The 532,848-nt window shown below is 46.1% G+C and overlaps 20 protein-coding genes across 58 annotated transcripts; 4 read left to right on the plus strand and 16 right to left on the minus strand.

The window, feature by feature from the left end:
* Positions 1–251: 251 nt before the first annotated feature.
* mrpl10 (mitochondrial ribosomal protein L10) lies at positions 252–5,733 on the minus strand. Of its 2 annotated transcripts, none has more exons than XM_088905928.1 (6): positions 5,508–5,733; positions 4,904–5,073; positions 3,988–4,152; positions 3,304–3,448; positions 2,789–3,065; positions 252–1,579 (listed from the first exon to the last, which is right to left on the minus strand). In XM_088905928.1, exons 1-5 carry the CDS (start codon positions 5,545–5,547, stop codon positions 2,818–2,820), a joined length of 768 nt encoding a protein of 255 aa, XP_088762054.1. In that variant the 5' UTR covers positions 5,548–5,733; the 3' UTR covers positions 252–1,579; positions 2,789–2,817. The 2 variants fall into 2 exon arrangements, with proteins under 2 accessions (XP_088762054.1, XP_088762055.1); XM_088905929.1 differs by having other exon boundaries at positions 252–1,574; positions 5,508–5,571.
* Positions 5,734–7,345: 1,612 nt separating this feature from the next.
* Positions 7,346–14,348, plus strand: pnpo (pyridoxamine 5'-phosphate oxidase). Its single transcript, XM_088905937.1, has 7 exons — positions 7,346–7,535; positions 8,772–8,896; positions 9,132–9,231; positions 10,079–10,132; positions 10,665–10,793; positions 10,969–11,039; positions 11,857–14,348. Exons 1-7 carry the CDS (start codon positions 7,368–7,370, stop codon positions 12,020–12,022), a joined length of 813 nt encoding a protein of 270 aa, XP_088762063.1. The 5' UTR covers positions 7,346–7,367; the 3' UTR covers positions 12,023–14,348.
* A 67-nt stretch (positions 14,349–14,415) lies between these two features.
* On the plus strand, positions 14,416–50,190 carry cdk5rap3 (CDK5 regulatory subunit associated protein 3). 7 transcript variants are annotated; one of them, XM_088905936.1, is made up of 17 exons: positions 14,416–14,470; positions 21,042–21,137; positions 35,481–35,557; positions 35,939–36,114; positions 40,507–40,552; positions 41,352–41,483; positions 42,140–42,240; positions 42,960–43,008; positions 44,183–44,361; positions 44,923–45,059; positions 45,148–45,292; positions 45,387–45,482; positions 45,948–46,029; positions 47,046–47,134; positions 47,810–48,015; positions 48,881–49,052; positions 49,379–49,519. In XM_088905936.1, exons 6-17 carry the CDS (start codon positions 41,441–41,443, stop codon positions 49,442–49,444), a joined length of 1,365 nt encoding a protein of 454 aa, XP_088762062.1. In that variant the 5' UTR covers positions 14,416–14,470; positions 21,042–21,137; positions 35,481–35,557; positions 35,939–36,114; positions 40,507–40,552; positions 41,352–41,440; the 3' UTR covers positions 49,445–49,519. The 7 variants fall into 7 exon arrangements, 6 of the variants coding, with proteins under 6 accessions (XP_088762062.1, XP_088762061.1, XP_088762056.1 ...); XM_088905935.1 differs by lacking the exons at positions 14,416–14,470; positions 21,042–21,137 and adding an exon at positions 49,960–50,189 and having other exon boundaries at positions 35,108–36,114; positions 48,881–49,092; positions 49,379–49,487; XM_088905930.1 differs by lacking the exons at positions 14,416–14,470; positions 21,042–21,137; positions 35,481–35,557; positions 35,939–36,114 and adding exons at positions 39,895–40,027; positions 49,960–50,190 and having other exon boundaries at positions 48,881–49,092; positions 49,379–49,487.
* Positions 16,906–27,880, minus strand: prr15lb (proline rich 15 like b). Of its 2 annotated transcripts, none has more exons than XM_088905939.1 (2): positions 27,374–27,880; positions 16,906–21,098 (listed from the first exon to the last, which is right to left on the minus strand). In XM_088905939.1, the coding sequence occupies exon 2, from the start codon at positions 21,078–21,080 to the stop codon at positions 20,718–20,720; it is 363 nt and encodes a 120-aa protein (XP_088762065.1). In that variant the 5' UTR covers positions 21,081–21,098; positions 27,374–27,880; the 3' UTR covers positions 16,906–20,717. The 2 variants fall into 2 exon arrangements, with proteins under 2 accessions (XP_088762065.1, XP_088762064.1); XM_088905938.1 differs by having other exon boundaries at positions 16,906–21,103; positions 27,374–27,879.
* Positions 50,191–79,519: 29,329 nt separating the features above from the next.
* LOC148814801 (uncharacterized) lies at positions 79,520–87,104 on the minus strand. 2 transcript variants are annotated; one of them, XM_088906162.1, is made up of 7 exons: positions 86,481–87,104; positions 86,085–86,180; positions 84,302–84,361; positions 84,106–84,211; positions 83,042–83,292; positions 81,522–81,708; positions 79,520–80,463 (listed from the first exon to the last, which is right to left on the minus strand). In XM_088906162.1, exons 1-7 carry the CDS (start codon positions 86,577–86,579, stop codon positions 80,300–80,302), a joined length of 963 nt encoding a protein of 320 aa, XP_088762288.1. In that variant the 5' UTR covers positions 86,580–87,104; the 3' UTR covers positions 79,520–80,299. The 2 variants fall into 2 exon arrangements, with proteins under 2 accessions (XP_088762288.1, XP_088762287.1); XM_088906161.1 differs by having other exon boundaries at positions 86,451–87,033.
* A 24,806-nt stretch (positions 87,105–111,910) lies between these two features.
* On the minus strand, positions 111,911–126,275 carry copz2 (coat protein complex I subunit zeta 2). Of its 4 annotated transcripts, none has more exons than XR_016086101.1 (10): positions 126,196–126,275; positions 122,707–122,775; positions 122,308–122,392; positions 121,600–121,691; positions 120,445–120,500; positions 119,427–119,504; positions 118,610–118,661; positions 116,698–116,828; positions 115,590–115,628; positions 111,911–112,936 (listed from the first exon to the last, which is right to left on the minus strand). XR_016086101.1 is itself a non-coding variant. In XM_088906039.1 (10 exons), the coding sequence occupies exons 1-10, from the start codon at positions 126,211–126,213 to the stop codon at positions 112,889–112,891; spliced, it is 570 nt and encodes a 189-aa protein (XP_088762165.1). In that variant the 5' UTR covers positions 126,214–126,275; the 3' UTR covers positions 111,911–112,888. The 4 variants fall into 4 exon arrangements, 2 of the variants coding, with proteins under 2 accessions (XP_088762165.1, XP_088762166.1); XM_088906039.1 differs by lacking the exon at positions 116,698–116,828 and adding an exon at positions 114,241–114,273; XR_016086102.1 differs by lacking the exon at positions 111,911–112,936 and adding an exon at positions 114,239–114,273.
* Positions 126,276–130,350: 4,075 nt separating this feature from the next.
* Positions 130,351–153,799, plus strand: nfe2l1b (nfe2 like bZIP transcription factor 1b). 3 transcript variants are annotated; one of them, XM_088906044.1, is made up of 6 exons: positions 130,351–130,725; positions 133,740–134,762; positions 145,909–146,127; positions 147,627–147,716; positions 148,375–148,521; positions 149,000–153,799. In XM_088906044.1, exons 2-6 carry the CDS (start codon positions 134,196–134,198, stop codon positions 150,368–150,370), a joined length of 2,394 nt encoding a protein of 797 aa, XP_088762170.1. In that variant the 5' UTR covers positions 130,351–130,725; positions 133,740–134,195; the 3' UTR covers positions 150,371–153,799. The 3 variants fall into 3 exon arrangements, with proteins under 3 accessions (XP_088762170.1, XP_088762168.1, XP_088762167.1); XM_088906042.1 differs by lacking the exon at positions 130,351–130,725 and adding an exon at positions 131,183–131,315; XM_088906041.1 differs by lacking the exon at positions 130,351–130,725 and adding an exon at positions 131,323–131,721.
* A 7,133-nt stretch (positions 153,800–160,932) lies between these two features.
* On the minus strand, positions 160,933–168,533 carry LOC148814804 (chromobox protein homolog 1-like). 6 transcript variants are annotated; one of them, XM_088906045.1, is made up of 7 exons: positions 168,299–168,533; positions 167,114–167,145; positions 165,790–165,894; positions 163,008–163,179; positions 162,248–162,428; positions 161,287–161,381; positions 160,933–161,085 (listed from the first exon to the last, which is right to left on the minus strand). In XM_088906045.1, the coding sequence occupies exons 3-7, from the start codon at positions 165,836–165,838 to the stop codon at positions 160,941–160,943; spliced, it is 642 nt and encodes a 213-aa protein (XP_088762171.1). In that variant the 5' UTR covers positions 165,839–165,894; positions 167,114–167,145; positions 168,299–168,533; the 3' UTR covers positions 160,933–160,940. The 6 variants fall into 6 exon arrangements, with proteins under 6 accessions (XP_088762171.1, XP_088762175.1, XP_088762176.1 ...); XM_088906049.1 differs by having other exon boundaries at positions 163,008–163,171; positions 168,299–168,519; XM_088906050.1 differs by having other exon boundaries at positions 163,008–163,171; positions 166,961–167,145; positions 168,299–168,519.
* Positions 168,534–169,413: 880 nt separating this feature from the next.
* On the plus strand, positions 169,414–182,267 carry LOC148814805 (sorting nexin-11-like). Of its 9 annotated transcripts, none has more exons than XM_088906370.1 (8): positions 169,414–169,615; positions 170,496–170,654; positions 171,340–171,432; positions 171,765–171,851; positions 174,146–174,246; positions 174,668–174,776; positions 176,295–176,519; positions 177,934–182,267. In XM_088906370.1, the coding sequence occupies exons 3-8, from the start codon at positions 171,409–171,411 to the stop codon at positions 178,123–178,125; spliced, it is 738 nt and encodes a 245-aa protein (XP_088762496.1). In that variant the 5' UTR covers positions 169,414–169,615; positions 170,496–170,654; positions 171,340–171,408; the 3' UTR covers positions 178,126–182,267. The 9 variants fall into 9 exon arrangements, 8 of the variants coding, with proteins under 8 accessions (XP_088762496.1, XP_088762501.1, XP_088762503.1 ...); XM_088906375.1 differs by having other exon boundaries at positions 178,315–182,267; XM_088906377.1 differs by having other exon boundaries at positions 174,668–174,766.
* A 4,127-nt stretch (positions 182,268–186,394) lies between these two features.
* Positions 186,395–349,177, minus strand: skap1 (src kinase associated phosphoprotein 1). 2 transcript variants are annotated; one of them, XM_088906258.1, is made up of 13 exons: positions 349,005–349,177; positions 344,844–344,949; positions 338,582–338,607; positions 319,846–319,962; positions 240,155–240,235; positions 236,439–236,522; positions 236,025–236,149; positions 234,420–234,483; positions 231,928–232,128; positions 220,283–220,336; positions 212,774–212,880; positions 189,067–189,164; positions 186,395–186,512 (listed from the first exon to the last, which is right to left on the minus strand). In XM_088906258.1, the coding sequence occupies exons 1-12, from the start codon at positions 349,042–349,044 to the stop codon at positions 189,072–189,074; spliced, it is 1,098 nt and encodes a 365-aa protein (XP_088762384.1). In that variant the 5' UTR covers positions 349,045–349,177; the 3' UTR covers positions 186,395–186,512; positions 189,067–189,071. The 2 variants fall into 2 exon arrangements, with proteins under 2 accessions (XP_088762384.1, XP_088762383.1); XM_088906257.1 differs by having other exon boundaries at positions 212,774–212,883.
* A 50,686-nt stretch (positions 349,178–399,863) lies between these two features.
* hoxb1a (homeobox B1a) lies at positions 399,864–401,822 on the minus strand. The gene is made up of 2 exons (XM_088906335.1): positions 401,213–401,822; positions 399,864–400,189 (listed from the first exon to the last, which is right to left on the minus strand). Exons 1-2 carry the CDS (start codon positions 401,820–401,822, stop codon positions 399,864–399,866), a joined length of 936 nt encoding a protein of 311 aa, XP_088762461.1.
* A 13,811-nt stretch (positions 401,823–415,633) lies between these two features.
* hoxb2a (homeobox B2a) lies at positions 415,634–418,362 on the minus strand. Of its 4 annotated transcripts, XM_088906245.1 has the most exons (3): positions 417,941–418,362; positions 417,734–417,765; positions 415,634–416,903 (listed from the first exon to the last, which is right to left on the minus strand). In XM_088906245.1, exons 1-3 carry the CDS (start codon positions 418,354–418,356, stop codon positions 416,173–416,175), a joined length of 1,179 nt encoding a protein of 392 aa, XP_088762371.1. In that variant the 5' UTR covers positions 418,357–418,362; the 3' UTR covers positions 415,634–416,172. The 4 variants fall into 4 exon arrangements, with proteins under 4 accessions (XP_088762371.1, XP_088762370.1, XP_088762369.1 ...); XM_088906244.1 differs by lacking the exon at positions 417,734–417,765 and having other exon boundaries at positions 415,634–416,895; positions 417,937–418,356; XM_088906243.1 differs by lacking the exon at positions 417,734–417,765 and having other exon boundaries at positions 417,933–418,356.
* Positions 418,363–421,149: 2,787 nt separating this feature from the next.
* Positions 421,150–465,157, minus strand: hoxb3a (homeobox B3a). Of its 5 annotated transcripts, XM_088906146.1 has the most exons (5): positions 465,020–465,157; positions 446,131–446,361; positions 430,974–431,040; positions 424,434–424,995; positions 421,150–423,333 (listed from the first exon to the last, which is right to left on the minus strand). In XM_088906146.1, exons 4-5 carry the CDS (start codon positions 424,885–424,887, stop codon positions 422,579–422,581), a joined length of 1,209 nt encoding a protein of 402 aa, XP_088762272.1. In that variant the 5' UTR covers positions 424,888–424,995; positions 430,974–431,040; positions 446,131–446,361; positions 465,020–465,157; the 3' UTR covers positions 421,150–422,578. The 5 variants fall into 5 exon arrangements, with proteins under 5 accessions (XP_088762272.1, XP_088762274.1, XP_088762275.1 ...); XM_088906148.1 differs by lacking the exons at positions 446,131–446,361; positions 465,020–465,157 and adding an exon at positions 433,141–433,282; XM_088906149.1 differs by lacking the exons at positions 446,131–446,361; positions 465,020–465,157 and adding an exon at positions 432,291–432,344.
* On the minus strand, positions 449,043–451,912 carry hoxb4a (homeobox B4a). Its single transcript, XM_088906152.1, has 2 exons — positions 450,418–451,912; positions 449,043–449,507 (listed from the first exon to the last, which is right to left on the minus strand). Exons 1-2 carry the CDS (start codon positions 450,839–450,841, stop codon positions 449,191–449,193), a joined length of 741 nt encoding a protein of 246 aa, XP_088762278.1. The 5' UTR covers positions 450,842–451,912; the 3' UTR covers positions 449,043–449,190.
* Positions 465,158–466,245: 1,088 nt separating the features above from the next.
* On the minus strand, positions 466,246–468,755 carry hoxb5a (homeobox B5a). Its single transcript, XM_088906248.1, has 2 exons — positions 468,097–468,755; positions 466,246–467,353 (listed from the first exon to the last, which is right to left on the minus strand). The coding sequence occupies exons 1-2, from the start codon at positions 468,695–468,697 to the stop codon at positions 467,106–467,108; spliced, it is 849 nt and encodes a 282-aa protein (XP_088762374.1). The 5' UTR covers positions 468,698–468,755; the 3' UTR covers positions 466,246–467,105.
* Positions 468,756–470,937: 2,182 nt separating this feature from the next.
* Positions 470,938–480,268, minus strand: hoxb6a (homeobox B6a). 2 transcript variants are annotated; one of them, XM_088906153.1, is made up of 3 exons: positions 479,811–480,268; positions 473,162–473,408; positions 470,938–471,786 (listed from the first exon to the last, which is right to left on the minus strand). In XM_088906153.1, the coding sequence occupies exons 1-3, from the start codon at positions 480,099–480,101 to the stop codon at positions 471,527–471,529; spliced, it is 798 nt and encodes a 265-aa protein (XP_088762279.1). In that variant the 5' UTR covers positions 480,102–480,268; the 3' UTR covers positions 470,938–471,526. The 2 variants fall into 2 exon arrangements, with proteins under 2 accessions (XP_088762279.1, XP_088762280.1); XM_088906154.1 differs by lacking the exon at positions 479,811–480,268 and having other exon boundaries at positions 473,162–473,874.
* Positions 480,269–482,503: 2,235 nt separating this feature from the next.
* On the minus strand, positions 482,504–488,290 carry hoxb7a (homeobox B7a). 2 transcript variants are annotated; one of them, XM_088906303.1, is made up of 3 exons: positions 487,186–487,656; positions 486,805–486,936; positions 482,504–483,484 (listed from the first exon to the last, which is right to left on the minus strand). In XM_088906303.1, the coding sequence occupies exons 1-3, from the start codon at positions 487,592–487,594 to the stop codon at positions 483,225–483,227; spliced, it is 801 nt and encodes a 266-aa protein (XP_088762429.1). In that variant the 5' UTR covers positions 487,595–487,656; the 3' UTR covers positions 482,504–483,224. The 2 variants fall into 2 exon arrangements, with proteins under 2 accessions (XP_088762429.1, XP_088762430.1); XM_088906304.1 differs by lacking the exon at positions 486,805–486,936 and having other exon boundaries at positions 487,186–488,290.
* Positions 488,291–489,013: 723 nt separating this feature from the next.
* Positions 489,014–491,584, minus strand: hoxb8a (homeobox B8a). 2 transcript variants are annotated; one of them, XM_088906200.1, is made up of 2 exons: positions 490,728–491,584; positions 489,014–490,111 (listed from the first exon to the last, which is right to left on the minus strand). In XM_088906200.1, the coding sequence occupies exons 1-2, from the start codon at positions 491,149–491,151 to the stop codon at positions 489,795–489,797; spliced, it is 741 nt and encodes a 246-aa protein (XP_088762326.1). In that variant the 5' UTR covers positions 491,152–491,584; the 3' UTR covers positions 489,014–489,794. The 2 variants fall into 2 exon arrangements, with proteins under 2 accessions (XP_088762326.1, XP_088762327.1); XM_088906201.1 differs by having other exon boundaries at positions 489,014–490,108; positions 490,728–491,580.
* A 5,263-nt stretch (positions 491,585–496,847) lies between these two features.
* Positions 496,848–502,838, minus strand: hoxb9a (homeobox B9a). The gene is made up of 2 exons (XM_088906155.1): positions 502,221–502,838; positions 496,848–498,967 (listed from the first exon to the last, which is right to left on the minus strand). The coding sequence occupies exons 1-2, from the start codon at positions 502,732–502,734 to the stop codon at positions 498,732–498,734; spliced, it is 750 nt and encodes a 249-aa protein (XP_088762281.1). The 5' UTR covers positions 502,735–502,838; the 3' UTR covers positions 496,848–498,731.
* Positions 502,839–511,038: 8,200 nt separating this feature from the next.
* Positions 511,039–514,206, minus strand: hoxb10a (homeobox B10a). The gene is made up of 2 exons (XM_088906390.1): positions 513,423–514,206; positions 511,039–511,313 (listed from the first exon to the last, which is right to left on the minus strand). Exons 1-2 carry the CDS (start codon positions 514,204–514,206, stop codon positions 511,039–511,041), a joined length of 1,059 nt encoding a protein of 352 aa, XP_088762516.1.
* Between the last annotated feature and the right edge of the window lie 18,642 nt (positions 514,207–532,848).

Below are 532,848 nucleotides of genomic sequence, written 5' to 3' on the forward strand. Positions count from 1 at the left end.
CCATGCTGAAAAGAGAAGAAGAAAAAACGTTTCAGCTTCAATCTTCAAAGGCTCCACAGCCGAAATGTTACGTTTTCTTTCTTCCCTTTTCAGCATGGAATAAACCTGTTACTTGTTCCTCCTGAACTATGCATGCTTGGTTAGCGCTGTTATGGCCAACAGGTGAACCATGCTGCTGTGTTCTAATGCAGTTTTTTTCAGTAACTCCCTTTGATAAGCGAGACAAAAAATGTCAATACGGTATGCTGGATGAGAAGGTTTGAGTTATTTTTATTCCTTCACTTCACCAGCTCAGACAGTCCAGCGATCAAGAATGACTCTCACATACCAGCAAATGCCTGGAGACCAGTTTATGCAGAAGGTCTCTTAACAGAGCAGTTCTGAGCCAAGTAGCTTGCTCGAGGGTACAACAGCCGTCTCACACCCGGGATTTGAACCCGGGACCCCCCAATCCTGAGTCCAGAGCCCCAGCCACTGCTCCCTTTTAACACTATGATTTAATTTCTACATCTCGTAATTCTTTGCCTCCTGCACCTGTTGTGTTTTTAGACTCTTTGCCTATTTTAGGTTCTATTTCTGTATTCTAAGAGAGGTTTGTTCGACCAGTCAGCAGGCCTAAAGCACTTCCCATCTTTTCACATCACAACCAGAGATTAATAACAAAACAATAATAGTTGCTAATGCCTGGAGGCCATGCCTTTCTGGGCAGATCCTACTGAAGCAGCCCCAGTCAAAGTCAATGGCGTTAAGGCAGATTCCTTTTTGACAAGCACCATTCCAAAGAAATGCTAATCACGACAGGTATGCTGTCCGTTTGGTGGCACAGAGATCATGCAGACAATAACCATACTGTGTAAGGCCACAAGTCCTCTGCAATCTCACTGACTCTTCCTGTTTCTCCAGTTGCTTGAAGGAAGAGTAAGCACTTTCAAGATATTTACATTTTTTTTTTAAAAAAAGCTCCCTCTTCAAAAGATACATTGAAACTGTGTACAAACAAGGCTGTAAGATTTAGGCTTTTGATTCTATGAAGCCAAAAAACTATTGTCATCACAGGACCGTAAATTACAAGAATTCCAAGAATATCCTTTGGCTACTCTTATACAGTATCCGAAGTCCATGACCCTCCGGATGGCAGATTCCACAGCTGATCTGCTGGCGGCCGGAACGCTCCCAGGGTGATTCAGCGACTGCGTCCCTGCCGGCACGTCCTGTTCCGAAGTGAGGGGGAGAAAGTGAGCGAAGGAATGCGCAAAACCCGCACGGCACGAAGGAACAAAAACCACTCAAGAAATCCGGAGAATCCGAACCGGTTCCCCACACGGGACAGGGCGCCGCCGCCACCGAACAGCTCGGCGTCTTTTCAAGTGTTAAATCTGCCGACGCTGGCGCTGGATTGACAGGAATGAGGCCACAGTTCCCGTTTCACAAGCCACAGGCTTCTGTACAAACATGATGATGCAGAAGAGTCAAGGAGTCCGGTTTTCATTCACAAGCCCGCAACGGGCTGGCGTCCCATCCAGGGTGTATATTCCACCTTGCGCCTGTTGGTTGCCGGGATAGGCTCCAGCATCCTGATCTGGGTGAAGCGGACAGAAAAACAGATGCAGGGACGAATAATTTAAAAGCTTAACCCGACGTTGGTGAGGATCATGTATTCCAAATTCAGGAGACATGTGCATGCAATGATCAATGAACAGCGGCATGATCGACACTTTCGCTTCGAATTACGGACACCCAAAATCGCCTTTAAGATCCCTTTAAGCACTGACAGGCATCGCTTTAAACAAAAACAATCGCATTAAAATGTGCCAACTGCAAGATCAGAAGTGCTTCTCTGTCAACTAGTTTTAATTCAAACACCTTTTTTTCCCCCCAAACATAACAGTCAACAACAATCCAAATACACCACTCTGATTGGATTGCATAGGAAGTGATAATTATTTGATTTCATGGTGTATGGGTGGTGCCACAGATTACAGTAAACAAGATCAGCATTTATGGAATTAATTTATATCTGTGCAGTTTTATTAAATAGTAGTGTTCCTTTAAAAGCCTACACCCTCTATTGTTAATAAAAAGCTACGCAGTCCTAACTAGACAGCAGACCAATGTAATAAAGGTACATGTAGCACACGTTGTGTTAAAACTTTAACCTACCAAAGATCATTTATTACACAATGAGCAGAGCAAAGGTGTAAAATAGGCTGAGATGCAACTTCACGCTGAAAGGAAAAGAAAACAGACACTTTGGCTTCTGTGCCTTCTTCAGGTGTGGCATTTTAAGAACGCTCTACAGCTGAAACGTTGTGCCGGTTTTCTTTTCCTTTTACCATGGTATAAACCCTTACCTGTTCCAGCTACCTACTTGTGATTCACATTGTTCACACTGCTGTTGGTGGCAGTTTCGAACTGTCATTTAAAACCCAGTTCTATCAAAACAGTACTCCTTCTCATTTGGGGATGAATGCATTTTAATAGGTGTATCAATTTTAATTGATACCCATTTATATAAATAAAAAAGGAGAAATCTTAAAATACAAAGCTATGGAGATGATACTTTGCTCCCTACTTTCTATACTCGTGTCTGCAGCTTTTAAGGACTGAAAAGTATCAAACAGCTGTGGAACTGGAGTCTATCTCCAAGTTTAAGTCCAGTATTGCTCGACAGCTTATTTGCAAATAATTATATAAATAGAAACGCCGATTTCCTACAGAGAACTAACACAGGAATCCCTGATACAGAGGACAAGAGGAAAGGGGTGACAACAGAACAGTCCCATCGTACCGCCCACACGGTGGATCTCCTGCTGGACCCTACACCTCCTGTAGGTCTGTGCGCTCTGGTTTCGAGCTCTCCTCAGTGCTGCCCCCTCCTGCCTGCTGCTGGTACTGCTGCAGAAGCGCGGAGAGGTGCGCGGGGTGGTGCTGCAAGAGGGCAGCGGTCCGGGAGGTCATCAGCGCCATGCCACCCACTAGCTGCCCCCGAACGGCCACCAGGGAGGGCAGCCTGGAGTAGGCCAGCACCCCCTGCCTGCTCAGCAGGGTCTCCTCAACGCAGGCTCCTGCAGGGACAAGAACAACGGCGTGTTCATGCTACGCAGTGCACAAAGGTACAAGTTAACCAAGTCCTCCGAACCTGCGGGTTCTCTAACTGTAACACTGACGTGATTTTTACATGCAGGTAAATGCTTCATGGATCAGAAGCCCAGGTGGTTAATGCAGTAAAGCTGCAACACAGAACCAGCTCTGCGGTAGTGCGGTTGTAAGAGCGTGGTCGAGTGTCTCCGCCTGTCCACCCACCGAGAAGCACCATCTGGGGGGCGCCCTTCAGACACTGCAGCATCTCCTTCACTCTGGGCTCCTTGCTGACCAGCAACACGTTCTGGCCAATGAACAGGGGGCTCAGATTTCTGTATCTGGATTCCGACAGGAAGGACCTCATCACCTGCAGCCCGTACGAAAAAGAAATCACAGCCGCTCTTCATAACGAGTCTCCCCTCTGGCCCGGTTACAATGTTCCGAACCGGAGTGCCTGCTGTATCTGTGTTACTGCACTCTACCACCCTCTGGTGGTGAGTGTCTGTATTGTAGGCACACAGGCCAAAAAACAACTGAACAGAAAAGTTTCAAATCTTAAATTTAAATGTGAGGCTCTCTCTGGGGTGGAGCGGTGGCACTGTGGCTAAGGATGTGCGCCTGTGGCTGGAAGGAATCCTACTCCGTTGGGCCCCTGAGCAAGACCCTTAACCCCAACTGCTCCAGGGGCGCCATATAAATGGCTAACCCTGCTCTCTGACCCCAAGCTTCTCTCTCCCTGTCTGTGTGTCTCGTGGAGAGCAAGCTGGGGTCTGTGAAAAGACAAATTCCTAATGCAAGAAATTGGCTAATAAAGTGATCTTATTTTACTCTGCCCAGGAGTCAATCTGCTACCAGTAAGACCCGAAATGGATGCAAGTGCTACGCAACAGGAGCCCCGGGCTGCACCTGGTTGGGGTAGAAGCGGACGGCGATGCCGTGCTTGTGGAGTCGGCTCTTGAACAGCAGCATGTCCTCGGCGGAGGTGGCGTTATTCTGCACCACGGCGATCATCTTGCCGTCCCGAAACATGGCCTCCACCTCGCGCTCGAGAACCCGCGCCAGGCTGCTCTCCTGGGATAATAAACACAAGGAACCGCTTCACAGTTTCGCTTTACCGATGAGAAATCACCCTGCAGCTCACAGCTCCCAGCTGGCTGCCCCACTGGAGCTCAGCAGGTGGGAGCCTGGCCAGTTCCTGGAGGGGAGACTCCTGGGAAAGCTGAGGTTGCTGCTGGAAGAGGTGTGAGTGGGGCCAGCAGGGGGCGCTCACCCTGCAATCTGTGTGGGTCCTAATGCCCCAGTATAGTGACGGGGACACTATACTGTAAACAGGCGCCGTCCTTCGGATGAGACGTAAAACCAAGGTCCTGACTCTCTGTGGTCATTAAACATCCCAGGGCGTTTCTCGAAAAGAGTAGGGGTGTAACCCTGGTGTCCTGGCCACATTTCCCCCCTGGTCTTGGTCCCTCGTGGAGACCAATCATAATCTCCTAATAATACTGTACAAGTGTAAGGAATTATTCTCTCTCCTACCCTGAAAGCATGCACTCCCACACTCCTCAGTTGCCAGTATAACAATATGATCTGATAAAACGTCTGCTGCTTTTTTTTCAGAAATGTAAACTGTATCAAAACAGCTGTTTTACACAGACTATGTTTTTTTACACAGTAGACCCAGACATATTCCATTTCCCACCCCTCCTTCAGCAATCACACTGTGCAGTAAGCCCATAGAACTGCCCATCAGCCCTTCACTGACTGCTCCTGGGCGGACTGAGCTTCCGGCAAGCGCTGAGCGCAGGGAGGGACAGAGCGAGCGCACCTCCTGGGTCTGCCGGGCCGGCGGGTCGATGCATCTCTCCGGCACGGCGGGCCTGGGCGGCCGGTACTCCGTCACGGCCAGCAGCTTCTGCTTCAGGAAGTGCACGGGCTTGCGGTGGCGCGTGACGGCCTTGGAGCCGTGGCGCACGCTCTGCCTCGCGGGGAGCCAGGCTGGCCGGCACCGGGGGGCGAGACGAGAGACACACGGGCGTGTGAGACAGGAAAGGGCGGCCGGGGTCCGAGAAAAAAGACACGCTAGCCGACCTCAGCTCAGCCGTCCGTCGCTGAGACGGAACCCCCGAGAATAAGCTGCTTGGCTGTACAGTATGGATAACAGTAATGGCATTTTCCAGAGATGCGTGGCCACTTCTCTGGGAAAGATCTAAATAATATCAGCAATGGAATTGATTTCTTGCAGGTAAATCAAAGGTTGCTTTGATGGAAGTCTGTTTGGCGTAGCTATCCATCAGCCCCTGCTGATGAAATTTGAACGTTCAGAGTTTTTAAAAGCGTGTTTTAGTACATTCACAATTGCATAGCTATGTTATAACACTGTCTGGTCAGAATCTACCTGCAAAACAGCGTTTTAGTTTGATATCACTTACCCAGCCTCGGAAGCAACCTGCCACACAAGGTCGCCGCCATCTTGAAGGTCGATTCGGTTGTTTTCGGAATGTCTCGGGTCTTTCCGTTGCTTTCCGGACGACACAAGTTCTTCCGTCTTTACTCGCGCGGGGGCATTGTGGGATATGACGAGTTCCGATTACACTGTCCCTGTGCGCTAGCACACATTTGTTTTTTATTAAATGTATAACGAATTTACAAATACAACTGGAGGAGCAGATACAGATAAAAGAGAAAAAACACATGAACAGAAAAAAACAATTAACTGCCAGAGGTAATGAGGTAAATTATTTATGTGACCAAATTATATTTTTACATAGATCAAATGTTTTCCTTGCTTTAGCATTTTTCAAAATTTTTATAGAATTTAAATAATGTTTCAACTCCACCTCAAAATACTAAAAATGGAGTATTATTGGACCATTTTGAATAAATGTTCTTTTTCCAAATTTCCTCTAACACAGTACAACAAAATATCAACATCCTTAAATCTAAAAAACACCTTTAAATACCTACAAACAAAACTGCAATTCCGTCTAAAACAACTTCACAAACACACCTAACACACAAATGCACCAAAGATTCCCATTCAGCCCGACAAAAAACACACAGATCATCCTGCTCATGCTTAAATTTAGAGAGCACTAATTTAACTGGATAAAACGTATGAACAATTTTAAACGGGATCTCTTTAACTTTATTTGTAATACAATATCTATCAGGAGTCGTCCAAACTAATTTCCAATTTGTATTTTCAAACATTGCATTCCAAAAAGATAAACAAGGCGGGATAAGGTTTACAAAGGTTCCTTATATACGTATTATTACATTTCTTATCCTTTATTTCCACGCCATCCAAGAATAACTGTAATAATTATCATAACATTTAATAATTGTAAGACCAGAAAGGAAGTCAATCCTAATATAGTTTTTTTAAAATATTTTTTTTATTTAAACACCATAAATACAAAAAAGGGGACAGAGTAATGAAATATATACAGAAATAGACACTTCAAAGCCAGAGGAATTCACAATGGTAAAAACTAAAAATTATACTTATTAGATATTTCCATTGTATGTCTTGCCTTTTAATTCTTTACATTTCTAATAGAATTTAAATAAAAAAGGAATTCAACTTTAAAAGCATGAACAGAGGGAGCAGTATTAGACCATTTACATTTGTGGATAAAGTATTTTGCCAAAATAATTAACAGATTAATAATAAAAACATATCCTTTATCCAAATCAGATCTAACAAAATATCAAATAATATCAAAATCTTTCAATTTAACATTTACCTTTACATGTTGAGCAATAACATTTTGCAGATCTATCCAAAACAACAACAAGTTTACTACAACTTCCGGAATAGCGTCAAAAACAATTGCATATTCCTTAGGGGTAACGGGAAACTGATTTTTTCCCAGGAATTCAGGATAAGTAACTAGCACACAAATACATTTTTTTCGATCGATTACGAGTGATGCTGACAGTATAAGCCACGATGGCTTTATTGAAAAAAACTTTTATTGCTAAAATTCCTATTCAATCTACCAGCAGCTCGTGCATATTCATTAACCCTGATTCATTAATAAAGCAACAGGATGAAAGAGTGCATCATAACCTGTTTTACTTAATCACTTCATCGTTCCCTGAAATATGGAGGGCACTTAAAATGTTGTATTTAAATATTGCCAGGTATGTTTTCTATTGAATCGGGTCATTTTGCTATTATGACGCTGTTCATTAAGTATATGAATGAATGAGGGGGCGGTGCACATGCTAACGTCATGTTAAAGCGCGATGACGTCACGCCCGCGTCAGCCCACTCTCGGCCGAAAATGCTAAGGTGTGCGAGATCCGCCTGCGCTGTAAAGACCTGCTACAGTAAGGCTCTTCTCCGGGCGCTCCGAGTCTCTTTCCCTCGGCCCTCGCTTCTCTGCACGGACCCGACGGTCACAAGCATGGATCTGAGCAACATGAGAAAGAGTTACAAAGGGGACGCGGAGGTACGATTCGTGTCGTTAGCTGGTGCTGTGACACTCACTGTAACCACACTCGCACGTAGCTGTGCTTCGTGTTAGTCCATTTGAATTGTATACATTGACAGCGAGTCGGAATGCACGTCTGTTTATTTACACTGCTTGATATTGCAAAAAAATGAAAGCGTGCAGAGCTGTCAGGCGCAAGCCATTGGACTACAGTACTCAAGACACAAATGCAGAAATGCCCTTGAGTTCCTCACTGACTTGACTCGATATTTCAGCGTTACGGTAACCGTGTGGGGTCGTGCAGCAGTCGCGTTGAAAGACGATGTTTCGTCGCTTGTTGTCGCACTGCATTACAGAAGGACTGGGGGGTTAAAAATAACGCTACAGCCTGTAATAACTTGTCCGCTAACTTCTTCTGGAGGCATCGCTCACGCGGATAGCCCACGTAGATGTTATGAAATTGAAACTGTAGTGTTGCGTAATCTGCACTATGATCTTCGATTCTGGACGTTTAGAGATTTAAGCAACGCAAAAAACTGTTTATTGATTTGGGTATCCCCCCAACGCGGCCACGCACGTATATAATAATCTGTAATTATTAACCGCTATAATTAAATACTTAATACGGTTTCCGTATAGCTCAAATTGAAAGCAGCCTCATCTGGAACATAACTCCTATTTTATTTATACTCCCACTAATCTGTTGAAAAGAAAGTTCTATCCTTCCTGTGGCTTCGCAGACTTGGGGTTCGAGTCCAAATGCAGACCAGTCGTGTGCGGAAAGAGAGCAATTCTTTTCTTGTGCTCCTGGCGCCCCCCTGCGGTCGATCGCAGTCAACGCAGGGGAGGTTGCTCTAAACCTTGATGACCTAAGATCAGATCAGATCACTTTATTGGCCATATATAATTTCTTGTATTAGGAATATGTCTTTTCGCATACCCCGAATTGCTCTCCTTGAGACACACAGATGGGGAGAGAAGCTTGGGGTCAGAGCGCAGGGTCAGCCATTTATACGCCGCTGCTGGGGTTAAGGGCTTTGCTCAGGATTCCTCTGCCGGCTGCGGGATTTGAACCGGCAACCTTCCAGCCACAGGTGCAGATCCTGAGCCACAGAGTCCCCGCACCGCCCTCACATGACCTGATTGTAAGGGAATTGAATCGCAAGGGTGTGTGGGAAAGCCACAGGGGAAGACTGAGCAAACTCTGCGGAGGTTTACTGTGCTGCCCTGCCTCTCTCTCTCCCCGTTTCTCAGGCCTTCGAAGAGAACCAGCTGGTGTCCCTCGACCCCATCCTGCAGTTCGGGGACTGGTTCGAGCAGGCAACCAAGTGCCCTGCTATTGGAGAAGCCAACGCCATGTGCCTGGCAACGTGTTCGAAGTGAGTACCCTGGCAGTGGCCTGCGAATGATCTCAGGTGCGTCGTAAAACCTCATTTTCGGGTGTGTCTGGTGTCGTAGATGGAGACTGAGCTAGTTACGGCGCTGCTGTAGCAGGGCTGTGCCAGAAACCAGGGGATCAGGGGGGCTGCAGCCAGGTGGCGGTGCGTCGCTCAGCCATCGTGTCTGTGTCAGCCTGTCATGGCCGCCCGTCTCCCTCTCCCTCTCTGTGTGCAGGGATGGCCGCCCGTCTGCCCGCATGGTGCTGCTGAAGGGCTACAGCCAGGAGGGCTTCCGCTTCTTCACCAACTACGAGAGCCGCAAGGGAGCCGAGCTGGTGAGGGCTGGGCGGGGGTCACTGGGCAGGTGGGTGGGCGGGAGGGTGGAGTCACAGGGCTGGGGAGTGGGGGGGCCGGAGTCATATGGCAGGTGGATCTGTGGGTGGGTGGAGTCACAGGACAGGGGCGGAGTCACAATACAGGTGGATGGGTGTGTGGGTGGAGTCACGGGGCAGGGGGTGGAGTCACAGGGCAGGTGGATCAGTGGGTGGGTGGAGTCACTGGGCTAGATGGTGGGGGACTGGGGTCACAGGGCAAGTGGATTGGTGGGTGGGTGAAGTCATAGGGCAGGTGGGCTGGAGGGTGGGGGGGTCACTGTGTTGATGGATGGGCAGGGTCACTGGGTAGGCGGGGCACAGAGTCATCAAGATGCCTGGACAAGCACATGCAGCAGGACATACCAACAGGGTAGAGCCATTGAGGTCATCACTGCTGTGAGTCCATGGGCTTCTCGAACGTATTGTTCGTCCACCTTTAAGAGTTTATGGAATCCCTTTTGGGAAGGTGATGTACAGTATTTGTTTTTTGACAAGAACTACCCGCACTCACCTTCCAACTCCGTTTGGGCCCTGGCCAGTGGTTGATAAAACCTGAAATGGCTATGCAGCAGGAGTCTTACTTGTTCCTTGCTATCATGCTCAGTTGTCAAGGGCTCAGTAAGTAAATGTGTCATCAAAAAAGAGCCTCAAATAAACATCAATTAGCCTGTAATTTGTGACATGAGTTATAAAGGTTCAGTTCACTGGGAGATTGAATTGTCATTTTCCATTGGATATACTTCAACATTTAGGTATTCTGTGTGTATTAGCATTCATAAGTTTTTCTTAATGTGCTTCCTCTCTCCAGGATAGCAATCCATTTGCAGCTCTTGTGTTTTACTGGGAGCCCTTAAACAGACAGGTGAGATTTGTTTTTTTACAAGTAATTGAACTGATTAGTGGTTTCTTTTTGTTACAAGTGGGCAAAAATAGTAAAAACAAACAAATAGGACGTGGTTACTGATGATTCACTTAACAGCTTTGAGATGCCTGATTTTCCTGGTTTGAAATGGCCTGGTTAAGGCAAAAATGCTTTATTTTGCTTTTATGCTGTTCTAAAAATAAATGAGCTGATCAGAGCACTTTCTTTACTGTAAGAAACACCTGTGAAGTGATGATCTGTTTCTTGTCAGCTTTGAGTGATCACTGCCAAAGTGCAACTCTACCAAATTGTAATTGTTAATGCGGTATTGAAGCCACAGTTGAGGACACTTGTGCAGCATAGTGAATCACAGTTGGGGTTCCAGTGGGCCCCAGCTGAGCTGGAAATGCTCCCCTAGGTGACGAGCAGCAGGCATGAGTCAGTCACTCTGGAGTCGTTGCCTGCTGTCCTCTGGACTGGAGAGAGGAGGCGCTGGCCGCGCTCCTGACCCGTTCCTCTCCTCCCTCGGCAGGTGCGGATCGAGGGCCCAGTGGACCGGATTCCCAGGGAGAGCTCCGAGGAATACTTCCACTCCCGGCCCAAGAGCAGCCAGATCGGAGCCGTGGTGAGCCGGCAGAGCTCCGTCATCCCGAGCCGAGAGGTGAGCCCCCACCCCCCCAACCCCCCCCCATTCCGGGGCTTCCCAGCCAAACAAAGTGACTTTTCCAGTGGTGTGTCTTCAGAAGCATGCAGAACCCTGAAGCCCCCTCAGTGCTTGCTGTTTGGGTCTGTTAAGCAGGCTGCTGGTTAAGTGGACGTCTCTCCCTGTTTTGCAGTACTTGAGGCAGAAAAACGCAGAGCTGGAGGAGAAATATCAGGACGAAGAGGTACCAATGCCAGACTACTGGTGAGTGTGGCCCGCGTGGGACGTTTTCAGTTTCCAGCGTGATGGGTATTCAGACAGCTGAGTCACGCACAAACACAAGCGTTTAATGATTATGAGCGCTGAAGTGTCTGGTTGTCACTAGTTCTTGGTGGCAGAGAGGATTCTCTTTAATTTGTCCTCCGACTTGCACAGACCTGATAAATGACCAGTCATAATCTTTATATCCCTTCAGCGTGGTGCAGTGTGCTTTGGCATTTTTGCATCATATCCTGCTTCACTGTGGTACCTAATGACCATACTCATGTACTGGAAACACCATTGCCCTGCGACCTTCCAGCCAGGTCATTCCCACTGTGTGCTGATGGAGGCGTCTGCTGTTAGTGCAGTTCCTCCAGTGTCTGCAGTGGACACTGATGAGAATGTGTGAGGTGGTGTTATTCCACCTGTCTGTTCATCATCAGCTGTCAGACTTGTAGCAGCTGCTTAGTCAGAAATAGCAGCCAGTGAGTTCAGGAGAGGTTGTGTAATGTTCTGTGTGCTGAAGCTGTTGGAAACAGTGCTCTTGACGTTGATGGACTGATGAAATATGTTAAAAGTCTCAACACCTAATTAAGATCAATTAAGTGATCGGTTAGCACTGGAGCCGTAGGACTCAGCTGGGGTGAAACCTAGCAGACACAGTGTTCCTCTAGGAGCAGAGCTGGGAGCCTCTTTATAGTCCTGATCAACAGGCAGTGCAGTATTGATTGTAAGGCTTGTGTAAGTCCATTTGTTCACTCATTTCTTCATGGTAATTTCTTCTCCTGAAGAACTGGGTTTTCTGTCCCCCTCTTTGCAGGGGTGGCTATATCCTCAGGCCTAAGGTCATGGAGTTCTGGCAGGGTCAGACCAACCGCCTGCACGACCGCATCGTCTTCCTGCAGCCAGCGGAGGGAGACGCCGTCGATGGCGTGATGCGCCACAGAGGGGAAGGCGGATGGATATACCAGAGGCTGTCCCCTTGAGGGAGAGATGGGGGAGGTCGGGACTTCTTGCAGGATGCTAGGAATTAAAAAAAAAAAGAGTGAGAGATGCAAGAGAGACTCCTGTCAGCGGTTCAGATGAGCCGAATGTGTTCTGTGTAGTTTGTTTTCATCTGTGACTTCGGACGTCCTCCTGTGTGTTTGACGAGAAACGTGGCCCTGGTGTGTGAAAAAAGAAAAATGAATATTCCTTCGGGATGTTTTATCAACTAGCTGAACGAGGGGCTGGGTTCAGACAAGGAAGTGTTGGATAATGAACATCTGAGAGCACAAAGAGCCTGACCAGGAAGTACCAGAGAAGTACCAGCCCAGTCCCTCCATCAGCAGAGACAGGACTTTTGGTTGGCACTCAGTTCCTGAAATGCCATGCATGAATTTGTTAATAAGTATTATTAACGCTATAAATTTATCCACGATACCTCTCTTAAGTACGGTGGATGTTCGCTCACCCTGGAAGTGGCACTAATGATGTCTAGGTGTGTTAAAGGCAGGTGAATGGAGCTGTAATGTAAGCCCTGCAGTGAATTGTGAGAAGTGGGTATGCCTCTGTGCTTAGCTGTGTGCTAGGAAAGACCATACTGCACTTCCTTCCTGTCCAGCTGAAGGTACTAATTTCTGTGAGTCATGTTGGAGGTGATATGACCCCTTTAGGGTGTAGAGATGCCCCTAGCATCTTCTGGCTTCTGCCCCAGCAGCTCTGCAGGCTCTCTCACACCGTCCTCTCCTGGTGCTCGTGAACTGCCGAGCAGATTCCTGTCCAGTTCGTGACCGTTCAGTACCTCAAGGCCACCAGCACCTGAACTGTCACATCAGTCCTGCCCATCTCTTGTTCAAGCCTGAAAGAGCTTGCTGGAAGAGGAGTGTCCAGTGCTTTGTCATCAAGCCTCAGAAGAAGGCTTGCCTCATGATTGTCTAGCCCAAGGTCATTCAGGGTCTGTTCCTAGAGGGCTGGTCAGTGTGTCTCCAGGGGTGTCCGGTCCTGCTCCTGGAGGGCTGGTCAGTGTGTCTCCAGGGGTGTCCGGTCCTGCTCCTGGAGGGCTGCTCAGTGTGTCTCCAGGGGTGTCCAGTCCTGCTCCTGGAGGGCTGGTCAATGTGTCTCCAGGGGTGTCGGGTCCTGGTCCTGGAGGGCTGGTCAGTGTGTCTGCGGTTTCTCTTGTTCTCTTGAAAGCAGCAGCATCTGCAGAGCTGGGAGAAGTTGTTACTGGCTTCACTGGAGCATTTTAACCAGCTGGTTTACCTCACTTAGTGCTGAGCTGGCTTGAAAACCTGCAGACACTAGCCCTCCAGAAACAGGAGTGGACAGTCCTGTAGATACACTGGCCCCCAGGATCAGGACTGACCACCAGGACCAGAACTGGACATCCCGTTGCTCATGTTGCTCATGATGGTCTTTTAAACCCTCTGCTTTTCTGTTTTTTTTTGTCTTGCTGTGATGGGGTCCCTATGACATTACCTACAAGTGGAATGTGTGCTTTCTGCAGAACCTCAAGTGTGCCATATTGTATTCCATTTGTACTAACTTCTGTGAGTCATGTTGGAGGTGATATGACCCCTTTGAGGTGTAGAGATGCCCCTAGCATCTTCTGGCTTCTGCCCCAGCAGCTCTGCAGGCTCTCTCACACCGTCCTCTCCTGGTGCTCGTGAACGGCCGAGCAGATTCCTGTCCAGTTCGTGACTGTTCAGTACCTCAAGGCTACCAGCACCTGAACTTTCACATCAGTCCTGCCCATCTCTTGTTCAAGCCTGAAAGAGCTTGCTGGAAGAGGAGTGTCCAGTGCGCTGTCATCAAGCCTCAGAAGAAGGCTTGCCTCATGATTGTCTAGCCCAAGGTCATTCAGGGTCTGGTCCTAGAGGGCTGGTCAGTGTGTCTGTTGGTGTTCTATCCTCTTTAAAGCAGCAGCACCTGAAGAGCTCAGGGAGGCTGATAAACAGGTCCAATTAAGCCAATAATGAACTGATTGAGGTTGTTCATTCTAGCCTAGTGTGAATATTCTTCTGAATAACTCCCTAACAGGAGGTTTGAGCTAAATAAACTATCATGAAGGTGAAAATACAAATTAACTCCAGGGCTGGGGGGAGTGAATTAATACGTGGTGCTGTTTTTTCCCCTCTCTATCTTGAAATCATTTGCCAGCTCTGTAATGTTTATTTTTGAGCAGAAAATGTGTTTTCTTGGTCAGTCAGTCCAAAAAAAAAAGTTTGGCCAACTTTCAAACAAACAAACCCAACTGCCAAGGTCATTCAGTGTAATAACAAAACTCTCTAACAGTAAAGGAGTTACTTTAATAAAAGTCAAACCTTTCCAGTGTAACGTTGCATTGGGATACAGAATTATTTTTCTTCTGTTTATATGGACGAACGTAAACTTAATAAGAGACGAAAGGAGACTAATTCACTGCAGTGGTTTTAACACCATACTCATCGTTATCAGTGAGTGACATCATATTTCATCTTTAATAATTGTGTTCCGCTGTCCCATTGTCGTGTTCCTTAGCATTGGCATGCAGGGCCAGAAAAATAGCTAATTAGGGTCCTGTGGAGAGCAGGTCTATGTGCACTTACCTGTGAACATCTGTACTGTGGGGTCAGCTTGCTGTGAAAAGGTGTTATCGAAAACACAGCATGTTTTCTGCACGATTTGTGTCTTCTTGTCAGGTGGGATGACTTGGGATGTTTTAGTATTTTGTTTTGTTGATGCTGGCGTAAGACTTCTTTGTCTTTGAAATGGATCTTTGCAGTAACGTGTTTGTGACAATCTCAACCATTAACCAAGAAGGCTTCAGGGATCTAAACTCAGAAAATCCACAAAGACGGGACTGTATGGTACAGAATCTTACTAGTTCTTTCACTCCAAGACTCCATAGAAGCACCGAAAAGCAATCTGCCCTGACTGCTTCCTAAACACACCCGTCCAAGGCAATCACTAACACCTATGTGAAAATGTAAGACCTACCAGCTAACTGATATTATTGTAATTGATTAATTGACCAGCAGTGAGACTACAGGTGTCAGAGATCTTTGTCTCTTGTAGCACGTGGGCTTACATTGTAATCTGCCATGATTTTATTGATGTATTTTTAATGTTTGTGAGTCTGAAGAAATAACGTTTGAAATAGTCTATTTTAATTGCTTGCCACTTCCTCTCATAGCCACTAGAGGGCAGTGGGACGACACCACCCGTCGCTGTTACACTTCAACTGTCTAAACAACACCTACAGTATGACAAATTAGATTTTATTCATGTGTATTTAGTATAAACACTTCATTGCAGTGTACTTAGAGTAGAATACCCATTTATGCTGTTGAAAGCAGGTGCATTGGATCCTCAAAGGAAATTCTGCAATACGTGTGCTATTGAGCAAACAAGCAAAGGTGAACTCAACAGTCTCTTCACATCCGCAGTCGGTTTATGTTCTTGTGTCTGTGCCTGTTGACACAGCTGTTGAAATCAGACTATTGTCCATGTAGGTATAATGTTAAGAGCATAATACTGTGTACCCACTTCAAAGAACTGATCAGATAGTTATGAATATTGACCGCACCCCTTGATCCCAGGTCCCCACTCACACACTGCGCCCCAGACTCTTTCTAAATGGTGTGCTGATGAGGTGTTCCTGCGACATGCAGTATTGGCAGGATCGCCTTAGCTGAGCCCCGTCCTTTCCAGGGGGGTCGCTCAGTTGCTGCCTGTCATTGGGAGTAGACGGAGAATCTAGCTAGACTGTAGTACTGGAATTATCAGCCTTTAGGTGGAATTCAGAAGAAACGCCCCATTCCATTGCACACAGTGTCACATATGAGAATGTTGGCTGCTGCAGCCAAAGACTTAGTCATGTGACGGCAAATGCACAGTCCTTTTCGGAGTGGCCGCTATCTGAAGTTCAAGCTTATTGTCATACTGTATGTACTGTACTTGAGTACAATGAAAGGCTTGCTTGCGTGTTTTCCTCACATGACAAATGATCTAGCAGATGACATTAAAGATAGCACAACAAGTGACATTGCAGTTCTTGGAGATGGGAACAGGATATAACTGGTTTAGGTTTAACCAGCATTTAGATAGCACTGTGTGCAAAATTCGGCAGTGGCAGTATTTTCAGTTCAGTGCAAAAGAGAGGGGTGTCAGTGGGGGTAGAAGGATTTAAGAGGTGGAGTTTAGGAGTCTTGTGGCTGTGGGGTAGAATGCTTTCTTTGAACCTAGAGGTCTGGGTTTTTATACTCCTAAATCTTCTGCCGGACGGGAGAAAAGGGCATTCCCAGGGTGGGTTAGATCTTGACTATATTATTCGCCATTTTGAGGCAGCGTGTGTTGAAACTTGCGGGGATGGAAGGCAGTTCTGTACCAGTGATGGCCTCAGCTTTCCCCACCACCTTCTGTATCTACCCCCTGCATCTGCTCCCTCTGGCTAGATAGGGATTACATAACTGGTTAATTCGACACCAAGCGCTCCCATGTACAGTAATTGCCTTATCTGAGAGAAGCAGTGGAGAGTATCTGGTGCACGGGATGGGGCTCTATTATGTCTACTAGAACAATATGTGCGTGCCATTCATTTCTCTTCCCGAGTCAGGCTTAATGACTCGGAGATTATGTAAACAAGCAGGTGCCTTATTATGCATGACCTCTGGACGAGGTTATTTGCAACCTGATCTCAACTGAGCTCGCTTAATTCTACACGCTAGCCAGGCAGGTAATAATCTCTGTTGAGAACATATCCTGCAGAGGTTCATGACAGGTGTGAATCCTGAACACTCTGCGGGGTTTCAGGCTAGGGATTTTGAAGGTCACCCCTGGCACTCTCAGAGCCAGGGTGACCACCCCTGCTGTAGGGTTCGCTCCCAATCAATTCAGGCCTCACGAAAAATGGGGTTTCAGTATAATCATTATTTATTTATAAAATACATAAAATATTTATTTTTACAAAATCGGTTATCACATGCAATTCTCAGACAAAAAGAAAGTACTTCATGGTGCACAGTGTATAAAACTGTCCATCAGACAAAACACTCAGACAGAATTTTTTAACGAATGTTTCAGTCACTGCAGTAAGAATAACTGGGTGAAAACTGTGTTCAATTGGGCTCCGTCTTTGAAACAAGCTATTTAGACAAAGGCATCAAACTCTGTTCCTGGAGAGCCTAGTGTCTTCTGGTTTGTGTTCCAAGCTGAGCAGACAATTAAACAAATACCTTAATAGTTTAAGGATATTTCTTAACTGTACCTTAGAAGTACTGTAGAAGACCTTATTTATAAAACACACCAGAGCCTGAGCTTATGCAGCTAATTAAATAATTACACCAACTATGTAACTGAGAGCTCAGGTGGAACAGAAACCAGACGACACCAGACCTTCCAGGAACTGAACTTGAGAACCCTAACGTACACAGTAAATCGAGCTATAAATATGATAACCTAAAAAAAATCACATTGCAGAGCTAGCTTCCTGTTGTTTGGAAATAATTCAAGTTTCGATGATTGGAGACAGAAATTTAAGTCAGAATATGGAGAAGTACTAGAGCAAGGGTGGTAAACCTTAGCTCCTGGAGTCCATGCCCTTTCAATACTTGAAACGTTCCAATACATTAAGTGATAAATTGATCCTTAATTGCCTAATTAATGCAGGTGCTGCAGATGATCATTTTGATAAGGATTGGTTGGAGCAAAGAATTGCGATAGCCTGGAATCCCAGTGCCAGGACTGCCTGCCCCTGTAATAGTTTTCTGATTAGAAGATCCAACCGCTTGGTTTAGTTGTGCCAGTCTCATTCCACCGTACAGTACTGGTGCCATCACAAGAGCAAAACGCCAGCATGCAGAATCTTTAGGATGGATGTCAAGTCATTCGCTGAAAACATCTCAAGAAAGACCGTGGCAGTCAGCCATTTATCTCAAAAGAAGCCAGGGTATCGGCTTCGACAACATGGCTGAATAGCTAGCTCCACACTCCCCCCAAACCTTTGGGTTGAAACAAGCTACCCAGCCATGTGATAAAGGACTTAACATCTGCACTGTTCAGGAGCAACTCCCTCTCCTCCAGTCCAGGGAGAAGCTGAAAGGGTGATTTAATTCTGATCTGTTGTCCACAACTTAGCCATGTGTCAATTATACAAGACCTCTTTTGGGGGAAGTCCCGTTATGCTTGGAGAGAAAAAAAAACCCACAAATTAATATACAAAGCTTGCAAAGCTTGTCCAAACTTGTTTTTGAGATTGTTAATGTAAAGAAATCCATTGTTTTTTTTAATCTCCTTTGGGGCACCACGTCTCCGAGCTGGGCGATGTAAACCCAGCTCTGAGTTAATCTGGTTAAGGTTTGCCACACAGGCTCCTGGTGCTTCACCTCTGCTCCACTCCGACAGAGGGATTTGCAGTCGAGCTCTCCAAGCTATTTCTGTTCCACTGCCAAAATCCTTCAGCTTTTTATTAACCTCAAAAAAGCTCCAGATCAGTAAGCTTAACTATTGTATTTTTAAGAGATGAGAAGAACTGTTTTTTTCCTAGTTTTTTGCCTCTAAAATCCATTCTACTCCTTAGCATAAGCCACAGGGAACATATACTAGGAAGAATTAAAAGTATTGGCTCAAATACTCATTTGTTGTGTTTCTAATGACGCGCAGTATATTTTGCTCAGAAATGAAAAGCTTATACAATTCCCTTTTAATCATCGTGGTCCTAATTCTTAAAACTAAATTTCTTGGGGCTCGATAAAAATGTCTTTTTCTTTTAGGGTGTTACTCCAGATACTCCACCACAGAAATGCTGAAGCAAGGCCAGTCAAAGGTTATTGGTGGTTGACCAACTGCACTGCTTGGAACCTCCATGTATTCTGAAGTTTATTAAAATTAAATCTCATCTGTATGTACCAATTTAAATATTTAACATGGGAACTGAGGGATTAGGGTTAGGTGTTTTAGTTTTGTATTCCCTGCATTATGGTGTTGGAACCCACCTAGGGTGCTGGCTTTGGTAGGGTGCTTGTCTTTGTTCAGGGGGTGCCAGTGTGTGAGAGCTCTGCCTCCTGTCTCCTCACTCTCTCCCTGTGAAATTGTGATTTAAATCCACTGTCATGAGTTCTGTGAACAGGAATTACACACAGGTTGAACGTTTGGTGACTTGTCAGAGCCAAACAACAGCGATCTCTCTCTCCAGACACAGGCCTCAGGTGAGAGTGTATTTATTTCTGTGTTCACATTCCCACAGCTGGGAATGAGAGCAGGGAATCAGACCTACAGGTATTTAGTGGGCAGGTGCCCCAAGTGTGCAGGGAGCCGATCAAATCCAGAGGGTGGAATCAGGAGCACAGGGTTACCTCTTGTAAACCTTATTTTTGCTTGGCAGCACCATGAACTGTACGGTACAATATTAGCAAATTCAGCAAGTGTCCTAAATTGACTGGCACCTTTTATGTTGATTTAATTTTTAATATGATTGAATATGATTTTTGGGAGGTTTCTTTCTTCTCCCTCTCCTTTTCAAAGATTCGCCTGAAGGTTCATTTTTCAGCTCGGTGCACACCTAACCTGAGGTTTCACTCCTCGTTCCTCTTTCCTTCTCTGCTCCTGTGATTAAGGAGACCAACAGTGTTAAGGGGGAGCTGCAGTCCCAGGTTCCTAACTTTGTGAAATTACTGTACAGTCTCCGTGTTGTCACAAACCCCTGGTCTCGTCAAGGGCGAGATCAAAGTTCACAAGAATTTGCGATGTGATGGGGCCCTTCCTGCTCGCTAGTCACTGGAATGACTAATGTACTGTGATGTACAAGAGAAGAAGTACAGGTTGTGCAGTGGACGTTTCACTGTATAAATGTTCCAATGTGATCTGCATGCAGAGTTAACAACTAAGTAGTGTTTGTCTGCAAAACAATCTCAAAGGCGAGAGCAATATTTCTGTTGGATTAAAAGAGATGTATTAACAAGCCTGCTTGTTTACAGTGTAATAGGGTTGAATCATGTCACCAGAAATTTTGTTGCCTTGTTCTGAATCGCAGAATATCGCACTGCGCATAGCTGGAAATGTAGTCTATTTTGTGATGTAAATTGGAGGTTTTGAAAGTTTCTGTGTGCTTTTTACTTTCATTGTGGTTTGAAACGCACTCGTCAATGCTGATTCTTTCTAACCCCGAAATATGAAAATAGCGTTGCAGTTCCCCTTCCATTATGAAGCTGTCTACTCCAGCTGAGCTCTGTAGTTTCATTCAGTAAGATCAACAGTGAGGGTCTTGGCCTTCCAGCATCTCGACTGAAGTGGACATCAGACTGAGCAGCAGGATGAGGCCATCTGCAAGGCCAGGGGAGTCCCGGGACTCAAGCGATTGCAGTTGAACTAGGATGGGATTGAGGGGTACATTTCTGTACCTGTAGTGTGCCTTCCAGCTGGGGCTCAGCAATGAGCTCCAGTAAGCCTTTCCTGCCCCATGCAGCAGTAGAACAGTGTTGGAGCAAATCACCCAGAAGCAGGGAACAGGAAATGCTGTTTGGGAGGGGTCAGGGGACAGGCCAGCCAGGAGCAGGCGTAGTCTGTGTCCTTCCCCACGAGTCCACTCATCAATAACCAACGCCGAACGTGTCATATACTGTACAGTACGGGAGCGATTAAGGGCTGCGGCCTGTGTCCTGTGGAGGCGCACTGTGTGTCCAGACCCTGGACCATGCCAGTCCAGGATCTCGTCACCTGCACCCCCTATTTTTCGGCCTTGTGGTTCTCGTCGCTGTGCGTGTGCTCCGGGAACAGGTTGGGGTTCTCCGCCAGCGTGGCGCGGATCTTCTTCTTCTCCTTGAAGCGGCCGGAGTGCGAGACCTTCACGTGGCGCCCCCTGGTGGCGTTCTTGTCCACGATCTTCTCCAGGCGGGCGTTGAGCTGGCTGTCCTCGGTCACGCCCCCAGGCCCGCCCAAGGCCCCGCCGCCACCAGGAGGGGCGTGTCCAGCGTCCTTGTTGCCGTGGTTGTTGCCGAACTCGGCAGGAATCTCGTACAGGACCTTGGACTCTGATTTCTTCTTGCGCAGGAAGGTCAGCTTCCACCAGCTGTGTTGGGGGTCTGCCATGACCAGAGATGGACAGACCTGGGCTGGATACAAAATGCGGATAAAACACTGAAAGAGGTAACAATGCAATGACCACAGGTGGCAAAATAGTATTTTAAACATTATTATTATTACTAATCCGGCAGCTTTGTTCAGTAATGGATAGGTGCTTTAGACTCTTGATAAGAGGGTTGCAGGTTCACATCCTGGGTGGGTCACAGCTGTTGCAGTACTGACCCAGGTGCACCAGCAAGTACAATGCATGTATAATGCCTTGCTGTAGACTGTGGTTTTCAGTTCCTTATTTTAAATGACCTGAGAACTGATTTGCCTGATTAAATAAAGGATTAAAAATAGTCATTTTTTCAGAAACAAATCGGGCATCCTAATTAGGAAGAGGTAAAGTTTCCACAGCTGAAACAGTGTTTTTTTGCTTTACCTTTCAGCATGGAACAAACCTCCACCTGTTCCTTTGCGTGCTGACGCAGATCCCTACTTGGACATCCTAGCTATTTAGTTGATGTTATTATTTGTTGCTAATTAATGATAATAATAATTCCTGCTCTTTTCTGGACACTCCACTCAAAGCGATTCACAGGTAATGGTAGCTCCACCTGGATGATGCGCCAGTCTGCTCCCCACACAGCAGCTCTCAGAGCAGAGTGATGAAGCCAGTTCAGAGATGGGGTTAATTAGGAGGCCATGATGGGTAAAGGCCAGGGGGAAATTAGGCCAAGATGCCACGGCAACACCCCTACTCTTTTCAAGAGACACCCTGGAATTTTTTAATGACCACAGAGAGTCAGAATCTCAGTTTTACCTCTCATCCAAAGGATGGTGCCTTTTTTACAGTATATTGTCGCCCGTCGCTATACCAGGGCATTAGGACCCACACAAACAGCAGGGTGAGCGCCCCCTACTGGCCCTACTAACACCTCTTCCAGCTGCAGCATCCTTAGTTTTTCCCAGGAGGTCTCCCCTCCAGGTACTGACCAGGCTCACACCTGCTGAGCTCCAGTGGGCTGCCAGCTGTGAGCTGCAGGGTGATAGAGCTGCTGGCTGCATTAGCACTTCACTAAGACACCTCTGCAATGGAACAGATTGAAAAGGCCTGCTGGAGTCTAAATTGTTCACGTTTGCCATCCCGCTGCGGGTGAAAGTGGCCCATTACGTTTTGGTTATCGGCCTCTGCGGTTGCTGGTCTGGAGCAAATTTGAATGCGAGTGAAAGCGCCACTGCTTATCAGTTTTCCGCAGTCTAATTGGCCAGGCTGCAGCAGCGGATGCCTATTCCTGCTGGCGTGGGCAGAGGTCTTCAACTGGAAGGACCGACAAGCCCTCACTGTTCCCTCTCCAAAGAAAAGCCCGCACAGCTCAGCTGACTTCCTCGTCCCAGTGATTTTTTTTCCTGCCCGGTCTTTTGCATGCCATTTGAATGTTACAGAGGCTGATATCGCAGTGCTCTGGACCCCACGCGATCGGTGGCATTTCGTGTCACTCAACAACCTTGATGACCACTTTGTGCCCGGCCAGGAACAGGCCGGGTCCTCAGAGTCATGTTGGCAATGCGGTGAAGCAGCATGGGGGTGGAACAGGGATTCAGCTTCAGAATCAGAATTGATTTTTTTTTTATCCCCTCTACTTTTAGAATTTAGATCTTAGCGTACTGCTTTCCTTGGACGAGGGTAAAAAACACAGTCATGACTTGGTCTTCAGCACCACACAACAAAACACAGAACCAGACCAGGACCAGGACCAGGACCACTTGACTGAGCTGCATTTGCAGACAGTGCTTTTCATCCCTCCTCTTAAGGGCGCTCCGACCCTTTTGTATTTCAGTTTATTATGTGCACCTGCCCCCGTTATTATTTAAGCCTGGCACTCCCACTATTCCTGGCTCAGCATTGGAAGATGGACGCCCGGAAAGACTCTAGGAGAGATCTGACGGCATAGGCTTCAGGACGGCGTCCTGACCGTCTGAGTCCGGGGCTCAGAGCGCCTGGCCTCGTTTCCCTGTGTTAACTACTTGTTCCTGTTCTGGATCCCGTTCGGGACTTTAACTCTGTCTGTCTTGGATGGTTCTCCCGGCACCTGGACCCTGGACTGCGCCCTGGATTTCCCCCTTGGACTCTTTGGACTTGTTTGCCTGCCTCACGCCCCCCGAGCACCAGATCACCGCCGTCACGCCCCCCCCCATCTGTCAACCCGTCCTGATTCCTCTACGTCTCCTCCCTGTCGTCCTTCTTCACTTACTTCCAGATTATACCGTCTGCATAGGGTCCTGAACTACGCTTCACAGGAGCCCAGACCGGCTCCCATTACAGCATGTTTCTCAGCTCCCAGACCACAGCCCAGCGCTGATCGCTGCTGGAACCTTCCGTCACAGTACCGATTGAATCGTGTTCGTGCTGTGGGCCGCTTTGCAGTCTAAGCGCCCTTCGAAAGGTTGAGAAACAAAGTGTTGCATCTTTTATATCACGACTGCTTTGTGAGGCCACATTTTTCGTAAAGCTTCACAAATCTTTTCTCTTGGAGGCGCTGCCACGTCATGACTGTGGAGAGCGTCCTGTTTGCCGGGCTGGCACTCATCCTCTCACTACAGCGCACTGCCGGCTCCACTCAGGAAACCCCCAGGGACACCAGGGTTGAACAGAGAAACGCAAACCGGAGCACACAGGTGGAAGCTACGTGGAAGTGCGTTTAAAAAGGAGAACAGGAGGCACTATTTTCTCCAGAGTGCTGTGGGAGAAATGGGTGGATAAGATCCTGGACTTAATTAACTACTGATTACCCAATGGGCTAGGCTGACTGAATGGCCTTCTCTTGTTCATAACTGTTCTTATTTTCTTAACAACCTGTGCAAATTCAGGAGCCTCCTTAATCATGCTAGTTATTCATTCTTCCTGTGTTGTGGTTAGAGTAAAAACACTGAAATGTTAAAAAATATGCTACCTAGTCATTTTCCCCTGGTTTGATAATGGCCTGCCACAACAGGAGTCTTGCCTACAGACGCGTCTGTTTTTCCAAGGGCAAAGTTCAAGGGTCAGGTTGTTGCCACAAGGTGGCGCCTTTTCTCCTTGACCTGAAGCACAGGTCCTGTTCTTCCCTGTTAGCCGTGAGGAGAAGGAAGGGCAGAGGCTGTGTTTGCTCTGGTAGATGGATGGCGGAACATTATACCGTAACAATTTATGGCAAAGGAATTCCAGATTGTGAGAATTTAATGCAGACCTGAAATTTGCCAAAACAATTTTTGCGTACTTGTCTGGGAATTCTAGATATTGCAAAATGTAGTGAAGGCTCATGTTAGCAGTATCTTCCACTGTCTTGTTGGCCTTTTATGCAAACTGTAGAGTGAATCTGTAATAGTTTGGGGATAACGATATATCATGTGTTCCTTGACTTGTGCCCATCGGTCTGTCCTTCCCCTGATAAAGAGAATCTACTGGAATTCCTCCTCTCTGAGGAGACAAGAATCCTCCTCCTGGATTGCAAAAGGCCTCCTAGTTCTGAATGTTACCTTGCCTTCCCTGTAACTTGCAGTCTTTCACAGGTCCCAGCTGGAGACCCAGACTAACAACAAATTGTGATCACCAATGAAAATATGAAATCTCTCGCAGACATGGTGCTCGAAAACGTGAACTTTGGAAAAGAACGTGGATTTTGTCCAACATAGTAAGGATCAGCAGGGTTTTTTTTAGCCAAAGTGTTTGGGCCTTGTTTTGTGTACCTAGCCTTACAGTTTGAGTCTTTGGTTAGATTGGGAAAAAAAAGGTGCCGTCCTTTGGATGAGACTCTCAGTGGTTATTAAAAATCCCAGGGCGTTTTTCAAAAAGAGTAGGGGTGTTAACTCTGATGTGCTGGACAAGTTTCCCCCTGGCCTTTACCAATCATGGCCTCCTAATAATCCCCATCTCTGAACTGGCCTCATTACTCTGTTCTCCTCCCCACTGAGAGCTGGTGTGTGGTGAGTGTACTGGTGCACTATGGCTACTGTTGCATCATCCAGGTGGGGCTGCACACTGGTGCTGGTGGAGGGGATCCCCATGACCTGTAAAGCGCTTTGAGTGGAGTGTCCAGAAAAGCGCTATGTAAGTGTAAGGATATTATTATTATGACTGTTAACAAATCCTTTTATTATATTCTTATTATTTTATTGTAGTCTTAATTGTCTCAATTTTTGCTATTCATCTTTAAATCAATTCCAATACATGCTAGATTCAGATATCTGTCACTAAACAGAGACAGAGCGGGTCACCAGTCTCGTCGTGTTTCGGGAGCTCGGGCTGAGCAGTGCACGCAAGCAGAGGTCTCAGTACCTGTACGGCCAGCGAATTTGATGCCAAGCTGTCACCTGCCTCGGCAGGGAGTCTGAGTCATTGCTGAGAAGCTCTGTTTCCTGGTAAGAGACTGTGGGAGCCTTCCTCTGTAAGTTGTCAATGACCAACCACCAAGCTGCAAGTAATTAAAGCCTGCAGCTGACCCACTGCTTTATCGCTAATCCTCATTCTTACTACACAATTCTCCTTCAGCTGTCCTGTGTTCCAAACCTTACTGCTCAGCTCGGTACCTGACCTCTGCTAATTTCTTCCAAGGAGGAAGCGTGCGTTTTTTGCTTTGATTTACAGGAGCTGCTGACGTTTCAACGCCTGTGAGCTCTCAGCCCTGCAGCTCTTGTCTGGTTTTATTTTCCATGTTGGAAAGGACGCTTGCACATTAACGGTTACATCAAGTCCAAAGTGGCACAAAGCTAGATGATTTCAGTTATTCATCCACAGGGCAGGCTCACCCACAGCCCTGGTTACATATTAAAGCTGTTATATTGGTCACCTGCCTCTTCAAGAAGAGAGTTCCTGAGATGTGTGCCCGATGGATGCACCCCTCCTCCCTCCAGGTAATCACGAAGACGTTGCGTTCTGGTGGTTTTGATTATAAATCAAATATACATGTAAATGGTGAACGTGTCACCACCCGACCCCCTCTTCACTCACAGATGGCAGGGCCTGCAGGATGGGAGGTCACAGGGTCACGACCTCTCACCCGGTTCTCTCAAGGATTTGCCCCTTAAAGGCTCACCCATCTCGCCATGGAAAGACTCTTCACCTCTTCCCTGGTGTGAACTCTGGGTGGTATAATGACATGAAGTAACTGCTGGCTGCATTGAAGCTTTTTAATTACCCTTGTGAGAATCCCTGATCGAGATCGAGGGATTTTTACCACAAACTCAAAAAAAGACATTGGAAAATGTCTAAGTAAATTAGATGAAGCAATTTGGAGCCCAGCTAGAATAAAAACTGAAGGACACGGGTGTCCTGAAGTCTTACTCCCTGAGCCGTTTGGCACAGCTCTGCACGGCAGTCCTGTAGTTCGGAGGATTGCTGTGGTTTTCCTTTTACCATGCATTCCCTTTGCCTTGCTATCATTTCCCAATTGGATCACATATTCCATGTCTTCCTCTGCCTTGCTACACTTTCACCAGCCTCAGTGAACAGAGCCCTGTCCACCTGCTGTCCTGTGCAAGAGGTAACCGAAGAGGGTGCCCACTGTATCGGGATATGCATGAGCCATGATACTTCATTAACATTGCAAAGGCTGAGTCCGTGACCAACCACAGCCTACACCAGCAGAACAGTTGGCTTAAGAAACGGAACACAATCTGCTGCCATTTGCAGCAGCTCTGAGTGTGTGTCGCTCTCCGATCACTCAGAAGTAGTACTAAAGTGCTGAAGTACGGCTCAGGTGCCAGCATTTGCATGATGTAAATAAATGCCTCTAAGCCTGATTCCACTTTAGTCATAAACACACTGGAATAAAATGAAAGGCTTTACAAAATCTGACCCTGGAACCTTTCCCTCTTGGAATTTTTCTGGGAAGCAGGGAATTCCGATGCGCCTGAAGGCGAGGCCTTGGGGCATCCCCTCCATAGGGTCAAACGAAAGACAAAACAATTTTATTCTTCCCCGGACATAAGCAGCCGAGTGCAGGATTGAGCATTAAATTAAAAGTAGTGCTGTCAGTTTCTATAACTTCCATATATCTGGGTATTACAAAAACAGGCACACAAAGGCTCTGTCTCAGCAAGTCACTGAGAAGCCTGGATTGCAAGCATTGATATGGAAAAGCCAGCACTGGGTAAACATGCTATTAGTCGATTCAAAACTTATGCTCCCACTTTAAAACAGCCTTTAAAAGGCACCAGGACAGACAGGACCAATATCACCACCTGTGTGACTAGAGCAGCTTCAACAGGGGCGACAGAGGGAGAACTTGAGCCCAGAGCACTGATGCCCAGATAGGTGACACAAACGAGGCCCTCACCTGGCTGTGAAGATAGTTAAGGTGCTACTGTCCTCCGGGAGCCTGGGACGTCTTCTGTCAGGCGGAGAGCTGGGGGAGAGCTACAGCACGGGGGCAGGGCGGCTGTCAGCAGGCTGCTGCCCAATCATGGCTCTGTTCACCTTTCCCAGTCCCCCCAGGATAAAGCCAGGATCGAATCTTTCTGTTTTAATTCTCCGATCTGCACTTTCCTCTTTCTTGTACTTTTCTCCCTCTCCGGGCTGGTGTCCTTGTTTCTCTTTCAGCGTGTGTCGATTCCCCGGGAGAATCAGGTGTGTAGCAGCAGGTGCGTGACTCTCCCTCTCTCTCTGTCAGTCACACGCGCCCGGCTAACACACACACACACAAGCTCTTTCTCTCTGCCTAACTCACTATCTCTCTCGGCCAAGTTGAACATTAAGTCCAGCCCCTTGTGACTTGAGTAAATATTAGTGCAGTGCAATCTGGGAGGGGAAGATCGCACAGTATTATGCTGCCAGGAGCCAGAGCCACTGTTCTCTCATAATTAAGTTCTCTAATCCTGGTTTTCCAGTAAATGGAGCCAGAGGCCACCCGAGTCACTTTCACTCGAGTTAAGAATTATGCAATCCATGAAAAAAAAAAGAAGAATAAGACTGCCTGTATTTATAAGTAGCATTTGCTTCACGGGGTTGCAGAGATTAAATGAAGGTGAAATAAAAATGAAAGCAAAGTCGAAATGCAGGTGCTTTCCAGTGCGTCAGCCAGCTTTTGAGTTTGAAAAGCCTTCATTCATGTGGTGGAAGGCTCAGATGATCCTGAGTATTCTTCAATATGGATGTAACAGCCCTTCTTATTATTCAGCACACCACACCTAACGTAGGGCTGTTCTCATGTTTAGTGTAATAAATGTAATTTGCTAAACTTGAGTTATTTGTCAAAGATAATTCTTCAAAGCACATGGCCCAGCAGGGTGCCAACTGCTTGTGGTTATCACATCCTCCAGTGCCTTCCCGAGCCAGCTGTGTGCTGAGTGGACAGCGAGGGTAGGGTTTTGTTTTCTTGGGCTCTGCCCTGTATCCAAGCGAACGGCTGTTAAATATTAACCTGGGTAACGGGAGCCAGCAGTTTCAGGTGATGCCAGCTTTGCTTGCTATCGTTACCGTCGCCACCTGGAAAGCCAGCGAAGGGGCAGGCGACTGTCGAGGATGCCATTAAGCAAACGAAAAAAGAATATTAGCCGGAGTGAGAAAAAGGGAAAAAAAGAGTTATTAATAATTCATTGGGCTGACTCTTTTAACCAAAGCGCTCCACGGTTGTGGCCGTGTACTAGCACTGAGAAATACGGCTTTTTTTAGTGACTTGCTTTGGAATGTTAGTGTGACACTTCCTCAAGATTCAAGATTTCTTTATGTGCCACATACAACAAGTGTATTGGAACGCTTACTCGTTCAGCTGTCCCCAGCCTACAAAATAGGCACAAATGACAAACAGACATGGACAATAAATTTTAGACTAATTACGTTAGCATACAGCCGAGACAGGACATAGTGCAAACAGTGCAGTACCCTAAAGTGCAGGTGCTAGTATGTGCATGTGCTAATTTGAGCTGTTTATGATGCGGGCTGCTTGGGGGAAGAAACTGTTTTTGAATCTATTGGTCAGTGTTCTGATACTGTGATACCTCCTGCCAGAACCCAGGGGTGAAAGCAGATCGTGGCCAAGGTGAATTGGGTCCCGAAGTATAGCTTGAGCCCGGTTGTGGCAGCGGTCGAGATATATCAGGTGGATGGAGGGTAGCTTGGTCCCAGTGATTTTCTGCGCGGACCTCACAGCCCTCTGTATGGCTTTTCTGTCCTGTACTGTGGCTCCACTGTACCACACTGTAATACCAGCGGTCAGGACACTCTCAATCGTACTACAGTAAAGATGGGTGAGTGTTGTCTTGCTCATCCCCCACTTCCTTAACTGTCTCAGGAAGTGAAGGCGCTGGTGGGCTTCAGTGAGGATGCCGGCAGTGTTCTCTGACCAGCTCAGCCTCTCAGTGATCTGGAGGCTGAGGAACCTGAAGGTGCTGACAGTTTCCACTGGAGGCCTTCTGACTCATGTGACAAGCTACCCAGGCATGTTGCAAAAGCCATCACCTTGGCTACTAGCTACTTAGACCCCTAATCAGCTAAGCTGTAGGGCCCTCCTCTCGCTTGTAAACTTTCTCTGTTCTGATATCTATGCCTGACTTTGCTGTGGCACTTGAGACTTGAGAAAGAGTGAGACTTGTCTCAAGGATCACAGCGTAATTCTTCTGAAACGAACTGCAAAACGTTGCCGCTCTAGGGTGTACTGTAATTGCTCTGAGCTGCGAGAAAGACATTAGTCATTTGCTCAGAGAAAATGACAAAGGCAAAGGAGAGCCACAGAGTCTGGGAGCTCTGCAAATGTACAACAAAACCTGGAACTGGGTGGGGTGGATAAGGTGGGAGGGGCACAGCTTACGCCAGTTACGCCTGTCATAACACCTTGTGGAGGGGGGAAAAAAAATTCAAGTGAGTTAGAGAACCATGGAAATCTTATTGCCTTTTGTTGTATGGTGGTGACCAAAGGCATGTCCAGTTTTGGTGGCCGCCTGAAAGAAATGAACACCGAAACAGGGCAGATGTTCTATTGCATGGTCGAAGGACAGGAACAAGGCACTCTCTGCTATGACAATTTTCATGTGTAGGATCAGTCTGCACACTTCAGTGAGGCTGCTTTCAAGTCTGTTACTACATTTAGGCTCTCTTGTCCTACATGTCCTTGCACCGAGGAAAAAAAGGAAAATCATGGATCCTACCTACAGATATTCAATTTTCATCTAGAACATGTATATTACTGTACACTTGGATGATGTAGAATAGGGGAAAGTAGTAGGGCTTAATAAATTTGAAAGGTAACTGCCAGGGTGTCCAATGCCCATACCCACAGTGACTACAGGACACCTGTATCAGCTCGTTATTCTCTGTGCCTGATCGCAGTGGTTCAGATTGTGTAAACAGCTGAGCCAGTGCTCCACCCAACACACCTCACTGGAAAAGAGCCACTGCACACTGTTGGGGGGGAGTTGAACAGGGAACACACCTTGAATTCTGAGAACCTAACTGCTCCTCCTCTGTCCTCTGTCCTGGACGGATCACCGGGAAACTGAATGGCAGATTGCACTTTCTTTTCAAAACGTTGCCTTTGCAACATGACAACAGGAGAGTTTTTTTTTCAGTCTCCAGTCTTCCGAGTGAGTCACGGACGACAGGAGCCGTATTCTGCAGAAAGAGATCTTTGTCTTTCCTGGAACTGGCTGCCCGTGCCTGTTGGCTGTGATTTTGTACCACAAACGAGCTGAGGACAAGATAACTGCCCAGAAGCCCTGCCTGCAGAAGTGGAAAAGGGAGGAAGAGACCCACCATCCAGTGTGTGTGCCTGCATATTCCTGCGCGTGTTTGCCTTTGTGCAATCATTGCTGTAGTCTGTCATTGCAAACCCTTGTTGTTCACAACAACATTCTTCAAATCAGATCACAATCCAACAGATTTGACAGATCCCTACTGACTAGGGAAACCAGTTAATACTGGGGTTTTTCTAATCCTGGTGCTGGGAATCCCCATACATGTGATTTCTGTTTCCCATAAGCAGTCAGTTACATAATTGCAGACCTAATAACAGGTTTAATCTGAAGTCTGTTCACTGTTTCCAGCTCCAAAACGTGTAGGAAGAGGCTTTTTGGCTGTTGCCCTGCACTACCTTCAAATCTCCCACCTCTGAAACACGCACACATTCAAACCAAGTGGGAGAAGAGCTCAGCCACAATGAAAAAAGTGTGTCAGTCCCGGCGATCGAAACCAGGGAACGCCTGAATGAATACACTTTAGATAAGAATCTAACTCTCAGGTGAGACAGGATCTCAGAATGCGAATTCATTCTTTTCCAGATGGTATCACTTTGAGCCTGGGCTGTGTCAATCGCCAGGTGTGACCTCGATTCCCCCCCAACACTGATTCACAATTGATAAGGAGCTGTGAGGGTGTGAGCGGGCCAGGATATCCTCAGAATTCTATAATTGATTAATTGGTTTCACTGAGCAATTAAGAGCCCTGGTGGAATTAAAAACCAGCACACTGTCTGGCTCACACGGGGCTGCAGAGATAGAATATTTGTACAGTGCTTTCATGCGTATGCATTTATTAATGATTAATATTAGCATTATTAATAATAATTGCCGGGATAGGCTGTGGCTCCCCTGCGACCCTGAAATTAATTGAAGAAAATGGATGGATATTAATAATAACAACATCCTTTTGCACTACAGCACTTTCCATCCCGAAGGATCATGTGCAGGAGGGGACCAACTTCATCCAGCAAGCAAAGTGCAGACCCAGCTCAGTGACACCCCAGCACCCCCACAGCACACAGGGGGAGGAGTGAGAGACTGCTTCGCCCCTTGCTTTGTATTAATAACCGAGAAGTAGTGTTTAATACTGGTCTGGATATTGACAGGTGTGATGAAAGAAAAAAATGTTTAAGAGGGAATTTTATCTTTACTACATACTGTAACTAAATATTTTTTCTACAGTTAAGACACAGAGGCTGTTTGCACATCTCTGTCTTCATACCTGTGCCCTAATCATCCTTTTGCAAACAGCACTCAGCTGCTCCTAGTCATCAGTAAATGTAATAAGAAGATAACAGCTGAATATCTGTAGGTTAGTGACTTATAAGAGAGGCCAACACAGCTTCCAGTTCTGGAAGAGGAAATTGTAGTTTAAGATTTTTCTGCAAGGCACGGTGGTTAGCATTTGCTGCCTGGCAGCACTGGGGCACTGGGTTCAGCTCCTGGGGTGCTGTCTGTGGGGAGTTTGCATGTTCTCCTCATGTTCACATGGGTTTCCTCTAGGATAATGGGCATCTGGGAAAACTGGCCCTGGTGTGAGTGTGTGCACGTCTGTGTTTGTCTGTGTTTCTGCCCTGCAGTGGGCTGCCATCCCATCCAGGGTGAATCCTGCCTTGTGCCTGTTGCTTGCCCGGACAGGCTCCAGCTTCCAAGACCCTGAATTGGAAGAAGCGGTTGTTTAAAAAAACAAATGGATGGGGTGTTCTATATTGAAGTCCTTCCAAAAGACAAACCAGCGACTGACTGTCGGTGGGCAGGGCCACGAGACTCCAGCCAATCACGGGTACAGAAGGATGGTGACGGATGGGCTAAAAAGAAAGGAAGTCCCGCCCTGAGCACTAAGTGAGAAATCAGAGACGGCGCAAAAAAGAGAGAGAGAAAGACAGGGCTTGGAGGCAGGGAGCGGCGAGGAGGAGGGCGTGTCCGGATTCGGCCCCGAGCGCAGAGTGACAATGGCCAGGGCACGGCCAGGAATGTGGTGAGAGAGGCCCACGGGGGAATATGAGGACACTGCCTGTCCAACCAGCTGCCACTCCAGACACCGTGATGGGGCTCAGCAGGTCTGGGTGGCTGTCAGCAGAGCCTTTAGTTGCGCGTTGAACTGGCATCTGTTCAAGGGTCCTGTGCACAACAGAGCCTGTTCCATTTCCTATGGGCATCCCCTGGCTGTGAAGACCCTGCTGGTAGCGGCTGGTCCCTGATCCAGTGCAGCCGTCCAGGGCTCCACCAGGATGAAAACGCCCAGAGAGCCCGGGCTGCAGGAATGGAGGCGGATCTGAATGTTCTGGAGGATCTGTGAGCTCGTCGCCCCGCACGCGTGCTGTGAAAGGGTGAGACCCGTCAGAGAGACACCCTGCGCCAGCCTCTCCTGTCATTGTTCTCCTGTCCCCATTGTTCTCTCATGAGCTCTCTCCCCCCCCCCCCCAGTGCTGGCTGGCTGCTGTGCAGCTTCGCGCCACTCTGCCAACAGAGCAGGCTTCCTTTCCCACAAAGGAGAGCCTTGCATCAGAGCCACTGTTTACTAAGCAATTAAGCCCGAGGCGTCAGGGTGCTAAAAATAATAATAATACTTGCTTACACTTATAAAGCGCTTTTCTGGACACTCCACTCAAAGCACTTTATAGGTAATGGGGATCCCCTCCACCACCACCACCAATGTGCAGCCCCACCTGGCCATACTGCACCAGAACACTCACCATACATCAGCTCTCAGTGGGGAGGAGAGCAGAGTAATGAAGCCAGTTCAGAGATGGGGATTATTAGGAGGCCATGATTGGTAAAGGCCAGGGGGAAATTTGGCCAGGACACAGGGGTTACACCCCTACTCTTTTAGAGAACCACCCTGGGATTTTTTTTAATCCCACAGAGAGTCAGGACCTCAGTTTTACATCTCATCCGAAGGACGGTGCCTGTTTACAGTATAGTGTCCCCGTCACTATACTGGGGGCATTAGGACCCACATGGACCGCAGGGTGAGCACCCCCTGCTGGCCCCACTAACACCTCTTCCAGCAGCAACCTTTTTTCCCAGGAGGTCTCCCATCCAGGTACTGACCAGGCTCACACCGGCTGAGCTTCAGTGGGCTGCCAGTTGTGAGTTGCAGGGTGATATGGCTGCTGGCCATGTCATAGGACAAGATAGGACAAGATGGGACAAGCTGGGACATCTGAGTTCCCTGAGCAGCAGGGAACAACAGCAGTCTGGGCCTCCACTCGGCGCCGCAAACTGGAACTCGCCTCCATGGAATCCGGTCTTCCTTTCGGAAATTCAGTTCAGCCATTTTGTTTTGCAGGCGGTGTCAAGTGAGCGAAGAGGGTATCCTATTTTTCAAACATCGTAAAAGGAAGAAAGGCAGGAGTCACCGGGCTTTAGGTTTATTGTCAAGGGTGTTGCCGCTGGGGAAGACCGTGCCATAGAACAGAGCAACAGTGATCGTTTAGCCAGTCCCCGCAGGGCTGTTTTTATTGAGAGCGACGTGCAGAGACTCGGAGGTGCGCTGTGGCAGGGACAGACGATGCTCCAGAGCTGCTTCTCATTCAGCCTCTCACCCAGCGGACAAGACTGAACACAGAAACATGCCGATGGGTACAATCTCTTTACAAGCTCACAGGTTCTTCTCTGTATGCTGCAGGCTGTTCTGTTTTCCCAAGGACTGGGGACTCTCGTTCCAAACATAACTTGAAAAAAATACTTTTTTTTTCTGATAACCACAATAAAAGCTCCAATGGAAAGTTGCATTACATCCATGTCATTTCTTATCGCTACATTATAATACTGTTTGAATGTACAGACTATTATATTATTGTGCGCGCTGTCTTTCCATTCATCTGTCGCTGAGAGGGAAAACGTTTTGTAGAAGCAGATAGCTGATGCAGATATGAGACATTTCTCTGTTTTCAACAATCTCAGCTCCGGCACCACCACAGTCTCAGACCATGAGCCAGCAGCTGCATTTGCTCCTGAACCCGAAATGCATCAGACAACTTTTCCAGCGCACAGACGTTTACCACGATGGAATCCGACACAAATGGTGCCTGGAATGTTAATGCCCAGACTGAAGGCAACCCTCTGTCTCCAAGGCACCTATTCAATTTGTAACTGACTCACGGCCTCCAGAAAGTTAAAGGTCTATCTAATGACTTTCGCTAAAGTTCTCGGTTTCACAGCGGACAAATCGTTTCCCTCTGCTAATGACGGGCTGCAGGCGTTGGGGTTTTTCACAAAAGGGAAATTTCCATAATTTGAATCTAATTGATAGGGCCTGGGAGGCAGGGAGAGATTTGCCATATAAGGTGCTTGTGACCTGCTCTGCACATGCAAATCCGTGCAGATGCATCTGACCTTTTCATGGGAGCTGGGTTACAAGTCGGCTGATCCAGGGGTGTTGTGCTCCAGGGTCCTTGGGCCAGAGGCCCTTTGGGATTTTAATCTGGCTGAGCTATTAATTCAGAACAAGGGAACAGTAAGAAAGGTCACGAATGAGAGGAGGCCGCTGAGCCTGCTGCCTGGATTATCACCACAGCCCAGAATCTCCTCTCATCCTGAGGGATCTTGCACACACACGGAATCCTGACACCAGCCCTGCATCTTTGCCAACCTTGGACGTGGGCTCCGGACGGCATCCCATAATTTCCACAGAGGCTCTCTGATGCCTCACCTGATTGTCTTGGCTGGAGGGAGTCACTTACATTGACTTTTGTGGACATCTTGCAGGATAGTCAGCAGCTGGATCGAGACAACGTGCAATTTCCTCTGCCTGAAGACCAAAGATGTCTCCCGCCTCTTAATCGGTATTCATACTTCATCTCTTTGAACTAATTATTGTACTTAATTTAACCCTTTTCTCTTGCACTCTGAGTCCTGCTAATCCACGGCTTTCTCCAGACCCTCTTGGTTAATCTCTGGGACAGCGCTGAGTATATTGCCAATATCTCACATATCCCAGGATCCCTCTGCTCTTCACACTCATTACGGAGGTGTGGCTGTGGGTGTCTGGTGGAAATGCCCCCTGCTCTGCTCTTGAGCCAGTGGGACAGGCAGAGAACAGGTCGCCTGTCAACGATCTTTAGCACTGAGAGTTTTTAGAAAGAAAAATGACACATTCTGTGCTGTGGAATTAACGCCTTGGCAACTTCAGCCTTTTTGTTCTGCTGTTTTTCCAACGAATGCAGGAGGCCTCCAAAGAAAGTAACTAGAAAACGGGTTTCCCTGCTCCCTGGCAGTCCAGAGCTGAGACTGCTGGACCAGAGCTGGACTGCTGCGTGATTCAGGCAGTGCTGGTCCACACAGACGTGGGGTGGGGTACTCGTGTTTTGCCTGAAACCCGTGGGGAGCTGAGAGACCAGGAGTAAGTAAATAATCCCGTTTGTCCCCCTCTTCACTAACACACACTGCTGTAGTGATCTGCCCCCTTATGAACATCCTGCACCCTGCAGCTGCCTTGCCTGTAACTGCAAGCATTTTGAGCAAAGAAAGACTCTGGATGACCCAGAAAGGAAATGTGCTGGGGCTTCTGCTTTGCCTTATTGTAATTTTACTGTGATCTGGGCTTTTTCACTATGGTGGTGCAGCTTTTGAAGGGAGAGGGGTGCACCACTTGGGGAATGATCATTTCATGGAGAAAAGGGGGCGCAGAGCACTGTTCTGATTTTCCTATCCTCAGCGGATGCTCTCCCTGATGAGCAGCACATTGGGACCAGTCCGCTCAGTAATGCACACGTGGAATTGGAGCAGGTTCAGGGCACAGCAGTGTGCGGGCACACTTAAAGGTTCTGGGCTTGTAACTAGAGGATTGCAGGTTCACATCCCTGCTGGCACACTGCTGCTGTACTCTAAGGCAGTGGTCACCAACGTTAAGACTTCAAAGCCATTAAGGTGGGCCTGTTGAAAGAAAGGTGAATGGACAACAGGCCCTAAACAGGATAGAGATGATGAGATAATGGAAATATTGCCTTGGTTTCGGGAGTCCTAGTGCTGGGGGAGACGATGTCCAGCAGTGTTCTAGCACATTAAGCCTGGAAGAGTGGTTAATGACACAAGCCTGGTGACTGGGCTGCTTCTTTGTGTGCAGGGGTTACTGTTATCATGATCATATTGTGCAGCAGCAGAAATCTTATATATTAGTACCCCTGGTGACCCCTTTGTAATATCACTTCAAATGAACAAAAAAATCGATGTCACAGTAAAGATTAGATGTCATAACTTTACTTCGGCACAGAATGGAACCGCAGGTCACAACTGATTTCCCAGACTAGCACTCATCTTTAAAAATGACATTTCCTCTGTGAAAAACTGCTATGGGCATTTTTGTGTGTGTGTGTGTATGTGTGGGGGGGGGGGGGGGGGGTCGATTTCCATTTTATTTCCCCATGTTTTGAGCTGGACCCTTGCGTTTCCGAGCCCCAAAGGCCTCCAGGCTGGGCCCAGCCCAGTTTACACAGTGATACCGTTCTGGATTCTGTTGTCGGGGGGGGGGGCGGGTATGCAGAGGCTTGCAAAGCAAACGGCGCCAGAGGAGCACCACTTATAAAGAGCTGTACCTGCCCGCCATGCAGTCTAATCAAAGTCCTTACAGGGAGAGCGGACACGGGAGATAAGGCGTACTGTAAATACTGCACATAAAAAAACCTGTAAAACCAATATTTCCTTTTGTGCAACAGAGACCGGGGCTAAAAAAAAAAAAACAAGTGAAAGGCAACACGCCTGTTTGCAAGGAGTGGGAACGAAACTCCAAGTTGACCAAAGGCAATATCCGATATCGGCAGGATCACAACACAGCGTGTTGTTTTGCGAGGATGCGAGCAGTACAGGCCATTGCTTTGGACTAATAGAACCCTTCTGCAACAGGTTTGAAGCTCGTGGCAATCTACTGAGACCCAGAGAACTAGCCTGATCGTGACCCTGGAGGACCGGTGTTTCGGACCCCTGCTACAGTGATACGCACGGATAAAGCAAACGGACACCTGTGTTAAAGCACCTGCTTTTTCTGGGCTCACTCGAAACCCTGGGTGGGGCTCAGTTCTATGTGCTGTCTGATACAGGGCTGCGGTGTGTTTACACATGACACAGGGAGGATCTGCCTTTTGTTTTGTCCGATCACGTCCCCTTTCAGGCACAAAATCTGATTCACATTGTGTCCCGTGCTACTGCATTGCTCACCTTTTATCGCCCTTCCTAGTATTCCTTATCCTGTTCCCTCTGGATCCGGAACATAAAAACAATAGGAAAGATCACAGACAACAGAGGGCAGTTCTGTCCTTCTAGCACGATTGGTTCCTTGTAGCTCACTTGATCCCAGGATTTCTCCTGGGAAGCCAGGGTGTTGGATTCAACAGTATGGAACCGGTAGCTTGTTCCACACTCCCACGACCCTTTGTGTAAAGCACATCTTGGTTTTAAATGCACTTCCATATAGCTTTCCTTTCCTCCCACGTGCTGTGGAGCTCTAGCTCTGTTTTCTTCAGCGCTTCACCTCGGTTCTCCCCTGCCTTGCCACGTCCTTCAGCCCTCAGTGTTTTGCTGCACGTTGTCTGTGCCCACCGCTGCTATCAGCATGAGCTGTGGGTCGATAGAGCCTGGGAAAAGCTCACAGGACACCGTGCAGGCTGTATGCGGAAGAAGTTCGGCTCAGAGTTCCAGCCCCACGGTTACCCAACATAACACCGAAGACGAGGCCATTCAGTGTGTCAAATGTGTTTAACACATGTATTTGTTGTCACTTTTAATGTGACAATCGTTCTCAAGAAAGAGGATTCACCCCACCCCCAACTGTGAACTTTGCTAGGGTCTTGGAAAGATACCACACAGATTTACCCCACTAAAAGTTCACAACGCTTCAAGTGAACACTGAGGAGCTGTCTGACAGTTCGTTTTTAACGAGGGGTTTATTTTACATTAAACAATTGAATAACATAATAATAGTGAAATATAGCGCTCTCAGGTTCACGTGGGTATGCGCCCTCGCCACTGCAGCCTCAGGTCGGCCCCCCAACTCGAACCCAGGGCCTCTGGCATCACTCAACAGGGACCCAGCCGGTTGAGCCAAAGGGGAATAAATCTCCCATCAGCCCGACAGCTGTGGTCCGTGCTATTCACAGGGAAGGGCAGTGACGTCACCGCGCTGGGAAGCCGGCTCGCACAACCTGTAATGGGTTTGCAGGCAGTTAAAGGTGTTTTTTAGATTTAAGAATATTGATATTTTATTGTACTGCTGTATTGTACAAATATTGTAAAATTTGGAAAAAGAGCATTTATTTATAGTAAATTTATTAGCCATTCTGGGTAAATTTCACATTCATAAATCAAAATGGTCTAATAATACTCCCCTTTTTTGTACTTTTGAGGTGGAGTTGAAACTATTTAAATTCTATTAAAAAAATGAGAAATAATAAAGCAAGGAAAAAATATGATATATGTAAAAAAATACAATTTGATCACATAATCTACTTCATTACCTCTGGCGGTTAAATATTGTTTTCTGTTTGTGTTTTTTTCTCTTGTACCTGTTTCTGATCCTCTGGTTGTAGTTGTATTTGTACATTCTTTATACGTTTAATAAAAAATCATTTAAACAAAGCAACCTGCAACGGCGGCCGTATGCGTTACAGAAATAATCAAATTAAAATTAAATTTCAAATAAAAGTGATAACATAAGGTAAAAATAAGGAAAAGCAGCCTAGTCTCAGCAGCTGGTGTCTTCTTTTTACGAGATATTGCTATTTCATTCATATCCTTTTGACCACGACGGTGATGGTTCCCTCTAGTGGTACAAAACCTGGACAATATACTGAATTTACAACAGAGTTTAATGGAATGCACTGCCACCTATTGGATAAATATCGAAATTACTCCTGTAGCTATAAGCCATCACCAGCACTGATCCTACACTGTGTGTACAGTAAGGCGGCTTCTTTCGCAGCCCCGGGGAGGTGTTAATATGTTTACGTAAGAGATAATTGGCGAATCACAAATCAGAATTTGTTCATTCTACAAAATCATTGGTTGGTTTCCATGTCCGTTTTAGACCATGGGCTATTTGATTGGCTACTCCTCGACGGAAGTTCAGGGGCGGAATCTTCTCTCATTGGTTAGGAAGGGTCGCTCCAGCGCTCTGATTGGTCTATAGTTCCACATGGGGTGACGTGTCAATGTCGGTGTAAATACATGGCTGTTCTGGGAGTCTGCCTGTCAGCTTGAAAAGAAATAACCAGTTCAAATGCTGATTTTAATTTAAAAAAGAAGCTACATAAAGGACAATGGAGGTATGCTAAGAGTTTTGGATCTGTAATTGTTAATTCGTCAGAAACGAAATAATATAGATACGCGAGGCATATTTATACATTAATTAAGAATTTAAGCAATACAGTTATCTGTTATGAAATTGTCTTTAAAGCTGATGTTTTTTTAACTGAAAGCGATAAAAATGTAACGAGGAGCTGAGAACAACACTTTTTTAATAACCTGCTGGGTCAGGGATTATAGTTGTTAACTCAAATCCGCACGGGCCTTTTACAATAATGAAACTTCATGTGGTCAAGTTGTAATCATTACACTGTTGTTGAGCTTGATTTCAACATATCTGCTGTCGTTTATTAACACAGAAGAGTCGTAAACCTTTGTCTGTTACTGGACGTTATGGTCCTTGTGTGAATATAACTGACACGCAAGGATACTGATGTCCAGACTGTGTTTTAAGGCCTTTTTTTAACTTCGGAAAGTAAGTTTTTAATGTTTTTTACAGGACTATCAGAAGCTTCCTATTGACATCCAGACCAGCAAGCTCCTAGGTAATTATTTCTGCAGCTCCCGAACAGTCCAGGCTCTTGTTAGTGATGTGTTGGCTGTGAGAGTTCTCTTGGATTCTGACTGGGCAAGTTCATATCTTTCAGAAACAGAAGATAAACTGTAGAACTAGGGTGTACATCAGCAGTGTTTGGGAGACACATTACCCACTTGCCAGTGCTTTTATCAGTACAACCTTCAGGCTCCTGTACAGATTGTAATAAGGAAACAGACATATTGTTTTATAAATGTCTCTGTTTGCCCGTTTTATTTGAAATAAGGTCATAGGGATAAAACATTTAACAACTGGTATTTATGAGCCTGAAATGGTTTTGGGAGCTATACAAAGGGAGTTTTATTTCTGTCTCTCTAATTATAACGTGTAATATGAAAGAACTATACAGGTTTACCATCCTGATGGGATGGTGATGTTTGGGGAGGGCAGACGGAGTCCGAGGAGGGTACACGAGGGTCAAGGAGGGTGGACGAGGCTTGAGGAGGGCGGGCGAGGTTGGAGGAGGGTGGGCGACGGTTGAGGAGGGCGAGAGAGGTTGGAGGAGGGCGGGTGTGGTTGGAGGAGGGTGAGAGAGGTTGGAGGAGGGAGGGCGGGCGAGGGTCGAGGAGGGAGGGAGAGGTTGGAGGAGGGCGGGCGAGGGTTGAGGAGGGCGGGAGAGGTTGGAGGAGGGCGGGCGAGGGTCGAGGAGGGAGGGAAAGGTTGGAGGAGGGCGGGCGAGGGTCGAGGAGGGTGGGCAAGGCCTAAGCTCAAGGCCTGTCTTCAGCCACTGTGTGTGTGTGTCCCGGCAGACTGGCTGGTGGACCGGCGGCACTGCAGTCTGAAGTGGCAGGCCGCAGTGCAGAGCATCCGGGAGAAGATAACCACCGCTGTGCAGGACATGCCGGAGAGCGAGGAGCTGCGGCAGCTGCTGTCCGGGTCCTGTGAGTGACGGCCTGTGTGCCCTCCCAGACTTCGAGCACCATGAACAAGGGAAATTGACACATATATCCGCCAGCAGCTATTGCTTATGTGCACAGTACCTACATATTTAAATCTGTCACTTCGTATTGTCCTGTTGGAGAACAGAATAATACTGTACAGAAAAGGAAAATACTATTCTGATTTAATGTATAGCTTGTGTGGGTTATTATTAATTAATTATTAGGTTTACTGTATCTTTCCCTATGCTATGTTCCATAGACTTTTTTGTATTTATTTTGGCTTTGCTGAAATTTGTTTTCCAAATTCATAACATCTCTTATTATTATTATTATTTTTCTTGTGCGGCCACCCAGTTTGTGTGGCTCTGCTCTCTGTAACTCACCTGGCAGCCGCTCATGTGGGGATTGAGGCAGTGTGGGCACGCTCCTCTGACCCCCCCTCCCCTTCCTTTGTCATGGGTGACAGCCTGTGGCAGTGCAGGGGGCGTCCCTGGGACGTCTCGGGGCTCACAGTGCTGTCAGAACCTCCCTGCGATGGAGAGACTTTGTGTCTCTAGTTTCCACAGCTGGCCCGTGCCCAAACCACTATGTCAGGTCGCAGAACCGTTACTTGGCCAGAGAGTCACCCATGATGTCTTTTCTCCTTCTGGTTCCAGACATCCACTATTTCCACTGCCAGAGAATAGTGGAGATCCTGAAGGGCACAGAGGCATCTTCAAAGAACATATTTGGGAGATACTCGTCTCAGAGGATGAAGGTGAGGAAGAGAGCTTGTCCTGGTGGAATGGGCTTTTGTAACACGGCACAGGATTTCCCTGCTTTCTGTTGGCTAACAGGAGCCACATGCTCTGGGTGCATGCCGGGCAAATTCTTTTCTGCAACTCACAACTGGCAACCCACTGGAGCTCAGCAGGTGTGAGCCTGGCCAGTACCTGCATGGGAGACCTCCTGGGAAAAAAACTAAGGCTGCTGCTGGAAGAGGTGTTATTGGGGCCAGCAGGGGGCGCTCACCCCGTGGTCCAGGTGGGTCCTAATGCCCCAGTATAGTGACGGGGACACTATACTGTAAATAAGCGCCATCCTCCGGATGAGACGTAAAACTGAGGTCCTGACTCTCTGTGGTCATTAAAAATCCCAGAGCGTTTCTCGAAAAGAGTAGGGGTGTAACCCCAGTGTCCTGGCCAAATTTTCCATTGGCCCTTACCAATCATGGCCTCCTAATAATCCCCATCTATGAATTGGCTTTATTACTCTGCTCTTCTCCCCACTGAGAGCTGGTGTGTGGGGAGCGTTCTGGCGCAGTATGGCTGCTGTCGCATCATCCGAGGGGGGCTGCACACTGGGGGTGGTGGAGGGGATCCCCATTATCTGTAAAGCGCTTTGAGTGGAGTGTCCAGAAAAGCGCTATATAAGTGTAAGCAATTATTATTATTATTATTATTATAATAATAATTATTTTCTCTTTGTCTGCTGTAGGACTGGCAGGAGATCCTGTCTCTTTATGAAAAGGATAATGCCTATTTAGGTAAGGCCGATGCGATTGTGTGGAGTGTACTGGTGTGAGGTTTCCAGAGCAGCCTGGCAAGGGGCAGTTTACCTTACAAATACATTTATTTGTTTGGCAGAAGCCTTTATTAGAAGAGACTTAGAATCACCTCTGGGCGGTATGCAAGGGGTGCAGAACACGGTAGCAGTTACTGCTTATCTGTTCAGTCACTCTGCAAAGCACTGAGCTCTTTACTTCATCAGCTGGGAATCATCACAGCAGCCATGAGCTGATATTTATAGAGTTTCTGAATGAATGCCTTTTTTGAAAATGCTGTTTCTGGGCCGCATGAAAATCAGACCAAATACATAGAGAAACAGCAGCCTGCCACTTTCCAAGACCTCGGCTGTTTGTAGTCTGTCCGTTCACTCTGAAATTTCTTGCTGCTACAAGTTGCTACTGTATGTACTGTGCAGGTCTGCAACATTGACTGTGTGCACAAGTCCCAGTTGAACTCCTTCAGTGCCAACCTGCTGTGGCTTGGACTGATTGTAATATTGAACCCAGTTTTCATCTTATTTCGGTCCTTATTGTTAACTAGCACTGCGGGTAATATTTTTTACCATGATCAAAGATTCCATGCAAACCGCTGGTCATATCATCACTGTAGTCCTATACAGTAAACCCGTAGCTTAACGGACTACTAGGGCGCGTCTTAAATCATGACTGATGTTTTTTTTCACCCCCAAAACACCCGATTACATAAGAACAATATGTATAAAGTACTATGCGTAAGCTTTCTGGATCTTTTGACTTATTTTTGGAACAATAAACATTTTCCTGTGCTTTTTTATCATAAATATACAAACTGTTTATTTTGTGTCATAAATATAGTGTATAAAATTCTCTAAATCAAAGGAAACACAGACAACACCCATCGTAAGCTATCGACTGATAGGGTATCGTTGATATTCCTTAATTTAAAACCTATGTAGTATTTGTTCTTACCTTGCTGTATTATGTGTGCATTTCCCCTTTACGGTGAGGAAAGTCCGCTATTTCTGATTTTGCCCAGTAAATGCAAAGGCTGTTAAAGCAGGGTTTACTGTACTGCCCCCTGCCTGCCTGGAGCTGGGTCTGGGTTCCGGCGCCGAGGGCAGGAGCCATGCCGTGCCGCACTGACCACCGTCCTCTCTCTCCCCGCCGGTGCCAGCGGAGCTGGCCAGCCTCCTGGTGCGCAACGTGACCTACGAGGGGCCGGCGCTCAGGAGGCAGCTGGCCAAAGCCAAGCAGCTGCAGCAGGAGCTCAGCCGCAAGGAGCTGGAGTGTCAGAGCGGGGCAGCCGACCTCAGGGAGCGCTACTACTGCGCTTGCAGACAGTACGGCATCACGGTGAGGCCGCGGCCGCACCTCGAGCACGGTTTCTGTAGCAGCAGGTCAGCAGGCATCGTGCGTGTGAAGGGATGCTGTGTAACGTGGATGTATATCAGGGTGCACGAGAATCAAAGTGTGCACTTACACTTAGTAATCAGTGAGAGGTACAGTTAGTTGAGAGAGAAGATCACTTCATTGGCCATATACAATTTTCTTGCATTAGGAATTCGTCTTGTCGCAGACCCCAGCTTGCTCTCCATGAGACACACAGACAGGGAGAGAAGCTTGGGGTCAAAGCGCAGGGTCAGCCATTGTACAGCACCCATGGAGCAGTTGGGGTTAAGGGCCTTTTTTCAGGGGTCCAACGGAGTAGGATTCCTCTGCCAGCCACGGGATTCGAACCGGCAACCTTGCAGCCACAGGCAGATCCTTAGCCACAGAGCCACCGCACCACCCAAAATTGTTAAATCGTTAAAGTGCGGACCGCTTGCGGCCGGTGTGGACTGACTGTGTACTGACAGCATGCAGACAGCGTGTTGACAGTGTGGACTGACTGCGTGCTGCCTGCACTGTCCTCAGGGACACGATGTGAAGAGGGAGCTGCAGGCGCTGGTGAAGGATCTGCCCTCGGTCCTGGGGCGGCTGGGCCAGGAGGCGGCCTGCCTGGAGGAGCCCATCCAGCTGTATGGCGCCTTCACACGCTTCGTCTGTGACTGGTGAGCCTGGCTGGAGCCGCACGGCGACCCCCTCCCTGCCCCGCCTGTCCTTCCCCCGTTCACCGCCCCCTCCCTCTGCCCCCGGCAGGTCAGGCCCCCTCCTCCCCATGCTCACATTCGCCCAGAAGCGGGGGAACGTCACGGCGTACGAGTGGAGGACAGGGGTCACCCCCACAGTCGTGGAGAGAGCCCCAGTAGAAGATGCCCCCTCCGACACCGTCAGCGAGGAAACGGTAAGAACGTAGGGGGGGGCGCCAGTCTTTCAGACTCCGTTTGAGGGCGCGGCACCCAGAAGCATCTGCAGCAGTGCTGTTGTGTGTGTTCCAGATCGACTGGGGTGACCTGGGTGGCGCAGGAGCTGACTTGGGGATCACAGTGGAGGACGGAGTGGACTGGGGCATCAGCCTGGAGCCCAGCGCAGATGTGAGTTGTGTCCTCCTGGCCTGGGCCAGCCGTGCCGGACGGGTGGGAGACGCCTGGGGTGATTTCTGTGAAAAACAGGACTAGCGGACACAGGGGAGGGAGTGACAGCTTCTCCCCCCCTCGCCCTTGTTCTGTCTCACTCCGTCACCCTCTGTCTTGCACTCGCACTGCTGGGCCTGAAGCAGCGTAACATTCGGGGGCTTTACACAGAGGGTTGTGGGAGTCTGGAACAAGCTACCCCAGCCCTTTGTCAAAGCCGATACCCTGGCTTCTTTCAAAGAAAGGCAGGGTGAGATTTTCAGATCGGTTAGCTACGAGCAGTCAGACCACCTAGATGGGCTGAATGTCTTCTCTTCTCGGGAAGAAACTGTGTTCTTATGTTCCTGCGTTGCCTTTTCTCTTTCTTTCACATTAGTAACCCTCTGTTTTCACACTGCCTTACTGCTTCTTCCTCTCTGTCTGTAGGAGGCTGACTCTGGTGGAATAGACTGGGGAGAGGAGACGGCCAGTCCAGTAGAGATTGAAGTCTTGGAAATGGGCACTGACTGTAAGACCCCTGCTTTGAAGGAGACATTTTGATCTTTATCTGCCTGGTAGCAGGGGTTTTGAATCATATTTCAAAATTTTCAAATGGCATATTTGTATAGGACATTTTCAGATTTCTGCTGAGAAACTCGAAACCTGTTTTAAAATGGGTTATATTTATTTGTCCCAGAAGGGGGCAGCATCTCTCATTTTGTTTTGGAGCTGGAGTACTGACATCCTCCACCAGGTGGCAGTGCATTGCTTATTCTGCCCAGCAGTCAGTTGCCCTTGTGCTTGGGAGCTGAAGTGGGATGTGTGCCAGCCTGGCGCTGTGCCCTCCAAGTTTGTATTCAGGAGCCCTGCTGGTATCTGCAGTGCTGCCAACTGGAACTTTTCAGCAATTAGGCCAACCTGGTTTTTGGCCTGGCTGTTAAAAGTCTCATGTAGAGATTTTAGACAGACACTTCTGGTTGGCTTACAGACTGGTGCATTGCAAGATTTGGCCTGAGTTTCAGCAGAGAGCTGCGAGATGCCATTGCAAAAAGGAAAGCTGAATCCCTGTGGATGCAGAGACCCTTATGCTGTCTCCTCTAAATTGTACAGCTCAGTGAAGAATGCATGAGCACACAGAGCACTCAGTTAATCAGCAAGAGGATATTGTATCTCCCCCCTGTCTGCACTGCCCCCAGCACAGTAGACATCTTGCAAAACTCCCTTCGCTCCTGGTGCAGAGCAGGCCTGGGTCTCCCAGCAGCGGGCTGTTAGAATTGAAATGAATTTGTCATTACGGCTAAGTGAAATTAATTAATCAGTATCAAACAGCCTGGCCTCTGGTTTGTCCCAGCGCCATAGGAAATGGCTGCTCCGTGTGTCTGCAGGTTTGTGCCTCTGCCCAGGGTGTGTGTGCGCGCGTGTGTGTGCGCGCGTGTGTGTGCGCGCGTGTGCGTGTTTGGGGTTTTTCGCAGGTCTGGATCCTCTGTCACACCAATGGCATTCATCCTCGGTGTGTGTGTATTTTTCGGGGTGGGGTGTTCCCAGGTCCTGATGGAGTTGCCAGGGGGGAGGACGCTCTCACTCTCTTGGAGAACCCCCAAACCCGGAGCCAGTTCATCAACGAGCTCATGGAGGTACAGTGACTCCCCTTCTCAGTGTGGACCCCAAAACACAGCAATACGAATAATACTGTATTAATACTTACTCCAGTTAAGTCATTATGCAACATATTTCCCTGTATTTAGTATAAATCTAAGACCCGTATTAGACAGTTATTTGTAAAATACATGAACAGTCATCTGAGATTCAAATCATTGTTTCATTTGCATTTTGCATTGTGTCCTGATTTTTAGAGAAGCGCTGAATGAGATGGCCCTATTCGCACTATGCCAGTGGCATAGAAGCCAGCAAAACACATGAAATCATTCATTTTAAAAACCCCAGTCATCGTTCCTGGAAATCATCCATTTGCTTGAACTGAGGACTGAGAGTGGGTTTCATACGGGAAATTCAAAAGGAGGATTGTGTGTTTTTGCTAAATGGCCTCACGAATCCTGTGTTTTTGAGCGTTAAGAAACAGTGTTAGCTGGAATTAAGAAGTGAGACTGTTTACAACATCTGTGCGTCACATCTGGTAGAAATATGCTTAATGGAATAATTACCAACAGCTTGGGCTCGCAAATACAAACGTGCATGCTGTAAGTGCAGAGCACGGAGGCTCCAGCAGGCTTGTGCTTGTGCAGAAGCAGGAGGGAGGCCGTGTGCTTCGTGGTCACCGCGTTGCTAAAGGAGCCCTTCTCCCCATGCAGCTGGAGCTCTTCCTGGTGCAGAGGCTGACCGAGATGAGTGAGGAAGGGGACGTCCTGGCCATGAGCCAGTTCCAGCAGGCACCCCCTGTCATCCAGGCCCAGACCCGGGACAAAGTCCAGGCCATGCTGAGCCAGGTGCGCTCCATGCTGGAGCAGCTGACCAACCTGCGCATGCAGCACCTCTTCACCATCCAGGCGTCGCCAAGGTGAGGGGCCCTGGAGGGCAGCCAGGGTGTGGTGGGGTCATAGGTCAGACAGCACTTTTACCCAACACCACTCCTTTATGCAAAAGGACAGCTTTTGCTACAGCAGGGGGTAGAAAAGGCGTAGTTTCTGAATTCGATCAGCCTGACTGACTGATAAACAGACCTTCAGACATATTGTAAGTATTAGTAACCCTGTGTGTGAATTTCAATCTCAAATCCCTTGAGCAAATGACCATCTAGTGTACTTGGTAAACAATGGTGCAGATTTGACATGGTAAAAATGCAACATGTGATCTTAGTGATCAAGAGTTAAATTAGAGAATGATCTGGTCTCACTGTTGCTTGAAACGAAGCCGGTATAGAGAAAACATGTTGGTTTTTTTCCTTAGCGGTGTCTGTCTGGTGATAGTGTTAAAAGCTCTGGCCCAGTGCCTCAGTAGCCGGCCTGTGAAAGACCTTCGCTTTCAGGAATCAGCACGGCTGTGGTACCTGTGGCACGAGAAGGACAGACCGAAGGGGTACGGGGCCTGGCGGAGCTCGGGACAGCAGGGGGAGCTGGTGGCGGAGCGCGTGCGGGGCGGAGCGGTGGCTCTGTGGCTCAGGATCTGCTCCTGTGGCTGGGAGGTTGCCGGTTCAAATCCCGCGGCCGGCAGAGGAATCCTACTCCATTGGGCCTCTGAGCAAGGCCCTTAACCCCATCTGCTCCAGGGGTGCTGTATAAATGGCTGACCCTGCGCTCTGACCCCCAGCTTCTTTCCCTTTCTGTGTGTCTCATGGAGAGCAAGCTGGGGTCTGCGACAAGACGAATTCCTAATGCAAGGAGATCTTATCTTATCTCATGTCTCTGTGTGTGCGTGCGCGGCAGATACGTGGAGCGCGTGACCGAGCTCCTGCGGCAGAAGCTGAAGCAGGCGGAGATCCTGGCAGCGAAGCAGCGGCTGCAGGAAGAGCAGCGGGAGGAGGCCCTGGCGGAGCAGGCCAGGCTGGAGCCCAAGATCGACCTCCTGGCCCAGAGGACCCGCGAGCTGCAGAGGCTGGTACCGTGGCTCCCACCCCTCCTTCCTTGCCCTGCTCGTGGTATTTACAGGACTCTCCGGGCTTCTGAGTTAGCTTTACCCGACACAGGAGAGGCACAGCGTAGGGCGTGAACCCGCAAACCCAGGGCCTCGCCTCCAGCTGAGCCATCTGCTTCTTTAACAACGGTTTCAGTTACTTCTTAATATAAGAAAAGCCACCTGAGTTTTTATTTACCCGAACAGGTATGTTTAATGTTGAAAAGGCATGTTTTGGCTTCCTTGGTGTGTGTGTGTGTGTGTGGGCAGTTAGTAATAAAGAATCCCAGCAGCTCCTTTTCTTTTTCCAGATCGAAGCCGACATCTCCAAGCGATACAACGACAGGCCTGTAAACATGATGGGAGTCACCGTGTGAGAGTCCGTCCCGTGCAGAAGACCACCAGCCCCCTCTCTTGACAGTAAATAAAGTATATTGTGTTTTGATGAAAAGGTTCTGTGCGATATTGTTGTTAATCAGCATTCCCCCCCCCCCCCCCCCCCCAACTAAAACACACACTGCAAAGAGCCTGTGCTGTAGCCAGCGGTAAAATGAAAATTAATGCATTGTTTTTACTGGTGTCTCCAGGCACTGCTGCTGCAAATTAAACCCGCTCTCTTGAATAATTTAGTCAAGTCGTGTCTTTGCATGGAGCTCAGGTGGCTAAAAATTGGTTAAATGAAGTTAAAAAACAATTGAAAAAACACAAAAGCTGGTAGCGCACAGGGACCAGGAGTAATTACACCATGAATCTGCCCTTCTGACCACGAGCCGGGTCCCTCCAGTGTCTCTCCTCCACCCTGCCAGGCCTGTGGCATTCTCCTTTCCCTCCTAAACCCATCAGGCTCCGGGTCAGTGAAGGCGCCGCTGTCAGAGCTGTTGTGTGTTTGCAGGGCCTGGCGCTTGTGTCCTTGAGGTGCAGCTCGGGCCTCTCCGTGGGCTGCCGAGCCCTCCCCCGCCATCGGCGAGAAGCGTCAAGGGCGCGCGGGTCCGAACGGGACGGGAGTCCGTCTTTCCCCGACTCCAGGAATCCGTTTCGGCTGGGTTCAAGTCTCCGGCCTGGCGTGGTGCCTCCGGGCTGCTGGCACGCAGAGGGGGGAAAAAAAAAACACACACACACACTCGCAGTGCCATCCAGCTGCCAGCTGGCCCGCAGAGCTGCTCCGATTAATACAGCGGGCGCCATTTCATTAGGAGCGCCGGCGCGAATCCCATCTCCACACAGCCGGAGCTTGGCCATTTGCATAAATCCAATCTCTTAATGTTTAGCTCCCAGCTCCTTGACAGTCATTCCAGAGCTCTGGCGGCTAGATCAGCAGAGCCTCTTTTAAACCGAAACCCCCGTTCAGCCTCGCGCCTTGATTTTATTGGCCTGCAGTTCTGCTCCCTTCTGCTTACACGCCGCCCAGGGACTGAGAGACATCTTTTTCTATTAGTGCCTCCGCAGTCGTAAAGTGCGGTAAATACTGTTAAAGTATTATTATCCGTTGGTCTTGCCTCTGCTGCGTTTATTGACATCTCTGTCACCCTTGCACATTGCAGTGATGGTGTTCTGACACACAGACACACAGACACACAGACACACACAGATGTGCTGAAACAAGGCCCAGTGGACACACTCTGACACCCTGCTGATGAAAATACTGATGATTTGGGACAATGGGAACCCAGACCCCAAATCCTTCTGTTTCTCAAAAAAGCAATAGAGCAACATTTGGTCACTGGCCATGTATGCTTAAGACTCAGGTGGATTTTCTGTGAGGGTCAGTAAAAAGACTTTCTTAGCACCAGACTTGAAACCACGCTTCTGGAGAACCTGTATTTGTATTTGTAAGGGAGGTGATAAAAGGGAGTGTTTCTAATTGCAAATTGAAGTGTCCTAGAGCTTCACCTATTTCTGTAGCAGGGTGGGGTTTGTAGACCCGGCTTTCCAATGCGGTGTCGAAGTTTAGTGAACGGTGATGCTGTGCTGCAGGAGGTACTGTCCTTCAGATGAGAGTCAATACCGCAGTCTTGGCTAGTTGGTCATTTAAGGTCTGGTGGTGCTTTCAGAGGAGTAGATGGCCTCACTGCACATGAAGGGACCCTTCCTAGATGTGAAGTACTATGGGATCCTTTGGGATGTAAAAGAGCTACATTGATGCAATTAGTTACTGTTGACTGGAATAACCTGAGTGAAGTACCTTGCTCTAGGGTACATTATTATTACATACAACAGCAACATAGGGTACAACAGCAGTGTCCCGCCTGGTTTTTGACCCAGTGGTCCAGGCAAAAGAGTGCCACCTGCTGGTCACCTTATTTAACTGCAGCCCACCCTGTATGACTAGGCAGGATGGAGCTGTTGAATATCCTTCTGTGTAGATGCGTGTTTGGCACAGCAGGGGGCAGAAGAGAGCAGTTGTGGAAAAGGCAGCCAGCCACAGATCTTGTATATTTAATCTCGGCAAACACCCGCTGTTCAGTATTTTTTTTTCCGATGAAGTGCGCCGATAGTTAAGTCTGCAACTTAATCTGTTCTGTCAGAATGTAGAGTCTGTTCACATAAAGGTAAATATTTCTCATTTGCAATAATAATAAGATGGTAAGAGTACGTGTACTTGCAGCACATTAAACTCCTCAGTAACAGTTAAATTTCTCACCCCAGGAAGAGTCCTTGTCACTTTTATCTCCCCTCGCTGAAAAGGGGGCAACTATCACACCGAACACAGGAACTTAGAGAAGCCATTCAACCCATCTAATAATAATAATAATAATTGCTTACACTTATATAGTGCTTTTTCTGGACACTCCACTCAAAGTGCTTTACAGGTAACAGGGACTCCCCTCCAACACCACCAGTGTGCAGCCCCACCTGGATGATGCGACGGCAGCCATAGTGCGCCAGAACGCTCCCCACACACCAGCTATCAGTGGGGAGGAGAGCAGAGTGATGAAGCCAATTCATAGATGGGGATTATTAGGAGGCCATGATTGGTAAGGGCCAATGGGAAATTTGGCCAGGACACTGGCGCCTGTTTACAGTATAGTGTCCCTGTTACTTTACTGGGGCATTAGGACCCACATGGACCGCAGGGTGAGTGCCCCATGCTGGCCCCACTCACACCTCTTACAGCAGCAACCTTAGTTTTTCCCAGGAGTCTCCCATCCAGGTACTGACCAGGCTCACACCTGCTGAGCTCCAGTGGGCTGCCAGCTGTGAGTTGCAGAGTGATATGGCTGCTGGCCATATCTAGCCTGTCTGGCAGAGACTAATTGATGGCAGGGTCTCATGCAGTTCATTCCTGCAAGGAACCAGGATGTCTTCTTCATCAGCTTGGCTGGGCCACTTGTTCCATACTCCCACAACCCTTCATGTAAAGAACCCTTAGAATGAGCTTGTTCCAGGCTCAGCCCCCTTGTCCATCCATAGAGTGCCCACACTACAATTTCTAGGCGTGTGTAGGCCACTTGCAAAGGAGGACCAGGACACCGCAGCTGTGATCCTGCCCTGGAGTCAGCGTTGTCAGGAGTCAGAGAGCCAACAAAGGCCACAAATGACAGGAGGCCGTTCGCCCATCTAGCGAGAGCAGGTGAGACGTGACCTATAGATTCAACAAGCCTGGGAACAGGAAAGCCAGGAAAACAAGGAGCTTGGAGTCTGGAATTTACCTATTGAGGACATGGGCTGCTGAAGGAGGGAGCTCTCCTAGCACTAAAGGCAGGGCTGTCTCTTTAAGTGGCGCAGGTAAGCAGGCGGTCCGCCTGATTTTATTTTAATTTCATAGCAGAGCAGCTTGATTCATGGCTGCGTGGCCTCAGCTTTGACTCCAGTAACGACTTTCCATCAAAGTGAAAAGTGGAATGACAGCCCTCATTATTCCTACTGCTTGTTATCACAGTCCAGAGGAGGGCCGGGCTCTGTGCTGCCTTTCAGCGAGCAGGGACAGTGAGTGATGGCCACTATTAATCACCCTTCCCGCCGAGAGAACACCACTTTCACTAGGAAATAGATAAGGTGTTATGAACTGTTTACAACGTTTGCTATCAATTAACGTCAAAGATTTCACCCCAGCCTTCTGCCGGAATGTAGACAGAATCTCAATTCTCCCCTCCCTGCTACTGTTCCTCAGTATCTCCCTTCCTTCCTCCCCTGCCAGTCGAGCACAGGCTGTTCGCCGGTGTGTAATCACCCCCCCACCCTCCACACCCCCCGCAGTCTGAGCGCAGCGGCCTTGGGTGGAGGTCAGAAGGATGGGGAGTCAGTCTGGGGGGGGCTCAGCTCTCTGTGAGCAAGTCAGAAGGACTGATCTGGGTCCTGTGCAGAATTTTCTTTGTGACTCCAAGGGCCAAAAAAGTGAATTTCACAGAGCGCGCAGTGGTGAGAGGGCAGCAGCTCCAGGAGACAGACTCCCCAGACTGACCCCCCATCTTCACAACTTGCTCACAGAGAGCAGAGCCTCCCCAGGCTGAGCTGAGCCTCCGGGGGTCCGTTCATGCTGTCCCTTGGTGGGAGGAAATTCACCTTCTAAAGGCTCCTCCCTGCCCCTCACCCCACCAGCTCCTGTAGCTCCAGGGCCCAGGGCCTCCCTGTTGGTGGGGAGCAGTGCTGTAGCCTCTCCTAGACCATCAGATCAAAGCTGGGACGCCTGTCTTGTGCTTTACCTGGGTGGGTGGAGCTCGAGGTCATGGCAGTCACACCTGCTGCACAGCTACGTGGGGTTGCCAGCTTTGGAACTGGGTGCAGAAGTGACTTCGCTGTTGGTCATCACACTTCTCCGTCCACTTCTCCCTAACAGCAGGAGTGACAGCAGTGTGCAAGGTTGCAGCATGCATGACTTCCCAATGGGGAAAATCTAGGGGATTTTGACTTGAGCTGTTGGTGCTTTAAGTCATGGGTCACAGCAGGGGAAGGTGGCAGCAGTGTGGACTGAACCCAGGCATCTAGCTCTTCGATCTGCTCTTCATCCCAACAGAGAGAAGCAGAAAGACTTTGAAAGAAATAAATGGGGTCAACCTGCCCGTGGCAAGAGATATCGTATCAGGACATTCAGCTGTATGGAATGCAGCCACTCCTTTGTCTTGCCTTACGTTGCGTTTAAAGTTACTGACTGATGCTGGACGATGGACAACTTGGGTGAAATTGCAGGTTTCCCACTGTGTGCCTCAGGTCAGAGCTCGGCCACAGAGACCAGAGCACAAGGCACAGACCTGCTTTATAAGTTCCGGAAAGGCTAAGCCACAGGTTGGAGAACTTGCCTGGGTGCTGATCCAGCGATGAGAGAATTGCTCATTTAATCTTATTTTATTACCATGATTCCCCACCACCCTGTGCCAATACAGCTCCTCCAGGGGTACATAGCCAAACTACTACAAGAGGAATCTCTTCCAGAAGAGCAGTAGGGATCCATCCTCCAGACAGATGCACATTTTGAAGCTCCAGGCTGCAGACCCTGGGCCCTCCCTGACACGAGCTCGGAATTCAGCTCTCCAGGTGTCTGTCAGAGTCTCGTTTGTGGACATGAGACCCAATCTGAATGAGACTCTCACTGCATCCCCTGACACCCCTCCTTGGGTCTCACTGGGCCACCCGTATCCCAACTCCAAATCCATGCTAAACATGTTTAAGGTTTGCTTTTTCTGTGCTATATCTTTTCTTCCTTAAAAACCACGAAACAGGAAACAAACCAGAGGAAGAGGAACAAATGGGGTAGCTGATCCAGCTGTTGCCTGAAAGAAGCTAGGGCATTGGCTTCAACAACAGGCCAGGTAGCTTATTCCAGCCCCCCACCACCCTTTGTGTAAAGTAGGGGCCTCTTGTTCTCGGTCTTAAAGGCACTCCTCTGTCCTCTCCTTTGTGTTTCCCTTTCTTCTTTCCCTGTTCGTGGTGAAAAGTCCCTGCATCTATCACCATCAGAAATGCACTGTCCCGTGTCACAACAAGGGCTGGTTAGTGCAAGGTTTCTTACAACACGCAAAATCCCACATCCATCGGCAATCACTGCTGATGCCAAGCTGCCTGCCTTCCTTGCCCCAAGTGACACTGCCTCATGCCCCCCTGACGCACATGCAAGACCACGGCACGCCAGACTGCTTGAAGAGGGAAGTCTGCACGAGTTTTATCTGCAGCTTGTACCTCTGAGACAGATTCCCTCCTGCTTATCCGGGCTCTGGGATGGGTTAATGGAGGGAGGCACACACACTGTTCTTTTAAATATAGCCGATCTCATTCAGTTCCCATAACAAGCACCCCCCCACACACACACTCCTGCTACTCCCCTCCCCCCCCCCCCCCCCACCTCCTCATCCCTCCTCTGCTTCATATTTCTCCATTACTGAAATATTTAAATACCTCTTGTACTTCTATTAAAAAAGTTCTGCACTATTTACCACGTCGGCTATCAATTACTGTCACTGCAGTGCCCTGTCTCTACCCTAAAAACAGCGCCACGGAAATTCATTTGTCAAACGTGCCTGGAGGCTACGCTTGACTGTGTCCAAAAAGGACAAACTGTCTCAGAGGCAGATGAAAATGAATAAAGGTACTATGCAAATTGGTACTTAATCTGCAGCAAAACACCAAAGCTTGCTGGAAGAGAGCTCCATTACTCCTTTTTAGCCTTGATTAACTGATGAATACAGATTGGTGTTAACTCTTTGCTAGCCGGGCCACTCACTCCCAGAATTCCGAGGCCAATGCGCTTCAAACAAAGCGACGTTCTTCTCCCCTTGCCTGTTTCAAACGCCTCAGAGCCTCTCCGAAGAAGACAGAGGAGGAAACGTTTGGGAATGAAGAGTCTTATTTCTGTGATGAGCAGAACCAGCCCCTCTCCTTTTCCCTTGCTGTTGTTTTTTTTTTTTGGCTAGGAGCTTGCACGGATCCGGGCATAAATCCCTCCGCCTTATCACGATACCTTGATAAGTCGGCTCTTGAGCGATCTAAACACCAGTGCCAGGAGATAGTGTCAGCCCTCGTATGAGTTGCAGAATAATCGCCGTCTACACTTCTCTCAGAGTAGTGTAAGAGTGGGTTTATATGATCAATAAAATCTTTCACTCCAGCACGCCTTCTTCTCAGCCCTGTCTTTGCAGATTGTGACATTTCTGACGGCTGCCGCTACAGTTTCTGAATCCTAAACAGCGGGTTACAGTATCGCCTTAAACAGAGCCCTGAAATGAACTTGCTCACAGCTGAAAAGAAGCCGCGAGTTTGAAATACAGTCCTGATGGGAGAAAAGTCCCTTCCCACCCCTCAGACTTCCTGTGAAGTAAGACTCACTGAGCACTATCTCAGAAGATGTGGCTCAGTGTCCATGTCCCAGGAAAGTGAGCAGGAGGGGTCAGGCTACTGGACTTTTTCCCAGGAGGTTTGCGGGTTCGACTCCTGAATCGGGCACTGTTGTACCCTCAATCAAAGTATTGCACTCCAGACAGCCCTAGTGATGTGCCCACCTATACAACATAAGTTGTGTGTTTTGGGTACAAAACAGCCGAATAAATGAAGAATAACAAACACCTACACAGATACTCAGAGGGGGCACACAGGTTCCTTTTTTGCACAGTAGCTGGATTCCATCATGGGGTCTCTCAGCAGCTTGGTGAAACTTGATGAAGGTGGAGAGTGAACTCCAGCTCCTCCTTCTTGACAGTTTTTGTTAATTTTACGCACAACGGGGATGGAACATCCTGCACCTTGCATTGGGTTCTACACAAGAGACAGTAACTGGTAAAAAAAAAAACTGGCACACCTTGCTTTCTGCTGTGAAATTGGAGTCAGATTGTTGAACTCAAAAGCCACTATTGGGAGAGCATCGACTATAATTTCAAGCAGGATACTGCGCCCCCTGCTGTTCATTCTTCAACATTGCCCACGCATTAATGGACAGGGAGTCCTAGATCCATGTTGTCACAGCCTGCAGCCCGGGGGGGGGTTATTAGATCTCCACAAACCAGCTGGAAACCTTTGGAAAATCTTTAAATTGAGCCAATTAACTCTTGATTGGACTCGTTTCAATGCTCAATCCATAAATCTTAGGCTATTGATGATTGAATGGAAAAAACTCCTGCTGAGCTGTGGCCTTCAACGAGCTGGGCTGGGGGCCCTGTGCCAGTGCGTTCACCCACATTCCCAGCCGCCGTGTATCCCGGAGCCCCTCAGCCTTGGAGGAGACATCTCATCTCCCAGACACACCTCAGTTTCATATCCGCAAATATCATCATTTATATCTGGGCACTGCCGGTCATTAATCAAAGACTCTCGATTGCTAGGGAGAAAAACTCCCACTGAGATCAATCCTTGACCCCTCTAACTATCCCTGGCTGCCAGCTCTGAGTTTAGAAAAGCCGAGTGGAATCAGAAGTTGGTTTAGACGGCTCTGCCCTGTTACATTGTGAAACGGTGCGATCTAGCGAATATTCGTAACGCCATAATTCCCAGCTGCTTCTTGCTCTTAAAATAACACCCCTACCATGTCTCAAATGCACTCGTGAATTGACGTCATTTCCGTCACTTTGCTTATCGTGAACGTTTTGCACACGTGTGAACATTTCGCCGAAAAATGGGTTGTTTTAGTCTCGTTCAGAAGATCCTCCGTAATTTTGTTCAGGACTTTTGATTGTGTAGAGCGAGTGGCGTGCAATCTGACACGCTATCTGGTTTTGTTCCCCGTTTGTCTCGTTACATAAGTTTCCGAATGGGCGCAGATGCACTCTGCGCCTCCACGCGCGAACGCGCAGGTGTGTCAGGAGGACAGCGTAGCCCTTGTGTGACGTCACGAACGGCGATGGCGTCAGCCACCCGAATTGCCGGTAAGAGCTTCTGCGCCTTATTACAAGAAATAAGCCCCTCAAAATCCATTTAAACTGCAGTTCTAAACGTTTTGCAGAGAGAGCAAAAGACAAAACGATGCCGGTCCGCTTCTCTTTGGTCATGTGAACTGAAAGTTGAGTAAAATCACTGTATAATTCCTAGTCTATGCCTAGCTCTTTTTTTTTAAGGCAGACAGAGCGATGACGTTTGGTTTTGCAAGAACATTCCGAGCAAATATGTTTATGACCGAAGCCTGCTGTGTTCTGGTTTCACATCCTGACGTTTGGCCTATGCTGTCGGCTTGTTTAGGTTGACTAATTGGGATTTAAAAAAATAAATGGGCAGAAATAGGCGTTGTGTCCGTAAAACTCCATGATATTAAGTTATCATAATATAATAAAACATTTATAAACGAGATGTAATGCATTCATTTTCATACAGACCAAGCTGCACAATTTGCACCTGACGGAAATTACACCTGACGTTGTGCGGCGTCCGCCGTAATCGGGGGACTTGAGCACTTTCTCCAAAATTCGTCTCGCACGGTTGGACCCCAGGGGGCTCAAGCAGTCCGCTCTCGGGCCCGCGAGGGGGGGGGTCAAAATAAGCGGGCGAAATGAAAAGGGCAGCGAGATCCGATACATGTTTCTGTCACTTCGCCTCGCGGTCGAGAGCGGGCGAAGAGAAAAAAAAAACAACCTCGCGCGCGCGAGTGACAGGGTTAGAGTCTCGCGATCTATATTATCAGAGGTAAGTAAAAGGGATCTGTTGGAACTACACCAACACGTGCATCAGTCATTGATATTAAAAGCCTATGTCAAGGCATCTTCAAACCATAATAAAACACCACCCTGAGACTGAGGGCCATGTTGCATTACGCGCAGTACAAGAAAACCTGTGATATATGTGCCGCGCTGGCTGTCTGTGCTGTGTGTCGCGGGCTCAGCTGTATTTTTTTTCTCGGCGATTGTATCTATCTGCCTCCGTTATTGATAAATAAAAGGACAGGCAAGCACGCAATTCGGAATAAAGCCAAAAGGTTCATGAAAGGGGAGTGAAATACGCTTTCGGTTTATTTTTAGAAGCCAGTCTCAGGAAATAATTGATTCCCTCCCCCTTAGTTCTCGGACAAAAGCTGTGAGGCTTTGGTAGGGTATCTTACAATTCATCATAATTCTGTTCGGATTTCTCATGTTAATAAACGCTAAGTAAGAAGGTCAGTGAGATTTAAAATGTATACGGTTGCTGATGGTTCCTCAAAGCCTTCTCTATACAGTACGGCAAAAGTCATTTAAATAACAGCCAATGCATCTAATGATTAGGAGCTATTGCTAAAAAAAATTGAAGGAGACGCTTGATGGTGACGGATGACAGACATCTCTCACATACAAATGAAATGCAATTTTTTTTTACAAGAAAAACCGCCCAATCTTTCATGATTAGCTTCGGCTCTGGGTCTTGTTGTTTCTCTTTCCTCCTGGGAAGGAGTGTTTGGCTTCGTAGTATGTCCTAGTAACAGGACGGGTAGTTTCCTAGTAGCAGGAACTGAGGAGTGTGCTGCTCCTCTGCAGGCAGTTTTTAAGTGTCTTTCAACTCGGTGGAGCCTATACATCTCTCACCTCTCAGATTCTGATTTATACGGTCAGTTTTTAGTTCTGTTTATGTTAGGTTCTTAATTTGTGTCTCCCCATCTTTCATTTTAGAGTGTTTTGAGATGATACGTCATGAGTAGGTGTCAATAAAATAAACTTAATACAGATATTAAACTGCGGAGCTTGTAAAACTGTGGGCTGATTTGCTGCAGGTAGTCGTTGGGAATGGTTTAAAACGCAGCGGATCAGTTCTCCCGTGCACCACAGCGGGCTGCTCTGCTGGATTAATGCCGCAGATCGACTGTTCTCTGATTCTTCAGCTCTCCCTCGCTGACGGTTTCCTCAGCACAACTGTTGCTGCCTCGCGCGGGCATGGGTTTGTGCAGAGCTGTGTCTGTCTTGCGTGGGGAAAGCGCTCTTCTCTGCTCCGCGCCGAAATGCGCGGCGTCTGCCAGCGCCGAGGTGATTGATCGTGTTTCGCCACTTCGCCCTTGTGTCGGCCCGGACTGCCTGCGGCTCCTTCTCTCTGCGGCTCGAGTGCACGGGGAGGGTGGAAGACGGGGACAGCACAGGCGGAGAGGACCAGTCCTGTTTGCACACAAGCGGGAGATGGACCAGGAGGATGATGGGAAGGAGAGAAGCTGAGATGCTCTTTAGTGCCGATTTTAGACTTTCTGAATGACCAGGTTTCTTTTAATACAAATTCTAGACGAGGCAATTAGCTGGGCATTAGTAACTGCTGCATCGGAGCTGCTTGAAACAGGACCTCAGTTTTACATCCCCTCCTCGATTTCCCCTTACAGTCTCGCACACGTCTGAACGTCAGGACCTGAGGCTGTCCCGCTGGCTTTCAGCCTAGTTCTAGTTATTCCTTATTCTCCCACAGTAAAACTCAGCGTGGGGTGTTCTGGGCACCTTTACATTGTGACTGTGAGGAACTGATCGGCGCAATGCCTCTCTCTGCTGATGTTTTTCCCAGACTGGGTCCTAACACATCTGCTGCAGTAAACCCCCAGTTTAACAGACTGATGTGGGCGAAGGGTTGGCTGTTATTGCCGAACGTCTGTTAAATCATTCAGCCCCAAAACTCACTTTTACGTTAGTAAAATACACATATAAACTATGAAGGAACAAGTAATAGGTTTATTCCATGCTGAAAAGAGAAGAAAGGAAACAACGTTTTGACCGAAACATTGTTTCCTTTCTCCTCTTTCCAGCAGGGAATAAACTTATTACTTGTTCCTTTGCAGCCTACGCACGCTGACGCATCTCCCCACCTGAGCTACTTCATATATACTGTGTACAACTGTATGCTTGATGGATCTTTTGACTTATTTTTTTAACAATTGCAATTAACACAGTCAGTAAGAATTGTTCTTATACCTTTTCGCACAAATATACCGTACTGTCTCATGCTAAAAATCCCCGTCTCGCTCTCCCTCCCTCCGCCCTCGTCTTCAAACACAGCCCGCGGCGCACACGTCAGTGTGGGGCTCCGCACAGCTGGCCCTCTGACCCCGGCGAAAGTTTCGTGGTTTCAGTTCCACCCTGCGGGGGGCCAGATGTCCCTCCTTCTTGGGACAGGGGTCACGGTGTGGACCTCAGGAAGCGGGGGGGGGTTAAAGGTCAGAGGTCAGGTTCCCAGCCTGATGTTGTCATGGTGACAAGCTCTTGAAGGGGGCCGGTTGTTTTTTTAAGCTAAATTGAAATAGGAATTCCTTTTTTTAGGGCTTTTATCATATCGCTCTTGTATATAGACTATAAAGACCTTTCAGCTCAAAGACTTCCTTTAGGAAAGTGGAAATCAGAGCCAGTAGTTATGTATCACTTGGGCCTTTTTCCAGTTGAAGCAGACAGCCCACTGCCCTCTGGGCGTGAAGATGGCAGTATCTGAATCTAATGGGCATTGCCAGCAATGTGCTGCAGGAAGAGGGCCAGTCACAGTGCCTAAAAGACAGCTAACCTCCCACTGAGGATTCTGTGGAAGGCTACAGCTTTCTCGTTTTTTGTCAGTTTTGGGAAGCTCCCCTACAATTAATGCCAAAATCTCATGGAGTGGATGTTTACCCTTCACATAGCCTGTTTTGAACTTCTTAACTATCTTGCCCATAGTATATAAGATCACAAACCGCCACTGCTCCTGGACCAGTGTGCCATTTGGCCATTAATGCCATGCAGCACCAGTCGTTTGACCCTTGACTTAGGATCCACCAGTCCCTAATGTGCTTCACTCAGGATGGGTGTCTGTAGCCTACCTGTTGCGTAGTGCAATACGCAGAGGTCCCCGAAGGTGCTTCTGCGTGAAGATTGCACACTCCTGCTGGAGCCATTGTTCAGGTAGTGTGAACCATGTGGCAGATGTGGATGTATGGGCATTCATTTACTCTTACTCAGGCCTGGATCTGGATTCCCATGGATCCTTTAATTTTTGCAGTCCCCCAAAACTTGGCTTGTCAGAACCCGAGTGGATATTCTTAAGAATGTCAATGCTATGCACCCTGCAACTGGGCCTTGGCACCACAGCCCCTGGTGTTCATTTCTGCTGTCAACAGGACTGCTGGAATGGTAACTTCACACACTGTAGTGACCAGCAACAACAGGATGTGTTTGACTTGTGGAGGTGGGTCAAGATATTAGTGAGTTTTATGAGATTCGTAATGAAGGCTCATTTCTGCAGACAGAAATGTTCAGTGAACACAATTCTGAGAATTACTTTTTAGCAAGAGAAGATAGTCCTCATATTTCTTTAAGAAATAAGAATGTTTTTTTTGATATGTCATAGTATCACATTGGCTCGTACGGTACGGTGTAGAGACAAAAATACATACTGCTTGATCGAGTGATGTAGTTCCTCATTTGGCGTGCACAGCTAGAAACATAGGGTTCATCCTCTGTCCAGCAGCAATCTCCCACTGTGATGAAATTCCCCTATGCCAAAGGGCTGGACTCCCCGTGCAGTGTATTTCCATAGACCAAAAGGCTGTTTTTCGATTGTGTTGTAATCCGCTTTGCCAAGCGGCTGGTCTCTGACTGTGGTGTTTTCCCCTATGCCAAAGGGCTGGCCCCCCACTGCGGTGAATTCCCCTATGCCAAAGGGCTCGCCCCCCAATGTGGTGAATTCCCAGTATGCCAAACCACTTGCCACCAATTATGGCACGATTCCCTATGAGGTGATGTCATCCCATGAAGCAGTCCCATGTTTCTATGGGAAGTGTTACATCCGCTTTCTGAACTAAAAGCCGAACTCTCTGCACTCGCGTCTTGTAAATCAAAAGCAATTGGCAGCTGTTAAGAATCGTTGTGTGGGGATTTCAGCAGAGGCAGGATTATGGAGTTGGGAAAAGAGACAGAAAAAGTGAACAGCAGTACAGCGAGGCTGGTGGTGCTTCGTTGAAATTGAGTGCTACTAGAGACTCTGAAGGCACTTCTGTACTGCTCTTGCCTTCCCCTGAGTGGGTCGACCTCAGGTTGATGTGCCCTTGAGCTCACTCCTGCTTCCGTTCGCACTTGCCCTTACAAGGTTTGTCTCAGTGTCTGACATGTTCCTTTCATGCTATTTTCATCTTGGGTCAAACACAAAACTGGAAGTAGCGGAAGTAACTGATCAGTGGTAATCTCTGTAAGACTCTGTCTGACATTGGTTGATCTATCCCTGCATGTTTCTCTGTGTTTGATTTTTTTTTTTTAGTGAGAGGTGGTGCATTTATTATAAGCATGGAGCTGTCAATATGTGCTTCATGCGTGGTGCAATTGTTTGAAGTTACTTCAGCAGTCGCATCGGTGTGAACCGGTGACATTCGGCATTGTTGACTGCAATTAGGAACCGAGCAGAATGCAAAGAAAGGTGCATGTTTTTTGGCTACCAGTTCATGCCAAGCCCTGGTTCATGCCAAGTTCATGCTGGCTGCCACTTCTATCATGGTTTCGAAAGTTTTCCACCTTGCTCGCCACATGCAAGGGGCAGTTTGACCTAGGTCGTGAGTTTGACCTCAGGCTGAAAATGGGCAGAAGCAGATCGCAAAGACAAATGGGGAAGGCCTTGCGATACGGTGCTCTGGAGGTACGGTAGAGGGGTGTGTGGTGCCCTCCTTTGCAGTGCAGGGTGCTGCTCTGCTGTGTAATGTAATAGGGGTCGCAGCTGCTGTGGCCTGGCCTGGTGTCTGTGATTGGCATGCGAGATAGCTCAGGGGCGTGTCTGTCTGTGTGACCTGCTGTAATTGCTGTAACCCAGCCCTTCAACAAACACAGCCCTGCGCCGGCTCATCTTAAAGCACTTAGCCTCCTGCTCCCCTGAACCTCAGCTCCTTCATGCCTTGATCTCCGAGTAAAAGCTGTCACTCGTCAGCTGGACCCCCCCTACCCCTAAAATATACACACCTTCTGGTTTTCTTTGACGGCAAACATCCTGAAGCCTGTAATGAAGTAATTACTTCATCCACGTAACACACAGCAGGGTTCTTTTTTACCTTTAGCTATAGTGTGGATATAGCTATCGTTTAGGAGGATTTTGCTGGTCTACAGAGATCTGCATGGAGTACTGACATACAGAAGACATGATGGATGGATTAATACCTTTATTCATTTTTTCCTTTTTTTTAATTGTATGATGTTAGCATGCCCAAAGGGGTTGGGCAGCCAGTTGACCTTGGACCCCTAGAGGTTTTTTTTTCTCCTTACTGAGGAGTTTTTGGTTCCTCTCCTCCATTGTCTTCTGGTCTTTTCTGCTCTGTATTCACAACATGCACGGTCACTTGCTTTGGTAAGCGCCTTGCGGCAACCTTGTTGCGAAAGGCGCTATATAAAAATAAATTGAATTGAATTGAACCTGTTCTTTACTCTTTAAAAAAAAAGCACACACATGTATCTGCAGTGTCTTCATTAGAGAAAGGACTATTGGATCACCCACCATACAATTTTGCTATAATTGAAAACTAAGGTGAAATTTACTTAAAACAGTGACCAATATCACTACTTACTACAGATTGTAATTTTAAAAAAAGGAAGTTTCTGAAACAATAACATTTTAATTCTGTGGAGGGTTCATTCCTATATCAAAACAGCTTTGTTCAGGCTACAAGAAAACTGCCCTAGTGTGGTAAAATAATCATTATTCATTTTTCTTTTTATGCTAAGAGCTGCAGACCATTTTAAGAACTTAATTTCTCCATATTCTGAGCTCTTTAAAACTTTATTTTCCCGGTTTGAGAACTGTGCAGTGTGAGCAGGGTGTGTTGTGTCCCTCGGCCTGAGGCAGGGCAGTGTGGGGGATGACCTTTCGCCATCGCTGCGGAAACGGAGCATGGGCAGGGTTGGCGGCAAGCGGCTTCTTTGTGATAATTATCACCATAACAACGGTTGGCTGTGAACCAATCAGGAGGCAGGGGAAGCAGAGAGGGAGAGCGAGAGAGCAAGCGAACCAGCGAGGCTGGGAAGGGACTGTTGGGAATCACCCCTAGGAAGGGGAAGGAGCACAGCCTCAATCAGTGTGGAGGGCTGCACTGGGAAATTGGCACTTTTTTTCCCTAGAAAAATTCTGCACTCGAATGATTGCTGACACTATGAAACAAAAACAGCGACAGAAGGACCGTTATCACAACTGACTGTCCAGCTCTTTGTTGAAACTAAATATTTTTTTTTAGGAAAAACTGACAACCGTGAATGGAAAAGTAAAAAGAGATTGTTCCAGGGTGCTGCCCAGTTAAGAGGACTTTTACCACAGAGAAAGTTTTACTTAGGACGTATTTGACTTTGTTCACAGCGCCTCCCGGTGACTGAATATTGTAACTACGGCAGTTTTGTTATACAGTTTCCTGTTGAAACAATGATTGAATATTTGGCCCTCATGTGACGATATAGACACCGATCAGAGAAAACTGGTCATTTAGAGCTGCAGAGCTGCAGGTCTTTATTGAGGCTTTAGCTGTGGGAAGTGTCAGTGACAGGTTTACTACCTCAACTAAGCTCTCCAGCAAGTGAGGCAGATTCCTGAGGACCAGCCCAGACGTTGTTCGAGCCGTGCCTGGAGAATAAGAAAGTGTCAATGACAGCAAGCGGAAGGGATCACTCGCAGTTAAGGCACACTTTCCTGCAGGTCTCCGTGAAACGCTAGTGTTGCCGAAAAGCCCGAGTACGTTTCTGCATTTTTTTGTCTCATCCTTGTTGTCTTTTTCATTCAGTTTCATCCTGTTTTCATTTCTCAACCTCTCTGGGGAGGGCTGTGCTTGACAGTATGTGGTGGAGATTCCCGAACTCCAGCTCAATCTGGCCAGACTCCTGCGCTGCCACTCGGACAATGAGGCCAGGAGACCTGCCCTGCTTTTTGCCTCAGAGAGCTGAGGCTGGCTCATGTGGCGTAATATCTCTCGGTTAAACACGCTTTAAAAGAAGCCTTGTTTTTAAATGCCCCCACTTTTCCTTTCCTTGATGATTGAGACCAGGGGGATGTCTCTGCTAAAGAGACCCGTTGTAAATAAGGGATTCTGATGAATTGATAATGGTTTGGTTATATCTATTTTATTCCTATACTGCCTCCTCACCCTGCATGAGACGATGTGTCCCATGTGACTCATTTTATATCCTGTACAACACAGACATCCCCCCCCCACACACACACACACAGCCCCAGCCCCTCCCTGCTTGTTCTCCTCCAGAGCCCCTTTAAATCTGCCAGCAGCACCTGACACTCCATCATGGTGTCATCTCGCGCTCACCCCAGGGCTGCCGGCGTAATCACACGTCAAAAACACATTATGCTCGCAAGATTGAGGAGCTAATGGGCATTATCTTTGTACTACAGCGCATCCCAACACTCCTCCAGGAGAGAGAGGGAGAGCGTGCGGCACACACTCCATCACATGTCTGCCTTTTATTGCCTTTGCTCTCCATTTCTTTTGGTACCATTACCCTGTTGTTGTAGGTATTTCTTCAACCCCGTCTTCAAGAAAGTAACGTAGACAAAACCCAGCTCCCGCTATTAGCTCTGCAGGTCCCGTATCGTTCTTGTGCTGTTGTGTTTTTTTTCTACTTTTGTGTCTCCCTGGAATTGTCCCCCCGAATTATTGCAGCTGCTGATGTTCTAAGAGGTGCGTGATTAATTTTTTTGTTTAATCCCATCTTAAATAATTAAGCGGCCCGAAAAATCAATTTTCCGCCCTTATTAGGATGGCAGATCATTTTTTTAATTGCGAAAGTGAATGAAATTGTGTCCCTGACTGGAAAGCCAAAGCAGGTTGCTTGTGAAAGACTCCTGCCCTCTCCTGGGCTGTGCTGGTGAGGTCAGCCTTTTTCCTACAGCCCTGTCTTATTGAGACGGAGTTGCGTAATCTGTATGTTGCCTCCTCACATGCACATCGTGTGGTGTATGGGTTTAAAACCCTCTCTGTTCCTAGATTATTGTTGAAACTCTCCTGGCATATCGCCTCCTAGAGTTTGCTCATGGTGGTTTGATCTCTTTACAGTCTGTGCTATCTCCCTCTTTTCCTGCTTACTGGGGTCAGTGCTTGCCTGCTGCCTCTGGTCTCACATCGCACTGTAGCAAACTGGAATCCCAGTGCCTCCCTTTCTCGGCCCCCCAAAAATCCACTCGCTCATCCCCTCTGACTTAGCATCCCGTGTGATTGGAGCACAGCGCCAGCAGAGGACTGGAGAGTCGTTTCTCCGCTGGCATGTCGCCAGTGTCTGTTACCCCCTTCTTGTGAGCCAGTGCACAGGGGCTCCAGTTTGTGTGAACTGCAGGACTGGGATCCCCTTGTGGTGTATTGTGTATTGTAAATCTCGCCCTGGATCTGTCTGTGCAACACCATAAACACCATTTGTTTGTCCAAAGGCCTCCTGATTGGCGGTGCAGCAGATGACACGGGGGATCACGTGACTTGCTGGGGGTGGTCACATGACCCATTGGGTGGCAGCTGCACAGACATATTGGAGACGTGGCCCATATGTACGAAGTTCAAATAAAAGATTTTTCACATATATAGTTACAAGGTCAACATTTATCACGTACATTAGTGTGCAAATGTGCACGTCATTCACTGGGCTCTTTTGCATATGGAAAACAAATATTTAAGGGTAGTTTAATATTTAAAATGAGTTTTCAGAAAAGCTAAAATCATATAAAAGCAGAAACACATTTGATCCATCTATTCACCTTGCGAAAAGAGCCAATGGAAAACCAAGCATTACCTTAGCTTCTTCTTGTGCTGCCTCTCTTCTCCAACTATTCTAAAAGACTCCCTTCTGTACAGTTTGTGGAGCACTGAAATAATCAAAAGATTGGATCAGGAAAAATTGAAATTCCATTTTTTACCCGGTCATTCGCAGTCACGTTTTTTTTTTCCCATTTAAATGCACAAGGAATCCAGACGACAGGGAAAATGAGGAGGTGGAGTATTTAAGCACCTCTTCAACATGCATACGTAGGGACAAGGTTATTTTAAAAACTGAGCAAGTGTGCTCAAAATATTCTTTAACTGTGCTTGCGCTGTGTAAATGTGCAGTGCTGCTCTTCCACGATTATTGAACTTTCATTCATCCTTGGAGATGGGAGTTAAGATGTTTGAGTTAATGAGCTCATTTAAGACCCAGGATGGTGGAACTGTATCGATTCTAGGGCTGCTGTCTCTCCTCCTGCTCTTTGCCTCACCAGCAGCGGGAGGGGACGTGTGCGGTAATAGAGACTCTCTGTCCCCTGAATGAGGCTGTCTGTGGGCAGGCCTGTATCAGGGCCAGCTCTGGGCGCTGCCACCGAAGACAAATGTGTTTCTGTGGAAAATGAAATGAAACAACGTCTTAATTAAATCTGCCACTGGAAATAGACTTCTGGTGCCTGGACAGAGGGGAGAGCTTCTTTCACGGACAAAAGGGAAACCATTTTCCGTCTCTCTCCTCTTATTCTATTCTCTCCCCTGTTATCTATATCCACATTGGGAGGCATTTCCTGTTTTTAATTTTTTTTTATTTGCTCTTATAAGAGCAAGGCGTACACCGTTCTGCTTACAGAATCCACCTCACCTGGGTTAATCCAAGTGGGGGGAAAATGCGGGATTCAGTGCATAGACCTGGACAGATGCACTGAGGGAAGAATGTGCACTGTTGCCACCTCTTGCTGGTGGGGAGGGTCACAGAGGGGTGAGTCCAGACTGATGCTCCTGGCGGACACGCGTGACTCCGGGAGGCATGGGCAGGACGCTCAAGATGGATAAGGCCGGGGCCAGGGACAGGATAGTGCGGAGTGTGGAGTGAAAGTACACTTCATTACCCACACATTATCCTTCAGTGTGTGTGTGTTGGGGGGCGATGGCACAAACACCATTCGTTTTAATTCTGCTGCCTTGTCGCTCGACAGTCGCCCTCCCCCCTCCCTCTCTCTTCATCTTTTCACCGGGGTGGGGGGGACGGAGCTGGGCTGCTGCCTGCCTGGTGCTTCCCCCACCCCAGAACAAACCAAGGGATGAAAGAGAGCAGAACTCCTAGACAGGGGACCAGCCTGTGAACTCCAGGCCCAGAGCAGGAGAGGAGGCTGTGCAGAGCCCGCGAGACGCACTGTTTGGCAGGAAGGTTCACGCTGTCCCTCTGCTCTCCCTCCTCGCAGTGAAGTCCCTGTCCCTGCCTCTGCGCTGTCCTGGCCTCTCCTGTCCACCCCCCCCCCCCCAGCCAGCCCCTGAGCTCCAAACCCGCCCTTGGCATGGCACCCAGGAATGAAGGAAGCCAGCTGACTCTGTATGCTTCCCCACTTCAACACACGCCTGCAGTCCTGCCAATCCTGCCAGCTTTTAGCGGCCAACTCCCCGCTGCCTGGTGCCGTGTTCCGGCTTTAGCGCGTCTCTCCTTCCGCCTGACATGTCCAAGTTCAAAGCTGCCAGTGGAAACTGCTTCATTGAGCCTGGCTCAGGTGACGAAGGCCGAAACTCGAAGTGACACATTTTAAAGTTCAGCGGTTCAGGAAACCTGCAGCCTCTGAGCTTCACATTCCATTCTGTTGCTGATTACTCACTCACTTGGCTGAGGGTTTTGTCCTTTATGCGGCCGGGTATTGGACTAGAGCCGTCCGAGGGAAGCATCTTGCTCGGGGGTACGACAGCTGTGACACATCCTGGATTTGAACCCACAGCCCTCCAGTTTCAAGCCCAGAGCCCTGAACCATTCCTCTACACTGCTGCCTTTAAACTTTGACATCTTTTGGAAGAGGACGATAACGAACCAGGGGGAGATCGGAGACTTATTCAACCTCACTGATGACAAATGCAAGCTGTTAGCAGGAGCAACTGTCCATCCTCAACTACTGTCCTGGTTGTTACAAGGAAGCAGAGCTTCTGTTACTGGGGTGCTGGGGGTTCAATCAGATGTCTTTCACTAATAATACAAAGGCCAGGAGAAAGCGTTTTTTGTGCTTGGAGCAGCTACAGAAGCAGGGGATTTGCAATGCACAGACCGGAGAGACAGGAAAAGAGACAAAATTGAATCGTTTTAGCTTTTAGTGTGGAATCCTGTCCAAGGTGGTCAGCTCAATGTAGGTCCGCATGCTTTTATTAGATAAAGGAGGAGGGTAACAAAGGCGCAGAAAGGGCCCAGTGTGCAGAGGGCTGTCTGGGAGGCCGCGCGGCTGCAGCTGGACGTCTCGGCGCGGAGCGGGAAAGTGCCGGTGCCCCCGGGGCGCCACAGGGGTCGCGACCCCCATCAATCTCACTCAGGGCTAACTTAACAGCACCAGAGGGTCCCGGGCCCAGAGGTGAGGGGAGGCCTCCCCGCCTGCAAGAGGGCTGAAACCCCCCATTGTGCGAGAGGGGAGGGGGGGGGGGGCAGTGTAGGCAGCCTGGCTGGCGGATCACCCCCTCTGATTTGACACGCTAGCCTGTTGGGGAAGGGTGGGGGGGGCAGGGGGTCTTCTGCTGTGTGATCGGGGGTAGACGTGTGCACACAGGCAGCGGGAGGGTGCAGGAGTGAAGCAGACGTAGATTTGTGTGACGCTGTAACAGACTGACAGGGGCAACGGGGGTGTTTCTTTCTCCAGGGGTGAAGGTTTAGCATCTTGATTGAGAGAAGTGAACCCCACAGTTCGTTGCCCTGTTATCGGGCTGCTGCCCTGCGGCGAGTCTGGCGGTATCGCCGGTAAACGTCGGTCAGTGGGTGAAAGCCGTCCAGGCCTGGCTCCGGCCTGGAGAGTTTCCCAGCATTGCGCTGCGCTGTGCACGCAACCTTTACACTTTTGTGTGTGGAGCTACATGCCCTGGTCAGGACCGCCCAAGCATCTCTTTCTCGTTTCCAGATAAAGCACGGGAGCCATACTGCTGCACGAGCTTGCACCCAGGGAGTCAGCAGTAACAGAACCCCCAAGCAGGATCTGGGAGAAAGAACCGGACCTGCGGTTGAGCTACTGCAATCTTGTGTAGGTCCAGTTTCTTAGGTCAGTTTGCACAGTTAATGCTACAAATCTTTGTATTTCCAAATGCTATAATCCTAATCCTTATCGAGGCGCCAGAGTGAGGGACTTTAATTTGACTGAGGGACATCTCTGGGACTTGCTCGCTTGCTCGTGCTGTATTTCTACTCCGGGAGCAAAAGGGTTAAGGAGCAGACGGGGAGCTCAGCTCTCCTCTGTCTTCCATCGCCAGCTGTGCTCCTGGCAGAAGCTGTGCTCCAGTTTCCATTCTTCTGTCCCCCCCCCACCCCACCCCACCCCCCCCAGTTAATAAAACATCCTGCCTCCGTGACCGAGCCACTGCTGGCTTTCACACAGGCTGCAGTATTTGTCCTGTCCGTCAGTCACCATTATGACTGTCAGAGGGGGTAAAAGCAGGAGAGGAGGGAGAGGGAGGGTGGCCTATAAGGAGGAGGGGAGAAAAAATCAATTTCTCAATTAAAATAAATAACAGCAGAAAAGCTCTCAGTCTAATATTAGTGGTCTCTCCCCTTGTAAATTCAATTTGCAAAGCAGAACCAATTCAATTTGCTGATCCACTTACTGAGCAGTGCAGGGGTCTTGTACGGGCGTTTGCATTTGTTGAATTAGAGGGTTCAGGCTCTGTTTTTTTTTTTGCAGAGACCTGGGATGAGACACCATGAGCTTTTAACCATGTTGAATTTCCTTTTAAATGAAGGATTCCCTCCTCGTGTCCTCGTGAACCGTGGTATTCCTGCAGTTTCCCCAAGATAAGCCTGTTCTCTGACAGCATTTCTGCTTTGCCACAGTTTTTCTGCGGTTTAGGTCTGGCTGAACTGTGGCTCCAATTGCCCAATGCAGAGTACCACAATAACCTCTTATCACAGTCCAGCTCAAGAGAGTCCTGTCTCTGGACTGTACCGTTTTGCTAACAGCTTGTTTACGTTAATTGGGCCATAAAATTCAAAGTGCACACAGTGCAACATATTCAACGAAACGGTTATTCCTGTTTAATAATTTCTCAGGAGGTGACTATGGTGCATTCCTTTTTAATTCACATGGAGCAGAAGCAGTCATATAAATCTGAGTCGCATGAGTTGTTGTTAAAGTGTGTGTATAGATCAAATTAAGGGATTTTAAAAAATAAATGGGGCACTCTTTATTGTCCTGAAGATTTTCTTTTAGTAACCAGTTATTTCGGAGGCTCTAAAGGTTTAGTTGGGGGAATTTGGATGAGTAATATGTGTGTATATTATCACCCAAAAATGGTTAAAAAGGAACACTAATCAGACTAGTTTTGAATATTGTGTGTTTTCCTGGATAGCCCCTAGGTCTTTGAACACGAATAAACAAGTTAATGTGTTTATTTAAGGTTCACGTTAAGCAAGCTGTTTCTTATTAATTGATTCAAGCTCACTTCCCCATCACCATCAATGGGTGGATTTATGAGTGTCATCAAAGGAAGCCAGGCTCTGCATGGCATTAGAGTGGTACGTTTTTGCCATCGGGCATTGATCCTAAACACTAGGAAATGAAGACTCACACATGCCACTGTACTGTAGATGTGCAGAGTCCAACGGTCAAGTTTAGATTTTCAGTCAGGGTCCACTGGTTTCTGGAGGGAGGAAATGATCTCCTTTTAAACCCTCATCATCCCCCGTTCTGCAGGATCTTCTCTTTGCTCGGGGAGATCCTTCTTTGTCTCTGGATCTCTCAGCAGGAGTCTTTGTGTTTGCCCTGTAGGGGGCGCAGTGGCACAGACCATCTGCGTGGGCCGTGTCCCCTCTCGGTGTCTCCCTGTACTTCACACATGGTGACTAGCAGGACCCCTGAGGGGCCTTCGCCACCGAGATCGGTTCAGGGTCTTTCTAACTTGCTGGAATGCCTTCTGTTCGTTTCTGCACTGTGAGCCTTTTGGCTCCACGAAGGAATTTGTTCCACCTCTGAGTAAACTTTTACACGAATTTCTGTGCGTTCACCATTAGAAAGCTGCTTATTCCCGATTAAGAGCCCTGGAAAACCGAAGCCTGTCCCGTAAGAACAGGGTGTCAGGAGGGACTGTCCCTGGCTGGGACGCCAATCTGTTCTAATGCTGTTGAGATAAAATTCGAAACCAGAGCCGTACACAAACAATATCTCCTTTTCGAACACAGGAGGAGGCCTCTCTTGCTCATTTCCTTGCTTGTAGCTCACTTTCTAATTACTGGTATGAAATGGCCAGAAGAGCTCACCTGAGAGCACAAACCTGCATCTATTGCCTGGCCTGTGTGTAATCAGCTGCCTGCCTGGAGGCAGGTATACAAGGACAGACTCCCTGTGGGGGTCGGTATGGAAATAATTGCCACGGAGACACCTCTGTGACCATGCTACCCCTGCCCTGCATCGCCACAGCAACCCTGGATGGATGTTGCCATGCTCTGCTCTGTCTGCCATTAGCACCGCAGTGCTCAGTCTGTCACACATGTTTTTTTTTTGTAAAAAATAAAACATGGACTGCCCCTTCATCCAAAACAATATTTAAACCTGGGGCCCATCCCCCCTTGGTCCTGGAGGGATAGTGTGTCTGCAGGTATTGGGTCCAGCTGGACTCCTAACACCCTGAATCAGCTCATTATCGACTTGCTTTAAACCAGTTTAAGAGCTTCTCCCAGCTCTGCCAGTGCTGCTGCTTTAAGGAGACCTGGAAAACTAAACCTGGGCATCCCTGATGCAAACTCTCCAGAGGGAGACTTAAATTAGCAAACATCAGGAACATTTTCAGTGCATTCCTTTCTCGTTAGAGTAATTCTAAAGCAATTCTAATGAACATGATGCCAGAATTGAGAAATCTGTGTTCTTAGAATTAAACAGAAAAGAAGGCGCCACCTAGTGCACACCCCTGGGATAGGCACTGCGGCAGCTCAGAGGACTTCCCACACAGGCACACAGACTAAACCCTCCTTGCTCGGGTCCGCTGGTCCACATTGAGCACTGAGCCTCTCTGTCTGAGGAGATGCTGTGAATACGCTCCCTCTCCCATCGGACAGGGGGTGAAAAGTGACCAGAGACTGCTCAAGGTGCGACTGAGGTCATCTGACTGGTCTCCGCCAGGACAGGATGCCAGCCTGCTGCACTGAGTGTGTCTCAGGCTTGAGGAAACTTGGGGCACCTATAGGAAACCATGGTGGCTCCAACCAGACAGTGACTCAGGCTGCAAATGGACTCCAAAGCAGCAGAGTCAGAGTGTTACATGAAATAAAAACTTTTTCAGGTTTCATTTTTTTTTAATTAAATCGAAACCTTTATTTCGAAGCAGAAAGAAAGACATTCCCTTTTTGCATTTTGCAATCTGTGTTCAGTATTGATTGCAGTGGTTAATGGAGCTATTACAGCTTAATTTTACTGTAAATACGAAAGGAATGCACTGAAATACATCTAATGTTGTTGATGCCATCTAATAATTGCTGATCTCGTGTTGCACAGTTTGAGAAACTCAAACTTGATCTCACAAAGTGCAAAACATTCATGAAAGTTAAAATGTAGCAGCTCTAAAATTTATTGAGAATCTACCTAAGTTTGGGGATGAACAGTGGGAATGCTGTATGAACTGCAGGTACCAATGGATATTGTAAACGCGCACACACACAAGCACACTCAAAATTCATCTTCCTGGCCTCCCTCTGCCTCTCTGTCTTTGTAATTGGAGGATTCAATTCCTCAGTCTCTCTCGCTCTAACTCAGCCATTTACAGCCCCTGCCTCTCTCTCCTCCTCAGATGATGCCTGTGATAAACAGATAGCTGGGGTCTGTCCAATCATTGTCTGAGCTATCAATCAGTACTGACAGGCTGAGGCAACATAAAAAGGGAAGAGAGCTGCTCCCATTAAAAACAGCCCCCCCTGTGCTTTGTTTTCCTTTCAGTAGACAAAAACAGACTGACAAGATGGAGGCCTGGACATTAATCAAACCGCTCTGTGGAACAACCTCTTCCTCGTGATAATAAATAAATTCCACTCCTCTCATTGGGCAACTGGCCTAATTTGTCTCTCTCTCTCCCTCTCTCTCTCTGCTCGGTTTTTAAGGGTCCTCATCTGCTCTCCCTCTCAATTCCCCACAGCCCATTGGGAGGCAGATGTTAGGCTGCAGAATCTCTGCTAGGCCCAGGCTGAGGGGGCCCAGTAGGCCGGGGTTGCCAAGGCAACAGGCCTAGGCCTCCTGCTGTCAATGCGCTGCCTGTCTTCCTCACTCATTGATTACCTCCATCTCCCCTGCACTTGCCATACGGCACACATTGTCCCCACACCTCCAGCACAGTCCCACGAGGGGGCTGCCCTCCTCGCCCTCTCTCTCTCGTGCACACACACACACGCACACACACACACACACACACGTATGTGCACGCACAATGGCAGAGATGGAGAAGACCTTCCCAGTTCCTAACCTCCCCAAAACAAAACCTACACAAAGAGGCAAAAAAGGAAAATGATAGTAGTTCAGAACATGGTGTTCACGGGAGCCAGACCGATGGAGCAGGAAAACTGATAACTCTTGCCGCAAAGCTCTAAAAACAGAGTTTCCTCCGTCTCATCTTTTCACAGCCCTGTAGGGGAATGTAAGGTAAATCACCACCAGAAATTCACTCGGGCCACAACAGGACTGGCGGAGAGGCTCCTAAATGTTGAACAGCCAAACATTCCTGCAGCGCTTTTACAGTCTGACTTCCGTTTCAAACCGCTTTTCACAGATGACTGTGTTTCGTTGGTTTCTAATTGTGTGAATGTCGCCTTTATCAAGAGAGGTTTTAAGACTCTCTTAGGCTTGGACCGTCTGTCTCTTTTTTTCCTTTAAAAAATTTCACCTCGTATCCTCTTAAACCAATTCCGCAGGACGGACCTAAAAGTCTGGGGGGGGGGGGGGGGTACACTTTTTTATTTCTTCTAGCACCAAAAATAAAAAAAAATCAATTTCAGCCCTCATGCGTGTGTTCATTTGTTTGAAGTTGCTCTTTCGATTCATTTGATGCAAAACCGAACACGTGCTTTTGGGTTTCGCGGCTTTCTGACAGTCTGAACAGTCTTAAAGTGGAATTTTGAACTTCAAAGTCTTCTCCCGGTTTTGGATTAGGCTTTGTTTTGGAAGGGGCTGACACGAAACGAAAGATAAATGAAAGATAAATGTTGCATATAATCGCGCCATACCCCGCCGCCCGGCACCGCGTGTTCGCCGTGCTCCGATTTAGCACGCGTTCAGTGTTTTTCGACTCTTACCATGAGGGCATCATTATAAATAAGATATTAAGTCTCAATGGGGATATTTAATCTCAATTTACTTCCCGGCCGGTTTTAAATAAGCCCACGGCTGTCCTGCTGGGCTGCTGCGGAACAGCTCAGTGTGAGCGCAGCGCAGTCAGACAGCGTCTCAGGGCGCGTTCGGCTGCCTGAGCCCCGGTCTTCGCCACACAACGTCTGTGCGCGCTTTCCACAGTCTATTTCCTCCACTAATTTTGTTTTTAGTACCTTTAAGTATCCTTTAATTTTTAACACTTATACACAATCGTGGCGCGTCGGTTTTTGCCAGTGCATTTATCGTGTCATGTCGTGTGAATTTGTAGTATCTGGAGAATTAAATCCTGCCGGAGGTAACAGTAAGAGCCTTTGAGGTCAATTTCTGTACACACCCTGCGTTTCCTATCGGCTGGAGGGAGAATTCAGGAAAGCGGTGTTACTGGGGGTTGGGAAAATAAAATGGATCATGTCGACACACATGTAGCGAGATGTTAATGAAACCGGAGCTACTTTTCCATTCCTTCTCCCAGACTTCCACATCTCAAGGCCCGGCTGGATGTCAAAATCCTCTGGGTCTCCTAGGCCGTTAAAAAAAGTACAGTAAAGCAGAGAGGCTCTCTGACGTTGGTGTGCCAGGAGATTTATGAGACCAGACGGACACCAGACTGAACGAGCCGTGTCTGTCTGGGCCCGGAGTCCTGACTTGGTGTCTCAAGCAAACGCTTGCTCCCTGTTTCTAGGAAGAAATAGGAGGATTACAGCTCCCCTTGCAAGGACGGTTACTTTTATCCCAAAAACGTACCGAGAGGCATTCATTAACACTGCGAGGGAGTGTTGGAACTTGCAGGATTTGTTGCATTTTTAATGCCTCTCAGCATTGAAAGATAATGCAGGAATGGTATTGCTCAAGGCCCAGCTTTTCACAAGGGATCTCTCAATCTTAAGGCCTGCTTCTTTTCTAACAGTACAGGTTGCTGGGCAGAAGGAGCCGCCTGTAAGGTATGGCACGATGTATGTTTTCCAGATTTAATCCAGAGCTTCAGAGCATCCCCAGTAGTCCAGGTAGCACTGTATTAGGGGATGGGCTGTTTTGTTTTCTGGTCATTATTTTCCCTTAATTTCATGCAGCCTCAGGCTTTCCTGACGGAATCCAGCCCTCATCCGGACAGCAGTTTGTTTTTCTGTGCGAGCTGTTAATTTTTCTGACATTTTTGGTGATCTTTGTGAGCCATTGTAAAGCAGTTGTGCGTTGCTTTCAGTCCTAATTAAACAGCGATGCTGTTGAACAAACACTGTCAAGCCTCCTGAGCTCCCTTTGCTCTGTCAACACCGCCACATTCACAGACCAGGCCGGGCTGGCTGTCTGAAGTTAACTGCGATCAGATTGCTGGTGTGTCACACATGTGGAAGTGGCGTTCGGCCTGAGCTAACCAGAGACTGCACCCCTCCCCCCCGTCAGAAAGCACTATTTCGTGTGTGCGGACTGAGTGAACACAAATAAACAGTGAGTAACCAGGCGGAGCGGAGCACAGGGTTTTGAGACAGCGCTAGCAAAGGGGAAGGGCAGAGATTTCACGCCTGGGCACTGCGTGTACAAAGAAATCAAACTTAGCCTTCAGAACCTCTTGCACAGAGTGCTTTCAGACCCCAGAGCCTACACAATGTTGTCACTGGGTGCTTCTCCTCTGTTAGAGCCGAGTCCCACAACTTTGTTCTGGTCTTCTCCAGTCAGACAGGGTCTCCAGTGACCAATCCCAGCATGCATGATGTTAAACTACACTTAAGTGGTGTCTTCTTTAAGCTTACATAAGAGGCAGTAGCACTGTGGCTCAGGATCTGCGCCTGTGGCTGGAAGGTTGCCGGTTCGTATCCCGCGGCCAGCAGTGGAATCCTACTCTGTTGGGCCCCTGAGCAAGGCCCTTCACCCCAACTGCTCCAGGGGCGCTGTATAAATGGCTGACCCTGCGCTCTGACCCCCAGCTTCTCTCTCCCCGTCTGTGTGCCTGTGTGTCACATGGAGAGCAAGTTGGGGTTTGTGAAAATACAAATTCCTCATGTATAGTAAAATTGGCTTTATTATACAGCCAATAAAGTGATCTTATCTTAGAGCAACAGTGAGCTGTTGGGAAAAAAAATGCTTACTAAGCCAGAGGGTAATTTAGGTCAGCTTTACACTGCAGGCGAGATTCGAATAGCACATTGCAAACAGCTCACCTGCTGCAGGGTGTGCTATCCAGATGAGGAAACACACTGTGGAGCAGACAAGCATTATGCAGTGCAAGTGAAACTGTAACAGTTCAGGACTTCAGATTTCTGCTCTGGTTATGTGTAACTTATTCACAATGGCCACCTGACGAACAGCAGAAGAAATCAACACAAATACAATTAGAGACCAGAGTCCCTTTGGTTTTAAACCCTTGATTTGAAAATACATGAGCTGCTAAAGAATGTGCACATATAACCCACCATCGCTAACCTATTTGTTCCTCTGGAAATTCCTGTTTTGGAGAGCTCTCATTGGGCTTTCAGATCAGTCAGCCAAGGTAAATTGTTGTGCTCACTCATCTGCATAAGTTACTGGAGGTCATTTGACCCTATACAGTAGGACAAGCAACTTTCAGATTGAAAAAGAAAAAAAACTTGTGTAAAAAATGTGTGCTAGAATTACAAACTGTATACTGCACAAAAACAAGAGTGTGGATACAGAGCAGTGGAGGACACAGATGATTCAATTTAGTTTACAAGCAATCCTTAGATATTTCTTGTTTTTCCCAGTGCTTTACTGCTATTTAAAATTATTTTTATATATGCCATTTAAGACGTTAATGTTTTACCTGGGTGATCTTTTTTAATCTTAGGTTGCAAAAACACAGCATGTAACAACTTACACTGTTAACTTTACTAAACAAAGCTTAATCATAATTACCAGCCATTCAAAGACAGCAACTGCAGAATTACAGCATATGGGAGAGATTGCAGGGTTATTCATAAGCCCAAGTGCTGTCCTCTTAAGTGTCTTAGGTCACTAGGTACAATAGTACACCCATGCTTAATTTAAATACTGGCAGGCATTAATTCTGCATAGCTGATCGGCAGATCTTGGTATAAAATAAAAAATCCTGTAACCTGCTGCTTTCATAGTGGCTGAACAAGATGGGCAATTTCATGAACTGCAACATTTGTACCTTGAACAGATCCACATGTAATAAAGGTGGCTGTAGCTGACAGTATTCCGTAATTGTATTCGTTTCTTATTGTGCGCTTTGTTAGAATTGTCAGTTGTATGATCCTGTTCACAGACGGCAGTTTTGCCTTTATATAAAACAAAGCTGGGGATTTAAAGTGTAGCACACATCCTCACCCAGGAATGTTTTATCAGCAAATACAGCAAAAACCTGTATCGATACATTCACCAGAAAAGACTGAGAAATAGTTGAAAACCAAACATTATTTAATTAGTAATAATCGAGACTTGATTAAAAAAAAGTAAAAATTAAAAAAATAACTAATTCTAAGCTGAGTTAATAGGAGACCAGAAAAGATACATCAAATCAGAGATACACTGAAAACACAGTTTAAGGAGAATCACATACTTAAACTTTTATTACACGATCAGGCCTCTGAAGCGGATCCTTCTGCTTTATATACGGTACAAAATAAAAAAAAGGAAACGGGTCTGATACAGAAGAGCAATTTGATCAAAGCTACTCCTGTCTGCCCCCCTTAATATCCAGCGCTGGGGGGGAAGGGGGTTAGTCTGCAACTCTAACCTGCCTTCAATCACAGCAGGAACTGGCTGATCAACGCAAGCACGGTCTCGTCATTTTCCCAAAACAAACAGGAAGGGGGAAAGAAAAGTTCTTTCAGTTGTCGGCATGAGACAGTCCATAAAAAAAAAGGGGGGGGAAAAATCTTCCACGGGGTCCACAAACACACATTTGTTTCTCTCTCTCTCCTCCCCCCCCCACCCCCGCCTATCAAACTTTCAAACTCCCGCTTGGCTTTCAGCCTGTCGGCGTGCCTCCTCGTTGCTGGGGTTTGTCTTTCAAGTGCTCCACTCATCCGTGTTTGAAGTTCTCTGCCTGCGTCCCACCATACAGGAGGCTCCCTCTCTGCGGACCGGGGTGGGGTGGGGAGGTGGGGGGTGTGGGGGGCGGTGGCAGCTGTCTGCGGCGCAGCGTCCAGGAGCCCGTCGGGCCAGGCCCGGGGGTCCTACGTGTACGCTGGGTCATCGGGCGAGGACTCCCCCCGCACCTCCGTCTTGGCCGAAAGGTGAGGCTTCCTCCTCAGCCTCTTTGCTTCGTTCTGCAGCTTCTGACGGATGTAGCCCTTGATTTCGGCATCGGTCTTGCCTGGGAAGAAATACTGCACCGTTCCTGGAGGAGCATTTTGTGTTTCAAAAGAGAAAAATAAAAAAAAAGACAGTCAGTTCACATCGCTGCTCTGATAATGTGTTAGAAAAGTTTAGTTTAATCTGCATGGGCGTTTTGCACTTTATCACGACTTGTGGTCTTAGATGTCCTCTCTCCTCTCAAAGTCTCTTTCCTCTCTGGTTCTTTGCCTTTAGCAATTCTGCACCAGCGGCCCTCACTAACACATCACATCTCCCTCCCCTTTCACCATAAGCGCTTGTCCAGGGCCAGGCTCCTCGAGAAACAAGGAGCTCAAAGCAGTCCGAAATTCTGGTCCATTATCAAAGGTGGCTTAAGCCTCTCGACTGCTTAAGGAGGAAAGATTTATTTTATGTCTAATGGGTCTCCCTGCGAGTCTTCCAGAAGGGATTTCCCTGATGTAGACAAAAACCCCAAAATATGTGAGAAGTCCCCTCAAGGAGGAAACGTCCAGAGGGATAATCTAGATCACTGTGCAGCTGGAACGCTTATCAGAAAATAAGAGATTTTAAACATCCCCTTCTAATCCTTAGACAGCAAAGAGCCTGTTTATCTGAGAACTATAAAATATATCAATTCCATTTAAAATTCACTAATAATCCCAGTATACCATAACACACAGGCAGTTATCTCTTGACAGAACTGATACTAGACTGCTAAGACGTAGGTAGGAACCCTTACAATTTTCCTATTTTTAGCGATTGCATATGTGACTACATTCCTCACAGCTGCAACCTGCCTTTCTGCTGAAGACAGTCATAGCTCTAACAGATAACATTGTAGCTTTAACCGCCTGCCCTGTCAGACTCCCAGACGGGCCTGCGATGTGCAGGACTACACGCATTAGACTTACTGAGAATTTTCTAGCACAGAAAAGAACAATCCTACACATTTTAAAGGTCCCGTTATGGACTGTTCCAGTGGCATGCTGGGCCTTGGCACCGTGGCGAGATCTGGCCACGTGGCGCCAATGCCCGCGTGTAACACGGAGAGCAGCGGCTCTAGGCGTGTGTGGGGATACGGGCACGGGGCGGTGCGCGTACTCAGTATGGCCTGGACCTCGTCGGCGGGCAGCGCAGGCTTGGGCTGGCCCCTCTTGTTGTAGACGATGCCGGAGATGGAGTGCGAGGCCAGGCACTCGCGCTCGTACAGCCCGCGCAGCAGGTCGTTGGTCAGCTTCTGCGCCGTGGCGGTCGTGTTGCAGCGGTCCAGCAGCTCCAGACTGATGAACTACTCCCACCGCGGGCAGGGGGAACAGGACAAGCAGCATCCGAGAAGGGCACGCAAAACGAGACCGTTACAAGCTGCAACAGTGATAACTTGAGGTCACGTTAGTGCCTGTCTTATCGTAAGGCAGAACGCCAAGTTCCAGCCTTAGACGTTATTAAACCGGCTGCTGTGTTAACTAATAATAATAATAATAATAATAATAATAATAATAATAATAATAATAATTGCTGACACTTATATAGCGCTTTTCTGGACACTCCACTCAAAGCGCTTTACAGGTAATGGGGATCCCCTCCACCACCACCAGTGTGCAGCCCCACCTGGATGATGCGCCAGTACTCTCCCCACACACCAGCTCTCAGTGGGGAGGAGAGCAGAGTGATGAAGCCAATTCAGAGATGGGGATTATCAGGAGGCCATGAATGAAATGTTGTACTTCTTTTGGCTTATTTTACTGCTATAGCTGCCTGGATGACCACCAGCATTACAGCAATCCCATTTTTGCAACAGGTTCGCATTTTCTCTCTTTGTTGTGAATTCTGTGTGGCTGAAAGTTAGCGCTACGAAAATCTCGAAGCGTGAACAGAAACAGGTCTTTGAAAGCAGCCGAACACAGGCTGGAATAATTTGCTCGAAATGCGCTGTCATTTGTTTTTCTCAGTAAGTGCTGCCAGTCTGAACCCTGTGAAAGAGCCGGCTTTTATTTAGACAAATGGTGCGGGCACCCTGGTGCTCATGAGAAGAGAGGCCCTTTTAATAAGGGAGTAGGAATTTGAAAACAAATTAATTAAGACACGAGCGGACTCAAACCCTAAGTGCCAAACTTTCCCTTTTCTTCTGGAAGCCCTAGAATCGTTTTGGTGTGAAGCTAATTGCATCTGCTATTTTTTTTATTTTAGCTATTAACAACCTGATATAGTAATTACAAGTTTGTAGTCCCAAAACTCAACTAAAAAATACCAAAAAACACCAACTTGTCTTTTTTTACTAAAAGCAAAATATTTAATTTTGCACAAAAAAATGGTTAAAAATACCAAGAGAAATAGCCATGCCTTTTCTTTTCAACTGCCCCTGCCCTCTTTAACCACACCCCCCGTTTTAAATAATTAAAACTGTTCTACCTCACTTGTGCAGCTGCTTCAGACAAGTTTGTGGGAGTGTGGAACAAGCCACTCAGCCATGTTGTTGAAGCCAATATCGTGTTTCGTTTCAAGAAACCAAGACCCTTGGTTCAGTTAATTACTAAATACCAAATGAACTTGACCAGGCTGAATGACCAGGCCTCTTCTCTCATGTAACCATTCTGATGAGACTTCCAGTGTACCGTATTTACCTCTGGAAAAAGAGGCAGCCCATTCCTCTGCGAGTCCTGGTGTGGCTCTGGCTGCCCGTCCTGCGCCTGGGAGTCCTGCTTCACCCACTGCCCATTGAGGACAGCAGGGGGCGCCAGCACGGCCGGCATCATGGCCTCACCTTCCACCTGCACCTGAGGCATGCTGGGAGACGGATCCTTATCAGCTGCACTGGACCACACCTGAGTTCTCTCTATCAGAGCCTCCAAGTTCCTCGCCAGTTTCCCACAGGCTGCAATTAACACACATGACAGTACCCCAATTACTGGTCAAGGAATAAGCACTGCAACATGTCTAACTGGCATGTCTCCTGTGTTCATTTGATTTCAGCAATCTGATGTCAAAAGAAGAACCCCTCTTCTTCCAAAGAAGAACATTCCCCTCACTCTATCGAGCTCAACAGCCTGCAGCAGATAAAGGAGAACCTGTCCGGTATCTGCCATACTTCAGAAATAGCTCTTCCCTCCCTCTGGTGCACATGAAGCCGTCTCTGAAGGAGGTTTACTACTGTTAATAAAATAGCAAATAACCAACTGTAAACTAAACCGATTTCTCAGAGGCACCCCTTCCGAGTTCCCTGAGAAACTATTTCTCCCGGCAGGCCACGGGTGAAGGTGTTCTTAACCATAAACAGGGCAGGAGGAGTACGTCCGCAAAGGTAAGAAGAGAAGACGCCCCTGTTTTAGGGAAACTAATGCACTGTGTTAGCACTGTTGTGCTAGCTGCCTTGCAGTGCTGTGGCCTCAGGTTCGATTCCAGACCCAGGGGCGCTACAGCGCGTGGAGTTTATACGTTCTCCCCGTGTTCGGATGGGTTTCCTCCAGGTGCTCCGGAGGCAAGGGGAAAACTGGCTTCTGGAAAAACTGTCCCTGCTGGGCCCGTGTGTGTGCCCTTCGAGGGACTGGCATCCCGTCCAGGGTGCACCCCATCAGCGCAAGCTCCGGCTCCCCCACACCGCTAAGCTGCATGAACAGATTGGAAAATGGAGTCTGACAGTGGAGCCCCCTTATGTAGTCTAGCCCCCCTGCGATTTTATTGGTTTTACCTGTAAGGCACCGTATTTGTTCCTTCAAGTTTTCCATTTCTCTCTGCATACACAACACCATTGCGATCAGCTCCGATTTCGACCGCGACTGCAGATAATCAGAGTCCTGCAATGACACATGTGGTCACTCCCCAGTCTTCTAGCTGTGTGCGCGATGGACAGCTTGAGTGTGCCCTGCCTGACGTCATCTGCTTACCTCTGGGGTGGAGTCGCTGTCCGTGAAGTTCTCCATGGTGGGATTTTCAAAATCAAATGCCTACGTAACATAAAAAAAAACAATTTACCTGATTAGTTAGTTAAAAAAACCTTAATATAAACATAAATCCCCTTACAACCATTTCTCTAACCCTTTTTATAACATAAACCTTAACAAAAAAGCTCTGCTGGAGGTTTGGTATCAGAAACTGACAAGATATGTTTGCATTGATCATGAACAGCTTTTTTAGGCAAGCAACCTGAGACCCCTCTCCCAGCAATCCCAAGGTGCTTTGGGCTTTAAACGGCTAAACCCCTTGTAGCTTCTTCTGCAGTTGCATGCCAGTAGCTAGTAAACAAAGATCCAACAATGTGAAGTGTGGAAAAACTAAACTTTTCCAAATGGCAATGGTTCCCTGCTTATAAACACTTGCTTACAGCCGTGTTGGTAGTCAGGCATGTTTAAACGTCTGGGCCCAACACACAGAAATCGGGCAAGCAGCTTTGTTGACTCTCAAGCATCTTGCGCTGAACTAGGCCCGAGTCTGAGGGCTCAGAATTGTGTTCTGCCCTACTTATGCTAACGCAACATGAATTCAACATAGAAAGCTTTATCAGCTGACAACCTTAATATACACAGATAATATAGTCCAAGTCATACTATATGTATATGTAATCTGTCACAATGTGACACTCATGTCATGATAAGATATGTCACGTATTGTGATGCAGTCAGTCACAATGCTGCTTATTATAAAATGACAGGCCTGGGGTAGGGACAAGGCCGTGCCGAATACAATCTTGGAAGACCATACTTTCTTCCCCCAACATGGTCTGCCTCCTAGCTTTGTTTTTATCTTGTTTTACTGAAACAAATATATCAAAACACTGCACTATACTGGTTCTTCTGCATGATGTTCCGAGCCATCACAAACCTTGTTTTTGCAAATACCAAGATAAGGGGGGAGACAAAAGCACAGGTCCTGTTCAGCTCTCAATTACGCTGACATTTTGAAGTAAGAAAGGGTGTGAGCCTGCTTGTGAGGATTGAAAACTGACAGTGTACCTGCTGCACATTAATCTTCTCCCTTATGCACACTGTGTTTTGTATTAGGGGGGGTCTTAAGAGCTGAGCGCAGAACATGTTGAATCTGTAACAGAATTGTAAGTGCATACACCAAAATGTATAAGGGTGCCTAATTTTTAGGCGATTTTGAAAGTTTTTCTGTAACTGGTAAAGGGTGTACTTGACCCGACTCATGGCCGAGTTATGAACTTTATTGGTCAGTTGGTGAAATATCCCATCTCACCGAGCTGGTACATATAAAAATAAAACACACGACGACGACAGTGATAAGCACAAAAAAGAAACACGCAGGCGTATTTTAAAATCCCCCCACATGAGTATTTGTCGTGCCCTTAAATCTTTTTGACATTTGTTGCTTCCAGTGTGGTTGCACGTTTTAAATACGAGGCCTGCACCCCGGCCTGGTGCTGTAGGGTTGTTTTGGGGAGCCTCTGTCATAGTTACCCTTCCTTAACATGCTGACGCCAAATCTTTAATGTATTTTACACGCCTCTTGCGTCAATTTCCTACCCTATCTGTAGTAACAGCAACAAGAAACGTATCCGAGGCAGAAAGAGGTGTCTTGCCCTTATGTGTGTCTTTTGAAGCACGGCAGAGCCCCCAACATAGTATTTTCTCTCCCCATGTACCCACACCTTACAAACTTCGCCCTGCAGGACAAAACATGAACACAACGAAAACGTTAAGCAGTGCCAACCCTCATTTTCAACTTCTGGAGGCCGGCGTCGGGTGAATTTTCGTCTGCTTTTTCTTTGGCGGAGTACATCTGTTTCCTTCTCTTCTGCAATCCGTGCTGTAAACAAAGGGGAAACAGGGAAAAACAAACATGTTTTAAATGTAAAAAAAATAAGAAAAGGAGAAGAAGTCAGTGTAGACGTTCACCGCGGCTCATCCACAGGCGACAACAACGACAACAACAACAACAACAACAACAACACAAAAACACTTCACACACGCAGCGCTGCGTTTTCCTCGACCACTTTTAAAGAGGGGAAACAAAGCAAACGGGACCCCCCCCGGCCACAGACCCACGCAAGAGAAGAAAATGTTTTTCACTACATACACATAAAACCTTGCTGTGCACCGTTCTTACGTCGATTTCGTCCCGCTGGTCCTCGTCATCCTCGTCCTGTTCCTCTTCCTCTTCATGTTCGTGGTCGAGGACGCGCTTGGCTTTAGTTTTTCTTCTCATCTCTCTGCCATTATCGTGTTTGCGCCCAGGGAAACCGTCTCCGCTCCTCCGGCATATTTTCTGTCTTTCTTTTGTTGTTGCTGTTGCTGTTCGGCCTCTGCTGCCCGGACAGAGGGGGGGGTAAAAAACAGCCGGTGACCCCCTTGTTCCTTTCTTTCTCTTTCTTTCTGTTTCTCTCTCTCTCTCTGCCCCCCTCTCTCTCTCTCCTCCGGCTTCTTCTCTCCTGCGGTCTGGCGGCGGGACGTGCGACGGTTCACACTGGAGGACAAAACTATAGCGGTCTCGGTAGCCCTACTTCAGGGGCTGTGTTTTATTTTTAATTAAAAAAAACAAAATAAAGACGAGCGATTCTCCCAGAAATTACAGGGGAAACTGTTTTGTGTGTGTGTTTTCCAGCCTGCCCCCCCCACCACCTCTCTTCCTCCTCCTCTCCTTCCCGGTGTCGGCGTAACGTGGCACCGAGGCTCGGATAGCCAAGCACTTTCAGAAACAAACTAAATAAAGGACTACAAATGGGTTCGTGTACTAAAAAAAAAACAAGATTTTTTTAAATTAAAAATATTTACTTTTGGGGGGTGGGGGGCGTTCGTTACGTGTTGTTTATCCGTTGGGTTGTGTTTTATTTTGGGGTTTTTTTCTCTCGGACTGTCTGCGTATTGGGGAAGTTAGATTCGTCATCCGCTCAGAAACCACACACACGGAGGGGGGGGGGAGAGATGGGTTTATACTGATGGAAGCCGGCTGGTTCCCTGATTGCTCTTTTGTGGTTGTGGGGGGCGGTGAATGCGTGTTTTTGTATCATTGTGTGGGGGTGTGTGTGTGTAACACTGGCCTTCCTCTCCCGCGACGAAGGAGGCAAAAATGCTGGTCATGGGTAAAAAGAAACAGTCGTCATAAATTAATTTAAAAAAAATAATGAACGCTTACAAAAAGCGTTGTAAGTTATTTCAAACTCATTCTGGCTGGTTCATACTTTCTTTAGATGCTTTGAAGTCAATATCCTAAACTCCAAAACTGCATTTGAGCTTTGGGCACTGGAATCATTTTGATAGTGGTGTGTTTAGTTGCTGAGCTGTGAAGCTAACTGCGTAGTAAATTATTAGAAATGTCTTTTCATTCGTGAGCTGGGGATGGCTAGGGGCTCCAGAGACACCGTACAGTGGGGGTAAGGCAGAGAGCAACATCTGTCGTTGCCAAGCTGGAGCAGGTACAGACGCTGGTTAGGAGACCTGAGTCATTTTTGAACACAAACAACTGGGGGTGGGGGGGCTCCTTGACTGGGGCTGTTTAATACCACGCTGGAGGTCAAACACGGTTGACCCCAATCAGGCCCCCAGACTGAGCCTGAAGCCCACAGGGCCACAGGAAGTCTTCAAGAAAGTGGAAACAGCTTTAGGACAAGTAAAAAAAAATGTCTAAGGCCCTTTTGTACGGGGCCAGCCGGTGTGTGTATGGAACATGTTTCACTGACGCACCGTCGCAGGTAGCTCATTAGAGATCCTCTGCAAGACAAGGCCAGCATAAAGTTCTGGGATCAATTTGTTCCCAGGAAGCGGATGGCCGCTGGCCAGTCAAATTGGCTCGCCGGTTCCTGTATTTGTCCTCCGGTCATGTGGCTTTTCCTGAATCCTGAAAGATTACTGGGATTACTAGAACTGGCCTCCCGGCTGTGACCCGTGGGGTTCTGGCACAGGAGCCCGAGACGGTGTCGTTCAGTCCAAACAGGGCAAACCTTAAGAGGACTAAGAGAGCACTTACTTAATTTACACCTAAAAGCATTTAGTTGTTGAACAGTGAAATGATTGTTTGGAGGTGGTTATATTATTGTTGTAGACGCTTTACCAGATAATTGTCAGTTTTTAATCTTCTGATCCTGGATTGAGATCTGACTGAGCAATGATGTTAAATGTTGTTTTGTATCATGGTACTGTACTGTTGCTGTTTTTTTATTATTCTCATATATGTTATGAGCTCTTGATGGGCAAGACAAATTCCCTTAGGGGCAATAAAGGTTAATTCAATTCAAAACCTGTTTGTTAGTCACTTTCTTTCTAAGTCACTTCTATGGAATTGTGGTTTTGGAAGAAGCTCTGTGTACAGTTATGCTATACTGTAGGCATAGATAAGTGAGTCTTATTCTAGCCTGGAAAGGTTGTGAGGTTACTTCACGTTCTAGGAAAGCAAATATTGTTGATTTGATAATTGTAGTTACAGTTCATTGACATGAAATGAGCATTTGGTAAGAAACAAATATCTTCTTAACAATTGAATCCAATATTATTAAATTTTTGATGTTCCACAATATACTTACCATACCTTACTAGCAACGCTTCCAGGTATAAAACTTCATTTTGCCTTCATGTTTGACAAGAAAGCACGACATGCAAGAAGTCAGAAGGCAGTAACTCACAATTTGGTTTCATATAATTTTGAAACTACTAAAAATTTATTGTGAACCTTGGTCACAAAAGTACTGTTGCTGTATATATACTGTATATGATTAGATACTGATTTCCAAAAAGTATTTTCACATTTTGCACATTCTAGCGTTAGCGATTTTTCAGGTCATTTTTTTTTTAAAGAAGTTGATTGATAGTTCGTGTTTAACTAATTAAGGCTGGTATTAAATCATAAACTTGGCCCGCTGCCCAGCTGCAGGCTACAAACCCGGGCGCAGTAGTGACTTTCCACCAGAGAGGAGAAAGAAGACTGTGCCAAAACACCCTCCCATCAACCTCTGGGTTCGTATTTTGTGAAGGGCTGGTGTCTTGGTTCTGACCCCTGGGCCTGCATCAGAACTTAAGGAGTGTTCATATGGGATTCTCCAGTGCCCTGACCCAGAAAAGTTTGCATTCAGAGTGCAAATTGAGCCCTATAGCCCAGACACTGGTTTGAGAACTGGGCTCAAGCAAAAACTGGATACTCTACTGTCCAGGTTTAGGTAAAGGTTCTATAAAATAAGCACAGTATGTGTAGAGGTGTCCAAGTATTGAGAGTAGGAGAATTAGGCACAGATAAGGCAGAATACTGTAAATGTACTTAATTAAAAATGGTGGTTCTGGAGACTTACACAACAAGATAATATTTCTAGAGGCAGATGATGCATGCTCTAACTATAGAAGAAACCCTATTTCAAAGGCATATAATATCACAAAAGCCACACACACTTGGAGGACTTGGGGTAAAAAAAAGGCTTGCACAATTAATAAATTCATAGGACTCTGGTTAATTTTTGTCTCCCTTTTTTTTTGGAAGTGTAACCGATTGATAGATAGATGGGCACAAAGGAAAGGGGCTGGACTCTGGAGCTGAATGGGTTTTAATTGACCAGAAGGGATGGCAGAGTTGAACCTTGACCCCTCTCGGTCTCCAGGGAGCGCTGTAAATTATTTCTGTCTTGATTAACAGGCCTGGCTCTCAGGCCTGGCGCAGAGCAGGCACCCCAGGGGAGAGAAACAGCCCTGCAGAGCCCAGACTGCCCATTGCTGAGTCCCCACCCCCCACTCGACACCCCGACACCCCTGTACAAAAACCTCCTGCCCCGTCTGGTCTCAGACTTCCCTGGTTCTGCCTGCTAAACCTGAGAATAAACAGCTGCCTGAACAGGCCTACATTCCTGCACATTTACAACCCAGACCCTCGGAAAAAAAAAAACAACAACTCGTGATTGGATTTATCCCCATAATAAACATATACAGTTTGCGCTTCCAGTTCATTCTGGTTTGCATTCATGTGTTACTTCGTAAGCAACATAGCAGTCTTGCAGTGAATGTGGATGTATGTGTGCGTGTGGTTCAAAAAAAACATTTTCCATGTATGTTTCATTTTTTCGTTTGTCAAACAGCCAAGTCGTGAATGGATTTCTTGCTTTTCGGTCCTGCTGCTCGCCGGCTCCGTGGCCCGGCGTGTGTGAGACAGCGCGCCCAGATGCGGCTTCGCTCTGACAGAAAGACAGCTCTGACGTGCCCCCGGACTGGACAGTCACCCACCTCATATTTATTTTAGGAAGATGCAATACTTTGAAAGGCGCACTACAATCTTCACACACAGAATTTGACGAGAAGGATGCAGCTGCTCATGCTCTTTTCGAATGCCGCTGTCTGTGCTGTTTGAGAGAGTATCATCGCTTTCAAGGAGAGAGTGGGACATCACAGACTGTTCACCCCACGAATAAACCCACGGCTGTAGTTCCCCTTAAATGTTCGGCATTGCAGAAACACCGCTGGCTTAATGGAGACGTTTTCCTCCTACGCATCATTATGAACCTCTTCCCCGTGGCAGGACGACCCCCAAACACAATATATCGCAATAATAAAAATTCAAACGATGAAGCAATTTTCCACAGTGATTGTCGTACCTACTCAGGTGGGGGCGACGCCTCAGTTGTGGATGAAGGGGGTCTGTTCCTACTGTATATGCGAAGCGCTTTATGGCTTGTTATACCTCTGTCCCCACTCGCCTTATATCTGTTTTGTACTTCTGCATGTGAGTTCTCATCTTGGTTACGGCGTTGTCTGATAATATTGAATGTTGACTATTTTTTTAAATCCTGTATTTTGCGACTTATATCATTATTGCTAAAAAAAAAGTAGCCTTGGATAAAGACGTCAGTTTAAATTAATAAAACTCATTAATGGAGACGAGCCCGTAAGAAGTGTTATTTTAGCGGGTCTGTTTCGGTCGACGAAAGCTGGTGTAGTTCTCCGGGATGTGGGGCGGCGAGGCGCAGAATTGCAGAGCTGCAGAAACAGGGCAGCGCGCAATTGTGTGGGTTCCAGGACAAACGCTACTGCAGCTGTATCTATTGTTAATGGTCTTTAAAAAGTTTTCCAAAGGAATGAGCCGATTCGGCATCTGTCAGCTTGAGTAATTGTGTCACAGTCACATCATCAGTCCATCGTGCAGCAGCCCACGTTAAATATAATTCTCTTATTCTTAGAGCAGTTACATTGAGTTTCTTAGCCCTTGTTAAGACGTTTTTAAAACATGATGGGTAAATATAACCTTGCGAATTAAGTTTTTCTTTTCTTACAGTCTCGGTTTCAAAAGTTCCTGATCATTAGTGTAGCTTCACATAGGTTCTCTGTGGGAAATTCAGCCTGTGCCATGTGTTTGATATTAACTACAATCATATGACGTGTTCGCCGAAGACACGGAGCCCTTGAAATTGATGAATAGTTGAGTGATGTTATTCTTTTCATTAAGACCCGACAGAAAATCAAGCTTCTCAAACTCAGATTAAATTATTATTTATTTACATAAGTTGTCAGGGGAAAAGATTGATCACAGTCGTGTCATTACGACTCAATTAGTAGAATCACAGTGTTTGCTTGTTCAAAACTACAGAAAAAGTGAGATAAATGTTTACATTAAGTCAAAACTGCGCTGGAGGATTTTTGATGAAATATCGCGCCGGTTAGACATCTGCTGGAAGATTTTTGTGTTTATGAGACTTATGTTGAAAGCAAATTGTTACAGTATAACGAACAGAGGTGTCTTCGTGACAGATGCCCTAGAACCGGGTTGCTCGTTAATTTAGCCTTTTCTGTCTGAAAAATACGACTGTGCTGTTTTTGCGTATATATATATTATATATACACACCACGTCCTCTCAGCGGTATAAATCGTCTTTTTTTCCCCCGTTTCTCCCTTGTCATTTTCAGAGCTCAGAGCGAACCTGTACTCTCACAAAAATAGATGAATATTCATGCAGTGACCACCGCTCGTAATTAATAAACACTAATTCAGTTCAGATTGTGGTGGTCTTTAAACAACCTTGGTCACACCTGCTACCACCTGGACATTAAGTAAACATCAGAAACTGGCACATTTCGTTATTCGCTCTAAATCAATACATTATTTAAAATAAAAGGCTGGTGTGCAATTTCTCGTCTTCTCACTCTGGTTTGCCTTGCCGTGCTTTTTTTTAATACTCTTCAGAAGCACGGCAAACGTCCTATGTTTCTAATAAGATAGCAATACACATAGGTGTTAAAATTAGGTCGTGACTACTTGGCCATTTAAAATCCCATGTCACTGTTAGTAAGAGTAGAGGTTTAACCCCGGTGTTCTCGCTGAATTCGGTTTCTGGAGCTCCGCGAAGTTGGCCGCTCTTTTCTGGACGTCTGCACAGTCTGTCGTACCTAAATTCTTTCCAAATTTGTTTGGTGAAGCAGTTTTCCGCTTCTCTGCGGCACCTGCTGGGCGTCAACCAGGTGAGGCTGCTTTTCAGCTGCGAATGAGGTTATTCAATTCCCGTAAAAGAAGCACCTTACAATACTTTTTGGGGGAGATGAAGGCACTATATAAACGGACTTAATTCTCAAATAGCTTTGCTAGTATCTGATCGTGCATCGTGATTAAACGGAGACCTGTAGCCTCAACACCATGCCGTCTGTGAAGTCCCCTGGCAGTGAAAAGGGTCACCATGGTGCACCGTGGTCGAAACGCAGTACAATGTAACAGGGGGCAGTGAAACCGATGTAGACTCTTTGTGGTCAGATCAATCAAGGCACAAGTGTACAGGACACCTTAGTGAAGTGCTGTGAGTAGATGGGAAATGCGATTAATTTCATTTTCATAAACGATGTATCTTGCACAGTTCTTTCAATAAGTACAATTCGAAGGTAACATCTCGACATGCTTAAAAACGTCTCCAAAAACGGTTGTCCGTGCTCAATTTTGCAAGAGGTTGTGCGGGCTGGATTTGCGCAATGGAAAAGTCCATTTTACCGGATTTTACCACACGCTGTACTCCGTGTGTCTAGATCCTGTCCTGAACTTCTCCGCAGTAGGGCAGAGGGACAGGGCCCACAGAAAAGATGGGAAAACTGGGTATAATATGTGCACACTAAATGTATCCGCTTTCTCAGGGATGCAGCAAAGGTGGGGCGTGTCTGTTAAAATGAGTCACCCAGACTAGGAGTGTGTTTCAGACGTGACAGCCGCGGTCATTCTACAGCCAGTCACAACCGACAGGCCCCTGTCGGGCTACACTGATGTCTCTGTTGGCAAAAAATATATTGTTTTCTCTCCTCTCTGCTCTCTTCCTAAAGATTTACTCAGGGGGGTGTAGGTCTAAGTCTAAGGACAGTGTGATTCCTGATTTCTCCCCTCCGTTGGGGTGATGAGCACAGCTAAGGTGTTGGTGCTTCAATGGTGAGTTTAATGTCCCCAGACCCTTCAGACTAAACTGGAGACACTCTGCCCTCTCGGTGGCGTGCTGGGAGTTCTGGGGGCAACCAAACTACAAAGTTACCTTTTTTGTACCCTTTAGTTTAAGTGTTTCTAGTCTTTGTTTACTTCAGCACAGAATCGGATTGACTATATGCTTTCAATCAAAACTCACTCGTCTTGTTTGATTACAGAAGACCTGGCACACATGAAAACGCGAGAGTACAAACTGTAACGCGATTAAAAGATTACAATCTAAAAGGAGACGGAGTCTGCAGTCGGAGCGAGATGCACTGCATCTCATTTACCGGATTATTAAAAAACACTGAAATAAAGGATAGCATTTTACAATATTTAACCACGTTTCTCACAGGGGAGGCCGTGAGCTTTGGGCGGTTTCTGTGCACACACCGTAACCAGGCTGCAGTATTTATTTCTACGCCGGGCACAGAAAGCCGGCCTGGGGCAGGCCAGTGCGGCGGCCGGAAGCCCCCGGAGCAGGTGGTCTAGCTGAGGGGCTGGGCCAGCCGCCAGGGCGACACGGGCCGCGTACCGCACCAGTCCCCTCCGCCGGCCGCTGGCACACGCGATTCAGGAAGGACTTGGGCTTAAAGCTCTGGTGAGGGGGAAGGAGAAACACATTAAAGCCACACCATGAACATGAGACTCATTCATCTCATTTTAACAGCAACAGGAGGGACAAACCTTTACCCAAAATGTTGTGGGAGTTTGGAACCCCCGTTATACTGGCCTTTTTTTTTTTTGCCGATTCAATCCTTTATCGTATTTGCTCTTGCCCTGTAACTATTGGACATTACTGGTACCCTATGCTGTTGCTCAAAGAGCCCGGATATGTGGATGGAGGTGTATAATTGGGGCGGGACGGTGCGGTGGCTCTGTGGCTGGATGGTTGCCGGTTTGTATCCCGCGGCCGGCAGAGGAATCCTACTCCGTTGGGCCCCTGAGCAAGGCCCTGAACCCCAGCTACTCCAGGGGTGCCGTCTAAATGGCTGACCCTGCGCTCTGACCCCAAGCTTCTCTCTATCTGTGTGTCTCATGGAGAGTAAGTTGGGGTTTGCGAAAAGACAAATTCCTAAAACAAGAAATTGTATATGGCCAATAAAGTGATCTTATCTAAGATTCTTATCTAGACTTGCACCAGACGACACGTCTGTCGGTAATACAATTAGGGTCGGTTCTTCCCCCGGCGCTATGAATATCGGGCGTGTCCGGCACACTTTGTCCAGCACTTTCCAGCGCGCCTTCCGTAATGACTCGTCACCCTTGATCAAGAAAAACCGATGTAAACACAATCTTGTCAAATCCTAAATTGGGGAGGGGGATTTTGCACGTTGTGGGGATGTAGGCGTGAGCCTGCCCACCTCCTCGCCAGCCGTTCTCGGAGGCTCCCACAAGATCTGAATGGATAACATTCAATTTAATAAACTCTGTTCTTCAGCTTATTAAATGTGCTGAGTTTTAAAACGCTTTAGTCATTGAGCCCGAGACACGCACTAAACAAACACGACTTTTAACTTCGTAAGCGCGCCAGCAGAAGGGCACGATTGCAGTTTCCGTGTAGCAGGAAACGGGGTGCTGTTAAAAGCGGGGTTTGTCATTCCTGCAGGAATGTCATGTGAAGGAAAAACAGGCTTTTCCTACAGTACGAACTAATCCAGCAGCTCAAGAGAGGCAGTTTCTCGGCGTCGCTGTGGTCGCTCCGAGCGGCTGGTGAAGACTGAGACACTCCGTGATAAATACCAACACCAACGGGACACTTCTACAGGCCCGGTGGGCGGGGAGTGTCTGTTAGTACCGTCTGCTCTGTAACTCAGAGCTTGGGGGCCACGTGGTTGTGTTTTTTTTAAAAACTTTTTCGCGTTATCAGAAAAGTGCCGTTTTCAATGTATGTTTGAATAATGCATTTATTCCACCTATTCACACACTAGAATACAGCAAAACAATGCACGAATAACTGCCTGTGGTAACATGCAAGGGAAGACCATTAAACCAAGCACAAACCACCGTACAACTCAACAGAGAGGGAGAAACTGGACATATAGCATCGCTGTACCCAGTAAGTACCCACCCACCCATTGGGTGGCACCAGCGTTCCAACAGATATGTGTGTCTCTCCCCCCCTCTGAAAATCCTGCGTCCCCGCGCCCTGTCTTTTCCATAGAAATGTTTTATTTTTGCAGCGCGCCACGTGACTTGCATGTCTGGATGCTCAGTTGAGTCGCTGAGCGACTGTAGCCGGTGCGCGTCCTGGCGCAGCGCGGCGCGCTTGGCACGGCGTGTAAGAGCGCGTTCTGCGGGGCGGCTGAGCGCGGCACCCCCGCGGCATCACGTGGCTGTCTCGCTGGCCCGGCTTCCTTCAGACTCGCGCACAATAGAGGAAGGGCATCTGTGTTCCGTATGCAAATGCCGACAACCTCCGGGCCCTGGTGCCCAGACGGTACAATAGCAGAGCTGTTGCTCTTTTTACACGGTGTCAAGCGAGGAACTCTGGTCGCTCCGGGTTTCTGCTAGGAACTCCGTTCGCTCTTTCATCACGGAGCCTCCTGCACTCCTCTCAAACTCTATTGAGCTGTCGCCATGGCAGCGCTGTCTTGACCCGATCCTTTCCATCTCCCCGGCTGCTTCACGCGGAGTCTCTCTCCCGACATCGAAGCCTCCTCACACACACACACACACACACGGCCGTGGCAAACCTCTCTCGCCGTCACCTCTCTGCCTCCTCTCGGCCCGTCTGGAAGGGCCACAGAGCCAGTGCCGGATTTCCCGTTAGCCTACGAAATGTGACTAACGAACAACTCGCTGAAACAACAGGCTTGCGCTCGACCCTAGGTGCTCCAAATCAATAATCATACGCTCTCTAGCGGCTGGTTCTAGAAACTAGAAGTATCAATTCAATTCACTTTATTTTTATATAGCGCCTTTCGCAACAAGGTTGCCCCCAAGGCGCTTACCAAAGCATGTGACCGTGCATGTTGTGAATACAGAGCAGAAAAGACCAGAAGACAACGGAGGAACCAAAAACTCCTCAGCAAGGAGAAAAGAAACCTCTAGGGGTCCAAGGTCAACTGGCTGCCCAACCCCTTTGGGCATGCTAACAATATACAATTAAAAAAAGGAAGAAATGAATAAGGGTATTAATCCATCCATCATGTCTTCTGTATGTCAGTACTCCATGCAGATCTCTGTAGACCAGCAAAATCCTCCTAAACGATAGCTATATCCACAATGTCCCTCTTGGATCCATGGCAGTGATGCAGCATCCAACTCAGATGGTGCCCAGCCTGGGCGCCATCCGGACATGTGGGAAGGAGAATAGTATAGTCTGGTCAGAACAGATGTATCTACCTGGTGGGCCAACACAGAGACACACAATGGCAGGGACAGCAGTACCAGCAGCCAGGGCTGCAGCGGGCTATGATGTAAGGTGTGAGTAGGCTAGGCTGAAGTAATAGGTCTTCAGTCCGAATTTGTATCGACTCGCTCCATCAGTCACGTGGTTTAAGCACTAGAATAGTTAAAAGTGCATCATGTCAATCGACGTCATTCAATTGGCGTTGACCCCTCTTTTTGCACATTTCGGAGTAAAAGTGCCTTGGGCCGACGAACACCGCACCGTTTCCCAAGAACCAATTTCTGGCCCGAGACTCAGTGCCCCCTCTGGTGCCAGTGGCAGAATGCCTGTGCCAGCCAGCCCCCTGCACCCCTGGGTGTCCGAACGCTCGGGGGGGACCCGCACTCTCCCAGCATGCACCTGGGGCTACGTCACCCTGTCCAGCAGGGCCGGTCTGGGTTGGCTGGAAAGGTCTTCAGAGCACCAGCTGAAAGCCAGCTCGAGGGTGCAGTGCACACTCCCCCCGATCTGAGCCCAGCTCGGGCTGGGGCTGCCCGGCACGACCCCCCAGCTCGTTAGCTCCAGTCAATCACGAGCAGCACGGCGCCCGATACCTGCTTGCCCATTGAACCAACAAGGCAGTAATGCCCCCAAAGAGACAGAAGTAAACAATATCAGCTCTCTGTTCTGGGACATCTTGTTTCGTAGGTTTGCAGAGATCCTTAAGGGTATATCAAAGTTGTCTGCATTTAAAAATAACCGAAACTTACATCGAAAGTGAATAAGGATAAATATTTCTGTCTCCTAGATTTAACCCCACACCGTGCTGCGTTTTTGTGTGCCTTCCTTGACCAGGTGTCTCTCTGTAATTCTCTGCGAACTCCTGCCCCTCTACTTGAGAAACGGGCACTGCACTCCGCAGGTGGAACAGGCACGTCTGGGGCTGAGCTCCAGCCTGCAACACCTGCTCTTCACAAGCTGTTGTCTGATCCGCCCGCTGACCAGCCTCCGCTCGGATTGGGATCAGGCCCCCCTGGGTCTCTGGGCTTCATTGCGGTCGCCCCTGGCCTACACAGGCAGTGAAATGAGTTGTTAACTCTTGCGCACAGGGCAGGGAGAGGGATGAGCTGAGTCCCTTCCCACAACGCTTGACCACCAGTCTGTGAGTGACTGCTTCCCAGGAGACAGGCTTGCTCACCTGCTGCTGGCAGGGCTGGCTGCAGAACAGAGGTGCCCATCAGTCACAGGCTGCAGTTTCTTCCTTCTTCGCTGAGGGACACCCTTAGCTCTTAACTTGCGCCCATCTTGTGGTTGTTGCTGGGGGCACGCCGTTGGGCGCCTGAGCAAGGCCCTTAACCCCAACTGCTCCAGGGGTGCCGTATAAATGGCTGACCCTGCGCTCTGACCCCCAGCTTCTCTCCCTGTCTGTGTGTCTCATGGAGAGCAAGCTGGGGTCTGTGAAAAGACAAATTCTTCATGCAAGAAATTGTATATGGCCAATAAAGTGATCTCTTCATCTTAAAATGAAGTGGAAGGGAGAAATGTCTACCCGACCGATAAACTGATTTTGTATAAATGTCAGCGCGTTGTAATGATGTGTTCCGTGATCTAGAATCGTAAAAGTTGTAGGGAGAAGTGCAGTTGGCATGCGCACTGTTAGCAGTTGTTTTATTTTGGCCTACTTTTTTACATTTTGTCAGTTTGAAATTCGCAGCCACATGCCCAGACACGGACACGTTGGAATCCTCAGTGCTCAGTCACCTGGGAAGAGCTGGTCAGTGCCCCCCTGGTAAATATAGAGGCCTTTCAATTACATACGGGAGGACATGACTGATTTAGAGCAATTAAGCCCCTAATTGGACAATTAAGTAATTTAAAGGTGAGCTTGAATGAAACCCTTAAAATTGCTGTAAACTCCTTGACTAGATCCCAGTGGAGCTCCAGCCCAGCAGAGGTAATATATAAATCAGTTTTACAATAAAAGAGAGGTGTCCTAAATGTGTACACTTATATAGGCAAGTGTATACAATATCATGTGTCAATACTCGTAATACAAGCAAATCAATCAATTATATGATTTGATTGTATTTATGCAATTTTGCTAACCCAACCGTTCTCTGTTTACCCCAATTTCGTCTTATATTTTTAAGTGACTCCTGGTTAAATTAACCACTGAAGGTTCACTGATGTTTTATCGTGTTGTTAGCCATTGAATTGTATTCTGCGAGTAGACGCATTAACATTCACACGTCCTTTTTTTTAAATATGCTGAACGTTCAAACTTCTCAGGTCTTAAGCAAACTATTCAATAATTTCAAGGGGGAAAAAAAAAAGACAATAATATGAATGCGCCTAAAATTGGCTAGTCGCGTTCTTGACGCTGAAACTAGAGGAAGAGTGAGGAGTGAATTGTTTTAACAACAGCAGACACACGAGGGAAGGTTCAGCGGCGAATTTCCAAAGCTGTGGAACGTTCTAGATGCACTTCCGCCACGTTCAGTGGCTTAAAGTTGAGCTCTCGCTCCATCTGGTGGCTACAGAGCAGTGGTTTCGCGGAACTTAGTTTTTTTTTATATAGATTTGGTTCAATCCATTATTTTGAAAAACATTTTTAAAGTTGTTTGTTTGTTTTTTTTAGATTTTAGCGTATTCGATCGTAACGCGCCTAACCGAAAAGCGCTTTCCCAAAATCCGAGAGCGGGAGTACAGAGAGTTGCAGGACTCTGGAACAAATGAGCCTGCTTGTTGTAGCTGATCCAGCTGATCCGGCTTCTTTCGGTAACACGATCGGCGGGTGACATCCACATTCGCACAACAACAACAACATCAGCTGCGTTGTGCAGACGGAGAACCAGAAACAACAAAAACAGCCAAACAAAAACGATGAAAAGATCCTTCAGAACGTATAGCACTCAACCCATCCGCGACTGTACAGAGTGTAATTGTAAACACCTAATTTGTTGAAAAGCATCCTAATTGCAGAGACATTGGTGGGTAGATACAGCTTTTTTTCCGAATTACTCTGACTGCTCTCAGTATGAAAATGCCACACTGTGAAACATGGAGATTCGTGACATTGCAGTTGGCTCTTGCCGGGAGGGGGGGGGGCACAATATTTTTCCTTTAGTGGGCATCTCGTGGGGAAATTCACGGGACAGGGCCTCCAGTCTGGGCTTTGGCCAGATCAGAGTGAAATCCACATTCCAGTCCCCTGCGCCCCGGCAGTATTTTAAACCGATAGGCGGGGGACACTTCTGAATAACTTAAAACCGGGCTCAGCGGCAGTACATTCTGGCGAGGTGAAGGTCAGGGGCCCCCCGTCCCTTCCGCACGCTGTCCCCGGCGGTCTCCCCGCCTGAGTCCCGGTTGTCCTCCGTGTTCCTCCCCCGTGCCCGACTCGCGCGATCCCAGCTTCGGAACAGACAACACCGGACAAGCGCTGGAGAGACTTCAGCCGCAGTCAGTGTTTATGAGTCATTAAATTCCTTCGCAGATTCGTTTAATGTATTTAAAAGCGGGAAACGATGGATTGTTAAAAGTTTTTTTTTTCTCGAGCTTTTTTCAAAGTTGGCCCATTGCTAATTCTGCTTACGTTTCTGCCCTGCGAAGCCGAAGGAGAAACAGCCTCTTGTTGAGACTGTTCGTTTAGGGCGTTTGTACAACACGGCCACCTTTATGCAGAAATTCCTGAAGAGGGAACTTGAATCGAGGGGAACTGAATCATTTACTTATTAGTTTAGTTTCAGTTGTAGATTGAAATCATTTGAAATTGAAATTTGTCGATGTTATCATCATGTAACACATGGATGTCTTAGTTCCATAGTTTGTCCAATGCGGTACAATTGTTGTAGCACGTTTTGTGCATAGAAACTAAAAATAAACTCTGTACAAGTTCACTTTAAAAGCAAAATAAAAATGCTTATATACTCATCATTGTTTATGTTCAGTAGGAGAACCTCCTAATTGAATAAATTCATTTTTATCCAGTATGTTTTGCAACCATATTCTATTTTTTTCCTATGAAAATAAACTACTTCACAAAACATATTTCGTAATAGGTACACATTCTAACAAATTATTAAACTATCGTCAAATAAAAAAAATAAATGTCAAATTCGATGATTGTCCATTATCAGTCACTGCAAGTGGATGATGTATATTATTTATATTATATTATGTATATTATTTATATACCTAAATAATATTTAATACATAATAATACCTAAATTATATATATATGCCTAAATGTTTTCGTACTGGTGAGTAAGTTTTATACGTTACTATAACCCATAAATATTGTATATTGTATATAAAAATAGGGATATATTTTTTTTAATTTTAACTTAACTTTTCGTTAAAAAAGTCACCCCAGGCGATGCGCGGCGCGATCCAGCGCGCGTGCCCGCGTTTATAGAAATCCGAGCCCGCAGCTCGTGGAGGGGCCGGCCGGTGTCTCGCGGCGCCCCGGCGGCCCTGCTCCGTCCCCAGCGCCGGGACGTCTAATAAATCTCACCGTCGCTGCTCTATTTATTTATTTTTGTACTCGTCCAAATCAGCTCGCTTGATTGGCTTCCTTTTCCCAATCCCGAGCGGGATTATATCAACCCCCCCACCCACACACACCCACACACACACACACACACACACCCCAGTCTGCTGGTAACTTTGCCAGCCTGTTTTCAAGTGACAGGTGACCTGCCGCCATGTTTGCCCGCAAGGCAAATAAAACTGTAATTTCCCTCCTTGTTCTGAAGAAGGGCGTGTGTGCGTGAGGGCTGTGTGGGGTTTATTTATTGAAGGAAGGGCATCATTTATAACCCGGCGGTGTGTTTGGGCAGGTGGCGGCGGGAAGTGGGCCGCACGGACGGCGTGTTTATGTGAAGTGACCGAGGCCAGCGCCCGCAGGCCGTGTGCGCTGGCTGGGAAAAGCAGGAGGCAACAGCAGCTCGGTTCGGCTCCCGACGCGATCGGGGGGCTTTTTCAGCTGCGTGTCACCAGGGCAGAGACGCACAGCTCCGGGTCGGCTCCGAGCGCGCTGCGTGTCCCCCCCGGTGCTGAATTACCGAGCCCCTGCGGCACCAGAACCTACCGGACACCGAGTCCCAGCGCAGGCCAGGACACTGTGCTCCACCTCGGCTGCAAGGCCGTACCGTCACGCTTCCACTGCGGGTCGGTTCCCTGTGCTTCAGACCGGTCGTTAATGTTCGGTTGAATTCAAATCCTTAATTTGTTTCCACTAATAAAATAGATATAATGAATGCAGCTTTTATGTTACATCTAAAACGAGATTATTTACCGGTTATTTGGAGGGCCGGGGGCACTTGTGAAATTTAGTAGACGAAAATTAAACGGCGAAATATAACGTTACTAATTATCGTACTGTACGTAAAATATTTCACACCGATGCAGGACTGAAATATTTGTGAAGCGCTACAAAATGGTAATTTGGCTCCTGAAGTCATCGAGCCCGTCTTCTTGGCTTTTGTCCTTCTGTTCACACAAACACCAGAGCGCCGGGGAAATATTTTCTGTTCTGGACAGAAATGCGCTTCATCCCAAAGCGCCCGTCCGGTTTCCCCAGCCCGCCGAGAGCGAAAGGTGGACGTTGGTGTAAAGATTTAAACCGAGTTTTAAACATATAAACTCCGGAAAATTCTAAAGCTTATTGGTTCAGAATACTATTTAGTCTATGGCGATAGGAGGGAGAAACCCGCCGGCGGTGAAGCCACAGCACGTGTGTTTTGTTGACCAGAATGCTCGCTCGCAGATGACGGGAGGCCGACGGGGGAGTTTCACCGAATCCCGGTCTCAAGGTGTGCAGGGCAGTCTCAGGCCCAGGGAGGGACAAAAGCCGCTTGTGTGGGACTGAATGGAGAAACCCGGGTAAACAACAAAACCGTGTTTTTAAAAGCGTGTTTTTTTTTTAATAACACACAACTGATTTCGTGAAATAACACTTTCACTTTCGTGCTTAAAAGCGCTTTAAGAAATAAAAGCCTTAAAAGTCGACAGCCTAATAATTTAAAGTGAGGTAACAGGCAACTTTAAAGTGCCTTTTGGACGGAGGAGTTAAACAATCCGGCTCTAACTTATCCCTGAACTGGTTACTGTGGTGAGCGCACAGCTTTCCGACCAATTACAATTCGCTGATTGACAGCTCCCCCCCTTCCACCCCCCTCCCTTCCAGCGATGCCATTTATCATTCCCTCCCCGCCGACAATGACGTCATCCGGCGACTGTCCAATCAGACGCGGCGCCATCAATCAATGTCTGGCTGCGGGCCAATCAGGAAGAGCCTGGGGAGAAGGCCTGTGGCCAATCGCAGCTGCCTGGCGTTCCCAGCCGACTGATAAAAGGAGCGGGGAGGCGGAGGCGGACTGCTGGGCTCGGCGAGTCAGCCGGCGCGGCAGGACAGAACGGGAGTTCTCGCCGGTGGTAACCGAGGACGGAGACAAGGGGTTGAGGCGAAAAATTAAAATCGTGTGGATAAAGCTTGGCCATAGGCCGCGCCTCTTAACCTAGACAACCAGGCCAATTTATTAGTTTTCCATGTATCTACAGTATATCCACTGTGTGTATGAGTGTATCCGTGCGATTTTCTGAAAACCTTTGAAAAGGTCTGTCTGTGTACCGAAGTACCCAACCCGGTACGAATGCTAACTCGCCTCTCCCAGACTCCTCTTGTCGTTACGCGTCTCCTCCACTAAAGCACCGTCACCTAATTATTTAGGGCACTGATCTAGTCCGACTGCGGCGCAGTGCGCAGAGCGGAGCCTGGCCTGCGCGCAAGGGGAGGGTAGCACTGGTTCGTTCCGTTCATCCCTTTGGTTACCAGTAGCTTACTGGTGTCGCCCGGGTAATCAAGATAACGCTATTCTGATCCAGGGCTACGCCGTGATTATGTGATGATGACACAGGCCTTTCCGTTCCAAGACATCAGAGCGCTATGCACACGCCTGTCACTGAAGAGCAGTCCCCGCCCAGATCAGGAGGCGTGAATACATTACATTAAAGAGTGAAAGTTCAACTGGACAGACCCAGAGCGGAATTCAGTCCCAGTGCCTGGGGTAACACCCTTACTAATGTTGCGGTAAACTCTGCACTTTATAAAAAGGGTGTTTTTCATAAATGCGGTGCAGTACCATTTACTAATATAGACTATATTACACATATAATTTTTAAAAAAAGTGTACTAGAGGTAGGTTTGTATTCCAAATATGTTTATTTAATTCAAGTATAATTCCGCAAACGTAAGTCAAAACCAATTGAACAGAAGCATTCATCGCGTTGTTGAGACAGATTCCGAGGGGAAAAAAACCATCACATTCGTTCAAGTAGATATTTCGAACGCTCTCCGACAGAGGTAAGGCCCTCTGGGCTACTGTGTCGAGAGATTGCTGTGTAGTTTGCCTTTGGAACAGAGCAGCAGTATAAAATGCCGCCTGTATTAGTATTAGTGTTAAGAGCTCATTTCACAGGGGTGAATTTGCTGTGTTCAAGTAACGGCGGATCCTGGGATCAGCAATTAACTAGAGTACTAGCAAGCAAACGAACGAGATGGGTTTAAGGACCCCCTCTCGTTTGTAAGCTAATAGTCTTCTATCAAAAAGTGAGTTTTGTCTTTAACACAGGGGTGAAAATCGTCCGGACACTGAAAGACCTTCCGAACGACGTCATCCAGAGACAGATTTCCGATCCCTAAAAACGTCGCTGTACTACTGTCCACTGTGGGCGCTGTCCTGTGACTAAGCCGCTGCGAAACAACAGGTTTTTCAGCCTTTTTAGTGATATAAAGGACTTGGGGGACCAAGCAGAAGAACGATTCTTCCTTCTCCGCCTCCACAGTGTGTTTTTTTTTTCTTTCCTTTGGACAGAGAGGTGACTTTTAAGCTCCCACCCTGCGCCAGAAAAAAAAAATCGATCAGTGAGTGAATCAATCAATCTGATCAGGACCCACAGCGCGGTCAGCGCGTGGCGACTCCCTGGGTGTGAAGCGAGTTAGACATACAAAATCTTCATAAGTCTATATTCCAACACGGCAATGAAACACACGACACGGGTTCCGCAAAATGTAGTAAAATCCACTTTCAGAGAGTATCAGAGACTCAGAGACGTGTACCTATCTGTGCTGTTCCGGGTAGGAGTTCAGTAAGCCCCTGTGAAGCGTTCTTGTATTAAACCCACCTGCAGGTCTGCGGTCTTATCTATTAAACTTATTTATTTCACAACTTCAAGGATCATTTTTATATCTAGAACAACAACAGCAACAACAACAACAACAACAACAATAATAATGGTAATAATAATGGTAATAATGTATGAGGAAATATTTAAGGCATGGTGTGGGATAGTAGCATGTCTTCTCAATTTTCTGCGGTTGACAATAATTGGTCTCACTTATTGAGGCCAACGGGTAAAAAGCCTTTAATACCATTCACTCCCTCTGTGCCTGAGGGACAGCAATAAGCGAGGCGTCAAAGCCTCAGAAGCATGAAATCGTATTAAAATCCACGATAGCTCTGGTTAATAGACATGTCTGGGGAGACAGTGCTCTTATTTAAAAGTCTCTGTAAATATCAGCTCCAGTGCGCACATGAGTTTCAGGCGTCGGAATACTGTACATGTATTTATAGAGCGCCTGCATAAACACGCTCCTTGTTGAACGCTGCTGCCATAAAGACGATATTCACCCAGACAATTAAAATGCCGGCGGAACCGCAATACATCATCTGGCGTGGGAGAAGCCCTACACGCAAAATAAATGTCACCAGTGCCCTTTGGTTTACAATTGCCTGAAACCGTGGAAAATGCCCGCGACAGACACTTGGGCCGTTCATTTAATTTTTGGAAAAAAGGGGACATATAGAATTTAGATCCACACACGTGTCTTTCCCCGCGGGAATTCGTGGTTGCTGCTGTCGGCTGCTCGCGCTTATCCTCGGCTGAAGTTGTCCAGCGTCACGCACGTCAGGAACTGCGAACAACGGACACCAGCAGATTTATTTAATGAAACGCCAGTTGGCGTGAGAGCATCTCGAGTGACAAATGGAGATGCCCCCCTTTTCTAAGAGGAAACCAATTAGCACTCTTGTCTGCTGAAAGGGTCTCTAGGAATCGGCACTTCGCCGGAGAGAGGCCACCTACAAGCCCGACAAACCGCACGGCAGTGTTTGGCGTGTGTGCCAGCTGTATTCAGACTGAAGTGATGTAGATGATCGAGAGGTGCAGATATTGAGAGGAAGAGATTCACAAGAGGGCATGTGTGACACCTGTAGCTCACTGCTATAACACAAGCTTATACCTGCGCTAGGGAACAAGTAATAGGTTTATTCCATGCTGGAAAAAAAGCAGAAAGAAAACACAACGTTTCGGCCGTGGAGCCTTCTTCAGGTGTGAGCTGAATGGGTAGGCTCCACGGCCGAAACGTTGTGTTTTCTTTCTGCTTTTTTTTTCAGCATGGAATAAACCTATTGTTCCTTTGCAGCCCACGCATGCTGACGCAGCTCCCCACCTGAACTACTTATACCTGTGCTCGTTCACCCTCCACTGCCCACCGTTACAGTGTAACCTGAAGGAGACCCCGCTTGTCAATTCGATTTCTTTCGATGTCACTGTTCGGGGTCTTTTTCGTTCTTAAAATCTGTCAGTTTGTTTTAGAATAAAAAGAGTTCTGCAATGCATTCACTGGAAAAAAAAAGCCCAACACCGTTTATTTAAATCTGTATTTTTTTCTCACCTTGAAAAAGAAAAGGCTTAATAATTAATGATTAGGGAAAAGGGGGAGTCCACGATTATTACGTCTTAAATCTTCCCGCATGCTTTCCGCGTGTTTTTTTTTTCCCAAGTGTCTCGGAATGTTCCTGGAGGTTTCCTGAAAAATGTTCCAAATCTCTTTCTGGGAATCTGACCTCATACCCTGTTCGTGCTCGGTCCAGGCTCCAGGGAGAGTCCAGCCGAGGTCACGTCTCCCGGACTCGTAATACTCCACCGCCGGCTCGTCGCTTCGCGTCTCGCTTGCACTGCGTGTCTTTAGAGTCCGTCAGCTCTCTGTGAGAACTTGTAGCTTTCGTTTTGAACGTTTGAAAGCTTGGCGCGCCTTTGTTTAAAAACGCGTACAATTTCAGAGGAGGATGAACGGCAGAAAACAATTCAGAAGAAATGTTTTTTTGTTTCTTGCACGTATGGTTAAGGTTTTAAACTACTAAGAATGTTTTAAATCGCTAAAAATGACGTCACCGATAAATGTTCAGATATGTAGTTATATCTCAATGTTTATTTGAGAGGGCGTAGGCAGGTTAGACAAGCGGAAGTATTTTTATTCTTAAAGTACGCATGGCAAACGTTCGAGGTCAAACTTCTTCCACGAGAGGGGTACCTTTAAGGTACTTTAATGACAGAGATAACCATTTTTTTTCCAGTTCGAAACCTCGTTCAGAAGTACTCACAAAGACATTGACTCGAAATAAAATAGTGAAACAGAAGACGTTCCTATGAACCGTTAAGGTGCAAACTTTTAACCCGCAGCGCCGCACTGCCTCTTCGGGAGTCTGAACCGCTCTGCTGAATGCTTCCCTGTTCGGTTAGAGAAACCTTTTCTTTCTCATAGAGACCGTTTTTAAAATATGTGTTTCCAATGATCCCAAGCTTACGTCATCGGATTTATCTCTCTCATTTATTTTATCTGCGGTCATATCCTAGTAACCGCTCGAGCTGTCAAAACAGGCGAATTTCCCCGCGGTGATATTTCAGCAGCTGGACACGTCCCGCGATTTCCATGGCTGCCGGCACGGGCTGTGTTATTATCTTGTGTATTTGTGAGAGTTTCATGGTTTGTGAGGATTTCGTGGCACGCGGCGAAGTGTATATTTTCTTTCTATTACTACAAGGAGTTTTCCTAAGCTTTAGAGCCCTGGAAAATGAAGTACATGACCGCCTCAGTAAACCTCAGATTTTTCCGGGAGGAGCACGTTTTTGTAAACATTTAGCCCTCAAACGGTGCAAGGATTTTACCGTCTGTCCGGGGCAATTTAGAACCTGAATCATGAATTAACTTAAACAGGCTTTTCTGTCTTTATGGCTGCCGTAGTTAAATTTGTTCTTATTATAATTAATAACAGGAACACCATCTAGCCCGTTGAAGTTGTTAATTGACCGAGCATCTCCTCCAGTCGTTTCTTGAAATAAACTATCGCATTGGCTTCGAAAGCATAGCTCGGTAGCGTGTTCCCTTCTCCCCACAACCCTTTGCGTAAAATAATGTTATCTTTACAAGTAGCACTAGTTTCTGTCTATTATGGCTTGCGAAATTTTAAATACTTGATGTAGTAGTCGCATTAACCGTACTAATTCAGGTGGGGAGCTGCGTCAGCATGCGTAGGCTGCAAAGGAACAAGTAATAAGTTTATTCCATGCTCACAGAAGAAGGCTCCACACAAAAACGTTGTGTTTTCTTTCTTCTCTTTTCAGCATGGAATAAACCTATTACTTGTTCCTTAACAGTAGTAATACTAAATGAAAAGCAGACGCGAGGGGGTCTGTACTGTGGTATGAATATGCTCCCCAGAGTCAACAGGCAAGATAATGACATCCGGGTATTGCCCTCTGGCTAGCACCCAGCATCTCATTGGCTACGGCATATTTAATTCGCGAAGCTGATTGGCTCTGAGTTCCTAACTAACACACGCGCAGACCCTGCCCACTACACCTGCAAAACGTTGAATTAACCTTTTGCCGGCTTGTGGCTTCAAGTCGTGTTTCAGCGATCAAATAAAACGCACAGCTTACTGAACCTTTTGAAGACTTACCAAGTCGTCAAAACTTTCTGTCTTGCTGTTGTCTTGTAGGTACGGGTCACGGCATTTTCGCAGTTATGTTTAATAATGAGAAGCTAAATTTCTGCGTCCCTCAGAAGTGCAGCTGCACCGCATGAATGTTTGTTACAGACTTTTATTATTATATTCTAAGAAATACGTTCTGAGACTTCGGGCAACTGAATCTTTGTTGCTTATTGGCCGTACAGCTCTAACTTGCTTTTATAATTGTATAGATATTTTTTGGAGCAGTTATCTTTAAGAGAGAACCTGATTCTAAATTTCAAAGATATTTGATATAGTGTAAGTTGTCCACGACTGCAGCATTGTCTCTGTCCACCAGGTAGCGCTCCACACCACTTCTCTCTGCGTGTCGGAGAAAGTACAGTATATAGACCCGTTAACACAGCGGATCAGTAAAAGTGCTAACGATAACAAGCCGATTAATTAAAAAGAGATAAGAAAAAACAGTTTGTTCTCCGAACTAAAATTTAATGGAATGAAAACTTAATTATTGGAAATTGTGATATAAATATAATTATATTGCATTTATATAAATACCCGGTTTTAGAAGAGCATAGTTCTTCATACAAGTTATTGTATACTTAAGCATTTATTTCTTCCGTCTCTTCAGTATTGTTTGCCGAGCTCACGATGGTTGTGCTAAATGCTAAATGCCTTCGGTTGATCTGATGCAGCACAGGGAAAACACAGGCAATGTAAGACTCATTCTACACATATGAGGGTCATAACCACAGTCGGCCACTAGATGGAGACGCAGACCAGGGAAACCGATCTACCCGATGAGCCGCTCGAACGCTTGGCCGGTGAGTACGAACCGTCAGTTTCCTGGCAGAAGAGGCCGATCTAAATATATTCTAGACGAAGAATGACTCATTTTCTCTACTTTTTTTTAAAGTTCTGGTTTTGCTTTTCTTTGTCTGGTAACGCCAATGGTTATTCATTTTCATTATTATTTTTCCAAAGCTGTAATAATTTATGTATCTGAGCAACCCGCAGTTTGGGACTCGAACCCGAAACGTTCCAGTTATGGCCTATATCTGAATGCCCTGCTGCCCTGCTCTGTATGTCCGTGTTTATTTCTTACGTTTTACTATTATGCTTTTTTATCTTTTAATTACAGAATCAATGGGTTTGGAAAAGCGCTTTATAAATCAAAGTAATTATTATTATTTTTATTATTATTATTGCTGTTACAAACACAGTAAATGAAGACAATTTTAATCTGTATATTTAGTCTGTGTAACCTGGATATTTATTATTGAACACTTCAACGTATTTTGCTCTTTTTGTCATTGAAAATGCCCTTGTCGAGCTACTAAAAGTGTGAATTTGTTTGTTTTTTGCTGCAGACGGAAGTCAGCTAATTGAGTTCCCACACCTGCCAGAATCACAACGGGTTCCAATCCTACTGGGAGAGGGAGGAGGGAACTCAGTTGAACTGGCAGCCCAGTATGTGATCTCCTGTCCCAGCCTGAGGAACAGTGAGCCTGTCTCCCAATAATCCTCAATATGTTTACAGTATAGGTAAATATTTTATGACATGTCTTTGTTGTATATGTCTGTAATATGTCTGTAGATTTTATTTTACTTTTATTTTATGTTTTGTTCCACGTTAATTCTATTATTTTTATTTGCTTTGGCAACACTGATTGTACCCATCGGTCATGCTAATAAAGCACCTTGAATTGAATTAATTGAATGTTATCTAATTCAGCATCGGTGACTGTAGGTTGCAGAGCACGTAGCGAGAGCATCGTTGTATCTACAGACCGTCGTCATCCGTTCAGAAAGAAATGCTTTAGCTATGTTGCTTGACGACTCCTGGCCACTCAATTCAATTCAAGATGCTTTATTTACATGACCGATGAGTACAATCAGTGTTGCCAAAGCAAAAAATAAATAAAAATAAACCACTCTCCGACTATCCATCGAAAGGTGTCCTGATCTGTAACCAGATTTGGAAAAAAGCTATAGGATTTGTTTAAAACAGCAGTTCGTGTCCAAAAAATAGAACAATGTCAGGGGAATGATTTTAAATTTCTCTTTGGAAACACAACCCGCTTGCGTGGTGATGACGGAGTTGTGCCCTTAAGGCATCTGGATCTAAAAAAATCGTCAAATGTAGAAAACGAATATTTAAGGAAACAATTATTTATTTTATCGAGATTTCGTAATTGTAATTAGTGGTTTTCATTTTCGGAGTCACGGTTTTATCGTTCTTGTATCAGAAACCAAACTGTTACATATTTCGAAAGAAATAAAATACAGATTCGGGAAAGATGAAAAAAAACAGACAACATAATCTTTACCACACGTATAAAAATAAGTTCCGCAAATTAAATGTATTTTGTAAAGTTTAGTTTTTGTAATTACGGTCGGTCGCATATTGTATAACCTATCCATTTATTTCTCTGTAGTTTATCTTGAAGGAAATGTGCTAAATTTAATTTCAATGAGGGTCATGATATAAAATGTAATATTCATGAATTATATTAAAAGACTGCTTAATTCGTAATGAAGGGTATCCTTTATGTTTCTATAATAAAAAGATAGCCGAAAATCAGCAAAGGCTCTTCAATGACGTTACGGTAGCGAAACCACGCCTACTCTCAATCCTACCAATGATCATAAATGTTCACGCACCGTCGCGTCCTATTGGATGTTCACAAGTAGGCGGAGAGTTATCAGCAATCGGCCAATAAAAGACGACTGCCTCCCTCCCACATGGCCCCGCCCCCACAGGCTAGTATTTCACCCAAAGGATTTGAATATATTCATGAAGGTAATCCGAGTTGCTTGGTTTGCAATGTATCTATAGATACATATACAGTGTACGTATTTCTCAAGTAACACAATCTCTCCGTGTGATGTCCTGTAAGTGAACGGCGATGATGATTTTTACATTTTTAATAGTAACGTATAAAACACCTTTTTCTTGTAAAACTGTAGCAATCTACAAAACACGGTAATGAAAAATATTTTTTTATTACTGTAATTAGTAATCAAATCAACATCCTTTATTTTTATATCACAAACAGAAAAAATAGCATATTGTATTGCAAAGTAAATTTTCGCAAGGGAAAATGTACTGTAGATTTTCTTTGTAGTGGCACTTTTTAAATATAAAACAACTTGAATTAAATCTTAATGTTACATGAAACAAATACAAAAAAATGCAGGTAGTACATTTTAAGGAAACATTTAACTTAGCTAATGAATTTTGTCAGACATACAAACTACAGGTCTCTCACATTTTTTAAGCATAGAAGTAAGGTAAAGATCAGCAACGGCTTCATAGTAAAATATTTTCAACCTTCTGGTATATTCCCGGTCAAGAGCAAACTATTGTGTTTTTTAATCTTTGGTAACAGCGCCTGTATGTAGTTTTTATGTTAGAGTATAAGAATGTCCAAGTGTACCATTTTAACAACACTTTACAGCTGGGGCAGTTTTTAATATGAAACATTCGATGCTTGTAAAAATACATTATACAGAAATAGAATGGAACACTTAATAACCTTTAAGTGATTTGTCGGTGTAGGCTTAGGTACAAAATTTCAATCTCGTTTACTATGTCATGAAAATATCGTGTTTAAGTTAATAGTAAAATAGTTACATTAACTTATAAACCCCCCAGACTAACAAAGTAGTCGGATTTGTTTGCTTTTTCGTTGGTTAGATTTCGTTTCCAAACTGGCGATATATTACAATACCCAATTCCTCTCCGTGATTATAAGAATCACGGAAATAATAAATACAAATATAAAACACTGTTATCGCTTAGCGTTTCTCTGCAACAGTCTTGTCCAGACCACAGTAAACACGCCCATGCCCTTTTCTATAAATACACGCATATATTATATATAAAATAGTTCTACAGCACATGTACTGCATTTCTTTGCTTGGGTTCAAATGCTTTTTTTTTTTTTAAAAAAAACAACGATTTCTTCTCATTTCAATATAGACCACTTGATCTGCTCCTTCGCGGACTGCAGAACCTGGAAGAAAAAAAAATGAAAAAACACAGAACGCCGGTAAGAATAATAACAACGACATGATTTCACTAAAATAATGTAGTACCTGTCCTGTGCTGTTTTTCTGCAGTTGCAGCAGACTGGCGACTGTGCGTTCTGCGTGAACTGGTGCCGGACGCTTACGAGTCGCGACAGAGCGCGGCATGAATCCGGCAATTCACAACTTACATTGAACATAAAGGTTTAAGTGTTCCGTTTTAAACCACAGCAGCTCCACGCTATGATATATATATATTCTATTATGGAAGATATTTCCAGAATTTTAGCATTGTTTTTCACAGGTAATACAGTGGCTTAGATCCAAGGGCACTTTCTAGATCTAGATTTTTACTTGTTTGACTTTCTTAATAATTCTTGTACGCTTGCACATGTACGTTTTGTAATTCGAGAATAATGTGCTAAGCCCTGATTAGTACTAACCCTTTACTAAGTACTTAGTACTGTAGGTACTAACCCATTCACTTCATTATAAACGCTGGTTCACCCATTGTTCTAGAGTTTTAAATTGATTGTATTGTTCAGTGCTTAGGAGCTTATAAAGGCCTTCTGTATATTACATTTGGAAAATGTAACTCTCTGCTAAATGAGGAATGGACAAAGAGGGTGAACGGCGCTGCTGTACAGCCCTCAGCAGTGTCAGATTTCCTTAGTGGGAAAGACGCGTTTGGTTTAAATGAGCTACAAGCTGGTGGAGCACGAAAAACCGGCTCTCATCTTTTCACTTAAGCAACCGGTAGATGTCGCCGCACATCACAGAATTCTTATCAGCAGTCTGGGACGCGCCTCTGCAAACACACACGAATTTAAAGCAGATGAGAGAGCAACAGCTGGAGCCCACAGTTCGAAGGAATTAACTTGTCCCAAGCGGGACCAGATGAACAGAGGACAGAGGAGAGCAGAGTTTTGTAAGGCAGTGCTCGCCTGTTTCAGGATAATTCAGAATCACTTTTCCACCAGTTCCTGGTGGAAGTTTCCACCAATTCCACTGAATTAAAAATGCTGTTTTTTTTACCGGTACCCGAGCCCTCAATTTTGCAGTAAGCAGGCGGGACCTGTCTCTCCTCTTTTAAACTCCAGGTGGCCTCATACCTTCGGCGTTGTTATCGCTCTCAGAAGAGAGCCTGTGAGCCGCGCCGACATGACTTATCGTATAATTTCTATAACAGATGTTTTCATTGTCAATGCCAGGCGATAAAGCAAGAAAAGCGCAGATCAGGCGGTGTTTTGCGGCAGGCCGGGCCCCAGTTTCGTACGGAGAGGTGACTTACGCCGGAGGTCATCGCCAGTTTCTGCGAAATGTGCTGTGTGGGGTTAGAGCAGAGTGTTAGTTCTCAGGTCGGACAGGCAGGCTGGGAAGAGCTAGCAAGAGGGTTAGAGTGCAGCCTCGTCTCTTCCTTTTCAAATCTGAGCAGGAGAACTACATTTTGTTAAAACTAGAGGGGAGGGAGGTAGTTGCTTAGCGAAAAATAAAGTCATTAATAATAGATCCGCATTTGCTTTTTTTCATACGCGTCTGTCCAGCCAAGACAGGAATCTGAGAGATTGAAAGGCTCTTGACCAGCAAAGATCAGGTGGTTCCTTGTTAATAAACGTGCAGTAACCAGTGAGTGTAGCACCCTGCCCTGGTTTCTCCTGGCTGTGCTGTACTGACTCTTCTCAGAGGTTTCCAAGAGAAACAGACCAGTTTTTCCACTATTACTCCAGACTGGGGACTGTCCAGCCCTGGTGCCAGAGGGCTGATCGGTGTGTCTGCAGGTTTTCCAGGTCTCTCTATAAATCAGCTCTATCGCCCTGCAGCTCCCAGCTCCCAGCTGGCAGCCCACTGGAGCTCAGCAGGTGTGAGCCTGGTCAGTACCTGGGTGGGAGACTCCTGGGAAAGCTGAGGGTGCTGCTGGAAGAGGTGTTAATGGGCCAGCAGGGGGCGCTCACCCTGTGGTCCATGTGGGTCCTAATGCCCCAGTATAGTGACGGGGACACTATACTGTAAAAAGGTGCCGTCCTTTGGATGAGATGTAAAAAGTGAGGTCCTAACTCTCTGTGCTCATTACAAATCCCAGGGCATCTCTCGAAAAGAGTAGGGGTGTTACCCTGGTGTCCTGGACACATTTCCCATTGGCCCTTACCAATCATGGCCTCCTCATAATCCCCATCTCTGAACGGGCTTCATCACTCTGTTCTCCTCCCCACTGAGAGCTGGTGTGTGGGGAGAGTACTGGAGCATCATCCAGGTGGGGCTGCACACTGGGGGTGGTGGAGGGGAACCCCATTACCTGTACAGCACTTTGAGTGGAGTGTCCAGGAAAGCGCTATATAAGTGTAAGCAATTATTATTCAAGCAGCACTTGTTAAACTGACCCAGAGAGGCCAGTAACCAGCTGGTCTATCTCAGTATGAGCTGAGCATGCATTAAAACCTGCAGAAGCCCTGGCCCTCCAGGAGCAGGACTGGACGCCCTGCAGACACAGCGGCCAGCCGGGAGCAGGACTGGACAGTCCTGGGCTAGCCGATAGGCATGCTAATAATTCATGCAGCAGGCATCAGAGCCCAGGCTTGTCTGATGGTTCCCTCTAGCGGCTGGGGGCTATGGTCTGAGCGCTGCTGAAGACTGTGCCCTTACCTGCGCCACGCTCTGCTCCGACAGGGGGTTCTCGTCCACCTGTACAGCATGGGGGGGGGGGGAAGAAGAAGACCACATGAGTATGGGCACCGTCAGTTCTGACAATGTCTGCCAGGCACACTTTCCCGAAGCTCTAAAATGACACTGATGAATATAAAGGCCGCGTTCCATTGTAATCCCTGCTGGCTGCCCTGTTTCATTTTACAGGAAGCAGGACCGTGTGAGAAAACCGGTTTGAGAACATGAGAAATCCTGGAAATGAGGTCATTCAGCCCATCTAGATTGTCTGTTGTCCGCTAGTTAAAAAGATCAAGGCTCTTGTGCAGCTGTTTCTTGAAAGCACCTGCATTGTCGGCTTCCAGACCAGGGCTGTACAGCTTGTTCCACACCCCCAACACCCTCTGTGTAAGGAAGTGCCCCCTGCTCTCAGATTTAAATGTCTACTTAAATGTCGACTGTTCTTCTAACAGAACCTATGTGCTGCCTTACTGTCTGCAAGGTCTATACCACTGTTGTGGGTGTGTGCTAAGAGACATGACTGGGTGGTTAAAAAAAACACCCTAACAGGTGTTAGTGGTTCTGTTTTCATGCCACCGTTTCAAACCAATCCAGCTGAAAGTCTCATGAATCTCATTGCATCTCATTAAGAGGCTGTAAGATTTTCATCAATTCAAGTTAAAAAAATCCACACACACACACACATAAACAAATTCCAGCTAAACACACACGTAAGGATGTGAAGGAGTATCTGAGAAATGGCACCAGGGAAGGAGAAACAGCACTTGACACCTAAATGCGTTCGATCAGTGAAACTGAAACTAGGGGAGGAGCTCTGCGCTTGCACCCCCTCTCTTTCCTCGTGAGAACGTGTCGGGTTTGAGCTTTGGGAGAAGTGGGAGAAGGTGATAATGCAACCCCCCCCCCCATACACACACACCAAAAACAAAAGGCACGGTCGTGCACTTCGGAAAAAGCAATGCATTCACACACTGGCCAAACCGGGGGCATCGCATGGGGGGGCTTTGCCAGTGTGGGAGGGCGTGCAAGTCCGTTTCCTCATCACAGCGCCAAGCGTCGCGCAGCTCCTCGCAAGCTGTCGTGCAGTTACCTGGTCCGAGCCCCTCCCTCCCTCCCCCTCTGCCTGCCGCGCTATGTGCTCGAGCTGCTGTCCCGCGCGGCCTCTGTGTTACCGGTGATGTAGTCGAACAGGACGAAGCCGTAGGCCGGCTCGGACAGGGTCTGGGGCGGAAGAGAAGAGGGGAGAGAGCAGGAGGAGAGGAGGGAGAGGGGTAAGGAAAGGAGGAAGAAGAGGCCAAGGCCAGCCCACTGGAGCTCAGCAGGTGGGAGCCTGACCAGAACCTGGATGAGAGACCTCCTGGGAAAAACTAAGGCTGCTTCTAGAGGAGGTGTTAGTGAGACCAGTAGGGGGCACTCACCCTGCGGTCTGTATGGGTCCTAATGCCCCAGTATAGTGACAGGGACTCTTTACTGTAAATAAAAGACACCATCCTTTGGATCAAACATAAAACCAAGGTCCTGACTCCCTTTGCTCATTAAAAATCCCAGTGCATTTCTGGAACATAGTAGGAGTGTTACCCCGGTGTCCTGGCCAAATTTCCCATTAGCCTTTACCAATCATGGCCTCCTAATAATTCCCATATGAACTGGCCTCATCACTCTGTTCTCCTCCCCACTGTAAGCTGGTGTGTGCTGAGTGTACTGGCGCACTCTAGACGCTGTCTAGCTGCTGCATCACCCAGGTGGGGCTACACATTGGTGGTGGTAGTGGGATTCCCCAGTTTTTAATCACTTGGCATCAAAACAGCCCAGATTTCGGCTGTGCTATCCTCTTAGGCTTGGCAGAGCACAGCAGCATAAATCAGAGAACAAAGGATGAGAAGCCCTGGAAATCAGAGCGAGGAAATGCTCTGAGAGGTGGAGGGAGAGATGGAGGAGGGATGGAGGAAGAGATGGAGGGAGAGGTAGAGGGAGGGATGGAGGAGGCTCCAGCAGTGGTGTGACTGGACACTGAGAGTTCAGCCAGCACACAGCTACACAGAGTAGGGGTGTAACCCCGGCGTCCAGGTCAAATTTCCCCCTGGCCTTTACCAATCATGGCCTCCTAATAACCCCCATCTCTGAACGGGCTTCATCACTCTGCTCTCCTCCCCACTGAGAGCTGGTGTGTGGGGGGAGTACAGGTGCATCATCCAGTTGGGGCTCCACACTGGTGGTGGTGGAGGGGATCCCCATTACCTCTAAAGCGCTTTGAGTGGAGTGTCCAGAAAAGCGCTATAGAAGTGTAAGCAACTATTAATTATTATTATTATTATTATTGTTTGTATAGGTTTTCTCCAGGTTGTTTGGTCTCTTCTCTCTTCCTTAAGCCACGCTCATCAGGTTTGACTTTCCCTTCCTCTTTGGTCCTGCAATCATTCAGTGCCTCATCCAGGATGAAAACAGACATGCTGTCAGTCTGGTCTGCACCCTGCGGTTCTGGGATGTGCTCCAGCCTGCCATTACCCTCCCCAGGATAAGTGGCTTTTTCATAATGCACAGACTGGATTCTTCACTTCCTTCTTCTTCTCAGACCCAAGATAAATAGTTCCGTCCTTACCAAGCCTGAACTGGAACATTATATCCCAGTGGCTCTGTGTGGGATTCTTTATGTGCACTGTTGGCATTTCTGTAAATTACAGCTGTTAAATGCCAACTAAAATTAATCTGAGGATAAAACATTCTGTATGCGTGCTAAGTATACGTAAAGAATGATAAGTTATCTATTTCAAGCTGTCAGAAGGACATTTATTTTTGTGATTGCTGAGTAGTACCAGGAAAGGGTAGAACCCCCTAAATTCCGTCTTGAAAATCAATAGGCTTCCGGCATGCTCCTTTCTGTTTCAGAAAGGCCAAACCCTGTGAACATCAACTATGTCAAAGGAAAACTCTCCAGAAATACAAACACTCCCCACTCCTTCCCCACACACTCACAGGCAAGCCACTGTCCCCAGATCTCTTACCCTGAAGTTGACCTTCTGAATGACCTGCTGGGGGTCACTCTCCAGAATCACCCTGGCAACAGGAATCAAGACTTCAGTCAGTCGCTGGAGTTCACAGGCCCAGCAGAAGCAACGTTTACAGAGCTGCTCTCCAGGAATCTACACTGCACACGTATTTTCTTATGACAAAAAGTTCGAGTGGTTCAAGGAACAAGTCTAAGCGACCTGGATAACCGTTTTGCTGTAATGTTTATTCAAGTTAACGATTGCTTTGAATTACCAACTCAAACCCATGGTAACATCTTCATGACAACTCAAAGTTGCTGCAACAGCACGCATGCAGGAAGCAGAAAAAGCACTTCCCCATGAATAACAACAGATACATTCAACTACAGAGCATCAGCTGATGGCTTGTAATGGACATGTTCCATGTTCCTAGACAAGCTTGATGGTGAAGCTCAGAGTCCAAGGAACAGCCACAGCAATCCGCATGCACCCGGAATAACAGCTGAATCCGCAAGGGACAGCTCAGCTCAGGAAACTAAATTAGCAGGTCGATATTTCCTGGGCATCAAAACATTCCATACAGTATATACAGAGATCTTGGGATGGCAACACCCACGTTTCAGTGCAGTTTGCCGACTTTTAAACTTGCTTTACTCTTTTAGAAGGTGTTGCAGTCACCATGCACATACGATTAGTGGCTTTCTCATCTGTGATTCACTGCTGTGGATCCATCAACAAAATGCCCCACTTTCTCTTCCTTTAACCAGTAGGAAACTTGTCTGTCAAAGAGCTCTCTTCCTCACTCTCCTCCTGCCCTCACGCTGTATCTCACCCCCCATCGATGATCTCGTCCACCACCAGGAACACCCCATCCAAGTTGTCCAGCAGACACCTCTTCTCCACATTCTTCCTGCGGAGGCAGGCCAGAGCCAGAACAACAACAAAAAAATCCCATATTACAAAATCCACATAGAACACACACAATTCCAATACCGCTTCCCGAAAAAACCTCCTGCAAACACATCGGCGGCAGTGACAAACAGCTGCATCACAAACAATCCTGTCACTGTGTGGGGAGGGACAGGATCTTATTCCGCACTGTTATCACTGACATTCTAAGCGCAAGATGCTCACAGCCGACCTTGTCTCACATTTAAATCATTTGTCCTGAGCTCAAAACAAAAGGCACGAAATAAGATAACGTGTCGGGTGGACTGAAAACAAAAATGGAAAACAATGAAAACAAAACAGCAACCCTGCTCTTTTTTTTTTTCCCTGGAAGGGTGCTTTTCCAGCCTCGTTTTCTTGGCCTTCCTCCTTGTTAGGAGGATGGTGATAATTATTAAAGGCAGTGTCACACCACAGCCCGAGCTGGCCTGGGCCGAGGACCAAGCTGTGGAGGGGAAAGACCCTGAGAAGCATCACTCTGCTGCAGGAGAGAGGAGCTCCACAATGCTGCTGCATTGGTTACCATGGAAACAACATCAGCACCACAAGCCTCTGCCTTCTAGAGTGCATTAGGTACAAAGAAATAGATCTAGTGAATTATTGGAATTTCACTTTGGTCTGCTTTTTAAATAAACTTTTATGTGCCAAGTCTTACACAAAGCTGCATCACAACCCAGAACACGACTGAAGAGATTTCAAAATCCTAGGTCTGCAGTTTTAAATATTAATCTAGCCCTTACACACTTGCGGTGTCTCGTACCACATTGGCACCTCAGAATCACACTTTCAGACTGGTAAACCAGGAGTGCACTACCAGTCCAGTCTGCCCTGCGCGGGTGTATGCTCGTGATCATTGTAGCTGAAGGTTACACGGACTCTGGGAAATACAGCTACACACTTACCGCAACATCAGGCTGAGAGTGTCGAACAGACAGTTTAGAACGGCCATCAGCATGAGCTAATTTGGGAATTTAAAAACAAAACACAAAGAAAGGAAAATGATGTTTAGAAAGGAGAACACACATCTTCAGGACACAGTGGCATGCAGACTTTGCCTCAAGGTGTCCCTCTAATCCCAGTGACCATGCCAATGCTTAATCAACTACTGTATATCAGATCTCAGTGCACAACTCTGGAGTGTTGGAGTCCTGCCTCTTCTTTCTCCTTTTTCTCAGGCTCTTGCAAAGCAGGCTCCCGGATCAATCCTCCATCTAAGGAAAACTCCGGTCCCTACATTGTTAGGGAATGCGGGTATTTTTTAAATGACAGGTTAAACCCCATCTTCTCTTTGCTTCTACTGCGTCCTCGAGGAAAAACACTGAAGAGTGAGCCCTGAAGGATCACGTGAAAACAGATGAGCTCTACGTGTCCGCTCTGGCTTTCTCTAAAGTGGATGGAATCGCCTTTACATTAGGGAGAAGGAGGGGAGTGCTTCTTTACTCAAAGAGTTGTGGGAGTATGGTCCAGTGGTCAAGCCATGTTGTTGAAGCTAAAATCCTGGCTTTTCTCATGGAAGGGAAGGGAATCAATCAGCCACTAACCAAACAGGCTGGACAGACCAAACGGTCTATAACCTTCCTTACATTTGTATTCATTATTATTTGCATTCTTTTTAAAAAGTATTGCACTTGGAAGTAGCACTGTTTTAAAGTTTTTTAAATATCTTTAAATTTTCAAATACTTGTCATTTTTATTCACTGCCCCAACATTCTAATTTGGAATTGTTGATCACCCCAGCTCAGCTTCTCCTGGGACCCTTGAGGCCTTAGGACACAGAGGAGGACATCTTCACTTTTGTCGGAAATGCTCAATGTCCAGTCCCACAGTGCCCACAGCAGAGTGAGGACCAGCTGGAGGCAGGGCGCAGCTCTCCTCGACAGCACTGCCAGCTCAGGGGTTCCTACTGCATGGCTAGCTGAGTAGCTGCAGCCTGGCTCAGGCCTGCTCTGCCCGGGCAGTTCTCTGCCAATCGCAGGGAAGCCTGGTCAGCGCCAGGAGACCTGCCCACACCAGAACCCTGAGCCTCAGACGCACACCTCCTGCTGCTGTAGAAGTACCTCATTTTCCTGTGCACTGCCAACCACGTAGAAGAAGAGGTCGATGCTGCTTTTGTAGACGATAGTCATCCCTTCCAAAAAGGCGATCTCGCCTGACGAGAGACGGACAAGGGGGGGGGGACAGGGAGGATGATGAGAGAGACAGAGCGTCAGTCCCAGTGTTTTCGGACTTGTGCACAGCTGGAACTGCAGGCAGGACGATGCTGAGTGTGGAAAGAGTACTGACTGAAACCCTAGTTAATTTCCTTATTTTAATGATACTCCTTCCACCTGATTACAAAGCCCAGTGAAACCAGCAGGTAGCAAAACCAGTTTCATATCCTTTGTCTCTAGTAACACAATCTCTAAATTAGGGAAAGACAAGAGAAGGCAGGCTGGGATATCTAGTACGTCCGGAACTCACACAGTACAGCACCACAAAGGCGACAATGTGCATATTGTACCACCTGAACACCAGGATTACTGTGTGCACTTGCTCAGTACTATTGATTAATTTAATGTTTATTTGATATTTCTTTAATATATTAAAACACTGGATATATAAGGTTGTAGTAGTGACCCACATCAGTGTAAGCATTTAATTTCTTTTTAATTCTTGACAACGGTCCCTTTCTTTTCTTTCGTAGTGGAAGGACAGCAGATGTTAGCCTTTGAACCGGAATTAGAATGAATTACTGATGTGTTACAAAGGAGGAAGGGGGAGCTTACTGTCCGTTTTATGAGTTTTATTGAAGACATTCCTTTCAAAATTCTTCTGTTCCTTCATGGAGGGATAGAGATCTGGATCATAATACTGCAATGACAAAAAGACAAATCTTTGCTTTCCTGATGCTACTGATTTCGGTTCCTCAAATGCCAAAAAGATACTCAGCAAGGGATATTTTTGAGGTGTTTTCTCAAGGCACAACGGTTTTCAGAAAGTTAAGAACCACAGCAAATTGCCGAGGTGTTACATCAAACTGCAAAACAAACATTTTAATTAAATCCACTGCGACTGGGTGTGTGTGTTTGCATGTGCGTGCTGAAGTGGAAGAGACCGTGTTTAACTTGAAAACCGAATTCCCAGCGTTTTCAAACTGAGCTAATTCAGGAATGACTGCTTGGTACCTTTGCCAGGAGTCTGTTACCATCATTGTCCAGAATGAAAACAGCCTTCACTGTGTAGAGAGACGGTTCCTGAAAGACAACACAGGAATGTAGAAATGTCACACTATACGAATGTCTGTTCAAAAAATTAAGCCTACGTAAAGTTCAGCTTTTTACAACGTCCCCCCGATATTTGTACTTCTTCAAGCTGGGTTCAGCTGGACTGATTATTGAACTGTAGCAAAAGCATGCCAGGTTGGAAACTGCCAGCAGCCATATCACCCTGCAACTCACAACTGGCAGCCCACTGAAGCTCAGCAGGTGTGAGCCTGGCCAGTGCCTGGATGGGAGACTCCTGGGAAAAACTAAGGTTGCTGCTGGAAGAGGTGTTAGTGGGGCCAGCAGGGGGCGCTCACCCTGCGGTCTATGTGGGTCCTAATGCCCCAGTATAGTGACGGGACACTATACTGGAAATAGGCGCTGTCCTTCGGATGAGACATAAAACCAAGGTCCTGACTCCTTGTGGTCATTAAAAATCCCACGGTGTTTCTCGAAAAGAGTAGGGGTGTAACCCCGGTGTCCTGGCCAAATGTCCCATTGGCCCTTATCAATCATGGCCTCCTAATAATCCCCATCTATGAATTGGCTTCATTACTCTGCTCTTCTCCCCACTGAGAGCTGATGTGGAGTGAGTGTTCTGGCACAGTATGGCTGCTGTTGCATCATCCAGGTGGGGCTGCACATTGGTGGTGGTGGTGGAGGGGATCCCCATTACCTGTAAAGTGCTTTGAGTGGAGTGTCCAGAAGAGCGCTATATAACTGTAAGCAATTTTTATTATTATTATAAACTACCAATTCTTAAATATTATTATTCATTATGAATGTGCTTCATTTTTTTGCTTTTAAGTCAGAAAACCGGCTCAAAACCTGTCTGCCCAGGAAGCAACTCCCAGTCTAACCTCTGCTGTCGTTCTGCAATTTCCCTGACGAGGGCTCCCACCCAGAAACCCAACGGGAAACGCTCAATATTTCCAGCTTTGGTCATTGTGGAACAGGTCCAGAAACAGCCTGGATGCCATCAGGGGAGTGTCTGGTAGTCTCAGGGCACAGGGGATGAGCCCACACAGTGATGGTGATAGTGGTGTTGGTTTTAGCCAGGGATGGGCAACCCCAACCCTTAAGGGCTGTGGAGTCCCCTGGTTAATGAAGTTGTGTTACCCATTAGTAATTACTAATTGACTAACTAACCATGACTAATAACTAAGACATTACTAATTGAAAGGCTAGTGCAAAACCCCCAGGAGTCTCGCCCCTGAAGCCTGGAGATGCCTGATCCGTGTCCAGGCTGTCAGCTCCAGCTGTCCCTTGTCCTTGTGGTGCTCCAGATGTGGGGTCACCCCGAGCCAAAGTTCTGTTATGCACTGACTTCCCCACACTCAGAGTCTAAGTGTATCACAGAACTTCAGCTCAGGACACGGCTGTGTGGCATGTCCCTGGGCCCGGGTCCGAACCGTCCTGCCAGGTTCGAGGGGAGCAGGCTGCCCCACCAGAGCCGTACCCGCCACCCCTCCCACGCACTCAAGTTTGTTCAGTGGGAGGAGGAGAGTCCCGTCCTCTGGGCAGTTGCAGATCAGGCTGCCGGCGGTTCTGTCTGAGACAGTGCCACTAATTCGAGGTCCGGTCTGGCCCAGCCCAGCCTGACCCAGCTACGAGCATCACGGCGTTGCAGAAAAAAAACCCTCCGCGTACGGTCAGTCAGAACCTGGCAGTGTACAATTTACAATAATCTGGGAATGACTGTCGAAGGCCAGGAAGCAAAACACTTAGAATTGTGTGTGGAAACAAATATTGCAAGCATTGGTTCAGATGACAGGCAGAGATTGGGTTTTGTAACACAATATCTACCAGTGGCTGAGGCAGACAGCTACCAAGAGATATTGTGTTACAAAAACCCAATCTCCCTTTCCATCTGAATGGCTCTGCAGACTCTCCCACGGCTTGTTTTCTCCAATTCTACATCATTGGATGAACTCTGCATCCGCGTACATTTTTCCTAAGACCGTAACAGAGTTTCCAAGCCCTGGCTACACCATACGAACGGCAATTTCCTCTTGGTCCGGATTTCAGAACACAAACCCTGTCGAAGTGGAATGTACTAACCGGTCAGGGTAGGAACATGAAAGGACACACACTGGAAGTCTTCTGCCCTGTGTCATTAAGAGCCTCTGGCTAACAGTGCCAATAATGCTCAATGTGAATATTAATAATACAGCAGTAATAACCAGGACTCGAGAGATTAAAGAATATTGAGGAACTGCGTTTTGCGACGATGACCATACTAACATGCTCCTATGAGTCTCGCGTGTAGCCTGGAATAGACAGGCCAGATATTAACTTTAATAATGAAGTAAAACCGGGTTTCATTTTTACTCTAAAGCTAGCCGGCTCCTCCGCCAGACAGCGGCGGCACCGGTGTTTGGGGACAAATGAACTTGGAGTGGAGTGGAGACATCTGGTCCCCCTGTCGCCCTCCCTCGGACACTGAGAAGTCGTTGCTACAGTACGCGAGCTGTCGACCCCGCAGGCTCTCCCGGACCCTTTGTAAATGAGCACCGCCGTGTGAACGCAAGAACCGGGTCCAAAGCGGGCACCCGCTCAGTTGTACGTTTTCTACGTCCTCCTCGTAGGACTGTACTGGTACTTTTTTTTGTTTTCCTCGTTAAAATGCCTCGAGCCCTGAAGTCAGGAATGTTTTACCTCCATTTCGAAAGCTTTCTCAAACAAACATTCCTCTGTGACAGTCCCCGAACTGAATTAATAATGAACAACCCCCCCCCCCGTGATATTCGTAAAAGCTACAACACGACCGGATGCGCTCCCTGCTTCACTTCGTGGCGCTCCGTCTTGCAGGAGACGTGGCACTGTCTGTCTCCACAGAGGACCCCGACAGCCCCACGACATATGTCAGCGGAGTTTGCAAAGTTGAGCGTTGGACGCGCAATATCAACTGTCACGTCCAGACATCCCGGGCAAGAGCTTCACACCCAGAAGCGTCTTCGGTTTCGTTTCTCAGCACCGACTGGACGAACCGGCGACGAGTCGGACTCTCTGCGAATTCTGACCGCAGGCACAGCACGCACGGCAGCCGCCGGGTAACGTGTCAAATTACACATTTCGTTTTTTAAAAAAAAATGTGTATTTGCTGCCCTCCATCTTTATTCTGTTTTTTTCCTTCTGGATGTTGCTGCCCGCCTTAGAAATGGAAAAAAGTAAGTGAATGCAGTAGTTATCTTCAGGCGCTGCCCGTTGGACAAAGTGTATCCAACTACCCCCCCCCCCAGCCTGCTACTGTAAAGCGCTGCATTATTGATACACGTAATGTTACAACACCGTCCCAATGCAGATGTCGTTAACATTTTGCAGGGCAGATGAGGCCGAACAATAAAGTTCGTGACGGACCCCAGTGAAGGTTGTTATAGACAGAGAGAGATATCTATAAAGGTTGCCTACCAGAGCCACAGATTCCATGGTGTAGGTATACTTCGGTGTTGACGTGGACAGGGTTGATCTGTCATTTTAATACACCTCGCAGATTCCCTCTGAGTCATAGGTGGGAGGGACTTAGCAAAAACTAGAAGAGGGGACCGAGAAGCTGCATAGCTGCGTTCGCCATTTTGGCTCCACTCGCGCACTAGATTCGAATGCGAGACTCGCGGGGAAAGAGCCAGAATGGGGTCAGTTTCACGGCAGGCTACCCCGTAGTGTACTACTGTGCATTTTAACCCACGTCCCCCCTTTCTGACTCCAGCGGTTGGTAATTTTATTCAAGGCACTACGGCACCCTGGGATAGCTCGTCAAGACCTCGTCAGCCTCCTGCGAGACGCTGGAGAGCAGTTTTCTTATTCGAACACCCAAGCCATTGCGCAGAAGCCTGTTGGCGGTAATAAGTAATGTGCGATCAATTACAAATGTATGGGCGCAGCTGGAAAGTTGGTGTTAGGGGGAGAAAATGTGTCGGAGGAAAAGAGCTGAACGGTTAGAAATAGCTGCTGAAATAATGCAGCTGTAACATTCAGTTTCACCTTCCCTTCATTAGCGACAGATTTTGAATTCAGCCTCCTGGAGGAACACAGGCAGGAGAAATCTAACGATTCTTGTTGTTACTCATCTTCTGAGGTCCAGGTGCTGTGATGTATAAGTCCACTGTTCTCCCCTCCAGCGACCTACCCCGACTGACGGCGGCCTTGCCTTGGGCCACCGACAGAGGGCAGTGTGCGCAGAAATGACGAGATACTGTACTTGTTATTCATGCGCAGTTTTCTGCATATCCCAGACTTGCACTATCTTCCTTACACACACAGCTCATTTAATTTGACAGACATAACCCTTGGAAATCTCCTGAGACAAAAATCAGTACATAATTAGTTGGGAACGGCTTCTGTTCAAGATCACATCTTTACCCTAGCGTTGACCAAGGGTTGTGGGGGTTTGGAGACGGCAGGGTGAGGTCTTTGGATTGATTGTCCACTAGCAGGCAAGTGAACTAGATGGGCCAAACATCTCTGCTTACGGACTTTCTTTTTCCTTCAGTTGCCGAGTTTGTTCTGGGCCTTGAAAAGCATCCAGGGACTGTTTCAATCCTGACAGAGTAACTAACAGAAGTGCACTTGGTGAAAGTCATCCCATGCCTTCCCTTGAACCTAATATATTCCGTGAAAGTGATAGATTTGCAGATCAGACACACCATTATTCTTGTCTTTATTTTCAGAGCACTCAATGTTATTGACTCAGTGGGGTGGTATCCCACTAAGCCCTTTCTGGTCTTCTGATTTGCTGCTGGACTCGCACATAACTCCTACATAATTTCACCCACCTTAGGCAGTTTTGGCCTGGTTCTGGGTGGCTGTTTATTTGAAGCCCCAGTGCAGAAAAACATGGCTCATTACAGTGTTTCTAACAGGGTTCCCACTCATTTTTACTGACAAAATTCCAAAACTTTTCCAGAACTTCTTTCCCTGCATAATTTCATCTTTTTGGAGCCATAGCTTGTATTTTTCATCCGCTAACCAGAGGTCGCTGAAAACACATTTACCCGGCATTTTGACATGGGTGCTAGGCTAGCTTACGGCTCACTATAAAATTCCCGGGAGAGGGTCTAACAGGACACAGTAATGTGTCCTGTTAGCAACGGCAACACCAGAGCCTCTTTTTAAAAGTTTGCTAACTTGTGAACAAAATTCCGTGATACAGCCATGATAATTTGGGGTCAATTAAAAAAAAAATTCCATGACTTTTCCGAAACTTTGTGGATATTTGATCATTTTCCGTAACTTTTCCAGGATTTCCATGCCCGTGGGAACCCTGTATTAATCTTAAGCCCTGTGTTGAAAGGAACTTCTGCTGCCCTGTATAGGGTTTCAACAGGCAAAAACAATAACAGCCGAAAGCTTTTTGTGCTTTTATTTTCTGGTTGTGACACGTTCACGTTCCTTAATATTGGCCTGGGAAGTTTCAACATTCCTCAGTGAAACGCCTAACGAGAGAAGGATATTTTTAAGTCTTTAAAAAACAAAGCGGTTTACATTAAAGCCTTCATCTACATGCATCCTTCATAACCTGATCCTACACTTAACAATAAGACACTTTAAAATTCTGAGTGCTGCCTCAGATAACGCCTGCTTTCACTCAGCTCAGGAAGCAAAACTTAATAAAGATGCAGATGAGAAATGTGGTAGAATCTGAAGCATAATATGAGATATGTTGTACATGTCCCAGGTATTAAAATAAAACCTTGAATTATAAAGAAATGTATATATAATGTTATCCTATCTTACAAAATCAAAATCAAAACAAAGTTCTGTAACATTTATTTTATTTTTAAGATCCCTGTAGTGAAAACACACTTAACAATGCATACAGATCAATTTATACATTTTATCTGCAGTTGATCCAGCGTGGCAGACACTGTAGAGATGCCTCCTGTCATGTGATCAGCTCTGCAGGGTGGTTATTGGCTAGCCCTCTGGATGAATTCTTGCAGTGTAAAAACATTTGAAAAATCCAAATCATCTTTGACAAGCTATTCCTGAGGCTCACACTGAAACGATCCAGATCTTTTTCTCCTATAGAATTAAAAGTGCACAAGTCACTGATGTCACATGGTAGAGAATGTAGTTCCTCTTAGGACCATAAAAACAAGTGGGGAGCAAGCGAGTGGAGGCATTTCTGACTTCCCACCCGTGTTTGGAACCTGACAGTGTCATGAGGTACCCCAGGGGGACGTCTTTAACCACATGTCTGGGTGCCTTGTTCTACCTACAACCTTCTGTGTGGAGAAGTACAGCAACCTGCTGTTCTGAGTCCTGAATGCATGTCCTCTGATTTCCCTCGTCTGATCCCGGAGCCTTGGTCTTACTGTGTTTACCTTCTCAGTTTTGGTCTGGTTCACAATATTATCCATCCCTCTTCAAACTATCCCGGCAAGCAACGGGCGCAAAATATGGGCAGAACGCCAACCCATCTCAGGGCAGACAGAGACACAAACACAGGCACGCTCACACCAGTTTTCCCAGCTGCTAATTAACCTTCCAGCATGGCTTTGGACTGTGAGAGGAAACCGGAGCACCCAGAGGTGCACACGAACACAGGGAGAGCATGCAAACTCCACTCAGACAGCTGCCCGGGCCTGGAACTGACACCAGGGGCTCAGCGCTGTGAGGCAGCAATGCTGACCCTTTCACAATATGATCACACTAAATATGTTTGAAGTGATACTGTTGAAAAAGAAGATAGGTCTCACATTGAGAGTGTACCTCCCCTTGCCTGCCAACCTATATGAAACAGCACTCAGGTTCAGCATGTTTACCTGAAGGAAAATTAAAATGTTTTAGATAAGATAAGATCACTTTATAAGCCCTGTACAATTCTTGCATTAGGAATTCATCTTTTCACATACCCCAACTTGCTCTCCATGAGACACAGACAGGGAGAGAAGCTTTGGGTCAGAGGTCGGCAGGGTCAGCCATTTATACAGCACCCCTGGAGCAGTTGGGGTTAAGCCTCCTTTGTGCAAACGTTAGGATACGTTTCCCATCTCCAAAGAGGACTCAGGCCAAATGACAAAAGGTGACATAGTAACTCATATTTTCCATGAGTATATGTTATCTTTTTTAAATTTTCTTCTTCTAAATTTATTTGATTATTCCAAGCAACGCAAGAGCATATTTACCCAGGAGAATAACAATGAAGTCACTGTTAGCTACAATTAACTAATAAACAAAATGACTGTTAGAGGCTTTACATCTTTTTTATCCGCATTAAACAACGGATCTCTCCCTGTGAGGGCTGGCGTGAGTGCCTGCGGGTTTGCATTGTAACTCCGCTCTCAAGGAACTAAACCATCTGGCATAACTGGATCAGCTTCTCCCAGCTCTTCACTATTACTTCGAAGAGACCTGGCAAACCTGCGCAGCACCCATCCTCCAGAAACACGACCTGGACGACCCTGTCAAATTACAATTTACACAGCTGCTCCAAGAGGCGGGACGAACACATTGGACTTCCGGTATTGCGTCATTCCCTGACGCACAATATTAATATATTTTTTTAAATTGTTATTAAACATATAGAATTTACAGATACAAATACAACAAGAGGATCAGAATCATGTAAAAGAGGGAAAAAACGCAGCAGAAAAAAGCATTTAACTACCAGAGGTAATTAAGTAATTATGTGATCAAATTGTATATTTTACACGTATCATATTTCGCACAATATGAATATTCAGCACGAGGCGGGGGCGGCAAACGTCATCTGCAGCGCGCCTGGAATATTCTACGCATGCGCCTTGGGAAAAACGTGCAGCTGTAGTAGCACAACATTTTTTGCAAGTCACGATGGGCCTGAGTAGTAGACGGCGAGACAAATATCAACATTAGCCGACATTAAATAGGAAAGGAAATACGTCTACGAGCGGATAGCGAATTCAAGGACTCGGTTTTGTATCTTGCCAGAGCACGGCCTGTCAAAGTCGACACACTGTAAGTATCGGAGGTTTTTGACGCAAAAGATTTACAATTCAGTTACCACTCCTGAATGGTGAAGGAAAAGCCTGTGTCAGTTACCGTGTTGGTGTTCAGGAAATTGTCAAGTGTTGGGTTCGCTTTTCTCATCTAAAGAAGGATTTTAGAAAAAAAAATGCTTGAAGCCAAATTTATTGCTTTGTATTTGTAACAGACAGCTAAAGAAAATAACTCACTCCTATTGCCTCCCTCTACTTCCCTCTCCCATAACCACAGCGGCCCGCCCCCATCCGATCTCCATTGGCCGGTCTGCGGGAGAGCCAGGCGCGTGGGGTTCTTTCTTGGATTTCAATTGGCTGTCTGGGGTGTCGGTCACAATGGCACCACTTGTTGCTAAGCGAGGTTGCCGAGGTAGCGATAGCGGAAGTCTGCCGGCTGGGTACTTCCTGGTTTGTGTTGGTGTTTGCGAGGAGGGCGGCCACGCTCGTATTTTTGTCAGTTTCGAGTACGGGACGGCTGGTGGGGAGGGTTATTTAGGAGGAGGAGGGGGGCACATGGAAGAAGGAAAGTAACGGAGCTGGTAACGTCACTTTGGGAGGGGAAGACATGTAAGAGAAACCTTATAAATTTTCGTTCTCGCATATTTCACCTTCATTACAACCTCGGTAACTTTATGACACAAGCCAGACGGGACGGGACAGTTGCGGAATCAGCCGGCTGGAAACGGGGTTTCGTTTTTTCGAAAGGCCAGAGAGACCTTTCGAAATAATATTAAATTATTTCCCATTTTGAAAGGTTGATTGACTAACATCTAGCTTTTCTGAAACTGTTATTGAACAGACATTTGAAATTTGAAATTGGGATCTACCTCCATCCCTCGGATCTCGTGACCGATATTGCTGGTTTCTTCATTTTTCTGTTTTGGTGCAAGAAGAGCTTTGTATGGCCACTGCCTTTCCTGGGAGAGCAAAGAAGGATTTATTTCCAGTTGCAAAACTTAAAGACCTTAACAAGGTATTCATGAATGTGTGCGGATGAAGGGTGGTCAGCTGTCTTTGCTGTGGAGGAAGTCCAGTTACTGCTTTTTAATAATTTCCTTGCAGTTATTGTTAATAACATCGACGGATTTGGTTCGATTCTTGAAAATTTCATCCCTCATAAGCAAGCGGGAGTCGATAAATGTTTTTTGTTACCTTGTCAAAATATAAAAGCTAGATGACGCACTGGCAGTATTTATAGTCTTGCCCATTCGGTGCAGTGGCTTAACGGTGAATAAATTTAGTAAAAGCTCATACCGATCTTAGCTGAAAATGTTAAATTGTTTAGTATGAACCCCAGAAATGTTTGAATGTATGACTTAAATTCGTAGGCATATCTAGTGAATGATTGAAATCTAGTGAATGATTGAAATTGATGGACATGGACATGAATTCTTAATATTACAAAATACATCTTTGTACAGTAGATGAGCACGTGTCTGTTATATACTAATTCGATTACGAAAGTTAACGAAACGGAAAGTAATTTACATTTCTAGCTCAAGCATTGGAAACGAGCTTGGTGAAGTGAAACTCTGGGCTTTTAACAAGTTCTAGAAGTTTATCTGCGACCTGAGGCGACGCGAATCGTGCAAAGCGTCGGCTTGGTTCTCTCCGAGCGTGGGGCCGTCACGGGTGGGGTGCGGGGAAGTCAGGTGCTCCCAGAATAAGAGACCGATTTGAGATGTGACAGTGTGACAAACGTTTCATGTATCTTGCTTGGCTTGCGAGAGTAAGTAGGGCAACCCTGGCGTTGACAATCGGTTTATCACGGTGTTTGCTCTTTAAATACTCGCGTGGTGTACAGTCAGCTGATCGCTAGTAAATATGCACCCCCCACCCAGGCCGTTGTGTACCCCGCGGTCCCGACAGGTTGTGTAGGCTGAGAAGTGCAGTTAGAGGGGGGCTGCGCTGTGTGCCGGCGGGAGAAGGCCGGCTATTTCCCGGGAAACGGGCGGATTGCATCACCCCGCCAGTTCAGCCGCCGCCGCGTCTCCCGCACTTTGACAAAGTAGGTCAGCGCACCGCTGCTCTGTGTGCTGCTCTGAGCCGTCGTGGGAATCGGACTCGAGAGGAAACTGTTGCCCTTTCGTTTAAAAGGAATAGTCCTTTGCTCATGGAGGGAACTTCACAAACACGTGCCTTTGCATAGGTTTGCGAGTGAAAAGAGAGGGACATGAAAAGCTTTTCAGTCTTTTTTTTTTTTAAATTGCAACCCCTCAGTGGTAGTTGGGGCTGGGAGGGGGGTGTGTGTGTGGGGGGGGGGTTAGTTTCTAAGCGCAGTTGCGAAATGAAGACCTGACCCTGCGGACACTCGTGTTTTTGGCAGTGTAACCCGACGCCTCGCGGCCCGGTGTCCAGTGCCACGCGCCTGCCCGGGGGCTGTTTTGTTGTCTAGTCCGCCGTTGCCCGTGGCAACAGCAGCCTCCTGTGGCCGAGCTGCTGTTGCACCTAAAATGAACGTTTAATTCCATCGATTCAAAAAAAACAAAAAGGAAAGAGCGCCTTGCGGGTTTGCTGGGTCTTGTTAAGGGGTTAATCTGCCTCACTGGGGAGCTCTTGACCTGCCTGCTGGGAGAAGACTCCAGATGACCCACAGCTGGGGTTCCCAAGCCTGGTCCCTGTGACCCGCACGCCTGTTGGGTTTTGTTCCAGCCAAGTCCTCGATTACACAATCCAGCCTCTCTGACGTTATAATAATAAGATTCATTTGAACAGCCCCCCTCCCCCCCCAGCGCTTAAACATGCTGGAGCTTTAACCGTTGTGTTTTGTAAGTGAAATACAATCCCAGACTTGTGACTAGCAATGGAATATTCCATTGAAACGTCTCGGATCGGTTAAGGGGCCGGTGATCTAAGGTGGGGCGGAGTGTGGGAGCCCCTGCTTCAGATCGAGGCCACAGAGAAACCGCTCGCTGGTGTGATCCCCCTGCGCTATCGTAATAAACAACAACCGTAACAGCTCTGGTGTCTTTGTGGCCCTTTTGTACCCAGGTGTGAGAAGAGCCCACGGACGGACCGGCCCCGCGCTCCAGCACAGCCCTGCTGGTGACCGACCCGCTGCCTCGCCCTCGCTCACTCCCGGACTGCGGACCAGGCGCTCCCCGGGATCGTCCCTCGGAGACTGACCACTCGCCGGCCAGCGGGGGGGAAAGAGGAAACGCCCAGCGCCTCTCTGTGGTTCTCGCGCTTTCCTGTTCCCTCCGACAGCGAGGCGGTGTGGGCGGGAGGGGGGGGGAGAAGAAGTCGGAACTCCTGCCTCCTCTCCACCAGGCTTTCCCCCCGTATCCCCACCTGGGCTTCTTCCGGAAGAAGAGGAGAGGGGAGCGCCCAGCCACGGGGTCGTAGCGGCAAGCGGATTCGGCCTCCTTTTTTTTTTCTCTTCCCCCTCCCCTCCCTCCCTTTTTTTTTTTTCTTCCCCCCTCCTCCATCTTGTCCGTTTGCAAAGAAATGCTTTACCTGAAAAAATACTTCACGGAGGGCCTGATCCAGTTCACCATCTTGCTGAGCCTCATCGGGGTGCGCGTGGATGTGGACAGCTACCTGAGCTCCCAGCTGCCCCCGCTGCGGGAGATCATCCTGGGCCCCAGCTCGGCCTACACGCAGACCCAGTTCCACAACCTCAGGAACACTCTGGACGGCTATGGCATCCACCCCAAGAGCGTCGACCTCGATGACTACTTCACCGCGCGGCGCCTGCTGAGCGAGGTCCGCGCGCTGGACCGCTTCCGGGTGCCCAGCACCGAGCTCAGCACCTGGCTGGTCCACCGCGACCCCGAGGGCGTGGGCGGTGCCGGCCAGTCCAGCCCGGGCATCGCCCTGGACAATGGCGGCGGGCTGGAGGACGTGGGGAACCCCGAGGGCTCGGCCATGAGGGGCGAGGGCCCGCCGCCGGGGTCCAGCTACGGCCTGGCGGGGGCCGAGGAGAGCCTGGGCGCCGTGGCCCCCCAGGAAGGCGAGGAGGGCGAGGGGGGCGTGCGCGGCGAGGGGGACGGCGGGGACGACCTGACCAAAGAGGTACGCCGCCGCCGGGGGCGCCCTGTCCGTAACGCAGAGCCCATTGGCCATTTTAAAATGAGCACAGCTCGCACGACAACCAAGCGTGAAGCTTCTCTGGTGGTCTTTCTGCCGGCAGAGAGTCCAGCCCCATGGAGGAGTGTGTCTGGGGTTCTGTATCTGAAGAGCGATGCCCCTTAAGGGGGATTCCTGACTGGGAGGTGTGCACTCCCACTCCCACACACAGCAGCCTCACACCCCTGATGTCTGGCTCCTCCAAGCCAAGCACACACACTGCGGCTCCTCTCTGTCGTTGTATCTGAAATGTCAGGTTTTCGGGTTTGTGCAGTCCCTGTATTCACGTGCACATAAAACATGCTCTGCCAGGCTCCCTCTCTACAAGAGCAACTCACCGATCCGCAGCTTTTTAAACCCAACGGCGGCGTGTAGCATAATGTATTATTCGTCGGTCCCAAGATGCTCACGGCCATTCAGAAGAGGATCTCGGTTTGCCGTGTTTGACCAGATAAGTCAATCGGGACCAAATTCTCATTTTGTTCTCAAAAACTCAATCCCAGGGCGTTTCTCGAAAAGAGTAGGGGTGTAACCCCGGTGTCCCGGCCAAATTTCCCCCTGGTCTTTACCCATCATGGCCTCCTAATAACCCCCGTCTCTGAACTGGCTTCATCACTCTGCTCTCCTCCCCACTGAGAGCTGGGGTGTGGGGAGCGGACTGGAGCATCATCCAGGTGGGGCTGCACACTGGGGGTGGTGGAGGGGATTCCCATGACCTGTAAAGTGCTCTGAGTGGAGTGTTCAGAAAAGCGCAATATAAGTGTAAGCAATTATTATTATTATTTTAGTCTTTTCTGTCTGATAGGGGAGAAAGATGTCAAAGATCTTGCTCAGTCAGTGGCCAAGATGGAACATCATCTAATAAGCCTTTACCTTGTCCCTATTGATTCTGCCCTTTGCTTTCTTGTCCATACTTCCATCATGGTGTGCTATACAGAGCTATGCTGTTTTTCTGAGCATTCCTACCCCTACATACTTATTTTTATAGCATATACTTTTAAAGATCTGGAAGAAGGGCTCCTGCCTTGTGAAAAATCTGGCTAGACTGGACCGAGGCAGAGTTTCGCAAGCTTGCAGTTCCAGCCAGAGTGTTTGTCACACCCGGCACCCATTCTGATCCCAAAGCAGAGGGGCTGGAACAAGGGGAGCACTGCTGAACCAGTGCGTTCCAGGATGTTCCTCTTCATTGTCCAAAAAATGGTGTGTTTTTGTTTTTGACCGAGGGGAGCGATAGCATTCAGCTGGGTTTGCACACGGTTCTTTTGAGCGGGTTGCTCCCATCTTTGCTGCTCTTGGGTGAAGTCCCTCTTCTCCCAGCCGCTCCAGGGTGCACGCTAGAGCTTTGATATGGGAGATTCCCCTTGTTTCGCCAGTAAGGAGTGGGATGGTGTAGTACTCAAGGGGAAGATGGGAATTTGTGATCAAAACGCCCTTCTTTTTTTTACCCAGTTTTATTCAGATTGTTTTGCTTTCCCCCCCCGCTTGCTCTGTTGATCATGAACGACTTGACTTGTGCACTTAGATCTTGGGGGTGAAGGCAAGTAGGAAATGAGTTGCTCTTTCTGCAGTACGTAGTGGGAAGTTGGCGCTTGTCTGAGGCTTTGTTCCTCTGTCCGGAAACAGGGCTATCTTGGGGATTGTCTAGAGCCAGCGCAAGCAGCTCATTCCCCACTGTGCCATTCTCGCTGTCTTCTTATAGCAGGCCCGGTGTCTGGAATCTCTGCTGTGCTTGTGTGTCATGTGTCCCTAAGGCATGTGTTTTTGTGACCCGGAGAAACGCGTGCAGAAATAGCTCTCCACACACACACACACGGACGGCCCCATGTGGCCGCCTGGTCCTGCCTCCCCCAGCTGTGCCAGCATGCCCACACCGTGCTGATGAAAGTGTCCGGCTGGCACACGCAGCGGGGGATCTCTCCGCCTTTGGTCTGGGCTGGCAGGAGGATTAACACCAGCCTGTTTGTGTCCTCCAGGTGTCATTGAGTGGAGACATGCTTCTCAGTCTTCCCTCTCTTGTTGTTTGTGACTGCATTCCCAGACGTCTCTGTTACAGCTAAGGCTGTTTCAGTTTTCAGCTTGCTGACAGAAAACCCCACATATGATGTTCTGTAACTGAGAATGTTTGTTTCCCTGTATTTATTTTTAAGTGGACATCTGGGCAGAGAGGAATCAGTCTCTAGTTTGTTGTTCTTAACCGAAACCCCTCTCAGCTTTTTTTTTTTGCAAATCTAATGTAATTGTGGTCATAGGGATTCTCAGTTTGGTATATTCTCAGTTTGGTCTTCGTTATTTGTTGTTTTGAAAACTCAAGCATTTCACATTTCTAGTTTCAAGGCAATTGCGCTTAAATGAGTACAGGCCTGGAACTGTCCCATGCATAGACGAGCAGTCCTGAACTAGAAGATGACCTCCCCACCTTGTGCTGGGTCTTTATTAGCTCTTTGGGGCTGCTGTGGTTTTTTTTAACAGGAGGCTGTTGCTACCCGGGCAGCAGACACTGGCACTGCACTTGGTGTCCTGTCTTCAGCGTGGGCGGTAGTGAGGCAGGGAGGGTGTTAGAAACAGAGAGTCTAATTACAGACTGTCTCCATGACAAACACAGTAGATGCCTGTCTGGGCTGTGAGTGCTGCTGGCAAGTTGGCGCTGTAGTGTCTTTCCCCCATGCCCAGCCCCGAGCTTCGCTTCCTGTCTGTCCCCTGCAGACAGCAGCTGAGCACAGACCCCGTCCTTCACACTGGAGGAGAGCCTGTGGGTGGAAAAAGGTCAGAGGGCATTCTTGAGCTCATCCGGGCAGCAGGTGGGGTTACTGTAGTCGCCAACCCTGGCTGTGGTTTTTAGTTTGCTCTTGCACATCTAGGTTTTGTTACAGACTGTAATAAATAAATGCACGTGCTCTTATCTGTCCTCTTGAGTCATGCTTACACCCCTGTCTTATTATGAGAAGAGGGGTGTGGTTCGTAAAAACCTTTTGAAATGAAGTAGCGTCATTTTTACTGGAGGCTTCTATCCGTCATTTTTATGGTGGGTCTTTTATTTTATGAGTGTTTATTTAATCAGTGGAGTGACTTTGTAGCTCAAATAGTACAGTGTATAGCTGTATATATATACAGTATATATATAATATAGCTGGAGGCTTCTTTACATTGACCAGGGTCCCCCCGTCTCTGACTGCTCATTGATAAATCTGTCTAAGCACAAACTTAGAGAAACGAACGGTAGTAAATTCAGCCTGCACAGGCTTCTCATAGCAGAGATCAGTGTGCTCAAGGAGAAATGCAGCTGGTGCCAAGGATAAAGAGCCCTGTGCTGCCAGCCAGCCAGGGACTTGCCAGTCTCATCTGTGGAGTTTGGATTGAGAGCTGGAGCTCTGGCACAGCCAGGCAGCACTGTAGTTTTCCGTAGGTGAGAATGATCTCTGCTGCAAGACATGACTAAAGGCATTCTGTGGTCCGACATGTATTACTTGGTTTCTTGTTTGTTCAGTGAATCTTCCGGGTGAGCACAGTTTGCCAGTGTGTGGAGTTCCTAGTGTCCCTTCTCCACTGGTGCACCTGAGCCGGGAGGCCCCTGTATGGTCCTGATCTGGGAGCTTTTCCGCTGGCGGTTACTGTTGCGTCAGTTGGGGGGAACCCCAGCATTTGCAGTCTGTCCAGCACTGGCACAGCAGTGCCCAGTGTCAGGGCGGGGCTGGGGACCTTTGTCTCCACACTGCTTCAGCCAGAACGAGAGAGGGTGGGGCAGCAGCAGCAGCAGCAGCAGCTCCTCTGGCTGAGTCCTGGCAATGTGCTGTGCCCCTCCTGGTCCAGAGCACCGTAAAACAAGCATGAGAGGGAAAAGCCCAGCCCTTGTGTACAGAAGTGGCGGTTCCTTCTGCAGTCTGGGCAGATTCCAGCATTCAAGAAGAGCTGGAACCCTCAGTGCTAGATGAAAAAGGTATTCTCCTCGAGTTTGTTTTAAATTGAGAGTAATGGGGCTAAAAAAGGCATTACAACTGCAACTCGGTCCCGCAAGAAACAGTTTCTCTCCCTATTAGTAGCTGTTCAGTCCCGTGACTCTCAGCGTCTGCTGTGTGGGATGATGACCGGTCCACAGTTGGGGCAGAGTGGCCGGAGGCTGCAGGCCAAGCTGGGTTTCGTTTCGGGGCTGGCTCAGGGTCTCGGCGGTCAGCAGGAGTGGGGCGCAGGGCAGTGCCGTGCAGTGCAGTGCTGTAGAGCTGGGAGTCTACCATGCTGTACCGTACGTGTTTAGACAGGTAGTAGGGAGCAGCCAGAATTCAGTGTTGCCTCCATTCGATCGACTGATGTGACAGTTTTATGCTCGTTTCCACAATGTCACCAGCAGCAGGTGAATATGTTCGTCTCCATACTAGAAACTGTCCTCTCGGCTCTTCTTTTTTCCCCTCCCATAACATCCCCTGTTGTCTAACTTTTATTAAGAAGACAGAATTCGGCTTTAGCTGCTGAGAAAAGCACGTTGACTTCTAGGAGTGTTCTCCAACAAGCCTGATTACTGCAGTGGTTTCCTAGATTAGAGATCCTCCCAGACCCTGGTGCTTCTGGCCAGCCTGTGCCCGTTCGTGTGCCAGCCAGTACGCTATGAGCTACTGGCCTGTGAAGCTGGTTGCTTGGACGGGGGAGGGCAGCGGTGTGTATGTGTAAGCATCAGATACAGGAGAGTGACTCACGGCGGCGGGGCTTGTGAATCACTGTGCTCCACTGCAGCGTTTATCCGCAAGACTCGCGGCACAGGTGTTCAGGAAAAAAAAATAAGGCCACCGCTTTCTGTTTCCAGGCCTGAGATGAGTCTGCCCTGGCAAAAAATAAAAATAAAAAGTCCCCTGGCTACATCCTCCAGTTTCATTGCAGGGGTGCAGATGGTTTGCAAGCCCCAGCACGAGTCACAGCTGCTGTTCGCTCTGACCTCTCAGGTCTGTAGAGCCCGTGTGTAAATCAAGATGGATTTTGCATCATGCAGCCTGCGATGCTGAAACTCTCTTATTCTCAGAATGACTTCGAAGGCTGAAAGAGGAGCTACTGCCGTTCGCTCCCTTTTTTTTTTTTTACAGGAAGCTTTTTAGGAAGCTTTCTACCCCACCTACCACCTCTTGCCTCTCCAGCTCCTAATGGAGCCTGGGCAGTGTACCTCTTACAGTCGGCGGGGTTATTTGCACTGACAGGGATCAATAAACTCAATCATGAGCTGCATCTGGCCAGATCTCCTGCCTCAGTGGCACCAGGCGCACAGCCCATCTGCTGTCTGCACCTGATGCAGCACTGCTGCTCCGTCTTAATGATGCCAAACTGCCACAGCTCCGCTGGCCTGTGTCTTGTCACTCGCGCCTGACTGAGTTCACCGTCTTACTTTGTTAGTCTAATTCTGCAGCCGCTTCCGAAAATGACCTTCAGTAATTGAAAACAATTGCAGTGTGATTTTTTTTTTTTAGGGCACTAAAGCTATTTTCCTTGTCATCCTAAAGGCGTTTTGCTTGTACTTTAAACCTGTTGAGACGCATTGATGCACTCTTCCAGGCTGGGCAGTTGTACAGTGTTGTTGAGAGGTTTTCATTCTGCCCGTCCAGCCAGGTCTTATCCGTGACTCAGTGCTCAGCGGCCTGGCTGATAATTCCTTGGCTTTCTAGCCTTTGCATTCCTGCAGTTCCTCTGCCCGCTGAATCCTGGCGATGTGCTCTGGACCGGGAAGGGTTGGGCGGTTCCCTGCCAGCCGCCGTGGGTGGCTCTCCTTGCGGTGTCGCCCTGACGCAGGCCGTGGCTTGGCAGATCAGCGCCCCCCGGCGGAGACCAGAGTCCTTCCTCTGTGAGCTGGCCGCTGTTCCTCTGTGAGCTGGCTGCTGTTCCTGGCAGCTCCCATCGCCACCGCTACCAACGCGTACTGCCTGGCCCGTCTGTGACTGGTTGTTGATGTGCACGTTTTGTCAAATATATGTATAAATGAAAGAATCGGGCACGCGTGTGGCATTTTCTCAGCCTTGTGACCGCTCCCTTAACTTAACTAGGAATTAGCTTAAACTTTTTTTTAGCTATTAAACGTTTTGCTGCAAGACTGACGCAGTTCATCTGTTGTGTGATTGCTATTGATGGCCAAAGCTGCGTTTTGTTTGAACAAAGACTTCCCTGCCTCCCATTTCATTCTGAATCAATAAGTCCGGAAGCAGTCAAGAATATGGTATAGTTTCTAAATGCTTTGAAACTTTTATGGGCTGAATTTATGTAAAACTATGTAAGGAGTGGCGGTGCTGATATTTTGTAGGCCTCTATTCACATCTGGCTCTCTAGGAGATGACCTCTCCTAGACCCCAGTGTCCACCTTGATTCTGCAGTGCATCATGCAGGGAAAACCTTTCGCTCCTCCTCTTGAAAGCCCAGGTTCAGAGTTCATAGTCTTTTTCTGCCGGTGAAGCTTTCAAGTCCATGTAGGTCATGAATTGGTAACAAAATCTCATGTTGCTGTGGCTTGTGCTGCTGATGCTTTCACAGCTTGGACTGCTTCATGCCAGATTTTTTTTTTTCGAAAATGACATAGTGGAAAAATTAAGCACTCTTTCACCTTTACCATTTTGTGAGTAACCTCTCTCCTGTAGATTGAAAAACAGATCCAATGAAGCACATTAGTATAGATTACAAGATCATCAGATTTTTGAGAACGTGGCTGCTCGAAGATGCTGGGTAAGGAGAAAACGTCCTGCAGAGCGACAGGCTCATTGAACAGGGTGAGCCAAGGCCTGAAAATGGAGTTTTAACTTTCTCTGAGCATGTTCAAGCAGTAACCTTCTTAATATTACATCTTTGGCATTGTGCTTCCCTCCCCCCCACCCCCTTCCACGTTCTGGCAGAGAATGGAGCTCTCTGGTGAAGCCCTATTATAAAGTTAGAAGGAACATCTGCAAAAACCACCTGTCAGTCACTCTGGGAAGGAATAGAGTGTCCTTGGGTTTGCTGGCTTGTAATACAAGATGGGGTGACTGCACTCCAGGGTGCACACACGCGCTGTTTTGCAACCCCTGGCTTGTTTACTCCCTGCCAGCACACGTCCTGGGCTTTGTAAACAGCCCCTCCCCTGTCCGCCTTTCAGCTGACTGTTCCCAGCTGCGCGGCTCTGCCCCTCGCTCTGCGTTGTGCCCTCGGCCCCAAGACGAGACGCGGGGCGGCGGGGCGTGCAGGATGGGCACCTGTCCAGCAGGGTTGTTGGGTCATTCGATATGAAATCAGAGCAACGGCAAGTTTTGGATTTGATTTTGTTTTGCAAAAGACTGCAGAGGGAAGAACGCTGGTGACAGTGTAAATGCAGGCATGGGTGGCCTCCTGTTCGCGAGCTTCAGCCCGACAGCATTGGACCCCTTCTTGCCCCTGATTTGTTCTTTATGTGGCTGTAAATTCCTTCATCATCGGCACAGAAATGTTTGCATTTATTAATTTGGCAGGAACTTCTTTCCAAATATCTTCCAGCTGCATCCTGTCATAGAAAAGAAGGGTATTTTTATGTTATTAGCGTTTCTTTGGTAAAAAAGCCATTTCTACTTGTGCATTTTAGATCACGGGGTATTTAACTGGAGCCACCTGAGTGAAGTACCCTGTGGTACAACGGGAGTCCTCCCACCTCAGACTAGTGTCCACAGCCTGGGGCTGGTCGGTATTTTTAATTTCAGCCCTTCTGTTTGGTTTTACTGCTTTTGCCGATTGTAGACTGTAGTAACTGCGGTTAGTGATATAAACAAGATATTTTTGCACCCCGTTTTGTGAGGTGGGGGTTTGAGATTTGACACCCCACTGTTGTGGCTGTTGTGTCGCTCTGAATGTCAAGTGTTTCTGAATGTTTCCATGGTCTGTAAGAGCCTGGAGGAAAGAGGATGGGTTTTGCTTCCTGCAGGATTAGTGCTGTGTAGACCTCAAGTTTCTTTATCATGAAAACCCAGGTGAAACTACCAGACCTCTCAATTGTATTGGACCTTGAGGAATACTTCACCCTATGGTGTGGCAGTCGCTGGGGTCTCTGTGGTATGTCCTGCTCAGGAGAAACAGCAGGCTGATATAACGTTCCTGCTCCCCAAGGGGCAAGACTGGCTGTTTTGTGTCCCATGTCATCCAGCTCCTCATTGCAGCCAGACGGATGCGCTGACATCAGTGGATCTGATAACTGGGACAGGAAGAACTTAGAACCCGGACAACTAAGAAGAGAAGACAAGATGGTCCAAGCTGTGAAAGAGTGCCTGAAAGAACTAAGGGATTCAGTGGATTTGAGTGGTGCATTTCCAGTACTTCAAACAGCAGAAGTTTAAAGGGCATTTGATGATGAGCTTGCAACTTTTTTTTTTGCTGTAGATGTTACATACATCCTGGTGGAATTGCAGTACTGCCCCATTCAAGAGGTTCAGAGTGACACCTGAACTCTTTCTTGGTGTAGCTGATGAAGGAAATTATGGCCAACACGGTGTTAGGTGTGTGGGTTCGAAGCATACGTCAAACTGATGACCTGTAAAGCCAGCATCACACGACACGTCTTTTCCTAGGATTTTCAGTCGTCGCCTTCATTTACTTAATCGTAAGAAAATCACAGCGAGTTGTAGAGAGTCGCGGCGCGCGCCCATTACCGTGAGTGTGTAGTGTGATACCCCCAGGGACTCAGTCATAGTGCTCTTAACAGCCCCTACGACTCTGCGACTCGCTATGACAAAATCAAACGGGTTGAAAAGTCGTGAGGGAATCGTGTAATTAGTCACCCCCTGCGATTCCTAGTCGTATAATTTGACACCCTCTAGGACAGAAAGGGCAGCGAGATTCAGCAAGTGCAGTCGTTAAATTTGACATGCTCTCTGACTAGAAGTCGTGTCGAGTCCTGTAGTGTGACAAAGGCTTAACTGATATAGAGTAGGTATATTTTAACCAATTCTCCTAATTGCACACTTTTCTAATTAAAATCATATAAGGTCAAATATTGTATGGATTAATTTCGTGTGGAATAAACCTTTTATTTTAAAAATACTTAATCCATCTTCTGCACAAGCAATGCAGGTGCACGATAGAGCTCTAGAATCCCAGGGCAGGTCCTGGGATCGAGGCAAATACAGGAACAGATTTCACTCTCAAGAGCCACTTGGGGCAGTTGTGGCTTTGATCCTCTATAGCAGAGTATCCCAGTCCTGGTCCTTGTGTGTCCACACACACAGAAATCTGATATTTTTCATTCCATCTGACCTTAATCACCTTATTGAAACCTCAAATTGCTTTATTGGGATTTTTGTACATTTTTCATTTCTTCTCAAAAGTTTGGGATTTCATTTGACTTATGACATGCACGTTTTTTAAGGTGACCTCCTACATGTTTAGGAGCAGTCAAACAATTTGGATTAATCTGATTCTTACGTCCATTAAGGCCTCTGAGACTTGTGTAACTGAGAGTTCGGGCCCATCAGCCTGTGAGAGTGTGGCCCTCTAGGACTGGGACTGGGAACCCCAGTCCTACAGGACAGAACGTGTCCAGACTTTGAGCTGGTGCGAAATTGAGATGTAGAATCGCTCTAATAATAATTGCTTACACTTATATAGTGCTTTTCTGGACACTCTACTCAAAGTGCTTTACAGGCAATGGGGACTCACCTCCCCCACCATCCAGGTACTGACCAGGCTCACGCTGCTGAGCTTCAGTGGGCTGCCAGTTGTGAGTTGCAGGGTGAGATGGCTGCTGGTGCACTCTTTCCGAACGATGTGGCTGCAAAGCCCCGTGCTCTCAGACAGAGGGGTTCAGTGTGCAGTTTCATGAGACTTGCCTGTAAAAATCGATTGTGGACTGTGTTTCCAGCAGTGTTCCCTGAGCGCTCTCTCTGAGCACATGTATGGACATGCCTCTGGTTTGCCACGGTATCAGCTGCGTTAGCTCCTACATGGCCTGCCGTTTTGCTTCTGTGGTTTCTGCCCTCACGCGGCCCTCCTGACGCCGAGGGAAGATGAGGTTGTTTTTCAGTTGAGGCCACATGGCGGTGGAGCACGCGGCAGCGCGTTAGATGGATTTCTCACGGGTGTTGGAGGGCAGGAATGCGGAGCGGGCCATGACGCCCCCGGGCTGGGTGCCGAGGGCAGTGTTGGCGTTGGGCTCGGCAGCCGCACCCTGAAGCACGCAGCCGCAGACGCCAAGGGAAACGTCGCAGAGGAGAACAACGTGGGCTTGTCCGGATCCCTTTCGTTTTTCTGTTCCCCCCCCCCCCCCCCCATCTGCAGTGAGCTGTAGTGTGAACTGAAATCGCCCTCGCCGCCGGCTCTCGGACCTTCTCGCCCCACCCGAGACGATCAGAACCCCTTTACCTGCTCATGAAACTCCATCAGTTCAGCTTCCCCTTCGTGTGCCAGTGAAGTGTTTCTTCACTTTAAGGGTTGTTTGTGCTAAACAGCTCAACACTCCAAGTCAGAACCCTGGTTAATATTTAACTCTGAAGAAATTCAATACTTATTGCGTGCTACCGGCCCCAGCATGTGTACGTTTTGTGTAAGACATCAGGGCTTAACAATATTATGGAAACCATGCTCTTTTGGCTCCTTTGTTTCTGTTAATATTTTAGCTTCTTTACCACAAAAATGTTTTATACCACAGTGAATGAGGTTCAGGGCTCAAGCTGCTTGTAGCAGATGTAAAAATCTCTGCATTATGTTGCTCATCACAGACTGCCTGTTTCAAAAGCTGGTGTGGGCCTGTATTCGGAATCCATGCTTTCTCTAAGTGCTTCATCCAATCCAGGTTCGCAGGGGAGCCTGTCCTCGCATACGTTGGGCGCAAGGCAGGATACACCCTGGACGGGACACCAGTCCATCTCAGGACACACACAGATGCTCGCTCACTCACTCACAGCTTGGGCCAGTTTTCCCAAAAGCCAATTAACCTGTGTGCCTTTGGGCTGTGAGAGGAAACCCACGCGGACACAGGGAGCACATACTGGTCTGGAATTGAACCCAGGCCCCCCAGTGCCGATGCTGACCGCTGCACCACTGTGCCGCCTGCATTCAGAATCGCAAATCCAAATGGCCTTGGGACAGCCGCGCATCAGCCGAAGAGATAACGGGCCTGGCTCGGCCTCTCTCGTTCCAGGACATCGACCTGATTGACATCCTGTGGCGGCAGGACGTCGACCTGGGGGCGGGCCGCGAGGTCTTTGACTACAGCAGCCGCCAGAAGGACGGCGAGGTGGCGAAGCAGCCGCCCGAGGGGAGCGAGGAGGGCGAGGGCTGGAGGAACGGGCGCAACCTGCAGGAGGCGCTCCCGCACGCCCAGGTGGACGGCGAGACCGGGGAGAGCATCCCCAGCCAGGTGTGCCTTCCTGACATCTGTCAATCGCTCTCTCTTCTTTAGGCCTTGTGTGGGGGGGGTGAACTCCGGGTTCAAGCCCTCGATCAGTCAAACACCCAGCTCTGGAAAGAGGGTGCAAATATAAGTGGCCTTATATTAAAGCACATCCCACATAAAATAGTACTTTCCTTACCCCCTTCTTTCTCTCTCCATCACTCTGTACTTCTCTCTCGTTTGTCCAGTTATGCCTCCACCTCACTCTTTCTCTCTTTCTTTGCTGATGTGAATAATTCCAAAAGCCCACATAATGGAGTGCACTTGCGCTCCCTCAGGGCAGAGACGCCATGCTCGCCCTTCGTCCGTCAGCCCGGCGATGCCATGCTCATTATCCTGTCCGAGTGATGATCTCAAGGGACTGGATGGCAGAGTGCTGGAGGCTGTGGGTGTCTCAGTTTTATTTTTCCATACTGCTGATCAAATCGTAGAAACCCCACACAACAAAGTAAGAGCCTAACATCTTTCACTTTCATCCCCTCATAATTGATCCTGTCTGCATTTATTGTATCTTTTTTTTTAATTTTTTACCTGCAGCAAATGTGCAGAAGGCAAAGAGCTGCCTGTACCTTTCAGGATTCACTGTGGGACTGTACTCCGAGCTCACGGGTTGATTCTGTTAGATGGTTCCTGTGACTTTGTTAGTACTTTTGGATACATTCAGAAGTATAAAATAATTTCTTCTGTTTGATAGTGAAACAAGATACACAGATCCTAAATTGTAAACATTTCAGTGATGCTATTGGCATGCGGTGGGCGTCATCTATTCCTGAGATGTGTGCTGTTTTGTTATGTAGGCCAAGCTCACAGCTCGGGTACATTCCTGCACGTTCATGTGGCCATGGTTTCAGTTTTACTGCTATTTCAGTTTTCACAGTGCTTTGTGGGAAATATTGGGGTACAGGAACAGAGCCTCGTTCAGAAGCAGTCTGCCAAGCCTCAAAACGGACCACTGTGTTGGCTCTGTCGCTCTGCACAACTGCGTACCCCTCCTTCCTGATGAGCACGTAACCCTGCTGAAGTCTGAAGTCTGCAGTGCTGCTGTTCTGCATTGTGGCACAGACCTGCTGCTCTCAGCAAAGCTACCAAAATCTGTCACTCTGGCAGTCTCCTGCCTTCTCCACAGAGACTGTGAAGGTGTCAGCAGGCCCTCCTCAAACCATGGACTGCCTGCTTGCAGAGAAACAGGTTACAAACAGCTCAAAACAAACAAATCCAGATTCCGAAAAGGTTTCAGGAAGCAGCATCTTTTCTTTTTTTCAGCTGTGCCTTAGTTGTGTTACGTGGCGCCTATAAAATACAAGCGTGAAGTCAGAGTCACAGGAATTTATTAGAACTTGAGAGTCTTTCCATTTTAAGCGAGGTGCTGTCCTTTGAAGTGGGATGCTGTTCTGTGTTGGATGCAGTGCCACCCCTCTCCCCTGGCAGCTCAACGCCCATGTCTCCGTTCTGTGTCCTGTCCTCAGTTGCCGGGCCTTGGTGACCAGACCACACTGTCCCTGCAGGAGTGCCTCCGGCTGCTGGAGGCCACCTTCCCATTTGGAGACGAGGCTGAGGTAACGGGACGCTATGAACAGAACTCACGCATGCCTGAAGCTCATGGTGTAAACTACCTGCACTTTTATATGCTGTTCCCTCCAAGTCCATTCATAATCCCCGATGAAATAGGAACAGTAAGCATAAAAAAGAGAAAGATTTACAGGTGTGACATATTTCTTCCTTTAAAATATCTAAACCATGTTTTTCAGTAATCTTAATAGCATTGCATACAACAAAGTCACATTTGTAGTGCATAAGGCTTGAGGGTCACATTTATTCACACTCCTGCAGTTAGTATTTTGTAAATCCTCCTCTGGTGGGGATCACACAGACTAGGTGCCTGCTTTAGTGTGCTATGAGGCAGTACAGATGGGGAATGTGTGCTTGTTTGTTCGTGTGTAATCTCTCCTAAGTCCTGCACACTGTCTGGTTTCCTTTAGTGAATTGCCATCTTCAGGCAGTTAATGATTCTATTAAGTCATTAAAGACTCAAGAAACAGCCAAGGAACTGGGTAATATTTATCTCTGCAGCACTGTTCTGCCTCTGCAAAGCAGATATTTCAAAATATTGTAGTCTTGATCATATAAGCTCAAATACGTTGTAGGTCGGGGGTTCGGTGCTCTTACTGTGGGGTAACAGAGAATGAGGGCTGACCTGCGTGTCCATCTGTTCAGTTCCCAGGCTCGGTGACCCCTGAGGCGCATGAAGTGGGCCCGTCCACCTCACAGGGCCCACTGCTGTCCCCCCTCCTGCCCGAGACTGACGCCCCGCTGGACCTGGAGCAGCAGTGGCAGGACATCATGGCCATCATGGAGCTGCAGGTCTGTGTCTCAGTCGCCTTTATCCTGCAGACAAATCGGATTGATGGGCAGTGCAAATGAGTGTAAATGTGTCATATGGCCCCTCCTCGTCCTGAACTGTGATCTTGCTTTGTTTTTTGCAGTTTAGAAAGGGTTTTTGGGGCATGTTTGGGACAAGGCAGTGAGCCATTGTTAAGGCTGGCTCCTGTCGCAGTCGGTTTGGAAAGATTATGTGCGTGCTTCAGTGACAGTCCCTCTGTAAATTCCTGCAGATTAAACTCAGAATAAGGGCTCATGAGTGACTGGCTCATTGTAAACATCACATGTCCAACTGGCATGAGTATGTGTTTCATGGTTGCGGTAATAAATTGCCTTTATAAACATACATGTGAGCGTCCTTATTAGTCTTACATTAGTAAATGCTAATTGAAGCGGCTCTGTAGTGGAAATTCTGGTGCTACCTCTGATGGTTATTCCTCTGTTTTCACACTGGCTACAGGACATGGAGGTGAACAGCGTGACTGATTCTTCTTATCTCCACGGAAACACCAGCTCCAGTGGCAACAGCAGTGGGATGGACACCGGATCTGTGGAGAGTTTTGGCCTCTCCAGCCCCACCCCCATTCACCAGGACGTGAGTCTCCACCAGGCCTCCCTGCCAAGCTGCAGCCAGGACTTCCCGGCCTTCTTCAGCCCTGATCTGGACAGCGGCTGCTCCCTGGAGGCCCCCGGCCAGCCATCCGCCCTCCTGAGCCTCTCTTCCAGCAACTCCACTGACGTCAACTCCACCTTCGGCGCCACCAACCTCACAGGCATCTTCCTCCCGCCAGTGCTCAATGGCACGGGCAACAGCACCTTGGAGCCGGCCATGCCCGACCCACTGGGTGGTCTCCTGGAGGAGGCCATGCTGGATGAGATAAGCCTTCTGGACCTGGCAATGGAGGAGGGCTTCAGCCAAGCACAGGCCTCCCAGCTAGAGGAGGAACTGGACTCCGACTCCGGTCTGTCTCTGGACTCCAGCCACAGCCCAGTCTCCCCTAGCAGCTCCGAGACCTCCTCCTCTTCGTCCTCATCCTCTGCCTCCGTCTCCTTCTCGGAGGAAGGGGCTGTGGGCTACAGCACTGACTCCGAGGCCGTTGCGGACCTGGAGGAGGGCGCAGTGGGAGGCTACCAGCCCGAATACAGCAAGTTCTGCCGCATGAGCTACCAAGACCCGGCCCTGTTCCACCAGCTGCCCCACCTGGAACACGTCAGCCACAACCACACCTACAACTTGCCCCTGTCCTCCCATGCCGAGAAGCCCCAGGCAGCCGGCGCAGGGAAGAAGCCGTCCCGGGAGAAGCCCCAGCACCAGCCGCCGCAGGACCTCCTGGACAAGCAGTCGAGCCGCGACGAGAGGCGGGCCCGCGCCATGAAGATCCCCTTCTCCAATGACAAGATCATCAACCTGCCCGTGGAGGAGTTCAACGAGCTGCTGGCCAAGCACCACCTGAGCGAGGCCCAGCTGGCCCTGGTCCGGGACATCCGGCGCCGGGGCAAGAACAAGATGGCAGCTCAGAACTGCCGCAAGCGCAAGCTGGACACCATCCTGAACCTGGAGCACGGCGTGGAGGAGCTGCGCCGCGACAAGACCCGGCTGCTGAAGGAGAAGATGGAGTTCGTGCGCTCCATCCGCCAGATGAAGCAGAAGGTGCACAGCCTGTACCAGGAGGTCTTCTCGAGCCTGCGGGACGAGAACGGCCGCCCCTACCCCGCCAGCGACTACGCGCTCCAGTACGGCAGCGACGGGAGCGTCCTGCTCATCCCGCGCAGCCTGGCCGCCGAGCAGGCGCGCAAACAGGACCGCAAGCACAAGGACAGGAAGAAGTGAGGATGGCCGCTTGGGCTTTCTTTACCCCTTTTGTTTGCGAGAATCGTTTTGTAGCGGCAGAAAGGAGGGGAAGTGATTTTTTTTTTTCTTTTGCAAGGAGAAAAAAAAAAGCAGAGGGGGGGAGGAGAGAAATGCTCTTCTTCCCGTTTAGTTTTTCTTTTTTGTTTTGTTCCGGAGTTTTTTTCGTGTTTTTATTTTTCCAGAAAAACAACTCAACGAAGCACAAGTGCGTTGCTTTAATACCGACTCGTACTGAAAAGGAATGAAACGAAGGAGGAACTCTGCAACAGCTTGAAGAAAAAAAATAAATCTGTACCTGGTCCTGAGGCTGCAGGCCGGCAAGGAGACGAGGAGGGAAGAGGTCATTTCTGACGACGGAGAAAACTGGCAGCGATACAGCCAGATTCCCAGTGGGGAAAGAAATCTCTCTCCTAATATGGGACAGCATTATGTGTTGAGAGACATGCTCCCAGGGGAATGTTGATGTGCTCCTCGTGTTGTGTGGGGCACAGGGATTCAGGTTGCCTAGGAGACCTGGAATACCCAGCATCCTCTTGTGTGGTGTGGCCTGCAGGCATCTCCCCCTCGAGCAGGCTGGAGTGGAAGAGCATGAGCCCCTGCCCGAGGCTCCCAGTCAGTTTGAGTGGCCCTGTTGTTCTGCGTTGGTTTTCAGAAGGAGCAAAAAAAAATGACTGGTATGCAGCCCTCGATACCATTGCTTACCAAAGGTCGTCAAATGTCCGCAGTTTACCTTTCTTGTAATAGGTCTTGGCGTCTTTCCACCTCCCCGCCGCCTTAGCGTGGTTAGGTTAGAAGCTATGCTGCACTTGTCTGAAGCTTGTACAGGAGGGAGAGACAAAAAGGAAAGTGAGTGTGTGAGGCTGGGGGTGGGGGGGGCGTCGGCCGAGGTGGCTGTGGCTGAGCTGTGTTCCCTGTGCGTCTGTTGGCCGAGATCTCCACTGGAGAAGGCAAAACAGGGGAACCGTGCACCGCCAGGCCTGCCACTGTATACCTGTACATAGTTCTGTAGTCTTCTGTGGAGGGCTTGTCTGTATGAACTGCTGTCTATAGATTAATCTATGGGTTAGTCATCAGCTCTGATCTTAGCACCTTGCATGACCTGTGCAAGGGTGAGGGGCGAGCTGTGGCCCCCCCCACTCTCTTTACCACTCCCCCCGGCCCTTACCTGACCCCCCCCAGCCACTGAAATCAGCTGCTGATGTGATCTACTTGGACTGCGCTTGAGGCAGATATGAAAACAGTTTACTGTGGCATTTTCTCTTCTTAATATTTCAGAGTGGAGTGAATCAAAGCCCTCTCACAGGCTGCAGGAGTCAGTAGTCTTTGGTTCTGCTTCCCAAAAGATGTTCTTAGACTTAGTGTCTTGGTTTTGCAGACACAATCCCAAATCGCTAGAGTTATCCGAGTGTGTTGGCGTCCCCATGGCCAGGCAGTGTCGGGCGTTTGCGGTGCGTGTAGCCAGTGCCTTCTGTCATCACAAGCATAAGCCTCTACTGACACATCTTGAGTTGTATGTTTGCTGTTGTGCTGCTTGAACCCACTGTGCGTCAGTACCAACAGTTCTGTTGTAAAACCACTGCTCTGCAGGTGAGTAGGCCCTGAGAAGTATTTACATCTAGCTAGAAGAATGCCGCTTCTGTGTATTAAGGATATGAAAAAAATGGAAAAAATAATAATGGACTGTATTATTTTTTATTACACCATTGGCATATCAGCAAAATGTACGTCTGAAAAGGTGCCACTCCTAAAATGATTATAGATTAAGGAAAACCTAGTGTATAAGAAACCAGAAGCATTGTAAGGCATCACCTGATGTTTGATTTCTACGTCTAGATAATTAACACATTTTATGTTCTAAAGAGCCAATTATTCCCATTCTTGCACTGCTTCAATCTGCAGACAGTATTCAACAACAGGGTTTTAGAAAACGGCAGACATTTTTATTGCTGTGTAGATCCCGTGGCAAAGTTTTTAACAGTCCCAGATGTTTAAGACTGTAGGAGGGCTCCCGGTGGTGAACTGTCTGCTCAAGCTGAACAAATAGTTGTCATGTTTCTGCTGCAAGTTCCTTTAGCATGGGCTGCCTGTGAAGCCAGCAGGTCTGTCCCAGCTGAGAATGGGGCATCAGGAGTCCTGGGCCCAGCTGTTTCAGCGGTTTCTGAAACAGAAGCAGATTTCCAGCATCTTTGTTTTCAGATCAGCACCAGTCTTGTTTTTCTGGAGAGCTAATTAACTGTCTTTTCTGATCATCTGTTGTAGCAGAGAAGAATAAAAGGTTGCATGAATGGAAGGCTGAGATTCCACACGTGTTAGTTTGTTAGCCAGACGGGTGAAAGCTATCCAAGGTCAGGAGTGTGCTGCCAGTATCGGAGATGCTCGAGACTTTTTTTTTTTAGCATCTCTGAGATGTATAGTAGAATATCACTCTGCAGATAGCATCTGCCTTCTAGCATCTCAGAGACTCATAGGGAATCGCAACAATTTGAACCCCCAGGTCAGCCATCTCTGCTGCTTGACGAGCATCCCTGCAGGTTGCAAGTCATGGGCTCGAGCACTTCTGCAAAAAAAAAATGATCTGACCATTATTTGTAATGTGTTTTGCCTTACTCCACGGCATGGTGTCATTTTTGAGAAACATGCACGCATACACTGGAGACACAATCAGGGCCCGGTGAGAGAGAGCTTTTGATCAGCTACACCTCCTTTAAAGAGCTTTCTGTTGTGGCACGGAGGAAGTTTTCATCTGGCACACGCTCCTAAAAATATTCCCCCCCCTCAGCATCAATAGCAGCATTTACTCACACTCATGACTCGTTCAGTTATTGTGGGTCCTTTGTGTTTGTGGCCACGGAGGAGTCACTTTAAACATCCTTTGATGCACTAGTATATATAATATGTATTAAAACACAATATGAAGTTCAGAAGCTGTCATAGCCTTTGTTTGTCTGTCTTCAAAAGCTTACCTGACAAATTTGAGCTCAAACTATTAAAACACTGGAGCGGAGCTTGTAACAGGGTTTGGTGTTTTTACCGAAACAAAAAAATGAATTAGCAGAAAGTCTGAATTGTTCACCTAGTTTTTTTTTTCTCGGCTTGAAAACAATACACTGGGATTAACTATATATATATATTCCAAAGCACTTTTTTGAGGGTAAAAACTCATTCTGCCGTCTGGGCTTGCTTTCCTTTCCTTACGTGTTCGTTCTGTAAATATTTTCATGTTGGAAACCTGTCCGTGCCGTTTAATTTCTTCTGTGTCGTGTCTTAGATGTGTGTGCCGTCTTACAAAGTCCTTTGCTCTCATTTTTAATTCTTTCGGTTGTATATTTTTTTTTGGTTTAATTTCGAGTGTTTGCTGGCAATCTGGGATTGTTCTTTTACAGAATAATAAAGTGTTTTTATTTTCAACTGCGACTCTTGGTTTTTAGTTTTTTAAACGCACGCTACAGAGGGAGCTCGCCCTCGCTACCACGTGAGGCCTTTTGAAGAATCATTTTTAAGACGTGTTTTTGAAAGGTGCTACAATAGGACTTGGAAAGAAATTAAGGCGTCTACTTTCACAGGTTCAGAAGAGTGTGTTCAGGGAAGTGCCCCGAGATCTGTAGATTGATCCAGAAACATGCTGCCATGAAGACATTCTTTCAACACTAGGAGATGTTTTCCTTGCAAGTGTATCTATTCCAGGGAAAAGCACAGCATGATCTCTATATCGATGCTGTTGGCTGGCCCAGATGCACTCGGGTCATACAGCTGCATTCTGTCATTCCTTCTTTTTAAGAAATCCCCCTGGGATACGTCCACACTGTTCCAGGGCGATGCCACGGAAATCCCAGTCTTGTTGCCAGAGCCATGTCACAGTTGTAATTTTGCTGCCTTTTCTTGCAAACTTTTTATATCCTCAGATTCTCCCAGCAAGGCAGCCTGGCAGGAGATGAGAGGGGCTTTATCAGTTGTAATGCATTACAAGCAGCAGCTGCTGGCTGAGAAGGGGATCTTGCTAACAGCTTACATGCCAGCTCAGCTCTGGGGACGATGGCCTTGAGATAGAGACTCTCTGACTAAACAACAGCAGGTTTGATCCTTCATATCCTCCAGTGTGTGTGTTGGGAGTGGAGCACAATATATATTGCACTGTGACCCGTTCAGCTCTTATGTATTTTACAGTACTTTTCAAATCGATTTTTATTACCCCATTGAGAAAGAACCTAGTTCAAGATTTGTATTTTTCCTTAGGTCCATAGGTCCTGAAATATCCAATTTTAAATAAAGAGGCACAAAAAGTAAATATCTTATATGGGTGTTGTGTTTTGCATTGTTGCATTTTGTTAATTCATAATGTATTGCACTTATTTATACCAGGAAAAGATGTATACATTCAACTATTAAGCGCTGAAGCTTTTTCAGTGCGGAGAATTACTGTGATAGACTGTAATAATATATTGCTAGATTACTCAGGAGGGTGTCAGTGCTTCTGTTTGGCGACCGCAGACTCATCAGCGTGACAAATCCAGGAAGAAGTTAAACATAAAATCAGATCATAAACATGGAAAGCTAATGGATGCTGTTAGATAAAAAACTAACAGGTGTCTTTAATTTATTGGTAGCAGTATATTTATACTGTAAGTAATTTATTGGGAAAGACCTGCTTGAAATTTTGCTTTAGCTATCGTTCTACACTTTTCTGTTAGCAATATTTAAATGTTTTTCTGGTGCAACTTTTCATCAATAAAGCGAGGATATGCACACCGTTTGCTGGTGTTTAAGTCTGGTTCTGTTAACTGGAATAAACACTCGCATTGTGAACCGAGTAAATCTAGCGTGTGTGAAAATTTTAGCGCCAGCTTTGATCCTTCAAGCCTTTCTTATGACCTCTGCATTATACAAGTATCTGATTTCCCCCAGACCTTAAGTCTTATTAATGCGTATGGTCCGATGCACTAAAAAACTTAATTGAATCTTTAGGTTAGCCTTTCATTAACAATTGTTCATAAATGTCCCAGCACCAAGCTTCAGATGTATTTCTTTGTGCAATTCTTTTTCCTTTTTTGACGAGACAACAAGAATCTAAATGCCTAATGCATGTTTCTGAGCGTGTTTACTAAAATGTGGCCACATAAATAGCCCCAGTAACAACTCGCCAACCCGATAATGGGCTGCTGACAGAACGACTCCCGAAATTTCTGGAAGGTAGTTTCCTGTCACACTGCCATCTCGAGGATTGTATTTGTAGTGCACGGTTTATCTGACGCGTGTTTATGTAGCGTTGTAACCCTTTCAAAAAGCACTCGCTATTCAAAAAACGTTTTTTTTAACAAAACGGCGATGGCTTGGAACGTATTGTAACGCTTACGGTCGACACCAGATGCGGCAAGGGCGCCCGCCTGAGCCCCCGTTGCGTTACAGTATGTTTCAAGCAAAAGGTTTAATCATTTCAATCATTTCGTTGAGGAAGACGAAAAGGTCTTTTTTTTTATGGGGGGGGGGGGGGGTACTTTATGAATACCGACGATATTGTTTCAATTGTAACAACGAGTATTGTTTTATATATATATAGTTATTCGTTGCTTAAAAAGAAGGGGAGTCGTTGTTGTGTCGCAACATTTTTTCAATCAATAGCCATTCGTGTCTGGCAAAAAAGAAAACAATGCTAGATTAACAACGGGGTTTGCGTGACTATACAGCGCCACCAGTAGGGGGAGCTACGTGTACAATACGCCGGACACATCAGAGAGAAGGTGGAACATTACGGCTGAAAACTCTTCTGATGGTATGTTGGCTATTCTGGTCAATGAGCTTTAGGCAGTGATATCATATAGATGCAGCAATGTTTTATAAGTAATCTTCATCTTTAATGAATCAACAGGTTTTAGTAAAAATGTTATACAGCACTTGCTTGTGCTTCTACAGGTTTTCATTCCAACCATTACACTTATATAGCACTTTTCTGGACATTCCACTCAAAGAACTGCACGGGTCATGGGGGGACTCTCCTCCTCCACTGGTCCCAGTGACACCTCTTCCAGCAGCAGCCTCGGCTTTCCCAGGAGTCTCCCACCCAGGTACCGGCCAGGCTCGCACCTGCTGAGCTCCGGTGGGCTGCCAGCTGGGATATTGCTGCTGGTTAATGTCAGCTTGAAATAGACCAGGACAGCCTTCAGTCACTGGACACCCCCCCCTCCCCCCGGACTCAAAATGAGAATTCTGGATGGTTCATGTACCAGCTGAAAGGAGACTGACAGCTTGAATGATGAAGTATTCTGGTCCAGAAGCTGAAGTCTCTGCCAAAAGTACAATACCTCCTTCAGCACAGAGGGAAGTGCTCCATTTACTGGTCCACCAACAACAGCAGCGACCTGATTTTTCTTAAGGCTGATCAGGCCCAGTCCTGCTGGGCTTCTGAGATCTAGCTGTGGCTGTAGTGTCGTATGTACTGAAGCTGATACCCCGTCTTCTTTCAAAAAATGGCTGGATGAGGATCATTCAACCAAACCACATTCCGAACTCATACATCAGAAAGACCACCGAAACTAAAATTATTCTGCAGCTACGATCACACATTCTCCCTTCCCTTAACGACAGACTACTGTTCTTTTAAATTTTCACCATTCATTGGAAGTTTCATTTCACACCTCTCTGCACCCATTCTGACTTCACACCTCTTGATTGGCCTCTCTTTCTGTCCCCTACTCCCGCCTCCCACTCCTCCTCCCTCCCAACCTTTGTTCTCCCGCTACTTTACCTTTGCCTACTGCCCTGTCTCCCTCACACCTGAAGAAGGCTCCACGGCCGAAACGTTGTGTTCTCTTTCTTCTTTTTTTCAGCATGGAATAAACCTATTACTTGTTCCTTTGCAGCCTACGCATGCTGACGCAGCTCCCCACCTGAACTACACATGGACTTAACGACTTGTTTGTAACCTTTCTTATATGATACAGTACTGAGCCAGATAAAATGATGCAATGTCATCTGAAAATATTTTTCTATTCATTTGCCCAGCCTGTAATTTTAAAAATGTTCACCCAGTGTGCCATTTAGTTGAGCAGTTTGAACTGAGCCTAGTGTTAATGAGACAAACAAAACAACTTCCCTTCCACTGCATTCATTCAGAAAACACTCAGCAACAAATAAACAAAACTTTATTTTCAAAAAATACATAAATCAGACATATCACCACTTACTAAAACATTTAAATGAAGTCACAACGAAAACACATGCAGAAGAACAGATATAATTTCTAACAAGCTTCAGTTGCTACGGTAACAGAAGGGGAAATTATAGATTTGTGAGGTGTCGATAGTTACTGCCACCAGTCCAGCACAGGAGTATGTAAATCCAGTTTTCTCAGCCCTGCCCCTAATATCCCGTATATTGCATATAAAAACCTATTTTGTACATAGATATATCTCAAATGTAAAACGCACATCTTGTATGTAGTACAAAGCAAAAGTATAAAAACACATGACTGAATGCAAGTGGAATTTACAGGCCGGTGAGTAAGTGGGGCCCAGGACAGGACTGAAAAGGACAAATGTATCTGTGCTGCACGTGGGACTGCTGATGATAAAGTTGCTCCTTGCTCTGCTCATTCAGAATAAACCCCCCCCCACCAGCCGCATCCCTGTACACCTGGCGCAGTCTTCAGTCCGGAGGAACTGTGGAAAGTCCAGGTTCTGACAGCCCTAGAACAGCCCCCTGCCCCTTAGTTCTAACCTGAGAGAGATCCATAGGGAGGGATGGGTTCCCTCAGGCTTCCTGAGCACCTGCAGGCACGCGAAGCCATCTCTCCTCTGATTGGTCCTGAACCCGACGAGTGGGGCGTGGCCAGCACTGGGCCTAACTGTACAGCCCTGTGCCAGACCAGCAGCCCAGAGGTCACAGGGCTGCCACCAGCTGTCACAACGTGGGATCGTGCTCTGGCGCGGACATCTCCCAGCTTCTCAGCTGGAGTTTGCCCCCTTTTCTCCACTGTTGCTCGTTAACATTTAAAAATAGGTGAAAAAAAGCTATTCCAGCAGAGGAACTGAAAGTTGGGGAAAACCGTTTGAAGTAAACAGCAGGGATTTAGAGAATTTTCTGGTTGTATCCGATACAGGTAAGGTCTTAAATGTGGTGGTGAAATTCTTCGACATTAACACGTTTGTTGCAGCGCCACATCTAGTAAGGTGGTTAGCACTCACATCTTGGGTTTGAGTCTGGACTGGGCTGCCTTCTGTGTGGAGCCTGCGTGTTCCCATGTCAATGGTGGTTCTTGTCAGATCAGGAGTCCACAAAGACATCGGAAAAATCCACCTCTGGATTCTTCTGATTCAATCACGAAATGCAAAGGAGTCAACAGAAGTGGGAACTAGAGAGAAGTACACCTACAACTGCCAGCAGGAGGCTCTCCTTTACACAAAGGGTTGCAGGAGTCTGGAACACAGTACTCAGCCATGTGGTTCAACCAAGACCCAGACCCAGACCAGTTAGCTCCTCAGCTCCTTATAACCACACGGGCCAAATGGTTTCCTCTTGGGCTGTAGAGGCTTAGATGTTCCGGTTTCCAAAGGAAATGCTGGGAAGGTCTCCAAATTGCCCCCATGTGCACTGTGTTCACCTAGCACTAGACTTGCATCCTATCCAGTTTGTCATCTCAAATTGTACTTAATTAATGATGATGGATGAAGAGTTACTGCAAATGACCAATGTCCTGTCAATACCAGCGCTTGTGCATCCTGGGTTGCCTGTCCCATTACAAGGGTCAGGACTGCAGGAGAGTCGGGGGACCTGGAGGCCACAGCTCTCTGGCGCTGGTTTAAAAACCAGAGATCTGACCCCCCACAGAACAAGATTAACAAGGGAATAACGCCTTAACCTTTGAAGATAAACAGGGAGCAACTTTATGATCAAGGGTATCCATTCGACCCACCGAGAGAACTACATAAATCACAATCAACAGTTTTTTAAAAAAGTTTTGCTTTATACAAAAAAACAGCTTTACGTTTCGCAAGGTAAAAGGTTAGAATCCTTAAATGCTCCCTTCCTGCCCCTCCCCCTTTCCCTTAAAAAGAACGTAGCAGTGTACAAAAAACAAATTTTTTGTACAAACTCTCCCCCCCCCCCCAAAAAAAAAAAACCCAAAACAAATGCAAAACATGATGGAAGGTGATAACTATTTCAACAAGAATGTTTAAAAAAAAATGGAGTATGCTCTCTTCTGCGTGCCAGAGGAGAGCACGCAGAGCACGGCGGGCTGCGGGTGGGGCTGTGCTGTCCAGCTACACCCGCCTGATGGACACACCGGGCTCCGACGGACACAGCCCCCCTCCAGTAGAGCTAGAAAATGTTCCTGCTCTGAAAAATTAACCCCAGGTATCCAAACCACCTTCTGTGCTGGTTTTAAAACCAACCTGCCTTTTCACTGGGATACAGGATACGGCTGTACAACTAGAATGCGGCCATTTTCAACGAAAGTGCTCTGCTCTTATAGGGACCGTCAGCACATGTATCTAGAGTTATTTTTCAGGGAGGTCTGAAAAGTCCCCCCCCCCGCCCTCAGCTGCAGCGCTGCCCCCCAGTCTTTCGCCTTCTTTAAAAACAGACGGGATGTGACTCAAAATCCTGTCTGGGTTCTCCGATTGGACGAGAGCTTCCACAAACAATCAATATGAAGTTGAGCTCCTCTGCAATGTTTCTTTTCCTTCAGTCTAGAACGGCCCTTAATTAGCTCTAGAAAAACGATATATACACAGTATATAAAAATGCCGTGGTGAAAAGTCAAGGCCAGCATTTATGGGCGAAGAATTCAGCGGCACGGGCTGCACTCAGGTGCGACCGGAGGAACTTGGGAAGCCGAGGAGACCCCCCCCCCACCCCACCCCCACCGTGCTGCCTCTCCTGCTGGCCCTGCACTGACAGCCCCACCCAGCCGGCCGCCATCTCATCCCACCCCCTTCCTGCTCTCCACTGCTGCTTCTCCTACCACTGCTTCGGAAATCCGCGCTCTTGGTGAACGCAAGATCGCTGGTGCCCACACCTGACTGCCCCCCGTCCTGGTGACCCCCACACCTGCTGGCGTTCACCTCACCCGACCCGACCAGCTGCTTAGCAGGAACGTGTGCAGGTTTTCCTCTCCTCAAAGGCTGCAGATCTGAAGCTGCTTGAGAAACGCTAGAATAGTTCAAGTAGGCGACTTCCTACACGCAGTAGGAAAACAACCGAAGCTGAAAACTACTAGCCGAGTTCAAATTAAACCCTCGATGAGGTCTTTTAAGAGTTCAGTCACTGACCCAAGTGCTCAGGTGGAACACGAAGGCAGCAGGTGTGAGGATCCCCAGCCTTACAGAACTACCTTCTAAAAGAAGCACCTGGACTGATGAGCCAGGAACTGGACATGTGCTCCAGTCCTCCTCTCCCTGCTGGCTGCCCAGAGAGAGGTCTGGCATCCAAGGCTGGTGTCGCAGAAAGCAAAAACATGAAGCGACAGAGAATCGGGCTTTTCGCCCCCCCCCCCCAGCCCCCTCTTCAAAAACCCACCCCCCCCTTCCCACCCCCACTCCCCCACCCCTCTCGGCTAGTTCTTATCGTCCTTCTTCTCTTCCTCCTCGGAGGGGTAGGAGTGCCACGTCAGCCGCTCCTCGTAGAAAGAGATGACCACCTGCGGGCACTTGACGTTGGCTTCCTTCGCCGGCACCAGGTCCGCCTCGTCCGAGTTCTTCCTGCAGGGGGGGCAGAGCGAGACACCTTCGGGTCAAGGTCCCACTTCACACGTCACACTCCGACAACCACTAATTACGCCACCCTCGCCCTCGCCGCCGCAGCGAGTCAGAAAACCCACAAGGGCCTTTCTCTCAGAACTTCACATCCCTGGGGTTAACCTCCAACCTCTGACCCCCTGACCCCACGCCGGCTGTACGCACCACTTCATGAGGAACATCAGCTCCCCGCTGGAGTCCGTCGCTCCGATGATCCTCTCGGGCTCCAGGCCCCGGGCGAAGCCCCTGGGCTTCTCCGGCTGAAAGAGAGGGGGCAACAGGGTGAAGAGACGGGGCAGGACAGTGAGGCCACTCCCCCCCCCCACCCCCGAAGAGCTGCCCTGCCTGGACTGCACACCGGCGAGCGCAGCACAGTCCAGCACGAGCAGACTCCTGTCCAGTACCGAAATCACAGTGGGCTGTTTAAAAGCTCAGCTTGTCCTCGCCGTGGAGTCGAGAGACATCGCAACTGACGCAGGGCCACAGACCAGGTCCTGCAGGGCCACAGACCAGCTGGTCTGGGAAAAGCTGTTAAAGGGGATCTGCAGTGCCAGTTTCTCAGACCAGTTCTTAAACCTGGGTAACAAATTCATAGATGGTGTAAAAAAAAAAACTCATTTTGAATCAAGCATAAAATGCGTGGACTTATAGTGGGTTGGAACTGTGATGTGATGGGGCCCTTCCTGCTCACTAGTCCCTGTAATGACTAATGTAATGTGATGGAAGAGCGAATAAGTTCAGGTAGTGCAGCAGATATTTCATAGCAGAAATGTTCCCATGTGACCCGCATGCAGAGTTAACAAGTAGTATTTGTTGGCAAAACCATCTTTGGGATTCAAAGAGATGTATTCACAAGCTTGTGCGCAGTGAAATAGGGCCGCATCACGTCACATGAAGTTTAGTTGCCTCATTCTGAATCACAGAGCATGGCGCTGCTGCACGCACTTCGAAATTATGTCTATTTGGGGATGTAAATTGGAGGTTTTACAAATTACTGTGTACATTTTACTTTTACCGGGGTTTGAACTGCTCAAAACATAATGTAGTGCTACAGTTCACCTTCGAACTGGTCCAGTTAATCCACAACTGACCGGCCAACTGAAACCCCTGCGGGCGAACCTCTCACCTCCTCTTTCCTCTTCTTGGGCCGGCTCTCCTCCCCGGCCACCTCGGTGTCGGACTCCCCCTTCCTCTTGCCCCCCGTCTCGGCCTTCTCCGCCTCGTGGGCGGTCTTCTGGGACTGCAGGAACTCGGCGATGAGGTCGGGGCAGTCCAGGTTCTCCTCGGGCTCCCAGGTGTTGTCCTCGCTGGAAGGAGACGGACACGGAGGTCACGCGGGGGCTCCGCGCGGACAGGCAGCCCTGGCTCGGCGCGCCCTTGAGCTCGGGCTCTTCGGCTCTCGAACTGGCAGCTCGGCACTCGGGAGGCGACGTATCCACGCCTCCGCACGGCGTAGGCCGTCCTGGCCTGTGAGTGTGCCAGCGTCCAACAGCCTTCTACCCACTCAACTGACCAATTAGCCACTTAATCAACACCTAGAAAACACAGCTGAGTGGACTTACGCCTACGTGGCCTAAGTGCAGAACTAAGGTCTTGGATGGAATTGCTTCAGGACCACGACTCCCTGCTCCTTAGCGTACACGCGTGGCCTGCGTCTCCTCTCCAGCCAGGACGGGCAGCTCCAGACCTCAGGCAACAGAATCCCACGTTTTACTGGCACCTGACAATTAGTAACCATTGAGGCCTAAAAGACAGGACTTCCTGTCCAGATAACAACTTCAGCTTAGGAACACCGCGGGGTCTGGTGCTGCCCACCTCCGCGCTGGGGCGTCCGTGCGCGGACATGCATGTGGCGCAGGGCGGCGGGGGCGTCGGGGTGCACTCACTCGGAGAAGCCCTTCCACTTGAGCAGGTACTCCACCCGGCCCTTCACCACCCGCCGGTCCAGGACCTTCTCCACCACATACTCCTCCTCCTCCTCCTCCAGCACCTCCTCCACCTTCTTCTTGTTCTGCTTCTTTCCTGTAGTGGACGCCAGCTTGGTATCGGTCTGAGGGGCTGTGGGGCGGAGCAGGAGAGCCAGAGCACAGCACAGCATGAAACAGGACCGCCCCGGGTAGGGCAGGGAGAGCTCGCCCCCTTTCACCGACCCCTGGTCCCAGGCGAGCTTCAGATTTCCACTGTAGTGGGTCAGCCATTGCTCGTTCTTCAGCCCATTTTAACTCCTGCAGTTGCTGGGAGTCACTGGGAGGTGGAGCAGATTGCTGCCGTGCAAATGGCAGCTGACTTGAACCTTCTTCCTTAGAATCCCCCCCTCCCTGCCACACATCTCTGATACTGGGGTCTGTGAGCAGGACAAGCCACGCAGAGGACCCCCCCCACCCCCTGCGCAAGATGGCCAACCCACGCAGGAGGCTGACCGGTTCCCGAGAGGAACGCGTGAGCATGCTGCCAGTCTGGAAGAACACCTTCATTCCGGGGAGCGCAGTCTCAAACCCGAGCTGGATGAACGTGTACTTTCACACCGGCAGCAGCTTCCACTGCTACTCCCAGCCCCCAGAGCCCCTGGCTGTCCGGCACTGCTCAGCAGCTCGGGAGCTCAGCAAGGCAGAGGGGCATGTTCATGTCTCCTGCGAAGGGCCCCTTGACAAAGCCCTTGACACGATGCTCCCGGCACAACTGGCTACCGTGCTACAGGCAAAATGCCAGCAAGTAGAAAAAGCACAAGGCGATTCCTTTTCTAAAACTTAAAAACTGACGCTCAAGACAGTCACTTCAAAAACAACTACAGAATCACACCCATTAGAATTCGCTCATTTTGTTTTGAGAACAAGGTGTAAAGTGACAAGACTGACATGAAGCATCTTGTTCTGAGTGCAGACGTACAGAAGAGGGTGGAGGGTGAGGGGGTGATGGGACGTTCCAGTACAGGGATAAGCCCAGAGACCTGGACCTCCACCTCCACGGCCTGTCTTGCTGTTTTGGAAGCAGCAGTTTTGTCAATAGCAAGGGGGCAGATGTGGCCAATGTTAGGACCTGCGGGGAACATGAGCACCAGGATTATCCTGTAGATGACGTACTGTCAGCCCCACACCAGGGGACACCAGGAATGAGGTTTAAGCCTATTTTCCCTCTGGTATGGCTTTCTATTAGTATTGCAGCTTTTCTTTTGCTGTAAGAAATGCAAATTCTGCTCGACAGAACCGCAATGTTTGAGCCAGGGGAGCGCTGTCTGTTGCACAGCAGTGTGGGAAACTCCCCTGGTATTCGCTGCTGCACAGACATCGCAGGCGGGGGGGAGGGGGGGGGGAGGGTCAGGAGGCCAGCTGGCATGACACCCATTTCATGCCCCCTGTCCCCAGATGGCACTCTGCGTCTCTCTGCCCAGAGTGCCGGACCCTGCCCTGTGCCACACCGCAGGTGGGAGGGGCGCGCGACTACAGCGCAGTCAAGCCCGTGTGCAGACGTGCCAGCACACAGCGCCTGGCACAGCGCTGGTCGAAAAAAAACAAACGACAGCAGAGATGCTGAACGAGGCTTTGAAGTGCAGGAGGGGAATTCTGCAGGGGCGGTCGGGTCCAGGCGCCATGCTTCTACCGAACTGATCTGCACTGTCTTGTCTGGCTATTACGGCGCCTGGCAGCTAAAAAGTAAGAGACAACCTAACATGCACACACCTTAACCAGGGAGGCCACCGGAGGCCCAGGGCTGCCTGCATAGTGGAGTCTGGAGGGGGAGGGATGTGTAATTATCACCAGCAGTGCAACTGGTCTGGTGAACATGCACCACTAAGCAGGACTCTCCCACATCCACCATGTGGTTTCCAGCTGCTGGCTTTAGCACAACGAGGAGCACAGGGCTCTCATTCGAGAGAGTCAGCTCTAGGGAGCTGGAAGGAGACGCTGACTGCTACCAGGCCCTGCGCACTGGAAGTCAGTGAATCTCATAGCTTGCTACTCGGAAAGGAACAAAAAGCCATCGGAGTTTAAGTTCTCAAGCGGTACGAACACAAAAAAGTCAATACAGTCACACATTTATAACAATGCCTCGCACCTTCCCATACAGAACACAGCACAAAAACAACAAGGAGAGAAATATAAATGGCTCTTTCACGAGTTTTGGGCTCGTGCCACTGTAGCTGTTCTCTTCAAAGGAGTAGTTCTGCACGCAGTTTCAGTTGAAAACATCTCCCCCCACCCCCCGTGCCCGAGCGGGCCGCGCGCAGACTGCGGCCAGGCGACGCAGGGTCAGCTACACCCCCCCCGACAGCAGGGACATCCCAGAGACGCCACCCTCACTCCCTCTGGACTCCCCAGGGCTCCGCGGCTCTGAGCGCGTGGACCGGATCATGCTGGAGGTCACTCTAGGGCGGATCGCTGCCTCAGCTCTCCCTCTGGGGAGGGCCAACCCCCGAGACCCCCAGCAGTAGTGCCCAGCAGGCCATGCAGTGCTCCTCGACCAGGATAGATCCCCTAAAGCCTTCTTTCCCCCCCGACTTCTCATGCAAAGCTTTTTGCAAAAAAAGGTCCAGAAATGCTTTGAACTGAACAGCAGTACTCCTTTCAAAAAAACTCCAGCTACTCCTCCCCACGCCCCCCGGCCACCCCCCCCCAACATTCAGAAGACAAGACACTGGTAGACTTGGCATAGAAGAAAGGTGTCTGTGACCTGCTTTATTAGTAGAAGCATCATTACAGGGAGCTGAAGGCTGACTCATACTCCTGGAGGAAGAGTCTGTCTAACGACCTGGATCCTTCTCAACGTCAACAGAAGCTAAACAGGGTGAAAGAGTAAGGGGGGGGGGGGGGCAGGGGGGATCATGAAGCACGAGGCAGGGAAAAGAAATCACAGCGGTTTAAAAAAAACACATGGCACCACAGGGAGGCGGGCGAGACCGCAGGGCAGGGCAGGGCAGGGCGGGGCCCGCGCAGCCCCCCAGACCCGGGCGCACAGAACCCGCGCTGGTGGGGCTCCGCCGGACCGAGTCGGCACCCTGCGCCCCGCCCTGGGGGTCTCCCTCGCTTCCGTGCGGCAATGTAACAGTTCTCACAGCAGCGCCTGGCTGGACCACATGCACACGTGCTCAGCTCTTCATCATCATCATCATCATCACAGTCACCCAGGGCCCTCACTCTTTGAGACTCCCAGATGGAAGATCCTCTTGCGAACTCGAAGGGTTTGTTTCAAATGTCACCTTTTTCCAGGTGACAGCGCAAGCAGGGAGGCGTGGGTGTTTCTCAGCGTCACGCAGGGAACCCCAGTCGGCTAGCCGAGCCTGATCTGCGCCCCCCCCCCCCCACAGCCGGGGGTCCGGAAGAAGAGGGGGTGAGTGTGCCCGGTGCAATCCTCCCTGCCAGCGCGAGGGCAGGCCATGAACTGGCACTGCACCACAGACGCCATCCAAAACGTGGCAAAATCGATAGGGAAACTAACTTTGGCACCCGGGTTCGAGCAGATGACCAGTTAAAAGTCACCCAGGCCCCCTGGGGACACCCATGGCTGCCCAGGGTTTCTACTGGAGCACCGAGCCCTCTTTTCCAGTTTGAGAGGCCCAGACCACCGCTGGGCTCTCAGTTCTGATGAAAAAGGCTGCTGCTACTTTTCTGTCCCTTTAATGTTTACTGGTGGCTCCAGGAAATAAACGCTCCTGGTACAGACCTCCGAGTGGGGAGCTAAGGAACAGGTGAAGATTTATTCAGGACTGAAAGGAAAAGAATAAAGACACAACGTTTCTCCACCAAAAGCTCCCGTCTCCTTTCAGCCCAGAATAAAGCTCCCTCTCGTCTTCTGGCAAAGACATTAGGACACACATCTCAGACCCAGCTCCCGGTATATCTACCTGTATCGCCAATTAAACAACTGCAGGATTGTGCTAGAGGCGGTTTTCAGACAGGTCTTTCACAGCTTGAGGGCATCAGAATGCAACATGAACAGACCGGTGTTGTGGCTCAAAGGCCAGCCGGCAGCTTCAGGAGGTGTCAGATTAACTTACCGCGGTGCCACAAAACTACCTCTGCCGCAGCACTGAAGAGACAGAAATACAACACATCGGAACTAAGAAATGCAGAAAATCAGGCTCTGAGAGTGACTCTGGCGTGTACATTTTCATCCGACAGTCAGACATGCTTTTAGTTACAGTGCGTGAGAATCCCTGCAGCACAATAACACTGTTTCACTCCACGGCGAGCATCACAAAAAACCTTTCTGCCCAGCGATACCATCGAGCGCTGAAATAATAACGACTATGGTTCTTAAGCGCATTGGAAATCCGATCACTGTCGCCTGCAAAAATATCCTTGCAATTCTGTAGCGCTTTGCATTCCAAATAACCTTACAGCGCTTTGAATAGTAACTTGGTACACGAAACTAAGAATTAAGAAAGCCCACCTACGCTGCAATTTACCGATCTAGCGAAAAGAAGTTTGCTTTAAAAAAAAGCTTTGCTCGGCACTTAATAGGACGGGTCTGAGGCATGAGGGTGAATATTTGTCGCGCAAGCGCTGCGGTTACGAAGCACCGTTAAATGCTCAGCAGAGCGCAGCCCGATTTGAATTAGCAGTCAGTGCAAAATAAAGCCACCGACTTGCATAATCAGATCTTCGCAACAACAACAACAACAAGAAAAAGAAGAAGAAATAAAGGACCCACAAGGACTCACTAATTCAAACTCTGGCTTGGCTGCAGGCTGGCAGAACCGAGATCGGAGGAAGAGGGGGCGGGGAGTCGAGCAAATTCTAGCAATCCCTCCCCGTTTCGAAACCCTCAGACGCCCCGGGAGCAAACCCCGATGTCGTCCGCGCACGGAGGCCACTTATACTCTCGAAGTGCGCGCTTCCCCTCCGCCCGCGGAGGCGGCCTGCCGAGCGGCTGGGAGCTGAAGCGCTCAGGTCGCTACAGCCCGTCCGCCGTGCAGCGCGCTCCCCGCCTCCTTCCTCCATGTTGCTCCCCGATCGCGACAGAAACCCCAGCGCTGGCAGGAGGGGGGGGGCGGCGTGCAGGGCTCCCCGGCCGCACAAAGCCGTGGGCAAGCGACCCACGGGATGAAACTGCGTCACGCACTCGCACACACAATTGCACGGGTCCTGCAGAAGGCATGAGCCCCGTGCGTTTGCAATTCCCGTGTGTCACTAGTGCACGCACCAGCGCCAGCCTCCAGGAGCAGAAAAACGCAACCTACCTTTCAAAAGACGAAAAGCGATGCTCGAGCGAAAAGAGAATTAAAAAAAAAAAGTTACTGCGATTTTGAACCACTCGGTCCTTGTCGTTATCTCCGGCCCAACGTGTCTGCAGAACCTCCGATTATTATTTTTTAAATAACAAAGTCAAAATGCACGTCTCCCTGTTTTCCTCTCCCTCTATTCTCGACACAAAAGGCACCCACAGCCTCATCGACCCGCCACCTCGCGCCACGCACTGCGCAGGCGCCCCGGCGGGCCTGGGAGGTGAAGGGTGCCGGGAAGTGTAGTTTATTTTTCTAACAAGGCATTCCCCCTTCTTCAAATTCAAAGAGCTTTATTGGCATGACCGGCGAAATACAATGCTACCGAAAGCAATAACCGTTGGTAAATATTGACAAGCATTCAGGACAATGACATAATATTACTCGAGAAGCCCACTCTGTTCCTCAGGCAGTGACCGAAGATCAGATACTGGACTGTAGCTCTATTGAGTTTCCTCTCCCCTGAAGTAGGATTGGAAGTTGGTCTGATTCTGGCAGGTGCGGGAATTTGGGGGTTTGATTTCTTTTTCTGTGGCAGAATTGAGTAATTTCTTCCAGTGTATCAGAAAGTGTACCTCTGTCTCCGGTTTTCCACGCTGTCTGCGTCACTCAGTTTCTATGGGCAGGCTGTGGTCACTGAGGCTCGCCTCCGTCAGGGTCTGTTTCACCGTGTGGTCACTCACCTGCCCAGCGTGCACTGTCCTTTTAGGATCAAGTCAAGTTTGTGTTGTGCTGTTTGTGTGTGTGTGTCCCAGGGGATGAGGTCTTTGCACTGCGATTGGGCTGACTCTGATCTCGGGTGTTTTAGCTGTGCTGCCCCGAGGTTGGATAGTGTCGCTGTGATTCAGGACTGGCAGGCTGAGAGCGCTCATTTCTTTTGTTTGCAAGCCGGTGGTGAAGTCAATGAGGTCGATAAATTCGCACCCAGAACATCGGCAGCGAGACGTCTGTAGCTGAGCTTTTTTTATATCGACAGCACGTCTTAAAAAAAACAGACAAACGAGAGCTGTGTACACGTAAACGTGACGGCGACTGTGGCTAACGTTCCCAAAGTCCCAATGAGAATGGAAGTTGCATCCTGTCTAGGAAACTAAAGCGCTAACATTAAATAGGCATACAAAGTAGAGAAAACTACAACTCCCAGGGAGCCACCGCGCGTCACTGACGGAGAAAAACAAATCTCATCGCCCATGAAAAGACAGACCAGAAGAGTTCCGTGTCTCCAACTTTGACGACAGGCCACGGCAGTGAGTAACAAGGGAGCTTCAACAGAAGGTATGGGATTTTTCTAATCACAATTAAAGCATTGTGATATTACGTACTTTAGCGTACGTTCAGAAAAAAATAGACGAGGAATTTGTGTTCTGTAGCTTATTCCTGTAAGCAGTGGCAATAACCTCTTGCTGTTGACTGTAACTGCCCCTCACGATGTACACTCGAGGTCATTTAAGCGCTGTTGTTGTGGAGTATCTTTGCTTTGCTTGCACGTTAGTTTTGTCGAAGGGCATTGATATTGTGGTTCAATAATCATCCCCGTTTTTAAGGTGCAAATAAGTTCAATAACAGGTGCTAGTATTCTCAGTGCTGAGTCAGGTGTGTTCTTTCGTACTTGTTCAACGTCTCGTCATTGATGATGATGATGATGATGATAATAATTGAAGGGTTAAAAAGTCTTTCTCTGGACAGCATGTTCAGCAAAGCACCAGCTGCGACATTAAATGTATGTGCTGTTGATAAGACCAGGGGCCTGCAGACAAAAAGAATGTTTTAAAAATCCCAAGGAATTATTTTTGTGAAGAAGGCCAACTGTAACTACGTGCTTTTAGAAAACTGATATAGCTCAATTACGTGGACATCTTCTGATTAAAGTAGAAGTTTGCTTAACCAATAGAAATTAATTAAGATTGAAGTTTTTTTTCTTGTTGAGACTTAAGCTCTTTTTATTCTTTATCGAGTAAGTGTATAAAAGGTCAGCTGTAACTTTTTGTGTTAGAACCATCTTCCTAATTCTTCCTCTCTTTGGCCAAATATACAATAAACTCCTCTTCTGCTCGACAAAAAGGTCTGCGGTGGATTTTTACTCTACAAATAATAATAATAATAATACTGTAGTTCTCTGTAAATCTCTCTCCTTCCTGTCGTGCCTGTGTTTTAGCAGAAGACACTAGGCGCAGGTGACACTGCGCAGCACAGTGACCAGCTGGGAACAGGAGCAGAAATGTGAATCCACAGGGACTGTCTGTCAGCTCTCACACAGAGTCAAAGAGTGTAGGGAGTAATGCTGCTGTTGGAGACCGAGTTAAAGAAACGTACTGTGAGTATAACAAGAGTCGACAGTCTTCATTATGAAATATTTGAAACCCTGTGGGACCAACCTGTTAAAAATGCAGTGTGTTTCGTATTTGGGCCTGACCTTTCTGACAGAGACCGAGCAGTGTGATAAAGAAGGGGAAAAAGTCATTTGGACTTACTCTGGCAGAGTTGTTTTTTGTGGTTTTTCTCCTTGTCAAATCGTTCTGGGCCTGTGTTGGTGAGGGCAGGCTGCCTTGAAGGTCCTGCATTGTGGGGGGGGGGTCGGTGGAGGACAGGTCCTCTTTGAAACAGAGGCCAGATGCAGGACAGAGTGGCACCACAGCGACTGACGGTGTCTGCCTCGCACCTTCCTCTGTCTGGGTCTGTGTCCGGCGGGAATCTCTCCCATCAGGGGAACCAGTCCTGCTGGAGAAGTCATGCAGAAGAAAAAAAAATGTTTCTTTTTTTAAAAAAAGAATAAACCCAAAAGAAACCTCACAATTAGAAAAAATACACTTATATTTTGTTATGAATTATGAATATCTAAATTCCTCTTACGCAAGTTGGAAATAGAGGTGTCAGCAAACATTGATATCTTGTGCAAGTTAGGTGTTTCAGAAAGCAATAACAGGAAACATTAAGGTCAAGACAGGCTGTCTTGTTGTGATATCTCAGGATTCAGCCCAGGGTGTTTCTTTTCTTCCCAGAATTCTGTGACCCCCATGTTGCTGCCTGTTTTTGCCCAATGATATTGAAGGAGGAGCCCGAGGATTAGAATGATCAGAAATCAGGAGGAAGACGTAAGAAAATGTCTTTATTTCTGGTAACTGAAACTGTACAGCTAGACCAGGTCAGGGGCCCAAGCTCCACCGATCTTCTCCTTCCTTTGGCGCTGCTTTGTGTTTGCTGGCTGTTTCACACACCTCACCTTCCTGGTCCTTGTTACGTGGTACATGAGTGTCCTGTGTCTGCTGCAGTATTGATCATACCTAGATCAGCACTTCCAACTTGTCTGACTTTACAGAAAAACAAAACAATTTCTCTTGACCGTATTCAAGGGGAAAGTTCACTTTGTCAGAAGATGCCTGACCCAAGCCCCCTCGCTCTCCGCTCTGCTGTGTCTCCCGTGCAGGAGTTCATCGCTGTGAGGGTCCAGGATCCAAAAATACAGAACGAGGGATCCTGGAACTCCTATGTGGACTTCAAAATATTCCTCCACGTAGGTACCGCATCTACAGTTCCAGACGTGTCTGAATTCCGCTGTTAAAAGTGCCTCGACTGGGACCTCCTGCGAGAACTTTAATTCCATGGAGAAGTGAGTCTGCGGACAAACGCCGCTGTAGTTTGGCCAGAGTCCTGTCAATGGATGCACTGGAAGGGGTCAGCGTGTCTTGAGGCCAGTTCCAGGCTGAGTGTGGGGATCACTGTCTCCTGACCGGGCCTTCATGAGGAAGGATTAGCTGTTAATAGGGGGAATGGTCCTAAGACCGTTTTCTCCTTTAATTCGCAGTATCAAGTTATCTGAACTTTGCTTTAAACCTCTTAACTTGGGCAGTAAAGTAGCCCAGTGGGAGAGGCTGTTTTAAAAGGGATGGGAGAACTGCAGACTCACCCCTTGGGGCAGTATTGGTCCGTGTCACTGTGGAGGCAGATGGGTGAGGGTAACCCCTCTTCAGAAGACCGGGGAAAGAATCAGAGTCCAGGCTGCAGAGCAGAAGCGATGATCAGGCCTTCATTTCAGCTGCAGTTCAGGCGCCATCCAGCAGCATGCGAGGAACAAAAGGCTTTTGTCTCCTTTTTCTTTCTCTCCCCGTTTCCCCTGGCAGAGCTCTCTTTACAGCCAGATTAGAGAAGTTACAATCCTCACTCCCACACAGCCCCCGTTTCCAGCAGCTGGGTGACAGCCCTCTCTTGCCTTCCTGTGATCAAAACCTGAATTTGTAGCTGCCCGCAGTCCACGCATTATGTCAGAATCACAAGAATATATTGTTAACAAAAGAACCATTTTAAACGAAGATGCTTTTTACAGATGCAAGGTCACTGGGGCTTCAATTATAGGCAGAAGTGTTATGATTGCAATAATTTTGAGGTTATCGCGGTGTTATATAAAAGATATATTAAAAAAATTCTTCAACTGCGAACACGAGTGTCTACTCCAGCTCAGCTCTGAGAGGCCCAGAGCCATTTGCACCAGTTTCTCTGCCTTTTCCCTGTTCTGAAAGGGTCAGTGATACAAAGAGACTGTGAAAACCAACTGCTTTGTGCCCTGGGTGGGCACAATGACCTAGAGTCTAGCTGACCTAAACTGCAGCCCATATCAAACAGCAGCAAGGAAGCTGGCCCAGTCTCGTTTTCACACTTCACAGGGTGCTGACCAGCGTCAGCCCACTCAGAAAGTAAACAGTGATGGTTCCTCTTTAGGGCCGAAATCAAGCAAATTTCACCTCGTGAGCAACAGAGAGGCTGTGCTGCGATATCAGAATATATGTAGCTTGACAGACACTCTTCCCTTTAAAACGGGCACTGTTCCATGTGAAGTACCTTACAGTCCTAAGGAACTCTGGGACTTTCCAGAAAGCTCAGATTCCACATCTCGCTTCCTGCTGCTTCCAAACAGCAGCTCGTCTGCTCTCCCTAGATAATAATTGATGGCTTCTTCAGCAAGAGGAACTTGCTCAGTGAGGAGACTCTTTTGCCTGGGTGGAGGCTGGCGGGCTGGTTCTGTCTGTATAGAGGCACATTTGTGCTTGAGCACGCGACTGGAGCGAGGGAGGATATGCAAAGCCTGTTTTGTGTCGCTGGTGAGAGACGGTGCTTTGACTGCGAGACTCACTGGTGGGTCATCTGTAAACCCCGTTCAAACACTGACATTTCACTTCCTGAAGAGTGCAACCTGCAGATCTCAGGCTCTCCTATTTATTGTTTGGTTTCCTACTTGTACTGCATCACCTGAGTTAAAAACGTTTAATATTTTAAAGCTTTTGTGTGGCTCAGTTGAGCTGCTTTTAAACTCTTGTAAGGAGTTTAAAAGGGAGGGAGCCTTGTTTAGTTTCTGTGTTGCTCTATGATTATTATTTCTATAAAATTATTAGTGCAGCTGCCTCACAGCTCTTGGGTCCTGGGTTCGATTCGGAGAGCGTGCTTGTTCTCCCTGTGTTTGTGTGGGTTTTCTCTGGGGGCTCCAGTTTTCTCCCGTGGTCCAAAGCCATTCTGTCCTGTTTAAATGGGGTCTCCCGGCTATTCCTGAGGGACGGACAGCCAATCCAAGTTGCAGCCCGAGGAATTAAAGGCGTGCAAACCAAGCAGGCAGCTGAAGAGTGTTCAGATGCCCAGATGCACCACACGCGTGTCTGCCGAGGGCTGGAGAGCACTGATCTCCCTTCTGTGCCTCCCCCCTTGCCAAAACGGACCCGCCCCAGAGGCCACTGAAGAGATCTCAGCCCCCGGAGAGAGAGAGAGAGATTTCATTCGGCACTAAATCAGCGTCCCCTCACTGTGGCTTAATCTCCGCAGACCAACAGCAAGGCCTTCACCGCCAAGACCTCCTGTGTGCGCCGGCGATACAGCGAGTTTGTGTGGCTGAAGAAGAAACTCCAGAAGAATGCCGGATTAGTGTGAGTATTCAGGGCTGTGTGCCAGACTGCGCCACTGTCGTAGTGGTGGCGGTGGCAACACTATATAGTGCTATTATTTATAGCTGCTGGAGGAGTAGAGTAGAGGTTGTGTAGTGGTTAGAATTAGAATTACTTGTGTATAACTCGAGCAGAGGAGTCTCTCGCTTACCGTTTTTTGTCTCACAGCACATCATGTATGATGTCTAAGCCAAAACTCTGTGCCATTGTGGGGGGGAAAAAAATAGTTTAATAGTCCAGTTGAAATCAAAGCTGAAAAGAACTTGAGGTTGTAACTGGTTTCACTGGTGGCCGGTGACCCAGAGCTCTGACTGGACTCGGGACGGGCCACGACCTGGGTCCGAGGGGGCAGATGGCACCTGCATGGCACAGCTGTCCCTAACCCCCCGCACCCTGCCCACAGGCCGGTGCCCGAGCTGCCTGTGAAAACACCCTTCTTCACGCTCGGCGACGAGGACTTCATCGAGAAGAGGAGGCAGGGCCTGCAGCACTTCCTGGACAGGTCAGTGTCGGTCAGTACCGGTCAGCAGAGCTCCTCCTGCTGGGACGCCCTGAGGGATGGACTGGGCCTAATCCCCCAGCAGGGGTTGACTTTATCCTGTAATAATAATCCACAAAAAAACAGGCCGTTAGGTCGCCAAGGGGAGAACATTATTAATTGGGCGAGCCCGATCAAAGGAGAGACTACGACTGTGATTCATTTACAGCACACTATGTTAAAGGATGGGCGATTAACACACGCAGTCTTCAGGAGAGCTTGAGCCCCCTTCACGTGTAAAAAAGTCCTGTTTGCACTGGAATACCTAGTTGATTTAACCAGGTTTGATGGAACGCTTAGGTGAAATTATTATTTACCCCAAATAAGCTTAACGCAACACCAGGACTGGCTTTGCTAAGTGTGTCCCTCAGCCCGGAAATTGTACCTTTTCGTCTAATCAGATTTTACTGGCGAGCGTTCTAGACCGCAGACGTCCGTGAATCAGAGCTGTGCTCTGGCTCGGCGGGTCAGCAGCAGCGGAGTTCTGGGCAGCTTCGTTAGCGGGCAGGTGCAGGGGGCAGTGCAGCCGGTGCTGATGGAGATGGATGGAGAGAGACGACAGCCGCCACCGCCGCCCCCATCGCGCTCGTGTTCAACAGACATGCAGCTTGTAAATTAATGTAGTAAATCTCTCCTCGCGGCCCCGTGAAATATGGCCGTGTTTAGCCCCATTTAGTTTTTTTCCCCACTCTGTAATAAAACCTATTCTGGATTTTTTTTTCCTGGTTCTTTGGATGGGGTGCCATATAAATGGCTGACCCTGCGCTCTGACCCCAAGCTTCTCTCCCTGTCTGTGTGTCTAATGGAGAGCAAGCTGGGGTCTGTGAAAAGACCAATTCTTAATACAAGAAATTGTATGTGGCCAATAAAGTGATCTTCTCTCATCTCTTATCTTATCTACTGACAAGGGTTTTAGGAAGGTAGAGCAGGCAGTTCAGTTCTTACTGTCAGCTCCTTCTCGGTTCAGAGGGGCAGGCCACTAGGAGGGGGGAGTTCTTGGATCCGTGCGGCGCTGCAGAGATGGACCGGTCCGGTCCCGGCTCTCATCTCATCTCTCATCAACAGAGAGTTAAACCGGAGTATTTGGAATGAGCCAGACAGCAAGAACAACTGTTCTTCCGCATCAAAACATTAGTCAAAGAACCAAGGGCAGGAGAGCTGGAAAATTACTGATTATGTGTGTTTTCCTCTTATCTAACCTGCGAAATATAACATTACATGTATATAAGCTGCTGTACGTCTTGCAGTATCTGTCTCCTGCAGTGTCTCCTACTGCACGTGTTGCAAAGTGTTTCGGTTTGAAGACCGTTCCACTGGGTCCTAATCTCTCCGTTTGAAGGCTGTCCTTGACGCAGTCGCAGTAAATAAATCCAGATCTGTTCTGTGTTCCTGTTGTCCCGAGCGACATCCTCTTAGCCCTACGGCTGGGTCTTGTCGCTGCAAGGCGCTCAGCGTGTTTTCAGGGGGCCGTGGGTGTGTCTGCCCACTCCAGGGTCCTGCACATGACGGTGTTCCTGTCGGACAGCCAGCTGCACCTGTTCCTGCAGACGCAGCTGGCCCCAGCGGACATCGAGGCCTGCGTGCAGGGCCACACCCACTACACGGTGACGGACGCCATCCTCGGCTACGCCTCCTCCAATCAGGGCTGGGCTCAGGAGGAGGAGGGCAGGACCCAGGAGCCCGGCCTTCTTTCTGTGCCATACGAATGGGCAGGAAGGTGAGACATGTTGCTTTCACATTAACATGCAGTTTTACTGCTGTCTTCCTGTAGCCAGCTCGTACGTCTCTGTACACCAGTCTGTATGTCTGTCAGCTTGTGAATCCATCCCTCTGTGAACCTTTGAGTTCATCCATCCAGCCATTTTCACTTCCTCCTGGTGAGGGTCGCGGTGAAGCCGGAGTCAGGCAAGCAACGAGTGCAAGGCAGGGTACACCAGGCAAGTGCAAGCCAGTCAGACATGGGGACAATCTGGAGGCCACAGTAAGGGCCGAGGGGGGAAATTTGGCCCGGACACCGGGATAACTCCCTACTCTTCTCGAGAAATGCCCGGAAATCTTTAATGACTCACCTGAAAGACGGCGCCCACTACAGTATAGTGTCCCTGCCACTATACCAGGGCATTAGGACCCACACAGACCACAGGGTGGGTGCCCCCCGCTGGTCCCACTAACACGACTTCCAGCAGCAACCATAGCTTCCCAAGAGGTCTCCCATCCAGGTACTGACCAGGCTCAACCCTGCTTGGCTTCAGTGGGGCTGCCAGTTGAGAGCTGCAGGATGATATAGCTGCTGGCTCCCCTTTGGGTTCAGTAACAGATAAAGGTCTCAGCGCCCTGTGTCTGAAAAGGCTTATTCAACTTATTCATAATGAATATTCGATATTCAATTTTATTAAATGCAACAATTTTGTATTTAAAGTGCTCTTCTCAGGCTGCTGAACATTCATTAATTCTAGCCAGTTCTTTTAATTCTTTTAAAAAGACTTTTCTTATTCTGAATTTAAGGCTAAATTACTATGCACCAAGATAATGCCTTTGTAACTGTTCCTTAATCCCATGTTAATGCAACCCTGGTAAATGCAGGTAATTATTGTGCGATCATCTGTTTTTCTTATATGCAACAATGGACATACACATTCATTAAGACTGTGGCTGCATACAGAAATCAGGAACTAATGAAGATGTACACCACATTTTAAAATTAAGAGTCCTGAGTTGCCTATCATTGAGGCCTATGTGTGCTAAAAGCGAGGGAAAGAACATTATTTTCAGGTATTGTCCTCTTAATTTGTCAGGAACAGGGCACAATTAACACTCAGCAGAGCAAATGTGAAAAAGAGGACAGATTCTCCCAACTTCTCCAGTGAGAGAAAGGGCATTAGTCGTTATTAAACTCTAGTTGAATGTACACAGAATTGAAGAGACGGTGTTGCAGTCTAAGCAAAGTCAATCTCAAGACCCTGAAGTAACTGTTATTCAGCTGGGGATCAGGGGGTCACACTGCGTGTTTTAAGACTGGTGTTTTGTCACAAGGGCACAGAACAATCACCAGAAAGGTACAGGTACCTGCGTGTTACAGTATTTGTTAAGATGCTAGATTGATAATATAACCTTTATTTTATATACTGTAGCACCTTCATGGCGCGTCATCTCAAAGTGCAAGATTGATTCCCAACAGACAAGACGTCTCTCCACAGAGGAGGAAACAGGAAGGGGTGCAGCCTCAGTACTGGATAAATGACACTCTCTCTGTTTTTACCTGGGCAGGGGAGTCTGTCCCGATAACTAGTCTCCGAAGTTTCAACATCAGTTTCTTTTCCTGACGCAAAACTGCTCTTTTAGCATTAAATCAACTTCTCGCAAATCTCTCCCTTAAAATATTCAGCTACCATAAGGAGGGAACAGAGGTGTTTCCCGAACCGGAAATAACGAATGACATGCTGATGTTAACGAACGTTGGCTTCAGTGATGTTGAAATGAAAAGACTGGATTTTTCCTCTTTCTTTCCGAAGCCCCACCCCGGTCGTCCCTGCCGCCCAATGCGAGAGCAGCTCTGAGGGGGGCACCCCTGCGGACGACGCCCCCAGCCGAGCGGAGGGCAGGGACTGACCGCGCGGCACCAAGAGCAGCACTGGGGAAGAAAAACGGGACGCAGACCGGGTCGATTGATCGGCAGCTCCAAAGGGGGATTTCCCTACCCTTGCGGGGGACAGATGAGAGCCGGGACCGGACCGGACCGGTCTGTCTCTGCAGCGCCGCACGGATCCAGAACCCCCCCCTCCTAGTGGCCTGCCCCTCTGAACCGAGAAGGAGCTGACAGTAAGAACTGAAAAGCAAACCCTTTACAGGGGACAGTCTGGTCTTTAGGTGTCTAGGGTTTGGATTAATGGGAGTTTTAAGGGAATCAAAGCTGTATGTTGCCCAACAAGTAGGAAGAACACCTCAAGGGACCTATTTCCAGGGCCCTGCATCTCTGGAGACTTACAAAACCGCCTAGACCTTCTACTGTAAAGCTTTAGAAAAACACTTGGTTTTTGTTTTTTGAAGGCAGGAATGATACAAATTACTCCCCCCCACCACCACAACCTGATTCATTTTGCTTTGATTTGGGAGACCTTGTGTGAAACGTCTTAGGCACTGATGCCTTAGTAGGTGGCAGGTAACAGTTGACTTTCAACTCTGTTATGGGGTGGGATGCTTGTTTTGGATATTCAGATATGCAGAGCAAATGTTGAGTTACAAGGAGCCAAAGACTCCTGTGAAGTTTTTCAGACCCAAAGGCACGTGGATCCAGCTTAGGGTACAGCCAGCTTCACGATAGGATGTGCTGTATTTTCCACACATCAATGCAGGCCGGGGGCGTGAGGGATGAGGGAATTGGGATCAGACCCACAGTTCCCAGTTCGGCCTCTTGCTCTCTGTGCACGACAGTGCGCCGCAGTGGTCATGCTGTCGGATGAGATGTGAAAATGATCTGTTGTCAGTGACTGTGCATCAGCAGTTTGTGATTCACAGTTCCAGCCCCTAGTTTGTGGAAGTCATTGGGGATGAGTAACCGATGGTTTTCCACACATCATACTGCATACATACAGCAGCAGGTTCTCTCCAGACTGGCAGAAACAGTCCTAGTTTATCTGAAATGTTATTTTTACGTTTTCCTAAATTTGGAGTCTGTTTTTCATTGGTAAGGTAGAGACCAGCTTTAGACCTTCTGGTAGATTTCACAGGGAATAGAAAAAAATCTGAGAATTCCTCTGCTAATAGAACAGGGGAAGAACTTTAAACATTAAATACAAGTTTGCACATTCGAGACAGACGTTGTCTTCTCCTCGATAGCAGCTCAATTCAAATTCCCTTTACCAACATCAAATGAAGCAGAATGTGTTCCTGTTTCTGGAGTCTTTCATTCTCAGTCCAGTTGGAGTAAGGACCCGTGGGACAGAGCAGTGTCCATTATTCCAACATCTGAGGGCTTTAAGAACCAGCCATGACACTAAAACACAGCCTGACATACTTCATGTTGTAAACAGGAAAGGCAGCTTAACTGTAGCTGGATGATGGTAGTTTTGCAAAACGCGATTGAACTGTTTCAGAGGAATGGCACGACACAGACTTCAAGTCTCTATTCAATTTCAGACCACGTGGCAGCACACAGGAGCGTGGCTTCAGAGCTGTTTCTCTTTCAGCCCTTTCGTAAAAGGGACTTACTGTACACTTACCTGGGGGGGGGAGCTTTGAGACCACCGCTGTCCGGCATCGTGAGCACTGTTGTCACAGGTGAGGTGTCGTTTGGAAAAATGTTTCCAAGTGGTGGCGTCAGTTTCCCAGATGATGGCTGTGATTTCTGACCGAGGCTGAATTTCAGGTGCTCCACAGACTACCCGCAAGTTGCGGAGTTTGGTTTCTGGAGTCTTTCAGGGCGATTCTAATGCGACCCTGCTGGTGGCGAAGGTTAACGTGCGCACCCTGTTGAGCACTTGACTTCTTTATCATGTCACAGCTAAAGAGAGAGGTTTTCAGTCACAAGATGAACGGCTCGTTAGTGCATTCTGGCCCGGGGTGGGGGGGGACGTGCACGTCGGCAGGGGGGTCGTTTTTCTTCCGTGGGCAGGGACGGGCGAGAGGAAGGAACAGCACGTCAGGCTTCATTAGCGGCCCAGGGCCTATTTCGGTTCTCTCATTTTTCACAACGGTGGGAGCTGGTCTAACGTCGCAGCGCAAACAGAGGTGCCTTTGCAAAGGGAAAGGGGAGCGTTGCCGCGCGAGGAAGGAAAACGCTCTCTTTGTGCACTTTGCTGTACCGTGGCGTGAACGTGTATATCCAGCATGTGCCGCTGTGTGCAAAAGTTTGGGCACCCCTGGTCACAAAGTGAAAAGAAGTTAACACAACCTCTGCAGGGTCCAAACTTGACATTCTTCTGCACCTTTGAATGCACAATTACCCTTTATCTGTGGAATTTAACAGATTGGATACAGCTGTACAGTACACCTAGCTTTGACAGTACAGGGTGCTGTCTCCTGTACCTCACACAAGTTTATTTACTTACCCCAAGAAGCAGTTTGGCAGTGTGCTCTTGGCAGGGGATCCTTGTTCTAGCGTTACGAAAACGCCCTTCTTGTGAAGGAGCTCTGGAGCAGCAGGGTCTGACTCCAGTCCTGGGAGCTGCAGACCGGGTAGGTTCACAGGTAGCTTTGAAACATCAGTGTGCAGGGTTCCAGACAGGCTGCTGACTCCTCCTAATTAAGCAGCTAATCGTCAGGATGGCTGCCGGAGCGAAAAGAACAAGACCGGGGCTGGACACTCCCACCAAAGTGAATAGAGGCAGAGGGTGACCAGGACTGAGGTTTGCGACAGTGTGAGCCCTAGAACTGGGGCTAGGATTAGTACTTCCTCTGAGATGCACCTCCCACCTGTCAGCAAGTATGAGTTTTCAAATTCTAAAGCAACCTTTCATTACAGCTTACAGCTGGGTGCTTTGTCAGATAAAGGTGCCATGGTGATTCTAGCGACTTGTGTCGTGTGCAAAGAGTTGTGTATTGCCTTTACACTGGATTCATTTTTAGGACAGAAAGTTGTATTTCTAGATGTAGACATGCACAGATCTTTGTTTTAACTGAATTCTGCCGACTGCGCACAGTGTGTGTGAATCTCCCATGGGCACAGCTACTGATGGGAGCGCGGGGTGACTCTTGGCACTGCCTGTGCCACTTTGTTCCCCACTGAGCGCACAGAGGGGGAGCTGCAAGTGCACAGGAGTATCGGCTGCCGCTGTGAAAACAGAAGTGCAGGAAATGATGATTTTCACAGGCGCCACCCTAGTTAAGTCCTCAGACCAAGAGTAAGAAACACTAAAAAGTGTTAGAAACAAGAGCACGCCATTCTGAACACCTATCTGAGAACTCATACAGTGGCAACCTCGGTGTCCAGTTTATCGAAGACCTTTTTTGCACTGAAGTGTTTCTTAACCTCACTGACGCTCAGTAGCTGTCTTATGTAGCTTTGCAGAGCTGTTGTTCAGAACTGTACAGACCCACTGCTCGTAACTCAACAGTGCCAGATTGGTGGTTTCTAGAGAATCAAATAATGAAATAACTTTTCTTCAACTGACTTCGAGAGCATCGAGGCCCGAGTTGAAGCCCTGCTTGTCTCCTTGGGCATTGTTGAATAGTAATTTGAATTTTGTGAGAAGCGGCCCTCTCGGCCGCAGAGAGTCCGAAGCTGTGCTCTTGGAGAAGCAGGCGCGAGCTGCAGGATGTGCTGATGTTTGAGAATGCGTGCCGAGAGCAATGTGTACAGGCGCCTGACTGGGATTACTGAGTGACACTGAGTAATGAGCAGAGAAACAGGAACTGGAACTGCACACACGCCAGTCCCATCCCTGAAAAGCAATGTAAACAATTAAATTATAACACAGACACTTTAGGTTATTGTGAAATGTGAATAAAGTGAATATTTGCATTGACAGTTTCCTTGTGCAAGTTGTTTTTTTTTCCGGACAAACTCTTCACGATATGAAACGGATGGATCTTCAAGTGTGTCAGACTCCACTCTTGGGTTTTCTTAAATTTCACATCTGAGCAGGTTCCTGTGGTTGTTCGTGAGATGATTAATTATGTGCCTTGTAATTAAAAGTGATAAAGTAACCCAGAATTCTGTGGCTTCTTGGCATCTCAACGCAAAGTAACTCCCCAAGCCTGCCTCTCTCCGCGGGCACCCTGCCCAGTGTACAGGGGAGGCTCTGCCCAGTTTGCCTGCTGGGCAACTGGATCTGTCAAGGGTTTCTGTAAAGTTTCTTGTAGTTTGCTACTGTGAAACTAAAGCGGCACAACTTAAAATAGGAATAATTAAATGATCATGTTTTTCGTTTTTATAAATGGATTTTAGCAGCGGAATTCCAGCACATCACTCCAAGATGTGGAATATGTGGATGGTATTGGGATGAGTGTATTGTTTAATTCGAGTTATTTTCCCTGCTGGCATTGGCTGAGATTCCCTTTGTTGTGATGTGCAGTCCATGCTTTCTGAGTTCCCAGCTCACTTGTCCCAGTATGGAAACAACAACAACAGTCACCATCACTTTTCTCAACACTCCACCCAAAGTGCTTTACGGGTAATGGGGATCCCCTCCGCCACCACCAGTGTGCAGCCCCACCTGGATGATGCACCAGCAGCCATAGTGCACCAGTAGGCTCTCCACGTCAGCTAACATCTGATGACACCTCTGCTCTTTTCTGAGTACCTCTGCTAAGAAGGGTCCTGGGGATGAGATGATGAATTGGACAAGACATTAACAGGTGAGCAGAAGTCACAGCCTGCCATAAATTCTAAGCATTTAAAATCCAAAATAGCATTAACGGGAAGGAGTAAGGGCCTACAATGACCTAGATCAGTGTGATCTAACTCTGGCTCTGGAGGGCAGCTTATCAGCAGAGTTTCTGGGTCTCTGTCAAGTCTCAAGTCCCCTTCCTTGTGCTGTTTGGAGACCTGATGAAGCAGCAGGTGTCAGAGGTAAACAGATGATTGTGAAGAAACCACAGCAGAGAAACCACAGCCGAGAAAAGCTTCTGTATGGGAGTGAGGAGGGGAGGAAGGGAGGAAGGGAGGAGGGGGGGGGGGGGGGAGAAGGAAGAGAAAGACAGGATCTCCTGAGGCAAATCATGGAAAAATACTTTCTAGTGGAAATTCTCAGAGAGCAATCAGTGGGAGATAATAAAATCTATCTTCTGTCTCTCCCACCTGATTGAGCTAATTACCCCATTACTCACTCAGACCGCTGGGGCTGCTTCTCCGGACTCCTAATTAGCTCCCCGATCTGGGCTGATGGAGGCTGCGAGTGAGGACGAGTGGTGAAGCGAGAGAGAGCGGGGTGGGGGGGGCAAAGGGCTGGTAGAGAAGGCAAGAAGGTGGAGGTAGAGGCTCTGTGGCCCCTGTAACAATTTGCCATGTTAAAACTCAATCAGGGTACCTGGGGTTAAAGGTTACAGCACCTTAACAAGTAAAGAATGTTACCTACCACTGAAAACCTGCTTAGGGATGTCAGTACTGGGCCATGAACAACAAATAATACTAAAAACAGTGCCGTTTATATTACACACTAAAGCCAGAATGATTAGCTAGTGTGTTTCTGGACCTTGATAATGATTATGTCAGGTGCAATGAAATCATGGCACTATCTTCTGGTCCCCAATAGTGAAGACAAATGACTTCACTATACCTAAACTGGACTGTTCGCTGTAAATGAGCACAATATTTTACCTGCATTCTCTCAAATCGGGGCTCAGGCTTGCAAAACCACTGACCTTAGGCGTTTTAATTTCTCAGTAACCACACTTACAAAATATACTATTCGTGTTGTCATTGTTGCATATACTGTATACATCACCAAAAAGTGTTTCTCTGTTCAGGAAGTTAATCTACTGTGAAGAACAATAATATTCATTTCACATGAACCAAAACGGCATTGTTTTTGCAATAGCCATGCTATATCCAATCAGTAAATGCCAATGAGCCGATCAGACCTGAGCAGCCTCTCTCTGGGAGGTGGTGGAGAACTGGTGTGCTTGAATAAAACCCAGACAGACAGAAAGGGGGATGACATGCACACTTCACACAGAGGCACACAAATTACTCAAGACTGTTTGAGTCTTAGAGATGGAGATAGGCAAGGTGGAAATTTTCAAAAACTCCATGCCTTGGTCACATACAACATGCTGATGGTATGAAAAACTCCTTGAACTCAACTAATGCTTAACGGAAAAAACTACGGAGAATATTTTTAACTTTTCGTGTCTAAGCACATGGCTGCACCCTGCAACTGTCAAGACCTTTGCCTGTAACCCTGGTGCCACCTTTAGAGACACACCCCAACCCCTCGTTTCAGTCTAACAGGCAAGTAGGAAGGGGCAGGGCATACCTTGTTCGGGTCCTCGTCCACAGCCTTCTGCTCTCCTGCAGACCAGGGAGAGACTGCAGCAGTCTCTAAGCCTGATTCTCTTGTGGGGAAGCACAGTTTGCAGGTTTCAAATTTACACACTGTAATTTGTTTATCTTGCAATTAGTAATCTCGGGAACCTCATGTGTCAACTCTATGGTTACTACATGCTTAAGTGTTTATACTATACTGTATGTTTCCAGTTTACCTCTGGATAAATTGATAGTGTGGATCTATTTATGATGGACAATGAAAGTCTCCAAGATACCGGCTAGTAAACCGCAGTTTTCCCAGCTGAATCCAAAATGAAGTAATTAATGTACAGTTAAGAGTTTCATGAGCCCAGTGTCTCATGATGCACACATTTCCTCCCTTCCCATTCCTAGACCTTCTTAGTTCAAACATGCAAACTACATATGATACACAGAAATGGAATATATTTTAGGAGCTAATGTACAAGTGCACCTAAATCCATCTGAAGCAAGCCAGCTAAAGATTGCAGAGTATGGAACAACCCTGCCACCTTGTGGCTAGAGATATTTTATATTTCACTAAATAATTGAAATCGGTACTGACAATGAAAATATAAATTGCTACATAATGCAATTAAATACTGCGCATGATAACGAAGTGGTGCATATATTCTTCGTATAAGGTTTTTGTAAAGATAGAAAAATCGCCCATTTAATTACACAGAATATCTTTCAGCGCAGTTAGGGCAACACAACGTCAGACAAAGGAAAACTATCTTTGGCTTGCCGATATCCTAAAAGTCTTTTGCAGAATATTAAATATACATAGTACACAGGAGAAAATACCCCTAAAATATCAGCAATGGATAAAACCATTACCACAGGTTGCCGGCAGGTGGCAGCACAGAAGACGGTGGGTTTGTTTTCTGAGCAGAGTGTCGGCTTAGCAAAGTGACGAACTCTGTCGCGTACTACTGTCGAACCAAAAAATTAAAACATAATTAGAGCACATCTTAAAATAAAACACCCTATATGTGCCATAAAAAGGGTGGATCCAAAAGATGAATATTTAAAATCATTCAGTAAGCTGAATAAAATCTAAAAAAATTACTTAAACTCTTTCTATAGTCTGTTATTCCTATTTACCTATTAACATCCCTTACGTTTATATCAAAGTATAAGTTGCTGAATGTTTACATTTGTATTACTTTTGACATCTTTCTGAAATCTGGTATAGCACTTTCACAGTAATCTAATTACTGGATAATGAGGACACCGACAGCTTTGTAAAAAAGACTATCATTGGAACTTTTCTTCATTTCCACCTCAAGGCCACGGCACTGATCGGTTACTGTGCTGTCTTTGTGCAACAGAGACAGCAGTGTTTCAGTTAAGGTCCCCCGATTCCCAGATGATGGGACTCCTATTGGTAAGTTTGTTTAGCATTTGACAAGCCCCTGTGTGTGTCCCGCAAAATCAGCGCAAGACAGACCACGAGACAGCTCCAGGTGAACTGTCATGTGATGTCCCCTGGACTGGTGTGGACGAGAACAGCAAACAGGAGACACTGACGGTCTGAGACAGAAGAGGGACAGGGCCTCTTCACAGATACCCTCAACACAAAATCTCAAACTCAGGAGTGGGGAAAAACGATGCACGCTTCAAAACGACTCCCAGCATACCAGAGATCTGTACAAATGAAGTGCTTTTATTGATGTTTTACATCCTTAGAACTATCTCAGGTTGTCTTTCAGTGCAGAATAAAGTGAGTCGAGCTCTGTGGTTTCAGCGCAGTGCCGTTCAGACCTGAAACAAGGGAGGAAGAAATGAGTAAAGAAATTCTCTGGGGAGCAAAAATGTTGCTCTTCAGTCTTGTTAAGTTTTAATCTCTTTTATTTCAACGTGAAGCACACGTTTTGCGCTTTGCTCTTCAGAAACATGATACCTGCATGTTCATCCCTTGTGCTGCCAAGGAAAGCCAGAATTTTTAGACATAAGATTTTATAAACCATGTACAGTATTTTGATCACAGTAATAGAATTCTCAGTAAATGTTTACATACAGTATTTGTTGGATCATTTTTTTGCAAAATATCTTAAACTACTTTACCAAACTTAACAGAAACACAAAATATACGTATCAATTTCCTAGAAAGTAAAGTTTTGCCCCCTTTCTGAGAAGCAGCATTTAACAAAGACACGAACACAATTGGTGACGTTGTGCATGTAATTGATATTCAGCTACATTATAAAAAAAGCAGCTGTTTTCTAGTTTCAATGTGTTAAAAATCAATATACCATTACAGCAGTTCAAAAGGTAATGTTTTCACATGCGTGGTGAATCTGGCACCCAGCTGTAATAGTCATCTGGATGACGGTAAAAAGGAATGAAGAGCACGGAGCGCAATTATTAGTTGAACTAATTAAACGTTGCACAGGACTCGCACTAAATCAACCGCAGTTCCGCTTTTCACCAGCAGGTGGAGTTCACACCGCTGAGTCGGGCTGTGCCGCCGGTTCCGTCATATAGAAACCGCCCTGCTTCAGTAAGACGCGTTTTACGCCTCGGTTACAAATTAACAGAGATGTTTTTTAGCATCCTTTGAGGTTAAACAGGTTGTAGACACTTTTGCCCAAAGGTTTCATAAGTCTTCATTCAATTCGTTTTTTTAAAAATAACAAAACAAAACATTTCAAAAAGTGTTATTATTAAAGGGGTGAATTGCTTGCAGCATGTGCAGCATGAACTTGGAGGTCTCCCTGGAGTGTGTGAGCGAAGAGCTCAGCTGAATAGACATCTATAGGAAATAAAACTCACTCCCTCCTTTCGCTTGCAAAATCCCCACATGGCATCAAGATTTTTTTTGTTGTGTTCACTTGGAATGTGATTTGCTTCAGAACCAACAGCCAGCGCACTAGAAGACTAACAGCTTGGTTGAAAGACTTTGTCACTTGAGCTAACGCAGAGAACTGTATTCAGAGTGACTGACAACTTGAAAGATGACAAAGTTAATGCTGGTCTATATTGCGCAATGCTGTTGCAACACTGGGTTATGCTTCATTCAAATAATGTTTGATTCGTATGCAATTAACTGGATGTACGCTGACATACAGTACTCTCCAGGAGATTTACGCTGAAGTGGCTAGCATTGCTTATTTTCAGTTCTGTGCAACAAGAGAAATTCTTTTATGAGAAGGGGATATGTGGTGTCCACTTTGTGTGTGATTTGTTCAGAACCAACTAGGGGACGCTGCTGGGAATACAGATGGGATTTAGAGAGAACAGGAAGGAAGCAGAAAAAGAGGAATGTTCTTCATTACTTGTGCTTCTTCATTTTTATCCTGATAACTACACAACGTTTGTCTCTCCAAATTCAGAGCTGCATAGCTTGTTTTTAAGACTCTTCTCGTGTAGTTACGCAACACTGAAGTGTTTTTCATCTCGGATATCTAAATTTCCTGTGTCATTGCTTAAATTTCAATTTTTTTTTAAAAGAAAAACAACTGTCTCTAAAAAGTACAGCAGGGGATGCCGTGAATTACAGCACAGTGTTAGGAGAGGTGGTAATAAATTTAAGTCCCTGAAGAGACTGAACTGTAAAAAGGAAATTAAAGTTTATGCACTCAGCACTGTGCCAGGAGTTTTGCTTTATTCTATTTGATTAAACACTGTACCATCAACAAGGACGATGATTTAACCAGTGAAATGAGAAAACGGAACAAAACCGAGCTGAATCACAGCTCTCCCCTCCACAGCAGTGGCTGGAAGCCCTGTCACTGATGCTGACACCTGACACTGCACGAGGCTCAGATCCGGGGTGGGGTGGGGTGTGTGTGGGGGGCTACCCACTCCTCCCAGAGAAGATGCCTGCCTGTGCCCAGTATGGCAGAATGTAGTACAGAGTGGAGCACGACCCGAGTGCCGAGTTCAGTACCGCCCCTAAGCAGGACAGCGCTGAAGCCCACCTCACCGCAGGGCCAGACGATTGCACAGCGCTGTCATTAGGGAAGCAGGCCTGGGAACACCATGGAATGAAAAAAGAGCTTGCAACTGTGTTTCAAACACAAATTGAGTCGGGTAGCACGTGACACGGCTTCTTCTGTGGGGAGTCTGCACGTTCTCCACACGTGTGTGCGTGTTCTTTCTGGGGGCTCAGGCATTCTCACTTTTGTGTACTGTACTTCAGCGTGTTTAAACAAAACTGTGTATCTGAACGCCAATCACAAATACTTGAGTTTTTAGAACAGCTGAACTAAAATAAAAAAAACTTCAAAATGTTTAAATATCGATTTAATGAATCGATTCCATTTAAATGATCGAGAATGCATAATAAGAATGCACAGTGCACTCGGAAACTCACAGAGTTCACAGAATGTAAGCGGGCTGGAGGAAATCCTTCGGGACGATCCCAATGAAGCCGTTCAGCTCTCCCACCCACCATCCGTGGATGTTGTACTCCTGGAACAAAAACACAGAGGCTCCAGTCATTCCTGGGCTGCACAGGGACTTGAGCAGCATTCCTCAGATTCCTATACTGCAAACGCACAGCTCAATGCTCCATGATAAAATTGCATCAAACTGCTAGCAAGGTGAACTGAATACACAACAGGATTTGGACCCACAATAATCTCCCAATGAGCACAAAGATGGCATAGAATCCCACTAAACAGTTTCAAAGAGCAACGTGCGCTAAGGGACCCCAGACACTTTCCGACAGGAGTCAGAAAGGTTTGCAGCAGAGTGACCATCTGACGGAGCGCACCTGCTTGGTTAAGAGTCTCTGAACCTCCAGACGCCTGTCTAATTAGCACCATATTTTACACGTCATCTGAGCCCCTTCTTCCTTTTTATTAGCAGACTATTTTATCAAATAAATCAGTGGAGGTGGTGGGACGTTAAAATTTATGGCACACAGGAGAAACAAGACGACACGCATCTGGGGAGAGATCTCAGGCTGCGGTGCTTCCACTCTTACTGTGGGAGTCGGGCAGGACGGGTGTGCTGGAGGGCTCAGGGGCCCAGCCCTCAGCGCCGACCTCTGACCCCTCAGAGGACACAGGAGATTTCAAATTACCCCATAAATTCATTCATATATTGAGGCCTGATTTTAATTTAAAAAAAAATTTAAAGGGGAACTCGAACACTACTTCCATATTTCGGGGTTAGAAAGAATCAGCACCGAAGAGCTCATTTCAAACTAAGTTTGAAAAAAGTAAATTCTACCCAGTAACGTGTGAAACCTCCAATTTGCCTCACAAAATAGATGAAATTTCCAGGTAGGAGCAGCGCCATATTCTGTGATTCAGAACGAGGCAAAAACACCTCCAGTGAGGTGATGCAGCCCCATTACACTGTAAACAAGCAGGCTGGGGAATACAGCTCTCAACTTTGAGACGTTTTTTCCAACAAAAACAAGTTACAGTTAACTCTGCATGCAGATCAGACTGGAACATTTATGCTATAAAATGTCAGCTTTACTACCTGTAATTATTCACTTGTACATCACAGTACATTAGTCATTACAGTGACTAGTGAGCAGGAATGGCTGCATCATGTTGCAATTCTCGCTAACTCTCAACGACATGGCGACCATACCGTACTTTCACAAAGCTTATGATTCTGTGCTTAATTTAGAATTTGTAAAATTTTGAGATACCATCAATGAATCTATTTAATAACTGGTCTGAGAAAATGGGACTGTGGTTCCCCTTTAAGAACAGAAAATATAAAACCAAAAACATCTGATGATGATGAAAATAATACAATTTCTTACGCTTATATAGCGCTTTCTATATGCTGCTCTCAAAGTGCTGTACAGGTCATGGGGATCCCCTTTACCACCCCCAGTGCCTAGTGTGCAGCCCCACCTGGATGATGCTCCAGTCCGCTCCCCACACACCAGCTCTCAGTGCGGAGGAGAGCAGAGTGATGAAGCCAGTTCAGAGATGGGGATTATTAGGAAGCCATGATTTGTAAGGGCCAATGGGAAATGTGGCCAGGACACCGGGGTTACACCCCTACTCTTTTCGAGAAATGCCCTGGGATTTTTAATGACCACAGAGAGTCAGTACCTTGGTCTTATGTCTCACCCAAAGGACGGCGCTTGTTTACAGTATAGTGTCCCCGTCACTATACTGGGGCATTAGGACCCACACAGACTGCAGGGTGAGCGCCCCCTACTGGTCCCACTAATACCTTCCAGCAGCAACCTTGGTTTTTCCCAGGAGTCTCCATCCAGGTACTGACCAGGCTCACACCTGCTGAGCTCCAGTGGGCTGCCAGTTGTGAGCTGCAGGATGATATGGGTGCCGGCAAATGATTATATTTATGTAAAACAATTAGTTCCATTAGAGGGTCAATTAAGTAACTGAGAGCTCAGCAGCGGTGAAAAGTAGGGGTGTGAGTATACAATAGCTGGACCCCCAGATTCACACATAATACAAATCAGCCATACAGAAAAGCTCAAACACTGCTATAGCGCACAAGTCTGCGACTTTAAAAAGATCACCCGTGATGCAATGAAGTTGGGGTTCTGGTAACACTTGTGACCACATATTCTTAACCAACACACAAATGCAATTCTGCAGCTCAGCTCTGGTGGGACAGGGGCTTTAATCTTCAACACGCCACGGAGGCTGCGATTAGTTTTACTCTATTTTGACTCCCGTGGCTCCACCCTGCAACTCTTGGCAACACTTATGCAACACTCCCCGGAACCGGGAGACAATTTCAGCTCGTTCGTGTGCCTTTGTGTTTAGTCCATTCAAGTCAACAGGAGGACACACTCAGCTAGAAACCAATTTGTTATCCAGCGAGGTTAGTTGAAATCTCAGTTACTTGTGTGTGTAGAAAATACAAGATTTAAAAATGCAAAAACAATCCCTGACACTGTTTCACACTGGCCAGGAGTCTCTGGCTCTGCCTGAACAGTCCCACCTGTGCATAGCAATGCCACAGCACAGGCCTGCCCCGAACCTGACAGCCAAAACCAAAACCAGCAAGCTAATGAATATCCAAGTCTTGTAGAAAAAAAATGATTAGCATTGTAAAAGAATTACGAGCGGCCCTTCACTGCCTATAAAACTGAGGCTGGAGACGCCGAATCCAGGCCCTGCTGAAGGCCATCGCAGATGAACCTTCCGAGTTCAGACTGCAGTGCCAGAATGAATTAAATCAACATTAAACTTGCAGTAATAATATTTAAATCCTCATTTCAGGGTGCCAAATTGCACCCACTCCGAATCGTACAGATGTTAGTTAATTATGGTAATTTTTATTAAACTATTAAAAATAAGGAAGGGAGCTAATTCAGCCAGGCACCCGGCCAACTCGTTCATTCGTTATTTATCAGGCGGCTGCCGCGCGCCTCGGTTTCTCGATCTGGAGCGAGTAAACACCTTCCCCTGGCAGCTGGGGGTCTCCCCGGGCTGCGCGGGGAGGCAATCTGTTTTATGGGTGCTCGGGAGTCTGGGAGCGGCGGGCGGGCACGCTTGCAGGAGTTCAGCTGTTGCAACTTTTACTACTTAAAGGGCCTCGCAACTTTTATTCCGCTGAGCCCGGCCGCACGCGAGAGCTGTTTGGGATGGGTGGGGCGGGGTCCCGCAATTCTCCTTTCCTTCCAAAATTTAGAGAGTCGCCACTTAGTTTGGCTGCACCCCCTCCACGGGCTGAAGCCGACGCCACGAGAGCCCCGACCGTTCCCATCCTGCCCCTGGGCCGAGCTCGGCCGGCCGCGACCGGGACTCCCCCCGCGGCGTGGCCCAGGCTCGAACCCGGCGCGACACCTGGGCCCAGGAGGCTCCTCCAACAGAGCTTTCCGCTCTGGAAATTGCCGCCCCCCGCCGGGACGCTGCCGTGTGTAATGAGAGGCAATGAGAGCCGTCTCGTTTCAGATGGAAGAGATTTGCCTGATTGACATTCCTAGTGCTCCGAGGCCCCTCAGGGCCAGCGGTTGTGTTCTTCAGTGGAGCTCCCAGGGCTTTGAGGTGGGTACGAGGCTGAATCTCCTGTCTGCCGGGTCAAGAGTCATGTCCCTGGCACACGGTGGGGTACTCCCTGGACGCCAGTCCATCGCAAAGGCACAAACAAGCCTATTAAACTTCCAACAAGTTTTAGGACTGTGGGATGAAACTGGAGCACCCGGAGGAACCTTAGCGAACACAGAGAGAGCATACAAACTCCACACAGACAGCACCCCAGGCCTGGAACTGAACCTAGAGCCCCGGTGCGGAGAGGCAGCTATGCCTACCATTGTGACACCGTGCTGCCCTTGTCTGCAAAAGACTGACGGATGACCGATTACTACCAATGTTCTGTAAATACAAAGGACCTGGCCTGTATCTCCGCTGATATCACAGCGTAAAGCAGAACAGCTAACTGGTCCCCCCTCACAGTACTCACACTGCAGGCCACCTCTAATGAAGCTCGTTCATTTTAAGAGCACAATTAATCAGCTCCCGACCACGCCAGATCAATGGACATTTGACGCACGACCAGGAGAGGCCGATCAATCACAGAGTTATTTGTTTATGATCGCTTATTGCGGTTATTAGTGCTTTCCAAACATTCATCACTGTTTATAAAAGACAGAATACGTCTCCAGTACCATGATGCATGTCAGAATGCAGCAGGCTGAGCTAAGGAATGCCATTTAAGACGTGGGCTGAGTACGTAATGCCAGAAGAAAGAAATAAAAATTGTTACGCTATACAACGTATAAATGTAAATCAGTAAGTACTCGTTAAAATATTTGCTGTGAAGAGAATCAGAAACATATTATAACAGGCATGTTGGCATGTCCCCACATTTCGAGCAGTGTTTTTGGAGTTGCAGAGACATTCACACAGAATTAGGTATTTAAATAGCTTTATTCTGGGGAAATTGCCTGAACGGGTTTATTAATGCTGGAAATGGACAGGGCTCATTCACAGAGACTGCAGGAAGTGCTGAGGTTTGGCTTTTAAGGAACAGCAATGCGGTGCAAGCAGGTAATAGTGTATTCTGGGCCAGTTTCCTACAGTGTTCTGTAGGAAGAATTCACTGCAGTCTCAAAGCAATTTCCTGTTTGGGAAATATTGAATATTGATTGATATGAATTGTACCAAAAATTTAGAAGAATGCATTGCAAAAGGCAAATGAAAGTTCTTGTTGAATATTTGTGAGCTGACTGATCATAGAGCTCAGTTGGGCGTTGGCCAGTTTGTTTCTCAGTGGAGGGATGAGCGAGGCTCCCTGGGAAAGTGCATTTCAACAGCGACCTTTAAGAGCGACCGCATCAGTCCAGTGCCATGCACCTTGGTCACCGAGAGCAAGAATGGTTATATATGAGAGGAAGCCATTCAGCAATTGAACTGTTTTGTATGTTTTTCTATGATTTTTGTCCTAGGAATGGGGTCATGTCTGTCTGCCAAAGACAGACCTGTACAGAAAACAGCGACAACTTTTCTATCAAAAAGTGATCAGAAAATAAAAAATCCTCACCGTGCTTACTAATTTTAATAAAACTGATAAAAAAACGGAACTGTTCAGCTCACATCTATAACACTGTGTTTCACTGCACTTTAAACTCCCCCTCCTACACTCTGTATCACAATACCAGATGTTAAAGCAATACAACGGTGAAGATTCCCAGCACATCTCCACACTGATTTGTCTAATGGTAACCAGCGGCGACTTTTGCTTTACCAGTAATGGCAAGCAGATTTGCTGGATGCTGGTCAATCCATCCTTATCTATTTTAAATCCCGTTTTTGGCAGAGAGGGCACGGGATTGCTCGAGACTGTGAGCTCCCCCTCTGCGATGGACTTTTGGCCTGTGACGGTATTCTGGAATCCCAGATTGGGACACTGATCAAAAGCAGACCGTATCTTAAGCAACAGAGCGCAGCCAGGAGGGTGAAGAGCGAAGAGCTGAATGACATGTGACAGCTCCACATGGGAAGAAAGCAACCGCCGAGAACAGAGGTACTGCACTCATAAACTGAGCAACTCATAAATCGCGCATCTTCTAAAACTTCAGATGCTGAAATGCAAGGCCGGATTGCATGAAATTAAAAAATAAAACCGCAAATAGTTCTCTTTCCTTCAGATGGGAGACTGAGAAGCAGATCGAAGCCCGAGGAACGCTGCTGTTGAAACTTTTTCAAATTAATTCATTTTAGGCCTGCGAGGTGGCAGTAATGCTAACTGCCTCATGGCTCCAAGGTCCTGTGATTGGGGATCCTTCTGTGTGGAGCTTGCATGTCCCCTTGAGTCCATGAAGGTTTTCTCCTGTTATCCTTTCGGCCTCCCAAATCCACACTGGTACGCAGGTTGACTGGCTGTGCTAAACTGCCCGTCCGACAGGAAGTAGGAGTGTGGCCTTTTTCATTTACCTGCTCCATCTACTGTAGCGGAGCTACAGTACTGACCCCAGAGCAGCTGGATTAGGGTCCAGGTGATGAGAAAGCGGAGGAGAAGGAAACAAAATCTGTACCTAAGCAGTGTCAGTTCATCGCTTCATCCCCTCGTGGGCTCCGGGGGCTGGCATGCGGATCTGGTTTGCTCACCCACTAGCTGAGCCGCCTCCGCCTGCCCTCGCGAAGGGTTAAGGCTCTGGACTGCCGGTTCTTTACTGGCAGCAGGAAGGGGGTGACCCCCCGCTGGCTCTGACTTTGCCTGCGTCCCCGATTTTTCAGCCGCGCTCCCGAGAAACATCTTGAAGGGGCGTGTTCCACAGCCGCGCGGCAGGAGTGCTCCATCTTGCGCGCACACGCACACACACGCAGGTAATTAGATTCAACAAATTGAAGTGTGTGTGTGCGTTTGGAGGGGAGGGGGGGGGGGGGGGTAAATAAATCAGCCAGGGAACAGATAAAAGCCGGGGACTCGAGGAGAATGAACGGTCCAGGAAGCTATGGGAGATATTCGCGACCGACCCGGCGGCGGTCCGTCGCCTCAGGCCCTGTCCGCGCTCCCGCTGCCTCTCCCCATGTCCCTGCCTCGACCTGCATGCCCGACAAAACCGCAAAGCGAAAGTTGCTCAGCGGGAGCAGAGACTCGTGCCCTTGCTGAGACCGCCAGAGTAGGGCCCCACTCCGGGCGACAGGTTCGCAAACCACCCCTGGGCACGACAACCAGAAGCTGAATCCCCACTGAACACAAGTGGATTCAGAGCCCCGTGCAAGTGTATGTGCACACAGAACATCTGCACGGTGCCCAGAAATGCTTATTACTGCTGTGCACAATCTGCTGCACTGTTTTTCAAATTCCTGGTCAAGTCCAGGAAATTCACCAAAACAACATTTAAGACACTTGGCTTTTCCCAACCTCTCAATATTTACACAGCAAAGAAGTCTGACATTCCAGCTCCCACCAGGCTTCCTTGTTGCCACTGTGCTCTTTTCCTGGAAAGGCGTGCAAATCTGTTTAAGAAAATCTGAGTTTCTCGAGATCTTTAGTATCCTGAAGTGAAGGAAGGCACGCTTTGCTTTGCTTTGTCTTCTCACCTACCTCCACGCGTTTTAAAAACTTTTGAAATTGCTTTCTGACAAGGGGGGGTGGGGGGAAGCTTTGCAGAAATGCGATCAATAAATCTATCGGATAACCAATCGATCAATAAAAAAATGAAAGGGAACGCTGAGGGCAATGGGAGCCGTAAGAGAGGATGGGCAAATAAAAAGAAGACGAGCAAATTGTTTTTCGAAAGAGACGACAGGAGAAGACCTGTGAACTCGATTTTGGAAATAAGTCAGGGGGAGTCAGCAGAGAAATAGTCCTCAGCCCCTGAGCTCGCTGGCTCTGGGGCAGCACGGCACACAGACAACGGCTCGATATTGACTTCTCCAGACGGGAGAAAAGACCAGCGCTTTGCACCTCTGCACTTCAAGAGCAATAAAAAAAAAACACACAGTAGAGGGGAGGAAAAAGAGAGAAAAGCAGTCTCCCCTGGGGGCGTCGAAACGTAATTTCCAACTGCTGTGACGGAAATTTTTATTTATCTGCTCAGCCCATCTGTGCGCCGTTTCTTAAATTTTCCCCGAGAAAGGTCTTTTTGATTATCAACATCGCCATTTTAATATACTTCTAAATCACGGCCATGCCAAACGCGGAACAGGACTTTCAAGCGTGCAGAGCTGGAGTCTCTCTCTCCCGTCTCTCGCCGGTTTTTTTTCCACAGCGGAAAAATTGCGAGTTCAAACAGAGTACACGTTGTAAGAGAAAACGTTTGCGTTTAAAATTGATGCACTCCGAGCAGCCCCCTCCTTCGGCTACCTCCCTCCCTGTCTCTTCTTTCCCCTCGTCTCTTTCGGCAAAGCAGAAACATGTTTCACTTCAGACTGGGATCAAACGGTTTGGTCATTTCTCACAAAAAATAGTAGTTTTTTTCTGGGGCGGGCGGAAGAAACGGGTCTACAGATCTGGACGGCGTTGTTTATTGAGATTCATAAACCGAGTCTGAAATCAAAAAGTTAATTAACTTGTAATAAAAAGAATAATTCACTCGTGCCTATGAGTTTACTTTTCCAGCACAGCCTTGCTTCGGCGATGATAAACTGCTCTAAAAAAATAAATAATGGAAGCCGAAAACAAAAATGCTGCATTATTCAATATGTTTATTTAATATCCAGCAGCACACACCATCTTTGTTAGGAAGTGTAGATGCTGGATAAGAGCGGGACCCACTGATCTGAAAAACACACAACAAAAAATGACTAAGCAAGGTGACGCATCATTTCTGATCGTGATTTTTATCCCCGTACATCTTTAAACTGAGGAAACCTAGGTGTGAAAACTCAAGGTTTCACAGCAGCCCCCAGTTTCCGTCCCTGAAGCTGGGTGGAGGTCAGGCTGCAGGAGGAACTGGTGCTCAAGGCTGGCATGCAGACGCTGGCTCGTTGCACCACAAGGCCCTCACAGGCCGCAGGAATGACCGAGGTCTGACCGTCCACAGCGCACTGCAATCTGTTCTCACTCCAGTTCTGCCCTGGGAGCATTTCCTCACACGGCGGGGGTGGGGGTGGGGGGGCAGAATGTGGAAGGCCACGGCCCTCCCGCCCCCTGCCCTCCGTGCTGACCTCTGACCCCACGTCCTGCGGCGCCACTTTCCCCTCTCCAGACCGTGTCACCGGCAGGGACAGCGCTAGCCGCCTCCCGAGCAGAAGACGAAGAGAACATACGGATGTCTCTACGTGCGCATTTCACAAAACTGCTTCACTGAAGCCTACAAGTCGTAAAATGCATGAGCCCAGCACAGACCGCTGTTGCCACAACTGAATACTGTATCTGAAAAGCCCCTACCATTTCATCTAGAGGGATGACAACCCTTTTTAAAAGGGTTTCGCAAAATGTCTGTTTCAAAATCATAAGACGAGGAGGAAGAGGAGAAAACAAGAGAGGGAGGGAGGAGAAATGACTTCCCAGACAGCAGAGCGAGCAAACTTGAGTGGCTGCAGGCCGTGTGCTTGGCAGTGTGTGGAGAGGCCATTGCATTTCTGTGAAGACAGTTCATTTTTCCTGGTGACCTCCCCATGACTCCACTGCTGATGGGGTGAAAAGCAGGTGGATCAGACTGGCAGAGAGAGAGAGAGCGAGACCCCACAGGGTATCCAGGAAATAGAATTGTAGAGCCGTCGCCATGGCAACTCTCATTGTGTGCTCGTGATGTAATTTGTTTACCACTATGAGGGCTGGCTGCTCTGGGCTGATTATTCCTCTCAGTCCTGGGGAGTCAGGTTTAGTGCTAACAGTCCAGGGATGGAATAACCTTTAATTTTAATGCTTGAAAAACATGTGCTGTGCGCATAATCATTCCTGTGCTGGTACCAAAGAGCGCTCTTTCTTTCTTTTTCTCTCTCTCCCATCGGGGCTAGTGAATTGCAGAGGAGGCCAAGGCTCCAGCCAGACACTGTAGCAGCAGGACTTCCAGACGCACCTCTCTCTCTCCGACCCCTAAGACCTCCGCCATTCCTCCTCATCCTTGCAAAGCCTGCTCTGCACTACCTCAGATCACGTGAGGACTCAGAAACTGAAAGCATGTGCTCGGCGGGGGGCAACGGGAAATTGGGGTTCTCCTGCATCACTTCCAGGGCTCAGGAAACTTTTCATTGCCCTGCCGGTGAACCCGCGGAGCCGCCATTTTTAAAACAATTTTCCTCCTCTTTTCGTTAAGAGGCGGGGATGATGAAAAGCTTGTCGGGGAGACAGTGCCCTGCTTCAAAAAAATCTGCATTTTCTCAGATTGTGAGGTTGACACCACAGCAAACCCACACCCTGTTTGATGAGGGAGCACTGAAAGGCACAGATTAAAACTAGAGGAGAATATAAGATCCGTCATTCCTGTCTAACGAAAATCCAAGGAAAATCCGCCCCTTACATATCCCTGACTAAGAGCACCAGGTTGTTCTTTATGCTAATATTTTACAATTGCACTAATAAATGAAGAACATTCCTGTCTACTCTAAGAAATTAAGGTGATGGCACAACTGAAGGATTGCATTTTGCAAACTGATCAATATGAGCACTATAAATTTAAACAGGATGGGTTAAGCTTTTTCTTCCGGAGAGAACTTTTATTTCACAACAAAATGAACATTGGTGTCATAACGGAGCACCTGGGCTACAGTACACGTAACAGAGAAGAGAAATTTCCCTCCTCGTGAAAAACCTCGATGCTCAGGCAAGTCAGGAACATAATGACAACGGAGCACTGGTGCGGAGCAGCTAATTAATGGCGAAAGAGGTGCACCGACAAAAGAAAAGACATGCATCAGAAACAAAAGCAGCAAACAATAACAAAAAGCAAATCCTTGCTCCTGTGTGCGTTGAAGATTACGAATTGCTCCTTAACTTAATGGCCATTTAAAGTGGATTTGTGAGCAATGCTGAGTGTCTGTAATGATAGCTGTTTACAGGGATTCTCATTTATAATAATTAGGAGAAATGGATGGCACTGCTGATTCTACGTTCTGGGCAATTGACTAGGGGCTGTGCCTGAATAATGAGCTACTGTATGTGACCGGGAGATGACCGCTGCCTTTCGGATGACCCCAAACCCAGACTCCCCGCCCCCCCGTCCCTGGGGCAGCCAGTATTAATGGCAGTAAACCCCTGTGCCGTCAGTATGCCTTCACAGTGGGAGCAGCCAGACCCCTCCCTGGCAGGCCAGAGAACACACCCGGGTCTGGGGACCAGAGAGAGAGGGGAGCCCCGCGCCCTGATACTCTTCCCTGTGATCTTCCTCCTTCCTCCCGCTCCGGACAGGTGCTGCCGATCCAGCGCCGGAGCACCGCAGCTGCTGAGCCGCCCCTCGCTCTCTCACGTGTGAATCACGGGCTGGCGCTCAGGAAGGGTTCGAGGCAGCCTGGGTATTACTGACACTTCCTCTTCTGTTAAAAAGGAAGAACGTAAACAATAGCTAGTGTGCTATGAGGTCACAGTGCACAAGGTCACACTGACATATGCCTGCATGTACAAGGTCGTTTTCAACTTCGCAGCCCAGAAGGATGTTGAAAGAGAGCGCTCCAGTCCGAGAAAGCAAGCTTCACAGCGCTTTGTGTGCAGACATGCTTCCTATTTTCAGGCACATCTTCAATTTCCACTTTGACCCGTGGGTCTGCGGTTTGCTACCGAGACTGAAGAAGTCCCTTGGTGTAACTCTGTCAGCCACCTGCATGCTTGACAATTCCCCAGGTGTGTTAGGACACTGGGCTTGTCCTGATTCCTGTTGCCCACCGGTGAGATGTGCCACAGGGCACGTTTCTCAAACACAATTTACCATCTCTTAGTTGAATCTCTGATCAAGAGTCAGGAGAGGTCAAGCGACAACTTTTATAAATGGCCTCTTCTGGAAGCTTATCTTGTATGAACAAGAAGTTTGCCAAACACATCAAAAGCAATCAGTTAAACGTACAGTATACACAAATGAAGCTGAAGAAATAAAACTACACTGTATTTTTCTTTTCTCAAACCAGACTTCAAAAGGTAATGGCAGTTTCAGGCAGTTAAACATTTCTTTGCTGTAATCCTGCAAAATTACTTTTATGCTTTTTCAAGAACAAAAACAACCTGACGGCGATAAAACGTCTCTCACGAGAATTTTCTATACATGTCGAAAGACCTGTCGTGTCTTGATCTTAAAATCTGTCCAAATACACTGTGAGTAACTTGTCACTAGATGTCACTGCTGCCCACTGTTCTTAATGCAAAATGCACGGTCCTGGTTTAACTGTACAGTACAGCAGAGTGGCTTCAATCCACTTCGTTTTAGAGCTCCAATACAGCCAGCGCTTCACTGTTGTAACAATGCTGGTAACAGGATAAACTGCTCCTTGGCACGACAAAAGTACATGGATCATGCCTCTAAATGTCTCTTCAGACAAGCACCAGTATTAAAAGCAAGCAAGCCAGCTCTGTGAGGGACCTTGAAAATGTACACTGATTCCCTAAATGGCTCCCTGTAATTCCCTACGTTGGAAGTGTATTTTTATAAGTACTATAAAACTCCTAAGTATTTTTATAAGGTAGTTTTGTGTAGCAATGCTTAAACAGGGTACAGTGGATCTGCAGTGGTAGGTGGAATGATTTGGGGCTTCATTAAGAGGAAATGGAAAAAATTCAGAGGGAGAGGAAGAAGAGAGGTCAGGCCTGCAGGACAGCCCCCCTGAGCCTACTGCTCAAAACCGCCTCTCAGTTTTGCTCTTGGCTGCGTGGGCCAAGCAGCCCTCACCTGGAGCTCCATTAGGGAGCTGCTTGAGCACTGTCTGAAACCAGCACAAGGCAAACACAATTCACATTAACTTGGAAATCCATCCCAATTAAATGTGGAATGCCAATTAGGGTAACAATCTCTGGCAGACTCCTGTGCCATCTGAAAGCCACGCGGACGTGCATTCCTGATGTGCCTTGATGCCGCCTTGGAGACGCAGTGGCAGCGGCTGGGAATGTTGAAAAAAGCCCGCAGCCTGATTGGCCGCTGGCCTACAGAATCCTAAACCCACGCAGTGCCATCCAATAGCAGTCAGGAAGAACGAACGGGGAGCTGAGGTGGAGCTGCACTCTCAGGATTCAAGGTGGCATCTCAAGCTAAGCCAAATGCTCTCTCCTAATTGCCGCAATAACCTTCTGAAAACAAGACGGGGACGTGCACCAGGGAGCCGGCAGTAACAGTGCCTGTTACCTGGAAAGGAGAGTTCATTTAACTCATTAACCCCGAGAGCAGGGAAAACAATCAGGACCCATCAGCATGCAGATCACATGGAGGCATCATCACAGAACCGAGCAGCTCCTGCAGGATGTGCAAGATTGATAGATGGACCGGAGGGAATAATTAACCTGGTAAATTGCAGTGCGGTTCTCTCGTTAGAGCACGCCGCAACCACCGGAGAAAACACCTTCAGCTCCCCCTCTCTCTCTCTCCCATCGTGCCCCCTGCCTGTCCCTGCCTCAGAAACGGCAAAGGGCTTCTGGAATTGAAAGGGGTTTGGCTGGCAACTCGGCAGGTGGCTCAGAAAGCACGATCTTTACAGTCCACGCGATGGGCAGGTGCAGCACAAGAGACGTTAAGGCAGCGTGGCTCACACATGGTGCAAATTTGCCACAGCGTCCTGCAAATTAATTTTTCACCTAAATGGCACCTCCTACTTGCAATGAAGGGTTTACTTAATACATGGCTATACATGATCAATCTACAAATGAACATTTTGTGAATATTACTTTACATGCCATGCACTTTCAGGTTTTTTCATTTCTGATTTAACAGAATTTTCAAATGGTTTCAATCCCACTGTCAAACACCTTTGAACGCTGTACCCTATTTTCTTCCTTTACATTGTAACTGGTCTGTGGCATATTAATGACTTCATGACATTTGTTTTGCAAAGCATCATAATACCGTCCCAGACAAATCAAGGGTATTATGAAATCACGATCGTTCTTTAATTTTGCCATTAATTGATCAGAGCAGTATGTTAGCCATAATGACATCTGCAACACAGTCCCTGTAGGCCCATTAAGTGACTATTGGTATATTGCATAATTCATAAGTTATTAAATCAATATATTTCTTTGTACCTGATGTTCTGCATTTCAAATGCATCTTAAAATAAATGAGTCTGATGCATTTGAAGCTCTTCACTGTGCACTATAACCATCCAGTGTACAGATTTTGCTCAATAAAGTTAAAATTCTAAGCTGCTGGTTGGAAGGTGTCGTGGAAAGTCTGATAAAGAGCATATCATTATTATTTTTTATTTAAGTTCTCAGTGTGCTGTATCTCAAACGAAGAACAAAATCTTCTTTTAATAATGTGTTCAGTTCACAAAAGCATAAATCTCCCGGCCCCGATGACGTCCCTCCTGAATTTTTGTCTGACTTCTTGGCCTTATTTAGATCTCCTTCTGCTTGAAAGAATAGCAAGTTGCCAGTCAGGAGGGATCATTGCAGTCAGGAGGACTGTTAATACTGCTGTTATATCACTTTCACCAAAAAAAGAAACCGATCCTGCCCTTTGTAAGACCTATCGCCCGTCTCTTTGATTTAGTCTGACGTCAAGCTGTACGCAATGCTGCTGTGTTGCTGGCTAAAGGTCTGTACGACCACATAAGACCGTCACAGTCAGGCAGGCTTTATTAAAGGGCGCCTTGCATGTGCCCGCACTGGCCACACTGCACACATGTGCACAGACATCGCCTCTACCAGTTCACTCGGCGGACCCTGTGAAGGCTCTTGACCTGCTGGAGTGGGGAAACCTCTGACCAGCTCTCGATGGTGTAGGCTGGGGATCGGGTTTCATCGACAGGGTTACAGTTTCATACACCAGACCTTCAGCAATGATGTTAACAGGCTACAAGAGGTCTTCTCAGTCGGCGGTCTCTCGGGGGAATGTGTCAGGGATGTCCCGTTGTCAGTGCTGCATGCCTTGTGTGTGGAAGTACTAGCTCAGGCTGTCCGTCAATCTGCTTTTTCTACCAGTTTCTCTCAACAGTGTTCAACACATTCCCTTATGCTACTGACATCCTGTTATATGCAGACTGTCTTCTAAAGCTCTTCCAAGACCTGTCTTATTTATTAATTATATCTGAGCACCTTGATACTTTTTCAATAATATAAATTCTTTCAAGTTTGCCTTAATGGCTTTAAAATTTTCAATGTATTAACCTAGCCTACCTCTGCCTACCCCCAAGCCCTTCAGTGACCTTGCTATTGCAATTCAGCTGAACACCGTGATGCAGAGATCAATTATTAAAACTGGCACCGCTGCAATTAATGAATACATCATCCAAATGAATAACTGGATTGACAGGGCAAAACTTTTGTTCTTACAATTTGAGAGAGGAGTTAGCTGAGGGTCACATTCCACACCGAAGGGCTGGGAAGAGAGGGATTTTCCAGAGCAGATATCATTCCAATCGCAAGCCGAAATACTCGCAGGAATGTGTTAGGGGACTAAGGGGTCGGTTCGTTTTGCGGGCATAAAAGATGACAGTTCCAAAAGTGTCACCGAAATACTTGTTTTGACTGTGGTATTAATACAACTGAGTACTGCAGTGCGCCAACACAGAGAAGAGAGTTCAATTAGCAAAGAGCTTTTAACAGCTGGGCTATGGCCCCCTTAGGTGTCTCTTATTAAGATCCCAGTAACACACAGCAACTGTGCTCAGCAGGGGGAATCTTTCGAACCCCCACAATCAGTCCTCGAGGATGGTATAACACTGAGAAACTGTTAAAAAGGAGAAATGCTGCAAAGCCCTAAAGACAACCTAGCCCACACAGGAAACACCTCCATCGTAAATCTCGCCAGTCCCCCTAGTTTGCTGGCTGTATAATAGCTGCCTGTGAGAATTGCAGAATGCAGCAGTTGTGGAGATGTGACCCTTAGCACCAGGTCTTTTCATTCTGGAGCATAAATCAGAATCCTGGCAGATCACCACGGCCAATCAGGCACCGAGGAGGACAGAATAATCTCTGCAAGGGTTCCACAGAACCTCACTGCTCCGCTCCTAGCTTGGCGGAAAGTGGGTCTCAAAGTAAGCAGCGCCAAAGCCAGATTACAGCCTCACCAGACACAGAAAAAAACAAACTCATCCAAGTGTTGGCAGATCTGCCAGCTTCTGCCCTACACATTCTGCAAATATATAATGTCTAAAAAACAAACGTCAGGCCAACTAAGCAAATTCTTCTGAATGCTGTTTGCAACAAACTGGTGCAAAAGAAATAGATTGGAATTCCAGATTATTCATCCAGTCCAAATTGCTCAAAGATTGTCTCTGTAGTTGGGAACTTGATTTCTAGTGATCTTTTTTAACTCACTGTCAATTAAATCTCTGCACCCCTCGCCACTCTGGCCTATTTTAATGTCCCTAATGCCACTGCGCCCTCAGCCGACCAGGCACAAAGCTGCCCTGTGCTTTGTCTGGGCTGAAACACGTGTGGCCGGAGCCAGTTCAGACCCCCTGGGCGGAAATGGAAACACACATGCCGAGCTGCACAATGACGTGATCCGGGCTCTGTGAGTCACCCTGGCAGCTGTTGCTCTTGTCACACACTGTTACTGCAGCTGAGAAATACAACCTGCTAGCCGGGTATCCAAACCCAGAGGAGGCTGGGAGGTGTAGAGTTACACTGTGCCCTCCAACAGCTGGACAAGAACGTAACAGCATGCACAATAGTCACAGAGAAGAAAAGCAAGTATAAACATCACAGTTTATACGCAGGTGCACACAAATGAGCCTCAGTTCCAGTTTTAATTAATTGCTCGTAGCGTTTTCACATTTTTAAATCTATGCCTAGGACACAGGCACTGGATTAAAGCCCTCAGTGGATGTACTACAGGCAGAGCCAATAAGGTAATGTCCCAGAATCCTCTGAGATCATTATGACATCACATGACAGAGTGCTGCTGCGCTGTGCTGTGTTCCAGAAGGCTGGCGATGAGTCCAAGACACCCTTCCAGTCTGTGGTCTGGCGTGTGCTGGACCCATGCTGTCTGAACAGCTAAACAAACCATTTTTCAACTTGGGAGGGGGGCAACACATCTTACTGTATGAAAGCACTGGTACAGAAAAGGCCATCAGGGAAAAAGGCCTCAATCTGTAACACATTATTTCATTCAGAGCCTAAAAAGACATTGCCAGGCCAAGAACAACTCCATCAGAGCCTCTTCTGTGTTAATCATATTTATTACGTCTCATAGTCTGTTTAGTTCATGAAAGAGAGCTTTCTCTCAAAGGCAAGACTATCTGAAAGCCAGAATTGTGCCGAGTGTTAAGGTCTGTAAATCAAAGCTGTTTTTGCAGCACATCAATTACATCTGAAAGCTTACGGAAAACTAAACCTGAACGTATTGTTTTCAATAAAAGCCACCACCACTGAGCCACCCATTTTATTTGGTTTGAATTCCAGCTTTAAAGGCAAGACGGCTTCTGGGAAAAGTGGATTCTGGAATAAAAGGAATTCAACAATCCAGTTATGATTTAGGACAACGACAAAGAGCCCCTTCCATGGCAACCCCCTGACAGCCTGTCAGAAGGGAGAGAAGGCAGAAGACAGGGAAAATCGGACCGAGACAGGGAGACTCTAAAGGAACTCAGAGTTATCTGGGCAGAAGCAGAGAACCCTCTGCTACTCTGGACCAGGGGGATTTTTAATTACCACAACAGAAACAATTTCTTCCAAATATCAGGTAAATCAAACAGAGGACTATGAAACAGATGAGGAAGGGGGGAGGAGGAGGAGGGGGAGGGGGGTGCTATGCTTTAGAAATGCCAGATGGTTGTTGATATTTGCGTCTTATTTCATGTCTCACGGTACTGAACACTAAAAAAACAAAAAAGGCTAAAAAGAAGGAACGAAACACCTCCTGAGCCGGCGAGTCACAAGGCCCGGAGAAGGCAGCTTGAGCTGCAGGAGCGTGCGGGGCTGTAAGCGCGAGATTAATTCGGCAAAATTAATTGGGACAAGATTGAAAATGAAATTAAGACGCAGTTGAGTGCACAGGCATTTTACTGTCGTTCCTCCTTTCCCCTACTTCAACACACACTTCCCCAATACTCCCCCTACCCCCCAAACACCCTCCTGCTCCCCCACCTATGAGCTCCCCCTTGTCGTCCATGAGGTTCTGCCCCCCCCCCCCCCCAGGGTGAGCGTGGCACAGCCTGGATTCATTCTCTCCAAATCATGGCCATCCCTACAGAAAGGACCCTTCAGTGGGCTGCTCCTGAGGAGAGCACAAACACACTCCTCCTCTCTCTCTCTCTCCAGTCTGCTGGCCCACATCCCTCAGCCCCATAACTGCTGTTTAAACTGCTCTCTTCCACACCCCCTTTACACCAGCTTTGCCACCTGACATCATAACCCTTATTAAACGGTAATGATGCAGCCCAGCAGACAATCGGAGACAGGAGGACTCTAACGACCCAACTCTGCATGTTTTCTGATGGGGGGATTCCAGCTGCCGATGGCTGGGGAGCCTCTAGAGCATCACAGCAGTAAAACAACAGGGAGGTGAACAGGGCACCAAGAATCAAACACACAATACACATAATCTTCACGACTGAGCACGTATTGAGCACCACCACTACTCTACCCTGCACTTTCATCCTCCAAGGCACGGCTTCGATTCTCACTTCTACGAGGAAGCAGAAGAATCTGGTATCACAGTACCTGAGGTTCGCACAGCTCCAGTGGTGTCATGTGCTGGAAAGAGGGGTGACTTAAGGCACCTCTGAATCAAAGAGGTGAGTCAGAGGTGTGGTGGTGCAGAGGGTGACAAATTCTGACTTGTCCTCTGCTGGGCACCAAAAATTGAGTACAACGCAAGATATCAAGGTTGCTCGACGTCTGAGTAAACCCCCATCCCCCAAGAAACCAACCAGCACAGAATAAACCTCTTTAAAATGATTCTCTGCAGGGAGAACGCTTGACATGATCTGTGCCTTACTCACCCAGCCATTTGGCAAAGTAACCGTTTATAGAATAAAAGTTTATTTTTGTAAGGCGATAACGGCACTCTATGTGGGACCAATAAAATTCAGACACAGGAGGGAGCTTTGAAGTAAACTGTACCACATACCAGAACAGTATTGCTTCCTCATGTCAAACACATCACACATTTTCATTCGTTAAGAACATCTTTTCGAAGCAGATTGAAGGAGTCAAGAGAATGGCTCTTCTTTTAACCTTGCTTCAACTGTTAAATTCCTGGACTAAAACAATCGCTGTGTGGTTTGTAGAATTTCTCGGTCAAGACAGGATTGTATAAACGAAATTCCAAGCAACCAGTTCTTAAGGCAATAAAGTACTGAACTTCAACTTGAAAAAGTCAAAACAATGCTGATTTTATTAGTGAAAGGTCAAATGATCAAAGGAGGCGCTATAACTAATAAAGAACCAACTGAGGCAAGAGCAAATCTTCTTCAGTGGCCAACTTTTTAAACTTCTGAAAGCAAAAGGATGAAAACCCACCTGTTTACTCAGCAAGGAAAAGGAAGAGAAAAGCACCGCAGGCTGGGATAGGAGAGGGGAGCAGGCTGGAATACGAGAGGGGAGCAGGCTGGGATAGGAGAGGGGAGCAGGCTGGGATACGAGAGGGGAGCAGGCTGGGATAGGAGAGGGGAGCAGGCTGGGATACGAGAGGGGAGCAGGCTGGGATACGAGAGGGGAGCAGGCTGGGATAGGAGAGGGGAGCAGGCTGGGATACGAGAGGGGAGCAGGCTGGGATACGAAAGGGGAGCAGGCTAGGATACGAGAGGGGAGCAGGCTGGGATAGGAGAGGGGAGCAGGCTGGGATACGAAAGGGGAGCAGGCTAGGATACGAGAGGGGAGAAGGCTGGGATACGAGAGGGGAGCACAGGCTCCCGCACGATGGCAGCACAAGGCAGAGCCTGAAGACAGAGAGGTTTTCTTTACAGTAAGTGAGGGATCAATACCGATCAATTGCGGAGCTTTTTATAACATCTCCTGCTTTATTCGGAGGGAGGGGATATGCTGCCACCGTGACTCTCTCCAGTTTGAGCAGCGATTTCATAACCGTCAGTTAAGCCTTTCTTTTATACAAGCCTCTGGCAGGATTGATTGCTCCCTTCTGACCTGTCCCCCTGGCCTATTAATTACTTTCAGTCTTCAGATATCAACACTCACACAATCCTTGTTGTTAAAAAAGGATATTATTTTGAATTCCTTATCACGGACCGGACTTGTTCGGTTCTGATTTCTCTTTACTCCACGTTCTTATTCCGCTGAATGAGAAGGAAAGGATGATGTCTAATGTCTATTTTTTTCACAGGACAGGACAAGTTATTTAAAACTTCAGAAGACTAATAGATGCACAGGAGGGCTTTGCAACACATTTAATCAATCACACGTACTAAACACACAGCAAACTGTGTGTCAACGGCAGTAGTGAGAGAGCTGAGGGAGGAGGGCCTGAACACGTTTTATAATGTACCCTGTGACCTCCCCCCACAAGGATGACATGTTCGTTTTAAGTCCCGCTTCTTCAGTCATTTCCGTTTCAAAGCCCTGTGCAAATCTGAGCACCAGCCTGGAACACTTTGTAATGAGAGCTTCTGAGGTGACAGCACAAGAGTGACAGAGCAGGAAAAACCAAGTCACCCCTGAGTGACCAACGGGGACGTTCAGAACAAAAAAGTTTTAACAAAACTCAGTCATGTCTAATGCTAAAAATGAAAACAGAAGTCATTTTGCTGTGGAGAATTGCCCCCAGGGTTTGGCAGTAAGGATATGGGCCGAGAGAGCTGGACTCTCTCTCCAGGTCCAGGGAACGGGCAGCAGGTCTCGGCCATGCTGGAGTTCAGCCTCCATTGCTTCGTCAAGCAGGGAGAGAATTCTGGAGCAGGGCACTCGTCAGGAGCCGCCGGGACGGGGCGTGGAGGGGGGGGACAGGCCCGGAGCCCAAGGCTCTGCTGGCACAGCTCAAAAGCAGCAACCGCTCCAGCTGGCAGGGAGAGGACAGCCCAAGGTGCTGCTGAGCATTTCAAGTTTGTAACTGGGTTACACAATTCAGGCAATTCGATGCTCCATAGGTAATGAATCACGGCTCAAGCACTTTACCTTTTCTACTCACATTCTTCACATATAAGCGGTTTCTTATATTACATGCGTACAGACCATCTGAATCTGACCCTTCATATATAACTGTGACGAGACTTATGAATCAGGTCTCATGCTATTTAGACATCTTCCAGCTTTTGCTTGGAGACACAGTGACAGACGGCAAGGTCTGGTTGTACAGACAGGGGCGTGTCACAAGGACAGGAAGAGAAGTGAAACAAAACTCAAGATGAAGGGCCCACACTCACAGCTGTTACTAACGTTATTAAGCTGCTATTATGGACCACATGATCAAAGTCTGCACTGACCTCGGACTCTTGCTGGCTTCCTGCTTCCATTTCTACAGACCTGGAAGTGCAAAGTAGCTCTCCAAGACTCTGCTGAGTTTAACAAAAAGACAGCAGTCAGACCCTGACTGTGTCCTAGGCCAGAAAAACCTAAGGACAGGAGAAGCAACATTCGGATACATAGCTCCCACAGTTCAGAGCACACTTCCACCCTCAGTTACCTACAGTTACTTATGCTGACAGTGCTAATGTTTTTAAGTCAAGGTCATCCACATGCTAACGGCACATCAGCGCTTTGAACCCAAGTCATGTTTTCATGTACCAGGTGGAAGTGGTTTGTCTTTCGATTAAAAGCCTTTCTGCTCTTGGTTTCTTTGATAGCAGCTGTGGAGCTCTGTTTATTCAAATAACGCATTCCTGAGATGCAGCATGTTTTTACACAGAAGCTAGCGTTAAAGGCGCTATATTAACTTTATTTTTATTTCAATCAGTACTGGAACAACTGGAAAAATGCCTGGACTTGGCTGTATGGCACTGGCATTACAAAAACTCAAAATACTAACAAAGAAAAAGCAAGATGATAAACAAAAATAGGGTTAAGCCAGGTTGGTTCTAGGCATACAACTAGGAAAACTCTGTAAGAAACTAAATTACTGTGCAATCGAGCTCTGTAAAATACACATAAGAAATAGCCAAAATGTTCATTACACAAAGAAATTGCTCTCGTAAAAATGAGAAAAAGTAATGTGAAAAGCCAAAAAGAAATGATAAAAGTTAAAAGCCAGTCCCGTGTACCTTTAAGTGATTCACCTGCATGTTGTAATAAACAGAATGCGAGTTTCGCCTGGATGAGCAACTCAATTATCCCCACAATACCGAAGCAGTAATGTACACAAATCCCATTACACAGGAAATCTCGCTGTTGGGCATTTCACACAGCCTCACAGCCACAAAGCAAAACAACAGCAGGTTTTTTTTTCTTCTCCCTTTTTTAACATGCAAGAATAAAGTCAGTATCAAAATAAAAGCATGCTTTTTCTCCGATCCGAACAAAAAGACTTTTGTGTCTCTCTGCCATCCCAACAAAGCTGACACAGCTAAAGAAGGAGAAGGATTATGAATTACCAAGTGGTTAATTAGGTATCCTCTGAAGCCCAGGGTTCGAATCTAGCTTTCGTACCTGGCCTGGCAGAGACAAATGACACCCAGGGTTAAATATATATCAGAAAAGATCCCCCAAAAGAAATACAGAAGAGCATGAGACAAGGGACAAAGTACTGCATCCTTGGATCAGCAGCCCCAATCACAGTTGATTTCAAATGTTTCTCGCTTCACCCCACTGGTTACTAGGTTTCACAGCAAAAAAAAAAAGCTGCATAATGTGGCATGAGTCCCAGAATTGGCTTGTTTTGCTCAGGGTACAGAGACAGGGGGTGCCTTCTATTATACATACATACATATATATATAAAGTATGGGCACATACAAAAACCAATAAGATGTCACTCTGTCACTGGGGTCAGATTGATGCATCTCTCAGCTCTGGGCCAGCAGCACATAACTCATCATTACTGTGGCTGTGAAGTGCTGCACAGGACACATCGCCCTGTCGAATTTACAGTGGGTCAGGGCTCCGGAGAAATAGATCACAGTCTCTGTAAGCAAGCATGTGGTTCTCAACTGCTTGAGGAGATACCCTCCCAGAGGCGGGGGGGGGGGGCAGATGAACGCTGGCGCCATCTCTCTGTTAGTACGCAGAAAACTGCTTCTGCTTGGCATTCTTTTCATTCAAAGCTGGATAGCTCTGAACACACTGTCACATCACTGGCATGCAAGTAGTCAGTCTCAGGGGCTTCCTTTTTTTAAAATTCTGTAAAGCACAGAGCGCTCTTGGGCATCTTGGCGTTAAAGGCGCTATACAAAGACAGACGACTAACCTCCCTTGACAACACCCATGCCTGGATGTGTCCAGTGTAACTATTTGGAATGGGAAAGCAGATGGAAGACAGGAACACTGTGAAAGCTGGACATGCTTTTAACTGTATTAAAAGCACATCACCATGCAGTCCTGGTAGGGTCATGATATAAAAATATGACATACTGTAAGCAGGCGGAAGTGTAGCTAAACACAGTGGTATAGACAGTTAAGACTCTGGAAAAAAACACAGGGGACAGCTGTCATTCTCTTAGCAGTCCCCTTTTCTGTAAGAGGGCCCGAGAGAGATGGTGAGACAGGATGTTCTACTGGACTGGAATTCAACAGGTTGTTTCAAATACCGATTCGCTTATTAGGTCGAAATAAGGTTGCAAATGCCAACCTAATTTCGCACCACCCATCACAGCTCTCAGCTTTTTGCAGTATCTCGCCAAGCAGAGAGGCCGACTGCGCATCAGGAAATGGCACTGGGTTCCTCGACTGCAGTTGTGCATTTCTGTATGCATCTGCGTTTGTGTCTGTGATGTACACAGCTGGCACTTCAGTAAACAATTCAGTCCCGCACAACCCACAGAGAGGGAAGAGCGAACTTCGCTGACAGTTTTGCAGAAGAATTACTTCCAGTAGGACCTCAAGCTCCCTTAGAATGGTAGCTTGAGTCTCACGTGTAGCACAGAGCACAAGCAGGACTTGCTTGGGGTGATAAATGGTGAACTAACTAGGAATCGTGGTAACAAGCCCTTGACAATGTGGGACCGCATATCCTCCGGTCTGAGTGAGGCTGTTTCTGCGACCTGACCTTGCTGATGATGTAGATGAGGTCTCCTCTGTTGAAGGTCAGCTCGTCGGGCTCGTCGCCCTCGCAGTCCCACAGACACTGGTAGAAATTTGCATAGTCAACAGAACCTGCTGGGGACAGAAAGAGACCGAGAAAGAACCCAAAATTACAATGCGATCTGGAAAGCCGACACAGAACTTCAAACAGTCCACAGTTTTGGTACCAGCTGAATGTGCTGAACTTCACTGAAATCACACCGTCTCTGCAGAATGTTAGTGCTGATATAGGTCCAAAATGTGGTTCATTTCTTTTTCCAGTCAGGCTTTGCATGTTTATTTTTTCTGTGCCAATCACCAGAACTGGAAATGAATATATATAATAAGCGACACCATCCCCATGTTACAAACCACTGCTAGTACGTTAGCTATGCATGGCAGGAGGCATCTACAGAAAGACGGCAGATTTTTGACATCCCACCTCAGACAAGTGATTGTAGATCAGAAATGTAACTTGATAAAAGCTGACCGTGGTCCGCCATGGCAAAAAAGCAGAGCACTGAGCCGAAATCATGGTGAGGTATGCGAAGAAATAGCAAACCACAGCACAGCAAAATCACAACATAACCAGAAGAAACTACTAATTTATACTAATGTGCAAATTTACTGCACTTGAGGGTTGAACAGCATTCACATTACTGACTCGCTCAGTAAAAACATGACTGTTTAACTGACAGAATAATTCATGTTTTTTTTTTTTTAAAACGTGTATAAAGCATAGCCCTGCAAAGGTGTCGTATTCTCATTCTGTGCCTGCATTCCAGGCAAGAAAGGGCTTTTAAGCCACTGTACGAAAAGAGCAGGCTGTTTGTATAAGCTCCTGCTTCATGTTTCCATTTGAAATCTGCTGCCTGATCCCTTCATACGCGCTCTGTCAGCACGCACCTCGAAAACCTTTTAAATGGCTGTGAGATGGGGAAAGCAATCCAAAAAAAAGAAAGCACATCGTTTCAATTTAGCGCCAGCAAAAGCGGTCATGCAAGATTGAGTAGGTACATTGCTTTTGGAATTGAACTCCTCATTAGTAAATATTAAATATTTACACTTCAACACCACAGTGATCCAATGCATTTAAATAATAAATGCATTCACTAATTAATTTTCGGAAGCACTTGCATCAGACAGGAAATTATTGGATACGGCTTAATTAATTTTGCTCTAGTTTTATTAAAGGCAGGGCGTATCATTTCTACTTGTGGTTTCTTAAGTGAGACAGAGGTTCCAGGTTGTTTCTGCAACTGGAAAGGAAGTCAGGGAGATACTGTGCATCACTTTCAGCACTGTGGAGAGAGAGGCACTTCCACTGTAATGATTTTGGCAGCTGTTAGCGGTTTTGATACACAGGTTCCTTGCAGTTAAGTATTTGTTCTGAATGACAGAAAGCAGTAAAAGCAGAAATGAATTTGATTTCTGGTGGAAATGATCAGACACTTTGAACCATTCCATTCTGAATATATATTTTGCTTCCAGTATGCATCACCATCTACGTACATATTTTTAATTGGAATTAATCAATGACATTTCAAGTCTATCCATCTTTCTTTCATTGTCTGTATTTTCTCCCATTGACAGGCAATTCTCAACATGCCAGTATTTTTATTTTATCCCCCAAAACTCTCAAACAGAAAAACTCTCACACACACATCCTCTCCACACAGCACAGCACCGATATCACATTTCCATGAAGCCCTCATTTATCTTACATTAACTTCAACAGCTGACAGAAAGGCCATTAAGACATCAGTGATACGGCTGTTGAGGACAAAAAAAAGCTTTCCTTCATTTTTCGAGAGAACATAATTCCAGCTGAGAGGGGATCTGTCAACTCTCTCTCCCTCCCACCTAATTTCACTCCTGCTTCTTGCCCATCCATTCTGTACCAGTAAGGCTCTTCCACTGATACACCAGCCTCCCTCTGCGCCGCACTGGTTTTGCTGGGAGCGACAGCTTCAGTCAAAATCACAGCTTCCCCCATCCTCTCTTTGTGACAAGAGATGCAGAGCCTAATGGTGAGTGAGAACCTGTTCCTGAACACTGGGATGGTCTGGAGGCAGGGCTGGACTACCTCTTCCATTAAAAAGACAATATAGAGAAAAAAGCAGACACTTTGCATGTGTGTGCCCAGCCTGTAGACCAATCCCAGTGAATAAGACGGGGAAGATGCCACTCAGGCTGTGGGACATCATAATACAACACTTCCTCTAGAGTTCCTTCTGACATCCTCATCTTATAACAACATTTGTAATCCATATAAAATCAAAATGATAGAACGCATGATATCACTGATAACATGTTATATATAATAAAATGCAGTGTAATAATACATTTCCTTACATCAACTTAATTCACAAATTTAATTTGGGGGGGGTGCGGATCCTGTCCCAGTAAACAACAGGCACAAAGTGGGGTTCACCCTGAACGGGAGGGATGCCGGTCCATCGCAGGGCAGACACACACACACACACACCAGGGCCAAATTTCCCAGAAGCTAATTAACCTACCAGTATGTCTCTGCACTGCGTGGAGGAAGCCCACGTGAAAACCTAGGGAGAATATACAAACTCCACCCAGACCGCACCCCAGGAATCAAACCCAGGGCCCCAGCTCTGTGACAGCAATGCTGACCCCTGCGCCACCGTGCCGCCCATCGTAATAACCACATCAAACACAATATGTTTCGCCATCAGAATGCTTCCTGTAGGGAGTGGGGAGAGAAGGAAGCTGGTGGTCGGACGAGCCAATGAGATGCTGCGGCGCCTTGGGGCACGGGCAGGCCTGCAGCCGTGCGCTTCCTCCGAGCCGAACGCATTTTCAGGTTTCTACATCATCTGAAAACTAAGCTTCCAAATGTGACGGAATGTGCAAGAGCATAAAACCCTTAATCTACAGACGCCGCTGGCACATTATTAATGATATTTACTGTAGCTTGGTACAGCGCCTATATGTCTTCCAATATTCTTTTTCATCTCTGCCGACACATCAGAGGACTGGAGAGCCGTATTTGTAAAACATATGCCATCACGAATCCAAACTCACGCCTGTTCCTTAACATGTGAAAAACATGATTCTGGGTGGGGGGTGGGGGGGGAGTCCTGAGACACTGCTTTCTGATTTGGAATCATGTGGAAGCGTCTGCTGCTTGATGCGTTCAGTACATTTTACCAGGTGGGAAAAAGTAAGTTATTTGAGAGCGGAATGAAAAGAAAATTACAAATTCCCTTGTCCTCCAGGTCCCGGAGTGCTGGGAACAGAGACAGAAATTATATATGGATGTGCACTGAATGAGAAATATAAACCTTTTATGAAATACGTGGTTTAAATGCATAAATAGTAACTGTTCTTCAACAGCTTGACATACAAATCTTGCCTTTTCATATCTGATTTAATTATAAAACAAATCCAACAGCATAGAGCAATAAACAACAACAAGATCTGACAGACGGCGATCTGCACTTTCTGATGAACTCTGCAGAGTAAATACCAATTCATGCAGTTTGTCTTGGGGGAGGGAGGATGGGGTACGGTCACTTGTTTTCTACTGCAAGTGCCTCTATCCTTATCCTCGTATAAATTTCTCCTTAACCGAATGCTGAAGGCTTGTACGAAATATTAAGCTTTCACGTCAACTCCAGAGGTTATCGGTTATCGCTGGGTATTCTATCAAATGCATGTACGAACACTGACCTAATGAGGCATGCCACAGCACTATGATGAGCAAGATCATTTGTGTTTGCTGCACAGAGTTCTTAGCACGCCAGCTCCTCTGTCGAGCTGCTAAATGCCTCTTTTGCAGAGAAGAGAAAAAAAGACACTGCGAGTGTGACAATGAGAGACTACGGCTTCAGCAGAACACTTCTCACTCCTCTTGCAAACTGAGTGTCAGAAAGATCTTTCTGGCTTGCTGACTGCTGTGCACAGGTACTATGAAGTTAGGCTCTAGCATCAAGTCTGCAAAGGAAAGAGAATACACTGTTCCAAACGAACTATGAATTTATGACTCAAGTCCAGATGAAAGCCAAACCACAGGATGAAAGAACTGAAGCCTTTCAACCTCTGACCCATCCGCAAGTTGCAAATTACAGCCCAAAGCAGGAGGGAGTTTATCTGCTTGCCAGAGAGAGTGTTTTAGGGTTAGGGATGCTTCTTCCTGCCATGGGATCTGTAATATGTGACTGGAATGTGGATCTCATGTGGCCTTAGCATGAACACTGCTGCAGAGGAATAAGCTGTGTAAGGATGCTTTCTGCAAGATTAAGTTCCAACATGCAGCTGTTACCATCAAAGTGACAATAACAATTAGGTTTAGAAGATCTTTTGAGATTGAGGAGGTTAGACAGCATGTGAGGAATAATTTGGTAGACTTTCCTAGCTCTGGGGCAATATGAGTGGGATGATTCTTAAACTGACAGGATGAAAGAACTGAAGCCTTTCAGAAAATTGAAGTCTTGCACAGATAATACAAGCATTCAAAATCCTCAAGGGCATTAATAAAGCCAAAACAGTGCACTGTGTGTATGCACAATTTAAACACAGAGTAGGCGGCTTTTCTTTACCTAAAGGGTTGTGGGAGTAGGGAACAAGTTGCCCAGCCTTGTAGTTGCAGCAACTACTTTGACTTCCTTCAAGAAATGACTGTATGAAGTACTTGGATCAATAAGCTATACCTACCAAATGTGCCAGATTGGCCTGCTCTCGTTTGTAACTTTTTTGTGCTTAAACATTTTTTTAATCAAACATATGGATAAAGTTGTCTTAAGGTCTTGATCACTAGGATATAAGCAAGACTCACCATTTGCTCTGTGAAAGTCTCCTGTGTATTTAGCAGTGACAGCTAAACACAGACCCAGCTTGACAGAATACACTCTCTGAGATATTTATGATCATAATATAAAAAAGGCAGACGCTACAGCAGTTTGGGTATAAATACTAGAAATGAAAATGCCACACTTGGATAAAACATTATTCAATAAACACCTACAAAAAACATTTTTTTCTGTGCTCTTATTTAGAAAAAAATCTTAAAAAATCGGAGAATTTAGCCCTCCATTTTTCCATGCACTCTAGGCGTTGTCGGTCTCTCCCTCCCATCCTAAATAGCAGAACAAAGGCCTGTACCCTGGAAATAAGGTTCACATGATATCCTGATTACCAGAGACACATCTATCCTTCCGTATAGCATTTTACAGTCTGAGAAACAAGACAAAGTCAGCCCTCCAGGTTTACATGGACTTTTAAAGGCCTCTCTGTTCTTTAAGTGGAGATGAAGTGTCTGGACGGGATTAACTGTGCTCTCTGCAAACGCAGGAAGGCAGGGGTGTGGGGGGCAGGCCTTCAGGAAGTGACCTCTGTGCACATGGGAGCTCGGTATTGACCCACCAACACTTTTACAGAACCCAGGAGGGTGGTTCGGAGCTCGCCAGGAAGGGACTATACATTTCCTGTACTGTTAAATAATAATAACAATAATAAAAATAAAAATCCTTGTTAAGAGTTTTACTTTCCCCCAGAGTGCACAATATCAAGGAATGATATAAAAAAAAGCTGATTCTGGAGTATTATGTTTTGTAGGGATAAACCAACTGTTTTTAAACTAAAACAAAGTACTGATGACTGCATTATTAACTCATTACATGTAAAACAGGACCATGCATACAGAACTAAACTCTCATCCACAGCAAGGTGGGTTGTAAGATTGATTTGACACAATGCAGGGGCAGTTTTCAATCATTCTGCTGGCTCCAATAGCCTCTTTAGGTGGTCCAACACAACCAATAAAGACCTCACAGCTCACATGTTGTGTGATTTCTAATATGGGTTACAACGTAGCTGTGCATCTGGGGAAAAGGACATGACCTACACTATACAGTGTGTGACTGGCTCTTCTGTGGAACTGGGTGGGAATGGAGGATACTGAGGGAGGATCCTGAAGCCCCTGTTGAAAAACTTAAGCCCTCTGCTCAAAGCTTGCAGCTGCAGCAGCCCGGCCATCCTTATTCCAACAAATGCATTCCTAAACATATCCCAAGCCCCTGAGCCTTGGAGGAGTCCCAGAGACCCCTCCTGGATACTGGGCCTATCCCGTGGGCTGTGACAGCCCTGCCAAGCCAAGGCAGAATAACAGATTGCCATCTCTCCCCCGGCTGCTCCACCTGCTCACCCCTCCCTGGGCTGCACTTCCCCCTCCCTGCCCTCCCCTCCAAGCTGGACACTGGCGTTTCCTCTCTCTGGCTCGAGAGCAGGGGACCTGTTTCCTGCCTCGTGTGTCCCCTGCTGCCGCCCCCCCCTCTCCCCCTCCACCCCACGCCCCGCTCAGGGAGCAGGAGAGGGAGACCGAGTGGGCACGGGCGATAAGAGCAGGGATCCTGTCCACGTTTCCGACTTCCTACCTCAGCCCTCTGGCCGGCCCGGACAGGCAGGACAAACAACTAGTGAGAGCAGCCCCATCTCTGGCAGCCTGACAGCAGGAGCTGCGCAGCAGTGCATAGCACAGGGCTGCGCTGCCAAGGTCCTGCTCACACCACAGCCCCCACCAAGCACATCTGCATGGCTAACAATTGAGGTTGGGCGTCAGGGTCACCTCTCCAGCGCCCGGGGAGGGAAAGTCACAGGGCAAATGTGCGCACAGCTCCGGACGAGGGAGAAAGCACCCCTGCTGCCCGAGCAATTCAAACGCTCTTGCGGTTTTTTTTTTGCTGTGAAACAGAAACATTTCTGAATATTGCCTGGCAAAGCACTGGTTAACCCGGCAAAGCTGTTTTTTTTTTTTAAAAACGATTAAGCATATCATAAGTCAGAAGTCTTACCCTCCATTTCACACGAGAAAGCCTTGCAATGTTTGCTTAGCGGTTTTTAATGCAAGCATTCGATGTTTAATAAAATTCTGCACTTCAGAGGTATATTGGCATCACAAGGCAGGAAATCACAATTACGCAACTTAAACTGCTCAGTTATTGACACCTGAACAAATGTAAAATTACTGTAACTTGAACAATCCATTTGAGCGTGACCCGTTAACCAAATCCCACCAGTAATTACACTGATTACACGAGCCGTACAATTGATTTAATCAGTTAATAGATCAAATCCCTTTATTTAACTAGGTAAGAAAGAGAGCTAAGGAAAATAAAATTAATTTACTGGGGGCCTCGCTCTGCAGCAACACAAGCTCCCACTGAAAGACTCACTGCAACCAAAAGCACCACAGAAGAAATGCATGATGAACAGGCCTAAAGCAACTGATTGATTGAGCTTCTTAGACACAAATAAATTGCACGGAGCTGGGCGACGTTTCTCTCAGGTCCCACGGAAAAGCCATGGAGGCCAAAGTGAGGGCCAAAGCAGTGCTGGTGAAATGCAGCTGCCATAAATCAGCCAGTGTGGGAAGAGGGTGCCAAGCTGGTCTCAGGCCGCCCGCTCCCCTGCCCCAGCTGTGCCCGGGTCTGGACTGGGCTCGACCAGCGTGAAGATCTCTTACCCGGCTTCTGTCTTTTCTCAGCGCCTTCCTCGGCCGGTGCAGGAAAGTCATCCTCTGGAGAAACACAAAGTGCAAAATGACCATGAATAAATAATGTACTCTAAAAAGATGCAGGAGCGGATTATAAACGACTTAAACTGGCTACTATGTAACAAATAGGGTCAGCTGTAACGTGCAGTATGGGGCAAATATGGACTACAAAACCAAACTGTTTCAACTTTATTTATCGCAACAAAGTGTCTCCTTCTCCTGCTTATGGGATTTGTGCGTCTGTCTGTACAGAGAAGATATCATTAGACGGGCACCAGGCACATGAGGAGGAGGGAAGAGACAGAGGCCGGCGAGCGAAGACCGCAGCAATATAGTGCCAGGCCACCAGAGGCCATGATGGATTAAGGCTTCTCTTTTTATTTAATTTCACTTATCATTTTCTGTGTTTAACATATTAACTTAAGAGCAATTTCACATACAGTTAGGTTTATTACCTCACAAATCACAGAGGTAAATTGGGATGGATTGTGGGTGGGAAGGTCAGGGAGGAACCGGGCGCCAATGAGAGAGCGAGCAGGGAATCGGATTCACAGGCCCGCAGAACTGATGGATTCCCTGCTGCCTTCTGACACGTTTCAATACCGCCTGATTGATTCTGAACTGATCACCGGGACAGTCATGCAGGCAGTAAAAATAGCACTGTCATTGAAGTCATAAAGTCCTAGACTTTTTTTTTAGCCCATTTCGCCTCTTAGAAATCTACATGATTTAATTATGGTTCAATTTGCTGAGACTGTGCTACATAATTACATGCAAAAGGTTCCAGAACCCCAGAGAATTGTGTCTTATGTGGCACACTGACATGCTGCTCGTCTGCTTTTTTTCTTACTAGGGAAATTATACTTTGGCTTTTTGTGCTGAAGTGACTATTGACTATAAGGAAAGCAACAGAGGGAAAACAAGACTTTCTGAAGCTTGAAGGCTGGTATCCTTTCACACAGAGGCCACGCTGCGTTTTTTTACTGCAAACCAGGGAACAAACCGTGGCACAGCCCTGGCAAAACCAAACCTGAAAGACCACTTCTCAGGTAACAAAAAAAGCTTCATTTAAAGAAATGAAAAGGAACAGAAGTTTTGTTCCAAAACGCGCTGTTGAGGTTTGACTCCAATGCTACGTGTCCACTGTTGGGGGTAAGAAATGCTCTCGAAAGGACGATGGACCAGCTGGTCATCAGCGAGCCGCCGGCCCGAAGCTCCGTGAGCTCGTCTGGGCGAGACGCTGCTGGGCTGAAGCTGGTTTTAAACCCAGCCTTACTTTCCCTCTCCTAATAGCCTGCCACTGTTCTCCGCGCCCAGCTGATTTCATATTCCATGCGAATCAATTGAAATCGGCTCAAGGAGCCTGGGGTGGACTTCCCAAATTCAATCTGAGTGGAGCTGGGCTGAGGTGTCGTCGCCAGTCCCCCCCCCCAACCTCCAGGGACGAAACCTTAAACAACAGATCTTTCCTAAATAAATCAACGTTTATTCTGCAGCACGGCCACTGAGCAGCTCCAATGGTATTACCATTGATTTTTAAATATATTAGCAAAAGTGGCAGCATGTTTCCATTGGGGGGGGGGGGGGATTTAAAGCTGCTGATTAAAAAAAAATAACAAGGGACTGTACATGGTTTCTTTTCCTTTCTTCTTATGATTTTTTTTTATATTGCACTCCCTCCGAATTATCTCTGAGGATGCTATCTGATCAAAGTAAACCATCCCCCAGAAAAACGTTCAAAGAGGAGAAATATGGACATTTGGTTTGTATTCTTATTCATATATCTAGTAGAGACAAAAGGAGTCAAGACATTGTGGAGGCAATCAGAGATAGGGTCCATAGAGATTTTTTTTTCTAACAAAACATGATTGTTGCTATTGGAACACTGCCCCTGGAGATCCTGTTTTTTAAATTATTTTTCATCTTTAATCCTTTTTAACGTAGCTCTGAAGATGAGCAATTAAACTGCTTTCTGAGCCGCACAGGAAAGCTCATTTGTTGATGCACTAAAGTATAAGTGCCTATTTTTCTGTGAAGAGGTAAGAGATTCATGTGTGTGAAGCTGTCAGAGAGGTCTGGGTGTATTATTCTTTTTTAAGTATGAAGAAGAAGTGCAGAGAGACAGTGGGAGTTTGCTGTTTGCACAATAGAACAGATCTTGTTTATACACAGTGTAGGCAATTTGCTTTATTGATTGGTCACTAATTAGTTCAAAATTAAACGACAAAAACGTTCACATAAAGCAAACACAAACGCACTGCACTATATTATAAGGCACATGCTTTACAGAATTGATTTTCTGTAATTTCTTAATGACCTTAACAAACAGTGAGGGTCTTAACTACTTCACACAGAGGAAAGAGAAATTAAACATGTCTAAATCTGACAGCAATGTATTGGACAGTTCTTTCTATACACACTCTTCTGCTCCGTCCACAAATATCTCCAACACATTTTGTCATAATACTCTCCATCTCCCTGGGTCGGGCTGGATCTTTCACCCTTCGAACATGAACTCCAAAAGAAAATTAGTGCTTGATTCCATCAGTCTAACTGAGAAACCCCAAAGCTTACTGGTAAGAAAGGAGTTTTCTCACTTTTACTTGTGTATTAAATGTAACAAAGATGGTGAAAATCCACAACAAAAAAAGCCAAAAATCAAAGAAAAAAGAAAAGAAAGAGGCTCAAGGATATATATAAGATCAGATCACTTTATTGGCCATATGCAATTTCTTGCATTAGGAACTTGTCTTTGTGCATACCCCAGCTTGCTCTCCATGAGACACACAGACAGGGAGAGAGCCTGGGGTCAGAGCGCAGGGTCAGCCATTTATACGGCACCCCTGGAGCAGTTGGGGTTAAGGGCCTTGCTCAGGGGCCCAACAGAGTAGGATTCCTCTGCCGGCCGCGGGATATGAACCAGCAACCTTCCAGCCACAGGCGCAGATCCTGAGCCACAGTGCCACCGCTCTGCCCCTAACCAACCATATTGTTGGTAAAAGACCTATCCTTATTGATTGCATTTTAAGGATAGACTTTGAACAACCAGCGCAGATTCGCAGGCCGGCAGACAGACAGAGAGGAAGGCAGGCAGGACTATTTTCCATTCCATGAAGGGCCTGAGGGGCAGCAGCTAACTGCATTCTGCTGACCAGGAGACAGGTATCAGCAGCACTGCTGCTGCACCCAGAGAGCGCAGAACAGGAGGACACACAAGATCCTCTTGCAGCCCGATCCGAAGTCCTTTAAGATCAAGAACAATGAAAAAGTTCCGTCTACCTGCTTTGGCCTTGTACTTTGCAGAAGACCTTTGTTCTGCGTTTATTTTTTTACTTAAAATCCACCATCTCTCCAGTATTCAATATTACTTCTGCATCTTCCCCAAAGAAGGACATGTGTGAATCCGAACAGTGGAAAGACGTACAGGTTTAGGCTTTGAACACTGTGACATCCATCTGCTATTACTGAATTTCTATTGACGATACACTAAATGAGCATTCACTAAATGTATCACTTTTACCTTAGTTCTAACTGATTTTCCTCAGACGGGTAAAAGTCTTGGGCAGCATGATGGCATGACAATTGATACGTTTGTTACAATGGGTGGCAGGGTGGCGCAGTGGCTAGCATTGCTCCCTTGCAGAGCTGTGGCGCCGAGTTCAATGCCTGGGCTGCTACTGCATCTGCATGGAGCTTGAATGTTCTCTCTGTGATCGCGTTAGTTTCCTCCGGGTGCTCCGGTTTCTTTCCCAAGTCCAAAAACAAGCTGGCAGATTAATTGGCTTGGATAAAATTCACCCTGTTGTTCCTGTCTGTGTCTGTGTGTACTCTGCACAGGGCAGGCATCCTGTCCAGGGTGTGTCCCACCTTGCACCCAGTGCGTCCTGGGATAGGCTACAGGCCACTGAGCCCTTAAATAGGATAAGGGGTTACTGACGGCGATGGGTGAAACTCAGGCTTTCACTAATACTGACTTTATGAGAGACCGCAGTGGACCAGAGAATTTCACATCATCCTGACAGGTGGGCCTTTTGGATGACCTTACATACCCCATCTGGGGCACACTGGTTCAAGGGCATCTTGCAAGAAAAAAAACCACTTAAAGAAAATGTAGGGTGGCACAGCTGGCTCGCAGAAGCAGATCCCAGCTTGCACAGGTTCAGAGCAAGCCAGCCCCGGTCCGGCCCGCGCTGCCCCAGTGCCCTCACTTGGGGAGGCAGATGGGTGACTCTAATTACTGGTGTGGCACCCAGCGGTCTCGATGCTGACAGCGATACCCCACAACTCCGGGCCCGAGCATCCATCCTCCCGCTGTCAGCATTCCGATAAAACCACCCTGGCGCAATCCGATACTTCCGAGAGGACGCGGCCTGCTGATCCCACCCCTTTCCCGACACTCGCATCAGTCCCCTGCGCCATGATGTAGCAAAATTCCGCCGTCCACCTCGAGCGCTGCAGTCGTGCGGTCCTCTACACGACGCACACACACAGGCGCTCGGCTCAGACACACGGATGTACAGAATAAGAAACGTCAGCCGTTTCTTCTCCAGTAGCCAACCCCCACCCTCCAAGCACACTCAAAACTCACACAGCTCTAGCTCTGCGGCGCTTTTTTCTTTTTACTTTCTGCTAAACTTTCAAAGTCACTTTAAGATGCAAACTGCTTTAATGGAGATTTATAAGACTGTCATTTTTGTTATCTCTGTGTGACGAGAAAAGAAAGTGTTGGGGCGATCGGTATAGTCTTGCACGGTTGCAGCATCTCACCGAGCACAGCAGAGAGTGAAAACCTCGATCATTACCTCTGCACAGAAACAACGGTCATTAATTCCAATGCAACTGAACGCAATGCAATTTATACTAGAATTATTCTTTTCTTGACACCAACAAAACATGTCTAAATATCAGACTTTACATTCTAAGCACAAGAAACAAAATCTAATAATCAGCTTAGTGTGTAGTTATCAGTTGAAATGAAAGCTATGGAGTAAAAGCAGCAGGTATGCGATGTTGCCAATTCCTGATCTGTAACCTTGTGAAAAAAATCTGCTATCAGATTAAAACATATTAAGCTTCTGAAAACCCTAAAACAGTACAACACAGGCTTTCAAAAGCATCCCAGAATAACCCATTATCTCTATATCATTAAATGTTCTTTGATGCTAAAAAATAATAGTGTGATGTTCTAGATTGTTTTATCTCAGGCCATAATGGAGGCTGAAAATCAATTTATCAGACAAGGAGCTGCATTTTTTAGAATTCAGAACCCCTCCAGCATGGTAGACATTAGTTTTCTCTAGGGCCAGAAACCAAGTCATACAAGTAACAGCAACTTTCTAATTTTCTGCGTTCATTTTCTAATCTCAACAGCTGTCTTAGTCCACCTAAAACAGCAGGAATCCGGGAGACTGCACCCAGTCCCTTCAGGAACCAGCAGCTGCAACAGCCTTGCCCTCTGGCACTTCCCTCTCTGCCTCTCAGGCCTGGGCCTGTCCCGATCCCGCCGGCAGAGCTGGGGGCATCACGGCATGGACATTTTCCCCACAGCAAACGTGTCCAGCATTTCCTACAGCTTCTCCGTAGTCACAGCGGTGTCGCTGAGCCGGCGCTGCCGCAGCTCGCGTGTGCCTCCAGGAGAGCCGGGCTGCGCTGCGCGCCAGCAGGGCACGGGGAGGGCAGCCTGCATGGCGCAGCGGAGCCCTGAGTGGAGCTCGGAGGGCGGGGTCACACACTGGTGCAGCAGCGGCAGGCGGCTCTCTGCGCTAATGTGCAACAGCGCTCTGAATGACCCCAGCGGGGTTTCAGTTGCTCTTTTACAGGAATCCCTGGCCACACCGGAGATAAGAGTTACTGTCTCTGACCCAGATTTATGACTGCTAATGGAAAACAATTGCCCACTTCTAATTTTTTTTTTAACTTTTCGTTTCTCCGGTTTTAATGGATTATTGCTGCACAGGACGCTCAAAGGTACACAAGAAGACGAATTAATTTTGTTGCATACTGCCAAATAATCAAACAAAAAAATAATAAAGTCAGGCAAAAAAAAAAGAAACAGTTGCAGAAACTGTTTTCGCTTGTGGAGAGAAGTCGAGACTGGATTTTGTAAATCATCTTTAAAAAAAGAGCTGAATAAAATATTTCCGAAAGTGATTGCAAGAAAAGGCACGACACTGCACTGCTACAGAAACGGAGGGAGTGTCTGCGGCTTAAGGCATGACTGCAGCGAGAATGACCAGCCAGATCCTGCTGTCCGGCTGTCCGGACTCAGGCACGTCCTAGAGCAATGGCCCCAGCGTCACGCCGGTGGAGGCATTAGTGCCTGCCAGCACACGCTTCTAAAAGGAGGTTCGCTGGATATTTTCACGCACTCTTCTGGACTTCCAAGACTTCCAAGAACATGCATGATCCAGCTTCAAGAACAGACATCCACAAACTGCGGCTGCTTCTAAGAATTTCAGCAGTCAGGTAGCTAAAGAGCACCTCTCAATGCCTCTTGCCAGAGAGAGCATGCCAACGCAAGTTTTAAAATCTCTCCCTGTTCAATCAGACCTTGTGCACAACCTGCCGGATATAACACTCCTGATCCGACCTCATCCTTTGAGCTACATGGGGCCTCTGAACTTAACACTCATGGGGGAAGAACTTCAATGCCAAATGTGAAACATTTCTGAAAGCAGTGATATAGAAAACAACCTAAAAGGAATAAAAATGATTCACTAAATAGAAATGCAATTTCTATTTAAACTATTTCCCTATTAAAGTATTTCAAATGGGCTACAGCCTAATCAAGGGTATCTCTCCACCTTTCAGACAGCTTGGGCACAGCTGCACGAGCCCCTCGGTGGGCCGAGAGCCGCAGCCGCTGGGGCTGAAAGACAGCCAGGGCCTTGTGGAGGGAGCGGGCATCCCGACGAACCCCTCCGAGATGAGAGGGAGGGGGGCGAAACCAAGGGAAATCAGAGCTTGAATTGTTTCGATAGAGCAATTTGATTCAATTTTCCACTCAATAAAATTACCCATCAATGCTCGTGGCGTTTGCAGACCAGACTCCCTCATTTTCAGATTCCACTCTTAATTGAACGAGTTTATGTACTTGTCTTATGGAAATTGGAAAAATTTATCACCTGGAAAATGTTATTTTTTCCTTGGCTGTAGATGTTTTTAAAACTTCATTAAAATGATGAGCGACTATGAAATTAATTTGTTAACATTTGCATAATAGAAAAACTGTTCCACTTTGGAGGAGGTGAGGTGAATTATGACACACTGGCATCCTGCTGTCTGAGAGGATTCTTCTAAAAACCCCTCTCATTGACTCTCTGCTTCATCACTATTACAGGTGAAGCTCCCTGTGTGGCAGCACATTTTAGAGAAATGGTAGCTCTGCAGACTGGAAGTCAGATCTCTGTTCAGGTCTCCAATAAAGAGGATAACTCGATTTCGCTGGCCCTAGAATTGCAATGATCCGACTGATTGTTCATAAGGCGAGTTCATGTGTGGCAGGTCCCTCAAGTAATCCCTTACTATTCTGTTCAAGAATAGCCAAGTATGATTCAGTAAGATGTGGTGGGTGAACTTTATACCTGGCAAATTCTTGCATTAGAGCTGACAAGTCACCCTTACATATCAGATGTTTTTAGGGTAATCAAGCCAATCACCATCTGCCATAACACGCCCATACAGGTCATCACAAGAATGATGACATCATTTTGTCAATTATGACATCATTTGTCCAATGTCACTGGAGCTTCAATGGCCCAACGATTATCAGTCGAAAAACTATCCCATGAGCTTTTCATGATGACTAGCAAACACTGATGCAGCACTCAGATTTGTATGCTAGCTCCGTAGCACATTTACAGTCACAGACTGGTGTGCCTCACTCTCTTAGGGCTCTTCCAGACAGCAGAAGGACCAACAAGCCAAAGATGGCCATACTGTGAACCATGGGTGGGTGCAAGGAACAAGATACCATGCCATCTCTTGCAGTAGAAACCTTGGGTTTATAAGACATGAAACAGGTGTTTGATATCCTTGGGGTAACAAGACAGCAGCAACTAAAATGAGCAAAATGAGCCAACAGGCCTCCTCTTACTTGTGGACTTTCTTAGTTCTTAGATTTTCTGACTTCAGTGATGTCGGGTCACACAGCTGCAATCTGCAACCACGTCACCTCATTGACAGCCGTCACCAGCCCAGGCTTGAACAAAGCCTCATCTCTTCATTTCCAAGGGTGCTTCGGTTTGCACGTGCAGAAGAGGACTAACACGGTTTCCCCACATTGGACATGCTCCCTGAGCTGCTGAGAACTACTGTTAACTTTTCATCTCCCCCCCAGGTGGAATAGCAACCATTAGGGCCTGAGCTGTACAACTCAAGAAGGGCATAAATCTTCCTGCTGAACACTTAGGGGGGTTAAGTAATAGTTTAATGGTGAAAAACCTTCTGTAAGAAGCAGGGGAAAAAATTAAGACAAATGTCCTGCCAGCAAGGTAGTTATTAAAACTAGCTCACACTTTCCCTGGCACTCCCCAGCTGTCTGTGTTGAGTGACTTAGTGTTCAGAAGCACTGCAGCTGTGGTGGGGAGCTGCCTGTGAGCTCACAGCCACCTGTCAGCCACAACAGGATTGAGCCTCCTCACCAACTGCATTTGCTCAAATATTTATACGCTGCAAGCAGAGACAAGTGGCTCTAAACTCACACAGGACAGCAATCAAATTAAAGTAAATTCTTGCTTCAGGCGAGATAGGGAAAAACTTTTAGTTTTCTTAGTGTGCTTTCCAAGAAATGCATGAAAAAAATCGATCCCCTTTAGTACTAACAATTTACTTTTGCATTAACACCCGAGTAGCTATGTCCTGTCTAATGCCTACTGTATATTGTTCCTGTGTGTGGGTTGGAGAGCTGGTCACCCACTTGGCCTGTGTTCATCTGACAGCGTCTGTGTCAGACCCTGCCCTTGCTTCATTGCAGCTATGCCACTATCAACGCAGAGGTCCGAGCCAGAGCAGCACCAAGAGCCTGCGATGATCTTCTGCGCGTCTTTGGACAGCTGACCTGCTCAGACACCCCCGAGGCTCCCGCCAGAGCAGGACTTGCAGCAGTGGAAGGACTGGGAGAGACTGGAAGCCACTTCACAGCCTTGGTCAGGAGGCGTGGATCCGCAGGGCGGGGGCTGCACGCTGGGCGGAGCAGAGCGAAGGAACGTGACGCTTGGTAAAGCGCTGTGCTTTTCAAAGCCCCCCCAGCTACTGTAGCTCACCAGGGACGTTCATGCTTCGGTCAGGTTAACCGTTAGTAGAAGCTGTTCTACAATTAGACAGCTGCACTACGCCCAACTCATCTGATTTGTCTGTTATAAACCACTGACCTCCAAAATCTTAGACAATACATAATAAAAATAATAATAATTCCTTACACTTATATAGCGCTTTTCTGGACACTCCACTTAAAGTGCTTTACAAGTAATGGGGATTCCCCCCACCCCTACAGTGTCATAGTGCGCCAGAAGGCTCCCCACACACCAGCTCTCAGTGGGGAGAAGAGCAGAGTGATGAGGCCAGTTCAGAGATTGGGATTATTCGGAGGGGCCAGGGGGAAATTTGGCCAGGACGGCTGGGTAACACCCCTACTCTTTTTGAGCAAAGCCCTGAGATTTTTAATGACCACAGAGAGGCAGAAGTGTTATAAAACACATCCTCTTGTCCACTCCGACATCTTGTGAAAGCTCTGTGATGGCCTTCAGTGAGCATGGTAAAAGTCTTGAACGTGCCTGCCTGGTGTCTCTGGGACCTTTATTCAGGAGCGAGGAGATATGCCAGAGACCAGCAATTAACAGCTGAATCTCAGGCATCTGTGTTTTGATACAGATGACTCAATAATCTGGACCCAAGTCATAAGCAGCACCATGAAAGCCACAAACCCACAGAGGTTTATTTTCTTTAACATCTTAGTCATGGAAAACCACCCAGAAGCTCCACAGACATGGAGAAAACTCCTCCTGTGAACATGGGTCTGTAACAACACTATGATCCTTTTCTCCTCCCAGGGGCAAGAAAATACCCAATGCCAGCAATAAAAGATTATTTAACAGACAAATAAAAAGGAAAAGGAAAAAAAAACAGGAAAAGTTGTGGCTTCAGGTAAAACCACTAAATTCCAGGTGTGGCGTACTGTATACACTGTATTTATAATTATTAATGTTCTGCCAAAATAAACAGAAAGCATCAATGCATATCAAAGGTGATAAATTCCTATTCATATGGTAAATTCCGTAAGGTATGTAAGACCTTTAAACATTAAATAAATGACTTATTATTTTCAGGATTTTTTAAAGGTCTTACATACCTTACAGAATTTACAATATGAATGATTGTGCAACGAAACCCTAATGAATATGTTTTGATTCTAGTCTCCAGAAGATAAACAAAACAAAACACACGTGTCACTTTTTTTGATCACTAAGCCATGACGCTCCTGCGTGTCACCCCGCTTCCTGCCGGCCCACTGTCCTCTGAGGCATGAGCGTTCCGGAACGCTACGGGATTGGCCGGGGCCGGGGCTGACATCAGCAGGACAGCAGCAGCAGCAGAACACACATGGAGCCCATGGCTGGTGGGAGCTGCTGGGAGGCCTGGCGGAGAGCGGCTGTAATCTGACTCGCCATCTGTGGTCGGGGTCCTTTCCGCGCCCCAGATGGCTTCCAGTGCAGAAGTGACAGCCACTAGAAATTATGGTCTTCCCTCCCTTCATTTTATTAACTGCGGTGGAGGTAATGCACTCAGTCTGAGAAACGATATCTTTATATATCTTTTTACAGATAGGGTGACAGGCTACATCTACAACCCCCCACCCACCCACTCCAGACCCCCCTCATGCATACATGCATCCCCCAATCTGTCAGGAAGCATTAATTCTGCACTTTCTTCCCAGCTGCTTCACATTAACAAAAAAAAAACATTCAACTTAATTTTATTTGTGGTTTTAAAAGTTTTTTGACCACTGTGCTCTTAATAAAGAAAGCATGTTTCATTTTTTGGAAATTAATTTGGTGATGCATGATGGCCCTGACAACTGATTTTCCACTGAAAAATTTGCTGGTATGTACTGTGCATGTAAATAGTCCATCTATCATATTATCTCTCTGTGCCTGTAACAGTACGGCCATCTATCACACAACTCCACCACTCTGAACCCGCCAGCATGATGATCCCTGACAAAGCCCCGCTGATATTTCATTATTGAGACAACTGGCAACAGCGTTGCACTGAACCACCAGAGCTGAGAACATATCCTCTGGCATGTAAAATTCATACCGGGATGCCAGGCCTGAAACAGTCATCTTTATCAAAAGAGACCTATGAATTCCGCAGGACCTTCTCCAGAACCCGAGCTGTGCGCTGCTGGCATACATCTGCGCAGGAAGACGAGAAGGTTAATCCCGCGCTGGAAAACCGAAAAGAGAAGCGCAGTGTTCTGGCTGTTGGGGTCCAGGTGTGGACCTGCCCCATTCCCTTTGCAGCCTGCCTACACTGACACGGCTATATCTCTACACAGCACAGCACAAGCGGGCCGACAACCCACCTCTTCCCGCACTTCACCGCTCACACCTTACCGGGCAGCACCTCGTAGATATCTTCATCTTCCTCCTCTGCCTCCGGCTGCCCCCCTTTCCTCTCCTCCTGGCTCTGGGGTGCTGGGGCGGGGCGGGGAGCAGGGGGAGAGGTCACAGCGTCGACGTCGTCGTACGTCTCGTCCTCGCCCTCCTCCTCATCCTCTTCGTCCTCGTCGAAGGGAATGAAGCTGGAGCTCAGGTCTGTGGCACAGGCAGTTAAAACCAGTTAACACGGGGAAAGCAACTGGAAGCTACAGAGCTTATGAGGTCTTTGGAATGGTTTACAATGTGATAGAGAGGTAAAACATGTACTTACAGGATAGGATTTCAGCAAAATCAAGCTACAGCTCACAGAAGTATAACAAATGCATGATGAAAAAAAACTTTCTTAAATTTGTAAGAGCAACAGAAACAAATGATGAACATGGGAAACTGACCAGGACATCTGTGAAATACTGTGCAGATGTAACCTGAGCAAGTGAATGATTCTGGGCAAGGGACTAAGAACGCTTGAACGTAACTGGCAGAACACAAACATGGCTATGTATTTATTCTTTTGCCTTATAAAAAAAATACATGATCTGTTCGTGCAGGAAATATCTGAGGATGAGTTCAGAGGTTCCCCTGCAATGCATTTAAGTCTTGCTCTCCTCTTGGACTGTTGGCTTCCAGGCTTTACAGTCCTTTCTGGGTTGTGGTGCCGAGTCGGGCTTTAAGCCCATGGTGTAGCACAGAGCTTCAGGACCAAGGCATTGCAGTGCCTCTTGCTTGATCAGTCTGTGTGTGATCCCCTGAAGTGCCACGCCCCCCTGCTCCCATGAAAGAGGGGGAGGTTTCTGGACCGCAAGCAATAAATGACACACTGGGAGCGTGGCCTGCCCTGGACAGGGGATCCTAAAATGAGGCGCATGAAAGTCTGGTAACAGTAGGCGTCTGATGATGGCTGACAGCACTGGAGCCAAAAACGCTCAATGAAGTGGTTTCTTGGCAGAACATCTGCGGTCAAAGGAAATTTTCATCTGGGATATCTTGTCTGCTACTCACGAAAGTTGTCAGCAATGCACAGTCAAACTGGCTTTTAAAGACACTTTATTAGCGTAAAAATGGCAGAAGAAAAACAAACGCTTTTTTTTTTAAATGAAAAGCAGAAGAGGAGTGAGAAGGAACCTATCGCTGCAGAAACCCAGGAAGCTGCCTCTTTATCCCGAGGAGAATTCAAGGGAGGAACGTGGACCCAGAGCTGCTACACGGCTACTGCACAATGGGGAAAGGAAGTCCCTAACACACAGCACAAGGTCTTTACTCCCGCATATCCAATCAATAAACAAATATGTGAATCAATATGCATATGAAGAAGGTAAGTCAGGAAGGAGAAAATTTCATTTATAATGAATTCCCAGATAAGAGCGCCATAAAGCTGCAGGAAGCGAATCCATTAGGGAAAAAAAAACTCTTAATGCATCATTTAAAAAAAGCCAACCTCAATAGAAAAGAAAGGATGTGTATTGTTGTACTGTGAAGTAGCTGATGAAGTAGGGAAACAATGAAGACGGATTAAGGTGTGACAAAATGGTGATCATTTCACTGTCAAAAGCAGGCCTGACCCGATTCCTTCCTGAGCAACAGCGCTGTCATCGGATCTCATGGATTTAGTGCGGTCCCGATTGCAAATGACAGCAAGACTGAAACAAAAGCCTATCAGGTCCTAACAGATACTCTGTGATGGAGAAGGAAGAGGAAAAAAAATCAATAGATTCCAAGGATAACCAGAAAGTTTGCCGGACGATTTCCAGTAAAGACTGAGCAGGGTTAGGGGAGCTGGCACGCCTGCACAGGACAGATTGATGACAATGGCACAGAGGAGCCGCAGTGCTGATCCAGCTCAGCTACAGGGCAGAGAAACCCCCTCCCTGTCCCGGGCTGAGTCCTTCGCACTGCACGCCCACTTCCACAGGCCACTGCGACAGGCACGGTGCACGAACAGGGCCTGACATCGCCGAGTCAGAGGAACGCGCTCTACAGAAACTAACCCACACCTGGAAGGCGACTGTTTCTGCTGTGCGTTTGCTGTCCTCTGCCATGGAGCGAGACTTGACAGGAATCAGAGACTGAGATCTTCACTACACAGCCAAGACTGTAAAAGTCTGTTAAATCTCTCCAAAGTATTGAATATTAAAAACACACCCTCCGCTGATGTTTTTAAATCTCGCCACAAAACCTACTGATTATCCTTCAGTTCCTTAACATATTTCTTTTTATTTCTCATTTGTACATGTTTTTTGTACTATTTATATGTTTATCCTTCTTTTATAGTTTTATAGTTTATCTTCTACTTACTACTCTGGTTTAAAAATGTCTGATTTATGTCAAATGTCTTGAGAATGCTCTGCACTGAAAGACGCTACAGAACAATAAAGACTGATTGACTGACAGGAGTTATCAGTGGGGAACCCAAGCTTGTGTGGACGTGTGACAGAATGGCAAACACTTACCCTTAAGGACAAAATTAATTTGATCCACCCATTCCCTGGCTTCCTTTGGGCTGCTGGCTGTAAACTGCAGAACAGGATCACCATCATCACCGCGATTAGTGTTAGAAGTAATTGCATAATTAATATTAACAGCAACAAACGTAGCAATAACAGCACTAGGACTAGCATGTAAATAGTCTGAGGGTCCCCCTTAGCAACAGCTAAAACAGCATTGCTGAAGTTAAAGAGAAGAGCTGCTGCTCATCAAGACAAAGACGAGACTCTGAATGGAGTTATAGTGTATGACTGCTTGGATTAATGGACAACTATGTGTGCAGTATTGTGCTTTGGCAATTAAGAAATACTGAAGAAAAACAATTTATGAGCATAGCAACATAGGAAGTAGCTATTAAGACCACATGAGCTCTGCAATGTCAAAAGTGTTTCAGTTTGAAAATAATGCTGCAAAAACACATGGACATGTGCAGCTACTGATGGAATTGACCGCTTTCTTGAATCTTACAAGTTTAAAAACCTGATAGACAAAATGTCATGTTTTACAAAAACCAGAGTTGTGTTATTATTTTCAAAATTGACACCTTTGAAGAACGTTTCAAATACATTGAGGATCACAAGAACAAAAACTGCAGGATACAGATGTAAAATGATACAGTAGGTCACCCACCGTCAGATATATAGTGTAAATAGATAATATACATATAAACACGAAAAATGAACAGAAGAGATGGAGGTGGGGTTGACTATAATTAGCAATCTAAACACGAAGGGTAACTGGCTAATTAATTTAGTATTGGAAACATTCTAGCCATCCCCACTGCCCACCTCCCCTCTACGACCCGACAGCTGGGGAGATGTGGGTGTGGCCCCTATCACAATGGGAATCTCCATGGCAACTTGTGTCGCTGACGTCAACCACACTGTCACCGTGGAGATTCTCGTTGCTCTGTCACTCAGGCGCAGAGACCAACAATGTCTTAAGAATCTCAAAAACGTTATTCTAACTGCTTTCATTCTAAAAGGCCAGGAATATACGTACAGTACATACATATATACTGATGGCAGTCCACTGGTGGCATTATTACTGGCCTCTGCTAGAGAGATGTTTAATGTCCCGTAGCATTAATTACCTTAATTTACGAAGACAGAAAAATAATCTCACTCAGCGTTGCCTTTCCATTTCCAGTCAGCACAAGGAAATACAAATTTAACCCTGTAACACCACATAATTCAGGCCTTTTACTGATTTACTGTCAGGCATGATCCAAAATGCTAAGGGGGTGAATTACAATGCATTTAAAAAGTGTCAAATTTCAGCTCGAAATTCCAAGTCCCGCACCAGTTAGTTTCAATTTGGTCAGAATGGTATTTTTGGTTCACTCGTAGAACGCGATAAAATGTCACTTCTTCAAAGGCAAGCTGGAAGCCCTCCTGGAACACTTGAACAGGCCTTCAAACAAACTGCTGGCCAGAGGCATTTGTTTTCTTTGCTGCTTGGAAATGACACACAACAAGGTGCCGGGGCCACTTTCCAGTCACAGGCTAAATGAAGCAATTCCACTGCTGAGGCCCCAGGCCAGGGTGGGTCCCGGGTTCGAGGACAGGTACCTGGAAAGAGCGCTGCCCTGGAGCGCTGAGCTCGAAGCAGGAATTCCTCTTGGAGTCCTTCCGCAGGGTCCCCACCAGCCCGGCGCTGTACCCGTTGATGTAGAAAGAGCCCTTCTGCTGTTTGTCTGTGAGCGCAGGAGAAAACCAAAACAACACTCAGCATTTATCACTGACTCTTTGCAAAACCGCATTATGCTGCGGACAGCCTGCAGTGGAGACAATACCAGCTTTTAAAATGAACCGGCACCAGGTAGCGCCGTGGGCCAAGACCCCAAGAGACGCGACTGGGTCCCCGAAACGCCTTACAAGACCACCTTCAAAGCTGCCAGCGCCGACAGGTTTTTTTCAGATTTTCTGATTGAATCAGTTTCCATAAACTTGTTTTTCTGAGACATCCGTGGGCCACAGTCACACCTTTCTCGCTTCCAAAGTAATAGAAGATGGTATTGTTGAGGACACACCAGCGCCTCTGCCACTCTGAGCCAAAGAAACTGTGATCTGAAAGACAAGAAAAACAGAAGAATAATGGAATGGAACCCATCCCTACTGGACTCCCTTTCTAACCCTATAAACTGCCCAGAGTGAAAGGTCAAATCTCTTTTTACTTGATAGTTAACTGTACTCCACGACTGATATTCAGGTACTGTATATTGGAATCCTTTGCATAACGTGTTACAACACATTACCATTGGTAGCTGGTACTTTGTTTCTTGCACTTGCTAAGCACACCTTTGGGCACATTGCAACTGTCTGGAATGTAAACTGCACTGTTTAAAAGGCGTCCGCAAGATGATGATGATGATGATGGAGCAGGAGGAACAGGAGAATTTTCATCAACAACTCCAAGCTGCAAAGCTACAAAATTTATAAAACTTATAACCTTCTTTTTAATTGTTCTTTGCTCAAACCATGAGTCATAATAATGGAATGTAATAAGTAATGCCTTTAAAAAAAGCCACTGGATATAATTATGACTATTTTAGGGATTGATGTTTCTGGACCTTGCATTAATTTCTTTTCTAAAAGCAAAAATACTTAACTGGTTTAATTACAGCTAATTTTCAAATTAATCTTGCCCTGCTCTGGCTCTTGGTGTAGAAAAGGAAACACTGGCTCTGTATCCCGGGTGGGAGCTGGAGAGGAGCAGTCCAGCCAAGGCCTGTGAGCACAGCCGAACCTCCACACCGGAAAAATAAACAGCTGTCCAAAGGACATCATCCTGGATCATCATGCTCAGCCAGATGTGCTTGGCGGCTTCTCAGATTTCCAGGATCTTTCTCAAAACCTGAAACACGTTTCTGAGTGCCCCTCGTGAAACCCGCCGACGTCCTGCAGTGTCTCCTTGTACAACAGGAATGACATTTTCACCCCTTTTATCCTCTCTGGACAGACCAAGGCCACACCTTAGCAGCTTAAGGCAAAACCATTGCCAAGCACTCCTACACACACCTTCCAACTCACAGGAGTGTGAGACGGTGATGAGCTGCAGCCCCAGCCAGGGTTGGGAAGTAATGGAATATTTGTAACAGCGCTGCGAGATCAGATCTCAGGAATTTGGTCTGATTTGCATTCCCATTACCATTGCTTTCCAAAACGTTACGCATTACTCAAAGGATTTTATTCAGCACAAATGTAAGGGATTTATAAGAAACAGAGCCGAGATTTGGGACAGTTCATTTGGGGCCCATGACTTGTACAGTAATTCGCAAGACTGCAATTTGTACATGGTGAAGACCACCAAGGAACAGGGCCTTAAAATCGGGCTGAAATCTTTTGGTCAGTAGGGGGTACTTAAGGAATGTTGATTCTTCAAGTGTGAGGAACTTTAATTCACGAAGGAGAATTACAACATGATCTGAGCACCAACCCCGCCTGCCACTTCTGATCGCGCTGAAGGATGCTGATGGCACACAGAATTCACAAGGGGTTCTGCTGCAGTCTGAATCCCTCTCTGGCACCAGCAACAAGGATCTATCTAACCCATGCAAACCGGTTACTCTTCATGAACGTGCTGTGCAATGTCCTGGCAGAATAAAATAGGCATCTGCGTTCAAGTAATTGGCACACCCGTATAGTTTTAACCAAGGGCTCCCACCTGGGCCTATGGGCACAGGTGTGATACGGATTGCTCGTTCTCATCTGGTTTTCAAGACGAGGTGCTGGACCTTTGGAATATACTGTATCCAGATATTTAGCGTGCCAGCCCGCCAGGGAGATAAGTTTCATCCCTGGCCTTGTGAAAATATTGTGGAGACAGAATGTGGAGAAAAGGGCTCCTTACTCAAGAGTAGCAGAGTCAATAAAGTCGTTATTCAACACTGAGCAGGATGACGCAAGTGTTTGACCAATTTAGTATAGTTAACTAATGGAAATGGGCCCAGGAAGCACTGAAGTAAATCATTTATTAGCTTGTTAAGTATTGCTAGACAATTAGAACTAATAAATAATAAACTACTTTGGGCTACATACTGCAGTTAGTGGTTTGTTATTGCATAACCTACTACTGGTGATCTATTAATATTTCATTTGACCTATATGAAGTGGTAATAAAATACTCCAGTTTCAGCTGTGATGCACTGTAGCCAGATGAGAAGAGAAAGGAAAAGATAAACACCACAACATTCAAGCGCAATTGTCTTATCGGTCACCTATCAACATGTCATTTGGTAGTCTCGAGTAAATCAATACGACAGTGGAGGTATTTTAAAGAAAACAAGATATTCCTGTTTTGCAATGGGGTGTTCATTCATTGAGAACCAGCCACTCACTTATTTTTAAACAAACCGATCAGCACAGTGAGAGTGAAAGTGAGAATATTATTTATTTCAGGAAAGAAGACTCCTGTGTTCTCTGCTGACTGGAAAGGAATGGTGGAGGAGGAACAAATTCGGGTTGCACGCTGTTCTGAAGCCTGCTGCTCAAGATGGAGGCAATTGCAACCGTTAGAAAAATCCCTCAATTCTTCCCTGACAGCCGTCGTTTAAAAACATTACTCAGGCACTGAGTTCCATTCAGCTACTGGATGGTGCTGATCAACGTCCCCAAATGACACAGGGAACCAGACCCAAGATTTCAGACCCCCAAGGTACTGCTTCTTTTGATGACGGGCCTTAGATGCTGAACCTGGAACACTGGAGCCCTGCTAACTGACCAGACACAGCCTTGGTCCTCTACAGCTTGGACGCTTACAGTCATATTTCAACGCGGGGTGCAGTAATTCACAGTCATACAAGATGAACTCACCCTAGACAGCCCACTGAGTCTCCTGGCTTGCAGCCTGGAGGGAAGCAGTCAGGCCTTGGCTCCTCAGAGATTCCTCACCTTTTTCTTGAGGTTTCTCACTCCTTCATGCCTACTGGTTGTTCTGGCTACTCTGATGTACTGATTCACAATCTCTGGCTGTGCTCTGTGGCAATTTGCTGCAGAGAGAGAGGGGGGCTCTCCCAGCTTAAGCCTGAATTAATTCTAAAGAATTAAATATCACAGGTAGGTACAATAACGTCAACAGGAACAAAGAACCGTGAAGAGCACACACTCTGAGCTGTTATCATAGAAACAATCTGGAGTCCTTAGAAAGCAGCAGATGGTGGCAACAATCCCCTCCAGCCTGTGGTCAGCAGTTACTGCAGCTGTGTGCTCCAGAGACTGAGGGATAGCAGGACTGACAGGGGACAGAAATCGACAAAACCGAGAGGTAAACTCTGGTTTAGTCCAGTGCTGTCATCCTGATCCACGCTTTTGTCAGCATGCCTGCTCTGAGTCAGCACTCCGAGCCTGTTCCCTCAGCTATCATTCCACCACCATCACGATCCGAGAGGGGCTGCAGACCACTTTGTTTCGTTATCATCTGCCAGTGCTGTGGGGCTAATGCCATTAGGAAGAATATTTCAGGATTTATCCCAGATGAGGAATGACAATTCAAGGCTGTGGTGGCGTTGAAAGGACAACATCCCTCCATCCTTCCAGAACTTCCTTTGCTTTGCACCATGAGTTTCACCTTGAGAATGCCCTGATCTGATGCTAAATATCAAAATAAAGAACACTATATTAAAATAAAAACTGAGTAGGAAACTGATATTTTGTAAAAAGTTTAAGACTCCTTAATATCTGAAGAGCATCCTGGTTCCTACCTCTTCGCTTCTTCTCCAGGTAGCCCTGTTTCAAGACGTTACTCAGTTCCTGAGCCGCGACCACAGGAATTTCTTCAAAATCTGCCAGGAAGTGAAAAACAACAGTGAATGAGTGATGTAATCTGCTATTTTAATAATACATATTACTATCTATGTGGGGATAAACATGGGGGCAATGTCCCCACAAAGACAGGAAATTATTTTTAAAGGAAACTGGAAAAAAAACTTAAAATCCCCAAAAGATTTTTTCCTGGTCTAACTTCACCATGTGGAGTTCCATTTGGGTGCAGTCTGGAACAGTCAATAGCCGATGAGTGTCAATGGAAAGGCCAAACGGAGACAGGAATACAACTGTGTGTCTGTGTAATCTTGGGTTTCCTTAACCCTAAGACCTCTGTGACACAGAAACGAGCACAGTCACTTCTCTCCTGAAAGCCGACTTCCTCTGTGACCGAAGCTGGTGCATTAGCTCATAGTTCACACATGCACACACGAACATGATGGACTCATGCAGCATTTTCAGCACAAGGCATTAACCTCTCATTTCTGTTTAACACCGCAAATGTAATGTCACTGCGTTCCTAGGGCACAGCACCTTGTGGTGGACCAGGGCACTCCGAGACCTACAGCACAGCTACAGATAAAGCACAACATTTCCATGGGCAAAGAGCCCACTCTGAAGAAGATGGAACACTTTGTGCCGGATGCAGATCAGCCCCCAATCACTCTAGAAGAGAGAATATAAAGGACCCCACTGCTCAACCCCATCCATATGTTTGTTAAGCTGAGGCGTTCTTGCTAAGTCCTGATTTCCTGTGTGTTGCCTGTGCCACAAAAGATATCGACTGTCCCATGGGTCAGGTCCTGGCTTCACTTTCAGCCCAAGATGCTGAGCAACACCATCCCTGCAGTTCGCATGCACAAGAAAAAAAAAAACCCTGGAGAAACATAACTCAATAAAGCCTTAAAAACTTCAGTGACCAAATGTTACTTGTTGCCGCCTGCTTCCGTTTCCTCTGAGCATGAATACTGCATTAACTAAACCCCCTCAAGTTGTGCCATCCTGCTGTTTGAAAACATGAAAAATGTTCCGCATGGAGTTTTATTTAGATGCTACGATGGCGAGACCCACCAGGGTGTCGGAGAAAGAGAGCCTGTGTGGCTTCATCAATATGCGCACTGGAATTAAATTACCCGGGGGGACAGAAATTGCGACACGCACTGGTTCAGTGGTTTAATTTCATTGCTTTCGAGAACATTAGCAGCGTGGGGGCTGAGTTTTCCTGTGACGCCAGGACGCAGGGTACATGGAGACAGAAAGAGAGAGATCAAGCAACAAACAGCATAGACATTTTTAAAGTGCAAGATGCTAATTCAATAAAATAACTCATGGAATTAAAAGGTTACTCTGTTCAGCTTGAATTACAACATTGGGGGGGGGGTAGGTGGAATGGGGCAGTAATTTTAAGAGCTAAGACGCTCTGTAAAAAAAATATATAAGAGATCACAAAAAATGAGCAAATTCATTAGAGTCATTTCGGTTTATTGTGCATTTAAACAGCCCTGACATTCCCACGCTCAGCGCTGATCAAAGTGGAGCTGTGTTGTACGATCGCGTTGCCTCTGTCACTCTTTTGCATACGTTTCAGACATACAGAAGGTATCAAACAACAGAACAACAAAAAAATATCAGGGGTCACTCACAGTACGATGACAAGACCACTAGCTTTGGTTAATAAGTTACTCGGATCGATGACAGGCACTCAGACAAACCTTAAACCCTGCAGGAGAAGTCGATCGCCTTCAGATACAGTAGGTCAGCTATAAGCATCTTAAAAGCACAGTCTCCTGTCTTTCCATCCGTGTTGCAATCAGAACATTCTGAAATACTGTTCATGTAAACCATGGCTCCCACAAGTCACAGTACACCTGACATTCAAATGATAATTGGTGGCGCTGTACGTGGTGCTTAGTGATTGTGTGACAATTTGAATTTAGATCAAAATGTGATTCCAACATAAAGATTAAAAAGAAGAGGTTTATGCTAGAATACTAGTCTTTAAAAAACTACCCTTTAGCCAGCAATGCTATCCACTTATTAAAAAGTCCATTCAGCACAGCCGATTGGCAGTTTAGCGCAGAGAGCTAAAAAAAATTAACATCAAGTCCACTGGCGCCCATGACAGTAGCGTATCATTAACTTTAGGAACATTTTTCAGAAAAACTTCCCCATTACTTATTCATGCCAAGATGACGCTAACGTTACCGCATGCAGTTCAAACGAGGGACGGAGGCAATACAGGCTGCCTCGTGCAGAGAATCTATTATCTTTTATTTTGTTTTTTCTCCCAGGAAAAAAAAAAGACAATTCACTTGGAAGCTATACTACATTAAAATACGCTGTTCTAAAGTTCCACAGGAACATTGATATTGATGCGCCTTCTGCTTCTTACGCATTCCTGTAAATTTTAGCTGGTTTCACATCAGCTCTGACCCAACTATGAACAGAAATGACATCAGAACTTTAATAAAGACACACAGCACCAGGCACCCAGAGCAGCCGATTCCTGCCGTGGAAATTTAACAAACCATGCAAGACATGTAGTCCTGCATCACTACAGTACATCCCTGTAAAAGAACAAAACTAAAAAAAATCCTCTTTTAATTTCCTCCTTTTTTTAATCATACCCCTCACTAATAATGACTTTAATTGGCAATACTTATGAGCACTGTGCTGAAAGAGCCCCTAAAGAGCTCAAGATTAAATTAGCTTTTGTTGTTTTCGGTTGAGAACAGAACCTTATTTTGAAATAAAAGATTCAGAATAGCACCACCCCCACTGCATGCAACACCCCTGCCCTCTCAGCGCGTTTGACCCTGGGGCAGCAGGGCAGCTGGGTGTGAGGACACTGCAGCAGTGACCAGCAAGGTGTTCAGGGTTACCTGCGATATTCTGCGATAACTGAGGGGAGAGCGAGGGGGTGTAGACAGACTCCCCCTCTGGCTCCGCCTTGTCTGGTCTTACAGCCCTGTACCGGGCTCAGCGCTGACCGGGGGAGGGGTGTCACAGGGGTCGCTGTGTCACAGCCCTGGCCAACTGACGCCATGCTCTGGAGACAGTCAACTAGTGACTGGACCCTGGCTCGAACCCGAGATCGGGAGAGCAGTTTTGCTGGTTGAGCTCCTTGGGCCCACCCCCCCCCTCCAGAATTCCCTAAGTTGGCCAAACTCCCATTAGAGCGCCACAGCAGCCCCCTCTGTGCCAGCTCAGGAGAGACAAAGGCAGGACATACGCAGCTGTGTCCCTCTGACATGTCCACTCAAAGGTTCATCGTGCCTCTGGAGCACACTGACTGCATCACGGGCAGCAAAACAGCTGGAACATCGCTGGGGGGAGGACAAATACAGCTCCTGGCTCTCGTGAGAGCAAAGTTCACAAAGCACCCAGTGAGGAAAATGTAGGACACTGCATCACACTGACTCACATTCACCTTAGCCCCTAGCAGAGACAGCCAGGCCTGGGAAATCCCTTCCTGGAAAATGACCCAAGACCCAGATGTGAACCGGTAGTGTTTTGATTATTAGACCAGTTGAAGCCTAGTTTGTTTTCTTTTGTTGTGAACCGGTGTCCCGACTTTAGTCCACCACCAGGACAAGCCCAAGAACGGTGTCGGTGCAGAAGCCGATATGAGGAGAGAGCTCCACATAAATCGACAGTTCACTGCGCTGCATTCCAACACATACTGTACAAAGCAGTAACACCACAAGTCATATTTTTATATTGCAGCTAGGCTGTAAAAGCTACCGAGCTTTAGCCCCATCAGCTCAATCTGACTTTAAGCCCCTGGATAGCTTGTGCCCTTATCTGCTGTGTCCATGACGGCTCATTGAGGAGGTTTGGTCTGGGGGCTTTCAACAGGCTGAAGCAAAGGGCTCCTGCATGCTGTGTGACCTTAGGTGTGAATTACGCCTGAGGTCTGAACCAAGGAGATGGGACACAGAGCCTTTATCTCCTATTAGGTGACTATGGAGGAGAGCCTGTCTGTTGTGCTTCAAACATAAAGCCCCACTCACAATAAAATGGTTGATAAAGCTCCCGTTTTCACTCGGGGACGCAGAGGAAGGCAGGCTATTTAAAAGAGACGCCAGGCAACCTTGTTCTCCAACTCCCCTCCTTAATGGACTGAAATTTATTAAAGACCCAGCTAATAGTCCGTATTTCATTTGTGCTTGGTGGCTTTAAACGCTCAGCCACCGCATAACAAACGCTCCTATTAGCGGGGTAATGGCGTAATTACGGTATCCGTCTCAGACAAGTCCAAGTGCAACGGGGGGTCACTGCCTGCGCCTCGGCAGGCGCTAGCACGCCTCCCCAAAGAAAAACAGCAGCAACGACGCCGTGCGCACGGCCGTGCAGAGGCATCCTTCATCTCTCCGTTTACATCCCTCCTCATCCCAAACAGCGCGAGGAAAAGAAGGCGAAATCAATGACTCGGCTCTGTTCTTTTTTTAAATGCTGTATTACCCTTACTTACAGAGAAATGAAACAAGCACTACAGGGCAGGATTTAGAAAGCATATCCACAGCCCAGGATCAAATACTCTGTTTCAGCTTTAAAGTAATATAGATCAATACATTTATTGCAGCAACGCATTATAGCAAAGCTGAGGCATTATCACCTAACATAGCTTAAGTGGTGAATGTTAACTCCTTCCTGGGTCTGTAGTTGCTACACATCAACTTAATGGGCCTCATTTATACTGTATAACCCTGTCGTTTTGTTAGTTTTCCTCTACTGATTCGTGATCCGCTACGCCCTTTCACACTTTACTGTGCTGGCTGACAGCTCAACAGGTTTCCCCCGACCGGTTCGTGTTCTGGTGAATTAAAAAAACTACCCAAAGAAAAAAAAAGTCTGATCTTAAATAGTTGTCATTAAAGCATAAAAGTCTACCCTCATGATTGTCCCTTATATCAACCAACAACATGCATAATAATATAACCCCAGATTTTCAAATACAGACAGACATTGTATGTAGAGGTTAATTTTAATAATGTGGGGATTAAAGAGTGATTAATTATGCTACAGATTATTATTTTTCAATATATTTCTGACTGCATGACATACAGTATCCATATGGTTGGAATCATTCATTTACTCAACATCTGTCTGTTGAATGTCGGAATTTTTTGATGAATTTATTAATGCTATTCTGATTCTGTGCACATGCAACATTGTGAACACACTCCTACACAACCAGCAATGCGGTGTCTTGGATAAAGATGTACAATTATCAGTCAGTTACAGTATGCGCTTTTCCATGTTTGTGTTGTTTTTGTGAGACGTGCTTCATATTAATAAACAATAAAACCGACACCGACACCAAATTCACACATTTTTCTGTTTCGAACTATAAAATCTTAACATCCTCCTGTTCTTGCAGTGCTGCAGCATATTCATCTACCACAACACTACAATGTCATCAACAATTTGCCTTCCCAAGAGAAGACACAAAAGGAGAACAAGAGCCCAAGTCAAACTCTGACCCCAGCACAGCCAAATGCGCTTGATGCAAAATAATCGACAGAATTAATCTTTGACAGATCAAAAAATATACGGAACTAGTGTTTTGCAAGGCATGGGTAGCATTGCACATTTGATTAACTGTTTGCTCTAAAAAACTTGCACACCAAACGTAACGAGTCAACAGAATCAAGCACTGCCTTAATTGGTACTGGTGCCAGCCCTACCCATGCTGCAGAGGACTGTGGGCTCCCTATTAGACATGCAAGGCTGTGGCTGTCCAGGACACCGTGCTATTCATAATGCAAAGTCACAAAGAAGATGGGGAGGAAAAGAAAAGCCACACAATTCAGCCAGAATATACTTATTTGGCTGTTTTTCCCAACCCTGCATCTTCGCGCTCAGGAAAAATGTCAAATAATTCTGCTCTGCTTTTGGGACTGGAGTCTGCGAAGTTCCTAGGAGAGCTGCGCCGCTCTTTCACACACAGAACAAGCACACTTTTGTTTTTGTCTTCGCCTCTCCAGACGAGAAACCAGGTAAGTGTCAATCAAGTCAGTGTACACACTCCACACCAGACCCGAAGCTGCGATAAGGCGATAACCACACAAGCATGTTTCCTGGCTGCCACATTCCCTGTCTGGGGATCCCTTTCTCTCCCTGTCTTGGACACAAACAAGCCTGTTTTATTATCCTTGCCGTGTCAACACCTGTGGCCAGGTTAAAGCCTTCCCTTCACGCTAACGTCTAATGGATAGCCAGGCGGGACAATAGCCAGCCACCCCAGACACCCTCATTTTGTAACGCGAATAAAAAAAAAGCGGGCAATAAAGTAAACATGCAGCTAGCGGCTGGGAGTCACAGATCATTTGCTGAGCCAATGAGAAAAGGAAAAACGTCTTCCATCGCCCGCGATGGGGGAAACAGAGTCATGTTGTCTGCACATCCTTCTCGGCAAATCGTCCGTGGGCTGGCTCTGTCTGCGACAAGCAGGAGGAGCAGACAGCCGGGCCCTGTCTCCTGCACCTTGCCTTTCAGTAGCTCCTCTCATCTCCACAGGGGCACAGGAAACCAGCCCGTCTCTGCTTTCAGCACCTTTAGTCCAACTTTCTTTACTTAGCATTTACTCGGGGGGTTCTTGTTCCCCAGGAAACAAAAAAAGACCGCAATACTAGCCCGGCTTTTTTACAAGGACAAAAGGAACGTATTTCTGCTCCACTGAATAAATCCAGTTTCGATTCTTGACAACGTGACTCTTGCATTCAAGTATCAAAACTCCAAAAAGGCTTAAGCCCTGGCTGGGAGAGCAGACAAACTACCGTCCCCTAAAAAAGAAAGGAAGTGGCTCCGTGTGTCCCTTGATCTCAGGGCTTGGGCTGTTAACGGTGTTTAAAAACTTTAACACAGTTAGTGGCAAACGCAGTGGAAAACAAAAAAGAAGTGAAATTCATACCTGAATCTGAAGCGAATGGACTATATGGCACCGAAAACATCAGAAAATATAAAAACATACTTCTATAAAAACATACATTGTAAGCATTAAGTGCACACTGACAAGTTTATACACTAAATGTGAAAACTAATTGAAAGTAGGTCTGAAGTTCATGTAATAATAAAAGTAATATATTATATTACTGAATGTTCATGATTCTGTGAACGTTTCCCACATTGCTCATGGTTCTAGTCTTTTCACGCACGGTTTTTCCTTCTTTATGCAGAAACAGTTCTGTGATGATCGTCTATGGATATTTTAGGTATCTTGTTTACGTGAACACCTGATCCTGACAGTAAGTATTTTGTAGTACAAACAATAGACTTTTAGCTTTATGGATATGTAGAGGGGAACAAGTGATGTTAATGAGAAAGAATACCTGACAAGAAGTTAATTAGACAGAATAGGTAAACTTGATGGATTAGTTGCTACAACACTGCACATTGGCTGCTCGTGTACAGTTTACCTTGAGATGTTTTGATCAGTGTTTGAAGATGTGAACTGATATTTTCTAAATGACAAGCTTGGTTTCTTCTCTAATATTAATGCAGCTCACATCAAGTTCTTATAAAGGTAGGAACATTAGAGGAGACTGAGTAAATTGCAGGTGCATTATATTGTAACACCTGAGAGCGTCGACAAAGCCTTTTGCACAGCTATTTTAAATATATGTAAACCACATTTCATTACATTTTCAAAATGCACTTAGAAACTGAATAGACTTTCAGTACTGCATAATACTTTGATAATGACTTCTAAATACGTATATTTGATTGTCCTCTGACTGCAATCCAGAAACACCACAGTGTGGCTTCAGGGCCTGGTTACTGAGGAGGTAAGGGTGGAGCTCTCAGCTGGGGGACAATACACGGTCCCTCTCGAATCAACTGGGAAGACACCTACTGTTCCACACAGGAGCGTGCTGGCTGGTGGCCATATGGGATAGTGTACAAGACAGGAGGTTGGGGAGGAAAAGGTGTCCACTTATCCCCCCCATGATGTTGCAGATGAAGGAGGTGTTATTGGGCAGGCCCTCGCTGGCCGTCCTCACCCACATCTGTCTCACGAGAGCCCCACTTTCATCGTCCTCTCCCCACTGCGGAGCCAGTGACGCAGGGCGATTCCCCCGGCCCCAAGGATACAGATACCATACGCAGTGCAGAAATCCCCACACACACACACACACACACACACCGCGAAGACACATTCGTGTTTATAGATCCACTGCCAGACAGAGAGGAAGATGGATTTCAGGGTGTCTCCTCTTTTGGCCGGTCTCACCCGAGGCAGAGTCGTAAATTTAGCAGGAAAGTGGCACAGACAAAGCCTCCTCGCTATCATGAAGGAGCGATCAGTTTCGGCCTGGCTGACCTGCTTTTTGTCTTTTGCCAGGCCTCAGCTTTGAGGATGGAGAGCACTTTTGGCCAGACAGGTGGTTCGCTAGCCCTCGACATGGGTGCAATTAAAAAGCTCATCCATTATGGCCGGACTCAAAACTGGCTCCTCTCCGTGGCTCACAATGGATGACAGAGAAAGCTGGCCTCTTATTTATCTCATCCACAGACAGACTATTATTTAGCTGACAGCACAAAACAAACTACATTGCATTTTTCACCTGCAAACAAGGAGGATTAAAGCACATACACAGGCAGCGTAATGCAGGAGGTGCTAGCGGCAGCTTTGAGGGTGGTTGAAGAGGACGTACAGCAGTCATTTTTACAGATGCACTGTCTTTTTACTCTTTAGCATTTCTCTCAGATCAGTTACCAAACCCTTGCATTGAGAGAACAGGTTTCTTGGGGCCCTCCGCAATCCACCTTTGATTTACAAGAAGGATTTAAGAACGGGGAGTGGACACAGGACTACAGAATCAGGGCATGCTCCATCAAGTATAAGCGCTTTACATTATTTATCTTTTAAATGTGATTACTTTGTTAAAACATGATCCAGTCCACTGAAGTACTTTGATGCTACCAGCACATTAATTTTGACATTTATCCTGAGTAGTTAAATAATGAAGGAGCTGACAGTAGGAAAATTGTGGAGCAGACAGGAATAGCCCACACTGAGCATCCCCTAGTCTACAATAAATGACATTTAAATAGAATTCTGAATGGTCCTCCCTGGTTTTTTCAACTTAATACACACTGCTAGAGTCTAGTGTTTTTTGACTGGTTCTTCATTCCTTATTTAAGCAGTGAACGCAGCTCAGAATAACAAGCCAAGCAAGCACTTGAAACGGGGGCAATTACAAAGTGTAATTAGCGCTCTAATGTTTTTAATTAAAAAAGACAAAATCGAGAGAGGGGGGAAACAAAGGCAGGCGACAGGAAAGATGCTGGTATTTTGTTGTTTTTTCCCCCGGGGAACAGCTTGCACACTCTCCACTGCGACTCCAGATTGTTCCACCCAAGCTTAAAAAAGGCAGATTATTTCTCGTCCCGAATGATTGCGCACGGAGCAGATATCTATACAGAGCCACGGTGCATCCATCTGAAAAACAATACCTGATACCACGGAGAGAGAGCCATGTCTCCAGGGATACCCCACCTCCACACAGAGCAGCACTGCGAGCAGATTAAGCCAGAGATGGCTCTTGCCTGACCTTGCCCTTGGAAGTCAAGCACGGGGAGGATAAATCTTTTTCTGCAAAGGTGCTTCATACATCGCTGTACCTTTGAAGTAAATACTGAAGATGAGAAATGATTCCCTGGAGGGGATGGGGGGGGGGGTTATCAACTTCTCGTTTGCCTAGGCCGTGTGCACACTGCACGGAGCACATGGCAGTCCCGACATTTTATTTCTCACATGTGGTCACATTTGTCCAGATGAGATCATGAGACCTGTCACTACAGAGCTCCCCTGCGTGGTTGCTCATTTTATGCAGACACGAAACAGACTTGCAACGCACAAAGCATCCTTGAACGACTCCTGTCTCTTGCGGTCAAGCCGAGCTGTGGAGGCTTTGCTCACTTAACGACTTTAATAATGATAAAGTTTTAAAGGACCCCCCCCCCCAGGCAGCTCTGTTTAGAATGGGGCTCATGGCCACACAGGCGCCCGCTGCAGCCCCACCTGTGCGTGGGACGGGGGGCGTGGGGAGTGCCCTGATCGATCGCTCGCCGAACCCCGCTCGCTTCCTTGAAAGGTCGCAGGTGACCGCAGAAAAGTGGAAGAAGCGAGCTGCATTACCGTCATAAATACGATACTGTTGAACACTCTGAAGCTTTGTTTGTCAGGTTTGTAAGAAAGGATTAAATTAATAGCCGTGAGGTGAAAAGACTTCTCCACCAGGCCGTCTATCTGTCCAGTTACCATTATTTTCAGCACCAGTTCCAACTAACGAGACCACAGCATACGGTTTGGTGCAGTTATCAGCCCACTGTGCCAGAGGAGATTAGTTCAACAGCTGTCCCGCGGACAGAGTGGACACTGATGGACTCCATATTAAGCCCCTGACGATTTCTGGAGCCCAGCGTTGCTTTGTAAGCGCCCGGAGAAAGCGCAGGTCTCCATCAGACATTCCTCCACAGAGAGGTCGAGACACGGAGAGGGAGAGGGTAGAGCTGAGGGGGATGGGTGCTGTGGGATTCCTTTGAACTCTGGGTAATCTAGGAGGCGCAGGGTTGTTTTAACTCTGGTGTTGGCTGACATGTGACAGTTTTCCCAAAATGTTTGCACTCCATTAGCCGGGGCTAGGCTAGTGAGGGAGCAGCGCAGCGAGGCTATCTGCTAAGCCCCCAGTCATAACAGGACTAGGAGATTTATAAAGTGCCGGGCCAGCTTCCCGAGCCTGGCTGTCTGGGCTGCCGGCCCTGCAGCTTGGCAATCTCAGCCCCAAGGTCCCCCTGCGCTGGCAGGCCTTCTCGATCTTCCTACCCAGCTAGCCAAGATGGCAACCTCCAGGCCAGGCCCCTGGCACGGCAGCAGCCAAAAGCACGACCACCGCCCAAAAGACAGGGCACCCGACGTGCACAGAATGCCACACGCAACTTCAGAGAGCTGCTTCGATGGGCACCTGCTTGGCGTTTCGGTTGCGGTGCGAGGCAGAGGGGAGCTCACGTTCACAGGGCGAGCGCAGGAGCACACGTCTTGTTATAAAGAGTGCCGTCTGGAGCTATCGGTTTAATAGCTGGAATATGCACCGATAGCACACAAGCCCTGTTCACTTACGCCATTTCAGAATAACGCTGTTCCACACAGCGCTCACTCACATCAGTCACACCTGAGGAAAGCACAAAGCTGAAACGCTGTGCGTCATACTCTCTTTCTTTTTGCGTTTCAGCGTGGAATTAACCTTTGCCTCTTTCTCAGCCACTTCAAGGGCCACAATCCATTATTTCAGAGCTCCCATGCTGGAGGGTGCAGTTGATAAATCAGCTGTTCGGGGCTGGCGAGCTTGCCGAGGTGTTTGGAAACGGTTGGCTGGACTGATGGGGAGCTTGGGTTTACTTGAACTGTGCCCGGGGTCATGTCGGGGTCAGAGGTCGCAGTGTAATGCGGCGGTTTACACATGCTCTGAGAGTGGCAGGGAGGCTCCTGCAGCTGCTGGTGACTGTGAAACTTACATGTAAGACTTTCAAATGAAAAAAAAAATGATTGTGTTTTAATGATAAGGAGCTTCTAGAGTAGCTTCAAAGGCACTGATAACATTTTTCTCCAAATCTCTCATTATTTCAAACATGTGTGTCACCATTTCAGCACTGCATTACTTATTGCTTTTGTCTCTGGTTTTAAAGCCTGCTGTCTGCCTCCCTCCTGCAGCACAGCCCAGTGAGAGAGGATATTCTCTCCTATCTCTATTGGTTTCAGCTTCTTTACAGTATGATGCAGATATAATAAACTCGTACGGTCATGAACCTACGAAGTATTCAGCTTTTATCCAAAAAGATACCTTAATTCTTCGATTTCTTTATCACCTAATTAATTAAATGAACTTATCTGGTAAGAAACAAAATACTTTCAGCTAATGATTTTTCTAATTACCTTCAATTTTTCTAACTTACCTTGAATTTGTATTAAATATTTTAAAAGATGTTTTCTGACAAAGTTTGCATCATACATGATACAGATCCAAAAGGCTTGCTAATTATTGAAAAATCTCTAATTTAGCCATAAATTGGCCTGAATCATTTTGAAATGATTAGAAATTAAAATGTGACATGCAACAGTTCTGAAGAAAAATGTTTTTAATACTTAAAAGCAGAGTCAAAGGGTATGATTATCTGCCGTACGGTGACTTAAGGGCATAAAAAAGGCTACAAATGACCCACCTAACCCACTTGAGTGTACGCAGTTGCGAGTTCTATATAAATATGGAATATATCAAGAGTTTGCCTATTCTGGAGCACACATGCATGGATATGGTGGTACTCCTCGAAACTCTGACCCCACCATATCACCGACACCTGCCCCATTCCTGAATTTTGGAACAATGCGTCTCCACATGACAAGACAACAACTTTCCCATCACGTTGACAAAATCTTCATATCTCAGCACCTGGCTTGTTCTTTAAAAGTACCTTGCTGCTGCGCACCTCACTCCCACACCTGCACCTCCTGTGCACATGACCCTTGTAAAACCAGAAACACCCTCTCTTCCCACTTCAACACCCCAGACACCTGCCAGGGCCCTCCTGGTTTAAAAGGATCTCAAACTCCCAACAGATGATCACACCGGGTTTCACATGTGCAGATAAGGAAGTGGGGAAATGCTGCTGAAGTGAAGGGTTTTTATTATAAACACGCAGGCTAGCAAATCACTCAGGGGTCTGAGGAGTCTGAACACACTGCTGAAGTGCCGAATTAGAGTTATTAATGTGCAAATATTATTGGGTTTACTTCTCTAAATATTTCCACTGTGGTGCACAAGGGTTGAGCAGCTCACAGGCTGGAAGAAGCAGACCTCAGCTGCTACTGCAGAAAGGCCACGATGGGGAAGTTATTTTACGAGCTCAAAGAAAATCTCCAGATTTATAGGAGAGTGCAGAAGCACTATAAACCTTCCTGACCTTGTGCAGTTTACTGTTTCATACACTGCCTGGCTGACCTTCAATGTGTATTTCATAACTCTAAATACATTCACCAAGGAACTGTTTCTGGTTCAGTGAAAAATTTGCTGAGTTCCTAAATTCCATAAATACATGTAAGCAAAACAGTCTTTTCCTTCTACAGCATTTGCATATTTCAATATTTGCAGTTACTTTCAAGACATTCCACAGCCACTTGCTTGCCAGAGTGAAAACGTTTTGCAAGTCATCCTGGAAACAGCTATGAGACCTCTCACTGCTGTGGCCTGAGAAGGGACACTATGCTCAGAAAGGCTATGCAGACACGAACAGAGATTGTTCGGAAAGGTCTTCCAACTTTCCCGAAGCCGCCCAGTCACTGCTGCAGCTCCTCCATAGAAAAACAGCAGAGTTTCCCCACATCAGATGAAAAACTCAGCAGAGGATCAGTCAGCTGCAAGACGTTTATACTGCAGCAAAAGAAGACTCAAGCTGTTTGACCAGATACAGCCCTGCTAGCCAGGCTGGTGCAGATGCTGGAAAGTACTTCCCCAACAGTTCTGTTCTGACCCAGCTCCAGCTCACACTGCACCGATCTGGCTCTCATACTCAGCTGTACCCAGTGCTGCTGGGTAGAAACGTGTGTGCCAATTCCAGCAACAACGTTTTGGAGCCATTTTATCCTCCAACACTTTTGGATTTTAAACCTGAACAATTTCACTGCAGAGTGCTTTCACTTTCACACAGTGAAAGCACAGGCCGGAAATGCTCATGACTTTGAACATATTCACCCTTGGATGTTTCACTTGTCTCCTGACACTTTGCTCATATGGAAGAGGCCATTAAGGTTACAGACAAATATATAAACAAAGAAAATAAAAATGGCAACAAATGTTTGTTTCACTTCATCCCTCTTTTCTGGTTTGTCTTTTGCTGCCTTGAATTTCCTTCATCACAAGACCTTTAAGCGATACTTCCTGCATCAGCTATACCTAACAAACTACAACTTGGAATGTAGGCAGATGCATTTAACTCAGCCTTGGCCAGACAAGCCAGCGGGGAAAAAAAGGGCAGCATTTCAGGCTGGCCAAGACCAGACGTCCACAAAAAAAAAAACTGCTTATCATCTTATCAACAAGAAAGTCTTACTGTAGGTCTCTCTTCTGCTGCACTGAGAAAAAAAAACATTTCTATTTCTAAAACATACAGTAAGCCCTCCTTGACAAGGTAAGGGGGAGTTATTCATTTCAAAGTTATCTGAAATCAGACGGACAAGTGATATTTAACAAATAAATGGGTCACGCTACCGTGCGCAGGAGACTTATGTCGCACTGATCACAACTACCATAAAATCTTAAGTCTGTTCTCACATAAAACGGGCTTCATGAAAGCTTCTCTGAAGCAAGGGTGTAAGTACCTGCTCTGGTTTGCCCTGCTCAGCCACATCCATTGTATTTTTTTCACACTGTAATAGACATTTCACAGGCTGTGCTGAAAATCTCCCAGAAAGAAATCCCAAAACTTCACTGTGTTAAATGTTAGCTCCTACAGTATGTTAGGTCTGAGGCCCATAGCTCTACAGATGGTTGGCTGACTCACAGGGTACTGAGATCTTTCCTCCAGATTGTGTCTGACTGGGGTGAAGGGGAAACACAGCACAGTGCACACTCCTCACCACATGGTACACCACACTCTCTGTGTGAGTATATTCACAAGCCACCCTCCACTTGCACAGGGCCTGTTGCACGACCAGCCATCAAAAAGCCAAACACCAGCGCATAACGTGACACGAGGATTGGTCATTTGTTCTGTTCTTTCCAGTGTGAAATCACCAAGATCCCTCTCCGCCTCAGTACGGTTGCCCAGTTGTGGAAAAAATAGGGAAAAATCCAGACCTGTCAATAGGTGAAGCACAAGACTCCAAAATGTTCACAAGGTTTATTCATACTCTTGAAAAGGTGCAAGAACGTGCAGCACAAGTACGAAGCCATCATTGATAACAACAGGATGTAACTGTACATATATCATTTATGTGATGCAAGACATTTAAAAAGTAAACAGGCACCTTGTTAAACGAAGTTTCCCTCTGACTTTTAAAGTCCGCTTAGTCGTGCGGCATTTCTCTTATTGTACTGCATTAAAAACAGGAAACAGCCGCTGACCTGGGTGAGCTTTCTCACAGCTGTGAAACATTCTGCCTGTTGTCAGACTTGACAGAGAGGAATGCGTGAGCAGGTGTGCACGTCAGGCAAACTGTCCACAAGGAACGTGTCTAGAATACGAGGCTGGGGAAGGATGTCAATGCAACAGAAGACTGGGCTCTGTTATCTCCTGCCCACAGATGAGGAAAGAATCCATGAACCTCCCAAGTACAGAACTGAGCAGGAGAGGCCATTCTCAGCTGCAGGGCTACTTAACCTTGGGACCCCCAGTTGGTACTACAGCAGAATTCTGCTCCAGTCAGCTTCTTAATTATTTAATTGATAATTATCAGGATCGATACAACAATGGAGGTGCTGGCCATATTAAAGTACAGCGTACTGAAAGGGCTTTATGTTGAATAGCTCTATGTGTACATCACTGCATATTAACAGGAACCTCATTGACCCTAGTCTTCATTACAGGCTACTGCTAATGACCATCTTTCGTACCAGGCATCTCAAAGCTCGTTAAAGGAACTCAAGAAAGGCCACAAACGAGGAGGCAGCCATGTGGCCCATCTTGTTTTTGTTGTTTAAAAAAATAAATTTACATTAGAAGCTGGTAAGCCTTCAAAACAAAACAGAAGTCCAAAACAAACAAAATACCTTTTCTTATCAAGATAGTATGTTAGATGACATACTTTGTGATCCTTGCAGTTGGTTTCAGATCATGACATCTTCCCTTTGACACGGATCTGTATCTGCTGGTTGGATTAATACCAACACTGTATGCACTGCAGTGGGCTTAGCTCTGAAACTAAAGCCCCAGCCCCAAAATATCACAGCACCCCCTGCAGGACGCAATAAGAACTGCAACATGTTTTAAACAGCTGTATAAAATACATTAAATACGATCTGTCACCTATTGTTGAAAATAAAGTCTCACTGTTTATAAATCAAGAAAAACAAAGTTGAAAAATCAGAAATGGACCAGCAATACATCACCATCTCTATTCATATTCCATGCTGTCAGGACATTCAATGTCCAAGAGAAAAGTAACATTTTATTTCAGGAAATATTTCGCACTTCAATTTTGGATTGTTGCACACATCACATGCACAGCAGTTCAGTCATATTAAAGAAAATATTACAAATATAAATACTGTCTCTGCTGTCTGCCTGCATTACAATTGCGTCTTGTTATATCATTTCTATTTTACGGATTGTTCTGCTTTTCCACTGTTGCATCTGCTGTGCAACAGAGGTGCCTGACCCCTCCGGCCAGGTCATCTCAGCAAAAGGGAAAGTGTTCTCAGCTGACCTATTTCATTAACTAAAGGATTAGTACAAAAATGTTTAGATAGCTTTGTTTTGCGGTTACTTACATTTTTTTTCCACCTCAGTAGAAAAACTAAGCATTTCAAGTGAAGGGTTTGGAAAAAAATAAATTACTAAATGCAAGTCAAAGATCATAAAAGAGAGCGTACAATTCTTAATCAAATTCCCACCCTACACAAATGCCAGATACCCAAGTGTCAATACTTGCACCAGAGCTTGCACTGTGTACAGAAAAATGCCTGATCTGGTGAAAGTCATGTGGGTTTTGGCCATATGCTGAATTTTTAAATACTTATCTTTGTGTGGCATGAAAGGTATCAGATAACAGGCTTCTAAAAAGATCTGGACTGTTGTATTCTGTGATTCTTCCACAGGGTAGCAGTGTTACCTTAAATTTCACACTGATTAGGATAACCACCCCCCATCCCCCTGCCCCAGCCCCAACCCCCCTTCCCAACTGACACACACCCATGCCTTATGAATATTCATAGCCAGCTAGCCACACCCCCACCATGCACTTCTGTATTCACACTCGCGACTGCAGGCACTATTAACCCCGTCGTGTCTGTACCGCTTGCGACCGACCCTGCAGAACAGGTCTCGTCAGCGTTTCACTTAAGAAAACAGAGGCAAGAATCTTTGTGCAGCAAACACTGGGTGAGTGATGAAGAATTAGCGTGGAATATGATGAAGAATGTCAGAATGCATGCTTTGCTCTTGTAATATTGCACTGCTCCTATGAGAACATACCAGCAACATACTCCCTAAACACTTAATTCTTTTGCTCAACACATCACCGGTTAGATGAGGTATCCATTTTAGAGGCTCATACTGTATGCTATACTGTATACTGAAGGTTTCAGCTGCAGTCCTTAAGCGATTTGTCTGCCTATAAAGTGCAGCACCACATAATACCATGCAGTTTGAACACTTCTTAAACATTCCTTACATGTAAGGAGAGCTGGGCCTGACAGGTGTTTCTTTTTAGGAATGAGATGCATTTGTGGAGACAAGGCAGATGCAATTAATCCTCAGTTACTGATGAAGAACCAATTCCTCAACACAATTAAACACCCCATTCCCCAGACTTTTTTCTGATGCTGAGCGGAGGGCAAGGTTGTGTTTATGACTGCGTGTGAACCAGGAGAGGGAGTGGAAGTCGTCTGCAGGCATGCCAGGCCGTTCCCCATCTCACTGCCGAACGAGATAAACGGCGCTAAGGCCGGAGGCCTGTCTCTCCTCTCAAGTGCCACCCTGTAAACAGAGCTGAGAAGGCCGATTAGGGAAGGTCTCGGTTAACAAGGCAGGGGTTATCAGCAGCGCTGTACGCCAGGCCACAGGTAGCAAGGCAGGGGTGCACGTGGTTCCCAACATGGGCTCCGGAGCCACAGAGATAACCTCCGGGGACAGAAGAGAGGGGAAAGGCTTGGGTTTTCATACTCACGGCAACATGCATGACCCACTCCCTGAAATAACAGTGCCAGCAGCAGCAACAAGAAACAAAAATAAAAACAATTTCTACTAAACTTGCAGCTGCGTTTGGACGTTTCATCTCTGCGCGACAACTGAAGGTGCGAGCTGGATGTACTTCGCCGAACCGCGGCTGGTGTTTAACCTGTGGTAAGCCCGCGCCCCAGCCCCAGGGGCTGCGTTTGGCCTCTGCCCTTCCTAAGACAGCTGGCATCATTCCTGTGCACTGGAATGAGGATGTTGTTTGTGTGGGCTGTGAAGATTTGCAGCAGAGGCCTTTTTAATTACCATTTGAAATTAATAAAATAACTGTTGAATAATTACACGGTAAAATGAATGTCAGCATCAAACACCACGTGCATCTCCTTCAGCGTGCTCCTCTGACTCTGGCGGTGCTGGGTTCGTTAAGGATATTGCTCTGGAGTTACAGAACACTGCAGAACAGCCTTAAAACAAAATATAGCCAGTGGTTAGGTTTGCAAAGATTTGAAGAGCACAACATGTGATTTATTTCCCTTTAAAAGAAAAACATAAACCGTTGACGTGAAATGTAACATTTGCATTTGTTGCTATATATATATAAAAATGGATCAAAAATAAAGCCCAAATCTAGAATCATTTATCTGGAACTCATTTAAGTGCTTAAAACATTTGTGGCAGATTAGTAGTTTAAGTAATTACTTTCACAAGGTTCAGGCTTTTCAAACAAGCATACAAAATATGTATAAAGTCTCCTTCTTGAATCGGTATCCAAAGTTATGCAAAAGCAAAACACTCTAAAAGCTAAATGCCTCATTTATCAGGCGGCTCATTAACAAATGGGCAGGAGTCCCATGTGATACAGGTAGACAACTGATAATTTCCATTTTTATTCGAATGTTCTTAATAATAAACAAGAGACTGCGCCACTGAAAACGCAAATGGCATTTGCAGCACAATTTGCATTATGTTTTTTAAATCCAATTTTAAGTCGGTCTATTAATTATTTACTGTTCTGCTATGCCTCAATTTTATCCCTAATTTCTTCCTCTATTATGATGGAGAAACATCTTCAAAAATAAATACATCAATAAGTATTACAGTAATCTATCTACGCATCTGTCTATATATTCGTCTTTCCATCTGTAGTATTGGACAATCCATCAATCTTTTTCTGTCTCTACCTTTGTCCGTAATCACACAATTATTTATAGCGATAGTGATACACTGCAATAACAGCAGATTGCTCTCCCATTAGCTTGTCAACATACCCTAAACTTAATTTTTGGTGATTTGCACTCATATGCATTACTCAGCCATTGATTAAAATGTCACATGGAAAAAGATACTTGTGCTTGTATAGACGCCAGGGTTTCAGAAAGCCGCGCTTTAGCAAAACCTCAAAAAAGAGGCTGTGTTAAGGCCAGAAGGTAGCAGTCTCCTTAAAAAAACATCCATACCAATCCAATGTACAATAAAACATTTATTAAACATATATCCACGTACTGATCCATTGCAACTTTAAAAAACGGTTCTATACACAGTATGCATATATACACAAACACAACCTCGTTTCTACACACACTGTGGGTGCATAACACAGACAATATTGCCAATATAACCATGCACAGCAGAAGTGACTACAATCAAGACCGATACTGAAATTAGTTTTCTGAGCTTGTTTGCATTCGGGCTTTGGACGACACAGGGTATTGATAACACAATGGAAAAATCACCGCAAAGGACTTGGCCTGCAGATTCTGGCAATAAATCATGTAACGGAGTCATCTTCTAATTACCAGAAGAAGGATTTTCAGATCTGAAATACATGCACCACCACAAAGGAAGAGGGACAAGCCTGTTTTCTCCCTGCTGAAAGTACTCATGAATTCAGCACGTTACTGACAGAAACAGAAAAGGTTACAGCCTGCTCTCCTATTTCCACATCTCTGTGTTTTTTTTTATTGCGCACCGTCTAAATGGCTCCTTAAGAACCATATGAACACAGTCCTGATGTTGCTGCTGACTGTTATCTGACGGCTATAACGCACAGCAGGGTATCGGGTGTCTGGTTACAAACAGGAGGCCACACTCTGCCAGCCCTGATCTCTTTGGCACGGTCCGAGAGCTCGTGTTGCCCATTCTCTCCAGGAGGCACAGCTTCCTCGTTAATACTCAGGGAAAACGAACCGCCTGACGCGTGCCGTCATTTAAAGGGAACAGCCCTGAGCTTACATCGGTCTGAAGCCAAAATGACATGGGTAAGATTTTTATCGGCATGCCAGCAGCTGCTCCCTGTCAGAGGCGGGAGGGATGCGCACAGAAAGAGAACCAGTTTCCTTCTGGGCCTTGGAAGCTCCCCTCTATAAAACCGTTCTGAACACGTCGCGATCCGAACAAAAATCAATGGCCTGATTTCTAAGTGAAACTAAATCTGATGATCGCATTACCTGAGTCTCTAGTTCTCTGCAATGGCTCCCAGGAGAATTTAGAAGCTTACTCCTCACTGTTAAGAGTCTGCATGGATTGGCACCTAACTACATGTACATTTCCTTCACCACATATTTTTAAGCGTAGCCTTCGATCTCCGGACTGTGGCAGGGGTTGTATTTATGTATGCACTGTGTGTATGGCATTAAGGTTAAATTTGCAGTGTTATGTTTACCATGTTTTTATTTGATCTTTTACAGTGATGTGGGTGTACAGCACAGGCTATCCAGCCACAATGACAAAGCCTGGCTCCTTTCTATAAATGACTGGACGAGATGCTCAGATCAATTAACCACTAGCTGATTGCCCTCATCTTAGTGGTAATCTTTATTATGCTCTAATACTTTTTTCTGTTGCAACACCAGTGATGTATCTGAGCACCTTGCACTGCATGCCTGATCAACCCATAGCATTTGCAGAAAGCTTCACAAGTGTCTTTGCACAAACCCAAACTGAATAACTGTAAAAAAAATAAACTTGGAAATGTGATGCCAGCTTGGAAAATGTTTTGCTTTGGAATAAATATTTTATACTGCACCTTTCATGATACATCACATGAAGGTGTTTTACAAAAGAACTGGCAAAAGAATCAGGTGTATGTAACTAGAGTAAACAATGAAGCTACTTGGAGATCTGTCTCTTTATGTGTGGAAGGCAGTCCTGGAGCAACAGAAGAGTGGTCTTCCAGGATTTGGTGCTTCGTTTCGGAAACTGACAGAAAGCCAGAATCCAAAGAGTACAAATGACATGTGAGTGCACAGGGAAATAACGGTTCAAGCCCTTAAAAGTTGAACAGCAGTATTTTGAATGTTATTCTGTCCACAGGGAACAAGTGCAAGGAAGCTGGAAACAGGTAATATCTGCTCATGTGTTTTACTTTCGGTTAATGAATAGCACGCTGCTGCTCGGCTAGCACCAGAATGTTGGAAAGCAGAAAAGCATGACGGGTTTTTGCACTTTTATATTTGGCAGCTGGAGAATGCAACTTGCGCAAAATGGTGCCAGTGTTTAAAAAAAAACAACAGAAAAGCAAAAGCAGCTTTTCACATCGCGACCTCCTCGAGGAGGGCCGCGCGGTCCCGTAAGGTGGCAGAAGACGGGTGCAAGGTGTCGATGGAGATTTCGCTTGCTGACCCGAGAGGACGAAGCTCCCCAGGCTCAGCCTGTGGGGCGATCAGATGCCGACGGACAGGCCTGCCCGTCTCCCCGAGCCCAGAGAAGGGAGCGGGCAGTATTGATCGCTGCTCCCACTCAGCCCGGGGCCCCTCCCCTGTAACGAAGCTTCCGCGGCGGGGGTGATGGATGCCTGGCGTCACCACAGAGGGACCCCTAACAAGACAGCCGGAACAGGCAGCGGATAGGAGGGACCGCTGGAGCCAGCGCAGCCATTACAGGCACTGCCCTCTACGCCCTCTGCTCTCTTTCCATCCGAGAGGCTGGCTGTAGACATGCTGCACCACTCCAAAACGTTAACTGCACTTGAAATCTCCTGCATGGGAGAGAACGTGGTTGGGCGTCATCTCGTCTTATTAGCTAGGGAGGGGAGGGGAGCAGACAGGCAGGACTTTATCCATGTTGCCTTTGTTCACAACCCATGGGCTCTGCCCATAGCCCTGGGTCTGTACCAGGGATTCTTCTCCAATTTGGCTAAACAGTTGATACCTTGCCCGCTGAGGCTCAGTCCACTGGATGCTTCACAAGGACTGACTGTCAAGGTCACAGATGCGATTCTTCTTGCTCCAGTGAGCACTCCACAAGACCAGAGCACGAGAAGGACCAGGTTGCAGGAGCCATGAAAGAGCCATGAAAGATGAACTTTTCCTAACCTCTCAGAATGGTGGAATGAATTAAATACGACCGAGTCTAAGTGTACGTGCCACTCAAGATTGCTCTGAAAACTAAATATTGTGTGCACAGTCTTTACACTCCTGGTAATGTAGATTTTCAACTGTTTCAGTTTTGTACTAAAAATGATCTTCCGAGGCCACATCTAAAAAAATTTATGATGTACACCTTTTACTGATCCCAGCAAAATGAAATTGATTTTCTTTTTTCTGCTTTCCGAGTTCTGGTACAATACTCCATTAAAGGACCTTAAAGCAGCGTAATTGGGAGGCACTTAATGTGTTTTACTGCCATCTACCCCACCAAATCAAAAAGCAAAGATTACACTCGGGCTTATTCACACTTGCACACACCACGAAACGCAGAAAGAATACTTTACAGGAAAGGGCTGCAAAAATATCAGCATTTAGAAACTTCAAATTGACCATAAAAAACAAATTACTCATTTTTGCTGTTGTTTTCTCAAGATTTCTTACTCTATTACATTTTAATTGGCAACACGCAAGCATGCTGCAGCATCAGAAACCCACAAAATGGTAAACTGCTCAATCAATACGGCTGTCTTGCCCAGTCATGCCTTCTCTATTGATATGCAATACTGCAGTAAAATGTGATGCAATGGTCCAATGAACAGATACAGTGTAATGACAAATAAGCACTTGAGTGTTGACATGGAGAAGCCAGAGCACGCTAATGGGCTATATCACAGAGCGCGAGACAATGCACAGACCCCACATGAGAGGTTGTGGATACAGTGATCAAGCCCTTGGGTGTGAGGAATCTTTAAAATCTGCTGTATAAAAAACTTAGTCCCATACTAGCACATATTCATAAGTACTTGTGTACTAGGGAACATACAGAAGCTGTATGGGAGAATAAAAAAATGGTGGGTCACAGCGGTTATTAAAAAAAATAGGCTTTAATTTCATCTTTGCTTTTATTTTGGTAGATTGCTGGCAAAATAAAAGCAGCTCCCTCTTCAACTACAGCAGTTCTGAGCTTCACCAAATGAGCACGAGTGCCCCATTTTCTTTTGCAAGGGGAGGATAAGAATGATCACTCCTCTCGCCCCATAAGGGCGAGTTTCTGATCACAAGGATGAAGAATAAAACAAGGCACAGCTGTCTGAAAAGATCACGGGGAAAAAAAAAGTTTAAACTGGCTAAAATGACATTGGGAAACCTGCTTATACTTCGGCTCCTTTTAGGATATAAGGACAAGAGTTATTGTGTGGGTGTGTGTATGTGGCTTTAGCTGTAACAGCCCAGGCTGAGCTGGCCCCTGTGACTTGCAGAGGTGTCCTGCATGCCGCAGTCATGCAGGCGCTGATGACAGAGGTGCTCCAATTGAATCCAGATCCAGGACGCGCCGCAGCCCGTCCACTAGGTGTGAAGGCAGGGCCTGCTGTGCAAACTGCAGTACCGCCTCGCAGGGCTGGAGAGAGGCTGATGATGCCGCCTGACCCCCGGATGAACCCGCGCCATCCCGGCCCCCGAGCTCTCAATAGCTTGTTCTGACATCCATTCCCGTCATGTCCCAGGGTGGGGGGTGAGGGGGGATTAATGATGAGCAGCCGGTCCCTGCTCAATATCGCCGATACTCCCTGACACAGCGGCCAACGCAGGCTGCCTCTCGGGACGGCACGCGAGGAGCAGGGTCATCCATAATCTCAGCTGGGGATTTCAATACTGCCAATTAACACGGCAGGGCTGCGTCCTCACCCTCGCTCCCCACGCACTCCGCTACACCGCCGCTGTCATCGGGAAGACAGCGCCAATTAACAGGTTCTATACTGCCCTGCGCCACAGGCTCCTGCTGGCTGCCCTTCGTGGCCCTGCACCTGTGTGTGCCCTAGCTGCAGTACTGAGAAAGGCACGCAGGTAACCTTCCTCTCGTGCAATGATATCAAAAGGTGTGTACGGGTTGATCTATACACGTTTAAAGTACCATTACCAGAACCGAGCTTTGGAACATCACAAATGACATCTTCAGCACCTATAGAGCAGAGCGTGTTTTTTTTTTAATCAAACATTCCTTCATTAATGTAAACAGCTATTTAAAGAGTTTTTTTTTAAACCAGATTAAAGAATAGGAAATTTAGACCTTTCTTTAAAGGCACCAACTGATGAGCAATAACAATAAATGTTCAATTTGACTTTGGAATTATTACTAAATTAAAATAAATGATCAAAACAGAATGGAAGTATCCTTTTTTCCCCATGTTTCCTACTCCATCTGTACTGTTCCCTGCAAAACGTTTTTATCTCTAACCATTGCCAATATTCCACATGCATCCTGCTTCTTCTGTTCACTTCAATGGCCTGAGTTCTTTTTAATTAGCAGTCTGCTCCTCTCTGAAAGATCCACAGAACATGATGTCTTCCTGCCTGTAACCACTGGCAACAGAATTCCTAAGTGAGCCTGCAGTTGCGTGCACATGTGGTAGACAGCAATGTCACACTGCCCTGTGCTGGGAGAGCAAACCAAAGGAAAAAAAGAAGCACGATGCGTTTTGTTCCATCTGACCTCCCCTTTCACAGAACCAGAACAGACAAAAATGCATGAAATGCAGGTCCAGTGACAATTTTTAAATCATCATCATACTAGAAAACAAACGTGTACAAGTTAAAACTACCTGCCACTCAGTGATTCTGGCAAACAAACCACAATAGACTCTTGGCAAATGGATTTGTTGTACAACAGCTGCATTGGTGAAGCCTCTGACAGCCACACAGCTGTACAGCAGAACACTGCTTTAGGACACAAAGAAATATCTCATATTCTAACTAGAAGAGTACTGTATATCCTATGAAAGGTAATATTGGTAACTATAATGTTTCCATACTGTTCAAGGAATTACGTTACAGGAAACAAGGTAGCAAAAAATCATTCTGCATCTTCACAGCTAAATGCACCAAATTGAATTGCTGTTAAACAGATTTCATTCATTCTGCTATTTCAAATGAACTACACGATTACATGTATGCATGTTACATTTCAAAACACTTTGTATGGTTAATCAGATTCAGAAGGTTATCTGAGAGAGAATCAAACCCACTCTAAACGATACATCTGTAACTTAAATTTAACGAAACGGTCGCCCGTAGCCTTGAACCCACAACTTTTTCATTCATCCCTCATCACATGCAATGACTAAACTGGCTTCTACAGCACTCAAACAGGGCACAAAAAGCAATAACATCATTCTCTGGGAACAAACACTTCATAAAGAGAAACCACAAAAAGACCAGTGCTGTGGAAAGGCTGCAGTTTGTTGTTGCTACTTGATTTTTATGGGTACTTTGTGACTCGCAGACTCCAGACACAAATAATTGAATAGCACAGCACAGTTCTGATAATTACCTTCTGCAACATGAAATGAACAATAAAACTTTTTTTCAAGAAAAGTGAAGGCATGTTATGACACAATTCGATGAAACCTGTACTGCATGGGCAGGAGGCCTTTCAGGGCCACACTGTAAATATTTGTGGAAAATACATCACACTGACTTCAGTAAACATCTGCATATTCATAGGTGTTCATTGAAAACGTGGGGGATGTGGCGATTTAAAGAGATAATTGGACTCTTCCTTTGTGGAAGAGCAGTGACTAAGAAAGACAAAACAGGGTCTGTCTGTTCCTGTAGTTCACTGCTCTTAGGAGGTTAATGTCTTAATGTCTTTAACTAATTAAATGGAAAAGAGACAAGAGAGGGACAATGTTGACGGTATACACTGATCACATGCATACAGAACGACTGTACAAAGTACGCAGAAGTTATACAACAGAAATACAAACTGCAATAACACCGTTCACTGAAACCACCCAGACAGTTGTAAATTTTACTCTTCAGTTTCACCCAGTTATTATTATATTCTCAGCATGGCGTTATGAGGTTTCTGGCTGGTTCTGCTATAAAAACTTGATTTATGTTGGGGTGACCTGAGGGAGTTAATATATTCTCCTATTAAATTCCACTTTAATTGGGCTCAGAGTCAATCAGGAGCTCGGCTGAGAGTGAATTAAAATGAGAAGGGAGAAAGGAAGGAGAGGCTCATTCTCAGAGCCGCTCCTCCTCCTCTGGGCTCGCTGCCTCTGGACCCAGGGCTGCAGCCCAGTCACAGCACCAAGGGGTCCCCCTGCCAACAGCCAGGAAAGACCCCCAAAAGCTGGGGTCCCCCCCCCACCCAACTCGTCACCTAGGGAAGAACCCAAAGAACTGCAGTTGGCTGTCGATGCCCGGGGAAGAGCCCGAAGAGCTGGGGTCCCCCGCTGACACCCAGGGAAGAGCCGGGATCCCCCGCTGACACCCAGGGAAGAGCTGGGGTCCCCCGCTGACACCCAGGGAAGAGCCGGGGCCCCCCACTGCCGCCCAGGGAAGAGCCTGAAGAGCTGGGGTCCCCTGCAGACACCCAGGGAAGAGCCCAAAGAGTCGGGGACCCCTGCTGTCAACCCAGAAAGAGCCCTGGAGAAACAGGGTCGCGGTGCCTCTCCAGCCCTGCCCTGCAGGCTTGCTGCACTCCCAGCAGCGAAGGAGACACAAAGTCAGAGAAGCCTTTTAAAACTGTCCTACAGCAAAGGCAAAGAGAGAGAGAACAGAGGTTTTGAAACATAAACATCTCAAAGAAGAGCCGGATACACAGCTACAAAGTTTTTTATGATTAAAATAACTGGTGCCACGGTATTTCAATAATTAATCCATTGGTACTCTTATCATAGAAAATGCAAGATCCATATTGCAAAAACAAGACAAGGATGAGTCAGAAGCCAGTAAACCCACAAACTACAAAAAGTCACAGCTGTCCTCACAAGCAGAGAGGTGGCAGCACCGACACTGCAAATCCAAGAAAGAAAGGAAAAAAAGCCCTTTTCAAAACATTCTTCTGCAGCAGAAAAAGTATACAGCTAAAAAAAAAAATGTTTACATTTCATGACACACAATTGCAGTAATGCTCTGGGCCAAAGAAAATAATGCTGCTAATTTGAATGACAGAAATAAGAGCTTCTGGTTGAAAAAACTATATTCCCGCCATGTAAGGAAGCACTTTTCCGCTCTGACATACAAACCAACAGCTATAAGAATGAGAAAAGATAACTCATTAAATGCCATTCTCAAATTCACATACCTGTTGACTGGAAAGGCAAGCAGCTCTACGTTCTGAAAAAAAATCACTAAAAGCTCTGTATTTACTTTACCAAGACAACCAGGCTTGTAGCCATCATGTCTCCCTCCACTGGGACCCACCTCAAACACATGTACAAGACGCTGAAGGATACTTCACTTTGAAACCACGCTCAATATATATACAATACTGTTTGGTAATGTGAACACTACTGGCGTCATGCTAGGAGCTCAGGACTATTAGGAAGTCTAGCAACATCATTTCAGCTGTGTACATAAAAAACTGTAGATCCTCTATGCACAGCACAAATTGATTTAAGGAAGCCCTCAAGCTACAATGTGCATTTTCATCAAAATTGAAAAATCAATGTTAAGTAGATTTATATCATGCTCTAAACCCTGGTTTAAAGCTCTCTGCTTATATTAACACATTATTGTTGTTGTTATTGTTATTACTATTATGGTTGTTGTTAGGAGTATTAATATAATATGTTCGCTGTAAAATAAGGCAATTATTCTCTGTATTTTAAGCAGAACATCCTGATGAGCTGAATAATTAATTAGCTGATGGAGAAAGGTTCACCTCACAGGTGACGGCTTTTCCACACACACAGAAAGGACCGCACCAGGTCAGTTCCACTCTCCACTCTTTTCCTTCTCGTCTAACCAGGGACATGGAACTAACAACTAGGAAGAGAAAAAGAACAAGATCTCAAACTGCCACAGCCTGGAGGGGTGGGGGGGCTCAGCTTGGGCAATGGCAGCCTGGCCTCCTGATGCACCAGCTCAGCAAGGACTGCTGTGAAATCAAGTGCAGCATTATAGCCAGTGAACTAGCCCTGCATCACCCCTGGGGAGAGCGATAGCTGTGCACTACATCCTCCTGCTTGTTCCCCTAGGCAGCTTCATCTATAGACAACGCAAAGAGCAGAAAATAAATCCGGGCCAGAATCTCCAGTCTTGGTCTCCCTCCATCACTTCAAGTGTGAGTGCGAGGATCCTAACTGAACGCAGTCCTGTACACACGTACATGGTCAATGACAATATATACATGATGAAGATGCCTTTAAAACAAATGAGATCATATTTCACGGGGCTGCTGCCACTCACTGGCTTAACGCTGGGGGTGAAAAGTTCATCAACGGGACAGATAACCTTTCAGAGCTGCAGATTTCCAAACCGTACAGCAGAGCAGCCCGGAGCTCGGCCAGCGGGCTGGGGCGCTGGGGCAGGGCTGCTGGATGTAATTTATGATGCTGGGCCGGTCCGAGAAGAGGTTAGGAGCAGCCCTCCTCTCTGGCAGGCAGGCAGGAAGTGGAGGGCTGGCGTGACCTCTGAGTGAACCCGAGCAGGGAGGTGAAACAGGAGGCGTCAGGGCCCCGGGGGCTGGGCGGCGGGAGGCAGGCGGGGAGCCGCGCGGCGCAGACAGAGAGCGAGTGTGCTGCCATCACCACCCCAGCTCCTGCTCATTAGGAAAATAAGATCAGCGCAACAGGCCCAAACCCCCCAGCCCCGCCGCCACTCAATCTGCACAGCACACGACCAAATTGACACATTTTTCCTCATTACTGGGTGCTGCTGCCATTGCAGGTTTGGATGGAAGGGGGAAAGTAAAGAGTTCGAACGAATGAGGGGCTACTGATCCTTGATGAGGCTTTTTCTCTCCCCCCCCCCCCCCCTCCAGATTTACCCCCTAAGATTTTTTTCACCAGTTGACAAGCCATCCCTCAAACGGAACCAACCAAATCGAACAAATCTAACCTATCAGACGCAACGCAGATGCCTAACGTGTTACTGGTTGCAGGTATTATGTATTTTGTGCGCTTTTCATATTTATTTCAAAAGCACTGCTGCTAAAACACTGCAAGGGAATCCATATTTAAAAGCCTGGAGTGCACGGTTTAGACACACAGCAATTGACCGTCCTGTTATTTCACCAACTACCAACAGGGGACACATGGGGGCAGGTGGCTCTAGTCATCGGGCATATTTTTGGATAGATCCACATACTTGCAGTTGGATAAGATGTGCAGAAAAGGAAAACCACAGGTTTTACTGCTGTCACGGCATTAAAGGTAGCAGGTAAGGTTCATCACGCCAACCTGATCAGCCCACGACGCGTGATGATATACTGACTAGAATTATGAGGCCGACAGTTTTTTCAAGCCTACTTTCAGGTGATGCAGCTACCTTTCACACCCTCATTTAGGGACCCTCCCATACAGCTGAGAGTGCTGAAGAAGCCTGGGTAGGGCACTTCGCTTGGGGGACAGCAGCAAAGCCCATTGGGATTTGAACCCATTGCCATGGGGGTGCAAGTCTAGAGCTCTAACTCCTCCACCACACTGCAAAGATAAAAAAATGAGGTCATCTCAAAAAACCTTCATCCACATATATATATATCTTTATAAAAAGCAAATGATATTCAACTGACACCAGCTAATTTCCACTTTGGGGCAGTGAAGATTTTTTACTTTTGTGTTGCCTCTGTTCAGAAATCCAGAGGAGAGCATTTTGCACTCATCTGCCAGAGAAATGACAAGATACCAGGATTTACTTTACAGATGCTCTGAAGCCGACCGAATTGTAAGAGTATCACAGACCTGACTGAAATTTCAGGTATGACAAGAACTATTCTTCATGAAATAAGAATTCAGTAATGATGATGATGATGATTACGTTTCACATGGAAAATTAAATCAAACCTTTTAAAACATTAAACAGTATAAGCATAGAAAAGCCAGATAATTCCATTTGAAATTTGGATTAGTAACCGTACACTAGAACTGAAATATTGCCTCAAATATCTAAAATAAACATGTTTTTTAAAACATCATTCTTTAGAGAACCTGCAGGGGAAAAGGAAAATGCATGTTTGAATGGCATGTTTGTTTTTAATTTCTAAATATCTGTGTTTCATTTGGCTGACAGCAGCCAGCGATTATGTATAAAGGTGAATTTAAAGAGCTGTCTGTTCCTTTTTTTTAACTTCTCCGAGATGTATTAATAGATTGAATAATAAGCGATAAATTCTTGGCACAAAAAAAAACAAATGTGAAGGAAGCAGCATTCTGACTTGTAATAAATGTGCAGGGCAGACAACAGCGTGCAGTGATGTATTGGGAGAAGGTGAGACATTAATCTGGTGTTTTGATAGTAATATGGCTGTTTTAAATCAGGTGAATACATCACTGCCAGTTTGGGGAATTTCTTCTAGGTGTTGTACCAGTAAGCCACAGTGGAACTTAAACATTTCTGCTCTCTGTGCCAAGGTGCCGAACTCCCATCTGTATCTCTGATCAAACAGTATTACTGCTTTCTAACACAACAAGGTTTTCCTAGGGCTTGCTTTTTTATGTGAAGCATCACAGAATGAGGGTTTATTTTATTTTAATGCTCGTCTCCTGCTTCATTCACAAAGATTTAATCTTAAAAAGCAAGCGAGTGATGCATCTGCAGTGTCAAAAGACCATCTGCATGAGTAACTTACAATCCAGATTGTAACCATATATACTTAAACTAAATACATAAAGCATATACATCCTTTTAATATTTCCCAGGTACAGAAGTCCTGATTGGAATTTGGCAAACGTTTCAGGATGTGCAGCAATACAGTCACGGTACTTTCCTGTTTGTTTTATGGGAGTTAAAGAAGAAAATCAGATGGAAAATATTTTTAAAATAACTCAGGCATGTTATCAGAGGCAGGGAGTACAGTAACAGGATCAGGCTTTTTTTGTTTTTCTGCCGCGCAACCAAATTTTGCTTCTGATTTTTCCAAAGGTTCTCATAAAAATTCAGAGGTGAAAAAAAGCCTGGAGAGAAGAGACAGGTGTGGAAGTGAGAAAAACAGATCGCTATAAGAGAAGCGGGGGAATTGCAGCTATCTGAAGAGCAAATTCTGCACTAGAGCAAAAGGTTTTGACAGAGGGCCTGCCGGTGCTGTCACCGGCACACAGGCGGGACTGAGCGCGTGACTTGTGACCTGCTGGGGACAGCTTGGATGTCAATCAGCTCTGTGAAAATGTCAAGCGTTAGACGAACAGAGGGGCAAAGCTGCAGCATTCGGCCCGCTCATGGTTAATTTGGAAAAACAGCGAGTGGGAAAAACGCAGACGGCAGAACAGAAGAACCAACTTGTACACATTTTTGTGGTGCAGCAGAGGGACAGCGGCGAACACCAGCAGGACCCTTCATGCCCTCGCACCTAGTTTCCCAATTCCTTCTTGCGCTGGCAGAGCCCAGTCCCCCCGGAAAGCCTGGAGTGTGAGCAGGCTGCTCGGGTATAATAAGCAGGCGACCAGCCGGCCTGACGCAGGATTCAGCAAATCGAGATCACAGGGCACATAGCTCACTGAAAATGTCAATGTGAGATTGCATGTACTGGTTTATATTTAGGAGAATCTTTTAGTTTCCAGAATGACCATTTTCTTCCATTTGTTAGCCATGCAACAGCGCATCTTTCTTAGCAAACTACGTGAGAAATAACGAAAACTGCATCTGAAACACAAAAGCTTACAGTTTCCATTTGTACAGGCGGATATTCCATTGATTTTATTTGCTCTGGGGGGGGGGGGTATATGTGAGAGAGAGAGACAGTGAGCACATGGGGCGTGCTGTGGTGTTTTGATTTAAAACGAACAACAAAAGCTTCCCTGCCAGCAGCTCGCAGCCCCTGGGCCGAGCCGCGCTGAAGTTAAACAGAGCCACAGCCTTTGTGTGCAGCAGGAGAAAGGTTAGCCAGGCTCTAGGAGGGTCCTGCCTTTGATCTGGTGCTGGAAAGGAATTTACGGTGCGTCATTCAGTCAGGGAGAGAAAAGACTCCCCTCGGACTTGTGCTGAACAGTGACTACAGCTCCCTAAATCTCCCTGCCCAGATTTACAGCACCCATTCACATGTTTTACTGCAAATACAATAATCCTCTAATAGTATAACAGAGGAAAAGTATTGCGGGGCTCTGCAGTGCAGAAATGACACAAAACCTTTATCAGCTAAATAAACTATTCTGGAAAAATAAAGCCCTGCGATGGAGGACAAGAGCCCAGGGAGCCGTTTGGCCATGGATAATAAAGGAATACCAGTGTATAGCGCACAGAGAGAGACGGAGGGAATGGGAATGTGACATTCCATTCCACTCATCCGCTGTGAGAACAACATTCCTCATACCAACTTTCTTATGTGATTATTATTCCAGAGATTATGGGAACGGGAATATTAATGGGCTCAGGCTGTTCGACAGTTCCAGAGCACGGCACCACATATAAACATTCTACTAATTCTGTTTTGACAGTAAAAAGTAATAGGAGCAACAAACAGCAGTTTTAAGTTTTGCAATTAAGAGAGCTCTCCAGCGAAAAAAAAAACACTCACCCTGACCAGTGAAGCAGTATCTACAGTATGCTTACAAGGAACTAATTCCAGACTTGTGGAATCTTTTAGGAGCAAGCAGACACTCTGAAATATAAAATCATGTTAGAAACCAATAGATGTGAAACAGAATTAGCATTACTGGTTAGTTGACTTTACCTTCTAGCACAGTAAAATAACCAGAGCTAATTAATGTTCACAATCCCATAATTCATTGCAACTGCTCTTAAAAGACATCGTAACCCCCTAAGGTGAGTGCTGTCTCCCTTATTTATTTACACGCAGAGCACATGTTCTCAGAAATAAAATATTGGCCTTGTGCTTTTTCTACAAATGATTCTCCAAGCTATGTCATATTATTTTATTTACTTAGTGTCTGTGTGCCCCTTGCATCCTTTACTGCTCTAAAACCTCTTTTTAATTGTGCTAATTATCACCTTTTCTTAACTTTTTTTCTTCTTACTGTAAAGCGCTTTGAGAAGCCACTTCAAAAGGTGCTATATAAAATAAAGTTAATGGTTATATCATTATTCTTGCCCTGCCACGTAAACTCTGTGATCCAGCCAAAAAGCTAAGTTAGAAGATTACACTAACAAACTCTGAAATGTGAAATAATGCACATTTCAGCAATTCCTTTAGCAGTTAAACCCCAGAACCTTAGAAAAAGCACAATGCCCTGAATGCTGTCATTCTGGGCTCACAGGCACATCCTGTACTTTTTCCTCAGTCAAATAGTGGACAATTACAAACTCTTCCTCACTGACTGATGGGAAAGTACTGTTCCAATTTTCAAGTCATCGTTACAAAATTAGCAAAACAAGCACACAAAAGCAATTACTTCTCTCAACATATGTAGAGAGGAAATAGTCCAGATGATTAATTTAATTTTTTTGCATTTTATCTTATGACGGAAAGAAAAAAAAATAAGACCTAAATTTCAGCATGTTTTTTTTTATTAGTTTATAAACAAATTCTCTTCTGTTTTTTTTACCGAAAGACAATAAGGGGTGGGGGGAATCACTCAGCAGCTACAGTTCGGCTTTGCTCTAGGACTGAAAAAAACCCAACATTTTTGGGATACAGAAAAATGCCATAAATCTCACAGCTCAGCTCACAAGATTTTTTTTTACTGCTGAATAAAAAAATTTTTAATCTTGTGCATGCGAGAACGTTCTGTGCCCTGGGATCGCCATGGAGCTGGGCGAGGCTCACACACGCGATGGGAGAAAGTCCGACACTCAGGCCCATAAATCACTGACCCTCCACCTCGGCCGCACAGAGATCTGGCCGCAGGCACATCCTCCTGCACGCCGAGCTGCACGGGGACCGGGACCCCACCATGGAGCTCCCTGCCTCCGACAGGTGCAAAAACAGAGCCGGCGGGCCCCCGTGATGACACACAGCTCAGGCTGTTTTCCACCGCGCCGCAGACCTGACCTTCCTCCCAGTGCGTTTCGGCTCCTGGCCGCCAGTGTGCAGGGAACACAGAGCAAGCTGCCCGCTCTCATCACGTTTGTGTCATTTAATAAGTGCTTTGAGCTGAGCGTATTGCAAGTTTTCACAGTGACGCTTTTCTGACGTGATCATAACTACCACAGAACATACATCTGTTTGTTATTTAAACGTATAAATCTGTGTATAAATATACGCCCACATACAAACTTATACATGTACAGAATACACCCCCCCACCCCGTATATCACTGCCCAAGTGATTACCTTTGTTAGCAGGTAGAAGTCTTATCCTTTACAAGGGTGTTATATTACTAATTTCTCTGAAATTTCAAAAATCGAATGAGTACTTTTTATAAGTCCCACATTAAACAGCTCTGCCTGCTGCAACTCTTGGCTTCACAGTTTTCACAAATAACGGTCATGGTCTGTGTGAGTCTGTGCAGTTAATTTTCCACCCTGATCAATGGCCGTGTTGGACTGCAAAGGGAAACGGTGACCACACCGGTAGCTGGCTGTGAGAGAGAGGTGCCTGTGTACCCGTGTGTGGGCGACAGGAACGTTCATCTCCTCCCAGAGGTGCGGGTACTCTCGCTTTCAAACAGATCCACCGATGTTTTCCCACGCAACCAAGAAGCAAAAATACCATCTAGAACGCTAACATATGCAGGCTGCATTTTGAAAAGCTTTTGTTTCAAGTCAGTAAATCACAGTTTTTAACACTGAAAGATGTTTAAGTTTTTCTACAGACTGACACAGATCCCAGCAAGGAAAAGTTGCTTTCTTATTTATAGCAACCAGGTACAACAGATCCTGAGTGAGATTATTCCAAGCAATGTTAATTCCTTTATATTTTTCTTAAAAGTCCTGCAGCATCATACTTGTACCCTGCAACTATAAGACTGTCACACTTACGACTGGATTTTTCCCCCTAAGTTTCCCCCTAAGAGTATAAAGCTTACAAAAGCACTGTTATTATTGTTACCATCACAGCAGGCAGGTTTTGGAATGAATTACTGAAATTAGGTGTTAAACATTACAATAGCACAATAATTCTAAAAAAAAAAAATTATTGTATGCCAGAGCTTCAAAAAGGCCTTGAAAGTTTTTGAGAGTAAACAATACAGATTTTTCAGCACTGGGGGAAGGATAAAACAATATCACTCATAAACATCAGGCTTCCAATTAATAGTATGTGACTATATTATATACATACTTCCAGTAGCAATTTAGCCAATGCAAATAAGAGTAAAAATAAGTTTTGGCCTAGAAAACAACCAGATAACTAATTTTAAATTTCTGTTAAGTCTCAATATTAATACAACTGATATTTCTATGCGATTTCTCAAAATTAATGTTGTATTCAACTCCCAAACGGAACAGGTTTTACAGACCCTCATATGCAGGGAAATTCTACGTTACATTAAGTTATTAATGGGACCTTTGTATTTTGGTAGAATTATATTAATTTAACCCATTTGATCATGTGGGATTAATGTGTTGTACAATCGCAGAAGCGTTGCAGTGTTTGGCTTGGCACACTGGGACTGAAGCTGAAAAGCATTCTGGCTCAGTAACAGTTCACCGTACGCCGTCCAAGAGAACAGCACCACAAGACATGGCTGTCATTATGTCTGTCTGTTTTCATTAGCAGAAAAATAACTGTAACTGCAAATAATTAAATATCGTTTCCCCTGCTCACTGGTCACTGCCTTTCTGTCCTGCTAAGAAAGGAATTGCATCAAAACAGTGAGCTTTTCGGGAACATTAACTTGGAAATATTAGCTTTAGACTGCTATAAAATCTGCCTCAATCTAACAGCTAGTGTGATGTGCCCTATACCTCCCCACTTGAGAAAGCTGACAGTTTAGGTACAGTATAACACAGCAGCTCTTCTTCAGACAGACGTTGTGGTCTTCAACTTCACTGTAGGTCTATATTGAAACACATATTGCCAGCAGTAACTCTAGGCTTTATTAGACATCCTTCTCTATGTTTTTATTATTAAAGCAACATAACTTTCACTGGGGGGAAAAAAGATAAAAGCCAGGAATCTTTGATGAAATTGGTTCTCGAGCTCAGCTCAGACAAGGGAGGAAACAAAACCCGAGCAGATTGAAGAAAAAAATTAAAATAATAGAAAAACAGGTGCACCATCACTGATGGCAGCACAGCCAGTGAGTCCAGCAGAGGAAAAAGCTCCAGTGCCCATAAATTGGCAGGATAATTCAAGCAGATGAGCGATAACTCAACCCTGCCCTCATCTCAACATTACAGATCTTGACCTTGTGACCTTTTTGCAACTAATTCCAGTAAAATCAGTTTCTCAGGTGGAGAATATATGAGAAAGCAGAAGGTTAGTGGAACAGATTGGCATTTTTGGTGTACTTTTTTTCATTTAATTTGCTTTGCAATGTGTTATTGCTGTGTTGAGCTGCAAACTGACAGTCACTCATACTGCAAAGTATTTACTACACACCGTTTAATTATTTGTGTATCATACAGAAAAATAAACTTATATGGCTGAGTAAACTGTGTAAGCAAATTCATACATACTGTATAAGTCTGAGTTAATAATGAATATATAAAAATGACTATATGGATCTTTCCTATTCTTTCATATGAATCAAGCACACTGTTTTAAAACCACAAATAACTCATTTGTGAAGAACCCTCTGGATCAGTGTATTCACACACACACACACACACAGACTAAGTAAATGACAAGGATCTACTAAGAGTGAAAAGATTGTCAGCACTCTGCCTGGAAGTGCAATTTTTGTGTTATTTAAATATTTCATCAAGACACGAGTGTTAAAAATGTATGAATGTGAAATTACCTGCAATGACCAAGATTATTGCTTCAGGAATACAAATGTCTGGTTTCACTTCAGAACACTATCTGCTTATTAGGATTTCTGAATTTCTTTAAGTAAGATTTTGTGGAAGAACACGGTCTGACCCTAAAAAAAAGACAGATAACTCACTGTACACCACAAACTGCATTTAAAAAGCCCAGAAATGCATTACTGATCTCCCTCTCACATCACAAATAACAGTATTATGCATTTAATAATGAATCTGTTAATTAAGAAATGTTTTAGCAAGATAAAGCACAGTCTTACAACCCCCAGGGTGTAGAGCAATAGAGTACTAAAATTTTAAGTTTCTTGTCTTTCCATCAGAAGTATCATACCAACAGTTTAATATTAATATTTAATTTTCACAAATACTTGTGAGTAAAACAACAGCTATGGGTCAGCAGAGTTAAATTTTTTTTTTTAATTTTCTTCTCACAAAATTCATATTCAAGATCCTATTTTCAGTTGAATTTCAGAGAAAGGAAGTGAGGAGGAAAATCAAGCTATGATCGCTTTCAAGAAACCTCACAGCTCGGGATCCATGACTCATAAAAGACAAAACTGCCGATGGCTCCCCCTCATTTAAAGATCGCAAAGCAGGAAATAGAAAAAGTTTGCTAATAAACATCTTGAAGGTCTTCTAAGCACTTTTATTCATCTGTGTGCACTAACAGGCTACAACACTTCACCACGATTCCTCCTTATTCAATAATTGTGACGATCTATAGCTAGAATCCATTTCTTCCTTGTTCTTGCTAACTGACACGCAGATATCAAATCAACATTACTTCTTTGAAAACTGCAAGGAAATGAATTGCTATTTGTGCCACAATTTCGATCTCCCAAGCCCTTGGTGTACAGTAGCCAGAAAGTGTCTCTTATAATAAAAGTGAATTGCAGTTTCCTGACAATTAAACTCAATGGGCATCTGTATCTCTCCCTCTGCTGCAGTCACACTCAGCACCGGAATACAGGTGAGAACCCATCCATAAAACATTTCCAAAGCATGTAATAAAAATAAAAAAGCCCCAAAAAGCAATGCATGCAGTAAAAATTAAATTTAAATTTAAATTATCTGTGTATATATATACTTCACAACAAAATTTAAAAAATAAAGCTGTGTTGCTGTTATTTTTTAAAAACTGGTTTAGAAAAAAAAATATATATTTGCAGTGACAAGAAGAAAGGTTAGACAAGAAAATTCTTGGGCTATTTAACATTCAAATTACCAGTTGTATTACTGGTAATAACTATTTTTTACCATTTAGTAGCAATAATGATACGAATGCGTAACAACAATGAACAATTAAAAATATTGTAACAATTTTATTATTTTAACAATATTCAAGTCCAGACTAAAAAAAAAAATTGGGGGGGGTTTTGACCTATTTCAGGATCCAGGAAAATAAAAAATGCAAAGCACAGGGGACCAAGAAAAACTGCATTTCCGCAGACACATTTCTTGGGAAAAATCTGGTATTTTTTATAGACTCAGAGCCAAGGACTTGTTTTTCCATAGATGTGCTAGCAAAGACACTGTGAGGCTGCAGAGCTTAAGCTGAAGCATTAACGCTACTTGTCAGAAAACACATTTACTACATTCTAGGAAGTGGCTCCTGTTACTGGAAAATCAAACAACCATATTCTCCCACAAATATATCCTTGTGTATATAACCATTTTAATACTACAAAAAATGTAAATAGCAATACAAAACTTTTTAAGTTAAAATGCAAAACAAGAAACTTCTACTGGATTTTAACAATTTTTATGAAAATATGGAAAAGCTTTATTTTTATTCAGTTTTATTAAAGCCCCTAGAACTGTATTCTGGTATTTTATTTCTTTAAAAATGTGCTAAAATGCCTAATAATTGCTCCTTTGACAGTCAGTACAACTGATATTTGTATCAGTGTTTGGAAAAACCCTTTCAAAAATCAAAAACACTTGAAAAGCGATCTACTAAATAAATAAAAATAAATACAACGAACTTAATGAAAACCCGTGTTTATTGATCAAAATAAATGAATGCCTATTTCAAATTTTTTATTAACAATTTACAGAAGAGCGCAGGCTACAAATCTCATATATATATGACATCTAAAATTCAGATTAATGTAGAAACAAAGTGAGTTTTATTAAGACGTTCAATTCTCAAAATACATGTCTTTGAAATATAATTGTAGTACCACAGACATGAAATGTTTGGAACTCAAGATATTAATAACTAGGTAAGTGAAGAACAAAAAAAAAGCATTTTAACTTTAAAAAAACAATTCCATTTTATAATCTCGCCTTAATGATTTTCTAGCACAAGTTTACAGGGAAGGACTGTCGAGGTTTAACTGTCCAAGAAGTTTTTCTTTTAACCTGTAAAGGAGTCTGAGTTGCACAAAATCACTTACCAAACTTTTAAAACACGCCTGGAGGGTCAGCACATAAAGTGAGCGACAAAACGCATTCCTTTAAGAAAAATAAGTTTAAAAAGAACTTTTAGCTTTTTTTTCTGCGAGTCGTTGGCTTTTGGTGTGGGATGTCGGTCAGTAAATAACAAGGAGTCTTTAAGGAAAAAAAGGGAGCAGGAATGAGGGGATGAGCTGTCCAAACACTGCCGAGCTGCGGGACAGAACCGATGGGGCAATAAAACTGTTTCCTCTCTGCTCCGGAGACAGGATCCCAGCTTGTCCCGTCTGGGAGGGGGGCCGTAAATGTCTCCCTCCCGGCTGACAGGTCAGTCTTCTCCCCGAGAGCAGACCGCGCCGGCGTGCGTCCCTGACCCCCTGCCTCCAGGCCAGGCGCCAGCCCAGACACACACGAACGAAGCCCACCGTCCCAGTGTCGCTCCTGAACAGGGGGCCTGGACTAACAGCACCGAGAGGCCTGAGCAGCCAGGCAGAGGCGCCCCGAAGCCCTGGGTGTGGGAAGAGCCAGAAAGTTATTTCTGGTTCTCGGAGGGAAAGGCCACATGGAAATCGCAGCACGTCTATCTCGCATTCAAACCCAATTCAACCAGATCTGCCTGGGGAAAACAATCAAAGTTACAGCACTGCATTCATCGACTTTTGCAGCTTTAAATGTCTACATTTCCTGCCCTTTTAAATGTAGTTTTTTTTGGGGGGGGTAGTTCGCAAAAACACCTGATGTTCCGTTTGCGAGTTTAGGCTCACTTAATTATGAATGTTTTCTTCATCACCGACACGCAGAAGATCTATTTGCATCTCAAAGGCGCCGAGGACCCTAGAGAAGCCCCAAATCTTACAGGACACGAAAGCAAGCGTTTCTGCCGCAATGAACTGACAATTTGGTGAATCCGATTTAAAAAAAAAAAAATTAAGAGCGCCCCGATTCTTTATCAGTCTAACTTTGGGAAACGTATCGTAAACCAACAATGTAGAAATACATCAACTGCAGAAACAACCGGTGACGTCTGCGGCGTTCATACTGTATGCCGTGTTGTTCAGTCGGTCTAAATATCTGAACGCGTTTAATTTTTTATTTAGATAACTGAACTTGGAACACAGATGTGGCAAAATGTGCGAGTTTATTATCATTTTGAAAGGGGCATTACAAACCGCTGTTGAAGCCCGTGATTCACCCTCTCAGCCATCTGTTTAAACAGAACTAATGATGGCAAAATGTATTTCAATGCAACGGCGATACGTTACTAAACTTTGAGCAAATGCGCTTCTGCAGTAATTACTGTAATTGTACGATTGCTTTGTCAGTTTTATTCATTCGACTTTTAAACACCTTCAGTCACACAATAATGAAGTTACTTTTCACTAACCAATTTCCCAGTGATCGTTTAGAAAGATTTATTGCGAATTCTAATTCCTTTCATTAAGCACACAAAATGCATTTTCCTTTATTCACCAAACGTCTTTAATTGTTAGTTTACAAGACAACAGTAACTTTATGTTCCCAATTAAAATAATTTAATAACTTTAAACTAATAATATGTGCGATCGCGTTTTAATTCTTACACTTGGGTGCCAAGAAACGTCATTACCGGTTAAAATACGTCCGCTATCAATGGAATAAAACCTCTCGTTGTGCTGTAAATCAGTCTATTTCGTCATTATGCAATGATAAAAAATAACAATGACTAAGGGAACTAGACGGAAATTTGTTACATTAAAACTACCAACTGGAATTAGACAAAAAAAATGTCTTTGCACACTTCATCTATTTTAACTCATGTAAACTAACAACAAGCAAATGTAACTGTCACGGTGAAGGTAAATAGGACCGTATCTGTATTTCATTAGAATGATAAAAGGGGTCACAATTAAAAATTGCAAACTATTTGTGTGGCTGAGCAGTTAAAACGAGCCGGCCGGTGTAGGTTCAGCGACGTGTTTCTCAACTAGGTGGCGGTAGAGGTTTCTGTATGGAGACTCCAGCCCTGGTTCACACGAATTCCAAGCGCTGTTAATTGACATACACTGTAATCGACCCCTGTCGTATTTCTTCAGGATAACCTAACAGTTATATACTTCAACTTATTTACCGTCATTAAAACCCAAAGATTTCTCTCATTCAAGGATTATTTTTTTAAAATAAAAAACGCTGGTGTTTTGTAATTAAACGAGGCAGAAAAAGGTTTATTTTAAAAATAGCGTCTTTTCAACCTAGAATTGGAATTTTAAATGCAAGAAAATCTAGATCTTAATCGCTTAAAATGACAACGGTACTGTAAATTATTAGTACAAATTTACAATCCAAATACTCGATAGACACGTTCATAGATGCAACAGTAGCCCATCCAAGCCCACAATTAAGAAATCTTTTTGCCACTAATAAAAATGACCTCCTACTCTAACAGTCAGATTCGATTTCAAAATGTGTCAACTGTTTAATAGATTATATACGTTTACAGATTGCATAGAGCATCCAACGGATACGTGTATTACAGTAAAGAATAACGATTAAAAAAATGTAGATCTGTATTTATGCGGAAGGCAGCACGTCTGCCGTATATCACGCCGATGGGCAGTGATACTCCAAGATCCAGATGTCAAGCGCTTTGAGACCTTGTGAATGGAAGGCGCTATATAAATACATTCAGCAGGATATACAACACTTTTCCTTGAAAATACAGTAAAATGTTGCACATGCACTGTATATATATATAGCTCACATTTTATACAGTGTATACCTTTGCACCACGTCAGTTTAGAAGACTAGACAGTATTAAAACGTGATTTTCTTTATACCAAATTCATTTAAGCTTGTTATAGACACGAGACTACAAAGGCGTATCCAGGAAAATGACAAAACGGGACCCGATTTTTTTTTATATATCAATGACAGAAATATTTTCTCCTTGAGGTAACGTGGAATTTCGAGTAACGAAAAAGCTTGCTCTGCGAACAGACAGCCCGCTCTGCGATCTCCGACAACCCTCTACATTTACAGCTTCAATCAATCAGCAACCAAGTGCACGACACGTGTCCGTGTCGGAAACTGTAAATCACAACTTCAGTGATAATTGCGAGATATCAAAGGAATAATGCACTACGAGGTACAGCCTTTGATATATCGACATCACAAAAACTTAACTGCTGTACCTCTGCCAGGTATTTTATAGCATGGGCTAACGAACACAAGGAGTAAAATATGTTTTTTGACATGTCACTTGTTGCGCACATAAAATGAGAAAGGTGGTTCGGCAAATGTTTATTTTATTTTTAACAATCTGATTATGGCTGAAGTTATTGATCTTCGCATTCTGTTTCACTGAACCGTCTCTGATGGATCCTCTATAAAAACAGCCCTGTTGTGGTGAAGATATAAAATAAGAAGCACCAGCAGGTGGCGCTACATAGAAAACTCGCAGGAGAACAACAGTCCTGGATCTAAACAGAACTTAACCGAGCCGGCTGAGGATAGAGTGCTGTCAACACTACTGGTATTGCTACACAGTAGCGTATGCAAGCAAAGCTATCAACTATATTCCCACATCTCTGCTAAGGTGTAGCACATACATCAAGATGAAAATAAAATAGTTTATCATTTCATTTAAGGGCGTTTTGATGAAGCAAAAACATTTGAAAAATCAAGACTCAATCGAAATATTACATTTACGTTTAAACGAGCGCTGGTCCTTTTGGAGAGACGTGTCCTATAACGTTTAAATAATTTACAAAACGTTGAAATCGGGTGTAAGACAAAAAACAGCGGCCTTATAAGCTTATTTTACCTTAAAATCATCGTAGCTTCTCGTGTCACTCGTAAAATAGATTTTTTTAAAAACACCGTCCTCCTAACGAACGCTGTTCTATAATCTATATAAATATATCAATTTTATATTAACGAGATACAAAAACGAAAAAAAAGTATTTTGTAGAAAATGAGTCGCGTAATTCTGAACATGTGAAAATTAAGCAAATTCCATTCAGGGTAGCTTCAAATTATTCATTATATTTTTGAATATATATATTTAACATATATTTTTATATGTTTGTTGTGCGTGTGCCTGTCACGTCACCTAAACCATTTCAGATTAAAGAAATTCTGAAGAAGGCTCCACGGCCGAAACGTTATGTTTTTTCTTTCTTCTCTTTTCGGCCTGGAATAGACCTATGACTTGTTCATTTCTAAATTAGGCGACGCGAAACAGTAACGCGTCCCGAAACCCAGCGCCTCGCATCGCAACACGTCTCGGGAACAGAGGGATAAAATCCGAGGCAAACCCCGAGCCGTGGACTCCTCTCTTAATGAGCTCGACTCCGCCAGAACCCGCACGGGAGACGGGCACACCAGAAGCATTATCAGCCCATTAAGATAAGGCGCAGTCCAGGTTATCTGAATAATTATTCCAGGCGGGATATTACCTGACGGCCACAACCACGTCTACATCACATACTGTATTAGTGGCCTGCCGCTGGAAAGGGGAAAGAGCCGCAAATTCTTGTTTATTCTGGCTCGATGGCGGCCCCCTGACCCCGCTTAACTCGGCAGCTGCACCTGATCGCGAAGGTGCGATGAAACTGCCGTGACGAGAGCCAGCGGTTTAACTTTTCAGATTTGCTTGAAATCGGCGATTTTTCCCACACGAACACGAAACGAAAAACCAGGGGATTCAACTGAAACAAACGGATTTAAACGAGTAAAACGCAAAAACGTGGTTCGGGTCGACCGGCAAAGAAAAAATTTCGAGGTGGGCCGAGACGTTCTTTTCCGACTGGTGTTCAGTATTTATTTAGCACAGTGGCTACAGATCTGCGCTTTACAAGACGAGACGGAGCGCCGCGGCGCTGAATCCTAGCAATCCCAGGCGTAAAACAAGATTACAAGCGCTTTGGGATAATCTGACGTGAAAGGCGCCATATAGTTTAAAAATGTCAAACGTCACCTCAAGTCTACAACTGGTCAAATACAAGGCAACCACGAACACGAAACGCTGAAGGAAATGACCTGCTGAAAAAACCGTTTGAATTAATCAGTCGTCTTTTTCAAACGTTATAACACATTGTGACTGAAGGTATTTTTCCGATTTTAGGACCAATAATTCTGCTAACAAATTCATGTTTAAAAGATTGTGAAGTGTACACACTGGCAAGCAGAGGCGAGCTCCTCTCTTTCCTAGACCAGAAACAGAATCCAGCTCCTTAGTCCTCACGTTTGGAAACTGGGCACCATCTGCACTGCGCGATAATGGCATTTTTACATTTCTTTTTTAAAATGCAGTTCATTTAAAAGTCATAATTAATTACCAGCATTGCTGCCCTGCGAGATACAGTGTGAGCTCTGCATTATGCATAGTCAACAGATGTCTGTGGGCTTCGCTGAAAGGCAGTGCTGTCAGAAACACACACACACACACACACACCTTAAAAAAGAGCCTACTCTTTCTTCAGGAGACAGAAACTCCAGACCCATCTCAAAACATTTTCCTTTTGAAAATTATCGCCATAATCAAAGGTTATGTGTAACGCTAATGTTGGGACCATTATGTTGATTTAATCCTCGCCACAATCAGGTTACATTTAAAAAGTGAAACAGGTACTTAAATTTCTGCCCTAGGTGTTGCGCGCACACACAAAAAAAAAATCATTTGGCCATTTCTCAGAGTGTCTGGGGAACAGAGTGTTACGGAGGAACAATGAAACTGAGAAATTAGCTGCAGCCCTGCTGGGGAGAGGAGTGTGGTGGATGAGTATTACTGCAGAGGCTGGGCAGAGATCACAGGCGGACACTGCACTCTGACCTTTCAACCTTGTTCTGCCCAGACCCCACAAAACAACCACCCCACCTCCTCAGCCTGTCTCATCTAGGGCGTATTATGATCACATTTGGGACTTCAGGAAGTCAAGTGCTGCCTGTGTATTGACGCAGACAAACACAGACATGTCTGCCATTCTACCGCTAAAGCAAATCAACCCATAACTAGTTTTGCTTTTTTTATTGCTTTGCTATGGCATCTGAAAGACTGTTTGGATCGCACAATCCATCAAGAACATCGGAATCAATAGGATAGGTCTCTGTACACGTTTTGGGGAAAACGTGAACATCCTAATATGGGCAATAGTAGATGGATAAAACCATCTGTGCTGCATTAAGAAATTCAATTGGAAAAAAAAATCCATAATTTAAACTAACCATTTAAAATAATCATTTTCCTCTCTCATTCAACTGATTTAATACAGGCCAGCACCAATAAGATCAGGCTCTTCGCTTGATCTAGCCCATTGCTCAGTAGTTCATTAGTCTCCTAGACCACCTGCAAAAGCACAATTTTGCAGAGTTTGGTAATTGTGGTGCGCAATGTAATTATTACAGCACTGAGAGGTCATGTATCACTGGGCCAAAGGATATGACAGAGAGAGAAATGCAAGAGATATAAATGAGTTGGTGAGGCCTACAAGCAGAAGGTTTTATGAAGAGTGCTCATTTAGCTACATACAGAACCACACCCTCTTTAAACTTCCACAGTATCTTCTTCATGTGTCGATTTTGATCAGCGCAGGACTTGGGTGGCGAGGAGACATGGGAATTGTGCTCCCTGCCAGTCATTCATTTAAGCAAAACTTTAAAACAGGAAACGGACACAAAATGCAGTAAAGAGACTCGTCCTGCATTGACTGAATTGTTGTGGCTTAATTAGCCACTATAAATGATTTTGAAACGGAGTGGTAAATTGTGAAATGTGCAGAGCACAAGATTAACCAGGACAATTTTGACTATGTTTTTTTATGTTCATTATATTTATTCTTTAATGCACTGATACACAAGGGTGTTTCTGAAGAGTGGTATAGTAAAACAAGACTTGTGCTTATACATTCCTACATGGCAATAAATACCAATGTACAGATGGAGGACTGAGCCCATCACAGCTCTTTCAGCCTGATGTATGTATGCTTCCATCTGTGTGCTCAGAAGAAGGGTCAGGGATGTAGCTCATTTTTTGGGGGGGGAGTTTTTAAAAAGGTCAGCTTGTGTGTCCGGTGGTCAGCGAAAAGACAAAGCGCGCAAGTCTTTCTCTGGTGGGGGTTTTTAAGGCAGCTCAGTGCCATCTTTCAGACGATGCTCAGTTGAAACATTCTTTGTCCATTCATCACACAATAAAGTGTCATTGTGCGTTTTTATGGCAGACCCCCCGAACCTGAGGCTCCGGCGCATAGCAAGAGAGCCCACGTTGTGCGAGTGCTGTTGCTAAGGAGCGAGAGAACATGCATTTTCTCTTTCATCCCTTCATCTAAAAATAGCAGCGTGCAGGTTGAGGGCAGAGGAAGCTGGGCGCGATAACCAGAGAGCAGCACTGAGGCAAGCTGCACGGGCAGAGAGTTGGATTTGACCTCTGTGTGACCTCTGCCCCCCCCCCCCTTCCTCCATGGCTGGACTGATGGACGCAGACCCTGACTGGGGGGGGGGGGGGCTGCTTTTTCTCTTTTTTCACAAACACATTCTTTTCCTGAACGGCGACCCACACAGCGCGCCTCTCACCCTCAGACTACCTCCTAAACTAGACATGACCCTGCTGCAGTGTGGCCGGAATGCCATGGGAATGTACTGCAGCCTTGCCCGGGGTGCAGCAGAGAGAGCCAGACAAGAGAGCACTTATACTGCGGCCACAGCCATGTGGGCACTGTCCAGGCGCACGCAGCAAGAGCCCAGCGCGAGCAAGAGAACAGAACAGAGAATTATTATAACAATTACAAACAAGGGAGCGGATCAACCCGTCTGTGAAATACGGGCACCATTAAGTTGATTTCATTTAAATTAAATTGTTGTGATATGGTTTTTAAATTAGAATATGTCTAAATACTTTGCAATTTTCAGATCAGAAATTTAAATGCTTTTGCAGGCTCTCGGATCTCTGGCTCCCCCCCTCCCTTTCATATTAGCTCTAATCATGCCTGTTTCTATATTCAGAGACGCACACCAGGATGGCCTTTATCTGTTCTTTTGTTTACTTTCAAAAAAGTTCCCTCCAGTACAGTTGCCCAAGAACCAAACGGAGAGATCTTGTGACTCTGAATGTTCTGTTGAAGGGAACTTAATGCGAGTGACCATAAGACAAGGTTTCTCCACAACCAAGACTAATAAATATAAACAGCACATTCAAGGGCCTTGGTGTTGTGTGTTTTGTACATGTGCCAGACATGTTACAGGAAACTGGATATGTTACACCGCAAAAACCAATTCTTGTACTGTCTGTGCTTAATGCTTTGACTTTCAGACATTAGGGTCTTTTTTTATTTTTATTTAGTAATTATCAGGATTTAAAAGCAACATTACATGAACTGAGGAAGGAGGAGGAAAACAAGACCAGACTTGCTATGAATCTAATCAGGAAGGGAACATCTGACTAGGACTTTGCCGGGTTACTGAAGGACAACTTGGCTCTAGCACATGCAATGAAAATGCAGTTTGGTAAAACGCCCATCTGTTTTTTTGTATTATACAATGTACATTCCCTAGGATGTCCTAACATTCCCATCCACACTTCACAGCTATGAGGCAACACCACCACAACACTGAACAACATGACATTTTAGACAGTTAGCACTGGGTAGGGGCAGAGAGAGCTACGTACAAACAGGTATTCCTCGGTGCTTGTCTTTCCAGGCTGGTGTGCTAGGATCTCTGGAAGTCTTGCATCAGTGCCTTTGGAATTTTCTGTCACTGCCTGCTCAATGATTCATTCCAACAGATCTGCTCAGGGCAATGCGTTCATGGTCTTCATTTCGGATGTTTTTTTTAAGATTGAAAAATGTTTTCCCATCACTGTCTCTGCCAGCCCGAGGTATTTATGAAAGGCTTTGTGATAAATCGTCCTTTGAGGGAGAAGAACAACCACAGACAACAACAAAACAGCACTGGTGCAAAGTGCATGGCAATCTTTTTTGTTCTCAGCACATGGTCACGGCCCAAGATGTTGACTGTCAGCCAAAACTACATTTCTCCTTCTGCAAGGACAACTCCTGGGAGTGACAGGCATGCTGCACGCATTTGCAGACCCCAGACTGGGGCGACAGTATCTTTGCAGGCGAGGCTGGGACTGCTGAGGTCTAAGGAAAGGAGGAATGCTTTCACAGCAAGCAGAACTGCACTATGATTTCGCTATCCATCAACAGCTCTCATATTTATTATCCTCCCAAGCACACTGCTGCCATTGCCTCCTGGCTCCTGCACAGTCAGAGAGAGAGGGGATCCCAGTTTAGAGGAAGATGGGTTTGATTTCCTGTAATGGGTTTTAGTAATGAAGATGGACGGCTCTGTCCATCAAAGTGTTCCCCAAGGCAGTCTTTCAATGTGGTCTGTTCCTAAAACTGATATGATATTTTTATGATAATTAAATGATGTATCTTTTTTATGCTGATTGCCCTGACGTGTTGGAAAGCCACGTACGTTACTGCAGCAGCACAGGCCCAAAGCCCCATGCCAAGACCGAGAGACCTCTGCCCTGGAAAGCGTTAGAAGGCACCGCAAGATCTTTAAACAAGAGACAGGACTCTGGCTGGCCACCGGCATTTTCAAAACCACAGCATGAACTGTGAGCTGTGACCCTTCTCATGCCACTTAAAGTATATGAAAATGTTTTTGGAAACATGTTTGTTTTTGAAAACTTCCCTTTGGGTGAGCCGTCATCAATACAAGACAGCGTCGTAAAAGAGCGAAACTCTCGGATACTTGATATTTCTAGCAAATTAAAATTCGCACATGCATTACCATCTTATCATCTTAGCCTGTGCAAGTACTGAGGAAGATACTACTTGATGTCACTATCAATGCCAAACAACCTTTTGGCCCCTCCCATGAGCGCTGACCACTGCAGCCAAACCCACAAACCTTCCCCAAACACCTGCACTGCACCACCTTCGACTTCAGCGCTCTCCACAGAAAACAACGCAGTGCCAGGGGTCCCCTGTGTGAACTCACAACAGACCAGCAGAGTGAGCCCGAGTTCACCCAGGACATATTTGTTTGTGATGACTTGCTGCCAAAAGCATCCTTGACCCAGAGTTGCAGAAACACATTTTCTGAACTATTTTTTTTGCAAAACTACAGCAGAAAAATTACATTCAAGTTAATAAACAGTGTATCAGAATGCAACATAATTTAAAGAGGAGAACTCAAGTAAGAACGTAACAAAAGCAGCCTGGCCTGTGCAATTAAAAACAGACCTAAGAAATAGTGAAAGAGAAACTCAAAATAAGATTCAGGGTCAGTGCTTTATAACAGGGCTACCCAATCCTAGATCTTCATTTATACAGTCAGGCAGTTGTTCTAACTACTATCAAACCAACAATCAAGCCTTAAGTGGGTCAGTTTAACTCTTACACCATACAGAATCTGCTGATTTGTGATGCCTGAAGGTCCAGAGCTGGGGAACCCTGCTATACCAGAGTCCTGCCTTTGCCGTTTCCCACGTCTTCACTCTATAGACACACTTCATCCCAAAGCATGGCAACATCAGTAGTGTACATATTAGAGCTAGATTTGAGTGCTGGATGACACGTTGAGATGTTATGCTCCAATATACTCAAGCACATAATAAGAACTGCACATTGACACATAAATCCTTAGACACAGCTTCCAGGAGGGGAGAAAGGGAAATGGAAAAGAAATTCAACTGGAAACGCTGGGGCCAACAAGGCTCAGCAGCTATTTCAGATCATGAAGGGAGACAAATTCACAGGTGCCAAGATTAAAATTAATTTACAGGACAAGATAAAAAGTTTAAAAACTGCTATAGAGACAGAAAAGTTCATGCCCTAGAACCATGGACAGAAGCAGCCGCCAACAAACATGAATTCCCCTGGAGACATGGACTGGACACGGGGACAGGGGAAATAGCCCAGATGCTATTGTCTCCACACCAAATACCAGATCACAATTACCATGTAAAAAGGAAGAAAGCAGTGAAATTTATGGGCACAGCTGGCATCAAAAATGATACATAATGCAACACCCACACACGACTCCACACCTGAGAGCTCAGAGCACTGGGAAAACTTTATTATGCATGAAAATTCCTGCTACAAAGAAGCAGAAATCCAGGGCTCTCCTTTGCTGACAACACGACTCTTGAGCTACTGATCTATTTGGGAGCCTAAAGCATTTTATTGGCAATATATCTTCAGAACACCCATTTCCTCTTTTTAGTTTCTAACTTAAGCATTGTGCAGGGCTGAGTTTGACCCTCCCAGCAGGGTGTCCAGATCTCTTAAACCCACGGAGCAGCTCCTGGGCCTCAGGAGAAGAGTCACACTGGCTCAGGTCCAAGGCTCCCCATCGGCTCCAAACTGCAGGCCGAGCCCCACGGCCCACAGGCCTTGCTACACAATATGAGGAGTCATGAAAGGAAAACAGTAATAGTCCTGTTACTAGCACATCTGCAGTCAAAACACCACAGTCTGTCACACACCCCTCATCTGCTGCGCCCAGTGTCGGAGCAGGCTGGTTCCCGCGCACGCCGTCGTGGGGGCACTGTCGGCTACCAGGAGTAGCTGCTGCAATGCATGGCAGGGAAAAAAACAAACCTTCTCAGATTCAGCTGCTGCGACGGCAAAACTTCCATCACTCACACGGGCGCACGAGCTCGCACGGGCGCACGAGCTCACACGCGCACGCGCGCCCGAGCTCACACGCGCACATTCACACGCGCACGCAGGTAAACAGACAGGAAGGCAGAAGAAGTATCTTGAACTCTCAGTAAGAAAAGGATAACGTGGGATACTGGCAAGGACTAGAGTTTGCAGAGGTGTCAAATCCTTCAGAGCATATTAAAAATGGCTGCCCAGTACGGTACCCAGAGTGAGGTACCCTACTGTGCCCTATTGCTATCTCTATAGTTATAGAACCTACAGTATTCCTAGTTTCTGGGGAAGCAAGTCAGCCAAGGAGCAAGAAGTGCCCAGAGGAGACGACGTCGCAGCCGGCAGTCTGGAACAGGACAAGACTGAGACACACCGGAGGAGGATCGGAGGCGGCTGTTATGGCACTTGTGTCGGGACGCAGACACCCAGCAATGCTACGGCAACGAACACACCAAAAAAATCCAATCCGAAATGTCATGTGGCTGAAAAGGCAAAGGCTGGAGGCCTTGAATGCTTGGGCTTTGTCAGGAAACATGAATGCTTTTAACTTTGGCACCAGCAGGAATACAAGCTCCTTTAAAATGACAAGCCCACAAAAGGCAGTATCCCTTAAAGAATTGTAAAAATAAATCTTCAAATAAATAAATAAGCAAATTAATTCATTATCAAAGAGCAGGCATACTAGCACTATTTTGCTTGGGTTTTAAATTCTAAAACTTAAATTCAATTTAAACATATAAGTACCGACGTTTTCCCCCTGTGATCTCCACACCACAACAGAGCACACCGAGCACAGTTTCCCACCACTGCCCAGAGGTTAAAGGTCAAACGGAGGTTGCCTGCCACATGTGTATTCAGAAGGATGTGGCCTCCCAGCTGGGGATGTGACCATGGCCAGTGGTCACGCAGAGAGCCATGCCTTTATAAAGACAAGTGCAGAGGGTTATGACAGAAGAGTCTCACGCTTTCTGCCCAGATCAGAGAAAAGTGACACCCAAGGAGTAAGAAAGGGACTTGGAAATGGAGCCATGTTACAGAATTGCAACACCTCCCTCTTTCTTTCCACCCCCCTCCCAAGGGAGTTAACCTCAGCATGTCGAATATCAAGTATTTTAAAAGTTTAATGTTCACAGGATTATTGTTATCCTTCTATCTATAAATCAAGTCCTTCTCTTTGCCTTTTAAAATAAGCAGCCTGTCGGAGGTATGGCAGACACCTGCTCCCTCTCCTCTCTTCCAAGTGTTTTTTCTTTCCTTAAGTGGAACTTGATAAAGTATGCTCTCCAAGACATAAGGTGCAGACAGGAAACACCGGTTGGTTTAACACTGTCAGTGCAAGAATGTTACCCATATGGTGAAGGGAAAATAAACTTGTCTCTCTCTTTAGGAGGCTTTTTTCCCTGTACCACTTTCCTCTGATTTATGGCATCATCCTTAGATGCAAACTGCCAGCAGATCCTTTGTGAAATTATCACAAAGTAAAAATGACGAAGGTGCCCATAAATGCCCCAAATTGCTTGAAACCATACAGTGTCATATATTAGTACTGCATTATTGCTAGCTCAGACCAACAAAACTACATACCTGCATTCGGTCGTATTTTAGTCTATATTATCACATAATATAATAATAGCAGCAGTAGTTGTGGAAGCTGTAACTACTGGATAAGTGTTGCACTAGATGTAGCATGTTACTGCATTGTAAATGGCATTCAGATTTATGAAGGCACTTGATGGCAATGATTGTGCCCTTCAATCTGCAAAGCTCTGATTTGCTGTTATCTGAACTGCCTCCCCAGTGAAATTACTCTTCTGTCCCGAGACGAAACCGTCCGACTGCAGGAAGCTCTCGACTGATCTGGATACACGCAGACAATGGCCCTCCATTGATTTTGTTATCGCCGTCGCACACATGCACGCATCCTGGGCCAATCGATGCCGGGAGGAAGGCGCTGTGAGCCTGGCAGCACAGAGCAGCTCGCACCCATTTTCTTGCTCCGAGGAGGGCAGCGATACCGAGCACACTGACATGGCTGTGGACGGCCAGTCTCCTGCCCGCCTCTGAGCACGCACACCGCAACTCCCAACAGCTAAAACGAAAACAAAATTGTACATTTTCTGCGCACGTACATCAAGAACCATGCCAGAACATGTCAAAGGAAATAACCATTTTTTGCTGTGCTATAGTATGTTATTCCCTCCTTCACAGATTGAACCATTTTTAATTAGATTTTGAGGCTTATGTGAACAGAGCTCATTACAGTGCAGTATGTTTTCTGCACCTTCTGGAGCCAAATTAAATGCCTTCCATATAAATTAATAAGGATCTAAAACCCTGAATCCTACACACATCATGGAACACTCATGCAGTAATTGAGTTTTTGTCTGAAAAAGACAAAGGATTAGGACAATGCAGACAAGGCAAATCCTTTTGTTCTGAACTGTGTCTTTCGAATGGGAAAATAAAAAATTAGGAATTACATAAGAACAGTTTAGTCCAAATTAGTACAAACTACTACATTAAAATCTACTATACTATTCACATTATTTTGGCATACACCTGTGTAACACGAGAGGAAGACAATGCATGAAGAAAAAATATTCTATACAAGATTTCTTTTGTACTGACAGAAAATACTTTTTTTTTTAAACCAGAGTTGCATGAACTTTGGCCTACTGGTGAAATCTGAGATTCTGACCTGACCAGGCTCCATTCCAAATCACACACCTTGCACAAAGATGGACCCTGCTTTAGGGCATATCATGTTTACCGAGAAAAACCCCATAACACAAGCATAGTAACGTACCGCATTGTAGAACTACTCGCCAGCTCGAGAACACTGACGCATCATAGCTGTCCTGCTTACAAACAGATTTTGTATAAAGCATTTAAATGGTATCACAGTAAAAATGAGTATTTTTCCATCTGAGAGATATTAGCCTTTGGGGATACATTTACTTTCAAAAATTAATTCCACCATCTTTAAAGAGAGGATAATTAATGGAAATGTTTAAATTTGAAAATCTTTAAAAATGTAAATGTAAACTAAGCTTTCAATAACATGGAAATGTATTTTTACCCCGTTAGAAAGCAAATATGATAATTCAACAGACTATTAACATTTTAGCATACTGGGACAGTATTATTACAATGTTTTTCACATTTTTGCAACTGAATTAAGAAGAAGGTGGGATAAAATAACATTTTCCAGTATCTGGAATTTTGTAGTTATGGTGTTTGTTGAATATTCATGAAACCATGCATTTCCTAAACCTGGTAAATTTTCCATTAAAAATCATTTCACAAAACGACAAAAAAATCAATTGCAGATTTACATCCTAATTTTTTTCTGTACTCAATAAATCACTTTCAATATTAAAGGTCACAAAATATTTTCACTTACACTGTACCACTTAAAGAGGCTTTTCCCCCTCAAAACCTCCCCTGGGAAAAAGAGCATTTTAAGTGAGTTCCCAGTCAACACAAAGTCATTTCAAAGATGGGAGAACACAACATTACCATGAGGAACTGCAAGTAAAGCCTAAAATTTATTCTGCAGCTCTACACGATACCATTTATAAGACTTCTCAGAGAGCATTTTTCTGTTATAAAAGCATGAAGTTCTCCTAAAGTAGCAAATGTTTATAAACTTAAATCTTGTGTGTGTGTGTACACAGTCTTTGAGTACGTATACTGTACAACACACCAGACCTTCTCTGTGTCTGCGTGCACTCCCTGAGTCTGCACCAAGCGGCAGGAGTCTGCTGTGCTTTCTGTTGTGACAGGGTGAAAAACGGGTTTAACCCCTGCCCTGCACTAATGTTCACCCCTTGGCGCCGTGACCATTCCTTCACCTCTGCCGTTCCCCGGCAGGCACTCCCCTTTATGCCGGCTGCAACCGCGGTAATCATGTGGTTCAGTGGCTGTCTATGGGAGCCATGTTTGAACAAGTGTGGTATCGGCAGGGCAGAGCCAGGTCAGCCAAACACACCCAAACAACAGGCCAGAGGACCCCGGCTCCTCTCACACAGCCGCTCCCCCAGGTTAACGGCCACCAGCCCGGCCGCAGCCCTTAAACCTGAACCTGCGCCCGGTCCCCAGGTGCAGACGCCTTTCCCAGCACCCCCCTTTCAAAACACAGCAGGCTGCACTTGAGAGAAACAGGGCGCCACAGGAGGAAAATCCCCCCTTGAACACCTTGTTTAAATACAGTCTAAAGATCTAAGGAAAGAACTCAAACATAAGACAGGCTGGCAAAATGAAGACTGATGCTTCAGCAGACGGCAGTTGGTGAGAATTGCACGTGGAAAATGACCACGCTTTTCTGCAGCCTAGGAGGTCCACACTCTTCTATAAACGAAATGAGCTGCTTTAATGGGAGTGCAGCACGCAGGCACCTGCGGCGTGACCCCTCCTGGCAGCGACTCCACACACTCCAGTCAGCTCTGCCCCCCCAGTTTTTGAAAAGGAAACAAACCCAGGAAATATTCTGATCAGATCTTTGGGATTGACTGTAAGAAAACACAAAAATCTGTTTCTAATATAAATATATTCAGTATATATTCAGGCATAACAGATGACTTAAATCACCCGGTTTCTAAGACTGATTCCAACATCTGCCACACACAACATATGGAAATCACATTTTTGAAAGAAAAATGGTCTCTTATTTTTGGATCATTTTTTTTTATTCGATTGGAAAATATTTTTTTTTTGCGTTACCTTTTTGGGGAAGATAAATGTAAATGTTCTTTTTAAAAACTAAGCTAAGGGCAGTAGTTTAGCCATTCTGTGAGCTCTTTAAAAGGTCTAGGTCATTTCAAGGGCTTGGGATACAAACAAGTTTCCTGCCAGGAATTCTACATGTTTTACAGTACAAGGTGGTACCAGAAAAAAAAATTCCAAGTTTGTTTCCTGCAACAGAGATCTCTGGCTCCTTCTCTGCTTCAGCTGCTCTCTCTCAAATTTGACACGATCCAATACAAGCCCGATTAAACCATTTTTTGTGCCCTCGCTATATGAGCCTTCAACTAGATTAGTGTTAAACTATAAAACATACGGGTTCTAAAAAATGAAAAAATGTGCAATTAAACTTATAATCAAATGGCCTTGAAAATTAATTATTTCATTCAGCATCCTCAAAGAAAAAAGCATCTCCGCGGCTGTCAAGCTGAAATAAACGCAAACCAACGGAAAACTCGCTGGTTCTTTCCAAGCAGACATAAATAAACAAGCTGGTAGGGTGAAAAGCGAGACAGGATCTCGTATGCGGCGTGTCTGGGACGCCGGCTCTCCCTCCCTGCCTGGAAGAGGTCAGAGCCCGACACACACTTGAGAAGTGCGGGCCTGGCCTTCGCATTTTCTCATCCTTTGCTTTTCCTGCTCCTGTGACCGGACAGGAAGCCAAGCCGAGTTAATATTTCACGGGTGTGACAGTCCTGGATCCCCCTCCTATTGTTAGAGCCCATTCTGACCCCAGAGCTGGGACAGAGTCACGGTTACTCTCCGGGCGATACGGCTGGCTGGTTCCCTCTCTGCTCCACACCCAGCTCCACACTCCCCCCCACCCCCTCCCCTCAGTATCCTTCCTCTGAAACAACACCAGGCCGGAAAGCACAAACCACACAGGCCTTAAACAAACGGAGCGAGAGTCACAAACAAAGGCCGCCAGTGGCTGAAGGTGAAGGATAGATTTCTGGTCGTACGCCGGCGCACGAACTCTGCCAGCTCCATGCACGCAGAAATCGTTCGGGGGGGGAAAAAAAACTCATCCATATTTTGGCTCCATCTCGCAGAGCCCGAATGTCCCTAGGACAAGTCCTCGTGGAGTGCAGAAACGAGGAACAAGGTCTCTCTGGATGGCACACAATGAAGAGTAAGCAAATCCCAGGACAATATACTTATTATAGCTCACTTTCATTCCAGCGTTGTTCCAACTGTGCATACAAGACAAACATCTCTGTACAGTATCCATAGTGCTTAAAATGGAATCCACTGCAAGTGTTACACATTGGAGATTTTATTCTCAACATCACATTTAAAATCTCCCAACAGCTATTTTTTATTCAGAAGGTAAATTCCTTGATAGATTTCCAATTGTTTTTTTCTTGCACAGGTATTACTATACCTGTGCAAGAGAAAGGGAACACTGTTTTAGAAAACTTTTAGACAAGTCTTGTGGTTTCCCTTTCTGAACAGAAACAGTTAAAGTCTGTTTATTTATTCCAAGGCTTCTTCTGTTGCGTGTTTTCTTGCTTGGAGGGACGACGAGCTGATATCATTTGACACCTCTCCTATGGCGTACAGCTGGCCTGCTGCTCAAATCAGCAAGCCTGCATTTTTCAGCCCAGCCGTCCAAGTCTCTACTGGGCCCTAAAACTGTTGACACTAACAACACAACTGCTTAAAACCATCAAGGACAACTCCTCAACTCTGCACTGCTTCAGATGTGTTTTTCTGAGGATTCATTTAATTCTGTAAAAAGCCAGTTGCCGAGCTAGTCTTGCTGTGAACTATCCCCACACCACAGTGCTTGCAGCATGCATGTGGCATCCTTTCCTCCAGTAATTGCTCTATAAAAGACTAATTACAGCAATAAAGAGGAGTCCCTGATGTCTCACAAACCTTATGGAAGCTGGCTTTGGATCTGCTCGAGTGTGTGTGTTTGTGTTTTGTATAAGCGTATGTTGGGTTTTTGCAAAAGCATTTCTTCGCACCGTAGCCTCACAGAGCTTGAAGGGGAAGATGTTAGCTGATTACATCTAGGAGCCAAACACGTAGGGGCTGATGAGAAAGAGAAAGCCGATTTTATTATCTTAGTGCAATAACTCGCTGGGAATAATCACGAACAATCAAGCAAAAAAAAGGCCGAAAATAAGCACGTGTAAGCAAGTGTAACGTCACCATTTTGCATACGATTTCTCAGAAACGGTTTCTAAGGAAGAAACAATAGGAACAGATGATGACAGAATGGAACAATGGGAAAGCTCTGCCTCAGCCAGGTCCTAAATGATTTAAATAAAAAATTAACAGGACCAGCCCAGCAATTAAAATGGTGGTAAATAGAAAATAAATATAGCAATTGAGTGAACTGGACATGTTGAGCCCTGATCAAATACATTTATAAATCTTTTTTTTACAGAAAATGAAAGAAAACTAAACCACACCAAATTTAAAGCATGGTCAATTACCACCTTTGTAGGAACTGCATTTCTGTTTAGCACTACAGTCCACTGAGCTGCACCTAACTGATGAGATAAAAGCTGCAAGGCCCCCCTATTGGAATCAAAGGAAACTTTTATAATGGCTTCATCGCTGACTTAGCTGCAGCTTTGGAGAAATAGGCCTGAGGGGGGGGGTGGGGTGGGGGTGGGATTGTAGCCTCAAAATCTCTCACTAATTTTTCTATCCACTCCACTCAGCTGAAGGAAACAATCCTTCCCAGGAAGTACTAATTCACTTGTAAGCAAACCTGCAATCAATACTCTGTTTATGCGTCCCGTTAAGTGCAGGGAGCTCCGGAATAATGGTCCCAGACGCAGCCCACTACACTGACACTCATGCTCACTCTGTCCTTTGTTTAAATACTAACAGTGATCGTAATGCTGGCGTGCAAGTGGGCGCTTAATGCCCCCGTTACATAAATACCAAACGTATAATGAATGCATGCTAGTCTTTTTCAAAATGTCAAAAGCAGAGTAACTGGGAACAGAAACAGAAGAGCAATTCTGCCGCTAGACACCGCATCCAAGAATCTTTCCAGCTCCACTGAGTTATCGTCTCCATCCAACTACAAAGGTCAAATGCTGCCATCAAATGTTTATTAAACATTTACATATTAGGAAACTTAATCCGGGAGCTTTCACCTTCTCCAACAATTAGTTATGAGTCACATGCACACGCACACACGCTGAGGGCTCACTTCAGATACGAGCTACTGTAATATACCTCTCGTATTCCCCTTGCAGTAACAGTGGCTGCATTTCACAAATCACAATTAACTGTTTTGAAACAAAGGCAAATTAAAACCCAGTGGCTCAACACTAAGCAACTGGGTTTAGACAAAAAGTGTGATTGTGTCATTTACCATCTTACCGTAAAGCTAAAATCAGGCAGAAGATAAAAGCTCCTGCATACAAAAATACTTTTTATAATTTGCACTTGCATTGTTTTGGAAAGGCTACAGTATATTTATGTCTAAATGCTACAGCACCGTGTAACAGAGAGAGGAGGTATAATGATCTGTCAAACCAGTGTGTAATTAAGTGACATTTCTTTATATGGATATTTATGGTCGCACAGCCCCTATCAAACATGCACGCCTAAACCCATATTTTCATAAATGCAGATGTATTAAAATGAAAACAGGAGGATGGGGCCGCACTGTTTCTTTAATAACAACATGCAAAAAATATTTGGAGATCAATCATTTATAATTAAGAATACTCCAATCGCCCACCCCCTCTCACCCACCCCTTGCCACAAACTTAAAAAGGGAAAAAAAAAATCAATGTGGTCACAGTTCCTACGCGCAATGTGGAGATGCATACACCTTTTTCCCTGTCTGCGCGCAGTCTGTCATGCCTATAGAATCACCATTTATTTTCTTAACAAAGCTTCAGGGGCACCTGGGCCTTGCATTGAAATTTCATTAATCTCCAGCAATGGAGTCCAACGGAGAGAAAAATCAAATTCTCATTTGCAAGGAAGAGGAAGGGGGAGTAAGCACTGGAGATACCTGGGAACGCTAACCTCTGCTTGAACCCTTCGACTCTGATAGTTTCGCTATTAGTCTGAGAAACAGACAGCTACAAGGCAGATTAGAGCTACTGGGCTTGAATTTTTTATCCTGCTCTTTGTTACAGAAAGGAGATTCGTCTGAGCTTTTTTTAAAATTCTTTTTTCTGTTTCCTTTCCTTCAGTCTTTTTGTAAGAAACACAGAAACATGTAGTAGTGTTTGCTCTGCTCAGTCCTCCATAAAGTGGATCACTGGCTCTTCAAGGCATGCAGTCAGTTTATAAAACCCAATATGTCTGGGACTGGGGGGGGGGGGGGGGGGGGAAAGAGAACTGAAAGATGTGTGCACATTTTCTGCCCTGGTTACTTCCAATAACCTGATTTGTTTTTTCCTTTTCAACTCCTGTAGCTTCACAGAAGAGAGTCACTAAGTTCACTGCTGCTAATGAATCTACGCACCATATTATTCACATTGGGATTAAATGTCAGGGTCGTTGATGCTCTCTTCAAGTTCATTTAAAAATTCTAATTAAAAATAAATCGCAAGATGGATAAAGAATTATAAAAGGCACAGAAGCAAAAGGCCCGACTTTAAATATACGAATTCCACCCATGATAGAGCGCGCATCTCATGCCATGTCAAAACCAAGCACCCACTTGCTAGACCCAGACTTCTCCGCTGGGCTGGGGTCCGGGGGTTCATACACTGACACAGCAACGCCAAGCACAGAGCTTCCGCGGCGCTGGCAGCTGTGCACAAGAGGGGGTGACAAAGTGCAGGTAACACCAAATTGAAGAGCTCCAAACAAGCTCGAGCAGGCCTATAAAAAAGACAGAAACCCTGCAGTCCGCGGCATTAACTGGGACAAATGGCTGTGGTGCATGGCTGAAACTGTAGGTTAAATGAACTCGGCGATACTCTAACTGCAGTTTAACACGGCTGTAATTACATTTTTAGGAGATGAACATCACAAGGGCGGCAGGCGGAGGTTCCAGCAGCGCCAGCAACTGCCCATAAAGTCACAGGAGACGGGGCTTAAACACTCCACTCCCCCCTTTGCTTAGCGGAAATGTCCGTCTGGCCAACGGTGGCACTGCCGTCATGGAGTGTGGCGTTAAACCGCCTCCTGAAAGAGCCGGTGATGCCAGGCGCTCGAGCCCGTCCTGCATTCATGTGCTGCCGGGCCGGCCTTTCCCAGACCCGTGGCTCTGGTCTCCAGGCCTGAAACCCCTGACGGACCACAACCCAGAGCGGCCCCGGTCCCCCCTAACGGCACGACCGCCAGCGATAAAAATCAAGAACCGCCAGGGAGAGAGGAGGTCCGCGCGTTTCCACTCCTGAGCCGCAGCAGTTCCGGGGAGCGCAGCGACAGTTTGTGGGCATCCCCGCGAATCGCAGGGTGAGTAACAGAAGCGGAAAGCAGCCTGGTGGTGCTCAAGCGTGACGCGTCCACATCACACAGCCAGAGACGACATTTCTCAACCCCACCCACAGAATCAACTAAACCTACAAAGAAATTCACGGAATCAGAGTCACTAGAGGGAAAAAAAGACCTCGCGCTTGACACTGATTATTAAAGCTTTTACATAAAAAAGCCAGATTTATACCGACGAAGATGATCGTGCAATAGCTAAAATATCAAAATCGGGGCATTAACAACTTTGATCAGGATATGGCACAGGAATCCCAAGCACAGAACAGCTCTGTCCCTTCTCAAGTCCAAGTGCCACTGAGGCACTCCAGCCCCACTGCTTTCTAAGATTTGTGTGCTGCCCCATAATTCCTCTTCTTATCATCATTCTCGTTTCGCTGCCCTTCGCCTGAGCACAGAAAGGCCACCATGCAAACTTCTGGGATGAGGAATGCGGACAAGTCAGACGCTTGCCACAGAAGAGGAACCTGGCATCACCCTCTCCTCTGCTGGTGAGGACACGACAGGGCACAAGGACAGCAGCAGGTAGGGGGACCGTGGGGGGACGTCGGAACGGAGACACATGAAAATACATCAGACCTGTCAAACGAAGAGGAGCAGCAAAATTTCTAAATGAAACCAAACCATAAGTGAGGCTTGGGGCAATGTCTTTGGGGGGGGGGGGGGGGGGGGATAAAGGTGTGGGCAAAGGGAGCTGTATATGCCAGAAACCCCCACAAATAATTAAGAACATCAGAGTGGTAAAAAGGAAAATCTCCTGAATAAACAAACGAAGACAAAAGTGGAAGGCGTTCCGCCAGTGGCTGAAAGTGCAGGCGCAGAGTTGCAGAGAGGCTGGGGTTATAAATCTGTGTCTGCAGGCAGCTTTTCCAATCTTGAATCAGTCAAACAGAGCCAGGAAGAGAGAGTGGGTAAGTTTGGATGACTTGTGCTGGGGGAAGGAGGGAGGAGGTGTGTGGGGGGCAATATGACAGATGTCCCTCAGTTAAAGACACCCAATCCACGCTTTCAGGCATCTGTGTCTTTACCCAGGAAGAGAAGAGGGAGTGAGAGAGAGAAAGAAAGAAAAAGAAGAAGGAGAGACACCTGAGACTGTGCAAGATAAATAGGGGGGGGAAGAAAGAGAGGAGAGGCAGAGAAGAAGAAAGGAGGGAAGAGAAGGCAAGGAAGGAGGAGAAAAAATGATCATCAGCAGCAGAGTAGCCTTCAGGGAATAGTGTGAACTTTTGAACTTGCATGGCGGAACCAGAGCTAAGCCTGTTCCAAGTCTAATAAGGGGTCTTTTTCAATTCATTAAGGGATGGAGGCTGGAGGGAGGGGAGAGGAGGGGGGGCACCATCACACCAGAAGTAATTTACCATGCTCTGCATACCCTGCAGATGGATCATACCTTCGGATGCTTATTAAATCTATGCACGACTACGCCACGGAAAATGAATCTTACTGTTTTCTTTTTTTTCTCTTCCGAGAGCTCTGGTAAAAGAACCAAGAAAAATAAATAAATTACAATAATAGTAATAAAAGCAGCAAAAAAGAAAATCATTTAATTTTTTAAGAGTGCAAATGAGGTGTGGAATATGGAAAAAAAATAGTTTTAGTGCACAGCCTCAGTTATATTTTGAAAAGAATAGACAAGTTCACTGTTTTAACAGGGAACTGCTTTTTGTACCAGAAGCATTATTACAAGGAGAGAAACATTATCTGTCTAAATATTTTTTCTTTTGTAGTTTTACAATCCACAACTCATATTTTTCTTTCAGCAGAATGTCAAACTTACCAAGCAGAAGAAGAAAATGTTATTGCACGGAGGTCATACAATACTGTAGCTGATATAAAGGAGAAAATAATGTCCAAAGTTTCATGTTTCCAGGGTTACTGCTATTAGTGCTACTGAAAAAAAAAGATATTCTATTCCAACAATTAAAGATCAAGGTTTTATTTTATGTTGTTAGAGCAGGGAGATGGGTAGAAGGATTCTGATACAATAACATTCAACAAATGACTCTGTACTTCTCTGCACCACTGACTGTTCATTCCTCTAACACATTTAAAATAGCCTGACTAATTTCTAAATTTCACCAAGTGATATTTTCTTAATTTCATATAATGGATGTTCCAGCCTGCAAATAGTTGCAGATAAGATTACTTCATCATTATGATAATATACTGTATATAACATCCTATATTGTTCTGTACTGATAAATTATTAACTAAATTAAAAAATGCTATTCACATTTGCACGCTGCAGGCTGTACCTGCAGCCCTGTACCTTTATTACAGGTGCCGATGGAAAACAAGGTGGCTAGAAATTTTCAAGGTCATAAGAAAACCGGCACCCCTATAGAAATCGGCTAGTTTTAGAACAAACATCTAAAACATGATTTAAGACTGCAAACCCTTTGATCACCTGTTCTAAAAGTACGTATGATCTGGTTTTATCCTCTGAACATTGCAACTTTAATTACAAAATGATCAATTTAAATTTTACAATATAATGTTAAAAAGCCATTTTTTGTCTCACCTCTAACACTTGCTATTCCTAATGCACTTTCACGCTGATACTTTTCTCACAACAATGTGTCTTCAGGGAACCGATTTTCAGAAATTCGGTCTATTCAAAGTAGTGGAACAATTTTTTTTCCTCTCTTTATTATGATGTATTTCATAATTAATTTTTATACATTTGGTTCTTAATGCCTTGCCTGTCTGCCCTACAGGGCTCTCCTCAGTCACACTTCCTCTTGATAAACTAATTTAAAATAAATTGATTTGTAAATCTAATTACATTAACAGTCAATGCCCTTTTCTCCTATTTCAGTTATTAAAAATATGAGGTTGAGAAGGAAGAAAAATGGCATTTAACCTCAGCCATGTTTATAACGTGGATTCTGCATTGTCATTTTCCCAAGGACACTAACAGTAAACCCTATTAAACTTTTAAAATCCCCACTCGCCCGCTAACACCATCATCTCAAAATCAGAAAACGCTGCAAGTGTTTAACACGCAAATGTCCGAAGCGTCTGTGTACTTCAGATTTCACGTTTTTATCACCTCTGCAATAACCTGAATCAGAATTAATAATAAAGCTTCGTTAAGTAATTCCATAATATTTTAATTTATTACCATAATTATAACCGTGGCCATAAATCCACCATTGCTTCACACACAGGTATTACAGAAAGCAGAGTTATAAGCATCACGAAATATAATTCTCAACCTATATTTAAGCCATCATTTCACTTTAAAATTTATTTTACCTCAATTGGTACGCAATGTAAAGCAAATGCCATCCAAGTCCAGTTAATATTGGGTAAAGACGATCACTAATTTTTTCTCCCTGCTGCAACCAAAAAAAAAAAAGAGGAGAGAATGCTGTCAAGTAACCAAACTACAAAAACAGGTAAAAAAATGCCACTCTTAATATGGTCACCAATGCCCTGTGTGGTTCACATCTTGGAAATTACATTGGTTTTTTTTCCCCACATAACGTAATCTGTGATGACCACACAGACTGCACGTCGATTTTGGACACATTTTATTTGTCTGCGATAAAAAAAATTAAAAACAGCATAACATCACGTATTTGAAGAGGATATGGGGAGCAGTTTCTTTATTCTGAGTGCGCGATTAGCACAGACTGAAAAATTATTATTAGTGCAACGGCCAATTTTTTTTTTTTGTTCTGGAAATGAAGGCATCACTGTAAAAGGCACACAAAAAAAAACACACACATTGCCGGCGTTCTGCTCGTGCACATGTTTCTAAGGCACTAGGCGAAGCCTGATCAGCTCCGCGACTCATTCGGACTGGCACTCGCAATGAATACATGTCCTGGCATTTTAGCCCTTGTCCATAACGCACAGAAAAGACGCGATCATTACTCCATTTGTGACCAAATGAATTCAGAATCTGAGGACTTCCTCACTCAAACCCCAGTCCATCTCGCCTGTTTGCAAACGCCGGGCCGTTCTCTGAACAGTTTCAATTGTCTGCTCAGGCTGACACTCCTGCTGCAGTGAGAAAAGGCCATTCCATCATGAACGGGATGGAAATTAATGTCCCCCAGAGTGAAATTACACAATTGGGACTGCCAATATTTATACGGAGTTTCTGTGTTTATAATGGGGGAGAAATTTATCATGGTGGAAAAAAAATAAGTGTTGGAGTAGCCACAGGAAAATGGGGGGGGGGGGGGGGGGACTAAAATTAGCAAAATGATCAATTATGGCTTTGTAGCGTTAATAATTATTTTTTTATTTAAAACTGAACCAAACCAAAAGCTAACGCTTATATAGCTGAATAATACCTATTGTATTTTATTAAACTTCTCTTGATTTCTTTTCTATATATATAGAATAATTTTTTTTCAGAAATTCAGTTCAGGCCAAGGGACCCCAGGAGGAGCTCGTTTCAGTCCGCCCTGTGACCACACCGTGGAAGGGGTGAAATCTGCCTTTTGGCCAAAAAAAATCACAAAATTACAGCAGTTTTTTTTAACCACAACAATTTAAAAAAAAAAACCACAGCACGAAAACAACAATTTCCAGGCAGGAGGAACCCAGCAGGTTAGTTTCAGAAAGTGTAGGAGCGTTTCGCCAATTCCCCGGAGGGTTCCACAATTTCTAAGTGCAACGCAAGTGTCATTTCTGTCTCCTGGGAACGCGATGATTTGGATTTGAAGGGATCAGGTGATGGGACTGGGTCGCTTTTAAAGAGTACGGGCTGAGGGGCGAGTAAGGAGAGGGAACCAAGGGCACAATTTTGGCTCCATTAGGAACCATCACAGAGGATCACCTGAAGCCTGAGTTTGTGAGAAAAAACCGGGGTCCGGCATAACCAGAGCATCTCTGTAGCCACCAGGAGAGACAGGTAAAACATCACCTGGACAGCCACAGCAGCTGCTTCTGAATGAGCACCGATCTTAAGGGTAACAATTTTAATCATTACAACTTTAACTTTAAACAAAGACAAAAACTACATCTTACCACAGCCACGGTGTGGTATTACTACGATTGCTACCATCGCTGTCGTCAGGGCTGCTTTCATTATTTCGCTCACCAAAATCTTAAAATCACAAACTCATCAATAACACAAAAACAAACTTTCGAGATAATTGATTTCCGCAATTACAGACCCAAGCCTGCATGATGTAGTTTATTTTACTTTAATCAGCACGGCACGGGCAGTGCCTTAATCTTATGGAAAAATGTGCTCTGCTGCAGAGGAGCACCAGACTGGAGTCTCCCCAGCAGAAGCGATCACTGGAGCTGGAATCGCCAGCCACTTCCAGCACAGAGGCTCCCCGAGTGAACTCTGTGGTCGCCATGGACGCAAGGTCAATAATCCAGACATGGCCATACCAGCCAGAGTTCAGACAGGTCACGAAGTGACCGTCCAAAAACCTACAGGTCAAAAGTTCGCAGGCCAGAGCAAGAAAACCTATACGGTCACTCAGGGGGCGCTGACGTTCATCTATTTCAATTCACTTCAGAAAGCCCTTATGAGGTTTGAGGCAAATTTTGTTAGCGCCAGCTGATGCAGATCGTCTTCCTTTCTTTTTGCAACACTATCCTGCACAGAAAGCGAATGTTGCTGCGGGGGTCACCAGGGTGCCAGAAAAACTCTTCTTCCCTTTCGATACTCTGCTCTGTTGAACGCCCGGCTCTGTCTTGGCTGGGTGGTGTCTCCCCCTCCTCACAGTTATAGAACTATGACATTTTTTAATTTCTAATTGCCTGCTTTCAGTGCGCATTTATATTCACAAAGTATTTAACAACACTGAAAGCAGAATATTAAAGTGTCAGATTACTCATTCAGCTATACATGCAAAAATAAATGATTCGTATTTTCAAATGCATATCCAAAGCCTGCCTGCTTTAAATTGCAACTGTACATACAGAACCAGATTTAGAAGTTAAAGTTGAAGTCTGAAGTTCTAGTCTTCTCAGAAGTCACCTGTTATCTGTTAATGGAATTCACTACTATCACTTTCCAATACAATTAATTGTGCTATTAGTAAACAAGTACAGGTGTGAGATACGCATATTGTCCTATTTAATGGAGCATCACTGAACAACAAGCATTTCCCTACACCATGCCTTTAATTACATACAAATGCAAAGCGCATCCCTGCCCAGCATTCTGACTCCTTAATTTTTTTGTTATTAAAAATTACAGTATAGATGCTATTAAATAGAAACAGTTTTTCTTTACTGGCAACTGTCATTTCTAGACAGTATTTCATGATTATTTAGAGTCATTGTTATTAAATTAAGAGTCAATCAATGATCAAAAGATCACCTTGTCTCCGAATTTTTTTTTTTACTTTTGCAGAAAAAATGACCAAAGATTTTTTTGATTTGTATGAACAAATCATTGCAAGTCAGTCTAGTTGTTACATAAATATTAAAAAATATATATATTTTTTACATAATATATTAAGGGTTTTAAAATCAAACATTACCAGCACTGGTGGGTTGCGTATAGCCTAATATCAAATATTTCATAACGGTGAACATACAGAAAGGCTAAAAGTTAAAATTGTGATTATTGTAGTATCCATTTTGTACCGAGTCAAATATCCATAAGCTCCACAGACCTGTCATTGAACAGAGAATAGAGGTGTTGTGGAAATATGCCTTTATTTCAATTGTCAGTGAGAGCAGATAGCTCTGTGAGCAGGAACCAAACTAGTGCAGGTTTATCAACCTGCAGCACAGGGGAAAAATCAATAAATCGTCCAATAATGGTCTTGTATTTGCATTTTCATTCCCCAAAAAGACTGTAATCTGACCTTCCCCCTTAAAAACATTTAGAAAAAACAATATCTAAAAAATAATATTCTAATTCCAGAAGAAATATCTGCTTTCTTTAAAAAAGCCCCAAGTATGTTTTTTAGAATTTGAACAGTAACCCAAGATTCAGGTTTCAGGACAAAAGATCAATATTATTTATTTAAAACAAAGCACACTTAAAAATGACTGTTCCTATGCATGCAATTGTGCATTTGCACATATTTTAAAACTATACTTCTGGCAGTGAAATGCACAGAACAGTTGTTAAAGAGAAACTAAAAGCCCGTTCCAGTTTATTTTTATTTCTATTGAGACTTAATATATTTTTAAGCAGTATGGATTTTGAACAAATCGGCAGCTAATAAAATCACTACACTGTGCGGATGCCCTGGTTAAGCCCCTCGTATTTAGAGCTATTCTGATTGCCATGAATAATAACCCATTTGCACCCAATGTCAGGAAATGGACTGGCAGCCATAGAGACTGAAAACACTACTACACTAAATCTACTACAAGTTCTTAAAAAGACCAGATTAGTAACACGAAAAAATACAGAATAGTGTGCCGCTAGCCTGCATTTTAAAACAGAAGGGGCCTATTTGTCATACAGACTTTTTTAATCATACTGAATGACACGCATATAGCGATTATCTAAACAGGAAAATCACAACCAGATGATTGTTTTCCGAACCCATGAAACACGCTGTGACTACAGCAAGTGCAATCCGCAGCGACCCACTCCCCAACTGTTCCCGCGATTCGTACTCCAGTTATTACAACAGGAATGACAATACATGCCTTTTCTCCCCCTAATTGCATTCAATGAATAAAACCCTGACAACATTATATTCCATTGTCATTAAACAAAGCCAGTTTTTATTTTGCGTTCCACATTTGGAAAACATCTGTTGGCACTTCAAATAAAATAATAAAACACCAAGATCATTTTAATAACTATCCATGTGAAACAAGGGCTTTTATTAAGTGCTTTGCTATCCAACTACCGCATGAAACAGAGTCTGAGGAAAAGAAACTAACACTGCACGAATATCCTAACAAATTAAAACGGAAGAAAAGGAAAACAATTCATACAGGCACTGGTTTAGACCCAAGACAGACGCATACATTTTTTTTTAACTGCTAAAATCATTTGGAATGAATGAAAAAGGCGACTGGTTTTGGAAATTTAAATCGGTTTAGTCCGGCTCCTTAAGCTCACTTCTGTTTTATTCCCAGAGAAGCCTCGGTGCCGTCACAGGTGGACCCGCTCTGCGAAACTGGACTGAAACCGCCAGCCACCGGACCAACCGGACCAAGAGCACAGAACCAGCACCGGGATAACCTGAGGGAGTGGCGGCAGGGGTGGTGGAGTACATATTGAAAAGGGGGCTCCTTCATTTTCCCCCAAATCCCCCTTCGCAAAACAAACATGCAATTTCTACCTCTTTAAGACCGATCGCAAACTTGACCTGCCTCTGGAACTCTGATAACAAGAGCATCTTAACCCCCCCCCCCCATCCCACTCGGCCTCCAAACCCAACCCCATCCTCAATCCCCAACCCTCAAAAAAAAAGGGAGCAGGAGGAGGGGGGGCGGGGGGGGGGTAAATCTCTTGTCGTCCAGACGAAGCAAAGCAAATCTGTGTGCATGGTCAGGTCACTTGTGCGGCTCGGGTGAAATTCAGTTCACATTACCATACAGACGGGGCTCCACAATGGAGGGTCCATCTGTTCCTGTCAACTATTACAAATCTGGTGTCACCCACCTCACTGGAGACAACAAGCCAAACCATTAAATTAAAAAACACAGGCGTTTGCCGGCTAGCTCGCAAGCACTCAGGTTAGAGCGCGGGGAGATAGAGACAGTCAATTTCCAAGTTAAATACCTGATAAGTGACGAAGGCTATCGGTAGGTGAACAGGAATTGAACCCTTGAACTATACTTACCCTCCTGCAAGTCATTATCTTTACAGATCAGCTGTTACTGCTGCTTTAAGGACAACTACGCAACGATTCTTTATTCCTTTCCTTTTTTTCCCCTCCCAAAAGGAAAAATGTTTTTGAAAGGATGGAATAGAAGAATGCATCACAGCCGCCAAGATCTGACCCCAAACCACCGCCGAGAAATGAACGGCTGCAGGAAAATAGCTGCTGAGAAATGAACCTTTTAAATTCCCGTTGTGATAGGTACGGCTTTAAAATTGAAATATGTTTTTGGAATAACACAGAGATGCACATACATATTTAAAAGCATGCTTAGACTTGAAATTGATGGTGTCTATTAACTAATAATCTAATTATCTACACATTCTCATGCTGGCCTGGATAGATCGCTTACCTGTCCCCTTCAATGCTAGTAATGAAGGGGAGAAGGGAGCGATGGTAGCTGTAAGCTCAGACCAGACAGAACGTGGCTAGAAACGAGGCTTCAAAACCCGACCAACAGACAGCAGAGCTCACAAATTCAGACACTCCACTGAGAGCTTCGCTACTTTACACAGAAAAAAATAAGGTGATATTTATGCGATCAAGCTATGATCACAGTCAAATTCTACAAGCATTGCTCTTGTCTTTTTATAGATTCTTAGTGGATGGTATCGCAGCATTTACACTAATTTCACACATTGTTCTGAGCTGTGCTTCTGTTCCTCCTGATTTTGATTAAGCAATAAGAATGCCGCAGCATTTGTATTTTATAATAATAAACATAATCCCCTCTACGATGCAAACAAAAAAATATCAGTCAAGGGGACACATGTATAACAAAAATATCTAAAAAAAAACTCAACATTGACAGCTGTCACTTTGCGCTGTGGACAGATATTTTATTTTTTTTTTATCATTCGCTGTTGTGTCCTGCACGTTCTCCGATCAGAAGTTCAAACCGCCCCTCACAGTGGGACACAAGACACAAACTGACAAGGGATTCCCATCCGGTGAACAAAATATGAACCCTGAACTACACTTACCCTTTCTGCTCATTATTGGTTCTGTGTAGCAACAAACACTTATTTTTCCTATACAGATTTCACCCCCCCCCCCAAAACACTTTCACTCAGGCTTAGGACTTTACAGAGCAAGAGACCGTCATTAACCCCCCTGCCCTTACATTGGACTGAGAAGGGGTGGAGAGACGATTTGTTTGTTTTGTTGCAATAAAGCCGAACCTTGAACTAAATTTTCCCCCTGTAGTGTAGTCATTTTCATTAGGGAGGCCGAAAGTCCTCCCATCTTTTTTTCTTTTTCCCCCCAAAATTAAGCACCCCTTAGTTAGGGTTAAAGAGGAGGTATCTGTCATTTCTTGAGGGTGGTGAACAGAAAATGAACTCTGAACTCCATCTACCCTTTTGGGGCAATTATCATAATGACTTTACCTTTACGTAGCTCTTATTTGTATTTGAGTCTGTTTTTTTGTCTAAAAAAAAGGGAAAAAAAATTCTGGGTTCATCACAGGGTGGCAGTGTTTGGAAACATTTTTCGCTCCTGCAGAATATTTGGTTCCCAGGGGGTCTCGATGCCTCCTGACGCGTTCATTCGATGCGACACGGGGCTGCGCGTTTGAAGATCGTGCACGTTCGCAGGTTCAGACCTGACATTCCTCTATAGCCCTGTCCCGGCTTCCGCCGCCATTTCAGGGAAAAGGAAAGGACCGCAGGAAACGTGCCTAGCCGCCAGCGGAAGATGGCAGTGATTTCAAATTTCCAGCCCATCTTAAGATGGCATGGGATGTGGGGCGAGTCTGTTTGTGACAGGTAGGAGAGAGAACACGCTCATGACCTCGCCACCTCCTCTCCAGCACCCAGAGTTTTAACGGCACCCTCCTTTATAAAGCATCAGAGAGCAACGACCTCCGAGTCCCCTTAGTTCAGGCAACACAGATGCATGTAAGCGTCCGCACAGCTGTACACTCCAGCTTGTGTGCTTGTCACAGTAAAGGGGACTAATCTGGTATGGTTATATTCCACAACGATACCCAGAAAAGCTGGTTAAGCCACAGCACGAAGTTAAAATAAAACCACAGCCAGTGCAAGCGAGGTGCCTTTGTGTGAAAAACACTGACACATCTAAAGTTTTTTTTAATAAGATATACAGTAGAAATTGTTCTTACATTCTCTGACATGTTTGACCACACGTATATGCTATTCTAAAATTAACGCTCGATGTTTTAATGAGATGTTAAAAAACACCCTCTCTCGTATACAGTATGATCACTCTCTTCTTGTAACAATAACATTGCCGTCAATGCACAGCATAATGTACAGGTGCAGCACTGACAATAAGAATGATCACCTGAGAGTCTCAAGGTCCCGAAAGGCCTTAGCCCTTTCCATTCAGGCCCTGACCAATATCTTCTCTCTCAGGCACCTCAGATTCCACAAAATATCAATCTGCTGGGAGACACACCTGGGGTCATGTGGAGTTCAACAGGTGCAGGAGTCCAGCATCTTTAGATATTGCATCTTTGAAACCTTAGGAACATCACCTCTTAAATGTGCTGTAATGACACTGTAGAACCCAGACGGAGTTCATAAGCTTGGAATGAGCGGAATAATGAGGTCTCATTTTCCTTTCTCTATTTGTAACTCCCAAATCATAAGCAGCTGACCTCATACAGCTGTCGCGAGAAAGGCCTCTGTATGATGCAACAATGCAGGGCAGAGAGATTATCAGTCCATTGCAGATCAATAGTCAGCAATTGCCATGTACAGGACGTCTGGGATGAGTCTGTGCAACGGATTCCTGAATAAACACACTGGAAGACCAAAATGGTGCGGGGGTTAGTATTGAAATAAAAGATTTCAAAACCTATCCAATATTACTGTATCTCCTCCAAGCAGTCATGTCCTGTATGACAATACTGTCCTTGTTCCCACCAGTGTACAAGCCTCGTCATACAGGACACAACCCCTGCACACAACACCAGGGGATGCAGAGCTCAAAACCAGGCTGTCTCCTGCCTCCTCTCTACTGGACAGCTTCTAAACCACTGTCGCTGCCTTCTGCAACATGAGAGACAATCGTTCCTTCCTTCCTCTTTTCTGTATGTACCATCTTGGGAAACAGTGCAATAGCTGCATAAAAGACACCCCATGTCTTTTAACCCCAGTTAGGACGGTGCACTTCAGACGTGCATGTCAGTATTTTGGAAGATGTTCAGACAGAGCCCATCCTGCTTCTTAATCTAACCGCATGCCTTAGAAGCTCTGTGCCACTCCAGAATTTGTGCATCACTCCGCAGTCCAAGTTAAAGAAGCACTTTCGTGACCCACAGTGAATTTTCCGGTGGGACATCTCTAAACACTTGGGATCAAATGCAAGTGAGCAAAACACCCCCCCAGGGTTACAATAAAATCCGACCGCTGAGGGTGTCTGGGCACCCCTGTCAGCGATGACAGGACTCCAGATCCAAACAGACACAGATCAGGGGTATTGGATTCAGGTCCTCGAGGGATACAACAGGCAGGTGTTCTTGGTGTGGTTAACTAACCCACACTAGGAGGGATACACTGTTGTAGTGAAGCTGTATTCAGAATAACAGAACCTCTTTTCTCAAGACACTTTTCTCAGACCTAGCAATCCTGCTGGAGAAAGAGCTTTGAGGGCCAGAGGAGGGGACCCCTTGGATTTGAGATTTAAAAGTCTTTCATGTCCGTGTTTCCAAACTAGGAGAAAAAAGACCAGCAGTGCAGGGTATGCTGATGCAGCACTGTAAATCAACAGTGACTGAGTTTTAGGAGGCGCTACACATATGGCACCCTTACGGTTTCTTTTTTTTTTCTTTCACTGAACACGTAACGCACATACAGAGAGAAAAATTCCCAAAGTGCCACTCAGGGCAGTCAGGCGCTTTGGTATTTATCAAAGCAAATCCCCCCCCCACACCCCACTACCACCTTTCAGTGTGCAGCACATGTTCGTCTTAAGGAGCTGCGTGATTTTCGATTTGACTGGCTCTGTCAAGTGTAGCTAACAAATCATCCACTCCAAGCCCGGGCTCTGCGGCTCTGAGAGCACTTACACTCTCACAGCATCACACCAAGGCCACATCATCAGCAAAGTGTCTCTCTCTATCCTTTCCTCTCAGCTATTTATTTAAAAAAAGGATTCGTTCCATCTTCAATGACTGTAATTGACAGTTTGGGAACAAACCACTCTAAATTAAAATATCCAACATCCAACTTCTGGGTCCTCTTCCCCCCCCTCTGGCTTCTGGTGATCAAAAACATTTCCACAGGACAGCCCTGATTTTCATGTTCCTGCACTGAAGCCCATCAGGCCAAAATCATCAAATGAATTATATTCCACATGTACAAACTGATAGAAATTGATTAAATGACTGATATGTAAGCAGTGCAGAATGAGTTGGGCACAGCAATGAAAGTGATGTCAACTGCACCTACTATATAAAGCCTCTGCTCAGTATGAATCTATGGAGGTATCGTGAGAGCCACAAGAGCTGAGCTAGGCCCACTGAGGTGGAGAGAGACTGGTCTCTGGAACACCTGGCCAGGGTTACAGGTATCCAGGTACAGCACACCTGCCTCGACACCTGAGTAATGGCTCATGACCCACCAAATAAGGACAGGACAGCACTGCTCTTCATAAAAAAAAAAAACAGACAGTGCCCCACAGCTACAGTGTAGAGTTTCACAATGAAGCAAGTGAGGAAAAAAAGGCCCAGTCTGTCAAGGCATCACCCTGAAGCTACAGCTCTATTCTGAGCAAGCAGGGCTGACTGCAGCCTTACTAAAATCAAATTCACAAAACGGATGGGGGCCCAAACGAAGCACATTAATATCGCCCTGTTTTTTAGCATGTATTTTAATTCCATCACCTAGAAACCCAGACCTCTCGCCCCCCCCCAGCCATCGTGAGTATCCGTCAGCGTTGTGTCCGATACCATCAGTCTGAAGGGATTGGCGTTAACAATAACAGGCGGGTACTGAGGATGTCACCCTGGATCCCATTTGTTTCTTTAACGAACCAGGAACCATTAGCAGGATAGAGAGCATTATCACAGTGAATAATGATGTCAATTGTCCTGCAAGAGGTACTACAGCCAATGACGGAGGATTAACAGGCTACAACTTTTTCTCCTTCCCCTCCATCTCACATTTATTCTTTCTTATCTCTTCCATCTTTCCTTCTTTTTTTTTTCCTGCAAAGCACCCGTGGCTTAAGAAGGAAAAAAAAAAAGACCAGAAGGGTACATAACATTTTGTTTAAGAAAAAGAAATATTCCAAAAGGAGACCTCTTTTGTGACTTATTTCCTCATCTACCAATGCAATGGAATGACCCGTTAAGTCTGTAGGTGCCAAACCACTATGACCCAGGTGGGGAGGAAGAAGAACGTCTTGCTACACTCTAACCGTTCTCTCACTGCTATTGAGAGAAACTCTTTTATGATTGCTCTCCCGAGATTAATTTCTTCTCCGGGCTTCAAGTGCATAATGGTGTTGAAAACTGGAAGGGCGCCACTCAGCAGACATCCTGACAGACTGACATCAGCTTTGCCGCCAAACTCACCTGCGCTGATGAAAGTCGGCTTCCACCTGTGTAAGAAAGCACCTGGCCATTCTTCCTCTTCCCAGCCGCGTGTGGTGAAGACCCGACGTTTTGGCAGAATGCAGTAGGAATCTCACCCTAATATGGGAGACACTTCCTTCAAGCCAGGCAAAGATGCCCCTTTAACAAATGGTTCTGGTCAGTCCTCCGATATCTCCAGACTGAACAGTCCATTACTTAAACAAAAAAGCTTCTGAGCTTTTCAAAACACCACCAAAATCCTGACTCAACTTTTTTTTTGTAAATTTTTTTTTGTCTGCACAAGGATAATGCTTTTAAGCAGTCAAACCCTGATTAACGTACGTGCAAGTGTAGCAATGTACAAAGTACATTTGTCTCTGCTGTCAGATTCAACTTTTTCCCTTGCTTGTGGATCTAGCAAAAATTGCATCAAGGGCAGAATCAGAACACTGGTTGAACTGAAGTGAAGACTTCAGCTGCACGGTTCTTTTAAAACGCATTTCCTCCTTATCGCAGAATCCCCAAGACAGAGAGGGCAAGCACACATTTTAACTCCAGCTCTGACAGTGGCGTATGTCTCAGACTGCAGTAATCAGTAATCGGGTTTTTTAAAATTTAAACCATACGCACTGAAATGCCCACTGATTAAAAATAACAAAACAGCATTTTCACAATATTAATCTCATGGAATATAACTGTACCCAAGAGAAAAAAGGGAAAGGAGTGGAGTCACAATGCTCTGATGAGGTCAACTTAGAATTTAAAAAAAATCCCACACTCTTCCCGTTGACCAGTGCTTCAGGGAAACCATTAACAATTATCAGAAACACTAAAAAGGCATTTTCATAATAACAACCATGGTATTTCACGTTTCAACTGTTTAGCATTCTGTCACTCTACAGTTTTATTCTTTTTTATTCCTGCATGAAAAGCACAGAAGTAACACAGTGCCTGGCTTTTAAAAGGCAATAAAATACTAATAGTCCCCACAGTGAGTGGCTCACATTTCAGCTTACTGTGAAGGCCTCTGCCTCCAACACTGGACTATACCGGGGCTTAGAAAGCATGCATCTCCGACATTAATAAGCACTTTCTTTGGCACTTCACTCCTAAACCCTTCTTTGACATTCAGCTGTTGTCCTATTGTTCGTTATGCTCTGATCGGTATTCTCATGCTAACTGAAGTCAAGACAAAAAAGCATCCGCTTGATAAACAGCAGCAGAAATGCCTGAAAAAGACCCCAGAAAAGGTGATGTTCTGGGGAGGGGCCAGCAGCCGAACTCTCCACTGGGGGGGGATAGCACACCTGCAGTCGGCTCGCCCCATGACAATTAATTCTAATTAATCCATTGAAACGATGGTACAGAGGGTAGCAGTCCCATATCACAACTCCAGAGCCCCGGGCTGGAATCGGCGTGCTCACCCCATGCCGTCTCGAAACTGCCACCGGTAAGCACGTCTGCATACCTGTAACAGACAGGTGTCCCACCCAGTGTACCATCCTTCCTCGAACCCAGGGCCAGTGGGGTCGGGCTCTGGCTCACTGAGACCCTCGACTGACAACGGATGGATGGATGAATGAACGTAAAAATTAAAATGAACGAGTCACAATTGTCAAAATTAGACATTTCAGCATCGGCCTGTAACCAAGGTAGCCAAATTTCAGCTCAATGTCATTGGAATATCAATCTACCCGGGTTCACCCGAAATAACAAAGCAAGTATTTTTTTTAATGGAGGAATTCGTATTAAACCAAAATTCACATTTTACAGTAGTACACGCGTTTAATAAAAAAATAAGAAGGTAAAGCTTTATTTCTATTCATTAATGTGTAAAGAGAATTTTCTGTTCTGGAAATGTCAGAGAAAGCTAGAGATCTGCCTTCTGCTGTTTCACACCACTAGAGGGAGCTCTGTGTCTCCTTTCTGAGGAAATCAAGGCTGCTAACTCAAGGACCCCCCCCCCATCCCTCCACATTCGTATTTCCTGCCACCCTGTTCACCCATCCCTGCCTCCGCAATACACGCACATGCATCTGTCACACCAGGTGAACGGGTGGACAGCCACCAGCAAGACAAATCGCAGCCCCGGCACATCCATAACTCTGACATATCGGTAAAAATTAAACGGGCATATCTGAGATGGAGAGAAGTGCGCGGATGGATGTTCATACCCGGAATTAACCCAAACCGGCTTACAGACGAGCTCCCGCAGTGAGGCAGGCAGGTGGCAGGGAGAGGGAACTGGCACCACAGACAGCTGGACGGGGCAAACGTTTCGCTGGGATTGTTTCTGTGTATCGACAGAACTGAAATACCGCGTTTCACGGTGTCTTCAACTTTGTTTTCTGTTGTAATGGATTAAGAGTTTATGTTGTGAACTGAAGCTGAATTTAACCTCTTCATTAACCTTCTAAGGAATTTTGTGTGGTTGCTTCTAAAAGTTATCAATGCAAAATGAAGAACATTCAGGAACACTTGAGAATTGAGACTTCCAGTTGATCATATCAGTTGTCCTTTAGGTAACCTTACTTACACACTTACTTCTTACACCTGTTACTAGAATGTTTTTTACTGCTTAAAGGAGGCTTAAATTTATACTTAATTTTGATTAATCTTCCATAAGAACTTGTGAATAAAATATTTACTTTAAACATGAAGGCACTGCTACGTACGATTAGGTATATTTATTTCCATGTAGCTGAATCTTGAACATTTTTTTCTTTTGATTCAGGCACTTGCTATGATGGTAAAAAAGCCATGCTTAGACACTGTAAATCATGTCTTATTTCTCAAAGGGTTGTCCCTTGGTCTAATATTTTAATAATAAAAGAAACGCGTAGGATTGCAGTGGGTGCACGGAGACTCACAGCTGGCTGCACTTTATGTGTTCAGCTTAATCTGCTTTCTCTGAAGGAGAAGTGTGAGAGTCGCTGGTAATTATTGATTTACAATCGCAGGGAGCTCTGCCAAGCAGTCTAAGGAAGTTACTGATGGAATCATGGAAGTGCACAGACACAGAACAGTGGTTTAAAAAATTGCCACAAGATCCGAGCCTCACATCAGGAAAGAGGGGAACTGGACAGATGCCAGGCTGACGTGAATATTTAACGATGCCAGGAGTGCCTTCGGAGCTGGATAATTTACAAAGAAACAGCCGACAGCAGAGCGAGGTATGGGTGTTGTGTAAATGAACACTGCTTGCTGTTTAAGCACGTTCAGTGGTCTCTTCGAGGAGCCATCTCAGTTCACCCCCCCCCACCCAGGACGCGCCTGGCACCCCTGGGGTGTCTTAGCAAACACACAGAAGGAAAACAGAACCGACCCATTTTAATTAAGCGCTCTGCTTCTCGCCGACGACTGCTCACGCGTGTTTGCGGTCCTGCCTCCCACCGCATCTCGCTGCACTTTTACTTACCAACCCCAAACCCACCAATAAGAAACCCCGCACGAGGTCAAAGGGGACTTGCCACAGCTTCGGCACTCTCATGCTATTTTGGGCTCTATAAAAGTAGAGCTGTGGGGACGTCGCCACATCATCCATATGCTTAAGGAGTTACTGCCTTTGTAGGAAGATTTTCTACATGTGAACAGTCGTAGATCACATGCCCACACACACTCTTGTAATTGATCTTGTTCTCTCTATCATTTTGATAACAGAGGTCAGCTCTGTCCTGGCTTGGGGTTCACACCCACTTCTCCCGCATCCCCCACTGGTACTGATTCGTTTCCATGTTGGACGGAAGGCCTGGGGCGCAACCGAGCCAAACAGCGCTTCGGACGAAGCCTGGGGCGACATCATCCAATGACATCAACCGACGCCACGAACGACCACCATCTCATCAATAAGGCATCACCCTCCCCAGTGACTGGAGCTGCACACTGGAGCTGCAGCATCCAATCCAATCAATAGGAACCTGACCAGCGTTCGGCTGCCGAAATGGCTGACAAGCCCAAGTGGCGCAAGAAGGTACGCAGAGATGGCATGGGAAGGAAAGGATGGTGCAGTATCCGACGGGGCCGGACCCGGGTGAGAATAAGGTGAATGGAGACTGTACGTACACTCCGGAGAGCCGTCGTCCTGGTAATCGGAGGCCACAGAAACGTCATCAGATGGCACAGAGGGACCCAGGCTCACACTCTGGTTGTCATCGGAGCTGTCATCTGGTCCAGAGTCAACTGGAAAAGCAGAAAAGCATGAAGTTAGGAATGTGGGGACGGAGGCCAAGGCTGTATGAAAGGGAGAGTTCTTCACAGAGCTCGCAGGCAATAAGGCCAAGAATCACAGGCAGGGAGGAGGTTGTTATTCTGACTAAAGATAGTTTACTGCCTGAAATGAACTGAAACCAACAGCACATACTGATCACAGAGAATCCAGTAAATACGAACAGATACAGTACGGACCTGGGTCTAAAACTTCTCAACTTTCCTACCTCACACAAGGCTAAGAAACAGCCAAAGCTTTTTGTATGTTCCAAAGCCAGACCGACTCCAACTTCCTAATGCGAATGAAGTAGTAATGATTGTCAAAATGTTAAATACCATTAAGCCCCGGTCACCCCTTTAAGAGCAGCACAGGCTTCTGCAATTGCTTAAATCCTCCAAAAAAATCTTCTTCAAAGAAAGTGTACCAGCACATTGTACAGATGAGTGCATATAAACATAAGAACAGCAGCCAGTGCTGTAACTCAGAATTCACAATAGTATGTTCTTGCAGTGCAGAGAAAGGGAGAAAGCAGAACAGCACAAGAGGACCTGCAGGGCACAGGCCACCTGTGTGTCTGAGACACACTTGCCCAGCTCCCACTTCTCTTCGGTGAACCTCTCCCTGTCCGTCAGCCCCGAGTTTGTCCTCAACACTTATCGTTTCCTCCTCTTCAAGTTAGAACTTGAGAGAAGGAAAACATGTATTGACTGAAAAACAAATCAACCATGCCTTAAAAATGAGACCTAAAAAAAATGCACATGGAAACTGCAAAGAACTTATGAAAACATTAATTTATGAAAAACGACTAAATGACTGCTGTACATGGAACCACTGCACCTATCACGCAGTACATCAAATACAGCTCTTCTCTCTGCTACGGTTAAAGTTCTGCATAACAGATTTTTACTTTTTAAAAGTTCAATATAAAGAAGACACAAATGAGATGAATAACTGGCCACGCAGGAAGAACCTCTTATTCTGAAAGAGGATATGGGATGCCATCGCCTTCCCAATTAAGAGAAATGGATTTAAAATTAAACCGATTACAAATACGTCACCATCTTGGTGTGTCCGAAGCCGACACATGCTTGTAAAAAGAAGTCCCATCTCACTTAGATCAAAAGCAGCCCGAAACACTTGAGGGTTATTATTTTGTCAATGAAACGTTCTTCTGCAGTATATGGTCTGTGCAATTTACAGAATCATTAAAATATGGTGTTTTTTAATATTTGTGGTTGGAAAAATTATGAAATTGGAATATATAGTGTTTATACTGAAATCTGAATGATATATTAAAGCCACAAAAAGTTTAAATTTGTTACCATTTATTTTACATTCTAAATTATAAACATACTTCAACTAATTTTTTGTTGCCCATTTCCAAAGTCTTTCATAACCGAGGTTAAATTGCTGTTCATCGCAAATCGGGCAGAGCTGCTAGCCACACAAAACCCTGAAAAGTTCTGAAAAGCCCAAATAGCGTACACACGTGACAAACCAAACCGCAGGACGGGGTTTTTGAAGTGTTTAAGTCAAGAGTGAAATTCACCCACTGTTTCTGTGGGAGCACGTTAAATTCCGAGACCGGAGGAAAGGTTCAATGATATTTTCACCTTCGGCATTTCCACTCGTCTCATCGATCTGTTAGCACCGGCTCACATGGGAAGCCAGCACGGCTTGAGAGATCGGTTTTGCTCAAGTGTCTGCAGCTGTAAATAAGCACACAACCTCACGGGCCAGAGAGACGGGCTCAGCAGCACAAGCTCAGCATCTGCAGGTCATTCACGCCGGCCTGCGAGAGGAGCAGTGGCTGCTGCACTTCTGCCCATCACCTCGGGGGGGGGGGCAAAGCCAATGTTGTATTGTAAGTTTATCAGTTGGTTTTGGTGGGCGAGTCAATCTTTCTGAAGAAAAGAAATCTGCAGCATGTCCGATTACGAAAATTTTCAAATGTCCTAAAAAACATTGACGAATGCAAAATGTACTAAAATAATAATAATAATAATAATAATAAACTTTATTTTATATAGCGCCTTTAAAGGTGGCTTCTCAAAGCGCTTTACAGGATGACAATAACAATAAATAAGAAGATTTTACAAGATAGGACACAATTATAATTACAACAATACAACAATAACAATAGAGGAGACCGTGGAAGGTGGTATTAAGAAGAGCAGAGGGGTGAAGAATGGAACCAGTTAAGTAAAGGCTTTTCTGAAGAAGAAGGTTTTGAGTCTGGATTTGAAGGAGTTTAGAGAAGATGACTCTCTAATATCCTTGGGCAAAGAGTTCCAGAGCTTGGGGGCATAGCAGGAGAAGGCCCTGTCGCCCATACAATGTAGACGGGCTTGGGGGACAGTAAGGAGAGCAGAATTTGAAGAGCGGAGGTTGCGAGGTGGGGAGTAGGGCGATAAAAGTTCAGACAGGTATTGAGGTGCCAAGCCATGTAAAGCCTTATAGGTGAGCATGAGGATTTTAAAGTGTACGCGGAATTTGACCGCGGAAAATGACAGGAAACGCCTCTGGTGAGAGCATGTAAGCTGTTATTTACGCGGTGCCATTATTGATACCTGACTGTTTATCTCCCCATTTACTGCCTTGATAACAATGGATAAACAAGCCACTTTCAGACATTCCCTTTGGCTCTCTGTTACTTCAAGTCCTCAACAGTTTCTATTCCTTTAACTTTACAAACAGACCTCAGAAAAAAAAAAACTTCAATAATCAATTTCACAACAAGAGGTTCGGATTTTCACACGTTTCCAGCAGACAGACATGTCCAGTTAAGCTGATTCCCTGAGACTGAGAGATTACTGCTGACATAACAAAAGAGTTTGATACCTGTGCTCACCGATTTAAACAGATTACAGACTTCTTCACATTATGCCAATTTTTGCTTTTCGGTTTTTTTACAATGACACAGGACTATACCGGTTTGCTTTAGCTTAATTTCCAAACAAACCTTTTCCAGATGTAGCACACTCTGTGGCTGGTGTCAAAGTGACCAAACAAGATGAACTCTATTTCCCAAATCTAACGTGTAAAAACACACACAGTATATTATTTTGACAATGTACAAAAGGAAAAAGCATAATCCCCCCCCCACCAATCACAATCATTGTGACTTTTAAAATCTCTGGATAAATCTCTCTAAAAATGAGTTTAGGCAGAACGCCCTCATATGTTATCGTTCAATTCCAACACTCAAGGGATGTTTTTTTTTATTAAGCATTTGGCAAGCATTACAAACACTATACATGCTCTCCCATTATTTCCAAAGAGAGCAGTCAAATCTGTGTTTTCCACACACTCATTACGACTTTAAATTGCTACTGTTTCATTCCACTTAAGCATACAGTAAACAGCATTAAGGCTGCAATTAAATAAATCTGAAGGGTCAACAAGACTGATCCCACAATAAGGACAGAAGAACTGAGAGCAGTTATTACCCTGACTAATCTGAATGAGATCATTCAGAAAGATGTCTGTAGGGACGAAGGATATGTTTTTAAAATAAACACAAGCTAATTTAAACGTATGAAAATGACTTCCAAGTCATAAAACCTGTTGACTTTATGGATGCGTTTGAAAATTGTGGCAATGGGCGTTCTGAGAGCGATGAATGGCTTTTTTTAATCGGACCGTGCTGGCTCTATTTCTTCAACGAGAAATTATTTACGGTCTGTAACCACAAACATGGCAGGATTATAAAAAAAATGCATACAGTAATAATACCACTCAGAAATCTCCAGCACAACGTGCTCGTTTGAGCTCCACACAGCTGGGCAGACTTCTATTTTTTGACCCAAGTTTTAATGGTTTCATTGTTCAACTTCTCAGAATCAGTGAGTCTGAATATTAACCAGAAACCCGGCTTAATCTCTCTTGCCTAGATTTGATGCAATGATGCCAAGCACTCCTGCTTCAGACCTAGAATGTGACTGTGGGCAAAAACAACAGCTGGAAAAAAAATGAGCAAAGAAACTTCTGGGTGCGTTGTGGCAAACCACTTCTGTTTATTAGACGGACTACAGGATATAGAAATATCATGTCTAATTTATCTCCTTGCGCAATCAGGTCATTTTTTAGAAGCTTTGGTGTCGTTAAGTCTTCCAATACATAAAAAACGTTTCAAAATCTTTTTGACACTAGAAAAATGAGTAGTCATTTTGTAAAAAAAAAGGGCCAGTGTTGTAAAAGTTTTAACAAAGGGTCATGGCTGGGGAAAAAGGACTGCTCTGACACGTCACATGACCGCGTGGCCAGGGCAGATCTTTGCCCACAGCTCGGGCGACGTGTGCCCGCCTCGGTCATTCACTGCGGAGAGGACGGCGGGCACAGCGGCATTTCGTACCGCGCAGGCCCTTAGGATTCACTAGACGAAGAGAGGAAAGTCTTTTGGGGGTTTTGGAAAGCCGAACACCGAGGGAAGGGGGAAAAATAAAGGGAAAGCAGCAGCCAGCATTTCAGAAGCGGCTGCTGGGCGGAACGGAGGCGGCCCCGCCCCTGGCCCCGCCTCCCCAGCGGTGAGGCCTGCGTCGCGCCAGCTGCACCGGCCTGGAGCGCAGGGTCTGGGGGGGGGGCTCGGCTGCCACACAGCCGCCACGTGCCAATCCGCCACCCAGGGCTGCCTGTGCCGCATCCTCAGAAAAACAAACCCGATAATCTTCTCCAGACTGCAGACACTTCGCAATTAAGCATCATCATTAAATCCTGAGCTCCCTGGGCTGCGAGCAAGAAACTCCCACCTTTATGTAAATACATCAACATTCATCACTGACACCAGATATCTCACAACCACGAATCTGTGCTAATATTCCAGGCAATAAAACTCACATTAGAAGAATGCGGTCCTTATTCTCCCCGGGAAGAAGCTGTGGGCAATCAGCTTAACCCACAGTAGATGAGCAGTGTTCCCTATGTTTGCCCAAAGGAGAAATCTGCTCCTATAGGTACAGCACAGCTGAAGGGCATTTCAGGGTGCAGAAGCAAAAGGAACATTCAATATTTTCTGACTCCTGTGGGGCCACACTCTCCAGGGTTAAAAGCCCTGTCTTTTCAATGAAGATATGACTCATTTTCACATCAAGGACCCTGTATTCCCTGTGGGCAAATTGCTCAGCTACGAAACAGCACTTCCGATGGAGTGGACAGCTTTCTCTGCAGTGTCCCCAAGGCAGGGATAAGGACTGACGACTGTTCTTCCCCGAGTCTCCGTCAGGATAATCAACACCTGCAGCAGGAGCTGCAGTTTACACCACACTTCACAAACCTATTTCCAGAAATCCTAAGTCTTCAGCGTGTATGTGTGTGTGTGTGCTTTGTGCAGTGAAGGATTTCTTTCTTTGACGATCAGACGTCAAAGCGTACACTGTTTTCTGTTCGGAAGGGGTCCAGAGGCGCCGCCCGTCGGGTGTGAAACTTAGCCACACCGCCAGGCTCCCGACTCTTCGGCCACAGGATGTGAAAACCGCCCTCCCAGTGCCGGAATGGCATTGAGATCAGTCGGTCAGAGGTGGTATGTGGGAGTGTCGAGGTGTTAGTGAGACTATTCATCTAGTCTGTGTGCTAAACTAACACCTTGCAGCTGCACCAGGGGGCTCACTGTCTCAAGAGTGTCTCACACTCAAGAGTCTGTTGGTTCAGCAAAAGAACCTATTGCTGTTCTTAAAATCTAATGTTTTCAAGCACACAATAGTAACTGTCCATTTTCAGAACAACCCCTTAGGCCCTCATAACCCTCCACCCACCTACAGTATTGAAAACAGCATTATCAGTCCAAGTCCAAGGGCTGGGGAAGTACCCTGTTTCCTGCTAACAAGGGCATAACCAGTGTGAATCAGACACTGACGCACCTACAGAAAGTGAGCTGCAAGTTAAAATGACATGACACGAAAGGAAAGGCAAGGAGATTCATAGTTATAACATGCCTCTGAATGCCAAAGCCTTCAATGGCCCAGTGAGTGTTTTGTTTACTCTCCCTATTTAAACCAACCAGCCCTATTTCAGACCCACCAGGGTCACAATAAAAGAAATAACCGTATATCAGTGCAAAGGTGTGGCTGCACGTTTCATTACTGAAGAGTTTCACAGGTTTCAAAAGCCAGTTGTGCATGTCAAGGACCCCAGTCATCCCAGTCACAAACTGTTTTCTCTCTTTCCGTCCAGTAAACGGTACCGAAGCATTCGGTCTAGGTCCAACAGATTACGGAACAGCCTCTAGCTCCAGGCAATAAGACTGCTAAATAGCCAACCTGCAGCTCCTTCAGCAAATCACCCATAATGGCTACATGGACTTTCAGGTTTCTCTGTATTGTGCATACTGCACTACTCGGACATAATGTATTGCATACACCCTGGGCACATAGCAGCTCTATTTATATTACATTTTGTCCAAGTTTATTTTATTCAATTTCTATTACGTAACCTTAATTTTGTGATTTTTACCCCACCCCCCACCCCCCCGGTGAGCTCGTAGAAAAGACATTTCATTGCCAGCAACTACTGCTGCATGCTGTATTGTTGTGCATTTGATAAATTAACTTTGATGGATTGATTGATTGATTGATTGATTGATGCGATTCCTCAGCTATGACTCACCCCATCTCCCCTTCCTACTGAACTGCAGCGCAGGAAGTGCATCACAGCTGGACAGTGGGCTCCTGTACCTGTCTGCATTCACACACAGCTTCACCTCATTAAAACAATATATGCAGTCTGAATTTTGGGGGAACAAAGCAGATCAAAGTCTGCAAATATCATAATCGGATAGCCTACTGAAAGCCAAAATTCCTAATAAGAAAAAAATTACTTAACTATAAATAGAAATCTAAGTTATTCCTGCATATACTCTTTCACTCCCCCCAGAACTAGGTGTTCTTCCAGTCAGATGGAAGATCTGTTGAATATTACTATGAAGCAGACAGTCTCCCATGTGACTGGCCACCGGAGAAAAGCACAGCAAATCAGCTAACTGCTCACATTTCAGGGGGGGATACCACACTTAGCTGTAGTTCATGGGGCTGTCCAGTAGGGGGCACTGCAGTGTACAAGACAGAAAATAAAAACTCACAAAAACCTTTTAACTATTGCTTTGCCATTCAGAAGCGTAGAGCATTACAAACACCCATAGCATCCCAATCCCATTAACCGTTTCATGTGTCAAGACATAAACAGAGCTGAAGAATCCCTTTAGTGGTTAAGTCTAGTTGTGGAAATTGAAACTGGTGAAATGCATACCAGTGGACAAGTGGAAATTGTGGCAAAGTGCATTACAGCAAACTAAGGAGGCAGTGTTTTACACAAGTGGGCAAGACTGGGTTGGGGGTTATTAACACTGCTGCTTCACAACCCTAATGGGCTGCGTTCAATCCCAAGAAGTAGTGCCTTTTGCATGGAGCTTGCATGTTCTCCATCGTCACATGACTTCTCTCTGGGTGCTCCAGTTTCCATCCACATCCCACACGTTAATTTATTATATATAACTTTTATTATATATAATATAATTATATATAAATAAGTATATATATATAATTTATCAATGTCACTTCTTAGCTCTAATACTGTCTGGGAAGAATGTATGTTCAGTAAAGAGTTCAAAATCAATACCAAAACTTAAGTGTTAGCAATTGTATAAATATCTACCTCATGAAAAACATCAAAACTGTATTTGACTGTAAAGCAATATACTTGAATCATTTTAAAGAGTCTACAGGCTCAAATCTTCGCCGAACCCTCACTCTTCACTACCAAATTAACTAAAGTAGGGATTAATGCGCTAAAACCAGGCCTCACATTGCCTGTGGCACCATGAGCCACGTGACCAGGCCCTATGGGCATCCAGCAGAGGGTTAACACCCTGGCAGCTTTACTGGAGTGTTTGTGTGACGAGCGCTTATCAGAGACTTGTGGAAAGATGTAAGAAAGCCACTCGACCACAGGGACAGATGAATGAGACCCTGCTCAGCCTGGAGGTACCGGAGAAGCATTCTAGTCCCATCACTGAACTGCTGTTAAAACCTAGGAGCCCACACACACACACACACATCACTAAATGCTGTGTGATCCAAGAATTCAAAGTATGCTTCTTTTTTTCAATTTGCATTGCTGTGGTTCTAATAAGTTTTTTTTTTAAATAGCCCATTTAAAGCTGTAATGACCACCATCAATTAGTGGCCTAGTGCTTAAATACCTTTTTATCTTTTCTAAAGCAGACTGTCAGAGCTACACGCAGTGGTTGGAATTCTAATGTTTTTTTTTTCTTGGGTTCAAAGATGTCTGCATTGCATTGCCATGAGGGTCTACTGCTCTTGTGCAGAACGGTTTCAAAACGGAAACCTCCATCGCATTCATTTAGAGAGATAATATGAAAGGAAGATGCACGATTTGAAAGCGAGCAGCGACAGCGTTCGCCTCTTTTGTACCCTTACTGATGTTCTAATACAAGTGCTGATGCTTGTATTTTCCATCTGAACAGGCAGCCGGCTGACAGCAAAAAAAAAAAAAATCGTTCGGCGCTGCCATCAGGCACGAGACCTCGAGACAGGCTCCGGGGAAGCATCGTGCTAATCAGCGCTAGCCAGTCAAGGGACAAAAAAGAGCGCTGCAAATCATATACCAACTTATTAGGAAATAAAAGATGAAAGGAAAAAAACAAATACACAAGTCAAGAAAAAAAGTTGAACCAAGAGCCTTGAGATCCTATCAGTTGTTTTTCTTTCATTTTTCCACTGCTATCTCAATACTTATCAACCTATAAATGAGTTATGTCCTACTGCATAAACAAACCAGCCCCGAGGCCCTGACGAAGAATAATCACAGACATATTTCTCCAAGGCTTAAGGGCATGCTGACCTGTCAAAACATTAGTGAAGCTGAAGCATTTTACTTCGACTATGCAATCAGCTGGAAGCGTTTACATTATATAGGCACATGCAAACAAATCACACTTTTGAGCTTTCTGAATTTACCAGAAAGGCCCCAGTGAATACTCCTGAAGAGCACTCAAAAGCGGCGCTTCTGAAGCAGACCTGGGAACAAGAGGAACACGGCTCTGTCGTGGCGCCCCAGAAAATGGCCGCCCTTGGCACTGAGGCTCGGACGCTGTCCGGTATACCACCCCACGTGCAGACGAGCCAGCCGCAGGTCCACAGGACCGGTCGTGCTGTATATACAAGGAACCCTTCAGGCACACGAGGAATGATGGCTCTGCTGTCTTGGAAAAAACCCTCAGAGGAAGCCGAATGTAAAAACACTGGTGACCAGACAGTTATTTTTAGTTTCCTGGAAGAATGTGCCCTTTCCCATGGCAGCACATTTCACACCGTGCGTAGAAGCAGGACTGGGAGCGACTCAAGGGAGAAGGAGGAGGAAACGTATGGGGGTGCTGGGACACGAGGAGTCCCCGATATTTCCACTCCTTGGCTCTTCCAAAAAGGGGTTGATTCCCCAATGAACTGAGCTGCCATGAGCTGTGAGCACAAGCTCTTATACAACGCACAGAAGAAAAACCTCAACTCAGATTATTATTTAAATACTACACATTGTCCAATTATGTATATTAGTGAAAAGATAAAATAAGGCAATTAATGCCTTATAAATGTTGCTAATATAGGAATAGAAATGTATACACATAATACATGTACACGCACAGACCCACGCATACACATGGCAAAGTTATAAAAATGCCTGCTCAGCTGTTATCCAAAGCTGACCCTCAGCCTAGCAGGCAGTAAAGTCGGTCTTGACAGACAGGTCGATTGTGGAAAAGATAACTCTACATTCTGTGCATATTTGAATCCACTTGTGTCTTTCCGAGTTCTCTCCCCCCCCCCACAACTAAAAGTATTTATAGACCCTAATTACAAGCATTTCTAAATATGCTACATTTCTGGAAAAAGTCAGTGTTAAAGTCATGCAGCTGATAAGACACTCAAAAAGGGCATCGCATTTAAGAGTCATTCTAGGCACCTCAGCAATGCTGGATCTATACACATGGTCTGCACTGCACCTATTATCACACAAGAGAGCAATTTTAATTTAGAACAAAGCTAAAGTTATGTTTCATAAAGAGCTGTTCTAGAATAAGAATTAATAAGTAGACACTGTTTTTGCTTTAAAAATTGCTTTAAAAAGGAAAATCTACACAGCACATTTCTCCAGGAAAATGCCTATGTCCTCTCACGTCATCCTTATGTGGGTAAAAAAAAAGCTTGATTGAGAAACTTAGATTAAGTACACTTTTTAAAATGATGCAAAACTGGTTAGAGAACAAAAGAAAGGAAAGGCTTGTTTGCACAAAATCTGGGCACTTGCAGGAATGAGTCAAAGGGAAAAGTGATGGGTTTTCAGTGCAGGGAAGAACTGGTAGCACAGCACAATGAGCTGGTGTTGACTGAGGGTTTAATGTGTTTAACAAGGTGTGAGGCTGGAAGGTCTTGAGAGTACATGCTTGCATCACAAGAATCCATCAATAATTTCGAAACGCCGCGCCATCTTCGGCAACTGCAACACGTCTGTCAACTGCTGCAAACGAGTTCCTTTACAAATGGACACACTGAAAATTTAGTGAGCCATCGTATTTTGCATACCTGTGGGGCGTTCAATTTCTTTTTGTTTTACTGTACTTTAACCTACTGTACGCCCCGGGAGTCCAGTCCAAAAGCACAGAGGTTTTCACCTGGGCACTTCCCTTCAGCACACTTGCACACACAAGTTTTTCGCAAGCGTTTTTTTTTCAGGTAAAGGTGTGTCTTCAGAGAGCTTGAAAGTACACGAAAGATTAATCTCAAAACAAGAAAAGTCTTCAAATTCTTAAGGGGAAACAGTTTTGCAGTGAATATTAGGTCTGTTGTCTTGACATCAGAGATACAATGATTGTGGCCCTCCAGGACTGAGTGTCATTGTAGATAACTGTAATCATCCATGATTAAAGACCTGGAAACTGTGGCAATGTGTGGTAAGACAGACCCCTTAAGTGAACAATTAATTTAAATCAAGTCATTAATCGTACAGGATGAAAACCAGAGGACAGCCTTACAGGACCAGGAGTGAATATCAGTGCTTTAGATGGACAGCAGATACCCTAAAGATCTTACGACGAGAAAAAAAAACAGGCTTTTCTAAGGACAACCCTGAACATCTTGAAAGGACCCCGGTTTCAGGCCTCATCCTTTCCCTCACTGTGTGGGCACCATGTTATTTCACACAGCCCTCCAGTGGAACTAGATTTATAACATGCCAAATACATTCTGGGAAAGGAAAAGCAGGCCTAACAACACCGGACCGCCGGGAGAACCAATGAGCGAGAGAGCTCTCGACATTCAAGAAAACCCGAGATGCTCACACCGAGAAATCTCTACTGCCCAGGTCGGATTTTATCACACCCCATCCTGGGTTCGCAGGAGGGGAAACTGCGGAAGAGCTTGGCTGCTTGTAACACAAGAGGGTTACATCTATAGCTGCAGCAAGCCTTCAGATCTTCCTTAATTTATTAGCCTTTCGGTGATTTATCCTCTGCTCAGAATAAATAGATTTCTTCTGAAAGGAGAAGGAATCCTTCTGTTCCTGGCAGGGACTTGCTTCGATGACGTACAAACAACGGCTCTTCTAGTGTGTCTGTGATCTTTTTTTTGTTACTGTGACAGGGCCAGATGTAGTCGGTTTAAAAATACTGTACAGTATACATGTTTATTTAAAGTAGGTAGCTGCATCAGCATGTGTAGGAGCAAGTAAAGGTTTATTCCATGTTGTTGACTGCCCTGTTTTTCTCACACCCGAAGAAGGCTGGGAGAACCTTGTATTTCTTCTTTTTTCAGCACTTTTATGAAACCTTTCTGGGACAACTGTGCGCATTTGATTTTAAGAACGAGCACTTTCTTAACAATAGCTGAAGAAATAGGAGGGGGAAAATACAGAAAGAATCACACGCAGATGCAGAGAGAGAATCAAACCCCACCATGCAATCGGACAGCTGCACAGTGAGAAATGAATCCTGAGAGTGGGGGAGGGGGCAGGCTCAAGCCCCTGGCAGAGTCCCCGAGGGCCACTAGGAGGCACTGCAAAGCACACAGCTGTGGAATAGCCTGCTCTGTGTATCCCTTACAGTATAGGAAAACAGTAATTGTTGGGTAATCGGTACCTTTTTCCTTGCTTATTCAAAGGCACAGCATGTTTTTCCCCAATAATGTTTATACTCTGTATATAGTTTCCAACATCCCTTTATTTTGTCGCTGAATGAAAAAAAACTTATATGCTGTACAAGAAAGTCTGCCCTTTCTCTATTAAGCTCAGATCAACAACTTTTTCAGGTGTCAACTGGGACCTCTTTCATTGTCCATAAATTCCCATATTCTTCTCTCCTCAAAGCTGGCAGAAGGCCCCAGCAATGCATATGCACACATGGGCACTTTTTCACAAACTTTCAACTCACCTTGTACTAGACAGGAATTGATTCTGCAACTGAAAAGCCCCTAAACTCACCCAGAAATACTGTATATGTACTGTAGACTGAAAACAAATCTTACAGACATGTGAGATGATCTCAGGTCCTGAATGGTAGCCAACATCTGTTATACAGGTTGGTCACACAGTGAATAAAAGTGAGATGAAAAACAAACTAATGGATCAAAAGACAAAACAAACAGAAGACTACTTTCAAAGCGGTCTGAAAATTTATTAGGGCATTTACAACTGTGAAACCAGGGGTTAAAAGGTGGAGTTGTTGGCTTGCCATCAATAAGAATGCTGCCGCAGAACCTGCTTTGTTTAATTACAACCATTTTTCAATTTCATCATGTCAGTTTAATCACATTTTTCAGTTTCGTTCTGCCGCAGCTCATTTTCTTTGATGACGTTATCTAATGATCCCAGATGCTGCGATGTGCGAGGATGAGGAAAGCACCCGAGACAAGATGGGAGAAAAACCGGGGGCTCGTATGCGAAAATAATACAGGGTGTGGTCACGAGGGCGGGCCCACAACGCGACATTCCCCACATTCCTGAAACTCACGCCACAGTTATTCCGAGACGCAGCATGGTCCAAGTGGAAGGCAGACATCCTGTTCGGCCTGGCCGTCTGGCTCTGAAGGAAGTCAGCGAGGACAGAGCGCGGCTGGGCCAGAGCAGGAACTCCGAGCGCAAGAACAATTCGAATGGGCGCACGGTTCAAAGGTCACACATGCTTCCCTGATCCTGAGTGATAGACTTTTTTTTTCCTCCCATATTTACAAACAAAAATGTTTACTTATGCTCTACATACTACACCTGTAACCATAAGTCAGAACCTACAATCTCAGTGTACTGTTATCCAAATATATATAGTCCAATATATATATATATCCAAATGTACAGTCATCTTTAAAGAGCTAATGTTATATATTTCTTTAAAAAATCAGAAAAGGGAATTTTCTGAACTTTTTGCTCACCTTATTTGAAATCATGAATTGCTTGTTGGTGGTCTGCCGTTACAAACCCTGTACTACAAGGGGTGAACTGGACACTCTCTCCTGGTCATGACCTTTTCATGCACAGCAAGCCGAGGAAAGTTTTGCCAGCTCTCAGCCACTCAGAGGCGCTATTTGGGAACCCCAGGTACACAACTGGCAAACGAACCAGGGACTTCTTGGCTACAGGGCTCAGCTAGGCCTCGGAGCTAGCGGTCTTGTTTCCGGAGTCACCTGCGATTCCCGTTACTGTTCTCTTACGGGATAAAATCTGAAGACTGTGAAGAAGCTCCAGCTGGTTTACATGACTCAGAAGCAGTACGTTTTTCCCTGGAAACATCCTGTCCTTTAAAAAAAAAAGAACCCACACGCAGTGCGGCTCTAGACAAGAGCTTCATAAATTACGTTAACATGCTCTGCTACAGCAGAGGCAGCGAAATCACTCCAGAAATCAACTGGACAACACTCGCCTTTCCTCTCCGCCAATACCAGCTGCAATCTTCAAAAGAAAACGCAGTTATCGTTTTCCCCAACGGGAGATCATGTGCCACATGTCACAAGCGGGGAGCATGTCAGGAGCTCAACAAAGGCACGGATTTGCAGGCTGGCCTTTATTTTTCAGCAACTAGGACAGGAGCTTCCCAAGTGGTGCACACGGAATGCACTTGCTTATGGCATTCCGGAAGGAAGGTGAGCACAAGGCTGGGGACATCCCAGTGAACTGCAAGGCAGCAAGTCTCTCTTGACCCAGGCTGTACGCTCTCCCGCTGGCGCACTGCTCTCCTGTTAGCTGCACGGGAAATAGCCACCAAAGCAAAATCCAACAGGCTTTATACAGCACTAAGCACGTGCCGCACGGTTAGATTCTACACCTGTAGAAAATGCCCTTCGAGTGCAATGTCTTGACACGGGCCATGAGCGGCTACAGCAGAAAATGTATTTCCAGCTTTGCCAAAGATTCCTCCAGTCCCCCAGCGGGGGGAGAGGCTGTGGAAATGGAGCAGGCTGGAGCGGCAGGACATGTGGGTCCCACCACGCTCACCGTCGCTAGGCTCCCTCTCGGCTGCCAACTGACAGGAAGCACCTGCGATAGTGCCTGCGGGCCCAGACAGCCTCGCGCAGCGCCGCAGCAGGGACCAGCGGAGGGGATCGCTCCAGTACAGCCGCGACTGCAGCATCCGACGACAGAGTAGACCATGGAAAACCCACAAACACTCGCGTGAGCCACGCTGCGCGTGACCTTTGACCTCAAACCCTGACGCTTCTGGCGTGCGTCTTGAACATGCAATTGCAAATCGAAAGCATTCCCAGACACAAGAAAATACATTCTAGCTTGCTGAACCTTTGACATGGCATGAGAGAAAAATCTGCATGGTTAAATAAATTACGTCGCCAAGTACAGTTTGGCGGGCAACAAATGGCAACGCTCATGGTAGCAACTCACAGCACGCTGTACTGTATTCAGCAAGAAGGAAATAATTTATTGCTAAATCAGTCGTTTCTTCATTTTATTAATTTTGCCACTCTGTGGATTCTGAAGCATTTCACCTCTGAGCAGGCGAAGCATTTGCAATTTTGTTGTCAACTATGGTTTCCATCCTCTTTTCTAGTCTCCTACTTTATCTTTGAGCATGTACTGAATCAGAGTCTCTCCAGCGGGAGCTGGGCCACATTCCCGCTGAACATTTGTTATCTGCACTTTACAAGTGCTGCCGTGCACTCACACACCCACTGTCCAGACACTACCGCTACAGTACCCCTCGAATGACAGATCGCCCTCGGCTCAGAACTAAGACAACCGGCTGCTCCCAACAGCATTTCAATTTGTAGGATCAAGGTTTGGAAGCTCTGCCAGAAAAACATTAAAAAAAAACAGATCACCATCTCTCTCTCTCTGTACAGCGGGATGTTGCCCCACAAGACGTACCTGACTCTCCTTTGAGTTTGATACATCTTCTTGATCTTTGCTTTTAAGGGAAAAAGGCTAACTGTTCAAAAGGAAAACAAAAATGAAGTGTTTCTCTTCTATGACATTTTACATGTGTTTATCTTCCCCATTCGTAAAAGAACCTCCCAGATGTGCACATACACTCTGTCTCTGCTTTATCATCAGGGGATCACATTGCATTTTTGCTGGGAAACATAAGGCACAGATCCAGGCTTGTACTTTTCACCCAGACCCATGGCAAGCTGTCACTAAAGAATTTTCCATAATTTGCTCCCAGACTTGGGTACGGCAGTAAAAAACGAGGAAAAAAAAAATATGACTCTGATCTTCGACAGACAGAGACAGACTGAGGCATTTGCTTGCTGGGATGGGAGTCTCGCTGTCGCATCGGGACCAGGAAACCTCCTCACTCCAGGTCTCTCCTCACACCGCTGAGGAAACAAATCGCTTTCACTCACCAGACCACATCACACAGCCGCTGCCTGCTTGGGCGGAAAGGAAGGGAATGAATACCAGGGGGTGACCAGGTCAGGATTTCGGGATGTGCTTGAGGAGAGAGGAAACGTCCGGGACACCTGCTGCTGCCTCGTCCAGGCGATTCCAGATTCAAATCTGCTGCCTGCATCAGCCCCTTAACCTCACCAGGGCCACCACTGTGCTCACTGCCCAGCCAGTTTCCTCCTGCATTTCACTAGCAATTGATCTTGCTTGTCCTTGTGCTTCTCTGGGCTCATGCAGAATTTTGTCTGGGCTCTGCTCGCCTTCAGCCCTGGGGTGCACCTGGACATCCTGCACGCCCTGTCTTTTGAAGTGCTGAACTGATTCAATTGAACGATTAATGGAACCAGGAGCTCAGAGGGAGTGAGATGGATGAGAACAGGACATTCAGGACTGGCTGTGAGAAACGCTGCTCTAGCACAGGCATTACCAACCGTGGCCCTGAAAAAGGAGCCTGCCAGACCAGTTAAACCACAACACCATTTAAGTCTTGATTACTGAAGAAAAGATTTGAAGCTATGTAAATGCCTTTACTGTATATACTGTACACGGGCACTTTCCATCGCCATTATCACAAAGATCACTTCCTTATACTATGCTTACAGTGACAAAAGAATCATTGAGAAGTGTAATCAACAGCTTTAGGCTTTTACCAAAGCCCTGCAGTTTTAACAACACACCTGCAACATTCATACCCAAGAAAATAATTCCTGTAGCTTTGTTTAACTGCTAACTCAATCCTTTACAGAGGTGTTCCCAGCCTTAAGACAGCATTACTCGCTGTCCGGTACCAGTATAACCCTACTCCTCCTGGGTGAGACTGAATCCGTTTCCCCAGATATGTATAAGTCAGGAACCATAACGTCACTACATTCTTCAGGACTGTACAAGGCTACCCTAGTCTGTGGCAGAAAATGATTAAATTTTTTCCCCATAACAGAAGTAAAAAAAAACAACCTTTCCCAGGGTTCTGAAGATGTCAACCGTATCTCATGGATTTGGGCAGTGAGCTCTACAGACATGGAGCTGCACGAGAGAAGGCTCCAAGGTCCATTCTGTGGAGCCCGGCTGATGAAGAAGGCCAGAATTATAAGATCATAAGCTGGATAATACTCATGCAGTTGATTCTTAACCATCTTGTATGTGCAAAGGAGAATACACATACATAGGAACATACATACATAGGAAGAGAAGAGAGAAAACAACGTTTCAGCTGTGAAGCCTTCTTCGGGTGTGACAGGCTTCACAGCCGAAACATTGCATTTTCTCTCTTGCCTTTCCAGCATGGAATTAATCTATTACTTGTTCCTTTGCAGACTACGCATGCTGACGCAGCTCCCCACCTGATACACATACATATGCAAACTACTTTTTACTTATCACACAAATCTGAATCCCAGACATACTAAATCCTGTAACTTACAAGACTTAAAGCCCAAAACTGCACAGGTGGGAAGAGAGGCACCCCTAACATTCACAACGTGCTTCGAATGATAACACAGGGTGAAAACATTAGGAAATCTAATTTCTTCCAAGGGTTTAATTTCGCAACACTAAGGTTAGAAGCTTAGTGAAGCTAGGGCTTAGAGCCTGTGAACATAGCCTCAGTCTTGTCACAGTTTAGCTTAGAGTTCTGTTGCGTTGGAACACAACTACAGAAACCGCAGAAACATTGTCTAATTTGGTCTGCAAACAGCTCGCCGTGTCATCAGCATAACGGCAAAACCCAAGTCCATGATGGAGGACAATCTGAGCAAAAGGCAACATAGATACTAATAGAAAGGTCCCAGCACTCAACCCTGTGGAACACCCTCAATAGATATAGATCTATAGATATAGATCAGATACCAAACCAGCAAAGAAAAGTCCTTATGATCTCTATATGATTTTCCATGCAGACAAGCAGTGGCTAAGATACACACCCTTAAGTTACTGGGGAAGCCTGGCCAGATTTTGTTTAACACAAATGTTACAGTAGCTAACGAACTCATATTCCATAGAGTCCTTGATGTGTGTAGTAAGAAATGGATAAAAAGAAAAAATAGCTTCCAGGTGAAGGAATAGAGCATAGGACATAGGTCGTTGGTTTTATTTCAGTCACCAACTCACTCACACAAGCAGCAGTAAAAGGAGAGAAGAGTCAGAGTCAGAAGAATCTGAAGAGCAGTGGTTCCCAATACTGGTCCTGGTGAACCCCACACCTGTGGGCTTTTGTTCCAACTGAGCCCTCGGTTACACAATTAAACCCTTCATTGACTTACTAAGAATAAGATCAATCTGAACTGTTTGTTCCCAGCTCTTAAACATGCTGGAGCTTTAACCGCTGTGTTTTGTGAAGTGAAATAAAATCCCAAAACCTGTGACGAGAAACAAAATGCAAACATTCGACTGACGCAACTTCAGAACTCAAGTAAGGCCTCAGTGAAGTAATGAGGGCTGCAGAATGAAAAGCAGCAGGTGTGTGGGACTGGGAGCCCCTGCTGCAAAGGGTGTGACTGTCACGAGGTGAGGTCAGTACACCTGGCTAGTAGAATCATGTATTATGTCATAAAGGAACTGTATGAATAAACTGTGCAATAGAAGGAGAGAAAGCAGACCTATTGGCTCGATTAAGTTTTCTACTGGTGGTGGGAAAACAAGGGACTATAGAACTACTGTATCTGCTATCAGTAAGAGTGAAATAGAAGATCTTTGATCGCTTACCTCTGGCACTGAAATACTGGGGATTTCTGAAAAAAAGAAAAAAGAAGGAATTACATTTTTGCACGGAACAGGCAAAAGTGTGTGCGTGAATTTACTTGAGGCAGTGTGCTGCCGGTAAGCATGAAATTTCTCAATGAAATACTGACGATCCGACTGACTGCCCAGTGGCAAGGATGTCCATCTCAGCACGAAGCCCTCCTAATCCACTCAGCTGGAAAATGTTGACATATCCAGCTCGGTCACGTAATTGCTAAAAAGCTGGAGGAATTGGTGAATTCGCCATGTTACGAGTTTGCTACACAGAGTAATACAAATGTGGGTGTGAGAGGAGCTTCCCCTGCTTTACCGCCAGTGAAACCAGTGCAGTTTCTGTGAAGAGAGAGGAGGGACAGGTGAAGAACACTGTTTAATTTAACGGTGCAAGGATACGACTGGAGAAGAGACATTTTTCTCTCCAGGATTTAATGCTAGGCCAGAGGGTTTTCAACACAGGAGCCGTGTGTGTGCGTGCACGTGCGGGAGTACACTGAAGGGGGGCTCGGAAGGGGAGCGTGACAACGAGGCCAGGCCTCCAGGATTTAAGCACTGTCGTGTTGCTAGCTCATTAAATGCCTTCACCACGAAAATGATTTAACACAAACATTCCCTGTAGTCGACTCTGACTAATTAGAAAACAACTCTTCCCCAAGAAATGAAGGAGAGGTTGGTGTTGGGGGGGGGGGGGGGTGGGTGAGGGATTGGGGGGCGACTGCACTGACCTACTTCAACTAAAATTAGATTGAGCAAATCCAGAACCCCCAGGGCTGTGACTGCTGCTCTCTGCCAGCTTAAACATCAGGTTTTACTGCTTCTTCCAGCCAGCCAGCCTCTGCCAAATCACAGCACACAAGACTCCGGGCGCAGGGCGATACGTAAATATTGAAAGTGCCTGCCCTTTACATCAAGAATCCCTAACATTTGCAGAGCCTGTTACTGAACGTGCCGACAGATTTGAACAAAGACTTGTTCTGTTTATAACACAGAAGACATTAGGCCAGCACTTCAGCCTGGGAAGGCAGACACTGCTTAAAGGGGGCAGTTCTGCAACTCAGAAACTGGTGTAATGGGTTGATAGTCCATTATGAATCCCATCGGAACTTTTAAGATTTGAAAGCAAACTTTCAACTCGCCCCCACTAGAAAACTGAAATCAAAGAGCCTGTGATTGAGAACCAGGAGAGACAGGTTTCCACCAGGGCTGAGAACCACTGCCCTAACACACAGCACCATCAGAGCGACTGCCATGAATTTAAGAAAAACAATCTTCAAAAGTTGGAATATCCACTTGTTTTTTTCTCCTCTGGACGCAGTAAAGTCATAAAGTCATACGCTACAGACTAACGCATGCAGCACCTACACACACTTGAAAAACATGAAAACATTTTGCTTTGCATGTCTACCAAGTCAACAAGGAGGAAAGAGGCTTCCTGTTTTGTCACACAAGTCGTACCTAATAATCTCTGAATCTTGCGTGTCTGTGAGGTTCTGTGACAAGACGCTTAATAACACGTCAGCTGCTTAAATACCAGAGCAAAATGCTTCAAACTTAATTATCATGAACACAAGAGCAATACATTTAACTGTATAATCCATTACACTCTTTATTACAGTGGTTCTGACTAGTATTTAAGAGAGAGTTCCCTTTTCCGACTTCCCTTAAAACTTTTACTTCTTTTATAATTGGATTGGATTCTCCATCTTAAACAGCCTTACTGCAAAATCAGTCAACTCCCGATGACCGCAACGTCATGCACAGCGACAGAAACATTTATATTTTTTGTTGGGCGGAGAGGTGGCGCTGTGGCTCAGGATCTGTGCCTGTGACCGGAAGGTTGCCGGTTCAAATCCCACAGCCGGCAGAGGAATCCTACTCCGTTGGGCCCCTGAGCAAGGCCCTTAACCCCAGCTGCTCCAGGGGCGCTGTACAATGGCTGACCCTGCGCTCTGACCCCAAGCTTCTCTCCCCGTCTGTGTGTCTCATGGAGAGCAAGCTGAGGTCTGTGAAAAGACGAATTCCTAATGCAAGAAATTGTATAGGGCCGATAAAGCAACATTAAACAAGACGGTTTTACAATAAAATGCCAAGGAAAAAGAGCAAACCCACAAAATAAAAAGTTAAAAGACTTTCCCAGAGGCTCATCAACCCATTGGGTTTTCGCATTCCTCAGGCAGAAAGCACCAGCAAGGCCGATGAACAGAACGGGCACTCAGATCATCTTGGGCCGCGCTTATGAATATTATCAATTAATCTGGATGTGACCTTTCCCCCCCAGGCAGGATGTTTTTCCATATCGTACAAAGCACGCATTGGGAGAACAAGCGTGCATGCTCCCAGCCTCTCGCGATCAATTGCCTCAGCTGATCCACTGGCGGTCGGCATCCCGGCAGATCCACTCGCTTCATTTCTTCTGTGAAACCGAAGGAGCGGCTTGGCTCTGGAGGCCAGATCCTCAGGAGGGTTGAAATTTAGTGTCCTCCCCTCCACTGGAGCAGTATAAATTTCTTTTATTGCAACGATTATAACTGCATACAGGGGACGCCGGAGCTTAACAGTTTAACAATGTCAGATTTAAGGGAGTAAATTACTTTGTGAAGAGCTCGCTGCTGTTTCGCTGCCTCCTACCGCCTCGATGTTGGACCTATAATCCTTAGCAGAACTGAGCCACGCTGAGCTTGTATTAGAAACAGAAAAGCCCTGTTTTGGGCTTTGCTTGTGAGAGAATTGCCCCATGAGTGTTTTACCACATAGGAAGGAAGGCCAAAGTGGCCTTATAGCATCCACAGAGCTAAGGGAAATATACACTCACTGCAGCTCAGTAGAAAACTATCCCCCCCCCCCACGATTTCAGGAACAGGTACAATTACTGGCGTGCATTTTCCTTTAAACCTGATTTTTTTTCCTGTCTCTCCCATTACAGGGAAAGGAAATATTACATCCATCATGACAAATCTACATAACAGACGAGGCTCTTGCTCAGTAAAAAAAAAAAGGTGAGCGTATTGAAATCTCATTTTCACCAAAACATTTGCGTTGCCCTCTCTTGTCCAGACACTTCGCTTTGCGTTACAACTTTCAAAATAAAGCGCAATATTGGTTTGTATTGGAATTTCATCTTATGTACAGAAAATCATCACAAACCCAGGGGCAACATGCGGGGAGGGTGGGGGGGCATTTTTACAGAATCGCCAAGGGGATTCTCATCTTGTCGCACAAAGAGCCTGCTTCCTGCGCCAGCACTACAAACAGAGGTTACCAGCACAGTGACACACATCTGTGCGGAGAGCTGCTCTCTCCAGGTTCAGGGGTATGAACAACATTCCTGTGCCCAGGGCAGGACGGCTACACCAGTACCCATCAGGTTATGCTGCTGTGATCCCATGTGCAGGTTCACCACCAACAAGAAAAAAGCAAGTATTACAAAAACAGTCAACTTGTCTGTCCATCTACAGTGTTGAAATTTTATTTCACAGACAATTTGAAACTCATAAGGAAGAGCATTAATCAGATTCGTGTAGTAAATACCACTAATCCCTTCTTCAGAAGCAGCAAAAAATAGCACAGAACAATACATTCATTAGGACAAGCACAGAGCTGGTGACAGCTCTCGCAAATCGCTTGTTATGGCTTCCGGCAAGTCAGCCACAAAACCACCGCCGCCTTCATACACAAAATAAAAAAACAAAGCAGCCATTCTTTCACTCATATGGTGCTCTTCATCACAGACAAACACACCACACAGAAAGGCAATCTATTTTTCTCCAACTCCAAAAAAAAGCTCTTTTTTTTCCCCTCTCCTACCAAGACAGATATGAATGAAAGTGTCTGAATTCTTCAGGTTAAAGAGGTCCACTAGCTGTTCTGCTGGTATGGGAGGGGGCACACTCTACACACCTGGGAGAGGCCAGTCCAGTCCTGAAGAGCCGCTGGCCACCTAGTCACCTGGAAATCGTCAACTGGTAAAGACGCAGAACGCGTGCTGCGTTCTGATCAACGCAGGAATGAAACCGGTCTTAGTTACAAGGAAACCGGGAGTGTCACCCAACTGAACAACTCGACCGCTTCAGTGGTCAAACGGAAATCGCTCCGCACGTTTAGAAAAAGGTGATTCAAGGACAATCCGTAGAGCCGTCTGCACTGTGGCTCCTGGGACCAGGTGAACCCAACTCTGTAACACGCAAAATTAACTGTTCTGATTCTGCTACAGTGGGGTGGGTGGGGGGCTAACGATTTCAGTATTTTATAGATGTTTCCAAGAAACTTTTAAGAACATGACTGAGTTATAACTTGTCCCAGCAGACTTAAAGTACCAAGGCACCTCACACCCTCAGAGACTGGACTGTAGACTGCTTATGAATGTTAAAATGATGTCGTCCCTCAGGTGCTCCAGCACAGAACTACTGTGGCCTTGGCTGGAGAGTTGCAGCCTCTGGACTCCACACGGATGGGTTTTTCCGCGGGAGAAGAGCTCCTTCTCCACCTCTCAGCTGTCTGCAGCCGCCACAGGACTGGAAACCGCAGCCAGCAGCAAAAGCCAGCCTGTTCTGCGAGCCATCTGGGTCACTCCAAGGAAGCGCCGCGAAAAAGTACACAAGAATGTAGAACCCTGTTATTTCTTTCAATCCGTACATCCTTGAAAAGGCATCTGTAACTTCTGAGGCTGCAGAAGTGAGCTCTAATCAGGTTCGCGATCTAGATCGTTAGAGTGTAGGCTCACAGGAGGCTGCGAGGAGAAATGTGTTGGTTCCTCAGAGTTAAAGCGTTTCCGTTTGGGATTTTTTTGTGTGCGATTGCGTCACTACCTCGGAGACAATCGGCTCCAGCCTCTACAAAGCAGCGCTTCTGCAGGTGAACGCGACGCAGGAAGAAATACTGCGCCGCCGCCACAGCACCCTGCAAACCACACGTTGCCAACGTTCGCAGCTCGGCAACTGGCGTCGGCTTCGTCTGGAACAGCAGGGGGAGGCTGGGGAGGCACCAGACCACCTCCTCCCGGCTCCTCGAGGACAAGTCTGCCCACAACAAAGGCCGCGCCACCTCCTGAGGAGACTACCAACATGCACCTTCGGTCTGTCCACTGGCTGCGTTTTGAGCTCCCCAGCCCCTGGGAGTCTGCAAGCAGGGGCCTTGACGTGCAAGAACACCACAGCAATGGGACAGTGAAGCACAACCCACAGGTCTTGGGTCCCCCGGTAACCCCACCCACACTCATTCACAACTACAGCAGCCGAGTGACCTACTTGAAGGTTCACCGACGAGAGAAAGAAAAAAGAGTGCTCAACACCGACAGAGACCTGACTGTCTAGATTAAAATATAGGCTCACGGGAGGCAGACCGGAGTCCATGAATGTGTACTGTAAAGCAGTGGGTTTGCAGACAGATCTGCTCGGTACAAGGGAATTCTAGTTTCAACGAATCAGCCACAAAACCAAGATTGTTTGAATGCAACCAGGTCTCAGCTAACTTAAGGCTCATTCTGACATTGACTGCCTTTTAAAAACCAAAGATTTAAGTCATGATCGTAACCCCCTTTTACTGTAACTGGCCCCAGGTGGAATTTATTACAGCGTTTTACAACATAGGGGATTCCCTCCGTCTGCCTAGGAAAACCCCAAACCATCTCATTAATGCTCCTCTATAATTCAGATCCATCGTAGCCCCGCGCGGCGTAGGCGGGACTTTTGAAGTAAAAAGCGTGGCTGTGTTGATAGATGGCTCCTATAAAACTCTTGCAGATCTCACGTCGGATAAGCTAATATCTTGCAAGTAATCCTCTGTTATTACTCTTCTCAAATCTTGCTTTACACAAAGCTCAGGGGGCAAAAAAGTGGAGGAATACATGTGCCAGTGCATCTCCGGTGACACACGATGCAGACCCCCCCCATATTTAAATAAGCAGTGATGGGATCAAGGTCTCCTTTCCTCTTTTCTACCTCTTCGCTCTCTGCTGCATCCAGGAGGGCGGTCGAGGGATACTCACTCCGCCCTGACCGCACAGGACCTCAAGCTCAAGAGCTAGGCCTTCCGATGCATTCCGGAGCAGGACTGTGCTTGCAAACACCACTTCCTCTCCCGCTCCAGGGCTGTCTGAGCCACTCCGGAGGGGAACCCAGCCCGAGCCCCGACCTAAACTCCAGCCGTGACCCTAGCCCTAACTCCACCCCCTGCTCCAGCCCCAGTGCCAAGTCTAACCCCAGGAGGAGACAAACACCGGACCAGCACTCACCTTCCTCTGACCACCCGGAAGTTGCGGAGCAGGGTTTCCCGCGTGTCCTGGCTGTACTTGCCGAGGGTCTCGTCCTGCAGGACTTTGCCGACGTAGAACTCGCAGTCTAAGAGGACAGGAGAGCAGGGGTGCAGAACATTAATCGCCAGCATCTTCCTCACCACTGTCACGGCTATCGTGTACTCACAGGCCAAGGAATCTTGACCTCTGCCCCCCCAGTTTCTCCCAGTGACCGACACAAACCAATCATACTGCTCAGCACAGCACACTGGGTTACAGGATAAAGATGAACCATCCAGGGAGTCCTTCTCTGGGTTATTAGACACTGCCAGGCAAAAAGGACTCAACCTGTTTGGCCTTGATCAGGGAGGACTAAGGGACCCGATTCAAGTCTTTAAAACACATCGCAGGAAAGGACAAAGTTCTGAATGGGCTTCAGGATCAACAGTGAAACACCAGCCACAGGACGAGAGGAAATGGCACAGATTAAAATGGAGAACTGGAGCCATTTCTTTGCGCAAAGGGTGTGTGGAACAAGCTGCCAGGCTGTGCTGTTGGAGCCGATCCCCTGAGCTTCCTTCAAGGAAACCCTGGCTGAACGACTACTAATGAGCTTTGCGGACTGAAAGGCCTCATTGTTTGCACCCTTACTTTAAATCTTAATTACACTTCGGGAAGCAGTGAATAATCGAGCTCCTGACACTGTCTTACAATATTAACACCTAGGCTCCAGCTGTGTAGATTCAAATGGACATCAGTTGATAATGCGCAGTTTGCACAGCCCCTGCTGCAGAGCTCCCCCCCCTCTCTCTCTCTCGTGATTAGCAAGACAGGCACCGAGCGGGCAGGCTTTGCCACGCTCAGGCTGTCAGGAGGCAGAGCCGGCACTGATGCACGCGATACACCGATACGTGACACACAATTAATCTCCATTCAGATCCAGCTGCAAGTGTCAGGAGTGTAGAGAGCGAGCGGGAGAAATCCGCTCCCACCACGAGATCCGAGGAGTTCGGCGGCTTTCATTCCCGACAGTCGGATAAGCGGGAATCATGCGCGTTAAAAGGGGGCTGGCAGGCAGGGAAATGAGCTGTTTACAGGAGTGTCAGCCTCGCGGGCGCGATGAAACGCCGCACACAGGGGATGCCGCAGAGCTCCCTCGCCAACACAGAGAAAGGGAAACGGAGATGAAGGTGGCATTCTCGCTCACGTTAGACGGACCTAATGAAGTGACAGGCCCCTGACAGCTCCAACCTACACTGCTCTTGCCACACTGCAGGACAGGAGGCACCGTGTAGACTTGAAAATCCTCATGCTCACCTATAAGGCTCTGCCTGGCTCGGCACCTCAGTACCTGTCTGAACTATTATCGCCCTGCTCCCCACCTCGCAACCTCCGCTCTTCTAACTCTGGTCTCCTTACTGTCCCCCAAGCCCGTCTACATTGTATGGGTGACAGGGCCTTCTCCTGTTCTGCCCCCAAGCTCTGGAACTCTCTGCCCAAGGATATCAGAGAGTCACCTTCTCTAAACTCCTTCAAATCCAGACTCAAAACCCTCTTCTTCAGAAAAGCCTTTACTGAACTGGTTCCATTCTTCACCCCTCTGCTCTTCTTAGTACCACCATCCACGGTCTCCTCTGTATATTGTAATTGTGTCTTATCTTGTGTATTCTTCTTCTTTATTGTTGTTGTCATTCTGTAAAGCGCTTTGAGAAGCCACCTTTAAAGGCGCTATATAAAATAAAGTTTTTTTATTATCATCATCATCATTATTATTATTATTGCTGGCACTCCAAGGGGGCGGGAAAGCCCATGTTGCTCAAATCAGCAATCAAATTGTCCACTAAGCTCAGGTGTTGAACCCCTCAGGTTCTGGAAGGCAGAACAGTCAGTTTCGCTGCCCCACGTCTCTGAATTACTTCATTAAGCAAATGACCTTCCTGCTGCAGCCTTTAGAAACCAGTGCTTTAAGATAGGAATGGACAACTTCGGTCTTCAAGGGCCAGGGGTCTTCAGGATTTACAAGTACGTCCCAATCAGCAACTTATCAAAACGTAAAACAACCGGGGGTTGTGACTTATACTCATAATGAGTTCATTTACGATCAGAGACACAAAGAAAAGCTGAGTGCCCTGCTAAGTTAAGAGCTTCAGTGCAGCAGAAATGTATGCTCATTCCCAAACAATTAGCGCTTCGACAATTTTCATTTTAAAGTTTTAAAGTTAAAAGCGCAGATTAGTAAAATTATAAAGCAGGTTTTTAAAAAATCAGCTGGGATCCCAAACTTTTTCGATCGACTCCACTTTCTAACCCCCCTCCCCCTCACCAATGCAGACTTTATGGCCTCAAACTGAACAACCCGGTGAGTCTTCACACGCATCTCTCCTACCCAGCAAGCAGCACATATTCGACAACAGAGAAGAATTTCTCAGGTGCATCCTCTGTGCTGGGGCTTTCCAGAGTAAGTGAGGAGTGAACCACGTTCTTCCTGCACGACAAATTTAACAAAAATAATTTTGCTAGGAAGCATCAAGTCAAATCCAGAGATGGTTAGTTTACATTTACATTCACGAGCTGCGATGTCTCTACAGCCCTGCCCGTCAGAAAAAGCTGTGTAAACGTAAAAACCTCAGTGTGATCTTTTACACATACAGCTGATGCTCGCCATTCAAATCCCCTCTCACTCTGTAGACCACCTACTTTGTATCCTTTGCCAAAAAAAAAAAGACTTTCCTCCCCATCTCCTTGTTCTTGCCCAAGCTGGCCACATCTTCATGCCCACCACTGGGTAATCAAACACAGCTTTATTGCATTCGTGGGACTGTAGCATCTTGAAAGATCGCTAAGCAACCCTCATACAGGAGGGGGACCCAGTTTGTCTGCCACCACAATGCAGCCCCACCAGCAGCCCCCACAGTACACTAGAGCAAGGGGAGGAGTGCAAAACTGTTGCACCAGTTGCATTAAGACGGAACTCTAAGGAGGTCAGATTGCACAGCGGTGGAAATCAGCCAGGACTACATTAACACCTCCATATTCTGGCATGAGGTTGCAACACTAAGTAATTAGGCCTGGAATTAAAACTCTCATACAAATGATATCTAGTGGAACGAGGCCTTTTACAGTAGACAAAATCTTGAAAGCCAATTAAAAACATTACAAAATTACACCGCATGTACACATGCAAACGTCAGAGTTTGTTTTGTGTTTTTTTTTTTTGCAGTATGTATCTGAGATGGTGTTATCCATGCCCGTTGACCTATGCAAATACTTGTCAAAGGACTGATACACATTGTTCCGGAAATGCAAATCATCGCCTGCAATCCAAAATTCACAGATGCTCCTTTTAATTCCAGACCGGTTTCAATCCTCACCCATTTAAAGGCATTTTTGCAAATGACAATTTGGGAAAATTCCAGTACACACACACACACACACGAGTACTCAGGTGTTTTTTTTTTCCTCTCTCTCTCATTCTTATGCCGTAACAGTATTTAAGCGTGATTTTAAAATACAAAGGGGGGAAAAAAAACACGATTCGGAGAGAAATTCACAAGAACAGCCCATATAAGCACCAAGTCAAGCAGATGGGTTAAATGGTACCCGAGCCGCGCCCTGACTACATCAGCCGCCATCGGTCTCTTTGTGACGCACTTGAAAACTCCCGAACAGCCGAAAGTCAACTTGCTTCCAACTTTCGGATTCCGAAAGAACAAACTTCAGGGGTCTGTAAAAGTACAGATTCACGACTCGAGTGAGCGCCGTTCGTCTGTCCTAGGCCGCTAGGTGCACCCCTAACAGTGAATGGGTTCTCATCCCGATGCTAACGATGCTTTCCTGGCCTAATTCGGCGCGCTGAGGCTACCACACCACCAGCGTCGCCAGTACGATCAACCCAGCGACGCCACAACGCAATTCTTTCAAAGAGTGAGCCTAGACTGGCACCGTCAGCAGTGAGCAGGTTAAATGAGCTGCCCTTAGTCATTCTCTGTTGCTGTTAGTTTTTCTTATTTATCGACGAGTCCAGCGGGACAGAGCTGAGACCTCCAGGGGCGTGCGTTTCCCAAGCCGCTCATGTGAAATTCTCAGGGATATCTACAGGTTACATTTAAACTTTTTTAAAAAACAAAAAAAAAAGGCCAGTGAACGAAAGCTGAAAGTTACCTTCGAGAAGTCTTTTAATGTCTGCGGGGACGACGTCCATGCTTGCGCGTCCTTGCCCCACCTGATGCGGAAAGGTGTTGCGGTCTAGGTCGAGCAGGCAGGCGAGCGCTCGCACTCGGCGACGGGGAGACGAGCCTGACCTCCACCTCTCCACCTCCGCCGGTGAGCGCGCCCGGGGCGGGGGCGCGGGGGCGCGGGCGCGCACACGCGCAGGCACCTGCCAGCCCCGCAAAACTGAAATTGAAAGCGGGCGCGCGTGGGTCGAGTTTAGTCAGGAAAAAAAAAAACCTCCCTCGCGCTTCAGCTCCGTGCAACCACTTTAAGATACAGCTGTTGAGATGTTAAAATGTGAACTTGAAAAGCGTGCATTTTACTATACTGCTTTGCGCGCCGATTAATTCATAAACACAGTTACATACGTCTCCCAGAGATAGAGCTGCTACACCTCCTCCTAGCAGACATTAAATCATAGGTTTTGATTCTGGGGGAGGATGACGGGACGGGGGGTGCGTTGCGTCACTCTTTTACATATTTCTTCTCTGAAAGGGTCGTTTGAGAGACAACTGTTAACGCTCGAGTGCTTCCTGATGAAAGACTACGAGACGTGATTTCCAGATTTGGGGGAAAAAAAAAAACCAAAACAAAACAATCTTTTCTTTCCCCAGCAGAGCGCGAAGTCCGGGGGCCTGTCGCGGCGTGCTGACAGACTCCTGGCTTTATCGGCGCCTCCGAATTCATTCCCGGGCGCGCACGAGTTTGAATCCTTGAATGTGCAGCCCCCACCTGGGTGATGCGCCAGTCCGCTCCCCCCACACCCGCTCTCAGTGGGGAGGAGAGCAGAGGGATGAAGCCCGTTCAGAGACGGGGGTTCGAATCATCAGAACTTGAGGGATGAATACAGACCATGCTGAAAGGTGAAGATGACGACGAAAATGATGTGTTAACATGAACATGTCATCTTTTCTCACAAGCCACTTCCTAGGAAGTGTTTACCATGAAATATTTATGTTTTTTACCTGCACTTATTGCCATTAAAGTTATTAGTTTTGGATTTTGTAATAGTCTTTTCGTACATGCCCTTTGCAACTGCTACAGTGTTTGTTAATCCTTTTTTGGCATCATCTGCGAACCTGACCAGTGTGTTGCTCACACTAGAGTCCAGGTCAGTGATAGAAATTAGAAACCTCAGTGGTCCAAATACAGACCCCTGCGCTACTCTGCTAATCATATCACCCCTATTTGAGCATGTACCCTTTTGTACTCTGCATATTAACCAGTTCTCTATCCCAATACATAATCTTGAAGGCTTACCACCTTCTTTTTTTCTGAATAACTGCATCAGAAGACTTCCGGCAATCTTGAATATATACGCCATATATTTTGATCTGTTTGTATAAGGGGTTTGAGAACATGCGCTGTAGATTGCTAGTCTTAAAGGGATGTGTTGTTTTTTTTCCTCTCCTGAATGGCCAGAGACACGATGCGGTGTTGCAGCTACTGGTGTTTCTGTAACCTGAAAGGGGGGGGGGAGAAAAGTCGAGCCTTTTCCAGCCCCCAGATTGGAACCATAGTGGGATCGGTAGGATCGGTGCGATGGGCTCAGTGTCACCCAAGGGACAAGGTCCAGGTGTGTGTGCCCAGTGAATCCCTGCTGTGGTCCCACAGTTCCAGTCCTACAGGGCTCCTCACCTGTCTCTGACCCATCAAGACCAAGAGCAGCAGGCCCAGGCGCTGTATGGAGTGAGTAACTGATTCAGTTCCTTACTCACCTGAGGCGGAGAGACGTCCAGATCTGGAAAGGTTATAGACGCAGGAGGGCCTGAGCCAGCACCATCCAAGACATTTTATTTTAGGATTCATTGTCTTAAAGGTCCTCTTTATGAATTATTCATCTGCTCCCTAACTAGACAGGAGCTCCTCAGGGTTACCAGTCCTTGAGCTCTTTGGGAACCCCAACGAGCCCTGCACACCGTTCCCCCAAACTGTGAAGGGGGAGAGACCCCCTTGCTTGCTTGAGGGGGGGGGGGTGCTGTTTGTCCCCTGCACAGAAAACTGCTTTTGGTTTTACAATACTCTAAATACTAAATACTAAAAATACCTGTACATCAGTGGAAGTGAAGCCTAATAGGTAATTCTAATGACAGTACTTTAAATAAATTCTCTGTGATACAAAACGGAGGTATTTTCCAGTTCAGCTTGCATAGGAGCTACAACGGATTAACTTGAACGTTTTTTCTTTACAAATCTAACTAAGGTGGTGCTGCTCGCTTTGGGGCAAAATCTTAATCTCCTCCTCACTCAACGCTCAATCTATTACAGGCGAACTGTGCGGTCCTGTCACAGGCGGGAGCTTTTCCTTGTCAATTAGATGTTGTCATACACATGGTAACGACGGCAACGACAATAATGGCAATAGTAGCCTATAATGGCGTTGCCTTCCATTTTAATACCCGTAATTAAAAGTAATCCTAGCTGTATAAACCTCCTTCCTTCTTCAGACATGCTGCGGCACATCACACGCGGTAAAATGGGCGCAAGTGACTAATGAGTAATATCTCAGCTCTGGATATCGCTCACTTAAACACAGATTAGCTGCTGAAGGCGTATCTTTACGTCAACAGAATTATCGCGCTTTCAGCTCCTGTCTCAATTATTGTCTCAGCCCCTTGATAAAACAGTGTGTTTAACAAATGTAAGCTAACCTTTCGAGGCCTTGCTACAGCGAACGGTTGCCTCTCATCTTGACTCTCTCCCGGGGCTGGACGAGGCGTGCCGGGATACCCCGCAGGCCCGCAGGCCGTACCTGCACCCGACGGGCCGGGTCCCCGAGAGGTGAGCCGCGGTGATACTACACATGGCGACATGTTATCTGTGCTCCATCCATGCACGTATACCGTGTGCTTTCCAGCGTTTTAATGCATATTTAATGTGCTCAAACGTTGTCTGAGGCGTTTGTCAACGTGAAAGGCACCTTTTTGAAACACTGCTTTTTTATTATCGGTAATAAGTACCAGTAGCCGCAGTAATAAATGTGTCCGATCTGAAATCGGCGGCACGGTTTATTTTAGTGCGAAAAGCGGACTGTTTTCCGCCTCGGCGCGGATATAGCCCGGCCCCGCTACCCGAACCAGAATTCAGAATCGCTGTCAAAAGCACCGGAAGACGCGTGATTAAAACGCGAACGGGGTGGTTTAATTAACGCGACTTCATTTTCTATCGCGCTGCACGGCGCCCGAGTCCATCCTTTAAGGTAATGAAATCATTTGTTTTAAGCTCACGTTAAGCTGCTGGGTAATTAAATGAGACGCCGATGACTGGGCGCTAATGAAGTTTTAGCCCCACAGGTTACGGATTAAGCTCCACGCCAAAGCGGGGGGGGGAGCAGGTCTGCTGCTGCCCACGCCACGGATTACAGGAACTCACGCGTCACCCGGGTCGTGGGTCGTCTATAGACACGGCTGAGTGTTGCTGCGCTTTCAGGACGCGGAAGCCAGTTAGCTTGTGAAGAATATAGACGCATGTTAATGTAAGGTCTTCTGACTCCACCATCACCTCTGCCTCACCCTGTCATCTGACCCAGACACACAGGCCAGGAGGAAGATGAAAGCAGCATAAGCATTTAATCACAATTCAGAAATGTGTCACAGCCACAGGCTAGAACGACATCCTTGCTGTTTCCTAACACAGCAGGTGACCGTGTCCGGTTCAGGAGGCCTCAACGCACAGTTTAAAACAGCTCAGCTTGTCTGGTGATGGGGCCCTTTCCTTTAGCATGGAAACATCGTGCATAGAGATCAGAAACCTTTAAAATCCTTCTCTGCACAAAAACATTTATTACAGTATATATATATATTTCACCCCCAAATAAAGCACGTGGGTTATTTTCGGTACCGGCCGAGCTCGGAAAGTTTCCCCTCGAAAACCCAGGTCAGGTGGAAGCGCACCTGGGGGGGTGGGGGGGCTGTTGCCATGGCGACCCGAGCGGGACACCGTGATTGGCTGCCTGGGCGGCCCAGGTGAACACCCGACACAGCCACTCAGAGCAGGCGGCAGGAGAGGCCCAGGTACCGTCTCTCTGCTGTGAGAGGGCAGAAGAGGCTCTTGCCTGGCGATAAGGCCTCCTCGGGCCTGGCTGGAAGCGGGCCGAAAAGGAAGGAATGGGACTGGCTGGGGGGGAGCGTCAAGACGCGCAGACGTCTTGCCCAGGCTGATGGGAGAGGGACTCTGCTGCCCCCTTCCCCGGCTGGCGCTCTTACAGACGTGCTCCAGTGGGCAGGCACCGTCAGCGACTGCCGCATGTGCCCCGAGCAGGAGTCCTGAGGCTCGTGCCAGGGAGGCTCGGCTTCGGTTCTCCTCGGGCGTCCTCATTTCGCATAGGCCAGTGCCCTGCTGCAGCTGCGAACCTGTATCTGGATCAGGGTCAGGACTCCAGCCAGGCCTGGGGCGGTCAGTCCGGTTCAGGGCTCGCCTGGAAGCTCTGGGTTTACTGTCCGCGGTGCTGGCGCAGACCCTACAGTCGTCAACGACAGAAAACAATGCTCACAGACAGCCGTAGATCAGTGGTTGCCTGGGAGACTCTCAGGCTGAATGTCCAGTGCAGGCCAGGGATTACTGTCTGTGGCTGAAGGCTGACAGGATCTCATTCGGGCGCCCTGCAAGACGGGAAGTGTGAAGTACACCGCCGGCCCCACTAGGGGGCGACCGTTGCTGTCTCTGGCCGGAGAGCTGTTCTGAAGTGGAGAGGAAATTCTGGCTTTGGTTACAACGCAGGCGAGCTCTTAAAGGGGCCGCCGATCTATTTTGAAATAGTAATAGGTTTATTCCATGCTGGAAAAAAAAAGAAGAAAGAAAACACAACGTTTCGGCCGTGGAGCCTTCTTCAGGTGTGATTATTTTGAAATAGTGCCGCTGTGCCTTCACAGTCGATTTAAAATCCATTTAATAATTACGTGGCCTCCATGATAGAAGAGACTAAACTGATTTTAACTCCTACTGTTTCACAAGCTTGCAGGAGTAACAGGAAGGTTGAAGGGTCTTGATTATTGTGATGCAAACTAATGCTAAGGTAATTTTGTAAATGCATCAGATGATTCAGTGTAAAACAAAAGACAGTGACCACAAAGACTCAGCTTTGACGTCTGCAGAGAACAGGGTTAAAAATAAACTTCTCAGCATCTTCCCATTGCTATGTGTACAACAACGACAGCCGTGCAAACATTTACTTGTGCGTGAATATCATTCAGATGGAAAACCTGTGTGGTCGCCTGTTCAGCTAACGCTGGAAACCGCAGCTGAGACAGAATTCATATTAAATACTCGGCGTCAGTCATCGCAAACGGTCGCGCTGGAGACCAGTTTCTAACCAGGTGAAAGTTTTGTTTGAGTCTTTAGCGAGAGGGGGACCGGCCGCTGTCGGCTTGTCTGGGTTTTATTTTCCTCACGCGGTAACTGAAGTGTCGGCGTTAATAAATTGAGACCGGGGTGTGATGTTAACAGGGGAGATAAAACACTGTCGCTGCGCTTCTATAAAGACTTGTTCCTCAGAAATCAAGGTTGGGGCTGCAGTACTGCTGAAACATGGTGTGAAATCACAGGGTGCTTAAAATGACTGTAGATTAAAAAAAAAGAATAAAGAACCGGTCGTTCATGAAAGAGCATAAAAGCAGCCCGGCGTCTCATTACAGACACGTTACATGACCTGTGAGTCCCTGCGACTGTTCCTGCAGCGACACCTTCATTAGCGAGACCGGCAGGCCGGCCACCACTTGGACACGGTCCAGTCTAGGTCTGGAACCACCGGGCCTTCATGCCTGTAGCTCCTGTAGTCTGAGCGGCAGACAGCTACTTAGATATAAAGCGCTGGCCGGCAGGTAACGGGCAATGAGGAAATGTGAGGATTTTAAGTCTGGAGATTAATTGGTGAGCTATGCAATGAATAAAAGTTTAAAAAGTGCGGAATTAGTTCCGTTGCAGGTGTTGTAAGCAAAACCTTTTTCCTTTATCCATTGAAGTCACCAGGTCTGATAGATAGAATTGACCTTCCCAGAAATAAAGTACAATTAAAGTGGTTGCTGACACAGTTAGTCCTCATGAGTGAATCTTAATGCATGCCTCTATTGTTATTGCTCCATTCACATCTTCCTAAACTGCCAATAAATTCAGCGCTGATGAAAGCACACACGTGCCTTTAAAAAAGGCTGGCAGACCCCCCCCCCACACCGTCCTTTCCTTCCAATAGTCGAAGTTGAAACCTCCTGTCGCCATCCTCCGCAGCTGTGCAGTTGTGCAGCCACAGAGTACAGGGAGGTGCCTCGGGACCCTCCTGGCTCTGCTGATCAACTCTAATGAGAACAAACTGCCCCTAATACCTGTAATGAAGATGGCTTACTCAGTCTAAATTGCTTCATTACAACTGCGTAGGACTGAACTGTACCCAGAAAAGGAACATGGTAAATCACCGACACTGCCTGTAGGGGTATTTAGCATTTCAATACACACGGCGCTAAATACCCCTCACCTGATTCTCAGTCTCCCCCCTCCAGCTGCAGAGTGTCGGTGCGTCTCTCCCCCCGGAGAGCTGCTGGCACAATTCAATTGTGGTGGGGGGTGGCCTAGCTTCAGTTTCATCCGAGGAATCAAATAAGACCCCCAACCGGCCTTGCTTTTCTCCTTCTGAGACAAGAGAGACACCAGGAGCCAAAGATATCCACAGCCAGCGGGGTGAGAGCACAGGGCAGTGAAGCTGGAGGCTCATGGTTTTCAACCCCGGAGGAGATGGCAGTGCACGAGAGCTCTGAACCCCAGAAACAGCCTCGGTTCAGGTCCGCCCCTCACCAGCGGCTCTGCCTGCTCCCGTTTTCAGTAACTGCAAGGCGCACACACCTCAGAGCTCGCCCGATCGCGGGCAGCGAGGAACACAGCTGAGCAGGTGCCCCAGGAGTTTTCAACATGCAGGCTGGGCTGTGCTGGCCAGGGGGCTGGATCTGGGGAGCTCAGTGTGTCCTCCTGCTCTCCATAACTCCTTACAGATGTTGGAATACTGCGCAGGACTGCGTCAGGCAACACCCGAAGGTTCACAGCAGCTGCTTCGAACGGATACAAAGAAATGGAGCCAAGGCAGTCTCAGGGGCTGTAAATACAAAGACTTATAGAATAGAGAATGTTGTGTTGTTCTGTATGCGGTAGTTCAGAACGCCCTGCAGGAAACACAACATTTCTAGCTCCACTACTGCTAAAAGCTCTCATGATAACTGTAGTAAAATCAAATGGACACATGATCCAATATACTCATTTCATTGCTGCCCCTTTGGAGAAACAATCCTGGCTTGTATCTGATTAATACTTAACAGTGAGTGACAGCCACAGGCCCTCCCCTCTCCCCTCTGCAGGAACAGTGCACGTGGAGAAATATTACCCTTGCTAACCTGGAGTACCTCTGGAGCACACATCTCTACTGTATGATAGATTCCAATCAGTTTCATGAGAATGGCATCATATTTTTATCAAGGTGATAGTGTGCAATGTGTGTCTGCAGTTCTGCATGTCTGTGTGTATGAGTGGCTCTGTGTGTCTGTATGAGGGTGTGTGTGGTTCTGTGTGCCTGTAAGGGAGTGTGTGCGGTTCTGTGTGTCTGTATGAAGGTGTGTGTGTGATTCTGCGTGTCCCTGTAAAGGAGTGTTTGTGGTTTTATGTATCTCTGTTAGGGTGTGTTGTTCAGTAAGGGAGTGTGTGTGGTTCAGTAAGGGAGTGTTTGTGTGTGGTTGTTTGTCTCTATGGGGGTGTGTTGTTCAGTAAGGGAGTGTTTGTGTGTGGTTGTTTGTCTCTATGAGGGTGTGTTGTTCAGTAAGGGAGTGTTTGTGTGTGGTTGTTTGTCTCTATGAGGGCGTGTTGTTCAGTAAGGGAGTGTTTGTGTGTGGTTGTTTGTCTCTATGAGGGTGTTGTTCAGTAAGGGAGCGTGTGTGTTGTTCAGTAAGAGAGTGTGTGTTGTTCAGTAAGAGAGTGTTTGTGTGTGGTTGTTTGTCTCTATGGGGGTGTGGTGTTCAGTAAGGGAGCGCGTGTGTTGTTCAGTAAGAGAGTGTTTGTGTGTGGTTGTTTGTCTCTATGAGGGTGTGTTGTTCAGTAAGGGAGCGTGTGTGTTGTTCAGTAAGAGAGTGTTTGTGTGTGGTTGTTTGTCTCTATGAGGGTGTGTGGTCCAGTAAGGGAGTATTTGTGTGTGGTTGTTTGTCTCTATGAGGGTGTGTTGTTCAGTAAGGGAGTGTTTGTGTGTGGTTGTTTGTCTCTATTAGGGTGTGTTGTTCAGTAAGGGAGCGTGTGTGTTGTTCAGTAAGAGAGTGTTTGTGTGTGGTTGTTTGTCTCTATGGGGGTGTGTTGTTCAGTAAGGGAGCGTGCGTATTTGCGACCTGCGAGTGTCTGCTCTGTTCTTGGTTTTGGATGTCAGAGCCTTGCCTTCGCTGCAAGCTGAAGAATGTTGCTGTGCACAGGAAGGGCTGTGGAAAGCAGCTGAGAGCAGCCTGGAGCCTGAAGAGCCTGTGTGAGCACACGCTGAGTGGCTGGGACAAGGCTAATCCCCGAATGACAATGGTCTGAGCAGCGTGGGTTTGATCTTCCTTCTCCCTGCCTTGTCATCTTCAGAGGAGCCCCATTACCATAGGAATCAGCGAAACAAGTGCAAACACACAACACTGGAGAGCCTGAGGAGGCAGAGAGCAGAGGAGAGATTACAGCTCTGTTGTCACAACACTGCAGGCCCCCCCTGAGGGGGGTTATCAGAATGGGAGACTCCTTGTGTGACACAGAGGAGTAGCCCTTAGGAAAGGCTGATGTGTTCCCGCATGGTGAAGTGTAGCAGACCACAGCAGAATCATGGTAATCGCAGACAGAAAATATCATTTTAGGAAAAGTCCATTGATGGGTTGAGGACTTGTGGGGAGACCACAGCAAAGCGGGCAAAATGAACCTTTGGTGAACCTTTGATGAACCTTTGATGAACCCTAGGGTGAACTTTCAGCAGCCAGACCAGCCCAGCAGCTAGGAGGAGGAAGAAAAACCCTCCAGAACACGCCTGCAAGCAAGGAGTTCAGAAATGAGCTGAGAGCGTGTGTGAAGAGTCACCTGCGTGGTTTTAATACCTGTAACCTGGACACCAGGTGCTTCCCTGCTGGGCTTCATCAGGGACAGAGCAGTGTCCAGCAGCACCAGCAGCCAAAAGCACTGCCTGCTGGAAATGTATCCAGCAAGGAGAGCACAGGTAGACTAAACATATATTTACCCAGAAGAAATTAACAGAAGCTCCCGGAGCACATTACAAGTGAGGAATGAAAGAATGGTGCTGTCCAGTGCAGGGAGCAAATTGCAGAGCACTGCAGGCCTCTTCGCTAAACAGCCATCTTATCCGCCGCCCCCAGAATGTCCAACGCTGGAGCTCTGGAAACCCAGCATTGCCAAGACACTTCCAGCAAGAGCTGAAGAAAAGCATAAGAGTCACTGGCTCCTCGTGACCTTCTGACCTGGAGGTGTGTTTGGCTCTGGCTGTAGGAGGAGCAGGTTGATGGGGGGGGGGGGGGGGTCTCTGGGAGCCTCTCTAGGGGCATCAGCTGTCCTCCCATCTCCCATTCCCCCCCCTCAGCCTGCTGGGCATGTACACATTAAAGAGAATGGCTGTGTGTAATCTGCAGGGATTACACAGGCTTACAATGCAGAATGAAAGAGTGACCACAGCGAGGTATCAAACAGCTCTCTGGCTGGTATGTGGACCCTGCTGGCCTGCCCCTCTCCCTGACCTCCTCCCCACCCCTGGGAGAGCTCTTTGCAATTCGCCGCCCCTCCCTCTTTCCTTCTTCCCCGGCTCTTCCTTCTTGCGGGGGGCGGTGCTGTGGCTCTGTGGCTAAGCATCTGCGCCTGTGGCTGTGGCTGGGAAGTTGCCGGTTCATATCCCACGGCTGGCAGAGGAATCCTACTCCGTTGGGCCCCTGAGCAAGGCCCTTAACCCCAACTGCTCCAGGGGTGCTGTATAAATGGCTGACCCTGCGCTCTGACCCCAAGCTTCTCTCCCTGTCTGTGTGTCTCACGCAGAGCAAGCTGAGGTCTGCGAAAAGACAAATTCCTAAAGCAAGAAATTGTATATGGCCAAGAAAGTGATCTTATCTTATCTCTTATCGCCTCTCCAGGGGAAGAGCAGCTCGGCTCGACCTGATCCAGGAGCAGGCTCCCTGCACTGGTCTGCCATCCACAGCTCCCGCGAAATTCCAACAGCAGATATCAGGATCCAGAGGGAGAAGCAGGCGGGAGGACAGGCAGGCGTGATCATGAAGGCTGTTCTGCAGAGTGAAACCATGATAAAAGTATGGCAGAGCATTAAAGGGGAGTGATAATGTACGATGCAGTCCATGAGAAACTTCGTAAAAAACTGCCTGGAACTAGCACATCATTTTGCACCTTCGCACTCACAAATGCACTAGTGTTCACGCACCAGCACTAGTGGAAGAGTGAAGTTTCTATGGGTGGCTTATCTGTAAATTGACTTATGAATCAACTTACTGGACTCTGAGAGCAAACGTGATGTCTTTAAAAAGTCTGTAAGAACTCAGGATGTGTACGTTTCCATGCATATTCAATCTGCAAGGACTTCACAGAGTTTTGAGCTTTTCATACCACCCCATTCATTTCAAAGATGGCACAGAACTGAATTATCAACTGTGGAATTCCGTCCATCTCCTGAAAGGCCACACAGTTGTCATTTCACTGGACTCTGTCCACCAGCAGCAGGTTCCTCACCGGCTCTCTGCCAGTCTGGGAATGCACTGGACCCTGCTGGCGGACAGCAAGGCGGCCGTTTGGTTGATGTTTCAGGAGAGTGAGAGAAAATCCGAAATCCGGGATGTTCTGAGAGGTGAGCCGGAGGAGCTTCTGCACCCAGAGTGTGATGGGACAGACAGCAGAGAGAGAGAGGAGTGGGGTGAAGGAGAGGGGAGGTTTACAGGGGAAGTGTATAACAAGATTTTCTGTGTGACTCATGCCATTTAATATTTCGCTCACGTGGTAAGAAGATGAGCAAGTTGTGTTTTTGTATTTTTTTGCATTGAGGTTTTATTTTCCCCGTATATTATTTCTGGCTCAACTTTATCTGCTTAGAATTGGAATTTGCATCTGGGAGACTGAAAGAGAGTGCAGGAGAGACAAACAGGAAAAGACAGAAAGCGACAGAGTTGGAAACAGAGAAGGACGGAGGGTGACAGACAGAGAGAGAGGAGAGAGATACAGAGTCAGACACAGAGAGAGGAGAGAGATACAGTCAGACACAGAGAGAGGAGAGAGATACAGAGTCAGACACAGAGAGAGGAGAGAAAGAGACAGTCAGACACAGAGAGAGGAGAGAGATACAGAGTCAGACACAGAGAGAGGAGAGAGATACACAGTCAGACACAGAGAGAGGAGAGAGATACAGAGTCAGACACAGAGAGAGAAGAGAGATACACAGTCAGACAGAGAGAGGAGAGAGATACAGAGTCAGACACAGAGAGAGGAGAGAGATACACAGTCAGACACAGAGAGAGGAGAGAGATACAGAGTCAGACACAGAGAGAGACCTGGCAGTGAAGGCACTGAGGGAGAAGGCACTCAGGGCTTTCTACGCAATAAGAAAGAGGCTCTTCAACATCAACCCACCAACAAGAATCTGGCTCCAAATACTTGAAAGTGTAATCCAACCCATTGCCCTATACGGCAGTGAAGTGTGGGGTCCCCTCACAGACCAGGATTACACCCAATGGGACAAACACCCCACAGAAACTCTGCACATGGAGATCTGTAGAAACATCCTCCGTGTGCAGAGAAGAACTCCTAACAACGGGTGCAGGGCCGAATTAGGCCAGTACCCACTATTGATAAACATACAGAAAAGAATATTCAAGTATTGGCTACACCTAAAAAACAGTGACCAAAATTCCTACCACCACAAAGCCCTGCTGAGCCAAGAGCTGAGCCCAAAACAGAGCCCCCTGAGCCAGCTGGTCCTGAGGCTCACCGACCTGAGCCACACCGACACTAACCAGCCTCAGGACAGCACTGCTAGAGCACCACAACCCAGACTCAACCACATCACAGCACAGATCAAACAGCAATATCTCACACACTGGGACACACACACACAGACACAACATAAACTGGAATGTTACAGAACCTTAAACAGACAATACACACTAGCTGAATATTTGACCAAAATAAAAAATAACAAACAGAAACAGACCCTGACGAAGTACAGGCTCAGTGACCACAACCTGGCCATAGAAACTGGGCGACACAGGCAGACCTGGCTGTCCAGAGAGGACAGGCTGTGCTCCCACTGCCAGCGGGGAGAAATAGAGACAGAGGTGCACTTCCTACTGCACTGTGACAGATACTCTGGGATTAGAGAAACATTCTTCCCTAAATTCAGAAATCTAATCCCAGAGTTCCCACACCTGCCAGAATCACAACGGGTCCCAATCCTACTGGGAGAGGGAGGAGGGAACTCAGTTGAACTGGCAGCCCAGTATGTGATCTCCTGTCACAGCCTGAGGAACAGTGAGTCTGTCTCCCAATAATGCTCCAGCCGCCTACAGAATATGTCAATATTGTATAATATGTCTTTGTTGTAAATGTCTGTAATATGTCTGTAGATTTTATTTTACTTCTATTTTTGTTTTGTTTCATGTAAATATCATTACTTTCATTTGCTTTGGCAACACTGATTGTACCCATCGGTCATGCTAATAAAGCACCTTGAATTGAATTGAAAAAATTGAGAGAAGAGAGATACACAGTCAGACAGAGAGAGGAGAGAGATACAGAGTCAGACACAGAGAGAGAAGAGAGATACACAGTCAGACAGAGAGAGGAGAGAGATACAGAGAGAGGAGAGAGATACACAGTCAGACACAGAGAGAGGAGAGAGATACAGAGTCAGACAGAGAGAGAAGAGAGATACACAGTCAGACAGAGAGAGGAGAGAGATACAGAGTCAGACACAGAGAGAGGAGAGAGATACACAGTCAGACACAGAGAGAGGAGAGAGATACACAGTCAGACACAGAGAGAGGAGAGAGATACAGTACACAGTCAGACACAGAGAGAGGAGAGAGATACAGAGTCAGACACAGAGAGAGGAGAGAGAGAGACAGTCAGACACAGAGAGGGAAGAGAGAGAAACAGTCAGACAGAGAGGGGAGAGAGAGAGACAGAGTCAGACACAGAGAGAGGAGAGAGAGAGTCAGACACAGAGAGAGGAGAGAGATACAGAGTCGGACACAGAGAGGAGAGAGAGACAGTCAGACAGAGGGAGGAGAGAGACAGAGTCAGACACAGAGAGAGGAGAAGAGAGAGACAGAGTCAGAGAGAGAAGGAGAGAGAGACAGAGTGAGAGCACACAGCCGCATCTGAGCACTGCTGGTTTTATACCGAGAGCTGGAGGCAATTAGTGCTGCAGATTAAAATGTACTGTTATAACAGTGACGGCCCGAAATAAATGGAACAGAAATTAAATTTAAAAGCCCTGCTGTATCCCACGGCGGACCCAGTCAGTTTCATTAGAATTCCCTTTTCGTTTTTTTAACATGGCAATTTTAAAGAAAATTAAGACTTAAGTGGCTGCCTGTCAATTAGCTTCTCCTGTGCATTAAACCCTTAAAAATTCAATTCTTGGAAGATGCAAAGCTATTAAAGCTCCGTACAGACCACAGGCACATTTCACACATACTCTCCAGTGCCAGGCCAGCTTTCCATCCAGCAGGACGTCAGGCTTTAGGAAAAATCAGGAAAGACTACTGCAGACCAGCCAGGCACTGCGCCATCTGGGTTCCAAACTGGCATCAGAGGGGAGTGAATGACAAACTGCTTTGTCGATTTTGATTCACATGCATAAAACCACAGGTCTAAGATCATTGGGCTAAGATCGTGTTTTCCCAAGACCTGTCACAGATTAATTTAGTTATTCTGGTCTGCTGATGGATTTCTTATTCCTCCCACGTAACATGCATAGAAAAGAATTGACTATGGATAATAAAACAATGATTAACTGTGCAGGGGTTCATATATTGTTTTTATAACGAGTTTTCCCAAGCAGTAAGGCACGAGAATGCCGTGTGAGCGAAGGGCTGAGGGGCTGATAGACTGGGGCTGAGGGGCAGACAGACTCAGGGGCTGATAGACTGAGGGGCAGATAGACTGAGGAGCTAAGCGGCTGATAGACTGGGGCTGAGGGGCTGATGGACTGAGGGGCAGATAGACTGATGGACTGAGGGGCAGATAGACTGATGGACTGAGGGGCTGAGGGGCAGATAGACTGAGGGGCTGAGGGGCTGATAGACTGAGGGGCTGATGGACTGAGGGGCTGAAAGACTGAGAGGCTGAGGGGTTGATAGACTGAGGGGCTGATAGGCTGAGGATCTGAGGGGCTGTGACTGAGGTGCAGATAGACTGAGGGACTGAGTTGCAGATAAACTGAGGGGCTGATAGACTGAGGGGCAGATAGACTGAGGGGCTTATGGGCTGATAGACTGAGGGGCTGATTTTGATTTACTGTAAAATTGTTCTTGTTGGTCACATCTAAAAATCCTTTAAAAACCTGCAGAAGTACCAAAAATGTTGGTCACAGTCAAGTTGAAAGCTCTGTTTGGGAAACTGAAGCTAAGATTTATACCTTCACACAGAGGATTCATCAACAAGAGCCGGGTTTGAGAAGAGTATCACATTCAAATTCCTGATTATATCGTTCACAGTTGTTACTGAAGAATTTCCCTGAAGATTTGTTGACGTGCGTAATTTTTTGCTGAAGTTCTTCCATCTTTGGCCTAGTTATGTCAGATTGCATGCTGTGAAACAGCCAAGGTCTTTGTTTGTTAGAATTTTCTTAATTAAGCAGCTTAATAAAAAAAAGTAAGGAAAACAAACCGATAAAATATTATGTGTGCGCTCCTCTCCTAAACTGATCTTTAAGACAATATTCCAGAGGTACACGGAGGTTTAGAAGTGAAATACCTGATGTAGGCTGTTCCCAGAGTCCTCTCCTCCTCATCTTCGAGAAGGATTTCAGCACGGGGCTCTTAAACAGTACAAGGGTTTCCATGGCGACAGGCACTGTAGGTCGCGACCCCAGTGAGTGTAGACTGCAAATTGCAAATGGCTCCATACTATAATGTTGTCATATCATGGCAGGGGCAGCACTTAGTGTTCAGAGCAGTGAGCCGACTGCTCTGCTTAAATTTAAACAGGTGCCATCAGCCTCCAAGGAAATGTGCATTAGGCAAACATTTGGTTACATAAATGCAATTTATGAGCAGAAGTGAGGGATGGAGGATTCTTGTAAGCATATTGGTTTTGAAGTGAAAGTGTATTTAATTGAATTACCTGTAATATAAATGTATGTATGCACACTTTATATTTATCTGCGACTGCACAGTCCCACAAGATCCCTTTCTGATCCAGATGTTCAAACCCCACATGGATTTTCAGATTTTCCTTTTCCTCACTTGAATCAGAAAAACTGTCTGAGAGAAGCTTTGACACGTCTGCTAGCTGCAGCTCACAGGTCTTCTGCTTATCAGCTGGGAAGAGTTACACCACGCAGGACACAAGCAGAAACCGCTGTCAAGCTCCAGCTTTGCACGCCCAGGGTTCGAGATACAGAATGTGACACTGCCCGCTGATGGTAAATGTTTTAGACGTGCCAGGATACAGAGATAATTTACCAAAGACAGTCTCACTGTAGGAGACTTTGACTAAACAAGCCTGGCTTCCCTGCCTGGCTGGAAAGTGCTGGACCAGCAGACCTTCCTGTGTGCCTGTCTGAGACATGAGAGTGCAGAAGCTGTGTGTGCATGTGCGTGTGTGTTTTTGTGTGTGTGCGTGTGTGTGTTTGTGTGTGCATGTATGTGTGTGTCTGTCTACATGTACTGTATGTGTGTGCTTGTATGTGTGTCTGTGTGCATGTGTATGAAGAACTAGCCAGCTATCACTGTGCTCTACTGAGATCCTCAGCTGGAGGGGTATATAAAAGGAGAAGCAGAGGTGTGTAAGAGATTCTCTCACACATGCAGGTAATGTGCACAGATGAGGTCACACATACATGATCATCACACACCCCTGGCAGTAGCGTGTCTTCACTCACTCCTCCAGCTCTGTGCATTAACATTCCCGCTGTGTCCTTTCTCAGCTTTGCCCCGGTTACTCTAGGCTCTGCTTTTACCACTGTGTTTTTCAGCACCTCTCTTTCTCATGTTCATTTCCAGCCTCAGACAAATGGAACCCAACACATCCTTTTCGACAGAGACTCACTAACCAGCCCTCAGCAAAAGGAAGACGGGACAAAATACAGAATCGAACCATATTTGGTGATATCAGAGCAGGGAAACGCGATGCAGGTTGCGTGTTTGTAATTGCCCAATGTGAAGTGGGACCCCTCAGAAACAGGGGTCACACCTTCATTGGTCTCAGAGAGGTAGCCACACTCACTGCCACAGCCCTGGACTTACAGCACACAGGATAATGAGATAAGAAAGTGAATTAGGAGGGAATTGAATTAGCTTTCCAATGCTCTCAGGATCTCGGTTTGTGTGGTGAATTACAGAGCTTGATAACAAAAATGAGACCATCACTCCTCCCTCCTTCTCCTCTCTCTGATTCTCTCAGTGCCTGGCTAAAAACAAAACTGAAAAATCTAGCCTTTTGACTTTCATGTCTGCTTCTGGCTCTTAATTCAGAGCAAAATTCTTTGCCGGTGTTGAAACTACGGGAAGAAGACATGTCATTTTTATGTGTGACACTAGAATGCATACGTCCTGCACATGCAACAGGCAGGTTTCGTCTTCTGTTCCTGAAATGTCAGAAATGGGGAGCAGATGCAGACAGCACAGCACGCTGAGTGTGTTCCCACAGTGAGCGGTGGGCAGTCAGCAGAGAGCCCCAAGTCTCAGAATAACCGAAGGAGAGCCGATGTGTTGCCCCCTGTTAAGTTGTAAAGTATGGCGAGAAATGGGTCTCAGCTCTTTCTCTTTTGCCCCCGGTAGATGGCAGAAAGACATTTCCAGCCCCCCCCCACCCTCACCACAGGAGACCCCCCCCAATGGTGTTCTACAATTCTGAGGGCCAGCTGCTCCCATCAGCCCAGTAATAGTGCTGGAATGGCAGTGGAGGTGAAGCTCACCAGTTCCGAGTTTGAAACCAAGGTGCCATCGTCAGTGATTAGCAGCGGGTGACGTCGTCACATAACCTCCTAGCTTCATCGAGAACCTTCGATTTAAAGCATGTGTGTTAAATGTCTAATTCCTGTTCAGATCGGTCGCCCACTGTCCCTGCTGGGACCCTGAGAGGGCTGGGTAAGGCTGAGCACATGGAGCCACTGCCTGGCTTGTGGCCCAGCCCCTTACTGACTGTCGACGTCAACGCTGTCACTCAGGGGTGGGGTGCACCAAGGCACCATGGGACACTGCACTCTCTGGCCTATCCAGGCCCTTGACCTGAATGACGCGGCATTGCTGCGTGTTGATTGGTCCTCTCCTTCCTCCAGCAGGGGTCAGGCCACGGAGCTGGGGGGTCCTCATCCATGCATCCCTTTTCAAGCCACTTCTGCTCATTCGGGGTTGCAGGAGAGTCAGAGCCTATCCTGCCAAGCGACGGGCACAAGGAGGGGTACACCCTGGACGGGACGCCTGTCCATCACAGAGCAGACACACAAATACACATGCACTCACACCGGGGCCAATTTTCCCAGAAGCCAATTAACCCACCCGCATGTCTTTGCATTGTGGGAAAAAACTGAAGCAGCTGGTGGAAACCTACTTTAACACGGAGAGAACATACAAACTCCACGTAGACAGAAGCCCAGATCTGGACTCAAACCCAGAGCCCCAACACTGGTCACTGCTGTGCTCTGCTGGGAGGGTCATCATCTTGGAGCTGAGCAAACCTCGCTATTTTAGATCTCAAAACTGGGAAGCGAAATATGTTGCACTTTCAGCTTGTTGTGGTTGCAAAGATCACAACAACAACAAACGGGAGGCAGCCGGAGTTCGCAAACATAGAGGCGTTTAACCAGAGTAAAAGTGCATAGTACCTTTGCAGGTGTCTAATGGTTTATTGTGCTGCTACTATGTATTCAGCTTGCCATTTGGTCCCCTAGGATATCACATGTCACAGTGTTTTAGAATGATTTTACCATGGTATACCACAAGGGAGTAGCCAGGAGAGTCTCTGTCTAAACTGTGACAGTTTAAGTCAAAGAACCGAGCTGCTGAAAAGCATGTAGCAGAGGGCTCTGTGCTCTGCTTGTTTAAATATGTTAATACCAAGTATTTCTTTAAGATTAGGATGAGATCTGTGCCACCTGGGAGGCACAGATCTTTCCCAGAGGCGGTGTGCAGCCTGTGACAAGGACAGGCTAAAACTCCCAGCGGAGTCCTGCAAATATTCCGCAGGACTCCTCCAGAATCCCACAGCAGGAACGCAGGGAGGATAGGGGAATCCTGCTAGTTGTTTCTCAGTGGGGGTCACATGTACATCTAAAATTGTCTCTTCTGCATCAGACGGGGCTGATTTTCCAGTGCAGGCCAGAGACCGATCGTGGAGAGAAAAAAAATGAGACAAGAGAAAAGAAGGGTCTTAATTGTCTCGGAGAAATGACAGCAGGACCAGACGCAGGAGGAGAGGCCCTGGATGCGGAGCTCTCTTCCCTGTCTGCTCCGAGAGCTGCCTGCCTTTAATCCCGCACATTTCTTGTCTCCCATCCCCGCTGATCAGAATACAAAGCGGGCCGCTCAGCGACGCTCAACCTTCACCGTGGCTGAGGAATTGACTGGGGAGCCGGCAAGCGAGACCGACAAACTGTCACCGGCAAAATGAACTGTCACCTCGCATTTTTCATCGCAATTGCAGCTCTGAATTGCCGCTTTGAACCATGTGACCCAGCACTGATTGAGTTCTGCCGTCTCCCAGCCCCGGCGAACAAGCCAGTTCATTTCAAACTGATGTACCGCTGCTTATCAATTTGGGTGGGAGGACGAGGAGGCTGGCGGAGTTAACCCCTTCCCTCCGGCGCCCCCCCTACCCCTCCAATCCCAGCTCCCCTGCCCCCCCCCCCCAACCCAGAAGTCTGCTTGACTGACTCCCTGGCAAACGAGATCGTTTCTGAGCAGAAATCACCGCGCTGGAGCCTGCCTGACTGCTCAGCAGGGCGTTGTGCTACAGAGCAGCACCTCCTGAGTCCGCTTCCTGGCTCCTGTCTCATTACAGCTCCTGCTGCCCCCTGACCCCGCACAGGTGCTATTCACAGCGCGCGCTCTAGATGACACCAAGTGAGATCTATCTGCAGTTTCGAACTAACGCTATGAGATGGACCTGATGTAAGTTTAATTACCTACTGTTGATAGCCTGAGACATCACTTTTCGCCAGCGGCTAAGATGACTATTATTAAATAAAAAATTCAGATTATCACATACAAAACTTGTTCCAGCCACCCGCCACTCTTTGAGCAAAGACGTCATTCCTGTGCTGTCATCAACGTGCACCCCCGTTTGTTTCAGTTTTGAATGAATTTTGACGATAGATCTCAGGATTTTTTAATAAAGACCCTTCATAATCTCCACATAATCACCTTTGTAATAATATTAACACACCTCCAGAATCTCTGTCCCAGCTGCAAAAAAAACAAGTTACTACTTCCTGTCAGTGGACAGCCATACCTTTCAGCCCAGTAATTCATGTTTTTGTCTCTCTCTGAGCTCTCTCCAGAATACTTACTCCACTGTCTCATGTTGCCAGTAGAAATAAACCCACCCATCTCCCATTACCTACCATTTAATCAGCATTACACTCAGCACATGAATCTTGAACGAATCTGAAATAAGGGGCTTGAAAAGGATTTAATATGGCATCAACACAGCATGGCAGACGGCCCTGCTTGGTGTGTACGTCACTGCTTTAAAAAAATGAGAATGCCGAGCTGACAGCAGCCCCGCTCCAGTTAGAGCGCTGTTGAACGGCACATTGGGACCTGCAAAGTGAAGAATATTTATTAGGGTCCCTCTGGCCTCACCTGCTGAGCTGCAGCAGAGCAGTCTGGGACTCGTGCCAAGGGGTCTGGCCGCTCGGTCACTGAAGGCTCTGACCTTTCACCCCTGCAAGGTGGTGGGGAGGCCGAGGGGCACTGCGGGCTCGCAGAAGACTAATGAGCAATTATTTCTGCCTGGCGTCAAGGGAAGGCCAAGTGCTTGTCGGCGGGCAGTGGGTGCTGGGCAAGCGAACAGCGGTCCTGGAGAAGGGGGTGACCCAGTGCGCCCCAGGAATCGAGGCTGCTTTCCTGGAAACGGAGGAAGCAGGTTTCCTCCCCAGGGCCTGCGATCAGTGCACGACCCCCTCCCCGTGCTGGGGGTGCCATTTACAGAGCTGCGCTCCAGGCAGATAAAAAAGCACATTTTCCTCTTTTCCCTTACAAAGCGCTTTCTGCTGCTCGTCAACGCCAGCGGAGCAGCTGAGCACGTTCAATAATCTTGCTTTAGGCATTTGCAGGGCTTTCTTTGGGGTTTTTTCTTGATAGAGTCATTCAGAGACGTGGGCATGATTTGCTTATATATCGCCCTGTAATATTTCTCAATTACTGGAAGGAGAATGAGGTGCTTCAGTACGTGCAACGGGGCTATAGTGCCTTGCTCATGGTACAACAGCAGTGTCTGCAGAGGGAACCCACAGCCCACCAGTTGTGAGATGAGAGCCAACCCAGTATTCTATGCTGTCCCCAGACAAACCTTATAGTCTCTTGTAGTACTGTGCAAACTACGGAGCACATCTTTATTGGGGCATAACCTTCATTAGGGTTCCCCCAAAAGCACTTTGGCACATAGCAGCCTGTAGTCTGGCCACTACACTGACGATGTACGGCTCTTAATGCCTTGCAATCCAAAGTCCCAAAACTTATTGGCTGAAACACATTACAAAGCTGTTCTGTTTTTAGCTGAGGAGTGTGATGGAAGTTGTGACAGAGTGTAGTGGCCATTAGTTTGCCTTAACAGGCACACCAGCACTGTCCCCTCAAAGCTTCAGTGCTTAGCTTTAGAGGAAACACAAGATGATACTCACGAGGAATAAAAGAAACCGCAGAGGACATTGCCAGAGGAATGTTTAAGGCAAAGTCAGGCCTAAGCAAGAAAATGGCTCTTTTTGACTTTGGGATCTTACCCCTCGACCTGCGAGTCTCCTGTCCCAGCCTGCCTGCTGTTGTCTGCCTGTTCTCTGCACTGCAGCACTGACGTTTCTGATGCGCCTCGTCGTTTCTGTAGGGCAGCAGATCTCCTGCCCCTCTTCGGCGCCCTGCTCATGAGATCGGCCCAGCGCAGATGGCATGGCTATCAGAAGAAGGGGGGGGTGTTGAGGGCGCAGAGGATGGCATCAGACATCAGGGCAGCATGGTGGGTATCACTGCCATTACAGGGTAAGAGGAAAGCTACAGTTTCACAAGCTGGAGTGAGGGCTCCAGCTATTAGTATGGAAAGCACAAACAGTGCCTCCCCCTGGACAGCGGGTAACTCTGTCACTCTGAAATGCCAGGTCCTCTGCACTGTCTGCTTTCAGGGCTGATGATGTCACAGCTGTAAGGCGCTCAGCGTGCTGGGTCCGGTCTCTTCTCAAGAAAGCGCATCTCTAAGACCTTGCAGAACCATCACAAGATGGACTCAGCCACGTGCTGTTACCATGCTGAGAGTTGTCCCAGCAGCTCTGTCACCCTGCAGCTCCCACCTGGCAGCCCACTGAAGCTCAGCAGGTGGGAGCCTGGCCAGTACCTGTGGGACCAGTAAGGGGCGCTCACCCTGTGGTCGCTGTGGGTCCTAATGCTCCAGTATAGTGACGGGGACACTGTACTCTCAGTGGTCATTAAAAATCCCAGGGTGTTTCTCGAAAAGAGTAGGGGTGTTACCCCAGTGTCTTGGCCAAATTTCCCCCGGCCTTTACCAATCATGGCCTCCCAATAACCCCCATTCCTGAACTGGCTTCATCACTCTGCTCTCCTCCCCACTGAGAGCTGGTGTGTGGGGAGCAGACTGGCGCATCATCCAGGTGGGGCTGCACACTGGTGGTGGTGGAGGGGATCCCCATTACCTGTAAAGCGCTTTGAGTGGAGTGTCCAGAAAAGTGCTATATGAGTGTCCGGAATGATAATGATGACACATGATGATTACGCTACAGAATGTGTCAGTGATGACTACAGTGTAACGATCTTTTAATTAATACTGCAGGTGACGCCTGCAAACCATCTTATTCACCTGCAAGAAATCGGGTAGTCAAATCCGCCGAAGGACAACCGACTCCAGCTGCCAAGGAGACAGAAGCACTGAGTTCAGCACGAGGGGGGTCAGTCACTGATCTTGGGCAGAAACGTTCGGGAGGAAAGGAGATGTCTCCCGTCCGTTTTTTGTTTCTTTGGCACGCGGGGGAATTTAATTTCTCTACCAAGTAATTCCGGAAACTCCACCGACCTGTCGAACTGGGGACAAGGCTTGGCTGGGGAAGGACTCCCAGGCAGTGTCTCAAGGAGCGACCCGAGGATACGACACAAAGATAAATCACCCGCCCCCCTCCCTCTGCCTTTGAATGCTGTACTGTAGGCTCCTGAAGGCTCTTTGAAGATGAGTCCCTCCTCCCATGGAGAGACAGAGGAGCCACAGCCAGGAGGCGGCACAGAGGGCTTCAGAACTGAAGCGAGAGCTGGGTTTGTAAAGGTGCCCCCAGCGAGAGGAACTCTGTTCTTACAGGGCTCCTCAGATCTTCCATGAAAAGATGAAAGCTGGTGTTTTAAGACAAAGAAGGGTGAGAGAAGACTCCGCTAAAGTCCAAGCAAGCCTGGGAAGGTGGGGATATGTATGAGGCAGTGTAGAAAACAGGGATTGTAAATTTACCACAGAAGTGGGCAGCCTCATGATGTGCGATCTGCCGTGATTTTGTGTCGGAATAGTCATCGTGATCACTACCAGTTTTCTTTGCACTTTGTTTTTCAGATGAAAAATTCAGATGTGAGACGATGCTAACGGGTTCTCACCCTCCAGTACCAGCCATATACGACAGATCCCTCGGGGGAAGTGAATGTGCCTTTATTGAGGTCAGAAGAGCAGAATCGGACTGCCTAAACCTCTGCAGTGTCTGACCAGCAGATGCAGCAAAAAAAAGGATTTAAAAAAAGAAACAGGAGTTGAAAAAAAAATCAAATGAGATTTAAATGACACGTCTCCTGGCAGACATTAAGGAGGTGTTTTCATCTAATTCTGCTCGAATTTATGTTATCAAAAGGCGAGTGAGAGCTTTTGCTTTTCGCAGCCGAGAGGTGTGAGGATTTCTCCTCGTGAAATTCTTTGGAAGAGAAATGTGTGTTTCACCGAGCCCCAGAAATCTGTTTTTAATAACCAGCTTCTCAAAAAACTCTGGACCCATAGATTATGGAGCAGAGCGTGGAGACCAGATAGAAAGTCGTAAATAACAAACAATTAGGATGTTGTCCCACAAACTTCAAGTTCTCTGCTCCCTGTCACACATCGCTCCTTTTGTACTTCTGTGTAAATTACTGCAACACATCTGTCTCAGTCCTAGACCATTTAACTTCTAAATAGTAATGAATTATCTGGGGGGGAAGATTAATTGCATGTATAAAAACATTTCGAAGCTGTGATCAGCAGTGACTGGGCGAAGAGGAAAGAACTTAGGTCTGATATCTTTACGACTGCAGTTCTTCATCTGCGGGAGGGTTATTTACCGAAAGACTTGTATTACGTTTGTCGTAGGCCTCTGAATTTGAATAATCCAACTTTCTTGTAAAGAGTTTTATGTTCCTGGGGAAGCAGACTGTAAATCCGGTGTGCCGATCTCGCCTCTGTTCTCAGGAAGCCGGACTGCTTGCTCTTGGCTGTCTGATGACAGATTTGTTACTGATGCTCAGTTACTGACTCATGTTCTGAACTGGGGCCCCAGGAGGCTGTTTAGGGGGGAACCCCACTTCAATGATCAAAGTTCAGTGTTTTTCCCTCATGAATCTAGTGTTTGAAATGCTTCCAGACATCCACAATCATGCTGCTGCATTGGTCAGACTATGACAATGCAGCATGTTGCTATACACCACAGAGCTCTGAGCACAGCCAAACTGTATAAGAAGAAAGACAGGGAAATTACCAGCCCTCTTTCTTGTTATACTGTGACTGTACACCATCCCTTGAGGTCATCTGAGGAGCTATGACATCACAGCATGACAGCAAATCTCTGCGTCTGCTCTCGGGTGCCTTCTTACATCAGAATCTACCGTCAGAAACACACAGCCTGCTACAGGGAAGAAAAGGTGAACCTTCCAGATCAGCATGACATTATTCACAATGTCTCAGTCTGTGCATGCCGTATGTCGCGTGGTATGACGTCATGTAGTATGAAGAATACCAGCACATTTATGCTCATCCCTGCTTTTATTATTCACTTCTGTGATTGTTTTCAGAACGATTTAACCATGCAGTTACTAAAACCACTGATCAGAATTGACTGGTCTGATAGAACTGCACAGATAAATGCCAGGGGAGAAATGGCATCTCCGAACCCTGCTCAGGATTTTAAATCTTGTCTGCAAGTGACTAAAGAACTGAGAGTCGTGAGCCCAGTTGCTTCGATACACAAAGCGCAAATAAACCTGCTTCTTTAATATAACCAAGTCCAAGCAGATTTAACAGACAAGGGAGCTGCCCGGAGTCGGTGCCACTGTGCCCTGCTGCGGAAAAGCACCACCCAGACAGCAGGAAAATGCTTGCTCCTGTATTGAACTATTTTTTTATGAAAAAATCTCGTATGATCATTAAAAAAAAAACAGAAGGTAGCGATTTGGAAAACGAGGCAGGGAACTCAAGAGGGCCTTGCCAAACGAGATTGAGAAACCCCCAGATAAGGGCCAGATGTTCACTTGGTTGTTACAGCCGTTCAGGAAAAAAAAAAGATTCAGTCTGCTTCGCAATTTTTCATTGTCAAGAGCAGGAGGAAAAGTTGTATCAATCGCAGCGCACGCGGACCCCCTGATTCAAGTTTCGGCGCTCATTAAGAACTCCGACCGCACGTTCCTTCGGAAACCACGTGGTGTCAGACAATCGGAGGATGAATGCATCGCCACCTGGCCAGCGACTGTGCTGTCAGGTTGCGTTGGGCCTCCTGAAAGCTGACAAGAGACATCGTTCGGCGGGATGTCTGGTTTGACAGAAACGATATTGCTCACCGGCGACAAGGCTGCTGTGGGCGAGATTTACCTATTATATCGACAGCTGGCCATTTAGCTTCTCATCTACATAAACTTCCTCCAAACACAGGAAACATATCATCGGGGGTCAGGGGTGGCAGGAGACTGTTTAAAACAATGTTGTTGAGAATATACAAGTCAAAGAGTGCTTCGCTGTTATACAAACACGTTTCTGCCATGATTCTCTGCGGATATTGATTGGGAAACTGCTTTCGGAACATGTTCTAGAAGAGTCTTTCTTCAGGCATCTGTCGCCCTGAAGTCCTGTCACCTTCAGAAAGACAAGCTCTCCTCGCGGCTGGAAGACACGTCAGCTCCACGACCAGCTCTCTCCTCCCCACCCTTCTCTGGCCTGAAGCCCCCAGCGCTTTCTTATTCGCTCCCCGGGGCTCGTGAGCTGCTCCCCGGCTGTCGCGGAGCACCTCGGACACCCCCCTCTCCCCATCAATAACGGCCGCAGTGACAGGGCGGGAGGGCGCACAGAGTGGGCCCGGCCTCAGGCCTGGCAGCAGGACGTGCTAACAATGCTGGCGCCCCGCGTGGCTCTGCAGCTGTAGCCCCGCTCAGACCCTGGGCGATGCGCTGCCAGCACCCCCACTTCCCCACCGCGGGTCAGAGCAGGCAGCTGCTTTCTGAAAGAGACACATCTGTGCAGATTCGGGGCCGCTTCACTCCGCTTGTTTCAAGAGCCAAGAAAGGGAGGAAAAGGCAGAAAAAATCCACATCCACTCCCTCCCTTTCCCTCCACATCTCCTCCTCTCCGATGACCCGGACAGCAAGAGTGAGCGGGACCGGCCCGGTCTCCTCTCTCTGGGGGCCCGGAAAGCAAGAGTCACCGGGACCGGCCCGGTCTTGTCTCTCTGGGGACCCGGACAGCGAGAGTCACTGGGACCGGCCCGGTCTCGTCTCTCTGGGGACCTGGACAGCGGGACTCAGCGGGACCGGCCTGGTCTCGTCTCTCTAGGGACCCGGACAGCGAGTGTCACCAGGACCGGCCCGGTCTCGTCTCTCTGGGGACCCGGACAGCGAGAGTCACTGGGACCGGCCCGGTCTCGTCACTCTAGGGACCCAGACAGCGAGTGTCACCGGAACCGGCCCAGTCTCCTCTCTGGGGACCCGGACAGCGAGTGTCACCGGGACCGGCCCGGTCTCGTCTCTCTGGGGACCCGGACAGCAAGACTCACCGGGACCGGCCCGGTCTCCTCTCTCTGTGGACCCGGACAGCGAGACTCACCGGGACCGGCCCGGTCTCGTCTTTCTAGGGACCCGGACAGCGAGACTCACCGGGACCGGCCCGGTCTCGTCACTCTGGGGGCCCGGACAGCGAGACTCACCGGGACCGGCCCGGTCTCGTCTCTCTGGGGACCCGGACAGCGAGAATCACCGGGACCGGCCCGGTCTCGTCACTCTGGGGGCCCGGACAGCGAGACTCACCGGGACCGGCCCGGTCTCGTCACTCTGGGGACCCGGACAGCGGGACCCACCGGGACCGGCCCGGTCTCCTCTCTCTGTGGACCCGGACAGCGAGACTCACCGGGACCGGCCCGGTCTCGTCTCTCTAGGGACCCGGACAGCGAGACTCACCGGGACCGGCCCGGTCTCGTCACTCTGGGGGCCCGGACAGCGAGACTCACCGGGACCGGCCCGGTCTCGTCACTCTGGGGACCCGGACAGCGGGACTCACCGGGACCGGCCCGGTCTCCTCTCTCTGTGGACCCGGACAGCGAGACACACCGGGACCGGCCCGGTCTCGTCACTCTGGGGGCCCGGACAGCGAGACTCACCGGGACCGGCCCGGTCTCGTCACTCTGGGGGCCCGGACAGCGAGACTCACCGGGACCGGCCCGGTCTCCTCTCTCTGTGGACCCGGACAGCGAGACTCACCGGGACCGGCCCGGTCTCCTCTCTCTGTGGACCCGGACAGCGAGACTCACCGGGACCGGCCCGGTCTCGTCACTCTGGGGGCCCGGACAGCGAGACTCACCGGGACCGGCCCGGTCTCCTCTCTCTGGGAAAGCTAGAGTGAGAAACAGCCTGGGCACATCTGGCCACAGTAAGGCCTCCCATATTCTTCTAAAAACATTATTTGGTTTTACATAAAAAAACAGAATGGAAAGTACCTACATAATTCACTGTATGCCTTTAATAATATCTCCAGTGCTTCAACAGAAGGCTCATATATGACAGTTCGAGCTGCAAACATTCTGCTGAATGTATCCCTCAAAAAAGGATTTACGACAGACTGTTCTCTTTAATTTTTTTTCTATTTTTAATTCCCCTCTCTAAAAATCAGACAATTCCGTTGTTTGTTTCTGTGGCTTTGGGCGTCTTCTGAAGCATCACCCTGAGTTGTACACTGCATGATTTAAGAAATAATATACTGTATATTACTGCGTGGGGAGCCATGAATAAATTTGACAGCACAGTAAGCTTAAAGCTGTATTTTAAAAGCTTGGAAGCTGACACTGAGCAAATTGCTACCATTTTTGCCATGAAAGTTTTCTTTATATAAAAAAAAGATAAGACAGATAAGAAAGAGAGCCTTGTAAATTAACATAAACAGCGTAACAGACGTGTGAGAGTCACTATAATAAATCTAGCTTAAGCACACAAACACAGCTGACGCGATTTCAGGATTTTTTTTTTTCACAGCTCCAAATCAGATCTAACTAGTGTTTTTCAAAACAGCTGTGTGTTACATAACCCTGAGCAAAGGCTCAGAACAAGAAACCAGTCTTACTTTCGAGGCCAGCCTGCTGCAACCTGCTGCTACCTCTCAAGATGCACCTCTGTTAAAGAGGCCACCGTGATAATGTCTGATGACAGGCTGCTGCAGCAATCACTCAGACTCTCTTCTGTACTGCACCTGGCAAGGGAAAGCACCACTCTGCACATTAAAGGCAATTCAAATACAACTGAAATGTAGGACACAAGCACAGAAAAACCGAAAAGCAGATAATGGTTACAATAAAAATACTAACAGATAAGTACTAAATAACATTAACAGATAATAGATAAATGTTAGTGTAACTAATAACATTCTCACACCTGAAGAAGGCTCCACGGCCGAAATGTTGTTTTCTTTTTTCTCTTTTCACCATGGAATCAACCTATTACTCGTTCCTTAAGAACATTAGTGCATGGAATTTGCTCTACTAGGCACTGTGCAAAGTTAATAGCGTGAACAGGTGTATGTCCCAGACCCGCTCTCAGTCAATTAGCTAATCTTCAAACCCAAACAACACAGCTCTTCTTCAGGAAAAGGAAGGTTAATCTAGACTTGAACGGCAGTGGACGAGCATTTCAAACACAAAAGGTAGGAGACTTCCTGATAGGTGAAGCAGAAAAGGAATAACTCAGTGAGTTATGGATTTCTGATGTTTGGATAAACAGGGAGACCGGAGACCAGAGCCTAAGTTGTGTCCAGAGACATAATGCTACAGCTGCATGAAGTGGTTTTCAGTTCTGGAGGGATGTATTTATGAGCAGAGGTACGTTTATTAAACTAACCCTCTATTTTCACAGGTAACCAATGAAGCAGAGCCAGCTGAGGCGTAATGATCAAGATGACCGCTTGTGGTCACAATACTAACAGGAGTATTTTGTACCAGCTGTCATAATGCCGCATGCCGGAAGACCAGCAGAGACTGAGCTGCAGCAACTGGGAGGAGAGGTGGTGAAGCTATGGTAGGGAATCTCAGCCGCAGAGAAAGCTGACTCCAGCAACGTGTCAGAGGTGGTAAGAGAAGAGACAAACAGAGAGTCAGTAGGATGCGGACTGCCCAACAGATCTCCAAGATTGTGAGCTGAAGGCTGCAGTTTGCAAAACTGATGAAGTGGAAGTAAAGTTGAGACTGGGATCTCACAAGTAGGAGTGCAGTCTAATTAGAAATTAGAAGCACTTGTACATTCCAGACACGGAAGCTATACGCCTCGAGCCACAACTGGATTGATGAGCCGGCAGTGCCAGTAGACTGTCAGCTGACAGTCTCCCCAGGAGGGGCGAGAATGCACCTGGATGCCAGGTAGAAGATGATCCAGGTGTGTGTGTGTGGAGGGGGAGGCTCACGATCTGAGCCCCTGGATGCCAGACTCACCTGCACTCCAATCGCACAGCCAGTGTGATTTACAACCTCCTAATTATAAACTATTAAATCTTTATGAGACACCGATATTTGGTTAAGGAAAGCGAGAGGCTTGATTTCACGAGAACTGGGGAGCTCTTGCAGTTGCTTGAGCGGAGAGGAGGCAGCTCGGAGCGTGCTGGAACAGCGCTGGGCTCTGCACCCGGCTGGAGTGGCCGCCTTGCCCGACTTGACGTCTTTCAGCTTTCAGCTGTTTTAAAGCGTCACGATCATTCTGAAGACCAGGAAGACCCGACAGCGCTCGCTCTGTGATTTCTTGCTCCTGCTGTCTTCTCTGGCACAGACTCCTAACAGGAAAAGTGGTTGAAGATGCTCAGGATGATGCCCTTCTGCTTCTGCTACAGGGAGCTGTGATTCTGTAACTGCTCCTCAGCACAGCTTTCCAGAGACAAGATTTCCCTACAGATTCTACTGTAGATGCTAACTAGCAGGTCATTTTAGTGTTGTTTTTCTGCAGCTTCTTAGTATGTATAAACCTATTTTTTCTAGAATATATACACAGTAAATATTATATATTTATTTGTCACCCATTTAAGCTCTCCAAGAATGGCTTTGCACAATAATCTAATGAACTGCGGTGTTTATGAAGGAACAGGTGAAGGTTCATTCCCCGCTGCAAGGCAAAGAAAAGACGTACAGCATTTCGGCTGTGGAGCCTTCTCCAGAGAAAGCAGCATAATTAACTAAAATGTAGATCTACTTCATTGCTGCTCTCTCTCTCCCTCACACCTGAAGGAGCTCCATAGCCCAAACATTGTGTTTCTTTTCTTACCTTTCAGCTGGGAATGAACCTTCACCTGTGCCTCTGCAGCCCACGCGTGCTGACGCAGCTCCCAGCTCGAGCAGGTTTGATGACATGTACAAGACAGTGGAGTCAAGAGGGGTCACTGCATTAGGAAAGAGCCCCTCTGCATAGGGTTTGTGCACGCTGTCCTGTACTAAGCTATGTTATGTTATGCACTGCCATGCTATGCCATACTGAGCCATGTTATGTTATGCTATGCTAAGGGTTTGAGGGGGGCTACAGGGGGGTTTGTGACCATGACGTGGCCTGAGACAAAGATCTCCTTGGAATGTGTGAGCAGGTAATTAATGAGGCTGGACAGACCAGGCTGACCCAAGGCTGTGGGTCGCTCACCTGCTCAGACAGGAGAGCCGCTGGGAACGACAGAGGAGTGACCGGCGTGACCCTGAGACAGCTGGGTCAGACAGTGTCAGTGCTCCTCTTTCACCGTGGACTGGCTGCCAAGAAACACACTGGCCTCTGAGTCCCCCTGGCTTGGGGGTGTGGAAAAATCATGTGGGCATTTTCACCCTTACGCCTCACGCTGTCTTCTCAAACACAGTAAAGCCCAGTGGAGATCAGATTTGCTCCAGACACCCTGTCACTCTTTGTGCACTTATGTACCTCATAGTTTCAGGTCATCCGAACTTCCACTTGTGGCCCTGGGCTCCTGATACTTTGCAGGATCTCCTGGTTGGCCTCGCTGGAGAAGATCATGAAAGCCAACAGTAGCATGACTTCATGCTGCAGCCTGTCCAGTTGGACATCTTGGTGCGCTATGTTCCCAGGCTTTTCTCTTTGGATTCCTGTCAATGCTGGCAGATAAACTACCAGCTGCTGGCGAAGCAGCTTCTGGAATAACGTCTGGGTAACAGGAGACAACAGAGTGCGCATCAGAATGAAAGTTTTAAGGGGATTCAAAACGCTGAACTATACTACCTCTTAATTTCTATGGTATTTTCTTTTGCCATTTTTTCCCATAATGTATTGTGCTTATGTCATGTTTCCCATAGTCCCCCCCCCCTACTGTACTTTACCACGTTATTGCAATACTCTCACAGTGTCTTACTACATTTTACTATGGTATATCACAGTGCACCTTTATAAAGTATGCAAAAATCCACAGTAGCACACGAGTCTGTATGATTTGCAGTGTTTTCTGTGTTTATCCAAATGCTGGTCAAGATGAATTCAGGGTCAATGAGTTCACCAGAAGTGTCACTCCCCTCTGTCATATGAGGGTACGTCTCTGCTGCTCCAGGGCAGCAAATTCTTCACACAGCACGAAGCTCAGCAGGTTTTGCAAGGCAGCCCAGTGTCTAGTGTCTGTGTGCAAACTGGCAGAAAAGCCTGTGCTCATACTCAGGCTGCATTCAGAGGACACATACTGCAAATATTCCAAGGGTTATTTCGGGGGGAAAAGAGAAAACAACTTCTTGGCTCTCAGAAAACCCATAAACATGAGTTAGAAACTTCAATAAAACTCTGTGTTAAGTGCCAATTATCTGCTTGTTTCTCCTGGGCTGTAAATCCTCTGCAGCCTCCAGCTGACAGATAAGCAAGATACAAAGTTTTATTAGTTAACTTTAATTAGCTTTATGCTTCCCTCTCCACCGAGCACTACTGCACCGCAATTAGTATGCTGAGCACGCTGTGGCACTGGGGACAGACGCACCTGTTACCTGAAACAGACTGAGATCCTCTCATCTCAGCCACGTCTGGGAGACAAGTTGCTGAAATACGAAGGGGTGTGTGTGTGTGTGTTGGTTGGGGGGGGGGGGGAGACTGAGAGAGGAAAGAGTGAGAATCCTGCTGCGGCTGAAAATAGGCCTCCCGAAAAAAAAAAAAACATTCTCCATCAGGAGAGATCAGGGCGTTAGCAGCTCTGCTGCAGAGATCATTAGCATTTTTCTTATTCTCTGAGCTGGGGGTCCCAGCAGCACCTCTGTGCCCTCCCCTGGACTGGCACTCCGTGGAGATCCCCCACCACCACCACTGACGGACCCGCTCAGCCTCGCGGCTGTCGCTGCCGGGACGTCTGAGGTCCATCACCCCCGTAGATCCATCACCCCCGCCCTCCCTCCTCCGCCACGGCGTCCTCCAGCACAGTTGTTCATAAACAACAAAACTGCATCTGCCTGGAGCACACAGGGCTCTATTAATCACTGTGATGAGCCTACTTAGGATCCTCTTTGCACCTAATTATGCCCCTTGATTTATAGGAACTGGCCAGGGCGCTGTGGAAGTCGCTCACCCTGTTTCGTGATTTACGTAGTCCCTGGCATCGGTCCCCCGTCTCCCTCGCCCCCTTCTCCTTCCCCGCGTGCTGAACATTCTCCTGCGAGAGCTTTAACGAGACGCTGACAGGCTGGTGAAACATCCTCGCCCCTCCCTGGGCATCTGCCTGCCTGGCGCAGCCCCTGACGCCCTGACGCGTCCAGATGGAGTTCCCGGCGGAGCCCAGGGGGCAGAGGTGCCGACAGTTACCGGGGGGGGGGAGGAAAAAAAGAAAAGCCAACATATATTCAACATGCAAATGTCTAATCAATGCATTACTGTACCTTTTTTTTTTCTTTCCGCCAGGAGCTGCTCCAGGGCATCGGGAAGCACGGGGAGCGACTCGCTGCCCTCCTGGGGCTCGCAGGCCACGGCCCGGAGAGAGACAGCGACGCTCGGACCAGCCTCTGCGCGACCTGGCTTCGTCCTCGCACCCTCGGGTGAAACCAGGCCCGGCCCAGGCTGGCGCGAGCGCTGCTCTGCTCCGGACAGCGTAGCAAAGACGAGATGAGAGCTCGCGGGCTTAAGATCGGGCGTTCCCGGGGCGGTGCCGCTGGTTCAGAACAGCAACAACAAACCTGTTCTCTTCAAACAACCCCTTTAGGCAAACCTGCGCCCTCACAGACTCAAACCCAAGGTCTAAAGCTCTCCCTGGACAGGGAACACAGCGGTCCGTGTGGCAGACCTGCGGTCAGCGCTAGAAGACCCCTGCGTGTCGAATATCAGCCTCAACTTCAACTGCTCTTCCGTTCAGGAGCACAATGTCCTGGAACAGCCCTGAGAGATCTGATGGTACGAACAGCCAATGTCCAAAATGCTGGTGGACCAAGGTAAACTGAAGTTTGACTATAGGCCGTTTCAGTCACATTATATGTTTTTGCTTGTAAACAAGGAAGCCAGGTGGCTTGACCCTTCACCTCTGTCCTCTCCTGGACACAAGCGGTGAGGTAGCTCCTGATGGAACTCGGGACAACAGGGCATTAAGTCAAAAACGTCACCCGTCGCTCGGTCAAATTCTGCTCATGTAACACACCCCGTGCTCCGGCCAGCACTTTTCAAATCAAAGGAATACTCGAGGGCCAAACGCAGGGCAAATGTAATTTATTTTTGTTTTAGCTTTCAGCTGAGGACAAGGATGTAACAGGAGAAGCGGAGCTCCTGTCTGCTCTCGTTTCTCTGCAGACACTCCCCGAGCTATTTTAAACTCTCCACAGCACAACTTTCATCCAGCATGGCGGGGGGGGGGGGGGGGGGGGAGGGATTGTGCCCCTGCGCCCTCCATAATTCATACACTGGAAGCACTTAGCTTGAACACCTTTTAAATTGTAAAATTATGGATTGGAGAATGGGTGCAGGTGACCTTCCCCAGCTGTTCAGGGTGCTCTGCCTGTAATTTATAGATCCCTGGAATGTCCTAGATAAACTCAGTTTGCCAACAACTGAATTCAACTTTCGCAAAACTAGGTTATGCAAGTCATGCTTCTCATGCAGGGGTTTGTGCAGCTCTCCGTTCTGCTCCCCTGTCTTTTTTCCAGTTTGGAATGTTTCTGCGAGCAGGAATGAAGACTATGGCACGTCGTACTTGTGAATCAAAATGAAACAAATGCGGACTTTTGTTTGCTTGGTTATAACGGAACGGTGATCGCGTGCTTCTAGGATGTGCCATAACCCCAAGGAAACTGGGAAAAGCTGCTCAGTGGAGAAAAGGACAGCAACATCACACACAGGGCCCCCCGCCAGACTCTACCATGGTATCTGCCAGAGGGAAGTCTGGGAAGGAATCTGATCCCTGAGTCATGCTCTGTGTTTACCCTCCTCAAGAGCAGCATCTGTTTCGGGAGCTCAACTTTGTTTATCGACTTGCCTCTGACCTCAGCAATAACTCAACACAAATTGGGCTATCTGTTAGCCGGGCTCCGGAGAACAGCCACAGAGGAGGTGTTGATAGTCTCCCATTCCCTGGGCTCGGCCCATACTTCATCATCACAGCGGCCGCTCAGCGCGATGTCCTGGACGTTCTGCCCCCCCCCCCCAGTCTGCTGGAACGGAGTGCAGCTCACCCTGACAGGGACCCCGGCGCAGCCTGGCACTGAACACTTTGCCTGTGAGTGACCGAGCACAGCGGCCAGCCCACGCCGGCTCTGAGCCCTGGGCTACAGGCGCCAACGACAGCTCCAGTAGCAGAGGGGAGTCCCGCTGCGTGCCAGCCGGGATGGAGCGGCTGGGGGGGGCTCACCCACAAGCACAGAGTGGGAAGGGGCACACTGATCCAGGGCTGGATTCTGGTGTTCGTCAGCCCTCTGCACTTTCACTCTGAAATGTGCAAAAAGAGGGGTCGACGCCCGTTGAATGACAATTGACATGATGCACTTTAAACTCTTCTAGTGCCAAAACCACATGATTGATGGAGCGAGTCCAGTGACCATCACTTCGAGACTTCTAGTTTCTAGAGCAGCCGCTAGGGAGTGTATGATTATTGACTTGGAGCGCCTAGAGTCGATTGCAAGCCTGTTGTTTCAGCTCTTTTTTTTGTTAGTCACTGGTGTTTCCCTCCTTCGTAGGCCCCAGGCACTGTGCCTTCACTGCCTAATGGGAAATCCGGCACTGCAATGATCCCTCTGATGGACTTTCCTCTTCTTGGCGTTTCACACCTGGGAACGGGCTGACTGGGAGGCTCCCCTGTGATCGCATGTGAAAGGGTGAGGCGGACATCATCGCAGGGATGAGAGGTCAGAGCCCGGAGCTGGTTCCCCTGTGTCCTTATCTGACCGCAGGGAGAGGGGCTCTGACCACAGCTCTGCCCCAGCTCACACGTCCACACCGCGCTGGAACTGGACGCTTTCTCCTTTAATGGTGCCCATCCACACTTGAGATGGAAAAGCAGCTGTGAGGCTCAGCTGGTAGGTGCCCTCTTCTGTGGCATGCTGCAATAGTTAGGTCCTTTAAGAATCATTTCTGGGAGCAAAACTTCTCATTCCAGCACCACAGCTCTCTGAGATCAGCAGATATTGCTGCTCTGGGGTCAGTCCAGACACAGTCCAGTCCTGATACATTCCAGGGCTTCAGACACTGTCCTGCACTGATAGGCTAAAGGAACTGAAACTCTTTCATCTTCAATGAAAAGGTCTAGGAGGGGACCTGACACCAGTATTCAAGAAGGCCTGAAAAGTCAGCTGAGCAGAGATCTTGCTGATAAACAGTGAAACGCGAAGTGGAGTGGAAACTGCATGGCAGTGCATTTAAAAGAGAGAACAGGTGGCTTCTTCACCCAAAGGGAACAAGCTACCCAGCCATGTTGCTGAAGCTGATACCCCGATACCCTCCTCCGAAGGGCTAGATGGTGGGAAAGACCTCCTCCTATTCACAGCCTGTATCATGTTGTTAAGAAGCACATTCAGCCTGTGACAGCCGCTGCTGGAGAAGAGGCTGGGGTCTTTTCTGTTTTTGTTCCATGTGGTGTTCACTCTCATCCGCCCACACGCGCGTGTGCTTCAAACTCCACTGTTGGTCAGTGAACACTGGCGCTACCACAGCCACCTTCAAGACAGAATTCTTCACACTGGGCGGCCAAACCACCCAAACGCGTCTCAGAACGAGGCTCAGCTGCTGCAGGGATGCGTCTGAGGCTCAGACTTGAGGCTAAAAGCACAAGAAAGGTTCTGGCTGAGAGGAGGTCATCTGGTCCATCCTGGTGGTTGGGATCTTGGTGGCGTTGCGGTCCGTGGATCTTGAAAGATCCGACGAATTTGGCTTCCACAGTTTGGCGGCGCCGTATGTGATATGTTTCCCATCCAGACATCTAGAAGTTTACCCACAAGGAACCGTGTGCAAGAATGAAGCAAATATGCTTGGTAAATGATCTCTTTGCGTGCACCGTTATCATCTTCGAGGATATGAGATCACACCACTGTGTGATCTAAGTATCTGTCCTGATGGATTTGAAAATCAGACGCTGCACTAAGGCCTGAGTTCTACGAGGAGGGAATTAGCATTTTAACTCCCTGCTCAGGAAAATCTGTGACTGCAGCAAGGCAGGTTATTAATACACACAAGTGAACAGTCTTTTGTTTTTTTCTCTCCTTCCAGCCGCAGGAGGAAACTACACCTTTAATAAACAGGGCTGCTGAGCTCTTTCTCTGGAAGAGCTCGCCCTGTGTAATGGCACTGTTAATTCAGTCGAGGCAGGCTTCACACTTCCCGGGGAAGCAGATGTTGGCTGATTAGGGGGATGGCAGTGATGAAAAGAAGAGAAGATAGGCCCTGATGCTCCGTGGGCTCCGGCAGGCGAGGCAGCAGCTGGCCCAGAACATTTTCACCAGACTGCAGCCTTTAGATTGTCAGGAAAATATCACCCCCCCCCCCCCCATCACTAGTGAAACATCACCAGACCTGGAGCAGACAGTGCTACAGGGCTAGAGCACCGCTGCACACTACAGCAGGAGACCAAAACAGGGCAAACATGAAACTCAAAGCCTTTCAAATGCAGCAGAGCAAGACAGACACCGCCATGTGACTGCAGGCTCATAGCAGGCAGCAGGGGAGTACTGGGAGAAGAACACCTTTCATGCATAGACCCAGTGAAGGCCATGCAGCCAGTTCCCCTGGGAGGAATATCAGGAGCTCACAGCCATACGAGAGCATGTTGCCTTTCTGGGTGAACTTTTTCTAACCTTAGGATGTGCGCAGTCGTTCTCTGCTGCTGTGCTTTTCCTATGTAAAGTACTTTTATAATACCTTGCTTTCACCTTATTTTCCTGCATTCTGTGTGTTGATGGTGATTCGATGAGACCGATCAGGCTGCGGAGAGCTCTCTACCACACGGTGCTGTGTTGGGATGTGACTCGCTTGGCCCAAAAGGAATCTCAGTCCACTTTCCCCTTCCATGTGGGACTCTCAGCCTGTCACAAACGTCAGTCTGCAGACACCTAACATGCGCTGTGTTACACGAAGGGAAATGGCCTCCTTCTCTCACTGCTCCATGGCTGCCAGCAGGCTCTGAGCTCCAGGGCGTGTCTTTCTTACTCACCCTGCTGCGAGAGAGCCGTCCCTTCTACCCACTAGTGTCATGGAATTCCAGGAGGCCTTTCCAGGATTCTGGAGTTTTCGGGGAAAATAAAAAACCCCAACCCAGTTCCTTCCTGCCAGCCGGCGGTCCGTGCCAGCGCCGAGGAGACAGCCAGGAGAGCGAGAGAGAGGTGGGAGCTCCAGCCAGCCGGAGCCTGGCACTGCTGGTGCCAACTCCGCCACCCTGACTGCCCCGGTCCCCCCTGGCACTGCTCCTGCGTGCCCAGACACCCGGCTCACACTCCTCCACCCTGCCAGCCCGCAAGGGGCACGAGCTTCACAGAAGAGAGGTGCAGAGACACAGACAAACTGGTCCGAGCTCTCTGATGCCCGCTCGCCAGTGGAATGACACACATGGTATCTCCCCCCCAACCAGCTCCCCGCCCTCCTTCTGAACTCCGGCAGAGGGGAAAAGGGAGTGCACTTTGTGTAACGTGGCTGTCTGTCTCTCTCTCTCTCCCCGTGAGAGCTGCCTGGTGTCGGGTTTCAGCTAGAACTACAATCGGAGAGCGCTCATTGTTTATTGATACCGATAGCTATGAGAAAACTGACAGCTCATGCAGATATATTTCAACACTTCATGCATCACTGGAGGCTGCCTGTGCCAGGCAGAGTCTCTGTTTATACACGCGGTATAATACAGGGAAGGGGGGGGGGGGGCAAAGACAGAGGGGGTGAGAGAGGGAGAAACAGGAAGAACCGAAGACATGGGGGGGTTGGGGGGGGCAGCGATAAACGCTGATGTCATCGGGAGAAGATGGAGAAGCATGGGGAGAGAGGTCAGCCTGTGTGCGCGAGAGATCTTGCCTGTGATGCCCTGGCTTCTTAAATCCAGCTCCTGCAGCGCTGAGCCAGCTGGGCAGCGGTGTCCACCACACAGCAAGGCAAAGTCCAGGAGGCCTGCGTGAAACGAAGGGGGAAGATCACGCGTTTTCCTCCGCCGGCACTGGCCTGATAAACCTCTCGCTTCTGCCGAAAGGAAAGCCCACCATCAAGTAGAGAACTAGCCGAAGTTTTAATTTAACCCACCACACTGCCTGGCATCATCAGGACGTGTCTGAGTGCAGTTCCCGGGGGGGGGGGTTTGGATTAAACATATGGCTTGCTGCTTTCTTCAATACCCTTCTGCTCCAGAAAAGCCAAAAGATGAACCCTTGAGCAAGCCTCCTGTTGCACCAGGAGGCTGAAGAGCACATCAGAGCTGAGCTGTCAGAGTCCTTTGCCTGGGTTTGCACTGCAGGCTCCTGACAGCTCAGCAGGCTCCGCCTGGAGGAGAGGAGTGTCCCTCTCCGAAGTCTCTGCAAGCCTGCAGGGGCCCGGCCGAGACCGGAGAACACGCAGCTCGACCGATGCCCACCTTCCTCCAGGGGCAGTTGCGAGCCGGCACCATGTGGGGGCTCCTGGTCCCAGTCAGCAGGTGACGTGGCGCGGGCGCCAGCTCAGCCCTGTCCGGTCCCTAGGGCGCTGCGTGTTTCATTAATCGCAAAGACGCACCTGCAGACTGCCCCTGTCCACCAGAACTGTGACCAGACAAAAGAACCAGTGGGTCACTGGCACCCCCTGCCTAGACCGTCCGTTTCACACAGTGCCCGCGGCTTAATCATTACACCCACAGGCCCCCGCTTCAGCGGGGCTAAATGCTGCCAGGTGACAGGCTCTGGAAATGATGATGGATTAACCCTTCCAGTCCACTTGCCCAGTAACCACACAGCCTCTTAAGAGCAAACTCATCGAGAGCTTCCTGTCTGCCTGCCCTCTCATCTGTCAGGAAATCCTCCCTCCTTCAGACACTGTCTGTCAGGGATGCAAAGAGGTGCATTTAAACTCAATTCTTCTTTTAAAGAATGATTTTCAGTAAATATTGAAGAGCGTAAGGAAGATCTGACAAAAGGAGACTTATAATTTCCATCTTGCTGGATTACTCTCATTTCTGACTTGCTGATACTAGAGCCCAGCAAAGCTATTTCTTCAACGGGCCTATGTGATCTTTGTTCCACACATTCACCACTCTTGGTGTAAAGAGTTGCTCTCTTTCTCTTGCCTTAGTCTCAGTAATACAATGCAATGCTCCATACGCAAGAGTCCAACTCCAAGTGTTCCTTCAGAGTTTCAGCCAGACAAGAGTCACGTGAACAAAGGTGAAATCCTTTCAGAGCTCAAACATACTGCACCTTTAAACAATCTGACAATCACTTTTTTACTCGACTGCAGACAGGTTAAGTCAACTGTAGAACATTAGAAAATAAAAGAGCTGTTTCTCTTTGTGTGCCAAGCTCTTTATGATTGAAGTGTTTAAAACCCTCTGCCTATGGAATGGTGAGATATACACTCCAGGAGTGGGTATAAGCACTTGAAGTACATACTGCTCCCTGAGTGAGTTTATTTTAGCATAATGTAGTTCTTTCAAACACATCATTAAAGCATTTGGCCACGGAATTTGGTTTGCAAATGTAACGAAGACTCGCACCAGTACAATGGCCGATGGCTGATGGGAAAACCAGTTCAAGAGCTGAGAGCAAGGACTTCTTGGAAAGGGAAGGGTGTTGATAATAATTAACGAAGGCAGTTCTTCTGGCTCCGCAAGACACTTCAAATGCCAACAAGCCCCATTAGGATTCTTGTGTACTTACTCACATTGTAAAGTTTGCTTAATGTGTGCACTTTCCTGGGAACCAGTGCAGGCCTGGCCTGTTTGTCAAGGCCTCTTGACTCCCACAGGCCCCTGGTTCTCCTGATGCAGAGCTCTCCTCCTTCTGCAACAGCTGGCAGGTGCCAATAGACTTCAGACCAAAGCTGACTCACGCTGCCAGCACAAAGAAGCTGAAAAACGACAGCCCGGGTGCGAGAGTCATTTCAGGTACACTTTCAGAGCGCTCACTCTGTGTGAAGGCAGGGTTTGTACACAAAGCAGCCCCACCTCAGCTGAATGCATCGCACAGGGAGAGGACTGAACACCAACTCATCATCCGCGATGCTGATCGGCCGAGTGCAGGTGACAGAGCTCAGGGGGCTCCTGGACGCCAGCTTCCAGACCGCTTGTCAAGATCGCCAGATCGTTTCCAGTCCCCTGTCCCCTCTCAGGAAGAAGAAGGGGTGAGAGGTGGTGGAGGAGGAGAGAAACAGGTGCTCTTTCAGGGTTGGGTTTGTTGTTTGCTCTCACAACAAGACATCAAGATGCGGAGTCTCTCTGCTGAGACCGTGGCCATTGTACAAGCCTCACTCAAGCGCTCAGAGACTCAGCCCTCAGTAAACTCACCTGGGCGGGGGGGGGGTGGTGAGTTTGAGGGGTGTGCATCTGACAGCTGGAAGTGGTCTCTTTCTCTCGTGGCCATGTGCAGGGCTCCAGCCCCCCCCCCAACACACACACAGCCTGTGCTGGACTGTCACCCCCAGACAGGACAGTCCAGGTCGCCCAATCCGAGCCCCGCCTCAAGCCCCTGACCATGACAACAAGAAACACGCCGCCAGCAGGGGCAAAGTTCTCTTAAGGGCAATACTGGCACAGCTGTGCTCTCCTCCTGTCAGCACAAGATCATGGACACCTGTGAACTCTCCTTTTAATACAATACCTGGGGAGCTCCAGATCTCAGAAATCCTAGGATACGTCCTTAATGAATTCCTGGAAATCGAACCTAGCAGTCACTAATACTCCCATGACCTTTATCAGAAAGTCGGAACTGATCATCAGGTATAACCGTCCGCCTAAAAGGGGAATTTCTCCTCTGACAGGCCGAAGGAGTCTTGAACTACAGGGGGACCTGATTGAATTGTTCAAAAACCATTGACAAGCTCAGCCAGGCAGAGGTCTTCAGAGTGGACAGGGACCCAACCACAGGAAACCCTTCTTCACGCAAGAGCTTATGGGAGTCTGGAACAAGCTGCCCAGCCATATTGTTGAAGCTGATGCCCTGGTGATCTTCAAGACACAGGGGGATGAGACAGTCAGATCAATTAGCTACTAAACCACCTGACGAGCTGGGTGGACTGGTGTCATTTGTAAGCTTTCTTAAAGCTAAGAAGTAACATTCAGTTAGTGATGGGGCATTCTTTATTGCACTGCTTCTGATGAAGCAGTGCAAGAATGGCAAAAATCACACCTTTATCATTTTTGATGTTTGTTTATTTTTTTATAAGATCACTTTATTAGCCCTATACAATTTCTTGCATAAAGAATTTGTCTATTCACAGACCCCAGCTTGCTCTCCATGAGACACACAGACAGGGAGAGAAGCTTGGGGTCAGAGCACAGGGTCAGCCATTTATACGGCACCCCTGGAGCAGTTGGGGTTAAGGGCCTTGCTCAGGGGCCTAACAGAGTAGGATTCCTCTGCCGGCTGCGGGATTTGAACCAGCAACCTTCCAGCCACAGGCGCAGATTCTGAGCCACAGAGCCATCTCTGATGTTTATGAGAAGATCAAAGAAGCAGAGGGAAACGTTGTACAAATCCGATTTTGTATTAAACTGACAGGAAAACAAGTTTTGGGAGAGAGTGTCAGTCCGGGGTTTATGAATTCCAGCGACAAGGGCTGCAGTCATGTGTGACCAGGCCTCGAGGAATCCTTATCAAAAGTTTAAATAAACAGTCATGTTGGGGGGGGGAGATCTCCTGGGAATCTCCTGGAAGGTGCAACCAGGTAAATTCGGGGGGGGGGGCGTGTCACGTGTTCACTAGCGCTGTGCGGACTGGGGTTCAGCGCGCGCGCGGGGAAGTGGAACATCTGGGCTTCGTCACGCTCGTGCGCCCGGGCCAGGAATGCGCGCGCTGATAACCTTTTGCTCCGAATTCTGTCAAGGACGTGAGAAGAGACAGAACGTTTTCTTTTCTTTTCTGTTTTTCTTTGAAAAAGAATTTTAAAGAAAATAAAAAAAATACTTGGACAATGCTGTCATCCCATTCCTCTGAGCCCCACGATGCAAAGGGTGGAATGAATAACGCGCAAACCCCACCAATAGCACACTGTTTCCGCACGCACGGCTGCTCTTCCTCGTTGCTTATTGTTACGACCTCTTCCAGGCTACTGAAAAAGTAAATATTTAAATGTTCGATTATTATTCGTTGGGATGAGAATAAATATTGAATGTTATAAGACAGATGAAATACACATTTGGGCATAAGGAGCAAAACTGAGAATTCACGGCTGATATTAATCTAATCGCCGCTCTAACACCAATATGTCAGGTCAGCCGGCGCAGGTAAGCGCACACGCGTACAATTTCTCTCGAAAACAAGTGTTGCAGTGTTACATTTGAACAGTTTCGGAAACATTTATGTTAGACTTGCTTTGGCCTGCAAATTCCAACTTGACTTGGAACTTGCTGAGGCTTTTTGGATCAACGCGAGCGTGGGTTGAAAACACCGGCGATAGCTGACTTCACCCTATAAACGTGCAATTAACGAGCAGGAGTTCCCGTTTCGAGCTTAGAGGCGTCAATCAATAAAACCACAACACACTTGTCTCAGGTAATTGAATTGAATAATCATTTGGGATATTCGTCCAGGAAGGCCTCAGTTAATGTAATGTTTCAAAACGCGTAAGGTTTTGAAATGTGAGCTACCCTTTAGCCTGTAAAATTAAATATATCCGAGAGGCTTGTGTAGGCATAGGGGTGTTAATACACCAGGCCAGACAGAAACCACTGAGATAGCATGAAGTTTTATCCTCATTTCAAAATGGTTTTGAAGTGTCCCTCGTGCTTTTCCTGGATGTCTATAGACTATAGAATTCCGTGAATTATCAGAATTGTACATTTTTCGGCAGAACACGGCTTTTGGAAACATAAAAGCTCAAAAATTTAGTATGCCGTTTCATCTATGAATTATTAATATAATCTGAACAGAAAAGTCCTTGAAACGAATAAAACAAAATGTCGAAATACGTCTAGTCGTGAAATAAAAAGTAGCATGATTTTAAAATATATTCGATGATAACAACAATGAAATAATAATAGAAACATATTTCGTACAATAGGATTATTTTATGACAAAGATTTCTATTTAGTAATTATTTACATTGCATCTTCAAGTCGTGGCTCAATTTCTGCTGGGAAAATATGGGCTAAAAAAATTACACAATTCAATATGACTGAACACCGGACTCATACTGCCGGTTCAGGAAAACATAGAAACATAAAGCTAAATTTTAGCATTAAGTGCCATTCTTCGTGCCGCAGTGACTGTAGGTATGATCTGTAAATGAAAATTACACTTAGGGAATCGAACAAAAGCGAAAGACGGGATGATTTTGATCGTTTATTGAAATCGAAGTAGCCCCATTGCTTGCGCTCATGTTTATGTAAGACTGGGCGTGGTCAGATAAGACAGGGGGCGTGTCTATATCTCCCCTGCTTAACGCCCCGATCATCAAATGTCGGAAACGCTGATTACTCCGAAACCCGCAGGTATCCCCCGATTTTACATTCACAATGATTCATTCTGATCTGGTAACCTTTTAACAAGAGGCGATGTCACGACAGTTAATTTAGCGTCTTTAAAACCAGCCTCTGTTTGATCGCTGTCATACAGTATAGGTGTTACGGCAGTCAGCTCTAAAACAACGAAAACCCTATTCTTATTTTTTCCTGTTTTGTCGTTTTATTGAAACGAATGGATCGCTTTTCATTCTTTGTCTTTTCTTACTTGTAACGAATAACGCGAAATGGCGACATTGTTTCAATGACGATTAAATTAGATTAACCTTTCTACAAAGTGTGTCTTTTTTGTTATCAACAGCGAAAGTAGAAATTGGTATAACCAGTGGAGGCCAATTAATGTAAACGACTTATTCAATTAACATATCAAGGTAATAAACTAAATGACTCCTACTATTTAATTTATTTCTTGATTGATTCATTAGCATTATGATCTGTATTGTTGACATGAGGCCAGTTGGCACAGAGTTTCTGTTGTTGGGACAGTGAGATGAATGACACTCAAGAAACTGAAAACACACATAACACCACTACTACTGCTACTATCACTAATAATAACGAAAAATGAAATGTTACAAATGAGAGAATGCCATTCGATCCAATAATACAATTTCTGTCCGAGAATAATGCGAATTTAATATGGTTACAATTAATTAAGGGGTGTGCACACTTTTAAGGCAAAAAAGAAAGATCTTGCAGTCCATCACAACAGAAAAACAAAATCACAGCACAACAACACGTTTCGTATATACGTTAGACATAATTAATTTCTACTAAAAAAAATATGTATGAGATCGCGATAAATCCTGATGAATCCAGGACTGGTTGAAATGTATATAATTTTTTTTTGTGTTTGGACCCGTTTTACCTCCTTATAAATACAATCAAATCGAAGTTTATGCACGGAAACGCCTCTTAAATGAAACAGAAACTGATCAGGAGTCGCGTAGGTTGAACTAAAGAGACCAGAGACCAAAAAACAAAAACAAAACAGAAATCTATAATCGAGGATCTCATCAACATTCAGACGGAGTTAATGACACTGGCCGAGTGTTTTCTTTAATGTTATACCTGCTCCCTGGAAGTCATCTTTCATTGACACGAATCACTGGCGTACTCGCAATGCATAATACTCATTGTGGTGATTTATTTTATTAAGGGCCAGCTATTAAGCTAATTCTATCTCATTACACGATGATAATGTTTTACAGGACGGGGAAGGCGGTGGAGTCGGTGGAGTTGTGCGCCCGTGGTGAAACCCAACACCTATCGTGGGTGTTCAATAAGCGGCCATTACCTGTTCATTTATTCAGGGAAGAGCTGAACTTTGACCTTTGGGCATTCCAGCGGCCTCCGGTTTGTTAGGAACGTTTGAAAATACAGTTGTGGGCATGATTATTGCATTGCACAAACAAGAACAAGACAGGCAGAGGAGAGAGAGAGGCGCCTCAGACGATGCCCCAGCTCCAGCCTGAGAGAGCGAGACCTGCGGATGACCCCTCCCCCCCCCCCCCAAGATGGAAGCTCATCTCGGCTTCTCCTGACAATTTGACCCATGTCTTTCGTGAATTAATTTCAGGCTGAACTTTCGGTGAACCTGGGCCTAAGGGAAGGACCGCTGGCCGAGCGAGGCTCTTTGAGGCGAGCTCTGGGCAAACCGATCGGGCTGTGTAAATATTGAAGCAGTCCATCAGAGGACAGGGGCTGAAACCCAGCTGTCAAGCCCGTGTAAACTTTTAAGTAGAGGCGAGGCCGCGAGAGAGAGCATGAAAAGTTTGGCAAACCCGTTTCCTCAATGGCAAAATCCCCCCCCCCCCAATACCCCGCCGACACACACACCCCCAGTTCGCCCAGCCGCTGCTGAGCCGCGCTCAACCCCCCCAGCGGCTGTCTGAGAGACGCAAGAGCGCGGAGGTGGGGAAGAGGAGAATTAAAACGTTAGCGAGCAGGAAAATTGAAGCAGGCCTCGTTGTACCTGATAACCGTTAAACAAACGACGCGTTAGCCGGGTTCAAGCGCGGACCGAGGCGTGCAGCTGGGCGGGCCGGGTGAGGCAGGAGACGGAGATTCCTCGGGGGTGAACTGCTCTCCTGCTTCTCTTTTTTACGTCCATAATTCATCTCAAGTTCAGGAGGCTAAAGGCGCTGAGAAGTTTTTTTTTGAGACCCAAAAGGAACTCAATCAGTTAAATAAACACGCGAATTACCAGCGATAATACGAGAGGCGCATAAAAGACATTGACAACAATAATAGGAACAATTGTACTGCTAAATCATTCATTGGCAATAGTTGTTTTTTTGCATTAATGGATTAATGATTGTTTTTCTACACATTTATTAGTGTAAAAATGAGGTGAGTCATGAAAGTCACACCAGAAAGAGCTTCAACTAAGCCACGAGGTTAAAAGACACCCTTGAATCTTCTGTCTGAGACGGAAACCACAACAATTAAATGAAATAAATCCACACTTTTAGTTTGGGTTGGAAATACAGCAAAATTCAAACCTGGACACAAGGAAGTGACCGAAAACCCACATTCTCTCTTAAACTAAAACTGGTTATCAAGAATTTTCTTTGACTTTTTCCGTGTCGATCGTAAACTTGAAAGACACTATTGGTTGGAGTCGATGAAGGCTGCAACACATCCAAATAAATACACAGCCTATCGCCAAAAAGTCTGGGGGCACCACTCCTGTCTCTCTGTTTCAACTCAAATCACTAGACAGGTTTTTTTTTTTTCCTACAGGGAATGTTCAGATAAAATTCCAAAAGTATAATCGCATAAAAAGCAACTGTATTGTGATAAATCTACGCCAGCGTTATCTCTAGAGCGATTTCCAAATTTAGGACTCCCCGAAAAAAACCCCGAAAAAATATGCATAAGAACTGACGCGAACGGGCTTTGAGAGTCTCCGAGCAGAAGCTGGCCGAGACGCCGAGCTCTTGCGCTCTTTAGCCAAAGAGGTCTAAGCGACATGACTTCTTTGTAGGACAGGAAGAAGAAGCAGGGACTGAAGATCCCTCACCCGCCACGGAGACACTGCCGGGCCAGATCAAAGGACGTCCCGGAGAGAAGACAAACGCCCGGCCGGCAACACAGGAATGAAGAGCAACTGCTCCTAACAGATGGTCACAAGCACGACACCTTCCCAAAATCTCACTCAAGGCACCCTGGCAGCCGCCTCCAGCCCCTCTCATGTCATGTTGAATTATGTTTACGTGGAGCAGGCGCGGGAGAAGCGGCGACCACACCACAACACGAAGTTTGGAAGTTACTTGTGGAAGCGTAGCTTCTGTCCCCGACTTCATGTTTCGGGTCTATAGAACCCTGTAGGGCAGACGTCACACAAGTTATGCCTTCCATTTAAACTGAGCTCACGTCAATACTCTGCGACCTTGTCGGCTTCCTCTCACAGAGCCATTCAAAGCTAGAGGAAACAATAAGTAGGTAACAATGTAGGTGGTTTTAGTCATCTGCCCCCCCAGTCCAGCAAGTCCCCAATTTCTAAAAGAAATTTAAAAAACGAAAATCTCTGTTTTCTGAAGGAAGAACAATCGCTTTCTTTCGGGGGCCTGATATACTCACTATAGGTATAGACCTATATAGACACTGCACTATTAGTGTGCAAACGAACATGTAAGATATCTGTTGACAGAAACGAACGCACTTTGAACTTCAGCAATCGCCCAGTACATAAAAACCACACACATTTTTAAGTAGGTTTTGTATAGAACACGTATGTTGTTTTTAAAACTTTCCATTCACACACCACTTCATTGGTTTGGCCTATTTTATTCTTAGGTTCTGTGTTAAGGTGTACATGTAGCAATATACTGTGTAATATTAGGATGTATTATTACTTTAGAACTGATGCATCAATGCATGTTGCATGACTTGGTCACTAAGCGACAGTCCCACAATTTGGTTTCAGTTTGTCGCAACCGATCGGTCTCGTCTTCGTCCCGTTAGAAAACCGAACTAATCTGAAAATATTTGCACGGAAATTGACGGAATCAAGGACGTTCTGTTTTCTACGCGTCACCTGAGTATATTGTGTGCAAAAAAAACATTCTGTTGTGTGCTGGCGGCGTCACAGACACTTTGACAAGGGTTAAAGGGCTGGAAGTCAAGACTGAAAAACAAAAAAAAGAGAGAATCCAGAGTCAATTCTGTTTCTTCAGACACACATCATATCATCCTTAGCATAGGCCACATAAAGGGCTGTTTTGACTTGTATTACATGTCTACATTTTTCGGTCACTTGACACTTTATATAAAGTGAATTTACTTGAAAGGCTGTAATTGTGATTCTTCATCGTTGAATTCGGTGCCCATTATGTCCCTGTTTTTTTCAATATTAAGTACATATCATTTCAAGTAGGGGCCATGTCATTTGCAGCGGATGAAAAGCAGAAAAGCACATTTTGAAAATGAATCACAGTGAGAGGAAGAGGGGGGTGGGATGGTCACACAATAGTGTGCGGTTTAGGGCGAGGTGGTGGGCTTTACGAGACGATATCACGCCCCCCTCCCCTCATCAATTTGTAGCGTCGGTTTAAATTTTAATTTTAAAGGGACCAAAAAAAAAAATGAAGATGAAAACGCTCACAGAAGAAATGAGTAAATGTCGCCCTGCCGCCGGATACAAACGCCGGGCTAGCCGGGCGTCCTCAGCGAGACCCGGTGCCTGAATGCTCCCGCCCGGAGCCCTGTTTACGTGTTTAGAAATCCCAGGGGCGTTCTGAGGTAAAAAGGTCACAGTGAGCCATCCCGAGCGCTCTGCAACATTCCACACGTCGGCCGACACGTTTACACAGGGCCCACACGGTTGTGCTGTCGTTGGATGTGTTAGGGATGCGTGTAATAAATTCGTCGTTAGGCGACGCTGGCAAATGGGGGGTAAAGTTCGTTTTATTCGTTTAATTAAATCAATGGTTGAGGATTAACAGTGGTGTAGGATATAATTTGGCGCATATATTTTTTTCCCGAGGATCAGAGGTGACTATAGACCCACATTATTGATTACAGCCCGGGTGAAGATCGCAGCGGGGCCTCTGACCAGCAATACACCAGCTTCTTTCACACCACACAGACAAAGCTGAGAAACTGCCAGTTTATAAATTAGCAGTAGCAGGTACCCATTTGTAATAGAATCTCAGTGATTAAGCGAATAAGATATCCAGTTAGACAATGACAACTATTTAGCTAAATTATTCTAATGCGAAAAAGACAATTTCCCTCTAACATCCCGAGGCACGCAAATAACACCATGATTTATTCACCCAATAAATATTAGAAATACGGAAGGCAAGCTGGTTAAGTTGTTACTTCAAATAAACATTGCACGAACAACGAAAAAAGCATGAATCTTGAGCAAAAGGCCAGCTGTTTATTTGAGGTAGTTCCCAGTTACAGCAACGAGACAACAATATCATCGCTTCAGGATCAGTCCGGGGACACGATTGCACACAGAAGCCAGCTGATAAAACTCAGCCAGCTCGTTCACAAAAGCGGTTTGTTCCCCCCATCAGACACATCTTAGTCCAAAACCATTTCGCCTTCACACCAGACTGCAACTCCAAAAACGCCTGCTTATGCAACACAAAGGCAACACGTGTGTTACCCCTGCAAACGCGCTGTGTACGCGTTATAATCGCTCCACGCCGCTTCAGTCTTGATCTAATGTAAACGCACAAAACATGTTTATAGCTTTTCTCTCCAGTATCCGGCGTCTACGGTGTCTTGCCTAACTCACTCATTCATTAAATAAAATAAATATCATTTGGCACGAACGTGAGTGTCCCGTTTCAAGTTCTCGATTCGTATTTTAAACCGAACTTTTGTCAGCGGTGGAAACCGTGGCGTCTATTGCTTCGAAGCCTAAAGTTAACTCGTTTTTTTTTCCCTTTCAGTTTCATTTTCTTACATTATTCTTCGACAGACTAGTTTTCAAGCAGGCGTCAGAACGGCGCTCCGCGTCTCGTTTCTCACACTGACTCGGTGCCCCCGTGTTAAAAACTAAAAAAACAAACAAACAGCAAAAGATTAAAAAGCTTTTCTCAGCAAAGCCCTAAATGTAAACGAAATTTACTTTCCTCTACAAGCTCCGACCCTAATCGATTTTCCGTTACCTCCGTGTAGAAATACCCTGTTAAACCCCGTATAGTGCAAAGACAGCCTCATTTAATTTATCCCTTCTAACTTGCTTTTATAGTCGATAAGGACGTTTTCATATGTGACAATCACGACAAAAAAGAAAATTCTCATAAACCCCGTTTCAAAAAACAAAAAATACATTTTTTACCCCCCCCCCCCAAAAAAAAATCTTTAAAGACTTAAGTGTATCCCTGTATTATCATTTGCGTCAACATGCTATCGTAGGAGTTAGTTTTTCCCCACTGTAAGGAGTGTGATCGCTAAAACCTGCCGATCAGCTTCCTTGCAATGAATTCCCAGTCACGATCAAGGAGACAGTCACCCCTGAACGAGTAAAAGTGCACCCCCAAAATACATGGGTGTTAGAACCGATTCCCTGAGGTACCATAATGCTCCAAAAAGCGTGCCTTTGACTTGACTAGAACAGCACTTTGTGGCTTTGGCTGGACTGTAGAAATTGCCTTCACCGGCTTCAGTACAATTGCAAGAGCTGCTCGCTTGTTAGTGTTCTTTGCTTTGCTGTTTTCAGGGCTCCTGATGAAATTCAACATCCAAAAATACTGCTCTGCGCGCAAACAGTCTTCACTGTCGCGCCTCAAAGGGAAACTACAATTGAAATGTCTGTAAACGTCTCTTAACACATCTTAAATATATATATATCACGCACGGAATGTTCAAGTCTTCCCTCGATATTTCATTTGTGCTCAATCCTCTGAACGTAGGGGGAGATCAGGAGGCAGCCGAGCTCGGCGAAGCGTCAGGTGAGGTGGAGGCAGAGTTGTCCGACTGCTCGCCGGGCTCCCGGGAGGTGCCAGCGCCGGCGGCCGGGGCCAGGCCCTCCTTCTCCCGCTTCTTCTGCTTCATCCGGCGGTTCTGGAACCAGATCTTCACCTGCGTCTCGTTCAGCTCCAGCGTGGCGGCGATCTCCACCCGCCGGGCGCGGGTCAGGTACTTGTTGAAGTGGAACTCCTTCTCCAGCTCCGTCAGCTGCTTGGTGGTGAAGTTGGTGCGGATGGTGTTCTGCGGGCCGGCAGCTCCGTACTCGGCAACTTTAGCTGTGAGGATACAGCAGTACAGGAATATTAATCTAACAACACAGTAGTCGCACACAAACAGGCGCGATTTGCATATTAAAAACGACATTTCAAGTCATTTCAAATACAGTTGCATATCGTCACCCGAAGAAGGCTCCACAGCCGAAACGTTGTTTTCTTTTCTCTCCTCTCAGCGTGGAATAAACCTATTACTTGTTCCTGTTATTTGTGAAAACGACATTCTATATTAAAAGAGGAGGATTCTGCTCAAAAGCTGCTGCTAATCGCGCTTTATTCGTATCGCTGAAAGTTGTTTATTTGGAGGGGGTGGGGTGGGGGGGTCTGTTTTGGTCTCAGTGGTGTATAGTATCCATATCGGTTCCTTGTACGAGATAAGGTTTGGACTTCATTTATTTTCCTGTGGAGGGGGAGGGGGCCCAAGGAGCTGTTAATGTAACATACAGCCGCCACCCTTCGCATTTTCGTCAGTAAAAAAGAGTTCATTTGAGCAAAACCACTGAAAACAGTTTCAGCAGTCCGAATTTCTTCCCTCGCCATTCTGTCTGTGGTTAAGAGGTAAACGTGATTATCTCATATCATATCCGTGATACGGCACAGAAGTTCAAGAAGTCTAATCTTCACAGCCCGGGCCCCCTCGCGTTTTAACGTGTAAAAGTGAATTAACAGCGCAAGAATTTAAATCCAGACACTGTCCGACCTGCGCCCTCGGAGCATCCAGCTGTGTTGTGGGACAAGTTAAGGGTAACGCGCGCCGCGGAGCTCCTAGCGTGCGGAACAGCGGGTCAGCGCCGGCGAGACAGGCGACAACGCCACCGCGTCCAGGCGCGCCAGGGGCAGATCGGACACGACCCCGAGAAACCGGGGGCGTTAGAGGAGAGGAACAAGCCCAACAGAGTTCTGGCCAGTCTCCATTAAAGGCTCCCCCGCTCCAAACACACAGGAACACAGATATCTAGCGGGGTATTTTGGCACGTCTGCCTTGTTTTTCTCAGGCGGACTTTGAGGGGAAACCCGTCTACTGACCTGTTTTGGGTGGGTTTCTCTTCACTTTCATCCACTCGAACGTCTGCCCCGAAGAGGTCTGTTCTGCGGGGCACCTCAGCTCCTTTTCCCCTCCCTGGGTGGGGGACAGGCCGGGGTAGGAGTTCTGCAAGTACCCCCCCTGCTGCAGCTCCGGACCCGCACAGGCGGGGTGCTGGTACTGACTGCTGGGGACCGCGCTCGGGGCCCCGCAGTACCCGCCCGCCAGAGAGCCCAGGCTGGGCCCGACATTGGGAGCCGAGTAGCCCGAGGACTGGAAGTAGACTCCCTCCTGCTCGGGGCCGATGAAGAACTGGTGCCCGTACTCCTGGGTAGGCGCCTGGGAGGCGTACGCCGCGGGCCCCGTGTTTGGGTAAGGGTGCGAGTAGTTCGGGTTCTGGTGCTGATGCTGCACGGGGGCGGCGGGGGCGCCCCCTCCCACGAAAAACCGCGCGTCCCCGTGGAAGCTGTCACTTGGTGTGCCCGCGCTGGCAGGAAAAGGCGACGCGATGCCCTGATCCAGGTGTGGGTACCCTGCCTTGGGCGAGTAGGCGCTCATCCCGCGATTGCAAATCGTGTACTCTAGGAAGGAGTTCATTCTGGTACTGTCCATGAGCCAGTGATGGAGGAGGGCCCAACCTGCGCTGGCTGAGTGTGTTTTTGTTTTTAGAGGGGGGAATTCCCTGCTGCCCTGCAACCTCTCTAGGTAGTTATGTCAAACCCGTAAAAAGTTCCCTCCATGCTCGGGCTGCGGCTTCCCAAAACACATATCACCTCGCCGGCGGGTCACGTGAGCCCGGCCCGCGCCAATGGCCAGCCGCCTCGCGAGGTTTGTCAGCTCCGCGCGGTGATCCATCACGCGCCTGACATTTGCATGACAAAGACACTTCAATCAAACCCAACCCATCAATCTGATAACAACGCGCAGACGTCAAGCCTTTCTTCAAAGGGCTCTCACTGGGGCAGAAAGAAAGAACGCAGGAGAAAAAGAAAAAAAAACTCCTAAGAATTTATTCCGTAGTCTTATTTCTCTCCCCTCTCCCTCTTTTTTTTTAAAAAAGCTAAATATCCCGGGTAAATTTCAAAAGACGCTCTTCCTTCCCGACAGAAAGAAAAGATCCGGACTTGTGTCCCAGGAGGCGCCTAGCCAGGTAGCTAGGCCGACTTGTTGTGCTTTGCGAGGCAGGATATTAAACCAAACTCGAGTTCATTAGTTTACCAATTCAAACTTATTAAAAGTGCTTTCATTTTCCCCCCCACTGGCATGCCGGTGGCCTCTTCTGCACAATCCAATATCTGTTTTCGTTGGAAATCCGTTTAACACCCGAATTGCAAGTGAAGCCACCGTGTCCAAATCCGTCCTGAGTCTAGAACGGACTCCTTTAATTTAATCAATAAGCTGATCTATTACAGAAACGAGGTTAGACCGACAGCTCGCCTTCTGGCACACCAGCAGGGAAATTCAGAGACTTTGTCCCGAGAACAAGCTACTTTTATTTTGTTCGAGGTCTGTATATTAACAGAACTTTTACTCTTTTTTTTTCCGGCTTAAAAATGAAAAAAACAACAACATTTTGATAGCGGCTTTAGTTCCGTTTCGTAAAGTTATGTCAAGATAAGATTTCTTAACGATAACATGAACAATACAACAGGAACAGAGATTTCAAAAGAGCATGGAAAGTTTGCTGGCGAATACATTTTAAAAAACCACTTCGGCCTTGTGCCCATTCGGGTTCTCTAAGAAATCTTATTTTTTTCTGGTATTTTTCTCGTCTCATTCAATACCTCTGCAGAACACTTACGGCCGATTTGGGGCATTTGAGAAAGCGGAAACATCTAATTAATATATGTCGCTACAAGGGGAACGAGAGCCTTCATCTTAATAAAAAAAACGCCTTCTGAAAAGGGAGACATAAGTATGTCGCATTTATTTACTTGTTTGTAAAAGGAGGACAAGAGAGGCTAACAATATGACGCCCACAGTAATTTGTTACTTGTCAGGATATTTACTACTGGCCTCGCATCCAGGGAACAGAATGGCAGTAAGGGCCGAGGGATCAGGAGGCGGAGGAGTTCATATTTTCGCGGCCCTAACCGGTCCCAGAACACATTTTTCACACGGGGAAAACCCGAGCCACTGGACCGTGCATCCCAGGAAGTGCTCAGAGCCTAGCAGGGCGACAGACGCCGTAACCAGTGAGGCAGTACGCAAAAGGTCTGTCTGTCAAGGTTTTGAGCACCGTGTTGAACACTGCTCGGTTAATACCACGTTTTTGTGGGAGGGTCCATGCTAGGATTTTGTCTAAAAGACGTCCGTGCGCAAAGCCAGCTGTTGCAGTTTTAGTCCGAGTTTTATGTTTAAATTCGCCAGGTTTCTGCTCGGTTGTGGTGAATCTTTTCTTCGCTGGTTGGGACATGCCTCGCCCCCTGGTCCGCTTATTATAGCTCTGGCTTGTCCTCCACTGCAAACATTTTTTTTTTTAAAGATAAAGGTCACAATCCGTGTTCCAATTGTCTACAGGTTATCTGATTTGTGTGCATTTCAAACAGGTTAAACGATGCCTATCGCGTCGCCCGTTTGTTCAATATGGGCCCCCCGACTTGTTGAACCAGTCAAACTTACTGACCATTAACAGGACGCCGAGCGCCACCGCTTCTGGACAGCTGAGAGAAGGACAAGGCGCATGGGCTCGCTTCAATTCGACCGGCATCAAGAGACGCTCGATGCGTTTATTATATATTATCTGAATTTAAAACTGACAGCCTTTAGCTACCTTTGTTCTCTTCGGTACACTAAACGCCCTCTATGTCAGCAACTTCAAAAACAAAGAAAGAGCAACAGAGATTTCTGTAATTTGGGCACATTTTTCCCCTTGTAAAATGAGGGGCTCAGAAATCGGCAGATACAGGGCAGGTGACTTCGAGTTCTTACAGCGATATTTCTCTCTTCTTCTGGAGACGGAATAGGCGCAGGTCGAGAATGTCCCGAGAGGCGGGTGTCGCTGTGAAATCTCATCTAAAATTATTTTTTTTTTCTAACCTGGCCATCAAGACACTTGACTCTGCAGACAAGCAGCGCAGAGAACGTCTTGAAGCGCCCAAATACGCAGGGAGGCCATTAACCTTATAAGCCTCCTTATCACGGGATGTTGAAGTACACGAGTCTTTCCCCCTGCAGATGTATTTATATAACGAGGTCAAACACCTCCTTTGCTTTTAGCATGCAGAAATATTTCATTTGTACGAACCGTCTTCTCTGGCTCCACAGTTGTGCACATCTGACAACAGGAGCTTATCGGTCTCCACATCAACATCTTACCTCTCTCCTCTCACACACCCCTTGGCTATGCCCAGAACAAACCAGACATGCACACGCAATTCCGCTGAAAACAAAACACAACTGGGGGAGTTTCCAGCGACAGCTCCCATACTGCACAGTTTCGTGAAGTGGAGTCTGTAATATGTTTACTGAAGTATTCCCCCCCCCCCCCCATCAAAGAGCGCAAGGTCTTCGTCTGAACACAGCTTTACACGCATTTTACAGAGTCATTTTGAAATGACAAAAAAAAACCCCGGAGATTTGAAATCTTCGCATCATTAACTTTAAAGTTGACCTTTTAATTCCTTTAAGTGCTATCTAGGCTCTAGACATAAAATGTGCCACCTGATATTCTGCAAACGAATATTTTGTGCACAAAAATCAAGAGAGTTTCTTTTTTTTGAATATGCGCAATAGCACCAAGTTTACGTGACCGCAGCGATTGTGAATGAGCGAGCGATACATTAGCAAAGACGGGCTCGGTCAGTGACGGGAACATTCTTCCAGAGGAAACCCCGACAAGATCCTGTAGTTCGGGGGGTATCCGGGATTTTGCCTTGGTACTTTTTGCGTTTTGATACGAAATATAAATCAGGTGGAAATAAATTCTACCAAATCGCCAAAGTCGTACTGACGTCCTGTTGCAAGACTCCTGGAACGCTAAGATTTTCTCTCCCAGCAGCTTCGTCCCCCTAAATTAAATGCAAGTACATAATAATAAAAATGATTATGATGCACACAGATAAGTTCTAGCTACATTCCTATAAAATAAAAGCACGGGAAGTTTACTTTGCTGCTAGTGGGACGTGAAAGGTTTCTGGGAAAGAGTAAATTAAACGATATTAAAACGATGCTTTGCTGACGCAAACGCACACAGAAGCGAAGATGAAAGCTGGGGAGGGGACACAACGGAATGATCGCCCTGGTTTGACAGGGCGCTTAAAGAACTTTCCCGAAACATCCTCCCCCGCCTGAGAGCGTGCTGCGCTATAAACTCGTGTTTCCGGGACTGTTTACCGACCCGGTTCCCTGTTACTTACACTCGGAGTGCGGAGACTTGCCCCACCAGGAGAGGGCGCTGTGCTGGCCTGTTCACGAGCTACATGGGATGGTTTCACAAGCAGCGGGCGCAAAGGGGAGGAATAAGTCCTGTACTGAGATGGAAATATTTTCCAGATGCAGGACCTCTGTCTTTAACAACAACAACAACAATAATAATAATAAAAATAAAGGAGGAGCAGCAGAGAAGGCAAAAAGGCCTGACTGTTTAACAGATGTGGAGCACAAAGAGTAATTGGCCAAAATTACCACAAAAGTACACTGCTTCACCTGCAGTCTTGTACAGTAAATCTGCTTCACCTCCAGTCCTGTACTGTACAGTAAGACTGCTTCACCTCCAGTCCTGTACTGTACAGCAAGACTGCTTCACCTCCAGTCTGTACAGCAAGACTGCTTCACTTCCAGTCCTGTACTGTACAGCAAGACTGCTTCACCTCCAGTCCTGTACTGTGCAGTAAGACTGCTTCACCTCCAGTCTGTACACATACCCACGGACCCCCCGAACGCGGTTCTCTGCTCCTAATGCTCACGATAATCTCATATCGCGTCACATGACAGGAGGTCGCAATTTCTACAGCGTGATCGTGAAAGGGCGTTGTATTCCAGTTGGCCAAGGCTGTACAAGGATCCCCTTTTCGTTCAGTCTCATGGACAGCGACACAGCGAATATCCGATAAAGACCATTGAACACCTTTACATTACCACGCTAACAGGAAATCGGGAAGATAAAGAAGAGAGCGACAGACAAACAGAAGGTTTAGGCCAATATTTCCACGCAGAGGAAGAAACCACAGATACTACGAACTCCCGCAGTCTAGAATCTCTAATAATGAAAGTCATCTTCCAGATGATCGACTGCAGCGCCCAGAACTTAAACAAAATCCAGCACAAATATTTGGCACACAAAATGAGTTTTTAATCGCACCTTGGCTAGAATATTACATGCAACGCTTGTGTTGTTGTAGTTTTTTTTTAAGTGTAATACGTGTAAACACCGGAGCACGGCTGTTTGCGTGCGGTATACACTTACATTCGCCCTTCGTGATTATGAGACAGATAACATACTCAAGTGGATAAGCGGATGTTGTTAAAAACAATTTTTAATGTCTATTCCCACGTCAGCCAACCTACCGAGAAAGGACCAAGACTTGCGCCGCCCCCGGTGTCGCTGTAGTTTCACTGGGCCGCTCGCTGGGGTTTGATCGCCACAGCGACCCCTACTGGCGAGAAGCGTCATAAGGCCGTGCAGGAAGAGCGGATGTTAGCCTACTCGCTACTACCGCCACCACTACCATTACCCACGACTGCTGCTACTAAAATTATTAATAAGGTGCTTAAGGAACTGAAAAGGTCTCCCAGCTGCGAGTCCCAGCCACAGTGGCGATCACCAGACACGCCTGGACAGCAGCGGGTTTGTGAAACGCTGGCTGGAGAGACGGGGCTGTGCGGTATCCCTCTCCTGCTGGGTCAGCACCGCCTGCTCTGGACCGGCTTCAGGCCCGCGCTGCCATTACATCGCTACGAGTTACATCGGCAACATTTCAGACACCGGAGTCTCGGTGCTTCATTTCATTCATTCACCCGGTGGTTCCTGCATTCACGAGTAGCAGTAAGAGAGAAACAGGATGATTTTTTAATGCTCTTTAGGAAGCCCGCGCCGATCTGCTGGCACCCAAGATGCACATTTGGAGACGAGACGTCATTAAAAAGGTACACCTTCTACCAAATGCAGGTTCACCACACAGCAGAGTAATGCCAGGGCAACAGAGGAGTTAAAGAGGGGCTTATCTTAAAGCACATGATTGCGCTGATTGAATAATATGTACTGTGGATGTGTCAGTTTAATATGCGTTTGTAATATGTTGCTGTTTTTTTTTATCTGTGCTGCACTGGAGCCAACTTTGTTGAAGTGGCAATAAAGTATTGAGTTGAACTGACGGTGCACCAGGAGCTGGTCGTCACCCTGCGAGCTCTAGATACTGGGGCAGGTAACGACACCACTCTGTTATTTTTAATAGAAAAGAAGCCGGGGACAATGCTGACTCCTGGGGACCTATCTATACTAATTTACTGGAGCACCGGGAGTGAGGCTCCTTGCTAAAGGACACGACAGCAGTGTCCCAACCCAGGATTCGAACCCGTGACCCTGTGTTTCGAGCTGCATTGCCCCCCAACCATGACTCCAGTGTTTCCACCTTGGTAAGTGCTGCAGAACAGGTTGGGGTTACATCCCCCTATATAACCTGTTCAGGAATAATTGCTCTTACTGTCCGTCTTGATTCCATCTTTCTGAGCATCTGCGAAAGTGTAATAGCTTGATAAACAATCTGGTCTATTGTTTGTATAATTCCACATAGTGACGTGCTTAAACATAAAGTGTTTTACGAGGGGAAAATGATTAAATACCCCAACATGAGCTTTTTCTATAAAGTAGTCGAAACTAATTAGTAAAGAGAGCAGGATCAGCTGATTATCTCCACAAAATAGAAACAAAAGTCAAACTGGGAGACAGAGATCTGTTTGCAACGTGTTATCTCTAGCCTAGCTTTCATTTCAATCTGCTTGTGGCAGCTCTGATCACACAGTAGAGTCAACTGCATTGCGGTCCCGACCTGGCCAAAACCGATCCCAAGCCCTTATAAAGTGTGACCCTTCGGACTCTCTTACTCTTCCAAGAGCCTGGACTGGCATCCCTCTAAAAACATCAGGACTGCAGCCACCCAGGCCTCTTCACTCAAAAAACCAGCTCCCGGCTCAGACACAGCCCCTGGCCTGAGGCTCCTGAATTTGCCTGTTCCATTGGCAGTGAAAGTACAGCACTCGGCGTCCTGCCACTCGAGAGAGTTATCAGCTGCAGAATAAAGTGGCAAATATTCTCTCCCATAACCCTGTGGAACTGCGTGTTGTTTCAAAACAATTTATTAAACACCCTGTTGAAATAGTACCTTCACCCTTTCTGTGGGAATGTTCTCCTCTGGGTCTAACAGGACAATCCCTGAAGCAGTCCGGCTCAGAGCACTAGTGACACTAAGTCAGGAGCGTCCAGCCCTGCTCCTCCAGAACAGCAGGGATCTCTGGCTCTCATTCCGAACAAGCTCTTAGTTACTTAACTGCACCTATTATTGTCTCAATTTGTGCAGATTAAGGTGATTTATAGACCCTAATTGAAGAGGATCATAAAACCTGCAGGACTGGCCTCTCTGGGACCAGGGCTGGGGGCAGTTGCCCTTTGACTTAGAGCTGTAAATCACATTTAAACTATCTCCCAGAGAGATCCCAAAGAAAATATGTAGAGTCCACAAACTATGGCTTCCTGTTCACTCACTCCTGGGCTTCACTGTGTTTCTTCCTACAATCTCACTTGTGCACCATCCTACGCCGGAGCAGAGACACCACTGTCACCTTCCCCACGCCAGAGCAGAGACACCACTGTCACCTTCCCCACGCCGGAGCAGAGACACCACTGTCACTGTCACCTTCCCCACGTCGGAGCAGAGACACCACTGTCACCTTCCCCACGCCGGAGCAGAGACACCACTGTCACCTTCCCCACGCCGGAGCAGAGACACCACTGTCACTGTCACCTTCCCCACGCCAGAGCAGAGACACCACTGTCACTGTCACCTTCCCCACGCCGGAGCAGAGACACCACTGTCACCTTCCCCATGCCGGAGCAGAGACACCACTGTCACTGTCACCTTCCCCACGCCGGAGCAGAGACACCACTGTCACCTTCCCCACGCCGGAGCAGAGACACCACTGTCACTGTCACCTTCCCCACGCCGGAGCAGAGACACCACTGTCACCTTCCCCACGCCGGAGCAGAGACACCACTGTCACTGTCACCTTCCCCACGCCAGAGCAGAGACACCACTGTCACCTTCCCCACGCCGGAGCAGAGACACCACTGTCACTGTCACCTTCCCCACGCCGGAGCAGAGACACCACTGTCACCTTCCCCACGCCGGAGCAGAGACACCACTGTCACTGTCACCTTCCCCACGCCGGAGCAGAGACACCACTGTCACCTTCCCCACGCCGGAGCAGAGACACCACTGTCACTGTCACCTTCCCCACGCCGGAGCAGAGACACCACTGTCACCTTCCCCACGCCGGAGCAGAGACACCACTGTCACTGTCACCTTCCCCACGCCGGAGCAGAGACACCACTGTCACCTTCCCCATGCCGGAGCAGAGACACCACTGTCACTGTCACCTTCCCCACGCCGGAGCAGAGACACCACTGTCACCTTCCCCATGCCGGAGCAGAGACACCACTGTCACTGTCACCTTCCCCACGCCGGAGCAGAGACACCACTGTCACCTTCCCCACGCCGGAGCAGAGACACCACTGTCACTGTCACCTTCCCCACACCGGAGCAGAGACACCACTGTCACCTTCCCCACGCCGGAGCAGAGACACCACTGTCACTGTCACCTTCCCCACGCCGGAGCAGAGACACCACTGTCACCTTCCCCACGCCGGAGCAGAGACACCACTGTCACTGTCACCAGTACCAGCTGTTCCCGGCTTGTACTTAAGAGTTTTCCTTCTAGAAAAGACTCTTCCGACAGCAGGCAGGGCTGGCCAATGCAGACAGGGAGAGAAGCTTGGGGTCAGAGCGCAGGGTCAGCCATTGTACAGCGCCCCTGGAGCAGTTGGGGTTAAGGGCCTTGCTCAGGGGCCCAGCGGAGTAGGATTCCTCTGCTGGCTGCGGGATACAAACTGACAACCTTCCAGCCACAGGCGCAGATCCTGAGCCACAGAGCCACCACACCACCGTTGTCAGAGTTCTGCCGTTATGTTAAAATCCTTCCAGCTGCTCTGAAAGAAAGTGACTCTGGAATTAGGAGCAAAGGGCCTGACGTAAACACGGCAGGTGAGGAATAGCTCCTCACAGGTCTCCTCGCTGCTTTTCCATTCTGGGCTGTTTAACTCCAGTTCAGAACAGTTTCATTGCAGGGACATTCCTTCAGGAGGGGCATCAGTGCTAATGGAAATCCACTGCCAAACCCAAAGGTGTGGAAGACTGTTTGTGTGGGGGGAAAACTTCAGTCCCAGCTTCTGCAAAGCCATTTAGCCTAAGCTGATACTCACTGTCCAAATGCAATTGAAAGCATTGAACTATGACACTCTTTTTAGTCTCTTGAGTAAAATCCTAACATCAGTTCAGGTTTACATTGGGATTTCAGGAAAATGAATTCCTGTTTACAAGATGTTTCCTACATGGTCATATTCGTGCCAAAACTAAAGGGTTTGGAAGGGAGAGACGCCGTGTTTGGAAATCGCTGAAGATCTTAGAGCCCTCTTAAATTCGACAATGCATTTCAAGTTCAGTCCAGCTTGAAGACAAGCCACTGCCACCCAGGTTTCAATTCAGTGCTGGACATCCCAGCACTTTGTTTTACATGTGTTTGTGATTGCACTCCGCCGTGTGAAATAAATTTACAACTCTCCACAGGGCTGTGAAGCTCACTTACCTCGCCGCTGGCGTTCATGCGGGACTTTTTTTTCTACTTAATCTCCTTCCGTTTTTTTAAATGAAATATACTCTTTTAATACTCTTGTATTGGAAAATAACCAAAAGTATTTCGTCGGAAAACGTCTAACCTGTCGATCCCTCTGAGACAGGTACAAGATCCCGGATTCTGATTAGACATCGGCTTGTCCGCCCGAGAAGCTCTGATTGGCTGAACACGGAACCAATCACGTTCCTGCTCCGTGTCCCCTTAATCTGTAGCCCTCTCCGAAGTGCGCATGCTCCGGTCAAATTGCCCCCCCCCCCCCTCCTCTTGGGGACGTAAGATTTTCCTCTCATCTACATATCAAGTGATTTAATTATAAAACATAAAGTCTCTTCGACACCTGTGTGTTGTTTAAGACTAACTCCAGCTTTCACTCGCATGCTGGCAGTAAAAATTAATTCCTTTGCAAACGCTTCAGATGTGCCGAGAAACCAATATAAATGCGCAGAAAAATAGGCTTCTTTTCATCCATATCGTAATAAACGAAGGCACAGACACGCACGCATTCACTAATTCTCCTGGAAAGCTTTGCCGAGCGTGTGCATATTCCAGTTTAGTTGAATTGAATTCGACTCAACTAGGCATTGAATGGGAGCATCAGCAGGCCGGAGGAGGGGCGAGGAGGACGCAGGTGTGAAATTCTAGCATTGGCTTAGCTGCTAAAGGCCTTATTGACTGTTGAACCTGGTTGTGCTCGGGTACACAAATGGCAAGAGGTCACCCGAATAATACCGCTGGTTTTCCTCATCACCGGGGTGTCGAAGCGCCCGCGCGTGTCCTCGCCCTCGCCGCGTGGTACAACACCACGCGCGAGCCCGTCTGCGTGGGGTCCGTTTCGCTAGGGGGCGTTACGTTGCGCAGCGAACAAAACTGATCTCTGATCAACTCCATTTTTATGGTGTCGTTGATCCGCCTTACTGTATGAAACAGACGTCTCGTGTATTTTCTATTCACATTAAATACGGCGCAGGTACTGCAGCCACCTTTTAATTTTAAGCGGTTAATACTGGTTTGAGGCCGTTCATCATTCCTACCTGGCTCTAAATAACTCACTTCGAGCGTAAACACAGACTAAAAAATACATTTCGATTTCAAAACGTCGTGTTTCAACTGGGAGGGGGTCGAGTACGCGACCTGGTAAAACCTACAGGAGGATACACCTGTGGGAGAGGGGGTCTAGCTCATTAGTAGAGCATTTGAATGCAAATCAAGAGGTCCCCGGTTCGAATCCGGGTGCCCCCTGGGTGACGTCCGTTTTAACGAGCGGGCTAGATGGGTCGAGTAGCCTCCTCCGGTTTTTCGTCTCAAAATCCCGTCGCTCTTTTTGTGAGTTTCCCCTGCCATCTAAACTTCCAACACCTGGAAAAATGCCATCGCACCGTTCGGCACATTAACTCCAGTGTTTTACAATACGTCAGTACATCGGAGTCATGATCGAACCAGGTGAAAAAAAAAAAGAAAAGCAGGATTTATACCTCAAAAGAGTCATACCAACGTCACAACACGACTAGCACGAACACGGGCAGGTCGTCCAAACCGGCTCTTTTTTTTCCTGATTCTCTCTTAACTAGATCCACGCTACCTCGGGGCATGTCTGTTTGAGCCCGGGCCGTTTGTGTACATAACTTTCTGTGTGCTGGAAAATACCATCCCCGAGTCTCGATTTCACCTCGCTCTCTCAGCGCCGGTCTTGTGCTGAGAGACCCAGGAAAGGGAGAAGTCAGTGAACTGCAGCGACAGACTCTTTATACCCGAACTACTCTTCTCTACCCGTCTCCCTCTGTCCTTGTACGTGTATCTGTCTGTATGCTAATTGGTGGAGAAAGCAATTTGTGGTTTAAATAAATCTATCCAAAAATTAATAATGTGTCATTTTAATCCGTAATACTTGAGTTTTGTTTTTTATTTTCACCACAACGTTGTGTTTTTACCGGTTCAGCACTCGACAGTTTTGCTCGAACCAGGATGTGAGCGGATGTCTCATTGTGAAATTCTGGGCTGTGTCCCGGGTGGGAAGGTGAGGGAGCAGGGATCCGAGACGGCGAGCTGGCGGCTGGGCTTCTAACCCCGCGCTTTACAAACCCAGAAATCCCAAATCCTTTCCGCTTCCACCAGGTGTAGCGTGTGTGTCACTGCCCCTCGAATTCAAAATCGAGCACTGTTACTATTTCCCCAGATTCCTGGTATTGAGCGAACTCTTTTCATCACAGAAGATCCCAAAGCGCTTAGCGCAAAGGAGAGGGCCCACAACACAGCGCCTCAGGGGGACGTGTAATCAGGAGCTGGTTCAGAGTAGTGGAATTGAGGAATTGTCCTCCAGATTAACCGCTCTCTTCCTCCCAGACGCCACCAACAGCTCGGGAACCCGGACCCAGGCTCGGAGCGGGAGACACGTTTCACATTTCACCTTTCAAAGTGTCTCACCGGGACAGGAGCAACCTGACCGCACAGGTGGGCTTCAACAGTCGGGCCAGGTCTATGAAAGCGCATCTCTGGGTGCGGGAACTGGGGTTGCGGCTGTTACTGGGGGGTCCCGTGGACGGTTTCGAGAAGGGGCTTCTTCAGGATCTGGACGGAGGTATGGGTTTAGGCTACGCGCCCCTTCACCCGCCTCTCCCTGTAAATAAACATGAAACCCTTCCCTGTCCATTTTAACACACCGGCGTCTATGAGACATCTGACCACGCTGCCCTGTCTTTTCTTCCAGGGGTGGGCGGGCCTTCGGCTAGTCCACAATGCGGGGACAGGACGCTTCCGGTGCTCGCGAGCCACCCAGACTTCACGAGGCTCTGGAAGGCCGCTACGTCACCTCTGACTTCTCTTCAGAGCGTCATATATCGTTTTACATTTTAAAAAATCCCCTTATTTCATAATGCTGTTTGCATTGTTGCTGCCATAAAACGGGTTTTATAACAGTTCTGACATTTTTCAGATTCGTGAAAGACGGCTTTTTTACATGAAGGGGGAAAAAAAGTCCACCATATTAACAATATACCGTCATACCGGTGATTGGTATGATTACTTAAGATGTGACCTTTCGAATGACGTAATGAAATGGCCTGGAAAATGGTTTTCATTTTCACGGTTACGACTAATAATTCCAGCATATCTCAATGTAATCTGTCATCATCCGAGCCTGGCACATGGGAACAGCCATAAGCATGGGATAACCGCGGCGAAACATTTCGTTAATAAATGCTTTGCAATGACGCATTAATTCATTCGAGCAAGTGACAATTAAAACGTGTTGTTTTTTGTGTCATGCTTGCGTGGTTATTTTTCATCATCTAAGGTTTTGCATACAGAGAAAAACAAATTTGAAAAATACGTTTAGCATATTTAAAGCAATTTGTTCCACTATACGACCACACCTGCAGATGATAATAATAATAATAATAATAATAATAATAATAATAATAATAATAATAATAATAATAATATGGGGTTTCTCTGTCGACTGCCGTTAGCGCTGAGGCGAACATCTCGATATATCATGGCTGCCCTCTTTATTGTTCCTGTAGAGTCCACAGAGCATTGTGGCCTCAGCGCCATTTTAACACAGGACGGCCTGCGCCCAGCGTGTCGCGGCACTTCGCTACTAAACTGACTTGAACGCCTTCCAGGGTCTGTCGTACCAGGTAGACACTGGCGACTTCGCGGAGACGTCTTGTGATTTATTTTTCGTGTCACGGCGATTGAGTCCTGCGGTGAACCCCCCCCCCACCACCACCACCACCACCTCTTCATTCACAAACTTGCTTGATATATGGGTTTTTCGTTTTAAAATTGCGCGTCTGAAGAAAGCATTTTTTTTTTAGCACGGCACGTGTGTGTCCCTGCACAAAGTGCATCGCAGATCCAGACGGGGGCTTTGTTCAAAAACTAGAGCTCAGTTCTACACCCCGAATTTCCTAGAAATTCGCAGACCAGCTTTGCATTTTTTTCTGGTTTCTTTCTATTGAATTTCGTTCAATTTGAATTTCAATTTATTTTTCTACTTTATTTTTTGAATATATCAGCGGTGCTGCTTGGCATTGGAGAAATTAGAAATAATTCATAAAGTTCAACTAATTCATTCAATAAAACATAATCCTAACGACGACTGATTGAATCTAGGGTTTTTTTTGTTAGATATTCATAACTTGGTGGAGAAAACTACTGACGTTTCTAAATAATAATAATAATAATAATAGAAACAAGCTCTGATTCTGCACATTCTACACAAAACAAATACATTAATGAAACAACGCAGACCAGCCATTCTGACTTTTCATCGTTATCAAAATGTTCGCTATATTTTGGTGAATAGAATTCTAATTGGATTGTTCCAATTTGAGCAAGAAATTATTAGCATGTCAATCTAAAAAAAAAATATTAACCAAAATATTGCTGTACGAAAATAATTTAAAAATTTCACAGAATATATTTTTAGAATCATTTTCTAACAATGTGAAATGCTTTTAGCTCACCGGAGATTTCAAACCCTAAATATTTTTACATAATGCAAACACACACTTTCATCAAGCTTATAAAGGTTTTATTTCATCTATGAAAATAATGTACAATAAATAATTTGCATTTTACTATTAAAGAATCTCAATAAATAAACTAGTTCTAAAACCCAGAAAGAGGGACAATACCCTTTTCGAGAGAATTTCTAAAAGCAGCTCGCTATCCAGTCACATTTTTTGATTTATTTCCTGAGAGTTTATCGATTGAGTAGGCTACACTGTTCGCGACTCCTTCCTCTAACGCCAATAAATATAAATTAAAAAATAAAATAAAATAAAATGCAAAATAAAAAAAAATAAATACCTGAAGGTCGGAAAAAGAGACTTCCAAGAAAGTAAAAACATGATTGGACTTGTAAGAAACCGAATATTTTTAGAGTCTCTATCCCATTTAAATAACGTACGAGTTCGTTTTACACTGGAAACCCGGGTAATGAAAGTCTGTGGTCTAGGGGTGAAATATGGGTGATCTCCTGCAGCTGTGGCGACTACGAGAGTCTACAATTTCGAGAACGAAAGTCGCTTCTCTGCTCCTCTGCCTTTCTGTCCTAAAACTGAAAGTGCTGTAAGTCGATGGTACAGAGGGTGCTCGTGAAGAAGTCGAAATCCTCTTCGGAAAAATCCACCGGGCTGTCAAGCGAGCTCCGCAAACTCGGCGATAAAGCATCTGAGATCTGTAGGCAGGAGTCGGGGGAGAAGAAATTGAGCTCGGCCAGGGAGGCGGCGTCCTGCGGCTCGGGAAACGCATTATCCGGGCCAGTTGCGCAGCCCTGGCTCATTGTTGTGGGGTTATCGTGAGTGGGCGCGGGGAGCTCAGGCGACCTGACAGCTTTGTCAGGGCCCGGTGTGAGCTCCTGGCGGCGGCCCTGCTGCTGCTCCTCCTCAGGGGAGGGCCGCTTGCCGTCCCGGCCGCTCGCGTAGGAGGAAGACGGTTCGCGCGTTTCGCCCTCGGGCGCGCCCGAGCCCGACACGTCCAGGGGCTGGCTGGCTAGGGGAGAGGCAGCCTCCGCGCCCTCCGCGGACTCGAACCCGCCCGGGTCTCCATCCTGGCCCTCCCTGTGGTGCGTGGTTTGCCGTTTGTGCTTCATCCTGCGGTTCTGGAACCACACTTTGACCTGCCGCTCCGTTAGATCCAACAGGGCGGCGATTTCCACCCGGCGGGGCCGGCAGAGGTATTTGTTGAAGTGAAATTCCTTCTCCAGCTCCAGCAGCTGAGTGTTGGTGTAAGCGGTCCGCAGCCGGCGGGACCCGCCGCCGGACTCCAGCCCGCTCTGAGACTCTGCAAAGAAACAAAAAACGGAAGGAAAAAAAGAATAAAACACTCAGCTGTCGAAATAACCAGTGAATCTACAGGCGCATCAGACACGGAAAAAAATGTGCTGTTTAGCTGTCATTAAAATAAGTAACTAGAAAGCATTCTCCAACAAATCATAAAACGATTCATCAATCTGTCCCTGTGCTCCGTTATGTAATTATACAGGAATGTGTGCATAGGAAGTCCGATGCACAGCCCTCTTCCACAAAAATAAAGAGAAATTATTTAGAAATGCAAACGTCCTTTCTGTAGCCAAATTTCAGTTGTGCCCAGAGCCCTTTCTTTCTCTTCAGAGGTTGTGTGTGTTTTTTCCTTTAAGACACTTGGGAGACAATACAGCTCCGAGATGGTATCAGTGTAACAGACTGAGAGATGAATATAACCGAGAGGGATTCATTTTTTTTTTTAAGACAACAGTTTTGTCGGCTTCTTTTCAAGCACGTTGAAATATGACTTCGCGTCCACATATCAATGCATTTTGCAGCTCCCCACGAAAAAAATAATAAAATAATGACCCCTTGCCGCTAGAGTTTCTTTGAATGAGCCATCACAGTTCAAAAGGGTGTTCAGTAAACATATCGAACGACTGATTTGCAAAATAAATGCAGCGGGGAGGGTGGAAAAAAAGCCACCTAAACTAAAAGGGACCGATTTTGCCCTCACACAGAGGGGAATGCCTGGGTTACACCACCCATGAAATACCCTCCTTCTCTCTGCCCATTTGGTCAGGCAAACAAAAGCGTCTTGGGGCAAAGAAATGCACAGAAATGTCTTATTTCGTTGTCACTCGGAGCCGGTGGCACCGTGTGAAAAGTGCAAACTGCGTCTCACACGCTATATTTATATCTCCTAGCAGGGAAAGAGCTAGTGTTGTCACCGAGGCAAATCCCTTCGTGCAGTCTCTCCGAATTAAAGTGCTAGAAACCTTCACGGTCTGCGGCTTTTTTTCTCTGTTCTTACAAACAACAGCAAAGCTTTAACTCTGGCACCGACCTGCCGGCGAGTCCAGCCCCGCTGCCGCGAACGCGGAGGGCGAGGGCGAGGAGGAGGAGGAGGAGGCGGCGGCGGCGGCGGCGGCCCCGAGATGCTGGCTCTTCTTCGACGACTTCTTCTCCTTCATCCACGGGAACTCGGCCGCCGCCGGCCCCGCGGTCGCCGGAGCAGCTGGGCTTTGCGGCGCTGGGGTGCGGAGCGAGAGGCCATTTGCTGATCTTTTCTGGCTTCTGGGTCGCGCCTGGCTGCCGGTGCAGGGATTGAGGCTGGGGATTGTGTGCTCGAACGGAGGAGGAATTAATGTCGACTCCTTGATTGATGGAGTTTGAAATGACTCCAGGACAGCGGGAAAAGACGTCAGGCACTCTGCGAGGGAAGGCTGGCTGTTTATGAACCCAATCTCCCTCTCAAATTCAAAATTCATAGCTTCTCCTGGTCGGAAAGCAAGGCTGGTGTCTTCAAATAATAAAAAAAAATAAAAAAAAAACGCGTAATAACGAGGGTCCCGCTCTGCGATATTTTGCGGGCTTTAATAATTGTGTATATTGGTGATATTACTGTCGTATGGGGACCTGGGGCTGCTAAACTGTGGAGACGAGGGCGAAAATGCGACCAATTCCTCGTCACGTGATCCAAAACGACCAATTACAAATTCGGGGCCTGCAGGAAAAAAGAGAGCATGATTTTCTCCAATTGATCCAAAAACACAGGAGCCTGGTTTTGTTTCACTTGCTAGGGAGTTGCATTTCCGACGAATACTCATCATCATCATCATCATCATAAAAAAATCTCGTGTCCGCACCTGACTCTCGCAGGAGAGCTTTCGGGGCGTCGGTGTTGTGGGGAGTCCCACGCCAGACTGTGGGGGTGACGGCGAGATGTGTTCGTCGGCCCCGCACTGTAATTGGGGGCGATCAAGACGTTCGCAGGCTGGCGAACCTGGGGCATTGTGATGAGCAAAGGTCATTAATCTTTAAGGTTCTGACAAGACCAACAGGCAGGGCACAACGAAGTTAAAAGAACTTCCTCTTGTGGGCACCGAGACAGTGGCTTTCAGGTTAGAAACCTGACGTTCCCTCTGCTTAAAATGAGAATATTCGCTTTTACACACACCACACATACGCTGTGCATGGGCAGCAACACTCTCTGTCGGGATGAGAGGTACCATTACACACTTTTTTTTCTCATAAAGGGAACCGAGCAGTGGGATCATACGGCGAGACCCAGGCTAATGTAAGTGGCTTTTCAAGATCAGTCTTGTTCTGAATTCCACCCGAGTTACGCAGCGGTATACATTTTTAGCGGCCGCTGAAAACCATAGAGAACAACAGGGCCCCGGTGGTGGAGAAACGTTTGCCTTTATAAAACGGGGTGTTTATTTCCAGTATCTGGAACACCGAGGGTTCATTGAGAGGTCGCGGGAACAAGAGAGCATCTCCCTTTTTTATTTCAATTCGATTGTGTTGCTAAAATGTGCCAGGCAAAACTTCATGGACAAATAGACACAAGTCTTCCCTTTTTTAAAAAAAAAACCGCATTAGGCATTATGATACTAGTTTTGTTGTTTTTTTTTAAACGAAAGGAAAGGGTATTTTTAGAAACGGCGTGCCGAAATAGGGGGGGGGGTGATCAATCTTTCTCCCGGCAAAGCGCTTGACAGCCAGATTTCAAACTGGCCTCAAGAATCTGCCTTTTCCTTCCCAGCACAACAAAAGAGGCCCTCTGTCCTTCCTTTGGAGCTACAGCTATTATTATTATTATTTTTATTATTATTATTATTTTTTAATTCTAATCCACCACATTTAAAAAAAAATGTTACTGTACAACCGGTGCCTGGCGCAACTGTTTTTCTAGTACGGCTTTAAAATGAGATTAGAAATGCTGTCGCTCTGTTCTGTTTCTCTGAGATTTAAATGCGTGGGCCCAGAACGTCGTGCTTTTAGCTATTGAATTGTTCTGTAGGCATTAGGAAATCTGAGGGGGGAAAAAAAACCCTCGCGTGGGCGTGTAAGGCGTTTTAAAGCTCACACAAAGCAGGCGCTCCGGTGGATGCGCCGGGGTGAGATCCTGAACGCAGCTCCGGGCCCTCTCTGGAGATGACTCCGCAAGCAGGCGATGTAAGGAGCTGAGGATTCGCAGCTTTTATTTGAGGGGTTTAGCGGGGGGGGGGAAAAAACAACTACTTTCGATTCTCCAAAATCTAAAACGTCAGCTACTCGAATGCTAGAATATCTGTATTCTATTGAATATTGTATAGAATGTTTGTTCTTATTTCTCTTCGCCCTGTCTGTTGAAATTTCGTTTATGTTTTATTATTTGTAATCATGTTTAATATGGAAAATAAATTTGCAATAATGTGAAAGCTGCAAACTGGCATTGATACAAAACAAAACAGTCGGTTCATTTCGTGCCTCTCTGACGGCGTATTCTTTTAAATCATCGAGGGGCGGGATTTCTGTTTTCAATTCACCCATCCATCAATAAATAATGCCCGCGGAATCTCGGAAAACTCTCTTGCCGACGCTGTCCGTGGTTTAAACGGTATTCCTGAAGAGCGGGTCTTGCTGTTGTCCCAGAAGGGGGACGGCCGGGCGTGTGCCTTCGCGGCGCTGGCTGAAGATGTTCAACCAAATGGCTTCCTTGCATATCAAATGAAAAACAACAACCAGGGGGAAACACATCAAAAAACAAGACCTGCCGCTGCGAGAATACACGACTGCGCCATGGAAAAGGGGAGTCGTGTTCGCTAGAATAATTTATTCGTGCAGACTTTCCCCCTGATTCTCGCAGTTTTTTTTTCCTACGCGTCCCACACCTTTATGTGAGATACATTTCCTCACAGACCACCTCCCTTGGAAGCACCACACCACGTTCACAAGGGTGTGTGAAGACGGACATCTTCAGGGTGGACAGGCCTATACCAGGGAGAAATCGGCGCCTAACTCTCGTCCGCCTTCTGCATCCCTGGCAGAAGCGAGCCAATGTTTGGCTGAAGAGCACGTGACCCACCCACGGCGGCGAGGCACTTCCGGCTCCCTGCCGGCGGTTCTGGGTAGAGAGAGGAGGAGGATTGAGCTTACAAATTGAAACCGCAGTTTTGTGTGTGTGTGTCTGAGAGGGAGACAGAAACCGTGTCGTGATTCCCTCGGTGGGTGCATCGTGCTGGCGTGAGCCACGCCGCCGCGTAAAAGACGAGATTTGTAAAAAAAAAAAATGAATAACAGAAAATTTTATTCAAAGAATTGTTCAACAGACAACTCTCAGCAAGGAAAGGAAAAGTAACTACCAAGAACAAAAGGAGATTTTCGAAAAGGAGGTTAAGCTATACTTTTTCTAATTCGCCACTATGCAGTAACAGTCTGGGTCCGTCCTCATGCCTGCAGTGTAACTCATTACATTATTTATATGTACAAGGCTGACATAAAACCACTCATCTGCCTAGAATACAAGAACTAAAATAAATTTGCTTACAATGACATGAACACAACGTCTTTCGTAACAGATCAATACTAAAAAAAGTACATTTTTTTCCTTGATATAAATACATAATGCTGGGGGATAAATAATACAAAAAAGAAAATATTTAAACTGGCTATAACAAATAAATATATATATTTATGAATGTTCACTCGAACACACGTATGGAAAGACGGCCACGATTGAGCTGATTGGAGGTCTTTCCTTTGAAAATAAGTTGTTTCATTATTTTCTTTACCCATTAAAATGTAAACTCTAAGTGCAACAATGATGCCGGGACAAGAAGCACGAGCGAATACCGAAACTTCTTCACTTCTGCTTCATTCCTCGGGCACGCATTTTGTTCAAATATACCCTGTTTTCACGTTAAGTCAAGAGAAGATAAAGGTGGGGTTTTTTTTGCATTAGTGCTACCTAATGTAAGTGAACCCTAAAGACAGACTGAGAGAGAAAGGTGGGGTCTCGGGGGTGGCAGGGAGAGTGACGCGTGAACTTAGCTTCCCGTTTGTAGACACTGTGCTGAAGACCAAGTCGGAGCTGCTCGTCTCTCTTCTCGCTAGCCGACGGCAACGGGTGGAGGTGGGCTTGGGGGGGCGCAGGGGAGGGTGAGTTTAGGTGACATGGAGTTGAAGTATAGAGGTAACGCGGAAAGAACGCGAGAGCCGACAATCCAGTGGTTTCCTTAGCGCTAGGGGCTGTTCATTCACGAGCTGGGAACCTCTGTCTGGGCGACGATTTACAAAACACTTGAAATTGCCAGAAAGACTAAAAAACGCCCCCCACAAAATCACCTTGAGGAGACTTTGTGCTGAAAAGCCTACACCCAGAGCGGCACGGCCCATATACGTATAATATATGGCGGATTTTATTGGGATTACGAACTACAATTTCCCCGTTTCTCATATTTTTTTAAAAAAAAAAGGGTTTGTTGGTTAGCAAGGGGGGTACGTCACACGTACAATTGCAAGTCAACCGAAAAGAAAACGTGTGGAATTCTTCCGTCTCTCGCTTATTTTTTTTAAAAAGTAAAAAAGCGCCACCAGAATGTCCACGCTTTGCGGGACACGAGAAACCACTGGATCTCTTCGTTGCTGTCGCTGTCGCCGATTCCGCTCGATCCCCTCGCAGGCGCCCCGCGTGTTAGTGTCCCCTTTCGCGTTCCAAACCTGCTACAGATGCGTGAGCTTGGGCGCCTCCTGCAGTCTGCCCGGAGGCGGGTGGTGAGCCGAGAGGTCGGTGTATGTCGGGTGAGGGTCGCACGGTCCGTGGTGCTGGGCCGGCGGCATCTGCCCGGCGCCGTTGTAGTCCATGCTGTTGGCCTGGTGGTGCGGCATGTGGTTCAGGCCGTACAAGGACGGGGCAGAGCCCGTCATGGAATCCACATAGTTCCCGCCGACATAGACCGGGCTACCCTGGATGTTAGGAGTTCCGTAGCTGTTACCGTTACCCTGTAGACCGTGGGGGTCGTATTCTGGCGCTGTGTTGGCGTACTTCTGTTGGGAAGGGCAGCTTTTCATGGGGTTTTGGTAGGCTGTGGACACGGAATAGGCGTTCTGGTGAGGCTTGTTAAAAGCTGGCGGGGACGGCGCGTCATAGCCGCCCGTCATCGAGTGCATGAAGCCGGCGGAGGACTGCATGGGCAGGGGGGGGCTCCCCGTCGGCGATGGCCCCCCCGAGGACGAGCCCATGCCCTTGGACTTCTGGTCCTTCTTGTACTTCATCCGCCGGTTCTGGAACCAGATCTTGATCTGCCGCTCGCTGAGGTTCAGCAGGTTGGCCATCTCCACGCGCCGCGGCCGGCACAGGTAGCGGTTGAAGTGGAACTCCTTCTCGAGCTCCACCAGCTGCGCGCTCGTGTAGGCCGTGCGCGCGCGCTTGGAGGCGGCCGAGCCCGGGGGGCTCTTCTCTCCGCCGCAGCTCTCCGCTGGGTGGAAATGAAATAAAAGATAATTACTACATACAGAAATTGAATGCATCGTTTCCTAATAAACTAGGGAACAGGCACGGAAACTTAACCCCTTTATATTAGTTGTCGCCTCTTCATAACAGTGGCGTTTATTAAGAGATGTGCGCCCCACCACTGACCTGGCGTATGTAAATTGCTTCGCTCGCCCTATAGCCAGTAACGCAGCTGAAACGACTTTCCCTGTGATTAATTTGTATTAATAACAAACGCCAGCCCCTTGGAATGCACCTAGTTTGTATTCACTCATCTAGTTGGCTTGATGGCTTTTAAAGGCGCTATATCAGCCCATGTCTCTTATTTATCCAGCACGAGCGCGGGTGAGATTCCGCGTGCAAGACGCACGCGAATGGATCTCCCCTGCACCTGCGATGTAAGTTGCATGTGCGTGACGTCAGTCATATCTATAAATAGACCTCTAGCTATAGTCCTCCTCCTGTTATATTTAGCGCTGTAGCTGTAGGTAATGCCAAAATTAGTTTATTACGGGGGGGGGGGGGGGCAGCTGGGTGAATTAGGGCATTTGCATATCTTAACACTAGTGATGAGCTCATATATAACAGAGCCTTTTCTCCATTAGAGAAGTGCAGTGTTTGAGGGCAACTCGGTGCCACCCAGTTCCACAAACAGGTGCGGAACCACATTTAAACGAGTTAAAAGCGAGTCCACGCGTGATGAAAGGAGGCCCTTTTGTCTTCTACGTTGACAGTTTTCCTCTTATGATATCTATGATTCTAAATAGCCGTAGCAACATCGTTTCTGGTGTTGGAGGCACAGCCCACACTACAGCATCCGGTTTTCAAGTAGTGGCAACACCAAAGATATTTTTTCCCCCTCTCCTTTACCTAAGTCTGTGTCAAAAATAAACGGAAGAAAACGCCTATCGCCTTGCAGGATTTAGCTCCACGGCTGTTTTTCTTCGGACACCAGACAGCGTCGGTTTGCACCGTTTTTCGACTGATGAAAAGGGGGTAGAAAAATAATCGGGTACAAAAAAAACCCGTCATAATCAAGCGAGGAAGGTGTGTGTGTGGGGGGGGGGGACACCCCGTGAGCTGTACCTGCGCTCGGGGAGCTGTTTTTCTGCTTCGAGTTCTGCCTCGATTCCTTCATCCAGGGGAAAATCTGCTTGGTGAGGCTGGGGTTGGGGGGGAGGGAGGAGGCCTTGCTGGCGGCGGTGGCTTTGCTGCTGCTGCTGCCCGGCTGCTGCGCCGAGCTGCTGTTGGCGGAGCTGGCAGGGTTCTGGGGAGGGGAGACGGGAGGGGCCTGTGGGTGCTCAGGTGGCAGGCTGGGGCGCAGGCAGCTCCCGTTGAGGTCTTTCGCTTTGGCGTGTGGCGGGGCGCCGCCGCCGCCGCCGAGGGACTGCAGCGAGCAGGCCGATCGCTGGTAGTCGCTCTCCAGGTGGGCCGACGCCTGGAAGTTCTGCTGGGGGGCCTCATAGCCGAATCCGTTGGCCCCTTGGTACGAGTAGCCTCCGAAAAGTGTCGAGTTGTCGTAGTAGGTCGTTTTCTGCATCTCCGAAATTAGTTGCACCGGCTACCAGGGTCCTGACGACCTTCTGGAAGAACATTGGCCCCAGGGGTCACGTGACAGTCTCTCTCCAGCGGGCTCTGGCAAGCTGACCTGAAAGGTTACAAGAAGCACACGATAACGCCGGACCGGGCACGAATCCATCTTCGCCCCTGAAAAGCGTCCTGACATGAATAGCCGTTTCCACAAAAACCCGGCTCGCAGATGCCCGTCTCTGACGGCTGACTCTTTTCTCGCACGCACACATGTTGGGCAGAGTAACGAATAAGCTCGGGGCTCTTTCACACTCATCTTCCAAATAAAAATACGCCGATTACATCTTTTGTGTGTCCTAAATGTTATCTTCCCTGTACAGTACATTGAGACCTGTGGGTAATGCAATATCTTATTGTTGTTGTTATTATTATTATTTAACCGTTCCCTTTGCTTTACAATGATTTATTTTTTTCTCCTCTTTTAGGTTTTTTTTTTGTTCCAATAAAAAACAAGCTTCTTTGGAAGCGAGTTCGCCTTTTCCTAAGCGGCTACATAAACGAATTATATCGTGCGGTTGTGACAGCGCTGTAGCATCTGCTTCGTTTTCATTCAAATAAGCAGAAACATGTGGACGTGGATAAATGTTATAAACTCGCCTGGAAATGTTCGAAATGACGCTGGGTGACTCCAACGATTTATGAGCGAAAGAACGTTTTTTTTTAAGAGTCGCACCATAACAAATACTGCCCGCTCCTGACTATTACTTTTGAAAGAGGAGGGCATATGGAATGTGCTGGTTGTTTTGTTTTTTTTCATGCGGAGAAAAATAAATCCGATTTTCTCAACACGAAAAACTTAAAATATAAATCTGAAACGTCGAAGGGGAGAATCCTGTTTAAAGAAAAGAACGATCGGTTTGTAAAGGCGATTGGAAAGGGCCTTAGCGCAGAAACTCTTGATCGATGTTAAGCTCCAGGCTTTTTTTTTTTTGGGGGGGGGGGATTTTTCTCCGGTTACAACACGGCGTATTTGGGAAACACTGAAAACTAGAAAAACCGGCACTTGAACCCCCTCATTTCGAGTTTGGAACTTTGTTCCTGATGTGCAGAGAAAGACGGGCGGTACAATAGACTGTCTCGGCCGCTGCTCCGCGATTTGATGCATGAGGGGTCAGTCGGGCAAAAGCCTGTTTTTTTTGTGTGTGTGTGTTTTGTTTTTGCCATCCTCGACGCTTCCTACCGAAGGGACAGACCCCGCCAGGCGGCGAGGGAAGGCCGGGGTCGCTCCCCTCCGAGCACCGCGGCACCTGGCCGTTCCGCTCGGCCCCGATACCCACAAGCTGGGAGCGAAACACAAAGTTTTGATCTGACCCCGCGCGGCCCTGTGGGATACAAAACTAAACAGCTGGGCCGGTCTGTCGAAAGGATGCTCCCAGGTTCACCAAAACGCCATGAAAACCTCCCCTCTTCCAGGCACAGCACCTAAGCGCCTCCTCATTAATAATCTGTTTTTTATTACCACAGTTATTCATCACAATCAACTTTGGCGTTACAGTTTTCACGCCCGCTGCCAGCAGACTTTAATAATACCGCTAACAGTTAAATAAGAAAATCGTTTAAAACGTTTTCCCAGCCAATAAGATCAACAGCAATAGTAATACACGACACAAAAGCCGTTGAATTAATTTCGCTCATAACGCTGTTCCAATGAATAGGACGACGTGTTCACAGGAGAAGAAAAAAAATGCTTTATTAATTTGCTGCTAAATGCATGCAAACCACTGGCTTGTTCTAGCTCGGGAATTTATACGGGAAAATGAAAATAATTTCATGGAATAGTCCCGTTATAGCCTTTCTTCGGCTTCAGCCAGCACCGTGGCCAGCAAAGGAAAATTAACCATCGAGCCTCACCAACGTGACACCGAATTCTCCGAATAACAACAAACCGTACATAGTAACCGATGATACACTTGCATTAGAAATAAACGAAGCGTCTTATTAAGGGGTTTGGAAAGGCTGGATGATTTTTTTTTTGTTTAACAAAAGAAAAGGGAAACACAATGAAAAATTAAAATGTGGCCCAGAAACGAACGGAGGAAATTCTCATGAAATTAAAAAACACACACACACACACACACGAAGGAAAGCAGCGTTTAAATATTGGAAGAAAACAAAATGTTGAATAATGGGGCAGGAGAGCGTAGGGGATCAATGGAAGGCCGTGTGTCTGTGTCTGAGAGCCCGAGGTCCAGCTTTTGTGCTTCAACCTCGCTACACGTCACAAATGTCGGTCATTTATCTTTCCCGTAGACGGTCGGAATCCTAATTATTTACTCCAAGGAATTGTTTGAAAAATCACAGCAGGAATAATAAATATTAAATTATATCCTATTGCAATCAAGCGGGCCACGGGCTTTTCCCCGCCTGGGCAAGGGACAATAACAAAGTTTCTCCTGAATTTCTTTTAACACGATTATAGTGGCGGTGTGGCCAACGAGAGGGCGTTAACAGCGAACAGTAATGTCACCGCGGAACACAGAAACGACCCCCGATCTCTCAGCTCTGACTTCGAACGTGTACATCTTTTTTTTTTTAATTGCCTGCCAAACGTCGCTCCTGTACACAGAGTGAAAGAAACGAATGCCGTTTAAAATAGAGTCCATACCTCCATATTGAAAATGTTTTGAGACGATAAAACGAAAACAAATGAAGCCAGCCTGCGTGTGTTCTCCAGTCAGCGTTAACGCGCTCTGTTTTTCCGACATCAAAACCGACGTTCAATTATTTTATTTTTTTTTTTTTTACATATTTAAAAATGACCTATACGTGCGTGTATATAATAGAAATCTACACGCGAGGTAAAAGCCGAGACGGAATCTTGAAATACAGAGGCGCTACTTCTGTCCTGAACGAACGCGCAGCCTGGCTGATATTAAGGAAGCCAAAAAAAACCCAACAAACTTCCAAAAAAATGATTCCCAGCCCCCCCCCCCCCCCGTTGCTTTGCAAATAAATATTAGAGTAAAACCAAATCATTCGGATGGAGATGCAAGGAAAAAACGAGAAAGCAGTTGCGTTGCGGAAGGAAGCTTAAAGCATTGTGAACTCTTCTTGAACCGAGATTGGAGTCATATGGTCATAAATCACTGGGACATACACTCCGCCATTCACAAACTGATAGCCTATTTGAGTCCAGCTTACCTTAGCCTCTGACGAGGAAAGCACGGGCAGGCATAATATATTTTCACATCCAGCCTCGCTGCAATCAATAAGCGAGCGTTCTCCCCTCCTTTTAAAAAAATCGCAAGGAATATAGGAAAAAGGCAGCGTGCGGTCGCTGCTTGCACCCCGGCTCGGGGTATAGCTGCTCAGAATCCCTCCGTTTGGAAAGGCGAGACGGCACAGCATCAGAGATCTGTGGAAGGCTCGGGGCTGCGAATGGACAGGCACTGAGATTCTGGCTGCCCTGTCGACTGGTACGCCCTGCTCAGTGATAACAATGGCCTCGGATTTCCCCCTTTCCTTTCACCGCGCCAAACTGAACATCATAATCCGAACAGAACCCGCGTCTCGCCGGCGAACAGTAATCCGGGCTGGTTTTCTGCCTTATTTCTGGTGGCTGTTATCGTTGTAGCTCCATCAACACAGGGCCCTTTGCAGCTCTTTAAAAACAGAAAGGGGGGCTGCCTTTGGAGTACCGGGCTGGAGTGTTAATCCTTATCAAACACAGCGTCACTAGTGAAAAATTATGCTAATTGCAAACGTGGTGGACACAGGCCTACAGTGGAGGCAAGCACGCCCGTGCTTTCTGATTCACGTGTTTAAGAATTAGGTGTCAATCTATGCTAATATTGTTTTGTGGAGAGTAAAGTCTCAAGTTTCTCCCCTCTCTGGTGAATATTCCATTACCAAAAGCATTTTTCACTCCGCTCTCTCCTGCATGACTCGCCGCTATCTCCGGGTTAGTATCTCAGCCCACACCTCAGTCTCATATAATAATTAAGGCACGGCTTGAGAGAGAGGGGGGGGGGGGGCTGGAAAGTTGTTGCTTTTTCTATGAACAGACAACAAGCGGACTGTTACAGGGCCTGGGAGAGAGAGAGAGAGAGAATGTAGAAAAAGGAGTGGAAAAAAAAGGCGAGATAGAAGAGAGACGATAAGCAATCTGTGATATTTAACAGCTCGGGACAAGTCTGAGCAACAGACCACCTTTTAAAAACTTTGATAGCGAGACGGTGCTAAAAGTTTTTACAGTCTTTTTTTCGGTCGGGAGGGGGGTAACACCCGTTGGACGAGAGAAGAAAATCTGCACTTCAGACAAAAAACGAAGGAATTGCAGAAGGAAGAGGAGCTCGCCACGGAAAAGCGAAAGAAAGCACGAAGGTGTTTATATGAGCTGTTTTCTTCTCCTTTCTCTCCCCCCCTCTCTCTCTCTGCTTGATTATTCAGGACGCTACCGCTTGTCGTTTATGGTCACGCAAGATTTATGACTTCTTGCAGACTAGGCAGCGGTAAACAGCAACTTTAAAAAGATGCATTCCGTGTTAGGTAACTGGAAAGAAGGCATCTGCAACGGCGTGGGAGGAAGAGCAGGGGAAAAATTTAGGAGTCTGCAACATTTTTTTGTCTCTGGGCGGCATTGTTTGAGATTTCGCAAATGTGGCTGAAGAAGGCAAGAGAGAGAGAGAGAAAAGTATGACCCAGCAAAAAACAAATCCCTTTTGATCTTTAAAAAAAATAGAAAGAAATAAAGACCAACACCCTTTTCAGTCTACCGTATTTCCCCCACAGGAGGAGAGGAGCTACTGGCCAGGAGCTACTGGGTGTGGATTAACCAGCGCTGCCGGTGACTGCTGACGGACTGCGGCAGAAGAGGAACTCGGGCCAGGAAGGGGTTCGGAGGTGCCAGGGGAAGTGGGTTTGGACGAGTCGGACAGGATGTGTTAAGGTGCTCCCCGCAGTGTGGATTATAACGTGCGGACGGACGGACCGGGGGCTACCGAACAGCCCATTGAGAGGCTTCAGAGCAGTAGAGCCACACGGCGCCGTGTAGCACTCGAGTCCTGCTGTTTGTGATTTTGTCATGTTTTATTTGATGTCTCTTTCATTTCTTACAGGCAGAATAATCGCTGAACATATAACACGGCTATTATATATAAACAGAAAAGTTGTCTCATTACAAAAATGATTTGTGAGTCCCACCAGCCTTATGACATATATGTCAGTAATTTACGGTATGTGGGACGCTATGCATCTGTGTGTAAGGAAATGAAAAGACTTTAAAACTCCCAGTCATCCTGGACATCACTACCTACCTCATTTGGCGACTGTACGTGTTGATAGTCAACCTTATTTTTATAATATTTTCTATATTCAATATATTGTTATGCTATGTTATTTAATATTTTACGTAACATATTAAAATACAGTGAAACGGCCAGGGAATACTGTTTAAGGAACGAACATTATTTTAAGATCCAAAGAAAAAACGCCCTGATCTCACCTGTAACTTTTGTTTGTTGCTGTTTTTAAAAGAATAAATATAATGTCATAATGGAAATAACACCTGCTTCCTTAACTCCAAAATATTTATTTCGATCGCTTTGTGTGTTTGTAGACTGTGGGATCTCCGCGTTTAGCCCATAGGTGAGTTCCCCCTCACACTGCCTAAATACGTGTGACTGATATTTTAGAAACCATAGTTTTCATCACAGTATTTTGCACCAAAGAGTAAAACATTCATGGTTCAGACACACAACAGTCAGTATTTTAGCCAAACAGAAACAGCAGAAACAGTGGCATCAATGTGTACCACTATATACAGCACACATGCCAGCACTGCGATTATTTTCGAACATTTTATATATTCATATAATAAAAAGAATAATTCTCCAAACAGTTTCTCATGTTACCAAGTCGAAAAGAAAGAACAGAAAACGAAATAAGCCTCAGAATCTCAAAATCTGAAAGCGCCCAAGCACGTTATTTTTTTTATTAGCCCGGCTAGGAAAAGTTCTTTCACACATTCATTCGGGTTGGTTTCTGTTGCTGTTGTTGTTGTTGTTGTTGTTGTTGTTTTAAAAGCCGATGACTTACCGAAATTGTGTCGTTTGTCACCCAAAGATTTTAAACGAGAGTGACGTGTCTCGGTGGTGTGTAGGAACTAGAAAAGACAAAAAAAAAACACAAAAAGACACAGATTCGATCACAGAGGTCGCGGGAAATCGAAATGTATTCCACGCGACCTCCAGCGAAAAATCGAACTCACAAGGAACAGGAAAGCTTGTAAATTCGACAGACATCGTTAACCTAAATTATGCTCAGGATTACAGGTATAACTGGGATGCAATCGAAAATTATTTAAATGCGTCTCGCATCTGGGTCACGGTGCCATCAAACAATTAAAAAGATGCGACACGGTGTCTCTCTTTGTAAAATATCGTTGCCAAGAAGGGACAGTTCTTACTGCTCTCGTGTAACATTTGTTGGCACATTGTCCTGGCCTAGACAATTATACCTCAAATAAATAATAATAAATATTTCGTTTCACATTCCGTTTGATTTATTCTTTTTTTTTAAAAAAAATAATCTTGTTTCCGTTTTAACAGCGTACTGGGGGAAACAGTTCACCAGCCAGTAAGACATATCTCCTTCTGCAATTCTGTATGTCCTGCTCTCCCGAGGAACAGCCCCGGTAGCCGTCCTCTGTTCTGTGAATTCGTGTTTTTCACCACCAGAAAATATAAGCATTTACACCTCGTTAAGGAAATTTCGTTTAAAAAGTAATCCAGAGGTCATTGTTACAATTCATTATTTAAAAAAAATCAGGCCTTGCAATAAATAAATACCTCATATTATTATTATCATTGCTGAAACGAAATTAAGAGAATGGACACGGAAAAGCCACTCACAGCCTAGTAATGGGGAAAAGCAATTAAGCGAATGAATAAAAAAAAAACCCAACAACATACAGATTAAAAACAATGAAACTGACCCCAAATGTAATTTCTAAACAGACTCAAGACTGACGGTAACGTGGCAGGGGAGACACCGGAAAAAAAAAGGCGTCATTTAAAACACAAGCTTTTCTGCAAACGCTGGTACCCTTTTGGAAAAGTCAGAACCACTCTGGAGACACGCAACACACTCGCGAGCCTGCGAGTGAGGGGAGATAACCGAGGGCAAAGGACAAGCCTGTATATATATATACGTGAGAGTGTGCAGATATTACATCGAGTGGCTGCGGTGGTTTGCATAGCAGCTTATTAAAGTAAAATACAAATGTTGAGCGGCCTGTCTCTCCCGGCTCCTGACAGCTGCACTAACACATAAATCAAGCGAAGGAGTCCCTGACCTCCCTCGTACTGCGGCCTATACCGCTATAAAGCTATTTTATTGCATGCACACACTCACACGCCGGCTTGGCTCCTCTCCATCACCGGTCCGCCGAGCTTCCCCGTCTCCGCGTTGTCCTTTTTTAACACCTTTACACAGATCTGCTGCCACCCATACAAGCCTCCAACCCTACAACCTGCACACGTATGCCCGGCTCTCAGCCGTACCCGGCAGAACAAAGAGAGGGGGGACGCATCCTGCAGGACGACTGACCACCTACTTTTATTTCGTCCGGTTTTTAAACGGAAAACAATGCAACCTGAAAGCCTCGCATCCCGTCCTGCACCAAATCGGCCGATAAAGCAAACGAAATGAGATTTAGCCGGCGCCTAAATGGGCAAAATCGAAAACAACGCAGAAAGTTAAGAGTCCGGAACATGTATTGCTGTAAGGCTCCAACAAAAGACTCATGCATAATTTATCAATTTAAAACAGGGCACAAAATGACGAATCCCGGCACGATACAAATCCGATTGAATCCGAAGTTCAAAGCTCCGATATCCGAGATAAAACTCCCAAATACCACATCGTAATAACAATCACAGAGCCGAGAGCACACACACACACAAAAAACGGTTTTCTCCAACTTTATTGCCAAGTTTGCCGTTATCTCTGAAAGGACAGCACCAAGCGCCCTTATCTCTCTCGCCTCGGAGTCCTGCCGACTCCAAATTAAACGGTGCCGTTCCGCGGCAAAGTTTGAGCAGCGCCAAAACAGGAGCACAAGCAGCATCCAAAAAAACAAAAAAAAAAAGAGCACCGAAAAACGCAGAAAGAAATAAGAAAGGCACGCAGCCTGCCGTGTCCTCGCTTGACAGATTGGAGCTCTTTCTCCGAATGACCTTTGCGTAGAAGAGTAATAACTCACCAGATTAATGATCAATCAGCGGAAGTACTTTTGAATTGCCTCCAAATATCTGTGTAAAAATCCCGGCCCGTTATTCCAGGCTTTCACAGAACCCGCATAATGTCTCCCGTAAGCAAGCGGTCTCCGCGATCCTGGCCTCATCACATTAGTTGTCTATTAGCAGGCAGTTGTTAATAGCAGAGTTAGTGGGCTGGGGTGCACACAGCCCGCGAGACAACAAGGCCCTTTCCATCCAAATGCCAAAATAATGCCTGGAATTATGCGCTCACGTGACCCACATACGTCAACATTCGCTCGTTTTAAAGGGAATTCGGAAATGAAACACTTTTTTTTTGGGGTGGGGAGCACAATTTTTTTTTTTTAAAAAAAAAAAAGCCCAATAGTCGTGATAAACTTTCGGGAGTTCGAACCTTTTCCGGGCTGTCTTGTCTTTTCGCTCTCCTCATAATATTCTACGGCCACACCACTCCCCCTGCTAGACATGTTACGTGTAGTCTTGCCATCTCTTCGCAAAGGTGAGTCTTCATTGAGATTCGATACTAATCCCGTGTCCCGAGCTGCATATCACGCCAAGCGGGGAGAAATCCACGCGGGGGAAGCTCTTCTTCAGAAGGGAATCGGCCCAGACAATCACCTCGTTCTCATCCCCGCGACCTGACACAGGACTTCCACACGCCGGAGTTCAGAAACAGCGAGAGGGAGGGGAACAGCGAGAGACACCAGGTCGCCCGGCTATAATATCAGTGATAACACAGGTTCTGCGCTTCCCACTGGAGAGAACAGAGCGGTGGGCTTGGCTTGTACACCCACGCAGACTCTCCTGCTACTAAAGATCCCTGGATTACAATTAAAACTCCTCAATTCAAGCTCTCGCGGTTTCCTGCCAGCCGCAACCGAGGGCAAGAGCACCCCATCGCTCACAGGGCTAAAAGTACTCGCTGGACTGACCTACTTCAATATCAGGTCCTACACAGCCTAGCTAACTGCCTGGCTCTGTAGTTCATTCTTTTTAAACTTGTAAAGATCGCAACCGCGGTAATTCAAGAAGGCTTTGGAAAGAGCTTCATTTGGACTTCACAGCAGGGCGAGGGGGGGCGGTGGTGGTGATGTTACTTTCTCGCATGTGAACCTTCTTGGTAAAAAGGCACTCCTGACTCCGTCTCTGACCGGCGAGGAATAACTTTGTTCTGAGGGGAATGCTGATACTAGCTCGCACTGTCCTCCCGGGATCTCTGATCCCCCTGATCCATAGGTACCGCAGAAGGACTTTGATCTTTCAGGCTCGCTTCTCAGCAAACGGACAGTCCTGACAGGGAGCCCCCCCCCAACCAGGCCCAGTCAGAGTTAATTTTTAATTGCAAGGGCCCTGGGACGGTAATCTTTAACAGACAGTCAATGCAGGAGAGGGGGATACAAAGGTCTGAGGGAAGCCGGGAGGGTCTGGGGTCAAGCTGCCCTCTGCTTCAGGGACAGAAAAGTGCCAACTGGACACAAAACCAGAATTTAAAAAAAAACCACTGAAACTGCACTTCCAATGTTTCGTTGAATATAATGGCGCTGTGTCAGAGGCGAGTAATCAAGGGCAACACGAGTCATAAATTGGTTTTTTTTGTAAGGATTTTCGTTTATTTCTAATCTATCTATATTTATCTTTAACCCCCTAGTTAAATTATACATTTATATTTATTTATTCCCCGGGGAACTGCGGCGTAGCCAAGAAATAACAGCAATACCGAGGAAATATGCAAAACATTGAGAGCTGCCAAACCTAACACAGTCACACACAGGGAACAATTTACTCCAGTTATTCTTCACTTTGCGCCTTTCCGTTGGTGATTTATGATAAAATCAATTAAATTATAGCCACTTAGGGTCTTGCGGTCTCTCCCCAGTCTCTCATTCCTCCACGCGCAAACCGCCGGGTCAGAATTTCCATTTTTCGCTGGTGGGTTGGGGGGGGTTACAGAAACTGATTCGGGAGGCTGGGGGGGGGGGGGGGGGATTTAATGCAAAGCAATTTTCTGCTAAAACAAGGCGGACTGGCGGCCGGGCGAAGCTCTGTGACAATTTGCTTGCCTGAGGAGATGGAATGCAATTTGTAAAACTTTTCTTTCAACAAAAGTGCGAGGCGAGTCGGAAGTGGGCTGAGTTCAGAGCTGCCACTGCCAGACACAAGCAGAGAGCCAGCAGCGTGGCTCTCGTCCAAAGCTCTTCTGTACAGTTAATTATTTCTACGGTATGTGAATCTATTAAGGCACCCTAGGTGTGCACTTATTACTAATGCCAACCCAAATAATAATAATAATAATAATAATCATAATAATAATCATAATAATAATACAAAGGAACCGGTAACGGGTTTATTCCATGCTGAAAAGAAAAGAAAGGAAACGACGTTTCGTTCACACCTGAAGAAGGCTCCACAGCCGAAACGTTGTGTTTCCTTTCTACTCTTTTCAGCGTGGAATAGACCTTTACCTGTTCCTTTGCAGCCTATGCATGCTGACGCAGCTCCCTACTTGAACTATAACAATAAAACTAACGATAACAGCCTTTGTGTGCAAGCCTGCGAGTGCGGCGGCGTGCACGGGGCTCTTTCAGGCAGACTGCGCTGCTTGCGTTACGCCCCACGAATGGAAACGAACAACAAATCCGTCTCTTACACACCTAGAACAGCGTGGCGTTGGGCGAGGCGTTTAGGGCCGGTCTGGGCTACCGGCGGCGGCGCCGCTTGGGCCAGCGGGTCGCCCTTCGCAGCTCAACCTGCCCCAGAGGTGGGGAGATTTCTGGGGGTCTGTCAGACGCCGTGGATCGGGTTTTACTCACCCCCAGCCTCGCCCGGACACACGGAAGACATGTGGGGTTGGTTTGGGAGACTTTCATTGAAAAAGAAACGCCGAACCAAATTGAGAGCAGCTCAGAGTAAACAATACCTCTCAGGGTCATAAATCATGTTCAGATACATCTTCTTTTTTTTTTTTACACCTAACCTGCAGATCCGTTCACAGGTCCATTCAGAGCGCCCTGACAAAGCCGCCTTCCTCTCCGCGGCTCTCTCGACACAGGCCAAACTTTCAGAAGAGGGAAAAGTTTTTTTTTTTGTTTTGTTTTTAGTAGTTCTCGCGGTTTTTAAAGCTTTACAAGCTCAGGAGGAAAGGAGGTAATGCAGAGACAGAAAGAGAGAGAGAGACGGATGGAGGGAGAAAATGAGGCAGAGAAAGAGAGGGAGAGGCTGACAGAAAGGAGAGACAGACAGGGGTAAGACGGGCCTCCTTTCTCCTCCGGTTACCTATTTGAAGGCATCTATCTTAATCTGTTGGAACACAAAAAGTCTGCTATAGTCCGCGCAGACCTAAGGTTGCGCCTTTGCATAGGTCACACCACGGGTAATTAATTATATCTCATGGCGCTGGAATTCGTACAGAGCGAGGGGAAGCGGCCTGAAGACCAGGCAGCCAGTACGAGCTGGAAAACCTTACCTGCCCTCCGACAGACCACCGAGAGTCCCGAGCGAGGCTGGCGGAGCATCAGTCAGAACCTACTGCGGCCGCCGGATTTCCGAGCCAGACCTACTGCGTGGATCGTGCCGCCGTGTTAACTGAATAGACGAGGCAGCCCGTCTCCCCCGACCCTCGCTGGACTACAGGACGGCCCACGACGCACCCAACCCCGGGCCGACCTGGCGACACCGCGCCGTTTGTCCCCGGTGTAGGTGTGGGTGCGCTTCGCTCCTCCACTTTAAAGCACCGGACCCCTGGATCTCCCCCCCCCCCCCTCTTCTCCCCTGCCCTTGTGCTTGTGGAGGGTGTGAGGTCTGGCAGAGGAGAAGAAAGCTTTGGGTCCCCACAGTCCAATGGGGATGTGGCGAGAGATCCGGGAGCGCACGCGGACGCCCGGGCCAGACGGGCTTGTGCGACCCGCGAGCCTCAGCGCGCCTCATTCCGAGTTCGTCGTTAACGCTCAACGCGACGCAATTCGTACAGTGAGCTGAAGAAGACAAAGAGTGTTAAAAGTGTAAGTCGTCTGTCGCTGAACAGGACCTCTCTGCGGGCGCAAATAATGCATTCATTGCATTTGTTAAAATGACTCTTTCTTAGCTGGTGTTCTCCATCTAAACGTAACACTAACACTATTACTAATACTATGCATGGGACAGTTAATAGGTCTAATAAGCAAACGCCGGTTATTCCTGACCCTTCTATGTCTCACGCTCTTCAGTGTAACCTTTACTCTGGAGTTAAGAGGCTCCGGAGCAGGACGGGTCTTTCTCTCCGTGCTTTGTTCATTTTGATGCCGGAAATAAAACGCGTTTTCCGCCTCCTCGTCTCCTTTGGAGAGCCGAACAGCCCCTCGGTTTCACGCGCGCGGTTTCGCCCGGAGTGGAGCACGGGCCACCAGCAGCCACGCGCACCGGTCTGAATTAGCAGGAGGCTCGATACTGATTTATTCCCAAACGTGTAATCATCTCGACATCAGAAAGCCGGGAAGTAACTCAACGGACTAAACATCTGGATAGTAATAATAATAATAATAATAATAATAATAATAATAATAATAATAATAATAATAAAAATGATGGCGATGATGATGATAATAAAATAATAATAATCACAATCATAATAATAATAGGAAGTGAAGTACTGCCATTAATTTATTAGCGAGTTTACGATATTTAGTGTTTTCACAAGTATTCGGTGATATATCGGCTATTTGCTTTCTAAAAAAAACGTTAAATAAAGGTTTGTCATTGAATTCGTTTTCTGTTCTTTTTGGTCGATCTGTTCAGACGCCATAACTGGGGAGGAGAAGTGAATTTCAGGGGCACTGAGCTCGTGTCTCCACAGCGTCGCCACGTTATTTCAGCTCAGACAAATGTGTATTTAATTTATAGGACGAGCCAACGGGAGCGCTGTCTTAATAATCCCTCATCATCCCTTGTTATAACTAACCGCGTTCCTCTCTGTAAAACGGGATTTCTCGGAACAGCAACCTATAATGAATGTATTATCAGGATTTTCGATTTTGAAAGAAAAAGAGCTTGGATTCGATTTTCGGTTCCGCGTGTTGTGTTGTAAATCATGGTTTCATTAAATGAGCTTCGCGTTAAGATGGTGACATTATAATTTCTACCCACGCATCTATTCGTTTTCTGCATTGATGTTTTAATTGTTGAATTTGACGTTTGGGTGCTACCGCTGTGAGGAAGGTCGGGCTTTGTCCTGCCTAGTCAGTCGTCTGTTTTTTTTTTATTTGAATACAGAAAAATCAGAAATATCCTGTGATATTTACACGACGCTCTCACGAGAGAAAAAAAAAAAGTGAATCAGTCGTAGGCGAATGAAAGTCTCTGTAATTAAAAAGCAGCTTCAGTCCAAGAGACCTTCATTGTTTACGGGAGCTCGGAAGGAGCTTTCTCTGAACTAAACGAAAAAAAACGTCTAAATTTTCCGACTTTGCGTTTGTTTGATTTTCTCTATTTATTTTTTTGTTTGTTTTTGTTTTCAGACTTCAGTCTGAAAACGACACGGAAAACGACAAAGCAAAGAGAAGCACAACAGAAAAGGAGCCCGGTGTCGGTTTCTCCTTCTTAGCTGTCTCTGACCAAGCAGCGGTGTCTGTGTGTGAAATCGAGACGGATTAAATATGGCTGCTGGGGAAACAGTGCTGTTCCGGGCTCAGTGCTTCCCTCCGTCTTCGATTGCCAGGGACTCTTCTAAATGACAAGGAACAGAGCCCAGCACACCAGAGCAGAATGAGCGAATAAATTCGCGAATAAATTCGCGAGCAAAACGAATAAACAGCTACTAAATCCTCGTGCAGCGCAACAAGGCATTCTGCAGGAGAGCATTTTAGAACTACACGCGGGGTGGCCGGCTAGTTTAGGGATTCAGAAATAATCTGAGGAATCTAAATTCAACGTCAGTTTCCACTAAGGCCATTGTCAACACAAAGAAAAAACCCCAACAACAACAGAAAATATCACTCTCTCCCCGTTTCTCGGTGTTGTAAACCCTTCTTTTCCGCGTCTTTTACCGCGCTGATGGTAATGAAAGAATGAAAGAAAGACAGCATATAAAACCGTGGTCTAACTACCGGTTAGTAAGGACAAATATGGCATATCCCCGATTCTCGTGAAGTTGGGAAACGAAAACATATTCCAAAAGAGCGTGCATATTTCCTCAGAATAATCATCTTAAGTCTTCTGTTCTGACAACATCCTCTCGTTTAACCCCCTCCTCTCCTTTGAAACGAGCGAGGATATTGTTTTTGACAAAGAGCCCTGCAATACTCACTATTATGAGAACATACATTCTGCCACTCACTGCTACGTGCATCAATATTTGATGAAAGTCACGGAGTTGTTCCTATTTTTCTACACAGGGGAATGGACCGCTTCGAGCGCCGGTGGTCCGGGACCCCTTGTCTGACACCCAGGCTCAACTAACCGAAGAGAGCTCCGAAGAAGAAGCGGTTAGCATAGCCAACCTTCCTCTGCAACCAATACCCAACTTCAAGGACAACTTAAAGGAAGCCAATTCAAGCTAACAGACAGCTTCTGCGTCTTGGCTGGGACTATTTCATTTATGAACTTATTTAATATTTAATTGAGCAGGACTATTTAAGCTCCCTTGTCTCGCCTGATGTGAATTTCGTTTGGTGTGTATTTGATGTGAATTTGAGTTTCCACTGGCTCGTTTGAACGCTAAGACTCTATAATAAAGTTTTTTTTTTAAATTATTTTAAAAAGAAGACTATCGACGTCTGAGGTGTTTCTTTTATCGTTCCTTGTCCCTGCCAAACCGCGGGGACCACTGCCTTCTCCGCGTGTGCTGTCCACAGGATCCGAAAGAGCACATCTCGGTTTCAGTGTTTAAGCACCACACACAAGACGTGCGCGGAGATCCACAGACCACAGGACGCACTCACACAAAAAACTCGCGTATCTGGGCTCCATTCCTCTCTAGAAAGTCATTTCTACGCAAAGCAAACAAACGGAAAATGGCTCATGTGCGTGTGCCGGCGAATGAAATGTGTGTGCGGGTTGGAAACGCTCTCCAAACCCGAACCTCCTCAAGAATTAGCCTCTCGCAATGAACTATAGCACCACACACACATTCTCACGCGCATTGTTGTCAAAACGAATTCCCCTTGGAAAGAAAAAAGCACACACAAAAAAACAATTCTACAGTGGAAATGTAAATGCCCCGATTCGAAGATCTAAAAAAACGAGATTATTAGGTTCTGTTTTGCCTTCAGTTCGTTCTGGTTAACAATTCAATTCTGAGCCTATGAAGACCTCCTCCTTTAGGGCTGTATTCCAATGAGACTGATTTTTTGCCCTAACGAAAAACCTGAGAAAGCTCGGCTTTAATTGGAGAATGGATGCTACCGTGCTGAACCCCGAGCTATACTTTCCGGATTAGACCCCGTTCTTTTACGAGATTTGTATGCCAACGAGGCGTTCCCCGTTTTGCCAAATTTAAACAAATCTTTCCTTAATTGGTAATCGCAGCCGCTGTAACTCAAGACCCCGAGCTACAGAGCCTTCGCGTTAGCGGCTGATCTATTACTGTAAATCGTCGACAATAATCAACTGCAGCCGAGTGAAGAGAGAGAGAGAGAGAGAGCTACAGACTACAGCGGCCAAGCCGGCGACGAGGCTGATCGCGGAAGCTCTTCCTCATTCCCAAGTATCATCACTCGAACATCATTTTCCCTGAGAAATGATTTATCGCGGACACGGCCATAAACAACACAACTCTCTCACAAACACACAATGGCAGCCGCGGTACCGCCGACATACATATCGCTATAAATCAAGAGGAGAGAGGGAGGGAAGGAACAGAGGGAGAGGGGGAGACAGTGAGGAGAAGAATATGGTCCCAAAAATATATATAATATTCCAAATTATATAAAGCAATGGGATGCAGAGACTCTTTTGGCAAGATCACTGCTTACAAAAATGAATAAGACACAAACGCATGACAGCGATGGAAGATCAGACGGCTATTTTGTCACATTTACAACAATAACACAAACAACAAATAATTCATTTACATGGACACACCGAGAACATCACAGCAGGCGCTGCAGGCTGTAGCCATCCCCCTGTTCATGATACTTACAATATCTTAGCTCACGGTGTGACTCTGCCTCCCAAATTTGTTTTATTGCAGCCTCTGTGTGTGTCTCTCCCTCTCTTTTTTTTCTCGGCTATAGGCTTGTTTTTAAAAGGACAGTTGAATTTCACGTCAGACACAGGGAGACCATGTCTGAGATTTTCCTGACGAATACATATCTATTCTGCAACCTCTGCATTAATTATTTAATGAATCACGTGACCGGGAGGGGGGATGGGGGGTCTTCTTTCATGCTCGCTCGCGGGACCACTCTGACCCAGCGCTACCTCAGTTCTGCACCTCCACGATATTCTTCCCCCCAAAAAACACGGAAATAATAAAAAAAGCCACGAGCACAACGCGTTTGCATTCGTAAAAAATATGAAATTAAAGACTTTTTGTGTAGGTACCAAAAAAAAAAGGGATTGTGGTAAGTGATTATCATAGACGAAATGACACTAAATGGGGGAAAATCGAAGCTATTCCACCGTCTTGTGCATTTTCTTTTTCTTTCCTTCCTAAATGATTGTTTTCTGTCACCTCCACCTCCGCCGAAAGAGCAAGTCGTCGTTTTTTATCGACGCCGTTACAATATTATACAACGAGTAAGTCAGTAGCAGAAGAAATGCAGATTTCAAGTCTGAAGTCTTATGATAGAGCTATGCCTGGGAGTTGTAGTTTAGTTCTTCTTGTCTCCTACAAAGGTGGTGGCTATTGTGATTTTAAATATCGAAATGATCGATTTCATGGTACCCTAAACAGATTTCATTAATACTGCTTCGTCCCGAAGTCAAATTCCGTTAATAATAATAATAATAATAATAATAATAATAATAATAATAATAATAATTGTATCGTTCATTTATTTCTAATACATGAATTAGAAGTAGAAATAACATTTTTTATTTTGTTTAAAAAGGAATCCGTGAACGGTGTAGTACTGCACAGGTAGGGTCGCTGCGCGCAATAACAAGGGAGAGGAGCTCAGCGAAATTCTTGCAGGCAGCTCGTTTAGGACAAAGCGCTGGGTTCCCAGAACCGCAACTCCGAACAATAGGACTGGACGGACAGGCCTGTCTTTCTGGACAAACCTCAAGGTCACGCCAAAGCGCGATGTGGTCTGGTTTCAGACTTAAAACCGCACACACAGGAAAAAATAAATAAACGGGCAAACACGACTTGAAGTTTAAGACACAGAAGATGCACAGTTAAAAAAGTAGCCTGTATCAACAGCAATTAGAACAAAAGTCAACAGCAGGAGGAAAAGCAACTTTTCTTGCCCGCAGACCACTTAGATGTCCCGTGCCCTTGCTGTCATCCTCTGTGCTAACAAAGCGCCGTGTGTAAGAGCGGAGGGTTCATTCACAGCCGGGCAGCAGCAATCCACAGCATATTAACGCGAGGGCTACAGAACTACACTGCTGTCCTTACTTTTCCCTTCACCAGACCTTAGCAACGAAAATAAAAGGGTGAAATTCAAAACGATCATTAAAAAGGTAAATCATTCTGGAGGTGGTTAATTTTTCCGTTTTGTAAATATGAGTATATCTGGAAAATAAAAATCAACACTGTAACTACTGTTATAATAATAATAATAATAATAATAATAATATTCGTGTAATAATAGTAGTAGTAGTAGTAAACGTTTCCGTATCGTGTAGTTGAAATAAACAAGCACGGTTTATTTCTCTGGGAGAATAAAGGTTGTTTTCCGAGAAATCCGAAACACCGTGCACCGATAAATCCACCCCAAAAAAAAAAGCTTGTGACGAACAAAAATCCCTTTCAAAATCAAATGAACATCTACCACGTTTTTTTATTAACATTTAGGATGCATTCATAAGCGCGGAGGTTCACGCAAAACCCGAGAAAAAAATCGAAATGCTCTAAAAATTGAGATCGAATCGAATATGAGTCTTCGCAATACCGAAGAAAACAAAAAAAAACATTGGAAGTGTTTGCTATTTGTTATAATAATAATAATAATAATAATAATAATAATAATAATAATAATAATTAGTTTGACTGAAGACTGAATACCAGAGATTCTAAAAATATCCAGCTCAGGTAAGGGTGAAGCCTATATAAACATTGCCTTTACAAAAGGGTAGGTTTATATAGAGGGAAGAAGATTGATTTACGAACCCGAACAACCACGCTTTTACTGGGGGTCATAAATCTGACAGAGCAGGCGCTGTGCCGCGGATCCTTTCTCAAGTAATGCCTATCAGCGGGTTATTCCTGAGAGAAATACCCTCCCAGATACCAGCCGCCTCTGCCCCAAAATCTTCTTCCTTCACAGCTTACTTACAACTTCTTCTGGGATCGCCGTGAGGACAAAGGAACAAATATTTAGAAAGAATCGTTACAATACCCCCCCCCCCCCACCACCACCAAAAAAAGAAATAAAAATAAATCGGATCCGTCCTTGACATTAGCCATAACTCATCGTGGCCAGAATGTTACTCGACAAATTTTAATGTTCAATGATTTTGCTATCCGCGCAAACGCCAAACCCGAACCGGCTCATCGCGGCTCTACCTCGGCGGCTCCATTCGAACACATTCACTTACTGCCCGCGTCCGGGTCTGCCGCTCAGCAGGTGAAAATCGACGGGGTTCGCTGTGTTTTAAACAGCACCAACGAATCCTCAATACCCACCATTAAATCGAAGCACGTTTGCTCGCAAATTCGCTTATACCGATTACTATTTAAAAAAAAAAAAAATCAGTCGTTTTATTATATTCAGGAGAAAAAAAAAATACACAAGGTCGTTTTTAACCGTCAGGGAGACGGAGCGAAATGCAACGAAAATTGCACTCGGGCTAACATTTCGACGGGACAGCCTCGCACACGCTAATTTTCTTTCACATGACAAAAGCCCTTTAAACGGCCCAGAGCTGCACAGACTACCAGCGCTAGATTTAATTCCCTAATTGGAGGGGGAAAAGGAAGCAAAGATTTCTATTTATTTATATCCGGGCCCGAGATTTCCGAGGTATACCGTGTGTACAATATAGACATTATCGCCGTGCTAAACAGACCCGGCGCTCTGTCTCTTTGGTATAATTATTAAACTGAACAGAAAAGCGAGCGGTGACGGGTTCGGAGGGGGGTAGTAACAAGAGCTCTTTGTTGTTGTTGTTGTTTTTTTTTTTTCAGCGTGTCTTCAGCGTGTCTTCTTAATTTCTTTTAAAAAAGATTAACACACGAAGAGCGCGGCTAAGCAACATATCTATACGACTGTGCCTCTGACCTCCGCTCTCCGGCTTTTCAGAACAATAATTCAGCAAAACGGGGAGCCTATTCGAGCCTATTGGGGCCGCCAAATTGCGGGCACCTCGCGACGGTAGGCGCCCAGGTTGCGTCTTCAAGGGTGCGGGAGCGACCCACCGCGAGACACAATGGAAGGCGTGGGCAGAATCCACCGATTAATCCTCGTGTCCTTAACCGGGCTGCGCATGCAAGGCACCACGCAGGGGCTGAGCCCAGCAACCACGACACGCAGGATCCTGTAGGCCTACTGCAAGAGTTCGAGAAAAGGCGCACTACCGCGGTTCTCAGCATATATCTATATATATATATCGTCTACCCACTGGGACTGGCTGGAGTTCGTTCTTGAACCCAGGTACGGCCCGTGCGGCGTGCTGGGACGTTACATTTCTTTAAGGGAGAGGAAGGGCAGCGCAGCTCTCTAGAGCTGGTATTAACTCGCCCCAGATGAGCGGCGGTGATTGCAGAACCGCTGGTGGTCAGCAAGTGTTACTGTAAAAAGCATGTGTTTGCCAAACATACCAGTGAACCAGACAATCGCTCGCCCGGGTCCTGGAGGGTGACACGAGTGTCCAGCGCGGAGAGATAGGAGCGTGCCCCGGGGTTACACGGCTCCGGCTGCGGTGTTATGAGTAACTGGGTCCTGGTTTATGTACGAAATGTTACACAGAGCGGTGTCCAGTCCAGGAGAGGTCAAGGGTTTCAGAGGTCAGACTGTGACTTCAGAACGCAGCTAATCGCTTAGAAAACGTGGCCCCTGGATGAACCCGAGCCGGCTATTCTGCTGTCCGTTCCACACATCGATTTTTTTTCTCTCTTCACTTCTCTTCCTTGTGTCTGTACCATTTGTTCCCCTTAACTTTTACCCCAAACCACAGCACGCAAGAAGCACAGCGCGACACTTTGATTCGCCAGATTGATCTTTATGGCGCAAACGGCGGCGGGTGATTGAAGGCAACGTGTCTAACAAATAAAACACTGGCGCGTACAAACACACACACACAAATATAATCCTGCACACGAAGTATTAAACATAACAGGGTGGAGTTGTTTCAAATCGTGTGTCTCACCAAAAGCTCGTTCAGCGTACTTAGGAATCATTCTACCATATAACACATAGAAAGAGCTGGCTTTCCAATTTGAAGCATTTAAGTGGAGAATCGAATCATAAGCTACCGTTGAATCTGTATAAGGCAGGGGGTGACAATATCGACATTTTAAGACAACAGCGAGACGCCAATGCGGAGAATTGTCCTGCTGAGGCCGACCAATGCTTTCAAAGTCTGCCCCAGAATTCCCACCAAAATCCTGATAAAAAGATCACAGAATTCAGAGAAGCCTAAATCATCTTCAGGACTGCCGTCCACAGCTTAACCTCAAATCCCCCCCCCCCGCCACACACACACACACCACACACCACACACCCCCTTAAGCCATTCAAGATACACAACAGCCCAGCTACAGAAGTCTGATTTCAAAGCCAACACCATAAAACCTGTTTCCTTTCCTTCGCCAAATGTGCTACCAACGCCGTGCTGTGAAATCGCAGCGCAATAAAGCAATAAAACCCAAGAAATAAAATCAACAGAGCTCTTACCTTTGGCGCTCCCATCCGCTCTCCGCTGAAGTCTTCGGCTAATGTCTTCATTTTAGCAGGCAATTCTCTTCAAACAATAAAATAAAAAAAATAAAAAGTTTTCTGGAGGCCCGAGTTTGTTGAGGAGAGGAGAAAAAAAAACACGACAAAGCCAGGAGGATCTTCACGTGTCTTCCAAAGCCCTTTTTTTTTCCTCTCTTCTCCCAGCAGAAGGTCTGTCCAGATTTGCCGCTGAATAACAATAGAAGAGAAGGAGTATTTAAAGAAAAGAAGTGATTAATGATTTTCTGTATAATTCTCGCATTTTTCTTGAGCTCTGTCTACAAATAATGGCTGTGAACTTTGGGTCCTATAGAAACCTATTCGTCCCATTCAAACGGACAGGCCAGAAGCTTTGATTCGGGAGGTTAGAATAGAATTCCTAGGTGCATATTGTATTTGACGCCACACACAAGACCATTTATTTCACAAGTTGTGGTAGTTTGTGCCTTTTGTGAGGCGGTTTGGGGGCACACGCAGTTGTACCTCCACATACTGACGCGCTGAGTCACCCCGATCGCCTCAAAAAGTGACCCCGGAATGGAATATAAATGGGCTACAGCAGACAGTTCACAATGTCCCAAGGTATATTCAAAAAATAGATTTAAAAAAAATGTGTTCATTCACTCGCTCTCCCCCACCTTTAAGCGGTAAGGAGCTAACGACGACTATCAGCCTCTGAAAATATTCATATCAAAATGCAATTTCCCACCGGCATTTAAAAGCACGTAAACCCCAGCTCGGCGGTTAATGCATTCTTAAAGCGGGTGTGAATTTATGATGCTGTTAAGATTTTTATTCCTTTGTGCACTGGTTTCATGCACTAAAAAAGGAGCCGGCTATTTTCCAGCCCAGCTCCCTATTTCAGATACCACGGCCCCGCTGTAATGGAGAATCCGTGCTTTTTCTTGGGGGTGGGGTGGGGTGGGGGGGCATTCTTTCAGAGCAATTTAAGCTTGGATTTTTGTTTAAAGTTATAAACTGCAAATGGAATGTTATTTTGTTCTGCTCTATATTTTCGATACTTGCTCTAAGAAACGAAAATGAGAATTAATACGGGAGCTGCGCCTTACAAAAGAAGCCATTTGTCTTCCTGATTATCTATTTGGTTGTCAGGGTTTGAGATATTGCATCGGCCTGTTCCTTTGTAATATCAAAAATACACACCGAACCTGCAAACACCGAGAAACAGCTGTGCAGAAATTACTCTCATTAATGCATTAACTGCCTCTGAGCAAGGAAACTATTAAAGTTCGAAAATTGGGCCTCCCAATTACAATACCTGCACGACATTGCCAACCAGCAGAAGCGAGGAGCGTTAAATAAAAAGACAGAGGGAACTGCAACAGCAAGACTGTGATTTAAAACGAGATTACAAGACGTAATGTACCAGTATTACTCTTGTCCATAAGATATAAATCATGATACAGCAACCCAGCGGTATTTAAGACAGGTATACACTAACAGCAAACGAATTTTGTTATGGAAAAAAAAATCGCACTTGTATAATAAATTACTTGGCATTAACACAGGAACCTTCAGAATAGCTGTATTTCAATCACATTCGGTTTAGCGACCAGCGACAGAGAAGGGGTAAGGAAGAAAAGTCACACGTGCAGGAGAGACATTTTTTTCCTTCTTTTTTTCTTTTTTCTTTTATTTTATTCTATTACTATTTACAAATATTAAGGTAGATACACGGAGAACAAGAGAGAGAAAAATAACGATCTACTAAAAAAAAACAACAAAACATTATTTAACATGTCAGCGCCAGGACTATACCCTTTGGAATGTAACGGGATTTATAATAATAATAATAATAATAATAATAACAAGAACACAAAAATGCCCGAAGTCTCGGAGAACAGAAGAAACAAAGAGAAGAGAGAGAGGCGGGTGCCGAGGAAAGAAAAAAAAAGCAAAAACTATTTTTTGGGGGGGGAAAACAAATCTGCTTTAGATTATATCACACGCACTGTTCTTTACAATCCTGGGCAACATGTGCACTCAGATTACAACAGACTTAACATGTAACGAATAAGTACTAATTCCCGATACTTGCGAGGCAAGGCGAATAAACATAACGATAGAACGTTTCATCTTATCATTCATAAAAACAAGACAAAATGAACAACAAATTCACAACTGAGGTAATAAAAAACACTGGATGGAGCTATATAGTGCTGTTTATAGTTGCATTGCCCGTAACGACATTTGGCTCTTCAGGATTAAGTTAACCTAACAATTCTCTCATCTTCGTTTTCATATTTGGGTCAAAGGACGCATTTTTCCCCCCTCTCCGTTGCGTTTCTTTGCTGTGGTGGTGTCTTTAAGCACACTCCGTGGTTCATATGGGAAAACGTAAAAGCACAACCATGTCTCTACGTAATCAGCTACAAAAAGGGGGTCTCCACATCTGCCTTCACATCTACGCTCGTACGGTTGAAGCGACTGAAGGAGGGGGAAAAAAATGCCCCCTCAAAACAAATCCTTCACCAACTACTTCTCCTATTGTGAGCAAAGCCGGCTTCGTTTTAGTTTTGTTTTTCTTGTTCTAAGTAGCAGAGGAGAGGAGAGGGGAGGTAAAAAAAAACGGCTCTTCTTGACGAAACGGGGGCTCATTTATTAAAGCGAACGTTGGATGTCGAGGTAATAGCAGGCATACGGTTCGTCCTTTGTACCGCAGAGTAAACATGACAAATGGGGCTGAGTTTGGCATGATTAAGGATGAAACAGGGATCCATCTTCACCAAACCTGAAGACTACTATCTGCAGCCTTCTGTTTTAATGCAGGGCGAGCGAGAAAGAGAGGGGAAGAGGAAGACAAAAAGACAGGGGACTGGGGGCAGGCGAAACACATATCTGTGCTTTAATTTTTTTTTGGAATGGAGTCTCGCCCCCTTTTTAATGTATAAATAAAGAGTCCCTTTTTTTCTTTTCTTTTCTCCTTTTTCCCGACGTGATATTCCCTTCAATGCAGGAAAGTGAGCATTTCCAACCCCCTCGAAAGAGAGCAGCGAGCTATAGGCTCGGCTGTGCATTGGCGCGGTTCTGAGAGCTTCCCAAAGCCTGGCTAGAGGCAGAGTTAGTGGCGGAGGAGTTCGATGACCTAATTTTGGTATTAGGCAGCTTGTGGTCTTTTTTCCACTTCATCCGCCGGTTCTGGAACCAGATTTTGATCTGGCGCTCGGACAGGCACAAGGTATGAGCGATCTCAACCCTGCGCCTCCGGGTGAGGTAGCGGTTGTAGTGAAACTCCTTCTCGAGCTCCAGCACTTGCTGCCTGGTGTAGGCTGTGCGCGAGCGTTTGGGCTCCCCCCCTGCGTAATTCGGGCTCACTGTATGGAGAAGCACAGAGATAAAAATGCATCTGTTTATTGATTTGATAAACGTGCGCAATCTCACACAAAACACCCCAGCATGTATGACCCGTTCTGAACCCCAAGAATACAAAAAAAGAGCCCCGATTCCATAACTGCGATACATGTATTTAGTAATACACGCGTATGCCACTGATTCTACAAGGCATAACAAAGAGAAAGCTTTTTGTTTTCAGGGGGAAACAAAATCACGCTTCATCACAGATTTGACATGAATTGCTCCGAAACCACAGTGAAGTAAAATTTCAAATCCTACTTCAACTTTAAACAACAGCGCAGAGTCGCTACGGGACAGGGAGGCAGATGGGAAGGCTCACGCTTGGGATAGCCTCGCAATCTCCAGTGACAGTGCAAAAACTAGCAATCGCTTTCTTAAATTGGACATAAAGCTTTCGACGGTATCACCACAAGCAGATGTGAGAAGCATCACAGGCATGCACGTGGTACATACACAAAAAGCAAAATCCATATATATATATATTTTTACTTTCCATTGAGATCAATAAACTTCGCCTTAACAGTAGGAAAGTGACAGAAGAAGCCACGCGTTTATACATCCAAACACTTAAATTCGAATTACCAAAACATAAAACTTAACTTATGGGTTACAAGAGTCATAAAAAAAGCCCCTTCCCTGAAAGAAATTAGATGGAGAAGGTTGCTTTAGACTTCAAAGGTGCCTGGTCAAGGAGTGCAATAAAAATTTATGGAGGATGTAATTATACTGCCGTGCAAACAGCCGATCGTAAATCTCAGGCAAAGGCTACTTCACAAGTAGAGCAGGAGATCTAACGCCGGACATGTAGCTTTTCCACCCTAGTTATAATAAACGCGTTGGAGACGAGGGGTAGAAGTTAGCGGCACTTACCGATGTTTACGTGGACTTTCTTCATCCAGGGATAAACCACTGGTTCCTTGCCTGAGCTGGACGAAGAGGCGCTTTGGTTCACGGAGTTTTGTCCGCAGACGGGCGGAGGGCTCGGGGTGACGGAGTCGCAGTGGTGATTGGGCTCCGGGAGATGGCTCGGGAGTCCGGCTTGGGGGAGGACGTGACCCCGCGGGGACACAACCACGGCGGGTTGCCCGGGACCCTGGCAGGAGGCGTAAGGCGGGTCGCTACAGCCCGACCGCTGGTGGTACATCGGCTCATGCTGGAACGAAGGCTCTCGCCTCTGGGCGCTGTAGTAATCCGGAGAGTGGCTGGGTAGGTAGTCATTCTGTGAATATTCCTCGCAGGGTGGAAACTTCGGATCCACATAGTTGGAGTTGATCAAAAAGGAACTCATGGCCATTAATTTCTTTGAATTGCACACAAAAATATACTAAAATTTATTTCTATCCCTTTACTCGTTTTCCTGTTTCGTAAAACCCTCCTACTTTCTGTCAAACGAACAAAGTTAAGAATCCATGTGACGCCACCAGCCAATGGCGTGGACCCGTACGATTCCCGGATAAGGAAATGGGATTAGGCAGAGCATACCCCAAACATCATCTCTGCATAGTTCGTGATCTTAATATCGCCTACTTTTTTTGTTTAATCTGTTGGCACGCGCGGCGTGGATCACAACAACAAGGCGCAGTAAAAAAAAAACAAAAAAAACAGAAAGAAAGAGAGAATTCCTCCTGAAAGAGCTCGAGTTGTAGTGACGGTGTGTGAGGTCCGCTCGGGCGAGCCAGTCCAGTATCTTCCCTTAAATGTTTAAACCAAACGGGAGGGCAGGCAGAAGAGGGAGGGGGAGCGGGCTACTTATCGGTCCCCGGTCACGAAATTTTAATTTGGATAGATTCTGGCTCGTGCTCACGAAAATAAATTCGACACAAAGCGATGCGGCGGAGTTGTATTGGCCAGCGTTTAAACGTAGTTACTAATGGCGATGATAGAAAGGTCTGGGGTGTGCAGCGCACAGCCAGAGCCTGTCAGAGATTAATCAGGGCTTGTTTTGGATCGATAGAAAATTCATCAACTAATTCGGGATACCGAGTCTCCTAAATCACCGTTAGACCTGTGCATGAAAGAGACCCTGTAGGCGAGACTCTGCAGAGAATGCGTTAATCGCACGCACACGATGTGCGCACCTCTTGCATAGAAATGGCTTCAGGTTTTATTACTGTGTAGAAATACGCAACTCTTGTTGTTTTAGCAATCAGCGAAATTTCTATTCTGTAGCTCCAATGTAGCTTTGGTAAGGGGAAAAAAATGGAAAAAACAAAAAAATGCGAAAAAGCGTTTTAGGTATCGCAGGGAGGAGTGCTCGTTCATTTTTTTTTTTCGTAAAACTGGCGGCGTAAAACGACACCGTGAACGTCTCCGTGTCACAAAAATACAAGCTGTACGACGCGCCTCCACGTTACTGGAGGTGTAGGTCTACGAATTAATGATCAACCCCCCCCCCCCCTCTCCTCCCCCCAACTTCATATGGCATCGATGAGTTTTTTTTAAGTGGGGGAATCGGCTTTTTAATAAAACAAAATAGAGGAAAAAGCGAAACACTCAGAAGTACAAAGCGTTTCACTGACGCTAAAAAAAAACAGCTCCCGGCAAATGTTCTCTTTTATTCGTTTACAACAAAAAGGCTGCGGAATATCGATAAAACACAAATAAAAACACGTTTAAAAATGGCATCCTTGGGTCTTCGGTCTCTGCATCGCAGCGTTTATATCAACTACATACTCCCCTAGATACGAATTTGTGACCGAGTGTCTGTTCACACAAATTCGGATCTACAGGGTATATATAGATGACAGGTAATTGCACTGGCCCCGAGCCAGAACTCCTCTTCACCATCGATAAAGAATCACGAACCCGGATATTTCCACCTTCCTCCGCTCCAGAGAGAGCTTTCCGCAGATCCCCGCTCACTAAGAAGCTATGTTTCGTTTTAAAAAATATTGCAGTGAAATCGGCACCGAATGAAAAAATATAGTAGCGACAGTAATAAATCTTCGAATTGATGGGAGCAATTCAAGTTAACTCTGCGCAAGTGAGTGACGCGATTAAATTCAAATTAAATTTTTTGATCTTCTTATTGCCCGTACAGAAACAGCGTTCTGAACACCAGGGAGTAAAATAACACCGCAGACTGCATTCTTCACCAAGTATATACATGTATGTTTGGGAACAGGCTGTAGATGGTGTGAGCGTATGTACAGAGACGCTTAGCCAACGTTTAAAAAAATATGTCATGTCGATGTTCGTTAAATTGCGGGAGCCGGGATTAAAAAAAAAAAACTTTCTAAGACACCAGTTTCCGTCCTTAATATTGCCAGCGCCTGTTTGCAGTTTTTATTGGTGTTGTCTCCAGTGTTGACTGTAATTCTCTTCTCAAACACCTCGACAAGGAACATATGACCCTTCCATAGCACAGCATACTGCCTGTTAGTTTTCTGTCTAAAAGTATAATAATAATTATTATAACAACAACAACAACAATAATAATAGCAGCTGAAATAAAAGCTAAAAGGTTTTATGACAGGTAATTCCTGTGCAATGCCGCCCCCATCCTAATCACAGGGCCTTGATTGAGCACAAGTGTAATAAAACACACACAGTTTTATAACACGGAGTTCCCTCGCACCCTCAAAGCGACAGAACACAATCTCTTGACTTTTTGGGGTTTTTTTAAGAGCATTTTTCTCACTTTGCGGCGCGTTCGTAAGCAGCACCGCTTCCGTTTTCTGTCTCTGAAGAGCTCCCGAGAAAGCGCCTCTAACACCCCCTGAGCTAAAGAACACCTGGCCCAGATCACACGTAGGTGTAAAAAACCCCGACGAACACTCCCGAAATAATACAGAAACGACATACGCGGAAAAAATGTGAATTAACCTTGGAATTTGTTACATATATCTCTGAGTTTTCTTCTAGTTACGTATGATAATGTATATCTTCGTACTTCGTAATCCGTCTGCGAAAAGGACATTTTAAGTGCTGTTCATGTAAAGCGGGATATTAGCTGTTGCGTGTCTGTAAGAACAATTTATTTGAACCTATTTCAGATAGGTAGGAAGTACAACCAATTGTTTTTAAAATGAAAAAAAAATTGTTCTTTGAACACGATATGATACCGCATTGTGTAAATCCAAAAATAATTAATATCGTAAGCTGTTCTAACAAAGTGCGATAATAAGCAGAATAATAAACAGAATATCTGCAGCCCGGAAAAATGCATTCCACATTCCAGTATGTGAGTTTTTCGTTTAATCTCTATTCGGCACCATCACGTAAAAACGCCACTGTCGTTAATATTTGTTTGGTTTGACAAATATACGCGGAACTGCAATATAAATGTCAAGCATTTTTATTTCCAGTTTAGAAATTCTCGCCACCCTTCCAGATTTTACACAGTGCTTTTGCTGTGCTCAATAGCCACAAAAAAAAAAGAACAGTGGCTCTGAACTGAGCACCTACTGCAAAAAGACAGCAAAAGAAATCACTGGAAAACAACGATGAATCGAATTATGCTACAGTATTATCTTCGATTGTTAATTTACAGTTTGCTGTGGAAAACAAAGGAAAGCGATCAGCACCCCTAGCGTCGAAACAAAACCTCCATCTGGCTGAAACACAGGCCTTGACTTTGCTGCAGAAAATTAAGATCGGATCGACTTTCTGCTCCCCGGCGCTGAGTTCTGTAGTTTTTGCTACATTACGAACAGCGTTGCCTTCGCGGTTCAAGCTCAGAGGACAAACGTGGCTCCCTGTCTCTAACTAATTTTGCATTTCAAAGCAGATGCACCGCCAGGGGTTTCTATCTTAAACTAGAGGAAAAGGTGCGATCCCCCCCTGTACCCCCCTCCCCAAACCCCACACTCCCCCCCCCCCCGCTCACCCCCTAACGACACCCCGTCACCCCTAAACACTCCTAACAGTATCGGGACCTGGGCACCATCTGTTTAGAGACTGCTTAGAGCAGAGAAGCATATTCCGTCGAAGTTATTGAAATTGAAATAAAAGAAAGAGCAAAAATAAAGCCAACCACCCAAACAACAACACTTTTCAACGCGCAGAGTTACGACATAAAGCAAGACAGCACACCGACGTGTGTACAGCAAAGGAACGCAGCTACAAAATTTAAACTCGGTTTGAAGACGGACCAAAAAAAAAAAAGTCGTGGACCTACTCCAGTTTCGAACACGTGGTCTGCCCAGGAAGGCACCTGCTATCGAGCCACTTTGGCGAAACTGTTTTAAAGCCCGATGCAGCCTTTAAAACAAGCTTTCACTTACTTTATAGTCCCATTTAAATCCTGAGCTTCCTCGCGGTTTCCCCCCCATTCGATCCGCGCACACATACACACACTACGCGGTCTTACCCCGGTCATTATCCCTGCAAATCCTTTCTTTTTTTTTCCCTCTCCCCCCCGAGCCTCATCGACAGCCGAGACCCCCTTCCCTTTTCTCTCGCGCCACAGGTTGAGCCCGTGACCTCCCCGTGATACCTTGCACATCTCTCCATCGCTCCCTCTCTCTCCCTCTCCCTCTCTCTCTCTCTCACCCCTGCTCCTGCAGATCCGTACCTTACCAGCCGCTACCACAGCCCCAGCCCGCAGCGAGAAGGCGCGCACGAAAACAAAAAAAAAACCCCAGCGTCTTGATCACAACACAGTCCTCGGCGTGTCTGCCATAAGAGGAAGAAAATCATAAGACGGCAAACAGCACGAGATCAACTCCATCAGGCAGCGAGCGAGCGCGCTCCTTTGTCGCTTTTAAACCTTGCCGTGGCGGCGACAATCTCTCTCGCCTTTGCCACGCCGCTGTCTCAAGCCGATACATTTGAAACCACCAACAAAGCCCCCACAACTATGCAAAAATGTGACACACCATCGGCCCCTCTCACGGATTTTGTCGTGAACCCGCAAGTTTTCGTATTAATCTCATACTTTGGCAGTCTTTGTTAAACAGCTAGGCGTGTCAGGGACTCGCAGGACATTTTAATATTTGTTAGACGCGCTGACCTGCGTTTCACCCCTGAGCTGGGTCTCTCCCACTTGCCGCTTCTATAGTAATGCATGCATAGCTTGCTCGGTCATATTGAATTGTGCCCAGGTCATTACTTTGAAGAAAACAGATAGGAAGGGGGGATGTATTGAAACCAGGGCCCGCAAAACTTGGCCAGTCATGGCGTTAAACTTCATTTTCGTTGTCCTACAAATATGGATTGATCTGCCTTCGAGAAAGCTCAAGTGAAATACCCTAATAGGAGCTCAGATAAAAGGAATTTCAATATAGGGTATATCTAATATCCATCTTTATACGCACACAAGGTTTCGTATTGCTGAATGTATATGTAGAAAAAATTCTATTGGTTCCTGTAAGCTTATGAAAATGTGTATCTTCCAAACGCCCTTTGTTCAAGCTATAAATTAACAGACAGTGGGGGTGCGTAGCAAGTGCCTGCCTGTAATTAGAATTCCTCCGTGTGCCTTTTAATTGTTTTGATTATTAAACGTGGCTTTAAATATATGAAGTTTCTTATAGCGCAGATGTTCGTCTTTTTGGAGAGTGATATTTGCTTTCTCGATTTTTCCCCTCCGGGGTTCGGGAGAGGACTGAGAAGCTTGAGTCTAGAAAAAAAAAGAGATTTGAATCTATTTTTAACTCATTAAAGCTACCCGCTATTAATTATTATAAGTCCATTAACAAAACAAGTGCGAAGATAAATCAGTTCGATTTCATCTTCCCCCCCCCTCAATCATAAGCGCCTATAGATATTAAAATGCGTGGCGGAGTTCTGCCGAGCAACAGATCAGGCTAGGAATGGAATCAAAATGAATTCAGTGACCTGCAGATGAACTCTGATCGGGCCATGTTTTCAAATGGAATTATTCTCCTTTTATTGTACCGTGTTTTACAAATAATGACCCAACGAGTATCCTATCGCGGTTTGTGTCACCAATTTTAAACAAGAGGACAACACATTTTATCGCGCAGTTATTAAAACCAGAGGTGTCTCGCTGAAACACAGCCCGCGGTTCCTATTGAAGACATATCAAGAACGGTTGTCGCTCTTTGACTGTCAGCCAACTGCAGAATTGGCTGCATATTCATTTCTTTATGAATCAAAATGTTTCGTATTCCGTCTGTATTTAGCGACGGGCTACAAGTGTCCTCACAAGATCACGCAGAAGAACGAGCAGGGATAGTTCCTGAAACATAGCGTGAAGAAAGCATGTGTTCAACTCTGATCTCGGGGTGTATAACGACCCCGCAAAATAAACGATAAATTGTACAGCCGAGAGCGCGAATACAGTAAGAATATCTGCTGCCCTTATTTATTATTCTTCGATATCTCTGATTCAACAATTCCGTGGCTTTAAAACAACCGATGTCCTTCTGACACAAAATATAACCGGATATAAGGGGATACAAGAGGATTTAAAAACAGCCGTTATTATAAATCTAAAAAATCCGATAGGAAAGAAAACTGTGACAATTTAAGTTTCCGAGTTCTGATACAGGTTTGCAATGTATAAATAAATAGGTGTTGTCCTAACCGCACACGAAGTGTATTCAGTATTCAGCAGGAAGAGTTTCATGACTTTATTGTTGCAGACGCTGTGTTATTTCATTCGTTTGTCACCCAGGAGAACTGGGGTACATTGTGGTTTTGCTAGAAATACAAATGGGTTTTAATTGTGTAAGTTCTTTGTGTGGGACGTGTCAGCTGAACATGGTCCATTGTGTTATTATTATTATTAATAAAAACACAAGATTCATAATATTTTTATTATTATAATAAAATGTGTCCGGCTGATTTAAAAAAAAGTATAGTGCCGATGTAGATGAGCAATTCGGAAGAAAGCACGCTTCCTGGCCAGGCCGTGTCCTGGCATTTATAAACATAGAAAATGGCATCTTTCCACTGAAAATGTAGATATTTGAAAATACGTGACAAATTGATCCCGATTGCAGTTAAAAAGAAACTCGATGAAGCCACTATTTGCTTATATGAGTATGAACGGTGGGTATGTGTATTTATTAACATGGGCACGGCTTCCGAGAGCATCTCCCCACTATGACAGTAGCTCCTGATAAACAGGCGAGATATGTATAGAAACCAAATGCCACTTTCTTATGTATGTAATGTAAAAATGTAAAAAAAAACAGCTTCATTTCGGTGGTGTTCGGAACAGTAAATAAGCAGAGAGCGCAAAGTCAAAGGGAAAGTCTGTACTAACATCGGAATCCAAAAGCGAGAGATGAGAATACCCACCATAAACACGGTCGTGATTCAGTAATGATATTGTGGTCGAGCTTTCTTTTAAACATCGGTATTTTAAAGCAATCCACAGACCGCCACGAAGGACAGGAGGCGAGGGCCGCATTTAAATAATGACTCGCGTTTTAATATCGAACCTGAGACGAAGATTATTATTATTATTAATAATAATAATTATTATTATTATTTAGTTGTAGTAAGAGCACTACCACGAGTGTCTGTGACGTGCATGCTCACAAGGAGGCTCATATGTGGATGCTCTATTTACAAAGTTGAATTTTAAGCCACTGTTCCTAAAGATTTGAGTCACTAGAAAGGAATTCGGAAGCAGAATTCGGAACGCCGCAAAGATCTCAAGCTGTTCACCATCATATAATGTCCAATTAAACAACATGGTCGAAGACACCGATAAGCGTGTTCTCGTCTCATCCGATGAACATAAAGAGATAAATTACTGGAAAACATAAATTCGTTATATTTATTATTACGGTGAACACGACTGAAGATTTGGTATGCATTTAATTGAATGAGCTCTTAAATATTCAAAATAGGTCATCGGCGGTATAAAACACCATATTTTGTCTCATTGAAACATCGCTAGTCCTTCTATTAAAAATGTATGTTTTTTTTTGTTAGGTAGTCATTAATTACCGAGTTTTTGGATATGAACAGAACACGTCTTGGCACAGCTTTTCAAGGAAATGAAAAATCTTTACAAACATTGTTGAAATACCACCTCCCCACCCAAACCCCAAACGAAAACGCAGCTCAGAGCGTGTGAAATAGAGAAAGAGAGGGAGACCCATGTTGTGATTTTGCCTTTTGAAAAAGGTAGTTTTATAGCGCAGCAATCTACCAGAACAGCTCTTTATCGCTTTGTGGCGCAGGTTGCTGGTTTCCCTATGGGATTCACCGATTCCCGGTGTTGAGTTGGGGTTTTTTTTTTCCCGGGAGTATTTTAACCTGAGCGACAGGCGGCAGCGCCCCTCCATGAGACAGACGGGACCCCCGCGCCCGGCTCGGCTCTCCCCGCGTCGCGAGCCATTTCTCCCTGCGCCATTTCTCCCGCAGGGCCACTAGTCACGCCGCTCCTCTCCCTCACCTCGCTATCATTTCTCTCATCTTCAGGGATGAGGCGAGCTGAGAGCTGCCCCCCCCCCCCCCCACCACCCACCCCCTTCCTTTTTTTATTCTCTCGCTCCCTCCCTCCTTCTCTGTCATTGACATCCAGCAGTTGGTCTGGAATACAGACCCGACAGCCGGCACCGATTCACGCACGACGTAAACTTTTGACCCCTCAACTTTTTGACCCCTGCAGCTCGAACGTCGAGTCTAACAAGACTAGATTCACCTACCCTCTCTCTCAGGGAAAAAAAACACAATAAAGGGCAAGAGAGTAGCGCCGCGCAACGCGTCGCAAACTCCGCGATTAGTTGGTATTAATTTTTTAGGGTACGAGCCTTTAATCTTTAATCCCGGGATCGTAATGGTCGTCCTCGGGTTCAATTTATCTCCGCCTCTACTGCAAACGACCGAAGGCGAATTTCCTTCCGAGTGTTTCTGGGGCTCTGATCGGAACTGCGCGTCCTCGCTGCTCAATTCTGAAAAGTCCTTCCTCCCGGGCTGTGGACATTTTGGGAATCTAGCACCCCACTTTTAAACGGGGGTGAGATCTTGGCACGGTTCTCGCTGGCCGCCCGAGAAGCTCTCTAAGGAGGCCGGCGGCCAGCGGCCACAATCCCAGCCTGCAGACTGCGCTCCGGGGCGAGTGCGCGCATCTGTGGACCTGGTCTAAAGCGGACTCTGCTGGCGGGAGTAAGGCGTTACATCTCCCGAAATTAATACTACACCATCTCCGCCGCTGCCTAGATCTCAGAAGTTTGTAACTTTTATTCTGCGTTCGTTTGATTATTGATTTTTTATATATACAGCCCTGGGCAAAGTATCGCCCGCCTGACAGTGCCAAGCTCACCTTAATACCAACCTAAATACATCAGATGATGTGCCCTCCCTTGCAGGCCTACGGTAGACTGTGCTCCAGAAATATGGTATGCACCTTGGTAAAAATACACGCACATGTTTAACTGCACTGGAATGATACAAAGGCGATGTCCCTCTTGCGAGCCAGGATATTTCCAGAAAAGTTGACCAACACCACGATAGTACCACCTCTGCCCCCCCCCTAGAGTAATCGCGTGGGTAGTGTAGGGCACCGGAGAAAAACTCCACCATGCGTTCCCCCTTGTTTCTGAACCCAGTCCGGTTGAAAACGAGATGGGAGCGGGGGTGTGCTCGGGGGAAGGCGGCATCACGGGGCTCCTGGAAAGCCCGGGCAGAAGTGTGGGACTTGTGCGGCGACCGTGAACTTTGCAACCCGACCAGCTGACCCGCTAGCTCGTGCCATGCGGCCGGCGTCTCAAACCCGCATCGGCTGTACTGTACGCGCGCCTTCAGCGGGATTGAATTAATTCTCGATTGTAACAATAATGTACTTTGGGTTTGGGGATACAATAATGGAGTAGTATAGTTACAGTACTATTAACAGTAATGATCTTGTGTTAAAACAACCGAGTTAAGGGAAATGTCAAGGACTTCCTAACGAGCCCTGCACAACTCTGCATTTTATAATAATTCATAATAATTTTTAATATAATTAAAGACGTGACAAAGACATGACGTATTTGTGCCGAATTACAGTTGTATTTCAGATCATATACGCCCCCCCCCCCCATGTAAAGCGTGCGAAAGTCGGCTTACTTTTGTTGTTTCGGACATCTGCAATTCTAAAATTGTATGTGCTCGACTTCTCATAGTTTATTAAGATCACGAGACAGATTGGTCAAGTATTTGTGTGGCACGAATTTGGTCTGAAGGGTAATTAATTAGGTGAGCGGTTTTTACATCCCATGTGCTTCAACTTAGAAATGAAGAATTCCCTTATTGAATTATTTTACATGAACGAATGCACCGACGGATTCCCAAAGTTTACACGATTTCCTTATTCAGCAGAGCCCGGATATACCAGGACTTTACGATGCATTTTTAAAATAATGTAAAATCATGTAGCGAAACGAAAAAGGGAGGATGGGAACTGGAGCTTTGCCGTTTATGACGCGATTCCGGGCGGTGTTTTAAAATCTCACGAGTCCTCCCGGAGAAAGGGAGAGGGCCGTAAAATAAACAGTAAAGGCCTGTATCGCCTAGAAAAAATATTACACGGACGGATAATAGGAACGGCCTGATTTTGTACGATAAACTCCGGAGTGTTGCGGATCCTGCGCCTCCAGTATAGAAACCGCTACCGCACCAGTCTGCTGACCTTCCGATGATCCCCTTCTCCATGAATTATTGATGAGATATGCGCACAGATTACCCCTATCAATATGCAAAACACATTATACTGTTAAAATGGCAATTTAATCGTTTAGAATCCTTGCTCTGCAGTGTTTTCAAACCGACGCGAAGAAGACTCTCCTGTTAGTTCGTTGTTTTGCGGATATCGCTGTTCTGCAACTTATGAATGGGGCTTTAACATGGTGGGGGGGGAGCTCTTCATTAATATAGGAGTTAACGATTTTATCGTTTCGCTCGTTTCACCGAAAGCTTCGAGCCTCAACCCCGTGCAAGATGACGAATTACAGGGGTTTTTTTTAAAGTTGTGTTTTAGAACTCGCAAAGCAAACCTTTAAAAATAATTGCGAGAACCAGACTTAATATTTTCAGATATATTAACAAAAAAAAAAACAAACACTACAAAACATCACATATCCCTTCTGAGCTATTTGGCTCGACTTCATACATTAAATTGCAACCCAAGGCGGTTGCTGGCAATTTGAGAACAGGAGTCTTTCAATACTAACTTCTTACGTCCTCCATAGCAATTTATCTGTTCTTCTAGCGCCTAAACCTCTGCTTTTCTCCCATTCAATAAGTATTGCATTGCACAGTGAATATAACAATACCATACGCCCCAGCCTCGCCCAGACAAACACACACACCTTACAGTTAAAAGCGGCTTGCTCACCTACACACCTAAACCTTTACACACTCGCTAACACGTCTCGTTTTCAAACGTTCAGGAAGCCAGGGCCTTATATGGCTTAGAGGCAGGATCTACGCTTTTCGAAAACACGGATTTGCGAGCCATGAGGACGGCATTTTTAAAAGAAAAAAAAAAGTGCTAAAATCAGAAGTTTCTTCGAACGAGAAACCCCAGTCCACTGGGTTAACTGTACCGTTCAGAACAGGAAGCCAGTTCGGAACGGGATGGGATCTGTCGCTCTTCATCGTGCTCCGAGGGTCGCTTTCCTGTTTACTCCCCTGAAACTTCCTCACTCGATCAGACAGCAGAAAGGGGGAAAAAGAAAAAAAAAACCAGATTGCCAACTTCAGGGCCCGATAAAATAAGAAGGAACTGCAAACGACACCGGAAATCGAGAGGACGAGTTCCCACTGCTGGTTATGAACCACAGCAACGCGAAGCGTCTTGAGAGCGGTCCACAACTGTAACATCACCAGGTTCCGAATAAACAAGTTCGGTGATGTCGAATTCTTGACGTTTTCTGCATAGGGTATTAACCCCGAAATAACAAACTCTTGAAACACACCGGTAATGTAATTTTAGTGAGATAGGTTTTAAAATAGGAACGTAGCTGTGGAAGCACCGTTTATAGCCGCCTACCGCGGAACATGAGGTCGAAAATAAATCTCAGTTGAGCTTCTTAAGTTACTTGAAGTAAAAAATAAGCGTAAAAGGTAGATATATTTTAAAAGTACTTTATTCTGTTTTCTCCGATCTGTATTCAGCAGTGTCTTCAAAACGGTCCTAAATACGGACTCCCCTTTCTCGCCCCGTAACTTAATTTGGTCAAGGAACAAGAATTGATAAATTATCACTAAAGTAAAGTTGGGTTTAAGTGACACATCAGTAAGGAGATCTATCAGATTAAATGTATTTGTGAAGAAATAGAGCAGTGACCGCTTACTTAAAGATGCAAGAATATCTTCACATGTAATATTAGATTTCTGTGGATGTTATTCACATAACTAACGTTCATGAGATTTGGAAACAAACACACTAAGGAATTAACATATGTTTTATTTTGAGTGTCCTGTTGTTAATTAGTGTTCCACAAAATACTATAAGCGGTCATGGGTCCGGTGGCTGTTTTTTGTTATTACGAATCTACAGTTTAACACCTGCATTATTGTTGAGCTGAGTCTATAGAGACGGTGCTAAACAACAGGCCGGCTTTTCCAAATACGTCTAAAATTCGAGACACTGAAAGTTTTTCACCTAATCGCAATGTTTTGTGCCTCTCAATACCTGTGCGCATTAAAATCACCACCATTTTGCATGTGGACTAAAATCAGAAAGAATATTACATGTTGGTTTTTTTTGTGTGAATCTGCTGATTAAAACTTTCATGCAGTGGTGTACGTTGCGGCGGGGGTGAAGTTCGTACATGCGGAGTTCCTTCATCTGTTTCAAACACATTTGAGAACAAAAGCGCTGGAGAGCAGCGGACGAATTCGGTGACGAATTGCCTAGAACCGAACTAAACCATATACTAGAACACTAAGAACGAATCGTTAGAAACACTCGCTGCTGTGCTGTAGGAAGTTCGTCTGAGAGTGGGAACAATGCGCTTCATCCGGAATATATATTTTTAATTTCTTTGAGAGGAAATCAGCTATTCGGACATTTTGGAGACAATTGCAGCAGTGACGAATAAAAATACTTGCTTGAGAATGATTTGAGCTGAAAGGGTGTACAGTTAAAATACTTCCTATATAAATTACGCCACCTTTTCGAATACCACCACACGCAGGCTGCTCAGACCCTCTCGCCCAGGCGCTTTTCGGCCTTTGGCTCAGGTAACTGGCCTGTTAAAAATGATCCGCCTATGGATTTGGATTCCTGCGTCGGTGTGTGTACATATATATTGGTTTTGTGGAAATTCAATTCAATGCAAAGGACTTCGAGTGTAACAGGGACGGGGTGTTGCTGTGATTAATGAAGATCGGCTTCAAACTTCGTACAGTTTTCTATTCTAACTCAGAATTTGATTTAATGGGGCCACATCTAGGATTATGAACAAATTACACAGAAGTCAGGAACAACGCTAGTCCGTTGTAATAGAAGAAAAAAAAACGACAATTAGGCGCTGTCCCTAACACTTCTGCCTACAATAGAAGTTACTTACACGTACAGTATGATCCACAAATTATTACAAAGATCAAAAATACCGTCCGAAATTGTCCACGATAAAAAACATAGAAATGTCTTCTTTGCTTGGCTCAAGAAGGAGATTTGCCGTCCACACACGTTTTGCGTTGCGTTTGGTAGACATGATAATATGGACTTTTATATACAAATGTTTTATGACGCTTTAAAACTTACAACATTGTGTACTTAAAGATGACGAATCTCCCTGTCCACTATGAACTATTAGTTTATTTTTTACCTGTAGCTGGTGCATAAAAAAACAACTCCTTATCAGTCCTGTGTTTAAGCCTGTTACACTAGGTTAAAAAAGGATTCATTTCCAAACCGCGTCTAACAATCCCAATCTGCAGATGTATAAGTCAATGTGTTTTCTATTTTGCTACTCGCTTGACCTCGAAATTACAGATAAATTACGGGATCATTTCAGGGAAAGAAGCAGCGTCACAGAGAAACTACTGCGACACGAAATTAGAGCCATACACTTGAAAATATCCTGCAAAGAACAGGATTCGCCCATAGCGAGCAAGGTAGCATTATCAGAGACACGTTTCATGGAGCACAATGAGAAAGCTAAGTGAGCTCTTGTAAACATTCTGTAGCATTTGGAATTATTTCAGATTACAACACTGTATTTTACCCCTTCCACAAATCATTCGTGTCTTTATTCAAAGCGACTGAGAGACAAAAGACGCTGGCGAGAAGACAGCCGTAAAACCTGAGCAGAACTTCTAGTGTGCTGGCGACGTCGCCGCAAATGGTGGACTGCTCTTTTATAAAAATGTTTAGATATATGTATACATATTCTGCATACGTAGTCTACATTAACTTAAGTGCCTTAAACACACAAAAGTCCTGGGACTAAACAACACTCAAAAAAATCAACCGGAGTATAGCATAACTGTCTATCAGTAATGACACCACAATTACAGAGACCCCCCCCCATACACCCACCCCACCCCCCCACCCCCCTCGCCAGCCCAGAAACCAGCCACCAGCCAATATAGACAGTATAGCAACTGGACTTACTTTGAGCTGAAACAGTCTTCTTTCTGTCTGGGTGGTTTTTTTAGCCAAAAAGACCCCGGTAAAACATAAGAGCTCAGACTGCGGCGCAGCGCCCCGAGCAAACCGCGGGTAGAGAACTCGCTCGGAAAAGTGTTCACACGTTACTGACCTGCTTTAGAATCCCTTCGAAGCAGTTAAACCGTCACTTACATTCTAGAATGTGAAATATATAGTACATTGTCAACTCCCCAAAACCATAAAACTAACTTTATGGACCCCACGTGACTTTTCAGAGCCAGTGAGGGGTATCTGTCTGTGGCCTGGGCGATTTTTACGATCTAACTTCTAGATAAAAACCCTCATCCGTTTGACATGCAAATGTCATAGCTACTTTTGGTATACTTTGGCAAAGGGTACAGCAAAATTTCAAAACGCGGGGAGGCAGAGAAAGGCAGATGGTTACATTTGGCTTGACAGCGCCTCCACTCCACTCCGAGCTCTCAAAAGAAATGTGGGAAGTATCACAACAGTGGGGGATTAATTGGTAAGTTTACAAGTTCAAAGTTTGCTTATTAAAAAGAAAGTAAGCTAGAGAATGCGGGAGAGTGTCCTTTTTACCGAGAGAGACGCATTGATAATGGCTGGGCTGTATACAAGTCCGGGTTCTTCTTTTAATTGTCGGATCTCAGAGTGGAAAACGGAGAAAATGGTTTAATCGTTTAATCGAGATGTTTAGGAGAGACCGGTTGATCATCCTCTAACTTTGCCAAGTTTCCCACCCCCACCCCCGCCCAAACGCAGGAACTTGCTTTTGAATTGTCGTAACGTGGTTCAGTTTGGTACAGATTAATATCGTTTCACTCGCCACCGGACACAGAAGCGCAGTGGAATTCTGGACCCGTCGACTGACCTCGCACGAGCAAAAAAAAAACAAAAAAAAAGACGGATTGGATTTAAATTTGCCTTTTAAAGAGATCTGTCCGTTTCTTTGCGTTGACTTTGCTGTTGGAAGAGACATTTTCCGCGCGAAGTGTTAGGTGTAAGCTGCACTAAAGGCAACCTGCTTTGTAGCGTTTTCAACACAGGGTGCAGAGAGAAAAATAAGATTGAATCGGAGCCACAACGCTTAATATGATAACGCAATAAGGGGTTCAGCGCGGAGTCTGTTTCTGGAGCGATTTTGATGCCGTTTCGTGGGACACTGGAGGCCGATTCAGACATGAAATCAATGCTTAAGCCCACTGGCTCTGAATAAGAGAAACTTTATTGTTTTTTTTACTTCAAGTTAAGCTACAAACAAATACAAAAAGCTTATTGGCAAAATGCTTACAGGCAGTCAGACATGACAGTTGCCATTTTTTTCCACAAAACGTTTGTCATTCACTCTGCCCACTACAAACAAGCTATTGGTCACAGTAAAATGTCTAGTATGTACATCTTCTCTGGAGCGTATGAATGATACAATAATATACAATTACCATTTCGAATAGAATTATACACACTTAATGAACGGAGACAGAAATTTAGACTGCAATGTACATTTCTTCTTTTTAACAAAATAAAGTAACAATCTGAAGACATGACAAAATAATAAAATAACACAAAAAGTAACAGAGCAAAGACTTTTGCAAATGTTTTGCAAGAGCCACGAGCGTCTATGTTTTTTTTTTACTGGGGCAGAGGAGATTCTAGATTGTAAACTTAAAACTATACAGCTGTTACAGATTGTAAATAAGTTATAACATTTAGGAGCTCACAGGAAACATGCTAACTTTCAAGAAAGCATCAACAATGCACTTAACACCGAAAACGATATTTATAACAATAACAACGGGCATTGGAGAGCATTTTTTCCCTTTTCAAATAAAAAAAACGTCATTTAAAAAACAACAAAAACAAAAAAACGACAACAACAGATAAACACAAGTTTGTGTTAGCAGTACCACAGTAGATTTTTTTTTATAGTTGTCTTAAACACCAACAACATGCGGAGAAGATGCCTCTCTGTACAGTACTCCGGATTCAGAATAGTGTTATTCGTATTTACTTTTTTATTTTCATTTTTCCCCCCCTCCAACATTTTAATTTCTATTTCTTAAAATGCACACTAGGGTTGAAATGCGCTACCTGCAGTAGCGAGGCTCATGCTTTTCAATTTATTATCCTTCTTCCATTTCATTCTCCTGTTTTGGAACCAGATTTTAATTTGCCGTTCCGACAGGCAGAGAGCGTGGGCTATCTCTATCCTCCTTCTCCGGGTTAGATACCTATTGAAATGAAATTCCTTCTCCAGCTCTAGCGTCTGGTATCGGGTGTACGCTGTCCGGGCCCTTTTCCCATCTGGTCCAGTCATATCTGAATAGCGTGAATAAATGTAGGAATAGCCATTAACGCGAGTGGACTACCACCACCACCAGCATAATTATCATCATCATAATCATCAGCAGCAGCACCGGGAGAAAATAATTATATTATAAACGCAGAATATACACACTCACACACACACTCGAGTTACAGCGAGACATGTTTTGCAAAGTCCTAAAAAAAAAACAGCATCACCAAAACCCTCCGTATTACCTGTCCTGGATTTTAAAGATGAAACTTCTTTCATCAGCGTTTCACTTTTTAAAACTTAGCAAAACCTACCGATCGCAGCCTCTTTGAGATTTACCGATCTCTCTCTCTCTCTCTGACTGGCTATATGGCTGTGCTCCCACCAAAATCACCTTTTCCGCCCAACGCTTCTCTCCGCCTGCTCTGCCTCTCTTCCCCTGCTCTATGGCTCCGTCTTCCTCCCCAGTAAACAAGTTCCCACACGCACTAAAATGAAGTTTTGCAGGGGAGCAGAAAACTTCCCTGTCTCCCCGTGCCTTTCCCCCTCTCTCCCTCTCCCTCTCTCCCCTTTCTTCTCTCTCCCTGCCCGGAGTTCCAGCAAGGCAGGGCTCGGGAGATTTATGACGCTTTCGGGGAACAGTCGGCAATAAAGGCAGATTTAGGCTATACAGTAAAAAAAACACTAACGGATAAAACGACGGAATGAAATAAAACACAGGCGCATCCATAACAACAAGAAGGAGAATAGTTTGATGTATATATACCATGACTAATATGGAGTTTCCGCATCCAGGGGAATATTTGTGGCGCCTGTCCCTCGGCCGCCGCTGTCGTGGAGGTTGCGGTAGCCTCTTGCTGTTGCTGTGTCCGGGGAATGGGGTTGCTGGCTCTGTGGGTGCCTTCTTCGGTCTCAGAAGAGGCGCTGGTCTCGTCTAGCTCTGTGAAATGTGTGCTGCTGCTGCTGCTGCTGCTGTTGTTGGTGGTGAGGTTATTGCTGGCCGCGCTGGCGGTCTGATCGGAAGGGGACGAGGAGCTTTTGGGTCCGAGCGTCTCGCTGTTGGAGCAGGGCAGAGACTCGGGAGGCGACAGCGAGCAGCTCGACGGCTGCCGGAACCTCGTCTCCGGGGCTGGAGACGGAAAACCACGGGAGTTATCTCCAACAGCCCCAAAGTGGCTGGAGGAGGCTGAGCGATTGACGCTTAGGTCCATTCCATTGTAGTTGTAACCGTATGAGCTCGAATGCATGGTGCCGGGGTCCCTGTACGAACCGTTCATAGCGCTGCTGCTGGTTCCATAATTTAGTATCTGATAGTCGGGGCCATTTGGGTAGCGCCCTGAGAACGAGTTTACAAAGTAAGAGCTCATTTAGGTTATTTTAGAGGGCTTGATTTGTAGATCTTGGTCGTTATAACGCTGTGCTTCACGATTTATGATGTATTAATGAATTATAGCAATGCACTGTACTTCGTTTTTGCTATGTATGCGGCCAAATATGGGGGTGGGGGTGCGGTGGTGAATCACGTGCTTTTGTTGACCAGTCGTAAATTCTCACTGATGACTTCAAGAGGTAATTCATGCGCTATGGTTACAAATGATGACGAGATGAGAATCGTTAGGCTGAAGTCAATGTGCGCCTCCCAATCGCTGGGTTGTGCAGCGTGCTGGCAGAGAGCGTCACCTACTGGGAATATAATTTATTGCACAGAAGGAGGATCCCTGTTCACTTTCTTATTTCGCTTTTATCTTTCTCTGATAACAATAATCATAATAATGATTTATTAGCCCCCTTATCTTTCTTGTTGGTGCTTCAAAATGTAAATTAATTTAGATTTATTTTGCTGTTTTATACAGATAACATGTAATAATACAAATACTACTAATAATACTACTACTAATAAAATACATTGCATTAATAAGATTGTATTTTACAGAAAATTCGCCGTGACGTGGTAAATGAATCGCAGTAGTTGGAAAGGTACACTCATATTAAAATCAAGCTTAAAACCAGATTACTGTGAAAACGGGTTTATTGTTAAGATGAGATGAAAAATAAGTTTTTAAACGGTGGTGCAGCAGCAGCCGCAATAATAACCGGTCTCAAAATTAAAAAAAAAAACAAAAAACCAGAAGCTAAGAATCCTAGACACGTTGAAATATTCACCTCTATATTTGTGGTTATGCACATCTCCAAGACTCTCCATTTTAATTTTAAGGTCGTGTATGTAGGGACGCGAGAAAAAATAGTTATTTCTGCTTTTTGGTCGCTGTGCTCAAACTACTCCTACTTTCTCTCCTTTTTGCAATCCGTGAGCCTTCGTTCTTTTACCCCTGTACGGGTTATGTTACGTGTTTTTAATCTGTCCGGGGTTCACCTTTATCGTTAACGTGCAGTGCTTGTGAAGAAAGTCCAGCTCTGTGATACAGCTGTAAAAAACATCCAGTTTCTGCGTTCTAAAACCGTGGTCGTGTCGGATACTTCCAACGGACAAGCCTATATCAGGCGGATATAAGGCGTTACATACGTAGGAGTTTAATGTCTGTGTAAAGCATTGTATCCTCCAAACGCTACGAAATAAAAAAAAAGTTAGGCTGAGTAATTAGCACATTTTTTTGTTAATTGAAAACGAGGAAATAATGCCACTATTTGTGGTTTGTTGACTTTGACAGTCATAAAGGCATTCAAAAATATTATATAGATTTGGGCTCATAACGTGTGCAACAGCTTCGACGCGCTTACTGTAAGTAAGGAACTGTTTTCGTACATTTGAGGTCAGTGTTTATGTAGTTTTGAAAAAAATATATATAGTGTATCACCTTCCTGGAAAATACATAAATTACATCATGTGCCAAGTTAATGAATCCAACGAATCTCGTTCAATCGAAAAACGCCTGCATGATTTTTTTTTTAAAAGCAAAAGGCGTGCTCTGGAAAAAAAAAATTCTCAAAGAAGGAAAAAAAATCTAAAAGCAATCAACTCAATAAAAGAAAACTATTCCTTTAGCCGTCGCGCGCTGTTGGCGGGGGGGGGAGAAAAAGGGGGCGCGCGGCTACTTTGGCGTCGGGAGAAGGCCGGCGGTGATGGGGTCACTTTCCCTTTCAGCCTGGAAAACGCTTCCTCCAGCCGCTACCCTGCTGGCACACGCCATTCCCCCACGTCTCCTGTCTCCAGACTCCCCTCAACACCGCACCCAGACCCCGGATCAGGGCCGCCCGACCCCCGGCCACCGCTCTGACTCGGGGCTGGCCGCGACGCGAGGCGAAGTCAGGGAAATTGGGGCAATTACCCTTTTAAACAAAGTTCACATTTCACTTCGGGATCACGTAGACGTAGAAGGATACACGTACACGAGAACTGAAAATACAGTCCGAATTCTCACGGCGTGTGAAATAGCACAGCTCCGTTTTATACTCGCGAGTCGCCGGCTTATTTCAGATTTCGAGTGGTCTACAAGACGAGCGAGTTTTGTTTTTTGCCCCCCGCTGCTAAGGGGGTTGAAATATCTGGGTTTTGCCACAGGTATGACACGAATGCACTTTAAAACCAGACGGACTTCAAAAGACTTAATTATGTAGATGAGATTTGGAGCAAACAGAAAGGAACAAGTTGAGGCATAATTATTTTTTATTGAATGATTTCTCCATTAGATACCCTTTGTGACAAAACTACAAACACAACCACGTACAAAATTAATAAAATAGAAACTTTTGAGCCAGCCTAGGTAGTTCTATTTTTTTTTCTCAGTAGATTTATTTTTGTCCCTTAAACTATAAAACAACTCACACACAGACCGCGGGCATTTAACTTACAAAAGAAATACATAACTCAACCGTGCACGGAACTATTTTCTTCTTTTTATACAGAGTTTAAATATGAACACGACTATGACAGTTATTTCAAACAGCTTCCTTAAACATAGTCATTGAAGTCACTGAGGCGAGTGTTAAACTGAGGAGTTGACGACGAGCAAAACAGGTAGACCAGTTTTCCGCAAAACGGGAAATTCTCAAATAAAATAACAATATCGAGTCAGAAGGAGACGTTAGGTGAAATTCTGGAATGCTACAACGAATTTACTCAACACGTTTTTCACTGGTGGAAATCTGGAAGGAAGTGTAAATTAAAAAAAATACAAGTCTTTATATTTCATAATTAGAATAGCGCGGAATCCGCGTTTATCTTCATTGTCTGTTGATTATTCTGTCCGCTTTTCTTCCTCCTCTTCCCCGCTGGTTTGTGAGGAGTTGATCAGCTTGTTCTCCTTCTTCCATTTCATGCGGCGGTTCTGGAACCAGATCTTGATCTGCCGCTCGGTCAGGCAGAGGGCGTGCGCGATCTCGATGCGCCGCCGCCGGGTCAGGTACCTGTTGAAGTGGAACTCCTTCTCCAGCTCCAGCGTCTGGTAGCGGGTGTAGGTCTGCCGGCCCCGGCGGCCGGTGTTTCCGAAGACCGAGCCTGCCCAGGGCGGAAAGAAAAGAGACGAGTCACGTTCAATGGCCCAGAATTTAACGTGTTAATAACAGCAGTGAATGCTGCCGAAGAACGCCGACCAGACTCGGCAAATCCTCACAGTCGTTTTGTTGCATTTAGTCAACTGCTGGCGAGTTTCTCAAAGCATGACGAAGCATTACTAAACAAACTCCCAGTGACAGAACCGACTGTCCCCCCCCCCCCCCATCCTCTCCTCTACAACGGCGGCTATCATCGTTATTAGTATGGTATTTGCTAATATCGTAGTTTATCCGTCTCCGTTTAAGCAAAAGTAAAGAGTGTTAGTCGTACTTGTCAAATACAACTTCCAACAATAAGGCGTTATACATCATCCTGACGCACACATTTGCGTGGAAAAAAAAGCCTTTTGTTGGAATCTGTCATCTCTCCCACACGTGTCTCTATCTTTCAGGAATAAAATCACGGCTGCCGTTTTCAGCCCACACGCCTCTCGCCACCAGTGATACATCTCAGCATTTAAAGAATAATGAGTTCCATATTGATTAGTATAACTGTGCACATTAACGGATCTACCTACACTTTATGTACAGTACTAATGGACATCAATTTGGTTCCTTTGAGCCAACAAACAATAAATCTAAACATGGAGACTATTAACTTTTTGATTAAGGAGGTCGCACTCAAACTAGCTGTAGATCAAAGATAAGAATTAACCAATGGCAAAGACTGGCGTGCCTGTATGTTGTGAAGTTTCTGAAAGTCGATTCCGACGTCCTCCTAAAAATACAATTTTGTTTTCGGGGGGGGGGGGGGGATTTTGTTTTGCTTAGCCTCGCTTAACATTTCTACAGTAGCTGACGAGCACTAATAACGGCTTACATTAATAGCCCATTACAACAATGCCTTGTCGTGAAATATCGTGCGAGGAGTGTTACCCTGCCGAAGCGACCAATTAAGCGACTACACTCTAGAATAAACATGTTCTCGAATTATTCGACGTACAGCGGTCCAATCCACGAACAGTTCGAAAAAGCAGGTACGATTTTATTTTTTAACCTCCCTGACGCCTAAGTCCTGTCAGGAGAGCATTTTGGGTTTTTTTTTACAGCCAGTCCAAAAATATCAAATAAGTAGGTGGACAACTGTAAATATGGAGGACAAGGCAGACTTTCTAAAGGCTATGTTCCCTCTAGCTCCAGCCTGGGGGGTGAGTTTAGACTAGTTTAGATTGCCAGGGACGAATTCTCTCCTCACTGCGAAATCCCCCGACACAGCTCACTCCAGCCGTAACCGCCTACTGTAAAAATCACAGCGCTGCTAAACAGCAACCGCAGCTGCATCTGGGAAGCGCGGCATGAAAAATGAGAAGCTGACTCACCGTTGCAGGAGTTCATCCGCTGCATCCAGGGGTAGACCGGAGTGGGGGTCTTCTGCTCCTCGCTCTCAGCGAATATGTTTTTGCTGTGCGCCGCGCAGTCCGACTTCCGCGGCTCGGGGTTCGACCCCAGCGCGTGCTCCTCCAGGCTCGAGAGCGCACAGGCTGCGTCCTTGTCTCTGTAAAAATTGGCCGCGGCGTAATCGCAGGCGGCCGCCGTACTCGTCCGGCCGTAGGCAGCGTTTGCCTGCTGGTAATAAGAGGATGGATAAGCCTTATCCGGCACGCTTGTAGATCCATAGGCTGCGCCGGGGTAGTGTCTTAAAGGATCCGTGTATCCGGAGGAATATAACGGGATCTGTCCCAAGAACGACTCCTGTCCGCCGGGCAGAGTCACTGGGAAAGTAGAGTTTACAAAATACGAACTCATTGGGAGGGTACAGTGCTTTTCCTTGGTTTATGATTTGTTGTGTTTTATAGTCCAAGTGGTTTAGCTATTAGTAGTTTATCGGAGATTGGGTTTTAGCTGAAGGGGGGGTGGCGAGATGCCACTGCGGGACAGAGGAAAACCATACCATATGATCAGCAGCCGGCCAATCGCGAGCACCCGTGAGGAGCGTCTTATTCCGCGCATCAGGGATCCCGGCAGAGATCTGAAACCTCCTTATTTCCTCTCCCCCCCCCCCCTTTTCCAAGAGAGAGAAAAGCCTCCTCAAAAACTCTTCTTTCCAGCTCGAAATGTAAAACTTCCGCGTTAACGAGCCACAGCCGTGGAGGCGCGGAGACGGCACAGTCACAGAAACTGCGGGTCCCGCAGCTGCCGGACTGTACAGACCGGTCACATCTGTCGCCCTTTTGCAGTGGCACTGATACTGTATCTTTCGTGTTTTGGCCATTGTGGGAGCTGCGCGAGTGTGTGTGTGTGTACCGTTATTGAGAAGATCGGCTTCGTTCAAGTTGGTTATAGGTTCATGTTTTGTTTTGTTTTTTAAGCGTTTCGCCTATGCGCCTTGTTTTTAAAATCGTTACCGAGCTTTTCTTTTATTTTGTACACGTATTTGTCCCTTAAACAACAAGCAATGACACACGCAGGTTCATAGAAATAACAGAGGAGGAATTACCGACTGGCAGCAACAAGTTTGGGGAAATTTCGGGTTTAATCCTTCGAACAGGGTCCATTCGGTGCTACACTACAGGGTGACTGGCGTTTGCCAAACACGCAGTCGCGCATGGAGGGTCTGGGCTCTTGTTAACTAGTGCCACCTATACTGCTAGCTTACTGTACCTTTTATGAGTGATCCATCAAGCCTGTTATGAAAACAGAAGGCTTAAGTTCGCATTTAATACCCGCGTCTCTTAACCCGTGTTAATGACAAGCACGTTTGCTGACCCCCTACAGCGTTTCACAACCGAACTGGAAAGTCTGAGAGAACGCCAAGTCTTTCAGCGAGTTATCCTTAATTCCCCCATGAACGCCGATAACCGTTTTACTCTCATACAGTAGAAAGTTTTGTTGTTGTTTTTTTATGGTCAGCAAGCCTGCTTCTGCTGTCAGGCTAGAGGTTACCATTCCGCACTCGTTCTGCACGGCAAGGCAGTGCTGTTCAAACTTCGTGCACCTCTCCGGACAAAGAAAAACACACGAAACGTTACACCTGAGAATACTCTCCACCGTCGTCTTGCAGAAGGTCCTCCCCTCCTCTTCCACCGACGGCTCTTGTTTTGATCGCTGTCTGCGGCCGTTTTGATATCGTGTTCACCGGTACTGGCAGCGGAAAACCGAAAGAGCCCCCAAAATACAGGGTTTCTGCACCAACCGGCAAATTCACCATTTTAATCCCAAGCACACATTAATTATTTATGAGCGCAAACTGCAGACCGCGGCTGTTAATTTGTATTTTTTAAATAAGCGAAAAGGCGATCATTTAAGGAAATAACACCTAAAGGAAATGGGCTTTCCTTTCATGCGCGTTTCTATTATACATTTTTTTTCTCTCTCTCTCTCGATGCAGGGTTTTCCTTTGTGAAACCGGTCGGACTCCGAGCAACACAAACACATTTTCGAACTCACCCCCTGAAAGAGACCAAGCGACAAACTGTTTGGGGAGGGGGGGGGGGGGGGGGGAATTCAGAAGCCAGTGTCGCCAGGAGGAAACTGGGGCAAGCAGCGAGAGAGCCCGGAATCTCAGCGGAAACACCGCCGAGGAATCGCACCTACGAGAACAGCGCTCTTTCAAAACTCTTAGCCCTGTTTTACCGAGACAGAAAAACAAGTCGGGCATGCCTGTCATTTTGAGTAACTTCCCCGAAGATCGCTCACTGCTCTGTGTACATGCTAGATTTGTTTATGTAAGTAAATACTCTATTCGTAAAATGAAATGTTTTTGTGTTTGTATTTGCTGTGATAGATCACATTGATCAAAATTTATTCAGGGAACTGATCGCATTGTTTGAGGTTTATGCAAAATATTTTAATGTATGAGGTCATAATTACGAAAATTATATATATATATGCTTAGAAAATGTGTATATAAGGGCTTCATGCGTTTTGCATAATTACAGTAAGTCCGTGTTCCTAGGTACAGCTTCATTACAATTATACTGAAAATTATTTAGGTCTCTTTCTGTCTGGGTTTTAAACATTCTTGCTTTTTAGTGTAAAATAAAAATTAAAATGTGAAGAAATGAATTTTCATCTTTTTTGAAAGGAACCAAAAACTACCGAGTACTCTCTGGCAAAGTAAGGTCAGAACTCCAAAGGAAACTTAAATTCAAAACAGACCGTAGCGACCCAAAGGAAAAAACAGACTGCGATTTATTTCAACTGTTTTTTTTTTCAAAAATAGTTTCTTTGTGTACTTCCTTAAGAATAAATAAGGAGCTCAGTAAGTGGAGTCCCATGTTACACTTAAAAATGTTTAAATAGATGCACCCACTGAATTAAAGTTGAAGGAGTCCCGCAAGACTTTTCGAATTCCTCTCGCCTGTTCTTCACAGCACCGATTTCAGCCTTTTTAAAACGTTTTAACAAAAAAAAGTTTGAGGCCAAGAGTCCGAATCAATCGTCGTTTACAATTAATCAGACCATTTTTAAAAATTAAATGTTAAAACATTAACAAAATGGTGGGATGTTTCGTTACGTATTCTTTGCTATTATAAATCGGAACTTTTAATTTTAAGCACATTAAACAGAAGGCTTTTCTTTTTTTTATTCGCTTCCCCGAGATCTTTCTCCTAATTCACCCTGTGAGACTGTTGCACTGATAAAAATCGCCCAAGCAAGACAGTTTGAAAACACACTTTCCGACTGTTTCCAAAGTCAGAGCTTAATTGTTACTTACGGCTTTCGCGTGTGGTTCCTGAGCGCGGTGGGTCCTTATTTCTACATTAACCCCGAGTTTATTAAAAAAAAATCAAGTACAAAAAGAAAATAAACATCAGCAAATCGATAATTACTGTAACATCGCTCTCTCGCGCGCGGGGGGGAGCCGCCTGTATTTAATTACTCTATTCCACGTGAGATCGTTCTTAATTATAATTTAAAAAGGCGCCATAAGGTGAACAATTAATAAAAGAAAGGCTGTTTTCGTCGCTAAAACGGTACCAATCATCACAACAATATAGAGAAAGAATCATCCTAAAATATTTAAACTGACGTGGCAGGCAGAATGATTCTATGGATTAAATGAAGTAGGTAAAAGATAATATAAACTCGCTTTATTGACTGAGGTTTATTTCTAATTATTATTCATCAATTACTTGATCCTCAAAGACACTTAATTGCGCTGAACTCATCAGCTAGCCCGTTACCTCCTACAATTCTGCGCAGATTAGCCGGTAAATATTTAATTGCTAGGTGCGAGTTTGATCTCATTTACTCCCGTCTTAAACGCTGATGTGGAAAACTGCAGCAAAGGCCAGGAACAACTTAGATGTTCACTGCTTTGCCCACTAACTAATGATTAACTCGGCTTGGGTGGAAATCCGCATTAACAGAAAAAAAAACTCCAGTGTCCATTTTGGGCGCAGACGGAGAAGTGCTTATAATTTAAAAAAAAATATATATATATTTTAAAATAACATTTCAGCAAAAGATGACGTAAGAAGTTTTTTTTAAAGGTCGATTCATATTTTAAAAATATATGATTCGTTTAATCCTGCACAAGTATACCAATAATCTAAATATTATGGTATGATAGATAATATCTCTATAATGTGTATATATAGAGAGACGTGGTGTGTGATATGTATTTCATGGATTGTATATGATATATCTCAATGGCTGCTTAAAGAAGTAAAAATCTAGTTTGACTTGCACTAAAAATCTGGAACATAATAGTGAATAATCAAGTATTGATACCGGAGAAAATGTGCTGTCGCGCGCCATAGCCTTGAACGTACAGACGGAAAACCTGAAATCAATCTGAATGATCAAGGACGCATTCTGACATACAGTGAGTCTCTACAGCCCCCCCTTCTCTCTCTCCCCCTCTGTCTCTCGTTCTCGCCTTCTGTCTCTCTAGTCCTCTCCCTCCACCAAACACCCATCGTCGCCCGCCGGGGACTTGGCAAAAGCGTAGGTGTGAGTGAAGCCGAAGGTTTCAGGCGCCGCCGCTCAAAGGTCGCTTGGCCGCTCGCACGGACCGTGAGCTCACCCCGAAACGGCCCTGTGGAGACGCCAGGGAAGAAAACCGCGGTGATGAGCACCACACCAATAACAACACTCATTTCAGCCCTAATATCGAGGGGGCGCATAGAGCGCCGCTCGCGGCTTTTCAGAAAGATAGACCACCCCCTTGTTGTCAGCTCCCCCCCCCCCACTCTGATCCACACAACAGACAACGCCGTCATGAGAGTGCAGACACATCAAAGACTAAGAGGAAGACCTAGATTACAGCCCTCTGCATTCTCTGCCCTAATGGAGTACATGACTGCACAGGAAACACGCCCTGCAGCATTTCGCACCCTTACAAGTGTCTGTATTTGGGGTTTTCGAAGATTTCTGGAGCTCAGCAAGACACACAGGTAGTTCGCACAGACGTGCCACCCATGCCAACACACAAGCACGGAGAACACTTAAGAAAGCAGGAGAGGTTGTGACCTCAGACTGGCCGTCACACTTTCCTCTTCTTATGTCACGACGACGCTAGATGGCAGCAACGAGCCAAGGACGACCGAGAGCTGCGCCAGTCTGCGCCATCGGAGCGGTGTTACACACTGCAGAGAAGAGCTCTGGGATTGCACGGTGACTCACTGTACCATATGCAAGGGTATTTAAAGCACGGACTTCGACTTTAGACAGAAAAATAGACAAATATTATTGTAGCACTAACCCACTGACAGTTACAGACTATTAACCAATGCTCTTAATATCACATTCACAACTACTTGAGCTGATTGTATTATTGTTGTTGTTGTTGTTGTTGTTTCTGCTGCTGTTGTTGTTAACCTATCTGGCGATCTTGCACAATGTAAAATAAACTCCCCTCATTTGAAATTGTTCCGCGTCTCATCTGATTTCATTGCAAATATTTCTCATCCGGGGTCTCATTCACCGAGGCATCAGGCGCCCAGTGATGGAATGCAATTAAAATATCGCGTCATTGTGCTGCTTCACGCCATTCATCTAGAGAAATACAACATATTCAATTATGGTGTAATATTTTCGATAAATAAAAGTAACATTCGTCATTTTTTATAATTTCTACGCCATACCAGAGTATTCAATGGTTTTATTATTTTCAAGATCAGAAACGTCTATTATTATTATTATTATTATTATTATTATTATTATTATTATTATATTATTATTATTACACACGATCGCCAGGTGAGACGGCTCGGAGCGGCGCCTCGCTTTGTAACAAGAGAATCTCCGCGAGAGACAGAGCCGAGCACGAGACGTTGCAGCTGTGTCCCAACACAACCGGATGGATTTTGCTGGAGAAAAGGCGGAAGGGAAGCCAAGAGCCGAGGGAGAGAGAGAGTGAGGGATCACCTTCTTTCAAAGTTAGGTTCCTGGATGCGTTTCAAATATGAAGATAACGGATTACTGGTTTGATCCTGAGCAATACATCAAACTAAGGGATTAATCGGTGTGGATGGGGAGGGAATTTCGCTGGTATTAGTCTTTCCGAGTCACGTTTATATAAACATTCCTGCTTCCTCACCCTCCTTTTAAAAACAGTTCCTAATCGCTCCGATGCGGAGCGGTGTCTCCTCCGTGGTGCTGGGTTAGGCCGGCGTCACGGTGAGCGCAGGAATGTCGCATAGCGCCCGTGGCCCCTCACACGGCGCCCCACGTAAGAGGTGACCCAAGAGAGCTCAGCACGATCCAATTGGCAACAGAGCAGCTCCACCACACAGCGGAGCCTCTACCCAGCTCGCAAACCGCCCTCGCCTCGCCACAGGCACCCCACCGCATCCACCACCACCGAGTTCCAGCAATCAATAGCCTGCCCAGTCACTTTCATCTCACCTAAACTCTGCAGCCGAAAAACAAAGCGAGAATGACGAGTGACCTAGCCCGCACATTCAACAGATACACAACTAAACAACCGGCCTTTCTGCATCTCCGACATTTACAGCACGCTGTGATATATTGCACTACTCTGTCATTTGCAGCAAAATAATGAATGAAACCAAGCCTTACCTTTGCTGACCATCCTTCTCTCCGTCTGAGAGCGGGCGCAGGGAGATGCTGGTTTGTTTGTTTGTTTTTTTTTGCCTCTGCCCGGACATTTCTGTGGCTCCAACCTGTACGGTCATTAGCGGCCAGGCGGCGACGCGAGAGCGGCCGTGTCTGCGCGCTTCCACCCCTGTCATTTACACGCGGAAAAGCGAGCGGGATGCCTTTATGAAAAACGAGAGCAGCTCCCCGTCGTGCCCAGACTTCACACACAGCCTCCATTGCAGCGGAAATCCCAGTTAAACTCGGCCACATGAGCACAGCAGTGAAGGAGAAAGCGCTGGGAGTCCGCTTGGTCTCCAGCAGGCGCTAAGGAACTCATCAAAGTTAATTTTTTTTATTATTTATATCAATGAAAAAGAGCCAAGAACCTTTAAGGAAGGCAGTGTTGCTACACAAGGTGCGGTGGCCAAAAGAATGCTGCATTATATTCACTTGGGAAATCATAAAAAGTTCATGTTCACGGCTGAAGATCCACATGACTGTTCTCGGCCAATCCCAGGACACAGCCAGTCATAAAGTTCTATCACAAAGTTGTAAATTTTCATAAAACAACAAGGAATTTATTGCATTTCTTCACGAGTGCGTTAGCAGCAGTCTTTCCTCCGTCGCCATTTTCCCCCCCTGCAAAACTAGAAGGATCTCGAAGAATGTATTAATATTGCTAATATGGTTTAATAATCTTAATGGGTCTGATCACTGGGAAATACGCTCCGAGAGCGAGGAGGGTTTGCTTTCATGTAGCTGATAATGCCAGCAATAAAAAAATAAAGAGCAAGGCGTGTGTTTGGATTTGCATTTTGCTAAATTATACAAAGTCTTAGTGTTTTTCTGAACGAAACAGTTAAGTACCAGCTATGTTGCTAGCCAAATGATTTAAAAAAAAACGTTTAACACACCTCCGATTCTGTTAGATTACTTAATCACTCATTTCCTATATTTTATGCCAGACACAGACTTTTTATATATATATACTGGCTACAAACAAGGAGCAGGGGTATCACATCAAGCTGTGAAAATATTATTTTTGGCTCCACTCGTGATAAAAGCCATTGAAACACGCTGACCGTGTTTCAGTTTTATTTAAAACGGGGAAAATAATTCCATTGAAAAAAAAATCCGTACGAGTTCAACATACCGATATTCATATTAAGCACGTTAACAGTTAAAGTGTATTGTGGGTTCACAATTTCGGATTTGTATAAATACGTCGCCGAGCGGCTGCGTCTACAAGGAGCGGTGGCGTGGCCAAAAATACAGAAAAAAAATATATTCTGTTCGGTTTCTCTCATTTAACCACGGAGGAAATATTTGTTTTTACGTTTCATTCTGGGGGACGAGGAAACCGAGAGAACAGACTACCCCGTGAATGCGCAAACTTGTTTTGTTTTCGTTAATATATGTTCAAAAATGTAAAGAACGACGCAGTTTTTGTTGAAACGGGGTTTTAAAACAAAACAAAAAAAAGAATAGCATTATCAATAGATTCTACGCTGTTTTCCCTTTATCTTAAAGTAGGCCTGTATTTTCCGGCTCTCTGTCATTACTGAACGAATATTTTCTATCAAACAAATTCAACAATTATTCGTAGGCGTTAATTCAATAACATAAAATGTGTGTTCGTTTATTGAAATGCTGTAGGTTATCTGCTAGAATCAAAAATGGATCGAATATGCAGGTTTAGAAAGTGGATTAGGCGATAGCGTTACCCGCAGCCTTGTGCTGCGGTGATGATGCTGTTGCAAACGAATCGAAAAGTCTAAAAAAAGAAAATCGTGTTTCTTCATTTTGCGTAAAATTACTCGTTTGTGGGCACGCTTTCGGGTTTCGTTTGCCCTATAATTTTAACTTTCTACATTTCCGAAAATACGAACTGGAAGGGGAAGATTTCACAATCCGCCCGAAAGTGAAACCGGTATTTTAAGCTCATTGTTTAAAACTCACAATTGCTCAGTTGCTACCCTCCTTGCAAAGTCTTTTTTTTTCCCGTGCCTCTTTTATTTAGTTTTTCGGAGTCATTTCCGGGTTTTATTGATGCTGTAAAGAATTACAGCCCACAATAAAAAAACAACTCGCAGACCGGGTGCGGAGAACATACCCCCGCCTAAAACAGAGCGCCCGTCGCTGGGATATCTTTCAGCGCCTTCACAGAAAAAGGGCAATATTCGTGCTGGGACATGCACAAGAAAAACAAAGAAATATTTTCGAACGAATAGCTGTATATATTTCTATAAACCGAAGTAACAGCATGTGTATTTATGTATATAAATTAAGTACCACACACAGGCCTCTGTATTATATGCGTAGCATTTTCTAAATAAAATTGTGGGGAATATTTCTTATTTCTGTATAATTATAACTCTTGTGGTGTGTACGTGTTGGCTTGCTTAATGTATGGCTGAAGATATATTACATATGTATATGATCTATATAAGTATGTATACAGTACATGTATATAAAGTTTTTTAAGTTGATTTGTTAAAGGAAAGTGATGCGCAGAGAGTTGGAAAGTCATTTTTAGGTGCTCATATCGACAGCAGATTTTATATACAGATTTTATATTTTTTTAAGGCTCTTCAACATATAAATACGACGCTATTTTAAGCGGGCATTTGAGGCAGAAAAGCAGGAATCGCACCAATAAAAAATACCAGTTGTTTGCGTTTTTTACACAACTTTTTATTCCTTCACAACATACAGACAAAAATATCAATAAGTACATCTTGTGGTCCACTGTACAGGATTTATAATGTACACACGCAAAAACAGGCTTTTCTTAAATGAAAAAAGACAAAGAAAGCGCTTACATAAGAAAAAAAAGAATCATATATATACACAAATACACAAAAGGTGAATGTGTCATGTATGTGCACTTCCTTTTAAATCGGATATACCGGGACAACCCTGTCCCTTTACCGCATTTTTAAAAGAGCTTCGCTCTTCTCTGTCTAGTGAAACAGTGCTGATCCGACACGACACAACGACAACGACTCGGGGGTCACGCTGCTTGTATAAGCACGACACTTATCAATGGCGACGTTTACATCCTAACACAACAACAACAACAACAACAACAGCAACGACAACAGCAACGACAACATAAAAATGCCGATTTTATTTTCCACGATTACGCTCACTTAAGAGTTAAAATTACATTTCATAGGTAGGTGTCACATCAGTCTCTAAATGTACAAAACATTACGTGTAGTAGGTAGTATTGTTTGTTTCGTTCTTGTTTTGTATTTTTATTAATCAGTGTTTTGCAAAAAGGGGACGACGCGATTCCCCCCTATTCACTCTATGCTCAGTCTTATTTTGTAGGTATTTTTTTTTAATTTCCTTTGTCGGAGTTCTGGGTCGGTGCGGCGGAGTTGCCCATTACTCCTCTTCCTCCTCCTCCTCCTCTCCCCCAGGCTTGTCCTCGGCGGAGGGGCTCTGACCCGAGCTCTTGTTCTCCTTCTTGTACTTCATGCGGCGGTTCTGGAACCAGATCTTGATCTGCCGCTCGGTCAGGCAGAGGGCGTGCGCGATCTCGATGCGCCGCCGCCGGGTCAGGTACCTGTTGAAGTGGAACTCCTTCTCCAGCTCCAGCGTCTGGTAGCGGGTGTAGGTCTGCCGGCCCCTCTTCCTGTCGGTGCCTGCGTGTGAGAAACATCGGGGACTTATTGATCAGCACATGAGCGCCGGCCTGCCTCACTAACGCAGCTAGAATAACACCTGCGACAGCCAATACTACACCGACAACAAGTAAATATGATTCTAGAGCACTAACCCACCGGCAGTTCCACACTATCCATTCACGATCGTAATATTACAACTTTCACAACGGCTTTATATCATTATTATAATTATTTTATTTTTGTTATTAATAATAATATCATCATCGCCTACATATGATACATATCATGTCGAATAATCTGACTTTCCATTCTTTGCATTTCAAGGGAATGGGGCTTTTAAAAAAAACGCAATGGAAGAAATTGCACGGAATAAAAAAATGCAGAAAAAAATGACCATGCTTGCCCTTTGTTATATATAACTATATTATATATCATATGTTTATATTTAATTCTGGGAAGTTTAGTCACTCTGTTTATATCGGGCATTCGTTTCAAAGACAGTCACGGCAAAACCACACAGAACAAACTTTAGTCAGCAATTTGCCTTAACATCAACTTTTAACACCATTATTATTATTATTACTATTGTTATTATTATTATTGTTGTTATTATTATTGTGAAGCATTGTAAAGCATTAACGCGTGGTTCAATAACTAGAAGATAACCCAAAACCCAGCACGCTGCAGTTGGCCTGATTTTTACATCTCCTTTACGTGTGCAGCGTGCACATAGCTGGGGGTCGTAACTCAGGTTATATAGACTCTTTTATATTCCTGGGGATTATTTTAAGAGTTTTTAGATGCGTAAAGTACACCCAAGGACAAGTACAGAAGTGAAATGTTTGAGATAAAATATCCCGTCTGTAGTAGTAATATAATTGTCAGTGCCGCATCTCTGTACCTGTAAAGGGGAATTAGTTTTGTTTTCCTGTATTTTCTCCTGCTTTCAAGAAGCCCTGCAAAGCCCACGCTGAGGTCATCGGGAACTGAACCGCGGCAGACTGCGAGACAGCTTAAACGACCTGGACCCCCCCAGTAAAAAGCAGCGACTTTAACGTGGTCAGAACGTGTTAGAGGAGCTACAAAAAAAAAATCTTCCTTTTCATTTGTTCGAGGCAGCAAATACAGATTTCGAGGTAGAAATGGAAGTTAATATTCCTCACTTTACACGTGACGGAGGGAAGCTTAAACAGTAACCTCTGTACACCGCCAGAGCTGGGGTCTACGTACTTCCGTCTTTCTCTGCAACACTCAACACTCAAAACTAAGCCCTTTTCAATTGCTGCTTCTTCTCTGGTGGTGAGATATTCCAAAAAAATGTTCGTTGTTCAGCATAACGGCAGGTTTTTTTATTTTATTTTTTTTATTTTCGTTCTATAGCATTGACTTGTTTTTTTAAATATATATATATATTCCAGAATCCCTATTAAAGATGGGTTTTGCCAAATGTACTTCGATTCGGCAAACTTCAAAACACAGGTGCGAGCTCGACCCAACACGCCGTGCTCGCAGACCCCTTGCTTCTACTTTGAAGTCGCTAAAATTGGATACAAAAAAAAAGTGAATTTCGGGGAGACAGCTGTTAGCCAGCAGTGTGTGTGTGACGGTGTGAAATGAAGGCTGTAAAACCCTGCAGAGGAAAAGGCCACTAAATTTTAGTGAGTTAAGACTGCTGTGCATTCTCATCACAGTTTAATGTTTTGGACTATTTTACTGACTATCGCTGTCTCCGACGCGAGCCTCTTAACAACCGCAGCGTGTTGATCTATAACGTGCATAAACAGCACGAGTTACTTTATCAGAAGTGTTCAATTGTGGAACAGAGACAAAACCCCTGACCAGCTGGAATCAAATATGAAAATCTAGACGTTTCTTAGACCTTTGAACTATTATTCTTAGGAAAGCTTCATAAAATCCTTGGGTTGTTATCAATGTCGAAATGTTAAACTGTAAGTAGCATGTACATATATTCAAACTGAACACTCCACACAGACGTCAGATGTTATTTTTTTTTTTTTTTACAAATATTCGAAGCAGAGCTAGTTCAGCTACAGGCCCGTAGGAAACAATGCTGCACCGACACACCTTTTGCTAATATTTAATTGCAACGCAATAATTAAAAAAAAAAACTTACTGAACATTCATTTTGTGAACCGCACTTCCATTAAAATGTATACAGTGAACTGGATGAAAAGATTATGAAGAGTTTTTCACTGATGGGAAATGATTTTCATGAACATAGAGCGGGCCTACTTGCTAACCGAAGCTTGAAGGTGCAACTGGATTCAAAAGGAGGGGTTGTAGGTCACATTTTTGACTGGGAGATGGATCCAAAACGGCAAAAAAAAAAAACGTGAAACTTTATATTGCTTAGGAATAATACGGAAAATGAAGATATTTACACCTGAGGAGAATTCGTATGTATTTTATGTTCATATAGAATATCATTACTGGCACTTGTGAGGCCCAACTGGAAGTGTGTGTCAATGAGTAGGTGTTTATTAATGTCCTAAGACGAGCTAATGAAGACGTATCTCTTTTAAAACTATTTAGTGTTGCTGTATCACCACCCCGGCGGCTAACGAGAGAGGGAAGTTGCTCTTGTTGACAATGTACTGTTGCTAACTTTCTGCGGGCTGGGGCCAAAGCTACAGTGAAAGCCGATTGCTGTCATAGAAGATCTTCAGACCTAATTAATCACGAGATTTAAAATACACCGGGACGCGCGGCCGCTGTTCTTTGCGGGCTCTGGGGGCATTCAGAGATTGTCGAACACGCAAAAGGACAAAAAAAACTAACACAACCCAAACATCTCATTTCCGAACTACAGTTATTGCATTTGCTACCGATCGGTTAATTTAAAAAAAAAAAGGCCAACACAGACCGATTGAGTTAGCTAATGATACTGACGTGTAGCATAAAAGAAAATACGTGTTACTTCTCCGCGGGTTTCTGGTGGCCGCGGCCACAGCCCTCCGAACATCAAAGGCGCGGAGGCAGAAGATATTAGGGTTTGACTCGAACGCTTGGAAAATCAAAAAGGCTTTCTCTGTACAGGGCATGCAAACCCTTCACACACCCCCCAGTAATCGGAGAGCATTTGTCAACAGCAACAGAAGAAGCCATTCGTAATTCGTCCCCCATTCTCAACAATATAACTCCACCGAACGAGAAAACATTTTTTTTTACAGGCAAAAATGCGCTGGCTGAAAACAAACAAACCTACAAGCTTTTACTAGATCCCGCAATTTGAACGAGGAGGGGAAAAAAATAACAGCGCAAACATACGACATTTTTTTTTTTCGTATAGATTTTTTTTTTTAAATAGACGAGGGCACCCTTAGTATACGGCGTCGGGAAAACCAGATACACATCAGGAGGCAGATCTGTCGTTAGTCCGTTTCGAAATTCAGGCACAGAGACCAGCCGAAGTCGGGCTGAGGAATCCGGTGCATTCTCCACAACACTCTCTGTAATGAATATGCAAAGGACTAATATTATAGCTTTATGGGGGGGGGGGGGTCGTATAGCAATAAAAGATCTGCTTTAGCAAAACGTCATAAAGGCGACTCGACACTGCGCAATTATAGCGTTTTTAAAACCACAATTTTAAAGGTCGCTTTGTCTTGGCGAGGAGTGCTTCATCATTGTTGTTACTTCCATGCAACGAATCGCCTTTCCCCCCCCCCCCTCGCCCCCGACACCAACACTCAACATACCTGTGCTTCTCATCCAGGGATAGATCCGGAAGTTGGCTTCGTTCTGCTGCTCAGCGTCTCCGTGCTCCGCTTTGCCGCCGCACGCCTGCTTGGAGGGCTCCCCGGCGCAGACCATGGGCAGGTTCTGATCAAAGGGCGAGCAGTGCATGTTGAAGGAGCCCGTGCTGAGGCCGTAGCTGGCCGAATACACGCTCTGGTTTGGGGGGTGCACGCTGCCTCCGTTGCTGTACAGCCCCGGCATAGAGGAAGGGAAGCTAGTGGCACCGTTGCCCGAGACATAGCCGCCGGTTCGCTGAGAACTGGACGCAAAAGCGCAAGAAGTTTGCTCGGGAAAGACCCCAGCTGGGAACACCGAACTTGCAGTTTGGTACTTGGAGAATAAAGCATTCGCATAATACAATGAACTCATAATTTGGCCGGGTGATTTGTAGGCCGGGACGTTTTAGTGTCGGTTTTACGAGGTACCGTGATATATTACGGAATTAAAGTCCAGATTTACACCAAAAAGCACCCCTTTTTCCTCAGGGTTCACGTGACAGCGGGCACGTGACTCGCGGGGGTCCAATGGGAAAGGGGGGCTTCCCAGATCTCCGGCGCTGTGGAAAATGTGAAGTACGACTCAGATTAGAAAATGTTAAATAATTTACGTTATGTAACCTAAAGATCCGCGTGTGCAAGAGGCAGGAGCTAGCAAACACAAATCGATAAACTATAGCCTGGACCGTAATCCGTTCTGTCCCGGGGAGCGAGATTGGAGTGTGCTGGGGTCGGTAGAGGTGCAGAGAGGAAAAAAAATCAGATTTAAGAACGTATTCCACCATTTGCGAGGCATCACATACATAAAGAGAAACCTATTTATCGCAGCATCGATTTTCTCCTCGAAACATCGTCCTGCGAAGCTACTCCCCCCCTCCCTCTCTCTCCTCTCTCTCCCCACACGCGGCGCTCTGTCCCTGCTAGCTGGGCGAGCGCTTCTCTCCCGGCTGCCAGTGTGTCTGTCGGCTCGTCCGGGGCTCCAGTTAATGAGTTAAGACTCTGTTGCAGAGTTTCTGCCTCAGAGCATCCATTTACACCGGCCGCACAAAAGCTCGTGGTTTCCAGCAATGAGGATGAAACTCGGATTTTTTTTTCCCACCTCCAGAAACGTTTGACGCACAACCCCCCCCCCCCGGCCCCCAATAAAAGAGTTTTAAATGAACACGTGATTCCGTTCCGAAGATGTTCCATGAGAAGAACTTATGGGTACAGCTGAACGCGAATACAGCTCGGAGTGCATAATAACTGTAATGATATCACCGCCTGTGATGCATTAATAGGCCTATGGGCCATTTATACACGAGTATTAACGCCTGTTCCCTTTCTTTGTGACTGTGAGGTGTCTTTGACCGACTGCTGCCAAAACCATAATAAAAGGGTTTACAGGTCTGGTTTACCAAATAATTCATATTTTAGTGCTCGGTCCGCCACAGTTGCCCAATACAAAGTCGGACGCGAGTAACTAACGGTACCTAGTCGTATATCGTGTTGGTTTTTTTTTTTTTGTTTTACTTAAAATTGATTTTAAAAAAAGGCAACTTAAATCGCAAATAAATTTGCACTGATATTGGAGTGAGCTTAGGTCTGGATCAGCTTATTCTACGGTCAGCGAGGGGGGGTCTTTTCTCAGGCCGGGAATAGAAAGCGAAGGCTTTTGCGCCCCCGTTTGCCTCTCGTCTTGTGGGGAAATTGTGGGGACGGGGGTATGTGGGGTATCTGTGGAAAGACAGGGGCCCGACCAGAGGATCACCTCGACAGAGAGGAAGCAGAAGGACAGCTGTGCCGTCACGGGTTTTCGCTTGTAAACTTTATTGTGTCCTTTTCTTCCGCAGCTTCCAGGCTTTGACAATAGAACAGAGCAGTGAAGAACAATCAAGCGAATCACCAGGCCTCCATAAACTAATTCACGAGTACAGTATACATTCTGGTTCACAGTAAACGAAGGATCACCTTACAGCCTGTTCAATTACTATTATGCACTGTGCGCATGCTTAGTCCCAAACTTGAAAACAAAACCAAACAAGAACAACAAAATATTATTAATTAAAACAGACTAATTGAAGGACAGAACATTTAAAAAAAACAGAATAACCTACAGCATAAATAGGCAGTTTCATGTTGTTGGGAATTCATTATTTGCTACGTTATTATAATACCATGAATGAGAACGATAAAAAGTGCACCATATAAACATAATAAAAAAAACTATACAGCTGCCAAATGGAATTGTTAATGATGATATCCTAACAATAAAAAGGTTTCACATTTAAGTCTTCCACAAATAAGAAAGCTATTTTGTTTCTCGTTACACTACGATATTTTTTCCGACATCTGGTAAAAAGTAGAAATATTTCTTTCCGTGGGATAACAGTTTTCGCTTCATCAAATGAATTTAACACTTGATACAATAACGCCTCCGCCAGTTCTTGTTTCCCTATATATATATATTCCACAGCATTTTATACAAGGGACGCGAGAAGGTTACAGTGTTGCTCTGAGAAAGCGGCGCGCTGTATCGCCTCAGTCGGTGGCCTTTAGTTGTCTTCCTCCGCTCGTCCATTTCTGGGGCTCGCCTAAATCTGCTTGTCTTTCTCCCCGTCTTCCTCGGCCGTCTGCTCCCCCTCCGCTTTCTCCTTCTCCTTCTTCTGTTTCTCTATTTCCTCCTGCTCCGATTTGCTGCTGGGGAATTTGTCCTTGTTGTTCTCCTTTTTCCACTTCATCCGCCGGTTCTGAAACCAGATCTTGACCTGGCGCTCGGTCAGTCCCAGGGCGTGCGACACCTCGATCCGCCGCTTGCGGGTGAGGTACGGGTTGAAGAGGAACTCCTTCTCCAGCTCCAGCGTCTGGTAGCGGCTGTAGGTCTGCCGGCCTCGCCTCCGTCCGGCAGCTACTGGGAAGAGAAGCGGGCGACACGTTTTAGAAAAGAAGAGCAGCAGAATTCAGGCACATTGGGAAAACCACCTTCCCGCAGGCAGCCCTTCAACGAGACCACCAGCCCGGCCACACTGATATTTTATTGGAAAAAGACTGCTTTTCCTGGTCCAGTTGTGATGAACCTCAAGCGTACCTCCTGCACAAGTGCACAATCCACATACAAAAACGTGACGCGTGTGTATAGTTATATATATCTAGCATATGTTCGTACATCGCGTTACACACACAGTAACTGGAATACACACTCTGCACTCTGATAGGACATATCAGAGGAAGAAACTTTGTCAATACAAACAGACACAGATGCAGGCTAGTGATCCCACACATGGAGAGAGAAGGAAGCCGAGGGGAGACAGTGCCCCTTTCTGCTAGGGCCATTAAACTATAAAGTTTGGACACCATAAAACAGTAAAGAAAACAACATGCTATTGTCTCTATTCCCACTCACAGGAAATACCAGCTTTATGGTCGCTGAGAATTTCTCTCTCTCTCTCTCCCTCCCTCTCTTTATAGTTACGCTACCCTTCCCTGCGACCCGCGCCGCCGTCTCTCCAGTCCTGTTCCGGTCTCACCTTGAGGTCTCATCCAGGGGAAGAGTTGCGTGGGAGACGGGCTCTGCTCGGCGCTCTCCGTGTCGTCCGCGATGCTGCTCGCCGCCAGCTTGCAGTCGCTGTACTGCACGAGGTCAGCCTCCTGGCTCCCGAAGAGCGTCTGCCTTTGCAAAGCGTCGTAGCCATAGAAGTTCCCCGGCTCCCCGTGGCAGGTCACGGCACACGGGCTCTGCTGGTAAGGGGTGGCGGAGAGCGTGGACGCGCCGTGGTGATAAAACTCCTGAATCTGAGTTGGATGTTGGAAAGTTCCACCGGTACTGGGTCCATAGACTACAGTGGGTCTGTTCCCCAATTCCTGCGTGAAACCACACTCGTAATAATTAGGACGTAAGGAATCGCCACTTTTATATTTGGAGAAAAGAGAGTTGACAAAATAAGAGCTCATGTTTATTTGTACGTTGTTGGCCGCTGTTGCAGTGTCTTTTTTTTTTTGTTGTTGTTGTTTAGGAGCCGGAGTTTCTCATATAAGCCCCCAAAAAATAAATAAATAAATAAATCAATCAGCGTTTCTCGGGATTGCGGCGCCAACACTCAGGGAATCCCAAGAATGCCTTTTTTTTTTAAGAACCCCTTTTAAATTTTCAAGCCGCTATCATTGTCGACTTCCATAAAATCTCCACCATTCGGGTCTACTGCATTACAATTCCAGAAAGGGTTGCCAGTTCATAAACAGTTTTCCGTGATTTACTCAGCCGCAAATGAGTTGTTTCATATTTTGCAGTGTCTTTTCACGATAATTTGCATCTATTATCGGATCTTCATCCCATTGGCTTCGGCGTTTCAGCACGGACACTGCACTGCGCGATTGTGTTGTGGAGAGAGGGAGAGACGGAGACAGCGAGGGGAAGAGAGGGGAGAGAGGGAGGGCGATGGGGGGGGGTGTGAGAGAGAGGGAGAGAGAGGAGGGGAGAATATGCACATTAATATATTCAACCGGCTTAGTTAATGAGATATCTGCCGCTTTGCATCAGATCTGGAGCACGCGCCATCTCCCCCTTCCCCCCCCCCCCCCCCAAAAAAAAAGACTGATTTTAAAGGAGTCGCTGATAGTCAACCTGAAAAGAGACGCACTCCGCCGTTAATTTTGAAATTCTAACGAGGTGGATTCGCCTCGCTCTCTCCTTTTTTTTTCTTCTAAATGTCAGGGTCGCATCGGCAAATTGTGAAAGTACACGACTTAATTACTATCAGTTTTAACGGGCCCTATAAACGTAATTGGCGTTCTAGAACAACTTGTCAAAAGCGCCGAACTCCGGCGGCTGCGGCGCAGGCGAGGCAGACCGGGGTAGTAATATTTAACATTTTAATGATCATATTTTTATAAATATGTTATTGATAAAGATTTAAAAGCCTCGGAAAGGGAAAGTGCTGCTTGTGTAATAGACAAAGCGGCTGTAAACGGTTTAACAAACTATAAAATGTAATAAAACGCCAAGGTTGCCTGTAGTGTGTACGGTGTAGACGGAGAAGGAGGGGATAGAAAAGGCTGTTAAGATTTTATGAGGTTCTACGACTAGCGCTATAAAATAAAGGTTTCACTTGGAGCTATCCCACTGATGCAGAAATCTTCAAGTATTTAATTGTCGTTTTATTGTGTTTTCAATACGAAGCATCGTTGCTATGTGTTTTGTTATAGAAAACCCGATATTTTAACTAACACTGTTCCCAGGTGCTCGTACACAGGACCTGTGGTCGAATACTTTTCCAATACGGATTGGCTAATACTATACAAGACCGTAAAAATTGAGTTTTGGCTAAGCCCCTATTAACGAGAATAATGCTCGTTTTATTTAGTACGGTGATTCATTCATAACAGAGAGAGAAAAAAAAGCTACATTTCAAACTTGCACATCTCGCAGGTTTCGTTTCAACTCAAAGCAAACCCAGTATCCGGGATTTGACGAGGGAGTTCAGTTTATTTGTTGTCAGCATTTTACAGTTTTTTCCTCTAAATTTGAAAAGACATATGGCGATAATTAGGATGAGATTCGTATTCAGTATAATAGTGCTGAATGGGCACAACAAAGCAGAAGCGACTTGAAGCGAAATTATTCATAGGGGTGCCAGTGTACATACAACTATGAGATAACAGGGAATATTCTCGCAAATTGCGTGTGTTTGTGTATGAGCGGGATTATTTATACGAATAAAACACACAGAGAAGCACGCATGAGTTTATCTAAATAATACACTGGGAGTTTGTGAATCCTAATGTTTCTGCAAAGTGACACAGTGCGCCGCACCGTTCATTTTCGTCCTTGTGAAAATTTCTTGCTTCTAAGGCAATTAGCACAGAATATTAAGACGGCTCCAATAAGTGCGTGACATTACTGATTGTGTAATACACAAGCTTACAATCTAAAAGTAAAAAACTTCATCCGTGAATTTGAATGAGTGTTCATTTAAGTAAAACAGTTCCTAGTCCTAGTGTTGCTGTCTCACTGTGTGTATCGAAATCTCCCTGTTTTTTTGTCTGACTTTTAATACGAAACAAAAATAAAATTTGTCTCTTTGATCTGCACTTGCTAAATGTGTCAGTGTATGTCCTGTAACAACGTGTTTCCGAGACAATGAGAACTGATTTCGTTTCATTTTGTTCCTCCGTGTGTTGTGAATAAAATTGATTACAATGCAAATGGTTGTCTAAATTCTTAATAAAAAGGTTCGACGCGGTGTTTCACAGAAGTGCAGTAGCTGAAGGAATTAGAAACAGTTTCGCAGTGAAGAATAGGCTACACTTTCAACTTCGCAGTACCGCAGAGTGCTATCAAACAGAAAGTCGTTCAATATACGGTTACAACAATCGCAGCCCAGTACTTGCAATTTCAACAAACTAATCGCTTATTCAATTCATTCGAACCGGGCCCATCATTATCATATTACATTGTACAATTATATTACTTCTACTTTCTGACACTGTATTTCATTTGCATCGCCTTTAAAAGTATGCACAGCATCTTGCTGCTCGTACAAACAAATCATCCATAGTTTCAAAGACTGCCTAATGTTTAAATAAATAAGACATCTCAACCAGACTAGATGCACACAGCTCATCAAGAACGGTGAAACCAGCTCCTAAATTATCATCTGAAAATGTACAGTATGTACCTAGGCATAGTAAAGGCCCGCGAGAACTCTAAAACGCAAATTGCACGTTAAGCCGTGTATTCGAAGAAATATACGATAACGTAGGATGTAATGATTATTCAGCTGCCATTTTTCATTTTCAGCAAAACCGGTAGGCCAACAGGTAGTTACTGGGTTTTTAATCCTTTTAAGAGCACGACACCGAATTAAAGCACGAAAGTGGTTGAACACATGCGGGGCTAAAAAAGCACGCAACATTTAATCTAAAATGCATTATCTTTTGCGTTTTTAACATCCTGTTGAAACACAAAACGTTATTCTATAGATGCGGATTTTTAATTGAACACGTATATTGAAATATACATATAGAAATACGATAAACCCGTTTTCCCATGCACCATACTGCTATCTAATTAGCTCCCCAACAATATATATGATATAAACAAACTAATAAAACTAATTGATCTGTTAAAATCTACAATTTTAGTTGCTTACTTGACGAAACGAAATCGAAGGATTAAACCTCCTTTTACATTCCCTCCAAATCCCCTAAACAGAGCGCTAGAGATTTCTCTGACTATCAAGTTTACCTCGCTGTGAAAGTAGCTTTTCTGTAGGCATAAAAGACTTCCGGTACCGCACGAAACAATGACCGCAGGATTTTGGTGGAGCAATATCGCCATCGTGTGGCATAGATGTAAAACTACACGTGGTTTTATCCCCGCGCTGAAGCCAGAATGAAAACCAACTAGACCCATCGTTATTTTCTCAGCTGACATGTTTTCCCTTTCGAGCAGCACAAATGTGGAAAACGTGTAATATCCCTTTCGTTTTCTGTACGAGAAAACACATCTAATCAATAATAATTCACAGGAATGCTCGGCAGTTTTAGCTATGCACTGACGGCGGGGGAGAACGTCGGCTCTCGAACTCACGTGTGCGTTTCATAGGGAGTGTGTTTGGTGCAATTTCTTCCAACAGATAGGATAATTCACGATATAGGTCATTTTAGAGCGGTTACAATGTAGTTAGCGATCATTACTAGCAATACGGTGCTGTTGCTGCTGTGATTACAAAAAAAAACACCCCATCATCGGCCAGGGAAATATTTACGATATTTTACATTTTATTTTATTTTTTATTACAAAGCAGGGGAGGGGGGACAAAAGCAATAGGACATAAGGAGGGGGGGGGGGGGGGAAGGAACGCACACACAAAATCCTGTTCTTTTGAAATCCACCATTGTTTCCGATTTCGAGACTAATCAATCGGGCATTCTGCTGTAAAATGGAATTCCGAGCGCGCTGGCAGCAGGGCTGTAAACAGATTACGATCCCCTCTCCCAGACGTCTCGTCGGAACCTTTTTGTGTATGTGTGTGTGTGTGCCGTTTTATGACCCAGTCCCTGGCAGCTCGGAAACTGAACAAAGGCGGGGGGGGGAAAAGAGCTTTCCGAGCTCGGAAACTCTCCACAGCATCTGGGAACACTGGTAACCCCCCCCCCCTACCCCAACCCAGCCCGGCCTCTGCAAAGCGCCCCGTAAACAACAAATGTTAGAGACAAACGAAGCCAGAGGTGCGTCCCCGTCCCGATAGCGGGACACTTCGCCTCTGGCGCGACACCTCCAAGACTGTTATTTAGGAGGTCTTGAAACTTTTCCGCTCTCCGTGTTTGTTTTACAGCCGTTTAGTTCTTAACCTTCAGAAATTTATACCCTATAAAGTTTTATTGCACTCAATATTCTTTTATTGCGGCATACCGCATTGGATTTCTGCTTCTCCCGTGTATGGTGGTCCGCTTCCTGCACCCTCCCAACCCCCCAGAAAGCACCCCCAAAAAAGCCTAATTACTGTAAGAGTGAAGAGGAGGATGTTGAAAAGGTGTCCTTTTCTCTATATATTATTTCTTCGCTTTGTTTATAAAAGCGATCAAGGCATTCTTCGCTGTGTGATGCGTAAAGACCCACACCAGTTAGATCACTGAAGAGACGGTTTTTATTTTATTTATTTTTTTAAATACAACTTCCATTTTATTTGGTATGTTTCAACGTGCGAGGACTGCAGCTGCAGTTTGACGAAGCAATGTACTGAGGCTTCCGAGGTTATTTGCGGATTAAAAACGGACGTGCATAAACGTGAACAGAAGATCTGGCACAAACATCTTATCCGTTACAATTTTAACATCAGCCGCCGTTTGGAAATCCAACTGCGATCGACGTAAGAATAACGCATATGTACACTCACATACCATTATTACAGAATAATTTAAAAAGAAAACTAATGCTCATGAAAGGCATAATAGGATAACTCTAGCATTTTCAGCTTTTTAAAAAAAATTATATATTATACATAAATCGCAGAATGTTATAATATTACATGATGTAGGCCTAGTGTTCATATCATGTCATAAATAACACAAAATATTTATAATACACTGATAAAACTAAAGAATCTCTATAAATTATACATTATAATTAAATTCATTTTTTTAAGAGTCAAATGCTATGAGACTGAACGTTGTGCAGTTGAAATGTAATTGTCAATAAGAACCAGGTTAGCTCGGGATTATTCTATAAAGATATTCGATAGCGCGAGTGACGCCAACGGTCTCGGAGGAACATCTCGTGATTATTACAGATTCAGCTCTCAAATTCAACACAAATGTTTGGAAGCACGAATGCACGTTTGAAAACACATGCCCTTAATTAAGCCGAAAGAAAACTGACAGCCCGCAAAAGGGCCGATGAGCTCCGGCTTCCTTCGCGCCCCCGCCCGGGCTCTTCACGGTAGCAGACCGATGGCAAAAATTAAATATTAAGATCTGAGAAAAAGAACATATTTTGTTTCTTGTTGTCTTGTTGTCTTCCCATTGCAGCATGTCGGAATACATCAGCAACCAGCGACAGCAACACGCAATATCTTCTACGATTGCAACATAATAATAATAAAATAATAAAATAATAATACCGACACGCTGTTAGATGTAAACGATTTATTACGAATCCAGCATTTACAGTGTCATTGCAGCTTCGTGAGATACACCAACAATACAGAAGGAAAAATTCGGCTGTTCTCCTGGAGAGAACTATCCACCGATAGAAGTTAAGGACTCACCACAATAACAAAGTTCATACTTTCAACTAGACAGTTTCTGGATCTCTTCTTTCTGAAGAGAGGAGCTGAGCTCAGGAAGAAGACGCGAGAACGGCGCCCCGTTCCAGTAACACTCCAGACATACTAAGGACAGACTCAAACACCGTAAATGAATCTCAGCACCAGATTAGCCATTGTCCAACAAAAAAAGGAAATACATTTAGAGATATATAAAAAAACAACAACAAGAACACCATCTATGTTACCTATCGAATGAAAACATAACGACACCGGTCTATATACCACCTCTATGTACTTCAGCTTCCAAAAGAAAATGTAAACATTTAGCAAATTGAGAAAAAATGTTCATTCAAGTATAACCTGACATTCTCGCCCACCCATGCCGCTCACAAAAGTAGAAACCGCATAGCAATAGAAAGATTTGAGGTTATTCCTTTAATAACAATAAATTAGCACAAAAAAAAACTGCTGTACCCTTCGTCGCGCCCCGTTTGAAACGTTTCGAGTGGCGTTTTCAACGCTGTGCGACATGCCGGATTCCTACACACGGATAGAATATGCCTCCAAGAATTATTTAACACGCTCGTGATGACAGTTGTAATGTAAACAATCTATTCCTTGACAATATGTCTTGTGTCTTCGATAAAAGAAAGAAAAAAAAAACGAAGCTTCATAAACAGCGATGTCGATTCCCTGTTTCCGTGACACATTCAACCAAAGGAAATCTAGCTGGTCCTATATCCCACCTCGTGTTCATTCGATTTCTGCTTATCGGTATTTTCTATTTTTAAACGTTGTTGATGTTTTTTTTTTTTACTTTTTTTCGGATGAAAATTAAATCTACTACAATGTTCAATGTGGAGACGCCTATGCGTCTAGAATTAACAATCAAATCTACTTTGTGACAGTGTGCTGAACACGGAACAACCACTCACCCTTTCTCGGACAAAAACAAGAATGTTGACTTTCAAATGGTTCCCAAAAGGCAATTCGAATACAGAAATATTTATTTTAAAGAAATAGGTCAAGGTTCCCACAACTTTGCATAAATATGGTCTCCTCTTAATCAGAACAATTTATAAAAATTCTCATAATATGTAGCCCAACTAAATTAAATAAGCCTACAGTATATTAACTTATTAACACGACACAAGAACGTAACACTGAAATGTCTCGTTGTTAGCTTTGCCGAGCAACACAGAGGATAACATATTGCAAAACAATAATAGCCATTACAATTTTATTTCTTTTTCCTGGATACTGTAAAATCAGTATAATAAAGTTAGTTAAAAGTAGATATATTTTTTTAATAATGACAAAAAATTGGTAAAGACATACTTGAGTGTGTGCGCGCGCGCGATTTTATTACTTCAGCAATAGTACTTGAGTGAGAATAATGTTTTTCTGAATTAGCCACGCTGAGCTACAATTCCTTCCCGCCTTCTCCGAGACTGCGAGCAGCTTTATTCCATATAGCGATGAAGTCATCGAATCTTAAAATGAAAATGCTTATTTCACAGGCGGACAGGCGAAAGGTTTGAGATACAAAGGTAGCCCTCCAAGCTCGCTGACTAATATCAATGTTACGGGACGGCCTGATTAAAAGCAGGAATGTTGAAAGAAGCTTTAAACAATTATTAACACAGAGTACACATACTACTGGAGTGGGGTGGGGGGGGGGGGGACGTCATGTTCACAAGTGAACACCGGCGGATTATTCATGCGGTTTGATACTCGTCTCCCTCTCCTTGAGGTCTGCCGGCCCTATTCTTTGGGCTGCTCCTTGTTCATTTTCTTCATTTTCATCCGGCGGTTCTGGAACCAGATTTTGACCTGTCGCTCAGTCAAGTTCAGCTGCCGCGCGACCTCGTGCCGCCTGTCCCGCGTGAGGTACATGTTGAAGAGGAACTCCTTCTCGAGCTCCAGGGTCTGGTATTTAGTGTACGGGCACCTCTTCTTCCGGGAGGAGCGAGCGTGCAGCCAGTTGGCAGACGGGTTATCTGTTGGCACAGGAAAATAAGACAGGTTTGCGTGGGAGACGTTCAACACGGGGCGTCTTCTGAAATGTTACACAGAAAGCACGAGAAGAAAATGTTGAACTGCTAACGGTTGCACACTATTATTAATGCTAATTAATATTATATTATTAATATTATATTTTATAATATCATGAATGTTATTCGTGTTTGTGCGCTCGCTCTTGCTGTTACTAAATGGCATTGCTGTTACTATATGTCACTATACGACTGCGACTGTGAAACACTAGAAATGTCCAGAATTACAGCTGAACCACAAAATTAAGAGAACGTTAAAATATACAAATAAGCTAATATTTGATTATCCTTTCATATACTAAAGTATCACCACGGCAATACACCAGGGACACTGAACAGAGGTTTTGCTCATCTGGACTGTCCCGGACAGGTATTGGAGTTTCCGAAACTCTCTTTCTTTTTCAGAGGAGACCAAAAATGTTTCCAAGAGAAAAGGCAGATCGTGTATAATAATCTTGCCCTTTTTTTCCCTTAAATGCTAAACTGCACAGCAGCGAGTGGGTTGCACAATCCTCTTCAGAAACCACAGCGGAATACTCCCTCCCGGAATATTTAGTTGCTCTATACAGACAATTGTCTCCTTTTTTGGAAAATATGCTGTGGATTTGAATGAGGACTCTGTCCCAGTAGACGGCCCTGCTCTCGTCATGCCGTTGACAGGAATGCAGTCAGATTGAATTTAACATTGTAGTTTCTCTCCTCCGTTACCCGCTCTGTAAATACTACTTCGAATTGATCGGCTTGGGGGGGGGGGGGGGTTGAATAGCGTTTATAATTAGACACCCTCCGGTTCAGATAGACATTGTTTTCTTCACAAGTTGAGAATAAAATGACTTTCGCGTCGTATAAAAGTAATTAGGAGGGTAAAACTGTTGATAAATGCTAAAGGCGCTTCAGTCGTGTTCTTCCCACAGATCAGTCGAGCTCACTTCCTGCGGAGTTCCGACTGTCCAGAGACACCACAGAGTTCTACGGGGATTCCAGCCTTTATCTACAACGTTACACGGGGAGAATGTTGGGGTACGTTTGGAAGAGGAAGCCCACCTATAAAATTCAATATCTGAAACGTATTTGCTCAGCCAGGCTATGTAATCAATCAGGGAGCAAACTGAACGGTACAGCACTCATCACAGCTCCCTCCTGTCCATCAGTGCACGGGCCACATCTATAAATACATCCATTAGCCCTTTCGTGTGTGGTCAGATTGCATTACGTGTCTTAAATATGCTGAAGTTTATTGCTTAAAATGTTAAATTACAAATAGACCAATATTCCTGCGTGTGTAATATGATTGTTAACAGGCATTGTAGGGGGAAAGATGGATAGTTTCTTGCACGTCTTGTCCTGCTTTTTGAAACACTAAAAGACCATGCTGCCGGTACCTTTCGCAACCAGGAAAACGTCCTTCGGTTTTAGTTTAAACAGCTGAGGAACAAAGACACGGGGACCGGAGAAGGCTGGCTTGTTGGTAGTGGTTGCACTCTTATGATGTCTGTGCTGACACAGACACGCCACACGTCTCCCGTGGAAATGTCTCGCTCAGCAACAGCCTTTTCCAGATCAAGGCCTCATATATCACCTCTCTCCAGGCTGAGATCCCTTTATATTACATCTTCCCTTCGAGCGTTAGGAGCAGGCTCTGTCCCACGGAGCCCACATCGCGCGGTTTTAATGGGAATGTCTGTTCCTCTTATAACGCAATAAACCTTCGGGCCAAAGGGGTTTTTCACTTATAAGTCACTGCAGGCGCTGAGAGGAATGAGAATTCCTCAGCTTCATTGCTCTTGCTCTGAAGGCTCGCCCAGCGCGACACAATGGGGATTTCTGTTGCACTGTCACCATGAAGATTTTCATGTTGTGTTACAGAGGCAACTCTGTCGAATTAAAATCGACGCTGATTTCGGCCTGACTATCGTCTTTAATTATTCAAACCAAACCGAAAGTCATAGGCCTTTCAGATCACCCGTCTCTCGCTGCGCTGAGCATGCACGTAGGGGTTTGGCTTTTGCCGGAATGATGCAATTTATGCTCTTTTGTGCGCGTACACATTTTTTTTTTAAAGGACCCACGTTTCTTGCTTCGCCATCGCGCAGAAATCACTGCCTTCCCCGAGCAGAGCGAGGCCCTGATAAACGAGCACAGCTTCTCAGCCCCGCAGCACAAAGCGCTGCTGTTCACAAATCTCGATTTTGTTTTTTCTCCCCTGCTAAGTGACCTGTCCTACAGAAACGCCATACATGAATGAGGAGCAAGGCAGAGGCTGTGTGTGTCTTGGGTGGGTTAGGGCAAGAGGCGGGAGGGGTGGGGGGTGTCACTCTCGTTCCCTCTGAGTAATATTTAGCCCTTCGGCCAAAAATACAGAAAGACTGGATTTTCAAAATCTTCGCTGTCAGTGCATGGGAAAACGTCTTCCAAAGAATTGTGCAAGGGAAATAAAAAAATGCTAACGCATCCCACATTGTGGCTGAACTGTTGTCAACTTCCTTTCCAGGATTCTCATTAAGCGCGCTGCATGTCAGCTCGTACGATCCAACAAAAAAAAAAAATTGCCCGTTTTCCATCACAAATATTTACACACGCATCACTCCTGGACAAGCTCCAGGAAATTCGTCTTCTCCCTGACACGCCGGGCTTTCCTTATAACGCTTAACGCATTGTTAATATTTTACCGCGTATTTCTGCATTTTTCACTTGACGGGGGTGTGCGTACGTCTGTCGCTCTTGATAAATAAATCAGAAGCTTTAGGAAAAGCAGAAAGATGTTTTGTTTCCGCCCGTGCAACGCCATGTCCGTCAGCAGTACAGCGCGAGCTCTGTCTTTAAGTGTTATGATGGTTTCTGGAGCAGCGACACACGATAAGGGGGACTTGGGGGAAAGAGACAGGGGCACAGAGCACGTGCGGTAGAAATTCACAACACGGCGTGTCCGTACGTGAGCTGGTAGCCGGTGGACACAATCTGAAGGCGAGTTCAGCGCACAACTTCGGTCGCTAAAAATGGAGACGGCTGTGAGTCGGCATTAATAATGCACTTGTACAGGCGCTCAAGAAGCAATGCAGACAAAATGCAATACAGCAACAATTCACTTGAAGCATATTCGGGCTGCGTGTGTTACTGTGGTCTGCCCCCGCTTTGTTCTAGGTTTATGGCAGCTTTTAAACGCTTTACAGACTGTTTACTTCCTCGGTTTACTACTTACTTTGATCTGGCCCCTCTTTGTCTTCGCTACCTTCACAAATATCCTTATTGTCCTCGAAGCCGGAGCCTTGATTGGAATTAATGTCCCTTGCAGAGGGGCACTCCAAACTGTAGTCCTGTCCTCCGAGCTTGGGGGGCTCGCCGAGGTGTCCCAGCAGCGGCTCCAGCTTCACGTGTCCCTGTCCGGCCAGGGGCTCGGTTCTCGGGGCACTGTCCAGCCAAGTGCGAAGGTATCTATTGTCCGGGGAAGGGATCGCTTGCGCCGGGATGTACGAGTGGTAGACGGCCGGTAAACCATTGGAAGAGTGGGGAGTAAACGGACTCCAGGTCGCGCTGAAAACGGGAGGTTTAGGCTGGAAACTACAGGAAGGAAATTCTGGATGCTCAGCGTGTCCTCCCGGCTGCCTGGGACTTGGATACTGTACATTGGAGAACTTGACTGAAGTCGGATCCTCGCTCTCGTGACTTATGATGGAATCGACATAGTAACTGCTAAGAGCTCCAGAAATGGACATTCTCAGACATTATACAAAGCACGGTTCATTGAAGGGAAAAAATACAGAGGACAGGATCTAGATTTGTACACTACCCTTTTCCCAACTTCCTCGCCAACTAAGTGCAGCTGCTTCACCGTGCAGCGAGCTCGAAGCGAAATGATTGGTCAGACTTTTTTCGTGTTCCTGATAAAGCGTCAATGAGGCGTAAATCAATCCGCCGAGGGGCAGCCCGGCGCTCTCTTCTTCTCGCGCTATCTATATTTTTTTTTTACATAATTTGCGATGTTTATGCAATATGCAAAGCGGCGCACGGGCCGTGTGTAACCATGGCGATCTGAAACGGCAAAATAACCGAATTGCGCCGGAAAAAGATCATAAGCACACCGCGCACGTATTTCTGTACATGCCCAGCAATAAGCGGAGATCTGAAAAATACAGACTTAAAATTAGTTTCAGGCCGATGAGCACGTTACTGATGCGCCTTGTATTTTATTGGCTAACTCGGTGAGCTCCAGAACGGCTTTCAAATCCGTCACGACGTCCAACCACAGATATTATTCCAATTTTCTCTCTAAAAAAAAAGCCATTATTTTTTTCTCCATCTCTCGCAAATGTTGTTTTTTTTTCTGTTGAATATTAATAATTGGAGGGTCTTCATTCCCCATACGTCTGCACTGTAGCAGGCTTGTTATAATTCGCTCGACGGTGTTTGTCTTCATATAAAAAGCAGTTTATTAGAAAATTAACTGTCATTTTTTTTTCTTTACGAGCGCGTTAAACGCTCCTGCGTAGAACCACTCAGTACTTATGGAACAAACTACTTTAAACTTTTTTGGGGGTAGTTAAATACTATAATAAAAACGGCATAAGGCAGCTTTGATTTTATAGGCTTGATATACTGCCTGTGGAGCACACCATAAACGGCACTGCTTCAAGATCTGCCTTCTTCTTTGACACAAAACTTTCATCAAACGCAGTAGAAATGGTGAATATAAACATAAACACGTATTGTGCGGTACAGGACCAAACTCTCCATGCAACGACACGGCGAAGCAGGTGAGCTGGGACGGGTTTGGGGATTTTCTTTTAACTCTGAAGGATTCGCCACCTAACCTGAAAGATCTGGCACGTTACAGCGATCCCCGGGCGTCCGCCGGCACGGCTCCGCTTTCACGCGATAGCGACCATTTTACTTAAAGAGCCCATACTGCTCAGCGCTCATCTCCGCGGCGTAGAAAAGCAGAACATTAAACCCTCTGATTTGTTGGGGTGTTTTTTTCCAGTGTGTGAAAAGGCTAGTCTTGTTAAAGATTTCCATTCCTTAAGGGCGACGCCGCCCAAGAGTTTTCTCCGCGTCGTTTCGCTTTCCGAGTTAGCAAGATATAACCAGTGATGCGAACGAGTGTAATTTTAAAAATAATGGAAGTTACAACGCTCTTCCTTTCGTCTTTAAGAGGCCTGTACTGTAATGTTTTATGATTTGGTGCCATTGGCCTGTTAAAGGATACTGCGTTTTCCCCATTCACCGAGGTATACTGTGGTTATTCTTAGTTTGTGCACAAACACTTAACAATTCCAGACTTTTCGTTAAGAAAAAGAGAACTATCTTAAGATATTATCAGCGTTGCACAACTGATATTGTCTGGAACAGCACAGACTTGCTTACGCATTAGTAAATATGAAAACATTATAGTGAATTAATTATGTAAATAACATTTTTTTCACTTGAATTATTGCATGATGTTCACGGTCATTTCTCTGAACATATTACCGTTTGCAAGTCTGTAATGTTCTAATATGCCTATAATGGACACATAATTCTGTATATTACTTTTCGTTTTGGTCTAATCCTCTGAGCTTGTCTGGGGAGGTTTTTTTTTTCTCTCTCCTAGGACTAGTATCTAAAAACGAATTTTACAGACAAGAAAAAATAATACAAGCGAAAGGTAGAGGTGGTCAGATTAACAAGAGACTGTCCTTTATAGGCACACTCGCACGGATATTTTTTTTTTTCCACCGTCGAGGAAAGAGCGTTTTATAGACGAGGGTATTCTGCGCTCTCGAAAAAACAACCTTTCTTCATAAACTCTTTCCCCCATGAACACGTACAGACATACACAAAGCCACAGAGCAGGGCTGTTTGTAGCGCAGTAGGAAATTCCTGCCTGTTTCGAGAGCCACAGTCTCTCTCTAAAGAATTACTACACTGTGCGACTACAGGACGCAAATTTCCCCTAAGCAAGAAGGGAAGGTAAACGTGTAAAATTATATGGTATATGATTATGCTTGGGTGTTTTATAACCATTTAAACAGGCTATCAAAAAGCTGCCTTCACGAATTTCTGCGACAGAAATGTCATAAATAACTAGTCAGTGCTGTATGACAGAGAAGGTACAGGGAAATTCTGATTATGACATGTTTTATTAAACCAAAACAGCCAAGTGGAATTTTTAAACCTACAGTCTTGTCAGAGAGACGCCCCGCTGTCTTAACAGCGGCGACTCTGTTGCTCGGGGTGATTTTCGCGTTTTTCTCTTTAAAAACAACAACAACAACAACAAAAGTTGAAATCGAATTTCTTTATTTGAAATGTCTTATCCGGGTACTTTGTTGGGAAAAAAAAAGTAAACCCGCACGAGACCGCGGAGGAGGCTGGTGCTCGTGCTCAGCCACCACTCTCTCCCTCGCGCCTCCTGCCATTGTGTGGCCGTGATGTTTCATAAGGCTGAGGAGAGAGGGATACGCCAAATTAATAAAGATATTTAGCGCTGTGGTCTAACCCGCCGTAACATCTGAAGAAAAAAACACCCGTTCGCACCCCCCCCCCCCCACCAAAAAAAAAACATGAAACACAGGGATTGATCTTCTCAATTTCTGCTAAGACTGCGAGTGTTCAGCGAAGTTACATTTAACTCTTTTCTCAGTGCCATGTCACAGCAGCCTTAAAATAAAACTGCATTTCTGGAGAAGAAGGAAAATCCTCATATGTTAACTATTAGTATTAGTGACAGGTTGAGTGGCGTGTTAGAGTACTGTATGGGCCAACGTGGGTTTGCAGGACATTGAATCCATTTCTTCTCCGGAAAATATGTATGGCTGAAAAAGATTCAAACTATATACATTATGCTGAGGATTGTGGTTGAAGTTGTAGCTGAAGTCCAAATGTGGTGACCTTTGCCATGCAGACTGGAGTCAAAGGTCAGAGGTGATTCTCTCCGCCGCGCTAAACTGCAAGTTTTCGCTCAAATCCACAAGGCAAAGACACGACAAACTTGCAAGCCCGGCTACAACTGCAACTGTAAAATAATCGCAGGCTCGGGACGACTTGCCGTAAATCGGTTTTGACAGAAACCCAAGTGTAGCCCTTCGCGGGTGCCGACTGCGGCCAGGTTGTGATTTTCATGGTGACACATCGCATCGGGGTGTCTTCGAAAATAAGACACCGTGTTGAGTCATTTTGTATCGCCGATGTCATCTGACACAATAATGCTACTTGTTTTAATTTAAAAAAAAATATCACATGACCCGTGTTTTATCTCCCCCCCCCAAAAAAATCTATTTACCAGAATTTCCCCTTAATATTTCTGACTATAAAAACAAATCAAAGCTCCACCTTCCAGATCGATACCCGAGAGATCAGACCAGCGTTGTGGCTTGTGATGGGCCGTTTGATTTGACAAATAAAAGTATCACGCGAATTACAGTCTTAAAACAATCCGGCACGACATATGTGTGCTGGAATATCTATACTCTCTCGATATCTAGATAGAGACGTGTGTGTATATGCGCGTGTACTCAAGCATGTGTTTTTGATAACGATTATTAAAAAGGGATGTTGATTGAGAAGAACCATTGCTATTCCTATCGCACATTGTCTGACTCGGGTGGAGTAAAGCCTTTAAACATTTTCGGTGTTATTTAAGCGAGTTAGGATTTGAGGCTGCTGCTGAAACACCACCGTGACAGAGGCGAATTCTTTTGAAAAACAGTCCCTGAATTCATATTCTTTAAATTTGTAAGAACATGAAAAACAATTAGCAGCAACATACAACATCTTATAGTAGTAATAATACAAATAATTCCACACGATCCAAACTTCGAAAACGCAGGAATATTATTTAGATATTTAATAAATATAGTTGCTATTATTATGTGCGAATACGCCTTACTGCAGATTTGTAGACCCTGAGAATATATACTTTCGTGCCCCATCATTTAAACATGGTTTTCATTTCCATATGACAAACGCACCACCGAAATAATAACAATTATAGGCGTTGCTCAGCAATAAGGGGTCAGATCACACCCAGAAAACACGAAAAACGAATTATTTTAACAATAATGTTGCTTCGTATTTTGAATAGTTCACGCTTCCTTTGTACCGGCTGGGGACATCGGGGTGGAGCGCGGCACAGAAATATTCCTGTGTTGTCGCTCATCTGTTCGGAGAATCTCGCAGAAGAAATTACCTCAGCGAGGCACTAAAAATCGACACAGCGCTGAAAATCGACACAGTGCCATTTCGTACATAAAATTCCGCGAATCCTGATGTGTAAGAAGTAAAACTAGGGTAAGACGCAATATATTATATTATATACTGTTCTATATATATTATTATATATTATATGTTATTTTATATATTGTTCTATATATTATATATAATATATTATAATAATATATTTAATTAACGCACAGTTAATTACAGCACAAAAATGAGGCACGGAAAACATTGTCTTTTCTGAATCGGATCCGAAGATATTTAAACTCAGTGGCTCTTTTTTTGTCTGCATTTTTGTCCTGTACAGGTAAGGCTCTCATTAAACGAAAAATTGTAATTTTTGTTCCAGGTAAATAAATATGGACATTTTCGGAATGGTGCTGTGTTGTTCTTTTCCTGAATTGAATTATTCCAGTATTACACCATGAAACCATAACCATTCTTGAAAGCAATATATGTTTCCCATCGTGTCTGTATCGTACCTTCCTGCGTACCTTTCAAAACACATGTGAATAATTCAACCGAGAGTGAATTTTCCTGTTCTGAGCAAGAAAATCACAGTTTTATTTAGAGTATTCACAAGCCGAGAGAGAGTTTTTTCCCCCCTCAGGCTGAAGGCAAAGGGAATCTGTCGTAAAGTGGCCGAGCATCTCATAACTTATTACAAAAAAAGTAAGGTTTTTGTTGAATATTATAGCAGGGTTGATAAACCCAAACGCGTAAATGCGAACTATTTAATTTTGAGAATAGCCCTGGCTGCAGATACAAGGCGAGGGGCTGTATGTTGCAGGACGTAGCTTTCAGAGTTTTAAAGTCTGAAAAATTTGGGAAAGAGACACACGAACCTGTGGACACCGGCTCCACTTTTTACAGTATTCACAAATCATTTTGTTGGTTTTCATTCAAAACAGACGAAGGGTCTTTCCTTACAGAAGCAGTGAATTCCTAGATGGAAAGATTCTTGTTTTTCCAATACCGTTATCGTGGGGTTTTTTTTTTCTCAGAAGGTTCGGCGTTAAATAACTGGAGTAATTCAGGCAGTTTCAGGTTCCTGTGATTATAAACTTGCAGCCCAACAACATGAAACTACCTAAATCACACAGCAGTTCGGCTCTCCTCGGGTTCAAAGGCGAAGATTAGCATAAAATCAGACTCTCGGAAAAGGCCATTGGGCTAGCTGGGAAAGTGACGTCACATGCACCCCGAGGCGTCATCCGGAGAGAAACGGTTGCTAAGATACTCTGAAGCGCAGAGTCAAATCCTTCTGAATTAAGCCGCCTCTATGTTTATAATGTAATTTGTAAGATGGTAAACACGCCTCAGACTGGAATCTCACATTTTGTTCGTACTCACATTGGTACAGAATGCGAAATCTGGCAAGAGCTACGGTTCTTCGGTTCACTTATGCCCAGGGACTGAACTATAGTGTAGCCGTTAAATTATAGGAGGCAACTACAGGGCGACGCTAGAAATAGCGAGATAATTTCTCCTTGGAAAACAAACCTAATTATACCGAGTCATCCCTCCCACAGCTAAAGAGTCTGTTTCTCTCAATTCAGATTATTCAGTCTGAGACTCTCATCCTGTCTTAAAATGGTGCGTCTTCAACATGGCGGCTCGCACAGCTATACCATTATTGCTCATCCAAACAAAAGGCGAACAGCTGTCAATCACAGGCGTACATGTCCAGATTTAACACTCATAACCCAGCGTAAAATACAAAATTAGTCTAACATTAAAAATGAAAGTGCACAGAATTCGTTGTCGCCGATGCTAACTTTTACCAACCAAATATAGAAATATTGCAAAATACATTCAAGAGGCCTGGCGTTCGCCAAAAGGAGAGGCTGGTGGTTTGAACGGCCCACAGTTAAACACACAGACGACAAAGTCCAAGAAAGCAGAAGAGAACGAAAAATCTTTAAACATAAAGCCGAGGCCTTCAGACGACAATTCAACTTCCCCGGGGTGATTCACCTGAAGAATTGCTTTCTCTTCTCTAGCCTTCAAATGATTTTAAATGCGTTATTCTCGGCAAACACACACACACGGAGATACATAGAAAATACAAAACCCAACTGAATCATCCATCGCCTGGCGCCGGACAGGCTCCACACCTCCCTTGAATTCAGCGTCTTGCCTCGTCTCCGCGCAAGAGTCGTCTTAGTGCGACGGTAAAGCTATATAAACGCGCGTCGGAGGAAATTCAATAAACTTTACCCTTGCTTTTGAACTTCGAACAATTTATATTGCGCATCACGGGGTTAAGGCTGGTCGTCGAATTCGAGCTATAAAACAAGGGGCTGGACAAACACGCTCTTAGCAGCGCCTCCGCACTACATTTTTAACAAACACTTTATTTCGCAGAAGTACAATAAACCGACGCGCATGTCTTTGGTTTTACAGCTTTTAAAATAAACACACGTCATTGTGTTTTATTCCGTTGTATTCTCGTTTATTATTTCTTACGTTTCTGCCCAACTCTCTTGTTCCTAACTCGTATACCCCCCTCGCAGACTAATTCACCTCGAAGTAACGTTTACAGCTACCCTTTAAAACAAACTCCAGAGGATAAAATTACGCGATCATCTTCTGGAAACACACAAAGAAGATGTATATAAATACAATCGCATATAACGAACACAACCGCGTGGACAGTTCAATACTAAACAAGCTATTGGTGTTGGCCTCTGGTTCCCTTTTTAACATCTTGCTCTGCAAATGAGTTTTCATTTCTGGACAAACAATTTTTCAACGCGGACTCAAGCCTCTCGAAACGCCAGATACAGCTGTATAAGCAGTGATTCGCCCAACGCAAAAACAGAAATCGCAATTTCCTAATCCCGACCTCTTAAGAAACAGAATGAACTCCACAGAGGCGAAAGACGACTCCAATACGAGATAGCTTTCGTTGAGGATGAAAACAAGACATTTCACACGCCTGCCGTTACGGGAGCAGCCTCTATATTAGTCAACCACAGAACACAATTAAACAAATGAAAATAACCACCCATATACAGAATCAAAACTGTGAGCTCCTTTTCATTTTAAAAACCCTTTTTTTTACAGAATATACGAATAATATACCAAATTACCATAAACATTAAAATACATTCATGCTTTCTTTTTTTAAAACATTAAAAGTTCGTGTTAATGCGAAACCCGTTAGGGACAGCTTGCTTAGAGCAAGAAAACTGGTAGTCCGAGCAGCTCCAAACCAAAAACAGGTTTCGTAAAAAAAAATTGTAGTCAAGTCTGTTGTGTGCTTGTATTTGTAACACTCTTTAACTTAGCGTCCCGGGGGAAAATTAAGATGCTTTTCCTAAATATGTCAAGACAGGGTAAACAATATAAAGAAATACAACATCAAACCGCAAAGCAGCTTTTTAAAAAAATATATAAAAGAAAACGTCTTTGGTTGTAAATTCCCTAAACACATTTCCTGGAAACAGGAGAGAGGAAGTCCTGCACAACCCGTCGCATCGTTTATGCAGAAGCCAAGGAACAAGACATCGAAGGAGTAAACTAACGAAACAAAACACATTTACATCACATTTTCACCATTTATAAGACCGTTTAAATAAACTATAAGGTGCTTCCGTTGTCCAAGGTTAAGTTATACTGGAGGTCGTGTTTAGTGACCTCTGGAACGTAGAACTTAAGAAGATAATAAGAAAACGGGTCTCCATGCAAGTGTCTGGTCTTCTGAGCATCTGGATGGTCTCTAGTCCGGTCTCTCCAGGCCTGTGGCGCCGCTTCAGAGTCTGGCAGGCGATGCGTTCCGGATCTGACCGTCCCTGAGACCCCGAAACCCCCACGGAGCGTCACAGAGAGAAGTGTGCAGTCACGTCTCGAGCCCTGTGGTCTCGGGTCATTTTTTTCAGTTTCATCCGCCGGTTCTGGAACCAGATCTTGACCTGGCGGTCAGTGAGGTTGACGCTGCGGCTGATCTCTAGGCGGCGCTCTCGGGTCAGGTACATGTTGAAGAGGAACTCCTTCTCCAGCTCCAGGGTCTGGTGTTTGGAGTACGGGCAGCGCTTTTTCCTCCCGGCTTTCGCGGTCAGCCAGCCGGTAGCGGCACTTTCAGCCTTTGAGTCTTCTGCCAAGTGAGAAATAAGACTTTTTTTATTCACTTTTTATTTTAAAAAAAAATGTTTTCTCTGTTGCGCGTCCCATATAGAGTGTACGCACATAGACAACACCTTCAACGTTTGACCCTTTACAGTAAGTAAGCCGTCACTGAAAAGCAACTTTACGATTCAAGGGAGAAAAATTACCGGCATACAGCAGACATTCAAAAGCACACCACTGGTGACCCTGGGTCTCCTGATGGCTGATGAAGATTCCTGTTGTTGTACTGCACCGCTACTGCAATATAAAGCCATCCAAGCACAAATAAACGGAAAAAAATGCAAAACATAAAAACAAGTTTTGCACCTGATCGTTCAGGTGACAGTTACTGTCCTACCACGATAGATTCTCGTTAGTTTCCTCGTTTAAAATGCACAGTTCCCATAGGATGTACAGTACAGCGTGAGAGCGGGGGAGAAAGTGTTTTGTGAATTCAATTATAAAAGTAATGTATCTAGCTCTTTTCAGAGGGCCATCTAACGATTAAACCGCGAATACATGGACAATTTTTAGGATTAAGGATTTGAGATTAATTGAGTAATATTTGTGTCATCCGCTGCACGATTTTCTTCCAGGAGTGCCGGAATCTTTCATCTGAAGAGCTTCCACAATCTCTACTCCGCTGTGTGAAAAATAATCTTAAATGCTTTTTGCTAACAAAATAAATGTACAAGTATGCAAGTTCCCGTTTTCCTCCAGAAACGAGGATACTAGTGTTCGACACGATACAAGTTAAACGAAATACATGAGTAGGCCTAATCCCTAACCTACAACTTTAATCAGTGAAAAATTCTGAAAACCACATGCGATACATTTTACAATTTTAATTTATCATCTGGCGCATTATCTTTATCTGGGAAGCTAGCAGAGAATTATTTTAATGTACAGGAGCGATGTGGGCATATAAAATATTATAATAAAATAAATGACTATGAAGACAAACGAGATGTTAAATTTCAAAGACACTATTGTGTGTATTACATTGGGCTTATCACATATGAATACCTTAGGGTGTTACTACTGGATTTCTACAAATTTGTATTATTGGGGGGGGGAAAATAATAGAATACTATTATATATTAATATATTATAGGTTTTCTCGCGGTGCTCTAGATTTATAATGGGTTATTTCTACTTTATTGTATTATTTTTTAACTATTAGTTTTGTTAATATGACTTGTACTCGAAATGTTTGGGGATTTTTTTTTCTTCTCAAACTAAAATTAAAAAAAGCGCAACAAACGGCTTCAATCCTGAGGGAAGATTTTGGTGTCTGCTGATATTTTGGTTTTGGTGTCTGCTGATATTTTGGTGTAGCCGTTGGCTCTCCGAAAAGGCGAGCTTTGACGTCGAACAGAGCCATAGCGCCGTTGTTGTGCTGTTGCCCCTTAACGACAAAACTCCCTGTTACAGACACGGTGCAAAGGCAACAGTTTTAACCTACTGGGTGGCTTTTAAAAGCTGGTTACTGGGTGGTTACTTCTGCTCCAAAGATTTCAAGTTTAGCCGGAATCGAGTGTGGGCACAGGGGGCTCGCGCTGATTAAATTCTTGCACCAAAAAAAAGCCCGAAAATCAATCATTTATCATTTGTTGTAGGAGATTTTGCACTGCAATACGAAAACAGTTTTTTTTTACACACGGCCGTAAAATTAACGTTTGGGATTGGGCTTACTCTAGCGGATTTGATTCATCCTGTAGCTCGAGCAGATCTGGCAAAGAAACGTTCCCCGCACGCTGTTAGTTTTCATTTAAAGGGGATATGGCTTTCTCTACAGATCTGTGACAGGGCTAATTGCTCACCTATAGCCCGCTATACTCTCCCAGTTCACAAAAGAAGCCTTCCGTTGTTTTTGATGCTATAAAGAGCACAGTAAATAGTGCAATTCAGTCTGGCGCTGGGGCTTCGGTGCAATAAATTAATTTTGTAAGCAGGCGTCCTTTTTTGTTCTGGCGCCCCTTCCTTTACAGCCTTTAGAAAATCACCTTTTTTTTCCTCTCAGCCGAGAGGGAACCCTGTTTTCCTGTCGTTATCACCAACGACGCCGTTTCATCTCGTTTCTACTGTATCTACCCACCTTGCGCGTCCTGTCCAGGAGCTTTATCGCCTGCAGGAAATTCCGAGAGGGGTTTGTCCTGTAGCAGTCCCGGAGCTACGTCTTCCTTGCAGTTGTTGTTGTTGTTGTGGTTGTGGTTGATGACGATGATGCCGTGGCTGCTGCCTTTCTGCGGCGGACAGAGGGGGTTGCCAGGTGTCAGATCGTCGCTCGGGGTCTTCTTGTCCGGTTCCGTGCAGTGCTGCTCGGGGAAGCCCAGGTCATACAGCTGCTGAGAGTCCGAGTGGGACGAGACGGGGTGGGCACCCGGAGGCAGGTCCGGAGCGCTGTAATCGAGGAGTTTCAGCCCCGTGTAGGACTGCTCCGGACGGAAGTATCCCTGGATGGGACCGGCGGCGCTGCTCATCGAGCCCATCTCTGACACGAGTCTGGTGAAGGCGGAAACATCTGGCAGCGGTTTAGGGTGCTTGGCCGTTTCTAAGAAGAAGTAGGAGGAATCGTCCTTTCCCATGGACGCTCCGTAGGGACAAGCGCTCACCTGCTGGGCTCGCTCGGGGCTCGGGTGCTCTCCCCAGTGCGCCAGCCCCGCGTGAAACTGGTGCGAGGGGAAACCCACTGTCGGCTGCGACGGCTGGCGGTGGTGCGGATTCATTTTCCCGACTTTGTCCGGACTTGACACCGAAGCCCAGGGATCCTGGGCGGAACCGTCGAGCTGATAGATGGCGCAGGGAGACTCCCCGTGACCGCCGCTTATTAAAGAGTTAACAGAAAAAGCGTTGCAAGCAGATCTTTCAGAGCATGACATTGTTAGGGCATATTTTGGCGAAGGCGAAGGGGGTCCCTGTCAATTGGCGTTTCAAATAGAAAAGAGTTTCAGGGCTACTTCCTGTGCGGGGCCCAATCAGAGAGCCAGCTGTGCGTCCCGGCTCCTCCCATGCGGTGCTGCTTCTCTTCAACAAGCATAGTCGCCCAGGCGGACGTCCATGTTTAATTGATTATAAAAATAGGATACAGATTTCATTTTTTTTTGGCTTTCTGCTCTCACGGAGAATTCAATGCATTGACCCGGTGTTAAAAAAAAAAACACTTGCCACCTGCAGATAAATTACACATAGATGCGTTGGTGTTTAATATATCTTTTAAAGCCTGCGTGGTTGCAGAAAAAATCTGCATCGTATTAAAACTATTTTTCTCTTCGGTGCTCGGCTTTGCATTAAAGATACGAAGAGCGACGATCAAAGATGCAAACTGATACCGATCGCTGTTTAAGCAAGCCAGTCTCCCCGATGTCTAGTTAGACATTCGCTTTGGATCTTAAATAACTTAATCAAATCACCGTCTCCAGGAAATTTCGAAGCACTTATTACCGGGGAGATACTGGCGTTCAGCACTATAAGGTTTTTCTTTTAGTTAAATAAGAAATAGGGGCGTCTGTTAACGAAATGAATAACTTGATTTCGTGGAGCTAATTTCACAGAGGCACCCCACAATATGAAACAAGCCTTTGTACTTGCGAGTGGAACAACAATTCGTTCAAGTAAGCACTTACTCGCAGTAAGCACTGCGAGAGAGACCGTATCTCATTTTATTTCCACAACTGGAAAAAAAAAAGTCAATTAATGGTTAGTTTCATTTCTAAGACTGATTTTCCTACAGTGGTCACAGTATTGACTTGTCCCTCGGCTTCTGAACCCTTGGGGTAACATGGACATTTTACCCAGTAAAAACAAATAAAAACTACGATTTTCTTTTTTTTTTATAATAGAATAACTTGATTTCTGTATTTCAGCGCCTGAGTCCAAGTAGTATACGTATATATTTTTTTCGGTATTTGTAGTATTTGTATAATAGCTATAAAAATGGTTTATACTATTTATTGTTTTGTTTTATAAATTAATGTTTTTACCACCTTTAAACGCGCGAATACAATTAACAGATTTTAAAATATGCAGTTTATTTTAAAACAGAAAGATGTATTTAGTATATTTGTGGTTATTGCAGGTAAAAGATTCTTTCGAATGTTCGGCACAGCATTCGAATTCACAATAATCACATTTTAAAATCACGGAATGGAGAAATTAATCATAAATCGAGTGTATTTTCTGCAAAAAAAAAATACGATTCAGAATCAAGGAAGATATCTAAATAATAAACTCCGTTAACCTTTCCTAAGTATTTACAGCGTAATGGTAATAAGGTAAAATCCTACACAAGTAATCTGTTTATTGTCGTGAAATAATGTTCGATTTTTTTATTTTTTGCAATTTCGTTGATGATATCTAGAATTATCAAACAAAACATAATCGAGTTAGGGAAAATTCTTTGTTGGAATAGGGACAGTGCAGTTTTACCATGAGTAATTAACAACAGAATTCTGTAGTTGTTAACGGAACACTTGATGCGAGAAAAATGGTGGGATTTTGTTAGTTCATTTCCAAGGAAAATAAAATGTTTAGTGTCTGATTTGATATTTGATTATTCTTGCACATTAATAGATGCACACTTCTGACAAAATCCATTAGCGCTTTTTTTAATGGAAACCACCCCCCAAAGTATTTTCGTTCCTGCTTTCCTGCACAAACCAGACACGCTAAGCAAAGTCCAAGGTCTACTCGCTCGGATCCACCTCGAATCCTCACCTTTCAATCTACTGTGCCAAACACTTGATAAAGAAATCAGAACAGATACATTCTATTTCCCGATCACCTACGAACAAAACTGTATCCATACCAACACCGCAGACGCAACACTGTCTAAACAATGTGAGAATACAGATATATTTGTGTATCGACCCCCAAAACCTTTGTCAAGCAATCTATATATGGGTCGCATTCGTATCGGATTAAAAAGCGGAGGGTTTTGTTTTGGGCAGTAAACGCAGGCAGGCTCGGTTTCCCTCTGATTCTGGGATATCTGGACAAGAACTCGCCTGGTCTCCTTCACGTTGACCTCGTGGTCACATCGCCATGGGCAAGCTCAAGTTGGAGCGCGTGCAGTCGGATTGCATAGAGATTGTGCCGGAGCTTTCATCTTTACAACAAACAATATGCTCGGTTTTATACAAGCCGCCACACAATCTGAACGAGATACATATATAAATATAAAGTCTGTGCACTCGTTTAACAAGAGGCTTTGCATTCATTGTGGCTGTCCATTCCAGGACATTTTCAAAGCTATGAATTGGAGTACACAGGTAATCGTGTTTTAAAATCTGAAGTCCCGTCTTTAAAATACTCAGTTTTCGGATTTGTTAGGGCCTTAATTTTAAACACCTCGATGCATGGCTGGAGGTACGAGTTACGAAGGAAATATTGAAATGTATTCCAATGTCGACGTGCCAACACTGTTTAACATGGACTGTAGTTTCAGAAGCTCTGTTTCGGAATCGCGTGTGTCGAATTAAAGTTTTTTTTTCTCTCTCTCTCTACACGCTAAAGACAAAATATCTGTCTTGTTTCTGTACTTTTATCACGTAAAGGTCACGTAACTTAAAATCCGGGCCTGTGTACCGTTTCTTCACACTGGTTTCACACCATGAGGGTTAATAACGTGTAATGGAGTTTTAAACCAAACGAAATAAGGTTAATTTAAGCTACGATACCGCAATGTGACTTTGGTATTTTAAAGAAATACCCAAATAAACAATGCATTTGAAATCTTTACAAAAAAAATAAACCTGCAAAATGTCCGAAATAGACTCCAGATGTCGCTGTAGCCCCAATGCGACCGCATCAGCCGTGTCCTTTATTAATAAAAGCAATAATGGAAAAATGCAGAAAACCATCGCTATAAGAGTCTCCAAGACACGTGCGACAACATGTCTTGAAAGTATCTGCCAGTTAACTAAGTTTCATATTAAAAGCAATGATTCTTTTTAAAATACTGAAACGGGAAATTCCTTTTACGGATTTGCGGATTTGGAAACAAACCTGTACCTTTATTTCAACAGGACAGAGTCTACTGATGTATGTCACTAGGGAAAAAAAATGTTTATTCGCATTTTATGGAAGACCTATCAGGATCTGAAGGTCGTGGCTTTGTTCATAGCTGTAATATCTTGAGTCAATCGGTCAAAAAATGACGAAATATCACCCCGGTTTCAGCCCTTTATTGAAATATTACTGTGCGCCTTCTGGTCTGTGACACACGTTTTTGCCTGTTTTAATTGAAAGGCATGGGTGGGCTCGGACAACTATAGAACCCGGAGAATTTGCAGGGAATCAAAACTAAGCTTTTCACTCATTCAAAAACAAAAAAAAAAATGAAATGAAGACTGCCCCGTGTCTTTTATTTTTCAAAACCCACATATAAAAGCTAACCAGCTTGGCCCGTTTCCTTCCCTTCTGCAATAAAACCCGAGTGAGAAACCAGAGATTTGTGTACTCGATGGGGGGAAAAAGCAGTGAGATTACCAAAAATATGCTCCGCAGAAGGAGTGTAATTATGGGAAAGAAAATAGGAAATATAAACCACTTTACAGGCCCGATCAAAAAAAAAAACAGTAAACCGAGGCACACAGCTCATGAAAACCCCCGACACTGCCTCAGCCGATATTGCAAAACAGCGTGTGTTTTTTTTTAAAAAAAAAACTTAAAATAAAGATCGTTGAACTCGAGAAGCCGAAAGAATTAAAAGTTATCTGTCGGTATTTGCGGCTTACCAGATTCCGAAGAGCTCCGCTTGGCCCCAGACTCATCTTCTCGAAAAAAAAAAAACAGTTTTAAACCCAACGAGAGGGATATTTTTTTTTTCTATCCGCTCCGGACTTTAAGAAGTTCAGGATCAGTTTTATTACACTTTCTGCTCAGCGTCACCGGTCGCACCGCATTGACTTTGACGGCGCCGCTTGTCGGCCTGGGTATTCTAATCCCATTTAACATTTGCACGTACACCGGGAGAAACAGAGGGATAGGTGCCCAGGGCCTCGCGTTTTTTCGCTTTCTCTTTAAAGAGCACCAACGCCTCCTTATTTTTTTCCATCTCCTTTCTTAATCACAAACAGAAATGCCCTGCTCGGCAGCCGCTTAGACTATCTTATGTGTCGGGCTCGTATAACTGTATCCATGACAACTATAGGAACCCCACTATTTCTATAAAGTTTTATGGCTTAAAGAGATTCTAAACGCCGCACTGCTGGTTCGGGAAGTAACGCGATCGCTCTGTTTTCGACACTGCTTTCAATGCTGGCATTATCTTTAATTCGTTTCGTTGATAAACTACGGTCTGGTGGGTACCTTGAGCCATAAAACACACACGGGGCTGGGCCGGCGCTCGCTGGATCAAGACTGGGGGTGAGGTAGAAGGTTTTGGGGCTGCTCGCAACGCGACCCAGTAGCTCGATGGTCGAGAACTGGGGATCCAGAAAACTCCCAAGTCGTTTCCCTTCACCTCCCCGACAAGCATCGAGCCCAGGGCCGTGCCTTCATACCGGGGCTGCAGTGGGCAAAACCGCGCAGAGGCGTCCAATCTGTTCGGAAATCGCACACGCTTCGATCCGCTCTTCCTAGGTCTGTTCACGGGCGGAGATTAATTAAACCAGCTGAGTCAACGGGGCAAACAAAAAAAAAATGAGAATAAACCCAAATGCACAGCCAGTTGTTGGCCGGTCTTTCAGGAAAAACGGCACGTTCTTCAGAACTCAGAACAGTACTGCAACTCGTGGTTTTACGTCACGGTTTGAAGTCTGACTTCGGACTGATGAACAGTACAGCACGAGTAACGCCATCTCTCAAGCCCTGTACCTGTCCTGATGTTACCCCCCTCCCCCCCCCAACCAGTCAAACACATTGAGCAGGCGCAGGGTGTGCGACTGCTAAAGAATATCACAGCGTCCAACCCGCTCTTTCAGCCCAGATAAAATAAGCACTCAAGTCGCAGCTCATTAAACGCAGAAACGCAACGGTACATTTTTTTAAACATGGTGAAGCTAAGATTTATTTAAAAAACGGGTGACTGAGGTGGGTCAGGGGAGGGAGAAGGGGGGAGTGGGGGGGTAGGGCCGGTTTTGGGATGTTTGGGACAGACACCAAGCGATCTGAAGCCCAGGGCCGGATCAGAGCGCGCAGGACGGATGTTGTTATCTGGGTTGAAGCTCACTGACCTTGCTGTTCACACGCAAGGCAGCCGAAACGGACAATAAAACGTCTGGTAGCCCGACTAGACTGGGTTCACACAGCTTGAAGAGGCCGCAACACAAAGAAACCGACTGCTGTTTATAGGAAAGGAAATGAAGAAGCGAGCGGGTAAAAGATTCGCCTCTCATTTGCAAAGTTGTGCAACTAAGCCGGTTCCAGGCAAACGCGCCCCTGAAACCCAAGCAGTCCGTCGCCGCTTTCCTTTGGAAGAGTAATAAACTACCGCAATGAAAATGTTTCCGCTGAAGGAGGTTGTTTGGGGGGGAAACAGCGCTTGGAAACAAGTTACTCGTAGTGTTTGTTTCACGAGTAGATCACGATCAAGTATTACCAATTCTCAGCCGATTCACCTTCCATTAAATAGGGTGTGGTTGGGCGTCTCGGATTGTGCCTCAACTTTTCGTGGGCTATCACCAGCAAACGGCGTGGTTTACTTTTACACGCAGAAGCAGACGGGGGGAAAGGCCACTCACAAACTTCCGAGGGCACCGAAATTGAATTAGTACTGTACATCAGGCGGCCTCTCCCAGACAAATTCCTTCGAATGGATGATGTTTCTAAAAAAACAAAATGGTTCTGGTCGCTTAAGGTGATTTTGAGGCCAAGGCCATCAAAACAAAGACACAATCTAATGAAAAACTTCAATTCGTCCTGGCCTTCTCCAGTCTGTCGCTGGATAACCTTGAACGCCCGGAGCAGGGTGCCCTGCGCTGGTAGTATACACCGTGACTTGTGCAGAACAGCACCGACTTGCTATACGATTTTAATATTTAATTCGGTAGCGGAAAGCACCAGGGGAGCCTATGTTTACCTTCAGTGTATTAAACAAAACCATTTGTTTATTTAAGGGCCGCCTCTATTCGGAGTGACTTTATATATAAAGAACTGTCATGTTGAACACACAACAAGAGAACAGATTTTAAAAAAAAAATCGAGCACAAGCAGAAAGAGCTACACAAGAGCTGAGCCATGCTTGATCGCAACGGGAAGATTCCGCTTACTGTCTTTATCACACTGTCAGATCTGTTCATTCAGTGCATATTTGCACAAAAAAAACCCGTTTTCACACGAAGATTACACCAAGTTCACATTATTTCAAATGAAGAAAAAAACCGACGAATACAGTCCCCTACCAATAAGTGCAAAGTGTAAAAAGGCGTGGAGAATGGGGCAATTTTTGTACACAGGTATTCGAACACGAAAAGGTATTCGAAAAGCTTAAGAAATACCCAATAAATATGATTTATCTTAATAAATTAGCACGTTTTGCAGTCCGACGGGGAAAATATATATTTTTTTGTGTTTTAAAATCGCCTGGGATTATCGGGATTCGTTAGTGTAAGACCAGGTATTTTCGGAGCCCACTTGGGACGCGAGACACGGCTCTGTGTTGCTCCGGTCCCAGCACGTGCTTCCCTGGATACTACCCTCCGGGCCGCGCGGCGAACTTCATCGGCCGAGCTCTCTCGGGCCGCCGCGCGCGTTACCTCGTCTCCGAAAGTCTTCCTCCTCGCGCCGCCGACTTCTCGAAACATCCGTGCGGCTCTTTGCACGAGGGGCACCGACGTGCCGATCACCTCCAAACGCCGGGGAGAATCTGCACGCACAGGTGAAGGAAAGCCGTTTACCCCTCGTTCAATACCGCCAATACCGAGATCTGCATGCTCCAACTTCGCGAACTAAAACAAGTTGCTGCCCTTCTCGATAATAAACAAAAGACTAACCTGTTTGCAGAGCTCGGCTCTCCCCTGTGCAGGACTATCTCCGGAATTGTGATCAGGTTATAGTGCAGGCAGGCTGTGGGTCAGGGCCGGATTATTAAATCTGCTCGGCACTTTTTTTACCAGCCGAATATATACTGCGCAGGTTTTTCATTAACTCAACGGCAGAAGAGCAGTATTCGATTTTCCTGGATTAATCATTCTTTCTAAATAGGGCAGTAAAAACAACGATTTTAAAATCCAAGAGAAACATTTTGTTTGCAACGCTTAAGCCAAAGTAAATAAACCTTAACAAAAACTAACAGAAATACACTTCCTGACATCTGAACACGCCTCTTTAATAAGATAGAGTAATAACACTCTAAAATATTTTTATGCGAACATTTCCGGAACAGTGCGTTTGTATGATTTATACGAACCTATTATTTTAATTAGAAAATGCTTAAAACTCAAAGCAACGAGATTAGCAGCAATACAATACACGCGTTCAACCAGATGTGTGCAAACAACACACAACAGCTCCTAGCAATCAAATAATATACATAAATAATGTATTATTCGTTATAATTAATGTTGATTTAGACGAAATATTCGTTCAAGGGTCACAAAAAGAAAGCATTTTTTAGAAAAAAGGCAGTTTTGTGAATCATAAAACAATTTCTGTCGATACACGACCTGCTTTACAAGGAAATAAGGACAAAGCTTGTTATCACATGAAAAAGATTATTCAACTACAGCGACTAACGGGGGACAGGAACTTTGGGCAGACACAGTGGACGAAAGCGTGGGTTTGGATCAGGCGAACAAAGGATACAATTGTCACATTCATTTATTTTTCATATTTGTCACTAATGGCTTTGCAAAACTTCCGTACAAATTTACATTTATAAAACGGAAACAAACGTAAACAGTTAAACCTGAAAAGGCCGGTGAATTCGTACAGCTCGAAATCTAAATACGTCTCCGACTGGACAGTTGTTCCGAGTTCGGTCGCTGTGCCATCCTGTGCTCACCGTTTCACAGAGGAGAATCGTTCAATTGTCTCCTCCTAAAGCAGGAGTGTTTCCCGATGCTAAAGACTTCCGTTCGAAACAGAAAATTGTTCTGAAGTACTTGGGAAAAGTGAAGGCAGACAGTTATCGATTATTGGGCACGTACTTTATAACGAGTATTTAACAAAAAACTTGGGGAATAAAGCTGCAGTAAATTCGAAAAATAATACGGAAATTAAACATAGAGGTTTGAATAATTAACGGAAAAAAAACGTTAGTTGATCGAAACAGATCACGTGAACCAGGAGAGAAAAGGTCGAACTGTATTGTTCGATATTCAAGCGAATACGGGCTAGAGCTCCAACACGGGCCACGGACACCATCTCGACTGTAATGCGCAATGCTCACATGTGAGCACCAGGTGGCAGTGTTGGTCCACTGTTGCCGCGTGCAGACTCGGTCAGACTGGTGCAGTTTAGTCAAGTGACACACCTCGCCGCGCGCGAGGCAGCTGGCTGCCGGCTGCGCGCGCCTGTACAAATCGTCTCACAAGCAGTTGCAATAAACACAATAATCTATATAAACCATCTAATAAACGATCCTATTCCCCTCCCCACATGTCCGGATGGCGCCCGGGCTGGGCACCATCTGAGTTGGATGCTGCATCACTGCCATGGATCCAAGAGAGCCATAGCGAATGCAGCTATCGTTTAGGAGCATTTGCTGGTTTGTAGCGAACTGCATGGAGTACTGGCACACAGAAGGACATGATGGAAGACTTAATACTCCACATTTAGTACTTTTTTAGAATTGTATAATGTTAGCATGCCCAGAGAGGTTGGGCAGCCAGTTGACCTTGGACCCCTAGAGGTTTCTTTTCTTCTTACAGAGGAGTTTTTTGGTTCCTCTCCTCCATTGTCTTCTGGCTTTTTCTCTTTCTGGATTGTAATGTCCTGTACTGTCACACAGCTTTGTTAGGTGCCTTGGGGCAAGCTTGTTGTGAAAGGCGCTATATAAAAATAAATGGAATTGAATCATCACGTCTGAGTGTCGCTTTTGCTTTCTGCTAATCAAGACCTGCTCCAAGAAAACTTAAATCCTGTTTGCATCAGGTCACCAAGTCTGGTCTTTGTGGGCTTTCTGGACTGACCACACTGTCTGTGGAGAGACAAGCACAGCTGCGATGCATCGTCCCGACTAGACTGTTCCAGATGACACTCCCCGTGCCAGGATGTCAAAGAAGATTTTATGAACAGCTCCAGTTCGTTCAAATCTCTGTGGCAGGAGGTCCGAAAGATTCAATCCTACAACCTCTGTTTTGGAATCATTGCACTGGTTTCCTGCTGCCTTTCCTTGACTTCGAGATAGTGGCTTTGACTTTCAGGGACGATGATGAAGTGCGCCGCTGGCCACGCTGCCCGGTCCCCTCACACTGGTGCCTCGCTCCCTCCCACAACGAGCCGTTGAACTGTGGGTGAGAATGCATGTAGCTGCCTTGAGCCCTGGCTCTGCAGCTGTGGCAAACCCATCCTTATGAAATCAGAGGATCTGTGCTCAACCATCCATTCAACTGTCTGTCTTCTATCTGTCATATCCAATTCAGGGTCACAGGGGAGCCGGAGCCTATCCTGGCAAGCAATGGGCACAATGAGGTACAAGTGCATTGCAGGGCACACACAGACGCGCACACACACACACACACACACACACACACAGAGAAATGCAGGCACACACGCACAGACACACTCACATGCACACACACGCACACAGAGACACACAGACACACACACAGAGACACACACACACACACACACACACACAGACACACACGCACACACGCACACACACACAGACACACACATATGACGCACACACGCACAGAGACACACACACACAGACACACACACACATGCATGCACACATGCACACAGAGACACACACACACACACACACACACACACACACATACACACACACAAACACACGCATGTTCCAGGGCCCAGAAGCCAGTTAACCCACCTGCATGTCTGCACTGTGGGAGAAATCTGGGGCAGCAAGAGGAAACCCAAGCAAGGAGAACATGCAGACTCCACACAGACAGCACCCCAGGAATTGAACCCAGGACCCCAGTGCTGCCCAGGTTCTGTGTCTCCATTTTTACACCCAGCCTTTAAGGTTACTTGTTTAAATTAGCCCTCTCATAAGTTATAGGAGGCTTGTATGATTTCCAACGAATGACATTGTAGAAGAATTCAAGGTTTAAATAATTAAAGGTGTTTCACAGAATGAATGATATTATAATAAAAATAAACTCTGGTGCCATTCAGTCTCTGCCAAAGCTGTATTGGTGCCTACCGTCATAAAGTCCAGCTTATTCATCTTTTAAATTATGTGAGGGGTCAACGACACCTTTCAGGGAGGAAAGAGAACAACTGTGGTTTAAGTAAGATCCACTTTCAATCAGCCAGGCCTGCTCCATCTATCCGGAGATTTTTCCCAGGGGGTCTCGGGCTCCTGGCGAATCGTCGTGTTAACTGTGATTTACTGCCAGCAGACTCTGGCTGGATGGCATCCAGCTTCTAATCCAGTAATGAGCAGCGAGCTCTCCGGACTGGGGCAGCCCAGCCTTTTTCAAAAATGAAAACCCTGGCCAATATATTCTAATATCTATTTATTGGAAAGAAAATTCCTCCAGCCCCGTAAGTTTTTTTTGTGTGCGTCGGCAGCTCTCACATCCCTCTAGATGAACAATGAACGAGAGCTGACTGCCAACCGGCCACCACAGCTCTCATTCTGTGACTCTACACATCGGTCAGGAATGCATGGGGGATGAAAGTGTGCCTGACGTCTGGCTGTCCGACGTCAACCAGAATAGTTATATTATCGGGGTTCTGTCGGTTCTCCAACGCTGCTGAGCCACAGCAGCTCCCGAGAAGAAACTAGAACCATCCGAAAATGGTTTTAAATCTCAATTTACGTTAGATTATTCTGACATGCACAAACACGTATTGGACACCCTGTACATTAAAAACACTAGAATGTTTCGGCGAGCTCCCATTAACATGAATAAATGTCCAGTTCTGGTTTGTGAGCAGTCCTTGTTTCAGGGGCACTGTTGCTTACCTACACACAGACACAGTGTGCCAAGCAGCGTACAAACACAATATTCCGAAGCAGTCAAGAATATCTGCCCAGGTTCACGGCTGCTGCAGCACATCTTTTATTTTCACAATACTGGTGTGATGATTCGTGATCGTGCCATCGCGAGGATGAGCCGCAGCAGCCTGGGGCTTTACACCTCCTCTGAGACGCGGTTCGTTTTAAAACTGAGAGGGGGGGGGGCACCTCTTTACGCAAAGAGTTGTGGGAGTCTGGAACAAGCTGCCCAGCCGTGTTGCTGAAGCTGATGCTCTGCTTTGTTTAAAGAAACTGGATCCTTGGATCAAATTACTATTAGCTATTAATAGTAAATGACTAATACTATACTGTAATAGTGACTACTAATACGGAACAAGTTGTAGGTTTATTCCATGCTGAAAAGAGAAGAAAGACACCAAGAAGGGTCCACGGCCGAAACGTTGTGTTTTCTTTCTTCTCTTTTCAGCGTGGAATAAACCTGTGACTTGTTCCTTTGCGGCCTATGCCTGCTGACGCAGCTACCCACCGTAATTACTAATACTATCACTATTAGACGGCCTAGGATAAGCTACCAGCACCCTAATGAGCCAGCTGGCCTGTATGAGCCCCTCTTATTTGTAACCTTTCTTATGTTCTTGACTGATGATCGTTCACCACTGTTTGACTACCAGGGCCCTTGTCTGTACTGTAGTGCACCCACCCAAAGACCACAAGTATCTTCTTCTTTAATTTCCCCAGATGGGTCATGTTTCAAAGCAAGGGTGCTGTCCCGGCTGCTCATGGTGAGCCTCAATTACGGCCGCAGAGCAGAGGACTTTACCTTCCCCATGGGGCACGCTGACCACCTAGTTCTCCAGCGGTGCCCTGGACTGTGTGGGACACCCTCCAGACCAGGGCAAAATGGCTTCCAGTTCAGAGAAAAGGGAGTTCAGCTCTTTCAGTGAGCCTCTACTGTCCGTGACAGCAGCTAGTCGTGCCGTCAAGCAGGGTGACGGAGCAGCGGACAGATGGCGCCAGTGGAAATTCACGAGCCCCCCTCGCTGACTCTCCAGTGGGAAGGAGGACGGACACATTTCACAGCATCAGGTGGGAACTTCAGGCCCTGTCTGAAAGCCCCACCTCCCTTCCTTGTATCGTCCCAGATGGGGAATGAGCTTTGCAGGCAGGCTAGAGATGGAACCCAGTTCTTCGAAGACCACATGAACCCATTAACAAATAAGAGACAGGTTCATTTAACCACCTTGCAACCACAACAATGCCGAGACGACGTTGACCTCCCTCGTGCTGGAGTCTTCCCAGCACCACATCACCGCTTCTAAACCAACAGCTCGTGGGTGATCTCCGCCACAGACCCCACTATCACGTGCCACCTGCCCGCTTGCCAGAGCCAGCTGAGTCCCGCAGTCTGACTTTCCCTGACTGCTCTCAGGAGGGCTGGAACAACGTGGGACTCACGAGTCTGTCTATCCCAACAGCCCTTGCAAAAATTAATTCATTTTACAGAAGATTAAAATTGATGCAAGCTGAGGGAATATTTAATCAGATGGTGGCCCTACGCCACCATCATAGAGTCTACCCATGAAGATATAACAACACCTATAATCCTTTCTCACTACCGTTCCTAAGAAGAGAGCAGACCCATGACAATATGTTAGTTTTAGTATGTCTTTGGTTTAACCTTAGTGTTACACTGTATCATCTGTACCTGTTGTGTCTAGTGAAAGAGTGGTCATCATGGGTCATGAATGTTGCTGTATCCAATGTGTTGATCGTGTTATGTAGGCAGCGTGCAGCTATTCTCAAACGAAGCCCAGCAGTACTGAAGGTCTGTCGTCGGCAGAAGCTGCTGACACAAACCCTGAAAATATCGGAAGAGAAAGATGTGTTTGTTTTCCACAGTGATGTGTATCTCCCCAGATGTGAACCCGGAAAAACTCTCGTTTTTTGTGAAACCAGGTTTGTTCTTAGCAGATGTCTTGGAAATGTTGTGTTCAGGTTCAGGTAAGTGATCAAACAGAGCTAATGTTCTGTGCTCTACCAGTGTTCCTGATGTTCCATGTTTTCCAGTGCTCCAGTGTTCCAGGTGTTCTGGTCTTCCAAGTCTTCCAGGTGTTCCAGATATTTCAGGAGTTCCAGTGTTCCAGATGTTTCAGGAGTTTTAGTGTTCCAGATGTTTCAGGGGTTCAAGTGTTCCAGTTTTCCTATTGCTCCAGTGTTCATGATGTTTCAAGTTTTCCAGTGTATTCTGGGTGTTCCGGTGTTCTCTGGCTGGGAACGAAACTGACGTTGTTCCTGTACAGGGCAAGGGAAGCTATCAGATTCCCTCAGGGACTATCCGAATTAATGTGAACACATGTGAAAGGTGCCGTCACCCCTTTGCGGAATCATGGAAAAACCTTAATGCACAGAACTATTGGCACTAAAGAAAGAATGGATTTGCCATTGGAAAATTATATCAGTGGGCTTATTCTGAACAGAAAGGCTGACTTACATATTTCCACTGGTTCACTATGTTCATGTTTACAGCAACACACTGAAACATGCAGGCATTGGCAGTCAGCTGTGTGATGTTCAGACAGTGGAATAATGACCCAGACAAGAAACTTCATTCTGGCTGAGTGAGACCCAGGTAAAGTGCAGTGACTGTTGCAAAAAACTGCTTGGGAGGCAGGAACAAGCTGCCAAAACTCTGGCTTCTCTCAAGACACATCTGGATTAGATAATTGGATCATTTGCCTGCTACCATTCAAATGAGCTCTTGTTTGGAACCTCTTTTCTATTCCCATGTCAGATCTTAACTGCGTTCACTGCTTTCAGAAACAGATTTCCTCTTATTGTTAATGAACTTCATAATTCGTACACTACATGGCACTGTTTAATTGGAAACACCAAATGAGATTCTGTTTCTCTTGAGGGTGACACCATTTTGGTGTGGTTAGAATTCCTGGGGTGCGATCTGTGTGGAGTTTGCATGTTCTCCCCTTTGTTTCCTCTGTGTCCTCCGGTTTCCTCCCACAAAGACATGCTGGTAGGTTAATTGGCTTCTGGGAAAATCAGCCCTGCTGTGAGCGTGTGCGTGTTTGTGCCTGTCTGTGCCCTGTGGACTGGTGTCCTGTCCAGGGCGTACCCTGCCGTGTGCCTGTTGCTTGCTGGGATAGGCTCTGGCTCCCCTGCAATCCGGAATCAAAAGAAAATGGATGGATGAATGTTTCTCTTGAGAAGCTTTCCCAACCAGATTTTCTCTCCCAACGTCCAGAAGATGTGAAGAGATGCAGCAGCAGGAGAATCCAGGCAGCATGAATGAGCTCGGGGCCTCGGTTTCAAGTTAGTGCCAGCATGTTGAGCTACATGGTAGCTGAGCTGACGCTGAAGAGCGATATGCCACTGCCCAAGAATCCCACAAACCTCGCATTCATTTTCCCTGTAGCCCTTCAGCCTGCAGGTATAATCAGATTGCACCTGATCAGAGCCAAGAGCCTCACACAGGCAGTGCCACACACATCAGAGGAAAATACTCTTTGGCTTAGAAAGTTCAGGTATCAGGTGCTCCCAGATCACAACCAGGTCTGAAGTCTGAATTTCCCTGCATGGTTTGACAAGGAGCTAGTCAATTCAGTTGATCCGTTCACCCATCTCTTTGTACCCTTCACCCTTGTGGTAATGTTGTTAAACATTACTCAGGCAACAGATGTTGCATCTGGGAGGAACAGACTAAAGCACCTTTCCTATAGATTTCTCTCTGTCTCGACATCCACTCTTACATATCACACCTATACCTTTGTCAAGGTCAAAATTCATGGCAATTAGACCCATAAACCTCAAGACACAGCACACTATAATTATTTAGAATGCTGTGCTGTTCGGTTCAAACAAACAATTTCTTCCTGTTTATAAAATTATCAAGAGTCCCGCATCCTTGGACACGGGTGACACGTTTTACTGCCGTGTTTCTCAGTAAATCTTCGTTGTCAGGCAGCACAAACTGTTCCACAGCAGAGGCTGAAAATAGGCTGCGGTCATCAAAGCGAGCAGTGGGTTCAATACAGTGTGTTCCAGTAAACCTGGAGGCGATGCCTTCATTAAACACACCGGTCAGGTTTTCTGAATCATAAAACATGGCCAATGTACAATGCGCTCGGCTCGACCGCTCGGCTTTTAATTGACTGAGCGCAGTGAATTTTAACCGTCTTTTTCTCTTCTCTTCTGTACTTGAAAAATAGGTCGAAAATGTCCAGTTGACTATAAAACGAAAGAAGCATCGGCACCCTAGGACTCTGCTTTAAATCTAAACCACGACAGCAGACGATGAGCACGTTTCAGGTTGTTTGCGTTGGGGGAGAAGCGTGTAGCGCGGGTGGGGGGGCAGTGTATTTCTTAAATCTGTACAGGAGGGGGCAGGATTGGAAACAAAAACTCCAGAGACCACAAAAACAATCATTTACATCGATAACAAAACACGGATGACACCACATCATTCGGAGGAAATATTTTCTGGGAGCTGGGGTAGCATGATTAATGAATTAAATCTGCAGGGAGCCTTCAGAAAAGAGTAAATATGTTTATCACCCATCATCGTAAAATAAAGAAGAAAACTCTCTATAGAGAATAACGTTTCAATGTTGTCATTACTCGTCTTAGGCCACAGTGCGACGATTTACGAAGCTACTGCAGCTCCTGTATATATATATTGCGTTATAGTACTTCTGACTGGTTCGTTCATTTATTTTTCTCACCAGAACAGATATTTCGTCCGCTGTTATTCGCACTGAAGTCGCGTCCAAACTGGGCTTTTGTGCCTCTTTTGTCAAAACTCCTCCGTCATTTGCTGCAAACACACTCACAGAGCCGAGGAGAACGAGGAAGGCTGCTCTGTCTGGCTGGCGGGGTTAATACTCTGTTGAAAGTGGTGAATGTGCAGCTGCATACTGATGCAACAAAAACATGGCTTTTAATTTTAATTCTGGAACGCTTGTGCCGGGCCTTAAACTGTTCGTTTTTTTTTTTCAAGCTCCTGGATCACCGGGATTCACATTTTGGAAAAGTTCAGTAACAGCAAATAAAAACCGACAATCGGCGGAAGTAAAACCAATATTCGCCGATTGATCAGTTTCTTCCGCCTGGATCGTTGCTGGACCAGTACGGACATCATTACAATATCGGCCAGATAATCAAATTGCCGTTCTAATACTCTGCAGGACTGTGGCGCTGTCTTTTTTACTTAAAAAAAAAACGATCTTAGTTTAAGCAACACCGTCTGTCCGGACAGTCAACGCTGTAGCCGATACCGGAGGTGCTGATCCCGCACTCAAGTCATAATTCAAAAATTACTTCACTGCAACAGCACACACACACACACACAAAAAAAAACGGAAATGGAGATAAAAGAGGAAGGAAAGGGGTCAGTCGAACCTCTGGGTTTGAGAGGGCGAGAGCGCAGGCCGAGCTGCACACGTCACATCTGGGCCAGATGCCTCGCGCCGCCACCCGGCTCGCTACTCCCGCGTGACATCCGCGTTTATTACAGCCCGTCCAGACGCGCCCTGCAAACGTACTTGCCAATGCCTCTATGCACAGAGAAAAACGGTATTCCTCTCGGTATTTTTTTTATACCTTAGCTTCGCAGCGGGAAACCGTATGAGGCAGAGTGGAAGACAACCTTCTCGCGGTGTCTTCTGCGTTTTGCAGAACGGTTTGAACAACACATCTGTTTCGCACCGTAGGTTTGACAGATAAACTGGACAAAAAAAAAAATGGGATGCATTAAAAATAATAATTTATTAGCTCTCGTCAATTAAATCACTCGGGCGCTTTATTCGGGATTATGTAGGATTATACGTGTGGCGATATTCAGACTCAGGAAACTTCCTTTTAAGTCAAGACATATGGAATGAAATCGTTTAATTCCATTGTTTTGGTAGTTTCAGTGTTTCGCTGTCAGGTCACCGTGTATACATGTGCCAGACGGGGGGCGTGGATTGGTTTGGAACCTGTATCATTTTCTCAAAAGGAAAATATTATTTCCCCTCAACCTAAATACACACCAGAGATCGGTCTGCTTTCTAACCCGACGAGACAATGAAAAAATACAACTTTGTCCCAGAAACAACTGCAATTTATAAGGTCAGGATCATTGCGGCGCACAATAAAATTTCACACACGACTAACATGCATCCCAGAACATTTGATCTTTAAGTACGCAGTAAATATCGATAAATGTGCGCCTTTGAATCGAACTGATTTGGCTTTTACGCACACGGGTAGTGTATAATGGACAGTATCCGGCCTCACTGGGACCTAATGGTGTACGTCATGCACGGGTTATTCAAATAAACGCAAATAATTAGGAGAAGATTTGACGATGTGGCTCTACAAAGCCTATTCTGTTGCGCAATAACATAAGGGCCTGTTGTATAAATTCATAGAGCTGGTTAAAGAAGCTAGCCAAAATTATTTCCATATAAAACTCCGAGAGACAATTTTTTTCGGGTTTTTTACTGCGCTGCCCCTAAGAAGAAATATCAGATCAAAGACGATTTTTAATTATTTAATTCTAAACACGCAGAATGCAGGTGGAGTCACAGAAAATTACATAAGAACACAGGCAGTTAAAATGAAGAGAGGGTTTTTTTCCCCCTATGTAGCTCGTTTGGCTGGTAGCTGCTTCTTCCACGGATTCCACACAGTTGTTTCTTATTCGGAGGGAGCGGAGATATCAGCTTATATAGATCTAGCAGCCCGATGCGTAAAAATGGACGCCTCTTTCTCAGGCTTGAACCTGCTCCCGAGTTTCAGTGTGTGTGCGCTGCTTCGAGTTTCGCCGCTCATTCTTAAAGCTGAAGATGCCGAATTCTTTGCGAGTACCTTGCTGGGGATTCTGAATACTCGGACCAGGTCCCCTCGGAGTTTAAAGACTAAAGAGATTCGGTCATTTTAGCCTGTCGGTCTAGGACATTTCTTGGAACGGAACAGAACGTCCTTCTCCGGACACACTTCAAGGTAGCAATAGCCAAAACTGGACACAGTATTCAAAACGATTTTTTTTTTCCCAGGCTGTGCTTGGGGCGACGTCAGATTGTTCAAAAGACTTATTTGTACTGACATGCGCTCTTCCGAATCAAGCACATCCTTAGAAACGACTTACCTGTCCGGTGCGCTTTTTCCTTTAATAATAATAATAATAATAATAATACACTTATTTTATATAGCGCCTTTGAAGGTGGCTTCTCAAAGCGCTTAAACCCTTTCTAACTGGCTACAGCCACCCAAGCACAGGACGCGCTTTAGAAGGTCATGGTTGGGAGGGGTCAAGGGTAACGTTCATGGTAACCCTAAAAAAAATCAGTATCTGATCATTCACTTGGGGCGACAGTGTCGGAGATACCAACGTCGCCGTCTGCGGTCGATCTCCCCCATCTTGTTTGTGTTTAACTGTGAACTGGAGGGGATTCTCTGCCACGAACTG

This window comes from Atractosteus spatula, chromosome 26, assembly GCF_055471065.1.
Source record: "Atractosteus spatula isolate fAtrSpa1 chromosome 26, fAtrSpa1.hap1, whole genome shotgun sequence".
In the NCBI taxonomy this organism is placed as follows: domain Eukaryota; kingdom Metazoa; phylum Chordata; class Actinopteri; order Semionotiformes; family Lepisosteidae; genus Atractosteus; species Atractosteus spatula.

Excerpts from the sequence above, each read along its gene's own strand:
- pnpo (XM_088905937.1), top strand. The coding sequence starts at position 7,368 with ATGCTAAGGTGTGCGAGATCCGCCTGCGCTGTAAAGACCTGCTACAGT. Across the intron at positions 7,536-8,771 it reads GTTACAAAGGGGACGCGGAG|GCCTTCGAAGAGAACCAGCT; the intron begins GTACGATTCGTG and ends CCCGTTTCTCAG. Across the intron at positions 9,232-10,078 it reads GCCGCAAGGGAGCCGAGCTG|GATAGCAATCCATTTGCAGC; the intron begins GTGAGGGCTGGG and ends TCCTCTCTCCAG.
- hoxb3a (XM_088906146.1), bottom strand. The coding sequence starts at position 424,887 with ATGCAGAAAACGACCTACTACGACAACTCGACACTTTTCGGAGGCTAC. Across the intron at positions 423,334-424,433 it reads AAACAGCTCCCCGAGCGCAG|CGGAGAGCTGCGGCGGAGAG; the intron begins GTACAGCTCACG and ends ATTTCCACCCAG.
- mrpl10 (XM_088905928.1), bottom strand. The coding sequence starts at position 5,547 with ATGGCGGCGACCTTGTGTGGCAGGTTGCTTCCGAGGCTGG. Across the intron at positions 3,449-3,987 it reads TCCGCTTCTACCCCAACCAG|GTGATGAGGTCCTTCCTGTC; the intron begins GTGCAGCCCGGG and ends TACGGGCTGCAG. Across the intron at positions 3,066-3,303 it reads CCCCCAGATGGTGCTTCTCG|GAGCCTGCGTTGAGGAGACC; the intron begins GTGGGTGGACAG and ends TTGTCCCTGCAG.
- hoxb5a (XM_088906248.1), bottom strand. The coding sequence starts at position 468,697 with ATGAGCTCTTACTTTGTAAACTCGTTCTCAGGGCGCTACCCAAATGGC. Across the intron at positions 467,354-468,096 it reads GAAACTCCATATTAGTCATG|ATATGACTGGACCAGATGGG; the intron begins GTATATATACAT and ends CACGCTATTCAG.
- copz2 (XM_088906039.1), bottom strand. Across the intron at positions 122,393-122,706 it reads GTAACAGACTCCTGGCAAAG|TATTATGATCCAGATCTCTA; the intron begins GTACCAAGCAGT and ends TTGTCATTGCAG. Across the intron at positions 114,274-115,589 it reads CGGAGCAGAGCGTGGCGCAG|CACATTTCGCAGAAACTGGC; the intron begins GTAAGGGCACAG and ends AACCCCACACAG.
- prr15lb (XM_088905939.1), bottom strand. The coding sequence starts at position 21,080 with ATGGCAGACCCCCAACACAGCTGGTGGAAGCTGACCTTCCTGCGCAAG.
- hoxb7a (XM_088906303.1), bottom strand. The coding sequence starts at position 487,594 with ATGAGTTCATTGTATTATGCGAATGCTTTATTCTCCAAGTACCAAACT. Across the intron at positions 486,937-487,185 it reads TCCCTGGATGAGAAGCACAG|AGAGTGTTGTGGAGAATGCA; the intron begins GTATGTTGAGTG and ends TATTCATTACAG. Across the intron at positions 483,485-486,804 it reads CCCGACGCCGTATACTAAGG|GCACCGACAGGAAGAGGGGC; the intron begins GTGCCCTCGTCT and ends TCTCACACGCAG.
- LOC148814804 (XM_088906045.1), bottom strand. The coding sequence starts at position 165,838 with ATGAGTCAGCCTTCAGCTCCCTGTAATGATGCTTCTACTAATAAAGCA. Across the intron at positions 163,180-165,789 it reads TGCTTCTACTAATAAAGCAG|CCCCTCAGACCGATACCAAG; the intron begins GTCACAGACACC and ends TCCGCCCCACAG. Across the intron at positions 161,086-161,286 it reads CTGATGTTCCTCATGAAGTG|GAAGAACTCGGACGAGGCGG; the intron begins GTGCGTACAGCC and ends CCCCCCCTGCAG.
- hoxb9a (XM_088906155.1), bottom strand. The coding sequence starts at position 502,734 with ATGTCCATTTCTGGAGCTCTTAGCAGTTACTATGTCGATTCCATCATA. Across the intron at positions 498,968-502,220 it reads CAAAGAGGGGCCAGATCAAA|ATAACCCGTCTGCCAACTGG; the intron begins GTAAGTAGTAAA and ends CTGTGCCAACAG.
- hoxb1a (XM_088906335.1), bottom strand. The coding sequence starts at position 401,822 with ATGGACAGTACCAGAATGAACTCCTTCCTAGAGTACACGATTTGCAAT. Across the intron at positions 400,190-401,212 it reads GAGAAACCCACCCAAAACAG|CTAAAGTTGCCGAGTACGGA; the intron begins GTCAGTAGACGG and ends GTATCCTCACAG.
- skap1 (XM_088906257.1), bottom strand. The coding sequence starts at position 349,044 with ATGGACGTCGTCCCCGCAGACATTAAAAGACTTCTCGAAG. Across the intron at positions 338,608-344,843 it reads TTCCGGGTGGTCAGAGGAAG|AAATCCCCAGTATTTCAGTG; the intron begins GTGAGTGCTGGT and ends TCTTTTTTTCAG. Across the intron at positions 220,337-231,927 it reads TATCTACGAGGTGCTGCCCG|AGGATGACTTTCCTGCACCG; the intron begins GTAAGGTGTGAG and ends GTGTTTCTCCAG.
- nfe2l1b (XM_088906044.1), top strand. The coding sequence starts at position 134,196 with ATGCTTTACCTGAAAAAATACTTCACGGAGGGCCTGATCCAGTTCACC. Across the intron at positions 134,763-145,908 it reads GGGACGACCTGACCAAAGAG|GACATCGACCTGATTGACAT; the intron begins GTACGCCGCCGC and ends CTCTCGTTCCAG. Across the intron at positions 148,522-148,999 it reads TGGCCATCATGGAGCTGCAG|GACATGGAGGTGAACAGCGT; the intron begins GTCTGTGTCTCA and ends CACTGGCTACAG.
- hoxb2a (XM_088906245.1), bottom strand. The coding sequence starts at position 418,356 with ATGAATTTTGAATTTGAGAGGGAGATTGGGTTCATAAACAGCCAGCCT. Across the intron at positions 417,766-417,940 it reads GCGGCAGCGGGGCTGGACTC|ACGCAGTTTGCACTTTTCAC; the intron begins GCCGGCAGGTCG and ends ATAGCGTGTGAG. Across the intron at positions 416,904-417,733 it reads CTTTTCACACGGTGCCACCG|AGTCTCAGAGCGGGCTGGAG; the intron begins GCTCCGAGTGAC and ends GTTTCTTTGCAG.
- cdk5rap3 (XM_088905930.1), top strand. Across the intron at positions 45,060-45,147 it reads ACACGCTTCGTCTGTGACTG|GTCAGGCCCCCTCCTCCCCA; the intron begins GTGAGCCTGGCT and ends TGCCCCCGGCAG. Across the intron at positions 45,483-45,947 it reads GCCTGGAGCCCAGCGCAGAT|GAGGCTGACTCTGGTGGAAT; the intron begins GTGAGTTGTGTC and ends CTCTGTCTGTAG.
- LOC148814801 (XM_088906161.1), bottom strand. The coding sequence starts at position 86,579 with ATGAGAAGAAAAACTAAAGCCAAGCGCGTCCTCGACCACGAACATGAA. Across the intron at positions 84,212-84,301 it reads ACAGCGACTCCACCCCAGAG|GACTCTGATTATCTGCAGTC; the intron begins GTAAGCAGATGA and ends GTGTCATTGCAG. Across the intron at positions 80,464-81,521 it reads CGAGGTCCAGGCCATACTGA|GAACGGTGCAGTATTTCTTC; the intron begins GTACGCGCACCG and ends ATGCTCCTCCAG.
- hoxb8a (XM_088906200.1), bottom strand. The coding sequence starts at position 491,151 with ATGAGCTCTTATTTTGTCAACTCTCTTTTCTCCAAATATAAAAGTGGC. Across the intron at positions 490,112-490,727 it reads CCCCTGGATGAGACCTCAAG|TAGCTGCCGGACGGAGGCGA; the intron begins GTGAGACCGGAA and ends TTCTCTTCCCAG.
- hoxb4a (XM_088906152.1), bottom strand. The coding sequence starts at position 450,841 with ATGGCCATGAGTTCCTTTTTGATCAACTCCAACTATGTGGATCCGAAG. Across the intron at positions 449,508-450,417 it reads GAAAGTCCACGTAAACATCG|TGAGCCCGAATTACGCAGGG; the intron begins GTAAGTGCCGCT and ends TTCTCCATACAG.
- LOC148814805 (XM_088906370.1), top strand. The coding sequence starts at position 171,409 with ATGATCAGAAATCAGGAGGAAGAC. Across the intron at positions 171,852-174,145 it reads ACTTCAAAATATTCCTCCAC|ACCAACAGCAAGGCCTTCAC; the intron begins GTAGGTACCGCA and ends TAATCTCCGCAG. Across the intron at positions 174,247-174,667 it reads CAGAAGAATGCCGGATTAGT|GCCGGTGCCCGAGCTGCCTG; the intron begins GTGAGTATTCAG and ends CCCTGCCCACAG.
- hoxb10a (XM_088906390.1), bottom strand. The coding sequence starts at position 514,206 with ATGTCATGCTCTGAAAGATCTGCTTGCAACGCTTTTTCTGTTAACTCT. Across the intron at positions 511,314-513,422 it reads TCCTGGACAGGACGCGCAAG|AAGACTCAAAGGCTGAAAGT; the intron begins GTGGGTAGATAC and ends CTCACTTGGCAG.
- hoxb6a (XM_088906153.1), bottom strand. The coding sequence starts at position 480,101 with ATGTGGCCGAGTTTAACTGGGATTTCCGCTGCAATGGAGGCTGTGTGT. Across the intron at positions 473,409-479,810 it reads GAGAAGGATGGTCAGCAAAG|CAGGCAAACGCTGCCTACGG; the intron begins GTAAGGCTTGGT and ends TCTTATTACCAG. Across the intron at positions 471,787-473,161 it reads GCGGATGAACTCCTGCAACG|GCTCGGTCTTCGGAAACACC; the intron begins GTGAGTCAGCTT and ends CGCCCTGGGCAG.